This window comes from Xiphophorus couchianus, chromosome 4, assembly GCF_001444195.1.
Source record: "Xiphophorus couchianus chromosome 4, X_couchianus-1.0, whole genome shotgun sequence".
Lineage (NCBI taxonomy): Eukaryota > Metazoa > Chordata > Actinopteri > Cyprinodontiformes > Poeciliidae > Xiphophorus > Xiphophorus couchianus.
In genome coordinates, this window is record NC_040231.1 from 3,222,875 (window position 1) to 3,799,590 (window position 576,716).

The 576,716-nt window shown below is 37.3% G+C and overlaps 26 protein-coding genes and 3 long non-coding RNA genes across 72 annotated transcripts; 17 read left to right on the forward strand and 12 right to left on the reverse strand.

The window, feature by feature from the left end:
- Positions 1 to 5,532: 5,532 nt before the first annotated feature.
- On the forward strand, positions 5,533 to 34,275 carry LOC114142655 (non-muscle caldesmon-like). 4 transcript variants are annotated; one of them, XM_028014010.1, is made up of 16 exons: positions 5,533 to 5,731; positions 13,616 to 13,753; positions 14,420 to 14,527; positions 16,781 to 17,012; positions 17,684 to 17,820; positions 19,427 to 19,682; positions 20,985 to 21,107; positions 21,250 to 21,273; positions 21,892 to 21,933; positions 22,145 to 22,176; positions 22,371 to 22,455; positions 23,014 to 23,181; positions 23,305 to 23,403; positions 24,534 to 24,617; positions 25,878 to 25,977; positions 34,085 to 34,275. In XM_028014010.1, the coding sequence occupies exons 1-16, from the start codon at positions 5,568 to 5,570 to the stop codon at positions 34,108 to 34,110; spliced, it is 1,818 nt and encodes a 605-aa protein (XP_027869811.1). In that variant the 5' UTR covers positions 5,533 to 5,567; the 3' UTR covers positions 34,111 to 34,275. The 4 variants fall into 4 exon arrangements, with proteins under 4 accessions (XP_027869811.1, XP_027869814.1, XP_027869812.1 ...); XM_028014011.1 differs by having other exon boundaries at positions 5,534 to 5,731; positions 23,041 to 23,181; XM_028014013.1 differs by lacking the exon at positions 14,420 to 14,527.
- Positions 26,273 to 38,823, reverse strand: LOC114142653 (mucin-17-like). Of its 2 annotated transcripts, XM_028014009.1 has the most exons (4): positions 38,276 to 38,823; positions 37,892 to 37,938; positions 31,220 to 33,401; positions 28,273 to 28,565 (listed from the first exon to the last, which is right to left on the reverse strand). In XM_028014009.1, exons 3-4 carry the CDS (start codon positions 33,390 to 33,392, stop codon positions 28,393 to 28,395), a joined length of 2,346 nt encoding a protein of 781 aa, XP_027869810.1. In that variant the 5' UTR covers positions 33,393 to 33,401; positions 37,892 to 37,938; positions 38,276 to 38,823; the 3' UTR covers positions 28,273 to 28,392. The 2 variants fall into 2 exon arrangements, with proteins under 2 accessions (XP_027869809.1, XP_027869810.1); XM_028014008.1 differs by having other exon boundaries at positions 26,273 to 33,401; positions 38,276 to 38,819.
- A 3,136-nt stretch (positions 38,824 to 41,959) lies between these two features.
- On the forward strand, positions 41,960 to 58,443 carry LOC114142656 (troponin T, fast skeletal muscle isoforms-like). Of its 14 annotated transcripts, XM_028014015.1 has the most exons (16): positions 41,963 to 42,142; positions 46,461 to 46,500; positions 46,624 to 46,631; positions 46,927 to 46,935; positions 48,153 to 48,296; positions 51,387 to 51,404; positions 51,607 to 51,627; positions 53,402 to 53,420; positions 53,506 to 53,551; positions 54,422 to 54,538; positions 54,625 to 54,702; positions 55,413 to 55,526; positions 55,638 to 55,747; positions 56,791 to 56,881; positions 57,183 to 57,223; positions 58,252 to 58,443. In XM_028014015.1, the coding sequence occupies exons 2-16, from the start codon at positions 46,481 to 46,483 to the stop codon at positions 58,286 to 58,288; spliced, it is 873 nt and encodes a 290-aa protein (XP_027869816.1). In that variant the 5' UTR covers positions 41,963 to 42,142; positions 46,461 to 46,480; the 3' UTR covers positions 58,289 to 58,443. The 14 variants fall into 14 exon arrangements, with proteins under 14 accessions (XP_027869819.1, XP_027869820.1, XP_027869821.1 ...); XM_028014018.1 differs by lacking the exon at positions 51,387 to 51,404 and having other exon boundaries at positions 41,960 to 42,142; XM_028014019.1 differs by lacking the exon at positions 51,607 to 51,627 and having other exon boundaries at positions 41,962 to 42,142.
- A 1,020-nt stretch (positions 58,444 to 59,463) lies between these two features.
- On the reverse strand, positions 59,464 to 65,611 carry LOC114142462 (myoblast determination protein 1 homolog). Of its 4 annotated transcripts, XR_003595017.1 has the most exons (4): positions 64,469 to 65,611; positions 62,115 to 62,187; positions 59,757 to 60,059; positions 59,464 to 59,653 (listed from the first exon to the last, which is right to left on the reverse strand). XR_003595017.1 is itself a non-coding variant. In XM_028013758.1 (3 exons), the coding sequence occupies exons 1-3, from the start codon at positions 65,006 to 65,008 to the stop codon at positions 59,845 to 59,847; spliced, it is 828 nt and encodes a 275-aa protein (XP_027869559.1). In that variant the 5' UTR covers positions 65,009 to 65,611; the 3' UTR covers positions 59,464 to 59,844. The 4 variants fall into 4 exon arrangements, 3 of the variants coding, with proteins under 3 accessions (XP_027869559.1, XP_027869561.1, XP_027869560.1); XM_028013758.1 differs by having other exon boundaries at positions 59,464 to 60,059; XM_028013760.1 differs by having other exon boundaries at positions 59,464 to 60,043; positions 62,111 to 62,187; positions 64,469 to 65,609.
- Positions 65,612 to 74,296: 8,685 nt separating this feature from the next.
- On the reverse strand, positions 74,297 to 145,604 carry otog (otogelin). Its single transcript, XM_028014083.1, has 54 exons — positions 143,225 to 145,604; positions 141,635 to 141,736; positions 140,301 to 140,458; positions 139,367 to 139,488; positions 139,084 to 139,292; positions 133,251 to 134,843; positions 128,667 to 128,797; positions 128,441 to 128,547; positions 127,118 to 127,227; positions 125,748 to 125,873; positions 123,772 to 123,880; positions 122,601 to 122,647; positions 121,537 to 121,682; positions 119,722 to 119,854; positions 118,282 to 118,459; positions 116,590 to 116,714; positions 115,110 to 115,322; positions 114,853 to 115,018; positions 112,049 to 112,123; positions 110,502 to 110,545; positions 110,252 to 110,417; positions 103,974 to 104,081; positions 103,325 to 103,463; positions 102,595 to 102,729; positions 102,371 to 102,517; positions 102,172 to 102,291; positions 101,313 to 101,429; positions 100,530 to 100,686; positions 99,924 to 99,950; positions 99,382 to 99,558; positions 96,990 to 97,268; positions 96,149 to 96,266; positions 95,958 to 96,037; positions 92,491 to 94,871; positions 90,893 to 91,070; positions 90,642 to 90,793; positions 89,582 to 89,671; positions 89,316 to 89,502; positions 88,305 to 88,525; positions 88,077 to 88,215; positions 87,261 to 87,449; positions 86,143 to 86,352; positions 85,947 to 86,051; positions 84,812 to 84,916; positions 84,631 to 84,732; positions 82,947 to 83,045; positions 82,810 to 82,850; positions 82,651 to 82,726; positions 81,610 to 81,788; positions 81,188 to 81,292; positions 80,415 to 80,534; positions 79,400 to 79,445; positions 76,391 to 76,470; positions 74,297 to 75,946 (listed from the first exon to the last, which is right to left on the reverse strand). Exons 1-54 carry the CDS (start codon positions 145,554 to 145,556, stop codon positions 75,746 to 75,748), a joined length of 13,002 nt encoding a protein of 4,333 aa, XP_027869884.1. The 5' UTR covers positions 145,557 to 145,604; the 3' UTR covers positions 74,297 to 75,745.
- On the reverse strand, positions 111,839 to 115,010 carry LOC114143750 (von Willebrand factor-like). Its single transcript, XM_028016054.1, has 2 exons — positions 114,853 to 115,010; positions 111,839 to 112,123 (listed from the first exon to the last, which is right to left on the reverse strand). The coding sequence occupies exons 1-2, from the start codon at positions 114,996 to 114,998 to the stop codon at positions 112,045 to 112,047; spliced, it is 225 nt and encodes a 74-aa protein (XP_027871855.1). The 5' UTR covers positions 114,999 to 115,010; the 3' UTR covers positions 111,839 to 112,044.
- Positions 145,605 to 153,785: 8,181 nt separating the features above from the next.
- aph1b (aph-1B gamma-secretase subunit) lies at positions 153,786 to 160,789 on the reverse strand. Its single transcript, XM_028015739.1, has 6 exons — positions 160,501 to 160,789; positions 159,637 to 159,807; positions 159,415 to 159,488; positions 158,527 to 158,649; positions 156,764 to 156,891; positions 153,786 to 155,618 (listed from the first exon to the last, which is right to left on the reverse strand). Exons 1-6 carry the CDS (start codon positions 160,611 to 160,613, stop codon positions 155,451 to 155,453), a joined length of 777 nt encoding a protein of 258 aa, XP_027871540.1. The 5' UTR covers positions 160,614 to 160,789; the 3' UTR covers positions 153,786 to 155,450.
- Positions 160,790 to 174,510: 13,721 nt separating this feature from the next.
- LOC114143299 (troponin I, fast skeletal muscle-like) lies at positions 174,511 to 178,183 on the forward strand. 2 transcript variants are annotated; one of them, XM_028015187.1, is made up of 6 exons: positions 174,511 to 174,669; positions 174,763 to 174,799; positions 176,477 to 176,605; positions 177,476 to 177,544; positions 177,771 to 177,947; positions 178,030 to 178,183. In XM_028015187.1, exons 1-6 carry the CDS (start codon positions 174,662 to 174,664, stop codon positions 178,114 to 178,116), a joined length of 507 nt encoding a protein of 168 aa, XP_027870988.1. In that variant the 5' UTR covers positions 174,511 to 174,661; the 3' UTR covers positions 178,117 to 178,183. The 2 variants fall into 2 exon arrangements, with proteins under 2 accessions (XP_027870988.1, XP_027870987.1); XM_028015186.1 differs by having other exon boundaries at positions 174,516 to 174,669; positions 177,476 to 177,565.
- A 16,472-nt stretch (positions 178,184 to 194,655) lies between these two features.
- socs4 (suppressor of cytokine signaling 4) lies at positions 194,656 to 198,775 on the forward strand. Its single transcript, XM_028015847.1, has one exon. The coding sequence runs from the start codon at positions 195,316 to 195,318 to the stop codon at positions 196,516 to 196,518; it is 1,203 nt and encodes a 400-aa protein (XP_027871648.1). The 5' UTR covers positions 194,656 to 195,315; the 3' UTR covers positions 196,519 to 198,775.
- Positions 198,776 to 201,026: 2,251 nt separating this feature from the next.
- Positions 201,027 to 222,178, forward strand: wdhd1 (WD repeat and HMG-box DNA binding protein 1). 2 transcript variants are annotated; one of them, XM_028015845.1, is made up of 26 exons: positions 201,027 to 201,102; positions 201,389 to 201,479; positions 202,292 to 202,403; positions 202,503 to 202,654; positions 203,803 to 203,914; positions 204,685 to 204,735; positions 205,617 to 205,712; positions 205,790 to 205,882; positions 207,004 to 207,110; positions 207,187 to 207,328; positions 208,164 to 208,359; positions 209,407 to 209,585; positions 209,658 to 209,842; positions 212,241 to 212,482; positions 213,635 to 213,772; positions 213,846 to 214,002; positions 215,051 to 215,165; positions 215,308 to 215,439; positions 216,579 to 216,796; positions 217,911 to 218,023; positions 218,104 to 218,160; positions 218,455 to 218,486; positions 218,569 to 218,733; positions 219,081 to 219,217; positions 219,300 to 219,435; positions 221,850 to 222,178. In XM_028015845.1, exons 2-26 carry the CDS (start codon positions 201,403 to 201,405, stop codon positions 222,015 to 222,017), a joined length of 3,312 nt encoding a protein of 1,103 aa, XP_027871646.1. In that variant the 5' UTR covers positions 201,027 to 201,102; positions 201,389 to 201,402; the 3' UTR covers positions 222,018 to 222,178. The 2 variants fall into 2 exon arrangements, with proteins under 2 accessions (XP_027871646.1, XP_027871647.1); XM_028015846.1 differs by having other exon boundaries at positions 209,413 to 209,585.
- A 641-nt stretch (positions 222,179 to 222,819) lies between these two features.
- gch1 (GTP cyclohydrolase 1) lies at positions 222,820 to 240,183 on the forward strand. Its single transcript, XM_028015280.1, has 6 exons — positions 222,820 to 223,320; positions 228,951 to 229,060; positions 233,020 to 233,075; positions 235,986 to 236,017; positions 236,308 to 236,392; positions 237,442 to 240,183. The coding sequence occupies exons 1-6, from the start codon at positions 222,963 to 222,965 to the stop codon at positions 237,566 to 237,568; spliced, it is 768 nt and encodes a 255-aa protein (XP_027871081.1). The 5' UTR covers positions 222,820 to 222,962; the 3' UTR covers positions 237,569 to 240,183.
- Positions 240,184 to 247,047: 6,864 nt separating this feature from the next.
- samd4a (sterile alpha motif domain containing 4A) lies at positions 247,048 to 301,567 on the reverse strand. Its single transcript, XM_028015487.1, has 13 exons — positions 301,409 to 301,567; positions 298,995 to 299,486; positions 272,767 to 273,369; positions 261,272 to 261,559; positions 259,997 to 260,106; positions 259,017 to 259,103; positions 256,850 to 257,096; positions 256,048 to 256,133; positions 255,481 to 255,599; positions 255,138 to 255,339; positions 252,499 to 252,625; positions 249,260 to 249,343; positions 247,048 to 247,174 (listed from the first exon to the last, which is right to left on the reverse strand). The coding sequence occupies exons 2-13, from the start codon at positions 299,188 to 299,190 to the stop codon at positions 247,146 to 247,148; spliced, it is 2,178 nt and encodes a 725-aa protein (XP_027871288.1). The 5' UTR covers positions 299,191 to 299,486; positions 301,409 to 301,567; the 3' UTR covers positions 247,048 to 247,145.
- LOC114143442 (uncharacterized) lies at positions 252,789 to 255,252 on the forward strand. The gene is made up of 4 exons (XR_003595251.1): positions 252,789 to 253,010; positions 254,238 to 254,490; positions 254,600 to 254,985; positions 255,123 to 255,252. It is a non-coding gene; the product is annotated as an uncharacterized LOC114143442 (long non-coding RNA).
- Positions 263,395 to 266,199, forward strand: LOC114143441 (tripartite motif-containing protein 16-like). Its single transcript, XM_028015488.1, has 2 exons — positions 263,395 to 265,145; positions 265,902 to 266,199. Exon 1 carries the CDS (start codon positions 263,430 to 263,432, stop codon positions 265,143 to 265,145), a length of 1,716 nt encoding a protein of 571 aa, XP_027871289.1. The 5' UTR covers positions 263,395 to 263,429; the 3' UTR covers positions 265,902 to 266,199.
- Positions 301,568 to 304,471: 2,904 nt separating the features above from the next.
- ero1a (endoplasmic reticulum oxidoreductase 1 alpha) lies at positions 304,472 to 311,900 on the forward strand. Its single transcript, XM_028013722.1, has 15 exons — positions 304,472 to 304,873; positions 306,035 to 306,154; positions 306,236 to 306,319; positions 307,401 to 307,442; positions 307,536 to 307,615; positions 307,875 to 307,948; positions 308,193 to 308,313; positions 308,453 to 308,508; positions 309,367 to 309,393; positions 309,484 to 309,576; positions 309,650 to 309,896; positions 310,307 to 310,376; positions 310,683 to 310,769; positions 310,889 to 311,025; positions 311,541 to 311,900. Exons 1-15 carry the CDS (start codon positions 304,799 to 304,801, stop codon positions 311,599 to 311,601), a joined length of 1,374 nt encoding a protein of 457 aa, XP_027869523.1. The 5' UTR covers positions 304,472 to 304,798; the 3' UTR covers positions 311,602 to 311,900.
- A 1,371-nt stretch (positions 311,901 to 313,271) lies between these two features.
- On the forward strand, positions 313,272 to 343,268 carry pacsin3 (protein kinase C and casein kinase substrate in neurons 3). 2 transcript variants are annotated; one of them, XM_028014761.1, is made up of 11 exons: positions 313,272 to 313,689; positions 319,345 to 319,410; positions 327,067 to 327,167; positions 327,871 to 328,027; positions 329,024 to 329,259; positions 329,742 to 329,897; positions 332,962 to 333,137; positions 334,205 to 334,325; positions 337,439 to 337,581; positions 340,828 to 341,006; positions 341,441 to 343,268. In XM_028014761.1, exons 3-11 carry the CDS (start codon positions 327,114 to 327,116, stop codon positions 341,554 to 341,556), a joined length of 1,338 nt encoding a protein of 445 aa, XP_027870562.1. In that variant the 5' UTR covers positions 313,272 to 313,689; positions 319,345 to 319,410; positions 327,067 to 327,113; the 3' UTR covers positions 341,557 to 343,268. The 2 variants fall into 2 exon arrangements, with proteins under 2 accessions (XP_027870562.1, XP_027870561.1); XM_028014760.1 differs by lacking the exon at positions 319,345 to 319,410 and having other exon boundaries at positions 313,273 to 313,689.
- A 1,543-nt stretch (positions 343,269 to 344,811) lies between these two features.
- Positions 344,812 to 370,468, reverse strand: LOC114143348 (Golgi apparatus protein 1-like). Of its 2 annotated transcripts, XM_028015277.1 has the most exons (27): positions 370,117 to 370,434; positions 364,008 to 364,037; positions 363,522 to 363,608; positions 363,230 to 363,445; positions 362,740 to 362,943; positions 362,587 to 362,658; positions 361,326 to 361,512; positions 360,255 to 360,472; positions 360,063 to 360,184; positions 358,917 to 359,018; positions 358,081 to 358,234; positions 357,966 to 357,983; positions 355,516 to 355,653; positions 354,951 to 355,037; positions 354,808 to 354,870; positions 354,614 to 354,727; positions 353,657 to 353,745; positions 352,736 to 352,853; positions 350,957 to 351,049; positions 350,745 to 350,882; positions 348,776 to 348,899; positions 348,561 to 348,703; positions 348,361 to 348,462; positions 347,222 to 347,329; positions 347,039 to 347,159; positions 346,859 to 346,965; positions 344,812 to 346,442 (listed from the first exon to the last, which is right to left on the reverse strand). In XM_028015277.1, exons 1-27 carry the CDS (start codon positions 370,432 to 370,434, stop codon positions 346,275 to 346,277), a joined length of 3,441 nt encoding a protein of 1,146 aa, XP_027871078.1. In that variant the 3' UTR covers positions 344,812 to 346,274. The 2 variants fall into 2 exon arrangements, with proteins under 2 accessions (XP_027871078.1, XP_027871079.1); XM_028015278.1 differs by lacking the exon at positions 357,966 to 357,983 and having other exon boundaries at positions 346,275 to 346,442; positions 370,117 to 370,468.
- LOC114143349 (uncharacterized) lies at positions 349,302 to 360,408 on the forward strand. 5 transcript variants are annotated; one of them, XR_003595229.1, is made up of 6 exons: positions 349,302 to 349,787; positions 349,878 to 349,986; positions 350,522 to 350,552; positions 350,764 to 350,903; positions 360,093 to 360,142; positions 360,268 to 360,408. It is a non-coding gene; the product is annotated as an uncharacterized LOC114143349 (long non-coding RNA). The 5 variants fall into 5 exon arrangements; XR_003595227.1 differs by having other exon boundaries at positions 349,878 to 349,954; XR_003595231.1 differs by having other exon boundaries at positions 349,302 to 349,749.
- A 5,896-nt stretch (positions 370,469 to 376,364) lies between the features above and the next one.
- On the forward strand, positions 376,365 to 448,291 carry LOC114143376 (C-myc promoter-binding protein-like). Of its 10 annotated transcripts, XM_028015325.1 has the most exons (35): positions 376,365 to 376,593; positions 393,336 to 393,669; positions 399,276 to 399,522; positions 402,658 to 402,727; positions 404,663 to 404,832; positions 407,601 to 407,893; positions 408,978 to 409,044; positions 409,195 to 409,253; positions 409,757 to 409,901; positions 410,776 to 410,951; positions 411,403 to 411,503; positions 413,107 to 413,322; positions 416,300 to 416,445; positions 416,624 to 416,662; positions 421,998 to 422,131; positions 422,806 to 422,938; positions 423,394 to 423,600; positions 423,672 to 423,800; positions 426,195 to 426,336; positions 429,928 to 430,035; positions 430,290 to 430,382; positions 433,870 to 433,977; positions 434,097 to 434,246; positions 435,844 to 436,919; positions 437,257 to 437,470; positions 437,555 to 437,658; positions 438,178 to 438,353; positions 438,802 to 438,963; positions 439,792 to 439,972; positions 441,279 to 441,533; positions 441,614 to 441,731; positions 442,450 to 442,476; positions 445,047 to 445,209; positions 445,286 to 445,350; positions 445,654 to 448,291. In XM_028015325.1, exons 2-35 carry the CDS (start codon positions 393,359 to 393,361, stop codon positions 445,788 to 445,790), a joined length of 5,922 nt encoding a protein of 1,973 aa, XP_027871126.1. In that variant the 5' UTR covers positions 376,365 to 376,593; positions 393,336 to 393,358; the 3' UTR covers positions 445,791 to 448,291. The 10 variants fall into 10 exon arrangements, with proteins under 10 accessions (XP_027871126.1, XP_027871127.1, XP_027871130.1 ...); XM_028015326.1 differs by lacking the exon at positions 442,450 to 442,476; XM_028015329.1 differs by lacking the exon at positions 430,290 to 430,382.
- A 2,906-nt stretch (positions 448,292 to 451,197) lies between these two features.
- Positions 451,198 to 466,254, reverse strand: LOC114143377 (sodium/potassium/calcium exchanger 1-like). Of its 3 annotated transcripts, XM_028015337.1 has the most exons (11): positions 465,286 to 466,254; positions 461,384 to 461,557; positions 460,991 to 461,099; positions 458,466 to 458,519; positions 458,081 to 458,131; positions 456,405 to 456,482; positions 453,584 to 453,711; positions 452,512 to 452,775; positions 452,281 to 452,370; positions 451,899 to 452,065; positions 451,198 to 451,601 (listed from the first exon to the last, which is right to left on the reverse strand). In XM_028015337.1, the coding sequence occupies exons 1-11, from the start codon at positions 466,219 to 466,221 to the stop codon at positions 451,355 to 451,357; spliced, it is 2,298 nt and encodes a 765-aa protein (XP_027871138.1). In that variant the 5' UTR covers positions 466,222 to 466,254; the 3' UTR covers positions 451,198 to 451,354. The 3 variants fall into 3 exon arrangements, with proteins under 3 accessions (XP_027871138.1, XP_027871139.1, XP_027871141.1); XM_028015338.1 differs by lacking the exons at positions 458,081 to 458,131; positions 458,466 to 458,519; XM_028015340.1 differs by lacking the exons at positions 456,405 to 456,482; positions 458,081 to 458,131; positions 458,466 to 458,519.
- Positions 466,255 to 472,836: 6,582 nt separating this feature from the next.
- Positions 472,837 to 487,247, reverse strand: LOC114143381 (very-long-chain (3R)-3-hydroxyacyl-CoA dehydratase-like). Of its 4 annotated transcripts, none has more exons than XM_028015346.1 (11): positions 487,221 to 487,247; positions 481,018 to 481,063; positions 480,863 to 480,936; positions 479,539 to 479,703; positions 478,240 to 478,288; positions 478,016 to 478,126; positions 477,088 to 477,215; positions 474,644 to 474,756; positions 474,465 to 474,571; positions 474,256 to 474,387; positions 472,837 to 473,289 (listed from the first exon to the last, which is right to left on the reverse strand). In XM_028015346.1, the coding sequence occupies exons 1-11, from the start codon at positions 487,230 to 487,232 to the stop codon at positions 473,213 to 473,215; spliced, it is 1,014 nt and encodes a 337-aa protein (XP_027871147.1). In that variant the 5' UTR covers positions 487,233 to 487,247; the 3' UTR covers positions 472,837 to 473,212. The 4 variants fall into 4 exon arrangements, with proteins under 4 accessions (XP_027871147.1, XP_027871146.1, XP_027871145.1 ...); XM_028015345.1 differs by lacking the exon at positions 487,221 to 487,247 and adding an exon at positions 482,507 to 482,790 and having other exon boundaries at positions 478,240 to 478,285; XM_028015344.1 differs by lacking the exon at positions 487,221 to 487,247 and adding an exon at positions 482,507 to 482,790.
- slc67a1 (solute carrier family 67 member 1) lies at positions 483,705 to 494,832 on the forward strand. Its single transcript, XM_028015343.1, has 10 exons — positions 483,705 to 484,165; positions 484,992 to 485,089; positions 485,169 to 485,314; positions 485,404 to 485,536; positions 486,476 to 486,588; positions 489,928 to 490,038; positions 490,270 to 490,370; positions 491,165 to 491,266; positions 491,368 to 491,488; positions 492,737 to 494,832. Exons 1-10 carry the CDS (start codon positions 484,004 to 484,006, stop codon positions 492,922 to 492,924), a joined length of 1,275 nt encoding a protein of 424 aa, XP_027871144.1. The 5' UTR covers positions 483,705 to 484,003; the 3' UTR covers positions 492,925 to 494,832.
- Positions 493,896 to 510,248, reverse strand: LOC114143382 (uncharacterized). The gene is made up of 4 exons (XR_003595236.1): positions 510,196 to 510,248; positions 510,005 to 510,098; positions 496,481 to 496,583; positions 493,896 to 495,757 (listed from the first exon to the last, which is right to left on the reverse strand). It is a non-coding gene; the product is annotated as an uncharacterized LOC114143382 (long non-coding RNA).
- LOC114143378 (tripartite motif-containing protein 16-like) lies at positions 501,416 to 503,922 on the forward strand. The gene has a single exon (XM_028015341.1). The coding sequence runs from the start codon at positions 501,457 to 501,459 to the stop codon at positions 503,170 to 503,172; it is 1,716 nt and encodes a 571-aa protein (XP_027871142.1). The 5' UTR covers positions 501,416 to 501,456; the 3' UTR covers positions 503,173 to 503,922.
- Positions 504,595 to 506,773, forward strand: LOC114143379 (tripartite motif-containing protein 16-like). Its single transcript, XM_028015342.1, has one exon. The coding sequence runs from the start codon at positions 504,656 to 504,658 to the stop codon at positions 506,324 to 506,326; it is 1,671 nt and encodes a 556-aa protein (XP_027871143.1). The 5' UTR covers positions 504,595 to 504,655; the 3' UTR covers positions 506,327 to 506,773.
- An 8,372-nt stretch (positions 510,249 to 518,620) lies between the features above and the next one.
- On the reverse strand, positions 518,621 to 520,425 carry LOC114142580 (tripartite motif-containing protein 16-like). The gene has a single exon (XM_028013922.1). The coding sequence runs from the start codon at positions 520,299 to 520,301 to the stop codon at positions 518,733 to 518,735; it is 1,569 nt and encodes a 522-aa protein (XP_027869723.1). The 5' UTR covers positions 520,302 to 520,425; the 3' UTR covers positions 518,621 to 518,732.
- Positions 520,426 to 523,774: 3,349 nt separating this feature from the next.
- Positions 523,775 to 533,176, forward strand: LOC114142589 (photoreceptor-specific nuclear receptor-like). Its single transcript, XM_028013930.1, has 8 exons — positions 523,775 to 524,655; positions 526,374 to 526,524; positions 527,586 to 527,689; positions 527,764 to 528,063; positions 529,599 to 529,777; positions 530,808 to 531,048; positions 531,135 to 531,240; positions 532,631 to 533,176. The coding sequence occupies exons 1-8, from the start codon at positions 524,565 to 524,567 to the stop codon at positions 532,761 to 532,763; spliced, it is 1,305 nt and encodes a 434-aa protein (XP_027869731.1). The 5' UTR covers positions 523,775 to 524,564; the 3' UTR covers positions 532,764 to 533,176.
- Positions 533,177 to 537,534: 4,358 nt separating this feature from the next.
- Positions 537,535 to 546,980, forward strand: LOC114143651 (receptor for retinol uptake stra6-like). Of its 2 annotated transcripts, none has more exons than XM_028015890.1 (17): positions 537,535 to 537,921; positions 538,001 to 538,067; positions 540,335 to 540,420; positions 540,502 to 540,641; positions 540,731 to 540,897; positions 541,731 to 541,838; positions 542,065 to 542,132; positions 542,944 to 543,026; positions 543,115 to 543,176; positions 543,256 to 543,418; positions 543,512 to 543,587; positions 543,679 to 543,812; positions 544,486 to 544,603; positions 544,687 to 544,788; positions 545,179 to 545,342; positions 545,412 to 545,549; positions 546,494 to 546,980. In XM_028015890.1, the coding sequence occupies exons 1-17, from the start codon at positions 537,824 to 537,826 to the stop codon at positions 546,739 to 546,741; spliced, it is 2,022 nt and encodes a 673-aa protein (XP_027871691.1). In that variant the 5' UTR covers positions 537,535 to 537,823; the 3' UTR covers positions 546,742 to 546,980. The 2 variants fall into 2 exon arrangements, with proteins under 2 accessions (XP_027871691.1, XP_027871692.1); XM_028015891.1 differs by having other exon boundaries at positions 542,947 to 543,026.
- A 2,548-nt stretch (positions 546,981 to 549,528) lies between these two features.
- Positions 549,529 to 556,633, reverse strand: LOC114143650 (immunoglobulin superfamily containing leucine-rich repeat protein 2-like). The gene is made up of 2 exons (XM_028015889.1): positions 556,415 to 556,633; positions 549,529 to 554,366 (listed from the first exon to the last, which is right to left on the reverse strand). The coding sequence occupies exon 2, from the start codon at positions 554,356 to 554,358 to the stop codon at positions 552,283 to 552,285; it is 2,076 nt and encodes a 691-aa protein (XP_027871690.1). The 5' UTR covers positions 554,359 to 554,366; positions 556,415 to 556,633; the 3' UTR covers positions 549,529 to 552,282.
- Between the last annotated feature and the right edge of the window lie 20,083 nt (positions 556,634 to 576,716).

Here is a 576,716-nt window from a genome sequence, read left to right on the forward strand (position 1 = left end):
CACTCCTAGCAACTTGTAGACTTGTTGTAACAGCTTAGACATAAAGTTTGTGCCACAGTCTGTCAAAACCTCTTTTGGTATCCCTACTCTGGAAAACAGTTGTATCAGGCAGTTGGCAACGTTTCTGGCTTTCACACACCTCAGGGGAAAAACTTCAGGATAACGAGTTGCATAATCACATATAACCAGGATGTACTTATTACCCGCTGAACTTCTCTCTAAGGGACCAACTACATCCATCCCTATCCTCTCAAAAGGAGTACCAATAATTGGTAGGGGCTGAAGATGGGCCTGAGAAATCTTCTTCCCTGAAGTAAGTTGACATGTTACACAGGACTTACAGAAGTGTGATATTTGAGTATACATTCCTGGCCACACAAATCTTCTGGCAATTCTACACAGTGTTTTCTGGAATCCCATATGTCCCGCCCATGGAACTGTGTGTCCCAGATTCATTACTCTCTCTCTGAATTGCTGTGGTAATGCTAGGGACTCTACTTCCCCTTTACACTGATACAAAAGTCCCCCTTTTACTACATATGTAGCATCCTCCAGAAAGCCTGCAGAGCCCTGTGCTTTTCCTTCCACCTGTGTGACCTTCTCAAACCAACCTTTTAAAGTTGGATCCTGCCGCTGGAGCTCACCCACACTAACCGGAAGATCAACATCTAATAGGTGAAATGGTTTAACAATGTTAGCTGTTTGTTTGACAGAACCTCTCATCTTTTCCCTCCTTCTCGCAGCCCTGGTTTTATAAGGTTTAACTGGTCCCATTTCCCACATTTCTTCAAAAAATGGTAACTCTCTCAAAGTGTTCTGAGCACTCTGAGCCCTTGTGGTGACCATATTGTGCCCTGCTGGCGGCCTTCTACTTGGGTACTCCATGGTTTGCTTTAAAAGAGCCCCAGTCACGTCCTGTGGGGGAAAATTTTCTGGTTGTGTGGGTACTAGTTTGGGAGGATGTAGTTCTGCCTGCTGAATGAGATCTGCAATAATGGGGACATCATTACCCAGAATAACCACATACGGCAGCATTGCTGCAAGAGCTACTGACATAAAAAATGTGTGCCCTCCCACAGTCAAATAAATGTCAGCCAATGGATATTCATATTTATCCCCATGTATGCAGCTTATGTAACATTTCTCCCCAGTCCACCTTTCTCTAGGTATTAAAGAAGACAAAACCACAGTCTGAAACCCCCCTGTATCCAGCAAAGCTGTTTCCCTCTGACCATTAATGAGAACGGGTGCAGTACAAGCAGCATTATGAAGAACAGATTTTGTAGGTCTAGGAACTGTGCAAAACAGAGATGGCTTCGATTGATTCGTACGGGGACAGAAATACTGGGTATGGCCCAGTCCATTACATACGTAGCATCTTATGTCTCGTTTGGCAGAACGAAAAGGGGCATTCTTAACAGAATCAGGTTTATATTCAGGTCTGTATTTATTCGAAACAAAGTGCCTACCACCAGAAATGTCTCTACTCTCCGACTGACCACCACCCCATTCATCCCCAACGGACTTACTTGCATGGGCAAAGTTCGAGTCCCGGCCGAAGGCACTACGTTTTGTCCCTCGTCTAGCCGCCGTGAAGACCTCCGCCAATTGTGCCGCTTTCTCTGCTGTCCTTGGGTCATGCTCCCGAAGCCACACCTCCAGTTCCGGGTTCACCATCCTCAGGAATTGTTCCAGGATCATTGTCTCAGAAATTTCTTTCACCGTTGCTTTGTCTGGTTTAACCCATTTAAAAAACAGTTCTTTAAGGCGCACATATAGTTCTTGTGGAGTCTCACCAGAGAGAATGTTCAAAGACCGGAAACGGCGACGATAGGTTTCCGCTCCAATCTCATACTTCTGCAATATGGCTGCCTTGACATTATCATAGTCTTCCGAGTCAGCAAAATCCATCAAGACATAAGCACTTCGTGCCTTACCAGTCAATAGGGGAATTAGCCGAATCGCCCATTCCTCTCTCGGCCATCGGCAGACATGAGCCATTCGTTCAAAAGTAGTCAAGAAATGTTCGATGTCGTCATCCGGTAGAAGAGGATGCAGCTTAGGTTCTCTGTGCATGCCGAAATCCCTCTCCGGCCCGACACGCCAAGAATGTTGACTCGTTCCATCTCCTAGATCGTCCATCTCATCCTGAGGCTGCAGTGATCCAGGCTGTAGCCGGTCCCCGTCAGCCTCCTGCCTCAGGTCAGTCACCTGCTGCTGAATTTGGTGAAACTGGTGCTGCACCGACTTCCATCTGTGCTCTTGACGGGAAGCTTCTTTCGCCAGCTGTTGGTCCCGCACTGATTGAGACTGAATAAGTGCTTTCACCAAATCTGCCAACTCTTCAATCTTCTCAGGGTTACTGGGTGCCACGCCCACCTGATCAGCAGATGCCGTCGCTCCCTCATCCGGCTCCAGCTGTTGATCTTGTTTCCGCCTTTCCCTGTCCTTTGTCATCCTCAACTCCACCTTGTGACTCCGGCCCCAAAACTTCTGACACCACTTGTTAGGATGGCCCTTAGCGGGAGGCTGAAATAGGAGTCTGGAGGCAGGGGTAGTGCAACCAACCAGGTGTTTTAATCTCCAACATTTAACAAAGATGACATTCCTGCTTACATGGTCATGAGGTGTCGCAGCACCCGCACCTATTACTTCCTATCATGTGGCCAACATGCAGGCTTTGTAATCCTGGGCGGTACCAATTAACACACTTCTCAAAAGACAGGATAGAACAAACCACATATACACCAAACAACTTAACAAAACAACCAATCTTCAACACATAAATAACAAACATTCTTCATGGTTACATACTCATTTGCTATCTAAAACTACCCTCATATAAATATTAATTTATTCATCACTTCTAAAATACCTCAGGCTTTGTTCCCCCTCTTCCATCTGCACTTGGTCTCTTCCGGAATCTTTACCAGGTGTTCAGGCAGAGGTAAGCCATAATCTACAAACATTTGTAATACCTTTCATAATTACCATACCTACTTCATTTATATTATTCCCCCCCAGGACACCCTCAATACCCACTGAGATGCCCTGCATAAAACACCCAATAAAATACTTCAATCTATTTGTACCCGTCTCATTATCATTTGCACATAATTAAAGTGTTATCCTGACCAGTAATGAAGACCTTCATTACAGTATATAAAGATGTCTTGATTTCTTCAAGAAGAAACTCTGAAGCAAAATACAGGGCTTGCAAAGTTCTGCAGAAATATGTAACATGAAAAGCTCAAATATTTACTTCCTTATTTATTTAATTCAAGTTTTGCGCCATAATCAGTAACTGAACAGCTGGGTCTCTGTGCAGGGTCTTCCTGATTGTTTTTACTTCAATATATTTATAGGAGCACAGAAAGGACTTCATAATAACCATAACAGTCGACGATTTCATGCGCTTAGCCTCCATAAGTCCTTGGATGATATGAATATGTGTAAAACTGGCCTGCAGGCTTGCTTTAGGAGCACATTTACATCACTCAGGGGTATTGCAAAATAAAAAGTGTAAAGTTTATCCTCCTGCCTAACTAAGATCATAAACTTTGCATGTTGAAAAACAAACTCAAAGTTTATTTGGGTAACATACTTCAGCAGCAAGACAGTTTCAAGTGCTTTACATGTAAAAAAGATAACAAAATTAACAAACAAAATTGGAGCTTTACTTTTCTAAATGCACCATGTTTACCCTTAAATGTAAACTTAAAGAAATATGGGCTGCATTTTACATTTCAGCTGCATATGAAGACATGCAGCTTTAGATAAATACTGCTTCCTCTGACACTGTAATCTAATCGGCATATTTTAGAAAATTCTGTGGCATGAACAAAGCAACTCAGAGATGCAAAATATACAGTGAACATGGGAGTGTTATGAAATGCTGTGCTAAATTACACTGTACAAAAAATAAAACCCTTCATTTGGTTGTACCAAGTGATGCAACGGATTCAGTGACTTCTTTAACCTTTTCAAACAGAAAGTGGCCCCTCCCTCACACCTGTCCTGGAAAACTGCAACATAATTAAAGCATTAGCATGCCAATCATACCAACATACACACACTATGCAAAATGAGAATCCATAAATGATACATGTATTTCGTACACATGAAAATAAATGATGTCTTACAAGAAAGTGTGTTATTACTTCGCAGTAAAATCCATGTAAAAGATTCGATTTTCCAGCTTTCGATACAGTTGAAACCAGAAGTTTACATGCTGGAGCTTTAAAGGTGACATTATGCTTCCTTGAACAGATTAGGATAAACTAATATCCTAATGATGTAAAACATTTTTTGTAGAAAATCCTTCTTAGATAATGAGATTTTAGTCTCAGTTCTGCCTGTTTTCAACTCTTTCAGGATGAGTGGAGTTAGGACGTCTTGTCATCAAATGAGCTGCTGCTGGCCACGCCGCCCCCCAACTCAACGTTTACCCTCACATATTGAAATGGCTGCAAACAGATCGGCAATTATACAATTGTACATCTTTGAAAAGCAGAAGTGGAGCCTCCTGCACAACCAAAAAAGAATGCAGCAAGTGGTTTCTGGATGATAAGTCAACAACAAAACACTTGTCTTTTCCAGTGGCCATTGTACAGGACATATAGTGGGAAAACTGTTGGAGCAACAGCATCGGGACCAGGGACCTAAAAAGGCTCAACATCCTAATAAAGAAGGCTGGTTCTGTTCTGGGTGACTGAGGAACCTCTGGAGATGATTATGTAAATTATTCTTAATAAAATCAAGAAATTTATGGACAACCCTGACCATCCTGTACATGAGGCTTGAGAAAACAGAGTATCTTCAGTCAGAGGCTTCTTCAGATTAGCTGTAATACAGACAGGAAATATTTCCTGCCAGCAGCCATCACGATCTACAATAACTGAATAATAAGAATTAATGAGTTACAATTTTTGAATTGAATTGAATTGAAAACCAGCTGGCCAAACATGCTAGAACTCAGCTAGGTAACGGGGATGGGCTTGGATGGGGTTGCTAGGTAACTGCAGATTGCTCGTCGAATGTGACTTAACAGTTGGAAGGTTTTTGAAACGGCTCATTTTCCAGACACCAAAAACATTAACTTACTGTCAGAAAACAGCAGGGTGGTTTTTTTAAGCGCTTGGACTGTTTTAGAAGCAGTTGAAAATTTAATGCAAGAATAAAAATGTTCAAAATGCTTCCTCTGTAACATTTGCTGTTAAAAACGTTACCCCTGTTTTGAACATAAACATGTAGGCAACAGGAAGTGGATACATTTCAGTGCTATTCGTTGTTAAATAGAAAAAAAAAGACTTTTTGTTTCAATACGTATGAAGAAAACAACTCTAGCAACAGACATCTCCCCTAATTACACTTCCCTCTGGAATTACAATGTACACATGCACAATATTGCCACAGATCCACTGTTATGATATCATCTTACTGCCCCTCTGGGAGAGTCACATGACCTCTGTTCAGAGGAGGGGTCGGGCGGGGGGGTCAAACTGTTTCAATGAAAACCACATGGAGGGAGGAGAGAGCTGCGACTAACTGGAGAGGGAGAACCCAACATGAGCAGCACGGCAGAAAAGGGGGGAACGGAGAGCAGCAGCAGGGACGGGTTGAGGCTCAGGAACCAGGACCAGAACCGGGACCACGGACCAGAACCAGCCAACATGTCAGAGTCCATCAAGAGGAGAAACTCCAGCAAGCAGCTCCTGCAGAACCTCATCAGGTGAGACGCAACACAACTCTGGGTCATCACCAGCAGGATGAAGCAATAATAAAATACACATTAGGGATCTATTTCATTACTATTCACTCAGGAAAAGATCAGCAAGCTGTAAAATCAGTAAGAATTTAACCAGCTAAAACTGGAAATGTGCAACTTTTACCAAAGTAAAACAAAATGAGCCAAAAATGTAGAAAGTTTTTACTTCCAGATCCCAGAGGAGAAGCTGATGAAATGTTTAAATATTGGGCACTCATGTAAATTTAAATTAACTCCATCTATAATAAGTAACCAATGTTTTGTTTGTACATAATTATTCAATAAATTATAATATTACTGAAAACTTTATCACTAAGTGGAAACATGTTGTATAGATGAATGTTTGAAAGTCTTTATTTCTAATTATGATCATTTTTCACTTACACCTCATGAAAACATGACATTTAAAATCAAAATATTATATCAAACCAATAAAAATATTTAATACAGAAATGTGGGCTTAATGAAAAGTACATTTAATATCTGATTTTTAAATGTTATTTTTAAAAGCCTCATCAGAAAACATATTCTAATTTATTGAATATGAATGAATAGCCTCACTCTCAGATAAAATGACTTTTTGTGTTTCACAAAACACAAAAGAAAAACACAATATAAAGATGCACAAAATAACAGGATAACTAATTTTTTTTTTAAATGAACATATAAGTAAAGGATATTTTACTTCAATTTTTTTCTGAGATTTGGTTTTTACTTTAAAAATTAGTGGAAAACATTTTAACATGTATCCGATTTACCTTTTATTAGAAATACGTTAAATGAAAAACAACAATACTGCTAACTAACACCTGTTGTTTAAACAGTTTCACCATCAGTATGAATAAGAGACATCAAGATTTCTACTCTGTTCTGCTGAACTTGGTCCTGATTCACTAAAATATACCATTTATTTTCATAAAATAAATTAAATATAGAAGCTGAACGCAAAGAAATACATGCTGAGGGTTTTTTTGGCTCCTAGGAAAGGTTTGGATCAACATCTGAATTCATGTACACATGTAAACTAGATTTTTGTTGCTTAAATCTCAAATCTACAATATTAGATTCACTAGCTCATTGTAAAACAAGGATTTTCGATAATTGTACTTTAAAAGAGGGATTCTTCTTTGTTTATTCTCCAGTAAATTGTGAATTTGCAGTCGGTACTTTATTGAAATGGATCCAGATTTTATTGCACACTGAGGCAGTTCCCCCCCCCCCCATGTTGCTTTAGGGTGCAGTACCAACGATGTACACCAGGGTGCTTATCTAATCGCCCCTGGGTGTAGTAGCTGGTACACGCTGTTCAGTTTTAAAGCTCATAAAGGACCTTATAAACATCAGAGTTGGTATTTTAGTGAGTATCAGCTGCGTATTTAAAGCAAAAAGTATTATTTGAAAACTGACAATAATCGTTAAATTAAAAAAGTCTGTAAATGGCAGACAGCTCCGAGTCGAGTTCGGTTCCAGTGGCTGGAGACAGGAGGACGTGATCTGGATTTTTAATCGATTGTTGCGAAATCTGTATAGAGCGTTTAAATACTATTAAGTCATAATATCATGAAAAATGTATCATATTCACTGATTAGACTCAGAGTTTATTTCTGTTCAGTTTGATTATGATGAACATATAAAACTCAGTTTCTCAGAAAATTTGGCTAACAAAAAAAAAGAAATGTTAATTCATCAAGAAAACTATATCCATGCACTTTATGGACTCAGTGCATGTTTTTGGCTCGTTTTTTCATCTTGGTTTCATCGTGTAAAGGATCTTGAATTTCTTTGCTGCTGAACTGTGCTATGCAAATGAACTTCCGTTGCCTTTTGCATGAATCAGAATGACAGAGGTCAGCCTGTAGTTCTGCTGAGGTCAGCAGGGCCGAGCTCAAATCGTGGCAGTGACAGATGTCACTACAGCACATACCAGCTGCCACTAGGTGGCCAGAGAGTGTCCGAGTTTCACCGAACCAATGGTGGCTGTATGTGTGTCTGTAGCCGTGGCATTATGTCACTAGAAGTGTCACTATAGCTGCCACTGCAGCGATTTGAGCTTGCTGTAAGGTTGCTGTCATAGCAGCCTTTAGGTTCATATCAGGCCGGTTTTCTGGTCAATCAAGCCCAGTAACACCATGATAATTGGTGTTGTTGGTACATTTGGCACTGGTCCAGGCAACAATCCAGTTCTTTTTCTCCGCAGCCCAGTTCAAAACAGCTCTGACGTTTTGAAAAACCCTGAATGTCTCTGTGTGCTGTCTCTTGAAGCTCCGACGCTAGCTGCTGTCCACGACTTTGAATCCTCCCAATACTCCTTTTTTTCTTCTTTGTCCTTCCACTAAACTTTCTGCTAATATTTTTTTTTATATTTAGTGGCTCCTGAATAACAGCTGAATAATGTATGATAAAAATATGTATTTTTGAATCATAAATTTGTTTTAAAAAATAATATTTTAGTAGTTAAAATATAAAAATATATTGTAATATAATATTAAACAATATTATAATAACCCAGCTCACTGGGTTTTTATAAGCTGTGAGAATATAGTCATTAAAACTGATACAAATATTAATTATTCCTTGAGATGCACCACGATTAAATTAACACACAAAAAATTCAATACCAATTGGTTTCTGGTTTTATATAATAAAATCATTGAGATTTGCCTTTGTTTTGTTAACACTGTGTGAAGAAGTGCCTTTTAAACGTTCTCTTAATTATAAAATGTATTGGCATTGAAATCATTTAACTGTTTCTTTTTCTACAAAACTCATTCAAGAAGACGTTAAATATTATAGAAACAGTTTTCAGACTTTATTTTGGCCTCATCAAACTCGGATTACATCAAACCAGACCAGCTGTTTTTTACGGGTCCAAACTATGTTTCCAGCGAAAAACCTCCATCATGTAATTTGGTTTTGTTTTGATTGTTCCTGCTCTTTCTGTGGCTCTTTCTCAACCCTTCCTCATTGTCAGTGATTTCCTCTTTATGGTGGAACATTTCTGAGTGACTTCACTGAAAATGACACCGATCTCTAACTTCAATGGCTTCCTTTATAACTGCAACCTCCTTAATAGCCATGACATCATCTGGCTGCGTTCACACACAAAGAGACGGCCGTCCCCCAGGCCTCCATTGCCTCATTGTTGAAGTGGTGGAAAATGTGATGTTTGTCAGACGGATCTCCTCTGTAATTTGCGTGCTGCACATAAAAACTCCACATCATCATGTTAAAAGTCCAGAGCGGGGTAATAACTAGTTACATTTACTTTAGTAGCTTTTTGGAAAACACAATGTACTTTTTACTTTCACTTGAGTATGTTTTAGCTAAAGTTTCACCACACACAGACATGCAGTTTTTGTTTATAAGATTTTTATTGAAAGAAACTGATTTTGCTCATTTTTGTTTCTTTTTGTGATTTTCCAATTGATTTTTTATTTTTTTTATTTTGGTCCATCTGATGATGTAATTTTTAAATATTAAATTATTGATAATTTGATCATTTACTCAGTACTTGAATAGACTCTTTAGCAAATACTTTTTTACTCTTACTTGGGTAATTTCTTGGATGGATACTTTTTACTTTTACTTGAGTAAAATCCCAGTGAAGTAATTCTACTCTTCCTAAAGTGCAGTTTCTGGGTACTCTTCCCAGTTCTGTAAAGGTTGCAGCGTTCCTCGGCGACGCGTCGCAGGCCAGGCTGCGCTGCGCTGTGGCATGGTCTGCAGCCCTGCATTTTTTCAGTGACTAAATTAGCTGACCCAGACGATACGGCGAGCACATCCTGCCGGTTTTATAGTGCAGATGGTTAAAGATGCATTCGCCTCTGCAATTAGCAGGTAATTCACAAGGTGCAAACTGGTGTGTTGGTGTCACATTTGGCATGCAGCTTGGTTTGAAACAGAGGGTGGTCAACAATTAAACTCTGCCACAGGAAATGTGATAAATGAGCTGAAAACGTTGCTTAAAGGAAACAGTCGCTTTATTTCTTCTTCACTTTGAAACAAACTTCTGTTGCTTTTATGTTGCACCAGATTCTGATTCTTCTCCACACTTTCATTTTGTTTTATCATCCTAATTTAATTCAATTATATAAACCTTTACTTAAAACATGATCTGAGATGAATTTCTTCTTGTACTAGCGCCCCCTAGTGTGCAAACTGCACCGAGATTCATGAATGACTTTCAACTTTACCTCCCAAAGGAAAAGGTGCAACTTTAACTGGTACAGTTTAAAATAAAGCTCCCATAATAGATGGCTAATAAGTAGTTCATATGTTAATTAATCTATAAACACTTTATAAATCATTATAACTGTTTATTATGTATTAATTGAGGATAAGAAGAGAAAATCTACTGGTTTCCTGCCCAATAGTGAACCAAATCTGTTCAAATCTGTTATTTTATCTAGAGTTATGTTAAACATTCCAGACTACATTGTAAGCACAATAAGCATTTGTAAATGTGATTTGTTAGCATTTAGTCTCCTTCTCACCATTAATAACTGCATAATAAACAGTTATTAATGATTTATAAAGTATTTACGGATTATAAACGTAACTATTTATTAGCCATCCATAAGGTTAGCCATATTGTAAAGTACGCTTTAACTAAATAGGACACACCTTTGAAGAGGACAAGTTTAGATTACAAGGTGGCAGATCAGAGCTACTATTACCTGTAAGAGTAGCATATTTGAAAATAGAAACAAAAAATCCAAACTCCTGTTACTGAGAAGCTCTTAGGCCATGCTAATGATGGCTGACTTTGCCCTAAAATTAAGGATTTTTTTAAATTTTTCATTCAGTTGGAACAAACCATCATCAAATGTTTGAATAAGATCAGAAACTGAAAGGCATTTATCTTATTATAATTATTAAAAATGAATAAAACAGGGAGTTTGCTTTAACTTATTACAAATGTAGAAAAAAATAAGTGAAGGATATTAATGAGAGAAACGTTGTTTGAAAGAGTTGGTCCATGTTGAATATCTGCTATGTTTAATGTTTTTTTGTTTTTCAAAAATTGTGACACTTTTGTCTTTCCATAAGCCCACAACTCGCTCTAAACTTCTTATTTCTGCTGAATGAAAACGAGCAGCGTCTGTCTCGTGCCTCTTATTAAAAGCCGTTCTTGCATTGCTGTGGTGTGGAGTGCGTTAAATTGTTTATTTACTGTATCACTTAACAAAAAGACATAAAAATACATGTGTGGATAGATACTTCTCTGACTGATGGGGATTTTATTTGATTAAAGTAAACTTCAATTAATTACAGTCCTTTGTTAAAATTTAGCAAAAGTTTGTCAGCCAACCTTTAAAAAGGACACCAATATGCAGATTGTCTGGAATATCTACTAAATCTATCTGTAATAAAATATAGAGATATAAATAAAAGGTTTATTATCCCTAAAGGAATCAGGCAAAAAGCTGCAGATTGTTTATAATTTATAATCTACCATAAATTGTGGTGCCTGGGTTAAAATGTGAATCCAACCAATATGTGCTTTTATCTCTCTGTGATGCTTCAGTCAGCTGTGATGAGAGCCAGATGATCCAACCTGATCTCCAGTGGATCCATTCACATCCAACAGAACCAGAACTTTCCGATTGCGGTTCCACTGAAACCCGAGATGTTTGATGAAAATCCCACACAGACATAATCTCAGCAGATTTACTGTGTTCATGTTTAATTTCCTTACTCATCTACACGGATGTTGCCGCTTTTAATCTGTTTTAGTATTCTGCACTGAATCCAAACCTCACTTTTCCGAGATAAAATTCGATTGCGACTTTGTTTTATTCGTTCATTACCAATGGTATTGGTATGTTCTTGCTGAATACTGAGATGTTCTGCAATTCTTCCTCCAAGCAACAAAAAAAATAAACACTTTCATACCGATTGATTTGGCTCATTTCCTCCTGCACCGTTTCAAAGTTTATGCATTTGTTGGGAGGGAGGTGCCATATTTTCAAGATTTGGGCATATAAATGGAGCTTTTAAAACATTTAATCAAACTCAAATGTATCTGATTAGAATTTCTGGTGATAAACCAACACAAAACTGTGTCACAGTGAAGTAAATCAGTTTTTTATTTCCTTCAGAATATTTCTAATTACTAAATCCTACTTTGTGCAATTTACTCTATAATTAAAAATGCACACCACACTTTCCAATTTTTTGTCCATATATATATGTAATAAAATCCCATAACCTACCATACAGGAAGGTTTGCAGTTGTGACGTGTCAGAATGTGATTTTTATTTACTAAAATAATTTATTTCTTTTCCCAACAACCCTAATATTTTGACAGTTCCTGCTCATCCATCCTCCCTCTGCAGCATTACCTCAGCTGCCACTCCTCGTCCGTTTCCTGTGGGTTTTTTCTCGTGAGGTTCACATTAAGTCAAACTTTTCAGCAGCTGAATCAAGTTTATCCAGATGTTCTTGCACAATGAAAGCAGTTATTGTTGTTTTTAATTAGTCCCGCTGGAGGCTTCTTCAAAAAACAAAGTGTTTTCTTTCACGCCACATAAACGTTTCCACAGATTCATTTTTTATCCCATCAAATGAAAAAATATAAATTACGAGGATATTATTATGTATGTATCTCATTTTCAGTTTGATGTCTGAGAAGGTAATTTTTTTGTTACCTGGTTTAAAGCCATAAGTTCATCTATTGAAAAAATTGCGGCAGAAATTTTTCTACAGTGAATCTCTGAGTTTTGTTGAAACTTTTTTTTAGGAGTTTAAAAAAAAAAAATTGCTGAAAAGGGAAGAAAATTTTAATGTGAACATGCCAGATTTAGCCAAAAACCTGGCATGTTTGGAAACAAACAAGAGTTTCGGTTCTGCTACTTTTAAAGACGTTACTCTGGTAATATTTAGTGTACATCTTATCCCTGGAAAATGTTATTTCACCGTGTTATGTTCCAGTTAAGTGCGCTAAATGCTTTGGTTGGAGAACAACCAGTAAACCTGTTACCTGGCTGTTCTTTAGTCGTCGTCTTCACGGCAAACATCTGAGGAGTTACACCGAGTTCCCTCTCCTGCAGTTTGGCTAGAGAGAGCATCACCTCAACAGGAGTCATGGTGGAAAACAGCTAAAGGTTAATGAGCCGTGAAACACAGATACCAACTCAAACCATTAGCCAACCAGTTAACAGGCCACTGGTGCTCATTATTTCTCTACTGCATGCCAATGGTCATATCTTAAACCTGAGCTTCTCTCTGTCTGAATTTCATAACTTCTAATGATAAAATACAGCTAATAGATATATGATGCTGTTTGTAAAGTTACATTGTTGCATTATTTAGTCTGCCATAACAGAAAAGCCCACCTTGTTATTCATTCATTTCTAAATGTTGCAGTTTCAAGCTAAAAATTAATTAACAAGCTAAATATTTAGCTTGAAGATTAATACTTAGTTTGCTAACTAAATATTTACTTTGAAGCTAAATGTTTAGTGAGCAACCTAAAAATGTCATTTGAGGCAAAATATTTATCAAGCTAACTAAATATTTAGCTTCAAATTACTATTCAGTTACCAAGCTAATTATTATAGCTAAATATTTATATTTGACTATTAATCTGATTGAGCATTGTTAATGCTGCATGTAAACGTAGAAAGGTTAGGGTTTAATTCAACGTTACTTCAGAACATGAACTAATTTTGGCACAAGAATCTCATTTAAAAGTTAAATTAGCAACTTTACTGTAAATGTATCCTACTCAATCTGAAAGAATCTGACCTGAAACTTTGAAAGTTTTCATAAAAATAAAACAACACAGAATGCACCATAAAACCGGACGCATGCTGACGGCGTGTTGGTGTCCATGCTGGCTGCAGGGTGACGGTGCAGCGGAGCCAGGCGGATGCAGAGGAGGTGGAGCGGGAGCGGCGGAGGAGAGCCAGGGAGAAGCAGAAAGAAGAAGGGATCCTCTCCTTCCCAGAGTCCCGGCAGCAGGACGGCACGCAGAGCACAGAGTGAGTTCAGCACACAGGATTCAGCGCTTCGGTCCTCCAGCTCCCTCAGAGTGCCAAGGGAAACGGTGTGACAGAAAAAAAGCAGCATAAGATGAAAAAAATAAGATGAAAACCATATTTTAATTTTACAGAACATATTAAACACTTTGATACAGAAGCTGAGAGCAGACGTTTTCCACATATACTTTTTACCAGTGGCTTTCCCAAAATAAAGTGTTGATTTCTTGATGGTTTTCTTGAGATAACAAGTTAATATCCCGTTTTCCACATGTACTTTTTCCTGAGGATTTTCTTTAGATAACAAGGTTGTTTTCTTGATGGATTTCTCATCTTAAAAACGTATTCTTGAGAAAACAAACTTGGTTTTCTTAAGAAGATTGGTGTGTGTTAAACCTCACTCCATCCATTATAACTTATCACGAGAAAATTTTAAATTAGCACATTATCTCGAGAAAACATAAGCAGAAAAGGATTCATTTGATTCTGAAACATTTGCTGAAAATTGTTTATTCTGCTAGTTGTAACTGCAACCTTTACACTTATCAATGTTTTAAGTAATTTCACTTTGTGTTTTGAGAAAACTTTCAGTTTGTTTGCATGCGTATAATTTCTTATTTGTTTTCCGTGCTGCTCGTTTCATTCCTCTGCCTTGTTGTTCTTTTGCAGCTCTGCAGGTTTTGAGCCGTCTGCCGCTGGACATTTTGTACCAACCATGCATCAAATCGCTCCACCTAGAAGATCTTTTGCTCCCACTTTGACTGCTGATCCTGTAAAGTAATTTTCTTTGATCCATTTGTTATAATATATATTCCAATAAGTACAACCTACCAGCAGGAGGCAGCATTGAGTAATTTAGTCTTGTTTGTCAAGAGTTAGAGGAAGCAGAAAGAGGTCAAGATCAAAGGACTGGGTGGAATTGAACATTTTCAAAAAAATAATACACCTGAAATTTTTACATAGGTATTTTCTCAACCTACATAAAAAGAGAACCACAGACAATGTTTTAGTTTTCAAATCAAGTCTTTTGCAAAAGGAGAAAACATAGCAAACCACTTCTCCAAGGTGTTTACCGTGCGTTCTGACTCTCTGCATCAGAACTGGTCATTTATTACAAAACAAAGCAGGAGTGAAATGGAATGTGGGGGGTAATAAATCAAAGAAGGAGGGCTATTCTGAACAAGGAAGAAGGAACACAGAAACTAACATCCTACACACAGGCAGTCTAACAAGTAAGGAGTATTCTGTTAGATAAAAACAACATCTTCGAGGTTAAGGGAAAAAGCTAGTTCTGTCTTTCACATGGTTTAACAAATTAAAACACTAAACCTTTAAATGAAAAACAACTAGTAAAATTACTAATGTAAGAATGATAACAAAACATAATTATTTTAACAACATGGGTATGAATTGGTTTGTTTACAGGTGCAAATTATTGTACTTTCTACTTTAAAAAAACATCTGCTCCACTTTTAGATTAACAAAACATGCCTCTATAGATCCCATCTACTCGATTTGAACAAAACACCAAATATATATTACTGTCACTATCTCCAAGGATCCGTCTCATAACGTGAGCTGAGCTGAAACTGGAGCCCATTTTGCCTCTCTGTTTGATATTTCCATGGTTACCGTCTCTGTTGACATGGAGCTTGATGGCACATGTTCCGTCTACCATCTGCATCTCCTTTGTGTGACATTAGAAAGCCTCGGATGCTTGATTAGGAAACTAAGCAGCAGCAGGAGCAAGTAAACACTCACACACTGTAAATCACTTTCATTATTTGTCCAGCTTTAACATCTACGTCCCGCTGCTCTCTGGAAAGAGTTTTTCCATCGAAAATCACTAAACAAGACAACCAATCCAGACAGGATCAATATTCAGAGACTAAAACAAAACAGTGCATATCCGTGTTTCCTTCACTATTCTTTGACGTATCGCATTAGAAAAGATTGAAGGAAACGGCAAAATTTGAAAAAAATAAATACATTTCTCAAAATAGTTACGCTTTCTTGAGATGGGTTTTTTGCTTTTGTGAAAAAGAGCTAATTCGCAGCAATAAGACGTAACTTATTGCTGAATAAGTTAGTTCTAAGGACAGCATGTAGCTTCGCCATGCTAGTTAGCATGACAGATTAATTACAACTTTCCTGATAGCAACATATTACCAAAAACTTCTCTGTTGTTCTGAAATGTTTGGTTCATGCTGGTTGGAAACTTCTGCTTCCTGTTTATTACATCCATGCGTAGCATCAACATTTGACTAAATTGAACTTTGCCTAGCTTAGTTGATTCTCTCCAAATCATTAGATAGTAGAAAAAACTAGTAGGAAAAACGTTTGCTCACAATTTGCATTTACAATTGGATGTAAACTTGGCTAACGGTCATTTATGGTGCACTCACACCAGTTCTGTTTGGTCCGTTTTAATAAAACTCCAGTTCGTTTGAGGAGGTGTGAATGCTAGTCGACCAAAAAAGAAAACTCTGGTGCGGTTTGAATTTATATGTGAACACCAAGCCCAGCAGAGACTGCTCCAAAAGCAGGAAGTGGACTATAGGGCAGGGCATTCTGGGTAAATAAAACCAAACCAAATGTGCTAGCCTAGCGCTAGCAGGAGAAATGGTTCACGTTTTTTTTTTTACCAAAGACAAAGAAAAACCCTAAAAACATTCAAATCTGACAATACTCCACTTTGTTTACATTTTGTAAAATAGGAAGTTGCGCTCAGTGTCTTCCTCAGAGGATTTCATGTCGTTCTGTCCAGTGATTCTTGGTCCAGCGCCCCCACAGGCAGGGAGGGGAACAGGCTGCTTAAAGGATTTGGTTCGCTTGACACAGCGCAGTGTGAAAGAACCACAGCAGCTGAAAATGTAACAAATGTGTGAGAAAAAATGCAAAAACAAAGGAAATCAAAAGCATACATTACAAAACCACAGAAGCTTGCGGGTAGTGGTGCATGCAGCTTTCTGTACTTTCCTGGTCTGAAACAGAACCTCTATGTCCCAAACATTTCTGGTCTGTTTTCAGGTCCGAAGAGAAGCTGAAACCTTCCCGCTTTGTTCTGGAAGAAGACGAAGGTTTCAGCGACTGGAGTCACAGGTTGGAGAACCGTCATGAGACGGAGGAGCAGGAAAACTGCAGGGCGAAGGAGCACAAACCATCTGCAGCATCAGAGTCTAAACATGAGGATGAGGAGGAGGGAAGAGGAGAAGATGGAGGAAGGAGCTCTGAGGAAGATTCAACACGACTTTCAGAGAAGGTTTGTTCTCTGTAGAGTTTGTTTCATGGAGAAATCCACTTATGGAAACAAGCAAAAAGTATTTCTGAGAGTAAATGCAGCTGAGCTAAGATCAATTAATGCAGAACAGGGGCATCACTAGGTTTTAAGGACAAGGGGGCTTTGACCCGAGGAGGACGTGAGCAAACATTCCGGGCGAATACAAAAGAGAGAAGTTGCTTTTCCACTTTTAAAATAAAATTCAGGGTAATGAAAATCTCTTCTACTACAAAATATGAATGTGAACAGTTAATCTCTATAATTAAACGGTTTTCTAGCAAACATTGCTAAGATAATTAGCAAACTTTCATGCTTTTATCATCTTCAGTGTAATTTTAGCCATATTTTACACCAATCATCCAGACTATTATACTATGAAGCAAAGGGAATCTGACAGATTTATGATCACATTTGAGTTAAAAATGATCGTTTGGAAGATTATTTATTTAAACTCTTGTTGGGAAAAAAAGTTTTGTACAAAAGACATTTAGGCTTCAGTTTTCCTAAAATAGGACTACTGACGCCACTGATACAGAACTAATTAAAGTTCCTCTCTGCAAGACTTTCTGTTTCTGTCAGTTTAAACGTAATGTTTGTTTATCCGCTAACTACAGAAGAAGATGTTCCTTCATTTCTCCTCTGGCGTTTTGCAGACATCCAGCTCCCAAACTCCAGTCAGGACGTCGTACAGCTCCTCTGTCTTCCTGTCGCAGGACGCCAGGCAGCATCACGCCGCAGGACATCCTGCAGACCGGACGTCGTACCTGGCAGCAGGGACGATGAGGACGAGGTGAAGCCCACAGCGCCCCCTACAGCAGGGGTTCCCAAACCGTGACAATGCTGCAAAATATGTAAACAAACATCAACTGTTAGAATGTTTTTTATTCAGTTTTCAATAATTATTACATTTATTTAGCATAAATGCTGTATCATAGCTTCTGAATTTGGGAGAATATTATTATTAGACAATATATTATGACTTTATTACCAGATAAAACAAATTTTCATCACAATCCTCCCCCTGGAGGCCTTCGCTTTGTAAAATAATGTCATAAGGGACAAGGAGATTTTTTTTTCTTGATTATTTTTACAATAAATTAGGAAATACAACTTGGTATGATATTTAAAGATCCTTAATGAAAACATGTTTATATTTTCAAGTCTGTCATTGAGAAAACTGGTTGGAAATCGACCTATTAACAGCATGTTTATGTTTGTTTGCGTAACATCCTGTCCTGTCAGACACAACCAAAACTAACAGATGGCGTTCATGTTTGACCTGATTTGCTCCAGAGTTTTGCACAAATGTTTGTTTTGAGTTTAAGCAAAAGAAAAACATATAAAACTTTAGATAACTCACAAATAATATATTAACACAGAATTCCTACATGGAAAAACTTTACAAAAATCTTAAACTGTTGGAGAAATACTTTCACTATTTAAGATGCTGCATAAATCACTAAAAACAATATTGCAACACAAAAGGAAAAAAGTCCCCATGTCACCTAGGGGGCACTGTATAATCCCACTCCATGTCCAACTGTCACTTTTTATGTTTATAAATCTTCACTTTATTTCCATCATAATACTTAACAGCGACTCTATGATAGCTGCTAAAATGAGTTAAAACAATGTAGAAAGATGAAAACACATGTGGTGACTTCTAAAATTAACACGAATTAAACGTCTGCTGAAACAATTAATCAGATTCATTGTGATTAATTGATTATTGAAATTATCGTCAACTGATTCAATAATTGATTAATTGTTAACTGGAGAATACAGACTCAAAAAAGGTTGTTTGCAGAAAGAACAACAGAGTCAGAGCAGATATTTATCCCAAACTGGCCAAATATACACATTTACACACATTTTGCATTTAAAATAAAACAAAACCTACATCTGAAGGTATGTTCCACCCAAAACTCCTATGAATCCTGTGAAGCACCTTTTGATATCCAATTATTACTCAGTTAGTCCAAAACATAAAATCAACAGATCAACCGTTCACTGTTAAGTTGAGCTTTTCGCATGTTGATGTTAGAAATATCCTACAAATGATTAAGCGTCCACTAAAACCACTAAATGCTTTAGTGGACGTATTTCAGGCAATAAAATGTTGGGTTTTTTTCATATTTAAAAAGAAATTGAATTATTTGTTTATTTGCATATTTTAATGTGATTCTAATACTAAAACATCTGCAGAATATGCCAATCAGTTAATTAGAATAATAAATTTCTAAAATAATTGTTAGTTTCAGCCTTAAATTATAGAACAAAGTATCACAACTCCATTAAAGTGAGGTAGAATTGAGAAGCCAATAAATCCTTTCTAAAGCACTATTTCTAAAGCACAAGAAGCATATTTTAGTAAAATATTTCTGCTTCTATGCCAGAAACTTCGACCACAGTGGAGGAGCTCACCGGCTGGAAGTGGATGAGGAGCAGAAGACGCGTGAGGAGGAGGAGGAAGATGAACAAGAGGTGAAAACAATCCTGCAGATGCAGCGACAGACTTCAGCCGACGAAGAAATTCAGGAGGAGGAAGAAGAGCGAAGCTCACCTGGTGAAAACAGGGAAGAAATCCTCATCAGGAAGCAGCAGACACACAGGCCAGCGGAGGAGGAAGAATATCACAAAATGAAAGACGAGGTTTGCAAAAAATGCTGCAGAATTAACCCTGTTATTATTTTCAACAGGTTCATTTAAAACTTTCAGTTTTTCACGTTTTGAGTTACTAAAGGCGAGTACTGGATGCTCAGTATTCACTAAAACATCCCAAAATAAATAAATAAATAAAGCTAATTTAGATTCTGTTTTAATGTTTGCAACCATTTGATATTTTATCCTTCTGTAAAAAATCTGATTTGATTTTCTTTCTTTGTTTTTATTTTTGCTCTGGGCCTGTATGTGTAGACGTCTGCTGCACAGAACCAGGTGTAGTTCACACTCCGACCACTAGATGATGACAAAGCGCATAAACAACTATGTCAGCATTCACGCAGATTAATAATTCCTGCTAATCCTCTCACTAGACGATTTATTCTGATGAACATAACCAACAGCACTCCCTTTTCTCTAAACATGAGGATAGTTTTATCATTTATTGACAGTCGTGTGAAACGCAGAAATGGCTCATGAAAACTGCTGAAACATTTATTGTTCACTTATAGTTGAAGATTAAATTAAAGTTTTCTCATTATAAAATCTGCCTTTTAACCCTACAAAAATCACTTTAAAAAATGCCCCACATGTTGTGGATGGAAGAGGTTAAAATAATAAAACACTCTGTATTTCATTTTGCTCAGACACTGGTAAAAGAATGTGTAAAATTAGATGTTATACTTACAAGAACATTTTCTCATGTTACAAATTAAATGAGCTACTAGTGGAATTAGAACCTTTTCATCAATTTTAAGGAATTATTGACTTAAAACAAGCTCCTATATCTTACTGAAAAGTTACTTTTAAGTTAGTTTTGTCTTATCCCAAGTGTAGTTAGATATTTACACAAGAAACTAGACCAAACAAACTTGGATAGAGTTTGTCTTTTTGCAGTGTAGATAAGAAATTTGGGTTTGAATTTGACTCTGTGTTAGTTGGGTCACAAATTTCCATAGTTTCTCTCCTTTCTGTCTTTAGTTTCATAAAGGACTCAAACACATGTGGGTATTTTCTAATAAGCAACAGTCTGGCTTCAAGGTTGAAAGCAATAAAATGGGAAGAATGTTGCTTTGGCTCACACAGAGCTGAAATGAAATGTTACCTGACGAAAGCAGCGGTGATGTCAGATCCCAGACCAAATTCCAGTTTTTACCAGCAGCTCGTTTCCTGTTAGTCATTAGTCTTCTGCCCAACAACGCGATGCACAAAAGCCATGCAGAAAAGTGCAGATGCACATAATCACAGGTGAAATCCTCTCAGAATAAAAAACTCCTCAGCTTTCTGTTTCAGCGATCAGAGGAGAGTGAGAGAAGACGGGATGTGGTGAGCAGCGGGCCGGCAGAGTCTCACCATAACAACAGCGAAGGCGAGGAGTCGTTAAACTGCTATGGCCCCATGAGTCCAACATTCAAGGTAACCAGTAAAAACACAGGTATTCTGCTCAGCACATCTGTTCTGCTTATTTTTGGCTGCATCTCCTCAACAGAAACTGCTTTGATGAGACAAAGTGATGTTCAAAATGCTTAAACATCTTTTCTTCTTCTTTTGCTTGCAGAAACTCCTCATACAATTCTACCCAGTAAGTAAAAATAAAAAAATGTCTAGCAACCCGATTTTATTTCTCTGACCAAAAGTTTGTTTTGTTCTTTAAAAGTTTTGGCAACCAATATGCCTTAGGTTTTATTTTTTTATTTTTCCCATAAAGGAAGTGAACAAATGAGAAACATAATCACATCAGTTTGTTACTAGGTATATTAAGTTTCTTGTCGAGTTTTTTACTATTATTTTTATTTATTTATTTATTGTTTAAAATAAAAACAATTAAATTAGAAAATTACATGAGAGTTTATTCCAGAGGGAAAAACAGATACATGATATGAAAAATAAACTTCCAGTCAGAGTTTGTAAAACGATTTCAAAGCTTTTTGTTGTACATTATTTGCCCTTCAGGGATTCCGTACCTCTGTGACGTATCTTCATTATGTCCTCATTGTTCTGTAAAAAAAAAAAAATCTAAATGAACTGAAAATGGTGTGAATTGAACACAAGTTGGATCCGCAGCAGAAGATGAGAATCTGATCGCGTTTTTAAGAAATAGGGAAAGAAGAAAAGGTTACAAAACAATGTTTAAGCATGAAATGACATTTAAAAATCTGTCTCATTATGATGCATCTCAGCTCTTTGTGTCTCTCAACAGGACGAGGTGAACAGTCGAGTCTCACCGGATGGAAAATGTTCGGTGAGTTCACGCCTTGTTCACGTCGATCCGACATGACAGAAGAAATAAATCAACAAGCTGTTCAGATAGGCATCTTTAGGTTGTTAGAAATGTAGATTCATAGTTTATATGTACACATACAAATATACATTATAGGTATCAAAATGTGGTAAAATACAGTGTTTAAGGTTTTAAACCAGTCATTCTCATGTCTCATTTGTTTTTTCCTCAGATAACAGAGAGGACTGAGTCTCTCAGAAGAAGGTAAGTCCAACTTAGAAAATACTATTGATGCTATTATATATTTAAAATGTTGGCAGAATAACCTGGATTTATAATAGTGAATTCATTATATTTGTTTTCTTTAAAGAACATATGTTTCTAAGCTTTCCACTGTTCAGTAGTTCATCAATGCTCATTAATCTGCGCACGTTTATTTTTTATTCTTCATTTTGAAGCACCAGCAACATAAAGAAGACATCGCCACGGCTTTCTGTTTCTAAGATTGATAAGCGATTGGAGGAATACACACATGCTCTTGAGGTAAAACCATGTCTGCTTTTCTTTTTTTTTATTATTTAGAGATGCTGTTTAATTTAAACTTCTTGATTTCAAGCAATAAATAATTCACAAAGTCATATATTAACAGATATTTCTATTTTAAAAGAAAAGTATCTAGTTTTAAATTTTTTTAGTCTCAGTTGAACAAATTTATTCTCAGTTATAAAAACAGGATTTGGGTCACTTTCTTTCAAAACGTTTGCTATATATATTTTTAACTTGATTTAAAATAAAAAAATTAATAAACAAATTTGTATTATTCTTGATCTGCAGGTGGGGGCCACAAAAAATTAGCTCCAGGGCCACAAATGTCCCCAGTGGCACAATTTGGACCCCCTGGTCTAAAGTGCATGAATATCTCAACTTTTTGAGTATTTTTATGGAGCTAAATTGGGGCCAAAATATTTGTTCAAAATAAAAATAAATTGAAAATGAAAAAAATGTTTGTAACTGAAAAAAATTGAAACTGAAAAAATTTTCAAAGCTGATTTTCAATTTCATTTTTTTTTTCCTTTGAACAAACTTATGGCCATGATGTAGCTCCATAATATGCTTGCTTTTTTGAAGATTTCCTCAAAGGAAGGAAGGTCGAGCTGTCAGGCGCTGACCGACCTCACGAGCCCCGCTGAACCGGTCGCATCGAAGAAGAATCTGTTTGAAGCCGGAGACGCCTGGAACCAAAACATCGTCTCAGCCGCCGCATCCAAGGTCACGACCAAAATGGTCCATCGTTGAACACTGTCCTTTTCAAAGAAAAAAGTTCCTGGAGATTTCCGAGGCATCATATTGGTGTAGATCTTTTAGAAAAGTGGTTTTTCACATCTGTTTCAGGACGCAGACGGTTTAAAAGTTGGCGTGGCCGATCTGATCAACCAGTGGGTAAAAGGAGGCGAAGACGGAAGCAGGAGCGGCTCACCGTCAAAACCAGCAGTAAGATAGAGCTTCTTTTTTATTTCAAGCAGAATATCAGCTTCTTAGCTTTACCTTTTTTTTAGTTTGGCTCAATAAATTCAAAACAATGGTCAACAATTTAGGATTCAAATTTCAGAAAAGGAATTGCATCAGCTTTCTTGTGTTAGCTCTGACGGAAATTTGGGACTTAATGACAAAGTCACACTGGAAAAACAAAAAACCTTACCAAGTATTTTTGCTTAGTTTCTAATGCAAATATCTTAGTACACTTCAAATAAAACCAAACTAATTTAAAAGTAACTTTTCAATGAGATATAGGAGTTTGTTTTAAGTTAATAATTCCTTAATATTGAGGAAAAAGTTCTACTTAAACTGGTAGATTTTTTTTCACTTCTAACAGAAAAACATATTTTGTTAAAAGAAGAATCTGTTCGAAGCCGGACAGATTCCTTTTGGAATTACTGACTTAAAACAATTTCCTAAATCTTGCTTAAAAGTTACTTGCAAATTAAGATATTTACACTAGAAGCTAAACCAAAATACTTTGTAAGATTTTGTGTTTTTCAAGTTTGGAAGAAATATGGTCAAGAGAAAACCATTTCCTGAAAATAAAAAGTTCATCACAGTCTGAACATTAAAAGAAAGAAAAATTTAAATTCCCTTAAAGCGGACAGTCGCTGGTTAATCCCCGGATATAAACTCCACATGTCTGCAACTTTCTACAAGCTGCTCCTCGGCGTATTTATGGACAGCTGGATCTCCAGTTTTCCAAGTGTGTAGTTTCAGGTTGAGGAATTTATTACAACATGCCTTTTGCTAACAGTCAAACAACTGACAACACTCTTCTTCAGATGTTCAACATCTGTATTTACTTCTAAAGGCTTGAGGTATTGTTCATCATGCTCAAAGTGGCTCGACTGGAAGCGTGGAGCTTCTTCTGCCAGGAGCGTTTAAAGTAGAAGATGAAAACAGCTTCATCTTCGAATCCTCTTGTCACATTGATTTATCTGAAAGCTGCTCTCATTGCTGTCTTATTCGCTTCCTCATGTCTCCACATCTGGTGTCAATCAGGCGCAGCTTGTCAGAAGTTTGGCAGTTCATTCAGACAAAGATGGCAAACCTTTGTTTGTGATTCTGCCTGGTTTTAGAAAATAAGACCTGGCGGGGTTTTAAACAAGAAGAATTTATGGGAAAGCCTCGGTGACACATTCTATTCAACAAGAGACGGAAAGGTAGTCAGCAACACCGCTGAATTTCTCTTCATCACATTCATTTACGTGTTCATTTTTAAACCGGCAGCCAGAAACTTTCACCTAGGACAATCTGTCTAACATCTGGCACACATCTGTTATTTTATAATGTCTAGGGCTGGACTGTAAATCAATATCAATAGACACACGATCAATATCAATAGATAATTCAATATTTAATATATAGAATATTAACTGAACCCTGATCCAGAACCACACAGCATTCTGGGAGATGTAGGCAGAAGAAACACTTTAGCTTCTCAACCACTAGCCTAGATCAGCTAAGGCTGCGTTCACACTGCAGCCTGAAGAGGCCCAGTTCCGATTTTGTGTCAAATCGGATTTTTTTTGTTGTGGCCTTTCACACTGTATGTGATCTCCAGTGTGGACAGGCAAACGACCTGAAAGTGTCCCGCATGGGCAGTAGAGGGCGCAATAACATCAGCGTTCTCAGTGTTTTGCCAACCAACAGTGGAGCATAGCTTACACATTTAAAGTTGTTGTCCGACCGGAGCAGCATATTAACAACTTATTCCTCATTATCGTCCGTCATGGTTGTTGGTTTTCTTCCCGCTTTCCAGGATGCAGAATAGTGACATTTGTCGAGTATCAGTGACGTACAGGTCGGTTGAATGCGACCTGGACGTTAGGTCACATTTGAATCGGATGCGTTTCGGATACCCAAGTGGCCTAGGTCGCATTCGAAAAGAATCCGAGCTGTGCTGTTCAGACTGTCATGAATAAATCAGAATTGGGTCACTTCAGGCTGCAGTGTGAATGCAGCCTTACTCACTCAAGCTCTTTTGGTTGCCTAGCAACTCATTCATTCTTTGGTTACCAAGCAACAACCTGTTGAGTAACTTGCGCAGCAGGAGTTTATGATTTTGCCGCAGTGCCTCTTAGAAACTGTTTGAAAATAAAAAACAAGTCCGTGGAGTAAAAACTGTGGATGAAACAGGAAAGGCCACACCACCAGTTAGCATTTAAAACAAAAAAACTAATCAATAATTATCAATATCAACTGATGCAAAACGTTTATATTGCTTTTCAGCCGTATTGTTCAGCTTTACTAATGGCTAATGCATTTGTACCTTATTTTTATGCTAATTTTTAACTTTGCTTTCAAAAATATCCTAGCTAACAAAATATGTCTATAAAGTAGTAGTGCTATAAGAAAAGTTTTAGATAAATCAGGTGTCTATGAAATGCACCTTATTAATACTGTTTTCTCATTAATTTCAGGAAAATTCTACCAAGAGGTATAAATATGTGGTAACGGGTCACGGCAAGTATGCAAAGGTTTCTGGTAACGGCTGCGGTGAAGATGTAAGCTGCCAGGCAGGTGAGAAGTGTCCTTAAATGGTTGATAAAAAATTATGAATTGATTTAGTCTAATTTAGTGTTCACAATTTTATCTATATTTTTATCCTTTTGTGTTGCTTCTTGTTTTGTTTTTGTATGAAAGTAGCTTTCTATATTTTTCATACTGATAAAGATATATAAGTGTAAGTGTAGTTGTGACAAAATGGGTGTGTCAAAAACGAACAAAAATCTGTGTCATTATTTTGGCATTTTGCAAGCAGAAATGCATTTATATTAATATGTACAAATATAAATAAATGAAGCAGCTAAAAATGTTAAAATAAAGAATCATAAAACTTTTATTATAGGAGATATAATAAAAGAAGACAAACAGACAAATAGATTTGCTCTTTATATATTCTAAAAAAAATCAGACAGTTTACAAGATAGCATTAAACACTGGTGTAATAAACAGGGCTTTGCTCATTTTACGTTTTCTTTACCATCACCAAGAAAAAATTCATGATGAATCTTTTCTACACATTTTTTATTAAAGAAGGTTTTAGAGACAAAATGGGGTTTATATGGTTAAATTAAAAAAACTGTGCTTTCAAACATCTTCAACATTTATCCAAACTTCTTAAAAATCTTTTTCCATCTTCTTGGGCTTTCTTACAGTCACACTCTTCACTACCATCTTCTTCATCCTAACTCATCTTTTTTAACTTTACATCCTGGTTACTATCTCAACTGTAACCAGAATCCCAGGATTAGCGATTCTTAGCTCCCTTACTGAGCTAGCTTAAACCACAATATTGATAAATTCTGTTTATATGGGGATAATATACGTATAAAGTTACATTAAAAAAGGTGAAAAAAATGTTTTTTTTACATATGAACATGTTTCTAAACTAAATTTCTGCACCAAAAATACACCCTCATACAGCTTGTATGAGGCTAATGGTTAAACTGCTAGCAGATATAGCTTCATTCTAGTCCATCTGAAGCTCCTTTTGGCTCTAACGTTGTTGCTGTGATCGCTCCAGCAGCTTTTTAAAAATCTTTTTTCAATTTCTACTTTTATTTTAATGCCGGTCTATTAATGTTTAGAACGTTTCAAGTTCTATGACATCTAGCAAGGCTAATACCAACCAAGTACCTGTTCTGGCCCATTTCATTCCCTTTTCCTTTCAGAAACCTACTGTTATTGTGACAACTCATTTCAGCTTCATTCATCTTATTTTCCTCCTTTCACAAACCTTCTGTCCTGTTAATCCAGGAATGTAAAAGCCCTTTTTATCACAGCAAATAAAATCTGCCTGTCTACAACACACTTAAAACTTATTTACTTTAGAAAAATAGAAAAATGGAGCATGACAATTTGTCTACAATTCATGCATTCCAAATAATATTTATGACACCTTTAACAGAAAACAGAATCTACCTATAAAAACTACAGAATAAATGTTTTTTCTTTTGTTTTACTGTCACCCAAATTTCATCCTCATTGAATTTGTATTAAAAGTGCAAAAATGTTGTGTATGTAATCTAACCTTTTGCGGTAAATGCAACCTTTTTTTTTGACTTGTTGGCATTCTTCAGAATAAATTTTAAAAATCACCAGATTTGAAACAAGTATTTGAAAAGTGATGATTACATTTTAAAAGTATTATTTTCCCCTCGGTATAGATACACTTGCTACATACAACAGTTTTGATTTAGTAAAATCAGATATCCAACTATTTTAGCTCACATTTCCGAAATACTCTTTCCTCTGTAAGCCCTTCTGAATTTTTATTTTGTGGTAAATCACCCATAGGATAAATCACATCATCCATTAGCCTCATCAGTTACATCAGTGTTTTTAGTCGGACCGAATCCTTTCGCCGTTCTGTTGAAATCCTTACGTTCTTCCTCCTGAGATTTGCGTTTTATCAACCCTATTTCAAAAGCTGCTGCTATTTTATTCAGCGGCTTTTCTGCTGCTTCCTTCAGCTTCCTGGCATTAAACCGAGGGCTGTACAGTAAAATTGGCAGCCGGTTGACAAACGATGGCAGCACTGCCTGCTCGTCTTTGGAGGCCTTTTTCGTTTCTGAATCTTTGTTGTTGGAATTGATTTGGTGCATGATTTTTTCTTTGGTAGAGAACATTTGGAAGAGGAGTGCATCCCACATCTTTAGTGCCTTGGGTCCTACACTGTTCTGAATAACTTCCTGGTTCATATCCTGGTCAGCAGGCGGCATGTCCATCATGTTATCGGTTATTCCGTCACTGCCAATAGGAGTGACCAGAGGTTTGTCCACGGGATCAGGAAATTTGGGTTCCTCTGGCTCGACAACCATGTGCTTTTTTAGCCTTGTCCACCCACTGAGCTTCCCCTTAAGGCCTTTTAGCTTCTGGGTTGGTTTTTGCTCAGTGGATGAACTTGATGTTCCCTCTGCTACCGACTTTTTCTCAGTAGCTGAAGATGCAGTTGATGTCGTTGACTTCATGAAGGATTCGACTGCTGGCGTTTCCTCGGGTGTACTTATGGCCTTCAGAATGTCCTTGCCTTTGAGTCCAGTTTTTAGCTGAGATGACGGTGATGTTCCTCTGTTTGGAGATGGAGCTTTGACTGAGACTGAGGCCTGGGGCAGAGAGGCAGGAGTGGCAGAATCAATCACAGCATCTTTTACTATGGACGGTTTCATGACAGTGTCTGCTGCTGGCTGTTCAAGGGAAGCATTCTCTACTGGTTTTTCATTATTCAAGTGCGAACTAGACTGGATTGAATTGGCGAGAGGCTTTGAAGGCTCTGGCTTTACTAATGAGGGTTTCGTTTCTGCCACGGCAGAGGAAGGTCTTGACTCTACTAGCTGAATCGACGGTTTTGCTTTTAAAATTGATGCACTGTTCAAAGCTGAGTCACTGGCCATGCTATGTTTAGTAATTAGAGAGGAGAGAGTTTCTTCTCGGTTTGAAAATTTGTTTGTTTTCATGTTTTCCGGTGGGGAAATTAGTTTTATCTCATTGACCGAAGCGTCATTTGGTGGAGACGTTTTAGTTTCTGGTTTTAAGATACTTTCTTTGACTGACTTCTCATGCTGCTGAACCACACTGTTTGGTGTAATATTTTGAAAAGGCGTACTGGGTGAGTGTTTCAGTTGGTTTACAGTGGTTGGGGTAGGGTTTGTGTTTGCCGAAATGTCCAAAGTAACAGGACTTGGATAGGACTGGGGTAAAGTAGGAGCGTACGTTTGTATTGGTGTGTAACTCACCCTTGGCTCAAGTAATGGAGAAGCTCTTATTGCTGCCCATGTTTTATTTGTAATTGGAGGACTACATGGGACTTTGAAATCTTTGTCAGCTTCTTTGAGAGGTTGGATGATTTTAGTAGAGTGTTCAGCATATGGAAAGGATTGAGGATTCTCATTTGGGGCATTGGTTTGGGATATTGTTGGGAGTTGATTAGCATTACTAAACTGTTGAGATGTATTTACTGGCAAAGATATTTGATTAGGCTTTACAAGCTGAGTGTTTTCACTTAAACCAAATATGTTAGTCTCAATTTGACCTGATGCAATGGATGTCTGCGCTTTCATTGCAGGTGTTGAAGAATTTTTAGTTTTTGACGATGGACTTGCTAAGCATTTAGGATCCATAACTGGCTCAATAACAGCGTAATTTTCCTTTACTGTAGTTTTAATAATTTGGTGCATAGGTTCTTCTATTGATCTGTTCACATGCTGAAGATTTGGAGACGCTTTACCCTTAAGAGGCCCATTAACTGATCTCTCATTCATTGAAGACTTTGACGCAAAATGATTATCTAATCTGTCCGATTTTATCTGTGGACTTTTTGGTGGGATTTGCCTCATTGTGGGGCTGGAGGGAACCACAGTTTTACTAGGTTGCTGAACATTAAGCGCTGGTTTAACAATCACTGCTGACTCTGCTAATGTTGTTAAAGATGCTTCCATGTGAAGTATGTTTGGAATTGTGTTTTCAGTTGTGAGAATATTGTCAACATTGCTGCAGAAACCAACATTTGATTGGGCTGTCAAGTGCTGAGTAGCTCCATTTTGCGCAGATAAACTTGTGTTTGCAGGTAGTTTATTGGATAACTTACATTCACTTATTGGCATACTCATGTTCCCTATCTCCTTTGGTGCAAAGCTTTCTGCTTTGGTGTTTGCTAAAGAAAAATGGGGATTCACTTGAGAGTTTAGACTATTCTTTGTAGTTTGTGTATACATTTCTGTAGATGTAAATGAAGTTGCATGGAGAGTTTCTGCTTGCATGGCTTGACTTGGGAAATGCCACCCCAGGTTATTTTGTGTTTTTACAGGCACATTCGCAGGTATTGTTAGCTTTTCTAGCTCTTTCATTGGCACATGTGGATGGTTTGTGTTCGTTGTAGCTCCAAGTGTGGTGTGGGTTTTTGTTTCTGTGGTAGGTTTACTTGGTAAAATATTTGCATTCAAAAAATTAGATGGGAGCAAATTGAAGTTGTTTTTTAGAGCTTGGTGATTTGTACAAACTTGAGTTTCTGTACTGTGTGGATGCATAATTCTTGTGCTTGTTTTTGGTGAGGATACTATGCAGATATCGTACTGCCCAGAGCAAACAGATGCTGTCACAGGCTCATGAGGAAGCATCAGTCCTCTGGTAGGGATAAGAGGCTCTTTGGGTATTTTTTCATGAGTGTGCTCTGTATTTGCAGGTGTAGATGACAAGATGTTCCCCATATTTGTTTTATTTGGTAGAGTAATGCTTTTGCTTGCCTTAATTTGGCATTTCAACTCAGCATCGTTTCTGTCTTGAACACCGTCATTTGTTTTACTAGACAGCTGGATTTCTGAAACCAGTTCAGCAGACTCTTTACCTGAAATAGCTCTGCTATTTATAACTTGACTTTCTGGGAACTTACTCTGTACCTGGGCTATAGGGTTTGGAAAAACTTTTGTTTCACAGTCTGCTGGATTTGTTATAAACGTGGCAGCTGGTTGAACATTTATATTATTGAGTAATGATGGATTGACTTTAGTAGGACTTATTTCCATTTTTTCTAATTGTTCATTTATATTTGTAAGATTGGACAATGCAATGCAGATTTTATCAGGCAAAAAATTAGTTTGATCAAGAGTTGATGGTTTGAGGGGAACATCTACTCCTTTTGGTTTAGGTTGTGATTCTGCATTTAAATGTTTGACCAAAGGTGAGGAGTAAATGTTTAGGCCAATGCTTGTTTTTTGCCCTGCTTCTACTGAAAACTGCACCAGACCTTTTGTGTGTACCTCACCTGCTTTAGGTATTGGTATTGAAGCCTCTGAGTATGAGGCTTTAGTTGTGGATGCATCACTTGTGGATTGCAGTATTATTTTCTGTGCCAATCCAAAGGGAAAGTTGGGTTCTATTGTTTCCACTGCAGATGTTTTTACTGACTCTATCCCAACATCCTGAGTTCCAGTCCAACTTTCCTCTGTGATATCATTATATGTGAAAATCCCTTGCTCTGGAACTTCTGTGTGGGATGACTGTTCTTTGTGACCCATGGAAGTTAGGTCCTCAAGTCCATTGAAATGTTTTTCTTGCTTTGAGACACCTGAGTCCTCTAGAGTTTTGTCTGTATGGATGATGTCAGAGTTTTCATCAGTGGCAGGATGCGCAGCACTGCCATGGGAAAGACCTGTCCTTATTCCACCATAGGCAGCATACTCAACTGGAGTTAGTCCGTAATATGTAGAACGGGATTTGGGCTTCGAGCTTGCTAATGACATTTGTGTCTCCAAAAGTGAGGTCAAAGACTTGCGTGCCTCCACTACAGGAGGACGATAGGTGGAGAACACTGGGCTTGGACTTTGTGACCCTTGCACTGAAATCAAAGGTGAAGGGCTGAGATTCTTTGGTACAGAAAGAAATGATGGCACCTTTGGCAGAGATGAAGCTTTGCTTTCTTCTACCTGGTCTGTGTTGGGGTTGACAAACTGTGTTACTGTAGGTCTAACCACAGGAAATTCATGCATATTCATATTCTCTCTGTGGTGTGGTGACTCACAAGTGACCAAACTTAGATTCATTGTACTCTTCCGTGTACTGGGAATTTCTATCTCTCTATACATGTTTTGTTGTTTGATGAAAGTTTGGTTATTGTCATCAATTTGCTTTTGTGCTTCAGTCACAGCTGAAGGTTTACCCAAAGACCAAGTTGGAATTGATGAATTGTCTCTAAGTGCCTCTTTCTTAATAACTGGTGCTTGTAAATCCTGGAAGGAGTTGAAAGTAGGGTTGACAGTGGATGTAAGTGGGTTGGGTTTTGATGTTTCAAAAATAGGAGTTGATATTTGAGCTGGTGTGTAAGCCAAAGGTGAAGGTCTCACACTCTGGATCAAAGGTGAAGACAGTTCTTGATCAGTATTTAATGACGGCACAGAGGCTTTCTGACTGAATCCTCCAGAAAAAGAGGCTCCTTGGTGGGCTAGGTTCATCACTGTGAAATCCTGGACAGAGTGAGGTTTGGATATCTCATAAAATGTGGCCTTAGATGTGTAGATTTTAGCTGGCATGGCTTCAATCTTTGGCTCTTTCACTGCATCGACAAGAGATATTTTAGAGGCAGTTATCTCAGAAGACATCTGCCGAAGAGCACTGTTGCCAATGCAGGCTATGTTAGCTCTAGTTAATGTCTGTCTCTGAAAGTCATCCTTTATATTAGTGTTTGTCTCCCTCTGGCTGGGAATGAATGGCTGTGTATGAGTGTTTGAAACTGATAGGGGCACTGGAGCAGGAGAAAGACCTGCAACGTGAGAAGGCATTAGGTCAATGCCGGAGCTGGCAGCACCAGTGGACAGGGTCAGGCTGTGGGTTGATATTTTTGGGCTGCACTGCGAAATGGCAACTGGAGAGACTGTTGTGACTGACCCATGGGAATTTGATGTCATGTTGAAAGCTGGGGGAAGACGTGGTGCAGAAACCTGCTGCCGTGCTGCTGAAGATGTCAAAGGTGGAACTATGAAGGGAGAAGCATCATCAAATAGGAAAGAGGAGCACTCGTACAGCGGAGCCACTTGCGGTTCAGAGGTCCTGTACCCAGCTGGGTGGGATGGAGGGTGGAAGCTATTGGTTTGTCCATTAAAACTGCCCTGAGGATGAGGGAATGCAGGTACAGAGTGATCGTAGAACGAGCCAAAGGGATAACCGGAGACAGAGGAGTCAGCAACGTAGAGTGACTCTGGTGTCCTTGGTGGGCTGCACTGGTCACTGTGCTCTAGGTCTGTGCTGGCTTCATTGACAGGCGATAAGCAGGAGCGGAAGGGGATGGGCGTCTGAGAGAGGCTGCCTTTTTTCTTGGCTCTCTTCTTCTTAAGTTTCTGAAGCCTTGCATTGTCCTTGCCTGGTTTTGGCAGTAGAGGGGGAGGATACTGCTGCGAAAGGTCTGTCTCCAGTCCATTAGTGTAACACACTTCCATCAGCATTGCACGTTCCTACCAGAGAAATGGAACATAACAACAGAGACTCACTGAGTAACAAAAATAGTTATACCACTAAATAATCCACTTTCATACTCACTAGGGAAAAAAAGATTTTTGACTTTTTTCTGAGAATTTAGACTTTAATATCCTTTGATTTTCTGAAAGTCAGAATTCTGAAACAAAAGTCAGAATTCTCATTTTGATCTCAGAATTCTGGCCATTTTCTCAGAATTTTGACTTTGATCTCAGAATTTGTTAGAATTTTGACTTTTTTTCCCTCTGAATTCTGATATTTTTTCCTCTGAGATCAATAGTCAGAATTCTGAAATTGAAGTCAGAATTAAGACTTTTTTCTGAGAATTCTGACATTTTTTCTGAGAATTCGAAAGTTAATATCCAAATTATGAGTTTTTCAAAAAAGTCAGAATTCTCATTTTTTCTCAGAATTTGGAGTTTAATTTTCTGATATCAAAAGTCAGAATTTGTGGGGGGAAAGTCATAATTCTAACTTTAATCTCATATTTCTGACTTTTTTTCCTCAGAGATCAAAAGTCAGAATTCTGAGATTAAAGTCAGAATTTTTTTTTTCCTGTGGCCCTAATCCTCTTCTATACATCTGTTTGCTTGATGTAAACTAAAATTGTTTAGTAGATTAGTATAAATGATATTAATGTCTTTTTTCCCTTCTTTCATAGCTGAACATCTCTTTGAAGATTTGTGAAACTCCTCTTTGGAATATTGGACGACAAGCCACTTCTCTTTTTGTTGGGCTATAATCTGGAAAAATACCAAAATCTTTCTTTTGCTTTGGGACTAATATCTTTCTGTACTTATTGTATCTTGAATACAATCAAACAAATCTGAATAAAGTACTTTTTAGCCTTTATTAGTTTCTTTATCCCTCCTCTGTCAAACATTTATTATTTATCACAAGGTATAATCGTTCTCTTTTACAGTGCTCCCAGTATAGTATTCAGCTGCTTACTGGTTTTACTCGTATAACCCCTGTCATGACTTGGAGACAAGTGAGAACTGAGATCTTATAACACCAGATTCATTTCCAGGCTCAAAAGATCTTAATTGTGTCCTGAAAATGATGCACAGTTACAAGATGCATGTGAATTAGAAATAGAATGACATTTAAAGATGTTTCTTAAAGTAGGTCAGCTTTGAAATGATGACAGGCTATTTACTCAGTCTTCTTATGAAGATGGTCATGGTTTAAAAATTACCTCTGCAATAAATAGAAGTAAACCTCAAGTAAGACGGTTGAAAACTACAGGAGGGTGACTGAGTTTCTTCAGCAAGGATGGTGTATCCAAGTAACGGAGGCTTTAAATCAATTCACTGGTCAGTTTGAGTACATAAACAAAGAAGTCTGACCAATGAACAAACTGAATATTCTCACATGGTTTGTAGCGACAGGTTTTGGATCTCTTGGAGTTTCTGTAAAAAGAAACCAAGCTACCTTCAACGGTTATAAGTTAACAAACTCAACTTTGGACCAAAGTTAATGTACTATAGGTGCAAAAATAAATTTTAAGTTCCGTAAAAATCTGAAATATTTATGAAAGTATGAACTGTAAATTTTAGAAAGTAGCATGAATTCTTGGTAAGTACCAGAAAGTAAACACTAATGTGGAAATTATGTGCACATTTAAACCCTTAATAGTAACAAATGTGTTAGTATTAGGGGTTTAAATGTTATTACATAAAAGGCTTAAACCCTTTATGTAATAACATTACTCTCTGTAATGTTACTCCCATAGTTTATCCTCTTTTGGCAAAACGGGACAAAAAAATTTTTATTTCTATTCTAGTCTATTACAGGGCTGCATCATTCTTGAAATTGCCCAGATATTGGAGCATGATCACAGAATTATCAAATGTTTTGTTGCAAATAGACAAGAAACGTGTTGAGAAAAATAAAGACCCAAATTAACTGCCAAGGATTTGAGAAGAATCAAGCGTTAAGGTACCATGAACTCATTATCTTCAAGTTCTTTCATATTCCACAACTACAAGATGTAGGAACAAGATGTTCATGATCAGAGACATGGCCAAGGTAAGGGAGGCTGAAACCTGACACAAAAATTGAAGCATCTCACTGGGCCAGGAAATATGTGAACACAGATTTTTCAAAGGTTTTATAGGCTGATGAAATGAGAGTGCCTCTTAATGGAGAGGATGGATGGTTCCATGGGTGCATCAGTACCTGGCACAGAGCTCTACTCTGAGTCAGATGCCAACAAGGTGGGAGTGGGGTACTAGTATATTACAAAATACATCAAAGATCTGTTGTTGTGTCAACCTTCCAGACCTCTCAGGTCCGCATCCCCAGAACCAGAACCAAACATGGAGAAGCAACTTTCAGCTTCATGCACTACAAATCTGGAACAAATTTCCAGAAAACTGGAAAACAGCCGAAACATTGAGTCCCTTTCAATCAAGGCTAAAAATGCACCTGTTTTAGAGTTGCTTTTGAAAAAGTGAGAAATTTATGTTAAGGTCTGTTATGGTTCATGTAGCTTTGTAATGCGATCATATTTATTGATCATGATACGCTAATTGCTAATATGTTGAGCTAATTTGTATTAGCCTACTACGAGCTATATTCGTTATTGCTTCAGTTAGTACTGATTCATAGTAGAATGAAATATTTTATTTCTTATTTTCTATACAAGTTCTTCTAATCGGGGCGTGCTGTGGTGGTGTGGGGGTAGCACGACCCTCGCTTGGAGGCCTTGAGTCCTCGACGCGGCTGTCGCGGGTTCGATTTCCGGACCCGGCGACATTTACCGCATGTTTTCCCCCTTTCCTGTCAGCCTGCTTTCATATAAGGGACAAAAGATCCACTAATCAATTAATTTTCATAAATAGGACTGAATTATCTCTACTGTGTGACAAATATTAAAGCAACATAATTGGCTCTCAAAACTGGCCTGGTGTTATTAAATATGAGCTGGTTGGACTTTTCGGATGAAAAAAATCCCAAAATCTACTCCGAGACCTACTACAAGATTTTAGAAAACATTTTCTTCAAGTAGTGGGACAGAAAGAAGTCTGCATATTCCAAAAATATAATTTCCATGCAGGGCAATGCCCAACAATAGAATAGTTGCCCAATAATTGTGCAGATAAATATCTGAAAACCTTTTACTTTCTTAAGTATTTACGTTTGAGCTTTGTTTACATTTTGGATTAATCAACACTAACATAGATTGTGATTAAGAAAAATGATCTTCCACTATAAGAGTTGCCTAATACTCTAAAAAAAACAAAAAATCTTACCAACTATTTTCTAGTGAAAATATCTTAGTACGCTTGAAATAAGACTAACTTGCAAGTACCTTTTCAGCAAGATATTGGAGCTTGTTTAAATAATTCTTGAATATTGATTGGAGAAAAAAAACTTCTGGTTCCACTAGCAGATAATTTCACTTATAACACGAGAAAATTGCATTGTTATAAATGAAATAATCTGCCAGTGGAACTGGAACTTCAATATTATGAAATTATTGACTTAAACCAAGCTCCTATATCTTGCCGAAAAGCTACTTGTTAGTTTTGTCTTATTTCAAATGTACTAAGATGTTTGCAATAGAAACTAGACTAAAAATAATTAATAAGATTTTGGGTTTTTGCAGTGATTGTGCACACAGTGTATACATTCTGGGTGAGCTGCAGAAATATTCTTACAAAATTAAAAAAATAACCTCTAATTTCTAGATTAGAGTGATCACAGTTTAATCAGTGGCACAAGCTTTTGTTTGATTCACCATCACTAATTACAGAACTAACAGTTTTTCCAAATTCAAACTGATATTTTCAATCAAAAGGGGGGAAATCTGTGAAAGCGATCAGAATAAGTTGTGTAGTGAAGGTGTTAGAGAGTTTGTGAGTGGCTCTGGGAGAGATCCACGTTCTAATTTTAGTGCGATGGAAATAAGAGCAGCACCTGCTGCCTGCTGTCCTGTACTTAGTGGAACCGCTTCAGTTCTCCTGTAATCAATCTGAGGCTCAAATCCTCTCAGAGAGGCTCTGACTGCCCGCTGAGCCCCGTGTAGCCGTGTGAGAATGTCTGTTAAATTTCTACTTCAACCATAATCTCTCTGCTTTCTCCTAAGAAGCAATCAAGTTTAACAGGATCCCTAACAGGATGTTTTTTACAAGCTGAGGCTTGGTAACTCTTGAAAACTTTGCTTAACTTGAATTATTTGAAATCTGAAATGCTTTTTGAGTAAATGTTTATCACAAATCCCTGCTGTCAAAGTGACTCCTGTCATCGCAGAGACAAAAAGCGCAGCTGCAACATGAGACGCCCCCTATTTAAGGCTCTGGGACGGGACATCAGGGACGTTTTCACTCCGGCAGCAAAAGAGGAAAGTGTAAGATTAGCTTTGTGTTAAAAGTGGGCCATGACCTCAATCCATCTACTTTAAAAGCAGTTAGTTAGATGAAATTAATGGTTTTATATTCGCATTGTTAATCTAAAGCCTTACCTGACTTGGACGCTTGTGCTTCTTGTGTTTTTTGTTTCTTTTATTGGCTGTGAGGGAAACAACAGTGTGACGTTAGAGCTCATTTCTCACTAAAATGACAAGAAAAGTTTTAAAAATGCAGCTGTATTAGCTAATATGTGATTCATGCTCATAATCATCCATCTTAGCACAAGAGTATGCAAGGCATGCAGGATGTTAGGCGCTTGCAAGCCCATCCTCCTGAGGATACATCTTAATGTCTGATATGCATCAAGCATTTGAAATTACGACTCGTGCACAAGCTGTTCTCAAGCTCTATACGCCACGTTTGCAGGCCATCGCCTGGTCGGTATGTCAGGACCTTTCACCAGAACCAGCAGCAGACTCTTATTTTGAGTGGTTTACCTTCAGCTGACGGGGGGGGGAAAAAACTGTTCTCTGCTTGTTAATCCGGGCTCAGAGAGCAGCAGGGCCGCCTCATCCTGAAGTCAACTGGAGCCTCGGGGAGCGAGCAGCGGTGCCTGCAGACGCTCCAAAAATAAAGCTGTTGCCTTCAGTGTGTGTTGCAGGGGCAGATGGGGGTTTCCGGGCCACCTGAGACGGCGCAGGTGCAGCCCCTACAGGCGGGCGACGGCCACCTCCACCTGGAGGAAGGTGGCAGAGGAGAAGCTCTAATCAACAAACTGCCTCTGTTACTACTCCCATAACTTAAATTAGGAAACTTACAGAGGATTTTACAAACAGACTTTACCTGAATTACTACTTCACACTGTAAAATAGTCAGTTTATGGATCTGAATCTCTTAAAGATAAGAACTTTAATGTTTGATATTTCCCCCCCCCCCGCCCCCCCCCCCTGACTTTTGCTCACAATTCTTCACTTGAAAAGGATAAAACTCAAAATTGTACCAAGTATTTTCGGACAAGTTTTTTGTGCAAATATACACTTGAAATTTGACAAAATTAACTTGAGGTGAATTTTCATCAAGAAAAGTCAAAAATGAAAAAAATGCTAGTTTCACTGGCAGATTATTTGACTTATTACAACACATTTGTTTCATGTTATAACTGAAATAATTTCCCAGAGGAACTAGAACGTTTTCATCAATATTAAGCAGTTATTAAAATAAGCTTCTATATATTGATAAAAATACTTGTAAGTTAGTTTTGTCTTATTACTAGTGTACTAAGATATTTGCATTAGAAACTAGACCAACGGTATTTGGTAAGATTCTTTTTTTTTTTTTTGCAGTTTACCTGTGAAATTATTCAACTGTTGGTTGTCATGACAAAATCGAAGCCCTTTTTCATTCAATTTATGAATCTGATTATCTTAAAAAATAATAACTTTAACATTTGATTTCTTTTTTGTCCTGAATACTGCTGACTGTTTTTAGTTGTAAAAGTATTTACCTGTAAAATGATTTTGTTGATTAACAAGATGAAACCAAAGCATTTAATTATTTTGTATAAACAAATTGCATGTGATCATCTAAATTACAAGCAGCAATGAAATGATTAAATTATTCTCCACTGCTTTCAGAATCTAAAATATTACTTATTAGTGATCACAAGAGAAATCTTAAATCTAAATATTTGTTTTTTGCTTCTTTTCCTTCGAACCTGCTGATAAATCAAATCTGTCATGATTCATACAGCCACCAGGGGGCACTGTGATTTCATCCGTCCATCCAGCTTGGGATTCAAACTCCGAACCTTCTTCCTGAAAGACATCAGTAGACATCTTAGCTGTGCAATGATAACCATCAATGCTTTAATATCCACCTCTTATTATAAAAAGATCCAGATATTTAAAAAAGGAACAATATTTACCGTGCATATGTATTATATTTGATAGAAAACTTTTTTCTGACATCTATGTGCTATCAGCTTTACTTGTTTTATATTTAAAGGATTTTCAGGTTCAGACATCACTAAAGTAAAATTTATTTCTGTGGCAGAAGTTGAAATCTTTATGGAAAATAATTAAATTAATGAAAAAACAGTTTAAAATTGCTGACAGAGATAAAGGTGTAACAATATATCCAGTTTAAATGAGAGATCTTACCATGAAGTAGATGTTAGTACTCCATTTGTTTCCTGTCAATCTCCCCAAACACCAGGATCTCTATGACATTTTGCATTGGCCTTGTAAATTATAGCAACAGTGAAAGGAAGCAGCTGAAAGTCTCACTGTGTTAAATTACACTGTGCTGACTCCATCAGGTTGTTTTGTTTTATAGCTGCTTTTGATGAAAAGTGTAAAACAGAGCTTTACCGGCACCTAGTGGACATTATTCAAAACGTTTGATTTTATCAGTTGGTCAAAACTGAATGTATGATGTCATTATCTGCGTTTCCATTATGATTGTGAGCAAAACTTTGCATGTCGAGAAAACACAAATTTGCAATTGCGGTCTTTCCATTAAGTAAGAAATGAAGTTATTATGACATGTTAAAAGTTTGTCGTTTATTAACAAACAAGCCGTGCCATCATCCTCCAACCACTTCCTGTCAAAGAATGAAGGTATGTTTTTGATGAAGGAATAATGTTATAACATGATGTAAAGCTGAAAAAAAGTTTATTTAACACGATACTGCCCCTTTAAGAAACAGCTGCTTAACAAACGTATCCTCATCTGACAGGCAGAGGCGTTTGCTTCAGCGGTCACCGTCACTGCAGGGCGTTTGAAGCATCAACTACTGTATCTACCTCAGTGGTTCCCAAAGTGTGGGGCGCAGGAAGCGGTACGGATGAATTAAAAATTAAAAAAAACTGTTACACAAAAGTGTTTCACTGTAAAGATGGTTTCTAGTTTGTTTTGTTGCAACCTGAAGTGTGAAATAAACTTCAGTGGAGTTGGAAAACAAAATATGTGTTCAGGTTTATGTCTGGTTGAACGGTGTGTGTGCCCAGTTGGGTTTTTTTTCTTTTTGGGGGGGATTTTATTGTAATCCCCCCAAGAGGAGGGCCCAGAAAATCTTTGGGAACCACTGATCTACCTGATGACACACACACACACACACACACACACACATACACACACACACACCTCAGGGATCAAGGTAAAAACAAGCTAGACAGCAGTGTGTGTGAAGTTTAAACCACGGATTCCCCTCACCTCTCTATAAAACAAAATTAAATTATGAGGAACTTTTTAGGAAGAAAAAGTTCCAGTTTTCAAAATCGAAAGTCTAGACCTTTTTCAATCAATCAATCAATCAAATTTTATTTGTTTAGCACATTTCAGCAGCAAGGCATTTCAAAGTGCTTTACATCATTTTACATCATTTTCATCAATATTAAGGAATTATTGAATTAAAACAAGCTCCGATATCTTACTCAAAGTACCTTATAAGTTAGTTTTGTCTTATTTCAAGTGTACTAAGATATTTGCATGAGAAACTGATAAAAATAATTTAGATTTTGTGTTTTTGCAGTGTTACACACTGAAGTGACTTTTAAAGCCTTTTATCCATGATTTCTAATGTGAGGAAAAACTGATTTTCCAACTGAAAATCATTTGTGAACCTTTTCTTTGGAGGAAACGATCCAATCAAATCCTGTTCTGTGCATTCATGTAAGTTAATTTAATCTTTTTTCACTATCTGTACTAATATATTTGCACTGGAAACTCGACCGAAACATCTCTTTAAGATGTTGTGTTTTGTGATTTCTGGTGATGATGAGGCCTGGACCTGAAATTTTTGTGTTCACTCAGGTTTTCTTTGTCTGCTATTAAATCTTATCTGATGATCTGAGACAGTTGTGACAAAAACCAGAAGAAATAGTTTGTTTTGTTCAGTTTTTTTTGTTCCTTTGTTCTTTTCTTACTCCAGCGTTCTGCCTCTTTTCCCGGCGTGACTGATGGAGCTCCTCGTTGATGAAATGGTCAACAGCCACACAGACTTTCCTTCCATTGTCTGCATGCCAAGCCGATGTGTAAGCCCCGCTCTCAGCCTTCTATCGCTGTAAATTTAGCAACAGAAGCTTCTCAGCTGCTCCTTTCCAAAACCTGAGCCCTCCTCTTCCATCCACAGTATTCCACCCATCTCCTTCTCCAGGGTCATGGATGCACTTCCCCCAGCCTCTCCACCTTCATCCACACACACACACACACACACACACACACTCCGCTCTCATCCCGCAGCCAATAAGGGCCTGATGATCTCAAGTATCACTATAGCAGCAGGACTTATTCTCTGAGCGGAGCCTGCGGATTCTTACAGACCTTCATCTTCATCGCTGAGGCAGCTGCTCTTCCTCTTTTGGGTAAGAAGTTGCTCTTCATACACCTGCAGAACAGTTTTCCTATTATTTGTCTTTCATTTTATGTGAAAAAACAGTCTTTTTCCACAAAAAATAATGAAGCTATTAAAAGATTTTAGCAGAGATTGTTCACTAAACGCAGACAAAAAAAATATTTTTTCAGGGAAAGTAGATCCATTGGTCAGTAAATTGATTGGTATTTTTATGCAGACATTGAAAATCTTTTGAAGTGGAGCACCGGATTGCTGGTGGATGTATATTAAGACTTGTGAATTGTCCGCTATGACAATGCTGCTCACAATGTTCTGGTCAAGGCAGTTGACATGAGCGCTTTATTTATCTGAGCTCTTTTTCTCTTTGATACTAAAACTCTAAAATATATCCCATTAATAAACAACACATCATCTAAAATTAAATCCTCCATTTATTTTAAACCAATAAACAACCCTACATGATTAAATTATATAATAAATACTGTATTGTGTCACAATTTACATTTAAAATTTAATAAACTCTTCAAAATGCACAAAAAATGTTGATGGAAACTTGGCTATTGGCTCTTTTACACTGCAAAAAACACAAAATCTTAAGTATTTTTCTCTATTTCTAGTGTAAATATCTTAATGAAACACCTGAGATAAGACAAAACTAATTTACAAGTAATTTTTCAACAAGATATTGAAGCTTGTTTTTAGTCAAAAGTGCTCGTTTCACTGCTACAAAATGTCTTGTTCTAAGTGAAATAATCTGCCAGTGCAACTAGTAGTTTTTTTTTTTCGTCAATGTTAAGGATTTTTTAAACTTAAAATAAACTCACTTTTAAGTTAGTTTTGTCTTATTTCAAGTGTACGTAGATATTTGCATCAGAAACTAGACTAAAAATACTTGGTACTATTTTGTTTTTGCCCTTCTTGGCCCTCATTTCAGAGTTTGAGCTGATTCCCACCTAGTTGTTTAGCTGAAAACACGGTTCACGCCTTGAAGACATGAAGTTTTGAGATGTGCAAGACATTCCCCGTCTCCATCAGCTACATCTCTCTGGTCTAAGAAGCTCAGTCAGTTTCAACACCAAGTTTCAGTTTCAGAAAGTCTTACGTTTTCAGAAGACAAAAAAAAAAACACGGAGCGCTCACTAAATATACAGCATGCTGAAATGTCGGTATGTGCAGCACGACCGCTGTGCACACAGAGGCGAGAACGCTGTCAGCTGCAGGTGGATCAAAGCTCTCGTTGGTTGGAGGTGGGCTCTGATTGGCTGGTTGGGAGCAGAAGATCCTCCCGCTGGACCAAGCAGAGGGATTAAACTGCTATTTGAACACTGTTCCTCAGCTGATGGGCAGAAATGTGATCCAGAACTAATCCACAGAGTCCTCTGCAGCTGTGCCCACCGTTGAGTGCGAAGGAGTCATCCAAAGGCAATTTATATATAACAGATATGATATAGAATATATAGCGAGGTGATTTCACTAAAGAGAGCCGATTACTGATCTGCAGAGAGAAAAATGGAAAAACATTGGAAAAACACAAAATCTTACCAAACAATGTTATCATAGTTTCTATTGCAAATATCTTTACATTTGAAATAAGACAAAATTAACTTACAAGTAACTTTTCAGCAAGACACTGGAGCTCATTTCTGTGTATGTTTGGTGAAAATATATGAGATCCACTGGCAGATTATTTCACTTGTAACACTGGGAAAATGTCTTGCTTTAAGTGAAATAATCCTCCAGTGGAACCAGAACTTTTTCACCAATATTAAGGAATTATTGAGTTAAAAAAGCTCATATATCTTGCTGAAAAGTTACCTGTAAGTTACGTCTTATTTCAAGAGTACTAACATATTTGCACTGGAAACTAGACTAAAAATACTTGGTAAGATTTTCAGTTTTTCCAGTGCATGGGCATTAATGACCTGTTTTGTTTTTTGATTACATTGTAATGAGTTTCGCTTCTTTCTTGAACTGTTTAGAAATAGACCATATAAATGTTATAATTTTTCTTTCAGTATACCAGAAAAGTTGTGTTTTTTCATTGAACTTGTGAAAAATAGAAGCGTCTTTAAAATTTGCTTTTGTTTTATGCTTAAAGGCATTTTGTGCATCATTTTACATCAATACATCTCAAGGAAGTAAATAAAACAAAACATGGCCATATCTATAACTTATTTATCAATATTAAAGAATCATTGACTTAAAATCTTAAAGAAAAGTTACTAGTAAATTTAAAAAAAATCCTCAATATTGATAAAGAAGTTCTAGTTCCACTGACAGATTATTTAACTTATAACGACATATTTTCCCATGTTATAAATTAAATAACCTGCCAGTGGAACTAGTCCTTTTTCTTCAAAATTAAGGAATTATTAAGTTAAAACAAGCTCCTATATTTTGTTAAAAAATTACTTGTTAGTTAGTTTTGTCGTCTTGCAAGTGTACTAAGATATTTGCACTGAAAACAAGACAGAAATACTTGGTAATATCTAGTATTTTTGCAGTTTAGTTACTAAGGTGACTATTTTAAAGATTCTCATTGATTTTTGATGTGAGGAAAAACTGATTTTCCAACTGAAAATTTAAATATTTTTTAGAGAAATTTCAGAAAATGATCCAATCATAGCCTGTTTTGTTCATGCGCAGTTCTTCTTTTTTGTGTGCATTGAACACAGAAACAATCCGTTCATTTTTAATCGTTTCTTTATGTCTATCTGGCTTTACTGTGACCCAACTTCATGTAAATAGAAAAATGTCTTCATTGTGTCTAATTAACCTCAATATTTTAGGTTAATTAGACAATCCTAAATACTTAAGTATAAGAAAACTGGACTGCTCTTGTGTCAAGAAACAGGAAAAGAAGTCTGGTTACCCTCTGCTAAACCGCTCAGGGTTATAAATGAGAATCTAAACCAGTTCATTTATCGTTCTTCCCATCGTGGAAGGTTCTGTAGGTTCTGTAGAAGTTTTTCAGGGAAGCACATCAGCTTATATATGTTACATGAGAGTTAGTTTTGTCTTATTGCAAATTTTCTAGGATAGTTGCACTAGAAACTAGATCAAAATTATTTGGTCAAATTTAGCGTTTTTGCAGTGTTTAGGGGTAATGAGCCAAAACACGTTTCTAAATCAAACACATCAATAGTTCGTAATGCATTATTCTTCCTTGGCAAACTCAATCTTCACACCTAAATCCTTTGGAAAACCTGTTTGGTGAGCTGGAAAAAACATTTTTCTAATGTTTTGAGATTGTGCTACTGCAGTAACATGTACAATTTTAGAAATGAGAAAACTTTCAGTTTCTCACACAGCAATAGTGCTGATGATCTGCCAGGCGGTTTGACTCAGAAACAGAATTAAGCATGTGAATACAAACTTGCAGAGGCGGTGATAATACTCGGTACACAGCTGAGTAAACGATCCTGAACAAGCCGTGAAAATATTTCAGGACACAGCCCGCTGCTGCAGCTTTCTGCTCTTATCAGCCGCTCCAAACACAGACCACAAGCATTTGTCCTGTGACCGTAGTAATTCAGGATATTCTTTTCCACGAGAGCAAAGAGTTACTGACAGGAAACACACTGACCTCAAAGTGAGCTCACACAAAGGTTTATGTACTTATGTCATACTTAAAAGTCTTCATTGGTAGCAAAGTGGAACCGAAGTAAAATCCCTTTAATTAACCTCATTCTGATTTAATGCAGCATAAAATGTTTTATTAAGTAAAGAGGTGGCAAGTTGGTCAAGTCAAAACTATAAAGTCGTATTATAAAGGAGTAAGCTTCCACCAAAAGACTCCAAAATTTTGAGATTAATTCCAGAAATTTTCTTTAAAAAACAAAGAACTTTCTGAATTTCAAAAGTCAAAAATTTGCTGGAAAAAAATCTGTAATTTTGAGATAAATCTCAGAATTTTTTTCTCAGATTTTTGAAAAGAAAATTTGAAAAAGTTGAAAATTTTAGATTTTTGAAAAGAGTTTTTTCAAGAAATTTGAACTTTTCAAACTCAGAAATTTCTGAGTATTTTCTCAAAATGTTATGAGTATTTTCTAGATTATTTCTGAAATCTACTCCTGCTTTTTTTCTGTCTACAATGGCTCTAATATGCCGTCGGACAAAACAGTAAACAAAAAAAGCTTTTTTTCTTTCTTAATAAAACCTTATTATTAGAATTTAAGCGTTATTGGATATTCATTAAGTCTATTGTTGTGTTACTCTGCCATGTCATATTATGACAGCTGTGCATCATAAAGCTCCCATCAGAAGTATAAGTGATTATATTTATTCTGGTAGAGACGTGTGAATTTATTTTTTGTATTTCCTTCCAGGTTTGAAGTTTGTTGTCACCATGTCTGACACTGAAGAAGTGTAAGTGAATTTCATCACTCATATGTTATTCAGCTTTAGTAGAAAATATAGAAAATTAAGTTGAGATTTGCTGGAACTAATTTTTTTCTTTTTCTCTCTTTCTTTCCTTCCGTCTTATTACAGGTATGAGGGTAAGTGAGATATAAACTTGGCTGGTTTTACTTTTTATTTTTCTATATACCACACTGTAGATCATTTATGGCCGTTTTTGAATGTTCAATTTTTGCTTCCTTTAATTCTTTACACAGTTTCTGTTCTCAAGGGCCTGACACAATTTGTCCTCTTATTTTCTTATATTGTCACATAAAATGTCAACATCAGTAATTGAGAGCTAGAATAAACTTGAATATCATGGTTTGTTCACTTATGTTTGTTTTTCTATTCCCACATTTTTTTATTTTCATCTTAATTTTTGCAAAACTGAAGAGGAGGAAGGTAAAGATGACCGAACCAACTTCACATTTATTACTCTTTTTTTTTTTTTACATTCACACTAATAAGTAAATTGCCTTTCACCCTTAACTTGAAGTTTTTGATACTGACACCTGTTATGTTAGCCTATACCTGCATCTGTCATCTTCTAATTTCAAGATTTGTCAGTTAAATTTACAGCATCTTTAGTGCTTTTGCTTTACAGTTCATTACATTTTTTGGCTGTCATCAAAAACTTCCAAGTTAAAGGTGAATTTTGTCTGCTGAGTGATGTTTTGACACATGGTTAAGAAAAACATTAGACCTGTTTATTTTCTTAACATGTGAAATCTTCACCATCTCTTATTGTCAGTACTGCTGTCATTGATCTGATTCACACAACGGCCATATTTTTACTGGTGAATGTGGAAAACTACATGGGAGGAATTTAGAAATTAAAAACGACTGAGACATTATGCTGAGAATAATAATAATGGAAAGTATCCTTAAAAAACTTTACTTGAAGTTTCAATATTTTTCATTCAGTGGGTAGAAAAACCAGAAATTTTACTCAAGTAACAGTAGAGATACTGTTGCACTCCTAAAAGTACATTTATCAAAAAAGTTACTCACGTAAATGTAACTGAGTAAATGTAACTAGTTACTACCCAACTCTGAATAAAAGAAAGAGTTTGCTTTTTCTTATCAGTTATATTGTTAATTTGCGCTTCTTCACATTTATGTGTAGTTTTTAGACTTTTTTTGGTTAATTGCCACTTTGTAACTAATTTTCTTGAAATTTTAATAATTCAGCCTGAAAATAAAAAGGGTAGAATCGCTAACTGTTAACATTACAGATATATTTATTCCCTGCGATTTTAAAAAGGCATTTTTTTTCTTCTAGAAAAAAGTAAATGTAATTGAGTAAATGTAGCTAGTTACCACCCAACTCTGTTACTGAGTAAAGAGTAATTTTGGACCTGACTCCCTGTTCCTCCAGTAGTCGTACGCATCAACAGTTCAAAATGGCTTCTGGGTGAAAGGTCACTGGAGTTTCTGCCTCCGTCATCTGTTTTTCTCTCCATTCTCCAGCAGCGTCCTCCGCTCACCCATCCATCCATCCATCGTTTCTGTAAATTTCGGTTTCACATTTGGTTTCTAATGGCTCTGTCATGTCTATGGTCTTCTATTAACGGCCTTCTCCGGCACGCCAACTCTGCGGTTTGGTGCATGCTGCGTAGCCCAGGAGGAGGTAGTAGAAGTAGAAGTAGCCCCTGAGGCGGAGGCCCAGGTAGAGGCAGAGCCAGAAGTAGAGCCTGAACCAGAACCAGAACCAGAACCAGAGCCTCAGGAGGTGGTGCAGCAAGTGGCTCGGGAGGAGGAAGGTACGTTTATAAAACTGCTGCAGGACAGCCGGCACTCTGCCTAACAGGGAAGTCCTGAGGGTGCAACAATTAGTCAAACCTGATGGCAAAAAGCTTAAAAATGATCGATATTTTAAAGGTAATTTGCAAAAACTGTAGAAACTGTCTCTATGCTTTAATTATTTGATACTGAAGCTTTGATTTTATTTTTATTGTTTTATGTGGGAATGATTTTCAACAGAAGCCAAGAGCATCCACACCCTTTATAATGTAATATTTTCAGTTATTTTATAATAACAGGACTATTATCTCAGGATAATGAAAGTTATTATTTCATGGTAAATAGATTATTGCCTGGAGAACAAAAAGGCGTATTTAATAAAACTTCTTTGGGTCTATGGGCGACCAAAACATCTTCATTACATTTTTAGCAGAAAATCATTCGTAGATATTTAGATTTTAGTCTGCTCAGTTTTAGGAGGAGCTGCTTTAGAGCCTCCTGTCACTTTAAATCAAATAAGCTGCTGATGGCCACGCCCAGCTGACCAATGCTGCTTGGTTGCTAGGTGACGGGGTGAGCAATCCTGGGGTTGCTAGGTAATGGGCAGTGCCTGCCTCTGATTTGTAAAGTTACCTTCCACAGGTTTTTAAAACGGGTAATTTTCCACACTAAAAAACATGAACTTATTGCCAAAAATTTTTAAATAGTTTTTGAAGCAGTTGAGACATAAACGGAAGTACGAAAATGTACAAAATGTGAATTTTGCGTAGGAGGTTCCCTTTAAAAGCTCATAAAGTGGGATGTTTTTAACTATTTTATTTACAATTCAATAATAGACCAAATTTGACATTTTTACTCCTCAAAACAGATAAAATTAAAATCTTAAAATGGAAAATGTAATGTGTGTATTCATCCAGGTTTTTGCTTTTTTTTTTTAATAAGGACTAAAATTATTTAGGTTTTCACTTTTACAAAAAAACAGGCTTGGGCACATGCATTTAATAAACTTTGCAAAATAAGGCAAAAGTGAGCCATATCCTGTTCTTGTTGCTGAAAAGACAAAAAAAGAGAGAAATATCAATATGAGAAATTTAGAATATGGTATTCTGTTGTTTTAATTTTAAATCTGACTAACCATCAATAAACTTTATTTATTTAAACTCTAAAATGATTTACTTATACTTTATCTACAGAAATACAACTACTTTTCTTATTTTATTAAAATATTATGTGTTGAGTTTACTGTTTTAGCAGGTATAAATAACAAAAAATAGTTTGTGTCATTATAATTAAAAAGAAAAATACTAAATGGTGACTTTAATGTTGTTATCAGGAAAAGCTTTTGTTATCCTGAAATATGATTATATCCTGTTATTTCTATAAAATGGCAGCTCTTGGCTATTATTATTTTCAAATATTTAAAGAGATCATTTTAAGAGAAGGATGCACTGTATTAATGAGGCCTGCAAAACTGCTTTTTTTAATTTAACTGGCTTTTTTTTAAAATGATAAGCTAAATATTTTAATAGTTTTGCAGTTCATTAATCTCTTCATTTTTAACGTGTGTTTAGCTTCCTCTTTATGATTGCTTTCTTTTAACGCAATGAGTCTTCAAAGAAAATGTGAAGTAAAACTCAAATGCTAAAGTTTCATATTTTGGTACATTTTGGGTAAAACTGCCAATGTTTTCCAGAACATATTCAGAAAATGTAATTCTTTGGCTTAAAGTCTCACGTTATTTCACATTATTAGGTCTATTACTTCACTATTTTAGAGTCTATTGCAAACATTTTCACCCACAGCTGTCACATCATCTCCATCCACAAACAGTTAAAAACCATTTTGTCCTGTTTCTGCGCTATTGTTCTCTGTCATTTGTGTTTTAAATATGAGCTGTGCATATATGTTAGAAAGGGAGGCGGAATCAGGCGGTTGCCTTTACATGAGTCAGTCGCCCCGGATCATCCTTGGCCTTCTATCCATTTGAATGAATCATTTTGTTGTTATTGACCATCATCATTAGTTGCATTTTTTAAAACTCACATGTCGTTTTTTTCAAGGCCAAACCAGAAGGGATGATGGGTATTTTTGTGGTCATGTAAAGCCAATTCTTCACCTCCCTTTAGTCCATGTTTAGCTTTTATTTTGTTGTTTTCCTGTCTGCAACTGAAGAATGAAATTTGCCATTTGCAACAAAGCGTTTACATTGGGGTGTTTGGCTGATTTCAGCTCATCAAATTCAAGCTAATTTCTTATTCAGATGTGTTTGGAGTTGTGTGTATCTCATGGAGTCACAGCAGAAGTCCCAGGCTTTGCCTGTTCAATTAACACTTCATTGCCTTAGCAGCTACAATCTAAAACTAATAAAAATAGAATTTAAAAAAAGGGTCTAAATTCTGAGAAAATTCTTAATTCTTAGACTAAAGTCGGAATTCCAGAGAATTCTTAAAGAAAAAAAAATTTTTTTTTTTTAAAAGCCAAAATTCTGAGAAAAAAATGATCATTCTAAGAAAAAGTTAGAATTTTGAGAAAAAGTAAGATTCTGAGTTGGAATTCTAAAAAAAATAGTCAGAATTCTGAGATTAAAATCAGAATGCTGAGAAAAAAGTTAGAATTCTAAAAAAAAAAAGTTAAAATAAAAAGATGGTTAAAATTCTGAGGGGAAAAAAGTCACAATTCTCAATGAAATTCAGAATTTTGGGATTAAAATCAGAATTATTTTTGCCCCTAATCCTTTTCCACAGTCTGGCTGCTTTTTGGCATTGTAATTTTAATGAGTCACTTATGTATTTCTGTATTTATTCTCAATTATGACAGGTTTGGTCCTCCGTAGAACATCAACCCATTGTTGTATAAAGTCTTAATTAACAGAAAGAGTTTATTATTGTGCAGACAAAAACCCTGGTTTCGTTAGGCATGGAGCTGCCTGCAGTGTCATAGCAGGATTAATGCTTGACCCGTTATGGGACTTCTGCAGCGTCTCCCTAGCAACGCCCCAATCCAGTAAATGTGCTTTTTGAGCGCCAGGCTTTGTGAACATGTACCGGCTGCTCAGTCGGATCACTAATGGTCTCTGTTCTGCTCTTGCTTTGGACGCTTGCTGCATGCAGAGGCCTATGAAGAGGAAGGTATGTGGACCTGCATTCTTCTCTGTTCTTCTGATTCGACCTTTTATGTCTCCCTGCTGAACAAGGGACTCTTCTAAGCCTTAATCATAAATAATGACTCGGTCCTGGGTTCAGGAGGTAGAGGAACAGGCCGGAGGATTCATAAACGGCGAGTCGGCTCATCTCTGCTTCTTCTCTTTTTTGCATGAATGCGTCCTGCCAGGGGAAGATGGAGATCAAGATGGTAGTTTGTATTTCATGCTGAGTCATCGTTGCTTGGCTTGCGATTTCCTCCCCTCTGTTGTCCGTTTCTCTAAATGTTGTCGTAGTCTGAGGGTCACTTAAACGAAACAAAGTCTAATCACACGCCTCCCGATCCTGAAAACCATTAACAGTAGCTACAAAATCCAGTCCCTCCTGTTGTGTAAAGTGTGAATTGATGTCCTGTATGCTTGGAAACTTTAACTATTAAATAGTTAAATGTGATGATTTATATGACAGCAAACTGATCCTGATTAGCATTTTAGCAATAAAATGGGTTTGATTTACATACTAATTCACAGTAAATTAACACGGATAAATAGAGAAGTTGAACTTTACTGTGACTATACGTTGGTATACAGTGCTGTGAAAAAATTTCTGCCTTCTTACATATTTCTGCTATTTTTTATTTTTATCACTGTTACGTTTCAGATTATTTAACTAATTTTGACACATAACCAGAGCAAAATGCAGCTTTTAAATTATGATTTAATTTATTAAGGGGGAAAAAACTATGTAAACCATTTCATCCAGATTTATTTATATCAAGGAATAATTTGTTGCTTTTTTTAAACTTTTGGCTGATTTTGTGTTGTTTAACATTAAATTAATGGGATTTCTTTCAATATTTGGATAGAATTTTCTAAATGTAAGATTAAAAGCATCTATTAAAGTGAGCTGTATTGAATAAATAGTCAAATAAATGAACATGTTATTTGACTTTTTAAAATTTTATCTCCCTTTATATTTTTTAGTTCTCTTACTGCGAAGCGACTCGATGTATAGGTGATTTATTTATTGTACATTTCCAGCGCTAACCAGGTCTGGTTTGTTCCTGAAAGTTTTCTTAACTTTTAAAATAAATACTGTTAATCATGGTTATTTTCTGATTTAATCAATCAGTCAAGTTGATGAGTTTATCACATTTCAGCAGCGAGGCGGATGAAGGTGCTTTTAAAAATGGGGAATGGGGCGTGCTGTGGTGGCGCAGGGGGTTAGCGCTTGGAGGCCTTAGTCCTCGACGCGGACGTCGCGGGTTCGACTCCCGGTCCCGACGACCTTTACCGCATGTCTTCCCTCACCCTCCTTCCTGTCTGCCTACTATACAAAAAATACGAGCCACTAGCGCCGCAAAAACTCTTCGGAGAAAAAAATGGAAAAAAAAAAAAAAAGGGGAATATTGTTTATTGAATTAGAAATCTGCAAGAAGGCGAATATTTTTCCTCGGCACAGTTTGGTTATTGGAAAAAATGCACAGTAACACTGCATCAGATATATAAATATATGTCTATAAGGTTGCAGTTGATTAGCTTAGTGTTGCTTTAGCTAATCAGCTTTAGCATTAGCTTAGCCGTGCTATGTTTAGCTTAGCTTAGCAACTATAAAAGTTAGCTAAAAATAAAACGTGAAAATTCCAAGATATAAAAACAAACTCATACAAACGCAGTTGTGTGCAGTATATATATTTATATTTATCTAATGTTTTGAAAGGAAACTTGTTGGCTTTGTTGTTTTATAGACCTGGCAGCTAAAAAACGTATAAACTTGTTTCTCCTTGACCTCAGCCAGCATTGCTGTGTGTTTATGTAACTTCAGAGGCTTAACGAACATTAATTAGGTCTCGGTTGTAGGAAAGAATTGCTAAAATTAAAACTCACTCTCACATTTCAACCCAGGTGAAGCATCCCTGAATCCTATGCTTATTTGATTCTAACTTATCAATATTTTTTTTTCATTCCTGTTTTTATTCCGATCAGAGGAAAAGCCAAAGTTCAAGTGAGTGTATATATATATATTCTTATTAGTCAGTGCTTTTTAAAATGTATTTTATTTATTAAATTTTTATTATTTCCTTGAACAGACCCAGTGCTCCAAAGATCCCTGATGGAGAAAAAGTGGACTTTGATGTAAGTCATCACATTTAAGTAGATCAATGATGATTTATTAATTATATATTTATATACTTAACTGTATAATTATAAATAAATATTTATTTTAATATTTATAGGAATTTTAAATATAAGACTAAAAAAGTCTATTGAAGTGAGCTGCATTGAATAAATAATAAAATGTAATATAAAATAAATAAAAATAAAAAATACATTTTTTAATTTTATTTACCTTTATATTTCTGTTTGTTGGGTCTGTTTTTATTATAATAGTTGTTCTTGATATTTCCTCATTCTTTTTTCTGTTTTTAAGAAATTTAGGCTTCGTCAGGTGTTGTCTGTTATCAAATTTATCACTAATAATACAAATATAAACAATTAAATCTGAGACAAGACCTTGTTGCAGGCCTGTTAGGGTCCTTGGGGACAAAAACTCAGAAATTTTGATATTATTCTCAGAACGTTTGTAGGAAGAAAAACTAGAAAATTTCTGTGTTTGAAAAAATTTAAATTTGCTAGAAAAACATCTGAAATTTTGAGGTTAAACTTGCATATTTCTTAGTTTCAAATGTTGACAAGTTTGGACTTTTCAAATTTAGAAATTTCCTAGTTTTTGTCAAAAATTTCTGAATTTCGTCTTACAAATTTTCAACTTTTTAAATTCAAAAACTTTTTTGTTTGTTCTAGAAAAGTTCTGAGATTTTGGGCAGAAATCTACTCCTCCTTTTTTTTACAATGGCCATCAGACCCTGTAGCACAGGAATCAGTTTCTCTAAAGTCTTCATGTAACTCAGTTATACAAAGATTACTTTCAGATATACTGTTAGGTGACTTTTTGGGTTTTTGTTGACTTATTATTAAAGTCGATCTGTTGTGTTTTTGTCACAGGACATTCAGAAGAAACGTCAGAACAAAGATCTGGTTGAGCTTCAGTCTCTGATCGACGCTCACTTTGAGTGCAGGAAGAAGGAGGAGGAGGAACTCATCGCTCTAAAAGAAAGAATTGTGAGTTTCCCGCGATGTGCAGACATGCACATCGCATTCATCTCCTGACTCGGAGGCAGGAAGTGAGTCTGCTGCGCTTGTTGCAGGAAAAACGCCGTGCGGAGCGAGCCGAGCAGCAGAGGATTCGCGCTGAGAAAGATAAAGAGCGACAGGCGCGGCGTGAGGTAAAACAAACCTGAAATATTTCATCAAAGGAAAGAGGCAACGATGGGTAGGAACTCGTTACATTTACTTGAGTAAAATAGTAAAAGAGTAATTTTATTACTCTTTTAATAAAGTAGATACTACTCTACTCAAGTAGTATCTCTACTACTTGAGTAGAGATACTCAAGTAAGTATCTCTACTACTTGAGTAAAATTTCTGGATTTTCTACCCACTGAATGAAAAACAAACCAAAAATTTACCAGAGTCGGACACGCACCTGCAGTCTCTGTTAAAGTTTCATAAGTTTTTTTATTTAAAGAAACTGATTTAGCAAAATGTATTCTGCCTGATTTCGTTATTTTAGTTACTTTTTGTCATTTTGGCCCATAAAATACCAAAATTTCTACTTAACTTAAAATTTTTGTCCCTCTGATGATGCAATTTTTTTATAAATTACAATATTATATATATTACAATAATTGATCATTTGATCAGTTACTCATACTTGAGTAAACTTTTATACCAAATACTTTTTTACTCTTGAGTAATTTCTTGGACGTTTACTTTTTACTTTTACTTGATAAAAATATGTCGAAATAGTTTTACTTGAATACTCTGTCCAGCTCTGGAAAGAGGAAGTATGAAGCATCGGTGTTTCACTGACCTCTGCTGGTCTGGAGGTGCTGTTGCATGTTGCTTAATGTTTTTCTGGTTTTAATGTTTCCACAGGCTGAGAGGATGAGGAAGGAGGAGGCGGATGCACAGAGGAAGGCAGACGATGACGCCAAGAAAAAGATCGCTCTCACCAACATGGGGTCAGGCTTCAGCAGCCACCTGCAGAGGGTATTCAACCTGCTTCATTTTTTCTTTATTTCCTTTCATTTAACATTTTACATTCAATCTCAGTAAATGCAGCTGTGAAATTTAACTTTAAATGTTTGTATTTCTCACCAGATCGATGCAAAGAGAGGCAAGAAGCAGACCGAAAGAGAAAAGAAGAAGAAGGTTTTGGCAGAGAGGATCAAACCGCTGAACATCGACAGCCTCACAGACGACCAGCTGAGGTAAAAACATTTGATTCTCTGGGCTTTACTGCAAAAGCACCAAAGCTAATTTTACTCTAGTTTCTAGTACAAATATCTTAGCACATTTGAAATAAGACAAAACTAACTTACAAGTAACTTTTTTGCACAAATTATGAGTTTGTTTTAAGTCAATAATTCCTTAACATTCATGAAAAAGTTCTGGTTCCACTGGCAGATTATTTCACTTAGACAGTAGGATTAATATCTTGTTATAAGTGAAAGTTTTTATTTCTATTTTGGTTTTCAAGCTCAGTGAAACTTCACAGGCAAACTGTTAAACATTTACAAAATAAAAACATTATAGAAAATTGATAAAATATATAGAAATATGTGACATATATAAGTTAAACATTAATAAAACAGTACAACTAGATTAGAATCAAATATGCCAGCATGCTGGTGATGGTGGATTATAATTCAGAGTAAAATTGGTTGTTTCAGAAGAACTTTGATTAAAAATTTGACTGCATTAAGGGGATAACGCTGTGTAAATAAAGTAATAAAACTGATAGTAAAGTCATAATATAACCAGAATAAAGTCATTATTCTCGTAATATTCTGACTGTATTCTCACATTACTACAAATTTATTCTTGTATTATTTCAGCTTTATTCTCATCATATTATGACTTTTTTTAAAAATATGTTACACCTTTTTCTCATATCATTACTACTTTATTCTCATGTTTTTAATTTTCCTTGTATAGCCCTTATAGCCTGTTGTATGTAACATATAAAGAGTTGCAGAATTTGACTCAACCCAAATTTAAGATCAACCCAAATTCTCGCAAATTGATCCCAAACTAAAATGACTAAAGTTGATCAGAAAAACTCAACACCTTAAACTGCTTTGTTGCTGAAAATGTGTGATATAAATAAAATTACCTTAGTAAGTTAGAAAAATACCACAAATTGCTTTTGCCAAAAGGTCACAATTTACAAAAAACAAAAAAAAAGATAATTAAAATGATGAGAACTGAATGGTTCCCAGACAGTGAAAATGGTTCCTGCTGTGTTTGTCAGGGGAAAAGCCAACGAGCTTTGGGACTGGCTGACCAGCCTGGAGGCAATAAAATACGACCACTGTGAGATGCTCAAGAGACAAAGATATGAGGTGAGCGACCGAAAAACACCCAACGCTCATGGTGCAAAAAATGTACAAACCAGAATTAAGTTTAAAAATAGAAAAAGGATTCTCTTCTTTTATATAAATATATTTGTTTTAGCTATGCAGGTTGAAATACTAACGCTTAATACAGTATTTCTCTTTGGATTTAATCTATAAACGGCAATAATTTAGTGACTAATGAAAAAAATGCAGTTTGTTTATTTCCTCCTGATGTGATCATGAGAATTTAATCAAAGCAAAATAAGAAGTTTCTCTTTTTTTAACTGAGAATTGTTGTTTTTTTAAGGTCGTCTCTCTCAGAAACCGCATCGACGAGCTGCAGAAACAGTAAGTGACAAAGACAAACAATGAAAAACACAAAGCAGCTTAAAATTCACACAAAACGGCGCACGCTGGATTCCTGCAGTCTGGAAAACTGGAATGTAATTTTCCTCGTTTGAGTAAGGATGCAAAATAACTAAAATACTAAAACATCATCCATCCATCCACATGTTACAATTTAATTTTTTCAAAAAGTACGAGTTCCACTGGCTGAAGACATTTTTACAGTTATAAGGGATAAAATCAGTCAGTACTTTTTAAATTTAAATTCAAGAAATATTTACATATTTGAATATGAATATTTACAGCAAAATATAGTATGCATATCTTGCTGAAAATTACTTTAAAGTTTGGAAGAAAAAGATTTTGAGGTTCACTTCTGAAAATTTCTGAGTTTGAAAAGTCAGAAATTTTTAGACTAACTTCAGAAAATTTATTTTAAAAAATGCAAACTTTCTGAATTTCAGAAGTTAAAAGTTTTCTGCCTCTGAAACTCAGAAAATTTCCAAAAGTCATTTGTGACTTTTGAAACTCAGAAATTTCATATTTTTCTGTAAAATTTCTGTGATCGCAAAATTTCAACTTTTGAAGCTCAGAAATTTCTATTTTTTCTAGAACATTTCTGAGATTAATTTTTAAAATATTTAGTTTTTTTTACTACCTACATTGGCCCTAATATGCTGTTGTACAAATGCATGTATTGATTTTTTTTTTCTTGTGTGAATAAATAAAGTTAAATGTTGTAGTTTTGCAGTGCGGATAAATTTATACAACAATTCTCATTCTTTGGTTTAGGTTCAGTTTTCTGATCACTTTGTGTTGAGTTTCTTTGCATCAGCGCCCCCTGTTGTTCGCTTTTAATATAGCTGTGACTCAGAACGTTTTGTCATCTGCCAGCAGAGGGCGCTATTCATCTGAAACTCATCAGTCTGCCTCAGTTTGGGAGTTTCCTCTCCCTCCAGGGTTTTTATCTAAACATATATAAAATATTTCTGTTTTATTTCTGAACTCGTGTTGCTCTTTGCGCCCTGCAGCAGCAAGAAGGGAGCCGCCTCACGCCGCAGGAAGTGAGCAGCGTCGGGAAAAAGGTCGGCCAAGGTCGCGACATCAGCGCATGCTCTGTGGCAACGGCGACGACTGGATGTCTTAGTTCCTGTTTCCGCTTAAGTGCAATGGCTTCAGAATAAATGTAGCTCCAATAAAAAAAGTGTTTTAAAAGAAAATGATATTTTTGTTTAAGAAAAACTCTTTGCTTTGGTTTGTGGGAATTAAAAAGTTACTTAAATAAAAGTCTGATAAAAATTATAATATTAAAATCAGTCAGGTTTGGTTTATTATTATTTAAATGTATGATATTTATGGCTTCAGAATTTGTCAATTAGGCAATTTTGGCTATGCATACTGGAAATTCAGTTCTTAAAGACCATTTTTTGTCCTTTAATATTTAATTAAAATAACAGGAATTTTCACTTTTATCCTTTTAGTGGCTATGTGTTTAAATGTTTATCTTTATTCAAAACTGCTTTAATTTATTTTTAGGTAATTGTAACTGAAGACATTATTACGTTTAAGCATTATCCTCACCAGAATATGCAGATATTTCATTTTATTTGTTAAAAACAGCTTAAACACCATTCAGCTGGCTTTTACACTGCAAAAACACAAAATCTTACCAAATATTTTTGTTCTAGTTTTTAGTGTAAATATTTTTGTACAGATGCAATAAGACAAAACACACTTACAAGTAAAGTTTAAACAAACAAAAAAATGCTTGCTTAAAGTCAATAATTTCTTAATATTGATAAAAATGTGCTTGTCCCACTGGCAGACTTTCATTTTTATATAAAAAACTTCTTTGTTACAAGTGAAATAATCTGCCAGTGAATTTAGTATTTTTTAAAATCAACAATAAGGAATTATTAACCTAAAACAAGCTCCTATGTCTTAAAGAAAAGTTACTTTTAAGTTAATTTTGTTTTATTTCAAGTGTACTAAAATATTTCCACTAGAAGCTACTAGACCAAAAATGCTTGGTAAGATTTTGTGTTTTTGCAGTGTAGGAGTGAAAACCAGTAAACAGATCATAAATTAGATTGAAATGAATCAACATTATGCTCTAAAAAGAGCTGGAAAGTGTAAGTATAGTTTTGTTTATGTTTTTCTCTAATAGCTCAGCCATATTTCACTAATGTATGTTGGAAAAATAAATAATTCTGGATGTGAGAAGTTGTGGTTGTGGAAAAAAGTCACAATATAAATATATGTTTATTAAGATTTCATCAGCTCTTAAATATCATACAGACATTCACTCCAACACTTTAAATGTGTTTTTGTTTTTGTTTTTTGACATAGCGTGACTAGTCAGATGTGCTAATGGTCCTCAGTTCTTATCAGCAGGAATCACGTGAAAAAGGTCGTCTCCAGGAATCCTGGATGCTTAAAAACAGACAGCAGAATTCATTTTTTCAGCTAAAATGTGAAAAAACGTCAGGGAAAACTGTTTCATCCATAAGAAAATGCAGCTGTTTCAGTGGCTTACTTCAGAAATCAGGAATAATTTAGAGTTCGCCTCCTTAAAAATGGAGGTAATGGATCAGTCCGTGCGGCAGGGGGCGCTGTTGGCTCCATCAGGATGAGATTGGCTCGTAGATGCTGCCGAGATCCGCAGGTGAAGAAGAGACGCCGGAGCCGTCGTGAGGGGATTCGGTCCCCTGAGGGACCACGCTGTCCCCGGCAGGGGCCCCGGCCCGGTCGGTGCTGATCCGCTCCACGATGCTGGACAGGCAGTCCAAGCTGGAAATGAGCGGCGACTTGCTGCTGCTGCTGCTGCTGCTGCTGCAACCTTCACACAGGAAATTTGTAAAAAGTCAGAGAAGGTAATACATGCATTAATGCAAAGGCGTAAATGTATCAGAGAAAGAGAAAAAAGTACATTTTAGTATACATTTTAACTCAGAAATTTTGAGATTTTAAGAACATTTCTAGAAAAAAACAAGAAAATGTCTGAGATCCAAAAGTGTAAGAAAAAAAAACATTTTGAGATTAATGAAATTTTTCTAGAAAAAAAACCCCCCCTAGGACATTTATGTGTTTGAAATGTGAAACTTGCTAGAAAAAAGTCAGAAATTTTTCAAGAAAAACAATGACATTTCTTAGCTTCAAAAGATGAAAATTTGATAGAAAAAAAATCTCAGAAATTTTTGAGAAAAGATTTGGACATTTCTGTACTACAAAAGTTGAAAATGTTTGACTTTTGAAAAATTTTCTTCCCAAACAGAAATGTCCTTTTTTTTTAGGCAAAGTTTTAATATTTCAAACTCAGAAATCTGGATTATTTTTTTCAAGAACATATTTGAGATTAATCTCAAAATTTCTAATTTGTTTGAGCAAATGTTTGACTTTTCAAACTCAGAAATCTTTTGTCTAGAAAATTTCAGAGATTTATCTCAAAATTTCTCCTTTTTTTTGACACCCAGAAAATTTGAAATGTTTTTCTAGAAACTTTTTTAAATTTCCAGCCTTAGAAATGTTGATGTTTTTTTGTAGGAAATTAATCTAGGATCTAAGAAATCTCTTTTTTATCTACAATGGCTCTATATGACAGGATAAACGTCCTGAGCATCTTATCCTCAGGACTCTTAAGAGAATAGTCCCTAATTAAATACGTTTTTATTTATTTAATAAGCTTTTTTAATTAAATAATTACAATTTAAATAAACTTCACAGATTCACTTTTTAACTCTTCAGTTTTAATATAATTAAATTAATTTAATATAAATTGTACCGATTTCAAACAAATGTCATTTAAAGGCTGCATGAGATCAAATATATAACCCCAGTGAATCCTGTTATAAAACAATATAGTTAAGCTCATAATAGAAATGGTCGAAGGTAATCTGTCTACAAAAGGCCAGAAAATCACAGTAAACAGTGGAGAGGAATCATTCCTATAGGAATGAATTGGAAGCAATAATTAAGTGTTTTTTCACTCCTGATAGTTCAGTAGACTCTGTTTTATTTGGGACCAAAATTACAACATTTGTTACATTTTCAGCTGATGCAGTTCTCTGTCACACCGCACTGCGTCTAATGAACCAAACTTTTGAAAAAACTGTTCCCCTCCTCGCCTGTGGAGGCGCTGCATCAAGGACCACTGAACGAAACGACACGAAAACCTCTGAATTCATGTCTATGCCTCTGAAAAAGACACTGAGCGCAACTTCCTTCTTTGCACAATTTAAACCAAAATGGAGCGCCGTCAGCTTTTAGCTGTTGTGGGATTTCTCTTTTGTCTTTGGCTAAAAACCACGAGTCATTTTTCCTGCTAGCACTAGGCTAACGCGTTTGTTTTGGTTGCATTTACCCATAATGCCCTGCTCTACAATCCGCTTCCTGTTTCTTGCCCCAACCTTGGAAAAGCAGTCCCTCTTTCTCCAGGAAACAACGTCCTTCTGTTTACTGGACCAGACACTCGACTTGACCTCTACACCCTTAGCTTCAGGTCAAAGGTCATGATTTTAAAGCAACAATAAAACCGCATCACCTCTAAAAAGCAGCAAAATGAGACAGAAAGAAAATCCTCAGCACATCTTACGCCCAGTGAACTTCAACAAAGTGAGTCCTGTGTCAATAAATTACTGTTTTTAATGTTTTGTTATAAAACTAAATGAACATACATTTTTTTCTGTAAAATTGGATTTTGTTTGCATTCTAAAATATGTAAAATGACATTAGATTACTGAAATAACAGATTCATTAAGAAATCTCAGAGGATCGGTTTGTTCTGATTACATTGAAAAAAAAACCCCATCCAGAAATAACATGAATAAATGAAGAAATTCATAAATAAAAAAAAACTTCTATATGATAAAGGACTTAAGAAACTACAAGTACTCACCGTCTGCTGTTTGTTTTCCACAGGAAGTGTTTCCGTTTTCACTGCTGGCCGAACAGGGAGAGATGAAATCCATCTGGAAACATATAAATATTTCATAAGGTATTTAAATTTTATTTTACCGACTGATAAATTACCACAAACTAAAATAAAAAAACAAAAATTAACTACATTTTTAATCTTTAAAAAACTATTTGATGACTCACTTCACATTTGATTTTAGACACTTTTTAAAGTTTCCATTGATGAAAAAAAGTAATTAAAAAAATTTCCTCCAGTTATTTTAGCATTTAATAGAAGTTTAAAGGTTTAATGTTTAGCCTGATTTACTGAGACGAAGAAAAGGTATGTGTTTTATACATTTTATGTAAATACATGATTTTTAATTTTTTTTTAAAAAAAAAGAAAACAAATATGCTTTGGTAAAATAAAAACAATTTTTTTAATCTTGAATTTTTAATCTTTAAAATGCAATTTGCTCACATTCACTTCACATTTCCAACACCTGAAAAAGGTGAAATAATTCCCTGAAGACACTTTTTAAAATTTCCATCAATACAAAACTATTTTTAATGAAACCTTACACTTTATTTTTTTAAAAGGAAACAAATCTTAAATCTTAGCTAAACTGATGAACATGAGTTAGGAATTATATTTAAAACAACTTGGTGTGCAGAAAAAGTCAGTACACTGCAAAAACACAAAATCTTACCAGGTATTTTTGTCTAGTTTCGGATGTAAATATTGAAATAAGACAAAACTAACTTAGTACCTTTTCAGCAAGATTGAAGCTTGTTGTAAGTCAATAATTCCTTAATATTGATTTTTTTTTTATAATTTGAGTTTTTTATTTATAACAATATTTTGTGAATATTAATTATTAACTGAAAACAAATCAGTTTTGTCTTTTTTGTAAGTGTACCATCACAGTGTTTTTCAAAGTGGAGACCGCTAGAGGGCGCTAGAGATCTTCAGAAAGTTGGAAGACAGATGATAAAAAAAAGGAAAACTAAAAAGAATTAAAAATACATTTTTAAATTATAAATGTAAATTTTTTACAAAAATATGATCTGGTTTTCAGACATTATTATAAAATATAAGACTAACTAATAATTAGATAGAAATATCCTTTATTCCAGGGAAACCGTGCTAGCAGCAAATTGGATTGGCTGAAAATAAAAAATTTTAAGCTGCTTTGCTTCTTAAGCCAGAAATGAAAAAAATTCTGTCAAGAAAATGAGCAAAGGAAACTCAGCTGTGGAGGACTGTACCAACAAAACTAAAAACTAAGGAGACTAAATAAAATTAGAAGAGATTAAGTTAAAATCTGACATATTTTCTTATCAAAAGAGGGAAAAGGTTTATGTGGTTCACTGCAAAAACACACAAAATCTTACCAAGCATTTTTTTTCTACTTTATAATCCAAATATCTTAATACACTTGGAAGATAAAACTAACTACCATATAGGAGCTTGTTTTAAGTAAATAATTCATTAATATTGATGAAAAAGTGCCAGTTCTTTTGGCTTATTGTTTCACTTTTAACATGGAAAAATGTCTTTTTATAAATGAAATAATCTGCCAGTTGAACTAGTGTTTTTTCATCAATATCAAGGAAACATTTACTTAAAACAAGCTCCTATATTTTGCTGAAATGTTACTTGAAATAAGACAAAACTATCTTGCAAATGTACTAAGATATTGGCACTAGAAACTAGACCAGAAGTACTTGGTAATATTTTGTGTTTTTGCAGTGTAATATATTCAACATCATTGGCAACTAAAATCAGAAGATATGAAGCAGCATTTATGCTAAATGAATGAAAAAAGTAAAACTCTGTTTTTCTTTGCATATTTTGGAGCATTATCTGTTGGTTTGCCAAGGGGGTTAATGGTGGGAAAAGCTTGTGAATCCCTGGAAAATACTAGTTCTCCTGGCTGACTATTTCACTTATAATATGGGGAAAATGTCTTGCTGTAAGTGATATAATCAGCCAGTGGAACCAGAACGTTTTAATAGATATTTAGAAATTATTCACATAAAACAGGATCCTAAATCTTGCTGAAAAGTTACTTGTAAGTTAGTTTTAAAATCAGAAGATATGAAGCAGCATTTATGCTAAATGAATCTAAATAAAAGTGAGAAAAAATATCAAAATTCAATGTTTCTTTATATATTACATCTGCATTAGAAACTGGACCATAAAAAACACTTTTGTGTTTTTGCAGTGCGTGTTGTTCCATTGTAAAGACACCATTCATCAAAACTAATCACAGGAGCCCAAAATAAATCTCCGGTTCCATTCCTCACATTTCATGAGGCAGCACACAGACCGTTCAGCTGTCGCGGCCTCACCATGCTGTCGGAGCAGCTGGACTGGGGGCTGGAGGAGTCCGACTCGCCGCCGTAGCGCTCCAGCTGCGGGTAGAAGCCGCCTCCACCGTCGCTCTGGCCGGCTCGCAGCAGCGCCTGCAGGGACTCGATGTAGCTGATGGCGTTCCGCAGGATCTCCACCTTGGGCAGCCGCTGGTTGGGGTTGGAGGCTGTGCAGCGCTTCAGCGTCTCAAACGCGTCGTTCACCTTACTGAGGCGCCGTCTCTCCCGCATCGTCGCCGCTTTCCTCCTGTCGGCGTGCGTCGTCTTCCTCTTGCAGGCCTTGCAGGCCCACAGCAGGCAGTGGCCCCCCTGGTGGAGGCCCCCGGGGGCCCGCACGTGCTGGTCCTCCTCCTCCGCTGTTGGCACGTGGTGATGGAGATGATCCTCCGACTTCAGCAGGCCGCCGTGCGTCAGCCGTGCGTCCAGGTCATCGAAAAAGTTCAGGTCGCTGGTGTTGAAGCAGGGGTCATAGAGGTCATCAGCTGACGAGAGAGGGAAGGGAAAGTCTGGCAAATCCATTGACGACCGCAGAACAAAACAAAAAAACACAAACTCTTCTGAGATTAAAATCTCAAATATCAGACGCAGAGAGAAAATGTCACCAATTAGTCGTATTTGACCTGACAGGGAGTTTAAAGGGCCAGTCTGTGTAACTTCACTCCTTTGGTGTGGCCTGCCTTTATAAAGCAGACGGTGTGGAGGCGGACCAGCGACACCAGTGACCAATGGGTGTGTGTAGGTGTGTACTGTGTGGCTGTGTGTGATCAGTGCAGAGAAACAGGAAGCAGTGAAAGCGACAGGCAGGTTCAAATTCACAAATCACTGACGAAACGTTACACTGAGTGAAAAGACTCTGCAGCTCTGACGGAATAAAGACCGGCAGAACTCAATCCCACAGCATTTTCTTACCAGCTGGTTGCAGAACATTAAAGTGAACCATTAATGGTCCTTATAACAGGTTAGGATGGATAAAACATGTTCATTTTGGGTTTTTTGCTCAAAATCCTCTCAGAATGTTTTAGAGCCTCTGTCACTTTAAATCCAAATAAGCTTGTTCTGTAAGCGTGCTTGCAGAGGCTTGTTTTGTCCAAAGAAAACGGAAAAACAAGCAATGGGAAAAAGTTTGCATTAAAATGTCAAATGTACATAAAATGTAATTCTTTTTCCATTCAAATCGTTACTTTAAGTGTAAAGCTGCACCAGCCATCTCTGAGTTTCTGCACGTTGCTCCGTTTTCCTGTTTGCTGTCAGCAGCTCTAACGTTCCTCTGGAACGAGCCCAGTAACAGGATCCAGATCCTCCCATCGTCAGAGCCTGAAATGAATCTGAAGGAGCATTTCTGGGAAGGTGTGAGGAACATGCACGTTTGTGTGCATCACGATTCTCCAGTTTAACAATCCTTCATTAAGAAAAACAGACGGCTGGTCAGAAACAAAATGAGAGGGAAACCATGATAAACTGTTGATTTTAGTTACAAAGTGGCAATTAACAAAATAAAATCTAAAAGATATTTCATTGATATCTAAAGAAAGAAAAAAATTATTTCACCTGATTTTATTTATTGTTGCTGATATGAATTATCATTTTATACATAAAATACCAAAATTTTCACATAATTTTATATTTTGCTCCATTTGACTATTTAATTTTTAGATATTAAATTATTGCTAATTTGATTAATTACTCAGTACTTGAGTAGACATTTTCCCACATGCTTTTTTACTCTTACCTGAGTAATTTCTTGGACGGCTACTTTTTAGTTTTACTTGAGTAGAAATATGTTGAAGTATTTCTGCTTTTACTTGAGTACAGTGTTTGGGTAGCCATCTCTCTGAATAGAACAGATTACTGCAGGATCTGACATCTCTCTACTGTTGTGATTCATAGCTCCATTTTTATTTTCTGGAAGATGAAACCATGACAGTAAACAAAGAGCAGCAACTATAACCTGACTTCAGATCAGTGTAAGCATCATTTTCTTGCACTGCTTGCTTAATGCATCCTCTGCACTTATAATACCAAGAATGTGAGTCATTCAGTGACACAACATGCACAGCAGCCATCAGGGTGAGGCCGTTAACAAGAAGGACCCACTTGAGCAACTCGTGTATTTACGACTGACTGCATGCGGTTTTGCAACTGTAGCACAACATATATAAAACGTCCTATGAATCGTTTTCAGGGGAATCTTTCTCAGGCTACCTCCACACTGCAGCCTGAAGTGACACAAATTAGATTTTTTCCCCCCTTTGCTTTAATGCGACCCACGCCACCTGGATAAACGATACGTAGTTGATCTTTTCAAATTAGACCTGTGTCTGTACGGCCAGGTCGCATTCATCCGACCTGAACGTCATTGATGCTCAACAAACGTCACTATTCTGCGTCCTGATGAGCGACGCATTTGGAAATGTGAATGAATACTCAAAAGGAAAAAAAAATCTGATTTCACAAAAAATAAATCAGAATTAAGCATTAAGGCCGACAGTGTAAACGTTGCTTTATTCAATTAAATGTAACCAATGACAGAATTAGCTTACTGCGTTCCTGCTAATGCTAAATATGCTAACAGGTTTAAGCTAATGGTGAAATAGGCAGAGTGGCGTTTTTCAGGTTCAGTCAAAGTTGGTCACACAGTTTTAGATAATAATGAGTGTAGTTATAACAGTAACAGGAAGTGTTATTTTTAGGTTAGCTCTGGGAAACAGTTATGTTAACCTATTAACCTCCTAAACTGGAAAACCACCAAATGTTTCTGTCTAGTTTCTAGTGCAAATATCTTAATATACTTGAAATAACACAAAAATAACCTACAAGTAACTTCTCAGCAAAATATTGGAGCTTGTTTTAAGTTATTTAATTCCTTAACATTGATTTTAAAAAAATGTATTAGTTCTACTGGCAGATTATTTCACTTATAAGCAGAACTCTTTCATCAATATTAAATAATTATTCACTTAAAACAAGCTCTTGTGTCGTGCTGAAAAGTTACATGTAAGCTAGTTTTGTCTGATTTCAAGTGTTCAAAATATTTGTACTGGAAACGACTAAAAATACTTTTTTTTTCAGTGTTCCTTCATTGTTCAATTGTCCAATAATCACATCTGTTGTCAGCAGTATGAATCAGACTCACCATCTGTGGGTTTCAGTTCTGCTGACGCCGTAGATATAAAAATATTTCAGATGTAAGGCATGTTTATCTGCACAGCACGATTAGAAGAAAAATAAAACAAACGAGCAACAAAAACACCTACCGCAGTAAGGGAAAACACCATCAACTGTAGTTTATGATTCTCCAGTTGTTATTAATCAAAGGAAACTCTAAACAGTTTTTTTTGTTTTGTTTTTAGAGTTGATCTAAGGGAACTCAGTGTTTCAGCATCTTTGCAGTTTTCTAAAAGTTTGTTCCAGAATAGAGGAGCATAAAAACTGCATCTCCAATTTAAATTAACTTTAGGGTTACAGTTTCATGAAACTGGAAAAACACAAAATATTACCAAGTATATTTGGTCTACTTTTTAGTGCAAATATCTCAGTACACCTGAAATAAAACAAGTAACTTTTCACCATGATACAGCAGCTTGTTTTATGTCGATTATCCATTAATATTGATGAAAAAGTATTATTTCCATTGGGAGATTATTTCACTAATAATATGGGAAAAATGTCTTGTTATAAGTGAAATATTACACCAGTGGAACTAGTACTTATTTAATTTAATATCAACAAATGGCTTACTTAAAACAAGCTCCTATGTCTTGCTAAAAAGTTACTTGTAAGTTATTTGTGTCTTATTTCAAGTGTACTGAGATATTTGCACTAGCAAAAATACTAAAAATACTTAAGATTTAGTGTTTTTGCAGTCCATAATTTGCCTCCAAACATAAAACAAAAAATAGAAATGTGAATATTTTTTTCCCAACATAAAAACATTTCTATTAACTTCTGTTAATTTTAGTAACTGCGTTTACACCTAACCCTAACCTTTACCAGTATATATCCAAACTTAACCTGAACATAATTTACGAGAAACAATATTCCTGCATCAGGAAGCGACTTTAATTTGCTCTAAATGAACTTGCATACATACAATCTGCAATCTGTGCGGGAGTGAATCTTCCCAGATGTCACACCCACATGTTTGGGTTTTGTAGAATTAGGGAGGAAGAGATAATCAGTGACAAACACTAAAAAAAATTACACCAGAGTTGACTCATTGAAGTTTTTATAACCCAGAAATGGGATTTCAGGTTTTCTTCCGGAGTCTTGTTTGGTTGTTCAAAGTGACAACAAACATAAAACAAAAGAATTTAAGAGAAAAACATCCTTATATAAAGCTAAATCTGGTATTTCATTTAACTTAAAGGAACCACAGAAACATTTTCTTATCGAAGTGAAACATTAATGTAGAATTTAACTTTGTTACTTTTGTAGAGATGTTTTTATTTTACGCTTTTATTTGTTTTAAAACACTAATTTAGCAAATTAATTTCAAGGCTGACCTTCATCTTGAGCTTTAGAAACAAACTGAGATCCATCACTATGGCAACAGATCCATAATGTGAAAAGGACGAACCAAAGTTACATCTTGTTAACAAAAATGTGTTAACATTTTATGTTCATCAAAATGGGGTTGCATAGAGTAACTATTAACAGTCAATATCCTACTGCAGACCAGATAAGAAATATCGCAGCAACAGATACGAATATTTAACTAACAGATTTTTATTTAAATTTCCCTGATCTTTATTATTATTATTATTATAATTATTATTATTATTATTATTATTGGCTACTAAAGAGTTGACTTGGAACTAATCAAAAATACATTTTTCTGATTGGTTAAGAGCAGCAGAATTATTGGAATTGATTAAATTTTGTGTTTAACTGTTATTTAATTACTATCTAAAAAATTAACTCACCTTATCGCAGATCAGTTTTAAGCATCGTTAAGAAGTTACAATGATGTGCTTAGAAACACATTATTAGCTAACATAAGCAACTGGCTAATGCATTTTATACTGCAAAACCAAAAAAATCTTACCAAGTACTTTTGGTCTAGTTTCTAGTGCAAATATCTTATTACACTTTACATGAGACAAAACTAATTTACAAGTAACTTTTCAGCAAGAATAATTCCTTAATATTGATGAAAACGTACTAAGTACTGGCAGATTAGTTCACTTGTAATATATCTTCCCCATATTATAAGTGCATTAAATATAATTGGGAGTTTTTGTCATGTGCATCACGATGTTAAAAAGGTTTTTTAGTCTTTTAGGAGTATTTTCTTGCCCTGCATTCATGTTTGCAGTTGCAGCAAAGTTTGAGAGAGCTTTGCAGATCTGCTGAAATGATACCGCAGCTCGCCCTCTTCTAGAAGGGTTCGCGTGTCTAACATTTCATGAGCTGCTAAATTTAACGGAAAACCTCCCCATGAAGCAGCAAGACGTTTCGGGTGTGTGAGCTATTCTCTTCCATGCTGCAACTTTATCTGTCTGAAGCAATTTAAAGTGAAGAAAAAGCTCATCAGTACGAGACAAGAAGAAACTCAAAAAATGTTTCAAAGTTTAATTTTCTCGCATTTTTCCAAATGTTCGAAGGAATTATCCAAGATTAAATTCAGAGTTTGTACCAAATTTCACAATGCAATAATGCAATGGCACCACTAATAAATATGCCTAAAAAATCTAAATAAATGTGTGTTTTAGTGCAGTACACTGCAAAAACACAAAGTCTTAACAAGTATTTTTGTCTAGTTTCCAGTACAAATAGTTTAGAATCCTTAATGTAAAACAAACTAACTTTTGAGTAACTTTTCAGCAACACATAGGAGCTTAATTTATGTCAATAATTCCTTATTATTAATGGAAAAGTACCAGTACCATCGACAGACTACTTCACTTATAACGAGACATTTTCCCATATTATAAATGAAATCATCTGCCAGTAGATAGTGATAGTAAATAGTATTTTTCATCAATATTGAGGAATTATTGACTTAAACAAGTTCCCATATCTTGCTGAAAAGTTGCTTGTAAGTTAGTTTTGTTTTATTTCAAGAGTACTAAGATATTGTCACCAGAAACTACACTAAAAATACTTGGTAAGATTTTCTGTTTTTGCAGTTTTGTTTTTTTTACCACCACACAAATATTTCAGATAACCAAATAAACACAAAGATAAACCGAGTATTGTCAATTATTTTATTTATTAACATAAACAAGTTGTCCAAACCAGACTGGTTTTATTAAATTAGTCACATTCAGTCCTGAGTACTGTTTCTTTAATCAAGAAATAGCAGGAGATGACTTCATCAATTGATGACCTCTGACCTCTACCTGGTATTCAGGTGCTGTTTCATAAAGTAGAAGGAAAAAGTAACCTAAAGGAACAAGCCATGGTAAATAAATGGGAAGTGAACATGCAAGAATCAAGACCACAAAACACAACTGATCAAATCTAAATTCAAGAGGCAGTATTATGTGTTTTTCATGCACATGGTTAAGTTTTATAGTCCAATCAGTAACTTCAGTTGTTATAAAAATTATATCTATATCTATATACAGTACAGACCAAAAGTTTGGACACACCTTTTAATTCATTGAGTTTCCTTTATTTTCATGACATTGTAGATTCACACTGAAGGCATCAAAACTATGAATAACATGTGGAAATATGCACTAAACAAAAAAGTGTAAAACAACAGAAAATAGCCCTTATATTCTAGTTTCTTCAAAGTAGCAACATTTTGCTGTGATTACTGCTTTGCACACACTCTGCATTTTCTTGATGAGCTTCAAGAGGTCGTCACCTGAAATGGTTTTCACTTCATAGGTCAACCTGCCCTGTCAGGTTAATAAGTGGGATTTCTTGCCTTATAAATAGTCATGAAAATAAAGAAAACCCATTTTAATTAGAAGGTGTGTCCAAACATTTGGTCTGTACTGTATATAACTCAAATATGACTTAAAAAACCTCAGTTCCACCAGGTGTTTGCTAATTGCTGCCGGCTAGTCTGAAGGAGCTGAGTGGCAGAGGAGCTGCGTCTCGAAGGCGGAGCTAGGTGCACCCAGCCGTTTTGTACAGCTGAATGGTTGCCATGGAGATTAAAGTGTTTCTCAAACATAAATGAAAGAATCAAAGCAGGATTTTGATGAGGGAAAAACATTAAAACGTAACTAAAAATAAAGCTAAAAAAAAGTTGATTTTGCATGATCTTTAAACTTTATAGAAATGTTTGAGAAAAGAGCTTGTCTGAAAACAGTTTTTAAAGTCCAGTATAGCTAAATCAGACCCACTCGCTCCCACCAGCCGAGTGTGTGTGTGTGTGTGTGTGTGTGTGTGTGTGTCTGTTCCTGCAGCTGCTCCAGGCTCATCAAACTGACAGCTGGTTTCCACTGAAGTCACTGAGAGCCTGAACCCACCGGGCATTTCTCACTGGCTCGGTTTACCGCCAGTTTTCAGAATACGACTGGTATTAATGGAAATCTCTGTGCTGATGACACAAATCCCAAAATATTTACAGGATCTCAGTTTTCAGAATTATCCAAACAGAAACCAGTGTGAGGTTATTTTCTAAACATTTCTGTTTTTCCCTCACTCATTTGAACATAATGACTTTCTAAACCGTCTCATGTTGGTTGGATCTAAAAAATATGAGAAACTAGAATATTAATTAAAAGATATTTTGAACAATAGTGTCATGCTTCTAAAGTGCTTATTTTAATGCACTCAATAATTGGTTGGGGCTCCTTTTGCAAGATACCACACTTTTTCCATCCATTAAATTGTCAGTTATCATTATCTATTAAATAATCATCAACATTACAAGAAATAAAGCCATGAAATATTTTACTATACATTTTAATCTATGTATGAGTTTCAGTTTAAGAAATAAGTGACAAAGGATATTGAAACTTTTCAAAATGTAACATTTTTAGATGTACTTGAATTTTCTACTTTTCTTGATCATATGACCCGTGTGATGCAAAAAAATAAGTTTCCATTGCAGTTTTTGGGAAATAAACCAATTTTGATACAGCCGCAAAAAAAAAAATCTCAAATTAAAAAAATATTTTTTTAGTTGTTGTGTTTCTATTAAGTGAATTTATTTTCTAAATGTCAACTTGTGCAAATAAATGCAACAAAAGTGTTTCCATACTCATCAAAACTTGTTTATCTCGCAAAACTGAAATGAAAACCTTTTTCTGTATCACAGGAGTCACATGATCAACAACCGGATGTTGCCACTGGAACAAACCACAAAGAAGAAAACAACAGGAAGTAATTGGAGGATCTCTATGTTTTTAATGATTTATCACATGGACAAACTTATTTCACGTCTGATTTTAATTGCGTTTCTTATTTAACATAACCACCACAATTGAGAAATTGTTTTTATTTTTATCGACATAGCAGAAAATTAAAGTTTTGCGCACATTTGTAATGGAAACGCAGCTATTAGTAAACTACAAGTCCCTCAAAATCAGGAGAATTAAGGTGCAATGGTCCAGTCAAAGTCCAGATGCTCCAAAATTCCTCCACAATGATTTGAGCGACTGATCAGTTTAGTAATCATGCAGAAACAATCTAAGTAATGACTGACTGGGGCTGATGCAGAGGGACTAAAACAGATTCATGTCCAGGCCGAATCGCTAAGCATTAAAAAGAGAGCATGACTTCATCCAGAAATCCCAGCATCACCAGTATGAACTGGCGACCCAGTCGCAATGGAACCAGTCTGATTCTGATCTTAATGCCTGTAAGTGCCCCCTCGGGCTTCACATTTGTTTTGTTGCTGCAGATGTTGCCGTGGCGTCACTCAGCATGGAGCTACATGACTGCTGACGTCAAAGTGCTGGTTCGGGCCGCGGTCCAAACGGCTCGGTTATCAGCCGTTAAAGCGGCAGCTGTGTTACTGCGAACCTCATGACATCCATCCTGATCAGATGATCACCGTGTGTGCACTTCTCCGGGCCCGGTCGGTTCGGGCTAGCGGCAGCGAGCCGGTCCGAGATCAGGACGGAGGCAGCGCCATTTTTAAACTGCTGCTGTATGGCAGGCCGTTTTAACATAAAATGGGCTTCACCAAACTTAACTTTCCAGATTATCTGAAATTTGTGAAGGAATTTTAGGGCCACGCCAAGAAATAAAAAGAAAAATAAATAAGAATGAAGTAATATTACGAGAATAAAGTCATAAAATTAGAGTTGAAATAATATGAGAATAAAGTAATACAATTTGAAATAAAGGATAATATTACAAGAATAGTCATAAAATTGCAAGAGTAAAGGCGTATGAGAATAAAGTGGAAATAATATGAGTATACAGTAATATAATTTGAAATAAAGGATACTATGAGAATACAGTCAAAATTAAGAAATAAAGTCATAAAATTGCAAGAATAAAGGAATATTACAACTTTATTCTTGTAATACTTTATTTTCAAAATGTTATGACTATTCTCACAATATTATGACTTTCTTGTACAAATTTGTTCTTTAATTTTGTTTGTTTGTTTGTTAGCGTGGCTATGATGCTCCATCGTAGTTTATAACTAGACATATTAGGAAATCATATCTCTAATTACATTCTGACTGATATTAATGACGTCAGATCTACCATTGAGTTGCACGGAACCTTTAATTCAAGATATCTGTAATTAATACTGACTATCTGAAACGTATTTCAGATTTAAACAAATAAATTATGATTAGTCATGAAGTCCATTTAAGATATTTCACATTTTGTTCCGACTGGAAGCCGTTCTCTATAAATTCTGCTGAACAATCACAACACAGCTGCTGAGTGTCCAAAAGATTTATTGAAAAGTCAAATGTACATCTGTCTGATACAAATCCTCTTTAACTTAAACTAACCAGGAGTCTGTTGGTCACAAACATTTTTAAAAAACATCTTGCTGTTTCTTCTCCTTTTGGGTCGAATGCTTCTTACAGAACAGAACTTCTGTGTTCTAGCAAACTCCAATAAATAAATAAAGAGCTCCGCAAACAGCTGGATTTCAGTCAGTTAATGTTGATTACAGAAAATAAAATCCACATCAAAGAATATACATTTTATGCCAGCCTTTCTAAAAGAGAGAGAGAGAGAAATCTAATTTATGCACTGCAAAAGATTTCAAGAGCACTTGAATGTAGTTATTTACAGAAGACAACACGCAACGTTTTGGGTCAAATTTAAAAATGAAAGATGGTCAAAACTGAGCTGGGAGGAGTTCTCTGAATAAAAACGCTTTTTTCCTCATCGTTCTTATGAAATTATAAGTGAAGCAGAGATGGCAGGATGCTCTTTAAAACGATGTTTCTAATTGGCACGTCCTCTATGTGAAGGCAGGGAGGTGGGAACAGAGCAAAGCAGCAGGAACCAACAGGACATTAATCAGATATTTAAATATCTGTGTGTTCTAGTTACACCAATAAAATTGGTTATTTGAAAGCCTACAGAAAGTGTAGATTTAATAAGTTTTAACTGTAGTCACAATGAATGTAATTCCATGAAATGATCCAGTTTTAGGAGTTATTTCTCTATTTTCAGTTAAATCTTAGTTTATTTTTATTTGCTTATTTTCAAGTTGATTTATAATTAGAATTTTTGTAATAAGTCTTTGGCTAGTAATTCACTTAGCTAGTTAATTAATTTCAGTTTGGGACAGTTTTGTGTGTTTCACGGTATAAATATGCAGGTTTTAGTGGCTCATTATGCACCTGGCTGGTCAGGTGGTTTTTTACCAGTCAGTCAATCAGTCAGAGAACAGATGCAGGAATCAGATTTTTTGCCTGAATTGTTTGCCTGAATATGGAATAAAGCAACCAAGAACAGAATTTTTGACTTTTTAGATCTTTTTGGACGGTGTAAGCCAGAAACTCTCGGTGCATCAGGTGACTATTTGAGTTGGATTCACCTTTTCTTTTGATCACCTTTAAGTCTTAAGTTTTTTGATGTTTGAATTTGAGTTTTGGACAAATAGTCACTACATCAGTGCTATTATTGCGTGGGTCCTGGTTGCATCTGCTTCTCTGCTCCACAGCTCCACCTCCCTGCCAGCAGAGGTACTACACATACTTACTGAGATCAGCACAGAACTGTCAGAGAAGCCGCCTTCCGCATCCTCCCAGCACCTTGCAGTGGTGTTATTCACAGTCCCAACGCCAAGCTGTCCTCTCCATGAGCACCTTTAGGCCTCACACGCCTGGTCCAGGTGAGGCCTGGGCTGCGGAAGGTGAGTGTTTGTGCCTAGGACCACTGGCAGGAGCAGTCGGTGGGCTCCTGGATGCTGTAGCTGACCCAGGTTGCGTTGCTGCTGCAGTAGAGCTGCACAGAGCGCCGCTGCAGCCCCGTCTCCCTGCAGCACTTACAGAAGCGAGCGTAGGTGTTGATGTTGTAGTTGTAGATGCTGGCGGAGGGACACTTCCCGTCGCAGGACACGATGTTCACCTGCAGGAAGCAGGCGGAGACGTCGCCATGGATACAGACAATTATTTTAATCTGAGCAGATATTTACAGTTAACTAACAAACAAATGAAAACTGAAAACATTTTTGTTAATTGGAATAAATAAAAACTTTAATTAATGGGGAAAAACTATAACAGATGATTAGTTGGATGGACAAATAGGTGGATGGGTGGATGGATGGATGGATGGATGGATGGATTTTCTTGAGGGAAAACTGTAAGATCAACATATTGAAGTGGCAGAAATCATATTTTTTAGGGTCAAAAGGTCGGAGTCGGGTTGTTCAGACTGCAACGAAACAGTTATTTTTGGTCGTATTTCCTGTGTGAACGTAGCGTTAGCCTGTTAGTCAGTCAGTCAGTTAGCCGGTTAGTCAGTTAGCCGGTTAGCCGGTTAGCCTGTTGGACTAAAGCAGCAGATCCTCACCGGCCGGTTGCTGCGGCAGTCATTCTTCCTGATCGTCATCCTCACTGTCACTTTCTGACATGACTTCCCGTCTTCTTTACCTGTTCAAAGTCAAACCGAACAATAAATCTGTTGCAATAAAGATTAAAATTAAATCAGAAGTTAAATTCTCACATTAAATAACTCAGGAGAGGAGGATTATGGGTAAGAAAAAGGGAAATGGAATGCTTGATAGTGCAACATCGGTTTCAAAGTCAGATTGGAGGAAAAAAGAAGAAAAATTTTCAGAAGTAGAACTGATCTGTCATGCAGTTACACCACAAAAAATATTTAAATGATTTGGATGCAATATAATCATATTTGACAATAATTAAGTCCATATTTAAATTAAAAAAACACCAACCCACACATGATGTGCAACTAGAGATGCTTTGTGTGGCATTCTAGCTTGAAGGGATTTCAGTGACGTTTTCCTTCCAGACAATTTTCCATCATTTTTAATGCTTTTTGTTTGCGTTTGACATAAATTAAACTTTACTGAACCTTGAATTACCATGATTCATGTAAAGTTACGCCCAAAATTATCAACTTTGATCCAAATGAGTTGGGGACATTTATCTACATGCAGGAAGTGGGATCGTTTTCAAAATAAAATGTCACACACAGCTGCTTTAGTTTCTCAAAAAGGTTTTTTTCTTCCATTAAACTTTAGCTTGATGATCCGAAACATAACTTAGAAAAAAAAACAAAAAAACAGAAGAAATTTCCCACCTTCGTTCCCAAATCGTCACATACTTACTGGTCTTTTTCTCTGGATTTCTCTCAATATTTTTTAATAAATCAGTTAAAACTCCAGATCATGCAGATATTTAAATACATTGAATAAAAAGACAAACTTTTTTTTTCTCGCTGCCTGAAGTTAAATCAGAATTAAAGTTTTTCACCAAAATTATTTCTATTTACTAAAAGCCAGAAAACATTTTCAAGTTGTCAGTTTAAAAGACAGTTTTTCCTGATACTCACCAAATATATGTAAACTTTTACAAACAAAATAATCATTTAAAAAAAAGTTAAAAATAATCTTGGTGATCCTGACTGAAGAAGAAAGTTTTGTCCTGATTTGAGTTCAGACAGTGAGATAAATGTGTTTGTGTGTTTTTATTCAGCTTTGAATGTAAATGTTTTCAAAATTGGTTTTCAAGTCCCAGCTGGACTTTATTCACTAATTAAGTGATGTTGAAAGCCGTATTTCTTTGTTGAATACAAATTAATCGCACACTTTTCAGATGTTTATATGCAAAAGTATTTGAGACCAAGCTGAAGTGGTAAAACATGATGCAAAGAGAGTGGATGGATATTAGATTTCTGTTTTTAAAAGGGGAATTGTTACATAAAATCAACTTTTTATCTCAGCTCCTTCAGACTAGCCAGCAACAATTAGCAAACACCTGATGGAGCTGCTGAGCTCATTAGAGGAGCCACTTCCCAGTGAAACGCGGGTAAAAACATTAAAGGGCTAATAGAGGAGCCATGTTGGGCTGATGGAGCTTCAGAAAGAGCAGGAGCTTCTTAAAGAGACAGAGGCCCAATTTCAATGCTTTAAATTAGGAAGTTAAAACTTTTTAAAGTCATATTGGATATATGTAGCAGATTTTATAACAACTGATAGTGGTACAAAATGCCACTATATGTGTCGTTTTTAATTTAAGCCATAAATTGAAACCCTGTTGCTTTGTGAAGCAGCAGATCACAAAAAATGAATATTAAACTAAACCAAGTAATTTTAATAGAAAACAAAACAGAAACAAATAAAACATTTGTGATATAAAGTGGAGATAACTTATTTCTATTACAGTTATTGTAATTGTAATGTGGATCTGCATGATCATTGACAGCGTTACTGACTATTAGCTTAATGTTTATCTGAGGGAAATGTATTTCTATTTGTTTTTTCCTTTAGGTCAGTAGTCTAAGATGGCTTGTCCCAGAGTTGGAACTAAACATGTTTAAAATGAAGGACTGCACAAATAATAAGATGTAAACTGTGAACTGGGATAGGAATGGATCTGTGTATATGTTTGTATAAGAGTTACTGGAAAATAAGAGGTGATAAAACCATAAATACCAACAATAGTTACTAATAAAAATAGTCTGTAAGATGCAGAGCTGCATCTTATGTTTTGAAAGGAACTGATTACAAACTTGTATGTGACAAGTTGGGTATGAAAAATGTTTAGGTTTGCCTGAAAAGAATCCAAACACCCAAACTCTGCCTCTACGGAAACATGCAGACGTCTACAGGCCACTACCAACAGTACATTGTTGGCAATCAACAATGCACTGCCCAGACAGTGCTAATGGGGAGGGAGCTCATCTTTTAGGTGCTTGATGCTACACGTTTGTGTCCTCTCAAGTGTGAGTTCATTTCAAGTAAACTATCACTTTAAGAAATTTAATCCACAGTTGAATGGTTTTCTGAAGAGTAAATGTTGGATAAATTCGCCTAACGAAATGAAGTGACAGATGAGAGGACGGTTCTGTAGGTTGCAGTTGCACTTTTTGGGTTCTCTTGTATCTTTTCTTATCTTTTAAAGGGAGTACATTGTTGAATATCAACAATGGCACTAAGAAGCCTTGTTGTTGTGGTACCTTGTTCACAGTTTGTGTTAGCTGTGGGAGTCATTTGGCTATCTGGGAAAGGGAACAGATGAAATCCAGTACCTGGTGGGATCGGTACATGATGGTAAGGTGAAGCACACAAACCACAAACCCACTTCAACGTCATCAGACGCTTCTCAGTGACGGGTTTTACCAAAACTCACTGAGAAGCGTGGAAATCTGAACTAGCAGCAGACAGACATCTGAAAACAGCAGCTGGGATCCAGGTGTGAGCCAATCCAGGTGAGGTTTTTGGGTTTAACTGAAGTGCAAACGTGTTGTAGACGAGCTGAACGGCAGGTTCAGTGTCAGCTGCAGCCTACAGCGCTACGCTAACTACAAACTGCTGCTACGCTCAGATCAGATACTCACACGTCTTGCAGCATCCGTCCATGTAACTAACGACGGTTCCTCCGATCTGAGAGGAGACGAGAGTCAGCAAGCAGGTGAACATATTACCATCCGTTTACCACAGTGAAGCTATTCTACAGCAGCGGCTCTAAAGTTACCTGACCTCTGCAGATCAAGAGTTTTAAAGTTTCAGTGCGTCAGTAAAAACATCTTCAATACTTCCAGATTAAAACAGATCTCGTTATTTTTAGTCTGTATGAAAAGACTGAAACGATTTTCTGTTAGGCCTCATATTCATCCCACGTAAGAAAAACTGAATGACATGAATGATTTGGAATCATCAATCATGGTAAAAAAAAAAAAATTACACAGCTCCCGAGTTTTCACAAGTTACATATTTACACATTATGACATTAATATGATACACGTTTTATTTGTGTCTGATTTTACATGTGTATCATTTAAAACATGAGTATCACATAAATGCGCATGACATGTTATATATGTGATAAACATGGGTTGCACATGTTTTTTCACATGTAGTATTTAGTTATTTGCTTATGTATTTACTAACTTAGCTAATTAGTAAGTTTTATTAACTAAAACTTACTAATTTACTTAGTTAACTATCTCACTTGTTTCTTAGTTCATTATTTACTGATTTACTAGTTAGTTACTTCTTAGTTTAATTGTTTTTTTACTTATTTAGTCATTTACTTACCTTGTTACTTAGTTGCTCCTGAGTTTGCTGCTTAGCTATTTGCTTAGTTATTCACTTACCTATTTACTAAGTTACTTAATTACTTTACCGTGTTTCTATTTAGGTACCTACATTCTTATCCATTTAGTTAAGTACTTATATAATTAGCTGCTTCTGTAAGCTGCTCACATACTCACATAGATATTTACTTTTTAGTTATTTTCTTACTTCATCATTGACTTATTTAGTTCAGCTAATAAACCTGCACCTGTAAGCTACCAGCTAGCTGCTAGCAGGTCCAGCTTTATTAGCTGTGTGTTTCTGCATCATGCTGACCTTCATGCACTCTGTCTCATTGAAGGGGGGGCAGCTGTAAGAGTAGGAGATGAGGGTCGGTCCGAATGAAGTGTCGGAGCAGTCGAACTTCTTGCAGTTTGACACCCAGGACCTCCCAGGCTGAAAACATCATCATCATCATCATCATCATCATCCTCAAGTTAACCTCAAACGTTTAACAACGTTACACAATTAGTTTTAATTTACAGGAAGCTAACTGCAGCTAACGCTGGATGCACAGCAAACTGCTGACTAACATCATTGAATCACATAATCTCTAAAATTATTATTGATATATGCAGAGGTGGGTAGTAACTAGTTACATTTACTCAGTTACATTTACTTGAGTTACTATATTAAAAAAATACTTTTAGGAGTATTTTTACAATGCTGTACTTTTTACTTTTACTTGACTAAAACATGTTGAACTAGTGCTACTCTTATTTAAGTACAATTTCTGCCCACCTCCTTACTTACACATCCTACACTGATGCTAAACTGCTTTTCTAGTTTCCCTTTTTTAAAAAGAATTAAAAATATCTTAAAAAATGGATTATTGTTTAAAAGTTTAATCAAAGTTAAAAGAAATATAGGATTGTAATATTTCACTCCATGTGTAATTTATGAGTTTCTGTGCAAAATGAGGTACAAAAAACATTAAATTTTTCACAATATTCAAATTGAAATGTACCGACACGCACACAATAAAAACTATTCAGAAACTTATAATATGTAATCAATGGCTAGTATAATAAAAAATGAAGTTTTCCTACCTTATAGAGGCCTACCGTCCCGTTCTCGTGTTGATAGATGCAGGAGATGTTTTTACATTCGCCGCAGCAGGTTGACTGGTCTTTAGGAGGAACATAGATCTGATTCTAAAACACAAGAATTCAGGATAATTAAACCCAAGAAACACAACTTTCTCTGCCTCCCTCAGTTATACAGCCGATGAGTTCTTGGTGTGCCTCAGGAATGAGTCTTTGGTCCTTTCCGTTTCTCAGATACGGTTTGGTTTTTGCTTTAAGTTAGCCAGTAGACATTTCATATAGTGACTCCATTTCACTGAGTAAACATGTAATCTAAAAAAGCTGCCAGAGCCTTTAAAACATTAATAATAAATGTCTAACTTTGTGTTTTGACACCTGATGCATCCAGACAAAGTAATAAATTTCCGTTATTGATGACGTCTCACCGGGTGGCAGTGGGCGGAGCAGTTGACCGTGGAAATCCGCAGCAGGTAAAATCCACTCGCCGGGTCCAGAACCTGGCTGCAGTGGCGACTGTAACACAAACCGTCGTCTCCGTGCTCAACGAGCGTCTGGCCCGGCCGCAGCAGTCCGCGCTCGCCGAACACACACACGGCTTCACGCACTGAACACACACACACACACACGGGTCACGTTTTATGTGTAGATGTGCAAAAGCTGATCAAATGCTATAACACTGGAAAAAATAGCTGATAAAACTATTGTTAAAAAAACCCAGAATAAGTAACTGGTTGCATTAAATTAAACTGAAGTATTAAATTGGAATCGAGTGAATTAGAATAGATTTTCATTCTATTTACCAAAATGTTGTTTTATTTTATTCAACTATGATTCTAACTGCAGTAAACTGGATAACAGAATTTAATTTTATTCTATTAAAAAAAATTATAATTTAATTTAACTGCAATAAAATGAATTCAAATGTGCTGTCATTAAAAGTGCATTTTATGTGAGGATAAATAAACTCTAATAAAATGAATTCAGTTTTTTTAAAACTGAATTAAAGCTGAGCTCCACCAGGTCAGCTGGTTTTACTGCTGCATGCCCTGTACAATGGCTGCTGGAGAAGACAAGTGTTTTGTGGTGACTCACCATCTAGAAACCACTTTCTGCATTCTTGTTGGTTATGCAGGAGGCTCCACTTCTGCTTTTCAAAGATGTACAGTTGTATAACTGAGCGTCTGTTTGCAGCCATTTTCAGGCGCGAATGGAAACGTTGAATTTTTCGATTTGTAGTTGTGTTTAGTGATTTGTTGATGTGTTTTGCACTTCACTGCCACCGCACAGAACTGGGCAGACTAAAATCTGATTATCTAAGAATTATTTTGTGCAAAAAATGTAATTAAAAGTTTGGTTTCGCCCATAGATCTATCCTAACCTGTTACTGGAATCAGACAGGGTGATTCTACACACGGTGTTTGGTGTGTAGAATCACAGCCTCAGTGTTTAATCTGAGCAGAACTCACCACACTTGTATCTCTTGCAGGAGCACTGGTTCTGTGGGTCGGACAGGAAGGCCCGGTCAAGCTGTGCAGCTTCTCCCTGAACAGAGCACCCAGAGAGATCCGACCTCTCATTCTGATTACTGTAAAAACAGAATATTATTTCTCACAGCCAGAACTTACCAGGCTACATTTAGGAGAGACGATCTTTTCGCAGCTGCAGACTGTAAACAGAAACAAGAGGAATAAAAATTATTTAGGTTTTTATTTTAACGCTGAAGCTGATCTTAAACCAAACAGCAGCGTGTTGGGAATCATACCGCATGTTTGGTTGGGACAGCAGAGATTTGGACTGGAAACGGACACGACTGACATCCCAACAGGACAGCTCAGCTGAGGACACCTGTAGGGCTCACACACTGCGCGCACACACACACACACACACACACACACACACACACACACACACACACACACACACACACAGAGTACTACTCAGAAAGTTTCACAAATTTATCCAAAAATACAAAAGGAAGCTGCTGTTTTTATGTGTCCTAGAATGTATTTCTACACAGTCTCAATAAACTGTGTGGTTTCCTTCAGGGCTGAAACAAATAATCAGATTAATCATGACTAATCGATTATTGAGATAACCATCAACTAATTTAGCAATTGATTCATTACTAACTGGGGTACACAGATTCTAAAACATGCCATTTGCTGAAATAACAACATAAACAGACCAGTAATTAAGTCAAAACTGTACAAAAAATATGTAAATTTTGCCATTAAGATTAAAAAAACTTTGTAAATGTTCAGAACTCCTCAAGCAACACTTTTATTTTCACCTCCTTCAAATTCTGTAAAAAGCAAACAAAAAAATCTAATATTAAGCACCTTTTTCTCTCCAATTATTAATTTGATTATCCAATAAATAATCAGCAAATCATCTCAGCACCATATTGATGTTGAGTCGGGCAGAAAGGTCAAACTTTTTTTAGCTGCTGATGCATTTATTAAAGGAATGTTGTTGCAATTTAGGCAATAAAATCTTTATTTTCTTATTTAAAAAGCAATTGAATCATTTTTCGCTTGCATCTTTTTATGTATATATAATATTGTATAAAATAGGCTTACGTGGTTAAATGGAAAGTCTGCAGAATGTGGCAAATGTTTTATATGATTAATCGATTAATCTTCAGAAAAATTTATTACTAAAATAACTGTTACCTGCAGTCCTGGTTCCCACTTTCTTTCCAGGCTTAGTTACTGTATTTGGGTTTGTTTGGATTTATTTTTGTCCACTTTGTTAGAGAAACTGACTGAATTTCATTAATGTCAAAAAAACAAAATTTTGCAGTTAAATAAGAAACAGAATTAAAGTCACACATGAGTAAGTTTATTCACGTGATAAATCAGTAAAAAACATCATCCTCCTTCTACTTCCTGTTGTCTTCTTTGTCGTTTCCACCAGTAGCAACATCCATTTATCACTTCTGATGGGAATTTTTTTTTCCATTGCAGTTTTTTTTTTAAATAAACTAATAAAAAAATAACACTTCATCCTAGCACAAAAACATTTTATTAAAAATTAGATTAAAAAAAATATTTAATCAGCAAATTTATTTTAGTTTTATGATTCAGCTTAAAAAACTGCTTAAAAGGAGCTTATTGGGAAACATGTTGTACAGTATGGGTGCATCAGAGACCAAAAATGCTATTGCTGATATTAAAAATGTATAAATAATTGTACATTTAAGGATGAGAATGCGTAGTTTATTCAATGTGGGAATAATTTCAATGTGAGTTTATCTGGTGTGATTTAAATGTTTGTAAGTATGAGAAAGACATCTTGTATCTTCTACCTGCTCCGTTTCAAACTAATTATGTAAAATTGCATAATAATTTGTTTTATAAATTTTTTTTTTCCTGTTCTTACTTTCTTGTCTGTTTGAAATAATTTAGGTAATTTTAAGGTCAGGGAGCGAATGTGTGTTTCCTCACCGCACTGGTAGGACGGGCAGCATCGATCCGTGCTGTTGCTGTCGACGCTCAGCACGTCGCCGTCCCGGCAGGAAGGAGGCCTCTCCGCACAGGAAGAGCACACTGCAGGAGGAAAACCCACCCAGAATCAACAAAATGAGGATTCAGTGCAGGAATAATCAGAAACGGAGGCTGGACTGACTGCAGATGTGGGCCAGACAGCAGCTGCCTTCGGCTCTGGTGGCGACCAGCGTCTGGTCGTCTCTGCAGGCGGGAAGCTCAGACTCACAACGCTCAGGATCGCACTCTGGAAAACAAAAACACAAAGAAGGTCAGAAACAGTCGCAGTGAGTCAGCGCTTCTGTACATTTACATCTGCAGTAAAGCCATAAGGAAAGTGCATCTCTTTAAATTCCAGTGTTTCCACAGAAATAATTTGTTTTTCACCAGAAATAACAGAATTCAGACTGCACTGCAAAAATGCAAAATATTACCAGTAATTTTTGGTTTAGTTTTTAGTGCAAATATCTGAAATCAGACAAAACTAACTTACAAGTAACTTTATCTTTTTCCTTTCTTTTAAAAACTTGACACAGAAATAAAATTACAACAAATTTCCTTCCTGTAGTTGATATTTGTATTTTAATTTATAGAGATTTGCAGGCGCTTGTTTATGCAAAATCAAACATTTCCTAGAAAAAGCCAGGAATGTTATAGAAAAAATAAATACATTTTTGAGTTTCAAAAGTAAAAAAATTGAACTTTTGAAACTAAAAATGTCCATGCTTTTTCTAGAGAAATTGTAAGATTATAATCTAAATATTTACGTTCTTCTTGCTAATTTTCAACTTTTGCAGCTCAGAAAGCCCCTTATTTTTTTCAAGATAATTTCTGAGATTAATCTAAAAAAAATATTGGCACAAATTTACTTTTTTTTACTTATTTATTTACAATGGCCACCATTATAGTACAATTTGTGTTTTGAATCATCTTCATTTACCACCGGCGCTTATTTTAGAGATAATTTTATCATTCCTATAGAGGCTACAACTAACCTGACGGATAAACAAACACAAAGACAGAGAGGCTGGAAAGGAGAATAATATTTTAATGTTTTTTTTTGACTCCTGCGGTCTAAAATTACTGATTTTGCGGTATCTTTTCAAAAAGCTGCTTCTTTTTTTTTACTTTAGTTTTTAGTAACATGGTGTAACAAAAAATGTGAAATTGTTGCACATAACCTTCCCTTTGTTTAAAATTAGTCTCAAAATATCTGAGTTTTTGGCAGAAAAATTAACAGGTCATTTCTATCTACATCGGTAAAAAAGGAAACTCACCACAGACGTAGTCCGGACAGCAGGACTCTGGTCTGTAGTACGACACCAGCTTTTCCCCATATTTACACTCAGGAGGGAAGCGATCGCACAGACTCTGGTTACAAACTGCAGTACATGTCAAATCACAGCATGATGTCAGTGTTTCTTGGTTCTTTCAGTGATCAAAGCGACCTGAACGAGCGTTTCGTTGGCTCACCGCAGACTTTGTGAGGACAGCAGCTCGTGTCGTCAGACATGCTGATGATCATCTCCCCGGTTCGGTGGCAAACCGGCGCCGGTGCGCTGGAGCAGTCGTACTCCACGGGAACGATGGTGTCGTTGTCGCAGCGGTACATGCAGCAGCCGTCCTGCGAGGCCTTCCACACCTCGCCGGGCGACCGAGGAACGCCGCCGCTGTCGGTGCAGGCTGCAGACAAACAGAAGAAATAAAAGCCTGCATCACATAGAACCCCAACAGGAAACAACTTCAGACAAAATAAAGAGACTTTAACTGATTTAAATCCATTTAAAGGAATCATTTGTCACAAATAACATGCAATACTAAAGCCTGACCCATTTTAATTTAGCTTTAATTTAACTTAGCACTACAAAAACACTAAATCTTTCAAATACTTCGCCACAGAAGAAGTAAAAACACTCACTTGTGTTCATAATTGGTTTGGGCACCAGCTACACTGCAAAAACACAACATCTTATCAAGTATTTTTGTCAGGCTTCTAGTCCAAATATCTTATTACACTTGAATTAAGACAAAACTAACTTACAAGTAACTTTTCAGTGACATACAGGAGCTTATTTTAAGTCAAAAAAATCCTTAATATTGATGAAAATGTCGCAGTTCCACTGGCAGATTATTTAACTTATATCAGGGTGAAAATGTCTTGTCTGTGAAATAATCTGCCAGTGGAACTAGTGTGTTTATTCTTTTACTGTTTTATAGTTTTTAATATTTTAAAGTATTGAGAAACAGGCTGTTTTGAATAAAGTTATATTCTTTTTTTTTTATTGTTGTGAGGATGTAAAGTGTAAAGCTGACTCAGGTCACTGTACCCAGATCTTCCTAATGGCATAATTAAAGTTGATTGATTAGTACTTTTTCATCATTATTACGGAATTTCTTTACTTAAAACAAACTCTTACAATTTGCTGAAAAGTTACTGCTTCTTTTTTAATTGTATTAAGATATTTGCACTAGAAACTAGACACCACTTGGTAAGATTGGGTGTTTTGCAGTGCAGGAGTCTTTATTTTTGTACATTTGCTGATGTTTCTAATCCTGAGTGTCAGATGGAAGAGGTAAAGTTGTGTCCTTACAGCACTTCTCAGGGCTGATGCAGAGAGCCGAGTACGGCCGGTGGAGCAGCATTCCCTCGGGGCAGACGCAGCCCTCCGTCAGGCCAGAGCAGTGGTCCGGATCAGAGTCAAAGTCGTGGTTCGGACAGGACTGAGACGTGCAGGCCGGCAGACAGGCCTGGTAGCTCAGAGAGCCGGGACACACGAAGGCTGCAGGGAAAGAAAATATCAGCAAATGAAGTCAGGATGCACCACCCATCAATTTATCTTGGGAATAAAGCACTGAAAGACAAATATTGTTCCATAATCTACCTTCTTTTTTCAGATTTATCCCAGCTTGTGGGATAAATCACAAGGTGTGTGAATTATGTGAATTCACACATAATTCACATAATTCACTTATTAAGATGTTTTGTTATTTCTTTTGCTTTACAATGGCTGCTGGAAAAGAAGTTTGTTATGTTGTGGACTTAACATCCAGAGACCACCTGCTGCATTCTTGTTGGTTGTGCTTCACTAATGCTTTTTAAACATGTAAGGCTGAGTAACTGCTCAGCTGTTTGCAGCTGTAGTGTAAACATTGAGTTGGGGGGCGTGGCCAGCAGCAGCTTATTTGGATTTAAAGTGACAGTGACCTGAAACAGCTCATTCTGACTCTCATTATCTAAGAATTATTTTGTGCAAAAAATGTAATGAACATATTTTTCATAACGCATAGATCTATCCTAACCTGTTAAAGGAAGCATAATAGGTCACCTTTAATCTTCATACCTTTAAATGGTATGTAAAATACACAGTTTCAGGACTTAGGAACAAGCATGAAAGCAGGAATCTTACGGCAGTAATCCGGCCTCCTCCACTTGATGCAGATACTGAATTTATGGCAAGTTGCCACATAAGCAGCCAGAGCCACACAGTGGTTGTTCACATACTCTGAATCTCTCACCCAAACCTCACAAAACGTGCTGGGCGGCACCTGGAGACGAAGAAGCAACGATCAAACTACCTGCAACACGAGAACTCAGACAGAACGGGAGCCTGTTGAGGAGTTCGGAGTAAACGTACAAATGCGTGACACGATGTGAAGGCATTGTCCTCCAGCATGGCCAGGCAGCGTGAGCAGTCACTGGTGGAGCAGTTGTGTTCGCGCCGACGGCTGTAGCTGACGTAGCTGGTGGTGTTGGGAACCTGCCAGCTGTCGATGAACAGAACCGGGTCCTGGCTTACGGCCAAAACCGAGCCGTTGGGCAGAGTGAGATCGTTGGTCAGATCTCCATCGCAGAAACCTGAAGGGGTTAAATATTAAAATACTAAAATATTAAAACTCAAAATGTTTCTGAATGTGACAAATGCAAATAAACTTCAAACTTCAGTTCTGGTTCAGAGTTGGGTAGTAACTGGTTACATTTACATAAGTAACTTTTTTTTAAAAATTTGAGTACTTTTATTGCGCTGTACGTTTTACTTGAGTCATTTTATTATGAAGTATCTCTACTCTTACTTGAGTAAAATTTCTGGATTCTCTATTCACTGAATGAAAAATAAACATGTTTTAACCAAAAGTTCACCAGACACACACACACACCTGCAGTTTCTGTTAAAGTTTAACAAGTTTTATTCAAAGAAACTGATTTGGAAAAAAACGAAATGTGATTAAAATTTGTTTCCTTACTTATAGGAATTATTGTCATTTTGTCCTTAAAATACAAAAAATTCCACTAAAATGTATACGTTGGTCCATCTGATGATGTAATTTTTAAATATTAAATGACTGATAATTTGATCAGTAACTCAGTACTTTTTACTCTTCATTGAGTACAATTTTTCAGTACTCTTCCACCTCTTTCATATTTAATGAAAAATATCAAACATTACAGTTTTACAGACTGAAAATATCACTGTAGCTCCAATATGGTTGGATCCAAAAGAACAAATCCAGACATATCCAAAGTTCTGCCATCTTTGATAAACCTTCAACGACCTTGGGGAGCCACTGATCCATGGTACTTCACACAACTATTCAAGAAAATATGGCTCCTTGCTTGGAGGGAAAGTAGAAACTTCTTCTCTTCTTACCACAGAGGCCCATGGTGGGGAGTTTGCTGCCTGCGTCGTCGGCGTCGATCACCATCATGCCGGTGCTGTGGTACCACTGCACCTTGAGCCCGGCCGGGCTGCGGATCAGGTACATGTTGCCTGTGTCGTAGATCTCAAAGCCGTACTTTTTAAAACGAGGCTTGGCGTAGCGCGAGTTCACGAAGAGCTGGTTAAAGATTCAAGAGTGCAAAATGTCAAATATTTACAATGCAGGACGTTGCAGTTTAAGGTAAGACGCGCCTTACTCTCCTCTGCAGTCTGTCGACGACAACCTGAATCGATTTGTGTGTGATGTTGAGTGAAACCAGACACAAGTTGGTGAAATTCCAGATGAGCTTTAGAAAGAATAAGGAAAATATTAATCAGTGAGGTTTGGCTGCATCCACACAGCAGAAAAATATGACAGAAATCTGAGTTTTTATGCCACTGTGACGCTTCTGTACGTGGTGCTAATGAGCGGTCATGTCGCATTTTATCCATTAAAAGTATTAAATAAGGATGTAAACATTGACCAAAAATTATAATTATGAACTTGTGAAAGAAATCTGTCACTGATCCCAACACTCCAGACTCTGACTCCTCATCCAAACAGATTTCTCTACAGAAATTAAAGTCAAAGCTCCACAGAAAGCTGCTGTTAATTGTTCTTTTTTTCAGCTTCCTTCATGTTGATACAGTCAGCTCTCATTGCTCAATAGACTTTAAAAACTTCAAAACACTGTAAAAACACCAAATTTTACCAAGTATTTTTTGGTTTAGTTTCTACTGCAAATATCTCAGTACACTTGAAATAAAACAAAACTAACTTACAAGTAACTTTTCTGCAAGAAATAGGAGCTTGTTTCAACTAAAAAATTCTTCAATATAGATAAAAAGTTCTAGTTTCACTGACAGATTATTTTAGGTGTAAAATGGGAAAAATGTTTTGTTAAAAGTGAAATAATCTGCCAATAGAACTAGAACTTTTTCATCAATATTAAAGAATTATTTACATAAAGCAAGCTCCTATATGGTTAAGAAAAGTTACTTAGTAAGTTAGTTTGTCTTATTTCAGGAGTGCTAAGATATTTGCACTATAAACTAGAAAAATTTCTTGTTACGGTTTTGTTTTGGCAGTGTAAAAAAGCAGCGTCCATTATTACTACTACTGTGCAACATCAACGTTCTTTGCTTGGGGATCATAAATTGTTGACATCTGATTGTTGAGTCTAATTAGTAGTATGAACAATCAACCGGATTCCAGCCACAAAATCAGAATTGAGCATCAACACCTGCTGTCTGGGTTTATGAGACGATGGCGCTCACCGCTCGCTCAGAGTTCACCGGACATTCCTGAATCAGGACACTGAGGGTCTCGTTGGGAAGCTGGGCAACGATGTATGAGGCAGCTTTGAAAACGGCAAAGCTGTCCCCATCAAAAGTGATCACATTGAGATCGGGGAACATCGAGCAGCGACCTACGACATAAAGCAACAAAATATCAGGGGAACTCCTGCCGAAGCACACTTCTGAACAAGAAATGGTCAAAAACTCTGGATATTTCTGTGTTTCCTTACATGGGCAATCCCATTTCGGGCAGCACTTGTCTCCATTGACCAGAATAGCAAAGCCAAGCAGGCCGCAGTTTGGAGGCTCAGCTGTGAAGGGGCAGCTCTGGGATTTATTGAACAGGATGAGCTGGTTGTTGACACAGATGTACTTTGTGCATTCGTCGACTATCTCTGCATACGGAGGCTGAAAATTGTTTTTAAATTGGAGAGATGCTTGTAAACATGATATTCTTGTGAACAGAGTTATTCTTCCACATTTGTCGCAACGTTTTGCCTGAAATGTGAACAGGAGACTCATAAGTCTGAGGTTGTTTCCACAAATACTAGTCTGATAGACTCGGTTCAATCAGGGACCAAAGTTGCAACATTTGTTACATTTTCAGCTGCTGTGGTTTGCTGTCACACTGCACTGCATCAAACGAACCAAACTAATCGAAAACCTGTTCCCCTCCTCTACTGCAGGGGCGCTCTATTAATGCCCTGCGCTAAATGTCAGATGCGCAGGATCCCGCCCACATCTCCCTGCTAGAAGGCAAAACCTGCTGGCCGATGATGACTAGCATTGGTTTTAGCTGTTAAGTTATGAATCCACTAAATCTTAAATGTACGCGTGATATATAAAAGAAAAAGGTATGCAGTGCTTTGCTACCAATTGTTAACATTACCACAACAAGACAACAAGGTCAGGAAAAAGTTGAATTAAGAAAAAAAAAAGGGGGAAGTAGTACAGTTATGCTAGCTTGACTTTAACAACCTTGACACGTAGATGTGACGTGGGATTCTGTGTTTTCAGTTCAGTTAAAAAACAAAAAAAGAGCGACCATCACACCAACTCTGACAGATCATCAGTAGAGCAGGTGTTTAAATTAGCTAATGAACTACAGCAGTGTTAGATTAGCTAATAGCAGCGGTAGCTAATCAACCACAGCAATCAGTTACTAATATTTGCAAAATAAACATCAAGCCTAAAAACATAACACTGCCACAGACTGAATGTTCTGTTCTTAGTGTGGGAAATGTTTGAGTGTTTTTTGGTGCTTAATCCTAAAACATAAAGTGACGCTGTTGTCAGTTGCTATGGTAACAATTCTATGTATAGCATAGCCCAGTGGTCCCCAACCTTTTTAGTCGCGTGGACCGGTCAGCCCTTCGCAATTTTGCTGCGGGAGGGAGGAGGGGAGGGTAAGTATCAAGTCCGATGCTGTTGGGGGGGGACGCGCGCCGTACTCCGATGTTGTTTTGTTACTCATTCTGCTGCAAGTTGGCTCAATTTTGACGCGCAAGACGTAACCGGTAAAATCCGGTTTAGGATTTTCAGAATAAAAGATCCGGAAGTAGTTCATTATTTCTTGCGCGGCCCGGTACCAATTGGTCCGCGGACCGGTGGTTGGGGACCACTGGCGTAGCCGACACGAAGAGATTGAAAAAAGAAGAATGCCAGTGGTTTTGAGCTATTCTTCAATGGCTTTTCTGCATTATTTTTCCCTTTGTTGTGGCAAACTGCACTAAGTTAGTAATACCTACATCTTCAGGTTTCTTTTAGTTAACAGGATTATTCTGTCGATTAAACAGGGTTGGTGTGAACGCTCCCTTAGTGAACTTACAGTGCACGTCCTTATAGGAGTTTCTGACATTGATGTTAATCGCTCAAATGAAGAACTCGTTGATTCGGCCGCTGTGTGAGGAGAAGTCGAAACTGTTGTCGATCCTGGACTTGTAGGAATTTTTTGGAAGGCGGTGGTGGATTCTTGAAGCGTTGTAGTTGGAACTGGAATACCAGGCTCCTGGGTTGAGACAAAGACATCAGGTCGGGATGGAGACGTCGTTGTTTCAGCTTCTTTGGTTGAGGTTGACTCTCTGGTGAAGGCGGCTGTAGATAATGGTGAAGAGACCGCTACTGGAGCTGTTGTTGTAGTCAAAAGGGAAATTGCTGCCGATGTGGCAACATGATCAACCCTGCTTGCTGTTGTTGCAATGGTTGGAGATGTAGTAGCTGGTGAGCCAACCACAGTTGATCTGGTAGTGGTAGCTGAAGGTCTTGTTGCAACAGTGACCCTTGCGGTGATCGGCCTAACTGCGGACGATGTGGCTCTGGAAGTAACTCTAGATGTTACAGGAAGTCTGGGTGTTGCTGAAAGGGTGGATGTCCTCACAGCGGTAGGTGTAGCTCTTGAAGAGGACACCAGTCGGGTCGTGACCTTCTCCAGGACAGTAGATACCTCTGGAGCTGTTGTAGAGCTTGTTGTGTGGAGCAAATGCAAGGACGGAGAAGACATGCTTGTAGTTGTAGTTGACACTCTGGTCGTAACTGGTTGGGAAGTCTCTGTAATTAACTTAAGAGTGGTGTGAAGACTGGAGGGTCTAGGCCCTCTAGTGGTGGTGGTGAAGGAGGCGACAGGTGGAGTAATCAGCTTCCTGGTGGTTGTGGCTCCACTATCTGGAGCCAATGTTTCTGTGGTGGTGGTAGTTGCTGCAGAGGTAGATGTTGTCCTAGATGTTACTGGAAGAAGAGGAACTTCAGCAGATTTAGCAGACATAGTGGGAGATGCAGAGGGCAGCCCAGGTGTTGTCTCCATTGGCGGCCGGTAGGTGGTAGTGGAAGTGGAGGTGACCTCCCAGTGAGGGGGATACCGAGGCTCAGAGGTTCGCTCAGTATACAGAGGATGGGTGGTGCTCTGTGTGGTTGGGGATTGTTGCAAAGTAGTAATTCCTGTTGAAGGTTTTGTGGTGAAATGAACATCTGTGGACATTGTGGATGTTTCTGGGACAACAAGGGGTCTTGAAGTTAGTTTGCTGGAAGTGGTTTTCCCCGTTACTGGAGCAGCAGCGGACCAGGAAGTCCTATCCGAATAGGCAGCTGACGTGTACCAAGAAGGAGCGGTGCTGCCTGTCATCTTAGCAGGTCTGGGTGAAGCTGTTGTTGTGAAGACTGTAGAGATTTTAGATGCAGGAGATTTTGGGACTGTGACTTTCTTTACGGTTGATGTTTGCCACCTTGTAGTAGCTGAAGTGAAGGCAGACAGTGGAGTTGTAGAGGGTTTAACATGGTAGACGGTTGTTGTAGATGACACAGAAACAGTCGAAGAAGTTGTACGATCAGTTGGAATGATGTGCAAAGTCCTTTCTGTGGTTCCAGTTTGTGTCTTACTGGGAGTGAAAGAGCTAACTGGTTGGAACAGTTCTGTCGTTGCTGTTGACGAATATCCAGTTTGTGCTTCTTTAGTAGTCGAGGTGGGAACAGGAGAAGCTGTTGTAGAGCTTGTGGTTGGTAGTTCTGGCAGGATAAATGGTGCTGTTGTCATTCCCTCTACCGGTGCAGCTTTTGTAGAGGAGGTAGTCGCTGTACTGGAGACAGTGGTTCTGCCTCTTACTGCAGATGTTTCTGCAGATGTTTCTGAGACTCGGGGAGAAACTGAACTCAAAGTTGTTTGACTAACTGCTGAACTCGTGCTTTCGGATGCGTCTTTATGTGGATGACCAACCGTAGACGTTGTGATTGTGGTTGGCCTCCCAGCAGACGTAGTGGTGGTGAGCGGGGAATACTGGGAGTCGATAGGTTTAGTGGAGGAGGAGTCAAAATGACCTGTGGTTGTTCTGGACGTGGTGGGGCTGAATGAGCTCAGCCTGGTCATCCATCTTGTTGCAGCTGATGAAGTTGTAGCAGGAGTTTCAGTTACTCTGACTGTGGACGTTGCCTCCACTTCCTCTGGCCTGACAGCAGAGGGCACTGTTGGCCCAGACAGAGTTCTGGACGGCTCAGGAGTTGCAGATGTAACTACGGCTTCCGGGCGGGCCGGCTCATCAGGGGCAGGTGGTGCTTTGGATGAGGTGGTGTATTTGCTCCCAGAAGTAGCGCTAGAAGCAGCGCTGGTGGGAATTTTCACTGCGTGGTGTGTGTGTGGAGGTGTGGACGATGTGGTGACTTCATAATGTTCAGCTGCTGTGGACGGAGACGGAGGCGCCAATGAATCTGGGAGCCGAATACCTGAAATCACATGAAAACAAGTGTCAGAAAGGCAATAATTAGAAGAACAAAATGTTCATCTAAATTTATGATTTTGCTGAAAACTGAGCTTCGTGAAAATGTTTACACCTGAAAATCTTTCATTTTAGTTTTAGTGTTTTTAGCTTTTTGTAACCATAATCTGAAGGATTAGATTAGGAAATACAATTCTGCTGCAGAAGACGCTGGGCTAAACCAGCATGTTTTAGAAAGTGAAGCACTTTGCTTTAAGTTGGCACATAAAGTAGAAAGAAATCGTGAAAATACTTAATTTATTTAAAGTGTTGTGAGCTTCAAAGCTTATTGTTGTTGTTTTTATTTATTTATTTCAAAGGGAAAAAATCACCTCACATAAAAGTTTTCATCTGCAGTCCCTGTGCGTACAATCAATATAAACACAACACAGGCAAAAATAGAGAATAATAATAGTAACAGTTAATAAAACCATCATAAAAAATAAAAAGCTCATGTTATTTAGTTGAATTTGTCTTATTTAGCATTTATCACAATTTTTCTTTGTAATTTAACATTTACATTACTTTTGAATCAAAACAAAGTTGTTTCCCAGCTGCAAAAAAGTTAAATTACTCAAGCTGATGATGTACTTTTGACATTTTAAATTATTGTAAAAATAATTAAATCAGCAGGTTATAGTTATCAGTAACCAGCCTGATCAAACACTGGTCACCAATTTATCTGCTTTATTTAAAAAACAGCATAATTTTATAGCTTATCCTTCCTATGCAGCAGATTTGACATAAGTCTGTGGACAAGATAATAAATATATTTTTTCTGAAATGTTTTATTTTTGCTTATTCCGTTTTTTAATGTTATTTATTTTCAAAGTGATTGACTTGATCTTGGTGTTTGCCAGTGGGCTGAAATTAATACCAATAATGCACAACAAGCAACGCAAAATTAAAAAATATAATTAAACATGAGTAAATTACCAACACTGAGTAAAAACATGCTGAAGTGGTGCTGCTCTTACTTTGGTACAGTTTTTCCTGCTCTACCGCTTCTGTTCTCCAGACTGAATGTCAATAAAAAAGACTTTATGATACTTACAGTCTTCAACATGAACGCATCGACTGGTGATTTCATCCAGGACCATATTTGAGGGGCAGACAGGAAGGCAGCCCTCTACTCTGCACAGGAAACACATTCACAAAATAAAAGCCTCAACATGTCGGCTCCAATTAAAGCAAACTCTGATCGTTTCACATCATGTTAGAACAGGTAAAGGTCAAAGGTCTCACTGTGGGATGGTGACGCAGGACTCGGCGGACGGGTCGCTGCAGGTCCTGAAGCAGGGGCTGGTGCAGGAGTCGTACCTCCACTGGCAGCGAGGACCCGGAGGGCTGTCTGGTTTGGGGCCTGAACAAAAAACACACATAAATAAATAAATTACCACCAAAGATTACTTTCTTTCATTAAGATGGCCACCAGGTGGCGCTGTGAAGGCCTTAGAAAGTTGGAGGGAAAATTTAAAAAAATGCAAAATTAAAAGTACATTTAAACCCATCAATTTTTTATCTTAAATTTTCCATCATTATTTTTGTTTTCTGTTATTCAATCATATTTTAAAATAAAATAAAAGTTAAAATACTTTATTTAAATGTTATTTCTGATGCTAATTTTCTGATTGGCTACCAGTCAAACTTAGTAAACTGATTTGCTCCTCAGGCAGTGATGTCAGTAACGAGTTAACAAAAAATAACAAAATCGGGGAAAAGAAAAATTTTCCAAATCAGTTTTTTTAAATACAAAACTTCTGAAACTTTAACAAAAGCAGCAGGTGTGTGTCTGGTGAATTTTTGGTTAAAACATGTTTGTTCTTCATTCAGTGGGCAGAACATCCAAGTACATCAAATAAGAGTAAAAATACTTCATAATAAAATTACTCAAATAAAAGTAAAAACTACAGCATAGTACAAATACTCCTAAAGGTAAACTTTTTCAAAAAAAGTACTCAGGTAAATTGAGTAAATGTAGCTAGTTACTAGTGAACTCTGGTTATTTCTGTGGTGTGTTTGTGGCAGTTTTATGTTTGAATTGTGTGAAAACTCTGCTGTGTTGTGATTTTTTTGTGACTCTGACCCGTCAGTCTGAACAGCGACGCCTTGCGGAAACCGTAGCTGTGTCTGAACTTGAGCAGGTGGAGGCGCGGCGGCGTGGCGTGCAGGAAGAAGCCGGGCTTGGCGTGCGACTCCAGCGAGTTGTAGCCCGAGATCCAGGTGTTCCTGTGGAGGACGAAGGTGGCTCCGTCCCAGAATGCATCGCTTCCCTCCCACTTGGCCAGCCTCACCTGGCCGCTGGCGGTGGCGTGCAGGAAGTAGTTCGGTCTGTCGGCGGCTTCAAAGGAAACCCGCGATGAATCTGTGGAGAGGAAAAACTAACTATTGGTTTTGGACACCGCCTACACTGCAAAAACAGAAAATCTGACTTTAAAGCACTTTAAAAAAAACAAAAAAAAACACCTACCTGTTTTTTGGCAATAAGCTAATGTTTGTTAATGTCTGGAAAAGGAGTTGTTTCAAAAACCTCCCACTGCCCTGTTACCTAGCAACCCAAATGAAATTCAAATGTGTAATTCGGTCAGTGGTTTTAACCACTGTATGCACTGTACACACTCCAAAAACACAAAATCTTAGAGTATATTTGCCTAATTTCTCGTGCAAATATCTTAGCACACTTGAAATTAGTCAAAAACTAACAAGTAACTTTTCAGCAAGATATAGCAGCTTGTTTTAAGTAAATAATTCTTTAATATTGATAGGAAGAAAGTATCAGTATTTTCCATTGGCAGAATGTTTTCACATATATATATAACCATGGGAAAAAAGTATTTTTATAATTTAAAAACGCTGCCAATGAAACTTTAAAAAAAAATCAATTTTAAGGAATTACCGTACTTAAAACAACTTCTTATTTCTTGCTGAAAAGGTACTTGTGAGTTAGTTTTTTTTTTCTTATTTCAAGTGAACTAAGATACTTACATTAGAAACTAGACCACAAACAGTTGGTAAGATTTTGTGTTTTTTGCAGTGCAGCTCCTTTAAAATGTGTAATATCAGCTATATTTTAAGAGATTGTTATGGTTTTTAAGTAATAGAGCAACTCCTTCTCATTGAAAGATCTGCTCCTCCAATTCAAATGACATAAACAAAAACAAAAGTAATCCTGAAGAATGAAATTGAAAAACTCTTTAAAGATGGAGTGAAAGTTATTATTTTAAGGTAGTCAGCATTGAACAAACTAAAATATATAAGCGTTAAACTGGTCGAAATGGGTGTTTGAAGGAACCAGCAGGAGTTGGAGCAGCTTGTTGCAGGTTTGGCTGGCTGTCAAGCCTGCAGCTTGAGTTGCTATATGAGTGTTTGCCAATCTGATCTCTGAACCCTTTTACAATGAGTCCATCGCCTCCATCGGTGTTTTCACAGGAGAGCTCAGATCAACGGCGAAGGAAACGGCAGGAGTGAAGCCTTGCTGGCTGTCAAACGGCTGCACACCGAATCTGATTCACTGAGAAGTTAAACCGTTTAAGAACAGATTCAGGGTTTGTGAATAGAAAAATAGGCTTTTCAATGGAGTTTATTCTACGCAACATCTTGATATGTATTCTTTCAGAATATTATCCTATTCTAAAAGAATAGGCCAATAACATATCACTGGAATGTTTGACATCATTTCCAGTGATGTCAAACACATGGAAATCAAAAAAATAAGTTTTAAATTTACTATAAATATAATTTATAAGCACAATTAAAGAGAAATAGACCTGAGTTGCTTTGGCAGAAACAAAAATCATCTCCTGCACTATTAAATATAAACACATTTCTCATCAAAGGCTGTTAGATAATTCTGATAATCCAGTTTAAACTCGGTTTAACTGGGGACCAAAATTGCAACATTTGTCTCATTTTCAGCTGCTGCGGCTCACTTTCACACTCCTGTGTCAAACAAACCAAACAGTTTGAAAAACCTGTTCTCCTCCTCACCTGTGGGGGCGCTGCACCAGAACTACTAAAGGAAATGGCATAAAATCCTCTAAGCTCAACTTTTTTCTTAACAAACTGTAAACAAAAATGGCGTTAGTGGTTGGAGGATTTTTCTTTAGTCCTTGGCTAAAAACAAAACTCTAGCCTAGTGTCTCCCACTGACGCTAGGCTAGCATGTTTGTTTTTGTTATATTGACCCAGAACTCCTGCTTTTTCTCCAGACTACTACTGTCATTTCTTCAGAATGAAAGGAAGCATAATGTTTGTTTAATTTAAACTAACATTTGGCTGAAATGAAGCTTAATGTTAGCTTCATTTCAGCTTCTTTGAGCTGCAAAATCTACATATTTCCCACCAATCACAGTATTTCTTCCTTCCCTCCAGGTTCTTGCTGCTCAGTGTTAATTCTTCTGGTTAAGAGAAGAAAAGGAGCAGATTCTTGATGGTAAATCATCTTTTTCTGCATATGATAATAATAAATATGAGCTCACCGTGTGGTCGAGCTCTGCTGAGGCCCGGCGTCATCATAAACTCTGAGAGGATCCCAGGAGCGGCGCCGACGCTGGTGTTGACCCGCTGCAGGAACACGAAGCCGCTGGACCGGCTGGCTGCCAACAGAGACGTCTGATCCCAGAAGGTCAAGAGCCTGAACGGACCTTTACCCAGAACTGCAGGGAGGAGGCACAAATCTTACAAGAAACCCAACATGTTGGAAATCCCACAGAGATTTTTGTCAATTTTATGCATTATTGTGTTTCTGTAGTCTCTAACAGTTTGCAGCTTCACTTATTTTTGTTCAGAAACAATGAAAATGTCTTCCATAGCTCAAAGTCATCTTCCTTCAGATAAATAAATCAAAACATCGTCAACAAAACTCATTCCTCAATTCAGACAACATAAAAGCTCAAAGTACAAGAGAAATTAGCTCAGGTTTATGTTTTATTATGGGAATTATAGTTTTGTAGAAAAACAAAACATTACTGACGAAGTACTAAATGTTCAGTCAGCATACAAAGGAAAGTTATTTTTTTACCTTTGTTGTAGAATTCACAGTCATATGCTGCAGAAAAGAAAAAGGAACAGGAATTTAAAAAAACGTCTAATAATCTTGGAATATGTCATATTGTTGTTATTTGTACAATGATTATTAGGGCCAATGTAATACAAAAAAGGAGTAAATTTGTGAGAAAATTCCAAGATTAATCTAAGAAATTTCAGATTTTTCAAACTCAGAAATGTCCAATTTCTTCCCTTGAAAATTTTTAGATAAATCCCAGAATTTCTGTTTTTGTCTCAAAAATTTCCTCCTATTGTCCCCCATCTATAATTGCCCTAACACACCATCATAAGTAGATATATTTATTGAATAATTTAGCAGCAAATAAGGCTTTTGAATTGAAAATGTTACTTATTTTGTCCATATATGGTTTTCAATTAAAATGCAATTACCCTGAAATGAACTCGATTAAAAATTTCAATTGAGGCTCGTCTCGAATTATTAAGTTATGCATCAGGTTCAAATGTCAAATTTAAGGAACAAAACCGCAGAAAATATTTGAAAGAATTTCGGGGGGGGAAAAAACTAACATCAGACATATGTTGGGTAAAAAAAGACCAATCAGTGGGAGGGTTTTCTTACGGCAGAGAGAGGGCGAGCGCCAGTCGACAGAAACGCCCTCATGGCAGCAGCGCCCTGCGTACGCCGCCACGCTGGTGCAGAAACACTCGCAGTCGCCTCCGCGGCTGCAGGCGCATGTGTCAGCGAGGCAGTTCGTGTAGAACCAGGTGACATCCACCTGAGAACATTTGGAATATTTTTAAAACTTTTATGTTACATAGATTCATTACACACAGAGTGAATCATTTCAGGAGTTTCATTGGATTATGGCTTATAATAAAACAGATTTAGTTACCCCAGAACAATAAAATCTTATTTAAGCATCAATGATCAAGAATAGGCCATTGTAGACAGAAAAAAGTAAATTGTCACCAAAAAAACAAATACATTTTGAGACTCTCTGAAATTTTCTATGAAAAACTGGAAATTTCTTAGTTTGAAAAATTAAAAATTGTTAGAGTTTGAAAAGTTGAAAATTTACTGGAAAAAAACTCAGAAGAAAGTTAAAAGTTGAAAAATTTTGCCTTTTGAAACTCAGAAACATCCAAATTTCTTCTTGAAAATGTTTCACTTTTAGTGCCCAGAAATATTAAATTTTTTTCTAGAAAATTTCTGAGATTAATCGTGAAATTAAATAAGAATTTTCTGGTTAAAAAAACAACAAAAAATCTCTTTTTTTCTGCCTACCATGACCATAAAACTCTGTCCTACAAAGGAGATGTTGATCTTAATTGGGTTTGAACCCAGTTACATACAGGAAGATAAATGAGTAAAATAGAGATCTGTTGTAGTGCCACTCCTCACCACCGGGTGGCAGGTCTGGAAGACTTCACTGAGCAGGACGGCGCACCGACGCTTTGCAAACGGCTCTCTGAGAGGACTGAGGCTGCAAGGATGTCTGATGTCTGGACTGTTCACACACTGAACACACAAGCACACACAGAAAGGGGAAATTCAAACCTTATTATAGGAAAATTAAGACAAAGTATCACAATGTTACAAGAACAAAGTCACATGAAAAGAAACTTGTATTATCAGAATAAAGTCATAATATTACAACTTTACTCTTGTAATACTATGACTTCATTCTCATATTATTACAACTATTTATTTATTGTTTATAATTTTATTTATTAGTGATATTATTACAACTTTATTTATTGTATTATTTTGACTTTAATATGAGAATAAAGTCATAATAGTATAACTTCATTCATAAAATATTATGACTTTTTACCTATAATAAGATGACTTTATCTATTTATTATTTGTGACTTTATTTATTTATTATTTATTACTTTATTCTTATTCTCATTACAAATGATTTATTTATTATATTATTACAATTTTATTATGAGAATAAAGTCATAAAAATATGGAAATAAAGTCCCAAAAATATGAGAATAAATTTATAAGAGAATAAAGCCTTAATATTTGGACACTTATATGACTTGTTGTGTAATAATTCATTTGCATAATTCAATTTATGTATTTATTTGTTTATTTTTTCAGTATGGCCCTAACACTCTATCACAGAAAATACTCATGCAGTTTTATCTTAAATGAAATGTCGTGGTTAATTGTTAAAACATGCAGCTAGAAGAGATGAAATGACTCAGTTTTATTTTTTTCTAGTGAAATATAAATTATTTGCTCCGCTCACCTCCATGGCCGTCCAGCTGTTTCCAAACTCCTGCGGCGTCGGCGAGTCGATGTTGTCAGGCGTCCGCATTTCATTGACCGTCTTTAGGTCAAAGTTCCCACAAAGGCCGCTGAGTTTCCCCTGAACACGTCCCGTTATCTGACTTTGCTCTTACCGCTCATCGCCATGAATGCTGAGCAGAGTAAAAACAGAGTCCTACCTGCCAGCGGGGTCCAACCTGGACGTGAACCGTCGTCTTGCGGTCCCACAGCACCGTCACGTCTTCTTCTGGGAAGTGAATTATTGTGAAATATCCAGCTGGCCAGATGAACATCTGCTGCTTCCTGTCGATCACACTAGACGGATTCTGCATGGGATTTGGGATCTAGTTGCTTTCTTGATTTATACAGGAAACGTTTAAAACGCAGTCAAGATGGCGCTTACTGGTTTTCCAGAGTCGTCATCAAAAGATATGAAGGATCCGCGGATGTTGATCAGAAGGGATTTCCTGCAGATGACTCCACTGTCAAAGCAGTCGACGTTCTCCACCAAAACGCTCAGCATCACATCAGCGCTGCTCTGTGGATGACAGGACACAAACTGTGTTCACCCATCCAGCAGACTGGGAACCAAAACAGCAGCATCTGTTTCATTTTCAGCTGCTGTGGAGCAAAAATAAGTTACAAATCTCTACATTTAAAGAGGAAGTATTATGCTAAATTCACATTTTGCACATACTTGTACTTCGAATTGAGTTTTTACTGCTGCTACAAACAATGTCTGCTTACAAAAACCATACAAACAATTTCAGGCAATAAATTCATGTTTTTTGGTGTTAGCTGTTTCAAAAACCTCCAGAATGTAACGTCACAAATCGCCAGGTACTGCCCCGTCACCTAGCAACCCCCATAAAGGCCAACCAGTTACCCAGCAACCCCAGCATAGCTCCAGCACACTTGGTCAGCTGGTTTTTACCATTTTATGTGCTGTACAATGGATGCTGGAAAACACAAGTGCTTTGTTGTTGACTTACCATCCAGAAACCACTTGCTGCATTCTGGTTGTGCAAAAAATGTAATGAACATGTTTTGTTTTGCCTATAGACCTATCCTAACCTGTTTATGGAGGCAGAATAGGTTACCTTTAAACGAATGGAGAAATGATTGTTAAGTACCTTAACAAGATAAACCTTGCAGGCCCCGACGTAGTCAAACAGTAGTCCGTCGAACGTCCTGTAGTGGCGATCACCGTAAGTCGTGCACATGGAGGGACATGGACGAAACACACACTGGAACATCCCGTGTTGGCAAACACTGCAAGGAAAGAAAAGCTTCAGTGGTTTAACATCAACTTGTTCCCACTTACTGCAGGAACCGCTTTTCACCTCCAACCGTCTCCATTTGTAAAGAGCCTTTGGTTTACCGAAGGCAGAAAAGTGCTGGTAAATTGGCCAATTGTGCCATTAAGCTGTCATCTACATCATCTTCCCTGGCTGTAACTTGAAGGAAAAGGACGGGAGAATAACCGAGATCACTGGGAGGTTTCTTTCACCAGCCAGGGCCGGTTTGAAGCAGATGGAATCAGAGACATGTACAAGGGCCTGCTCTGTTTCCAAGGCCTATTCTCTGCCTCGTGATAACAGAGAATTACACATATCACATGGCAACTTTTGCTGCTCTGACAGCCTCACAGCTCTGTGGTGTCAGGCTAAACCTTGCAGCAGAACATTGTTGGAGATTTGTCTTCATTCTGAGGTAATTCTTAAATTTGCGATAAGAAACTGTGAGATAATCTTGTCATATACTTCATATGTGTGAACGTACCACTGGTAGCAGGGGGAGGAAACTCGGTCGCCAGGGAAATATTCTTTCCCTTTCCACAAACAGGGGCAGGCATCAGGCTCAAAGCACTCATCCCCATGTTTCAGTAACCTAGAGAGGGGAAATATGAGATCAGGAATTCCTGTTTTAAAACAAATCAAACCGAAATTATGCTCAAGGTGCAACTGAGAGATTGTGTGTCAGGTGATGTAGGCAGGGTTCCTACCGTGTTTTTGTGTTAAAAAATGTTAAAAGTTACTAAATCTGGTCTGTCTGCTCAATCGTCTGTAGCACTGGATCATTGGAACATCAAGTTAAGCAAGTATTTTTGGACCAGAAATACCTCATCCAGCTCACCCAAGAAACTAAGTGCTCCCCCAAAGGAGAGACAAGTTAAAGTCTCTCCATTGACGAGTGGATCTGGACCAGTCTCTTCTACCCCAAATGGAAGATCTCTAAAAACCTCCTACAATGACTCTGGAACATGGCAGAGAGATGATACCATTCTGCACTCATCTGGGATATGTAAGGCATTGACCATGTTCCTAAGGATGAACCTTAGTAATTATAATCCCATTCTTTCCACCATCAGAGCTCATGGCATCGGGTGAGGAATGTCTTTGCCTCTCAGACATCCCCTATTAAATCTCTCCTTCCTTAATTACTCCGAATGACAGCAGCTCATTCCCAGCACTTCACCTGCTGGTTCTAACCTTCCTCCTGGTAATTTCATTTGGCTTTAAACACCTTCAGTCCTTCCAGGTAAAGTGACACAAACAGAACCACATCATCTGCAAACAGAAGCACTAGAGTCTGATTCTCCTAACAAGAAATTCTGTACAAAACAGCTAACAAAGGGCAACACTGAGTCCGATACTAACTGGAATCAAGTCTGTGCCTTTATGCTCGTTGGAATGAATGACCCTTCATTAGAAGGTCCTAAATTACCACCAAGAATTAGATCAGTAAATAAGTCTACTGGAGTTTGTTCCTGGTTCATCTTGGACTCTGGCAGAGATCTCCCTGGTCACCAATCCTGTTTGTGGTGTTAATGGCCTGGATCTCAAGGGGTAGTTATGTGGAGAAGGGTGGCTGGTTTTGGAAAGTCTGAGTCTTTGCTTTTTTGTATTTCTATTGGCATCTTCAAGACATGTTTTCCAGAATGTGGTAAGATGGTTCAGAGCTGGGATAAAAGTCAGCTTCTCTAAGGAACACCAAATACTGAACTTCACTCCGTAAAGGTCCATGTGTTCTTGAAGCAGACAACGGTCAGGACACTAGCCAGGGATCTCCTTGGTATCCTCCATAAATGAGCTGGCATCTGTTGCCATAAGGCTTTCTTTCATAAATGGGATATCTCTGCAACACAATCTCGAATAAAAGGAGAGCAATAAAAGGTATTTAACCAAATTGTTGGAAGGTAATGGCTAAAAAATTGAATCCAAAAACTTAATGCTGAAGAAACGTTTGGTATGCCATCGACTTCCTGTCATCTGAAGTCTGTGAGTTTGCCTTTAGCTTGGACTCATTTGTGAGTTCACTAACACATGTCGGCTGCCACTGCAGGAACATTCCAGCAAATGAAAGAGAGCTTCAAGGGTGGGCAGCTGTGAATGAAAAGGAATAACACTCGTTCGCTACATGAGAAATCCAGACAATTAGGATTCTCAGAGATGGAGAGAGAAAACCAGTCTTTGTCTGGATGCCTGCATTTGCTCTCCTCCACTCTGCAGCACCAGGCTGATAAGTATCTTGTAATATGCAGTACTGAGCTACACTGGCGAGGCAGCAGACAATGACGTGACACACTGAATGGTGCCGCCATAAACCCGAGGTTCATCTGAGTAGAGTTACACGACAACCGCTAACAGCTTCCTTTATCTGCGCGCCAAGCGGCCGTATTGATTACTCTGATCAAAGATTCTGCAATCACTTATCCTCCCAACCTACCAACATGTCACCCATAAATCTGCACAGCTACAGCCGGTCGGGGTGAATTTAATTTCATGGGACAATAATAAAGGTTCAACTACAGGGTTAAGAAGTTACCTCATCTAATTTGTTATCACAAAATCAAAGCAAAGATTTGTACATTTAATTAGAAATAAAATATTTGCGTCTCTAGTCGGTACCACACACTATTCTCAATTGATCTCAAGTCTCCAGCTGCCTCTAAAGGGTTTTGTTCCAGGATTGTAAATATTTCCTGAAGACCACAGCATGACTCAGTCACCACCGTGTATCACCAGCATAAACTACTACATGCAGTTTTGAACATGTTGAAGTTTTCAAAACTACTTCAACATATTTTTACTCAAGTAAAAATAAAAAGTAGCTGTCGAAGAAATTACTCAAGTAAGAGTAAAAACGTATTTGGTAAAAAATCTGTTCAAGTACTGAGTAACTGATCAAATTATCAATCATTTAATATTTAAAAATTACATCATCAGAAATTTAAAGTTCAGTGGTAATTTTGTAATTTTAAGGACCAAAATGACGATAATTCATATAAGAAGAAAAAAATAAAGAACATTTTTCCAAATCAGTTTCTGTAAATAAAAAACTGATGAAACTTTAACAGAAACTGCAATTGTGTGTCTGGTGAATATTTGGTTAAAACATGTTTGTTCTTCGTTCAGTGGGTAGAAAATCCAGAAATTATACTCAAGCAACAGTTGAGATACTTCATAATAAAATTACTCAAGTAAAAGTAAAAAGCACAGCAAAGTAAAAATACTCCTAAACGTGCATTTTTTCCAAAAAGTTACTCAAGTAAATGTAATTGAGTAAATGTAACTAGTTACTACCCAACTGTGGTTCAGGCTGATGTGCAGCATGACAGAAATATGTGAACAACATCAATAATAATAGCGTAGTTGGCGTTGGAAATGTTTACCATTCTTCTGAATTTTTACTACATTTGTTCCATAATATTTGATTCTAGACGTTGATTTTATCAAACTATGTCCACTGGAAACACCATTTTAATTTCAGGACAGTAATATTATCTTTAAATATTTCTTATAATTTCTTTGACATACTTAACAAGCAAAAACAATGTTTAATCAAAGACGTTTTAATTCAATAATCACTGTCCATTATTGTTTTATTATTTTCTGTCTGTTGGTTGTTCCTTGGCATTAAAACATCTTGCGTCTCCTTTAGGAAGGTTTGCATCTCTTAGGTGTTTCCTGGATTTTTACCAGTTCTTAGCATCCATTACTAACAGATAATGTTCATCTGGTAGTAATTCTATTTGTTTGCAATCACACGCCTGCTCTTCGATAATTTTCCTCACTTTTAAGCAGACGCAGCACAATCTGCTGTCCTGGTCTAGCAACAAGAAATCTAGAAGTGTCTGGATTAATGAGAGAAACATTGTTCCTAAAATTATCAGGTTTAAGGACTAAATCAAAAATCCTGACTTTAAAAAGTGAAGCCAGTGAACTTTTGAACACTATCAGGTAGTTTGGAGAACTGTTGACCAAAACTGGTTGAAAAGTCTAGAAAAAGTCGGGGGGATTTAAGACCTTTGCCCAGCATGATGTGTACATATAAACTGCAAACTGATACCAAATTCCAGGAAACGGCAGGCTTCTGTTTTGGACCTAAAAGTTCAGGTTTATATGAGTTCAGCTGACACAGAATGAGGGAATGAATGGTCGACATTTTGATCATAAACAAAGTGTTCCTTTGTGAACGAAAAAAACACAATGAAGTCCTCAGTCAACACGGCAGCTAATTATTTCCCATTAGAGGTTTCAAAGTCCTGCTGCAGATAAATACCACACAGACGAGTTGAGGTTGCTTTTCAATTTTTATCTTTGTTTTTTTTACTTCTTAAACTAAAGCCTTGCTTTGTGTTGGTCTATTTTCAGTCCCTTAGCTAAGCAGAGAGCGCCGAACTCAGCACAAGTCAGCGTTTTCAGCAGATCCACTTTGTCTGAGAGGAACCCAACGCAAACCTCTGTTCAGACTGACATATAAACCAACAACTGTTGATTTACTGTAACTAACCCAGCTTTTAAACACAATGCATGGACGGGTGACATTTTATCAAACGTTCAGGGTCATTGTCCTCTTGGAAAAAACAGCTTTGTCCAATTATCAAGAAGAAGAAGAAGAAGAAGAAGAATTACTTTATTCATCCCAGCAGGGAAATTATTTCGCAGTTACAGCAAGAATTTTTTATACACAGATTAACACACACGACGGGAGCTGCGTCTGCAGGCAGCCAGCTGAGCCGGCGCCATTTTTGAAGGAGGACATACGGCAAAGGTCGTCAGGACCGGGAGTCAAACCCGCGACATCCGCGGGTCTAAGGCCTCCAAATGTGGGGCGTGCTAACCCCATCTGCGCCACCACAGCACTCAGATCAACACCACAGCTGTAGATCTGAGGTGAAGTTGGAGCAGATAAACTTAGGTCCAGCTTGTTTGGTCAGCTGGTTTTACTGCTGTATGCTCTGTACAATGGCTGCTGGAAAAGACAAGTGTTTTGTTGTTGACTTAACAGCCAGAAACCACTTGCTGCATTCTGGTTGTGCAGGAGGCTTTACTTCTGCTTTTGTGTATGGTTGTATAATTGTGCATCTGTTTGCAGCTATTTTAACATGTGAATGTAAAGGTTGAGTTTTGGAGGCGTGGCCAGCAGCAGCTTATTACATTTAAAGTGATAGAGGCCCAAACACAGCTGATTCTGCAGAACTCACCAAACTAAAATCTCATTATCTAAGAATCATTTTGTACAAAAACGTAATAAACATGTTCTCCTTCGCACTCAGACCCATCCTAACCTGTTCAAGGAACCGTAATAGGTCACCTTTAATGTCAAAGCAGGAACCAAAACTCAGGCTGGTGATTCAGGTTGATGGAACCTCACAACCTTTAGCCTCTTCTTTAGAGCTGAATCATCACTGACCATCAATGAAACGTCTTTGTGGCCAAATTTACCACTAAATAGTTTCCCTCTCAGGTTTCAAGGAGTTATTAACTGAACTTATCAAGGCCTGAACATCAGGTCCAGAGTCTGATGTCACCGTAAAGGTCACCTTGTTTAATGTGTCGAACAGAAACGCCAGTCAGCTTTACACGTCTTAGATGACTTATGAGGCATCTCTGCACATCTCTGACCTTTTCACAGCATCTTGTTGTGTTTCAAATGAACCTGAAAGCCTAAACCACTTATCCAAATTCAAACTTAACAGATGCCTTTTAAAAAAACAGGAAGGATTAAAGGGATTGTTCAACTGAAACGGACCAAAGGTCGTCTGTCTGCATCATCAACTAACTTTAGAGACTTTTCTGTCTCCAACGGATGAATTAGAGAATCCTAACCAACACCAGAAAAATTAAATACAAGTTAATAACATACGTGGCACAAACAGTTAGATCTAGGAAGCATTTACTTTTCTTAAATAGAGCCAGGTTTATTTAAATCAGTCAATCAAGTTTATTTGTACAGCAAATTTCAGGAAGAAGAGAGAGGAATAAGGGCTTTACATCATAAAAATACAAAAATAAAAAGTCATATAAACACTGTTTTGATGAGATCATAAAAATCATTGAATCACATCAAATGTTGGTCAACGTTTCTTTTATTATTAATCAAAAGCAGCGGCTTTTAGCCTCGATTTAAATGAATCAGTGTTTCGGCACTTTTGCAGTTTTCTGTTAGTTTGTTCCAGATTTGTGGTGTATAAAGGCTGGATGCTGCTTCTCCATGTTTGGTTCTGGTTCTGGATGCAGAGCAGAACCAGAACTGTTTATATTAGTACACTTGAAACATAGGAGCTTGTTTTAGGTTAATAATTTCTTAAAATTGATTTAAAAAGTATTAGTTCCACTGCAAATAATTTCACTTATAACAAGACATTTTTAACATGTTATAAATGAAATATTTTGCCAATGGAACTAGAACTTTTTCATCAATATTGAGGAATTATTTACTGAAAACAAACTCATATATTGTGTTGTAAAGTAACTTGTAAGTTAGTTTTGTGTTATTTCAAGTGAACTGATATATTTTTAATAGAAACTAAACAGTAAATACTTAGTAAAATTGAGAGTTTTTGCAGTGTAAAAGTAAAAAAAGTAATAAAAAGTTGTAATCCAGACCAGAATTAATCTGGATTTATGTTCCTTTTGTTATTATTCTTACAGGAATCAGCAGAATGTTTGCCTCTCCATGTTTGGTTCTGGTTATGCAGAGCAGACTGGTCCAGTTTGGAGTTTGGTTATTTTCATGAGCTTCCATTCATAATAAATCAAGCTGCTACTCACCCGGGCGGACAGGCGCAGCCAGAGATGCAGGGCTCATGCGCAGAGCAGGTGATGTTGAGCAGGTAGGACTCACAGGTGCGCTCACAAGCCACGCCCCTTCCTGCTGATTGGCTGTTCTCCCCATCTGAGCAGTTCAGGTGGAGCTGACCCAGCGGGCAAAGCCTGTCTGCAGAAAGTCAGGAAGAAATTACAGAAAAAATTCTGCCAAAACATCCAAAGCACTAAAAACTGAATCAGGGAATCATCTTACCAGTTTCTCCAGTCTGGGGAACCAGTTTACCATTAAGACACATTCTGTAGGGGAACATCAGGGTATGTTACACATTCAATCATTCAAATATTAAAACCTTTTAAAGAAGAATGAATGTGGGCAGCAACATGGCTGTATGCAGTATATGCAACGCATAGGGGCGCTGCATAGAGGGGGCGCAAACGATGTGGGGAATTTTTTCTAATCAGCATTTTATGTACTTAACAGCTGTTTGTGTATGAAATGATCAATAACAGAGGAACAGCACTGATTAGGCGCCCCTGTCCTCTCCCCTCCCATACAGGTAGCTTGGGCAGCGTCCCTTTGAGAAGCGCTGAGGCGTGTTTTTTCTTTTAAATTTGAATTGTAGTGATGCATCAACAACAAGGAGCTAAAGATGGAGCAGCAGAAAAAAAATCTGGAGCACAAAACAGAAAACAGAAGGGGGGAAGGATAAAGTTGTTGGAGAAACAAAGAAAAGCTTTTCAAAGTGGTTGAAAGACAGAAGGTGAGAAATGTCAGCGTATCAACAAGAGAGTTGTAAATATTCAAGTTAGCTTACGCTAGCCTAAAATGACAGGCGGTTGTTGTCTCCGCCCCGTACTGAACCAAAACGGGATGCAATTTATTCCGTATTGCTACAAATGTCTGACAGACACACCTACCATACACATCTCAACAATAAGTGTAATAATAATGAATAAAACAAAACACGGGAAATATTAGGGTCAGTTAAATTGTCGTTGCCGGACCTAAATGTGTGAAAACATGCTAATAAAAAGCCTCAGACCTGCAGCTCACAGGCGGTTCTAGACAGGATAACAGAAGAGGCTCTTTGGCTCAAATATATTAAATGATGAAATATTGCCCTGTTTTTTGTTTCATTCTTTTTCAATTGCCCTGTAGGCAGCAATTTATTCACATATATGAACATTTATCCTTATTGATACTTTAATTTAAAATGAGTTGTACAAGTTTATGTCATTGGGGCGGCCATGACATGTTCGCATTCACCTCAGAAAATATGTAGTTGCGCCCCTGGCTGTATGCCAGCATAATGAAATGATAGCATTATGATAGCATAATGCTATCATAATGATAGCATTATGCTATCATACATCCATATTGTTGCCTTCGGGCAACAATATAAAATACTGAAATGCTAAAAGGTCGACAGCTTCTGCAATGTTTCTTTCTATCTTTCTATGCTCTTCAGCAACATTCAGAAAAATCTCCCATAAAAACACTAAAGCACCAAAATTTAAATTAACTGATTTTATTTACTATATAAATAAGTTTACACAGTTAATACATAAACTAACTGGCAGATTAAACAAACAAAGGACGGATGGACTGACGGATGTTTGATGGAGCTACAGCCTGGAAATCATTGTTTTGTTTTTATTCTATGTTTAATTCTCTCAATCTTAATCTTTTCCAGATTGTCTTAATCCAGAATTATTCTCATTTTGTGGTTTGACTGAAAACAATAAAAACCTTTAAACCTGAAGCATCTTGTGAGAAAGAAACTTTGGAGAAGATCTTACTGAACACCTGCTGATGTCAAGATCACGTCTCCGGGTTCGTAGTCGGCTCCGAGGAAACTGCAGGGACACTCGGACCTGGGGAGAAACAGGAGGACGTTACGACAACAAAAACATTAAAAACATGGAATAAAAGGTCATTATTTCACCTCAGTGTGTTCAGTAATATCACTCAAATTCACTAATGTTCTCCCAATGCACCTTACAACACTGACAGGTCCAGTTTATATATATTTAAAACGCTCCAGTTGTTCAGACAGAATCAGATTCAGTTACACATATTCTTGTTTAACATCAAATCAACAACAGAGTCAAAATGCTTCACATGATAAAAATATGACACAATTTGGTGTTTTTTGCTTCTCCACTGCAAGAAACACCAAATCCTACTGAGTATCTTTTTATAGTTTTTAGTGCAAATATCTTAGTACACTTAAAATAAAAGAAAACTAACTTACAAGAAACTTTTTAGCAAAATGTAAGGGTTTGTTTAAAATCAATAATTACTTAGTATTGATTCAAATGTATTTGTTCCACTAGCAGATTATTTCACTTGTAACAAGACAATTTTTCTATGTTGCAAGTGAAACATAGAAAAATTGTACCAGAGGAACCAGCATTTTTTTTACTAATACTAAGGAATTATTTACTTAAAACAAACTCTTATATTTTGCTGAAAAGTTACTTTTAAATTAATTTTGTCTTATTTCAGGTGTAATAAATTATTACAAAATATTACTATACACTAAAAATACTTGGTAAAATTTAGCATTTTTTGAAGTGGCAAAATAAAGAAAGTAATAAAATTAACTTGCAGAAATTTGTAACTTTAAGCAAATTCTGGGAAATAGAACAAAACAAATATAATAATACAAGAACAAACAACGGCGTATTGGGGCCCAATTTGTTTTAAATAATTACAGGAACAAACATATTTATTCTTCATTCTTTATTCTTGTAATTTTATGACTTTATTCTTGAAATATTATGAATTTATTCTTATATAGTGTTGACTTTATTCTCGTACGTTATTCTCGCAATATTATGACTTTATTCTCTTAATCTTCTTTTTTGTTTTTTATTTGTTCCTAGTATGGCCCTAATACTGTAATAAAACAAGAATTGTGTAGAAACAATCTGCTACAGAGCTACAAATACAATGAATCTACCTAAATGTGTGAATAGTTATGTTACAGTGAGCTTTACGTTTCCCTAAACAAACCATTAACTGTAAGTGAAGAGGGCTCAGATTTAGAAAATGTTTGATCAATGAGAAAACCTCCTTAAAAAAGAAACTCATAAAAATAAATACGTACAGAAACCACACATTACGTTAAACTGCATCCAGCTTAAAGTCAAATCAGCCTCTGTACTACAAACTCTTTCTCACTGGTTATCAGATATCTGTGTCGTCCCGGCCCAAGCGGGAATGAAAAGGGGGTTTCAGGGTGGATTCCTAGGTGTAACTCTATCACATGCTAAGTAAGGCACCGCGCTGCAGTGGGATGTAAAAACTCGGGACATTTAAGAGGAATTAGGCTGCGAGTCTTCCAGGGCGGAGCACGCCGAAAGGCAGAGCGCAATTATGGGGGTCCTCGAGCTCGACAAGGCTTTCCACTTAAGGGCTGACCCCAGATCCAGAGCAGATACAAATATCACTCTGAGAGGGTTTGTTTGGTGGAGAGCTTCCAGCTTAGCAGCCGTCTGCATGGAAAACACTGGAGCTGCTCCAGCAGCCAACACGAAGGTGGAGGTTCAAACTCCTCAGCCGACACCCAAACAATTTTACAGCAAAACAGATCAGAGAGGCATATAAACCAAGTTACACAACAACAAAAAACTAACTCACACCAAATAAAGTAACTGTAATGACTGTAGGAACTGAAGGAAAAACTAAAACTGAAGAAGAAATACACTGCAAAAATCTTACCAAGTATTTTTTATGTCTAGTTTCTAATGCAGATGGAATATGTAAAGAAATACTGAATTTTACATTATTCTCACTTTTATTTAGATATAAAAGTGAGAAATAAATAAATTTTATTTAGAAATGTCATAGTATACTTGAAATAAAACAAAACTAACTTACAAGTAACATTTCAGCAAAAAACAGGAGTTTGTTTTGAGTCAATAATTCTGTAACATTGAAGAAAAAGTACTAGTTCCACTAGCAAATTATTTTCCTTATAACATCGGGAAAATGTTAAGGAATTGTCAATATTAAGAAATTAATTAACTTGAAACAAACTCCTAAATCTTATTTTAAAATAACTTGTAAGTTAGTTTTGCTTATTCTAAGTGTAATAGGATATTTGCACTAGAAACTAGACCAAAATTACTTGGTTGGATTTTGTGTTTTTACAGTGTAAAAACAGCCCAAGGGCTTAAAAAACACCCAGCTGTTTTTTGGCAACAAGTTAATGCTTTTTGGAGCCATTTCAAAAACCTAGCAATTGCTGAGTCATTCCTCAGGCACTCCGCCGTTACCTAGCAACCCGAGCTAAGCCCTGCCCGTTACCTAGCAACCCAAGCCGAACTCCAGCAGAAGGTTTGGTCAGCTGGCTTTACCACCATATGCACTGTACAAAGGCTACTGTGTGAAAACACTGTAAAAGTGTTTTCACTGCAAAAATATAAAATATTACCAAGTATTTTAGGTTGAGTTTCTGGCACACATATATTACATAAAACTAATTTACAAATAACTTTTCAGCAAGATATAGGAGCTTGTTTTAAGTGAATAATTATTGAATTCTGAGAAAACAGCTCAGAATGTGGTCAGGTAAGACCACAGGTGATGGTCTTACCTGTGCACACAGGTGTGTGTTCGGTGGTTGTAGAAGGAGCCCTGGGGGCAGACGCAGCCCTCCTCGCAGTGGCCCCCACAGTGCTGCGGGACGGACAGGGAGGAGCAGCGCCGCTGGCAGGCCGACACACAGGTGCCATACTGCATGGTGGCAGGACAGGTGACAGCTGGGAGAGGACGAAGTTTCATAATAAAGTTATAATTTTATTATGAAAGTAAGAAAAGCAGAAATTAAAGATCTTTTCCCTGAATCCTCACCACAGTCCGATACGTGCGCTCGGAAGTCGACGATGATGGAGAACCTGCGGCAGTGCCGAGCGTAGTGGGCCAGGGCGGAGCAGAGGCAGGGCGTGCCACACCTGCAGGTGTCTGCGCGGCACTGCAGGTGGAACGGCGTTGGGCTGAGGTACTCGTGACAGGCGGCGAACAGATCCTGGTTCAGGATGTCACACGTCTCCGAGGCGTAGGTCACTGAGCGCCGGGGGAAACACAGGAACGAGGTTTTCATCATGGTTCTCACATCACTTCATTTCCCGTTATGCAACTTTCCCAGTAACGAGTTTTAAGGTTCAGATCTGGAGGCGTTGCTGAATTATTACTGAGTATATAAAGTTTTCAAAGATTTAAGTTTTGAAAAATATGGATTTTTTTCCACCAATCCTCTCCTTGGTTTTCCATAGCGCAGAGTGATGTCAGCACGCCCAGGGCGGCCATATTGTTTGACAGCTATTTATCTGGACCTTGAATTCAGGCTATCTCTATGATGGAAAATTAGGGCCAAACTAAGATTTCTACATTTTTATTATGGGAATAAAATCAAAATAATATGAGAACAAAGTGGTAATTTTATGAAAAACAACAAAAGGTAAAATGAGGAATGTTGAGCACTTCGTTAAGTGATACAGTTGTATAAGTTTTGCAGATAATACTAAATACTTAATAGAAATACTTAATCTTTTGTTTTCAGTAGAAAGATTTTGAAACAATCATGTAAACAGCTGCGTGTACTTTGAAGAAAGAACCAATAGATGCTAATGAAAAGGAAAACTGATTGATTGATTCAGGCAAAAATAGAGAGCAAACTTTTCATAGGACAACAGGAAGGATTTATATAGTCCAGTGAAATTGCTTTTGAGTTTAAACCGCAGTCTGTGATAAAATATCCTGGACAGGGATCTTTAGGTTCAATGCAAAAACACACAGTTTTAGCATCGCTAGCTGCGCTAATCACAGCTAGCATAACTAAACTTCACTCAGCGTTTAATTTCCATGACAACAGATTCAAATCACCAATGTTTATCCTTTTACACATCACATAATCATTAACTTTTCTAAAAAATAAATCTCTCTGATTAGTGCTGGTTTAAGATATGAGCCATCCAGGCAGTTACCCAGGGCGGCATTTCAGGGGCGCACAATCTCAAAATAGATATAAACACAAACTAACTGCATTTTATTTCATCCCAGAGTCTCAGATAAGTTCCTGCATTTTAGTTTGTTGGAAGTCCCAGAACAACTTGTGTGAAATTATATTGCATATAAAATTCCATCACAAAGACGTTTTAATAAAATCAGCTAAACCACTGATGGGAAATGTAAGGTAAATGAAGCGTCACATTTCACAAATTTCATGTAGTTTATATTTAACCCCTGAAAATGGGTCAAAGTGGAAACAGAATCAGATATTTAGCATGAATAACCTTTTCAGTAGACAGAAACGCGAGTTAGAGAAACGAACCGGCCTGTTGGTGGGTGTCACAGGGGTCGAGCGGAGGCGTGCTCAGGCTGAGGGAACAGGCCGACGACACCTTCCAGGCATTTCCAAACAGGAGAGGGGTGCTCTCGATCATTCCTGATGGAGATCTGCAGGAAAACCAGGTCGCAGCCTCATCATGGAGCATCATCAGACATTAAAACAATAATCTGGGTTCTTCACAGCAGACTTACACAAGTTGGAGAAGTCATTCTTCCTTAATATTGATTTTAAAAAAACATACCAGTTTCACTGGGAGATTTTTTCACTTCTGACTTTTTTTCCATGTTACAAGTATAAAAATCTATCAGTGGAACGAGGAATTATTGATTTTATAAAACCTCCTGTCTCTTTTTGTAAAGTTACTTATAAGTTATTTAAATTTTGTAAGTAAGATATTTGCACTAGAAACTAGACAAAAAATACTTGGTAAGATTTTGTGTTTTTGCAGTTCCTATTTAGCGCAGTAGCATTTTTGCTAACTTTTAAAATGTTTAGCACTTATCTTCCCCTATACTTAGTGCCAGGGCTGGATGATATAAAAACTGTACCACAACATAGGTATTTCTAATCAGTCGATTCTGATAATTATTGATTAGTTTTTTGTTTTAGATATCTGAAATACTGTGAAACTGTTTCCTGTTTTATCCACAGTTTTCATTCCATCCCATTGTTTACATTTTTAAGCAGTTATGAGTCAGTGGTGAAACATTAAACTGCTGCTGCGCCAGTTCCTTAGCAAGTTGTTGCTAGGTAACCACAGAGTGAGTTAGTTGATGCCACCAAACTAGCTTAACTAAAGGATTCAAGGATTCAAGGATTTTATTGTCATTCCACCTTTGATTGTTTGTGGTACAAAATTTGGAGTCAGGTCCCAGAATAATACATTTGTGTAATAAATAAAGTAATATTACAGTAATATTAAAATATTAGTAAAGTATTAAAGCCTTTCATGCCTACATGTCCCAGAATGCCAAGCGGTTCTAGATCGGAGTTCCAATTCTATATATTAAATATTCTATCATATGTATTATCTATAGATATTGATCACGAGTCTATCTCAATATATATTGTTACTGATCAAACCTACTTTGCAGTTTTATAAACTTTCATTTGAATAAAATTTGACGTCTGTGTTAAAGTTCTGACCCATTTCTGATGTCAGCCGTACGACAGTGATACCAGCTACCCATCCAGTCCCGTTTTCCCATAATTCATTGCATTTTTCTGTTTAAAATGAGATTAGCAGAGGCAGGTGGCGTCTTTCTGTGAACATTATGCACAAACAGCTATCTAATGTAAAGGGATGGCTGTAGCCTCAGTTTCCCTATAGCTGCCACTTCAGCCACCGGCGGTGATGTATATCCACTTTCAGCTGTCAGACAACATCCGGCACATTACGGTCGGCACAGTGGAGCCCCTTTTCCACTAACAGTAAATTCCTTGTTGGAGCTGCGTGTCCAGTGGGGCGCTCATCTGGTCAGCCTAAAAGAGCTGATCAGAGAGCGCGTCTTTTGATGCCGACTCGTGTGCATTACAGAGGGGAAGAGCACTTCACCTCCCTCCTGTCACCTGAAACAGGAGTGCGCGCTCCATCGCTCTTAATCGTCGAAAGGGGAGGAGGGAAGGGTCGGCGGAGGGCGCGGAGGGGTCAAAGGGCAGCCGTCGCACACTTACAGGAAGTCGTCTTGAGTGTTGCCGTTGAAGGTGCCGCACAGCCCCACCGTGTCGTCTTTCCACGCCTCGTCGGCCTGCAGGTAGAGACGAAACTCCGTCCAGCTGTACTGCAGATGCAGGCCAAACGCCGTCCTCACCTGGAGGAACATGGACGACAGCTCCTGGATGTGGAAGACATCTGTGGAAGAAGGAGAACGAGGAGATCAAGGCTGTTTCCACAGCTGACAGTCCGGTAGACTCGGTTCAGTTACAGAACAAAACTGAAACATTTATTACATTTTCAGCTGCGGTTCTCTTTCACATCGTCAAACGATTCAATGTAATTTAAAAACCTGTTCCCCTCCTCACCTGTGGTGGCGCTGGACACAAAAACTTCTGAAGGAGACACGGAACGCAACTTCCTTCATGATGAAACGTAAACCAAAAAATTTTGGATTTCTCTTTTGTTTTTGGCTAAAAACCACGAACCATTTCTCCCACTAGCTCTAGACTAGCACGTTTGTTTTTGTTGTATTTACCCAGAATGCCCTGCGATGTAGTCCACTTCCTGCTTTTGGAGCGGTTGATAATCATGCCACTGTTGCTGACTTATGGGAAACTAAAATCAGAAGCTACACTGCAAAAACAAAATCCTACCAAATATTTTTGGTGTAGTCTCAAGTGCAAAAATCTTAGCACACTTGAAATAAGACAAAACTAACTTACAAGTACATTTTCAGAAAAATAGAGCAACTTTTTGTAAGTAAATAAGACATTTTTCTCTTGCTATAAGTAATATAATCTGCCTGTGGAACTACAGTAGTACTCTTTCATCAATATTAAGGAATTATTGACTTAAAATATCTTGCTGAAAAGCTACATTTAAGTTAGTTCTGTTTACTAAAATAGTTGCACCAGAAATTAGACCAAACATAAGATTTTGTGTTTTTGCAGTGTAACTCTCTGGGCTTCCCTACATGAAAAATCTTTCCAACCAGAGTAAAATAATAATCTGAGTTTCCTTTAACTGTATAGGACTCAATTCATTTTGTAATTTCAATACGTCATTTATTCTTGTACGTATTTGCTTAAATTAAGGACATTTATTTTTATTAATCTAATGGAGTTATGATTTTTGGTTACACAGGCAGATGATGTTATCAACCAGCTCCTGCGACAGAACGTAAAGTATAAATGTTGATGTTTTCATTTATGTATCAAGTATCACAGTTTCACATAAAACACACAAAAGAGCATTGATTTGACCACCAAGACGCCGGCGTGTAATGAGAGCAACACTCAGAGGACATTTTCTGCACACAATGCAGGAACTGAACAGCTCTGCATTGGGAAAATATTTCCTCAATAGCACAGCTGTCATTCAATCTGCCTCCAGCATGAGTGCTGAAAGAGTCCTGGACGAGACAATGGCGGCCTGCGATGAAAGACGAGGGACAGTACCGTCAGAATAGGGCAGAGAGACGCGGTACTGGCCGGCCATGAAGACCTCGCCGACGTGACTCAGTGTGATCTCGGTCCTCGGATCCTCGTCAATGATCAGGTTAACTGATTGGATGCAGGACCCGTCTAGATTCTGCAATCGAGACAAGATGGGCGTTTTCCCAAACAGAAGAAGATTCAGGAGACACAAAGAGAGCAAAAATACAAAAGTAGTCAGGATGAAAAACTCTGTCCCACAAAATGAGATAATGTGTATATGGATCTTTAAGAGAAAACTGACACATTTAGCAACAATAAATACACTTTTCTTCTGGAATAAAACAGAAATCCAGGTTGCGGCTGTTGGAATCGGGTCCATGCGAACTGCGGCGTCTGCAATAATTTTAGGTCTCGTTTCTAGTCCAACTATCTCAGTGCACTTGAAATAAGACAAAACTATCTTACAAGGCACTTTTCAGCAAAATATAAGAGCTTCTTTTAAGTCAATATTTCCTTAATATTGATAAGAAACTATTAGGTCAACTGGCAAATTATTTCACTTACTCACAACATTTGTACATGTTATTAGAGAAATAATCTGCCAGTGGAACCAGAACTTTTTCATCAATATTCAAGATTTATTCACTGTTTCAATAAGCTCTTATTTTTTGCTTTAAAGTTACTGTAAGTTAGTTTTGTCTTATTTCAAATGTACTAAGACATTTGCACTAGAAACTGGACCAAAGTTACTTTGTAAGATTTTGGTTTTTCTGCAGTGTAATTCACCCTCTACAGTTCTAAGTACAGTGTCAAAAGTACACTGTAAAAACACACATTTTACCAAGTATTTTTGGTCTATTTTCTAGAGTAAGTATCTTAGTACACTTGAAAACAGACAAAGCTAATGTATAAATAACCTTAGTCACCTACCAACCCAGCATTTTTGGTCAACCGGTTTTACTGCTGTCTGCGCTGTACAATGGCTGCTGGAAAAGACCAGAGTTTTGGTGTTGACCTACTACTCAGAAACCACTTGCTGCATTCTTGTTGGTTGCGCAGGAGGCTCTACTAGTGCTTCTCAAAGATGTACGGTTGCATAATTGTGAATGTGTTTACAGCCATTTTCATTTAAATTTGGATTTAAAGTGACAAGCACTCCTAAAACTACTCATTTTCAACATGGACAGAACTGAGCAGACTAAAATCTCATTATTTAAGAATGATTATGTGAAAAATTTGAAATAAAAATGTTCTGTAGAGCAAATAAACCTCTCCTAACATGTTTAAGGAAGCATAACAGGTCACCTTTAATGTAAAATCTGCTGATATGAATGATAAAAGCTGCTTCACTTTCGCTTCTGATGTTTTCAGATGAATCGTTTCTTTCATAAGTGGCTCCACAGCCGAGAGGTTTAAGCGCCCACCTCTACCCTCCCCACTTTTACCTTCCCTTCCCATCATTCACCTGCTGCTTCTCCTGCATAACCTTCTCTCTGTCCAGAGCCGCTGCCCCTCCCGCTCCCACTGCTCTGTCAGTCAGGCTAGATAAGCTAATCCTGTTGGCTGTTAGAGGTCTCTGCTCTGATGAGTGGGACATCTTATATCTCACCTCTCCCTCTCTCGCTCTGCTGGGAAGCCCAGCTGAGAGGAGAAGAAGCCCTCAGTCTTTTGTCACTTTTCTTGTTCATTATCTACTCCTGCAGTCGCAGTCAAAACCCTCGACTCAGCAGGGATTATTGAGCACTTAAATTCTGATATGATCTACATGATGGACAAATTGCAACCTGAGCCAACAGGAGCCGCAGCAAAAGAAATATCAGGTTGGGAGTGACTCACGGCTCCGCAGGGGGCGTTCTGGATGGTGACGGCAAATTTCCCTGAGTTGCGACTTTTGGCGAGGACGTAGTGACATGTCGCAGGGAAGGTGAAGATCCTCCCGTCAAATGACTGGAAGTACATATCGCCTGTAACCGAGCATTCCCCTGAAAAAAGCAACGCATTTTTAAACTTTCCTTCTGCACACAAAAATGCAAAAACACAACGTCTTGCTAATTATTTTTGTCTAGTTTCTAGTGCAAATTGACAGTAAGACTCCCCTGATAGATGACTAATAAAAAGTTTATAGAATTCATTTATGAGCACTTTATAAATCATTAATAACTGTTTATTATCCATTAAGTAAGGTTGAGAAAGAGGCTGTATGCTAAAATGCTTATTGAGCTTACAAGGCAGAAATGTTTAGTGCAACAACTCTAAATAAAATATACAGGTGAACAGATTTGATTCACTATTTGGCAAGAACCTGTCAGATTTTGTGACCTTCTCACCCTTCACAGTGAAATGTAGAGATTAATTAATAACATATTTATTAGCATTTATAAGAATAACCTTATTGTAAAGTAGAATTAAAAAGATCTTAGTACACTTGAAATAAGACCAAACTAACTTACAAGTAATTTTTCAACAATGTGAGTTTATTTTAAGAAAATAATTCCCTTACAATGATAAAAAGGGAATAGTTATAAGTTACATAATCTGGCAGTGGAACCAGTACTTTTTTATCAATACTAAGGAATTATTTTCTTAAAACGCGCTCCTATATCTTGCTGAAAAGTTACTTTTAAGTTTGTTTTGTCTTATTTCAAGTGTAATAAGATATTTGCATTAGAAACTAGATCAAAAACACTTGGTAAAATTTTGTTTTTTGTGTATTTTTGAATATGAATTGAATTTAATCAATTAATCGTCAGAATAATCGAAAGAATATTCGACACTAAAACGATTGTTAGCTGCGGCCTTACTGTACAGCATTTACAAACTATAAAAATCAGTTCTTCTTGTATGACGTTTATTATTTTTTTTAAATCACTATTGCATGCAGTTGGAGGAAAAGCACAAACCTGGGCAAGTGTGGTCGGTGCAGTTCCACACTCCACCCACACATGTGCTGCAACAGAGAGCAGAGAAATCCACAGGTGGCTACATGAAAGGCTGAGCTAACGGCAGGATTACTGACAGAAACTGGACACACAGGCGGTCAGATCCAGCAGATAAAGAATGATTTATCTGCTGGGACCGAATGCATCTGATAGGAAAAGAGCAGATTCTGTTTGCAGGAATAAAAAAATTAAACCCATGGACAAGAATGTCCAACTTAAACATTGAGTTAATTTGTTAAATATAATCAAATTAAGTTTGCAAAACTGAATTCATTTACTTTTTTAACTTAACAAATTTAATCTATCCACTTGGATAAACTTAATTTGATAACTTATAACAAGTAAGCAATTTTTTTTTTTACTTGGATCACCTGTTTTCTGACTTTAGCTGCTCAACCTCAAAGCCAGCTAAGGTAGGTTGAACTCACTCACTCTTTGGTAACCTAGCAACAACTTGGAGAGTAACTTCTGGTTACCTAGCAACAACCTGCTGAGTAGTAGCAGTAGCAGTTTAAGGTCTGGAATTAAAACTGTGGATAAAACAGGAATGTTTTGGATATTTAAAACAAAACACTAATCAATAACATTCAATACTCTGCAAAAACACAAAATCTTACCTTGTGTTTTTTTTGTCATGCTTTAAGTGCAAATATCTTTGTACACTTGAAATAAGACAAACTAACTTACAAGTAACTTTTCATCTAGATATAAGAGTTTATTTTGAGTCATTAATTCCTTAATATTTATACAAAAAAGTATTAGTTTTCACTTATAACAAGACATTTTTCCCATGTTATAAGTGAAATAACCAGTGGAACTAGAACTTTTTCATCAGTTTTAAGTAATTATTGACTTAAAACAAGCATCTTCATCTTGCTGAAAAGCTACTTCTAAGTTACTTTTGTCTTATTTCAAGTGTACTAAGATATTTGCACCAGAAACTAGACCAAAAATACTTGGTAAGATTTGATGTTTTTGGACTGATATGACACCCTTATATCGTGATACGTTTTTCAGCCATATCGTCCAGCCCTACATTGAAACTAATGTTGTTATTTGGATTTACTCTTTGAAACAGTAAAAACCAAAATATTTAAACCAAATCAGCAGGGAGAAGTTATTTGATGCTCACCAGTTGTTGCATTCTTCCTGCAGAGTTTGTCCAGAGGGATAAAACATGCCGTGGTATTCACAGGGACAGTCAGCCGGGGCCACACAACTCCCTTCCTCATAAATCAGACCTGGGGACACATACACAGAAAACTCAGGAATTAAAAAATATAATAAGTTACTGTAAAAACATAAATCGGAAAAACCTGTATAGAGCTTTGGAACGAGACGTCACTGCTCTAGACTTAGGGATATGAGCGCCATATTCAGGGGCCATAAACATAACCAACAGCAACGAGTGACTCACAGGTGTTTTGAATTTAAGTTACTTAAAATTAATTAGCAATGGTTCGAACTTGCTGCATTATTGGATGTAATGTCCGATCACACGACCGAAACGGTAAAAAGATGGAAAACGGACTTTCGTTTTACTGTTTTCTGTCTGTAAACAACTATAGGAGGCTAAGCTATCGGAGCTAAGCTATCAGAGCTAAACTATCGGAGCTAAACTATCGGAGCTAAGCTATCGGAGCTAAGCTATCGGAGCTAAGCTATCAGAGCTAAACTATCGGAGCTAAGCTATCAGAGCTAAGCTATCGGAGCTAACGAAAAGGAGACAAATGTCCCGGTTATCAGCGGTGAGACGTCCTGATATGACGTCCTCCAACATCCCAAGTTATCTACAAGTTTGCTCCAGACATGTCCATTCTGCTGAGTGTCTAAATTCGCTTTGTTGGTGTTGTACCATAATGTTTTGCTATGATTTTAATGATTTTAAAATCATATTCAGTTAACTGTTATGTTCAGTTCATTTAAGTGGGTCAACCTTGTTTAGGTCGGGCTTATATTTTTTTATGTAGCATAGTCCGAGTTTTGTCAGTGGACAACGAGGTTATTCCATTATTGTGAAGTAAACTATTTTACTAGTGTTATCAAATTTACAATATTAATACCGATATGTGTTCTGATATGTCCTCTCTTAATGTGGTAAAACATTCATGAAACGTTTGATTCAAGCTCTTCAAGTTGCAGGTAAACAGGTGATGAAATGAATCACATTTTAAGTAAAAATTTGATATTTAAAATATTTCAGGTAATAAACATACAGGTAATAAAAGATTATGTTTTTAAATAAACATTTTATGTGATTAAAGTAAACAATTATGTAATCAGATATTTTTCCAGTAAACATTTAATGTAACAATCAAACCAGATGAAAGAGCATTACATCTTTAATGTGTAATTAAACATTTCAGAATAAATAATAAAGGTGACGAGTAAAAGTTATGAAACAGATCGCACTTTAAGTAAATATTTGTTGTATTTAACATATTTCAGGTAAGAAGTGAACATGTAATGAAATTGATCCTGTCCTAGAATTTTATGTTATTAAACATTACAGGTAACAAATGTGATGATTATCTGAGGTAATACATTTTATGAACATTTAAAAAATATATTTTTAAAATATAAAATTAGTTAAAAATAATAATAAAAAAGGGGTCAAAATGTAATAAAGATGAGTGTGCTTCAACTATACAGACCAGTAGAACAATTTCACACTGATTTTGAGTTAATGGGGCAACAATTTGGAAGCTATTGGAGAAAACATCCATCCGTCTGTAAACCCTTGACCCTTAGGGGTCGGCAGGGGTGCTGCTGCCTATCTCTAGCCACTTTTTTGTATCAGTTGGTCACAAGGTATTTATTCACAGGAGTGTTTGGTTCGGAAATTGACGGTCTCCAAGTGAACCTCGGAGCGCTTGAGGAGGGAGCGGTTGAGAACAGCTGGCCAGAATTAGCGTTCATAAATCGGATCAACCTTGAGCTGAACGTGGAGCACGGAAATCCAATATCCAACTTGAAAACAACTTCACTGCGGTTGGTAACACAATGAAAACGCTGGAATAAAGTTTGTTTTGGTCTGTGACCTTTAAAGATGGCGCAGAGCGACTGTTGGTTCCAAAGCTCTATAGAATAATACATCCAACAGTTTACCTTCAGGACAGTAGCATCCATCTAAGCAGGCCAGCTTGCTGTCTATGCATGTCCGCTCCAGGTTGCATGTCTCTGGGCAGCAGCTGATGCATTCCCTGTACTGCAGCCCCAGAGGACACTGCTTCACTGGTCACAGAAAAAGAGTTTCAAAACATTTTGACTTGAAACAGTCACAAATGGACTGATTCTGAGTGTTTTTCTCAAGAAATACCTGCAGGGCATTAAGAACTAGGGATGCCCCGATCCGATCACGTGATCGGAAATCGTGGTCACATCTAGGCGTACAGCCGGATCAGGAATCAGTTTGATATGTATAATTATTTTAAACCCAAATAGGAATAACAACAGCTACCTTTGAGTGGTGGTAAGGAGTCAGACTGTCTGGAAAGATCACTGTGAGCAGTTTAGTGATACAAATCAGATTTCCGTATATACGACTGGTGTCCTAAAGAAGCATATTACATATATTTTCAAGAGTAATATTTGTTGTGCTATGATTGTTGTCATGCAGTCACAGCCACAACCAAAGTTACCTACAAAAAAAGAAATAGTAAATTGCTCTTATTGTTGTTGTCAATTCAATAATAATGAACTGACATTTATCGTCAGTTCATTAATCGTGATAAACCTTTATGTCCATATTACCAGGGCCAGCCCAAGCCCTTTTGGGGCCCTTGGCAGATTTTAATTTTGGGGCCCTCATACCAACATGTCAACACCAGATGTCTATCATTCCTAAACTTTTTTTTCTGTAACGTACCTACTCTTATTAGTATCTTTTCTAAGTATCTTACACCATAGCAGTGCTGTTATGGCTATTGAATTTAACCGGGCAAGAGCAACAAAATAAAAAAAAAATTAGAATTTTGAAATTCAGAGTAATATTTAAGTGTGTCATATTATTTTGACTATTTGAAAGTAACACCAGCTGATAACACATAATTTACAATTAACAAGAAAACAAGTTTTATATCTTATATTTCCCCAACAGTTTATTTCTTTCCCCAGAAGTTTATTTCTTCATTAACAGAAAGAAATAAACAATTATTTGCGCAACAAGAACAAAACAATATGTAAATAGTTTTTCCACGTGTAACAGCATCTAGTTTGTATTATTCAATGTTATTTTAAATATATATATATATATATATATATATATATATTTGTCATGCTAGTTTATTCTGCTCTTGGGGGCCCTCTGGTGGTGTGGGGGGCTCTAGGCAGCCGCTTAACACATCCTGCTTATTGCCTGCCCTAAATGGTTGGTAATTTTGACAAAAAAATCAAATCTTGCCAGCAACAAAGCTGCACATCAGAGCATAATTAGTAGAGTTTTGTTGTTTCTTGACTAAATGCGAGTGAAAGCGTACCACACTGAGGAATGCGCTGCCTCCAGTTGTGCAATGGGTGGTCAGCATGAGCGCAGGCTCGAGCGTATTCGCTGAACACCTGGCATACCACATCGCCACTGGGACCCGACCTTCAACGGAATGAAAAGACAGAAAAGGACTGTTCGAGCGGAGCCAGAAGAGGTGTGGTTACACAACCCTGGTTCACTGGGCTGATCCGACCCAAAATAGCAACCCAAAGTCTGAACTGCCGTAAACAAAAAGACAAATCACTGAGTCTGTGGAGCAGATTACTGGGGCTGAATCAATTTCAAAAACACATAAATGGGTGTAAATATAACACAAAAAGGCATTCCCTGGATCCTTATAGAAAACAACAAAAAGTTCAAAAATTTCATTGTAAAATTGAAAAAATGCACCTTTACGTTTAATCCACATATTTTTTAAAGGAGTGAAACCATTCCAGATGCTCCATATTGACCAATTTTATCTATTCCAACACCAAACTGCAAAAATATAAAACCCTACCATGTATTTTTGGCCTACATTTTAGTGCAAATATATTTGTACACTTGAAATAAGAAAAACACTAACTTATAAGTAAGTAACCTTTCAGCAAGATATCGGAGCTTGATTTAAGTTAATAATTCTTGAATATAGATTTAAAAATTACTGGTTCCACTGACGATTATTTTACTTATAACTTGTGAAAATTGGCATAAGTGAAATAATCTGCTAGTGAAACTAGAACGTTTTATCAATATTGAGGAATTATTTACCTATTACTTAAAATAATTTCTGATATCTTGCTGAAAATTTACTTTTAAGTTAGTTTTGATGTTTGCACTGGAAACTAGACCAAAAACACTTGGTAATATTTCTTGTTTTGCAATGAGAGCACAGGTTGTTGATTCAGATGGAGATATTTTTACTATTAAAAAAATAATATTATCTTACAATAGAAAATGTTGACTCCATCACAAAGAATACAAACTTTTTGTATTCTTTTGTGAGAAACACATCATTCTAGCAGCCTTTGGTACTTTTATCAAACTTAGCTAAATACTTTTTAATTAAAATGACCTAAATCTTGTTTTCATTTCTCAGAATTGACAGAAAAGTGCTCTATTGTTTAATTTTAATTAGTATTTAAAAACTGTCAAACTGGTAAAAAAAAAAAAAATCACTGTATTTTGTTTTTCCTTATTTTTCTTGATGATTTTGGCCCTTGTGACAAAAATTTTGGACACCTGTGGTATAGTCAAAGTTTGGTGTTTCCAGGAGGATAAAATAAAAATAATTGAAATCTCTTTCAACAGTAGAAATTGCAATCAGTTGACTTACATGCAGAGGTCGTTGGAGCAGCTGGCCATGTAGGACAGCGGACTCACAAAGTCATGGCAGCTCTGGAAAGGCGGGTCCAGCAGCGCCGCACACACTTCCTCCACTTTCTGCAGCCAAAACAAACCAAACAGAAAAGCTTCTCCTGACAAAACTGTAAAATATGTCAGACTTTACTTTGTTTCAGGGTTGGATGTGGGAATTATTCTTCCTTCTTTTCCTGTCTCACCAGAAGGATTTGAGTATCAACACCAGCGCAGGGCGACAGGAATGCAGAGGGAACATGGGGACATCGGTCCTGGTGGGGCTCCATCTCCATCCAGCTGTTCCCAAACATCTCTACATCTGGAGTCAGCACACCTGGGAGGCAGGAAAACACTCAGCCTGGCTGTAAGTCAGCTCACATTTTGCATGTTTTTATACATCCATTTGGGTCTCATCTGCTTCTAAAAGCAGCCCAAGCACTTAAACACACACACACACACACACCCACACACACACATATACAGTATATATATATATATATATATATATATATATATATATATATATATATATATATATATATATATATATATACTGTATATATATATATATATATATATATATATATATATAGGCCTGTCACAATAGCAAATTTTGCTGAACGATTAATTGTCTCAAAAATTATTGCGATAAACAATAATATTGTTTGAAGACCTTTTTACACTGATTTAATGGAAATGACATAATAATGCATGTGATTTCCTGCCAAAGATAGATACACTTTATTTTCAAAAGAACATTTAACACTGGAACTGGTAAACAAAATAAACAAAACAACCAAAAACAAAAATAAAATGGATACTCAGTCTCCATTAACAAAAAACACACTTGAAAAAAAACCTAAACAACATAAAGTAAAAGTGGAAATAAATACTGCATTCAACCAAAAGAGTGCAGATTATGGAGTCTGTATACTATGTTGCCTTCAGTAATAATTAGATTTAAATAGAGAAGACGGGCACATCGACTACCTGATGCAATAGTTCACACTACACGGTTTTTTGCTCCTATTTTTCCCCTTACAACAATCTTAGATCGTTGGTCTTTCTAAGATTGTGTGGTGTGTTATGGTAGATGGTCGTTGCCGCTCCGATCCAAATCAGGGGTTTTTCCCCCACTGGGATCGTTAACGCAGCCTGTTGAATGTGACAGGCAGCCAATCAGAAAGCGCAGATTCCCCTCCATGCTTTCTGAGGGGAAATTATGGAGGGGAATCCCAAACAACTGAAGTCCAGCGGACATTGGAGATGATATGTGGAAACAACATTAATGTTTATTCAACATGCAAAGAATATAGAAATGACAAGAGGAGGAGTTGGAGCGAAATTGCTACTGCAGTTGATAAACCCGGTAACTTTTCAGCTGTTCTTCTTTAACTAAATAGGTTATAATGATTTTCATTCAGTCAGGACTTTACGCTGACACTAGCCACATGCATTGCAGGTAGATTGTAGTAAAGCATTGATTAATGCCTGGTTTTAAAATTAGTTCACTGAACTTGTAGTCATTATTTTGTGCCCATTGTTGGACACCACACGGCAGGACCGAACCGATCGAACTGTTCTGTCGGCTAATGTTTGGTCTGTCAGGTTTTGAAAATAGGCCGACAATCGGCCGACAGCTCTAAGATCGTGTAGTCTGCGCTGGGCTTTACACTAAGGAAATGAGGAAGGGAGGGTCAGTGGAGAGCACTGGAGTTGAGCCTTTTTTCATTCAGTGTCATTAACAGAAAGAGATAAAGGCCGGTAGAGACGATAATGCCGATAATTATAATGAGATCGATAGTTTTAATTTATCATTGATTGATTTACCGTTTATCGCGACAGGCCTAGATATACATATAATCCATGATGTGAGAGTGATATACTGTTATCAGGCTCCAGGGTTTATTTGTGTGCTAAACACAGTGGTGGAACGTTAAACTGTGATTTAATGCATTCACTTAATTAAAGTAGTTTGAATTCTAAGATAATTATGCCAGTTTACAACAACTGTAAGATACATGCCCATGAAATATGTCACTGCGTGTGATTAAATATGCATATAAAGTGCAGTGAATTGAAGGTACATGTTACCTGAGGGAATTGTGACAAAATATGATGTTATGGGATTATTTCTGATTTAAGGAAAGCTAATGTTGATGTCTATGATGGAATATGTCTAATGTGTACAGTAAGTTACTGAACTATAAATTGGACTGTATTGACAGTTAAATGAGCTGGTTTGTTGAATAAATAAACTGAGAGAAATTAGAGTAACAGAGTGCGTCTCCCTTGTGCTCATTTACATGCTGTTTTTCAGCTTCATCTGCTGCTGACGGGTCCAGAATCCTGGTACCCGTTACCCTAGTCTGAACTAAATATTTAGTTCAGAGACAAATATTTGCCTTGTTAGCCAAATACTTAGCTGAGAGCTAAGTATTCAGCTTGCTCAAGGCTTATCATTTAGTTCAATATAATATATATAGCTTGGTCACTAAATCTTAAGCTTAAATAAATATTTAGCTTAATGCTAAATGTAGTTTGTAAACTAAATATTTATTGTTTAGCCTGACAGGGCTCCATGGGTTAAAGCCTGGCCACCAGGCGCTTGCCAACGTGCCCCTCCTCCAGGCCTGGCTCCAGAGTGGGGCCCCGTTGACCCATGTCCGGGAGAGGGAACACTGTTTCCATTGGTGGTCCTCATCATAAGGGGTATTTGGGCTGCACTTGGTCTGGTTCCTCACCTAGAACCTCTCTGCATTGGGTGACCCTACCAGAGGCATGAAGCCCCTGACAGCATAGCTCCGAGGATCACTGGGACACTCAAACCCCTCCACCACGATAAGGTGGCAGCCCATGGAAGGGATGTGTATATGTGTGCATGTTGGGGTGGGTGTGTGTGTGTGTGTGCATTTATGTATGTGTGTATGTACAGTATATGTATGTAACATTTATTATTTAAGAATGAGAGTGAGAGAGCAAGAAAGAGTTGTATTTTTTTCATTTTTTTTTTCAACATGAGGAAATGAGCACAATGTGGTGGCAGACATAATTTTAGTTTTTTATTCTCTAGTGGCCTTTATTAAACAGTAATTGAACAGGAGATTTGGAGGAGAGAGAAGGGACTGACATGCAGCAGATTACCCAAGACTTGGAATTGAACCTGGGATAACTGTGTTGAGGTCTACAGCCTCTGTAGATGTTGAGCATCCTGTCGTTCTTCTCTTTTATACCAGTAGAATACACATTAGCTCAACAACACATAGGTTTCTATTTATAGCAATGTATTCATTTAAGAATCGATTTTCCTCACTAACAGTAATAATTTCTGATTATCTTCTCTGTTTCATGGATTGTGCTTCGTTTTTACTTTTTCTACTCAGTTTTTCATGTTAAATTGCACTTTTTTTGTTAAGTTTGTTATATTATATTGAATACATTTTTCTAAATAAAGACTAACAGAAAGATCACACAGTTCCTTTCATTTTTGATAAAGCCTGTTTTTTCTTATAACAAACAAACCAGATAGAACAAGTTTGGGCTTCTTCAGGGTCCAGAGTATTAAATTATGATTACAATTATCATCTAATATTATGTACAGATGTAATTCTAACCTTAATTTAACACCCGGGGACCCTGAAGAAGTCCAAACTTGTTAAATCAGCTTTTTATGTTTGGTATAAAAAAACAAACAGGATTTATCAAAGAAACAAAAAGATGAATGGACTGAACTTATGTAGTGCCTTGCTAATCATTTTGACCACTCAAAGCACTTCACACTACAGTCACATTCACCCATTTACACCGATATGTAGATCGGTAAGCAACAAAAGTGCCTTGCCCAAGGGGACCTCGACACGTGGCAGGAAGAAGCTGAACTCGAACTTACAACCTTCTGATCACAAGACGACCACTCTACCCACTGAGCCACAGTCACCCTGAAATCTTTTTTAAAAAAGCCACTGCATGATCCTTCTGTTAACCTTTTTTAAATTCCGGATTTAAACACATTTCACTACAAAAAAGTGCAAGTGCAACATAAAATGTGAGTAGAGAAGGTAAAATAAAGGACAAACCATAAAACTACAAAAACAGAGAGAAAATAAACAGAAATCATTTCTATTACAAGAAGAATTTTAATTCTTAAATTAATCGGTTGCTATAAATATTGAGCTATGTGTTGTTGTGGCACTGTGCCATCTGCCACTAAAAAAGTGAAGGGAAAAGGGCTAAAGTAGAGGAAGCAGCCATCGTTGGGTAAGGAATAGTCTTAGATTTAGTGCTGATACCTCAAGACTTTTAGGTGATTTTTAAAGCAATTCTTGCAGTTTCTTGAACACTTTTGGGGGGCAATTTACATTGACCAATTGACCTAACCTACATGTTTTAGGAGATGTGGGGGGAAACCAGAGCACCTGGAGAAAACCCACGCAAGCACGGGGAGAACATGCAAACTCCACACAGCAAAGATCTGACACATCCTCCCTGTGAAGCTGCAGTGCTAACCACTGCATCACCGTGCTGCCCGCTTTTTTTCTATTTCAAATTCATCTTAGCGTTTGATTGTTTTTTGAATTGGGTTAGGAAGGGATCTTTGTTCTAGTTGGTTAATGGGGGGAAAAACTTGCCTTTTTAATTTTTGTCATGATGAAGCGTCGCATGGCATGATAGTTAAAGTGAAACGTTCTTGATTTTCGTTCACTCTTTTCCTTCTTTTTTCTGTTTCTTCAAACACAGAATGTTTCGTAGTTTTTTCCAAATTGAAAGCTTTGGCTTCTTCCTTTTACCATCCTGCATGGATTTAGGATCTGGGTTGTCCACATTCTCCTGGATGGTTTCTTCAGCGAACTCCATCTTTCCTGTGGATTCCAAATCCGTGGAACAACCTGATGAGGTTTCTTCTGAGAAATCCTCCTCAGAAGAAACCTCTCGATGTAAAACATCAACCTGGTCAGGTTGGCTCTCTGAATCTTTCTCCTTCTCTTGAAAATCTGTAAACTCTTGTGATGTTTTTTGTTGTAGGTCTTTCCTCTCGTCTCTCAGAGAGTTGGCAAGCTGGAGATCCTCATCTTCTCTTTCCAATTTAATATTTCTCTCACTACTTACTTGCTGATATTTTTCTGCTTGTTGTGTTAGAGCAGCAACATCCGTTTCATATTTACAATTCAGCTCCTGGTACAAACCTTTAATCTTCTCTAACTCAGTCTGCGCATCCCTTTCCTTTTCTTGCAGTAATTTCATATCATTTGCTGTGTTTTCCTGGAGGTCGGCATTCATGGCTTTTATGTTGTGGAGAAGAGCCAAGTCTTCCAAGTGAGCTTTTTTCTCCTCAGTTATTTGCACCTGAAGATTTTCCACCTGCTGTTGAAGTGAAGAATGGCTTGCTTCATACTGGCCTATATTAGATTTTAAAAGTTTTGCGAGCCCGTTGAATTTCTGCTGCAGAGTCTGGAACTCTTCTGTCATCGTTTCATAGAGATGATCTTGCTCAGCTTTCAGTTTGTTGATTTCCTCAAGGTCTTTCTTCGCTCTCTCTGAACTGTCTTCTCTTTCACGATCGATCTCTTTCTTGTATGTTTCTACTTGGGCTTTAAGTCCAGAAACATCTCTATCATACTTCCCGCCGAGTTCTTCATATGAACGTTTGACCTGGTCCAATTCGTCCTGCAAACTTTTTTCGCTGCTTTGCAGAAATTTGATTTCTTTTGACATTATTTGAAACATATCTTCCTTTTCAGCTCGTAGATTTTCAAGGAGCTGTTGTACCTCACTATCCTTCTCTTCACAAAATGTTTGTATCTCAGCCTCCTGCCTCACCAGAGCAATGTCAGCTTCATACTTAGAGCAAAGCTCCTCGTAAGAAGTCTGGAGTTTGTCCAGTTCTTCTTGGAGGGCTTTACCTTTTTCTTTTTCAACCTGGATTTCTGAGGAAAATGCTTCCTGGCTGAGGAGATGGGCCGTCTTTAAATCTACAAAGTCTTGTTGCAGCATCTTCTTATTCTTATGTCTCACATCGTTGTGCACCTTGGAAGCAAGGATCGCAGCGCTGACAGCTGCTGGATCACTAAGCTTCTCTACTCTCTCGAGTTCCCTCTTTGACTCTTTGGACTTGTTGATGAACACTTCTTTGATAGCTTTCTGCCTTCTTAACTGGAGTTTCGTTTCTTCCAGCTCTTCTTCCATGTGGGCCAGTCGTTGGTTATCTTCAAACCTTTGGGCTCTCTCCATTTCCAAAAAAGCACGCAGCCTTTGGATTTCCTCGTGCAAAACATTCGGGTGCACAGGAGGGAACCTGCCTTGGGAGTTGTGCTGGAATCCCCTTCTCATCTGGGGTCCCATCTTTCCATTGTGGTATCTTGGGTTTTGATGAAACATTTTCCCTTCAATAGTTCTTTAAAATCAGTCGGTTTCTAAATGACCTGAACGGTAGATTTGAAAGAGCTTTGAGTATGTCTGAACTGGTCAGCGATATATCAAGCAATGAAAGATATGCAGAATTGTGTTCTATACATATATGTCTAGTTGATGACATCACACAGACTGCCTCACTAGTGACATCACAGAATCTTCTGCTGGTGTTGTTACATCATCTCACCAGTAAATTTCATGCTTTTTATTCTTGTTTATATTCAAAATAGTCTGATTCACTTGTTTTTTTCCCCCCATATGTGATCATTTCTTTTGAACATTTTTCAATATCTATTCATTAGAAAGTTAATTTTGCTTCTTTAGTCAAAACATTTATTTTCTTGTTCTTGTGTCAGCAAACATTGAAAAAAGAGAGTTGGAAAGAAAATTTGTAATAAGTAGATGAGGTCGGGAAAGTTTGTTTCTTTTATCAAACATTTATTGCTTTTGTAGTTTGTTTGTTTTTTTTGCTTTATATACATATATTGATGTGGGAAGAGGTAACATTTTGCTAAGTTAATGCCATGAGTAGAAATAAATATATAAATATAAAATCCTTTAATAAAATGAAAATGACAAGAACTAATTAAAATAATAATAATAAAACAATTGAACTAGTCGGGGCTGAGCACAAATGAAGTTGCAAGATTTACCCATGAGAAAACCAGGGATCTCAAACCCATCCCACCATGCTTGACCACCACAAACTCAGTGTGTGCCACAGTAAATGTTAAGCCTAGGTCATTTTCAGACCTATGCAAATGCATGATTTTTGTTTGTATGCCCTCATATTTAGGTCCTCTCTTCCTTGATCTACCATCTTGGTAGATCCAAGATGGTCGGTCTTGGATCCAAGAACTGGTCGGTCAATTGAAACCAAGATCAACTGACCGACCAGCAGGTGGCGGTAGTGTACCAACTTGTTGTGTGGGAAGAAAACAACAAGGTGAAGAAGAAGAATATCTGCAACGTGCTGCTGTTGTGTTTAGATGCTATAGCCGGAGTCTCACTTTCTCTGTTTTTACTGTAGTCGACATTTTTTCGCATTTGGGTCAGTACATAGTTCACACAAGAACTATCTTGTTGCAGACACATTTAACCCCAGAATATTCTAACATATTTGACTGACTGCTACAAAGGTTATTGGCATTTGTTTCTGGATTTCCTGGTTCCTGGAAAAGTTTCAGATCCCTTCACAGATGTTGAAGTCTGGAGAATCGTTTTAAACACTTTGGGACCTTCATGTGCTTCCTTAGCCACTCCTTTGTTGCTTTGTTTGGGGCAATACTAACAGGACTCATCCTTAGTTTCTTGGGCACATAACCAGTTCTCTAATGATTTTATAAAATATATTTTATTGTTGCATGCAGTTTTGGTTCATTTTTTGTTAGCAAATGTTAAAAACCTGTTAAGGCATGTTGCACCGTAGCCCTCTGAATGAACATAATCAAGTTATATTTCGCAGGAGTTTGAACTGAACTTGTTATTAATTTGCTGAAAGGAGACAAGTTTTTATTTTTTGAAGTTTATAGTTTTGGTTTTTCAGTGAAATTTAAAGATTTACAGGTTGTTTTTTTTCACATGGTTTCAGAAAGTCACAGCTGATGAAACCCAACAAATGGTTGAGTGTGAATAAAGTAGAACTAGTTTGGAGCTAAATACTCCAAACTAGTGTGATGCCCACTGGTGTGTGCCCACAATAGGAAAAAAGGAGCATGCATTTCTTTAAATGTTTATGGGGTTATGATAAGTAGCTATTTTATTTGTTGTTAACAGGGATTAATGACGATGGGTGTAGTAGCGGTGTTTCACCAGTAGGTGGCGCGTGGAGGCTCTGAGCTGCCTGTTGCTCTGCCGTTTCTCATAAGTTGAGAGAAATGGGAGTAACGCAGACTGCGTCTTACATAGAATAGAATAGAATAGAAGTACTTTATTCATCCCAGCAGGGAAATTACTTCGCAGTTACAGCATAGAGACAAGACACAATAACAACTACCACTGAGTAGTAGTTGTAGATAAAACTAAACAACATAAAGCCAAAGTGGAAATAAATACTGCATTCAACCAAAAGAGTGCAGATAATGAAGTCTGTATATTATGTTGCCCTTCAGTAATAATTAGATTTAAATAGAGAAGATGGGCACATCGACTACCTGATGCAATAGTTCACACTACATGATTTTTTGCTCCTATTTTTCCCCTTAGACAATCTTAGATCGTTGGTCTTTCTAAGATTGTGTGGTGTGTTACGGTAGATGGTCGTTGCCGCTCCGATCTAAATCAGGGTTTTTTTCCCGACCGGTATCTTAACACAGGTAGCCAATCAGAAAGGCGGATTCTCCTCCAAGCTTTCCGATGGGAAATTACGGAGGGGAATCCCAAACAGCTGACACAGCGCAACCCGAAGTCCAGCGGACATTGGAGATGATATGTGGAAACAACATTAATGTTTATTCAACATGCAAAGAATATAGAAATGACAAGAGGAGGAGTTGGAGCGAAATTGCTACCGCAGTTGATAAACCTGGTAACTTTTCAGCTGTTCTTCGTTAACGTGACATAAACAGGTTCTAATGATTTTCATTCAGTCAGGACTTTACGCTGACACTAGCCACATGCATTGCAGGTAGATTGTAGTAAAGCATTGATTAATGCCTGGTTTTAAAATTAGTTAACTGGACTTGTAGTTATTATTTTGTGCCCATTGTTGGACACCACACGGCAGGACCGAACCCGATCGAACCGTTATATCTAGGATTTCTGTCGGCTAATGTTTGGTCTCAGGTTTTGAAAATGGGCTGACAATCGGCTGACAGCTCTAAGATCGTGTCCTGTGCGCTGGGCTTTACACTGAGGAAATGAGGAAGGGAGAGTCAGTGGAGAGCACCGGAGTTGAGCCTTTTTTCATTCAGTGTCATCAACAGAAAGAGAAAAAGGCCGGTAGAGACGATAATGCCGATAATTAAAATGAAGTCGATAGTTTTAATTTATCGTACGATTGATTGACTTACCGTTTATTGCGACAGGCCTATTATATATATATATATATATATATATATATATATATATATATATATATATATATATATATATTCTCATTGAATTCAATTGAATTCAATGAGAAGGTGTGTCCAAACATTTGATCTGTACTGTATATATCCAGCCACTTTTTAGCAACAAGTTAAAAGTGACCTATTATGCTTCCTTAAACGGGTTAGGATAGGTCTGTAATTATTTAATTTTTTTGCACAAAGTCATTCTTAGATTATGAAATTTTAGTCTAATTTAGGGCTTCTGTCACTTTAAATCAAAATAAGCTGCTGTTGGCCACGACCCCAACTCAACCTTTGCACTCGCATGTTAAAATGGATGCACAATTACACAACCGTACATCTTTGAAAAGCAGAAGTAGATCCTCCTGCACAACCAACAATAATGTAGCAGGTGGTTTCTGGATTGTAAATCAACAACCAAACACTTGTTTTTTTCAGCAGCTATTGTACAGTGGATACAGCAGTAAAACCAGCTGACCAAACGCTGGAGTTCCACCTGGGTTGCTAGGTAACAGAGCAGTGAATGCTGATTTGTGAGATAACATCCCAGAGGTTTTTTATACAGCTTGTTTTCCAGACACCAAAAAACATTAACTTATTGCTAAAAAACGACGTGGTGGAGGCTTTTTAATCGCTTTAACTGTTTTTAGAAACAGTTTGAAGAACAAAAACATGCAAATAGGGAATTTTGCACAATAGGTCCCCTTTAATGAGGTTTAGTGTCTGAAAAATTAGCCATTTCAAAACCTTTCAACGAGGCACATTCAATAGGCACTGCACTGTTACTTAGCAACCTGAGCTGAGCTCCTGCTCATTTGGTCAGCTGGTTTTACCGCTGTGCAATGGCTGCTGGAAAAAACAAAGTGTTTTGTTGTTCACTTACCATCCAGAAACCACTTGCCACATTCTTGTTGGTTGCAGAGGAGGCTCCACTTCTGCTTTTCAAAGATGTACAGTTATAGAATTGAGCATTTGTTTGCAACCATTTTCACATGCAAGTGTAAACGTTGAGTTGTGGAGCGTGGACAGCAGCAGCTTATTTATATTTCAGGTGACAAGACTCCCTAAATTAGAATAAAATTTCATTATCTAAGAATGATTGGAGCTATCCTAACCTCTTCAAGAAAACATAATTGGTCACCTTTAAGTTATTATTTACCGTAGCTCGTCTTAAGGTCGTCCTGAATGTCTGCGTTGAAGTTTCCGCACAGGCCGCAGGTTCGGCCTACGAACTCTGGGCTGAGTTTAATGTAGACCGATCCGCTCCGCCCCTCCCAGACCAGCGTGAAGCCCTGCTGCTGCGTCACCAGCACATACTGGGAAATCTGCTCCAGCTGCAGCTCATGGATGTGATGAGGAAGCTGCAGACTAAACAGAGAGATTTTCATATATAAAGACGTAAAGTGAAGCACACGGACAGCAAGCATTGCTAGGTCCCTAACCTTTGACCTTTGAAGGTAACGCTGGTGGCGTGGAGTCGTATCTCGCCATCCCACGGCAGGAAGAGGCTAACGGACCGTTGACAGGCGTAGGGAGCCGAGCCGCAGTTTGGGTCATTGTGGACCTGCAAATATCCAGATCCAGGAACGTAAACGTCTCATCAAATAAATGCTGACAGGTTGGCTTTAGAAACTACTGCAATGCTGCTGCCAGCATTATTTAAAAAACTAAACACCATCCTAGTGCTCCATTAAACAGTAGCGGTAAGCAGTGTTGTGCACAAAGCCATTGAAATGTTCAGTTTAAAACCAAACTTAATTTTCTGCTTTTTACATGACCATCTTCAACTGAGCACAAGATCCCCTGACAACACTTAATAGCTAATTAAATATTTAGTTACCAAGCTAAACATTTAGTTACCAAGCTAAATATTTAGCTTCAAACTAAAGATTTAGCTCAAAACTAAATATTTAGTAAGCAAAATATAACTTGTAGAGACTAAAACAAATTTGAAGGACTTTGAAAAATCCACCTTTTTAAGATGAAACTTGATTTTTAAGGAGTTTGTAATTTTATGTATTGGTTTGTTTACCTGGAAGAAAATAGAATCTAAAGTTTTGCCATCATGTTCTTGGTTGTGATAAAATTGTGATTGAAAAGAAAATCAATCCGTAATCAAAATGTGTGTTTTGGTTTTCCCAGGCAGAGATAAAGTATCTCCTTCCTTTTCATGGAAACAAAGCCCTCATCTGTTCCAGGTACTTTCAAGGCATTCTGGGAAATTGCCGTATTTAAAGGTAATTGACTAATTATCCTTTGAATTAACTTAAGAACAAACTTTCCTTAGGCTGGGATTGATACTAAGAGGGTAATGAACCAAATAGAGAAACTTCTGAGCTTCTCAAAGTCGTGAGAATTTGTTTAGTGTGAACCAACCTGGACAACAACGCTGGCCTGGGTGGTTCCCTCACAGTCCCGCAGCAGCGTGTACGTGCATCGGCCAGGGAAGTGGAAGTAGAGACCGTCAAAGGTCTCAAAGTTGTACTGACCCCACGTCCTGCAGGTCATCTCCCTCTCAAACCCGAGATTTGGAACTGGGAAGCAACGAGAAAATAATGAAAATATCTTTTGAAATTATTACAATCATTTAAAAAACATGATCACGATGCACAAGTTTAAGCATATTCTAGACTGAAAAACGGTAACAGATTAACCAAAGCATTTTAATGGCTGCTGAACACAAATAGATCAATAATTCATCATTCCTGTATGTTTGCTGACAAACCTTCAAGAATTATTTACTTAAAGGAAGCTCCAATATTGTGCTAAAAAGTTACTTGTAAGTTAGTTTTGTCTGATTTCTGGTGTATTAAAATATTTGCACTGGATACTAGACTAAAAATACTTGGCAAGATTCAGTTTTTGCTGTGTTGTCAGGACATTCTGGATGATTAAGGTTAGCATTAGCATCAATTCTAGAAAAAGTTTATGTTTTTGATTATTGGAACATCCCATATTGTGCAATTTGAATATAAAAAATTTAATGCCATAGAAATAAGTAGATTTAATATCCATTTAGAAGGGTTCTTTAAGGATAAGCAAACTGAACTAAGTTCTCATAAAAAAAATGTGTGGCTTATGCATCAATGCTAAGTTTGTAAATAACTTTGTGCAACTAATTCTTGTTTGCATTAATTATTGCATTTTTTATTGTAAACATATCTACTTTCTACTTGATGTTAAAAACAGAGCAAAAGTAAATCTTTTCTTTCAACATTAATATTAACACATATTTTTATAGACTGCGACAGACTGGCGACCTGTCCAGGGTGAACCGCCTCTCGCCTGGAACGTTAGCTGGAGAGACACCAGCATCTCCTGACCACACTAAGGACAAGGGTGTTAGAGAATGAATGAATGAATGAATGGATGGATGGATGGATGGATGGATGGATGGATGGATGGATGGATGGATGGATGGATGGATGGATTTTTAAAGACAAAGACCCAAGAGCAAAGCAGTGAGAAAAATCACTTTTGCAGATTACATTTTGATGACATCATAAAACTGATCTCTCTATGAAAGCTTTAATTTCAACTCAGCCTGGCTCTTATGCTATGAAAAGTGAAAATATGCTAAATTTATGAGTATAAGCTGAGGGATTTATGTAAGTATTTGCTATGAAACAGAGCAAAGAGAAAGCAAACTGACTCTAATTTTCTGTTTTAAGATGAATTTATGTGAATTTGGAGACGTTTTGCGAGGTTACCTGTCTGACATCTGTGTCCAGTGGCCTGAAACAAGCTGCAGTCACATGACTCCGACAAATAGCACTGTCCTCCATTAAGGCAGGGATACTCACACGGCTCCCCTGAGAGAAACCAGTAAAACCAGTAATTGCCAGGCAGCCAGTTGGATCAGAAACATTTAAAGAGGATTATTTGTCCTTTCGTTTTATTTCAGTATTCTAGATTCAGCTAAATGTGTGCTGTGGCGGTAACAGATTACCTACAGTATTTTAATAATTTGCTTAAATTGACCACCAACGTTGGTCCCCTCAACTTGCATTAACACCATCTGCAAGGTGGGCTTTAAGTTTATCTGGCCAGTCAAGCGCATCATACACAAAAGCACATGTATGGTAAAAGGGACAGTGGAGATTGCTCAAGGTTGATAAATTGTTCACTGACATCAGGGAGTCTTTAAATAATAATGAAAAAGTCTTCACACAGACAACACATTAAAATGGAGTTTCGTCACAAACCATAAAACTGGCCACAGTTTGATTATATTAATGACAATAAACATCTGTATTCAAAAATTGTGAAAATGTTTCAAAGAAGAATAAGAGAAAAGTAAAACAAAATAAAGAGAACTGGAGGAACTGCATTTTTCTTGCATTCTACCTGATCACCAGCAGGGGGCAGTGTCATTTGTCATAAAAAGGGATGATGTCCATTTCTGCCTTTTGCCATTTTGAGGCAAAATGGAGCCATGGTGGTCCTTTCAAATTGTCTACACATCAACTCAAACCAATCAGAGAGACATTTCACACGCTCTTTGACTACCAAAAATTTTAAGTAACTTCATATTTATACTCGGCTGTAAAAAAAACATACATAAATAGTAAATAGTAGGAGGTCGCTGGGAGTTGTTTTGGTTTGAAAACCTAAATATGGAAAACCTCATGATGTAACTTTATGAGTCAATCTGTATTTTCCACAAAAGTTGGAAACAACTACTTACTACTTTCTATATTTTTTAAACTGTCTTTAAGTCCTGACAGTATGAGACAGATAATCTATTAAAAAAAACCAAGCTCCTCTGCCTTCTCCCAGTTCTCCCAGTCCTAACTAGAAACAACCAATCATAGAAAGGAGGAGGGTCTTAGCGCTGTTAATCCCTCTTCGTGTGGCGCTGCTCATCTGCCTTCTACTCCACCTTCTCTGGTAGCAGAGCCTGTCATGAATGCTAATGCTAGTTAACATGGCCACCCATGACGGCACATAAGCAGTTTTTCTATAACTATGACTTGTTTCTCCACCATTAGCGAATTTAGCAACGCGTACACCAGAATGATTGACAGCGGTAAGACCCTCCTCCTGGTTCTGATTGTTTTTGGGTCCCTGCCTGCTGCATTTCTTTAGGAGGCAGGGAGAAGGTGGAGGATATTGATTTTTTCACAAATTATTTGTCTCATATTATAGAGTTATGTTAGATGGTTTATTAAAATATTTAATAAACATATTTGGCATCAAAGACACCTGATAAACGATAAAATGTCTGAAGAAAACCAGTGAAACTGGTTCAGTTCAGGCACTTTGGAAAACATTCATTCATTTTTTCTTTTAAACCTTACCTCGTATTCTGCGTTTCGAAGACTTTAGGGTCTCCTTTGCCTGCCTGGTGAGCTGCGAGATATTAACCGGCCGATCATCTGGTGAAAAGGCGCCGCTGATTGGGTTTCCTGCCGTTGTTGAACCAGATGCCAGTTGGTTTAGCAGTAAAGACACATTCAGTGACTGGTCTGAGTTCACCAACTTCACCAGAGTTTTATTATTCGACATCCGGTTGTGAGATGTGTATGCTAAAGCCACTGAAGTTGTCACTGATTGATCAGCTGGAGCTGAAGTAGCTGGAGATTGGTTAGAAAATGTTGTTGTGAGATCGGACTGGCTCATTGGTTGTGATGAAGTAGCTGAGGGGCTCGGTGATGTTCGGCTGGATGACAGTTGGGCTGATTTTGTTGTGCTGCCATCTGGATATGAGATCCTGGGAGGTGATTTACTGACTGGTGATTGGCTAATGGGGTCTGTACCTTCCAGTGATTGTCCAGATTTTGTTGTGATTATTGGTGAATGGTTTGATCCTGTCTTTTTAGATGATGATTTTCTGGACGGTGCTTTAGCAAGTATTTGTTTTTCGGATGACTTTCTGGCTGATGTTGTACTCTCTGCTTGTTGGATGGGGTGTTTTGTCTTTCTTGCAGGTTGAACTGGTACAGTAGGACTGTGTTGTAATTGGGACTGTTCCGGATCTGTTGGTTTGGTTGGTTCTACACTTCCAGATGATTTGGACATTACCGATGTGGTTGAAGACTGAGTGGTTTGTGTTAGTCTATCTAGGGACTGGTTTTCTGATGAGGCAATGCTTGGCGTTTGTTCAGTAGGCCTTATTCCCTTATTGACCGAAGCAGTGTTGGTTGACAACTGGTTTGCTGGTTCTCTGGAAGTTGCTGATTTGTTGTTCTGGGTTGTTGTGATGGGAGATTGACTGACTGATGTTTTGGTGGCTGGCCTTTGGGTGGATGGTCCACCTTTGTTGTGTGGTGTCATTTTAGTGGGCAGTCGGTTTGTTTGACTAATTGATGCAACAGTGGTTGTTGTTGGTTTGGAAGTCACTTTGGTGGTTGACAGTGGGCTAGTTGATTGACTGGTAGATGTTGTGGTCGATGGGTTTTGGATGAATGGCACAACGCTGACATCTGATTCGCTGGTTTTCACAGTCTTAGCTGTGATGCTTGTTGATTTATTAGTTTCTGTTGCTGTGCTTAATGATTGACTGGTCAGCCCAATACTTACTGTTGACTGGCTGGTTGTTTGAGATTGGATACGTGAAACTAGACCAGCTTGGGTTTCGTCTGACTGAGTTGTCTCTGTTATTTGGCTAGTTGATGTTGCTGTCAACTGTTGTTTGGACTTTGTTACTGGGCTGACTTCTGAATGGCTAGATGCTTCTGTAGTTGATTGACTGGTAGATTTTGTGGTTGTTGGTTTTTGGGTTGAATGCACAACGTTGACCTGTGTTTGGCTGATTTTCACAGTCTTGGTTGAGGTGTCACCTGACAAAGTTGTACCTCTTGTTGACTTACTGATTTCTGTTTCTATGCCTGATGATTGACTGGTCAGTCCAGTACTTATTGTTGACTGGCTGGTTGTTTGAGATTGGAAACGTGAAGCTAGACCAGTTTGGGTTTTGCCTGACTGAGTTGTCTCTGTCGGTTGGTTGGTTGATATTGCTGGTGACTGTTGTTTGAAAGGCGGTTCTGGGCTGACTCGAGTTGTTGATGATAGACCAGCTGAAACTGTGCTGCTTGATGAGTGATTGATATTCTCTGTGGTGTGTCCTGATTGACTGGCTTGTTCAATGTCTTGGGACTGGCTGGTCGTTGGTTTGGTTTGGGATTGGACTAGGTCAGGTGTTTGGCTCGTTGATACTGTTGTCAACCTTTGCTGAGTGTTTGGCACTGGGCTAAAATGTGACTGGTTAAACTGCGTAATAACAGCAGTAGGCGGTCCAGATGTGGTCTGGAATTGGTTTGATGATCCGTTCTTAGTCAAAGATTGTTTGGTTGGTGTAGTAATTTTTATTGATTGACTAGTTGTTGGTGGTTGATTGGTTGACAAATTGGTTTGGGATTGGTTTAGTTCTGCAGTCTTAGTTGGTAACCAATTAGGTGAGGTAGTGCTGACTGGTAATTGACCGCTGGTTGGAGGTTTAGTCTCAGTTACTGACTGAAGGGATGGATGGGGGTTATTTTCTGTATCACTCTCCACATCTTGGCTGCCTGTTGAGGATGATTGACTCATCAACGGTACAGATGACTGGTCAACACTTCGGCTCCACAAGTCGTTTTTTGTCCTCTCTATCCTGGCAGACGTCAGGTTGGATGCAACAGTCCCACTAACCATTGATCGCCTGGAGGCTGAAGTGTTTGTTTCTAAAGCAGAAGTGGCTGAGTGGAGGATCTAGAAGGAGAGAAACTGAGTCAAGTGTTTTAAGCAACTTTCAATTAAACTATTTTTTTCCTTTTATCCCTTAAAAAGTTGAACTGTGTGGATAGTACTGGCTAAAACACACATTAAAATAAAGGCCTACAGAATAATTCACACTGTCGCAATAAGAATAATAAATTGAAACAAGCTCAGTAATCTCCATTTGTATGATTTATTGTTTCTCTTTTTTCTCTTTCTACCAGAAACTGGATGATAAATGTCTTCAGTCTGGTGTTTTGGTCTCAACCAGACCTTTTTTTTAAGGACAGTTTTGTTTACAGAGACTTCATAATTCATTTTATTTGTTGTTTCTGTTACTTTATTTATTTTGTACATTTAAAATGTCTTCCAGTTCCAGTGTTAAATGTTCATTTAATTTAAAGTTTATTGATCTTTGAGAATGCCATTATCATTATATTGCTTGAAAATGGTTTCAAAACAACAATATTATCGTTTATTACAATAATTTGTGGGACAATTTATTGTCCATCAAAATTTGTTATCATGACAGGCCTATAGACTATTTACAATACAGTATTTCAGTGCAGAAAAATATATGTCCAGTGTTATTTAGCTGTAACGTTTGTACAGTTTTGGCTTAATTACTGTTCTGAATGTGTTCTTTCAGCAAATGTCCTGTTTCAGCGTCTGTACACTGCAGTTAACAATTAATCAATTACTAGATTAGTGGACAATCATTTCAATAATGAATTAATCTGATTTATTGTTTCCGCCTTGTGATTAAAATAGCTCCTCTACATTTTTACAGGCGTGCATTTGGGGAAATGTCCCTGTTTGAATTATGTTGCAGAATAAAAGAGACACAAAAGCAGGTCTGTGAAATAAAGGCTTAAAAGAAGGAGAAGCCTTTGTTGATTATTCTCTTTTTCATCCAGGTCATCTGAGCCTCGCTCTCTATTTTGATGCATAATCAGGTGTGTGATCATCTGAAATTTCTAATCATGAGATGTTTTCGGGTTGCGGGGAATCGTTCAGAATTGCCAGGGATACAGAAGCAATACTTGGGTATGAAATTTGTCAAAGTTGGAATTGAAATCATCATCAGATTTGGTTTGGAAAGATTTTCAGCTTTCGTTGACAGCCTTGTTCCAACAGTTTGAGCTTCCCTCGATACCTGAGCCCTAAAACTAGGCTTTCATCTCGATGGGCACGAACAAAGCAGATGGCAGGGGGCCGCGGTGGGAGCGTGACCACGAATTATTAATCACTGATCAGCATCAGAGATCTGGAAACAGAACACACACAGTTCGGCTCAGAGATCCTGACGAGCTTTTGACCTATGACCCGTTGCTGCTAATTGCATTGTTCATGAAGGAGCTCCCATGGCTTGGACCGGATTCTCACGCCTCCTGGTACCAAAGGAAGGTCAAACAAAAGGGAGACCAGATAGCTGCTCTGGTGGAGGAAGAGCGAGACAACAGAGCAGCTACTGAATATTCCTGCTGGGACACGCTGACATGTCTACCGCTGAGGAGCAAATGTCACCGCACTGCAAAAAACATCCAATCTAACAGTATTTTTGGTCTAATTATACTGCAAATATCTTAGTACACTTGAAATAAGATAAAACTAACTTACAAGTTACTTTTCTTCAGGAAATATGAGCTTGTTCTAAGTAAATAATGTCTTAATATTGATGAAAACATACTAGACATGGCCATGTTTCCTTTTATTTACTTCCTTGATAGGTATTGATATAAAATGATTTTAGACATAAAAGGAGAGCACATTTTAAAGCTGCTTCTACCTTTCACAAGTTTAATGTAAGAAGTTTTTTTTCTAGTATACTGAAAAAAACTAAATTCAATAAAATTACTATGTTTTATATCTAAACTTTCAAGGAACTTTTCAGCAAGAAATAGGAGCTCTTTTAGGCAAACAATTCTTTAATATTGCTAAGAAAGGGGCGTGCCGTGGTGGCGCAGGGGGTTAGCACGCCCCACGTTTGGAGACCTTAGTCCTCGACGCGGACGTCGCGGGTTCGACTCCCGGTCCCGACGACCTTTGCCGCATGTCTTCCCCCCTCTCCTCACCCTCCTTCCTGTCTGCCTACTGTCTAAAAAATACGAGCCACTAGCGCCGCAAAAACTCTTCGGAGAACAAAATGGAAAAAAAAAAAAAAATTGCTAAGAAAAAGGTACTAGATAATTTCACGTACATCAGGGCATTTTCCAAGCTTTTCAGTAACAGTAACTTGTTTTTCTGCCATTAGCACATTAAGCAGGATACACAAGCTTGATTGGCAGCGCTAAGACTCTCCTCCTGCCTCTGATTGCTTGTTTATGACCTGGAGCAGCACATTTCTCAGACTGCTTAGAGAGAACACATAGCAGATTGGTCTTGTTTTATCTGTCTCATACTGTCACCACATGGTGGCAGTTTTAACAAATATGGAAAAAAACTATTTTTGTAACCTTTAACCTCTAAATATTGTGTAACCTTAGCCGAGTATTTATGATTCGCATTCTTATGTGTATTTTAGGGCTGAAAAATATATCACGATATAAGCTTTTCATATCAGTCGGCATTGATAATTATTGATTAGCGTTTTTGTTTTAAATATCTGAAATACTGTCAAACTGGTGACGTTACCTTTCCTGTTTTATCCACAGTTTTCACACCACACTGTGTTTTTTAAGCAGTTATGAAGAATGGTGGCAGAACATTAGACTGCTGCTGTGCAAGCTAACTCAGCTGGTGGTTGCTAGTAAACCAAAGAATGATTGTGTTGCTAAGCAACCAGAGTGAGAGAGTGAGGTGATTCCACCAACCTAGCTTGGATGGGAGTTCAGTGAATCTATCCTTTCAGATCTATTATCTATTGATACTGATCACGTGATTATTGCAATATATATTGTTGATTTATTGATTGATTGTCTGGGATCTCATGAATTTACAACAGCACATCTGTCAGCGAACGTTGCACTACAAAAACACAAAATGTTAGCAAGGATTTTTGTCTGGCTTCTAGAACAAATATCTGAGAACCCTTGAAATGAGACAAAACGTAATTTTTCAGCAAGAAATATGAGCTTGTTTTGAGTTAATGATTTATTAATATTGATGGAAAATATTAGTTCCACTGGCCGATTATTTCACTTCAAACATGGGGAAAATGTTTTGTTAAAAGTGAAAATATCCGCCAGTGGAACTTGTATTTTTTCCTCAATACTGTATTAAGGAATTATTGTCCTCTATTTTGCTTAAAAGTTGTTGATGCAAAAATACTAGTTTCACTTATAACAAGACATTTTTCCCATGTTGCAAGTGGAGCTAGCACTTTTTCATCAATATTAAGAAATTATTGACTTAAAAAAGTCTCTATATTTTTGCAGAAAAGTTACTAGTACGTTTGCTTTGTTTTATTTCAAGATATTTGCAGCAGGACCATAAGTAGTTGGTAATATTTTGTGTTTTTGCAGCGAAGGGAGCGTTTCGCCTCTGAAGATGCGAGCCGGGCTGATTTCTCTGTGATCTGTGACCGTGTGTTCGCCGCTCCAGGCGGCTCCATCAGCATCAGTGATCAATGCGGCGGCCTACCTGCCCTCCCTGGGAAGCGGTGTCCCATTTCTGATGCTTTATCCTGCTGCTCCCGCTGCAGGGACAGAGAGAACAACGAGACGTTTGTTCCTGCTGACGAAGCACTCACTCACCGATCCCCCCCAACTAGACAGTGGAAACCCACCACCGACCCAGGAACCATCCCCGCCGTGCAACAAACAGCAAAACAAAACAACTAATACCGCAGATACACCCAAAATATGCATAATTAACAAACTGAAAATACAAAAATTTTAAGCATACTTGAAATAGGACAAAACTAACTTACAAGTGGGATTGACACTTATAAATTATAATACTCTTTCATCAATATTAAGGAATTATTTACTTAAAATAAGCTCCTCTATCTTGCTGAAAAGTTACTTGTAAGTTAGTTTTGTCTTATTTAAAGTGTTCTAAGAGATTAGCACTAGAAACTAGACCAAAAATACTTGGTAAGAGTTTGTGTTTTTGCAGTGCAATATCTGAAAATGTTGATATTTTTAAACAATTGGTTAAAACTGGTTAAATTGCAGGTTTTGTTGATACACAAAGTGTTTTTGGTCTAGTTTTTATTGAAAATATCTTAGTACACATTTGAAATAAGACAAACTATCTAACAAGTAACTTTTCAGGAACTTGTTTTGAGTAAATAGTTCCTTAATATAGAAGAAAAATTATTATTATCACTTAGACATTTCCCTATCATACAAGTGATATAATCTGGCAGTGGAGTTAGAACGTTTTCTTCAATATTAAGGAATTATTTACTTAAAGAAGCTTTTATATCTTGCTGAAAAGTTACTTATAAGTTAATTTTGTCTTATTTCAAATGTGTACTTGGATATTTGGACCAAATATACTTCACTTTAATCATTAAAATCACTTAAATGTGTGTGTTTTTATACTCAACAACAAACTAAGCACAAACTATTTTAATTGAAAAAAAAATTAGGTAATATGATTTTCTTTACAGGTTGGATTTATTTCAAGTCTCCTAAGATCTTTGTGCTAGAAACTAGACAACAATACTTTTTAAGATTTTGTATTTTTGCAGTGCATGACACACAAAAAAGGAAGAGTACACTTTCAAATTCACATTTCTGCTTCCATTTTTTAAATTACCAACATTTACTGACACGCATCAACAAACGCTGGCTCTGGTTTTCCATCCATACCAAATATCACGCTGCATATTACACTGCAAAAACACAAAATATTAAGTATTTTATGTCTAGTTTCTAATGCCAAGTTCTCAGTATGCTTGAAATAAGACAAAACTAGCTAACATGGAACTTTTTAGCAAGAAATAGGAGCTTGTTTTTAGTCAAACTTAATTAAGTTTAAGTTAATGTTTTCATAGTTAGATATTCGTCCTCAAGACAATTTTTTTTTTTTTAGCAATAATGTTACATTTTTTTCCCTAATGGCCGTCAGTAAATTTAAGGTTTGATGTCACAAAGAAAATGAAAACATGGTCCAAGAACAGAGCCTTGTGGTATTCCTGGCTTGTATGACAATACAAACTATTAATGGTAAAATATTCCATTAGCATTTCAAGATTTTCTGTATTTTTCTGACCATCAAATCGTTTCAATAAAAGTACATTAATGCTCATTTAATTTGATCAAAAATGTCAGCCTTATCTTTATTTCATAACTGCATTAACAACCATTGATAACAAATGTTCAATTAAAGATCTTTTTTGGGATAAATCAGATATTGAAAGGCAGAAGTTGGTAGTAACTAGCTACACTTACTCAGTTACATTTACTTGAGTAATATTTTGGGAAAATTTGTACTTTTTCTTTTGTAGTACTACTCTTATTTCAGTAAAATATCTGGGCGTAACTTCAACAAATGCAGAAAAAACATGTTTCAACCAGAAATGCATCAGACCCAAACATAAACATACATTTTACATCAAAGTGAGACTTCCTGTTTTTAATCAATCTTTGTTTTTCTAACGTTTTGCTCCCAAATATTGGTACAGGAAAAGACGCCCTTCAAACATGTTACCTACTATATTAGTTTTATATGTTTTATTCTTTAAAAGGTGCTTTTTCTCCATAAATTTGTTATTCTGTAATGTATTAAATATTTGTATGACATAAAATACCACAATTTATCCATAACTTTGTACTTTTATATCTGATTACATCATTTGAAAATATTAAATGAGATGTTATGATGAGCTCCAGTTGCCTTTTTGCAAAATACTTTTTTTACTCTTGCTTTTTTATTTTACTTTTACTATTTTTTTAAAAAATATTGAAGTAGTGCTACTGTATTTGAGCATCGTTTTTTTTCTCTGTTGAAAAGCAATGCTTATACATATATAAATATATTAATTAACTCACTTATTTAAAGGCTCCCAGTTTGAATCGTTTGATCTTTCAACACCTCTGGAAAGATTTGCTGAAATAAAACAAAAATAAATAGTAATAACAATCATAAATGATGCAGAAATTAAATAATCAAAAAAGTAAAACAAGACCAGGTAAAGTAAGTTATGAGAATGAAAACGCGAAGCTGCGTCTTGACTTTAGCTCCGGTCGCTGCACGTGAGACTCACCTTGATAAATGAGGATGACGTAAACAGTTATTAAAGAGTGAAGCGGCCTCTTCCAGCTGCGCGTGAATAAATCGGGATCCATTCGTGATCCGGTCAGGGTACCAGTCGGGATCACCTGGTGAAAACCCTCCGACTGGACTCCACGCGGCGCTCCATCGGCTCAGCCTCCGGCGGCCCGCCGCGCGCCTTAAGAACCGCCGCACCTGCTCATTAGCATAAAATATGCACCGGTGGGCGGAGTCTAATCTGCCCTGCACTCATTATCGGACAGAGAAAAACTCCTTTAACTTGAAAGCAGGTAGGGCCACACAAATTTTAAAAATGAAATTTTAAAATAAAGTTTTGGTGTGTTTTATTGTTATTATTTTAGCAATTACAATTTTATCAAAATGAACAAAATGGTCAGATTTTTGTAGAAAATGGATGTGTACATGCAAACCATAAAAAAAGGCTCCAAGTTTCTAAATTGTTTGGGTTGATTAAATGAGAAGTAAGATTTACTTTTCAGAAAAAGAAGGTCAACATTTGTGGTTTTAGTCACCAAAATTATAGATGAATGCAAAAATCTCATGAATAAATGGGAATCTATTTTTTTATACCTAGTATTTTTAAGAAGATGTTATAAATTTGTAAAAATAAATAAAAAATGTTGAAAAAGTTTAAACAAATGGAGGATTTTGATCCCTTTGAGCCGCCCAAAATCCTTCAGAAGGCAGCAAATGGGCCCCAGGCCGCACTTTGGACACCTCTGATGTAGAAAATGCAAATATTTACTCTCAGAAATCATCTGTTTTATTTAAAATGTGTTTGTTTCCATAATTTCTTAGAAACAAAATGACCATGCGGCGCTTTGAGCAGCAGACAGCGCCTTCTAGTGGATATTATGTTGTTAGATGAAAACATCACATAAATGGCAACACTAAGTAAAAACTACTGATTTAATTAAACAAATATAAATAAAAGTATTAAATGGAAAATAATTAAATCACTGGTTAAAAAATGTTGGTTATGTTACAAATGTTGAGTAAATCCAAATCAATTTTATAGCAAAAACTGCTAAATATTTACTAAGTATCTAAAAAAATAAATTGATATCACTATCTAGATAAAATAGTTTGGTTTACTAATTGCATGAATAGATTTTCAGTTTCAAAAATCAAAACATTTTGCTTTTCGAGCTCAGAAGTTTCCAAGTTTTTTCTAGAAAAATTCTTAATCACAAAATGTCTGTTTTTGTTTTACAAATCTTTGACTCTTCAAGCTCAAACATTTCTTAGTTTTTCCCCCCATATCTAATATGTCGTCCTAACACGTTGTACTTTTATGATCAGCAACAGAAACTTCAGAGTGGTAATATCATCAGCGTGACCCCGGTGTCAAACATCTGCATTTGCATGTGAAAGCGTGTTTTTCGGCAGAGAAAACGGTTTCTGTGTCCGTCAGTCAGCCGGTCTGGGTAAAAAAGCTGGACTGACGCCTCACAGACCTCAGATGCTTTGTGTGGAAAACCAGGAAGAATCTGATTTCATAAAACGGAAAGTCAACCTGCAGAGAGCAGACAGGCTGCAGAGGAACGAGAAAATCAAAAACACTCACAGTGCAGCTCTACGATTTATGCAAAACTACATCAGAAAAGGAAATTTGGACTTAATTTTCTTCCATATGCTTCAACTAATATCTTAGCATTTCTAGAGACTAAAGGAAAAAGCTGCATTTGAAAAGTATGAATAAATTTGCAGACTGTTGTACTCACACATTATAGTACACTGCAAAACACAAAATATTAAAGTATTTTTGTCTAGTTTCTACTGCAAATATCTTAGTGCAGTAGATATTTGCATTAAAACAAAACTTACAAGTAACTTTTCAGTGAAAAATACGAGCTTGTTTCACCAAATCCTTATCATTTATGTAAAAGTTCTAGTACATTATTTCAGTTTATGCAAACCAAAAACTTTTTATTTAAATCAACAATAATAATAAAAAATCATGAAGCTTTGAAACAACATTTTTTAACATAACTAAATTTATTATTGCCGGTCTGTACCCATCAGGTTCTCCACCTGCACAATTTTCTGATTCGCTCGCAGACTAAAACCAGCTAAACATGCATGACCTGCATGTTCATCCAGCTTCCATCTTATTTACGTTACGCTTTCGATTTTTACAAACTGCACATAAAAAATAAATCAACATAAAAATCAGGTGCAATGGAAAAACAAAACATTCAGTGAGAAATTTGATACAAACTCAAAATAAAAACAAAATAAGAGTAGATGAATGTCTACTACTCTGATGAATAGACATTCATCTACTCTTTTGTTTTTATTTTGAGAAAAACAAAATGAGAGTTTTTCTCACTGAGCGAAACACTCAATGATCGCTCAGTGTTCGCTCAAAGATCATTGAGCGAACACTTTGTTGCGTTTGAGTTTATAGAAAAGTTCAAACAATCAGCTGAAAGGAAATCTCCAGATTCAACTTCAAGCTAAAGCAAAACAACAAACAAAAATGGAGGAAGTGGACCAGCAACCCCAAGTTAGTAAAACTGGATTAGTTAAAACACATAAATACCAACCATGTGTTCATCTCAGCTCCAACAAAATCATTATTTTCAGAAATGTTTCCTTATATACATGAGTTTTCCACATATGGATAGCTCCACATTTAGTCGGTTTTCACACATCTGTCACATTTGGGCAGAACCTAAATGATTTTACAAAGTTTTTCTACAGAATCAGCAGGAAAAAAAAGCAGAAACTGACCTGATATGCACTGCAAAAACACAAAACTGAACCAAGTATTTTTGGTCTAGTTTATAGTGAAAATATCTCGGTGCACTTGAATTAACTTTTCAGCAAGATATGAGAGCTTGTTTTAAGTCAATAATTAATTTCTTAATATATTAACATTATTTCACTGATAAGAAGTTATTTTTCCCATGTAAGTTAAAAAATCTGCCAGTGGAACAAGAACTTTTTAATTAATACCAATCAATTATGGACTTAAAATAAGCTCCTATATCTGTATTTTGTTTTAATTAAAGTATACTGAAATGTTTGCACTAATAACCAGACAAAAATACTTGGAAATATTTTGTGTTTTTGCAGTTAAGTCAGCTGTAATACTAAGATAGTTTACACTGTGCATACACTTCAAAAACACAAACGTTTACCAATTATTTTTGGTCTAATTTCTTGCGCAAATATCCAAGTACACAAGTAAAATAATACAAAAACTAAAAAGTTACTTTCCAGCAAGATATAAGATCTGATTTAAGTAGATAATACTTTAATATTGAAGAAAAAGTTCTAGCTCCACTGTCAGATTATTTCACTTAGAGAAAAAATGTTTTGTTATAAATGAGATAATCTTCCAGTCAATATTAAGGATTTGACTTAAAACAAATCCTACAAGTATCTTGCTGAAAAGTTACTTTTAAGTTAATTCAAATGTACAAAGATATTTGCACTAGAAATTAGAAAAAATACTTTGTAAAATGTTGTGTTTTTGCAGTGTAACTCACCTGTTTCTCCTGAAAAATTGATGTTTTTACAGACTAAACATAGTAAGTATGCGGCCGTATGCGGCCATGTGAAACAGCGAATTAAAAAGGTTCATAGTGTGTGTGCAGAGCTTTGGATTGAGTCCTGTAAACCGATGAGCTCGCGGCGTTATCTGGGCCGGTGGTTGGCCAGCAGGAAGTCCTTGTCTTTGCAGGTGAGGCAGAGTTTGAGGTTCCTCAGGGAGCCACCCGCGGTGTAAAACGCCCAAACGCCCATGAAGAACATGACGATGTAGGTGGGAACCAGGCTGGAGACGTACTGCGGGTTCTGGAAGGTCTGCAGGGGAACAATTTACAAATTAATCATCATTTCTCATTAAAACTTTTTAAAATTCTCATTTTAATTCAACTCTGAAAAATTAAGATGTTAACAATGGATGTTAAAAAAATGATCTGCATACAAATAAAAGGGGAAAAAATATTGGTAAGTGATAAAAAATGTCTCCATTTAGCTCTACGGAGGCCTGGTAAAAAGCAATTAATTTGATTCAAGTATATGGAACTAAATTGTTGCCATTAAGTTTGTTTATTTATTTTTTAACTCACAATTTTGAAAAAAAAAAAAGGATTCTAAACTAAAAGAAAAGTTCTGAACTACGACAACATATTAGGGCCACTGTACATAGAAAATAAATGCAGAAATTTCTGCCGAAAAAAAAACCAAACTCCAAAATTATCTAGAAAAAGCAAGGGCATTTCTGAGTTTGGATTATTTTAGATTAATCTCAGAAACTTTCTAGAAAACACATCAATTTTCTACTTTTCAAACTCATAAAATTTCCAAAAGTTTAAAATTTTCAACTTTTGAAACTAAGAATTTCCTGTTTTTTAAGAAAATCAGTCTCAATATTTGAGGTTTTTTTTTTTAAGTATTCCTTTTTTCTTTTCTATCTATAATGGCCCTAATATGGTATCACAAAAAAGCTATAGATTATTGCCCACATTTAGCTCCATGGCTGTTAACCATGATTTCACACCTCTACACAGACCTCCCACTTCTGTAATTTTTCCGTTTAAAATCCTTTTTCCCCCCCCCATTTTTTTTCCTGTTGAATTGATTTTCTGCTTAAAACATTTTTATTGACAAATTTTATGGCCCCAACTTAGCTCCATACATGCAGAAAGGAAACATTCAGAAGCACCAGGATAGTAGTAGCTCTGGAAAACTGGACCAACATGTAAAATGGGCCATTTTGCATGACTCTATTTAACTTCTAGTTCGATGTCTTAATACTATGACAATAACTAATAAAATCACAAACAAGAATCATAATACAAAATTAGAAATTTAGTGGTCATGTTGGAAATGTGTCTTTGTGGAAAAATCTAACACATTTCAACAATAAGATAACTATCCAAAACCATAACTACATAAATCTGACTGTAAATATTGTAAATAATTGTTTATTTGGGTTTACTCACCAAGCAGGAAACCAGGAGGTGAGTGGCGACGACCGCAGCTACGGCTAACCAGCGCTGCTTCTCACAGCCGTCGAAAAAGATGATGCCCCAGAACATGTGAAGCAGGATGATGGCCATGGTCATGAAGGCTGAGGAATTTAAAAACAAATGTGAGGGATATTTTAAAAATCCTTTGTTTTGTTGGGGAGTCTAGCATTAAAAAACATACAGAAAATGCTAATAAAGCATTTTTAGTCTATCTTCTAGTGCAAATATCTTAGTACACTTGAAATATGACAAAACTTGTAACTGTTCTTTAAGATATAGGAGATTGATTAAAGTAAAAAAATAAACTCTGCTGGGGTTGCTAGGTAACTGGCTGGGCTCTGCTGGGGTTGCTAGGTAACGGCGCAGTGCCCGTGGACTGTGCCTTAACATTTGAAAGGACTCATTTCCCAGACACAATCAAACATGGAAGAAATGTTAGAAGTGAAATAACCTGACAGTGGAACTAGCATTTTTCATCAATATTAAGGAGTTATTTACTGCTGAATAGTTTGTTTTGTCTAATTTCATGTATACTAAGTTATTTGCACTAGAAACTAGACACAAAAATACTCTGTCAGACTTTGTGCTATTGCAATCAACTATAATATTAATGTTTTGAGACAATTTTCAACTAATGTAATGGTAATGGGATAATAATAATAATAATGTATGACATTCTCAAAGATGAATAAACTTAAAATTCTAACAAATATTTAAAACCGGAACTGGAAGGCATTTTAAATATCCAAAATATATAAAACAAAAGCAACAAATAATAAAATAATTATTAAGACTGTACAAAAACATTGTCCTTCAAAAAAAAAAAAGGCTAGTTGAGACCAAAGCACAAAGCTGAAGACTTTTGTTATTCAGTTTTTGGTAGAAAGAAAGAAAAGAGAAAAACAACAGTTGATTAATTGACTTATTACTTATTGCAACAAACCTAATCAAACAAAATATTACCAAGTAATTTTAGTTTAGTTTCTGATGCAAATATATTAGTAGATTTTAAATAACACAAATGCACAAGTAACTTTTCAGTAAAGTATAGGAGCTTGTTTTAAGTCAATAATTCCTTAATACTAAATAAAGGAAGAACTAGTTCCACTGGCATTTTATTTTACTTAAAAAATATCTCTTAAGTGAAACAATCTTAAAACAAGATTATTATATTAAATAAAAAATAAATATTTTTTATTTCACTTAAAAATTATTTTATATTAAGTGAAATAATCTGCCACTGGAACTTTTTCATCAATATTGAGGAATTATTTATTAAAATCAAGCTCCTATATCTTGCTGAAAAGTTACTAATAAGTTAGTTTTATTTTATATCAAATGTGCTAAGATCTTTGCACTAGAAACTAAATTAAGATTGCTTGGTAAGAATTTGTGTTTTTACAGTGTCAGAGTATTCACCAGAACCTTTGAAACCTAAATTATCTACAAATGGAGGTTATTAAAAATAAATTGCTTTAGTTAAACTTCTGGTTTAGTTTTCAATGGCATTTTTAATATAATGTTTATATAAAATAACAACAAATTCTGTAATAAAACAGAAAAAGTTCAAGTCAGAAAAATAAGTCTGAATGTCTCAATTTGATCTGAGGTTTTCTATGAGATAAACATTTGTAGGCATTAATTTCAGAGATTAAAATGTGTATTTGAATGTATTACAGTGGGTAACACAAACAAAGAAGTAGCTAACTAAATAAGGAGCATTCAGGAAATGGTACCTGATGACAGGAAGTAGTGTTGAGAGTCACCGTGGATGCCCACAGTGCCTGGACCCACAGAGTCGGCCAGGATGTTGACCACAGAGAACGCTCCGCTCATAAAGCCGAAGCCGAGGCCAGACACTGATACAAAACAACAACAAAGCATAAAAATATCCCTCTAGAAACCTAATATAACCAAAATTTCTCTCTGTAAAACTGTTTTATTTATTTACATAGAAGAATCCTAGCCGGAACCTTTCTATTGTGTTTCAGGTACGCCCATCAATCTGACGCACAAGCGACAGTAATAATAATAATAATAGATTTTATTTATAATCCTTTTTATACCATTAGATCTCAAAGTGCCAAAGCAAAACAAGCAGTTGTAATGGATAAAAATAATTAAATAAATAAATATCTAAGAAAATGAACCAAATATTTTGCTAATTTCTGCTTCAAAAAACAATCTGATAGGAGGCGGAAAAAAACTATTATTACATTCAAGTTGTGCTAAAAGAAGTTAGCCAATCAACAAAGCTAACTAAACCTAAAATGCTCTCAATGCTAGAGATGTAGCAGCTAGCAGACGCTGACACTAATGTCATTAATTTTAATTTCTAAAGAAGCTCAATGAATGATCAACGCTGGAAAGCTAAATATCTAGAATAGCACTTTGCACCAAGTTGATGGTGAAATAACCTAAATAAAAGATTAAAAACAATAAATATCTTTGATGTCTATATATTTAATAGTTTTTTAATCGAAAGTGTTGCTTAAGTTGTCAATTATGGTTTTTGATTAAAACTAAATTAATTACAGACAATCGATTAGTAATTCTAATTAAGTTTCACCTCTAATTATTATTTAAATGACCCTGAGTCCAAACTAAGCGCAGCTGGTCCGTACCGTAGGCAAGCTGTCGTATAGATATGGGCATCGTTTCCTCTTGACTCAAAGCAAGAAGGCCTTCATTTGCTTTCCTGCAGGAAAAAAAATAAAAAAGTTGACATTTTCTCTCACTTTTGTCAAGAATATTTTCAAAACCAAGCCGGAAAAAAAGTGAAAATGTTCTATTTTGTTTAACAGAGAATGGAGTCGGTGTGGTGGGAAGACGCTGAAGAAGCTTACTTGAGCAGTTTGTAGTAGGCGAAGCGGAAAGTTTCCTGCAGCAGGACGGACAGCACCACACCGAAGATGAGCAGACCCTTCTGCTGCGACACGCTCTCCTTGTTACTTATCTGAACCGAGATGAACCACACCAGGGAGGCCAGCAGCAGCGACACCAGCCAGAAGAATGCCCTGAGAGGAAAAACAAACACAAGAAGACGAGAAAAATCTCAGCTGTAACCTCCAAGATGCAAGCATTAATGAACACATATAAAATTACTCAAATAAAAGTAAAACATGCAGTGTAATATACCGTAATGTGTTCTGGATGTTTCGCAATGCCAGTTTTCTAGTAAAGCTTTTTGCAATTAGATCAATAAGTCAAATTTTGGTATTATATAATGAGATCACTTCCCAATAATTGCTGCATTTCCCTCGTGACTAGAAACATGTAAAAACATGCACGACACTAACCAGCAAGGATTGATATTTAGGTACAAGCAGTTAGGTCGCTTGTACTTTAATAAAGGATATCTTGTCTAAGGCTTATTTCCAATATCGGACAAACTGTTAGCTTGCCTCGTTTCTTTTAAATACATACATTTTTTATTATTAAATTAGTCTCTCTCTCTGGTTGTAAATATAGAGTTTTGAGTATAAGCATGATAAACGCATGTTTTCTAATAGTGGGTGAATACATCCATGCACTTGGGTTTAAACGGGAAGTAAACAAAGGCTATCATTAGCAGCCCAAGACAGTTAGCTAGCCGGTTAGCAGCAATAGTTAGGGCGTTTTTATTTGATTTCGTTCAGTAAGCTGACAGAAAAATACTCCATAAACTATTTTAGCACCAACAAAAACCTCAAATGAAACTGCTTTCTCACCCTGCTATAAGGAAAATGACCCTCAGCGGCTCCCGGGCGATGGTGAACAGGAACAGGGAGACGGCTGGGCCGAAGGCGATGAATGTGCAGCCGAAAAACACCGCCGCCGTCATGTTGGCTCGGTAGCTGGAAGGTCCAGTGGCTCCAAAACCCGGTTCGGTTCTGTTCACAGCGAAACCGCAGGGGTTCGTCTTTATTTTTGACTAGGTAACCGCCTAGTCTGAGCGATGATTCTCCTTCCTAATTTCACTTCGGTATCACAGGATTCTCGTGACGTCACACTCTATCACGTGACTCGCTGTGGGGAAAATTCATTTGTGGCGAAAATTAATTTCTTTTGTACCTTTATTTAGAGACAGTAATATCACAAGTTTAAAATGCATGTATAAACAAGAAAAACATAAAAATCTATATCAGAATGTATATCAGAGAAAACTAATTCTCCATAACAATGTAGGTCAGGTTTTGTTTTAGCCAATATTTCGTCCGGGAACCGAAAACTTTAAGATCAGTTTCTAATTTTATTCCTTAAGGTGGGGTCTCTGTGTGCAGGTGAGGTTTTCTGAATCAGGTTACTGTGGGAGTCGGACTGACTCAGAGATCGGGAAAGTGGGAGGGACTCACGGCAGCGTGGGAATTCTTGCTTTTTTTAGAGAACCGGCTCTTTTTGCTTGGATCACTAAAAAGAATCGGTTCTTTCGACTCCACAGCGGCTCTTCATTTTTTCTTTTGTTCCTTAATTTATTATCCAACACAAAAATGTTGCAAAATCAATTAGATCAGCTCATAGTCGGAAATGACTGTATTCAACAGCTCTTCTTCTGGATCAGCGTAAAGTGAAATGCGCATTTTGAGTTTATACCATATGAGTTTGTTGTTTGGCCTTTGATGGTTACATTTACAGATTTACCTGCGGAAAATTGATGGAACAGGAGCTTTTAATTCAGAAATATTCCCGTTTTGTCTGAAACTTGTATTTATATTGAACCAGCAATCAGAAAACATGCTTCTGTTACATGACAGCTTACTGCTCTAATGTAATGGGTTTTAAATGTTTTCCATGTGTTGCTTTTCTTTGAAAAAGCATCACATGGCACACCAGCAATAAATCTCAGGCTCTAATGAAGGGATTATTTAAGTCCACAAGGGGGCGTCCTGAATTGTCTTACACTAAAGACTGAGCATGAAAGAGAATTAAACCCAACCATAGTTATTGTTTGAGTATAATGTATAAAATATGCGACATTAGTTTCACACATAAAATGTACATTTTAACACTATTTGTGGTTTATGATGGTATAAAAATATAACAAATAAGCTCTTTGCTTCTGTATTGTTCACTGGACTGAGAGACTGCTATTATTTTTTCCCCTCCATGTATGGGAAGCTCTGTGCTGCCATGACGCCGTAACATAATTCAGGATAACAGCTGACAGAAAGTTTTTAGGGGTTGCAGCCACACTGAACTGTTGTCTTGCATGTTAATACACAATTTGATCACTATGTTGTTTTATTCGACCACTGCACATTATCAGTTCAGCTTTACTGCTATTTTAAGTTTAATTGTTTTTCAAAGCACATTAGAGAAAATTGAAAAGTAGGGGAAAATTCACTTTTTATTTTGTAATTTTACAACTTTCTTTAAATAAATGGCTCATGGTTGAGTAAGGGACTTGAAAGAAAATAAATATGGTTAAAACTAGATGATTTCTCGACAGAAAAGTGAATCTGACTGGTTTCGCTGAAGGCTGAGCGTCTCTGTTTCTGTAGAGATCACAGTTGAAGTTGGTAATGATCTGCACAGCTCTGGATTCTGACCAGTAAATAAAGTTTATCTAGTTCATAAACATCAAAACGACAAGAAGTTCATGATTTACACTTAAATTAAATCCAAGCTGAACCCTTTATTAAGATTTGTTGACTTATATTTACATAAATTAATCAAAGATAAAGAAAGATTTATTTTACAAAGCTTCATTGTACATTTTTAAATAATTTATGAATAAACGTATATTTTTTAAAGACAAATCAAAAACAGATCTATGGAGAGTGAAGAGTTTTAATAAATTAATGGCACACTAAAATAATTATTATTTAAGTTATTTATTGTCATTTGACACTCTTCACCCTCCATAAGAGTCAGGACATACTGGAGCAGCAGTTTGGTATTAAGCTTTGAAAATATAAAAAGCAAGTCCATCCCTCATATAGTTTTAGGGTTAAAAACTATGGATAAATAAATGTTCTCAAAATTTTTCTAAAACTATATTAGTTTGTTCTTAACTATTAACATAGGTTTTATTAGAGGTTTAGATTCGTAGTGTTTCTTTGCATTTGGGCAGGTTCTATAGGTTTAGTTTTACCCCATGTTTGGACTGGAAAATGTCAAATCTGGCAACGGTGGCGAATGGCGCCATTTTTGTTATTGATCAGCGTGACGCGCATGCGCCATACTGGATAGAAATATGACGCAGCTTCTACGTGAATGTTTTTTTTTTTTTTTTTAAACGAAGCGGCTGTCACCTGGCCGGACACGAAACTGTCGGGCTGTTATTCATGAACTTTGGGATTAAAAATGATATTTTCTGATCTCCCAACACGCGGAATCCGAGTGGACGCCCAGCCTTATGACTGAAACGTTTGTGAATCCGTTTGAAATCGTGTCAGTGTTCATCGAGGCCTAGCTTGGCGCCTTGTAGAAGAAGGCCGTAGTAATGGGAAGTAGGCCGCGGGAGCGCCATGTTTGAAATCGCTGCGTTGGTTATTTGGTAAGTTATTTTTTGGAAACCTTATTCTAAGTAGTTTGTCTTTTTCCACCCTGGGAGATACACCCTAGATTTATTCATGATAATATGATTTCTGCTGTTTGGAGCTTGCGGATACCTGGCTTATCGATAAATTTGTGACGGACTTGGCCGAACTAGCAAACATTCAGACTGTTAGTGTGGACATTGACAAGTTGGATGTGAGTCTGCCTGAGACTCAAAGCCCAGCTGAGGACTTTCATGGCGTGTGATGTGACTCATGTCTTTGTTTTGTCTGAATGTTGCTATGTGACCTAATGTGTCCTTTCCTCTTTTTACTTCATTTTGTTAGAAAACTTACTTTTAACCCAAAGAAGGAATTGGAGCAAACTTGGAATCCAGATTGTCGAGTTTATTAATCAGTCTTTAGCTTATGTTTTTAGAAACTGTCGAGTACTCACTATTTAGACCAATATTATACTTCTTAGATATATTTTTAGATTACTATGCACAGAGACTCCTATTATTGCAACCCAGAAAAGTAGTTAGAATTAACTTGGAATCCAGAAAAAAATCTTCCAGAACAGGAACATTTAGTTTTTATTACTTGGAAACTGTGGAGTACTCATTACTTTTGCAGCTTTAGAGCATACTTAGAAAGTCCAGAGAATAATTGCTTATACTTATCTAGCTACCCTGAAGTCCAGAGGATACTTACTTACCTTCACTTATTTACAGAGATTAGAAAAAACTTAGAATCCAGAAAAACTACCTTAGCAACTACTTTTTAGACTCCTATTCTTCCAACCCAGAAAAGGAATTAGACCAGAGGATACTTACTTATACTTATGTAGCAATCCTGAATAGGAGTAGCTAGTTTATATACTTTGGATAGATCAACATTAGATTCTTTTTCTTCTTCTACTTTTTCCTTTGGTTTGTTATTTTGTTTTTATTTCCTTTTAATTCCTGTAAAGCACTTTGCATTGCCTTGTTGCTGAAAATGTGCTATACAAATAAAATTACCTTACCTTCCACCGATAACTTTAGTGAAGCCATTTTTTTGTGTCTAAATAGAGCAGCACACAAGGAGAGACCTGACCATGGCCTCTCAGCGGCGGCTTGTATGGTTGCTGGCGTCCCTGAAACATCTGAGGAGATATAATGACATCTGGAGCCAGCAGTTGATCGATTATGGATATACTACAATCAAGCTGAGGATTCCCTTCAATCAAGCTGAGGATCGCTTCCGTCAAGCTGAGGATTCCCTACAAGGTGCCTGGCGGATCCGCCCAACCCATCAAAGGTTGGTTAAGTCAAAGAACTGTTCCAATGGCGGGTCCAGAAGACATCTCAGGGTAGGAGCTGTTGCGGGTTTTGCTATGCTACGCTGCTGATGCTAGTGCTGTTGAAGGCCAACGCTAAGCCTCTTGGTGTGCTGATTTTGTTTGATTCTCTGCTGAGAGTCAATGAGCTGAGAAGGATTCTGCTGTTGTAAATCCTTCTGTATTTGGGTTTTTTAGTGCTGTTTGAAGCACTTGCTATGGTCTTGTGACCTGTGAAGGTTTAGGTATAACTAGAATCTGAAAACTAGAATCTGAAGTTCCTGGCTTAAAGTCAGTTGTGATCTGAAAGAAAGATGGCTGCCAAGGACTTGGCAAATGCAGTTTAGAGGCTGTAGGAAGTGATTCAGCTTAGGCTGTGTAAATATCACTATAATAAACCTTGATAACCTACCTACTTATTAGTGCTAATATAATGTGGCTATGTTGACATTATTATAGCTGCATTAGGATAATTATAATTCTAGTGAACATTATCAACTGTGTTTTTGGGTGAAGATGAGGTCTTTATATACATTTTTTTGTACCTACTTAATATTCAGTTAGAAATTTAGGGTCCATACTTTAGTAATTCAATATCTCAAACAAATTTAATTTACGTTCAATTTAATCGTGAAAACCGATACATTTTTGCGCTGAAACATCGCGTGGCCTCGTACAATTTCGTCATGCGGCTTCATTTCTTCTGGACAACAACGGAAAGATCTGCTGGAGCTGCAGGTTGGAGGTCACAGAGGTAATGTTCACACTGTAATCCACCATCTTTTTACAGGTTTTCAGCTGAACTCCATGTTTTCCTTCTGGAGAGGATCGACTGGGACCTGGCGGACCTTTTTGCTGCAAATAACTTATTTTTTTCCTCATAGATGAAGCCACCGAAGGAGCTTCTACTACAACTAACCCACTTTTCTCCTATAGAAACACTCCTGGAGCAGCTCTTTTTCTGTCTCTCTCTTTATTCTGTCCTTTCAAATCCCCTGGGGGTAGTGACAGATGGCCTTTCATAGAGCCAACTCCTGGTTCTGCTGGTAGGGTTCTTCCTGTTAAAGGGAAGATTATCCTCTTCACTGTCACTACATGCATCCTATGTATGAGGCATTGATTTAGCTTACTTAACTGTTAACCAATTTAAATAATTGGTGCAGTGTTAACCTTTTTGGAAAGTCTTCCTGTTAAAGGGAAGCTTTTCCTCTCCACAGTCACAACTTGGATCCTCAGTAGGAGGTCTTGCTTAAGCTTACTTTACTTTTAATGAATTTAAATAATTGGTGCAGTGTTAATTTTTTGGAGGTCTTCCTGTTAAAGGAAGGTTTTTCCTCTCCACTGTCACCAGATGGGATTCTCAGTATGAGTCATTACTTTATCTTAACTTTTAACCAATTTAAATAATTGGTGCAGCGTTAACCTTATTTTGGAAAGTCTTCTTGTTAAAGGGAAGTTTTTCCATTCTTGTTACCACGTAGATCCTCAGTAGGAGGCATCACTTTAGCTTCTCTATAATGAATTTACGTAATGGTGCAGTGATCATTTTTTTGGAAGTCTTCCTGTTAAAGGGAAGTTTTTCCTTTCGACTGTCACCACATGTATCCTCAACATGAGGCATTGCTTAAGCTTTTATAACTTTTAACCAATGTTTGGCAACCGGTTTTTGTTTTTATTTATTTATTTTTTTGGAAAGTCTTCCTGTTAAAGGGAAGCTTTTCCTTTCTACTGTCACTACATGCATGTTCATTATGAGGCATTGCCTAAGCTTACTTGTATAACTTAACAAATTTAAATTGGTGCAGTGTCAACTTCCTTTGGAAAGTCTTCCTGTTAAAGGGAAGTCTTTCCTCTCCACTGTCACCAAATTGATATTTAGTACAAGTCATTGCTTTATCTTAATTTTTAACCAATTTAAATAAATGGTCTAGTGAAATCACCTTATTTTGTAAAGTCTTCCTGTTAAAGGGAAGCCTTCATTTTTAGAAATCCTTCTGGTAAAGGGAAGTTTTTCCTTTCTTGTCACCACATGGATCCTCAGTAGCAGGCCTTGCTTAAGCTTATTTATAATAAATTTACGTAATTGGTGCAGTGTTAATTTTTTTGGAAAGTCTTCCCGTTAAAGGGAAGTCTTTCTTTTCGGAAACCTTCCTGTTAAAGGGAAGTCTTTCCTCTCCACTGTCACCAGATGGGTATTAAGTGCAAGTAATTTCTTTAGCTTCAATTTTAATGAATTTAAATAAGTGGTCTAGTGTTAGCTTCATTTTAGCAAGTCTTCCCGTTAAAGGGAAGTTTTATTTTTGGAAGTCTTCCTGTTAAAGGGAAGTTTTTCCTTTCCACTGTCACCACATGTATCCTCAACATGAGGCATTGCTTAAGCTTTCATAGATTTTAACCAATGTTTGATAACCGTTTTTTGTTTTTATTTATTTATTTTTTTGGAAAGTCTTCCTGTTAAAGGGAAGCTTTTCCTTTCTACTGTCACTACATGCATGTTCATTATGAGGCATTGCCTAAGCTTACTTGTATAACTTAACAAATTTAAGTTGGCGCAGTGTCAACTTCGTTTGGAAAGTCTTCCTGTTAAAGGAAATTGTTTTCTCCCCACTGTCACCACGTGCATTGTCAGTGTTTATGGTGGTGGATGATAGTTTTGAGCTCATGGTTGAGAATTTAAGGCCTTGTCAAGTGGTATATGGACTGGGAAGACATGGAAGCTGATCAACAGTTTTTGTTGAGATGGAGTGACAACTCTGAAGACACCAGAAGGCCTCGGATTGTGAAAGTAGGAGTGTGAATCCAGTGCCAGGAAATGTGGTTTGTTACTTCTGCTAGCCTCTCCTCAAGGTTATGAAATCATCGGATGAGTTCAAGGACTTTGGTAACAGACAAGTACAATGAAGGGGTCGATCTATTCCTTGCACAATGCTCCTAGCATGAAAAACACCGTAGGCTATTTGAAAGGCAGGAGTTCTGATCTTGGTTACAAAAAGGTAAAGTTATGAAAGCCCCTCCCGACGGGATAGGGGTTAGTTGCCCTTCGGTCAGGTTTGCGTGAAAACAAACCCTCCCAACATGTAAGGGGTTAACTCAGTGTTTATGATGGTGGATGATAGTTTTGAGCTCATGGTTGAGAACATAAGGCCTTGTCAACACCACATGGTATATGGACTGGGAAGATATAGAAGCCGATCAACAGTTTTTGTTGAGATGGAACTACGACTCTGAAGACACCAGATGGCCTAAGACTGTGAAAGGTAGGAGTGTGAATCCAGCGCCAGGAAACATAGGAGTTCTGATCTGAAGTTCTGAACCCAAGCCCTTAAAGGGTGTGTGTGAAAACGAACTCAACTGATGAGTACCAAAGGGTCAGGATTACCCTTCGGTTGGGTTTGGGTGAAAACGAACCCTCCCGACAGGTAATGGGTTAATTGCTCTTCGGTCAGGTTTGTGTAAGAACGAACCCTCCCGACGGGTAAGGTGTTGGTTGCCCTTCGGTCTGGTTTGTGTGAAAACGAACCTACCCGACGGGTAAGGTGTTGGTTGCCCTTCGGTCGGGTTTGTGTGAATACGAACCTTCCCGACGGGTAAGGTGTTGGTTGCCCTTCGGTCGGGTTTGTGTGAAAACGAACCTTCCCGACGGGTAAGGTGTTGGTTGCCATTCGGTCGGGTTTGTGTGAAAACGAACCTTCCCGACGGGTAAGGTGTTGGTTGCCTTTCGGTCGGGTTTGTGTGAGAATGAACCCTCCCAACGTGTAAGGTGTTGGTTGCCCTTCGGTCGGGTTTGTGTGAAAACGAACCTACCCGACGGGTAAGGTGTTGGTTGCCCTTCGGTCGGGTTTGTGTGAAAACGAACCTTCCCGACGGGTAAGGTGTTGGTTGCCCTTCGGTCTGGTTTGGGTGAAAACGAACCCTCCCGACAGGTAATGGGTTAATTGCTCTTCGGTCGGGTTTGAGTAAGAACGAACCCTCCCGACGGGTAAGGTGTTGGTTGCCCTTCGGTCTGGTTTGTGTGAAAACGAACCTACCCGACGGGTAAGGTGTTGGTTGCCCTTCGGTCGGGTTTGTGTGAAAACGAACCTTCCCGACGGGTAAGGTGTTGGTTGCCCTTTGGTCGGGTTTGTGTAAGAACGAACCCTCCCGACGTGTAAGGTGTTGGTTGCCCTTCGGTCGGGTTTGTGTGAAAACGAACCTTTCCGACGGGTAAGGTGTTGGTTGCCCTTCGGTCGGGTTTGTGTGAAAACGAACCTTCCCGACGGATAAGGTGTTGGTTGCCCTTCGGTCTGGTTTGTGTGAAAACAAACCTTTCCGACGGGTAAGGTATTGGTTGCCCTTCCGTCGGGTTTGTGTGAGAAGGAACCCTCCCGACGGGTAAGGTGTTGGTTGCCCTTCGGTCGGGTTTGTGTGAGAAGGAACCCTCCCGACGGGTAAGGTGTTGGTTGCCCTTCGGTCGGGTTTGTGTGAGAACGAACCCTCCCGACGGGTAAGGTGTTGGTTGCCCTTCGGTCGGGTTTGTGTGAGAAGGAACCCTCCCGACGGGTAAGGTGTTGGTTGCCCTTCGGTCGGGTTTGTGTGAAAACGAACCTTCCCGACGGGTAAGGTGTTGGTTGCCCTTTGGTCGGGTTTGTGTGAGAACGAACCCTCCCGACGTGTAAGGTGTTGGTTGCCCTTCGGTCGGGTTTGTGTGAAAACGAACCTTTCCGACGGGTAAGGTGTTGGTTGCCCTTCGGTCGGGTTTGTGTGAGAAGGAACCCTCCCGACGGGTAAGGTGTTGGTTGCCCTTCGGTCGGGTTTGTGTGAAAACGAACCTTCCCGACGGATAAGGTGTTGGTTGCCCTTCGGTCGGGTTTGTGTGAGAACGAACCCTCCCGACGGGTAAGGTGTTGGTTGCCCTTCGGTCTGGTTTGTGTGAAAACAAACCTTTCCGACGAGTAAGGTATTGGTTGCCCTTCGGTTGGGTTTGTGTGAGAAGGAACCCTCCCGATGGGTAAGGTGTTGGTTGCCCTTCGGTCGGGTTTGTGTGAGAAGGAACCCTCCCGACGGGTAAGGTGTTGGTTGCCCTTCGGTCGGGTTTGTGTGAAAACGAACCCTCCCGACGGTAAAGGTGTGAAAACTAACCAACCAAACGTACGTTTTTCAGTCAAATTTGTGTATGGAGTCCATTATAAAAATTACTAAGAAGGTAATAAAAATGACATAGCAGTGACAATAAAAACCGACAAGGGCGATGGAAAAGTCTTCAAGTTTTTCTTTCTACTAAGAACTGGATAAGTCTTCAGTCTGGTACGTTAGCCTCATCTAGTCATTGTATTTTCTTCTTTTCTTTTTTTTAATGGACAATTTTGTTTAGAGACTTTATTATTTTTGTTTAGTTTATTTATTTTACATATTTATAATGTCTTCCAATGTCAGTGTTAAATGTTAGAATTGAATGTTTATTGATATTTGAAAATGTGTTCTTGCATCATTTTGGTGTTACCATGGTTATGACATTGATTATGAAAAGGCTTGGATTGTTTTGTGATCTGTTTGTATTTATTCTGCTGTTTGTCATTTTCTGTTTCTACTGCATTATTTATGTCAACTGTTTTTCTTTTCTCGGCTATTTTTCTTTCCATAGAAGCTGCACCTGGTCTGGTGTTCTGATTGGCTGTGGTTGCTTCCTGGAGGAGGGCATTGGCTGACATGAGTTCACGAACATGGACAGATCTCCTGATCAGTCGAGCTGTTGTTGTGTCTCTGCTCCGTCTTCTCTCTCCTTCAGTCGGTCGTGGCAGATGGCTGCTGGTACTGAGCCCGGTTCTGGTTCTGCTAGAGGTTTCTTCCTGGTAGAGGGGAGTTCTTCTTCTCCATTGTCGCTACATGCATGCTGTGTATGAGGCACTGCTGTTAAGTCAACAACTCAACACAAGCGATTTGCTGTCGCCCCCTGCCGGTCAGATGGAGTGAATGCTGTAAGTAATGACTCCATACAATCTGCTGGGTTTCGTTTGGTACAAAGTTTTTAAACTACTTTATTAATCAACTTAACTTACTGTATTAGCAATTGGAGTACATGTGATTGAACTAAAATTAAAGTGCAATGAGACGACATTTGTTGTGAATTGGCAATATATTAAAATTTTACTTTCAAAGTAACAAATGAGCCCCACAAATAAATAATAAACAATATAATAAAATCAAACAAAAACCTCAACCAATACAAAAAAGTTAAAAGCCCCAAAAGTAGATACCAAAACAGTCAAAACCCCAAAAGTACATATCAAAATGTTCAAAACCCCAAAAATAGATACCAAAATGTTCAAAGCTTATAACGATAACGTTAATTCACAGCAATGTTGTCGAGGCATTTTATGAAAAGTCGTTTCAACTCAGTCAGATTACTATTGATTCAAGTTGTAAATTCTTTAGGTTCAGTTTACTATAAACTAGTTTAAAAAGTTTGTACCAAATGAAACCCAGCAGATTGTATGGAGTCATTGCTTATGCCATTCAGTCCTCCTGACCAGCAGGGGGCGACAGTAAATCGCTTGTGTTGAGTTGTTGACTTTACAGCAGTCCCTCATACAGAGCATTCATGTAGCGACAGTGGAGAAGAAGAACTCCCCTCTACCAGGAAGAAACCTCCAGCAGAACCAGAACCGGGCTCAGTACCAGCAGCTATCTGCCATGACCGACTGGAGGAGAGAGAAGACAGAGCAGAGACACAACAACAGCTCAACTGATCAGGAGATCTGTCCATGTTCGTGAACTCATGTCAGCCAATGCCCTCCTCCAGGAAACAACCACAGCCAATCAGAACGCCAGACCAGGTGCAGCTTCTATGGCAAGAAAAATAACTGAGAAAACAAAAGCTTTAGTTTCTAACTAAATTTTTTAGTTAGAAAAGATTTAGTTTCTAACTAAGCTTCTTGTTTAGTTAAAAACACCAGCGTGCCACCTTCTGGCCTCTCTCCAGATCAGTTCAGGTCAGAGAATGGAACTGTTTCTGGCTTTGTTTTTTCCCCTCCGTGGGCTGCCACCTTATCGTGGTGGAGGGGTTTGAGTGTCCCAGTGATCCTAGGAGTCGTCAGAGGCTTTATGCCTCTATTTGGGTCGGGTCTGCCGGATCAAACGGGTCTTAGGTGAGGGATGGGACCAAGAGCAGCCCTTAGAAATGTAAACACAGAGTGTACCTGTTTAGAGATGGCGATATAGACAGGAAGAAGACTACTTACAACCAGAGCTACAGACAGAAGTCAAGGTCTCCCTCCCAGTGTTTTATCAGCCTGATGGGCCATCAGGCTTTATTTCCCCCCACCAGGCATTGTCCACCCCCCCACCAGGCTATGGGTTGTTATTTTAAATGGGGATTTTTCTACATCAGTGACAGTAAAGACAAATTACAGTAAAGGTTTATAGTTGAGGCATTGAACTGACTGAGGAGTTGTGAAGCCATCAGTTGCCCGTTTTCTTCACACTCTGTTATTTCTGAGTTTTGATGCCTGATCCTGCACCTCCGACTTTCCGTTTGTTTCTCTATTTCTACCAAAAACTGGATGAATAAAGTCTTTAGTCTGGTGCTTTGTAAACAAAATTGTTCTTAAAAAAGGGTTTAGTTGAGACCAGAAGCTTCATAATTCCTTTTATTTTGTAGTTTCTGTTTATTTTTATATTTTAAGTGTTTCCCAGTTCCAGTGTTAAATGTTCATTAGAATTTAAAGTTCGAGAAAGAAGAGAATTTCTTCCCTTTGGTCTTCCACTCAGCAGCTTCTTTCTTCTCAGTTGCATTTTTATTTTCCATCACAACAACATAATAAATGTTGATGAAAGTAATTCATCTCTGGGTTCCTGTTTCTCATTTTTATTTGTGCCTGAGCAGTGGGAGAGTTTTATCAGGTGTCCTACTGCAGCTTGGTGGAATCAGACTCCGGTACCGTAAGTAAAGAGCCAAACGGGTCGCCGGTGTGTCACTACGACTCGCTTATCTGAGGGGCCATTGTGGGGGGAGATTTGAGATCAAACAGCCTAAAAACGGCCTCACCTGTTAGTTTGAGTCGCTACGTCACACTGAGCCGATGGAGGCTGGAAGAGAGGAGACGCAGTGAGCTTCTACTGCTGGCAGATCTGAGAAGAAAATGAGGATTTAACTCTACAGTCCTGATGAGAAGCTGCTTTCAGACCCAGAAGAACTCCATCCATCCATCCATTGGGAATTATGTGACCATTTTGATTTCTTTACAGGGATGTTCTCACAATCTGTTAATAAAACCAGAAAATCCTTGGAGTTTGTCTTTGAATGTGGAGATTCGACATGAAGACTCCTTTGATATTAAACATCTTGGACAATGTTATCTTCAATGTTTGAAGTTGTCCCCAATTTTTTATTTTGTATCTCCAGTGCTTAGCATTGTCCCTGATGTGTAAAGTTATAGGTGATGTTTACTGTATCTGGAATTATTTACTTTATGTTTAATGCAAAAAACAAATTTCTGGAGATGAAGTTTGACATCTGATAAACATTGGCAATAATGTTAAACATAAAGGATAACATTAAGCATTATCCTTGATTAAATAAAAAATCAGACGTTAAATATTCTGGATATTAAATGCTAAACATCGGAGATAAAGTTAAACATCCTGGATTGCATTAAACAGCCACAATGACACTGAATGTTAAACATCAGACATAACGATAACCATTGGTGGCTAAAACTTAACATTGGGAACATTGTTAAACTTTGAAGGTAAACACTGGGGCAACTTTATTTTCACACAATTTATTAATTTGATTTCAAGTCTGCAAATCTTGGAACCTTAAAGTTTTTTTTTTATTTAACAAATCTTAAGTTCAGTAAGAAAGTTCTACCTTTTTCCTTTACAAATCTGAAATTAGTAATTCAATTATAGTAAAGTATGTATTGTAGAAGTCCATAGTAACGTAGGGAAAATTGGTCCTTTATCCCACAGTGTAATGGTTAAGCTTAGGCGTTGTGCTTAGCATAGCATTGGAACAATTTATATACACGATACAACCACAAGAAGATCACTTCCTTCATCTGAATAACCTACCCGTTTAAAATGAAAAGCTATAGATATAAGGGTGAAGATTTAAAAATGAAAGTGACAAAATTTAACATAAAAAAACTGTGATTGACAAAATAAGCTCCACATTTAAAACTTAAAAAAAATATTTAAACTTTTATTTCACAAGGGACATTTACATATTTCTTTATTAATTGGTTATCAATAATATCCATTTATTTTAGAATGAAACAGCTAAAAAATAAAGCATCCTAATTTAATTAGTATCAAACAAAAATTATGTAAATTAAATGTCAACAGTAATGATTAGAACCAGAATACTGAACCAGATAAAGCACTTGGTGCTGCAATATTTTATATGATAATGTAACATAAAATATGGCATATTTCATTATAATAATAGGAAGGAATTGTGTTAAAAATTGTAATATCTGATAACAGAATTTTCCGCCACAGAACTCGTAGCCATCGAACATGAGACGTTACAGGGCAGCACAGTGAAAATGTGTAGCTGTTCCAATCTTCCTTCACCTCCCAGGTTGCAGTTTGAGCAGCTGCTTAATGTGAGAACCAGAAACAGGAAAAAGATCCTCCAAGTTTAGACATGACAGCTGCTTGGAGGCTTTTCTGGTCCACCAGCAGCCAGCCGCTCCAAAAGAAACACCATCAAATAGTCAGGATCACTAATGGTCAGGAAAAAAATGACAGGAAATTCCCACCAATTGGAAGGAAAACATCATAAAAATCATGGATAATTGAGGACTCACTCTGCATATTTAGTCATGAAGCAGTTTTTTCTTCAACTTTGCCCAGATTACTTAACTAAACTGAGCTAAATCAGTCGATGCTCCACTATTGTGCAGAGAAGAAATTCCTCAAATGTTTGTTTCAGGCTCAGCTGCTGCAGTCAAACTTTGGGCCTTGATTTCAGACAACTGGCTCTGTCTCATCTCAAACACACACACACACACACTGAACCCAACGTCTATAAAAACACCAGAAACCCGTGGAGGTTTAATTCATCTCTTTTCACCCACAAACAGCAGGAAGGAATCAGCTGCAGGGAAGATGGCTGAGTAAGTCTCATTTTAAGGATGACTGTCTTTGATTTAAAATAAAGCCCCGAAAATCTGTTCCAAGGCTTCACATTATCCGTTTTGTTTTGAAAGGAAGAAGATGTCGCTGAGCCGCAGAAATCATCTCAAGGTATTTCTAATGTTGGTGTTAATCTGCCTGATCCTCAGAGGTTTGAAATTATTTTACTTCTAGGATGCAAATAGTGAATCAAACTAACATTTAAAGGTCAGAAATATTAATTTATACAAACTGATGCCTTTTGGACACCTCTGATTAGTGTGTATGCTTGCAGTCAGTTGCTGCTATTTATTTTGTGTAATGCACCTTTAGCCTGACTGCCACCTTTGCATTTATGTACCACTCATACTTCATCATGGGAATAAAGAATCCTTTCAGAATTCTGGTTTTTACTTTATTTAAATTCATAATTAAATATTTCTACTACAGTGTATTATGGCCATTGTAGGGAGAGAAAAAGGAGTAAGTTTCAGAAAACATTTGACCTTAGAAATGCAGAAATTTGCAAGTTTTTCGCAGAAAATATCCAAGATTAATCTAAATAAATTCTGATTTCTGACTCACAAATTTTCTTCCTTTGAAACTCCTAAGTTTCTCCTAAAAAACATTCTGAGACTGATCTCAAAATATCTGAGTCTTTTTCCACAAACGTCCGACTTTTAAAACTCAGACATTTTAGGTTTTAGGTTTTTCCTATAAAATTTCTGAAATTAATCTGAAACATTCGGAGTTTGTTCTCACAATTTTTTACTTTTGAAACATAGAAATTTCTGAGTGTTTCCTAGAAAATATCTGAGATTGATCTGAAAATAATTTTAAAAAATTCTTGCAAATGTTCTACTTTCGAAATGTAGAAATTTCCACGTTTTTCCTAGAAAATGTCTGAGATTCTAATCTAAAAATGTCTGAATTTTTCCTCACTATTTTTTTTTACTATTTGTAACTTGGAAATTTTCTTTTTTTATTATTATTTATTAGTATCAATATCTCTGAGATTCTTGGTGGACGTTTACTACTTTTTTTCTATTTACAATGGCTCAAATATCGTATGTTTCAAACCATCAAACAACTTTTCACATTAGAGAAGAGAGTAAATTCAAGAAGCAGTTTCCACAAGAGAATTTTTTAAGGCAATTAAAATATCTATTAGCCATCCTGATCAAATTATAAAAACCAATTACCTCCACAAAATGTTATAAAAAAACAGAAAACAAGAAACAGAGTAATCTTCCCATTAAAAGTTAGACTACTAAAATTACTCCAAAAGTGCATCAACTCCGAAAAACTAACAATTGAAGCAGTTTTTGTCTACATCTGAAAATTTTGCAAAAATACAATTCTTTTACTTGCCATCCATCTGCGGAACAATTTTCTTAACAAAAATTTAACTTGAAGTTGTAGGTATTATCTATTCACTGCAGCGCGCCACAGTAAAGGGAAAAATAAAGCAGAGAAATAGTTGAGAAACAATACAAAACCTCATATTCTTCTTTTTTCTCGCTCTCTGTGTCGACTACGCTACATGCAGCCCCGTTGCCATGGCAACAGGTTTTTTCAATTATTAAGGTTAGGTTAAACCCTTATTAACCATTATTTTAATTGTTAGATGAAATCATCATTAAAATTTCTCAGGATGTCTGAGACAAATTTTGTTTAATGATCTGAAATATTCCAGGTCGACATTAAAGCAAATAGAGAAGAAACCTAAATGGGAATTTTTGACCTCTCTGTAAATAAGTGAACGGGTGTCTGGACAATTTTAGCTGCATGTTTCCATTCTCCTGTCAGAGTCTGCTGCTCCAGATTGGCAAAGAAATGCTGGAGGAGGAGGCCCGGCAGGCCGAAGAGGAGAAAATGGCGTACATAAGGGAGAACTGCCCCACCCTCTCCTTCCCACAATGCACCCTGGAGCTTCAGGTAAACAAATTGGATATGTTATTTCGCTTACAGCTGCAGTCATTAATATAGTTGCGCAAATCTTGTAATCCAGATCGGATGTATACATTTCTTGAAACGGATGACAGATTTTTGTGTAATTTTTCAAAGTGGTCCAGTTTTTCTGATGCTCTTTAAGCATTTCTCTGTGACTGATTGCATTTTCAGTCATTTTCAACCATTTTCAGAATATATTTTTTTAGCCCATTAACTCTGAATAGTTCTGAATAAATGCTGAAAAACAATTAAAACATTTAAAAAGTTTAAGTAATTTGTTGCCTTTTTACTCAAGGTGAATTGAAATAAAAAAAATAAAAAATAAAAAATGTATATATATATATATATATATATAAATATATATATATATATATATATTGAAAAAAATATTTCAAAATAAAATTGTGAAATACCTGTACCTTCTTCTTTTGTCTGTATCTGTAAATAATTTCCAACTTTCTACACCTCACACACATTAGCTAAATACATTAAGCAAGTTAAAGTAGCTAAATAAGCATTAGCAGCTTATTAGCCAAATAAGCTAATGCAACTGGTATTAATCTAAATTCCCAACATGCTGTGAATGTCAAAATAAAGATAATTGTTAAATCTTGCTAAAAAGTTGGATTTAGGCATTAAAAGTGCCTAATCTGTGACAATTAAATAAATAATCAGCACATTTTTCATGAATTTAACACCAAATGGTTGAAGACAACCCTAATCCTGTTTGTGCTTATTAACCAATATTTGTATTGGCTGTTACTAGATATCTAAACAAGCTGTGGCATAAATTATTCAGAGGATTGATCTTCTTACTTTTGGACCATAAAGCTCACTGTTGCTCTGTTTCACCAGGAGCTGTGTCGGCAACTTCACAAGCAGATCGATTTGGTGGATGAGGAACGATATGACATGGAGACGAAAGTAAAGAAATGCAACAAAGAGGTTTTTCTATTTAATAAATCAATTTTTCTATATTAATGTTTCTTCATTTTTTTTGAAAAAATATATTTTTAATCATTTAGATAGTTAGATTTAACATCATAATGCAATAAAATGGTCAAACCGGATCATTTAGATGCCTACATTTTGGTTTAAAAGGTCCATCTGGACTGATTGTCAACACCTGACTGAGTATTATCTGTGTCAGATCGATGACCTGAAGATGAAGGTCCAGGATCTGAACGGCAGGTTTAAGAAGCCCACTCTGAGGAGGGTCAGGATGTCGGCTGACGCCATGTTGGCTGCCCTGCTGGGCTCCAAACATAAAGTGTCCCTAGACCTGAGAGCCAACCTGAAGCAGGTGAAAAAGGAGCTGAAAGAGGAGGTGAGTGCAGCAGATGCTGGCAACTTCAACAGAAAGACTGTTTATGACAGAACTATGAAAGCTGTGTTTATGTTGCTGTCAGGAGAAGCAGACAGGCGACTGGAGGAAGAATATCGAAGATAAAGCTGGGATGGATGGTAGAAAGAAGATGTTTGAGGCAGAGGCTTAAATAATATTGACCTCTATGTTTTTTAAAAAAGTAACACTTTACAATAAAGACTTAATTGTACAACTAATTTGATTGATCTTTTAGTTGTTGTTTTTTTAAATTCAATAATAAATTGTTATTCATTTTAGTCATCAAACAACATAGCTATGGATTCTTATTATTCAGAATCCTTTATGGCAATCAGTCAATCAACTTTATGTATAACATTAGGTAGATTTGGTGAAGTATGTCAGCTTTCATTAGGTCAACACACCATACAGTACATGATTCAAAATGGTTCAGTACTCAACACATTATATTAAAATCCATAAAAAGACTCAAATACAGTATCCTCATTAGGACAAAAAAAAAAAAAGCAATAATGAAAATCTATATCAAAACTATGCTAAATCAAATTTTGGAAGCTTTTTGTAACAGGAACAAAATTGGTTTTATGTTGGTTTAAGGAATCAAATGGCAAGTAACAAGTGTCAATACCAAAACAAATGTGTGTGCATTGTTTCCTGTAAAGGTAAAGTATAAAAAATAATTTTATCAAATCAAAGCTAAATATTCTAATAGTAGAGTTGAAAAACTACAACACAATAACATAAAATTTCAAGAGGGAATCTTAAACTGAAGTATCAATGTCATTACGTCAGTATCGATCTGAGACTTGGTATCAATATTTTGTATCAATCAGCTATACTCAATATAGGCAATATCTATTTGTCCAACTGACTAATTATTGACTAATCAGTGTACCACAAAAATAAAAAACCCCTGAGAGGCTTAAATATTTGTGAATATTGAATAGATATTATCACCACTCAACAGAAAATATTTTGTGCTACATGTTTGAGTTGCCCACATTGCCCAAAAACGGAAAATACATAAAATAGCTTTATAGAATAAAAGTGTCACAAATTTTTAAAATATTTTTTAATAAAAGTATTTATTTATTTTATTGTGAATTTAACGGCTCTCCATAAACAGCCGTTGTGTGAGCCCATGCAGATTACCGTCCTGTCGGAGCGGTTGGGTATTTCTTCATGGCTCTCTTTGGTAAGTTAATTAAACACTTATGTAAAAACAGATTAATCAATGGTTATATTATTTAGCTTTGTAAAGTGGATTTGAAAAAGTTTCTTGTTGCAAACAAACAGTGTTATCAAATTACTTTAGTTTTTTGATAGTTAAAAATACAAAAGTAGAGTTCACATCATTATGAGTAATGATGTGAACTCGTAATTACTAAAATTACAATACCCCCACTATTTATCCGTCAGAAAAATGAACCCATTTGAATAAATAAATCCTTTCTTGATTGACACCATGAGAACGCTCATTAAGAATTAACACCGGTGCTGTAATGGTCCGGTTTGCAAGGGCAGTACCACTCATAGGCAAATGAACGGGGGGAGCGTGTCCTCCCCAATATTGGAGACATGCGCATTTGTCCCACCCATGAACTTCACCGCAGTTGCGAAAAGTGTTTGATTTTGAAATCTTCGACTCGCGCTTTTATTTTGAAGGCGCAACGCAGTGTCTTAAGTGTTTAGGAGGCAGGAGAGAGCTGCAGGAGTTAGAACCTCCTTATGAATGAGGCAACAAAACAGTCTGTTGGCAATGTTGCCATCAATATTGCTTGTTTATAACGTCGTGTCAGTTTACTTTCATGGAACAGAATCTTTTTGGTTAAATCGTAAAAATTCAGGTATATTCACACCTCCGATATTTTACGGCTAACCTTAGTCTAAAAAGTTAGCTATTCTACACACAATGTTTTACTTAATCACAGTGAAACTGAAAAATTAAAAAAAATAGCCTTTTTTATTATTGTTTAAAGTGTAATGTCAGTTTGAGCTATGGCTACAAAACACCTGATTATACTTGACCACTTATCAACATGTATATTATATTATTATTACATATTAAGGAAAATGGCATTGTGTTTGCCCCAACTTATCAATTTGAAAACCGTGGAAGCTGACAGTGATTATCCCTGCTCTAATTATTTTTCTCTAAAATAAAAATTTTGCCTTTATCCTGCGAATTAGAAACATGTCTCTTTGTTTGAATTTAAAAAATGTATATCCTATAAAGAGTTCAGCATGTGTTTTGTAGTTTCTGAGCTGTACTTGAATGCACCGTCTGTTGCTCAAACAAGGTTTAATAAATCTGAAACATTTCAATCACAAAAATCACTGATTTCTAGGCCTGTCGCGATAAACGGTAAATCAATCAATCGTACGATAAATTAAAACTATTGAGGTCATTTTAATTATCGGTATTATCGTCTCTACCGACCTTTTTCTCTTTCTGTTAATGAGACTGAACAACAAGTTGGTACACTACCGCCACCTGCTGGTCGGTCAGTTGATCTTGGTTTGTCTTCATCTACCATTCAAGATGGTAGATCATGGAAGAGAGGACCTAAATATGAGGGCATACAAACAAAAATCATGCATTTGCATAGGTCTGAAAATGACCTAGGCTTAACATTTACTGTGGCACACACTGAGTTTGTGGTGGTCAAGCATGGTGGGATGGGTTTGAGATCCCTGGTTTTCTCATGGGTAAATCTTGCAACTTCATTTGTGCTCAGCCCCGACTAGTTCAATTGTTTTATTATTATTATTTTAATTAGTTCTTGTCATTTTCATTTTATTAAAGGATTTTATATTTATATATTTATTTCTACTCATGGCATTAACTTAGCAAAATGTTACCTCTTCCCACATCAATATATGTATATAAAGCAAAAAAAACAAACAAACTACAAAAGCAATAAATGTTTGATAAAAGAAACATACTTTCCCGACCTCATCTACTTATTACAAATTTTCTTTCCAACTCTCTTTTTCCAATGTTTGCTGACACAAGAACAAGAAAATAAATGTTTTGACTAAAGAAGCAAAATTAACTTTCTAATGAATAGATATTGAAAAATGTTCAAAAGAAATGATCACATATGGGGGGAAAAAAACAAGTGAATCAGACTATTTTGAATATAAACAAGAATAAAAAGCATGAAATTTACTGGTGAGATGATGTAACAACACCAGCAGAAGATTCTGTGATGTCACTAGTGAGGCAGTCTGTGTGATGTCATCAACTAGATATACATGTATAGAACACAATTCTGCATATCTTTCATTGCTTGATATATCGCTGACCAGTTCAGACATACTCAAAGCTCTTTCAAATCTACCGTTCAGGTCATTTAGAAACCGACTGATTTTAAAGAACTATTGAAGGGAAAATGTTTCATCAAAACCCAAGATACCACAATGGAAAGATGGGACCCCAGATGAGAAGGGGATTCCAGCACAACTCCCAAGGCAGGTTCCCTCCTGTGCACCCGAATGTTTTGCACGAGGAAATCCAAAGGCTGCGTGCTTTTTTGGAAATGGAGAGAGCCCAAAGGTTTGAAGACAATCAACGACTGGCCCACATGGAAGAAGAGCTGGAAGAAACGAAACTCCAGTTAAGAAGGCAGAAAGCTATCAAAGAAGTGTTCATCAACAAGTCCAAAGAGTCAAAGAGGGAACTCGAGAGAGTAGAGAAGCTTAGTGATCCAGCAGCTGTCAGCGCTGCGATCCTTGCTTCCAAGGTGCACAACGATGTGAGACATAAGAATAAGAAGATGCTGCAACAAGACTTTGTAGATTTAAAGACGGCCCATCTCCTCAGCCAGGAAGCATTTTCCTCAGAAATCCAGGTTGAAAAAGAAAAAGGTAAAGCCCTCCAAGAAGAACTGGACAAACTCCAGACTTCTTACGAGGAGCTTTGCTGTAAGTATGAAGCCGACATTGCTCTGGTGAGGCAGGAGGCTGAGACACAAACGTTTTCTGAAGAGAAGGATAGTGAGGTACAACAGCTCCTTGAAAATCTACGAGCTGAAAAGGAAGATATGATTCAAACAATGTCAAAAGAGATCAAATTTCTGCAAAGCAGTGAAAAAAGTTTGCAGGACGAATTGGACCAGGTCAAACGTTCATATGAAGAACTCGGCGGGAAGTATGATAGAGATGTTTCTGGACTTAAAGCCCAAGTAGAAACATACAAGAAAGAGATCGATCGTGAAAGAGAAGACAGTTCAGAGAGAGCGAAGAAAGACCTTGAGGAAATCAACAAACTGAAAGCTGAGCAAGATCATCTCTATGAAACGATGACAGAAGAGTTCCAGACTCTGCAGCAGAAATTCAACGGGCTCGCAAAACTTTTAAAATCTAATATAGGCCAGTATGAAGCAAGCCATTCTTCACTTCAACAGCAGGTGGAAAATCTTCAGGTGCAAATAACTGAGGAGAAAAAAGCTCACTTGGAAGACTTGGCTCTTCTCCACAACATAAAAGCCATGAATGCCGACCTCCAGGAAAACACAGCAAATGATATGAAATTACTGCAAGAAAAGGAAAGGGATGCGCAGACTGAGTTAGAGAAGATTAAAGGTTTGTACCAGGAGCTGAATTGTAAATATGAAACGGATGTTGCTGCTCTAACACAACAAGCAGAAAAATATCAGCAAGTAAGTAGTGAGAGAAATATTAAATTGGAAAGAGAAGATGAGGATCTCCAGCTTGCCAACTCTCTGAGAGACGAGAGGAAAGACCTACAACAAAAAACATCACAAGAGTTTACAGATTTTCAAGAGAAGGAGAAAGATTCAGAGAGCCAACCTGACCAGGTTGATGTTTTACATCGAGAGGTTTCTTCTGAGGAGGATTTCTCAGAAGAAACCTCATCAGGTTGTTTCACGGATTTGGAATCCACAGGAAAGATGGAGTTCGCTGAAGAAACCATCCAGGAGAATGTGGACAACCCAGATCCTCAATCCATGCAGGATGGTAAAAGGAAGAAGCCAAAGCTTTCAGTTTGGAAAAAACTACGAAACATTCTGTGTTTGAAGAAACAGAAAAAAGAAGGAAAAGAGTGAACGAAAATCAAGAACGTTTCACTTTAACTATCATGCCATGCGACGCTTCATCATGACAAAAATTAAAAAGGCAAGTTTTTCCCCCCATTAACCAACTAGAACAAAGATCCCTTCCTAACCCAATTCAAAAAACAATCAAACGCTAAGATGAATTTGAAATAGAAAAAAAGCGGGCAGCACGGTGATGCAGTGGTTAGCACTGCAGCTTCACAGGGAGGATGTGTCAGATCTTTGCTGTGTGGAGTTTGCATGTTCTCCCCGTGCTTGCGTGGGTTTTCTCCAGGTGCTCTGGTTTCCCCCCACATCTCCTAAAACATGTAGGTTAGGTCAATTGGTCAATGTAAATTGCCCCCCAAAAGTGTTCAAGAAACTGCAAGAATTGCTTTAAAAATCACCTAAAAGTCTTGAGGTATCAGCACTAAATCTAAGACTATTCCTTACCCAACGATGGCTGCTTCCTCTACTTTAGCCCTTTTCCCTTCACTTTTTTAGTGGCAGATGGCACAGTGCCACAACAACACATAGCTCAATATTTATAGCAACCGATTAATTTAAGAATTAAAATTCTTCTTGTAATAGAAATGATTTCTGTTTATTTTCTCTCTGTTTTTGTAGTTTTATGGTTTGTCCTTTATTTTACCTTCTCTACTCACATTTTATGTTGCACTTGCACTTTTTTGTAGTGAAATGTGTTTAAATCCGGAATTTAAAAAAGGTTAACAGAAGGATCATGCAGTGGCTTTTTTAAAAAAGATTTCAGGGTGACTGTGGCTCAGTGGGTAGAGTGGTCGTCTTGTGATCAGAAGGTTGTAAGTTCGAGTTCAGCTTCCTCCTGCCACGTGTCGAGGTCCCCTTGGGCAAGGCACTTTTGTTGCTTACCGATCTGCATATCGGTGTAAATGGGTGAATGTGACTGTAGTGTGAAGTGCTTTGAGTGGTCAAAATGATTAGCAAGGCACTACATAAGTTCAGTCCATTCATCTTTTTGTTTCTTTGATAAATCCTGTTTGTTTTTTTTATACCAAACATAAAAAGCTGATTTAACAAGTTTGGACTTCTTCAGGGTCCCCGGGTGTTAAATTAAGGTTAGAATTACATCTGTACATAATATTAGATGATAATTGTAATCATAATTTAATACTCTGGACCCCGAAGAAGCCCAAACTTGTTCTATCTGGTTTGTTTGTTATAAGAAAAAACAGGCTTTATCAAAAATGAAAGGAACTGTGTGATCTTTCTGTTAGTGTTTATTTAGAAAAATGTATTCAATATAATATAACAAACTTAATAAAAAAAGTGCAATTTAAAATGAAAAGCTGAGTAGAAAAAGTAAAAACGAAGCACAATCCATGAAACAGAGAAGATAATCAGAAATTATTACTGTTAGTGAGGAAAATCGATTCTTAAATGAATACATTGCTATAAATAGAAACCTATGTGTTGTTGAGCTAATGTGTATTCTACTGGTATAAAAGAGAAGAACGACAGGATGCTCAACATCTACAGAGGCTGTAGACCTCAACACAGTTATCCCAGGTTCAATTCCAAGTCTTGGGTAATCTGCTGCATGTCAGTCCCTTCTCTCTCCTCCAAATCTCCTGTTCAATTACTGTTTAATAAAGGCCACTAGAGAATAAAAAACTAAAATTATGTCTGCCACCACATTGTGCTCATTTCCTCATGTTGAAAAAAAAAATGAAAAAAATACAACTCTTTCTTGCTCTCTCACTCTCATTCTTAAATAATAAATGTTACATACATATACTGTACATACACACATACATAAATGCACACACACACACACACCCACCCCAACATGCACACATATACACATCCCTTCCATGGGCTGCCACCTTATCGTGGTGGAGGGGTTTGAGTGTCCCAGTGATCCTCGGAGCTATGCTGTCAGGGGCTTCATGCCTCTGGTAGGGTCACCCAATGCAGACAGGTCCTAGGTGAGGAACCAGACCAAGTGCAGCCCAAATACCCCTTATGATGAGGACCACCAATGGAAACAGTGTTCCCTCTCCCGGACATGGGTCAACGGGGCCCCACTCTGGAGCCAGGCCTGGAGGAGGGGCACGTTGGCAAGCGCCTGGTGGCCAGGCTTTAACCCATGGAGCCCTGTCAGGCTAAACAATAAATATTTAGTTTACAAACTACATTTAGCATTAAGCTAAATATTTATTTAAGCTTAAGATTTAGTGACCAAGCTATATATATTATACTGAGCTAAATGATAAGCCTTGAGCAAGCTGAATACATATATGAATATATATGTATTATATATGTATATGTATAATATGAATGAATATATGTAATATTTGTATATATAATTGTAATGAGACTATTTCTTCCATATTTAGATTGGTAAAAGAGTAAAATGCTTCTGCTAGGCGCACAGCCTTTTCTACTAAAAATGTACGTTATTTTTACGCACCAAAAATCAGGGTGTCCTGAGGAGGAAAACATTTTCAACCAATAATAAATGCTCACAAAATACCTTTAACAATAATTGTAGGTTAACTGTCAACCAGTGGCTAACTGCTGCAGAGTTAACAGTTGGTTTCACCTTAGAAAAATGTGAAAATTTTAATTTGTAAATTAATTTACATCTACATGGGGATTGAAAATATGCGCCAATAAAACCCTGAATAATAAATTTTTATTGTATGTTCAAAATCAGCACGCAAACTTGGTCATTTACGCTGGTTTAACAAAAATAACAACATACACTTCCATTTTATGTCTAATTCTTAAATTTTGCATTAGGAATCAATCTTTTATGTGAGTGATCATCAACTTTGATTAAAAAAAGTAAAATAAAAAGTCCTAAATCAGGAACAGAGTATGGTAAACCCCAGTCCCACAGAGTGCAGAATAAGTTTGGAGCCACAGTAAAAAAGCAACATAATGGATAAAATGACTAACTTTAAAATTTAAATTAAAGGTTCATTATTATTTATTACTTTATGTTTCCTCATCTGGATATTTTACATTATAGAAAATCTAATGTAAAATATTTACATTTTCAAAATAGAAATGAAAAAGTTCACTGTAAGTAATGAACACAGGTAGATAGTATCTGTTTTATAGGTCACAGCTGTGCTGAGATTAAATGAAAACATTTTGTCCAAGTCCATTTTTCTGGAATCCACTGGGAAGTGGTTTTGCATAATTTTTCCTCGCTCAGCTGTTTGTTTAAACCCCAGGTGTAGATCCAGACCTTGTGCTTCATGGCTCATCCCACCCCTGTAAGACAAGCTGCATGCACACTCTGAGTTACAGGAAGCACTGCTCACTCATATTGATTGCAAACAGCAGGGTTCGCAACAGTTAACGTGACTTGGAAGAGACATATAAGCTTTTCCAAACGATCCCCTCACTGCAGCTCCCTCCTCTGTGTGTATTAGAGGTCGGGAGGAAATGAGCCGACTTCTTTAGCCGATCACTTTCTAAAAATGTCCATGGAGGGGAAACTCTATAACATTCATGTTAAAATACTTTCAGTTTCATTTATTGTATATTCAAAACAAGTTATGAATTTAGGAAGACAGAGAAGAAGCAGAGTTGGGTAGTCTCATTGGGTCTTTCAATCAGAGAGACTACTCACAAAATTTCCAAAAATAAAACTTTTTCAATATTTGAAATGTCCGATTTCCAAGTTTTCCTAGAGAACTTATGAGATTAATCTAAAAATGAACTTTTTTTTCTAGCAACTTTTTGACTTTTGAAACTCTGATTTCCAAGTTATATATACCGGTATATAAAGATTTCTGAGATTAATCTAAAAATTTATGTTTTTTTCTCACAATTTCTTCACGTTTGAAACTCAGATTTCTACATTTTTTGTAAAATATTTCTGAGATCTCAACATTTGAGGGTTTTTTAGCAAATTTTTGAGATTTTTGGCAGAAATTCAATCCCTTTTTCATCTACCTATCTTACCCAGATTAATGTAAAATACTTATGTTTTTTTTTGTTTGCTGTTTTTGTGGCATTTTCTTTGTTTTTAGTCCATAGGCTTTTCCCATTTAAGAGCGTCTCAAGGGAAATGCATGCATATTCACTGTACTTGCTTAGATATATTGGGTACACTGAAACCCGGTGTGCGCTGAGCCGCAGGGCTTAGGTTACGCTCTCGCTAATAAGGAGCAGCACAGAAACCTCGGCCAATGTGCCTTAGTTGCGGGAAGCCGGGCGGCTGCAGGCATAAATAAATTTCCCCAGAGGAAAGTCGATACGGCAGCTCGCATGTCGGCAGCAGATGAATATCCAGGCCAGTCCGCATCCTAATGGCTTCAAAGCATTGATACACAAGCATATTTAAGCAGAAATAGAAATATGACAACACTGCTGCAGAAACACTCACTTCGAAGAAACTCGCAGCAAAAACACAAAATCTATTTTTGGTCGAGTATCTAGAGAAAATATCTTGGTACATTTCAAATAAGTCAAAACTAACTTACAAATAACTTCTTCAAAATATAGGAGTTTGTTTTAAATCAATAATTTTTTATATTGATTGAAAAAAGTGCTAATTCCATTAGTAGATTATTTCACTTATAACAAGAAATTTTTCCCATGTTATAAATTAAATAATCTTCCAGTGAAACTAGAACTTTTTCCTCAATATTAAAGAATTATTGACTTAAAACAAGCTCTTATATCTTGCTGGGAAGCAATATATAATTATATTTGCAAAATAAACTAGACAAGAAAAAACTTGGTAATATTTAGTGATTTAACAGGCTACACAGGCTAACGAAGAGACTTTTATTTCTTACTGTCTGAAGTTAAATCAGACAGTACATTTTCAAAATGTTCTTGTTTTAGATAAGTTATAATTACAAAACGCATTTCTATTTGATAAATACCAGAAAACTTAATGAGCACAATTTATTAGATTTTGGTTTTGTTACTTTATTTGTAAATTACACCGGAAAGCAAAAAGTATTTTAGTCTAGTTTCTAGTTCAAATAGCTTAGTACACTTGAAATACGTCAACGCTAACTGACAGGTAACTTTTCAGTGAGATATTGTACCTTGTTTTAGGTAAATAATTCCTTAATATTAATGATTATTTTACTTATAGCAAATGGGAAAATATCTTTTTATAAGTGAAACAATCTGCCAGAGGAACTGTTAATTTTTTTAATTGATATTAATTGTTTACTTAAAACAAGTTGGTACTAACATATTTACACTAGAAACTATGGAAAATGGTGGTTTTGCAGAGTAATATGTGTAAAAACATATGAAGCTATCCGTGATCATCCAACTGCAGCTGTAAAGTAGTAATAGCGGACAGACATAAGGCAGCACAAAATATCAGGTTTTATCCAGTTGTGGTTTGCAGAACTCGCCTGCAAGGCTTTTTACCCATTTCCTGTGTTTACATAGGAAACCCGTTTAGAAGATTATCGGCCTGTGCATTTACGTCCTGAAAAAGGAAACGGTTGCAGCTCTGGTCAGAAGTTTTAAGTCCACTCATCATGGGCATAAATGCTGTATTTATTTTGGTGTTTTAGAACGATGAGTTTCAACACTTTTCCTCAGTGAAGTAACCCAGACACTAAAATCATGAAGAATGGGCTCCAGTGTGAACATGGTGAGCTACACTGCAAAAATACATAAATTTTACCAATATATTTGGTCTAGTAGTTTCCAGAATAGTGCATACAGCAGTAAAACCAGCTGACCAAACTCAGCTTTGGTTGCTAGGTAATGGGCAGAACTCTGCTGTGGTTGCTAGGTAACGGCATAGTGCATGGCAAGAACAGAAGTCTTTTTTTTTTTTTTTTCTCCCCTCCAGGGGGTCTTTTTGTGGGCTCTAGTGTCCCTTAAATGACAGTAGGCTGACAGGAAACGGGGAAGAAGAGGAGGGAAGACATGCGGCAAATGTCGTCGGGTCCGGGAGTCGAACCCGCGATGGCCGCGTCGAGGACTGAAGGCCTCCAAATACGGGTCTCGCTAACTGCTACACCACCATGGCACGCCCCAAGAACAGAAGAACCTTTGCTTTAAATTCTAGAACAAATATCTTAGTACACTTGAAATAAGAAAAACAAACTTACAAGTAAGTTTTCGGCAAGATATAGGAGCTTGTTCTAAGTAAACAATTTATTAATATTGATGGAAAAAGTACAAATTCCCCTAGCAGACTATTTCACTTACAAAAAGACATTTTCCCATGTTATGAGTTCAATAATTTGCCAGTAAAACCAGAACCTTTTCATTGATATTAAAAAATTATTAACTTATAACATGCTTCTCTGTATTTCCAAAAAGTTACTTTAACTTTTTCAACGTCTTTTTCAAGTGTATGAAGATATTTGCACCAGAAACTAGACGAAAATACTTGGTAAGATTTTGTGTTTTTGCAGTGAAGGTGATGGCAGCATCATGCTGATGGGATACTTCTTCAGCAGGAATGGGGAAAATACACGGATAGAAGACAATCCTGGAAAAAATTCAAAAACTAAACTCATATGGGTGCTTGAAATTCTTGAATTTTAATTTTAAGGTTTGGAAAGTGCTTTTTTTGTTTGTTTGTTTTTAAGCATATGCACTGACTGATGGCACTTTTTAAATTTCGTTGTTCTTGTGACAATGACAGTAAAGATTTATCTACCTATCTATCTATCTTTGTTTTCTGTATGAAGTTATTGAAAGTGCTTAATATTCAAACTGCACAGTTTTGTAATAAAGTTTGGTTAGAAGCTTACATTTGGAAAATGTACATTTATAGTTGGAACCAGATATTTTTACACACCTAATGAAAAAAATAAAAATTTCTCAATATCTGAAGTTAAATTAGGCTAAACTCTTCTCGTTTTAGGTCAGGCAGAATCACCGAAATTATTTCTATTTGCTAAATGCCAGAAAATTAGATTTATTTTTTTTAGAGATTTTTTTATTATTATTTCTTTGTAGATTGTGTTGAAATTTAGCAAAAAGTCATGATGGCATATTAATTAGGGCCATTGTAGGAAAAAATTAGTACATTTCTAGCAACAGAAGCATTTTTATATCAAGCTCAGAAATGTTCTAGAATATAAAAATTTCTAAGTTCCCAAAGTTGAACATCTTTGACATTTTAGGGGGGTTAGTTGACAGAAATGTAGGCAGTAGTAAGGTCATTTACCTTAACAAGATTTGTTTGAATGTAATGAATATTTAATTCTAATTTCTCAACTGACTTATTAATGTGTGTTACTGAAATACTTTAAACGAAGTCATTGAAATTGGGGAATTTTTCTTGTTAAATTTGTGCTTTTTATTCAAACCAGTCAGGTGTGTTGGATATACGTGAGAGAGACATTTCAAAAGATAAGATTTTGTTTTATTTTACTTTGTCCTTGCTGTCGAATACTATCACAACTATTGTAATAAATTATATAAGTGAATTAAATTCTTTTTTTTGTTTGTTTTTTTACTATTATTATTTGTTTTATTTTTATCTCCAAAATGTGATGCTGGAAGAGTTTGAAAAGTTGCCTTTAAAAATGTTTTGGAAAGTACTTGAATTTTACTGTGGGAAAAGTGCATATTTAACAAATAACAGCAAAGAGAGGGAATTCAAAAATGTAAGCAAAATTAGGGAACAATGAGAGATTCTGTTCACTCATATGAACCAGTTTGGGTTTGTTTGGACGAGGTTAGCTGATCATCTTTTGCAGTTTAATTGTGTTGGGGGGCGACAGCAGCTGCAAACCCACCATGTCAGTGATGTTAAAGGAGCGATGCAGTTACTGCTGTTCAGTCGAGAGTTCTGATAGAGATCAATGGAAACAACGGAGATCAGTGGAGCCACATAGACTCACTGCTGATTTAATTTACTGTCTCTATCATTCACATGATGCTCTGCTCTGACAGTATGCATACAAACACACACACACACACACAAACACACACACACACACACGTTGTGATACTTCAAGGTCGAATGCGTTTTAGAGTGCAGACAGAAACACAAAATTATGTGAAAATAAAAACTCCCAAAATTAATTATGTTTTTATTGCAGCAGCATAGTTTATTCTGAAAAGAAAATTACATTTCCAAATTTGGGTAAATTTATTCACAAGAAAAAGAAAATCCAGGAAGTTCAAAGTGCTTTACGTTAAAACAAAGTCATAAAATAAGTCTTAAACAACTTTTCAACATAAACTGCTTGTGGAATCAATTAACTCACTCAAATTAACTCATTTATTTGTCTGAAATAAAGTTTAAAAAAAGAAGACTAACTCACTGGCTTTACGGTTACCTAGCAACTCACTCATTCCTTGGTTACCTAGCAACAACCTGTTGAGTAACTTGCCAAGCAGCCACTTCATCCAGCCCGACTATTTTATAGGTTTTGCTAGAGTATTGTTTATTAACTTTATTATTAAGATGATAATACTGAAAATTGTTACAATAAATTTGTTTTTGTAATTTGTAGACATTTAAAAATGTAAATTTTTTTTAGACAATTTTGGACCCTGAGGCAAAACGATTGAACACCTCTGCATAAACCCTATCGAGTGTCAAAATGATGATGTCAAGAAAAAGGTTTTTTCTGTGCTACCATCACAAAAATAAACTTGACTGTCAAGTTGTTTGTCAAAATCGCCTGAGCTTGTGGCTCTCTCTAAATACTTCTGTTTGTCCTGTAAGCAAGTAATTAACTAAATTATTTGGGCAGCGACACGAAGATAGATTTGTTTTTATATTTGTATATAAAGGTGCATGCAGAGTAGCGTCTCTGTTCATTCATAGCTGAATGAATTATTCATTGGTGCTCCTGCTGACTGTTCAGGGATCAATGCTTCTGTGTTTTGAACTGATATTGTTCTCTGCAGCAGGTTAATGGGGCCATCACGACTTAATCCAATGTTGGAGGCACTTCCTGAACAAAACGCTGCACCACACCCTCTTGACACACTTTATGCATGGCAGAACAAACAAGAGGAGAGAAAATCACTGCCACTTTCTTGGCTCTCACAAAGGTCAAGGGTTACCAGCTGATTCAGTGACCTGACAGTCTGGTAGATTCAGTTTGAATGGGGGACCAAAATTGCAACATTTGTTACATTTCAGCTTCTGCGGTTCTCAAACGAACCAAACTCTTTGAAAAAACTGTTACCCTCCTCACCTGTGGGGGCGCTGCACAAATAATCACTGAAGGAAATAACATGAACATTTCTCTGTACAAAGTCTGCTTTGTTTGGGGAGGTGAACATATAATCAAACACTGATGTGGAACAAAAAAGCAAACTCTGGTCTGCCTCCAAACTTCGGTCTCAGTTCGGGTGAAGTGAAATCTGGTTCGGTTTGACTGCACACATGATCGCCAAGCGGACACCGGGACCGCTCCAAAAACAGGAAGTGGACTACAGTGCAGAGCATTCTGGGTAAACAACCAAAACAAACGTAGTAGTCTAGCGCTAGTACGAGAAATGGTTCATCGTCTTTTATCAAAGATAAAACAGAGATCCTACAGGTGCTAAAATCTGATGCTTCTCCAGTTTTGTTTACATTTCATGAAGAAAGTTGTTATCAGTGTTTTCTTCTGAGATTTTTGTGTCGTTTCCTTCAATGTTTCTTGATGCAGCGCCCCCACAGGCAAGGAGGGGAACAGGTCTGTCTGTGCAATTTTTTGCTCAACTTGGCTATCTTTAGAAACTATTTCACCACAAAAATGTGATTTAGTTTGGTAAAACAATGTAAAATGTCTTCTGATTTTTCTTTTGTATGTGTACATATTTTTCAAATGAAGTCCACTTTTGCTCTAATGGACTTTTCCAACATTTTCTGATCAGTTTTATGAATGACACTTTGCTGTTTAATCCTCATCCTTTTGTCTTTCCCTTATTAACCAATGGTGGAGTTAACATGATCCTTTCAAGCACAACTTTTTGGAGTTCACTTTCTGCAACACGCATCCCAAGAGTTTGCAGTCGAATAAATTGATTTGCTTCTTTTCCAGAGCGAGTGGCATCCATCATTCTGTCGGTCAGAGTATTAATGTGAACGGCATTAAATATTCAGCTAAGAGGAAGCTGAGTGTCACTATATTGTGTTTGATGATAGGAGTTTATTGATGACTCCAGCAGAAGGAGTTCATTGAAGCAGATCCAAGAACACCCCAAAAACCACTGGGAGTAATAATATTTGTCTGATATGAATCATGAATTATACATCGTCCAAAATCCTCTGAGCTCAAAGGAGTGCCTGCATGACCTCATGTTGACTGATGACTTCGTTCAGCTGCACTTTCTGGAAGTTTAAATTGGGAGAGACTGGAAGGTCGTTGGGTCAATAATCGAAGCTTTGTCGTTTCCTGTGCTGAGCTCAATCATTAATTTGAGTGAAGAAGCCGTGGTTAATCTTCAGGATCAATCTGTTTTTGCTCCACAGTCATGCTTAAACAGATTTAAAGCTCCTCAAGAAATGCACTTCGATGTTCCAAGCTCTAATGAAGTTGAAACGACTCAAACAAGCAGAAATAATTCACTTTGAAGTACTTTCTTTCTGCTCTGCTTCTCTTTTATCTTAATTCTTGTTTTTTGTGTGTAAAAGTGGAAGTGGGGCTGAGTGGTGGATGCTGTGCTCCCATTAACCTGACACCAGTTCTCCCACCCCGCCCCGCTCTGCCCATTCGACCCATTCATTCAGACTGCTGGAGAGGAAACTGCTGCTCCCTCCGGGGACTCGGCATTATTATATAGGAAGCAGAGCAGGCGGCCGTCTGCTAGAGGACAGAAAGGCTCAGGCTAACATGGACGTTTACGTCTGCTGCTGATTCATTTTAGGAGGTAAGAAAACCTTTTCTTTTTTTTTAAAACCTCCTTTTGCTTATAATAATCATTTACAAACAGGTTTAAGCAACTTTTATCTTTCTACAGCTTAGGAATTTTATTAAGACTGTAAATAACCAAAATGTAAAGTTGAGGTGAGTAAAGTACCCCAAAATTATACTCAAGTAAAAGTAAAACTACTAAAACATATTTTTACTCAAAATTAGGCATCCAAGAGATTACAAAGTTTATGGTTTTATTCAGGTATGGAAACAGCAAAGTGACCCTGATACTATATCATATCTGATTGTTGGTAGGACGTTCTTTTCTAAAATGCTGATATAAAGGTACACGAAGTTAGACTAGAATATTTTCCTAAAACTCTTGGCAATTAATAAGATACTTTTTTGAGAAATAATTTGTGTTACTTTTGGTTCAGTTGTGGTTTTGGCTTCAGAACTTCATTTTTTCTCCAGTCTAATTGTTGAATCATAAACTTTAACTGAGGTACTGAGTCCATTAGCATGCTAGCTTCTGTTCTGATTCTTTTGTGGTTTTCTATATGCATCTTCAATGTGTTTTAGGAGTCATTTGGTGCGTCATTTACCTCCTGGGAAGGTAAAAGTGAGACCTGTTTTAATAAAGGAATCAAAATTACAACATAAGCAATTAAGAAATTTGACTCAACTAAATAAGCTAATATAATATGAGCTTAAAACAAGAGCAAGCTTTATAATAAGATTTTTTATCTATACAGTGGTACACTTCTGCTAATCTGCTAGTAGTGTGGCCAAGTGTTGAAACTTCGTTACAAATGTGTTGAAATTTGGGTGATCAACTGCTAGGAACTTTAAAAAGTTGAATTTTTTTTTAATTTTTGAAACGTTGAGATTAATTTGACATAAATGGTAAGTTTTAATGACGGCTGGCCTGTGAGATACATTGAATTCTAAAAGGTTGACCTATGCTTTCTTGAACAAGTTAAGATAGGGCTATACTGCAAACAGATGTGTTATTCAAGATTACACAACTGTACATCATTGAAAAGCAGAAGTGGAGCCTCCTGCACAACCAACAAGAATGCAGCCAGTGTTTTCTGGATGACAAGTCTACAAAACACTTGTCTTTTCCAGCAGCCATTTAACAGTGGTAAAAACAGCTGATCAAACTTTCTAGAGCTCCACTTGGGTTGCTAGGTAACAGGGCTGGGCTTCCCTGGGGTTGCTATGTAACAGCAGTGCCTGATTGTTGAGGTTTTTGAAACAGCGCAAAAAACATAAATTTACTGCCCCCCAAAAAAGCTACGTCTGCTTTTGCAAGCACTGGTGCTGTTTTTGGAAGTAGTTGAGACACAAATTTAAATACAAAAATGTACAAAATGTTTTAAGATCAACTTAGACAAGCAAAGTCAAACTTGGTGACATTTGTTTTATGAAAGCTGATAAGTGTGGCATGATATTTTCTGATGTTTTACAGGAAGAGGACAGACAGTGGCCATGTCAGAGAAGACGCCTCGGGGAGCGGACACTCGACCCAAATCTGGCCTCCGCAGCTGGAGCGCCGACAGCTACATCTGGCGGGGTAAGAAGCGTTCCCGGAGCTCCCGCAATGGATCCAGTCCCGGCGGGTCAGAGGCGGACGGTTCCGAAGAACTTGGCATGCGGTCCACTTCCTGTTCCCGGCGGCGCAGAGAGCGGAAGTGCAGCTGCAGCGCTCTGGGTGAGTCACTGATGGCTGGAGACATGGACGGTGTGTGCAGGAAGGCGCTCCACCGGCGGTCTCTGAGGCAGAAGTTTCAGGACGCTGTGGGTCAGTGTCTCCCTCTACGCCATCACCACCACCACCATTACCACCACCCACCCGGCTCGTCTCGCCCCTTCTCCGTACTGTTCTGGTCCAAAAGGAAGATCCACGTTTCAGAACTCATGCAGGACAAATGTCCGTTCTCTCCCAAGTCTGAACTGGCCAAATGTTGGCACCTTATTAAAAACCAGGTGGGTCATCCAGGTTCCCTGAAGGACATGGAGACGCCGCTGAAGCCCCGCGTGTCGTCTTCCACTTCGCCGCCGCAGACGCCGCTTTCCTGGGAGGACATCTGCTGCTCGCCTGCGCCGCTGGAGGACTGGGACCCGTCCAGCCTTCACGGTAGACCGGATGGCGCCTGTGCAAACACTGACTACATCCTGGTCCCCGATCTGCTCCAGATCAACAACAACCCATGCTACTGGGGCGTGCTGAACCGCTTTGAGGCTGAGGAGCTCCTGGAGGGCCAGCCGGAAGGGACGTTCCTCCTACGGGACTCTGCCCAGGACGAGTTCCTGTTCTCCGTCAGCTTCCGCCGCTACAGCCGCTCCCTGCACGCGCGCATCGAGCAGAACGGCAAGCGATTCAGCTTCGACGTGCGCGACCCGTGCATGTACCGGGATGCCAGCGTGACGGGCCTGCTGAGGCACTACAGTGACCCGGCCACCTGCCTCTTCTTTGAGCCGCTGCTCTCCAGGCCGCTGCCCAGGACCTTCCCTTTCCCTCTGCAGCACCTGTGCAGGGCGGTAATCTGCAGCTGCACCACCTACCAGGGCGTGGAGGGGCTGCCACTGCCGCCTCAGCTCAGGGAATACCTCAGACAGTACCACATCAAGTGTGACGGGGCCTGCGCCGTGTCGATGCCCACAGCAGCCAACACGCAGGATCTGCACTGACGAGGAGGAAGCTATAAGTTAGGGATGCTAACAACTAATCTACTTATGATTAATTGTTGATTTATTAGATTCAAACTAGTTCTAGTCAATTAAGTAATCCGCTTAGATCTTCTTTTAATGTTGTAGTTTGGCCGCCATCCAGCAGAAGGCGCCACTGGTCATCCTTAAGGAGCCGTTTATACAGAAACAAGATGGCAGGCAAATCAGAACAGTCCGGAGTCCAGTGTGGGATGGAAAATGCACTTTATGCTGTCCTGTTTTGAAATACAAACACTTGGCAACCTCTTTAAGTTTTCAGCAACTTAAGAGGTTCATGTTTGGTTATATTTTATAAATATGTCTAAGTTTAATAATGTGAGAGAACCACAATATTCTGTTTATTTATGTATATTTAATACAGGTGACAAAAAATAATGTTACAATTAAAAGATGTTTTTGTTTTCTTTACTTCAGCATATGAACATGTTGCCTTTTATATAATGCAAACATGGTCAACTATTGTCATACAAGAGAAAACTCAGGCGTTTAAGAAAATGGCCGCTTATCAATACGTCATTAGTCAATGAACTTCAAATGAACTAATTATTTGATAACTTGCATCTCCAATTTAAGTCCATTCTTTGGGACAATTTTATCACAGTTTCAAACAAAAATTGGCTCTATAATAATTTAACAAAAAGGCTACTGTACAGCTGACCTAATAAATTATTATTGATTTTGTAAATATAAGCACCAAAATAGCCACTTTAATAAACTGAAGCACATTGCAAAAGTATTCATAACTTAACTGATTTATAGACTTCATAATAATGTCTTCTATGTGATAGACTAACACAAAATAGTGCTTAATCAAAGTGTAAAACATAAGCTACATGGTTTTCGACTTTTCTTTCAACTTCTGGTGTTTATTTGTATTCAACATGGTGGCCACCATCAATTTATATTAAATATATACATCAATGGTGGCCATGCTTCAGCTAATAGCAGAGCAAATTTTTCATCTCGCTAAGTTTGCTAACTTTGAAAACATTTAGCGCACTTACTTTCTTCCAAATTAATTTTTCTGGATCAATTTCAAAATGCCAATTTACTTGTTTGTTTTGTAAACTTTCAGCTGAATAATTTTAAGCAACTGTTTTAAAGTTTTTGGTTATCGACTTTTAGGATTTCTTCATGTAGTTATATTCATACTCTTATTTTGAAGTGGGAGGAGACTGTTTACCCTCTCCTCTCACGTACTTTCCCTTTTTTCCCCTCTGGATAACTATTTAAAATGAGTACACAACAAAACGCGGACAGTAGAGAACAAGATATACGTATAAACACAATATCTAAGGGCATTATATAACATGTAAAATATAATCCCAAAATTAAATTGGTGCCCGACGGTTGCAGCATTAGCTTCTCCTTCTTACTATCACTTTGAAATATAGGGAAACTAAGGACTACTAAAAGAAAAAATACTTTGTGTACCAAATATTTTGCATTCAAGAAAACACTTGGAAGATTTGAGACTAATTAGAAGCAAAAAGGTTCAGATTTTCATCTCTAAAAATCTTGAAAACTATGCATCTTTTTTTCCACTTTACTACTTCGTGTTTGTAATGTTAAAAAGGTCAGGGGTAATGAATATTTTTTAGTATAGCAATGTACCTGTAGCATTTCCCCCAAAATCACACCGTATGCCTTATTCAAACTGCACCTTTCATCACTGCTTTCCACTCAAACTTCCCTCATCGCTCCAGGTATTGTTAAATTGTTGGACATTTTTGGTCATTCGGACCGTTATATCTCCAGATAAGGGACAAGTTGCTGTTATTTCACATGGATAGTTTGTTTTCTAGACTTTTATTATCTTGATGCCCAATATTCATGAACCCAGTCTGCCTAAAACTAGCTTTGCATCTCAAACAGATTTCCTCCCATCGCCCCCAGAAAATGGCGTCATTCCTCCACTTTCACTTGAGCAGATTGTCATAAAAAATAGTGCAAAAACATTCCTATCGCATTTTAAAAATAATAAAATGTGTTTATTTGTAGGTCATCTGATTCTTTTGGGAAGAATTTAGGAATAAAATCAAATGTAATTCTGCCTTTCGGCCACAAGATGGCGACAGAACTTAAACCTCATGCACTGAAACATCATGTTTAGCAGCTTTAGTTTACACACAGTTGTATGTTTACTGCGTTAACGGTTTTATTTTTGGGCACATTCACGTCACTGATAAACAAACCAATAAAAATCCTTTCCACTGTCTCTGTGCTGTTATCGTTTCTCAGGATTTCTCTCATCTGTGGAGCGTTTTTGGTTCAGCAGCTTGAATCCTGCTTTGTTTTTGTTTCTGCTGTCATCTTCAGACAAGCTAATGATATGGAAAATGATACTTAGAAGCACCTAGCTGCAAAAATACAACAAAGAAACAATTTATCCACCCTCCTTTGCAAAGGACGGCTCTAAATGGCGGAGCAAATTGAAAGATAAGGGCATGAAAGATTTGCTTTTTGATGGGATTCAGGGGTTTTTTTGTGAATGTGAGTCACAAAAAAAAGTCATAATAGAAAAATGAGCTCAAGGGATTTTATTTGTCCCCTTTCATTGAAGAGAGTGCTCTATTTCTACCATTTTTGAGTAAAGATTGGATAGCTTGATGATTATCTAAACGTTTTCAGAACCTCAATCCATTAAATCAAAACACTAAAACTGTTATTTATCCTCTATTCATTTGTCGGACTTTACGCTGTTTATATTGTCATTTTACAGAAAAATCAAAACAATTTAAAATTTCTTAATTTACTCACATCTCAATAAAAACGTTTCTACGTGGAATAAGGATAAATGAAACGATTATCCTGCTAATACCTCTTATGTTTTTCATAGGCGTATTTTATGCCTGTTCTGTCCTCGTCATGAGTTTTCGATTTTCCACCAGCTAGACGGATAACGACGCTCCAATAACCAAACTTCTCTTTCTTTTTGCTTGTTTATTGAAGAATGGCCTCTGACCACTGCCTTAAATTAGCTAATTAGCAATAAAAAAATTAAAAAATCTTTTTCATAAATGACTTAAATGTACAAAACCACACCACATTAACAGAAAACAAAGAGACAATTGTTATTTTCACCATTAACCAATACTTGCGAACAAATCTTGTCTGAAACACTCAACGTATCAATAATCAGCTTTATTTAGGAATCTTCCGTGTCACGTTCCACCATCTTGGATCTCTATTTTCTTTTTTTAGCGTCACCAAACAATGTCACAAAATATCGACCAGGGGGATCCCAGTGTGGTTTTCAAAAACTTGCTGGTGGTCCAGTTTAATTTATAAAAGGCAGCATAAAGCCTGAAAGAGAAATTTATGCCACTAGATGTCACTCTTTCATCTTTTTAAGATTATGTAGACAAATTAGGTAAGTAGAAATCGCTTATTTACAAAAACTAATAAATATTTAAGGGAAAACAATAAAGCTCGTAAAACTCTACTGTCTTAAGTTGTACGTTGTTGTAATGAGATAAATATATGATCATGAAATGAAGAAGTTGTTCTTTTTTGGGATTCCTTTAAGTGCCAGCATGGTCTCGGACACTGAGGAGCCTTTTGTATTGATTTTCCAGAACCGCTGCATAAAATATTTATGACACCTTGTATGATCCGGAGTCAATTTTTCACATTTCAAAGCTAATATTTATTACCAGATGCATGATGGATTTGAAATCCATGTGGAAAGAATGACAATTTACTCTTTATATTTTGATTTATCAATCAAACTTTGTGTTGGAGTCAGACAGTAAGCAGGGTTTAAGAAGGATTTAATTTATTTAAAAAAATTAAACCATCAAGGTTTTCATGTACAAATATAGTTAGCAGAATGTAATGTTTAAATAGAAATGTTAACACAAAATCATGTGCTTTATTTTTATTTTTGCATTTTTATGAGCCATCTTTACATCTGGAAATACTGAAAAGATTGAAATTCAGTTCTGATTAATTAACACTATGCTAGCTAAATAAATAAAGATAGTCTGTACTTTATGCCTAAATTACAAATACGTATATAATAACTGAGTTCATTTTCAATAAATTAACTGCATTTCTTATTGCCATATCAAGATTTATTTATCTATCATAAATATGTGTTTAATAAGTGTTCATTTTTCTCCATGAATGCATTAATAAAAACAGAAATCTAGAAAAGCAAACAACAAAATCAATATGATAAAAAAGACAAAACGTTTCATATATTTATGACAAAAAATTTCATTTTTACCAACTCTGAGGTTAAATTCAATGTTTCATTGAGTTTAAATCAACTTTAAAAATGTTTGAGTTAATAACATAATAAAATTTTTTAGTTAGTCTGAAAAGAAAGTAATAAAATTAGCAAAATTCTGATTATTAAAAAAAACATCTGATTAACCTATTTTAAAAACTAATTAGAAAATCAAAATCCAGAATATCCATGAAAACCACCTCCCCTTTGGTGGGAGGGGCTTATGCTGTTACGTCATTACGTAGCCGGCGGGAGTTGTGACGCACGGCTTCCTTGTTTTTAATTCAGCGCGGGAGTTCCATTGGAGGAAGGTGAGGGTGCTTTTGCTAACTTCTGTTTTTAACCGTGTTTAAACTGTCAGGATAACAGCTTTAAGTAGTTTGAGTTCAATGTCTGCCGTTTGTGGACCTCACCGTTCAGTTTAAAGAAGTTTTAAATATATAAAATATATTTTTAAACTCAGCGTTAGCTTCGCTGCTGTTAGCTGAACTCAGAAATAGCATTGCCAGCTAGCATAAGAGTTTTGTACAGAGTTGTTACAGTTGTGTAACGTATTTAAGTTTGTATTTTAGTAATTTCTTTTATTTGCGTGTTCAGTCTGGTTGGTTAAAATGCCCTGCGAAAGGAAGCCGATGCGCTACGGCCACTCGGAGGGACACACCGAGGTCTGCTTCGATGACACCGGGAGGTAAGTTTATCCATTTTTTGTAAATATGAGGAAATGAAAACCACAAATAATATGACTTGGACCAGTTTAGATGCTGGACTCGTTTTCTGCTGGACATGTGCTCCGTCAAATTCCCCCACAGTCCACAGATCTGCAAACAAGATCAAACGTAAAGTTGAAAATGGATGTAGTAGGTTATAGTATCCCAGCATTTGGAATCCAAAAGAACTGATGACAAAAAAAAAAATAAATACATTTTTAAGTTTATTTCAATGTGGGAAGAATAACAAATCTTGCAATCATGGAGCTAAATGACAAAATTAGTTTTCTGTAAGAGAAAACTTGATTTTTGGCACCAAACAGAAAGGCTGTCGCATGGTAACATTTCAGAAAATACTAAATTGTGGCATGTGTCGATGTCTGCAAAGATTTTCATGCCCTTTCCACGTGAAAAAATAAATTTCAATGTATTTCTCTGTAAAGCAGTTCAGGTTCAAGTAAACTATGTCTGCATGGCTGTTATATAAATATATATTTATATATATATATATATATATATATATATATATATATATAAGCTAAAGTTTTGGATTTTATTTAGGGCAGGTTTTTCATTTTGCTAAACTGTAAAAAAACACATTGAAATGTGTGCTTAAAAAAAGACAAATTATGCATTTAATCTAGAGTCTTAATATAATTTAAGGACAGAATTATATTAATAGAATTGGAAAGAGAAAAAAGTTAGAACATAAAAATGGTCCACAAACTATCAGATTCAAAAATGTCATAAAGAAAAATATTTGATCATTTTTGAGTTAAAAACATTTTTCCAGGTATATTGTAACCTGTGGAAACGACGGCGATGTTCGGATTTGGGAAAGCCTGGATGATGACGATCCAAAGTTCATCACCGTTGGGGAAAAGGCTTACTCCCTCGCACTCAAGGTTCGCCTCTTCTGTCAGCTTGCAGCCTTCAGGTTGTGCTAAAACTGATAAATCAAAGCGTGTGATTGTGGAAAACGTTTGTCCTTTGTTTCCCCGTAGAAAGGCAAGTTGGTGACGGCGAGCTCTAGCAACACGGTGCAGATCCACACGTTTCCCGACGGCGATCCGGATGGCATCCTGACGCGGTTCACCACCAACGCCACTCACGTCACCTTCAACCGCAGCGGCACCAGAGTCGCCGCCGGGTCCAGGTGACCGACACCAGAAGTGACCAAGGGATCATTTTATTATGAATGTTTTGTTCCCAAACAACTGGCTACTTCTCCAGTTAGTGTTAGAAATCAACTGATATGGGTTCTGGTTTAAGAAGTTCCATTGGCTTAAATTGCATGCAGATTACCCAGAAAAATGGATAAAGACATGATTTTGATGGCTGTCATGAGTCAAAGCACTTAATTTAGCGAAGTTTTATTATTCTTACAGGAACAACCACAAGTAATATGTTTATATTAATATCTGTTCTTGAGGAATTAAGTCAGTGTTTCACATTTTTCTATTCAGCAACTTAAGAAGTTTCTCTTATATTTAATGATGTGACAAAATCATATTTATTCAGTCGCTATTTAGTACAGCTGACACAAATAATGGTAAAATTAAAATTAAATAGCTCCTATATGTTATGGAAATATCGGCCATATTGACAAGAGAAAACTAAGGTTTTAACAAAATGTTAGCTAATCAATTACTCTTTTGGATCGTTTCAAATTCAAAAATACTTTATTGAATCCTGTTGTAACGCTTATACATTCAAATTCTTCAGATTGTTATTATAAATGGTGACGGCTAAGACCAGTCATCTTTAGATTAACTCATTGACAGCTAATCAAATTTAAAAATGAAAATGAGTTTTCTCTTCTTGTATAGAGAATTAAATCTTATGGGCATGAGAAACCTTCACAAAATGTTTTCTTTAGCTTCAGAATTATATTCATGCTCCAGAGATTTTTCCACGTCGGTTTTACTTTGTGAATCCATCCATGTCTGTTCTGCTGAGATTTGATTCCACGTTGCTGCTGCTGCTGCTGCTGCTGCAGCTGAAACCCACCTGGCAGACAGAGAGCGCCTCTTCGGGTTGATTGGTTGTGATTGGAGCAGGATGTGCGTTTCCTGCATGAATTGATTCGTTTTGAGCAGCTTGATCACAACAAGAGAAGCTCAGAACATGAAGCTGCATCGATGTTGCTGTTTTCTGGCAAATGAGGCCTGTTGTGTTATTGATCCCTTAAATTCTGGCTTCGCCGCCGCCAGCGGAGGAAGTCCGGATTATTTTTCCTGTTTTCTCTCACTATGACGTCATGAAGTTGTTATTATTCTCCTGTTTTTGTTTTTTTCTACTCAGTGACTTCATGGTGAAGGTGGTGGAGGTGTCAGACAGCAGCCAGCAGAAAACACTGCGGGGTCACGAAGCGCCCGTCCTCAGTGTGACCTTTGACCCTAAAGATGAATACTTGGTGAGAAAAAAACAAAACTATTTTCTTTATTAGATTTTTACGCAGACATTAGCTGCATATGTTCTTTTCTTATTTTAATGATAAATATTTCATTTATTTGCTAGATTTTATTTTAGTACATTTATTAATATAGAAATAGTACAAATGCATTATAATTTAAAAAATTTTAAAAATATATTACCAGGAATAAGATTAAATAATTAAACTTCTTTGCAAAGTTTTATTTTAGTACATATATTAATGAAAATAGTAAAAATTATTTGTAATTATTTTTATGGTATCATTACTAGGAATAATGATAATAATCCAACTGCAATAAATATGTTACAATGGTTTTATTACAGATTAATTATCATAATGATACAATTTTATTTAATATTTTATTATGTTAGAGTACTCCTGAAATAAGACAAAATTAACTTAAAAATAACTTTTAAAATGTCTTTTTGTAAGAGAAACAATCTGCCAGTGGAACCAGCCATTTTAAAATCAATTTTAATGAATTATTTACTAACAACAAGCTCCTATATCCTGCTGAAAAAAATTATTTTTGTCTTATTTCAAGGGCAATAAGATATTTACACTAGAAAACAGAGAAAAATACTTGGTAAAATTTTGTGTTTTTGCAGTGTAAATGTTGTGGACATCAAATTAGGAAGTAATTTCACTTAATTAAATAAAATTAATCTATTTCGACATAAATTTAGAGCCATATTCTGAACTGAACTTGTTTTTTTGTTAATCTGTTTGCACCGTCTCGTCTCTGTCAGGCGTCTTCCAGCTGCGACGGCTCGGTCGTCGTGTGGAGCATCGAGCAGCAGGTACGTCTGATTCCCGTCAGCCACGGGCGAACAAACTTTTACTTTCATGGGTCAAAAAACACCGGGGGTTTGAAGTTCAATAAAGAAATAACTAAAAGAAACAAAGTAGTGACTTTTTTATGCTATTCAACAATAAATTAGGTTGGATACTTTAAGTAAAAGAGTAAAATAGTAAAAAACAAACAAACATTGAAGTATAAATTACTGTAGATCCTCATGAAAAGAAAGGCAAATGTTTCCACTGAAAATAATGAAACATTCTTTGTATAATTTGAGCAATAAAAATGATACTTAGGTCATTTTGTTGAAACGTATACAGCTAAGTTTAATAAAATCATTAAAAAGAGTCTGGGTGTTGAATACTTGGTGCCAACGTTTTCAATTCTAAGATTTTAATTGGTCTGTAATAATTTTATCTCGTCATGGCAATAAATTTTGCTTTAATTTATCCCAGAAGTTATTGTGATAAACGCTAATATTGTTGTTTTGAGATCATTTTCCAGTAATCTAATGGTAATGCCATTATAATCCATTTGCAAATATCAATAAACTTTAAATTCTAATGAACATTTAACACTGGAACACATTTTAAATATCCAGAATAAAGAAACAAAACAACAAATAAAATTTGCTATGAAGTCTCTGTAAACAAAATTGTCCTTCAAAAATGGTTTAGCTGAGCCCAAAAGACCAGACCAAAGACTTTTTATCATCCAGAGGAGAAAAACAATAAATCCTGCTTTAATTGATCATGTGATTGATTGATTTATTGTGACAGGTCTAATTTTAGTTGTGGACCCCGTTCCATAAGCAGTTTCTTCAGTTTTCATCCTTTGTTTTTTGTTTTTTTTTGACAGCGTAATTTTCCTGTTTCCTCTCAGACTCAGGTGATCAGCTGGCCGTTGCTGCAGAAAACGAACGACGTCAGCAACGCCACGTCTCTGTGCCGTTTGGCGTTCCAGCCTGCAGCCGGGAAGGTCGGTCAGCCGGATTCACCGCGCCGAGCGGGCGGATTAAAAGAGACAAATCATCTGAAAAACGTTTTCAATGTCAGTTTTTAGCTGTTCCAGTAGAAACCAGAGTTCACCTGTACGAGCGGGGATCCTGGGATCACGTCGGCTCGCTGTCCGACGAGCTGCTCACTCAGGTGAGCATCTACTGCGCTGTAAAAAATTACTGAATGTCAGTTTGGTGTTTTTGGAAAGTGCTTGATGTTCAAACTGCAGAGTTTTATAAATAAAATCTAATGTTTGATTAAAAGCCTAAATTTGGGAAAAGTTACTTACAGTTAAAACTAGATATTTTAATACACTGCAAAATCACAAAACCTTACTTAGTGTAAATATCTTAGTGCACTTGAAATAAAACCAAATTAACTTACAAATAACTTTTTAACAAGATGTAGCAGCTTTTGTAGATGATTTTAAATAACGTTTTTAATAATTCCTTAATATTGATGAAAATATACTTGTTCCATAAGCAGGTTATTTTACTTATAACTTGGAAAAAAATATTTTTATAATTGAAATAATTTCAGTGCCACTAGTATTGTTTTATTAATCAATATTAGACAATTATTGACTTAAATCAATGTCTTGTATCTTTCTGAAAAGTTGCTTGTTAGCTAATTTTGTCTCATTTAAAGTGAACTAATTCATTTGCACTAGAAACTATAAAAAATACTTGGTAAGACTGTGTGTTTTTGCATTGTACAGCTTAAAAACTTTTTGTTTTAAGTCAGTAATTCCTGAATATTGATGAAAAAAGTTCTTGTTCCACTGGCGGATTATTTCATGTAAAACAACAAAATTTTTCCCACGTTACAAGTTAATAATCTGTCAAAAAATACGTGGTAAGATTTTGTGTTTTTGTAGTGTACACCAAATAAGAAGACAAACTATTTTTCTTCTCACTGTCTGAGGTTAAATCAAACTAAATATTCTTGTTTTAGGTCAGTTCACTAAAATTATTTCTATTTGCTTAATGCCAGAGAACAGATCCTAAAAAGTGTTTTAGTGTAGTTTCTTGTGCAAATATCTCATATTTAAAAATTGGATTTTACATTAAGTTATTGAAATTGAGAGATTTTTGTTTGTTAAATTAGTGTTTTATTTACAAACTAATCAGATGGAGACATTTCAAAACAAAATGCTGTAGAACATAGAATATTATCACAAGATGTTATAACAGCTACTAACTGGTTCAGCTGTAAAGAAGCGTTCTGGTGGTTTATTCTTCATAAATAAAGCTGTTTTTTTTTCTCTGCAGCCTGTGAACGTGGCGGTCTGGTCCCCTTGCGGCCGCTTCCTTGCAGCCGGCGCCATCGGAGGTTTGCTGACGATCTGGGACGTGAACAGCCGACTGGTAGTGGAACGGTGCGGCCCAGAGTCGGATCTCTTAGGAACCGTGTTTATCGTCGTCGTTCTTAGAGGTGAAATGTGTTTCCTGCAGGCAGAAGCATGAGAAAGGATTCACGGTGTGCAGCTTGGCCTGGCATCCATCCGGCAGCCAGATCGCCTACACGGACACAGAGGGCTGCCTGGGCCTGCTGGACGGACTCGGCACCTCCGGTACCAGTACCAGCTCCACCAAGGTACCGTCACCTTTCACCTCCGCTCTAACACTCACTTCTGTCTTCCTCACCATGCAGGAAGCTCTTCCTGAACTGGTTTACTAATTTTTAATAAGATTTCTGTTGGTACTTGCAGTTTTATCCATTTAAATAATATTTCTAGATGCATTTGTGCAGTTTTACTAATTTTATACAACATTTCTGTTGGTTTTGCACAATTCATACTGATGTTCAAATAAAATCTGTGATTGTATTTGCATGGCTCCAGTCATTTTAAATCACATTTCTGTTAGTATTTGTGCAGTTTTACTCATTTTAAATAATATTTCTTAGTATTTTTCCACTTTTCCTAATTTCGAATAACATCTCTGATGGTTTTAATGATTTTTAAGTACAATTTGTGATTGTATTTGCATGGCTCCAGTTATTTAAAATCACATTTCTGTTAGTGTTTGTGCAGTTTTACTAATTTTAAATAACGTTTCTGCTGATATTTGCACCAGCAGAAATTTTTTGTTTGCACAGTTTCATTTTCACAAAAAGTATTTTTTAATGCACATTTGTACATTTTTAAAAGTTGTCCCAACCATCCTACTCTGCAGATTCTTTTGGATTTAGGGCAGATTATTCTTGATAACTACATAGTATTTTATATCCTTTTTTCAGTTCTTTTTAATTTAGTTTTGATATATTTTCGTCTATCTAAATCCCTGAATTTATTTATTTATTTATTCCATTTTTAGCCAAATCTATCAGGCGCCTTCTTTGCTCAGTTTGTTCCACCAATTAATTGAAGACGATGAGATTAATTTCCGTCCAACAGAATGACTACATATAATTTCTGTTTTGTCTTCAGGCTCCAGCTGCGAAACCTAAAGACTACGACGACCTGTTTGACGAGGATGATGACAGGCTGATGGATGAAGGACTAAGTGACGCCAACTCACCAGTAAAGAAGGCGGCGGAGGATGAGGACGATGACGACTTCCTGATCCCGTCCACGGGTCGAGTGAGGAACAGAGGCGCCATCCTGAACGATGAGAACTCGCTGGGTGAGGAAGAGTTGGATCATTTCAGGTGTTTTCTGTACCTGCCGTTTAGCTACAAGAACAGGAAACACGACTCTGAGACGCAACTGTAAGACAGGAACAAATGTTTTAAACAACTTCCAGTTACGTTCCTGGACTTTGAGGTTAAATTTCAAAATGTACACGTTTTATTCCAGTATTTGCATCTAATCTACGTGGAACTCGCATGTTACATTCGGAAACTGACATGTTACAATTTTTATCTTGCAATACACATTTCAGCAATGGCAAACTACTCTCTAGTAATATCCGTGTTTCCATAGAAAACTCATAGGCTCCAAATGTTCAGCTAGTGTTTAATTTACATCCCTTGAATTTCATGTTTGTCTAAAAACTGCAGGTTAACATTTGTTAATTAAAGCTAACATTATAGAATTTACTTTCATGCTATTTTCCAGAATTTGTGCACTACTTTCTAGAACTTTACCCAGCTTTGTTGACATTTTACGCCACTTTTCAGAACTTGATTGCAACTTTTTAAAAAGTAGCATTAAGTTTAAAAAGAACTTAATACTACATTTTAGATTTTGTGTGCTACTTTTTAAGAATGTGCAGGCTACTTTGAAGTACTTGCATGCTACATTCTGGGTTGTGCATTTTTCAACGTTTCTTAACATTCCCAGAACCTAACTGGTGCAGATTGCTCAAATTCCTAAGGGGGGAAAATAACCTGCAGGTTCCACAAACTGATCTGCGTTCTGCTTTTTAGAACTTGCACATCAACAGACAAAGTCAAACAAGTTGTTTGAATTTGAAAATTTCATTTTTGGAACAGTCTGGAAAGTACCAGATTACAAGTCACTTTATGATCCTGTCTGGTTCTGTGTTCAGCGCAGTGAACACGAAGATCTGGGGAAGGATTGGCTGCTTACAGTATCTTTAATCACAATGCTTTTAAATGCAACACATTAAATTCTAAATGAATTTCAAAACGCTGTTTCAGCATAGACATGTTTCTGTGAGATTACTGTTAAATTTGAAGGTTTTTTTGTTCTTATGCTCTAATTTCAGACACAGGATCCCTAAAACTCGGTCAAGATAAGTTTGGGGATGATGAGGATGACGACGCCGGCAGCTCTGTGGCCCCGGCGGCGGCGCAGCGCCCCGTCTACGACGGCCCGGTGCCGACTCCTCCCCAGAAGGCCTTTCAGCCCGGAGCCACGCCAGCTCACCTCACTCACCGCTTCATGGTAGGACGCCCGGACTCAAACCTCCATTTTCCCGCTGTGGGTTTCCTTCCTCATGCAACCTACACTGTCCAGATGTGGAACTCTGTGGGGATAGTGCGAGGCTACAACGATGAGCAGGACAACGCCATCGACGTGGAGTTTCATGACACCGCCGTCCACCACGCCATGCACCTCACCAACTCCCTGGGTCACACCATGGCCGACCTTTCCCAGGAGGCCGTGCTGCTGGCCTGTCCAAGCACCGACGACCTCGCCAGGTAAGGCTGGATTGGACGATGCGGCTGAAAAACGTATTGTTATAAAAGCGTTTCATATGAGTTGATATCGATAATTAGAGCTTTTTTGTTTTAAATATCTGAAAAACTGACTTCCAGTTTTCACTCCACGCCGTTTTTTATTATTATTTTTGAGCAGTTAAGAGGCACAGTGGTGAAACCTGAAACTGCTGCTGCGCAAGTTTCTCAACAGATTGTTGCTAGGTAACCAGCAGTTACTCAGCAGGGTGTTGCTTGGTAACCAAAGTGAGAGATGGTTGAAGCCTGTCAGTCTGACAGGTGTGTACTACCAGGATATTTTCACATTTTTGTTTTAATCTTAAAATTAGATTAAATGATTTACAGAGTATGAATTATGTCAAATTAAATTATATTTCAATATTAGGGAGAAATTTGCTAAGTCCTCTTCTGCATCTTGACAGAAACCAAACTGTCATGAGATTTAAATTCAGGCAGAATACATATTTTACGTATTAAAACGTCGGCAATTTTCTCAGCTTTAATTTAAAACCATGTTTTATAAAAGTTAAGAAATGAAGACACTACGACCATTATTTTGAAGGATTCCTGCTCATCCACAGGATGGAACTGCCTGATTTTTTTTGGGACGTTACTCATTGCATAGTAAACATCGTAATAATTTCCACTTGCATGATTTATCACTTTTGTCTCTTTCTACCAAGATTTGTCTTCAATCTGCTGCTTTTGTCTCAACTAATTGTTTTTTTGAAGGACAGATTTGTTTATAGTATCTTCATAATTCATTTTATTTATTGTTTCTGTTTTGTTTATTTACTTTGCATATTTAAAATGTCTCTCAGTGTTAAATTTTTGTTAGAAATGAAAGTTTATTGACATTTGACAGTGTTCTGCTTAGGCCTGTGGCGATAAACGGTAAATCAATCAATTGTACGATAAATTAAAACTATGTCATTTTAATTATCGGCATTATCGTCTCTACCGGCCTTTTTCTCTTTCTGTTGATGACACTGAATGAAAAAAGGCTCAACTCCGGTGCTCTCCACTGACCCTCCCTTCCTCATTTCCTTAGTGTAAAGCCCAGCGCAGACTACACGATCTTAGAGCTGTCGGCCGATTGTCAGCCCATTTTCAAACCCTGAGACCAAACATTAGCCGACAGAAATCCTAGGTATAACGGTTCGATCGGGTTCGATCCTGCCGTGTGGTGTCCAACAATGGGCACAAAATAATGGCTACAAGTCCAGTGAACTAATTTTAAAACCAGGCATTAATCAATGCTTTACTACAATCTACCTGGAATGCATGTGGCTAGTGTCAGCGTAAAGTCCTGACTGAATGAAAATCATTAGGACCTGTTTAAGTCACGTTAACGAAGAACAGCTGAAAAGTTACAGGGTTTATCAACTGCAGTAGCAATTTCGCTCCAACTCCTCCTCTTGTCATTTCTATATTCTTTGCATGTTGAATAAACATTAATGTTGTTTCCACATATCATCTCCAATGTCCGCTGGACTTCAGTTGTTTGGGATTCCCCTCCATAATTTCCCCTCAGAAAGCATGGAGGGAAATCCGTGCTTTCTGATTGGCTGCCTGTCACATTCAACAGGCTGCGTTAACGATCCCAGTGGGGGAAAAACCCCCTGATTTAGATCGGAGCAGCGATCTACCATAACACACCACACAATCTTAGAAAGACCAACGTTTTAAGATTGTTGTAAGGGGAAAAATAGGAGCAAAAAATTGTGTAGTGTGAATTATTGCATCAGGTAGTCGATGTGCCCATCTTCTCTATTTAAATCTAATTATTACTGAAGGCAACATAGTATACAGACTTCATAATCTGCCCTCTTTTGGTTGAATGCAGTATTTATTTCCACTTTTACTTTATGTTCTTTAGGGTTTTTTTCAAGTGTGTTTTTTGTTAATGGAGACTGAGAATCCATTTTATTTTTGTTTTTGGTTGTTTTGTTTATTCTGTTCATCAGCTCCAATGTTTAGTGTTCTTTTGAAAATAAAGTGTATCTATCTTTGGCAGGAAATCGCATGCATTATTACGTCATTTCCATTAAATCAGTGTAAAAAGGTCTTCAAACAATATTATCGTTTATCGCAATAATTTTTGAGACAATTAATCGTTCAGCAAAATTTGCTATCGTGACAGGCCTAGTTCTGCCGTTATTATTCCATTACTGTCATATTACTGGACGTGTTCTCAAAACAACAATATTATTGTTTATTGCAATAATTACTCATCCAGCGAAATGTGTCATCATGACAGGCCTAGTAAAGGCGCGTTACTAGCTTTAGCGGCTAATGGGCGCTGTCCTCTCCAGTGATATGTATTGGTGGGTTCTTCCAGTTCCAGTGAGCGTCTCTAACTTCTCCTGTTTGCTCCCAGTAAGCTGCAGTGCCTCCACTTCTCCTGCTGGGACACCAGTAAGGAGTGGATGGTGGACCTGCCGCAGGGCGAGGACGTGAAGGCGCTGTGTCTGGGTCAGGGCTGGGCGGCCGTCGCCACCAGTGCGCTGCTGCTGCGGCTGTTCTCCGTCGGCGGCGTCCAGAGGGAGATCTTCAGCCTGCCGGGGCCGGTGGTGTGCATGGCCGGCCACGGGGAGCAGCTGCTGGTGGTTTACCACCGAGGTTCGACCCAAACACAAATACAGAGGTTTCCCTGAGTCCAAACAACAGGATGGACTTTTCTTGCAGATCAGAGTTATTTTTTCTCATTTCTGTGTTTATTTGCCTCCTACTGAAAAGTCCTGAGTTCAATTCTTTTACAGATTTTAAAATATCCTGATATTTCAAATTTTATGCAAGGCTGACACGATTAAATGTGATTAATCCATTATTGAATTAATCAACAACGTTAGTTATTGGTTAATCATTAACTATAACAATTTGCTGAGAGAATAATATATTGTCACCTTCCTAAAATAATGGCCAAAGTCATTTTTTTGCCAAAAGTTATTATTTAATTTTCTTAACTCACCTGGTTCAAATTCAGTAAAATTAATCTCCTATCAAGCACCAATCATTAATCAAAAATATACAGAATAATTTATAGTATGTTTTTAGCTGCAGTTTTGCTACAAATGATGAAGCTTTCACTAAAGGAATGCTGTTACCATTTTAGATTAATTGGATAATAAATTGTTGTTGCATTTTAGTCGATGAAATGTTTTATTTGCATATTTTAATTTTTTTCTAATGTATAAAAGAGGCTTAAAAAGTTAAATAAAAAATCTGAACAATGTGCCAATTTTTTTTATGATTAAATCAGTTAATCTTCAGAAGAATTGGTTAGAAAAATGATCATAGATGCAGCACCAAGTTCACTCTACAATGTTCCTAGAGACTTTGGAAGAAAAACAGGCCCACAGCATCACACGTCTTCAGCCGTACCTAACAGATTTGATGTTGAAAATCTCAGTTTGCGTCTCATCTGACTAAAGTTCACAACTCCTAATTAACATCCTAGAAGTATTTGGCAAACTCCACATGTTTGTGTTTGTGATGGTAGGATGGAAAAAGCCTTTCTTAGCTTCATTTCTGATCCACTTTGCATATAAATGGCATCTAGTGGTTGTCATGGAGACAGGTGAGCTCAGTATGTTACAGATCTGAAAATGGCTATTTTTATTTTATTTTATTTTACCTTTTTCCCTCGTTATCCACCTCCTCTGTGGGTTTTGATGGGTACAAACTTTTACCTCTATCAAAGATGAACAGGCTCTCAAAATGGCCGCCCTTGAATTGTATTGATGCTCATGTTTTTCTGCTTCGTGCCCTCAGCGACGGGTTTCGACGGAGAACAAGCTCTCGGCATTCAGCTGCTGCAGTTTGGTCGCAGAAAGAGGCAGCTGATGAACGGCGAACCGCTCCCCCTGTCCCCCAAGTCGTACCTCTCCTGGGCTGGGTTCACCGCCGAAGGTCAGAACCCGGACGAAGTTTCTCACGTCTGGACAAAAAGTTTGGTTTCAGAGCCGCCTTCTCGTGTTTTCAGGCACGGCGTGCTACGTGGATTCAAACGGGCTGGTGCGGATGCTGAACCGCGCGCTGGGCAACACGTGGACGCCAGTTTGTAACACCAGAGAAACCTGCAAGAGCAAATCGGATCACTACTGGGTGGTTGGGGCGCACGAGAACCCCCAGCAGCTCAGGTGAGCCTCAAAAACTCACAGGCTGAGTGTGTAAAGTGGAAGAAGCTTTTATATATTACTGCTGAGAAAAAAGATGACTGTATATGGAGAATAAAGTGTTTTTATGTTGAAAATAATAGCAGTGCAGCTCAAAATATTAGAAAATTCCAAAAAGTTATTTTTCATTCCTTCCAAAAAGTTAAACTCTTTTAGATTCATTACATATGGAGTGAAATATTAAAAACCTTTTTTCTTGTAAATTTTATTATTCTGGTTTACAGACAATAAAAACCCAAAATGTGGCTTCTCAAAATATCAGAATATTATACAAGATAAATAAATAAAAAAATGTTTTAAAGAGCAAATAAAAAGTATGTTCAAGTCTAAATCAGGGCTTCAACTAGCAATTATTTTAGTTATTGATTATTCTATTTATTAATCAAAAAATCAGATTAAAAACTTTGTCACATTAAAAATAAAAAGTCTCCAATAATCAAATATCTGTGGAAGTTTAGGGTCACATGAAAAAAAGATTCTGGCTTGTTTTTCCTCAGAATTTCATGTTTTTAAATCCTAATTCTTAATTTTTTGATTTCTGACCTTCACATCAGAATTAGTGTTTTTTTCCTCTGAATTACGACGTTTTTTCTCAGAACTTTTACTTTTTTATCTGAATTGTGACTTTAGTCTTATGAGAAAAAAAATCTAATTTATGAGGAAAATTCAGATTATTTTTTTTTCTATTCTCAGTAACACTAACCCTCTTCTACATCCTCCTGTTCCAATTTTTATTACCTTGAATTGGAGTATTAGGCTGCAAAAAATCAGACCAGTGGCAGCAAATGCCCCCCCCCCCCCCCCCGCCCCCCCGCCCCGCGCCACACTTTGAACACCATTGCTTTAACTTATTTGCAGTAATAAAACCGTTCCATTTCACCTGTGTTTAGTGAATCTACATAATTCATGAGCTTCATTATACTCTTTTTTTTTTTTTTCTTTTCTTCTTTACGGTTTAAATTTTGACCTCAAGTTGATTACTTTATTTGTATTATTATTTGATTGCATTCAGGTGTATCCCATGCAAAGGCTCCCGGTATCCTCCCACTCTGCCTCGGCCGGCTGTCGCCATCCTGCCGTTTAAGCTGCCGCTGTGTCAGACCAGCACAGAAAAGGGACAAATGGAGGTGAACGCAAACACAAAAACCCAACACATGTTGGGAAACGGCTTCACTCTTTTCATTTTGTTTCTGAGGCATGCTTGTTTGTTGTAGTAGAACGGTTTCAGGAAGTAATTCCTGAATTTTCCGTCCTCCATTTTGTTTCCAGGAGCAGTACTGGCGTTCCGTCCTCTTCCATAATCACTACAGCTTCCTGTCCTCCAGCGGCTACGAAGTCGACGAGGCTGCGCAGACGCAGTCGGACAAGGAGCAGCAGGAGCTTCTCATGAAGATGTTTGCTGTAAGTAAGAGGGAACATGAACCTTAACTATACTCTAAAATACACATTTTATACTTCTATTTGGGTTTTCACTGTTTCTAAAAACAAAAAAGAAACACTTTAAAAAAACCACCCAGCTGTTTTTCAGCAACAAGTTTTTAATATGTTTTTTATGTTTTTTTGTATCTGGAAAATAAGCCATTTTAAAAACCTTCCTAATGTAACGTCTAGCAGGCTCTGACCTTTCACCTAGTAGCCCCAGCCAAGCCCAGCCCCGTTACCTAGCAACCGCAGGGGAACTCTGCCCGTTACCTAGCAACCCAAGCTGAGCTCCACCACCTTTGGTCAGTTTGGTCAGAAAATGGACAGAACAAGAGTAATGGAAATGAAAACCAGAATAATTTAAACAGCAACAAGCAATAAATCAGTTAATTGAATGTTAAATTGAAACAATCTCAATAATTTCTATTTGCAAGATTTATAATTTTTTTCTCTTTCTGATAAAACTGGAAGATAAGTCTTCAGTCTGGTGCTTTTGTCTCATCCAGATCTTTTCTGGAGGACAACTTTGTTTACAGAGACTTCATAATTCACTGTTTTAGTTGTCTCAGTTGTTTCATTTATTTTGGAGGTTTAAAATGTCTTCTAGCTCCAATTTAAATGTTCAGCAGAATTTAAGGTTTATTGATCTTTGGGAATCTGTTCTGGCATTATTACCATAGTTGAAAATGGTTTCAAAACAATATTATTGTTTATCGCAACAACTGCTGGGACAATTTATCCATCCAGCAAAATTTATCGTGAGAGTCCCATATGCTAATATATACTGCTGTATGCGCTGTACAATGGCTGCTGGAAAAGAAAAGTGTTTTGTTGCCTTCATTCAGAAACCTCTTGCTGCATTTTTCTTGGTTGTACGGGAGGCTCCACTTCTGCTTTTCAAAGATTGTGTAATTGTTTGGCATCTGTTTTAAGCCATTTTTATAAAAATGTAAATGTTAAGTTGGATTTTAAAGTGACAAGAGGCCCTAAAACACAGAACTGAGCAGACTAAAATCTGCTGAAGGATTTTGTGAAAAAGATTAATAAACATGTTTTGTATCGACCCAAATGGTTCAAGGAAGCATGACGGGTCACCGTTGACTCGTTGTTTGTTCCAGTTGTCCTGTAAACTGGAGCGGGAGTTTCGCTGCGTGGAGCTGGCGGAGCTGATGACCCAGAACGTGGTGACTCTGGCGATCCGGTACGCGTCCCGATCCAGGCGGATGAACCTGGCGCAGCGGCTCAGCGAGATCGCGCTGGAGAAGTCGACCCAGCTTCAGGAAGACGAGGAACCCGAAGATGAGCCGGAGTTCACCAGCGACAGACGCACCTCGGGGTAAATCAGAACACATCGCTCCCTACGGCGGAAACGATTAATCGATTATTAAAATAATTGTCAACTAAAATTGTTAGCTAGAGTGTACAGGCTCAAAAAAGGCCTTTTGCTGAACGAACAATTTATTCAGAGCAGTAATTAAACTAAAACTTTATAGAAAATAAATATATTTTGCATTTTATATGAAAAGAAAATGTCATGTAAATTTGTTCTACCCGGAACTCAAGTGGCAGTTTTAGCTTCATCCGTTTCAATTTACTGTAAAAAATTATCCTACTAAAGCACCATTTGCTATAAAATGATTAATCAATCAAAAATAATCAGTAGATCAGCCCAATGCTGCATTTAGTCAAGCAGAAAGGTCTGACTTTTCACACAATAGAAATATTTCTTAGTTGCAGATGCATCTTTTCCTACAAATGAGTTTTTCTCTAATTCCATTTTGGTAATTGATTATTCTGACAATCGATTAAATGGCTAATAAATTCAGTCTACGTATTTTTTTCATTTAACCACTTAATCCTTTCTATACAATATTTAAATTACATTAAAAGATTAAAGTAAACAAATCAATTAGATTTATTTTAAAAAATTAGGACCGAAACAATTAATCAGATTAACTGCACTTATTTAGTAACTTATTAATCGTTAACTGGAGTATACTGACAAAAAAATTATATTCAGAACAGTAATTGAGCCAAAACTGTATAAATAATATATATACATTTTGTGTTTAAGATTAAAGAACCTTTGTCTGTAAAAATGTTTTACCCAAAACTATTTAAGTGGCAGTTTTATCTACACCTGTTTCAAATTCATTAAAGGAATGCTGTTATTGCATTTTAGGCAACAGAATGTTTATTTTCATAGTTAAAAATTTATTGAGTTATTTCCTAATTTGCATCTTTATTGTATTTTTAATATAATGTAAAAGGTTAAATGAAAAATTTGCAGAATGTGGCCATTTTTCCGATTAATCGCCAGAACAATCGATTAATCAAATAATCGTTAGTTGCAGCTCTGGATTAGATGGTCTGTAATCTGGAATTGAACAAATGTTTCCAGTCTGTTTATTTTCTATATCCGTAAACGTCCTTTAATTTTATTTGGCCAGTTATCAGCAGAGCGAACCTTACAACACGAGGCAGAATGAGGAGGAGGATGATGAAGAAGAGCGAGTGGAGGAAGAGGACGGAAGGGAAATGGAGACCGAGGAAACTAAAAGACGTGAGTTTTCACCTCCTTTCCTCTGCTAGTTCTTCCCAAACCGTGGATGAGTCCAGCTGACGGTTCCCTTTGATTCTCAGGTTTGAATCCTTTCGCTAAAGAGTCGGGTTTACCTGTGAGGCCGTCGCTGACGCCAGGTGAGTCCAGGATGCAGGCGACCGCCGGCGTGTTGTTGCTGTTTGCTAATTTCAGTATCGTCTGTCTGTGGATAAATTACTTCAGACATGTTGAAATAAAACTCTTTGGTTAAAATGAAAAAATTATCAGTTTGTTAAGTGGCTTATCAAAGTTATACATCTGCATTCCATCAGGAAACCAAAAAAATATATCTTTACCCATTTATATGTCCATCCATCCATTTATTCATCTGTCTCTTCATTTATCCGTCTGTCTGATCAAAATTCCTGAATCTTTGCTTCTTTCTGATCCAGTTGGTCGAGTTGGAAGATCAAACCCCTTCAAGGTGAGAACCGCAGCGCGTTTCTTCGCCAGGTTATGTTTTGTAGTGTAAACGTAAAACTGCGGGTTAAATCCGATGCGTTCAGGTCGCTGATTCTGGCAAGCCGGCGTCTTCGTCCGGACAACCTCGAGCGTCAAACATCCTGGACAACATGAGGTCCAGCAGGAAGCTGGCGCCGCTCAGCGGGTCGGCGGGAAAACCCAGCAAAGGCCCCGTCCTCAAGCCGCTGGCTCCCAGAACCAAAGCCAAGGTAACTACGGCTGAAACGATTAATCGGATTAATCAGGATTAATCGATTATTGATCGATTTATTAAGCTGTTTCTAATATTGTTAAAGAAAAACTTGAATAAGCATTTTTATTCAATTATTTGTCAGATTAATCCATAAATAAAAGATTCGTTACTTGCTGTCCTAAAGGTGACATCATCATCTTTAAAATAAATAATATCTACGACTTGTTAACATAGCTAAATTTAAATAATATGGATCATATTTTGGTGTTTTTTAGGACTTTAAACAGAAGTTATGACATTTTTTATCTGTTTGAGAAAAACAGAAGGTCTTTAATTTTTATTTCTTGTGCTTTTCTCCGACAGGCTCAGTCAACTTTGCTGCAGATCTCCAGCAACAAGATGCCCAATAAGAAAACTCCGGAGGCCGCGGAGCCGGCCGCAGATCTGCAGAAACAGCCTGACGTTGTAGCGCCACCTGCAGAAAACACAGAAAATAAGAGGTGGCGTATATTAAAAGAAGAGCAGATTAGTGAAACTTCTGTGTTTAGATAAAAGAAAAATTAAGAAACTCTTTGTCTTCAGGCCAAAAACGGGCTTCCAGCTGTGGCTGGATGAGAACCGGAAAATCATAATCGCCGATAATCCGGACCTGGATGAGACGGACGTCATCAAAGAGGCGATGGGACGATTCAGGACGATGTCAGCAGACGAGAGACTGGTACAAAAATATTAATTAAATGTATCCATAACCTAAACACCTGCGCCGCTGTCCTGCAAGGGCGAGATGAGAGACAAAAGGTGACTGAAATCACCAGAGAGCGTATTGCCTCTGTATGAAAGTGGAACTAAATATTCCTAGTAGGGAAAGCACAGTGGGGTTGGTGTTGTGATATGGGGTTACATCATTTCTGAATGTTTTTATATGGCATCAGTGATTTCTGTTATCTGGAGAACAAAAAGCAGTTCACTGTTTTAGTGACTCCAACTATATTTTAGCTAAGGTTAGCTAAAATATTGCCAGTAGCATGTGGGCTTTTGCTAACATTTTGACTAACATTGACTCTCTTCATTCAGTATGCTAACCATGGCTATTTTATCAATATTAACTAAAATGCTAATTTTAGCCACAAAGCAAATGCTGTTGGCTAACACTAGCATGTTGAGGTACTAGCATGATGACCCCAGCAGGATGTGAGCTCGCACCATTCAGTATGCTAACTGTAGCTACTTCATTAAAATTAGTTAAAATGCTAATTCTAGCTATAATGCTAACATTGCATGAAGGTTATCAAAAGCATGTTGACTCATTATTGGCCCCAAAACGTTTTTACTAAGGTCCACCTGCATCTGCTTTTGAATTAAAATTACTGGAAATTTGTCTTACTTTTTACTATTAACTCCTTAAGTGCCACCCTCAAAATGCTTCCATGTAAGTCGAAGTATTTTAAGTCAAAAATATTTTGACTTGTAAGTCACTGTCATCATGACAGCTAATGGGTTAAAAAGAAAGTGAAAATCATGATTATTAAAAGATGGAAACATTTGTATACTATTAAGCAGAGAAAGAAATGGAGAAATATGCACCATTCTTCTGAGGGCCACAAAAAATTGGTGCCTGGACCACATTTGGCCCTCGCGCCTCACTTTGAACATCCCTGGTTTAGACTTTCTACAAGGAAATTTCATCCCCTAGAGGTAAAACATGTAAATACAGAATTTTAGACATGAATTAATTATTTTTGTAAAAAGCAAATTTTTAATATTTTAAAACCCAGGATCATATGTAAATCTTTTAAATGAGCACAGCTAAAGAATATTTCCAAATTAAATTCATTCAAATGTTGCTTTTTTGGACGGTATCACCGACGGTCAGTAAGGAGGAAAAACGAGGGCAGCTGTGTCACAAATGAGTCGCTTCACCTTTTCATCTTCCTGCTCCTGACCCTGCATACATCATGTCCGTCAGCGGGAAACCGGATCATTCGGAACAGAAAGCGAAGAGGAGGTGGAGAGGAAGATGAGGAGGATGAAGAGGGTCGTTGCCTGGGAACCCGACGATCCTGTGATGATGCTTTCAGCTGGTTGATGTTCAGGAGAGGAGACGACATTTCTTTTTATCCGCTGTTTTGTATTTTAGGGGTTTCTTGGATTCGATACTTTAAATTTACTGTATTTATTGATACAAAAAAATTAACAAACACTTGCATTGGAGCCCCTTGACCAGCAGGGGGCGCAGAGCGCTATTATCCTACAAACCTTTATAAATATATCTGGTTTAAAGAAACTGAGAGAAAAACAAGAAAGATCCTCAGAAAGTTTGGAAGCTAAATAAACTACATTTGCTTTAAAACATTTTTATATTTACTGTATTTTACGGCCATAAGTGTCAAATCATAATTTTTTATTTCTGGTTGTGTATTTTGAAGGTTTCCATGTTTTTGTCTGGAAAACTGTAGAATTTGGTTTCAATTCCAGATCTGGATGACTGTCGAAAAATATTTTAATTCTAGACTTTATTCCTGATCTATTCATTCAAAAGATTTTCAATCAATCTATTTATCCATCCGTCCGTCCATGAGCTTCTTTTACTTTTATTGAACTTTTTATTTTACCAGGGAAATGTTTAAAATTCCAAATTTCTAATTAAAATTGGAATTCATCGTAAAATTAAGTTTTAGCTTAAAGTTTTATTGAATATCAACCAAGAAGTGAAAAAATGACATTTGATACAGACATCTGTGACCCCAAGGTCAGATTAGCAACAATCCGCTGCTTTTCATGTCGGACTGGTTTGTTACTGTTAACGACAGTTGCTGGAGGTGTTTGTGTGTGTGTGTCTCCACTCAGCGGCCTGATGATTCATCCCAGATCTATTACGTCTAGGAAACGCTTCCTTTTGTCTCTGAGAGGAGAGAGAAAAAATAAAATCACGAGGGGGAAGAGAGACGCCGCCTGTCAATAGTGATTAAACATGACAGGATGCAATTTCCAGCCGCACGCCTGAGTGTCCGTGTGCGCTGTTAGTCATCGCCGCGCAGGTGTTCGCCGCCTGTGTTGGACGATGAGTAGAAATCTCTGGGTTTTTGTCCCAAACTGCAATTAACGTGAACGTCTTGGTGTCTTCTGTTCCAGTCGTGGACAGAAAGAGCGAAAGGACAAAGCGGAGACGCTGCAGACGTGAAGAAAAGAAAGAGGGCAGAAAACGAAGCGGTGGAGAGCGACGAAAGTAACGCCAGGAAGAAGTCGTCGTCCCTGGATCCGTCCTCCAAGCTCTCTGCGTTCGCATTCAGCAAACACTGAATGTTTTACCCATGAAAAATGTGGAAAAAGATGTTTTGAGACGAGTTATTTGTTTCTGTGTTGGATCAAACGAAACAGACTGATAGCAATCTGGTTCTTTTTTATATTCAATTTGTAAAAACCTTTCTGTATTTTAGCAATTTAATAAATATTAAAATTCAGACTTGGTGTGAATTAATGGTGTTTTTTGATGCAAATTAACAGTGCCTTTTGAAAAATACCCAACATTTTACATTTTGCACCTTTTTGTACTTTAATTTGTGTCTAACCTGCTTCTAAAAACAACCCTAAAGAAAAAAACACACAAGCCAGTTTTTGGCAATAAGTTAGGGGGTTTTTGGTGTCTGGAATATGAGCCGTTTCAAAATCATTTGGAAATCAGCAAGCCCTGTTACCTGGCAACCCCAGCCTGTTACCGAGCAACTGTTTGTCAGGTTCTGAACGTGCATCAGAATTTTTGGGGAGAACAAATTCAAATTTGCTAGAAAAAAATCTTAAATTTTCTAGAATTTATTTTTAATTTTAGTTTGAAATACCAAAATATTTGCTTGAAACAATAAAATTTTGAGATTAAATTCCAACATTTACCTGAAAAAAAACAACAAAAAATTAGGTTTTAAAAGTTATAAAAATTGTTAGAAAAAAGATTTTTTCACTTTGAAACTAAAGTTTGTTCTTTTGTTTTTCTAAGAACCTTAGTGGTTATGAATGCGTTAGCTCCACCCCCTCCCAATCTCCTCAGCCAATAGGATCGCTCCCTGGATTATCCGGCCGTTATAAAGCCGGTGCTGAAGCTGAGCGGTTCACTTTCTCAGCTGAAACGCGCATCTGTTAAACTCCAGATCTGGTCCGGACCGGTTCGGCAGGTTCTGAACTCGCATCTGGCTAAAAAAAAATAAAGAAAATAAAGAAACTGGTTCAACGGGCGGATCTTAAGGAAGCGGGATGGAGCACTCAAAGAAGACGATGTACGGCTCGGGAGACAGGAGGGACGCCTCCGCGGACGGCGGCGCCGTCCTCAACGGACACTTTGACGGGATGGTGAAACGGCCGGCGGTCGCCTCGCCGGCGGCGGAGCCCGGCGCCCACCGGGCGACCAGCTCGGTGATGGAGAGCTGGAAGGAGGAGCGGACCCGGAGTCTGGAGGATAACGAGATGAGCCTGCCGTCGCTGGCCGCTGCCTACACCACCATCCTGCGGGGGCTCGGAGAGGATCCGCAGCGGCAGGGGCTCCTGAAGACTCCCTGGAGGGCCGCCACCGCCATGCAGTTCTTCACCAAGGGATACCAGGAGAAAATTATCGGTGAGTTTGTTTTAAACCCCAGAGCTGCTCGGAGGAGCCCGGGTTTGTCCTGACAGGCAACAGGTGTGAAGCGGCTCTGAAAAACTCTCTTCAACTAACTAAATAATCACTTAGTTTATGAAATACTTCATAATTTGGCCATTTTTATTTTCCACGATTACTTATTGACCCATTTAGTGTTTGTGAGCAGAGATAGATGGAAGAGCGTTGAGCCAAAAAGTGATCGAGCGCGGTATGGCATGCCGTTGTAACATAAAATCGACTGCACTTCAGGTGTAAATTGATTTATGGCTGCGGCAAACCGTTTGGACATATAATTGACTTCACATATCTTAAATTGATTTATGACTTGACAACTTAGTTATACAAGACATCTCTAATTATACTTTGACTACTCTAAATGACGTCAGATTTACCATTGATTTATATGGATGTATGGCAGGCCGATTTAACATATAATCGGTTTCACTGCACTTGCAATCCATAAGATATCTGAAATAGCGTTATGACTAGACTTATTAGTAAGTTAAGATACCTCTAATTATATTTTGACTTGACAAAATACCTTTTTGAGAGATCTTCATTTATTCTGACTACGATAAATGATGTCATAATTACCACTGACTTGTACGAGACTTCAATTCAAAATATCTGAAATATATGTTTCAAAAATATACCATTAAATTATGACTAGTCATAAAGTAAATTTAAGATGTCACTTTTTGTTCTGTCTAGTCATAATTGTAATTAAATTTATCTTAAATGTATTTTCAGACAGAAGATTCAGAGATTAGACAAGAGCAAATTAAATTCTAGTTACCTTAAAATAAAATTAAGATTGCTTTCAGTGTGAATCTGCCAGGGATGTGGCTTTAATTCAGTTAATAAGAATTTAATAAAATATAATGGACGTTGACCTATGAGAGACTTTCCCCTGAATCAATTAAACGGTTGTTTGATTTAGGGGAAAAGCCTCTGAGCCATATTACACTAAACAAACTGGTCTGCTGAAACCCATCAGCGCAGCCCTGAGTTTCTGTTGTTCGGGCTGATTTAAATGTACCCACTATGCATTATGCATTTCTGTTTTGTGATTGCTGCATTACAATAAATTCCTGTTAAGTCTTGTGAAATAACAACAAAACTTGAGCAAAAGTCTAAGTTCTTAATCAGATTAGATGAACATTCAACCTAAATCCACCCTCTGCTCCATAATTACATGCTTAGTTTTGTTTTTTGTGTTGTAATTCTTTTCCAGCTCTATTAAAACCACTGAACTCAAAGGTTAAAGGAAAACAATATCAGATTTTTACCACTCAAATATCTCAGGCGACTGAGTTACAAATGTTGGCATGAGTGAGACGCAGTAAGATCCAGACTCCTGGGCTGTTTTCACACCTGATAATCTGGTAGATTCCCTTCGATCCCTGAACAAAATTGCAACATTTGTTACATTTTCAGCTGCTGCGCTTCGCAAACAAACCAAACATTTTGAAAAACCTGTTCCCCTCCTCGCCTGTGGGGGCGCTGCACCAAGAACCACTGAAGAAGACATTAACCTCAACTTTCTTCTTCACGAAATGTAAACAAAAATGGAGCCGTGTCAGATTTTAGCGGTTGTAGCATTTTTATTTTGTCTTTGGAAAAAGATCATGAGACATTTCTCCCATTAGCGCTAGACTAGTGCGTTTGTTTAGCTTAATTTACCCAGAATTCCCTGCGCTGTAGTCCGTTTTCATCAATATTAGTAAATTCTTGACTTAGAACAAGCTCCTATGTCTTGATTAAAATCTACTTGTAAGTTAGTTTCACATGATTTCAAGTGTACTAAGATATTTGCAGTAGGAACTGGACCAAAAATCGTGGTAATATTTTGTGTTTTTGCAGTGTAGCAGGCCGGGGTTGTTGGGTCCAACTGGGAGGATTTCTCGGCGCTCTACGGAGTGGCTAGAGTTGGGGATCTGCCCCCTCACAGCCCCATCTGGACGTAGTTTTGCCGTCATGGGTGGGGGGTTGCTGTGTGTTTAGAAGCTATAAAGAAAGGAATGCGTTGGGTGGAAACATGCGCTGCAAGAAAAGCAGGTGATTCTTATTTTTCCTGTCTCGTTTCACCTGAAAGCACCTTGCCTGAAGCGGCTCTTGGACGGGTCAGAAGGTGATGCAGATAATGATGGTTGCATTTGTCCGCTGTCATCAAGATGGAGGTGGTGCGCCTCCTTCCTGCTGATAGGCTGCAGCTGGAGCCTCCCCTCCCCTTGTTGGGAGGTAATGAACAACTGAAAACACGCAGAGATGTTTCTGAAGATTACGTAAAAGTGTCACGTTGTTTAGCTGGAGTATTCAGATGTTTGTTCATATGCATGTGCAGGTCAAAGGTTAAGTCCTTCTGTTGTCGGCTGCAGGAATTAAAGAGGAAAATTCAGCTAAAATATAAAAATACACTTATAAATAAAGAATATTCTAAATGTAAAATATTAATAAATTGCTCTGGATTTTACCAGATTAATGGGGTTTAATACGTTTCCTGACAAAGTTTTCTGATTTTTATTGGTGAGAAATTTTGAAGAACGTTTCTTTTACTTCAGAATTTATATTTATGATCCTTCACTGCTAAAACATAAAATCTTACCAAGTATTTTTGTCTAATTTCAGGTGAAAATATTTTAGTTTTACCTTATTTCAAGCAAACTAACTTACAAGTACCTTTTCAGCAAGACATTTGAGCTTGTTTTAACTCAATAATTCCTTTAATATTTATTTTAAAAAGTGGAAAATTATTTCACTTATAAAATTGGACAAATTTATTATTAGTGAAATAATCTGCTGGTGGAACTAGTTCTTTTTCAGCAACATTAAGGATTTATTCACTTAAAACAAGCTCTTACATGTTACCTAAAGTTATTTGTAAGTTAGTTTTCTTATGCACTTAAACATTTGAACTAGAAACCTCATCAAAAATAGTTACCAATATTTTGGTTTTTTACAGTGTTTTGTTTATCATGTAAAATCCTAATAAAATGCATTTTGTTTGGTTTAATTTTAAAATCCAAGATGTTTTTGATTTGTAGAATATTCATCAAAAATAAAAATAATGAAGCAATAAATAAAAGGGGTTTCCCTCATTTCCACTAACACACTAAAAAGAATAAATAAACATCTTTAACTCTTATTTATATGGTTGTTTTTCATATTTATTTAAAATGAGTGATTAATGAAAAGTAAGATGCTTGTTCACAATAAGAACTTTAACATATGTTATGTTTGGACTCGCTGCCCTTCTCTGAAACAAATTTAGACCCAAGCAGACACTTCCTTGATTGGGTTACACCATTGATAAAAATCTGAGTCAGAAAAGGAAGCACATAAAACCCGACGCATTTCGCTGTTGGACGGGAATGAATGGGTAATTGTTGCGGCTCCGTTCAGATGGTGTCTGTCTGCTTGTGTGCAGAGATGATGGCTGATTGTGAGTAACGCTCCCATTACCCGATAAACACCTTTTCTTTCCGTCACAAACCTGACTGACGCCACTTCAGATTCATTTATCTAGCCATCATTGACCCGACGTCGTTTCCCCAGAGGACGCGAATCTGACTGAGACGCAACTTTCACCAACGAGTTAAAGACAAATAGTGCAGCAGATAATTTAATATTAATCTTTCATGTTAATACAAGATCATAACTTGGTACATATGTTCCCAGAGCCTTACTTTTGGGGGAAAAAACCCTTATCTACTGAAAAATTAAAGATGGTGGGCATTTTTCAAGATGGCTACCATGGTTGTCACAAAAAAATTATTTTTGCATTAAAATTATCAATGTAAATGTGTTTGGTGTCAAATCATAATCTACATATTTTGATCAATAGAAATTTAATTTTCTTGAGCTTGTGTTTCATTTGTCTGGTAGACATTTTCCAAGATGGCCGCCATGCTTGTAATAGATTATATATGTCTGCAGGTGAATAGGCACAACTAGCCAAAACGTTAGCTTCACTAACCACTAATTTCCTAAACAACTATCTTAGTTATGCTAATGCTAAACTGCTAAGCACATAAAAAATAAGCAGAAGTTAGCGTTGAACTGCTAAACACATAAAAAAATTAGCATGAGGCTAACACTAAAGAGCTAAGCTTTTTAGCGGACACCAACACAAAACATACAAAAAATAGCAGAAGCTAACGCTACACTGCTGAACACATAAAAATTAGCACTAAACATTAAAAAGTAGCAGATGCTAATACTAAACAATTTTTTGTGCTAAACACAAAAGAATTCATGGAAGCTAGCGCTAACCATTAAGGCAGCTGTCCCTCAGTATCTGTGTCATATTTTCATTTCCTTCCCGTTGACTGGAGTAAAACTCTGGAACGATAAAGTCCTCAGTTCCAGTGTTTCCATCTGGTTTTGCTGCAAATTATTATTTTTAAAGTTTTATGAATAGGATGACCAGAGTCCAAATGTATGGTGAGACATAAAGTTCATCCAAGTCAGGGAAATGGGAAAGATTTTATGCCAATATTTAGTTTTTAAAAACTGTAACACGGCATCCATCTTGAAAAATTGCAGTCTTCCTGAAATTGAAGTGCAAAATAAAAAAAAATCCAACCTGAGGAGTTAGCGTGCAAGTTTTTATGCTTGTTTTCACAGTTGAAATATTTTGACAGTCACAGTAAATTAGAGATGTAGCAAACCGGAACACCAACCCAGAGATTTAAGCCTAACCTGCCTGTAACTCACCACATCTACGTGACAAAAACTAAGTTGAGACTCTAGAATCATTTTCTACTTTGATCAGTTCTGACCAGCAGAAACATGACAAAAAGATAAAAACAAGAGCAGGATTATCTGATATTCTAAAGTCATAAATGTATTTAAACCCAATGAAATTCTTATTTCTTTTATTTGTATATTTTATTTTTTCAGTTATTCAGCAGAGATTTTAAATGAAAAGGCAAAAGCAAAGGATGTGGATTAGCAGTTTTTACTAACAGGTGAGAACATTTAATTGTGAAATATTGTCTCTGCTGCCCACATATTGAGCTCTTGGCATACAGCAACAGTCTTCTGTCAGAGGCCTCTTCAGAGTTTTGGTAAAACTGACTGCTACTGGAGCTCCTTCCTGTCAGAACGGGGTGGGATTTAGCTAAATCGTGTAAATCCTCAGAGGAACAGGATAAAATAAGGTTTAGGAATTAAAATATATTACTGGGAAGTATGCTCAAATTATAATTAAACATTTAAATATAGACCTGTTTACCTACTGTGCTGTTTACACTCAGAGAAAAGCGTTGGAAACTAAAGCAACAAGTCGGTCTTCTGTTTGTCTGACTTCACCTTTTTCACTTCGCTCTGCCTCAAGCAGATATCCAGCCAGGAAATTAAAAAGTGCAGCGACGGTAGTGAGCGCCGCCAGTGTCGTCATGTACAGATAAAACTGTTATTGAACAAAAAAAACGCAATAAACCGGCGCCTGGAAGGTGAAAACGGAGCCTTAATTGGACACTGATGTCTGTCAGAGAGAATAAACAACCTGCTAACAGAACCTGGGCTGATTTTCACAAATATCAAAAACAAAACCAAAGCTGATTAAATGTTTTCCTGAAGTTTCGCTCCCTGTTTGTCCACAGATGTGCTGAACGACGCGATCTTTGACGAAGACCACGACGAGATGGTGATCGTCAAAGACATCGACATGTTCTCCATGTGCGAGCACCACCTGGTGCCCATCTTTGGCCGGGTGAGCGGACAGCGGACACTCCAAACAGAAACATCAGGTTCTGCCAGGTTAGAAGAGCCTTTCTCCAGCGGTAATTGGGTCAGAGACGGCGTACGCCAGAGTTCAAAGGGCAATTTATAAAGACAAAATAACCTGGCAGTCATGTTTTCTGATCTGTAGGAGGAAGCTGGAGTACCCAGAGAGAACCCACTCATGTACAGGGAGAGCCTCAAACTCCATTTAGTGGAGATTGAAACCCGTGATCTGATTTTTGAAAACCAACAGTGCTACAAACCGTCCCATTGAGCCAAAACTCTTCAAAATGGGAAAGGCAAGAAAATATGGCATAAGGCAGGATGTCTGTTAGTGTTTAGTCAGGAAATGGACTTTCCTTCATAAATTTCTTTGAAACCCCAGCACATTTCGAATAAAATCTGCTCTGTCACACAGGCTAATGTTCCAAACCGTCAGAAAGAGCCATACTTGTTTTGGTGACGTTGATTTAAAGTGGTTTGGGTTGGGTAGGACACTACATGCGTGAACCGCAAGGAATAGTTAAAACATTAAAGGGGAGCTAAATTAAAATTCCCATTTCATACGTCTTAGTATTCCAGATTTGGGTCTGAGCTGAAAGAAAAGCAGCTTAAAAAACACCCAGCCGTTTTCTAACAATTAGTTAATGTTGTTTGATGTCTGGAAAATGTTTTTAAAACCTCCCGATAAGTCACATTCCACAGGGACTGCCGTTGCTTAGCAACCCCAGCAAAGCCCAACCCTGTTACCTAGCAACCCAAACTGAGCTCCAGCATGTTTGGTCAGCTGGTTTTACTGCTTTATGTGCTGTACAATGGCTGCTGGAAAAGACAAGTGTCTAGTTGATGATTTCCTATCCAGAAACCAGTTGATGCATTCTTATTGGTTGTGCAGGAGGCTCCACTTCTACTTTTCAAAGTTGTATGGTTGTATAATTGCTCATCTGTTTGCAGCCATTTTCTCGTGCGAGTGTAAACGTTGGGTTGGGGGGCGTGGCCAGAAGCAGCTAATTTGGATTTAAAGTGACTTGACGCCCTAAAACGGCTCATTTTCAAAGGAGCAGAATAAAATCTCATTATGAATGATTTTGTGCAAAAATGGAAGAATAATAGTTCCCCTTTAAAACATGGAGGTCTGAGTGTCACTCTGGCTCCATGAATGGAAGCTGAGTTAGCGAGCTTTACTTTAGGTGTAGAACAGAAAATCTTTGTCTCAAACAGAAACATCTGAGCAGATGCTAATCTTAACCCAACTCTGTTTGTCTGGAGGCCGTCGGTCTGAGCAGCACAGAACATGAGAAACAATCAGATTAGCTGAGATCTGTTTATCTTCAGCCTTCACATCATTACCGTCCACTAAAGCCTGGCGAAGCGCCTCATCCTCCGCTTCTTTCTGCTTTCCATCCCTCCATCTTCACCTGCTGCTCACAACAATGGCCGACTGCAGCTGATCCTTTTCTTTCCACTGCTGTCAATGGGATCTGGTGACAGCTGGGAAGCACATAAACACACGTTTGTTCAAGTCTATAAAGCTCCTCATCCGTCACCCCATCATCATCATCATCACCATCAGCCGCCGCCGCCGGGTGTTTTTAGCCGTTTCAGGCGTTTATTGCAGGTCGTCTTTTGTTTGCAGTCAGCAAAGACACTTTATCACCTGTTCTGGGAAAACTGACGTAAAATTACACAAAAAATAGATTAAAGATATGGAATTAGGCATTTAAGACAGCTAATTAGGATTATTGTAAATGGAAGGAAAAAAAAGTAAATTTCCTCAAAATATCTTAGAATTGTTTTAGGAAAAACAAAAACATTCCTGAGTTTGAGAAGTTGAAAATTTGCTAAAGATTTTTTTGATGTACACATTTTTCTGGAAAATTTGAGTTTGAACAGTCAAAGGATTTTACTTTTGAAACTCAGATTTCCAAATTATTTTCTAGAAATTTTTAAGAAGTTGAAAATCTGCTTGAAAAGACTCAGAAATTTTCACAAATTTTTCTAAGATTTATTTTAAAAATTCTGACTTTGAAAAGTTGCAAATTTACAAGAAAAACTCAAAAAATGTAGAAGTTGTTTTTCTAAAAAAATAAAAATCTTTTGAAACTCAAAAAATATTTTTAGAAAAAAAACAAGAAATCTTTTGAGATTCTCAAAATTAAAAAAAAATTCTAGCACAATTCCAAGATTATAAACTCAAATTCAAATTCCAGAGTTTTTTGGCTGAATTTTCCTCTTTTTTTGTTTTGTTTACTACCTGCAATGGTTACTGTTGTTTTTGTTTTCCCTGTTGGCATTTTGCGAACTTTGGAAACATTACTGCTTCCCCTGAATTAATTTTTCCAGATAAATTCAAAAGCGTTAATTTACCCAGCTGTTTTTGGAGTATTAGGTTGAATAAGGTTTGACATTTCTGCTGAAGTTTTGAATATCAACTGATAATTCTTCATAAAGTTAGACATTTATATTCATGCTTTTATTTTGAAGACTGTCCATTTCCTGTCCTCACATTCTCTTTTAAATAAACCGTATTGAGAAAATGGCAAGTATAGAAAAAACAAATATCTGAATGAGATGTTCAGAAAAACTGTGGTTTTCTGTTCATCCTAAGTTTATTTCAACCTGATCCGACCTGAACGTGGCTGAAAAAGAGCCTCGTCATGTTTGTGAACATAAATAAACTGAGTGAAGTAGCACTTCGTTTGATGTTTATATCAGGCCTCTGCAGCTGAGCGGAGGGAGGAGAAGAAAGAAGTGGAAAAGAGAGATCGTTGCATGGTTTTCGCCGCTGCCCTTTCTCCTCTCAGTCAACAAATTGCTTCTGACATTTAAGTGAAGCTCGCTGGCATGTTTGTGTGTTTGGGAACCGGAGCCTGCGGCCGTGCACTCAGCGGCTCTCGTGCTGCCGACTCCGATTCTTTTGACTTTTCCACCTGATCTGGTCTCATCTGCAGCGATCATCGCCAATAACAGAACAAATTAACAATAATTCCTATGAAATAATGACCAAATTGTTTGTATTATTTTTTTACACATTTTACCTCTCAGTTCAGACGTGAACACAATGCTTAAGTTAATTTCCATGCTGAGAAATATTAAATTCCTTCTGAAGGATTTTTAAAATGCTCTGTGGTGGTTTCAGTCTGCCTGTAATTCAGAAATACAAATTATAAACCTGAAATTATGGACAAACTGGAGTAGACATCATTTTTGCTCCAGTTCTGACCAGCATTTTTTAATACTTTATATTTGCAGCCTCCTCCTTTAAAAAACATACTAGTAGTGAATGGCAGCAGCTAAAAGTCTCACTTTTCTACACATTTTCAGTCTCTTTCACTCCTGAATAGTTGAACAAAATTTGTCATTTAAAAATCTCAAATATTGGCAGCATTTACACTAACTTCTGCTCCAGTTCTGACCAGCATCTGTTGAAAGGAAACTTTATACTTTATATTCAGTTTAAACTGTAATTAAGTACAATTATCAACAAGCAACATTTTCAATTCAAAACCCTTTTTGTCATCCATTGCTGCTGTTTGCAGATGTCACTTGTGCGTCAGGTTTACGAGTGTACCAGAAACGTGCAAATATAAAAGTTCCACCCTTTATAAAAAATTAATTGCATTAACATTTTTACAATGTTAAAATCAAAATTATTGCAGTAATGTCTCAGCCCTACTTTATATTAACAAGCTGTTAGCGGTGAATGCAAGTAGCTAAAAGTCTCATTTTTTTATACTGTGTCTGAAAAAGCCTGGTGAGGCTGGAAACTGAACCAAAGTTTTCTGAATATTACATTTAAAGTTTATTTCACTCCTGGACTTTATTAAACAGTGATGAGGCAGAACGTGTCGCACGATAAGATTACTGCCTTATCCTGTTGTTCCACCGATGAGAGAGAAACTGGTGTCTTCAGGATTATGTGATGATTTACTGTTTCCTGCTGTGCAGGTTCACATCGGTTACCTCCCTAACAAACGGGTTCTGGGTCTGAGCAAGCTGGCCAGGTGAGTAAACCCGACATGATGGAGAATCTGAGCGTCTGCCTCAGTGCATTTAAGCTGATTATTAAAACATCAGATCCCACTGACCCCAATACCTTCAGGCTTATTGTGCTAACACCCCGTAACACACACACACACACACACACACATTTAGGGTTGCAACGCATGATTATTTTAGTAATTAACTATTGTATCAATTATTTTTGACGATTAATCAGTTAAAAATTGGCATATTTAAGCCTCTAATTTTTACACATATTTGAAATGCATTAAAAATTTATTTTTTGATTCGTAAATGGACAGAAAAAGTTGCTTAATAAATTTAGTGAAGCTAAAAATGGCACCTGAGTTCTGGATTCAACAACACAAAGAAGTTTTTTATCTTAAATGCAAAATATATATATTCTGTGTAGTTTTTGCTTAATTGCCACTATGACTGTGTTTCCCTTTTTAGTCTGAATACTCCAGTTAATGATTAATCAATTATTGAACTAATCATCAACAAATTTAGTAATTGATTAATCACAATTATTTGATTAATCATGTCAGGACTACACACATTGTAGAGAGAATTTATTGATCATGACTAACTTTGTAAATTGTTCACGTTTAAAAAAGAAAATTCTATAATTTTTTTCAGTCGAATGTGGGATAATATTCTTTCCATCCAACTGTTTTTGTTTTCTTTTTTCCCTCTTACTGTTTGGTTTTTTCAGATTTCATATTTTCACTAAAGAAATTTGACCCATGACATAAAAGTGACGTTTACTACATTTTCATTTGTTTCAACTTTTGGAAAAGTTAAAACAAATGACGTAAGAAGTTCCAAAGAAACTTATTTTAAAAACCGTTCCGGATGCCTAAAAGCTGTGGATAATTAAAAGAAACAGAATAGAAATTGAAAATAAGGGGAAAAAATTTTTATGTCAATTTTCTAATAATTACTGAGTCTGTAAGTAATAAATTTAATTAAATTGAGGTAAGGGGTCGGATTAAAAGGTTCACTTCAAACTGAGAAAAGTAGTTAATATTTTGTTCTTGGTTGTCTGTGGTCATATTTTGTCGGCGTACTGGCTGCTTGGTTTTGCATTTAGAATCTGGTTAAAATAAATAAAATAAAACTTGAACAGTCTAAAGGGTTCCAGCAGACTACTTTACAAATAAAAGATTTCGAAGCTAACAACGTGTCTGTGCTGTCCGCCATTTTGTCCAGGAAAACATAGTTGCTGTTCATTCATTTTGCCCAGTACTCCCCCCCCCCCAATAAAAAAACAAAAACAAAAAACTGATGATTAAAGAAATAAAAGAAGATCCTCCTTCCTGTTGAGCTCTGTTGGGTTCGGTCTTGTGGCATTTACGTGGAGGTCTGTGAGGTCCAGGTTGTCCAAAGTTCGCCGCTCACGGAGAAGAGCAGCAGGTTGAAAGTGAAGTTCGGGTCGATTTTCCCCAGGATGCTTAGCGACGCCAAATGGATTCATGACGTCACTGAAGAAGAACGATCCGACGCCGATATGGACCTTCACCATGAGGACAGTCACTTCTAGTTCCGCACCGTCCGGTTACAAGCTTAAAAACATCCGACTTTATGCACATAATTATCCATTGATTAATGGTTAATTGATAAGCATCCATTTTCTGAAAATGGCCGACGGTCTTTCCATAACATAAAGGGCTAACATTTTTACAATAAAAGCGTTTATTTTTAACATTATTGGTGTCCGGCGGTCCTCATGTAACGTCACACTTGTGAACTTTCTAACTGACCAGGTTGTTTCTATCAGGACAATAAACGAGCAACAACCTTAAAACTGGCTCTGGCCTCGTTCTTATCCAACTTATAAACAATATAAGTACACTACAACTACTACTCACTACAACTACTACTCACTACAACTACTACTCACTACAACTACTACTCACTACAACTACTACTACTCACTACAACTACTACTCAATCAGTTTTTGAGTATTCTAACCAAATCAATCAATTTCGTTTATTTGTGTAGCACATTTCAGCACCAAGGCGTACAAAGTTATTAAGAAAACAGCAGGCAGTCAACAAACATTACATTTTAAGTGCCATCACCAAAACCACACATCAAATATTTGGGTCAGTGTTTCATTTCTTGTGGTTCAAAATCAGTTTTTAACCAAGAATACTGTGTAATACTAAGATAAATATCAGTAATCTTTTCTGTAGTACTTGCTGTGAAACTAGCAAAATTAGCTTAATGATTGCTCTGGTAGCTTTTATTAAAAAATGGTTTCCTCACATTATTAAACTTATACGTATTTAAGTTGCTCAAAACTTAATTAGCTTGTCCAGTGTTAATATTTCAGAACAGAACCGCATAAAGTGCAGTTTGAATCCCACACCGGACTCTGTTTAGACCGTTTCTCTTTCCTGTCCAGCGGCGCCCCCTGCTGGGTGGCGGCAAAACTACAACAGTATAAAATTGTCTAAGCAGATGCTATTAGTTAATTGATTGGAACTCATTTTAATCTAATAAACCATTAATCAACAATTGATTGTAATTGAATTAATTGTTTGCATCACTACATAAAACTGAATTTTACGATTTAAATTTTTATTAATTTTGTCCAGGATTTTAACTTTAAAAACTGGACAAAAAATAAATAAATAAAAAAATTTAAGCAGATTTTCAGAGAGAGATTATTCAATATTCAAACAGAATGTTAAAAGTCTTTTTTCATCCTCTCCTAAAACCGTGAAATATAAACAAAATATTTTTTTTAAACTTTAAAATATTCTTTGACGTTTTTGTGGCTGTACTAAATGTTTAGGTGTATAAATATGATGTAAATAAAAATCAACCTTTCATCATCACCGATTTCTCGGTTATAGTTGAATTAATCAAATGATTTTTGACCTTCTTTCTTTTTTCTTCTTAGGATTGTTGAAATCTACAGCCGTCGACTACAAGGTGCTTTTATTTAAATGTTTAACTAACTGTTATTTTGTAAACATCTCTAAATTTATTTTGAGCTGTTTTAAGACTTTCAAACTAATAAAATGAATAGTTATTTCATTACTTATTAATTACTTACAAGCATTATTTATAATAATACTAGTCTATTGTGTTGTGGTCTGTGTTAACTGATTAATCAGTTGTTTTTTTTTTAAAAGGCACATTTGTAGATTTTTCATTTACCAAACTTGAGATTCTGTTATCCTTGATCTGTTTGTTTCTCCGTTTGTCTCTTGCTTCCCCAGTTCAGGAGAGGTTGACCAAACAGATTGCCGTTGCCATCACCGAGGCCCTGCAACCCACCGGGGTCGGAGTCGTTGTCGAGGCAACGTATGTATCTCTCTTCCGACGCAGAAACTTTATTTATTTTGTCACGTTTAAACTATAATCTTCAACTTTATGTGATGGGCCAAACTGCAGCCTGCAGTTTGTATATACAGACACCAGAGGGAGCTCCTCTCCTTGCTTACTTGGATAATGAAGTCACATTAAAACCTGAGGATCTTTACAGTCAGAAGTCACAGCTAACTAGAACAAATTATTCTATAAACTTATGGAGAATTCTGCAGGTTGTTTTTGTTTCAGTAATCTCTGCTTGAAGTTGTAATTTTGCTTTAAAGAAAAACATCCGTCTCTTTCCAGCTGAAAGGTTGTAAAAACACAAAAACTTACCGTATTTTTGGTCTAGTTTTTTAGTGAAAATATCTTATTTTAAATGTAGTAACTTACAAATAACTTTTCATCAAGACATAGCTTATTGTTTCAAGTCAATAATTCCTACATATTGGAGAAAAGAAAGTTAGTTCCACAGACAAATTATTTCATTTATAACAATATAATTATTCCCATGTTATTAATTTATTATATTATGTTTGGCCGCCTCTCTAATTTCTCTTGTTTAAAATGTGAAGATTCAGATTCAGGTAGGTAATTATTTTAGTAATCGATTGTTATACCACTTTTCTGATTTCACGATTAATTGATTACTAAATTAGTTGAGATTATTCCAATAATGTCGTAATTAATAACAATTAATCATGATTAACCCTAGACTTAAGCAATAAGTCTAAGTAAGTCGATTAATCGATCATTAAATTAGTTGCCAATTATTTCAGTAATTGATTAATCACAATTAATATAATTAATCATTTCAGCCCTCGACTCAAATAATTAGCCTGTTTACTGCAGTTAGCGATTAAACGATTACTAAATTAGTTGATGATTATTTCAGTAATTGATTATGATTAACCGATTAATCGTTTCTGCGCCAGACTCACCGGCTGCGGCAGCCATCTTGGCCTGCATTGGCCTTTCTCCAGATTTAAATGTTGTTCTGTGTATTTCTTAACGTAACGGCGTCGTTCCACTCGTCTCTTCAGCCACATGTGTATGGTGATGCGAGGCGTCCAGAAGATGAACAGTAAAACCGTCACCAGCACCATGTTGGGAGTCTTTAGGGAAGACCCCAAAACCCGTGACGAGTTCCTGACCCTCATCCGAAGCTGAAGACGAAGAAGCTCTTCTTCCTCCGGTTACCTCCACCTGCTCGGCCCGCCTGCCGTGCCGCTGTGTGTGTGTGTGTGTGTTTCCGTCTCGCCGAAGTCAGTGAAAGGCGTTTACTCCTTGTTATTGTTCACTCTGTCGACCCGATGAGCTGGAGCGTTGCCTCAAGGCCGCCGACTGACCCGATTATTCTGACAGATTTTACCCTGCAGGTTTTTTAGGATGTTCACTGGCCACCAGACACCTGAGCTTTTCCTAAAAACTGGTCCTCAGAACAATTTTCTTGTAGCATAACTTATTTTTTGCATAATTTCAACATAATCTATTGCTACAATGTAGCTTATTTGTAGCTTTAAAACCTGGACATAGTTTGTAGCATGCTACATGCTAATTATGCTAACTAATTAACCACACTACATGCTAATTTAGTTCAATATTGACTGTACTGCTTGCTAATTATGTTAATTTTAATGAGCTTAATACTGTCCTACATGACAATTGAGGTACATGCTAGCTATGCTAATGTGAGCAATGCTACAAGAAAAGTATGCTGAAATTTTTACCATGGGGCCAATTTTTTTAAATTATTATTTCAATTGCTAAATATATTTTATTTGAAAAATTATAAGTTGTTGTCTCCTTGGACTAGACCCTTCTCCCTGGTGGTCATGGGGCCGCTTCTGTCAAAGCCCCCTCTGCCAGGGCTACAATGTAGCTTACCACCATCAGTGTATGAATGCATGTGTGTGTGTGTGTGTGGGTGTGTGAGAGAGTGACTGAATGTAGTGTTGAGCGCTTTCTAGTCCTCTGGACTAGATAAACATTGCACAAGTACAGGCCACTTACCATTTGTCTGAAATTTTGCACATGTATTTTCATCAACAAGAGTCGGATATCACATTTGTTTTTCTTTTTGGCCAAATTTAATTAATGGCTGCACCAATCTGGTTTTCAATGAACATAATAGGATGTCTTGGTCCTATTTACTTTCAAATTAAATGAAAAAAAAAGATTAACGAAAGATAAATACTTTGTGTTGTACCTTCAATTTTCCATTTTGCGATTTTATTTGTATTTTTATTTAAATGCTTCCCATCATTAAGATTTGACCCCACCACAAACATGTTCATCTGCATCGACTGCCTGAGTTAGCAAACCAAACTTAAACCATTCTTGAATTGTGGTCGAGGGCCACACAAAATCATCCCCAGGGTAGACAATGGCCCGCGAGCCACACATTGGACATCCCTGAATTAGGTAGATAAAAATAAAAATGTTGTCTTCTGTAAAAGATTAAATTATGATGACTTCCTAAAGGTGATCAGTGTAAATAATTCAGTTAAAATCTATTTTGCAATAATTTGTAATCTACCTTTGAAACGGTTCAACTTCAGCTGGTTACCTGCTAACTGTGCTACAAGCTAATTTCAATATCAGCGTCACAGCGTTTTCTCATTAATCTTTAAAATTCTACAATTAATGTTGAGACAAGCTGCCTAACCTCTGAAATGTCTGAGGTTTTATAATCCCCGGGGAGTTTTATTAAGGTTAAAAATCGCAGCAATTGTCTTCGGGTGTTAGCATTAGCACGTTCCGGCTGCTCCCATTGTTTTATGGTCTATTTTGACCGATTTGACGTACAGCGTTGCTAGGCTGTAAGTCTTTTTTGTACCACACAACCAGTTTCATATAGATAAAAAATATATATACTTGAGATTTTGACCGATAAAAAGAGCAAATTCACAAAAAGGAAGCCACGGCTTCTGTCTGTTATGTATTTAACGGTTTTGAAACGATTCTACTTCAGCTTGTTATAAGCTAACTGTGCTACATGCTAATTTCTAAATATAGCATCAGGACGCACTTGGGCCACAGTGATATCTAAATAAATATATGAAGTTATCCAAGATGGGATTTTAAAATTTTTTTAAAAATGTTATTCTGAGAAAAGCATTGTAATTTCCTGCCTATTTATATTTTTTTATTTTTACACATTAAATAGGCTACCATGGTTTACTAATACTCTGTGGTTCCCTTTTATTTCTTTACACTTTTTAAAACTCTTATCTAAACAAAAGCTGAATTGTTAGAACAAAAACAAATTTTAAAGTCAAGCTTGTAAAAGAAAAATATCTGAATCCTTGATGAAACCAATATTTCCCCTTGAAACATATATATTTTTTATTCCTTTGTGAGAAACTGCCTTTATCTGCCAACCAGCCTCTGGATTTAAACCAAAACAGATATTTTACGTCCATGAAAGGTTTATTAAATGCATTTGTATGTATGTGTGTTTTCTTCTCAGTTTCCATCCTGGTATTTGAACACTGTGAAGACAAGTTTGTTGTTTTGTAAGTTTGTTGTTTTGTGTCTGTACACACCAGTGCATCATGATGTCCGCTCTCTGGTTTTAATGGTGTAACTGGAAGATGAATGCTAAGAAGAAAAAAAAAACGCTTTAAGTGTTTCTGTGGCCTTGTTTATTTGTTGTGCTCATTTTAAAGACTTTTTAATCAAAGATAATAAAAGTATGTGACGGCAGAGAGTGTGTGTTTTAATATAAAAAATGTTATTCCTGATTTACATGTTAAGTTTGTGAAATAAATGACCGTTTACAACCGTTTGTTGTAAATGTAAGATTTTTGCTGTTGACACACAGGTGTTGTAAACGCACTGCTGCCCTCTTGCGGTCAAAAACAAAACCACAGCTGGACTGTTTTCTCCGATTTAAAGTTTTTAATGTGTTTTTATGTTTTTAATGAAGAGATATATTCTAATTTCCAAAGGATTTCATGAGCAAATGCATCAAGACGTTCTGAATGTTTCGTTACAAAATCAGACAAAAAACCACAACCAGAGGCGTTTTGTTTGTTTTTATATAAATTGGGGGCATGCCAAATCACAGCATTCTGGTACATCGCAGCAAAAGCACAAAACACATCAAAATAATTCAATTTTCACACCAGAAATATGTGTGAAGACAACAAGGATTCAACAGGTACCAACCAGTTTAAGCAGCCGGGCTCACGTTCACGCTCATTTATTCAAACTTCTGTACGCATCTGGATTATTTTATTACAAAGATAATCAAAGAAATCTAAATCTGGAGGTTCAGTTTATGAAACTTAACCAGTTCTGTGAATATTCCGGTGCTAAAACTGCTGAAAGTAAGATTTATTATTGATGCAAGGAGTTTGCAAATTGATTAAACATTGGTTGGTTTAAAAATGATAAACTGCATCAAGTATGAATGAACTAATGTATTTTTTAGTTAAATCATATTAAGTTAAACATTTAGCAGATGCTAAAATACTGCAAACTCAAAAATGAAAACTATTTGGATTGAATCCAACATCAACATAATCATAAAAATAAACTGGATGTTTTTAAAAATGAAACTGGTTGTTTCTGAACGTGAACTCCACTCAGCTGTCATTCTCCCAAAGCCGAAACATAAAAATCGATACAAAACCATTTATTGCGTTTTGCTTTTTCATGATGTTGATGTGTCAAGTATAGAAAAAAGGCACTGCCATTTGTTATTCTAAATACAACTTCCCCAGTCATGTGCATGCATTTTAAAATATAAATACATTTTTTTAAATTGTCTTTTCATGTTCTAGATTTTTTTAAATTTTTCGCAACTTTTTATTATTAAACATACATTTAATTTTTTTTTTTTCAAATATAGAAGTAAGCCTGCAGTCAATACAGGACATCGGCTCTTTGATAAAATAAATCTAAATGAAATAAAGGGAGAACAGTCAAGCGGTAACGCTTTGTTACATATTTCCAAAAAAAAAACAACAAACAACCAAAAAAGAACAAAAAAGTCCTGGCATCTGAAAAAAACAAACAAACTGATTTGCAGACTCTATGAAAAAATAAAAAAAGCATACATAACTCAACGTAAAATACGATAAATGCTTTTGGAATAACAAAGCGTTAAATGCTAATACTGCGCGGAGCTGATTTGGTTTGATTTAACACAAATTACATCACTTTGTTGACACATCAAGTCTCTTTAAAAGGAGAACTTATGTTTTTCTCAAACATAAAATCCACCCGAAATATCTTTATTTCTCTTAAGCAGATTTCCAACTGAATGAAACACAATGCCACCAGGCAAAACGTGTTAATCCGCCGCAAAAATAGTCCTCCCAAAATGGCCGCTTGGTGGAAAACACCACCAGCCAGATTTCAGCTCGTATTAAACGTTTTCCTTCTACAAACACATTTCTGACTCCAGAACCAAACGAAGAGTTTGGATCTGGATAAACTTAAACAGAAATACAACTCAACAAAAGCAAACAAGAACAAAAAAATGATGATATATCTGAGATGTATGTATGGTCACCAGCCATAACACGTTAACACAGACGGTACTTAAATAATAAAACACAAGTTTTACCTCTGCAGGAAATACGGAAAACAAAAGGAAATAAATTATTATTTTCTACTCAAGTACTGAGCGATGCATGGCAGTGAAGCTGAGAGATTATATAGAGAAACAACGTTTAGAGTTTAATCTACTTCCTCTGGATCTGAAGGGAGTTTCTGAACACGCTGATGCAAATTTTCAGTCATTCAGGATGTAATCTTGAGAGTTTTAAATGAATATTTTCATGTAAAACATGAAAAACCAACATGGAAGAGCCTCAGATTTGATCTTTCTAACCCCTACACTGCAGCCTGGACTCGTCTCCTCAGGCAGTTTCACAGAAACCCGAACTTTGGGACTAAAGCTGAAACGATTAACCAGATTAATCATGATTAATCTTGATTTAGTGATCAACTAATTTGTTAATTGGAGTACAGAGATTGAAAAAAATGCAGTTTGCCACAAGAGCAACATTCTACGAGCATCAATTAAGCCAAAACTGTAAAAGAAAATTCTAAGCATTTTGCATTAAATAAGTGAAAAAATGTATTTATTTGTAAATCTTTTCTATATGATGGTATTGCATATTGCAAACAGAAAATAGAGTAAATTTCTGCCAAAAAATTCAGAAATCTTGCGATTGATCTCAGAAACTTTCTAGAAAAAAAAGAAAATGTTTTTTAAAAAATCTAAAATTGGGCGTGCCGTGGTGGCGTAGCGGTTAGCGCGACCCGTATTTGGAGGCCTTCAGTCCTCGACGCGGCCGTCGTGGGTTCAACTCCCGGACCCGACGATATTTGCCACATGTCTTCCTTTCCTGTCAGCCTACTGTCATATAAGGGACACTAGAGCCCACAAAAGACCCCTGGAGGGGTAAAAAAAATCTAAAATTTAAAATTTTTCAAACTCAAATTTCCAAATTTTTTCTTTAAAAATTCTGAGCTTTCTTCCCCCCATCTCTAATATCTGTCATAGTTTTACCCAAATCTCCTCTAGTCACATTTTTAGCTTCAACTGAATCAAATTCTGTAAAAAGGAAAAAAGAATCAACTAATAAGCACCATTTGATATCTAATTATTGATTGGTTAATAATAATCAACAGATCAGCCCATCACTGTATTGATTTTTTTATCTGATTAATCGTCAGAACAGAAGAAACCGTTTGGATGAAAGTCGAAACGTCTAAGAAACGTTCAGTGGTTTTCATTTAAAACTCTCAGGAGTTTCTGAATATTTTCAGCCTCTTAAAACAAATTAAAGGCTAAATAAAAGCTTTTGCTGTTTGTATAGATAGTTTGCAAATGTAGAACAATTTGCCGATTGTTCTACAAACAATTTAAAAATATTTTTATCTTTTAGTTTGCAGCAAACCAAAGTCCAAAAAATACTTTTTTCTAATTATTTTGAGGTCATGTTAGCATGTAGCTTTCATTAACGCAGCAAACGTCTCCGTGTCCCGGCTTCGTTCAGAACAGGAACATCCGTCCCTGGTAATTCAGACGTCACTGACAAATTCAAATAAATCATTAACGTCTAACATTTTCTAGAAAAAACAAAAACATTGTAGAAAAAAAAAATCAAGAACATTTCTTGGTTTCAAAAGTTAAACATTTTCTAAAAAAAAAAAAAAAAAAGAATAAGTTTTGTAGATTCAATTTTCAAGTAAAAATCTCCAAAAATTTGGAAATGTAACAATTTTGTAAAGTTGGAAATTTTCTAGTAAAAGCCTCAGAAAATTTGAGATTAATTTAAGAGATATTCCAGGAAATCAATAAATATTCCGTTTAAAATGTTGAAAATTTGCTGGAAAAAACAATTTTGATAATTTCTGAAATTCTAGGAAATCTCAGAAGTTTTGAGATTAAATTTTCTAGAAAAGAAAGCAGAGATCATGAACATGGAAATTTCTGAGTTTTAAAGTTAAAAATATTCGACTTTTTTCAAATTTCAATGTCTGGTGCATCAGGTGATGTAATTTTTAAACATTAAATGAAGGATATTTTTACCAGTTACTCAGTACTTGAGTACTTTTTAGCATTTTGTTTTTACTCTTACTTGATTCATTTCTTGGACGGATACTTTTTACTTTTACTTGAGTAAAAATGTTGCGTTACGCTCAAGAGAACATTTTGGCTGCTCTGAATGAAACTCTTGTTCTCCACTGCATGTCAGGCCTGCAGCGTCTTTAGCTAATGCTAAAATAGTCCCGGATGAGCCGCCTCGCATTCTTTCACACCTGAATATAGCGGCGTCCAGTGAAATCGGATCAGCGGGCCGAATGCTGGCCACGTCTGAACGAAGCCGTTTTATCCAAGCAGGACGAGACTTTGTTAAAGCTCGGAGGAAACCAGAGGTAAAATGGCCACCGTGACATAAAAGAAACATGTTTAACTCCAGGCTCAGAGTTTAGATGAAGAGAAAATAATAAGAGCTCAGATGGTTCAACTCAGAACGTTTGAACGTGAGTCACATTATCAAGTGCGGGATGCAAAGAAAATACTATGAAATTACAACAATAAACCCTAAAATGCAAAAACACAAAACATCACCAAGCATTGAGTCGTTTCTAGTGAAAATACCTCAGTATTCTAGAAATAAGACAAAACTAACTTACATGAACTTTTCAGCAAGAAACAGGAGCTTGTTTTAAGTAAATAATTCCTTAATATTGAATAAAAAGTACTTACATGTCAGTGAAATAATTAAACAAAGAAATAAATTATTCTAGAACTGCTAGAAATAAATTATAACTAGTGAGTGGCTATAACTGATGCTAATAGCAAAACACCTGTAGTTATAACTACTAGCTATAATTTTACCTTTTGAGCAAAAACTAATTACTACATATAATTTATAATTAGAACTAGAAAAATGTTTTGTTATAACTAGAACTTAATGAATTGTCTACCTAAAACAAGCTCTGTTTCCTGCTGAAAAGTTATTTGTTAGTTTTTCTCTTATTTCTATGACACCTGCACTAGAAACCAGACTCAAAATACTTGGTAAAATGCAGTTTTTGCAGTGTAATTATTAAATAAACTGATCTGGATTCACCAGGTTTTTTTTTGCACATTTCCTTAATGTAAGTTTATTCCAGATGGAAGCAAATAGGGATAAATATTAAGACGCAAAATAATGAAGAAAACATATTCTATGACGGCCTCTGCTGATGAAGCAAAGACACACAGATGCAATGACTGCGTCTGGCCAGCAGGTGGAGGTAAGCACTAATCAGACAATCTCTGGGAGAACTACCCTTCATGGATTGACCAGTTTGTTTTTCACACTTTTTCAACGAATACTTTTTTGCGACATGCGGCTTAACGAGATCGCCCGACATACCAACACGCTCCATCGTCTCCCGTTCACAAGATTTCCTGCATTTTCCTGCAAACCTTCAGATTTAGACAAACTAATCCACTTCCTGCTGCCCTCGCTCACATGACATCATCCTCCTCCGTCGCCTTCAGAGGTCTGGCCTCTTCAAACATCCGCTTCCCCCTCTTCAGCATCACTTCAGCTTAATTCCTTCCTCTACAACATATGTGTGTCAAACTCAAGGCGCGTGGGCCAAATCCGGCACGCTGTAGCTATTTATTTGGCCCTCTAGACGAGAAGTTTGCAACTTTTACAACCAAAAGAAAATTATGGAAATTCTTGAGCTCTAAAAATCGACAATTAGCAAAAAAAAAAAAAAAACAACAACTAAGAAATCCTGAGATTAATTTCACAAACTTTCTAGAAAAACGTGGAAAATTTCTGAGCTTTAAAAGCTAAAAATGTAAAAAAATAAAAAAATTCTAGAAAATTTCAGAGATTTTTGACAGAAATTAATTCTTTTTTTATATCTACATTACCGCTAATAGACTGCTGTAAAAACCTGCATCTGTTATTTGATCTAATGTTAAATCGTATTAGTTTTAGTCAGGGCTATTAGGAGCTGCAGGTTGGACATTCTAGAGGGCCAAATGAATAAACTTTAACAATTGTGCGTTTAAACATAACTTTATCAGTTTAATCAAATTAGTTTTATTTGTATAGAGTCGGATTCCATCATTGTTAAAAGATGTTAAATATTTAAATTTATGTTGTAGAAATCGAATGGGGAGAAAACTGCAATCTTTTAACAATTCATCAAAAAATCCCAAAGGATTTTTGTCCAGTTTGTAGAGCAAATACTGTAGGAAAAACTAACAAATGTAGCAAAACATAGAGGCTTTTTTAAGTCAATAATTCCTTAATATTGATGAAAAAGTTCTAGTTTCACAGGCAGATTTTTTCACTCATAACAAAATATTTCTCCCATGTCAGAAGTTAAATAATCTGCCAGTGGAACTGGAACTTTTTCATAAATATTTTGGATTTATTTACTTAAAACAAACTAAATGTTGCCAACTTGTTACTTGTAAGTTAGTTTCATTTCATGTTTATATATATTTGCAGTAGAAACTGGACAGAAATACTTGGTAACGTTTAGTGTTTTTGCAGTGTAGGTAGTTTTATTAATGAATTTGTGAGTTTGACGCCGCCGCTCTTCAACATTCTCCGTCTTCCTCTGCCTCACTTCCTCCCGACGTTCTCTCCGTTAAAACCTCGCAGCTAGCCGTCGCTTCGTAAAGATAAAGGAAACGTTTGCTGTAAACTGGTTCGATGGTTGCCTGCGGGTCGTAAAGCTTCGCGCGCTCCCTGACAACGAGCGCGCTCTCCGACAGCAGCATCGTCGTGTAAACAATACGGACGCACAACGCAGAAACAAGATGTCGGCTGAAAACTCGCAGAGTCGCGGCGCTAACGTCTACGAAGCGCCGGACGTTCGATCGGCCCGAGAATCCCGACCCGAACGCGCCGGCTCCGCTCGTCTCGTCTGAGGTAACATTACTGATGCGGAAGACGCCATGTTTCACCCGGTCGGCCCGATCCACAGGCCGATGTCGCCCTTCCGCTCGCCTCCACTGGGGGGCGCCAGTCAGGCGCCGTCCATTGCTGGCTTTGATGCTGTTCCTCCTCGGACGGAGGAGGAAGTCTGTTTCTGTCCGACCCGATGGATGATGGGCTGCGTTGGCCGTGCGGCGGCCAACTTGCGAGTGTTTCCGAGGTCCGGCCCGATCCGGTCCAACGGTGGAGCGCTGCGGGGAGGGGGCGGGAGGACCGGCGACCTCCGGCTGGCTTTGAGGAGAACCTGCGGCGCCCCGATGACCTCATATCGTTGATGTGCGATCTGCACCATCTAACCGGGAGAGAAGATCGGGATTTAATCGTCAAAACCAGTCAACTTTAATTGATAGCTGATTAATTGATAAGCGGCCATTTCCTTATAAAGCTGAGTTTTCTCTTATATCATAACATAAAGGTAAAATGTTTCATAAATATGTTGACTAAAAAAACATTTAAGTTATTCTGTGTATTAAATACTGACTGAATAAACAGAAAATTCTGGTTTTATCACGTTAATAAACTCAGATATATTTATAAAATAACAAGACAGAAACTTATGATGGTGTATTAAGGCCATAATAAGAAAAATAAGAAAAATAAGAGAATAAACTAATAATATTAGAATAAATTTCGTAACATTTTGTCAGTTATGTCGCTCTGCTCTGATGCTTCTTGTCTCATTGAGATGTAATTATGTTATAATAAGATCACATTTTACAGTAATGACGGTTTGAACGAGGCAACATCATAAGTTACAGAAAAACAAAAGTTTTTCCCAGTTCCTAGTCAGACGCATCGCTGTGTTAAAATCTGAAGATCGATGTGCTGAACAGCGAAGAGCCAAACGGTCCTGCTGAGGAAACGACACATCTGTGAAAACAGACGGCCAGCTGCTGCCTCTAATGAAGGAAAACTAACCAGGATGCACTGAAAAAACACAAAATACTAAATAGTAGTTGGTCTAATTTAGCACAAATATGCTTGAAATGAGATAAAACAAACTTACAAGTAACTTATCAGCAACATGTACGGAGAAACAATCACCTGATGATCCTGATTTATAAATCTCTACTCGGCTTGGCTCCAGCATACATAGATCTATTACATAGATCTGTTATTGCATAGAGCTGTTATTACATAGATCTGTTATTGCATAGATCTGTTATTGCATAGATCTGTTATTGCATAGAGCTGTTATTGCATAGATCTGTTATTACATAGATCTGTTATTGCATAGATCTGTTATTGCATAGATCTGTTATTACATAGATCTGTTATTGCATAGATCTGTTATTACATAGATCTGTTATTGCATAGATCTGTTATTGCATAGATCTGTTATTGCATAGATCTGTTATTACATAGATCTGTTATTGCATAGATCTGTTATTACATAGATCTGTTATTGCATAGATCTGTTATTACATAGATCTGTTATTGCATAGATCTGTTATTACATAGATCTGTTATTGCATAGATCTGTTATTACATAGATCTGTTATTACATAGATCTGTTATTTCCCATTCTTTACGCTCTGATAACATTTTTCTTTTGCATGTTCCACGTGTTTGAACTGAAAAGGGGAAGCCAGCATTCGGTGTGAAGCTCCTTCAGCTTGAATCAGCTCCAGTCTGAACTCAAGATGTCAGATGTTGATTTGACTGGATTTATTTTGTGTGGTTCTTAAAAACAGGCAACGAGATTCTATTAAACGGTGTCACTGCTTTTAAATTGTTTCTATTGTTTTACACTTGTGTCTATGTATTAATTAGTTTTATCTGCTGTGTATTGCAGACTTCTGTCCAGGTCCCTCTTGAAAATGAGATCTGGATCTCATCGGGGTTTACCTGGTTAAATAGAGGAAATTAAAAATATACAGGAGATTGATTTAAGTCAATAATCCCCAATATTCAAGAAAAAATTACAGTTTCACTGGCAGATTATTTCACTGAAAACATTTTTCCAATTTTATAAGTGAAACAATCTGCCAGTGGAAGTGGAACTTTTTTTGGTAAGATTTTGTGTTTTTGCAGTGCAGTATACATAAAATGTAAAAAAGAAAACAAAGAAATGTTCTCGCCAAGTTCTCCAGCATTTAGCAAACAAAAATAATTTTGACAAAACTAACTAACCTAAAACTGATTTAAGTTCAGATACTAACATTTAACTACCCTTAAAAACATTATAAGTAAAACCAGACTTATAAAGTGTATAAAATCATACTGTGTGTTTGTGCAGTGTGTGTGTGAGCGCACACACACACTGCGCGCGCTCACACACACTGCGCGTACACTTGAGTGCGCTCAGTGTGTGTGCTGTATATGTGTTTGTGTTTGTGTTTGTTTTGAAATGTTGCAGTGAAAGTAAAAGCCGTACCTCCCAGAGCGTGTTCTGTCATGCTCAAACACAACGACTCCAGGCGATTGTTTATGTCCGGCTCCGTCACTGGAAACTGATGATCTGTGGAAAAAGCAAAATGATTTTCACAAAATAAAAAACAACATGAAACAATAAATAATGTAGAATTTAGTCCACTCTCCTGATATGTCTGATTTCTTCAAGTAAAACTGAGAATTTTGATACAAAATACCAGAAAAGCTCGTAATGTTTTCAAAAATTAATCAAATGCCAGGTAAAAAAAAAAAAAGCTGTATCTACATTTTATAATTATAGTTATATATTATTTATTACCTTAATGATCAATTACTCATCATTAGCATGATTATGTTTAGAATTGTCATGATATAAATTGTTATTGACCAGGTCAGTCTGACACAGACAGCCGCTGCGGAAAACACACTGTACACTGCAAAAACACAACCTGAAAAACTACCACTGCTGGACCAGCAGCATGAGTCAATAATTCCTGAATATTGATGAAAATGTTTTAGTTCAAATAATTAGTACATTTTCAAAATCAATATTAAGAAATTATTGACTTAAATAAACTCCGATATGTTTCTGAAAAGTTACTTGTAAATTAGTTTTTTCTTATTTCAAGTGTATTGAGATATTTGCATTAAAAACAACAAAAACACTTGGTAAGATTTTGTGTTTTTGCAGTGTATGGGCATTAAAAAATCAGTTTTCTTGTTTTTTTAGGCTCATTTTAATATTGTGAGCTAATTTTTTAGACTATTTAGAAAAAAATCTCACAATGGTTATTAATTTGGGTTTTCTCAGCTAATATTTAATTGAACTTGTAAAAAGTAGAAGCAACTTAAAAATCTGCTTTTATTTTATGTTGAAATGCATTTTTTGACATTTCACATACAAAATAAGTAAATAAATAAAAGGAAAAATGGCTGTCTAATATTTTTTAAAATTAATATTATGGATTTAAAAAAAATTAAAGCAAGCTCATTTATCTTTCTGAAGAGTTACTTGTAAGTTAGTTTCACCTTATTTAGACATTTACACTTGAACGAGACAAAAAATACTTGGTAAATTTGTTTTCGCAGTGTCAAAGTCAAATTCCCGGCTCTGCTTTCATATTTTTTACTTTCTGATCTTAGCTGTTCTGAATCCATCTGTCAGCGAACAGATCAGAGATGTAAACAGAGGAGGGAGGATGTGTCGCTTTCACATCAACTCTGGCTCCAACCCAGCTGCAGCCAGACTGTTGTGTGTGCATGACTCTGCAGAGTCGTCAAAGGAGGAGAGGAGGGATGGCAGAAACGGAGCAACGGGAGAAAAAGGAGAGAGAGTCAGGAAGGGAATCCAGGGAGCCCCGTCCTCGCTGCACAAAGGCCCTCATTGTGAATCTGACCACTCTTTCCTCCCCTCTCTTCCTCTCTCCCTCCCTCCGCCGCCTTGCTTCCCTGCTCTCCGCTGGCTTTTCTTTTTTTAAATCCGTTTTGTCCTCCTCGTTCTAAAAAGAGGGAGGCCGAGTCGCTGCTATAACCGTCCTCTGTTCCTGTGGGACGGAGGTTACTGCAGGTCACTCCGTCTGACACAGACAGCCGCTGCAACCCACGGGAAACACACTGTACACTGCAAAAACACAACCTGAAAAACTACTACTCTGCTGGATGTCTAGTGTAGGTAGATAAACACATTACACATGTGTTTAATTTCCTGTAACTAAACGGGAAACTTTGCATGTTGGATGGACTCGCATGTGGTTTCTCCTCGTAGAAACATAAAATCTTACCAAGTATTTTTGGTCTGTTTTTTAGTGCAAATATCTTAGTTCACTTCAAATATGAAAAAACTAACTTGCCAGTAACTTTATAGCAAGATATAAGAGTTTGTTTGAAGTCAATAATTCCTGGTTGATAATTTAACTTTTAATTTAGAAAAATGTAATGTTAAAAATAAAACAATAACTTTTTCATCATTAATTCAGATCAAGCTCCTATATCTTGCTGAAAGGTGACTTGAAAGTTAATTTTGACTTATTTCAAGTGTAATAAGATATTTGCACTAGGAACTAGACTAAATTAGCTCAGATAAAGGAAAAAATGAAATAAGACGTGAATTTGAGTGAGTATTCTTGTTTTTATGTGTCATAAACTGCAAAAACAAAATCTTACCAATTATTTCTGGTCTAGTTTTAAGTGCAAATGTCTTATCCTCCTGAGACCCAGAGAAAAAAAAGTTTTTGAATTTTTTTTTTTACACTACATGACTCTTTGGAGTGAAAAAACATCTCTACAATTGAAAAAATTTCAAAACATGTTTATATTTATTTTTTAGAGTACGTCCTTTGGAGAGGACATCGGGACTCTCTTGTGGCAAATATGAACACATTTTGAGGCCCAGGATGTCCTCTCTAAGGACCAACAGGATTTAACACAGTGGCATGTATGGTTTCAGAGTTATGAACAAAAAACCTATGTGCTCCACAGAGGACAAAAATGTATTGCTGGGTCTCAGGAGGTTTTAATACACAAAACTAACTTACAAATAACTTCCCATAAGATATAGTAGCTTGTTTCAAGTAAGTAATTACTTTATATTGATAAAAAAAGTACTATTACACTTATAAAAAATATATTTTCCCACAGTAAAAGTAAAATAATCTGCCAGTGGAATTAGTACGTTTTAAAAATCAATATTAAGGAAATATTTACTCAAAAAAAAACTCCTCTATCTTGGTTAAAGGTTACTTATAAGTTAGTTTAGTCTTTTTTTCAAGTGCACTAAAATATTTGCACTAAAACTGGACCAAAAATACTTGGTAAGATTTAGTTTTTCTGCAGTGTAACAACACATAATCTTTTATTTGTTATATGTCAGATTCTGTTTTTGAATAATCCTATCAAAATGGACATAAATTAGAAATAAATGAGAATATCCAGTCGACCAAAATGGAAAAGGCAAATTTTATGCATAATCTAAGCTGGTTTTTAATATTATTTGATTAAAGTAAATACTAAAAACCAGTCGTTTATCAGTTGTTTGTTTTTAAACCACTGACTGGCTTCGTCTTTATTTATTGTTTTTATGTTTGTAGTGAATCCCTGAAGTTATGAGCCAAGTTAATTTTGAATGATACAGGAACTAAAGTAGTCACGTCCTCTGAATCGATTAATCACAGAGTCGGCCATTTTGGCTGTCTGGCTGGGTTACATAAATCCATAAATGAAATCAACAGAGCGGTAGCTCCTCACCGGCCTGCTGGAACGTAACCATGGTTTGCGGCGTGGTGTGGACCGGCAGCGACCGCGTCCTCTGCACGGAGCTGTGGGTCCGACTCGGCATGCTGTTACTTCCTCCAGGGTTGGCAAACCAGGGGCCCTGAGGAGAAATAGTTAACATATTACTGTGATTTAAAACTAGATCAATAAATCAATAACCATACATATTGTGATAAATCCATAAATCAAATAAAAAACAGAGTGGCGCCTCCTCTCACATTACCTATCAACAGGTATATGTCTGAGAATATTTTATAAATCTCTCACAGCTAGGTCGTTGGAATCAACTAACTCTCTCACTCTTTGGTTACCTAGCAACAGCCTGCTGGGCAAGAAGCAGTTTCAAGTTCCCCCCAACTTTGGTTGCCTGGCAACAGCCTGCTGGGTAACTGCAGCAGTAACCTGCCTCAAAACTGCTTAAAAGTAAAAATCAACGGCGTGGAGAGGAAACTCGATGAAACAGGACAGATCACTCCACCAGTCTGGTAACAATTCAGATATTTTACAAATTTTTTATTGATTAGTTGTGATACGTTTTTTAGCCATATTAAAAACACATTAATGGGGTTACGTTCAGACTAACACCAGAATAATCCAGAGGGTTGTTTCCCCCAAAGACCGGTAAAATAAAACTTATCAAAACTATGGAATCAATAGAAATAGAAATATTAAAAACTATTTTAAAAAGTTAGACCAGATATTTCCAGGCCAAAGCAGATTGTTCATAACTTCTGGTTCCAAAAACAGATTGCTAATCCCAAATTAGTTGCCTTATTTTGTGTTTTTTCACTGCAAAAACAAAACCTTACCAAGTATTTTTGGTCTAGTTTTCCGTACAAATGTCTTAGTACACATGAAATAACACAAAACTGACCTACAAGAAACATTTTAACAAGATGTAGAAGCTTCTTTTAAGTCAATAATTCCTTAATATTGATGAAAAAGTACTACTTCTAAGTGAATTAATCTGCCAGAAGAACAAGACATTTTTTCATATTATAAATTAAATTGTTTTTTTCCAGGGGCAGATTATTTATTTTAAATAACCAATAGTTTTTAATTAATAATAAGGATTTTTTTTCCTATTTCTTGCTGAAAAGTTACTTGTAAGTTAATACACTTGAATTAAGGCTAAACTAAGATATTTGCACTAGAAAGTCCAGATTATCTCATCTTGTAACATGAGAAAAATATTCTTCTTATAAGTGAAATAATCAGTCAGTGGTACTAGCACTTTTTAATCAACATTAAGGAATTATTTACTTAAAACAAGCTCCTATATCTGCTGAAAAGTTATTTGTAAGTTAGTTTTGTTTTAATTCTAGTGTACTAAGATATTTGCACTAAAAAGTGGACCAAAAATACCAGGTAAGATGTTGTGTTTTTGCAGTGTACAGGAAAAATCCTGCTTCCTTCATTTGTTTTACTACTTATTCAGCAAATTGCTGCTTCGCTGCAACATCTGCAGATGAAAGACTTTACTGGTGGAAGCAGGAAACATTGTTTTCTCCTGATTCTCCTCCCTACATCAGGTAGAGCTAATAACGGGTCTGAGAGTAACCTGCATATTATCCAATCCCTCACCGCCCTGCAGCGCCGGCGGCCAGCGAAAAACAGGAAATGCCTGTGCGCTGTTCTCACTGTATCTGAGCCGCGCTCTCTCTCTCTCCCCTATATATACGCTGCACCTCGATCGCCCCTCCTCCTCACAGCTACAGTGACTCACAGCTTTTCCTGCCAGCCGACTTTTCTCCCTTTTTCTCTCCTGGCACTTCCACTCCAAAGACAAGAAGGAGGAACTGAGGTATTTCCTGCCATTGTGGGGGATGATGAGTAGAAGGAGGGAGGGGAAAAGGGAAAAGAAAACCGCTCTGAAATGGGTCGGATCGGACCAAAATGAGGCAGAACGGGCCTGAAACCTCCCGCACGGCTCCGCCCGTTTTCAGTGTTGACGCAGAGTCTGTGGTATGTGGAGCGACCTGCCTATGAGCTCCATTCACACACACACACACACACACACACTACTCATCCTGCTTTTCCTCGTCATGGAATAATGACAGAAAAACTATTTCAGGGAGAAGACGTGCTGAGCCCCGGCGGTTGTAACCATCCTGGAATGTCTCGCTGCTCAGTCCGGGAATGTTCCACTTTAACGTCAAAGATACGACTTCAGAACTAAGCAGTTTAACTCTAAAGCTTCTGAAAGTGTCTTTCCCTCATCACATATACAGAGTTCCCATAACTCTGTAGTGATCCGCGCAGATCAACCGCCATCTTGGTAGGCAAGCGCAGCGCAAAACCTAGATGAACCATGGCTTCCAGACCAACAAAAAGAAAATTTGGATTTGGTTGCAGCGTGACGTCACGCCCCCATCTCCCTGCTGGAGGGTAAAAAGCTACTGGCTAACGAAGACTACCATTCCCTGACCCCCATCTGAATCAGGGTCACATGTCTGCTTGGTAAGATTTTGTGTTTATGCAGCGTGGAAGTTGAAACTGGTGCAAAAATAGAGCCAGCATTAGTCAATGCTATCACTAAAGCTAAGCTAACATGAACACAGCCAAAAAAAGCTGAATAACTCCTCCATCCTCCACAGTCCAGTTTGACTTACATGCCTGCCCTGTTTGGGACCGTTTGGGGTGCTGCTGGAGCTGCGGGGTGTGGGTCCCAGCAGCCCCCCGCTGCCCAGTAAACCCAGTCTGGCTCCCGGTAAGCTCCTGGAAGGCATATGGAACTGGTGGAGGCTGCGCCTGGCGGACACGCTGCTCCCGACGCAGCTGGTGGTGGGGAGAGAGTTCGACTGACCGAAACGGCTGCAGGACACGAGAAACGTACAAGAAACGTACGAGAAACGTCAGAATGAAATCAAAAAAGTTAATAAAGCTACTTAAAAAAACAACAACACATGTACTGTCACAAATAGTGGAAAAAATGGCCAGTTTGTGAAAACGTACCTCCTCTGAGGTCGGTAACCCGCAATGTCGAGGAGGGTTTTCCTCGGGATCGACCGGAAAAGCCTCTGGATCTGCTGTTTCCATGACAACAACCTCTTCTTTTGCGTCTCTGTGAAGGACTGCCATGCACACAGAGAGAGAACAGCAGCTAAGAATCAGGAAATAATCAAACTCTCCGACAAGTAATTTTGGCTATTTTTTAGTGCAAATATGTTTGCAAACTTGAAATAAGACAAAACTTTTCAGACAGAAGTAGGAGCTTCTGGCTGAAAAGCTCCAATTAAATCAATAATTACTTAATTTTGATGAAAAAGCACTAGTTCTAACTGTCAGACAATTTCACTTATAATGTGGGAAAAATGTGTTACGAGTTAAATAATCTGTAAGTAAGACTTTTGTCTGATTTCAATAAAAAGTAGATCGAAAACATCAAATTGAAAACTTTTATCATCCAGTTTTTGGTAGAAAGAGAAAAACAATAAATCGTGCAAATGGAAATTATTGATTTATCGTGCGATTAATCGATTTATTGCGACAGGCCTGTGTATAAGATTCGGAGGGAAATACCTCATGGATGAGACATTTATCGATGAGCTGCAGGTAGGAGCTGATGTTGTCCTCATCCGACCGCGACACCAGGAGCTGGGTGCAAACTGAGGGCAGCGTGAAAACAGAACATGAGACGGGGGTGTCCGAAGTGTGGCTGATTTTTTCTTTCTTAAACTTGGCTAAATATAACAAGCATTTTGAAAGAAAGTGACCCAAATACGTCTGTTATTACAGACAGGAAACTTATTAAGCCAAGCAAAAAAATCTACTACGGCGTATTAAGGCCATTGTAGAAAATAAGTAGCAAATTTCTGCAAAAACACTCAGACATTTTGAAAGTAATCAACAAAAAAAAAAAGACAATTTTTGAACTCCAAAAGGCGTAGAAAAAAAATAAAAATTTGAGCTTAATGTCAGAAATTTTCTACAAAATAATTTTGAGTTTGAAAAGCCAAACATTTGCTAGGGAAAACCCCCCTGAAATTTTTAGATTAATATCAGAAATTTTCTACAAAAAACCTTGGAAATTTCTAGAAAATTTCTGATATTAATAAAATTTCAGAGTTTTTGGCTGAAATGTGCTCCTTTCTTCCCCACCTACATTGGTCCTAATACGCTGTTGGATCCACAATAAACACTGGGATATTTTATTGGCTTGATTTAGACAATAAAATATCCTGAGGTTGGTTTTTTTTGGCCTCCTGCAGCTACTTTTGAGTCTACAGTTTTAGCCCAGGTGTCTAAAAGTTTGGACACCTCTGACATACAGTAACTCTTCCATCTCCATGTGAAACCACCTGAACAGGTGAATTTCGCTCACCTTTCCCCATGACACGGGTGAACTGGCCTGGCAGATCCCCCTCTGCGATGACACTGCTGCCGATCTCGGCCTCTCCTCCGCCGCCTCCAGGCAGGCCGGAGTCGGAGGCGGAGCTCTTGCTCTGCGGACTCAGCAGGGGGCGCTGCAGAGACGACTCCTCCCCTCCGCTGAAGGCTTTGATGGGAGTCGTGATCATCAGGTGGAGCTCCTGCAGCGGCGTGCGAAGATTCCCGCCCTCCAAGACGTCCTGGAAACAGGAAGTAAACATTCACCAACCAAACTGGGAGAAATAAACAATAACTAGAGGTGAGCAGAGTAGCCAAAAAGTCTACTCAAGGCACAGGGGCAAAGCCCGGCCCACGTATTGAGGCCTTAGTCCTCATGGCGGTGGTCGCAGGTTCGATTCCCGCATGTCAAATGTCGCCGGGCCGACGAACTACTTTCAAATAAAGGCCACTAGAGCCAACAACAAAAAAAATAGCACTACTTCAATGCGTTTTCACGAAAAGTAAAAGTAAAACGTATCCGTCCAACAAATTTCTCAAGTAAGAGTAAAAATATATTTGGTAAAAAAAACTACTCAAGTACTGAGGAACTGATCAAATTATCAATCATTTAATATTTAAAAATTACATCATCCTACAGACCAGAATATAAAGTTAAGTGGAAAATTTGGCATTTTAAGGACAAAATGACAATAATTCATATAAATAACAAAAAATAAAGAAAATGTTTCCAAGTTAGTTTGTTTAAAAAAAATAAATTAAACTAACAAAAACTGCAGGTGTGTGTCTGTGTCCGGTGAATTTTTAGTTAAAACATGTTTGTTTTCCATTCAGTGGGTAGAAAATCCAGAAATTTTACTCAAATAAGAGCAGAAATACTTCATAATAAAAATACTCAAGCAAAAGTATAAAGGAACGCGTAGTAAAAATATTCCTAAAAGTTTTTTTCCAAAAGGTTACTCAAGTAAATGTAACTGAGTAAATGTAACTAGTTACTAGCCCACTCTGATAAAGACATACGTTGTATAATCGTGCATCCATTTGCAGCCATTTTCATAAACGTTGAGTTGGGGGCGTGGCCAGCAGCAGCTCTTTTAAATTTAAAGTGACAGGAGGCTCTAAAACAGCTACAATCTCATTATGCAATAATGAATTTGTGCTAAAAATGTAGTAAACATGTTTTATATCTCCCATAGGCCAACCTTAACCTGTTCAAGTAAGCACAGTGGGTCAACTTTAACTTGTTAAATGAAGTAAAGACATTTGCCAATCGGCCATGTTGACACAGTGCTGCTGCGAAAGGTTACGCCTGAAATTAGCTTCAGTCCCTCCTTCTGCCTGACCTTTAATGTTGTTGTTCTACTTTGAAGGGTAATGAGTAAAGAGGAGAGAATGAGTTTCAAATCTGAGCCCAAAACCTTCCCTTCAGTGGAGAACAAAATCTTACCCAGTATTTACTGTCTAGTTTATAATGAAAAATTATTATTATTATAAACTAACTTACAAGCAACTTTTCAGCAAGAAAAAGGAGTTTGTTTTAACTCAATAATTCCTTAACGTTGATGAAACAGTTCTAGTTCCACTGGCAGATTATTTCACTCGTAACAAAAATGTCTCATTATTAGTGAAATAATCGGCCAGTCATTTTTTATCAATATTAAGGATTTATTGAGTTAAAACAAACTCCTTTCTTACTAAAAAGCTGCTTACAAGTTAGTTTTGTATAACTTACAAATGAAATCTTGCCAAAAGTAACTTTTTATCAAGATATAGGAGTTTGTTATAAGTAAATAAATCCTTAATGTCGATTTTAAAAAGTACTAATTCCATGGGCAGATTATATGACTTATAACAAGACATTGTTCCCATGTTATAAATGAAACTAGTACATTTTCCATCAATTTTAATTAATTATTGACTTAAAATCAGCTCCTATATCTTGTTGAAAAGTTACTTATAAGTTAGTTTTGTCTGATTTCCAGTGAACTAAGATATTTGCACTAGAAATCAGGCCAAAAATGCAGTTTTCTGGATCAGTTCTTCTCTTGTTTGGCTATTTACAGGCTTGGCGACTTAAACAAAAAGGTCCTAATTACCAAAATAAAAGTCAAAGCTAGATGACTTTTAATTTCTTGCATGAAAAAATCCCAACAGTTTCTGACCTTTTCCAGGCTGCGCAGAAGGTTCTGCCTTTCTTTGAGTTTCTGAATGCTGATTACAATCTTGTGTCGAGCTCCTTTAGTGACTTTCTGCAGAAAAAAAAACAGATTAAGATTACAAAACATATTTTAATTGGTAGCTGTGCTTCCTTTATGCTAACCACAGCAGCAGGATGATGAGGCAGATATTTAGAGACGTCTTGGTGTGGATGTTCATCACATTAGAGTCGAGCAGAAAGAACTGGCAGCACCTGGAGGAAGTAGACTGCTTCCTGGACCAGCTGTAGCCGAATTAAATTTAGCTGCATCCCGCTTTAATAATAGATTCCTCAATGCCTTCATCCACAAGGAAAGCAGCTGCTATATTTGTTCGGTGACAGAAGCAACTTTTCAAGTCAGTAGCCAGACAGCATTAACGCTTGGAAGATATTTTTATTATAGCGAGAGAACAGTGAGGAGAATTTGGATGCAACGGGATCTAAATGAGCGATTCCTGAATGGTATGGATAAAACTCTTGATTGGATGTCAAATGGCATTAAAACACAGCTGTTTCACAAATAACTACCTTTATCACTGCAAAAACACTAAATCTTACCAAGTATTTTTGTCTAGTTTCCAGTGCAAATATCTTAAACTTGAAATAAGACAAACCTGACTTACAAGTAACTTTTCAGCAAGATATTAAGTAATTCACTCCTTAATATTCATAAAAATTCCACTTGGAGATTTTTTTTACATTTGTAACATAAGACAATTGTCTTGTTATAAGTGAAATAAACTGCCAGTGAAACTAGTACTTAAGGAATTATTGACTTAAAACGAGCTCCTACATCTTGCTGAAAGGTTACCTGTAAGTAAGTTTTGTCTTATTTTAAGTGAACTAAGATATTTGCACTAGAAACTGGACAACTATACTTGGTAAGATTATGTGTTTTTGCCGTGTAAACGTTAAAATTAATTGTTTTTCTGTGCGTGTACGAACCTGTGCTTCTAGTTGTTCTTCCGTCAGTGACATCATCTCATCGTAGGTCATTGTGGAGAAGAGCACGGCATACTTATGGAGACGAAGACTCTTCAGCCATCCAGGAACATCTGTGGAGAAACTAAGTCTGTCAAATCTTTTTCATAGATCTGGAGACATTTCCTAGAACAGATGTCATCGTCAAAGCGTTGATCTCAAAGCAGATTCAAGAAACAGCACAAGTTATGTATAAGTATCTTATACATAAAAAAAGTCCCATGTAAGACTTTAGCAAAAGCTCAGCGTATTACAAGTGAGGAAACAAACATTACATACATGTTTTTCATATTTCTGTTTAGCCACCTGAATTTCAGGATGACTGCTATTTCTCAAGATGGCCGCCGCTTTTGAGCCTTTTCAACCAATTACTGCAAATTATTTTTTACCAATTTTCATGACTTCAATAAACTTTGTCACATCAACTATGATTATCCTATTAATACAAAATGAAAGTAATGATATGTAGCAAAATCAGATGCCAAAACTGAAACTGAGGACTTTGCTCTTCACGAATCTCAGCCATCAGCTGGAAGGAGATGAAGATGAGACAGATTGAGAAACTGTTGTTTTAACAGTTAGCGTTAGTTTCTGCTAATTTTAATGTATTTAGTTGTTTAGAGTTAGCTACTACTAATTTATTTATTTAGTGATCTAATATTAGCTTCTGCTATTTTTTATGCGTGTTGCAGTTTAGCATTAGCAGAGTTACATTTTTAAATTAATTTAACAGTTTAGGATTAGCTTCTGCTGTTTTTTAAGTGCTTAGCAGTTTAGCATTATTTTCCACAATCCCACGTGTTGAGTAGGTTAGCGTTAGCTTGCGCTAATTGTTTTTAATGTGTTTTGCAGTTTAGCGTCAATGTAAGTAAGATTCTACTTTAGTGAATTATGGGTTAGTGAATTTAACTTTTTGGTTAGCTGTGCTGATTTTAGTGAAAACATTATATAAGTATATTTTATATGTTTGCTCTATATATTATCCATTAAAACAATGACGGCCATTTTGAAAAATATAGCACAAGATCAAGAAAAAAAATATAATTTCTATGGTTCAAAATAGATAGGCAATGATCTGACACCAAATACATGAGCCTCTTTGGTGATTTTAGTGCAAAAATGGCTGCTATCTTAAATTTCTCAATGGCTAATTTTTCTTTTCCAAAAAGCTAGTCCCTGATAACATCTGAGCCAAATAATGTTGTTGTATCCTCATGTAAAACATTCTGCTTTACTCACCCCTCATCCCACTGCCGTCCTCATGGAAGGAATTGCGATGCAGACTTGAACTGCCTCCTAAGCCACCATCATCCAAATGTTCGCTGCCCCCACTGCCCGAAGAGGCGATGCTGCTCTGGGGGGAGAGAGGCGCATGGTCTGGGGCGGGGCCTCTGGACGTCCGAAGGTCCTCTTGGGACAGCCAGACGTGGCCCAGAGGCTGGTTGTTGGGGCCGCTGATGGGGGGCGTAAGGGACACGGAGCGCTTTAGGGGACTGTGCTGCTGACTTCCACCGCTGCTTGAAAGAACTGTAGAAGAAAAATATACTCTATGTTTACACTCGCACGTAAAAATGGCTGCAGACCAATGCACAATTATGCAACCGTACATCTTTGAAAAGCAGAAGTGGAGCTTCATGGACAACCAACAAGAATACAGCAAGATGTTTCTGGATGGAAAACCAACAACATTCAGCAACCATTGTACGGTAAAACCAGCAGACCAAACGTGATGTAGCTCCACTTTGGTTGCTAGGTAACAACCTTGGATCGACTGGGGTTGCTAGGCAACGGCTCAGTGCCAAAATTGGGAGGTTTGAGAAACGACTCGTTTTCCAGACACCAAGAAACATTGAGTTGTTGCCAAATAATGGCTGCATGTTTGTTTATTTTTAAATGCTTGGGCTGCTTTTAGAAGCAGTTGAGATCTAAACTCTAAACTTCCATACATCTAAATGGAAGCATAAAACTGTGCAAAAAGTGAATTTTGCACAATAGGTTCCCTTAAAGATACAATCAACATGGAGGTTTCAGATTGACAATTTTTAATCTCTGTAGATCCTCCAGATTCAAGGGTGCCATCTTGTTGACAAATAGCCAAGACGGATTTGGTTTCTTGTTAACAATTATTGGGTTGACTTATTTTTGGATCATCATCTTAGTGAAAGACCAACTGATGGCCCATTTTCTTTAGTTTTCTGGCAGATTTTTATTCATAATTTTCTGATTGTCTTCAGATTCCATGACGCTAAATCAAATACCCCACATCACTCTACTGCATTTCAAAGACCCAATCTTACAGGAAACAATCAGACTTTGTAAGGATCATGTGGTTCAAGATGCGATGAACTGAAAATGAAACTTACAGCATCACTCACTGTACAATTATGTCAGCTAATAATCACCTGAGCTCCAAAAATTAATTCTGAATCACAACTTGGTCCTTTAATAAATAAAAATAAAAACAAGACAATGACCTATCATGTCATGACGCAGCAGAAAACTGAATTCCTCTGTTCTGGCCAATAGTCAGAATGGGAACACATTTCCAGACTTAAAGGACTAATGTCCTACGCATTTATCATTTGAAGTTGATCCAGAAAGCTGCTAAAAGCAGGAAGCCAAAGCATAAGACCCAGTTCTAAAGTCCTTCCACCGGCTCAGCGAATAGACATTAAGATACTGCAGTTAGTTTATAAATCACTGAAGAATTTAGCACCACAATACATTAAAGATCTGCTGTTGTATCAACCTTTCAGACCTTTCAGGTCTTCTGCTTTTGGTTCTGTTCTGCACCCTGAGGACCAGAAATGGAGAAGCAGAATTCAGCTTCTATGCACCACAAATCTGGAACAAACTTCCAGAAAACTGCAAAACAAATGAAACACTGAGTGCCTTTAAATCTAGACTAAAAACCCACCAGTTTAGAGTTAATTTTGACCAATAATAACTGGAACATTGACCAACATGTCTGATATATGATGGTAATGGACAAAATGTGTCTCTGGTTTCAAAATTTGTCACTTTATGATGTTTTTACAACCATTTATATATATATTTATAATGTAAATCACTTTGAATTGCCATGTTTCTGCAATATGCCATACAAATACACTTGATCCATTGATTGCTGTTGTTACATCTCTAAAACAGGATAATCAGACTCCCTCCTTAAAACATTGAGTCAGTTAATCATCTTCCAGACTTTCCCTAAGGCTGATTTTTCTGTTCTTCCTGCTCTTAAACACGCCTTAATGCTGAGTTGATCCAGCGTCGGCTGAAGGTGAAAGCTGATTGGCTGCAGCCTCTCTGCACTGAGACAAGAGTCAAAGATCAAACTTTGAATCTGTTTCTGTTTCAGGAAGTGAAATTCACACAGTCACTGTGACTGAGAGCAGAAATGGAGCAGAATCAGCTCGACCGAGAAACATTCTCCTGTTTGATCTGTCTGGATCTACTGAAGGATCCGGTGACTACTTCCTGTGGACACAGCTACTGTATGAACTGTATTAAAACCCACTGGGATGAAGAGGATCAAAAGAGGATCCACAGCTGCCCTCAGTGCAGGGAGACATTCATACCGAGGCCTGTGCTAAAGAAGAACACCATGCTAGCAGCTTTAGTGGAGCAGCTGAAGAAGACTGGACTCCAAGCTGCTCCTGCTGACCACCGCTATGCTGGACATGAAGACGTGGCCTGTGATTTCTGCACTGGAAGAAAACTGAAAGCCATCAAGTCCTGCTTATTCTGTCTGGCCTCTTTCTGTGAGAAACACCTTCAGCCTCATTATGATTCAGCTGCTTTTAAGAAACACAAGCTGGTGGAGCCGTCCAAGAACCTCCAGGAGAACATCTGCTCTAAGCATGATAAGTTATTGGAGATCTTCTGCCGCACTGATCAGAAGTGTGTCTGTTATCTCTGCACTATGGATGAACATAAAGGTCATGACACAGTCTCAGCTGCAGCAGAAAGGACTGAAAGGCAGAGAGAGCTGGAGGAGAGACGAGGAAACATCCAGCAGAGAATCCAGGACAGAGAGAAAGATGTGAAGCTGCTTCAACAGGAGGTGGAGGCCATCAATCGCTCTGCTGATAAAACAGTGGAGGACAGTGAGAAGATCTTCACTGAGCTGATCCGTCTCCTCCTGGAAAGAAGCTCTGATGTGAAGCAGCAGATCAGATCCCAGCAGGAAACTGAAGTGAGTCGAGTCAAAGATGTTCAGAAGAAGCTGGAGCAGGAGATCACTGAGCTGAAGAGGAAAGACGCTGAGCTGGAGCAGCTCTCACACACAGAGGATCACAACCAGTTTCTCCTCAACTATCCCTCACTGCCAGCACTCAGTAAGTCTGCCAAATTCTCCAGCTTAGAGGACCTTCCTCCGTACTTTGAGGACATTACAGCAACACACTCATCCAGCATCAACATCCGTCCTCTGAGACACTTTGAGGACGTGACAGCAGCTGTGTCAGAGCTCAGAGATAAACTACACGACGTCCTGAGAGACTCAGGGACAAACATCTTACACAGACTTAATGATGTGGATGTTTTACTGTCAGAACCAAAGAGCAGAGCTGGATTCTTAAAATATTCACGTGAAATAACTTTGGATCCAAACACAGCAAACACACGACTGGGACTATCAGAGGTAAACAGGAAGGTGACACTGATGAATCAACATCAGTCCTATTCTAGTCACCCAGACAGATTCACTGGATGGTGGCAGGTTCTGAGTAGAGAGAGTCTGACTGGACGTTGTTACTGGGAGGTGGAGTGGAGCGGGTTTCAGGTTCGTATAGCAGTCGCACACAAGAATATCAGCAGAGCAGGAGGTAAAAATGAATGTGGATTTGGAAATAATGACAAATCTTGGGCTTTAGTATGTCAACAAAACCGTTTTAGTTTTGGACACAACAACATCAGGACCTCCATCTCAGGTCCAGTTTCCTCCAGAATCGGAGTGTACCTGGACCACAGAGCAGATATTCTGTCCTTCTACAGAGTCTCTAAAACCATGACTCTCCTCCACAGAGTCCAGACCAGATTCACTGAACCGCTACTGGCTGGAGTTTGGGTTTGTTGCACTGAAGACTCTGCAGAGTTCTGTAAACTAAAATAGATTTCCTCTCTTCTCTCTGATTGTTGGTCAGATTAATGGTTCTGGTGTCTTTGCTCTGTTGTTCTGTTCTTCTTTATTTTTCAGCTTTAAATGTAGATCTCTGTGTTCCAGGAGCCATGAAGGAAATCAATGCTGATGTTTTTATTTTTATATGACAGAAAGATATATCTCCACATGAAAATGTAAACATTCCTGGATGCTCATAGTTTTACTTTAATATTTGTATTAATGTACTTTGATGTTCTGGTTTCTCATGTTGTTTAAATCTGTTAATATTGAAATGAACTGAAGTTGCGTCTTTTTTCTTTATTTTGATCCAAATAAGAAACTGAATCTAACATCAATTTAGAACTGATGCTGTTTTCTTCTCAATTCTTTAGGGGGTAAATACTTTTGAACACAGTATTATTAATTTTTTATTTGTAAATTTTTTTTGAATTCTGTATAATTTTCTATCCACTTCACAGTTGTATACAACACTGTGTTGGTCTTTCACATTAAATTCCAATCAAATATATTTATGCTTGTGGTTGTAATGTGACAATCCAGAACGCTGCAGCTGGAGTTCTGACTAAAACCAGGAAGACAGAGAACATGACCTCTATTCTCAGAGCAGGTATTCTGTCCTTCTACAGCGTCTCTGAAACCATGACTCTCCTCCACAGAGTCCAGACCAGATTCACTGAACCGCGACTGGCTGGAGTTTCTGTTGGTCATATGATAAGAGACTCTGCAGAGTTCTGCAAACCCAATTAAATTTTCTCTCTGATTGTTGATCAGGGTTTGTAGTTCTGATGTCTCTGTTGTTCTGTTCTTTATTTTTCTTTTTTTAAATGTAGTTCTCTGTGTTCCAGGAGCCATAAAGTAAATCACAGCTGATGTTTTCTATCATTCTGATATGACACAGAAATGTTGTCACATAAAAATCTGAACTTTTCTTGGTTCTAATAGTTTTGTTTCAATATTTATATTGATGCATTTGGATGTTCTGGTTTCTCTTCCTTTGTTCTGCAGAACAAATGTTCTTGATTAAATCAATTGATACTGAAGGGAACTGAAGTTGCTTCTGTTTTATTTACTGTGATCCAAAGAAACAGAATATAACAGGGATCATAAATATTTTCACGCCACCCGTCCCCCGCAGTGGCATTCCCTCCCCGAATTGAAATACTATTGCAAATTTGATCATATTTAATAATTTACCTGCACACACCACTGGCTCCAGCACTGTATGACCTGATTATCAAAACCGCTTTTTATTGTTCTAAGTCTCAAAACAATTTCCAAGTTCAGTTTATTAAGACAATCAGTAACATTTAATTAAGACTAGGGGTTGAACCAATTAGTCGACTAGTCGACTAGTCGACTCTAGGACGTCTCGCGAGTTTTTACATTTCATGTCGACTAGTCGCAGTCATGTGATTGCCGGTGGTGACAGCCTGTGCTGATCTGACAGCACAGTATACGTCACAAGACACAAGAAAAATAAGTTAATACATTAGCTTAAATGATATGTAGATGGATGCATATTTGTGGTTTTAGTGTTTTTAAAAGGAGATGGAGTTGCAGCTGCAGTCCACTACAAAACACGAGCCGTCTAAAACTCGCCCCCTTCCCGCTAAGGACGTCACTTAGCCGGCTCGCGAGTGTCTTTGTCACGACGATCTAACTAATACATTATGATGTTATGTTGCTGATTAAATAAAGATCTGTGGTAATGACAGCTGCTGATTAAATAAAAGCCTGTAGTTGGTAATAACAGTGTATACTTGTCTGACATATATATAGCCGTGAGTTCGTGCTAAGAATGACACTTCGTGCTTAGAAGTGTCATCAGATCAGCTGTCAGAAGTGTATGACACTCTGACAGCTGATCTGACAGAACACTGGCTACAAAATGGCGTCTTCAAAACAGATCGAGGACAAGCCCGCATCTTGTCAAACAGGTAGATTTTCGTCAACAGTGTGGAAATATTTCACTTAAGCTTTGCGTCTTGCGTTGCTATGACGTCACAACGACTAGTCAACTCGACATCGACTCGACTTTTATCATGTTGACGTTGACTAGAAAATATCTTAAATCGTTCAATCTGCTGAGTCAGCAGAGCTTCCTGCCGCGCATCGGGCGGAGGAGAAGCAGGTGGTTTCGTTGAATTCAGCGGTAACCAAACGGGATCCGTTCATAACAAGTTTGGCTTGTGATGTTCCAAAAGCACCATGTAGTCAGTGTGATCATTTGACTCCTATAGTAACTATCCAGAGATCATCAGCATCAGCCGGTGTTTAGAAAAAAAAAGTCAGACCCGACTTTGTGCAACAAACTTTTCCCCGCTGCTCACGAAGAATCTCCATAATAGACTTAGGAAAAGCAGGAGAAGGGGAGAGTGTGTGTGTGTGTGTGTGTGTGTGTGGGGGGGGGGTTGTCAATATTTGCCGTTAAAATAGCTAATAAAGCCTCCAAGTAGTTGTGAAGGGTTTTTGCGCTTACGTCACTATGACGTCACCGCGACTAGTCGACATCGACTCGACTATTATCATGATGTAGTCGACCTTAAAAAATATGTAGTCGTTCAACCCCTAATTAAGACTACTCAGTCTGAAAGAGAAAAAGTGCAAATGATTCACTGGGATGTGTATTTTTAGACTTTTTAAGCTTGTAGGACTGTAAACATTATTAGTCAGCTTCTTTAGCCTATTATTTTTCACAAAATATGTAGTTTAACATTTTCTGTGCAAATTTTGCAACAACACTGTTTATATTTCAGCTTGTCAGAAGAGATTAAGAGTGACATTTTGCATTAACAGTAAAAAGGGAAGCTTTGTCTATTTCATGGCCTTTTTCTGCAAACCAGTTACTTGCTTACGATAGAGTACGCCCAGAGTACGTTTTTTGGTTTGTGTTTTAAATACGAAAAAAGCTGCACAAGAATAAAGCCAGAATTTTATGATAGCTCTTCACCACATTGCACTAAAATGAGGAATACTGAGGCTCTTGTAAAGTCATAGTTAGAATTGGTTTTACACATAAGAAAATACTTCATATTTTATCATATCAGAATCAAATAATCAGCTGTAGGACTTTGAAACAATTGTTTAAACAACTTTTTATTTCAAAGAAAGATTAGACTTGCTGAGCCCTTTTTTTATTAAAATGAGTTTTTACTCATAATTTGACAACTTTCTTCAATCAATAGTATAACTATTCTGCTCATATGACTTTGTTTTCATAATATTATGACCATGAAAAAAACCCACAATCTCTTAGCCTGGCCATAAAACTCTGTCATACTTGTTTTACTGAGCTCTGCTGCAGTTTTTCTTTTCATGGTCAAATTTCTCCGTCTCTCCTCTGTGACGGTACATCATAGAGGAGAGATTCACGCTTGTATCCTCACCCTGTTTACAACAGTGCTGTGTAGGTTAGCTCTACTGTCTCGAACAGGCAGCCTATTGACTAATTTGAACACTGCTGCTACCTAGTGACCGGACGCTTGTTCATCAGTTAAGCACGAATAAAGACAATTATTCGTGCACCTCACCACGCCTCCCTGGGGAGCGCACCCCACACGTAATTCTTTGTTCACAAATATAAATCATTCTCACCGCTTGCTCAATGCGCCCCTTTGAAAGCACAAAGTCAAGTTATATCATAGAGCTGCAGAAGCAAAGCTAATGTGGTGAATTTTAAACTTGACTCCTAATTGATGAAAAATTGTGCAAAGAAACAAAATTCCTCACAGGGGTTAATGTAAATATCCATACAGGTCAGCCTGTGTCCAGTTTGAGTGACTTTAAAATACTGTTAGTTTATAAATCACTGAACGGCTTAGCACCACAATACATTAAAGATCTGCTGGTGCATCAACCTTCCAGACCCCTCAGGTTTTCTGGTTCTGGTTCTGCTCTGCATCCAGAAGCAGAACCAAACATGGAGATGCAGCATTCAGCTTCTATGCACCACAAATCTGGAATAAACTTCCAGAAAACTGCAAAACAGCCAAAACACAGAGTTCCTTTAAATCTAGACTAAAAACTCAGCTGTTTAGAGTTGCTATTGATACATAATCAATTAAACATTAATCAACAATCTGATCAATTGATGATTTTGATGATGGTAATTGACAAAATGTAATTTGTCTCTGGTTTCACAACAGGTGACAATTTTATGAGGGTTTTTTTAAAAAAATGTTTTATAATATAAAGCAATTTGAAATGCTTTTGGGTTTAAATTAGCTAATTGTTCACCGTTATGTTAGATTAGCTAATAGCAGCGGCAGCTAATCTACCTCAGCAATCACTTATTAAAAATGCCAAAATAAACATCAAGCCTGAAAACATAAAACTGTAACAGACTGAAAGTTCAGCTCTTTGCGTGGGAGATGTTTGTGTGTTTTTTGGGTGTTGAATCCTGATACATTAGTGGAGCTGTTGTCAGTCAGTTGCTATGACAACGAATCTGCGTAGCAGAGCTGACAGAGAGTGAGAAAAAAATAAGAATATGTTTTGAATATTTGAGTTTTTCAACAGTTTTTCTGCTTTATTTTTCCCATTGCTGTGGTTCACTGCACTAAATTAATACCTACATCTCCAGGTTTCATTTTCTTAACGCAGCAACGCAGCTATGCATCATGTAAAAGAATCGGATGTAAACTATAACATCCAACGATTCTGTTCGAATAAACTTGACTTTACTGAAGGTGAAGTCAGGGCTTGGTCTGGCAGATAATATAAAGATGAAAACATACATCTTTTCTACAAGTGTCCAAACCTGCAGACAGACAATCATGCACAGTGACAGATTTACAGCCTGTAAAAACAAAACAAAAAAACAATAAAAGACACCCTAGCATCCTGGAGACAACTCGAGGGGGTAAACAGGATAAAAACGGAGCCAAAGAGCTTTTTGTGTCGCCTCTCTGACTGGGTCGGCTGCCACCAACTCTCCAGTCTCTCCTCCTGAGTCCTATATGTGGTCCTCTTACTGTTGGCGCTATGTATAGGGCTTCATGAAGACCGTCCAAAATAGATGCCCAGCTAACATTTCAAGTTCCAGTCCCTAAATATTAGCTATTTTCTCTAAATACAGTCCGCCACAAAGGATGCCTTACAAGGGAACGGACGGCTGGTATGCACTGCTGTGGCTTGGACTAAAGCTGGTTGGTTAGATCAGAGTTTCTCAAACTTTTTCAGGTAGACGACCACTTAACTTGAAATTCCCCCGCAATAACACAACATCTTAATAACATCTTTTAACTCGTTCATTATCGTTTTCTTTGTTCAGTCAACTTGGGGCAATTTGAGCTATTTAAAGATTTTGAAAGTGTGGAGTCTTAACTTTCTGATGATGTCAAACACATAATTTAAAAAGAAGTCGAGTTGTGTGAATTAATATCATTTTTAGGCTACTTGTAATAGGGATGCACAATATATCAGCACCAACATCAGTATTGGCCGATTTTTTAGCATATTGGTATCGGTCCGATGAATAAAACTGGGTCAATATGAAGAATCAATATTTATTTTTTCTGGTGGAGTTTTTCCCTAGTAGTATTGAAATGGTAGTGAAATATATATAATATCAGTAGGTACCAGTTATCGACCGTAACGGTTGGATATCAATTCAGATATCGGATATCAATTACAGTGCATTCCTAATTTGTGATTCAGAAGCATAATTGTAAAAAAATAGACTTGATTTGATTTAGCAGAAACAAAAATCTTCTTCTGCACTATTAAAAATTATCTACCCATTACTATCAATATTTTGTTTATCTGCCAATTCAATCATTTTTAACTAAGTAAAAATAACAATAGCTGTTAACATGCAGGCAGACCATTGTAAACAAGTAAAGTCGTAAAAACGAAGAGCAACTCTCACCAACTGAGACTCGTTAACGGCATAAAGTCCTTCAAAAGAATCGAATCGCTCATAAACGTCACATCAGAAATGACTTAACTTCCTTCGATCATGTAAGTAACATGTAGGTGTTACATGTAAGTGATCCTGGCGTTATTTTCTTTCCACCGAAATCTTCAGTTTTTCTCTTTAGTGACCTGATTTTAAGCCACTTATCCATTATTATTTTTAAACACAATTCTGTGGTAAACTAAATGTACGTTTCGCAATTTGAGCTCATGTCACAGCAAATAAACAGCTGTTTACGTGCAGTACCTTGTGGACAGCTAGGGGGCACCACAGTTTGAGAAAGACTGGTCTAGGCGATGTGATGGGACAATAATCCAACACAATGCTGATAGATCAATCAGGTACTGGGTATTTTCCAATAATAATTGGTAAAAGTACTTGAAAAATACTTTATCCTAGTTGTTTTCTGCTCGCCAGCCAAACCAACATGGCAAACTCCAGTTTATCAGTTGTGAAATCCTGAGGTTTTCGTCCGGGTCCGAGGCGGCAAGAGGCCCAGAATCCAAGAGTGAGTCGGGTTTTAAATGCGCATTTATTTATAAACCCCCTCAGCTGTTTCTTTCATCTTCCAGAAAAAGAAAGGGAAAAAATCCACAGAGCCCTTGCATTCATGTCTGGAAATATCCTGCGCTGACCATAGTTATGCTGAATTTCAACAGCCCTTCCCTGCCGGTTTGTCGTCTTCATGTGGACGCCGTGTAGCTGCTGTGTGGGTTTGTTGAGGGAGCCGCTGGTCTGAACTGTCCAGAGTGTGTTTACTGTGCCGACTATTTCAGTTTGGTGTTTTGATTAAACTCCAGGAAGTTTCAAACCTCTGGAAGTGACTAAAAATAGGCAGAGTTGGGTAGTAATTAGTTACATTTACTCAATTACATTTACTTGAGTAAGCTTTTTGGGAAAAAAAATTATTTATAGAAGTATTTGTACTACACTGTACTTTTTAATTTTACTTGCATAATTATATTATGAGGCATCACTTGAGTAACATTTCTGGATTCTCAAAAACAAACAAACCAAAAATTCACAGACACACCTGCAGTTTTTGTTAATTTCATAAGTTTTATATTTAAAAAACTGAGCTGTAAGAAAATTATTTTGCTTGATTTTGTTTTTTTATATATATATAAATTATTGTCATTTTGATCCTTAAAATACCAAAACTTAGTTTTATATTTTGGTCAGTCCGACCATGTAATTTTTAAATATTAAATGTTTGATAATTTGATCAGTTGCTCAGAACTTGAGTAACCTTTTGGATGACTACTTTTTACTTTTACTTGAAAAAAAATATGTTGAAGTAATTTATGACTACGGAGTATTAATCAAGAAGCAAATTCAATAAACTATACTTTACCTGTCTCAATGTGAGCACTAAAATATACAGTTATTAAAAAATATGAGAATATTTGCGGTCCCAAACTGCCAGTAGAACTAATACTTTTTCATTAATATCAAGGAGTTACTTACTTAAATCAAGCCCTATATTCTGCTGAAAAGTTACTTGTCTTATTTCAAAGCATACTGATGAATTTGCACTAGAAATGAGACAAAAATACTTGGTATAAAGTTCTGTTTTTGCAGTGTATTAATGATTGTTTTTAATGTATATTTGGTGTTTGAACTATTAAAACAGGCAGTTATAGCGGGATTTTAGCTACTAGCAGGCGGTTCTGCTGAAAGCATGACTTTACTTACTAGTGTTGCTTCCTCCACCGGTTCCAACAGTGTTGATGGTTGTCGGCACCGAGGTTGATGGGTAGAGTAGGAGATGTCCGTTCTCACAGCCCTGCTGCTGGTGCCAGCCTCCGCCGATCCCGGAGTCCCGGGAGTTCTGCCAGCCGTTGAGGCGGTCATCGGAGCCGTAGCGCTGGTGGTGGTGGTGGTGCAGGTTGTACAGGTTCCCCGACGATGAAGAGTTTGTGGAAGACGAGGATCCCGACGAGGCGAGGGTGGACGGAGGCGTGGACTGGTGGTGGTGATGGTGCGGACCGGCGGCGGGAGGCGGCCTCTCCAGGGAGTCGCCCCGTGCGGCAGCCCTCTCCTCCAGGTGGTTCAGCCAGAGAGCCAGGGCGGCGCGGTCCTCCAGGGAGGTGGCCGGGTGGATGAGGGCGTAGGACAGCAGCTGGCGGGACTCCTCCAGGTGGTGGCCGTGCTCGATCGTGTGCGTCAGGATGCGCGGCAGCAGGCGCATGTATTCGCTCTTCGCCTCTGTGTTGCCCGGTTTGAGCAGAGGGAGGTGGGTGAGGACCAGAGAGATGATCCGCTCCTTAGGCTCGCCTTGCCACTGACTGATCAGACCTGTGACAAACAAAGAAACAAAAACTATAAGCTTCATGAAGCAGTGCTAAAAATACACAAGAAAGTTAAGTTTCAGGAAGGATTCAGTTGCGTTGGTCATATCTGTATTGAGTCAAAAATTAACAGCAATTGTTTGGGTTATTTAGCCTGATATATTTCAAAGTTTCACCACGTTATTCATTAATTTATAAATGCGACAGTTTCAAATTAAACCTTTAGTTAGATTTAAAACAGAAGACCCCACCATGATGTCAGCTTGCTGTACACATATTTAATTTCAAAACTAAATATTTTCCAGAATATTTAGAGTTAAATATTTAGCTCGCTATCTAGCTATTTAGCTTATAAACTGAAACTAGCCTGCTAACTAAATATTTGGCTAACAGCTAAATATTTAGGTTTCTATCTAGATATTTAGTCTATAAACTGAATGTTTAGCCTAAATATTATGTTTAGAAATCTAAATATTTAGTTTGGAACTTAATATTTAGTTTACAAACTGAATATTTAGCTTGGTAACTAAATATTTTTGGAGCTAAATATTTAGATTTCTATCTAGATATTTAGTTTATAAACTGAATGGTTAGCCTAAATATTATGTTTAGAAAACTAAATATTTACAGTAGTTTGGAACTTAATATTTAGTTTACAAACTGAATATTTAGCTTGGTAACTAAATATTTTTGGAGCTAAATATTTAACTTGCCAACTAAATATGTAGCCTACAAACTAAATATTTAACATGGAAGCAAGTTTCAAATTAATAGCTATAATTTGGGTTATTTAGCCTGCGTATTTAGCTAAAATGTGATAAAATGATGTTGGTGAAGAATATTTTTAAGTTGAAGATTCCAGAAACTCTTGAAGCCTTGAGGAGCAACTAGCACGATTCGACTCGTTGCCTTCATCAGGATGACGACCCATTGGTGCTTCAATATGTTTAGAGAAACCCAGACGGGAAGAAAAAGCTCCCATTTGGAGATGTGATTCATCGATGTAATTAGTAAACACCTGCACAGCTTTAAAATAGAAGACCTCACTATGATGTCAGGCCTACAGTCACCGATCCATTTAGATGTTTCGGTAAACACCGAGGTCCTGAAGGCTGGGCTGAACATAACCTGGAGGTCATGGAGCTCTATTGTTGTCTGTGAGCCGCTAGGATCAATTCCTGCCGCCTTGGGCCACAGCTATAGTTACCAGCAGGTCAGGTGGGCAGCTTCAGTCAGCCGAACAAATAAAGACGGGACATAAGAGGAAGCAGGAACACTTCACATCCTGCGGAAAGTCACCAGCTGTAAGCCGGACCTCATGGCTCTGGTCTTCATATCCAACAGTCAGAGTTGGACCCAGTCTGGGTACAATGTCTGGGTACAATGAAGTAGTGATACTTCAACATATTTTTACTCAAGTAAAAAGCAGCCAAGAAATTATTCAAGTAAGAGTAAAAAAAAGTATTTAGTAAAAAGTCTACTCAAGTAACAGATCAAATTATCAATCAATTAATATTTAAAAATGTCATCATCAGATGAACCAAAATATAAAGTTAAGTGAAAATTTTGTTATTTCAAGGACCAAAATGACAATAATTCTTGTCATTATAAAAATAACAAAATCAGGCAAAAAGAATTTTTCCAAATCAGTTTCTTACAATAATTTTTTTAAAACTTTAACAAAAACAGCAGGTGTGTGTCTGGTGAAGTTTTGGTTAAAACATGTTTGTTTTTCATTCAGTGGATAGAGAATCCAGATATTTTACTCAAGAGTAGAAATACTTCATAATAAAATTACTTAAGTAAAAGTAAAACGTACTAGCTCCACTTGCAGATAAATTCACTTATAAAAAGACATTTTACCATGTTCAAATTTACTAAAGTAACGTTCTGTTACTGCATAGTAAATAATAAAATGTTTATTTTCTTATTTAAAAAAAGGAATTGTCTTTTTATTTTATTTTAAAATGTTTTAATATTTTAATGTATTTCTAATGTCGTATGAAAATGCTTACATGTATAGATTTAAAAAATCTGTAACATGAACCAATTTTTTATCCGATTAATTGAGTAATCGTCAAAAATCTGATTAATCGTTATAATAATCGATTAATCGATGTTAGTTTCAATGAGTAGTATCAAGAATACTTTTGTTTTTCAGGGCTGAAAAACACATTTGAATATTTATTCTAACTCAATATTTATTCTGTGTGGAAATTTTTTTCACATCTTGGTTTTGTGGTCTGAACTGTCAAAAAGACAACAGCAACGCTCACTGGAAAAAAGGAGGAAAACGTTACAGCTTGAGGTTAGATTCAAAAAAGAAAAAAGAAAAAGAAAGCTCTCCTGTCGTAGAGTAGAGCAGACCCAGAGGCCCACATCTAGGAATGATGTAATACTGCGGACCAGGAAGCAGGAAAAGATGAGGTAAAGATAAGTAACAAAATATGGAATGGAAATAAATGGAATGAATTAAGCAGCAAGACGTGTAAACGGATCCAGGGAGTCACTGCGCCGCGCTCCAAGGGTGATGCAATCCCTCATTCCTCTGAGTGAAGCAATCCTGGGGCTATCTCAGAGCAGCAGTTGCTCCATGAATGAAACTCACGGTTGGAAAATACCAATTTGTTGCAGAAAAAGTGTAAACTAGAAAAACTAACTTCAAATGTAGAGCTGCTCCGCCAGTTTTTAAAATGTCAACTTAAACGGTGAAATGTAGCTGCTAAAAGTTTCTAAATCATCAAATCTGAGCTTCACAGCAATGAAAACGGGATGTGATCCCACATAGTTTGTGTTTAAAACAGAAATCCTACCTAAACAGGTCTGGGTTACAAACCAGGGCTGAAACGATTAATTGGATTAACTGTGATTAATCGATTATTGAAATAATCAGCAACTAACTTAGTAGTCGATTAATCGCTAACTGAAGTATACAGACTCAAGAAAGGCAATTTTCTGTAATTTGCTAAACAAAAAAAAAAACAGTCAGAGAAGTAATTAAGCCAAAATGTACAAAAATGTATTTATTTTACATCTAAGATGATAAACGTGCTGAGCTTTTCACATGTTTATATTAAAAGTATTTTTAGCTGCAGATGCATCCTTTGCTACAAGTGACAAAACGTTTACTGCAGGAATGTTGTGTTGTACTTTAGGCAATATGATGTTTATTTTCTTATTTAAAAAAGGAATTAAATCATTGTTTATTTGCATCTTCTGATATATTTCTAACATTGTATAAAAGGTGGTTAAGTGAAATACTTCCAGAATGTGACAATTTTTTATTTGATTAATCAAATAGGTAGAATAATCAATTACTAAAATAATCATTAGCTGCAGCCCTAGTATGTAACACATAAAAAGCTTTTAAAATGTCAGGACAAATCAGTTTTAGAAATAAATAGTAAAGATTTCCATAAAAGACTGTGGTATTTATTTTAAAAATAAAATAAAATCACATTTGTATTAACCAGTGATCTGAAACCCTACAGCTGTTTCAAGTTTATATCTGAGAGCATCAAGGATAGGATTAAAATGACCTAACAGACCCCACACTGCAAAAACACAAAATCTCACCAAGCGTTTTTGTCTCGTTTCTAGTGAAAATATCTTGAAATGAGAGAAAACTAACATATTTTTCAGCAAGATGTAGGAGCTTGTTTTATGTCAATAATTCCTTAATATTGATGAAAACGTTCTAATCCCATTGGCATATTTATAACAAGACAGCTTCTCATGTCACAAAAAATGAAAATACATCAATAAGTAAGAAGAGGATGGTTAAAAAACATAAACCTGAAGCTCAAGATGATACTTCATGTCTTTTTGACTGGATTTATAAGGGTTAAAAAGGTCACCAAGTCAAAGTGGAGCGGTTCACCTCACACTGACGGTGAACTAGCTTTCATCACTCAGTTCAAACCTAACACAGGTTAAAGGTCAACAGCTAACAGAAACATGTGCTATGTTGTCACATATGGATCTGGTTTTAATCAGCTCGGTTACAACGGTGGACAAATCTGGAGCATCACTTCAACACATTCAACAACTGCTATTAAAGGTGAGCCATTATGCTTCCTTGAACAGTTTGGGATAGGTCTGAGGGCGAAACAGAACATGTTTATTACATATTTTGACAAAATCATTCTTAAATAATGAGATTTTAGTTTGCTCAGTTCAGAATGGGGTGTTTTAGGGTGACCTGCTGATAAGCTGCTGATGGCCACGACTCCCCAACTCAACATTTTCACTCACACGTGAAAATGGCTACAAATATATGTGCAATAATACAACTGTACATATTTGAAAAGCAGAACTGGAGCCTCCTGCACAATCAGCAAGAATGCAGCAAGTGGTTTCTGGATGGTACACAGGAAAATTAGCCGTTTGATTGCTGAGTCATATTTGATTAGAGGGCACTGTTATCTAGCAACCCGAGTTCAACCCAGCCCGGTCACCTAGCAACCCAAGCAGAACTCCAGCACATTTGGTCAACTGGTCTTACCGCTGGGTGCGCTATATTCAGCAAAAACACAAAGTCCTATCAAGTATTTTTGGTCTAGTTTTAGTCCAAATATCTTAATATACTTGAAATAGGACAAAACTAACTCACAAGTAACTTTTTAGCAAAATATTGTTTAAAAGTTTTGTTTTATAAAATAAAACAAGCGCGTTTTATCGATCAAAACATATTAGTTCTACTGGCAGATTATTTCACGTCTAACGCAACATTTTTCCCATGTTATAAGAGAAATAATCTCTCAGTGGAGCAAGTACTATTTCCTAAAAGCACTTTGAATCGCCATGTTGCTGAAAATATGCTGTATAAAAAAGTTACCTCACCTAATTACCTTAATTTCCTCAATATTTAGGAATTAGTGACTTAAAACAAACTCATACTCACTGACAAGTTACTTGTAAGTCAGTGCACTTGAAATAAAACCAAACTAAGATATCTGCACAAGAAACAAATAGACAAAAATACTTTGCAGTGTTAAAACCAACTGACCAAAGTTCTGCTTGGGTTGCTAGGTAACCGGCTGGGCATTGCTGGGGTTGCTAGGTTAATGTTCCAGAGGACATTTTCCAGACAAGAAAAAACATTAATTTATTCCCTAAAAAAACAACACCTGGGCATGAACGTGAATGTTTCATTCTGCTCTCTCTTCATCCAACTATGCAGAATGGACGGTTAAAGCAGTAGTATTGCTTATTTTAAACGTTACTCTAGAAGTAGTGCAACATAAGTGCAATCCCCTTAGCCCACTCTTGGTCTGTGTCGCACATAAATCTATCCCCCTGGGAACTTAACTTGCTTCAGTGAATTTTGCCTAACAGGTCCCGTTTAACACGAATAAAAATCACAGTTCAAATTCAGAACTTCAGGCTGGCGACAGGTAAACAGTAGAAGGTGAATCACACCAGATTCACTGAGAGGAACCGCTAAAAGAACCAGTGAAACCTCAGACAGGGAGTCATCTGTTGAGGGGCTGACGCAGCAGCTCCCCGCTGGCGCAGAGAGCACGCCACCCTGGCCGATCGCTGCCCTTTGACGCCATCAGTGGCACTGAAACAAGAGCGGCGCATTCAACACAGCTCCGCCGCCCTGTGACTAATCCCTCGTCGGTTTCCCTCGGGTCAAACCCGCCACCTTTTGCGCCACAAGCTGGCCGTCTGAAAGCGCAACACAAACAGAAAGCAGGCAGACAGACGGGAAAGTCGTCTGAGTCACTCCAGCCGAGGAGGTTCGAGTGTCCTGGTGTACGGGAGACCATGGATGGATGGATTTCAGCAACAAAAGTTTTGTTCTGGTCTAATTTGGTGAAAATGGAGCTTGATTTACTGCTCCAACTAGATTCTAGCTCTGACCTGTGGATCATCACAGATAACAACTACCGTAGATCATGAATACAAGTGGACGTTGTATTCAAGATACAGTTATACTTCTTTCTTAAGGTAGAACTGATGTTCTTAATATATTAGGATTTTTTGTCTAGTTTCTAGTGCAAATATCTTATTACACTTGAAATAAGAGAAAACTAACTTACAAATAACGTTTCAGCAAGATATAGGAGGCTGTTTTAAGTCAATAATTTCTTAATATTAAGAACATTTAGTTCCACTGGCAGTTTATATCACTTAACACAATTAATGTCTGCTTTATTTTATTTATTCTATTTATTAATGCATTTATTTTTACCTTCTTTAGACATTATCCATCCATCTATAAATACAGTTGTATTACTAATCATATCTTAGTTATGTTTCTGTCCTTATAAATTTTGTTTGATTTATTAATATTTTATTTATTTAGTCTTACAGCAAAGACTAAATAAGTACAACACTTTCCGAAGAGCCAGAGCAGATTGTTACTGCAGATTGTTACTGCCCCCCGGCCCCCCTTGAGAACTTTTTTGGAGCCGCCCCTGCTGCATCATCTTCCCAACTGACAAAACGAGTGATTGAAAACAGTTATGAGAGATTTCCTCATCTGGATGAGATTTATCGTAATCTGTATCTGCTTACTAAAAACAGTCGTCCATCTTTCAGCCAGAAACGGCAACAAAAGCGAGTGAAAATCTCATTAAATAGTGGAAATCAAATTAAATCTCCAAGTAACCCGAGTCTGTTGCAAGCACATTTAACCCTGACCCGGATCCGGTCCGCTTGTCCTTTCATTTCGGACTCTGATCACGAGAAACGAGGGACGGCGGTGGAAACAATGTGATTGTTTGAACTCGTTTGTTACACACTGATGCAAACAAAAACAAACCCGAATGGACAGCGAAACACACACACACACACACACACACACACACACACACACACAACAAGCCAAACTGGTGGAGACACATGATTCCGCTCATGCTAAATATAGACGAGTCGACAGCGTGCAAAGCCACAACAAGGCAGACTGTGCTACAGATAAGACAGCGGTCAGAGACTGGACAATGACGCAGCAGCTTCACCGATTCTGTGATCCACACTCAAATATCCTCGCCTGATTTGGCTTACGGGACATTCTTCCGTCACATTACAGCTTTTATGCACCTAAAAATCAACCTCATATCTCTATCAGCAAAGCTAACCTTTCTCATGTTGAGTCAACATCGTATTTGACACACAGGTCAGCAAATAGCGCAAAAACGGAGACTATAAAAAAAACTGTAAACAAGTCAGTTTAGTTTGGAGTGAGGATGCAAACAATGATCGATTAATGATTTATTTGAGTAAAATTTGTTCCAATTGATTAGCTAACGTCTGCTTGACCTACTTTTCGAGTTGTGGTTTGGCGGCCGTTCAGCAGAGGGCGTCGCTGGTCGCCGTTAAAGCGGCGAGCCGTTGTACGAGAAACAAAGATGGCGGCGGGGGGCACGCCTGAAGAGAACCGGTCCAAACGGAGTCCGGTGTGGGATGCAAAATGCTTTTTCTGCGGTTCAGTTCAGAAATATAAACACTCGACAAGCTCCTTAAGTTCCATCTTTTTCTTTCTAGTCAGAAAAGGTGTTTTATTTTATTAATAGGTCTTAAGTTTAAAAATGTGAGAAAACCACAACGTTCTGTTTATTCAGTCAGTATTCACTACAACTGACTCAAAATAATGTTAAACTGTAGTGATTAAGCATATGTCTTTATGGAAAAACGATAAGTTCATGCAAGAGAAAACACGTTTTTAAGAAAATGGCCGCTTACTAATTAACTTTAGATAACATGCATCCGTAATTCTGATCATAATGACTAAAAAAAATAGCATTAGTCTCCAGTCTCTTCTCACCTCAAATTAATTAAATAATTTTGGTCTCTTAGAGCCACATAACCACCTCAGTGCTAAAACTAGATTATAATACTGTATAAAACACAAAATCTTTCCAAGTATTGTTGTCTAGTTTATAGTCCAAATATCTTAGCACACTTGAAATAAGACAAAACTGACTTAAAAGTAACTTTTCAGCAAAATATAGGAGCCTATTTTTAGTAAATAATTCTTGAATATTGAGGAAAACATATATATTCTTTTAGCATTTAAAAAAGTTTGAGTGAAAACAATATGCCAGAGGAACTTTTTCATCTATGTTAAAAAATTATTGACTTACAACAAGCTCTTATATTTTGCTGAAAATTTACTTTTAAGTTAGTTTTGTCTTATTTCAAGTATACTAAAATATTAGAAACTTGTCAAAAATGTTGGTAAGATTTTGTGTTTTTACAGTGAATAAATTCCTTTGAGCTTTTTAGTTGTTATGAAACATAGTTGGGATGAAACATCCCACAATACCCAGTTCATACATGAAGATGATGGGTGCGAAACAAGAAATAGTCTTACGAATGTGCTGGGATTGCTTTGCAGACTCACATATTTAGATTCCTTTGCTGCTTTCCAGCCAATTTTTTACAGTATCAAGACATAACAGTAGCAACTTCTACATTGGTGAATATTTGTAATGCAAACTAGAAAAACTGCCAGAGCAGAACCAATACTGATTTAAATTCTTAAACCATTACGTGTAAAATCTTCAAGAGAAACCCAGTAATGTTAATCAACGCATCAATATGCTTAGTTTTTCCAAGTATTTTTCCATTTTGTCTTCCTCTTTTCTAATAAGTAATAATAACAAACATTCATGGATTCAGGATGTTTTCTGAAAAGAATGAGGGAACAAATTTGTAGTGGTGGGTGTTACTAGACGAGAACAAAGTTGGTGTTTTTTTGTTTGTTTTCTTTCTTTCAGTAAATCCGAGTAGTGACTGGGCGGCGTGAACGAAAAGTTCTTGTTCCTGCTTTCCGACTGGATTCTCCAGCTCAGCAGTGGGGAATGTGCTGGCATACCACAGGCTCTGCTGCTGAAGAATGGAGAGATTCCTCTTGATCCAGAGCGCTGCGTCTTAATCACAAGTACACTTACTGCCTGATTCATATGTACTTTCACTGACTTTATTTTAAATCATCACCAAACCAAGTAGGGAAAAAACACAGAAATGGAAAATGGAAAGAAATGGAAAACATCAAGTTAAGAGAAGATAAAAAAACAAAAAAAAAAAACAATTTTATCGATTAATCTGACGATTAATCAATTAATCGGATGAAAAATACTGGCAGATTTTTCATCTAACAACTTTTTTTAAACAAAGATGTTCTTATCTTACGTGTAATTTTGATGCATTTTTTTGTTTTGGCTTAATTACGGCTCTGACAGTCTTTTTCTGCAAATGACCTTTGTTGAGTCTTCATTTATAGACAAAGATGTTCTAATTTTGAAATTTATGTATTTTTGTGTAGTTTTGGCTTAATTACTGCTCTCACAATGTTGTTCGGTCTATAAATGTCCTTTTTGAGTCGTTATACCCCAGTCAATGATTAATCGATTACTAAAATAGTGGATGATTATTTCAACAATTGATTAATCACAATTAATCTGACTAATCATTTCAGTTATAGTTACAAATAATAAAAAATATGGACTTAAAGTTTCTCTTAAAATTGTGTAATGAGCTAAACTAAAAAAAATAATTTTTAAATATTATTAGAGAAGTAAAAATGGAAGCAATATAACCAAATTTTATTAAACTACTTTTTCAAAAATGTTTCCCAAAGACATAAAATCAACTGCAACATGGCGGCTTGCCATGTTAGAGCTCTCTTTTAGACATCACTGATGGTCAGGCTAACACCAGTGGAAGAACAGGAAAGTACTCCCTGCACAAAAGCAAACCTGAGCCTGGTATTTGCACTCTTGTGTGGTGAACTACTTGACCTCTGCAGTAACCCTGAAATTCCTGCCGATGTGGGTCTGCAGCATCTCGTCAGCAACAAGCTTTTTGTTTGGTGCAACACACAGCTGGACGCCACACTGAGCATTTCACAGACGGATTGATTGACGTTTAGTCAGAAAACTTCTAAAAATAGAGAACTCAAACTACAAGTAATGGTAGCAGTTTTGCCATTTATAATTAGGACTGAAATGATTAATTGGCTTAAATGTAATGAATCAATTATTGAAATAATTATCAACTAATTTTGCAACTGATTGTTAAGTGAAGCATTACGATGGTGTATTAAGGCCATTGCAAAGGGAAACAAGTAGTTAACTTGCCCCAAAAAAAGTTTCTAGAAAAAACAAAGACAAGTTCAAAAAGTCAAGCATGTGCTAAAAAAAAAATCTGAAATTTTGAGAATAATCGTAGAAATTTTCTAGAAGAAGCATGGACATTTCTTAGTTTCAAATGTTGAAAAGAAAAATGTATTTCTGAAACTCAGAAAATGTCCAAAAGTCAAACATTTAGGACAATTAAAACTCAAAATGTCTTACTTTTTAAAAAAAAATGATCTAAAAATGTCTTATTTTTTCCAGCAAATTTGCAACTGTTCAAACACACACACTCATTCTCAATATCAACAAACAATTTAGAGATTAATCTCTACAAAAAACAAGGAACGTTTAGGTTTTTTGGCAGTAGTTTGCTCCTTTTTTTCAATCTACAATGAGCCATCATACAACACAATGAAAGCAGTAATGGCAAAAATGCACAAAAATATATGCATTTTTCATTTAAGATAAAAAAAACCCTTTGTAAATATGTTGCAAAGTGTAGAAAATACTGAAAACTACTGTTTTTACAAAACAAAACTTATAATGAGATACAAAAAAAGCCAAGAGAGTAGCCTGAACGTGTCAGAAAGGCCAGAAGAAGACATTAGTTTTCATTAGTTCAACAGCGATCTATGAAAAGGAAGCTCATCTGTACATCTATGAGCAACAACAATAAACAAATGTCAAGCAGCCCTCGCTTTGTTTCCACCTGTTAAAATTAAATGAAGCTCAGCACTCATCTTTTTTTTTCTCCCCTCCAGGGGGTCTTTTTGTGGGCTCTAGTGTCTCTTATATGAAAGTTGGCTGACAGGAAACGAGAGGGGGGAAGACATGCAGCAAATATCGTCAGGTCCGGGAGTCGAACCCGCGACGGCCGCGTCGAGGACTCAAGGCCTCCAAACATGGGTCGTGTTATCCCCTATGCCACCACGGCACGCCCCAGCACTCATCTTAAGTTCTGTGCAACTCTTCAGCCAACAGGTCTCTTCTTTTGAGCCACTTATTTATTTATTCTGTTCAATGTTTGAAACAGCTGTCTGCAAAGTGGGAAGCACCTGCATGACAATGAGGTGTTTGTTGATGTTGAGAGTGTGTGTGTTTGTGTCTCCCTTCAGCACAGAGGAAAAGCATCATCCAGGCTCCTGTGGACACATCCCGCTTCGTCGGCTCCGTCGGAGCGGAGTTCACGCCTCACTTCCTCCTTTAAACAAACCGGACGACAGCTCCACTCTTCAATCAAATACAACACCTTCCTTTTAAAGGTATTTTGTTTTGTTTTACAGGTTAGGATATGGCCTCATTACTTTTTTTTTCTTCACAAAATCATTCTTAGGTAATGAGATTTATTTTACACCCCCTACCTCAGCATTTAAACTAAAGTGTGAAAATGGCTGCAAACAGATGCACAATTATACAACTGTACATCTTTGAAAAGCATTAGTAAAGCATCCTGCACAACCAACAAGAATGAAGCAAGAGGTTTCAGGATGGTAAGTCAACAACAAAACACCTGTCTTTTCCAGCAGCCATTATACAGCGCACACAGCTGCATGTATATGTTTTGTAAATGTATATTTATGTGTGCATATCCATATATTTACATATGCACATACAGTATGTATGTTGTGTATATAGTGAGATTTTCATAATTATATTTCTAGTTTTGCTTATGTCACGAAGCGGTTTGATGTGAGGTGGTGAGGCAGACGCAGCGGACCCAGGTATGATGAATAATGAGATTTAATGAAAATAACTTAGTCCAAACAACGAGCAGGAGTAACACACACTGACCACGAAGAGACTAACATTGACGAGGACCAGACGACGAACAAGGAACACAGGTGGAGTTAAATACATGGGAGGGTAATGACAGAACGAGACACACCTGGGAACAATCAAGGGGAGGACAGGACAACGAAGAGACTTAAGGACACAGAAAACTCTAAATAAACACAGAAAAACACAGATCCTGACAGCTTATATGATGTTTCTTTTCCTACACTGACAAGTATAGAAAAACGAAAAACAGCAGTTTTTTTTTATTTCTGTTGCTCTTTTATTCTGTCTACATTCTACTGTGACAGCTTAAATTTCTCAAAGGATTATAAGTTAGGATTATTGTTTTTATTTTACATAAATTTTATGTTTACTAATATTTAACACTTTGTATGAAAAGTGGCTTGTCAACTAATAAGCAATTTCCCCTTGAGGATCAATAAAGTATATTCTGTCTATTAAAACTAGCGGACCAAAAGCGCCGGAACTCAGCTTGTGTTGCTAGGTAACGGGGCCTGGCTGTGCTGGGGTTGCTAGGTAACGGCACAGTGCCTGTAGAATGTGACTTAACATTTGGGAGGTTTTTGAAACATTTTCCACACACGAAAAAGCATGTGGTTCTTTGGCCAAAAAAAAAAAACTGCTGGGTTTTTTTTTTTTAAAACACTTGGGCTGTTTTTAGAAGCAGGTGAGACCCAGATGGAATTCCAAAAACATGTACAAAATGTACATTTTTCATTCTAAGTCGCTTTCTTTTAGTTTGTATGACAGATATTTCCCTCTCCGGTCAGGACAAAGCAGTGCAGAGGTCTGCAGTCTACCTGCGGACATAAGGAGAAGCGCTCCAGAGTTTGGGGAGGCTCTGAATGCTGCAGCTATGCTGGGAATGTGAGCTTCTGTTCTGCCAGAACCGGATGGGAGAAGCCCGAACGTCTATTGAAGGAAGTAGAAGCATCTTCATATTTGGTATATTTTGTCATGTCCCAAAAGAGATCATTATATTTGAAAAAATATTTGTGAAGAATTCCTCATAGACTGAAACATGCTAATGAAGTGAAACAGGACTCTGACAGATTCCTCGTCCTGAACCCAAGTAAGCGCAATCTTAAAAAAGGATGTATTTTTATAGATGATGTTGTTCTCCTCGTATTTTCAGACACTAGATATTAAAAAAAAAGATATTAAGCTGTGAATACTTTCCAGATGCGCCATCGGGGGCTGCTGATAACGATTATTATATTAATCGTTAGTTACTTCTGATGATGACTCAGATAATAAAATTACCAGATTCTGCTGATTTCGCAACCTTTTTATACATTAGAAATACATAAAAATACAAATTAACAATTTCTTTTTAATTAAAAAAAATAAACATCCTATTGCCTAATATGCAATAAAAGCATTCCTTTATTGAACATTTACTCATTTGTAGCAACGAATGCATCAATACAGTGTAGGGCTGATCTGTTGGATGAACCAATCAATAAACTGATAGCAAAACTTTCTTGATAGGAGAATTTATTTAGAGAATTTGAACCGGGTGAAGCTGAAGCTGCTTTTTGAGGACTTCTGGGTCGAGCATATTTATAGATAAAGCACTTTTTTATTTGAGATGCAAAATGGACATACTGTATTTTTTGGTACATTTTGTCTTAGTTATTGCTTTTAGTGTGTTGTTCTCACAGAAAATTGCTTTTTGTTGAGTGTGCATATTTGAGTTAACAATTAATCAATCACTGTATTAGTTGATAATTATTTCGATAATCATGATTAATTTGATTAATTGTGATCAGTCTTAATCTCTCTTAGCTGCTTCAGATCTAGATGTGAACAATTACTAAATTGATCAATTGATTACTAATACTATAATGTCACAATATAGTGACAATTTCAAAATATATGTAAAAAATATATATTTTTAATAACAGTTACATACTCCAGCTTTAACAAAGTTGCTGTGAAAAAGCCAGGGGTGGAAACATCACTGAAAAGGAATTTAAAAAGCAGCAAATCTACAAAAAATTAAACATCCAGAAGTGTATCAAAACCGTTTTTCCAGCAGTAATGAATATAAAAATTAACGTTAGTGTTTTTAAGCGTAAACTTGCATATTTATTTTTACTCTACATCCACATCCTGCAGCGCTGGGTGGCTGCAGAACCGTTAAACGTTAAACCTGTTGCTGTATAACAACAGGTTCACTGAAGACTTGGTGGAAATGAAACCGGGCAGACCAGACCGACTCGCTGGGGAAACGTATGGTTCTGATTCTGGTCGGGTTGAGACAGGAGAGGCTGGTACCTGTTCTCCTCCAGCTCCTCTACACATGTACATGTAAACTGTAGCTTGTTGATACAACAACATTACACACCTGTGGAGTTAAATAAAGAAATGTGTTGCTTCAAATGTCATAATATCCCTGTCTTCTATTTTTAACTGTTTTACAATAGAAAATAATAGATTTCCATCATGTTTAATTCCTTTTTGTTGACGGCTACTCTTTACCAGGTGATTGACAGCGCTAAGACCCGCCTCCTGGATCTGATTGGCTGTTTCTAGATTGCACTGGGAGGGGGCAGAGGAGCTCAGTTTTTTCACAGATTATCTCCGGTCCATTTTCTGTCACATAAGGATCTTTGCTGGAAGAACTGACTGTAGGAATGTCCAAGGTGTGGCCCAGGGGCCATTTCAGGGGCCCCTGGGCCACACCTTTTCCTTTTTTTTGTTAGTGAATGTCTGTTTCAAAACTCAAGGACCCATGCCAGATGGGTTACATTAATATTTTGGGATTCTTATGAATATAAATAACACTATTTGAAAAGTATGAAGTTATAGAATATTTTTGGGGGAAACAAAATGGAGCTGCGACCCAGAAAACACAATAAACCTGAACTTACTCCTGCTGATGCATGGGGCAGACAGAGCACCAAGCCTGGCTCCAGTTGATAATTATTTCAATAATTGATTAATCGTTTCAGAGTCTGTACACTCCAGCTAATGATTATTATATTATTTAAATTATTTGACAATTAATCGTTCAATAAAAAGCTTCAATAAATAGGAAATCTTTAAACGTGGTGGTGCTATAACTACGTCCATTGATGACTTCTGGGTGGAACAGATTTACACATAAAGAAGTTTTTTTCCATCTTAAATGCAAAATGTATTTATTTCTGTACAGTTTTGGCTTAATTACAGCTCTCACTATGTTGTTCTTTCAGTAAATTACCTTTTTTTAGAGTCTGTAAACTAATTAATAGATTATTAAATTAGTTGGCGATTATTTGAATAATCGATTAATCACAATTAATTTGATTAATCATTTGAGGTATAATTGCAAGCTTCAAATAAACACATAATACTCTACCGTTATCCTGTTTTCTGTTTTAAAACCCCATTAGTGGACTGTCCTTTCAGTCGTAATCAATAAGAGTGTATTAGCATCAGTCTGGTTTTGAAGACAAGAAGCACAGGGTGAGAAACTAAACCTGGAGGATTTATGAGGCAGGAGTCGCCTGGTCCATCACCAGGTCCATCATGTCTCTTTTACCGTTGAGCTCAAATTGTTTCAAAGAAAACTCCTTCACACCTGCAGGTAGAGAATACCTTTGCTGTTGAAATCCGGAGTGAAAAAGATTAGCTTTATTATGTTTGCCGCGTTGATCGTTTGGCAAAAAGTCTGTCCCCATTCCTGGGGTTCAGAGGGAGTTCACAGAACACGGCGTCAACTTCCAGAAATAAACCGTTTGCTCATGCGTGGGTGAGATGAAATAGTTTGGCTCTAGAACCAGTGACAAGAGTTTTTTGGCTCAACCCGCCCATCTTCCCATCTCTGGGAGGTTTACAGACATTCAAAGGCTGCAGATAAACAGCTTTCATTGGGATGTGTGGAGAAAAATCAGGCCTCATTTTCTCTGAATTTAGTTTTTTCCTCCAAAATGTTGTGTTGAGTGATGAAAATGTTTTCAACAACAGAGATAGGATTGTTAATTCAGAGGGAAGAACATGAGCGATTGTTGCACAATTTCTGAGAATAAAGCACGAAGTACATTAGACGGATGAACGATACATTAGTGTTTCACCACAACCATTTTACTAAATGGGTTGTAGAGTAAAACGTACAGTACAGTAAATGCTCTCCTCTTCTGTGTTTGTCAATGTCAATTTCAATGTGTTGGCTGTGTCCTATCCAAGATAAATATGAATTAAAAGACCCAAAGATGCTGGTAAATAAAAAAAAACTGATTTTTAATTTAGAGATGCACATAAACTGGAAATTTATGGCGAATAACTGATATTGGACACACTTTACATGCACTGAACCCGGGTGATCACAGGGTTAGGAACCACAGCAACCCGCCAAAATCCACAAACGGTTCTTATACGTCTTAAAATGCTTATAATTGCTCATTTTAATAGTTCAAACAACCACAAAATATTACCAAATTTAGGTCAGATTAACAAATAAATGCTTTTTTAATTTTAATTTAGTCTTTAAGAAAAATGTAAGCACTTTACGTTATGGAAAGACGTTCGTTCCTCCTGATACAAGAGAAAACTCGGGTTTGTAAGGAAATCGCCGCTTATCAATTAATTGTTAATCGATCAACTTTAGATTAACTCATCAATTGATAACTTGCATCCCTAATTCTGACTATAAACGGCAAAAAAGGAAAAAAAAATCACACTTATAATTTTAATAAATTGTATATTATTGCATGAAAATTGGTCTCCAGTCTAGGTCCAGGTAATCCCACCATTAGCAGACCTCTAAATCCAGATTATGACACTGCAAAAACACAAAATCGTACCAAATCTTGGTACGATTACCAAGTCAAGCCAAGTTGTTTTTCTAAATTCAGTGTTTGGTGGAAAATTTTGCCAATTTACGTTGTGGAAAGATGGTTGTTCCTTTTCATACTCGGGTTTTTAAGAAAATGGCCGCTTATTAATTAGTCATTAGTCGATGAATCAACTTTAGATTTACTCATTAATGGATATCATGTGTAAGTTTTTTGTACTATTTTTTCAAAAAAATATCCAATGTTGGTTGCAACAGCTCATATAGGGAAACTGGTATCCAAATATGAAGGATGTGAGATAAATTTCAGCTCCAAATGGAAACCAGTCCTCCTCGCTGTTCATCTTTTTTCCTTCCCCACCCCACCCATCTCTTCCACACTACTGTGGACTCAGGAGACCTTCCCTCCACTGTGGGTGGAATCGGTTTCCTTTCCACTGAAAGCACCCCCACCTTCTTACTCTGGAAAAAAACTCCTGTTTTACTCAAGACTGGGCCCACATTCCTAGACAGTATCCCCAACACTGGAACAATTGAGCGCCTCAGGCAGGAATGTGGACTTCCAGGCCAGGTTTTCATCAGGCCCAGTTTAGGCAGGGAGCGCAGCAGAACTTCACTCACTGATATGAGTCATTATACAACACAAGCCTTCCCGAGACCTTAGTCATCGTGGAGAGAAATGAATTTTGTTCCACATTAGCAGATGTAGGAGAAAAGCTCGGAGCATTCGGAATAAATGTAGCTTTGATCTGGGATCAGTTCCTGGATCTTTAGCCAAAGGAATTTGACATATTTGGCATTTTTAATACCGAATGGAAAACCGATGAGACGCGTCTGGATTACAAAAAGGTGAAACTATATGCTTGTCACGGCTGAAGAAATCGGTAAAACTGAGCCCAATTTAAATAAATGAATAAATAATTGAGGGTGATGTGGCCGAAAAATAAACCTCAGATTTTTTTAAAATTTAATAAATAATTTTTTTTCTCACCGTTTTCTAAATGCCGTGAGCGTGCTGAAACCGCTCTGAACTACGGTCACACGGTATGGCTGAAAACCCTGTTTCATATCAGGTGATATCAATAATTATTGATTAGTCTTTCATTTAAAATATCTGAAATATTAGCAAACTGGTGGTGTGACCTTTCCTGTTTTAGCCACAGCTTTCACTCCACGCCATTGTTTTTTTTAAGCAGTTGTGAGGCAAAGTGACGAAACCTAAAACTGCTGCTGCACAAGTTATTCAAGTTGTTGCTAGGTAACCATAGAGCGAGCGAGCGAGCGAGCGAGCGAGCGAGCGAGTGAGCCAGCCAGCCAGCCAGCCAGCCAGCCAGCCAACCAACCAGCCAACCAACCAACCAACCAACCAACCTAGCTTAGCCGGCGGGAGAGGTTGAGCAACTAAAGTCTTTCCTCGCCTTACCAGAGGAAAAACTCCCAGAATGCTGTGCGGTTCCAGCTCAGTGAATACTCTAAATATTGAACATTGTATCAGATGTATTATCTATTGCAATAAATATTATTGATTTATTGTCCAGACCTATTCTGAACAACTGAAACCCAACGAGAATACTGGCGGAAAAAAGAAAAAAAAATCCTGATTTTCCAAAACCAAAAATTTCGATTAATCGATAATCAAATAATTAATCGATAATTAATTACAATTAATCGATAATCATATCGATTAAAATCGATTAATTGCTCAGTCCTAATTAATAATAAAAATCTCAAACCAGAATGTATCTTATGGAGTTCTGGCTCGGTCTGTTCAGCTGCGTGTACTTTTCAACTCTTCGCGGTCCAGTTTCCAGCACAAACAGCTGTGCAGGCCGAGTCAGCGCCGCAGCACTTTAAAATGATGTTAGTCATTCAGAACAGCAGGTCCACTGTCCTGCCCAGACCCCACCCTCACACTAATCCTGCATCCTGAGTGGGAATCTTCCAGAGAAAACGCTGAGGGCTATTTTAAGTCTCCTCCAATATCCTCCCTTTTAAGACTTACCCTTTACTCAAATACGCTGTAAAAAGATACATAACGCACAAAAAATATGACTGGGCTGCAATTTGGTAATCAGAATCTGCCAAAAACTTTGATACAATTTATATGGAGTGATCGGAACTTTAATTGTTTTAGTTTTGGGTTTCAAATTTAAGCTGCAATTAACAATTATTTTTAGTAATCAATCATTCTGATCATTAATTGATTAAATAATTACCACATTCTGCAGATTTTCCATTTAACCACGTAAGCCTATTTTATGCAATACTAGAAATACATAAAAAGGCAAATAAACAAATGTTAGATATTAAACAAATACCTAATATAAAATATCTAATAAGTTATTTGGAAGATTAATCAGATTTTTAAAAAATTGACATCCTGCTGATTTTTCATTTATACACTTAAGATTTTTTATACAATATTAGAAATAGTAATTAGCATTTTTAGAGTTTGTATACTACAGTTAACAATTAATCCATTACTAAAAATTACTTGACACAATTAAATAATCATGTCAGAGTCGTGATTTATTATGTTTTGCTTTTTTTCCCTCCCTTGTTACGTTTGGATTTCTGGGATTTCCTTGGACTTCAGATTTTCTTTTAACAAGAAATGTATAAATTAGGGCTGAAACGATTGATCATGTCATGTAATTTAGTAATCAATTAATCGTTAACTGAGTACACAAACCCTAAAAAAAGGCTAATTACTGAAATAATAACATGTTCAGAGCAGCAATTAAGCCCAAAGTGTACAAAAACACACAGGTTTTGCATTTTAAATGTGAATTTACACATTTCTTCTTAAAAGAAAGTCTAAAGTCCAAGGAAATCCCAGCAATCCAAAAATAACATAGGAGGAAAAAAATCAAAACGCAATAAATCACAACTGTGGAAGTCTGTGTGTGAGGCGGTGATCCCCGTTTTACTCAGGCTGCGTCTCAAGGAGCACACAAAGTCGCATCGCTTGCTGGCTGCCAAAACAAAGCCGCCTCTGAGACGCACAGAGAAGTAGGTCACAGAGAATCCTCTGTGACCTTTCATTTGTACAACACTTTCCGAAGAGTTTTCCACTCGCAGTCCGAAACGTCCCACTGGGGAAGTTAACCCTGAGGCGGCCGGAGCGTCTCTGCTCCGATCTGCAAACCAAACCGTGATGGGTTTTATGCTCATCAGCTGGTTTTTAACACATGATGCATATCTCAAACAACCTCTATCTGAAGAAAGCTGCAACACGTTTTCCTGATCTGCAGCATTCTAAAAGAAATGAGATCCCAGAAACAAAGCAAAGTGATATATCAGCCTTGCCCCAATCCTTAAACACTCAAACAAGCTACCACAACATACCAGAGGGATCACGTAACTACACAACCTTCTCCGTCCCCCTTCTGCTCGGCAGCATGTGTTTTCACGTCGACTCTGCAGCTCCACTGATTCAAATCTTACTGAGCTGAATCAGCGAAGGGAAAAGGCAACCGCAAGTTGACACAAGTGAAAGGGAAAACAGCGAGGCCCAAAATTCACTCCGGAGGTACAGAAAGTTGCAGTTGTTCCACAGGAATGCGCCTCTTTTCCAACCAGATGAGTCTCCCCGTCTTCCCTGAGCTCTGTGCAGCTTTACCACTTCCAGGGTTTTTAGTGCTGCTGCAGGACACCAGCAGCTGATAGATGCTCACAGCAAAATAAAGAGTTAAACAGACAGTTTTCACATCTTTATACTTCCATTTGGATTCTTTAAGCTGTCTTTAACTCCAACTAGCTAGCTAGCTATCTTAAAATTCATATTTTGTGTGTTTTTATACTTCTATTTCGTTCTCAACTGCTTCTAAAAATGGCCCACACACTTAAAAAACCCATCCAGCTGTTTTCTTGGCAGTGAGTTAATTATTTTTTTGGTGGCTGGAAAATGAGCTGCTCCAAAAACCTCCAGATTATGTCACATTCCACAGGCAATGCCGTTACCTAGCAACCCCAGCTAAGCCGAGCCCGTTACCTAGCAACCCCAGCAGAACTCCAACACGTTTGGTCAGCTGGTTTTACCGCTTTCATTTGTGTTTTGCTGTTAACGTATCATCAAGAAACCACTTGCTTCATACTTGTTGCTTGTGCAGGAGGCTCCACTTTTGCTTTTCAAAAATTTATAATAAATAGGATGAGCAACAAGCACAAGCTGCCAGTAGGTCGACAGAGAACTGTACTGTCTGCAATCAAAGTGAATGGGTGGGTTTTTTTTAAAGCTCCATCCTGATACAATTAGTTTAGTGCTGCTTCTACACTGCAAAAACACAAAACTTGACCAAATATTTTTGTCTAGTTTTAGTGCAAATATCTTAGTACTCTTGAAATAAGGCAAAACAAACTTAAAAATAACTTTTCAGTAAGATATAGGAGCTTTTTTATGTAAATAATTCCTTAATATTAATGAAAAAGTTTTAGTTCCACTAGCAGATTCTTTCACTACTACCGTGGGAAAAATGTCTTTTTATAAGTGAAATAACTACGGCACTACTTTTTCATCAATATTAAGGAGTTATTTACCCGAGACATTCTGAAAAGTTACTTATGAGTCAGTTTGATCTTATTTCAAGTGTATTAAGATATTTCTGCTAGAAACTAGACCAAAAATACCTGCCAAAATTTTGTGTTTTTGCAGAGTATTGAAGATTTTCTGTACTTTCCTGTATGAAGGTGGTGCAGCTCAACGAAAGCGCTGCTCAGCGGAGCCGCTGCTCGTCTTTTGTTTTGTAAACAGAAATGAGCAGAACTGTCTGAGGCTGAGTGGAGTATGTACATAGTTACAGTTTACACACGTTGCACAACTGTTAGCTCTCTCCCTGCAGCAGAGTCACGTTTTATCTAAGACTGTGAGAGTTTTTCTTTTGTTTACCGAGTCGCTCTGTGAACCTGCACCAACCCCGTCATTTTTCACCAAGCTGCGTGAGTAAATAAAATAAGTTCTAATAAGCAGGTATTATGGGGTGTGCCGTGGTGGCGCAGAGGTTTAGCACAACCCATGTATGGAGGCCTCAGTCCTCGACGCAGCCGTCGATTCCTGGCCTGGTGACCTTTGCCGTGTTTCCCCTTCTCTCATTACCAACTTTCCTGTCAATTAGCTATCAAATAAAGGCCACTAGAGCCAATAAAACCTTTAAAAAAGCTGGTATTAGAGCTATTACATAATAAAAATAATCATAATTGATGACTGTATGAGGAACTTCTTTACTTCCTCGTTGCTGAAATGTGCTATGCAAATAAACTAATAAAAAAAAACATGACAAAAATAATCATATATAAACTGTAAAAATGCAGAAGATGTTATATTTAGGTCTGTTACAATAAGCAATAAATCAATTAATCGCATCATAAATTGAATCATTTTTCTCTTTCTACCAAAAACTGGATGATTAAAGCTTCAGTCTGGTGTTTTGGTCTCAATTAGCCTTTTTTAAGGTTAATTTTGTTTTACAGAGACTTCATAATTAATTTTATTTGTTGTTTTGTTTATTTATTTTGTATATTTAAAATGTCTTCCAGTTCCAGTGTTAAATGGTCTTTAGAATTTAAAGTTTATTGATCTTTGAGAATGTGTTTATGTATTATTATGCCATTATTACCATTATGTTACTCAAAAATGGTCTCAACAATATTATCATTTATCGCAATAAATTCTGAGACAATTTACCGTCCAGGAAAATGTGTTACCATGACGGGGTTAATCGTAATAGCTGCTACAAAAGCCTAAAATATCTTTCTTTAAAGTCAAAGTGTGACTTTAACATGTTTTACATTTAAATGATCACAATAATATCGCTCCCTTCAGTGTCTAATGGTCACACCAGTCCTGTTTAGTTTAGTCTTCTTTGTTTGTCTAGAAAGTCCAGTTTGGTTGGTGAGGTGTGAACGCTAATCGAATGCTAATCGTTCGATTAGCGTTCACTAAAAACTGCCTAAAAACCTTGGTATAGTAGAAGTGAACTGTATATGAATGTATATGAGAATGCCAAGCGGACCAGAAACCACTCCAAAATTAGGAAGCAGACTGCAACATAGGGCATTCTGGGTAAATACAACCAAAGTAAACACGCTAAGCAGGAGAAATGGCTCGTGGACTTTTGTCAAAGACAAAAGAGAAATCCTTCAATCCACTAAAATCTGACACCACCCCATTTTTGCTTACATTTTGTGAAGACAGAAGTTGGGCTCTGCGTCTTCTTCAGAGGTTTTTCTGTAATTTACTTCAGAGATTCTTGTTGCGGCGCCCCCACAGGTGAGGAGGGGAACAGGTTGCTCAAAGGGTTTGGTTGGTTTGGGAAACCCAGCAACTGAAAATGCAACAAATGCTGCAATTTTGGTCCTCAATCAAACCGAGTCCACTGGACTGTCAGGCGTGAAAGCAGCTTTAGATAACTTATTTACACCGAGTCGGTCCAGTTGGGATTTTTAAAATTATTTATATAATATTGGGTAGCAGAAAATTAAACTTTAACACTATAAATTATGTTTTTTTTATTGACTAATTTCCAAAATAAAGAAACACCAGTTCTCGAACACATCTGCACACCTTTAGCGCTTCATTCAGGTTTTATTTCAGACTCTTCCTGACCTACAATGGGCACCAGATGAACCAGTGGCTGAGTAATATCCCCGCTGCGCTTTGGTCTCTGACAGTATAAACACAGTTTTATTTTTCCAGGGGTCTCCGGGGGAAACTCCATGCTGTCAGCTTTGATGTCCGGTTTTATCAAACAATAACAGAGCAGAGAGAGGAGTGTGACCCGACAGGAGCGGCTCACCCAGATCTGATAACCCGTCCATGCGCCGCTACAGGTGCCGCTCCATCACAGCGGCGCTTCACTCTATTTTTCATGAGCCCAGTCGGTTGCCAGGGTTTCTGTTACCATGGCCGTGCTGCAGTGTGATGCAACAGAAACCGAGGCAGAACCCCCTCCTTTCTGCTTCCCCTGTTGCTTTGGCCCAAAACCAAGTCAGGAAGAGCTACAAGACTGTAAAATGTAAAATCTGCAGCAGCTCTTCACCACTTCATGTCCGGTGAGTTGATCCAAACTATATCAGCGCATCTTCATGTGTTAAAACCCAAAAATAGGTCAAAAAGCAGCAGAAAATAGCAAAAATGGTCAAAGTCTGCAGATTTAACTCAGAAAGACATTAATAAAGACATACTGAGAAAGAAATGCAAACTTTTAGTTGTCAATTGACAATTAATTAATTAATCGAATAAAAAATTGGCATATTATGCTAATTTTTCATTTTTATGCAGTATTAGAACAACATTAAAAGATGCAAATTAACAAATACCTCAATTTTAAAATAAGAAAATAAACATTTTGTTCCCTAAAATGCAATAACAGCATTCGCTTAGCGAATATTTAATCATTTTTAGCAAAGGATGCATCTGCAGATTAAACAATATTTCTAACAACATAACAAAGCTCTGCTATGCAGCGTGAGGCTAATTAGTTTTTGGATTAACTGACTAATAATTTGAAATCAAAAGTGTTTAATAATTTGTTTAAAGAATTTGAACCAGCTAAAACTGACAATTTTAGGTAGAACATACAGTATTTACAGGCGTTTTTCTTACAATAATAAAAATGTATATTTTTGTACAATTTTGGCTTAATTACTGCTCTGAGTGTGTTGCTCTTTCACCAAACTGCCTTTTTTGAGTCTGTTTACTCCCGTTAATGATTAACCAATTAGTTGACAATTATTTCAATAATCGATTAATCTGATTAATCGATTAATCAAACACCTACAAACAGACTCTACAGGAAGAAATAATCTCTCTGAAATGTGCAATAATTTCCCCTGGGACTCATTTCTACATTTGAAATCATTAGCAGCACAAACCTCACCGCATTTTGTGTGACAGAGGAACATAAAGCTGTGTTTGTTTCTGGAGGAGTGGCAACGAAGAAACGGTTTGCTGACAGAAAACCAAAGAAGAAAAGTATGGCAGCATCATGCTGTGGGGATGAGTCTCTCAACCAGGAGCAGAGAAGCTGACTGCACTTGATTGGACGTTAAATCACTGCAAAAACACAAATTCTTACCAAGCATCTTTGTCTAGTTTCTAGTGCAAATATCTTAGTAAACTTACAATAAGACAAAACTAACTTACATTGAGATTGGAGCTTGTTTTAAGTAAAACATTCCTTAATATTGATGAAAAGTGTTAGTTCCACTGGCAGATTATTTCATTTATAAAATTGGAAAATGTTTTGTTACAAGTTAAATAATCTGCCAGTGGAACTAGAAATTTTTTTAATCAATATGAATAAATTATTAATAATTAAAGAAGTGTTTATATCTTGCTGAAAAGTTACATGTAAATTAGTTTAGTCTTATTCCAAGTGTTCTGAGATATTTGCACTAGAAATAAGACAAAAATGTTTGGTTAGATTTTGGGGTTTCTGCAGTTTAATTACTAACCTGTAGTGTAATAACTGATATTAATGCACAACCAGAACCAACATTTGTTGATGCTGTGACAAATGTGGGTGAAGAAAATATTGTAGTGAAAATAAATTAAAGTAGAAGCGTGAATTTGAGCGTACTCATCTTTTTTCGTATCATACACTGCAAAAACACAAAATATTACCAAGTATTTCTGGTCTAGTACAAATATTAGTAGACTTGAAATAAGTCAAAACTATCTTAACGTAACTTTTCAGCAAGATGCAGCAACTTTTTTAACAGTGTAATTCCTTAATATTGATTTTAAAAAATTTGTTTCATTGGCAGATTGTTTCCCTTATAATCCAGGTTATAAGAGAAATAATCTGCCAACAAGGAATTATTTACTTAAATAACCTCTTATCTCTTGCTGAAAAGTTACTTGTAAGTTAGTTTTGTTTTATTTCAAGCATACTACTTGCAGTAGAAACTAGAACTTGATAATATTTTGTTTTTTTTGTCTATTAATCTGAGAAGAAACCGTCCTACCTGGATTATTGGCCTCTCCCTCCAGGACCTGCAGCTCCGTGCATTCAGCCAGGGAGTGCTCCAGGCACACCTGCAGGAATCGGGCCTGGGTCCGGCTCACCCTCTTCAGCAGCGACACCAGAGCCACGGTCTGCTCACACTCGTTCCATCCCTTAAACCAGCTGGCCAGCACGCCCACCTGATCCCGAAACATCATGGTCTGCCGGGCGGGACGGACGAGGCGCCGCCGGATGCGGTGGGACGTCCCAGATGGCGGATAAATCCCTGCTGGAGGGGGTTCCACACCACCTTCGATTCCCGATAATCTCCTTCGCTGAGAGTGAGAGACAGGAGGAGAGGAGAGGCGGTTCCGGCTCTAAGCAGGCATGAGGTGATCGGATCTGCTTCTGGCGGCTGGGTGGATCTCAGATGGGATTGATCGGTGACGGGTCAGCTCTTTGTCGCAGCAGCATCAGTCTGTGGCATTTCCCTTCAGGGAATCCCCTGTCAGGCCTGTAGGCGGACGTCAGGCATTAGAAGAGAAGCATGTTCAACAGAGAAACTGCGACCTCGTACTTCCTGAGGCACGTCATTTACACAAGCACAAAACAACAGCTGTTCAAATTCCACATGTTTGTACTTCCATTGGGTCTCGGCTGCTTCTAAAAACTATTTTTTTGTTTTTTTGGTGTCAGGAAAACGAGCGGTTTCAAAAACCTCCCGATTGTTGAGTCACATTCCACGAGCGCTGCGTCGTTACCTAGCAACCCCAGCGGAACACCAGCCTTGTTACCTAGCAACTCCAGGGGAACTCCAGCATGTATCCACATTTTTGTACTTCCATTTGGGTCACAACTACTTCTAAACAGAAATTCAAATTCAATTAAAAAATACCCTATTGATCCCAAAATGAAATTAAATAAAACTACGTGTTTAAATATATAAATCTATACATATTTAATTTAATATGAAATAGATCCATTATTTTGGCAATAACTTAACTTTTTTTTGCTGTTTCGAAAACTTCCAGCTTGTTAAATCACATTCCACAGTGCAGAACGAATGCCAGCATGTATTCACATTTTTTGTGTTTTCATTTGGGTATCAACTGCTTCTAAAAACAACCCAAGGCAAAAAAAGAAAGAGAAAAACGCATTCTGGCAATAAGTTTATGCTTTTTGGTGTCTGGAAAACAATCAGCTTCAAAAACTTCCCAGATTAAGTCACATTCCAACAAGCAACCCAAGCAGCTCCAGCATGTATGCACTGTACAATGGCTGCTGGAAAAGACAAGTGTTTCGTTGATGACTTACCATCCTGAAACCACTTGCTGCATTCTTGTTGGTTGTGCAGGAGGCTCTACTGATACTTTTCAAGCATGTACAGTTGTATAATTGTGCATCTTTTTGCAACTATATTCGCATGCAAATGTAAAATTTGAGTGGGGGGGGGGGGGGGGGGGGGGGGGGGGGAGGGCGTGGCCAGCAACAACTTATTTGGATTTAAAGTGACAAGAGCCCTGAAAAAACTCATTCTGAAAAAGGACAGACAGAAGTCTCATTATCTAAGAATGATTTTATGCAAAATAAATGTTCTGTACATGTTTTAACCCATATTCTAACCTGTTCAAACATAATAAGTCAGTTCTAAATACAGAAAATGCCACTAGAAATAATTTTTACACTTTTTCTGGCGCCCCCTATACACAGCGCCCCTGTGAGTTGATAACGTGGGTTTTGCGCCACTACTCTCTGTGTGTCACTTTCTACTTCTTTCATTCAAACTTGTGTCCAGCCTGATCCGACAGCGTCCCTGTTGCTGCTGCAGTGGGACAATTTAAATGTATCTATGTAACTGAAAGAAGCCAGACTCTGAAAACTTAACCGAGCATTTATAGCTGTCGCCTATGCAGCATAGGGCTTGTGGCATTCACCGCCGGGACAAAAATAAAGGCAAAAAAAAGAAAAGAAAAATGTTTCTGGTATCCACCCATTCCTAAAAATACAGCTGTCGGTGATCCTGGCGTTGAATTTTCCAAAGGACGCCGGCCGGGTTACCGACGGCTGCTGCGGCGACTTCCTGACATTATTTCAATGATAGGTTCGCCTTCCACGGGAGAAGGGAGCTCGCTGTCTGCGTGGGAGATTCGGATCCAGAGAGGAAAGCTGAGGAGTAAAATGTGGGAGCAGATCTGCTGTCTAAAACTGTCACTCTGCTTCATCAGCAACCAGCCTGCTGCGGATAGGACTGCGTGTGCGTCCGAGAAAAACAACAATATCCTCCTTATAATGGGATTCATAACTTTATAGTTACACACACATAAATAGATGCAAATAATGCAACTACCTGAAAACTGGGGAATATAAGATGAGAAGGGGGCGCTTAGGAGGTTTAGTTTGAATTTTTAAATGATTAGATTATTATTATTTTCCTACCTTCTGGCGCGGTTTGCATCGTCGGATTCCCCCGCAGGAGGAAACTCAGGCTCGGCTTGTTTTAATTATGAGCGGGGCAGCGGCGCCCTTTCACTCCGGGTCTGCGGGGTTTGCCATCTTGCCTAACTTTTCCCTCGGAGTCCGTTCAACAGACGGGCTGCGCTGCTCTAAACCGCTTTCTGGAAAGACGAGCGGGACGCAGCCGACATGTTCCGCTGCGTGGGTGTCAAAATAAACTCTGGAGCTTTATTTTGAAGGACCACCATTAAACTCATTGGAAATTTTGTTAATTTATTTGACAGGAGCAACACAGATTCATTAGCATTTCTGCAGAATGAGCCAAAAGGCTCTTTTTTTTTCATCGGCTGATTTTAGATTATGCACAAATTTTGTCAATAAATACAATTTGTACAAACAGCAAATACAAAACAAAGGAAACCACAACACAATCATTATGAAATTATGTTAAATAAATTTAGTTTAACATAAAGCATTTTTAACTTAAGTTGAATTAAATGGTGCATTTTAAATCTAAAATTAAAATTATATTACATATAATTTAATTTATTATACCCAACTTGAATTTCAAATTAAAATCAAAGTAAGACTTAATTTAACAAAATTTAATCTAATTTACTTTGTTTTATTCTAAAACAATTTAGTATCAAAGTTATTATCGTTAATGAAAACTAGTGAAATAACGAAGATGTAATAAAAAATTTTTTTTGTTAATACTAAAGTTAAACTAACCATTTAAAAAACAAATAAAAAATATCAAAACGATTAAAAATGTTAAGTTAAAGCTAAATAAAATTAAAATTATCAAAAACCTTAACAACTAGAAATAAAGATACAATTTTAGATAACGTTTTTAGAAATTATTAATTAATCAAATTAATATTTGATGTTGGAGATTTACACAGCCGTACCAGAGGCGTAGTGGATTTGAGCGTGTGGCTTTTATTTTGAAGGCTGTTCCCAGCCAGCTTCCGGCCTGTTTGATGTAGGCCGGGAGGCTCGCGCTGCTAATCATTAACAGCGGAGCATTACGTCAGGGGCTTGGCAGCGCGAGGAAGCACCAAAACAGAGAGAGTTGGGATGGGGGGGGGAGCGACCCGGAGAGAGAACAATGTCCGAAACAGGAAGTCCGTCAGAAATCTACAACTTTTTTAAATCCTCAAACTTACACATGGAGAAGCGACGGAGTGTGACGTTTCCCCCAAACTCACCGAAAACGGTTCACTGTGACGTCATACGGCAATTATAGGTAGAAAAAGCAGAAGTAGGTTTCAGCCAGAAAACTCAGACATTTTCAGATTAAGCTCTGAAATTTTCAAGACAAAAATGAAAAATTTCTGAGTTTTAAAAGACCAAAGTTTTCTAGAGAAAAATCAGAAATTTTGAGATTAATTTCAGGATCCTAGAAAAAAAAGAAACAAGGAAAAGTCTGAATTTGAAAAATCAAAAAATCTGGTAAAAAAAAAAAGCAACCTTTGAGATTAATCTCATTCAACACAGTCAGAAAACTCAAAAATCTTTTAGGTAAAACTCAGGAATGTTGAGATCATTGTCATTGTCTAGAAAAAAACAAGGACATTTTTGAGTTCAAATGTCTAAATTGTTTCACTTCTCAGTCTGAAAAGTTCCAAAATGGACCCATTTAATGACATTAGGCATTTCTAAATACACTGAATGGTACATTTTAAAATGTTATATAAATATACTAAAGCTGTAAATACATTGCAGCGTAAACACAGTATGGGTTGCCTTCAGAACACTTTAAAAAGTATATATGCTACAAATAATATGATGCTAAGCAAACTTACAAATATATTTGTAAATTTATCTTACTATAAGTGTATACACTTATCAAAAATGTATAAGTGTATACACCAGGATAAAAAATGTAACTATTAAAATAGAAAGTAATAGTATGTGTCAGTTTCAGTAATTCACAAAAGTTTACATTAATGTTTAACTTATTGCTTAAAATGACCTCATAATCAAATTTTCATCAACTTAAAAAATTTCTAAATTCGTCCGAATAAGTATTAAATTGGTATACTTTCTAGTACACCACAAGGACACGGCCGTCGTATAATTGCTATATTCAAAGATACCTAATAAAATGAGCTTAACGGTGCCACTTTTTGCGAAGGATTATCAAGACTTTTGTCTTATATCGCCCCCGCGTGGCTGATTTGTGACATTACATTATGAAGAAGGAACACTTTGACGAAACTGCTAATCAGTTTTTATAAATTAGATTTTTTGTGAGAACCACCGACTGGAACCTGAAATAGTTTATATGTGTAATCAAAGAATAAGTAATCAATTATCTGCTTAGGCTGGTGAATTAGTAGCTAATTATTAGCATTAATCTGGGTACATTTAATTAGTGATTTAATGATTATTTATTATTTTAATTGTGTCACTTTCACCCTTCCTATTTTTAAGGGAAAAAAACACATTATTTTCTTTCCATTTTATAAATATGCATATGTATGTAGAGTACTAATCCTGCCATAATACAGAATAAAAACATAAATAAATAAATAAATAAATAAGCGTACAAGTAAATGCAAAAAATACAGTATTTCATCCACATGTATTTGCTTTATTATTTAATCATCTTTGTAATAATTATTTATTTATTTAATAATTTTTTCTGTTTTATTCTTCCTTTGTATTTTTTTTTCACTTCAATTTCTTCTCAATAATTCCTGCCACAAGATATATATAAAGACATATATATGTATATATATAATTTTATTTTATTTATTTATTTTTTTTACATTTTTTCCCAGGTTCTTGATCATTTATAAGACAATTTCTTTAGACATCTCCAAATCTGTACCTCTGACACTTGAGCTGCAATGCAATTATTTATTGGCTTACTTCTTAAAACGTGATAAAAAGTTTTAAAATAATGGTAGGATTATCAAAAGTTAACTTTTGATAAATCCAACGGTAAAATACATCTGTCCTCTATCGCCCCCGTGTGGCTGATTTGGGGGAATTGCACCATGGATAAATGAGAATTTGACGAAACTGCCGATCCGTTTTTAAATACACTATTAACGGATCTTCTGTGAGAACCATGGGCCGCGTTTGTTTCACCAAAACCTTATTTTTCCTCAACCGTCGTTGACAGTGGAGACAGATGTGAGTCAAACAAGCGCGGCAGCCGGACGTCACGTACGGCACGTAGCGGATTGGAAATGAGGAAACATCAGGAAATGACACTTCACATGCGATCACCGCCTCCTCGCAGCTGCAACTGCCGAAGCGGTTTTTCCCCTAGTTTCTAACAAAACACGGAACCTGAAAGCGGCTTCAGATTAGCTGTAGTAAATAATAAGGTGAGAGCAAAACCCCAGACAGATCTTGATGGAGTCGATGGTCTTCCTCCTTCTCTTCCTCCTCCAGGTGTCCAGATCTGCACACGGCAGGTGTTTCTGTCAGGTGAGCGATGTCCTGCCTCATTTTAACCCGGATGGTATTTATTATTAGAATTTTTGGCAGTTATGGGTAACTTGGTCACTCAGTTCGTCAACAGTGGATAAAAACCTTTAAATCCAGACGGTATTTGTGTTCATAACACCATAAACAGAAAATGTAGAATGTTATTCCTAATCCACGTAAACTTTAAAGTAAAAAATTACTTTCTTTTCACACTATGAGCACTGTATCCATCTTGTGCTGCCATGTTTAATAGTTGCTGATAATATTCAACACCTTGACGTGATTAAACGCAGGGGCGTTGCTAGCTATTTGGGTGCCCTAGCCGTAACACTAATGCTTTTTGGGGGCATCAAAAAGCCCCCAAATGCAACAAAATGCATTTTCTTTGCATTTCCTTTTATTTAGAGGTGGAAAATAGACACTCCTCTTGTCCGTAAGGGCTTGATTAACATTTAAAAGTTGTGTTTATTGTTTTTTTAATGCTTTTATTGTCATTGAGATTTACATATAATGTTTGTTATAAATAAATATGTGTTACTATAATAACTAAGGCTCTCAAGAAAACGAATAACAGACATTTAATTAAATGTAACAATGTGATACATAAGTAGGACTCATTCTATAAACTGCTGTTAGAATAAGACTTGATCTTTTCACATGCTGTACTGTTTTATTCCAACCCCTAAAAACAACAACAAAAACAAAACGTTTACAAAGACAACTGACCCATATAATCACAAGATGTTGTTTTCCTGGGGAAGATTAATTAATTGGATGTTATTAAAACTTAAGAAAATTCTTAAGTTAAATCCTTATTTTAGATTAATGAGCTGCTGTTTAGTGTAGATCATTTAGTGTAGAAAGATGAAGATGGGATTATTTCTGATGTCTTTGTTGCTTTTGTATTCATAATTTTTCAGGATCAAAGCAGTATATTGTTGCTTCAGTAATAACTGCATGGAAAATTATGATTTTTTTTCTGTCTACAACAGTAAAATAATTTCAGTGAGGAATCCTGTCCATACAGGCCATTTACATCTTGTGTTAAAGTGGCACTTATTCAACAATCAGGCTCCTAGTTTCTTTCTGAGAGACAGACATTCAGTTTTTTAGACTTAACTGAGAAATTTATGAGTCAAATAAGAAATAAAATTTCCCCAGGTCACAGGTGAACTGGACGACTGTACATGCGACGTCGAAACCATTGACAGTTTCAACAACGAGCAGATTTTCCCCAAACTTCAACCTCTCCTGGAGTCCCACTACTTCAGGTTCTACAAGGTAATGCAGACGGACTCGTAATTCACAGATTATCGGATTAAATAATCTGTTTCTAAGCGTGTCTGGTGACCTGTTTTCCAGGTGAATCTGAACAAACCGTGTCCTTTCTGGACGGCGGACAGCCACTGTGGTCTGAGAGACTGCGCTGTGAAGCCTTGCTCACCTGTAAGTCTCACCTGGATCAGCTAATGTAAACAGTTTTTCTTCAGTCTTTCCTACAGATTCAGCTGAAGGACAATTGTCTTTGTGACAAACTGCTTGGAAGATAATGTTTGAAGTTTTCAGCTTCTTGTTGACGTCACAGAATTTTTACTCTTAAAAGTGTGAAACTTAGTTTTACTGTTAGGGTAGTTAGTATTTGATTTTGTGAGGTTTTGACTGAATGAAGTGATTGAATTACGACCAAAGAACAAAGTTTTGAAATACTTTGAAACGTTGCTTTTGTTACTATCTGCAATAAATGCAAAGGGAACAAGGTCTTCTTCATAGCAATGAAACAAGTTTATGAAAATCTAGACTTGTATCTTTTAGAAAATTCAAAAACAAAGTCTGTCAACTCAAACATTGCTTCAGAATCAGTTTTCTTCATTTCCATGTGAGGAAACTTGGCTTAACTTGGGGAAGTACATTAGAAAAGAAAGGGTCCGAATGCTCAGCCGTGGGGTTTCCCAATTCATTCAAATTAGGATACAAGTTCAGGGCAGTTTTATAATGCCATCCATCATTCTTATTTTGTATATTTAAAGCCTGAGCTAGGGCACTTTGCATGCTGTGATAAAGTTTCAAAAAGTTTTAAAATTGAATAGAATCAGTAGTTTTCTTGACATTAAGAAATTTGGCTGTAAGAGATAATAAATACACAAAGAAGAGGACCGAGTGATCAGCCTTGGAGTATCCCAATTGATTCAAATTAGAGTTTCAGAGCAGTTTCCTGTCATTATAATACCTTCCATCATTCTATTTTTGTTTATTTGAAGCTCTGGAGAAAGTAGTTTAGTTCATTGCTTAAACTTTAAAAATGGATTTTCACACCAAAAGTCTCTACGAATCACGTTCATAGAGGCAAAAATAAAGTTTTCCTCTAAAAATGGACACAAACTTTACTGAAAGTGGAGTTTCTACTATCAGACTCATTAAAACTTTAACTTGCCTCAGTTATCCTCTCCTAGATACTAATCACTTTTTAAAATAACTGAAAGTGGAAAATATTTGACTTGAACTTTGGAAAATCTGTATTTGTTTCCAGAACGAAGTTCCAGAGGGAATCCGATCCGTTCCACACGACAAGGTGAGAGAGTTTAAAGTCAATACACTTCATACATCACAAAACTGATGGAAGTTACTTTTTAAAATAAATAATAAATGTTCTTTTTATTTTTAGTATTCTGCAGAGGCGAACCAGCAGCCGCTGACTGAATGTGAGAAGGAGAAACATCTGGGAGCTGTGGATGTTTCTCTGAGGTGAGTCAGAACCAACTCGACTCTTTCTGTTATGGATGAAGAAGTTTTATGTTATGTTTTATTTCATTATTATATTTACAGTCATTTTTATAACTTGTCAAGGAATTAGTTTATGTGGCACAGCACATCAAATGGTGACATTTATGTTTGAGCTACATTGTCCAGTTTTAAATAAAGTTTCTATTTATTACTATGATGATGATAATGATGATTATTTCTTTTTATTTATTATTATTATAACCTCTGCTTTTGTTTTCAGTGAGAAGACAAGAGAAGCTTTATTGGATTGGCGCAAACACGACGACGAGGCCGAGCGTTTCTGTGTTGTTGACGGTACAGAAATAAATAAATGCCCATATAATAATAATAATAATAATGGTAACAATAAAGGACTATATTTTATACAAATTGATTTATAATGCAGAAAATAAAAGACAAATGATTATCTACTGTAAGTAAGTGGGAATAAAGCAGGCTGTTTGCAGAGGTTTTGCTCTCTTCGTGTTGCTGAAATGGCCTGACTCACAGATGGATGACAGTTTGTGACCGTTTGTGACTAATTGTTGTCGTTTCCCAGACGAGGAGTCACCGGACTCCCAGTACGTCGACCTGCTGCTGAACCCGGAGCGTTACACGGGCTACAAAGGTCCGGAGGCCTGGCAGATCTGGAACAGCATCTACGAGGAGAACTGCTTCAAGTAAGCCGTAACGCAAAATTAAACGACTGAGAGAAAATATTGCAGACACCTGGTTCTTTGGATCACTTGGATCAAAGTTAAGAAGCTTCACCATGAAGCACCATTCAGTGTTTCTATGTTTTTTTTTTTTTCATTACAGGCCGTTTACCGTCAAGCGACCGCTCATGCCTTTTCAGAGCAGCTCAGGAAGTGAAGGTAAGCTGTTTTTTTATGCTTTTATTTGGGTCCTAACTGCTTCTAAAAACAGCCCAAGTGCTTAAGAAAACCACGCAGCTGTGTTTGACAGTAAGTTAATGATTTTTAGTGTCTGGAAAATGAGTCTTTTCAAAAACCTCCAGAATATGATGTCATAAACCAGCAGGAACTGCCCTGTTACCTAGCAACCCAAGCTGAGCTCCAGCATATTTGTTAGCTGGTTTTAGAATAGAATAGTCCTTTATTAATCCCACAGTGGGAAAATTCACGTGTTATAGCAGCACAGTAATAAAATACACCTCACTGAATACATATATAAAAAAAAATTATATATATATATATATATATATATGTATATATATTTATATATATATATAAACAAATGTATTTTAAGTACTTATGAATTCAATAAAATGAGCTCATTTACCGCTAAATGTGATGTACAATGGCTGCTGGAAGAGACGAGTGTTTTGTTGTTGACTTACCTTCCAGAAACCACTTGCTACATTCTTATTCGTTGTGCAGGAGGCTCCACTTCTGCTTTTCAAAGATGTCCAGTTGTATAACCGCATATCTGTTTGCAGCCATTTTCACGTGGGAGTGTAAATGTACAGTGGGGTGGGGGCGTGGCCAGTAGCACCTTATTGGGATTTAAAATGACAGAGACCCTAAATCAGCTGGTTCTGAAAGGAGCTAAAATAGGCAGAAATTGTCAGTATCTAAGAATAATTTAGTGCACAAAATGTAGTAAGCATGTTTTGTATGTCCAATAGGCCTATCCTAACATGTTCAAGGAAGCATAATAGGTCACTGATAAGCTTTGTTGTTGGAGTTCTCACAATCTGGTATCCTTCACAGCACGGACCTTCTACAGCTGGCTGGAAGGTAAGTTTTGTTTCCACCTGACCTGGAACAGCATGAGATGTTCTGGAGTGTTTTCCAGTTTCTTTATTGTTGGTTTGTTTCCTGTCTCAGGTCAGTGTGTGGAGAAGAGAGCTTTCTACCGCCTGATATCTGGTCTCCACGCCAGCATCAACGTTCATCTGAGCGCACGGTACCTCCTGGATGGTGAGACATGCTAACTTTGCTGGATTTCCATGTTCGTGATGTTTTTTTTAACCCTCCTCTTCTTTCTCTTCAGACTCTTGGTTTCAGAGGAAGTGGGGTCACAATGTGTCTGAGTTCAGGCAGCACTTCGACTCTGATCTGACGGCCGGCGAAGGCCCCAAGAGGCTCCGCAACCTCTACTTCCTGTACCTGATAGAGCTGAGAGCGTTGGCCAAAGTTCTGCCGTTCTTCAATCAGCCGTCCTTCCGGTTGTACACGGGTCGACCAGAGGAGGACACGAAACACAAAGAGCTGCTTCTAGAGATCCTAAATCTGGCCAGGTCAGTCTACAGTTAACTGGTTTAATAATAATTGTTGATTAAAGGTTTATTAGTCCAAAATTAGCTCCAACCGATTAACTAATAACGTCCATTTAGACCTTTTTTCAATGTTGTAGTTTGGCCGCTATCCAGCAGAGGGCGCCGTTGAATATTTGGGTCAGACCTTATAAGTTCTGACCCAAACATTCAACCATGGATGGATGCTTCTACACTGAAAAATCTCAATTTTTGATTGTTTGATTGAATTTTACTGGTTTAACATGAAATCTCAGGTGAAACTGAATCAGTGTGAGTCCTACAGCCTCACGTTTGTAGTTTCTCTGTTGATCAGAAGCAACATTGAGACATTATTGAGCATTATGACTTTTTTTTTTTTGCAGCGATTATTTTGTTCTCGTTTATTCTTCCAGGTCTTTTCCTCTGCACTTTGATGAGACTTCTCTGTTTGCTGGAGATGAAACCGAAGCAGCACAACTGAAGGTGAGAAACAATTAAACTTGTCAGTGCCGTTTTATACTCCTAAGAACATAAGAGGTTTTTTAAAATTCTTGTATGTGGAAAATGTGTTGGAAAATAATCCATAAAACATCACATTGGATCAGAAGTGTTTGTGCTGACCAGCAGAGGGAGCTCTTTGTACAACGTTATGGGAGACAAAAATACTGCAATTCCAACACAATCAGTTGTGCATATGTTTTAATACTTGTAATATTTTTTTTCTTTAAATGTTGCTGTAAATTAATCAATTTAATTGTTGACCTTGTGAATTTTCACTTTTTCCACCAGGAGGACATCAGGCTGGCGTTTCTCAACATCTCCAGGATCATGGACTGCGTCGGCTGCTTTAAATGTCGTGTTTGGGGAAAAGTACAGGTGTGCTTGCGCTTAAAGAGTGTACATTTCATTTTAAAATGCTCAATGAGAACTTCAGTGACCAAAGGATCTGTTATAGTTATTTTTTTTGTTTTGCTCTGTGTCTCTCTCTTGGCCAGACTCAGGGATTAGGTACGGCTCTGAAGATCCTGTTTTCAGAGCGACAGATTGAAGCGCTGCCCCAGTCCAGAGAGCAACGACCCAGTTTCCAGCTCAGCCGGCAGGAAGTCGTCTCTCTCCTCAACGCCTTCGGAAGGTGGGAATCTGTCCTCTTCATAATAAAATATTTTTTATCAACCTCGAACAAGTTAGAACAAGTTCATGATAGATAGGAAACATCAGATTTTACACAAACCCATTTTTAGATAATAAGTTATCCTTTCAGGGTGAGCTGTTTTTGGTTTCTGTCACTTTAAAAACAAATAAGCTGCTTCTGGCCACGCCCCCAACTCAACTCTCTTTGGGTTGCTAGGTAACAGGCTGGGGTTGCTGGGTAATGGCGCAGTGCCCGTCGATTCTGACGAAATATTCTGATGGTTTTTGAAACGGCTCATTTTCCAGACACCAAAAAACAGATGCATGGTTGTTTTTGTTTTTTTATGACTTTGTTTATAGAAACAGTTGAGACACAAATGAATCAACAAAAATGTGCATGAAGTGAATTTTGCATAATGGGTCCCCTTTAAATGCGCTTTTCCAGAAAGTTCTTGAAACGTAAAACTAAATTGGTTTCTTCACACTTTTTTATATATGTTTGTAAAACGTTCTCAGGATTTCCACGAGCATCAGAGAGCTGAAGACCTTCAGATCGCTGCTGGCAGAGGAGCGATGATGACGAGGAGGATTTTTTTTTAGGCCCTGATCTACAAACTACAATATGGCTGTCCATTTTAATCCAGCTGTAGTGACTGTTTCCAAAGTCTGTGATGAGGAAGACTCAGCTGTTATTAACTGGAGATATTTTCCTGTAAAAATGGCTTTTTTATGTTGAATTTAAATAAAATTTGAGATTTATGTGGGATTTAAATGATCTTTAAGTTAACTTGTGTGAAATAAAATTTGCAGATCTTTAGTGAGAATGAAGAATATTGTTAAAATGACTATGCAATAATAAAATCTCCTTATATTAAAGTCAATGTTGTCTGATTTAAAGGAAAGTCTAATAATGGTTTTGCTCTGTGGGTGGCGCTGATGTTCAAGAAACTAAACCAACGACATCTTTTTAAAGTAATCGTTAAAAAACGACTGACTAATACATTTTCCTTAATATTAACAACATTTTCACAGCTAAAGATGTCAAGTTTTAATTTTATTTAAGATTTTGAGTAAGTTTTATTGTCCTTTACTTTCTGGGGATCCATTTTGGATATTTATAAACAGAATATAAAAAAATTATCTTGTTTTGGTAAACCAAAAATGTTCACTAACAACTGATGAAATCTGAAAGTTGAAATCTTCAACTTTCAGATTTTTTTTCTTTTAGTTTTTGCTGTTGATCAACACCTAATCTTGAGATGATTTCTGACTATTTTTGAAGAAATTTGGGAAAAGTGATGATATAATTGCTTCAAAACACACTTTCAAACACATTATGTCATGTTTATAAATGCAGAACTAAATCTTAAAAATTATGGAAGAAATTTTGAGGGGTTTCAAAAATTTCTTCCAGAAAACCCAACATGTTAGCTCAACTTCTGTTAGCTTTGTTAGAGAACAAGAGATTCTGAAAATGTTTAGTCACCTGTTGCTATGGAAACTCCCGCCTTTTCTGCCTAATTTGTATTTGTATTTTTGTGTCAGGAGAAATGCCAGACTAAAAATCAAAAAAGAAGAAATGAACGTATGCAGGCTATAAATCCAGGTTCATTTTTGTAGTTTCAAACAATACACTGCAATAAATATTTTCTGTATTTTTCAGAGACTGTGTCACTATCGTATTGGATTGCATTTATAGTTGAGACTGAACACTTGTACGGAGTTAAATTGGGGCCATAAAGGTTTTTGAAAAGAAAAAAAAATTGAATCTGAAAAGTTGTTTTGAAGTTTTTTCCGAGTTTCAAATCTTTGCTTTCAAAAATGTTTTTCAGTCTCAATTATTTTCAGTTTCAACATTTTTTGTGGTTAATTTTTATTTCTGTCAAAACATTTTTGCAGATTTTTTTTCAGTTTCAGATGTTTTTTTTCAATTTCAAAATAATTTTTCTGTTTCATAACTATTCTTTTTTCTTTTGAACAAACGTTATTGTCCCAATTTAGCTCCATACACATGGAAATGAAAATGACAATGGTTTGATTGCTCTTGAATTAGTTATTTGGAAATTAATCGTTTCCATTGAGATTATATTTTTGTGAAGTGAAACTTTATTGTAACAAACATTTTTGTCCCTCTGTAATTCCAAACAAAGCTCAGAGAAGTGAAAATTCCTACGGTCCTGTAAGGCAGCATTAAGCCCTGCAGCAGACAGTGAAGGGTTAAGCTCTGTAATAGGATGAATGGATATTGTGGTGAGCAGCATCTGATTACAGAAACGCCAGCAAGCTCAGAGGGGAAAGACGCTCAATATCAGCAGGAGAAGCAACATTTAATTCCCCCTGTGACGAAAACAAACTTCTTTTACTCTTTTATCTCCGTAGAAACCACAAAATTGGACTTTTTTTCTTTTTTAAACCGGAGGGAAGAGGAAAACTCCGCAGTTTTGTCGTCGGATGAGGAGGTTTGAGGTCGGCATAAATGGCTGAAGGGGGCCGACTGTCGACGGAGTAAAACCTGCAGGATGTCGCAGTTTGTGGAGGTGTGAATTGAGAAGCCAGGCGGCGCTTTTAGGCGAATATCGACGTTTTGCGGCTAAATAAGAAACGTTTGAGGCTGCTGGAGGATTCAGTTTGGTTTGGTTTGTTCCGCCAGCGCGGAGTTAAACAGGTAAGCCTTCTCACCTGGATGTCTGCATATAGCTTTTTTTCCCCTCATTGCGTCTCTTGTGTTTTAGTTTGGAGTCTGAAAGTTAGAAAACCTCAAAACTAAACCTTTCAGGAAGTCAAATGTTAAAGCTGCCAGAATGACTCTGATAGAAAGCTGTTCAGACTCTTTCTGGATGCAGTTTATTACTTATAAAACATACCAAGATCCGCATTTCTGTTTGTTTTTGCTTTTTTAAAACATAAAAACATGAATCAATGTGTCTAAATGACCCGACAATGTGTCCACGTTCTGATGACATCACATAAGGTAGATTATCAAGCTCTTTGATAGTTTGTGCTTTTTTCATCATTATCACATATTTTTTTAAATAAAATATTTACTTTTAATGGTTTTAACTGTGTTCTGTTCATCTCCAGCAAACAGATTAACATATTTTAAATCAGTTTTCAACTGATTTAAAGTAAGAAAGGGGAAAGTAAGAAATACGTTAATTTCAGGTCCATTCTTGTCTCTTGTGATGTCATCAACTCAAATTACCACAAAGCAGAGTAAGAAGTTTTGGTTTTTTTCTTCAGGGTGGGACAGAAGCACCTGGATATTTTTTGTGAAAGAAAAAAAAAATCCCAACTCAACATGGACCAAATTTAAAATGGGTTTTGGTTGAACTTTGACTTTGAGGTCCAACAAAACCAAAGAAAAAAATTCTTTATTCTGATTTAATCAACTCTAAAAACTCTGATAACTGAGCACACGGCTGAAAGCCCTAATTTGAAATTATTTAATATTTAGCATGTATCATTGTATTTTCTCTTACTTTAAACATACAGCTTTAAGTTTCTACCTCTAAACTGAGTCCAGCATGTTTTTGCTGTGGCTGTTTAGTCATTTACACTTTTTAATGTAGTTTTTACATAGAAAAGAACAGAATCTGCACATTAGTTGGACACATACAACTTCTGGTAATTATTTGCTGTTCCAGATTTTTGCAAGGATTGATGCATTTCCAGAAGAAGAGCTCTGCTTGATTTATTTTTTTAATCTACAAATTTGATTAGACCTCCATCTTAACACTAATTTAGCTTTTAAATTGCCGATGTAAAGGTTATTTCACTTTGCACAATTTGGTTGTTTTGTGTCACACATGAACTCCACTAAATTAGCTTTGATTCAAAACTTTTGTTCACCTAAAACAGAAATTTTCCTTCAAATGTGGTGCAAACTTTGACAGGAACTTCCCTTTAAGTATTTTTATTTAAGTTCTAGTTGTTTCTTGTATACAAAAAAACACATTTAGCAACAAATATTCAGTTTAAAATATAAATTAGGGCATCAAATAATTATCTAAGTAATCGATTATTCTCACGTTTAATCAGATTAAAAAATGGCCCATTTTGCTGTTTCATTTATCCACGTAAGTCTTTTTTGTCCAGCAAAATTGCTTTTAAAAATGAAAATAACTCATTTCCTGAATGCAATAACATAACATTCCTTTCATGGATGCTTGAGCATTCAAACCAAAATATGCATCTGCAATAAATTTTTCAGAAGATTTTGTCTCGCATAGGAATGCAAACTCCTAAATCAAAATTAAATATCGTTTTTGCGTCCAAAGCAGAAATTTCATTCAGATGTGGTGAAAATTTTGACAGTAACGTCCCTTTAACCATTTTTATTTAAGCTCTAGTTCTTGCTTATAGACAAAAAACACATGTGGCAATAAATATTCAGGTTGGAGCTCGTTTTTTTTTGTTTTTTTTAAGTTTACGGATCAATGGTCGTCTCTTCAGGCGGCGGCAGAAGTCGCCCAGTCAGCATTTATGTGACAGAGGAGAATCAATATGGCCGATCGCTCTGTAGCTTCAGACGCAGCCGACAATACTGTGGGCAACTGGACCAGGTTCAACTGATGCAATGCAGATTTACAAAGATACTGATGGGCTTTATGTGAGTTATTAATCTGTAGGCAGATGGATTCAAATAAAATCTAAACATGGATAAATCTCTGTCTGCCAGCGCTCTCTGCTGTGTTACAGAACAAAAAGAGGAGCAACTCCAACCCTGGGAGCTCCAGATTTATTTTTGGGTGGTTGATGGGAGCAAAGAGGCTCAGCGAACCTCCTGAAAATAAAAACAATGAGCTAAAAAACCCTGGAAGGCTTTGTGCCGCCACAGATCTTTTTAAATCTCCCTGAGGGATTTATTCTGCTGACGGCTGGAGAAAGGCTTTCTGTGTTTGTTGTTGTTCTACATTGTGATCTGTGGCCTTTAACAGTTACTTCATTTGCCACAGTTATGAAGCTAACTGAGAAAACGGGTTAAAGATCAACTTAACATGGTTTTTGTATAGATTTAAAACAGGGGTGTCCACATTTTTTGCCACGTGGGCCAAAATTGTTGAGTAGCTGCTGAAAACCCCAAAACCCCAACCTAAAAACAAATCCTAAACTTGAATGGGATTTTTTACAACAGATGGAAAAAAGCAGTACATTTCTGCCAAAAACTCAGAAATTTTGTGATTAATGTCAGAAATTTTCTAGAAAATTTTAGTAATTTGAAATTCAGAAATTTTCAAGAATTTCTGGCAGTAATTTCAAAATCTCAACTTTTTCTTTTTCCCTTGCAAATGTTTAATGTTAGGAGCTCAGATATTTCCTCGTTTTTTGGCTGAAATCTAAATTTTTTAAGGCCCTGACTCGCCGCAGTAGATGCTGTAATAAATCCTTCAGTTTCTTTTGGACTGAAAATTATGTTGGTAATCATTCATCTGCATCAACGGGACAAATGTTTATCATTTTTGAATTGCAGTTGGGACCCCACAAAAGCAATCCATGGGCCACAACTGGCCCCTGAACCGCACTGTGGACACCCCTGATTTAGGCTTCATTTTAAATCCAAACATGAACTTATTCAGTACAAACATTTAACAGGTTTTATCAGCTTGTTTTCCTGCTCTTTTTATCAGATCTTCTGATGTTTTTGCTGCTTCAGAACATTAAAAATCACGTTGTCCTGGTGGCAGGAAGATATTTTGTTTCATTGTGAAATTTGCATTTTATTTGAAATATGCTGAAAACAAACCAGCGTGCAACAAATGGACTGTAATTTTGCATGCAGATAAAAACTGCACAGGGTTTTGTTTTTCATGTTTAAAGATGGTAGGACATTTAAATCAGGGCTGCAAGTAACGATTATTTTATTCTGATGATTAATTGGATAAAAAAGTTGCCACATTCTGCTGATTTTTCATGTTTACACTTAAGCTTATTTTATACACTATTAGAATTGCACTTAAAAATGCAAACAATGTAATTATTTTTTCTTAAATATGAAAATAAACTTTTTATTGCCAAATAAGGAACAACACTTTTATCTGCAGCTAAAAAAATACTCTGCTTGGCTTAACATCAATCCAGTGTGGGGCTAATTTTGGAATAACGGATAATTAGATGGCAAAAGGTGCTTAATAGGATAGAATAAATAGAATAGAAAGGTTATTTTTTCTTGAGGAGTTCTGGGGAGAACAAATAAAAAAAAATAGAAGCTTTTTTGTCTTAAATGCAAAATGTACATATTTCTTGTACAGTTTTGTTCTGTACAAAATTACTGTTAATTACTTAATTACTGTTCTGATTTTGTTCTTTCAGCAAATTGTCTTTATTTGAGTCTGTATACTCCAATTAACAATCGATTACTAAATTATTTGACGATTATTTCAGTAATCAATTAATCATTTTTAGTCATTTCAACTCTAATTTCAATATGATGCACTTTATACTCTCTCCTGTTATAGTACAAAGACACCAAATCTTAGTATTTTTGTTTTAGTTTCTATTGAAAATATCTTGGAAAACATTTAAGTAACTTACAAGTAACATTTCAGCAAAGTATAGCAGATTTGTTTTAAGTCAATAATTCCTTAGTATTGGCAATAAGTTCATGTTTTTTATTGTGTGGAAAAGGAGCTGTTTCAAAAACCTCCAGATTATTGAGTCACGTTCAACTGGCACTGCGCCGTTACCTAGCAACCCGAGCAGAGCCCAGCCCCGTTACCTAGCAACCCGAGCAGAGCCCACCCCCGTTACCTAGCAACCCGAGCAGAGCCCAGCCCCGTTACCTAGCAACCCGAGCAGAACCCAGCCCGTTACCTAGCAACTCGAGCAGAGCCTAGCCCCGTTACCTAGTAACCCGACCAGAGCCCAGCCCGTTACCTAGCAACTCGAGCAGAGCGCCAGCACATTCCAGCTGATTCTACCAAAAGCACAAAATCTTATCAAGCATTTTTAGTTAAGTTTCTAGTGAAAATATCTTAGTACAAACTTGCATGTAACTTGTTAGCAAAATATAAGAGCTTAAGTCAATAATTTCTTAATATTGATGAAAAAGTTCTAGTTCCACAGGCAGATAATTTCACTTACAACATGGAAAAAGGTCTTGCTATAAGTTAAATAATAGTACTGTTTCATCAATATTAAGGAATTATTGACTTAAAACAAGCTCTCTTTTCTTGCTGAAAAGTTTCTTGTATGTTTGTCTTATTTCAAGCGCTCTAAGACATTTCTACTAGGAACTAAAAAAAATACTTAAGACTTTTTTTTTGCTGTGTGAGGGTTCAAATCTCATGTCTGTGTGAAAATGGCTGTTCAGGAGCTGCTCTCATCTCTGGCAGCCGCAGCAGGTCGAGTTTATCCGGGCCGGAGGCGGTACCGGCCCACAGTGGCTCTAGTGATGCGGTTCTGGCCAGAGATGAGTTTCAGGAACGTGTGTGTGTGTGTGTGTGTGTGTGTGTGTGTGGGAAGAAAGCGGAGTAAATTTTTTTCATGGACTGTCCTGAGTCGGCTGCGTTTTCTTCTTCTCTTATTTTGATTCGGTCAGCGCCGGGCTGCAGGCAGAACCACTCAGTTTATGAAGCTGTTTGAGAAACAAACATGCCAACTAGACCAAGTGCTGATCAAATTATTATCATTTAATATTTAAAAATTACATCATCAGACTAATCAAAACATAAAGATAAGTGGAAACTTTGGTATTTTAAAGACTTAAATGACAATAATTCATATAAGTAATGAAAATAACAATCAGGCAAAAGAAACATTTTCCAAATCAGTTTCTTTTAATGAAAAACTTTTGAAACTTTAAGAAAAACTGCAGGTGTGTGTTTGTGTCTGGTGCATTTCTGGTTAAAACATGTTTGTTTTTAATTCAGTGGGTAGAAAATCCAGAAATTTACTCAAGTAAAAGTAAAAATACTCCTAAAAAGAAGAGTGAGCCAAGTAAATGTAACTAGTTGCAGCTCTGGTTTTTAATCTGTTTTTAGTGAACGCTTTAATAAAAAATGGCCGACTCGCTCTCTCTTTCCAACCTGAAGTTGTCTTCCTGCAGGTTTGCCATACCAGAGGCATGAGCTAGCTTCTCTGACCTCAGCTGCTAAGCTCTGCTGCTGTCTGGCTGCTTCATTAAGTTTCCTCTCCAGGCTTCATGTGTGGTATTTTGCTCGGCCTCCCAGAATGTGCCACCCTCCAGCCGGCACCGGGCCATAAAGCAGCGGCTAATTCTGGGCTAATCTAACCGCTTGCTGCTTTGCTAACAACCCTCTCTGTTTTCCCTCCGCTGCCTCTTTGGACTCTTCCTCCTTCTGTCCCGACCGCTTTGCCTCAGGCTGCTGGAGAAACGGGCCGTCTTCAGTTTGGACATCTGTCCATTTGTATTTTCGTCTCTGATAAGGTAAGTCCTGCTTGACTCTGGCATCCACTTGGCTACAGCATGCTAACGTTTGTGTTGTATGTCTCCTGTTTATTTCTACTTCTTTTATTTATATGTGATGTTTTAAATCTAACAAGGTGCATCTTATGGTGAACATAACATATTTCTTCTTGTTTCTTACAAAAATAAATGTTGTCACTTTATGACCACAAACTTTGATGTATTTGTTGGAGATGCAATGTGAAAGATCAACACGAAGACCTAGTCTACACAGAACCAGGCATCTGGGAAAACTAAAACAGTTTTATGCGTTTTGGCCTTTCATCCACACAAAAATTCAGTTTTATACCACTAAAACGATTATTTATGAAAGATGGAGATTTGAGAGAACTCTGTACTTGTTTGTGTGTGTACATGGGAAAATGGTGGCAAATGGTGCACATATTCTTATATTTTTTATCTTTATATTCGAATACAGTGTTTAAAAGTAGCTCAACCTACATATCTGTCCACACAAATAAATTTCCTGGCGCCATGTTTACTTCCTAACAGGAAGTTGTGGTTGTTTTGAAGCGATCTGATTGGCCTACATTGGTTTTAGCTTTTTGCTGCTCTGCCCCCTATGGGTTTGGCATAGTAAAAACAACGTCCAAGGGCAGATTGGTGTGTTGATGTGGATGAAAACTTTTATTTTTTCATGTGTACAATGAAAATCCTTTCATACAATTTTTTACAAACAATATGGCGGAGATATTTGTTTTTATTTAACAGCTATGAGTGTACGCTAAATATAGCGCAGTTATGGAGACTTTTGCAACCTTCAACAGGTTTTCTTCTACGTTTATCTAAGACTGGGCAATAAATCAATAAGATATATCGTGATGGACATGTCGTCAATATCAGTAGATCACACAGCTGATAGAATATTCACTGAACTTCGCAGCATTCCCAACTTTACTCGCGCTGGAATCAACTAACTCGCTCAGTCTTTGGTTACCTAGCAACAACCTACTGGGTATAACTGACACAGCAGTTTCAAGTTTCTCCACCTCATAACTGCTGAACAATAGAAACCAGTGGTGTGGAGTTAAAACTGTGGATAAAAGCCACCAGGTCGGCAATATTTCAGATATTTAAAACAAAAACGAGTCAGTAATTATCATTATTGTGATGAGTTCTTTAGCCGTATTGCCCAGTCCTATATTTATCCCGTATTTAAGTATCTCCATTTATTTATGTGATTAATTTTGACCAGATTCTGTCAATGCTGGAGAAAAGCATCTCCAATGTCTTGATTTATCATTGAAAGTTGTTTTTAACGTAACAAAATGCGAATAATTTGAAGGGACTGTAATTCTGGTTTCTCGTCCGTGTAGCTTTGAGAAATTTGAACTATTTACCTCTCGCACAGCTACAGTTTTCAGACAACGTACCTTTTGTTTTTTCTGACTAACCTCTGCGGCATCATAACTAGAACCTGTTCTGGGGGTAACAGATGTTTGTTTTCAGTTTTAAGATGGTTTACTTTTAAAGTGACACACCTGTCGATCTGCCAAGACAAACCGTGATGCTAGCATGCCGTTTGTTGTCAATCAGCAAACTCTAACTCAAGATTATAAAGTTTTCCTAAAGAAGTACTTTTTCATTTTCTCTACAAGAAAACAATAAATACTTTTTGATCAATTTTAAGGAATAATTGACTCCAAACAAGCTTCTACATCTTGCTGAAAACTTACTAACTACTAACTAACATATTTAGACATTTCTATTAGAAACTGGACCAAAAATAGTTGGTAAGATTTTGTGTTTTTACAGTGTAGACCCGTTGCAATAAATTTAAATTAGCTCAATAATTTCCATTTGCATGATTTATCATTTTTCTCTTTTTACCAAAAACTGGATGATAAATCTTCAGTTTGGTGTTTTAGTCTTATTTTGAGGACAGTTTTGTTTAGAGAGACTTCATAATTCATTATATTTCTAGTTTTTTATTTATTTTTGATATTTAAAATGTCTTCCAGTTAGCATTAAATATTGATTAGAATTTTAAGTTTATTGATCTTTCAGAATGTTGCATTATATTAGTTGAAAATGGTCTCAAAACAACAATACTTTCGCAATAACCTCTGATAATTTATCGCCTGCTCTGGCTTTTTCTGCTTGTTGCGATTAAACGTTTTTAATGTTCGGCTCCTTCTTCAGTCACTCTTGTCAGATTAGAGCAAAGCCTGAATTCAGGGTCCAGTTTGGAGTATTTCTGCCACCAGCAATCATCTCTCCTCAGACGTGGAGCCTCTAATTTCACGAGCTCCACAGCTGGTTCTGTTGGCGGCAGCAAACGGGTTCCATCTGCTCTTTGCATTTCTGGGTATTTTTAAGCCTCCGCGTCGCCGTATCGGTAGATACTGAAGCTTTTTCAGGAATGCAGCGCAGCTTTAGGGCAGGGGAGACGTTCGTTTACGTTAATCAGATTGTGAGTTTGACACCGGAGCTTATGAGGTCCGGTCCGTCGCGCCCTCCTCTTCCTCCTCCTCCTCACTGGCCTGACCCACTTTTCAATAAAGCAACAAGAATCTCCGTCTGCGCCAGCTTTCTCTCTCGCCTCAGCCGGTTGCACTCCAGATTGTGACCTGGAATCGGTTCTGATCCGCTTTGCTCTTCTGATCGGCGGTGGTTTAAAAATTACCGTAATAATTATTCCATAGATTTAACATGGAACTGCGTTTCACACTGCAAAAACACCAAATATCGAGTATTTTTGATCCAGTTTCTCGTCCACATGTCTTATTACTCTTTAAATAAGATAAAACTCATTTACAAATGACTTTTCATCAAGATACAGGAGCTTGTTAAATACTTTTTAAGTGTTTTTGCAGTGCAGAACACAAAAAGTACAAACTCAAATTCACGTTTCTGCTTTTATTGTTTTCATTACCAACATTTGTCAAAATGTCATCTCTGTTCCTGCATTAATCTTAACTGTAGGTCAGTAATTACACTGCAAAGCAGAATTTTACCAAGTATTTCTGTTTAGTTTCCAGTGAAAATATCTTAGTTCACCTGAAGTAAGACAAAATCCTCGCAAGTAACTGTTCAGCAAGATGTAGGAGCTTGTTTTTAGTAAAAGATAAAAGCGAGCGTGTTGTTGATGTTTTTTAAGATACATCTGTGACCAATCAAGGATTTTCTGAACTTTTCTTGACGTGTTTTTGTAGGAAACCAACTTAGGGCATTTATGAATGGAAAAACTTTTGCTTAAAAGAAAAAGTGTTTTCAGTTTAGAAAAATAACACATTTGAGTGTCCCTACTTCAGTTTTTGAAGGTTGTTTGTCTCAGATGTTGCAGCAACATGTGAGTTGCTACACGGTTATTTTAGTTTCTCAGCCAACATGGAGTTTAATTTCATGCAACTTGTTTTCTAATTAAAGAGTCTGCAACCTTTACCATCCAAAGAGCCATTTTTCCCTGTGCAGTAGCTAAATGAAACTCATTGAGAGCTATAATTTTTTAAGAACCACTATTTTATTTCTATTTCTGTGTCTTTAAAATAAAGATAATCTGAACTTTTGCAAAAAGACTATGGATACATTTTCATATTTTATTTAGTTTCTTTTTTTTTTTCTCCGAAGAGTTTTTGCGGCGCTAGTGGCTCGTATTTTTTTCTACAGTAGGCAGACAGGAAGGAGGGTGAGGAGAGGGGGGAAGACATGCGGCAAAGGTCGTTGGGACCGGGAGTCGAACCCTCGACGTCCGCGTCGAGGACTAAGGCCTCCAAACGTGGGGCGTGCTAACCCCCTGCGCCACCACAGCACGCCCCTTCTTCTTTTTTAAACCGATTCAGAGATGGCTTGGTTGACCAACCTCAGTGAACCTCAGTTATGTTTATCATTCATATTCCAGAGATTGCTCGTCTAGTTTCTTAGAAAACGTTTCGGATTCAGATTTTCTCTGGAAAATCTCTGAGATCAGGCAGATCAGCGCCTCGTTTGTGTTGCTCTCTGTTGGAGGAAGATTGGAGGAATCCTCCATGATGAAGGCCAACATCAAATACCTCTCCATGTGTTGGTATGTTTGAACATGTTTTACAAGATCAAAGACTAGACACAGTTTTTACCTGATTCTTTTGCATGAGTTACTGCATCAATGCAGCGTAGCATGGAGATCAGCCTGTGGTTCTGCTGAGGTGGAGAGAAAACCCAGGTGGCTTTGATCGCAGCCTTGATGTCTGTTTTCCTCCAAACTCTGAGATCTTGATTTCAAACTGAAAAGGAAACTTCACTTTCTTCTGAAAGGAGGATTTTGGACCTAACATGAACTAGCTAGCTTCGAATGCAGATTATGAGGCAAACAGCTACCCAGAGTTGGCTAGCTTTGAATACAGACTAGTTGAGCACAATGGCTAATCTTAGCTAGCTAGCTTTCAATGCAAATTAACTGATGCCAACAGCCTGGTGTTGGCTAATTTAGGAATATGACTGAAGTCAACAGCTAACCAAGCTAGCTTTGAGAACAAATTAGCGGAGGCCAACAACTAGTCTAAGCTAGTCCACTTTGAATGCAAATTATCTTAGGCCAACAACTACTCGGAGTTGGCTAGCTTTGAATACAAACTAGTTTAATACAAATTAGCTCAAGCAAACAGCTAATCTGATCTTGCTAGCTTTGGATACAAATGAGCTGAGGCCAACCGTTGAGATGAACTAGCTACGCTTTGATAACAAATTAGCTGAAGCCAACAAATAATCTGAGTTGGCTACCCAGATCAGATTAGCTGTCTGCCTCGGTCAATTTAAAGTCGCACAAAATAAAAACTGCTTGATAAAAAATGAGTGAACAGCAGTCAGTTTAGACGCCCACACCTTTTTAAAAGTCTACAATAGCTCTGATTTGTTCAGTCCTGTTTTTCTAGCTCCCTTTGATTCAGTTGCTATTAATACAAACATGTTGCATAATAATGATTTGTAATGTCTTCCAGTGGTTGTGAATGAGTTTTAACGTTTTGTGCTGCAGTGAGTAGCGATCCATGGTGAAGGCAGTAGCTCATCGTCAGGTTCCAGCACGTTGCAGGGAGAGGTCTCTGCAGCTGTTGGCATATTTTACACCCATCTGTGGAAAAACACCCACTGGGCCGTGGGTCTGTGAGATTTACCCACCGTCTTTGAGCCATGATATGTGCAGCCTGAGCTTTTAGGAATAATCTTAGACGTCACATGTCTCCGCAGATACAGACACACCTATGATTACCCATGAGTCACGGGTTCTCGCTTGTGGTGCCACATTCTTTCTGCCGCCGACTGCTTTTGTTGTAGCAGAACTCATGAGGAGCATCCGCGTTTATTTACAGCCGCCGGCGCATTGTTCCCTGCAGAGCATCGCCAAGGTTACGCTTCTGCACCGAGGCCTGCTCCCAGCACCGATGCAGTTATTTACAGTGAGAGGGAGCGTTGTGAAACAACCGGGAAGTCAAGTTGAGCCTTGCAGAACACAATCTCATGCAAAAACTATTCACCTCAGACAGTAGCTTTAAGAAGAAAGAGAAACAGAAAGACTGGACTTTGTCTTTGTTGTTTCTATAATTGAGTAAATTGCTGCAGATTAACTTCCTGCACCAACTGAAAATTGGAATTGATCAATTTGAAAGGATTGATGTCAGGCCTCTGTTCAGCTAGCTAACTGAGTAGTTGTTGGCCTCGGTTAATTTGTATTCTAAGATGGCTAGCTCATCTTAACCATTGGCCTTAGATAATTTGATCTCAAAGGGAAATTAAATGTCGTAACTCGTATCAATTCAGATTATTCAAAGACTTATTGTAGATAGTGAAGGCTGTTGGCAGGAAAGAGCTCTTGTAACTGTCTGAATTACACCGACTCTGAAGAAACCAGTTGGTTTTAGATCATTTGTATTCAAAGCCAGCTAACTCAGATTAGAGGTTTCTTAGCTAATTTGTTTTTAAAGCTAACTAGCTCAAATTAGCGGTTGGCCTTAGATAATTTGTATCCAAAACTTGTCAACAATTACCAAAACTAATAACAGATATTACATTATGCATCATCCATACACATCAAATATGTTTATCAATGTTCCATTATTATGGTTCAAAAGCAACAGGTCGGGTTTTAGCCTTAATTTAAAAACTCTGAGTTTTGGCTGTGTTGTGGTTTTCTGGAAGTTTGGTCCAGATTTGTGGTGCGTAGAGGCTGAATGCTGCTTCTGTGTTTTCCTACAAACACAGATATTTACTGAAGCTTAAAGCCTCAAGGAAAATGAACAGAAACAGAAATGTTACTTTTTCCAAAAGGATTGTGTTCTGAGCAGGGAGTAGATTAGGATTAGCGTCAGTCAAAGGCACCAGTTGTACCATCATACAAACAATAAGCTTTGAGAGTCACTGTGGTGACGCTCTTCTGTTTTTTGCAGAAGTAAACAAATACTTAAGATCCCTTTTAAAAATGCCTTTAGCTTCCTATTTTAATGGTTTAAACACCAAATATGCCTCAATATGCATTAAGCAGCACAATAGAAACGAAACTAGCAGACGCTAACATCCATCGTTTGTCTCACACTGCAAAAAGACAAAATCTTACCAAGTATTTTTGGTTTAGTTTCTACTGCAAATATCTTAGTTTTATCTTATTTCAAGTGAACTAACTTACAAATAACTTTACATCAAGATATAGGAGCTTGTTTTCAGTCAATATTGCCTTGATACTGATGAAAAAGTCCCAGTTAAATTGGCAGATTATTTAACTTATTACATGGGGAAAACGTGTTGTTATAATGAAACTAGAACTTTTTCATCAATATTAAGGAATTATTTACCTAAAACAAGCTCCGATAGCTTGCTAAAAAGTTACTTGTTAAGTTAGTTTTGTTTTATTTCATGTGTACTGAGATATTTGCACTGGAAACAAAACCAAAAATACTTGGTAAGACTTTGTGTTTTTGCAGTGTGGGTTGCAGCCAATCAGCACCAAGGAAAGTTAATGGCACTCCTTCATTGGCTGCTTTCAAATCCCAAAAACTTTGTTTCAGTGTCACAAATTACATTTTCTCTGTATTACTTTAAATATACTCTACAAAACAAATCCATGAAACTTTCTTTAAATAATTTCTCACTCCACAGAAAAATCCACAAATGCCAAACTGCTCCACTGCAGAGCAAAACGGGAAAATTACGCATTAATACCATTTTAACAAATAAAAATCTGAAAACTGTGGCATAGATTTGTTTTGAAGTTATCTTAAGTCCTCTAAGTGTTAGACATACACCATATAAAACATAATCAATATTTTTTTTCTCTCTTTTCAGTAATTTACCACTTTGTTTTTGCCTGTCATATTAGAAATGACTTTAAATTTGTGGTAAAAATGTGAAAAAGTTCAACATTGTTGCAAGGAACTTTCCAGGAATATTGCATCACAGCAGTTTGTTGACAGTTATGTTCACCTTAATGTTCCTTAAGGAGTTTTAAACTGCTTGTATTGATTGGAAAATGCCTTTTTTGTATAATCTGCTGGTTTGCTTTTCAATTTAAAGCTTTTTGACGGTTTCTTTATGTTGATCTTCTGCTTTTTAAGTTTTTGCTGTTTAAGCACTGAGGCTCAGCATTAGAGAGCTCTTACCAGGTAACATTGTGCTACTTTTGAATCTGTGAATCCCTTTCGTTCTGTGCAGTCTCGTGTGCCGCCGCCATCATTCCGTGCTGCAGGGCCGACCCCAACATGTCTTCCAACGGAGACGTCAGCGACCTCGGCAACTCCGACAGCTTCTGGGAGGTACAAATAAAACACATTTAATACCAGGACACATTCCCACTGCCTTGCTTTGCTTTGTTTGTCATGTCATGTTTTTATGCTTCCATTTGGGTTTCTACTGCTTCTACAAAAACAAGCTAAGAGCTTAGAAAACTCGTTAAATTGGCAGAAAATAAATTTTTTTGGTGTCTGGAAAATTATACGTTTCAAAAACTTGTTTAAAAAAAAAAGGTTAAATCACATTGCCCAAGCACTGTGCCGTTACCAAGCAACCAGAACCCAGCTTGGCCTGTTACCTAGCAACCCAAACACATTTGGTCAGCTGGTTTTACTGTTGTATGCGCTGTACAATGGCAGCTGGAAAAGACAAGTATTTTGTTGTTGATATCCAGAAACCCCTTGATGCATTCCTGTTATTTGTGCAGGAGGCTCCACTTCTGCTTTTCAAAGATGTACGGTTCTATAATTGGTCATCTGTTTACAGCCATTTTCAGGCGTGAGTCTAAATGTTGAGTTAGAGAGTGTAAAATCTCATGATATAAGAATGACGTTCTAAAAAAAAAAAAACATGTTTTGTATAAATCATGGACCTATTCAGGTCCATGACTTCACCTGTTCAGGGAAGCATTACGGGTCACCTTTAGCTTCTGGGCTGGTCACTGGGTTTTGCGTAAACTGTGGCTCCCTTATGTAATTTTATTTCTGTGTCTTTGTGCTTCTGCAGCCGGGTAACTATAAAAGGACAGTGAAGCGGATCGACGACGGCCACCGGCTGTGCAACGAGCTCGTTAGCTGCTTCCAGGAAAGAGCCAAGATCGAGAAGAGCTACGCTCTTCAGCTGAGCGACTGGTCCAAAAGGTGGAGGGGCATCGTTGAAAAAGGTCTGTCATCTCAGTAGCAATGACGGGTCATAGGATGATGCATCTAGATGTCAGAAAACTGGGAGTTCAGTTACAATTACTGACAGCGGTAATGTGCTAATAGCAGGGCTAAATTTTAGCTTAGCTCGTTTTGCTCACTTTGCTTCCCCTAAATTAATTTTTTCTGATAAAGTTGTCACATTGTTTATAATTTGTGATAAATTTCTTAAAGTAATTTAGTTATTATATTTTTAGAACAGTTTGTATTGTTGAGATTGTTACTGTTTTACTGTTTTCTCCACTGTTCGCTCAATGAGACTATGGATTTATTAATACATTTGAAAATAAGACTATTTGTGTGTGCAGTTTAGTGATACAGGTCACAATTTTTTATGTGACTAATGTCCTAAAGAAGCGAATGGGAATGTTTTTCAAGAGCTGTAATTGTTGTCATTCACTCAGCCATACAGTTACCCATTAAAGAAGCAATCAATAGTTTTTATTGTCACTATTATTATAAGTATACCACAAAATTTTGTGATAAAACTTTAAATCCATATCATCAACCCATAATGTGAATTTTAATAGACTAGAAGTTGATGCTTTAGCATTAGCTTATGCTAAATTCTGTGTTGGTTGAGCACTTTAACGCTAGTAGAGCTTATATTTAGTGCTTTAGGGTTAGAACAACTAATGTTATAGTTAACTATGTCCACCACTAGTTAATGGAAACTTTTACCTTTTCGGTTCAGAATTGCACAAAATGGGGCGTGGCGTAGCAGTTAGCGCGACCCGTATTTGGAGGCCTTGAGTCCTCGATGCGGCCGTCGCGGGTTCGACTCCCGGACCCGACGACATTTGCCGCATGTCTTCCCCCCTCTCCTTCCCTGTTTCCTGTCAGCCCACTGTCACATAAGGGACACTAGAGCCCACAAAAAGACCCCCTGGAGGGGTAAAAAAAAAAAAAGAATTGCACAAAAAGATAAACCGTTAGCTTAGCGGTTTTTCCGCCAACAGGCCCTCAGTACGGGACTCTGGAGAAAGCGTGGCACGCCTTCATGCAGGCGGCCGACCGCCTCAGTGAGCTGCACATGGAGCTGCGGGAGCGGCTAGCAGGCGAGGATAGCGAGAAGGTCCGCGACTGGCAGAAAGACGCTTTCCACAAGCAGATGATGGGAGGCTTCAGGGAGACGAAGGACGCAGACGACGGGTTCAGGAAAGCTCAGAAACCCTGGGTCCGCAAGCTGAAAGAGGTGCTTCTGTCTGTCCACCGTCCTTTCATCCATCCATGCCTCAAAAAAGGGGCATTTGCTGAAAAAACAACAATCTAAAACTTTTTTCTAATAAAAACTTCAGATTTTACATTTAAAAAGAAAAAAACTTTGTCTGTAAATATGTTTCACCCAGAACTACTCAAGTGGCAGTTTTAGATTCACCTGGTTCAAGTTCTGCAAACAAATTCTCTACGAAGCGCATTTTCCTATCAAATTATGAATTAGTTGACCTGAAAAATAATCACCAAATGAATCCCACACTGTATTGAAGCAGGAAGAGTTGAGTTTTTCATGTTAGGTGTATTTTTAGCTGGAGATTCATCCTTTGCTACAAATTATCAAGTGTTCACTAAATGTGAATGTTGGTTATGTTGTTGCATTTTAGATAATAAAATGCTTACTTTCTCATTTAAAAATATAAAAAGTGTTTTTTAATAAAAATCAAATCTGTTTGCATCAAGGTCGAGTCCAGTAAGAAAAGCTACCATCAGGCCAGGAAGGAGGAGTGGACGGCCATTTCCAGGGAAACGCATGCCAAGGCTGACCCGTCCAAATCCCAGGAGGAAGTCCGCAAATTCACGGTCCGGGCCGAGCGCTGCAACCAAGAGGCCGAGAAGGTACAAAACTGAAACACACACATCTGGAGTCCTTTTTACTCCGCTTTAGTCAAACTTCAGTCCAGAAAGTCTGGTCCGTTTGGGGAGGTGTGAACGCGTAACCGACCAAAAAATAAGTGAACTCTGGTCCGCCTGCAAACCTCGATGTCGGTTTGGTTGAATTAAACTCTTGTTTGGTTTGAATTTATATGTGAACCACATATAAATTAGTTTATTGTGCTGTAGTCCAGCATGTGCTGTAGTCACATGCTGGACTACAGCACAGAGCATTCTGGGTAAATACAACCAAAACAAACATGCTAGTGTAGCTCTAGCATGAGAAAAGACTAAAGAGAATTCCTACAACCGCTAACATCTGACGCGACTCCTTTTTTGTTCACATTTTGTGAAAAATGTTGCTGCATTTTTATTGACCACATAATTGGTCAATTTAACATTTTGAAAATAAATTTGCTTAATGGAAACACACCAGTTTAAAGGTAAAGGTAATTTTATTTATATAGGACATTTTCAGCAACAAGGAAAACTCATTGCTATATTTTTTTTGTTTGTTTGGGGTTTTTGCCCACATTGAAATTGGTTTATTTCACATTACTGCCATTTAAACACTCTTTTTTTGCACATAATCAACAGCCAGATGTCAGAACTGGCACAAACCGTGAATAAGAAGATGACAGGAAGTAGTTGGAGGATTATGGCACTGCATGTTTTTTAATGACGCATCACGTGAACAAGCTTATTCAAACCAGATTTTAATTGTAGTGTTAAATTTAATTTAACCACCACAATTGCAAATTTGTGTAATTGACAGCGTTTTGCGCTCATTTACAACGGAAACGCAGCTAGTGTCTTCATTTCATCAGAGGTTCTTGGTGCAGCACCCCCACAGGCGAGGAGGGGAACAGGTTTTTCAAATGGTTTGGTTGGTTTGACACAGAAAATGTAGCAAATGTTGCAATTTTGGTCCCCAGTTGAACCGAGATTACCGGACTACCAGGTGTAAAAACACCCTTAGCATCCCGGGAGGAGCTCCAGTCGTCCCAGTCAGGGTGTGCCAGTGAGTCCAGTAAAACATACCTGCCTGTGTCTCTGCCTTTAAAACAAGACTGGACTTGTATCGCTTTCATTTCGGCTCGGGACAAACCCAACAGCGGGGACGGAGAACTGAAGAGAGGAAAGAATCTGAGAAATCTGGTGAATTCAGACTCAGCTTGGTGACACTTTCTCATCCAGATGTCACTTAATTATTCTGAAGCTAAATCACAAATGACTGAATAAAATTTTAATTATAGCAGTAAGAACAGAAGAGTTTCAGTCTCCAGTTGCTGTGAGCCTCCACACCTACAGCCCGATGAAATGAAACTTTAAGAAGAACTCAGGTTGTTTACATAGCAACATTTGCGGTTTCTAGGAGCATAAGGGCAATTACAGATCCTTAACTGCACCTTTCCTCTGAGCAACTTGTTAAAGAGGCTTTTTAAAACCTGAGTGGCTTTTAAAATAAACTAATTAAACCACAATACTTCCCATAACAGCCACAAAGAAATAAGATGGTAATTGGAAACATCAGATCAGCCTGGGTAGAAGAAAACAAATGGACCACAAAATGAAGGGATTCACACTATTTGGTCCAGATCTTCAAATTACATTTATTATTATTAGACACAATTTGTGTTTCCAATGGAAATAAAGGTTTCATAAATCTATTAGTTTTGAAGAATCTGCAGAATGATCTGGTTGATTCAAAGTGTCTTAGATGTTGAACTAAAGCTGATCAAATGAACCCAAAGATCTTTGAAATGGAACCCATCATGCAAATGTTTTTATCTTCAATTTATGTGCTTAAAAAACAACCAGTTGTTTTTTGACAATAAGTTGATGTTTTTTGGTGTCTGGAAGATGAGCCATTTCAAAAATTTCCTGGCTGTTGAGTTACCTAGCAACCCCAGCTGAGCACAGCCCTGTTACCTAGCAACCCTTGCAGACCAGCTTTTGTTCAGAAACCACTTGCTGCATTCTTGCTGATTGTACAGAAGGCTTGACTTCTGCTTTTCAAAGATGTACGGTTGCATAATAGCGCATCTGTTTGCAGCCATTTTATTTTTTGAGTGTCAACGTTGAGTTTGGGGTCGTGGCCAGCAGCAGCGTGAGTTTAAAGTGACAAAAGGCCGTAAAAAGGCTCATTCTGAAAGACGCTCAAACCAGACTAAAAATTATTTTGTAATGCAATGAACGTGTTTTATATAGACCACAGACCTATCCTCACCTGTTCATGGAAGCATAATATGTCACCTTTAACAGTATGGACACATGAACAATATCAATGGGCTCTTTGCACCTGCCGCGCTGATGTCACAACCGCATGCGCAAATGCGGCTCTCTTTTTCAATAGATCGGAAAAGCTTGAGCTGCTTTTCCCCGAACGCAGAAGCTGAGGTGCAAAGAGCCCATACATCGACTAGAATATTCACTGAACTCTGATCCAGAAACGCACTGCCTTCTGGGAGATGTAGGCAGAGGAAAGAATTTAGCGGCTCAACCTCTCAACTAGCTAAGCTGAGACCTCTGAGCCTAATTCACTTATCCTTTGGTTACCTAGCAACTCTCTCATCCTTTGGTTACCTAGCAACAACCTGTTGAGTAACTGGCACAGCAGCAGTTAATATTTTTCCACCAAAGCCTCATAACTTGCTTAAAACTAAAAAAACAACAGTGTGGAGTAAAAACTGTGGACAAAAAAATCTCTGCCTGGTATTATTTCAGATATTTAAAACAAAAAACTAGTAAATAATTTTTGATATCGACTGATATAAAACGTTTATATTTTTTGGTTTTTGTCCAAACATTTGCGTTGAAATGGTGCATTCAAAAGAGAAAAGTAGCCATTTGCTGTCAATTTTTATTATTTTGAAATTTTTAATGATTTCTATTATTTTTATCTTGGGATGTGTGGGAATAAAAAACACCTTAGGCGGTGTTTGGTAGCTCAAAATGACAGTGTTGTGATTATTCAGACATTTTCAGCCTGAGGAAGTGAGTCTTTATATGTGTGTTTGTTTTGTAGGCAAAGGAGCGCTACGCCAAGGCCCTGGAGGATCTGAACCGCTGCAACCCTCGCTACATGGAGGACATGGAGCAGGTGTTCGACCTCACGCAGGAGGCAGAACGGAAGAGGCTGCGCTTCTTCAAAGACGTCCTGCTGGATATCCACACGCACCTCGACCTGTCCGCCAAAGACAGGTGGGAAGACGTTCACTTCCTCTGGGGGGAAACATGAAAACGTGATGGCCGCTGACTCAGAGCGAAGGCATGCAGCTCCTGGTGCATGTGGGAACATGTGTGTATGTACACAGAGGTTAATACCAAACCTGAACTGTCGTCCATTAACTGTTGACCTCTGGTGTTATTTAAACAGGCTCAAGTTGCCATGGTAAAGTCCGAGAAAACAGGGCAAAATAACTTTAAAGTAGCTTCACCAACTACATATTTTCAACAAAGAGTCTGGTTCTGCTTCTAATGTTCTAAATCTTGATGCAGTTTTCTGATGCTCTCTCCCAGCTTCAACTCTTTGGATTTAATCAGAAAATTTCTGAAGCAGCTGCATTTATTTAAAAAATTTAAACCGAAACTTAAAGGCCTCTCTGCTGCCCCCTACTGCCTGCCTACTGCCTGCCTACAGTTTCAGAAAAGGTAACAGGTGATTAAATTGTGGCTAACTTTAAATTATTTGGGTCACAACTAAAAAAAAAAAAAGGATTTTAGATTACGTTCCTTTAGTTTATATGAATCTGCAAAAAAAAAAGTCAAGTGCAAGTAATTAATATGGTTTCTTAGGCTACATTCATATGTTTTGAGATGATTTTTAAATGTTTTTTCTAATTTATTTGCAATTTTTGGTTAAAAATTTGTCTAAACTGATTGACTTCTAAAACTAGTGTTTACATGTTAAACAGTTTTAAAGTGAAACTTCCTCAGTTAGCATGTGCTAAGTAAATGCCCTGTCATATAACTTTCTCAGAGTAATTAACCAATAAACCTTTCTAGAATCAGAGGTATTAGAAACATATTTTACAAAATAAAACTAAAACTTGATCATCGGGGATTTGGATATTTTTAAAAAATTTATTACAATTAAATAGAACAACTTAAAAGTTGTGAAAATATTGAATAAAAACAACAAATCTGGAAAAAAAAAACCTTTATCTTTTATTGTTAAGACTTTAGAAAAGTGCAAAAAGACAAAAACTTGGTTCAGATTAATCACATGAAGGACTTTATTGTAATGGTTTTATGGTTTTAATCAACAGCTTTAAAAACCTGCACCAGGATCTGGGTCAGACCATCCGAGCTGCCAGCGATGCTGAAGACCTGCGGTGGTGGAGGAACACCCACGGACCGGGGATGAGCATGAACTGGCCCCAGTTTGAGGTGTGGAAACACACATAAACTCGTTCAGAACCGTGAAAAATAGGGATGCAAACAAGCGATCAACATGCAACTACTTTTTCGGTTAATGGTTAATTGTTGGATTAAAATTAGTTCCAATCGATTCACTAATAACATCCGCTTAGACCTTATGTTAATGTTGTAGTTTGGCCTCCATCCAGCAGAGGGCGCCGCTGGTTAACTTTATCAGCGGAGCCGTTGAGACAGAAACAAATATGGCGGCCATATCAGAATAGAGAAACGGTCTAAGCAGAGTCCGGTGTGGGACGGAAACTACACTTTATTCAGTTTTATTTTGAAACATAAACACTCGATAAACTGTTTAAGTTAAATTTTATTTTAATAGCGCTTTATTCAGACGAATTGCATGAAGGAGGAGCAGCGATTTTTCAACAAAAAACTACTGTTGTGCTACGAAGGTGAGTGTTGACAGAATAGCAGAGGAGAAAAAACGTAACATGATGGAAAAAAGTTTTAACATTCCTTCATATCTGTCTTTTAGTGGAGGATTAAGTCTTTAATTTTTCTATTCAGCAGCCTAGTGGTTACTGTTTTATCATATTTTGTAAATATATCCAAGTTTAATAATGTGAAAAACAACATGTTCTGTTTATCCAGTCAGTATTTAATACAGCGGACACAAAATTTATTTTTAATTTTTTATTTAGCATATTGTAAAAAAAAAAGTGTCGCCCTTTATTTTATGGAAAGGCTTTCAGCCCTCTTGATGCCAGAGAAAACTAAAATTTTTAAAATGTCTGCTTATCAATTAATCTTTAGCCTATCAATAAGATAAATAAACCTCAAATTAACTCATCCCTAGAGGGGAAACATTTAAACTAGCGGTTCAGCAGGTATTCAGTAGTCATTTATTCGATGAACCAGGTCGCCTCTGAAGCTCTAAATCAATACCTCTCCGTTTGTAAACTGAATGTAAATAAAGGAAAAAGTTCTGCGTCGACTCGATCCAGAGTCCAATGTGTGTTTGTGTGCAGCAGGCTGAATATTAAACAGGTTTGCTGTGAATGCCTGGTTTTATAGTGGAGAGCAGTGAGTGGGGTCAGGAATGTCACACGCACAGTTTCAAATTTATTCATCCTTCTGTGAAAATCTGCAGATTTCACCTAATTTCTGCAGACAAACATTACAGCACAAAACCAGAAACTCCTTACAGACAACTAACAAATCCTGTATGTATTTTTCCACAATAATCCTCCTTAAAGGATTTTCTCCTCTTCTCCTGTATTTGTTCCCAACTTGTAGGCAGTGAAACATTATTCTTCCTCCTTTGTATTTGAGGTGATTTGCAGTTTTGGTTGTTACAGTACATCAGGGATACGGTGACCTGGATTCCTGCCTTTCAGCCTCCACACCTCCTGTTGTGTGGAGGTGTTTTAGAACGGCAGCGTCTCATTTCAGAGAATCAAATGACGCTGAAATGCTCAGAAATGTTTGTTTTCCTGCATTCGAAACTCTCGATGGGAAGATTGTAGATTACTGAAAGTGCATCATAAAGCTGAATATACTCCATGTTTCTGGATCTGAGGACGGAAGGTATAAACAAACATGGCTGACACGGCCTACTAATTTTCCAAGAAAAGGCCGTTTGTTTCTTAAACACACTTTCGACTTGTTTGTAAAACATACTTAAAAAAAAAAAAAAAAAAAAATATATATATATATATATATATATATATAAACAAAATAACTAAAAATGTCTCAGAACTTAGATGTAAACAAAAGTTAACTTGATCTAATCTTGCAAATAAAACATGGTTAAAAAATTATTATTGTCATCATAGCAGACATTTGATAAGCAAAAACATCTCCACCACTCTCCAAGTATGTTCAGCAATTCCAAACCAACTTAAGTATATTCTAGTTGCCTAAGGAAAAATGCTGAACTGATGGAGCTTACGGTTTACAGAAAATTCAACATAAATGGCCACATTTGCAGCTTCAAAATTGTACCAGTAGCTCTGGAAAAATTGACAATTAACTAAAAATCTCTTACAACTTAGATGCAAGTGAAAGTTAACTTAATCTGATCTTACAAGTTCAAAATGTGGTGGTAAAATAAAAATCTCCCATTGTTGTACCGGACATTTAACAAACAAAAAACATGTCCAGAGGGAGAAGTTGGCACGGAGAGACACATCTCTGTCCTCAGAGGAATCTCCCAGTATTCCCACAGTGCTGCCGCCACACAGACAGAGGCCCATTGTTCACAACACACACGCACACACACTCCAGCAGCCTTACATTTAGATAACCAAGAACATTTTTCTTTATCCAACTTCACCTCTTTATCTGCCTACAAATCAGATGTTTAAGCCTAAATCTGTTCTGATTTCAGGAAACATTTTTCAGACTTGAAAATTTACATTTTTATTGTTTTTCTTATACTAACATTTGGATCTCAACTGCTTCTAAAAGAACAACTTAAACACATTAAAAAAGAAAAAAAAATTATCCAGCTGTTTTTTTTGGCAGCACATAGTTCTGATGACGTCACACCTCCGTGAATTTACGTGGCAGCCATCTTAGTAGGCAGTTGCTATGACGACAATAAACAAGCAAGCTTAGAACTAGCTCTCGTTCCTATCTAACTATTCTAACCTGCATAATGGGTCACCTTTACATGTTGTTCTTGTACCTGGAGGCACATTTAGTTCATTGCACACACCTCCTTTAGTTTCCCAGAGACAATAAAAACAGCAGTAACTTCATCCGGAGCTGCTCTCTTTCTGCACTCTGTTATTATAGTGGGCATGCACGTTTGCTGTCTGGGTGGATCTCTTCTGTTTAGCTTTGATTACTCTTTAAAATGAGAAGAGAGAAATTAGTCATTTTATGGGATCTTTTTTATTTGTAATCCTCCTTTCACTTTTCCTCAGGTTCAGCTTGGTTATAAATCTGCTTTCTTGTTTCTTGTGGAGTTTTTGACTTTTCTGCAACATAAATTAATTGAACATTTGGACTAAAGTGTGGAGTAAAGAAGATATTTTTGTTTCAAACCTAAAAATCAGGTAAAAAGATGAATAATTTGCCAGAGTTGACAGAAAAAGTGTTGTTTTTTGTGTGTTTATGTGCAGGAGTGGTCTCCAGATTCAAGCCGCTCCATCAGCAGGAAGGAGCGAGGAGGAAACTCGGAGGAGAACGTCGTCACCCTCACCAACATCGTGTCGTCGGGTGGAGGAGACGCACCTCCCAGTCCCATCACTATGGAAATGGGCAGGTAGGAAAATCAAGTAAAGTCTGGTTGAAACAACAGAAATCTGCAATAGTTTATAAAAACTTCAAATTTCTCCTTTGGTGGAAATGATCTGTGAAATACTGGCTCAGCATGATGCTACCATTACCATGGAATCATGTAAACATTAGATCTGAACTGTAAATCGCTCTGATTATCACTTAATATCCAAAATGAAGTGAAATTATCCTTCACAGCACAAGAACTCTGACTCCATTCAAACAGCTGAAGGTCAATATTTTTCCACTCAAATAAAATATTATTAAAAATATATATAAATCTCAGGGTTTCCCCCAGTGTATTATAAGCCTGGCGGCCCGTCAGGCTCCATCAGCCCCCGCCAGGCCAAGCGTTGCTTTTTATTTTTTTTATTAGAAAAATTAATAATGCAAAATAAAAAGAACATTTTTTTAATGTTAAAATCAGATTGCAAGCGTCTCTGTTGCTCTGAGCGTTTCAGTGGCGGAGCAAATTTATTCCTAACAGATAAGTTTATAGTTTGTACATTTAAAGCCGGGAGAGCGGACCAATCTGCACGGTGAAGCCAGCGCTGCCGCTGCTTGAGCTCAGCACAGATCCTCCTTTCACTCAAACTGGACCCAGGCTGACCCGTATGGATATTTACATCAACCCCCTGTGAGGAATTATGTTTCTTTAGAGAACTCTACATCAAGGTAAGAGTTTAGCTCTGGTTGCGCAGCTCTATGTGAAGGGGAGTAGTTTAACTGGCCTCCCTAAAAAGCAATAAGTTTAATGCTGCAGTTTACTAATTTGTATTTGTGAACAAACAGAGCTCAAACTCAAAGATTGAATTTACAGCATCAGATTGTTGCTATGGTAACAAAACAATCTACCTATGAATATTGTTCTTTGAACTTTTACAAAGTAAACTTGCCACCTCCTTAAAATCTTGCATATAAATGTTAAACAATTTAAAATCTTGTAATCTATGTAAGCTGAAACCTTTAAATCAAATGTAGCAGAATTGATCATCTCAATAAACAAATGCTACATTTATGTATCTGTGGTCTGTGTTAAAATATTAGCATTTATGGGGCCCCTGAAGCCTGGGGGTCTTAAGGTGCTGCTGACTTCATTTGGATTAAACAGAAGTGCAAATAATTAATATTCATCTTAATTGTATTTTTTGATTAGTTGTTTTTAAGGCTAGTTGTGGGTTTATATAGTGGTTTACTGGCGATGTTTTCCTGTAACTCAGTAATATTTTTACTTTTCCTGTCAACTTAACATCTTTTAATACAAAAACACGGTGGACCTGCTCGGCGCCCCGACATCCGGGCTTAAAACCCTGAATCTGATCCTAAAACTGCAAAACCCACAAACTCAGACTAAACTTTTACGTAGGGCTGCAACTAACGATTATTTCATTAATCGATTATTCTGACGATTAATCGATTAATCAGACAAAATAATGGCACTTTCTGCAGATTTTTTATTTAACCACTAAACATTTTTATGCAATATTAGAAATGCATGAAAAGATGCAAAAAAAACCCAAAATAAATTCCTCGTTTTTAAATAAGAAATTAAATATTTTATTGCCTAAAATAATAAAAAAAATACAACATTTGTTTAGAGAACCCTTAATCATTTATAGCAAAGAATGCATCTGAAGCTTGTAAATATGAAAAGTTCTGGCTAAACAGTGCAGGACTGATCTGCTGATTATTATTTGGATTAATAATCTACTAACAGTTTAATAATTAAATAGCAAAAGATGTTTGTTGTTTTTACAGATTTTGAACCAGGTCAAGATGAAACTGTCACTCGAGTTCTGGGTAGAACATATTTACAGACAGAATGTTTTTCATCTTAAATATATATATATATTTGTTTTACAGTAATTAAAACTTACAGAAAATTTCCTTTTTGAGTCTGTATAGTCTAGTTAACGATTGATTACTGAATAAGTTGGGCTGATTAATTGTTTCAGTCCTGATGAGACTGTAGATTTTGCAGGATAGTTTGTGAATTGAGTGAAGGTTTAGTTGCCCGTGTTTTCCCTCAGCTTAAAGCTCAACCATCAACATGTTGGGATGAGCTTGCAGGAAATCTCTGCAGTGGATTTCTCTCTCCGTTACAGACGGCGTATTTAGAGCTGCTGATCTCCACGAAGGTGTGAATCAGTCTGAGGTTGGATTTAATTCACTGTTTGCTAATAAACTGCTGGTTAAAACTGATCCAAACTGGGAGTTTTTATGGAGTTTCCCACTTCGTTTTAAGGAGCTCAGCTTTACATCCTCCCAGTTGGATTTAAGAGTCAGTTGTAGCTGTTGCTGTTGTGTAAAGTTTTAAAACGACGTGTTTCTGTGGGTTGTTTAGTCCAGACGTGAACAGAAGAGTACAATTACCCCTGAGCGTCCTGCGGGCGTGTGAGAGCGCTTGCTGCTGTTTAACCTCCCGGCTTCCCTGCGGAGGTTTGTAAACCAACAAAACAGCGTCTAATGAGAAGCTGGAAAGCCGAGTCTGTGTCCATGTTCTGCTCCTGCTGGGAGAGGCTCCCTCGCTTCTTTTAGGATAAAGATGTCCGATGTCAAATTTAAGCGCTCTGAATGTTAGGAGACTAGTGCTGTCAGTCGATTACAAAATTTAATGAAATTAATCACACTCTAATGCTGTTAGTAATCATTATTAATCACTTTGGCTAACTTGTAAAGTGCATACTAAATAAAAATCTGGTTGGGCACCAGATAAAACCTGCTTCGGTCCCCAAAAAGGATTGAGCCGGCCCTGCATGAATCAGAATAACCAGATTTATTTGTATCTTTTAGTGACATTCTGATATTAAATAAATTAGGTTAAATGGAAAAATCTGCAGAATGTGCCAGTTTTTTTTATCCGATTAATTGTTGGAACAATTGATTTTTATAACATTTAATCATAATTCTTAGCAGAACTCTTAAACTTTCTTGGGTCGTTTTTAGCTTATGTTCTACAGTTGCCTGTATAGGAAAGGGAGTCAAATTTAGAGTTAAGTTTATTACAAGCTGAACTCATGTAGAGAGTAAAATTTAAACTATTTCATAGTTTCAATGTGTTGATTTTAACCTAATTTCAGTTTCCACTATCTGAACCTTTAAAACTTCTGGTTTTCATTTTTTGGCAGGAAGTTTACCTGCAGCTTCAGAGCTGCAGGTAAACTCCGGATCTGGAGTTTTTCATGGATTCTCTGCTTGACATTTGTAGTTTTTGTCTCTTGGTCTCATCCAGGGTGAAGGATTACTCATCGGACTGGTCAGACGAGGAGAGTCCCAAGAAGGTGACGGTGAACGGCGTCAGGGAGGCGGAGGACAAGGAGGAGGAGGAGGGGGAGCAGGCGGAGGGCGTGGCGGTGAGAGCGCTGTACGATTACACGGGCCAGGAGGCGGACGAGCTCAGCTTTAAAGCAGGTATGAACCCAAACTAACAATCTTCATACCGCAGAGACTAATCTAAAGATGAATTTTTCAAAAAACGTCAATGAGTTTACGTTTTTTTTTTTGGCGTCTGAAAAACGAGCCATTTCAAAATGAGCCATTCCCCGTTACCTAGCAACCCAAGATGAGTTCCAGCACATTTGGTCAGCTGCTTTATGTGGTTTACAATGGCTGCTGGAAAAGGCCAATTGTTTTTTTGTTGACTTGCCACCCAGAAACCACTTGCTGCATTCTTATTGGTTGTGCAGGAGGCTCCACTTCTGCTTTTCAAAGATGTATGGTTATATAATGGTGCATCTGTTTGAAGCCATTTTCACATACGAGTGTAAACGTGGAGTTTGTTGAGCTTATTTGGATTTAAAGTGACAGGACGCCCTAAAACGTCTCATTGTTTCCTTTTCCTTTAGGCGACGAGCTGATGAAGCTTGGTGAGGAAGACGAGCAGGGCTGGTGTAAAGGAAGGCTGAGGAGCGGCCAGGTGGGCCTTTATCCCGCCAACTACGTCCAGGTCATCGCTTCCTGATGGTCCCGCCCCCTCTGGTCAACTGAGCCAATCAGAAAGCTGCACACCATCTGCCAGGAACAAGTGGAGGCTTTCCGTCCTGACCCGAGGAAAATGAGTCCTGTGGTTCAGAAAGTCTGTTTTTCTCATTGGGAAGAGAACAGAACTACAATATCTGTTAGCAGAGTCCTTCAACGCTAGCAGGAAAACCACGAGTTTCTGATCGGATCATTAAACCCGCAAAAGAGGATAATCAATCAATCAGCAAGAGACTCATCAAAAACGGGATTTTTCTTTTACGTTTAGTCGCATTGGATCATTTCTATCAATTTAGAAGAAAGGATAAATCAAGGGTACGGCTTGACGCTAATTAGCTTAGCTTAAAAAATTGCTAAGCTCTTCTGCTAACTGCAAAATTGCATGAGAAGCTTTAATTAGAAAATGTTCCCATTTCCACACATGCTCAACATGCATGTGTATTTTTCTTTCCTGTTAGCCAAAGTTTTCTTTAAGCCAGCACCTAGTGGCCATCGGCGGTACTGCATGTTCAAGATCTTTCTTTTAAAAGGAAAAATGAGGATTTTAAAAAATTTATGTGACAAGGTTATCAGTCAGTATTTTTGCTTACAAGAGGTTGTAGCCAGAACAATTTGGATTTAGAGAATTGAGATAAAACCTTATGTAAATAGACAAATAAAATGCACCATGCTACTATGATGAAGCATTTGCTGGAAATGTTGCATGCTGGTTAAATACCTGACCTGTGCTCAGGTCCAGCTGTTAGCCTGACTTTCTTTTTAGCTTCAAAAAGTCTTAAAAGATGAACATTTCTGATATCTACAAAATGTAAGATATTGATTACTGGTAACTAGCTCACATGACCCCATTAAAAAAAAAACCTGAGAATTTCCTTCTAAATGAAAAGCCAAACTACAGACTGTCAGTGCCTTAGATGAAGAGGCCAGAAATGTGCATCGCCGCCCTGCTGGTTGACTTGTGGAACTACATCCTGTAAATCCACAACACCGCTCCTTATTTTATATTTTTGAAAAAAATAAATAAACAGCGCAGTTTTTTGTTACACTGACCTACCAAACTGCAAATGTACAGCTCTGCCCTTGTGCTCGACTCTGGAACTACATCCTGTAAACGAACAGCGCCGCCCTTCGGTTTGGCCAAAGAATTGCATCTTTAAATTTCCGCTGTTTTGCTGTTGAACGGACAGAAGAAAAAAAAACATTTATTTGGACTCCTGGACATAAATTAGACTTTTTTTTTTAGTTTTTCTGGTTATTCTGAGTCTTGGATGCAAAATTTTCTTTGTTTTTTAAAAGAATAATTATAATAATAGAGGTTCGTTTATATTAACTTCTGGATAAATTGTTGCCACTTCTTTCTTAGATTTTTTTTATATTGTTCATTTCCTTTTAACTCTTCTTCCAGTTTTTTTTAAGTCTGTTTGGCTGTGAACACAACAGTTTGACCTCAGTCACATGAAATAAGTCTAGATTTTGCTATAATTGTTTTTTTTCTAGGGATTTGGTTTTCTTGTTTTAAGTTCTTGTTTGTTTCTGAGGAGAGTTTTCTCCGTCTTGCTGATCAGAGCATAGCTACAGCTAACCTGCATATGTGTTTAAATGCTAATAATAAGATATTTAAACGTTTAAACTGCACGCATCTGTAGCAAGTACAGCTTCAAGTGGGAGAAATAAACGGCTCGAAACTTTTCAGACTCTTCTGTTGTCAATAGTTTGTTTTTGACATTTTCACCACAAACCTTTAAGTATTTTATTCCAATTTATGTGACAGAGGAACACAGTGATGCATAGATGTGAATTTGAAGAAAAAGTTTTCAGCATTTTGAGTTTTTACAGCTAAATATTTGCAAAATGTGGGAGTTATTTATAGTGACTCAGATTTTGGCTCCTCAAGATTTGGGTGCCTTTTTTTTTAATGAAAATCAACAAAATACTTTTTTTTGTTGAAAATGGATTTAAAAATTTTAGATGGGGAAAAAAAACATTTATTTGATTAAAATGGGGTTAATATTAGTGGTTCTAGTTGCTCCAAAATTAAGATGAATGGAAAAATTTTAGAATTTGATATGACCTATAACTTTTGTAAAATGTATCTGTAAAAAAAAAAAAAAAAAAATTCCCTAAAAGGGGAAAAAGCGTCCATCTTCATTAACTAATTATGCTAGCAGGTTTGGGGTGGTCGCCCAAAATCCTTCATAGGACCGCAAATGGCCCACGGACCGCACTTTGGACACCCCTGTACTAACTATCATTTACTTTGATTGCTTTTATGTAAGTCGATGGGAGGTTTAAGTCAGTAAATCCTTAATTTTGATGAAAAAGTACAGATTATTTCACTTGTACGTAGATAATAGAGGAGAAACTGAGTTTTAATGTCTGAAGCTGATCTTTATGTATAATTCTGTAATTTCAGGAGCTTTTAATTAGTTATGAGTCACTGAGTAATTTTACTCACGGATATTTTTATTTAACCACTTAAGCTTATATTATAGAATATTAGAAATACTTAAAAAATACAAATAATTAAATTCTTTGTAAGTTAGAAAATTAACCTTTTATTCCCTAAAATGCAATAACAGCATTTCTTTAGTGAAAGTTTGATCATTTGTATCAAATTATTTATAGGATTAACTCTTTAATAATTGCATAGCAATACTTTTTTTTATTATTTTACAGAATTTGAACCAGGCGAAGCTGAAGATGTCACTGGAAGTTTTTTATTTTTAATCTTAAATCCAAAATGTAAATATTTTATTACAATTTTGCCTGATGTTTTTCTAGCAAATGTTTGACTCTTTCAAACTTCTCACTTGTTCTAGAATGTTTTTAATTCATCTCAAAATTTTAGCATTTTTCTAGAATTTCTTTTACTGTAAAATCTAAATTATTTTTCTTAATCTCAAACTTTTGACTCAGTCAAATTTTATTTTTCTATAAAATTTTTCAAATTAAACTCAAAATTTCTAGGGGGTTTTCTAGCAAATTTTTGACTTTTCAAATGCACGTCTAATTTTTTTTTTTTTTTTTAGAAAATTTCTCAATTTCAAAAGTTGAGGGTTTTTTCCAGCAATTTTTTGACAAACTAATTTTTTCTAAAAAAAAAAAAAAATCTTTGATTAATCTCCAAATTTCAGATTTTTTTGGCTGAACTCTATTTTTGTTTTCCATCTACAACGGAGTCAAACATTCTAGACACACTAATATAATTTCACTAATTGTACAAGATATTTCAGCCAAATATCTGAAAACTGCAGACATTTTTTTTATTAAATTGACAACTTGAATCTGTACAGCAAAATAAGACGTCACAATAATAAATCTGTTCTCCATAATACATATAAAAAAAAAACTGCTCACAATTTAATCTGTACAAGCTGAAAATGAAAAACAAACTCGTTAAGCATTAGCTTCCAGCTAGCTTCCCTCTGAGAATATAGACCAGCTTACATGCTACCCATTCACTTAATCCCTCAGAGAAATGAATGTAAAAAATCTGCAAATATTAGCTACAAGAATTTAGATTAAACATTTGATTTTTACATTTTCATTACAATCCTCAGTTCCAGGCTGTTTCTATATCATAAAATTATTAATTAAGCTAATTAGATTTTTTTATGGTGAAAATCAAAAAGTTTCAATTTAATTTTTGGTTTGCTTCAGTTATTCCGCTTTTGTTCTTCCAGATGGGCAGAAGAAATATTTCCACACTCTAAAGGAAAGTACAACATAAGAATATATGTACTAGGCCATTTTAGTTTGAATTTAATCTCCAAAACTTTCACAGAAAAAAAACCCCCACGGAAATTCAAAAGTTGAACATCCTAGACTTAGAAAATTTGAATTTCGGAAATTTAAAATTTGTAAGAAGAAAATCTCAAATTTTGAGTTGAATCTAAGAAATGTTCTAGAAGAAAAGTGGTAATTTCTGAGTTTCAGAAGTTGAAAATGAAAAAACTGAAATTTTGAGATCAATTTTCAAGAAAACAAGGAAATATCTGAGTTTTCCACCTTCTGGTATTCCTTAATTTAAAAGGTCAAAACTTTGCTAGCAAAGACTCAAAATTCTGACATTGATCTTAGAAATTTTCAAGAAGAAAAATATGAAAATTTTCTGAATTACAAATGTCAATTAAAAAAAAAAAAAACGTTCAACTTTTGAGACTTTCAACATTTTCCTGGAAATTTTCTGAGCTTAATTTATAAATTTTGGATTTTTTTTTTTTGCAGAAATGTACTCCTTTTTTCGTACGTAAAATGGCCCTAATACGCTGTCATCAGAACACTCTCAATAAATCAGACACCGAAGTAAAAAAGTGGAGTGAAGTTAATGTTCGTATTAAATTAAATGGAGCGATGTTCATGACGACCGGCTCGGAGTTTCTGATTCTGAACCGATGAGATTTGCTTCAAACAAACGCGAATTACACAGCAGCTGCGATAAAAGTACCAAAATAAATCGTCACTGGGCCAGAACCGTCCGGAAACAGCCCAGCAGCAGTCCGTCGTCACGGCAACAGCGTTCATGGAGGAGTTTAAATAAACGGAGCGGCTTCGTCTCCAAAAAGCCACACCAGGCGTTCAGAGAAGTCCAAACGGAGGCTCAAGCATTTGGTTTTCTACAGAGGAGAGCAGGTTGGGAAGTGGCGTTGGCACTGTTAGCGGTGGCTGAGGGAGACAGAGGAAGAGGAAGAGCAGTCGGTTCTACCGGTCCTTCAGCTCCCGGGTCACTCGCTTGGTGATGCGGCCGCACAGCAGCCCCACCAGGAACAGGACGCACACGCTCAGCGCCATCACCAGCAGGATGTAGTTCTTAGAAGGCGACGTCATCACCTGCACGGCCAGGTCCGAGAAGCCCTCAGCTGGCGCCACCTGCAGGCCACACCGGAAACGGAAACAACGTTTTAACAGGTAGCCGAAGGTTTCAGCAAGTCACATTATACCACAGCGTACTAGACAAGAAATGTAAAAAGAAATTTGGCCAAAACATTTTCAAGAAACAATTATTTTAAAATGTTAAAAATTTGCTTGGAAAAAAAAAACTGAATTTTTTTTAGAATAGACTTGGAAATCTTTGAGCTTGAAAAGTAAAAAATTTGCTAGAAAAAAAACCTCTTGATTAATTTCAGATATTTTCAAGAAAATCCTTTTTGAAATTTCTGAGTTTCAAAACTCAAACATTTGCAGGGAAATACTTTTCTAGAAAACTCTTGAAAATAATGTCAGATATTTTCAAGAAAAAAACAAAAAAATTGAAAAGTCACTTTTTTAAAAAGCGGCGGCGTTACCTTGGCGGCGTAGCTCCACATGTCGATGCGGTCTTGAAGTCTCTTCTTGCACTCGGGCTGCAGTCGGATCCTCTTATCCTGCAGCGCCTCCATCAGACACGACATCTCTGCAGCCGAGAAACAAGCGCTTCTATTAAAATGGAGGACATTGTGCGTAAAGACAGAATAAAAATCACCCACGTCGGCCCCTGCCCGGTGTGATGGCGGCGCAGTGGTGTTTGAGGTCCAGGGCGCAGGCCGTGTGGAGAACCGGGTCAACAAATATGTCCGCCTTGCTCTCCTTCAGCATGTTCAGCACCTCCTGTGAATGAAGCTGATTAGAAAATGTTCTGACAGATTGACTTTGCTGCGGTGGTGGTTCACCTTTTTGCAGGCTTCCTGTTTGATCTTCAGCAGGTTTCCTTTCAGACATTCCTCCACCTGCCCGGTTTGCTCCTGAGCAGCCGCCTCCTCTGCGCACAATCTGGAGATCTGCAGGAGAAAAACATGGAAAATCGGCTTCGTTTCACCTTTACTGGCATTTCAGAGAGTTCCTGGTAGCATAACAAGAAACCCAGGGCATCATAGGTCCTCCACCGTACTTAACAGCGCAAATTAGTAGGGCTGCAACAAACGATTGTTTTAGTAATGGATTATTCTGATGATGAATCAATTATTCTGATGATTAATTGATTAATCAGATATTGGCAATTTTTTTTAGTCTTTTTAGTACAATTTTAGAAATGTATTAAAATATGCAGATAGACTTTAAAATAATTTATTTTAATTAGAAAATAAACATTTTATTGCCTAAAATGCAACAACATCGGATTCCTTTACTGCTGGTTAGTAGGGCTGCAGCCAATGATTATTTTAGTAATCGATTATTCTGATGATTAATCAATTAATCCGATTTTAAAAATTGGCACATTTTGCTGATTTTTCATTTAACCACTTAATCCTTTTTTATACAATATTAGAAATACATTACAAATATGCTATAAACAAACAATTCAATTACATTTTATTGCCTAAAATGCAACAAATAGCGTTCCTTTACTGCAGGGGTGTCCAATTTTTTTTTTCTAAGTCAAAAATAAATAAATAAAATCAAGCAAATAAACTTTAATTTTGTCTATTTATTTTTTGTAGCAGAGGGATGTTTTTTATTGTAGATCCAAAACTTAAAAAGTATTTTACAGGCGTTTCTATTGTTTGGTGTATTAAAAGAAAAGCTTTTAGGTTCGGTTGCAGTGAAAAAAATACCAGTCCTACTGGCAGATTATTTTATTTATAGAAGAGGAAAAATGTCTTGTTACAAGTGAAATAATCTGCCAGTGGAACTAGAATCAATATTAAGGAATTACTGATGTAAAACAAGCTCCTATTTCTTGCTGAAAAGTTATTTATGTTAGTTTTGTCCTATTTCAAGTGTACTAATATAATTACCCTAGACCAAAAATACTTTTTAAGTATTTCTGTTTTTGCTGTGTAGTAATTAGAAATACTTTTAGTAGTCTAACCTCGTCAGAGCAGTGCATCTGCAGCTGTGGGTCCAATCTGTAGTCAAGCGCTGACTCCTGGAGAATCACCCTGATCTGGTCTTCACAATCTGGAGACAACCTCTGGACCAAAACCGAACCAGAATCACAGTATAACAGAATCAGACAAGCGAATTTGTTTCCTACTGAGTCATTTCTGAAGTGGTGAGTTGGGCTCGCACCTGGTCGGCGTATTTGAGTTTGAGGCAGGCGATGATCTGACCCTCCAGCTCGCTGTCCTCGCTGGCTTTGTTCAGGATGGACTGGCAGAACTTGGGGATGTCGGCTCGGCAGGCTTTCCTCAGCACCGGGTTCAGTCTGTAGTCTGCAGAAGGGCCAAAAGTGAGATGGAGAATACTCCAATCTGACTTATAGACGCGTATTTCTGTGATCTTACCAGTGTTCTGGGTGATCTGCCTCTTAGTGATCATCTGCTTACACTTGGGATCCATCAGCTCGCTGTTCTTGTTCTGCTTCAGGCACTGCAGGACGTTCCTGGCATCCGCTTCAGTGCAGAAACGCTGCAGGAGGGACGACATGCCATCAGAAATACTGACACACTAACATATCTAGAGTTTTTTCACTTTTTCTCACACTTCTTCCTGGAATTTCTGCGATCTAAATGCAAACAATTAATTACCTTTGTGATGGCCAAATCCATGGCCACACTCTGATGTCGGTAACTCTTTTTTTATGCACAGTTTATTTTTTCATACAAACACAGCACTTTAGTTTCAATAAAAACATTTATTAGTTGATTTGAATGCATTTGTTCTATTTGTTAGCGCGCACATTTAGTTAGCAAATGTATTTATATCAACTTAAAATTAATTTTGTTTGCTTAAGATTAATTCTGTTTGTTTTCCCACCGGTTCTTACCTGCCTTGGAGTTGCCAGACAAAGGATGGGGGCCAGGGCTCGTTTAGTTACCCCTATTGTGTCTTAATTGGTCTGATCAGCCAGTATATAAACCCCTGTGTGTCATTTCTTTGTTAGGTCAGTTATGTTTGTTTGTGCAGCCAGTTTGTTTACATTTTTTGCCTGAGTTCAGTTTTGTTTCTTTGACCTCTTTTATGAGCTTAGTTTATCTTTTGTTATTTATAATCTTTGGGTTAAAATAAAAAAAAACCTATTTTTGTAATATGTCCTGTGACTCCTCCTGTTTTTAACTCGGTCCATCACAACCTTACAATTAGTTGTCAATACGTGGGCTATTAGATCAAAATGAATTCCTATCGATTAACTAATAACGTCCGCTTAACCCTCTTTCAGTGTTGTAGTTTGGCCGCCATCCAGCAGAGGGCGCCGCTGGTCATCTTTATTAGCGGAGCCGTTGAGACAAGAATCAAAGATGGCGGCCATGCCAGGACGGTACAGAGAAACGGTCCAAAAGGAGTTCGGAGTGGGATGTAAATGCTCTTTATGCGATTCTGTTTTGAAATATAAACACTCGACAAGCTAATTAAGCTAAGTTTTCATCTCTATTATGCTTTATTCAGCCGAGCTGAGTGACGGAGTACCGGCAACTTCTCAACTAAAAATGACTGATGTGCCACGACAGAAAAACGGAGAAAAAGTAACATGATGGGGGAAAACATGGCGATAAAAGTTACGGTTGATTTTGACCGCTGCCTTGAGTTAATTCACTTCATGGATCTCAGTTTTAATATTCATTCTAAAGAACCCACAGACGGTATTTCTGTTCATGGGGGAATTAATTGTTTCATATATTTTGTTCTTTTCATCGTTTTTCTATATAGCAACCCTACCGATTCTAGTTTTGTTATATTTTATAAATATGTTTAAGTTTAATAACGTTTAATTTGTTCAGTCAGCATTTAACACAGCTGACACAAAATAATGTTAAAATTATTTTTTTTATTCAGGCTGTTATGAAACATTTTGCACATGGGGTCAATTCTATGGAAAGCCGGTTGGCCATTTTAATACAAGAGGAAAACTAATTTAAAATTATAACATCAGATGGATCAAAATGACAATAATCTATATAAGTAATAGTAAATAAATGAAACCAGGCAAGGAAATTTTTTATTTTTCTTTCAATAAAAATCTTATAAACCTTAACAGAAACTGCAGGTGTGTGGTGAATTTTTGGTTAAAACATGTTTGTTTTTTCATTCAGGGGGTAGAAAATCCAAAACCTTCCTACTCAAGTAAGAGCAGAAATACTTCATAATGAAATTACTGAAGTAAAAATGAAATGTACAGCGCAGTAAAAATACTCCTAAAAGTATTTAATTTCCAAAAAGGTTACTGAATTAAATGTAATAGAGTAAATGTAACTAGTTACTGCCTGACTATGTTGACATCATCGTAACGTCATTTCCTGTCCATATTCAGCTCACCTTGATCATCTGCTTGCAGACTCTCATGAGCTGGTAGTCGAGCTCCGGGTCGCTCATCTCCACCTCCTGCAGCTTGAAGATCCTCTGGTGGCAGCGCTGACTCAGCTGCTTCTTCTGCTCCTTCAGACACTCGATCATCTGGGAAGACATGGCTGAAAGGTCAGAGGTCAAGCATGTAAACAAAGAGACATGCAGTGTTCTGGAGATGTTACCTGAGCGTTTCCGAACGCCACGTTGGGACACAGGCGGCTGATGTCGGACTTGCAGGGTTCGTACAGCTCCGGTTCCAGCCGAATGTCTTCAGACTGAGTCAGAATGAACAAATTATTTACATTTTACATTATTACTTTTACAAGGCAAAAGTAAGAAGTAGCCAACCAAGAGTAAAAATGTATTTGGTAAAAATGCTGCTCAAATGACGTCAATTATTTAATATCTAAAACTGATCTATTATTTAAATGATCTATCTAAAAACATCAGGGGCACCAAGATCTAAAGTTATGTTGGAATTTTAGAGACCAAAATGAAAAATAATTCATGTAAATAACACAATTACAAAATAAAAATTGTTCCAAATCAGTTTCTTTCAGTAAAAATATCATGAAACCTTAACATGAACTGCAGGTGTGTGTCTGTCTGGTGAATTTTTATTTAAAACATGTTTGTTTTTCATTTACTTGGTAGATAATCCAGAAATTTTACTCAAGTAAGAGTAGTAATAAAAACATACTCCAGTAAAAAATACACCAAAGACGTACACAAGTAAATGTATCGGAGTAAATATAACACGCCTAAAACAAGCAACTTCCACTTGAACACGCCAGCTATGAGACATGGTGGTGGCAGCATCATGCTGAGATGTTGTTTCTGGTGCATTACATACTGAAAAAATGCATAATGAAAAAGGAACTGTGTTGAAATTCGTGTGTGTAAACTTAAGCTAAGTGGAAAAACATGGAATTTATCCCAGATCTGTTCTTTTACTGCATAAAACAAGCTAACATCCATGATAATGATATGTTTATAAACTTTTAGGGCTGAGTAATGAATCAGTTGTATTAATTCATTGATGTTTTTTGGTTTTTGAATATTAAAATTTTTGGAAAGTCTTTTTTTTTTTTTTAACCGATGTTCTAGTTGGGTTTCATTGTTCAGAGTGGCGGCCATCTTGCTTCACAAGCATGTTTTACCGCTTCTTTTTATCTGGACTTTGAATTTAGTCCAAAGTCTAAATTCAAACTTTGGACTAGACAATAAAAGTTTGGACAATAAAAAGTTTATTTTCTTATTTAAAAAAGGAATTGAATTATAGAGTTGCCATAGGTCAACTCTATGGCAGAATATTAGATCCAAGCTAAGATTTTTTTTTATTTATTAGACGACTAAAGTCATAATGTTACAAGAATAAAGTTGAAATATTAGAAGAATAAACTTCACAAGCATCTTGTGAAGTTATACTTTGGTTTCTACAGGTAAAGAAATACTTAATCTTTTAACACATCAGCGTCAAATTATTACCAATTGCAGGATTTTGAAACAATTGTGTAACAGCTGTCTATTTTGAAGAAAGAATCACAGACTGAGTTGGTTTATCCAGCGTTTTTTCTAATTAAAGTGACATTTTTTTGTTATTTTAAAATGTTTTTTTCTGGTAAAATTGTGTCTTTATGCTGCTAATATTGTGACTAAATTCTCATAATTAAACAAAAATTCTTGTAGTTTGGCCCTAATATTTTGTTGTGGATTATTGAAATTAGTCACTTTTGACAATATTTCCTGTCATTTTTTGGAAAGAAATCGGATCTGGTATAAAAAAAACCCAACAGATTTTATATTTTAACCTCATTGCCCAGCCCTGTAACCTTCTAATGAAACTGTAAATATCCACAGATTAAAGATGGCATTGTGCAGAATCTCTGCTAACACAGAGATTCTGGTTGGATAAAAATGAAGGTGACAGCAGGTCGGTTCGGTCCGGTTCGTGTGTTTACCATCTCCAACTCCTCCACCCGCAGCTGCTTGCGACATTTCAGAGACACTCGCTGCTCTCTGACCTCCTGCAGCGTGTCGTTCCTCACTGTGGTGCTGAGACAAATTACAACGTCCACCCTGCAAGGACACAGAGACTTAAAAGACGGTCTGAAAAGCAAATTCAAAGGCTTTTATCGGCTTCTGTGTTATGTTATGTTTCATTTTTATTAAAAAAAATAAATAGCAGAATCTGCATGCTATGTTATAGCATAGGATGCATAAAATATATCCATATAGGATGGATAAAATGACACTGCGTACTTCAAAACTAAGAACAGGGCAGGTATAAGTAGCCGCAGCTAATGGAGGGATGAAAAACTGATGCTGTAGAATAAGCCTGAATTCAATAATTGATTAATCGTTAACTGGAAAATACAGACTCCAAAAAAATGCTATTTGCTGAAAAAAAAAAATCAGATTTAGAGCAGTAATTAAGCCAAAATTGTACAGAAATAAATACATTTTGGATAACAGATTAAAAAAAAGCCTTTGTGGGTAAAAAATATGTTTTAACCAAAACTCTTCAAGTGGCAGTTTTAGCTAAACCCAGTTCAGATTGTTGCAGTTTAGGCAATAAAAAGTTTATTTTCTTATTTAAAAAAGGAATTGAATTATTTGTTTATTTGTGTATTTTAATGTATTTCTAATATTGCATAAAAAGGCTTAAGTGGTTGCATGAAAAATCTGTAGAATGTGACCATTTTTTATCCAATTAATTGATTAACCATGAGGGTAATCGATTAACAAAATCGTTTGCTGGAGCCCTGCAGTTTACAGTAAAACATAAAGTCGAGTTATTTCCAGGATAAATACAAACACAGTCTATATTTATGTGTCTATATGGTTACTATGAGTTGTGAAGTTGCATATTTTCCTCTCACTTCTTTTTAATATTGGGACACAAGCGCAGAACGTCCTCCTTGCAGGCCATCTTGAACTTGTAGGAGAAACGGAAATCCTTCATTTGAATCTAAAATTAGACAAATGAAAAGTAAATAAGTTAGAATGAATTAATGGACAATGTTCATAAGCTTTTCCAACAGTAAAATTAAACCATTAAGACAAGTTTTTAAACCTTTCCAGCCAAACACTCAGGAGATAAAACCAACTCATTATTTTATATAATTTATTACTGTTATTAATAATGTCTTGTGATAATTTTCTACTTTCTAGGAACTAAGATAAACAACATTTTACGTTTTGAAATGTTTTTCTCACACACATCCAACACACTCGACTGGTCCAAGAACAAAACACAAATTTAGCTAAAATTTCCCCAATTCCAATAACGTTGATTAACGTACAAAATATGAGAACTTTTATTTCAATTACACACATCAATAATAAATATTCATTATATTGAAACAGTCCAAACTAATATTGTAAAGGTAAATTACCATCTTGATCAAATTAAATGATCAAATTCAATAGTTAGTTACAGAGAGTAAAGTTACAAAAATCTCTCATCAATGTTCTTGTTACATTTTCTGACTTTTATCAAATGGAGATTATTTTGGTAATTTTGACATAGAACAAGTAAAATTTGGTCTGAATTAACTTTAGAAATAAATGTGTCTGTTTTTTATTAGTTGTATGGAAAATATCTGGTTTTAACTGTAAATAATTGTTTTTAAAATTTAGACTTTTATCAAACGTTAGATTTCACTTAATTACAAAACTACAAACGTTCTAATTTCCAATCCTTGAAAACACCTAATTGAAATTGAAGGATTTCAAGCACCTGTATGAACCCTGAGTGAAATTTCTGAGCAAGATGAATCAATAAATATTGGAAATACATATTAATAATAATAAATAGAAATGCGACTTAGACTGACCAGCTGGAAGTGTGTGACGCCGACTGCACACTTTTCGTTCATCTCTTTCTGGTGTTTATTCTGGACCAAACACTCCATCAGATCTCCTGTATCGATCTGGTTATCAGCTACGTCCTGAACGTAAATAAACATAACAGGTGAGTGTTTTAAAGGTAAAACCGATGAGCTGTGATTGGCTGTGTGGCCGTCCTCACATGGCAGTGCGCCTGGATGACAGGCTCACAGGCTCTGATCAGCAGGGCGTCGATCTGGATGTCCTGAAACACACACACAGATTTACGTCCGTCCAGCTGCTTCCACTGGTTTGTTTTATAAAATAGACGATGTGAACTCTGACCTCTGACTCCAGCTCCGTCAGGTTGCCGACAACCTCCCTGCAGCTGGACACCAGGTCCTCCAAATGCTCCTGCAGACACTCCAGCTCCTAAATACAAACAAAAACAGGTTCTAAAAAGATTCATTTTTACTTTCTGGTAGAATCTTTCTACCTGCAATTAATCAAAAATGCATCATTTAACCTTTTAAAGGGACAATATGCGTTTTCGAGGAACAGAATATCATTTTATAGCACAATCAAGTGACTTTGTTACCTTCAGTTGTTAAAATTAAGTCCAATTTGACATTCAGAGTCAAACTGGACTCTGAATGTTTTACTCAAAACATTCAGAATCCAAACCACTTATGTCTTCATACTTTAGACCTTGCACTAACATATAGCATTGAACATAAATAAATAACAGTTCTTCCCCTTAATCCTGCTGTGTCTCACCATTTTAATAACCTTTTAGTTTATTATAACTGAGTACTTCTTTATCAGACAACATGCTAGCAACTTTTAAAGGAGCGGTATTGTGTATGTGCCATTTTATAGCACCATCAGTCCCGGTTCAGGTGCATCTTACCTGTCCCGTGTCCGTCTTGTCGCTGCACCACTTGCCCAGGTCGGTCATGCAGCGCTTCTGCAGCTCTGGGTCCAGCTTCACGTCCAGCGCCCTCTGGTGGAGAATCCTCTGAACCTCCACTTTACAGTCCCGAGACAACTGCAAAAACACACACACACACACCGTAAGAAAAGACAAACATAAAAACCTGCAGCAGACGTTCCTCACAAGCCCAAAGCATCAGCCCTCCACCACCATGCTGATGAATGACAGTTATGATGGTAAATTTTAACTCTTTCTGTAAAAATGGCCGTTAAATATATTCCGTCAAACTTTTCCTGAACTGACGGGCAGCAACACTTGCTTCTCTGATGTCAGCGCAGATTTCCTTCTGCCTTCAAACACAACCTGCTCTTCTTTTAACTCTTACTTCTATAAACTGTTATCAGGTATTACATTTTTCTAAACATAGGCATAAATGTACAGAATTACAAATTCATTTGATAATTTTACACCAGTACAGCACACTTAAATACACCAATAACTTCACCAGTTTGGTCAAACATGTAAAAACAACTTTAATTTGTTCAGTCAGTGTAAAATAAATAATAAAGAAACTGAAAATGACAATAGGTTGACTATCTTGGTAAAATGTAACAATAAACTACAACAAACCTTCTGTCAAATGGTTCAGAAAGTGCAATTAGGAATTATAAATACAATATAAAATAAATAATAAATCATGATGTCGCTCAGAGCACAAAGCATAGAATTAGACTGAATCCAGGTCTAATTTTTTAAAATATTGAGACTGATAGAGATATTAATATCAGATTGGCACATCTCTAGATTTAATAATTTTAAAAAAATTAGGAATGATTTCACTGAGCCGGTTCAAAGCGTCTACCTGCTTTTAATCTCAGTCAGTGATTTGTTTTGATTTATTTGGCCCATTTTAAACAGAATCACCTATAAATCAAATTTCAGATTTACACAGAAAGGCAATTTGCTCAATTCTTTCTTCCTGGCAGCCATGTTGTACTGTTAGCATCCTCCCTCCCCTTTCCACCAGATTACCACCAACCTTCTGCAGATGTTATTGTTTTAACACAACATGCGTGTTGCAAACAGCTCAGGTCTTTGAGAATGCCATTTTCTAAGGCTCCAGTAAACATAAAATTATTTTCCACTAAATGCTTGCACACTGCTCCAGAGCAGAGTTAGCTTGTTAGCTCCATGTTTGCATGCAGTTTGAAATTAAAAGGCGGTACAATCTGCTTTGCAAATTTACTAATTCGTTTTTCTTAGTTTAGCTGCAAAACTGTTAGCATACAAACCCTCAGAAAATGTACAAACTTTTAATTGGGTTCATATTCAATCAAATGCAAACACACAATTAATTGTAAAGGAGTATTGCGTGATTTACACTACAAACCAGAAGTTTACACCGAATGCAAAGACAAATATGTTTTTCCTCAGTCTGAAGTTAAAGACCAAACTACTCTTGGTTTAAGCCACTTAGAATTATCCAAATTATTTCTATTTGCTAAACGCCAGAATAATGAGAGACAATGTGTCAGAGATTTAGTTATTAATGTCTTGAAAATCTATTTAAACAATGACGGAAAACCCAGATGATGATCAGGGTTTCCCCCGGTAACGGGTCACCTGGTGCCGGGTCACCAGGCTTTACTTAATCCATCTTTTCTGTTAGTGGTGTATAAAAACCCAATTTAAAATAGGCAAACTATGCTTAGCCTGGTGGGGGAGAGTAAAGCCTGGTGGTCCGCCAGGCTGATACTCTGGGGGAAACCTTGTTATGTTGTGGGACTGTTTTGCTGCAGGAGGAACTGGTTTATAAACTAGAAGGGATCATGAGCAAAGAACATTATGAGGAAATATTAAAACATCAGCCAGGAAGTAAAAGCTCTAGATGGTCAATAACCCTCAACATCCAGCTAAAGTTGTTAAAAAGTGGATTAAGGAGAATAAAGTTGGCGTTCTGGCCATCACAAAGTCCTGATCTCATTTCCATAGAGGAGTTTTAGCAGACTGCAAACCTGACCCAGTGAGACCAGTTCTGTCAGGAGGAATGGACCTGAACTCCAGCAAACTGTTGTGAGGAAGGGAAGCCTAAAGGTTTAACCCAGTCTATACAGTCTAAAAGAGAAGTATCTCTGATATGGACCACGTGGATGTCCAAAAAATCTTCTTGTTATATTTCCTGGCATTTAGCAAAGAGGAATAATTTTGTTAAATCTAACTAACCTACAAAAAGAGAAGAAAAAAATGTTTGCTCTCTTATTTTTTTATGTAAACTTCTGGTTTCAACTGTTTTTGGTTGATAATTTATTAAAAATTTAATAAACCTAAAAAAAAATCCAGATTGCCGTTTTTACTCATTAGACAAATTAAAAATCAGATTATTTTAACCCTTCACCTGATTTTAGTTGAGACTGGACAGCTCTTACCTGCATATTTGGTCTCACCTGTCAAATTTAAAGACACAAGTTCTAAAATTATCACCCAGAACTGCTGAGTCGCAGTAAAGCTGCGTCTGTTTGGACGTCAGAGTGTTGCTGTTACCCGGCGACCCTGCTCCTCTGTGCGGTAAGCGTGGCGGTACAGGCAGGAGAAAACGGCGCCTGGCGGCATCAGCTCGCTCGTCTCGTTCCAGCCGAGGGTGTGACACAGTCGGGCCGCGTCGCCCTGACACTTCCTGTACAGGATCGGGTCCAATCTGCAGAAAACACAAAATATAAGTAAACAGACCCGGTTCCACATATGGAAGTTCCACCGATCGGATTCTGTTGGGGTGAAAAGATCTAAATTGGGCCGCTCACTATAACACATTTTTCTGGATGATAAATTGTCTGAAGTTATTGTGATAAAAGGTAATATTGTTAGTTTGAAAACATTTTCATGTAACATAATAACCCAGGGCATAATAACCCAAAAAGACATTCTTAGAGATCAATAAACTTTAAATTCTAATAAGCATTTCAAACTCCAACTGGAAAGACATTTTAAATATCAAATATAAACAAACAAAATAACTGAAACTACAAATAAAAAAATAATTCTGTAAAGAAAATTGTCCCTCAAAAAAAGGGATTTTACCTGGTTTTACCTGCCTAGCAATAGAATATATAATATGTAACAACAACATTAGTATTCTTGTTAACAATCTTAGTATGAAATACTGGTATAGATTAACGGATCATCAGTTAGCTAACATTATCTGAGGTGTGATCAAATAGGAAGTTAAATTAGGTAAAATGTATTGGCCAAAAAATAAGGAAATTTCTGAAGAAATTTGAAAATGCTGAGCGAATTGGTATTAATAGTTGTCATCAGAACTTTCTGGAGGGTCTGGTTAAGATGTTGCATCCTCCCAACGATGCAGCTAACAAGCAACTCACTTCCAGTCTCTGGATATGAAATACTGCAGCTCCAGCAGGCGATGCTCACAGTCGCCCACCATCTTCTCTGTGTACAGATGCTCCATCAGGCAGGAGAGGATCCTACAAAAACACAAATCTGTCAAATACTGAGCCAGAAACAAAAACTTCAAACGTTCAATATCAGACTCAAGCTCGCATTTAATACAAAAAAAATAAATTAAAAAAGGAGGGAATTCATTTGAGTGTTTGGGAAATTGCTGCAACTGAAATTAGTTTTTATTATTTTTTGGTATTTTACTTGCAATTTTATTATTTTGTATTTTATTTTTTATCACACTTCATTTCTTTTTATCATTTATCTACCTGTGATTGTTGTGAAGCCCTTTGGTCAGCAGAGGTTGTAAAAAACATTGACTAACAAAAGTAACTATGTCACCTTCAGTTATAAAAAATTATAAATATACCATTTAATTTAGAAAACAATTAGATGATTCCTCAAACATGCATGAAATAATCAAATGTTTTTTAACATTGTAACATGATGTACAGCTTAAAAAAGTTTATTTTACACAATCCCTCCTTTTAAAATTTGACAGAAGTTTTTTTTATATTTTTTATTTTATAGGAACTTTCCTTTGTTCAATTTAAACGCAACTAAATATTATACGGTATACCAAAATATTATAAACACTGCAGTAGCAAGAATCTGTCATTCTTAACAATAAAAAAAATTATTTAATTTATTGTGTATTATTTTATGTAACTCAGCATAAATTTTCAAAAGGAAGGAAAAAAATCTTTAAAATGTTTAGAGTCAAGGGACACTGGTATTTTATATAGGACCACTTTATAATTCTCATTGATAACATTAAATTTACTGTCTGTGTCTGCAATGGTTCAGCTTTTAAATTATTTATTTATTTTAACGTTTCTTTCAGAACCATAATTTTGCTTAAAGTGTTCTCCATCATCTCACCTTTATCTTTATACCAAAGATAAAGAATTAAAAACAAAGGCGAGACAGCCTGGTTCTGATGCAGCTGTAGAAAACAACTTCCAACCTTCTACATGTAACCCAAATAGTTCTTTTGGTGAGAGTTCACAAGCATTCATATAACATGACTAGCAGATGTGACCTTATTGTAATATTTCCATCACACTCACATTGGGTCTCCGCTGCGGATGTGTTTGCAGGCGGTCTGGATGACGGATTCACAGGCCTCGTTCAGCGCTCTGTCGATCCGGTAATCGGCTCCAGGATCCGCAGACTGGATCAGAGTTTGCAGCTGTAGCAAAACTCAAAATTAGAAAAGCCAGAAATAATCATTTCTGTTTTCTTATTTGTTGTGTTCTTACTGCGCTCTGGCAGACGCTGTCGATGGCGCTGCTGCGGTCGCCTCGGCCGAGTCGCATCAAGCAGTGCAGCGTCCGGCCCTTACGGTGCAAACCGGAGCACTGGGCCTCGATCTCCGTCCGGCAGTGAAGGACGATCTCCGGGCTCAAGGAGAAATCCTCCATCAGCATCCGCCGGAAGTCCAGCATCTCCCCCTGACACTCGCCGCTCACCGGACGGCCTGCACAACACAAAAACGGATCGGAATATATTCTGATAAAAACAACAAAAACACACAGAGACAATGTTTTTTGGATTGAGGTTATTTGCAACCAACAAAGAGTTACAGTACCTAGAAAACTATTCAAGGCACTTGAATTTTTCCATTTTCACATGGTTTACACATAAAATATAATATTTCCTGCTTCACTTTTACAAATTACAGAAAATATTTTCAAAAAGTAGCTTTTATTTCAATCATCCCTTCTGTGAGTTGTACTATGGAGTTTCAGGGTCAGGCTATGAGAATTATTCTTTACTTTTGAGAAAATATAGTCATAACATTAGAAAATAATTTTAACAGAAGAAAACATCTTAAAATTTAGAGAAAGATTTTAAATGAGAAGAAATCATCAATATAGTAATCTAGAGCCGATTCAATAGATCCAGTTGTTCGGATGATTGTTTGAATGTCCTGCTAATGATATTTATTTCTGTTTCCATTTAGCAATTAGAAATAAATTTTGGTGATTCTATCTGACCTAAAACAAAATACATCAGGTCTGATTTAACTTCAGACAGTGAGAAATAAAATGTGTATCTGTCTTTTAATTACTTTAAATATCTGGTTTCAACTGTAAATGTAAAATTTGCATTAGATTGCACTTTATTACAAAACTGCAAAGTTTGAATATGAAACACTGTCAAAGCCCTGTTACAGAAATCAAGCACTTTCTAATTGAAATTCAAGAATTTTGAAAGTTTTCAAGCATCCGTACACACCCTGATCATGCTGTGGGATTCTCCATCCAGGAAACAGCTGGATGGAGTTAAACAGTGAAGGAGGAGAACCTGTCGGGTCGTCATGCTCTCACCTCGGTGCACGGCAGCCTCCAGGCACAGCAGCAGGTAGGACAGCCGCGCCTCGCGGGCGCGCGGCAGGCTGCTGTCCAGGCTGCAGCGCTGCTTCCTCAGGTCCAGCTTGCAGGCTTTCGCCAAAGAGTAGCTGACTCTGTAATCCTGGGAGATCAGCTTCTGTCGGGTCGTCAGGGCGTCTCTGCACTGGTGAGAGGAACATGAGCACAGGCTTTACCCAGTATGATTCATGACGTACGGGTCAGCAAAGTTATTGATTAGTAAGAGATTAACCCTAAGCCTGGTGGTGGAGGCGCTATGGCAGCCCACCGTGTCACCGTTTGTGTTAACGCATTATAAACACACAATCCTAATTTTCTGAACTCGTCCTACGACATAGTTCACTACTTAGTGAACAGGAAAAGGTTTACAAAATGGAGGAGCTTCACAGCCTAAAACCTATGGATTTAAACATTGTTTTGACAAATTTGTAAAAGATGTACAAACTCTTAACGTGAATAACAAGGATCTGGTGACTGGCAGGGTAAGTTCATGTAGTAACAAACACATGTAGTAACAAACACATGATAAAAGCTAAGACTTTTATCCGTCTTAGCTAACAGATAAAAGTTACATTAGCAAAGCTAATTTTGCTAGTTCGGCAGTATTTTGTTTTTGGCAGTAAATACTACAATAATTATCACTGATATTTATCTTAGTATTACACAGAGGTGGGTAGAGTACTCAAGTAGTTGTAATTTACTTATTGTTTCTAAGTTAGATAGGAACAAGGCAAGAAATAGTCCTAAGCTGGTGGCTTGTTTAGTGTTGTCATAGCAACTCCATAGCAACTGCCAGGACAGTTGCTATGACACCTACCAAGATGGCTGTCAGCTACAAAGTTCCCGGATGTGTGATGCCACATGAGAACTATGTGTTAGGGTAAAACTTAAGGAGCTTTTTGAGTGTTTATTTATAAAGGTCTAAGCCAGGGGTGGCCAAAGTCGGTCCTGGAGGGCCGACATCCTGCATGTTTTAGTTCTCGCCCTGCTGGTCACGACCTCTTCAGCATGTCAATGTTCTTAGGCCTTCTAATGAGCCATTATTTGTCCAGGTGTTAAACCAGGGAGAGAACTAAAATGCCGGCCCTCGAGGACCCACTTTGGGCACCACTGGTCTAAGCGGACATTATTAGTTCATCAATTGGAACTAATTTTAATCTAATAAGCCAATAATTGTGTGCATCCCCAGTCAGTAGCAATCCGCCGACTCTCTGAATACCTTTTCGGACATGGCTTCCTCAAACTTATGGTTGAACAGACACTTGTAGACCTTCCCTTCTCCTGCCTGGACCTGTGCAGAAATAGAAATTTGCTGTTTTAAAAGTGAAAACTTGATTAATTTCCGCTGGTTGTTCTTTGAGAGTCTCCGTACGTTCTGGCAGAACCTCTCCCGGTCGTCTCGGCAGGCGAAGTAAAGGTGCCTGTCGAGGTGAAAGTCATCAGACGACAGCTCCGCCACCCGGAGGATCGCTTTCTGACACTCCTCTTTGATCGGATGTACTCGTTCCTGCAGCTCCGCCTGCCTCACCAGCGCCCTCTCCAGGCAGGAGATCACCTCGCCCTGCGAGTGCGTATCCTGTGGAGAGATGCAGGGTTTCCCACTGTAAAATTAAAGAACTTTTCAAGCATTTTCAAGGTAAGTTTTCAAACTTTTCCAGCGTCACACTTTGGAGATAACAACAATACAATACACTATTATATGTTATAATTTATTACTATTAAAGGAACAGAAATAATCTAATGTACTAACTTTAGTTTAGAGAAAAACTGATTTTCAGATTGACATTGAAAAACGTAAATAAATGTCCTTTATTTTGGTTAATATTTACAGTGTAAAGCGCTGGACACACACTCACTGTCACCTTTTGTCCTACGTTGATGCTCCCGCAGCGCAGGCTGTTTATATCCTCTTTGCATTTATCCATGAAGCCACAGATGAGCCTGTAGTCACTGAAGATGATGCTGGTGATCTTGGTGATGTACTGGTTGCACTGGTACTCGCTGATGTTGCCTCTGTGATCCACCAGGCAGGACACCAGGTATCCCCGCCCTCGCTCCTCCTCGTTACACTCCTTTATCTGCAGGTGAGGGGAATGAGAAGAATCAACTAAACAAATCAGGGCAGGAAATACCGCGTAAAAACACGCAACAAACCTCAGCGATGGTGCTCCGGCAGACCTCCGTGGCCACAGACTCAAACTTTGGATCGGTCGTCAGGTTCAGTTTGTAATTCCACAGAAGCTGAGCAGAATAAGGGCACAAAAAGGTTAAAAACTCACAAGAAACTAAACGAAAAGCTACGATTAAGATGTGAAAGCATCTCAATATTAAGAAACTTTCCAGCGTGGGACACTTAAATCTATCTGCTAACCTTAGAACTAATTCATTACTGCACAATTCAGTAAATATTTTGTCAAATTAATATTTAAATACATAACTAGATGTAAATATAATGTAATAAATGCATCAAAACAACAAAAGACTGGATTAAATTGATGTAACTGAGTAAAACTGCAACAATGGTTCCTCAAATAGATCCAAAGTTGTGATTGGTTAAGCTGTACACCAGTAGACCAATCAGCTTTGCATTTAATTATTAAGTGTAAATTAACTGCTTGCATACTTAGGAAAAATACTCACATGATTGCAGTCGGGTGCGAGCTCAATTTCCTGGACAAAAAACAAAAAATTATTTTCAGACAGAAAATAATTTATTCACACATAAAGACAAAACCTTGCTAAAAATGTGACAATTAATTTAATTCATTTATTCCAAGCCTCCATTTTATAAAAGCCGCCATTTGGTTGATTTATTTTCTTAATGCAGATTGAGTTGTATAGGTGTAATAGACTGTCGATGTTATTTCTTTTGCAAGTTACACTTTATCAGTTAGTGGTTATTTGGTAACATTGTTATGGTTTCTCTGAAAAAGAAAACCAAAAAGAGGAAGTAGAAGATCCAAAATGGCCGAATGTGATGCCACCATGTTCCTGTGTTGAGCTGTAATGTTTTACTTTGAAGAAGGAAAACACTGCAAAGCAACCAGACTCACCGCACTGTTTCTCTAATCAACTTTCTTAATTATTCAGTAGCTAATTAAACCTTGGGTGGTTTTAGAAAAAGCCCCAAAAACAATTAAGGAGCTGCTACATTCAATGACCGCAGGAAATTCCAACTTTCCAGACCAGATAAAGTAAACAGAACAGAATTCTATCAAGGTCAGCTAACATTGATTTCTTTCTTAATAATCTCCCAAATATGAAGCCATTTATAAGTTAAAAATGTTTCATAGAGGGAAAGATATGCTTTGAGTAAAAAAATTAAAAATCAATAACCAGGTGCCAAAACTGTGAGAGACATGACTGAATCGGAGTAAAGCGTTGATCTGACAGAAACCTGACTGGAGCAACACAACCTCCTGTGACGCCGTCAGTCAGGAGTCCCAGTAGATGGTGGAGCAGCGACTCGAACTCTGCTGCTGATTCTGGTTTTCCTCTCCTCAGATTTGCAGGAGCCATTAGCCAGGAGGCCACAGCGGGTTTAAAGGCAAAGCAATTATCTCAGGATCGCTAATGGCTGCAGAGTGACAGTGAAGGAGGAACAATGACAACATGGGGATTAACAGAAACCTAAAAAATCCCCTTTTTTATTTTGTTCTTAAAAAGGAAAATTGCTACTATAAATATTAGCATGATAAGCAGCCATGTTGGTGAAGGGTGTAAATGTGTTTACACACCTTCTGTAAATGTGTTTCTTAGAAAAGTGGTCAATCATTGTCACTTCATTGTATTGTAGGAATGAAATGATTAATGGTAAATGGACTGAACTTATATAGCGCTTTTCCAGTCATTTTTGACCACTCAAAGCGCTTTACAGTAGAGTCACATTCACCCAGTCGCACTCACGCATTTATAACACCGATACGCAGATCAGTAGGCAATTTGGGGTTAATTGGCAGGAGGAAGCTGGAATCAAACCTACAACCTTCCGATCACAAGACGACCACTCTACCAAAGAGCCAGAGTCGCCCCGACTGTTAATCGGGGCGACTGTGATTAATTAATCATGATTAATCGTTTATTCTAATAATAATTAACTAATTTAGTAATCGATTAATTGTTAGTTGGAGTACACACACAATAAAAAAGGGAACTTGGTGAAAAAGAAACATATTTGGAGCAGGAATTAGGCCTGTGTGTGTGTGTGTCTATATATATATACTGTATATATATATATATATATATATACATATATATATATATATACTGTATATATATATATATACACGGTATATATTTTTACACGGCTCAATACCGTGTAAAAACAGCTCAATGCCGTTTTTACACGGTATTGAGCTGACTGGATAGCTCAAAGATAAGACATCAGTATATCACCCGAGAGGGCGGGGGTTCAAATCCAGTCCTTAGGCAAGACCCTTCAAGCTGCTGCCTACCTCATACCATGAGAGATACTAAAATGCATAACATGCCGGCTCAGACGTCGCCCGGCCAAACAAGGTCTGCGTCAGGTGTTGGGGAACCAGAGCACCTTGATGACAAATGGGCTACTGGAACAAGACGGAAATGGGCGAGAGATGAAAATGTGGATCTGTTGGAATGCTACTACTCAAGTAACCCTAATCAGAGAGGTTACTTGCAAAGACTGGTGAAGGAATGGTTACTTCGACATCCCCAGTCAACACTAAGCACTAAACAACTAGTAGCTCAGTGTTCCAACATCCGCAAACGGCAACTGCTATCACAACTTGAGATTGACGAGATACAACACAAATGCTACGGCAAAAAGGAGGAACCTGGATGTCAGAACTGTGGGGACGTAACTACAAGTCCCCACCCAGTCAGGGGATACACGGCCCCATTGAGCGAATCAGAGCTGAACTGCTGCCTTGAGATACGGTTAGAGGCTAAAATCAAGGTAACAAGGTCAGAGCTCCTCCAATGAAAAGACCAGTACCCAGAAAGTACAGGCAGATGCCCATACCTGAAGCACTCGAAACTGCCTTGAAACTTAGAGATGTATAACATCAACAGGTCCTCTGGTAGGAGGACCTGAATGTAGGAGAAGGGAATGTAAATATTGTAAATATGTTCTAGTGGGAGTTTTACCTTCAATCCAAAAAAAAAAAAAAAAATCACCAGATCAGCACTATGTTACAAGTATGTTCAAACTATCAAGGAATGCCATGTTATTGCATTTTAGGAAGTAAAATGATTATTTTCTTATTTAAAAAGGCATTAAATTGTTTATTAGCGTATTTTAATGTATTTATAATATTGTATTTTAAAATATCTGTGGTTAATTGAAAACAAAGAATGTGCCTTTTTTAATCCGATTAGTGATGAGAATAATCGATTACTAAAGTAATCATTAGTTGCAGCCTTATTGTAAAAGAAAGAGAAATTTTTTTACAGTGTAACAGGGGCTCTCTGTATGTCCAGTAAACGGAGAGAGAAAGAGAGACCTTGTGTTGCCACAAAATAACAACCCTTGAGTAAATGTGCAACGGAGAGAATTTTATAGTCCTCTTCCTCCCAATAAACAGACGTTTTTAAAACTTCACATTGCAAAAGAAACCAAGAGCTTCAAAATGTGCTTACCTTTCAAACACGCTCATAAAGTGCTTTGTAGTTTATATCTGTACTGTAGGGAAAAGCCACTTATAGTCTCTCACACACAAATGCAGTGCAGATCTTATATAAAATTAACTCCAAAATCTATAAATAAACCCACAAAAGCTCCATCGCAGATGCTACAGGACTCAGTTAGCATCTTAAATGTCAAATTTCATGACAATGCAGTTAGAAAAAGACTGGAAAACATTCAGGTTTTTATGAAGCGCAGCATATCAGCACCTCATACCCATCACCAAGCATGAGGAGGGATGATTTGGGCTTTCTTTTCTTTCTTTTGCAAAATTTTTGTTAAACCAGAACTCTTCTGTTTGCAAAAATATCCTAAAGTCAGCAGCAAATCTTTAATAAAGTCTGCAAAAAAACAATAACTACAGCAAATTAGGGCTGCAACTAAACATTATTGTAGTAATTGATTATTTGAATGCAAAATGTAAATATTTTTGTATAGCTTTAGCTTAATTACTGCTCTGTGGTTTGTTCTCAGCAAATTGCCTTTTTCTTGGAGTCTCTATGTTGTAGTTATTGATTAATTGATTATTCAAATAATAGAATTGGCACATTCTGCAGAATTTTCATTTATTTTTTTCATTTTATTTTTATACAATATTAGAAATACATCTGCTTAACTTATGTAGGGCCGGTCTGTTGATTAATTTTTTAGTTAACCAATAAATGAATGGAAAGCAAAATGTGCTTAATAAGTTGTTTTTGTTTTTTTTTTAACAGAATTTGAACCAGCTGAGCCAAAACTATACCACTTCACTAGTTCTGGGTAAAACATATTTACAAACAAAGGCTTGTTTTTTGTTTTGAAAGCAAAATTTATAAGTTTTTTTGTACAGTTTTGGCCTAATTACTTCTCTGATAGTGCTTTTGTTTGAGCAAATTGCCTTTTTTGGGGTCTGTATACTGCAATTAACAATTTATGGATTGTTAAACTAGTTTACGATATTTCAATAGTTGATTAGTCATGATTAATCACAATTAGTCCAATTAATAGTTTCAAAATATTTGTTGGTTCTGCTCTTTTTTTTAGCCAAATTGTGTAAAGTCCAGTTTCGGTTCTGGAGCTTCAGGTTGCAGACCGCTGATCTAGACAGTAAACTCAATAGAGAAATCCAATGGAAGCAACAGAGGGCATACAAGAAAACATGCATAATCATAAACATAGATACTGCAACAATAATGTTTCCACATGAAAGAATGGGAAAAGCTGAGCTGTTGAAGCTTTTCTCAGTTGGAACAAACGGTCACTGCAAATCCTTTGACCTCTAACGGACAAGGAAGCGGCAGCCATGTTTGATGAGCATCGGCTTACAGCGATAAGAGTGAAGATCAAAACAACAGAGGCCATCCAATGATACTCCAGTCAAAAGGCACGTGAGCAGAAATATGGAAGGACTTTTTCTTTATCATGTAAGAAAAAAGCTGGCAGGATGTTTGGTTTTGACTTCGACCTTTATGTCACCTGACAGCTGAATGACTGCTCAGTTACAATCTAACTAAGTCAATAATTATTTCAGAGGCAGAGACACTGCGAGCGACAGAGCTGAGCAGAGTCCAGGATCCTAAAACTTCATATATAACATGGAAAACGCCATGAAAAAAGAACAAAAAATGAAGAAACTCTTCCACTTTTTGTAGATTATTGACTATTAAATGACTCTTTGGAAGTTAATATGCTGCTCAAGATGTGTGTTTAAAACCACCAGTCTGTCTTTTATGGCTCTGGATCATTTCCTGCTCCACCTATACTCCTGTTTGGCACACACACATTGCCATTCTGTGCCAGCATAATCAAAAAATTGTCAGTGAATTTCTCCTGATAGATAAGCATTTTGGAGAAAATACTGAGATAAATAAGCATACAAATGCTAAAATCTAACAAATATCAATTTATTATGAATTACTCTGGCTGCAGGGTGCAGATGGTAGCGAAAAGATCCTGGGTATGTAGGATACAGCAAGGTTCATTACTGGACCCCTTCAGCTTTATATCTACATGCTACCATAACTACGCAGATGATGCACAGCTCTACATAACAATGTCACCAGGTGACTCTGAGGCCATTCAGCCACTGAACAGATGCTCAGAACAAATCAATTTGTGGATGTGCCATAACTTTCTCCAGCTGAACAGTAACAAAACTGAACCAATTATTTTTGGACCTAAAGAAAAACGATTAAGAGCCAGCGCACAGCTTCAGTTTTTACAGCTGGAAACCAGCAATCAGGCTCCATAAATATTGCAAAGGTAACTAAAAGATTATGGGAAAATAATCACCAATCAATTAATGTTTTGAAAAAGTAACCAGTGAGCTATTTCAAAAATAACCTCTATATTCCAGGAAAGTAACCAATAAAGTCGTACATAAATCACCCTACTAGTTCTACAAACGTTACTTTTAGTGTGAGGAAAATATGAACAAGTTTAAAGGAAAGGTGAAATGCAAGTTCAGGGTAAGTAATAGACTATTTGCACAAAAGTAACCTCTACCCATCTGTGGTTGTGACTCTTACCAAATATTACTAAGTTGAATGTTTTGCTTATGTTTAAAATATTTCAGATGATCTAAAAATTATATAAATTGCTTCTCTAAGATCATACTGTCATAGAAATTACACATAAGAATCAGCCTAGTAGATTTTAACTAAGGCTTTGGATGTACATTTTTTATTAGTTTTTGTACTTCATTATGTTTCCTTGTGGTTTATTAAACATGAAGTAAAACCATCTGGAATGTGATAAAACACGTATCTTTTTTTATTACTATTTAGTGACTTATTACTTGTTCATAACCCAGAGGTCTAATTGTATTTTCATATATTTAGAGAATAATTTGTTCCTTAGGAGTCTGAGGAGTGTTTTCTTGAGGAAAACAGATATTTTTGGTCTTGTGAATGTGTGTTTACGGTTTAGTCCGGGTCAGAACCCAGCAGCGGGTGGTGTGTGGACCCCTCTGCCTCGATGTCACGTTGACAGCCGGCGTCTCTTTTAACCACCAACCGGGGGCGACACACCCAGCAGATGCCCGTCATGTTTATCATCACCTCCCGGTGTGAATCCCTGCAGACTCGTCCACCAGCCGCTTACCTCTCTGCGGTCCTGAAGGCACTCCAGAACGGCCAGGTTGTTTGACCAGGTCTGCTTGGGGCACAGGCGGGTCAGGTCCTCCCGGCAGGCCGCCTCCTCCGCCAGCTTCCAGCCGCTCGCCCTTCGCGGCTGAGAGGCCCCGGCGGCAGCGGCGACAGGTGCATTCCTATCCGGATGGTCGACGGCTCTGACATCGGATTGTTTGGGCGTCTCGGCCGGGGAGTTCGCCACCTTCAGGCCCAGGACGGTTACCGAGCTCCAGAGACACAGTGTGGAGACGAGCAGAAGCAGCGGCGGAGAGCGACTCTGAGCCGCCATCTTCACATAACTGTCAAGTTAGAGCTGATACGGCAAGACACCTTCACTTCCGGTCAAGTGTCTCACAACAAGAGCTCACATGCAGTGAAGAATACACAATTTCCGGTCACTGTTACCTTATAAAAATAGAAGGTTTATTATCATTATATATATATATATATATATATATATATATATGTATATATATATATATATAATATGTCTGTTTGTGTGAACACATACACATATTATGTGTGTGTGTTATCGCCTTGTAAATAAACAAGGCGATAATTAAAATTTAAACTTAAGAAAATCAATACCCAGATGCTTCAAGATTGTGACGATAGTCCCTAATGACACAGTTATTTGTAACAATACTGTTACTACTTTACTAATATTGTTTTGTTTTCTTTTTCAACATTTCACAAAGTTGCATCAGACAGAGAAAGGCATCACCTGATCATGGAAAAACCTGTGTGTACATGGGCATGATTGACAGCGCTAAGAGGCTCCTCCTGTCTCTGAATGGTTGTTTCTAGTTGGCACTGGGAGAAGGCATAGACATTTTTCACAGATTATCATACTATGATGTCATGACATAGTGACCTTTTTAACAAATAGTAAAAAATAGAGACAAATGATTTATCCGCTTCTATCTGCTAAAAAATGGTTATATGAAGATACCTTTTGGTGCATCTGTGTTTATTTGGCATATTAGGCCTGAAAATATAAATATTTAGGTATTGCATTTCACAAAAACCTTATATGTGGAGTTTAATTTCATGTATTGGGCTGCAGAAGACAGCAGATGGCAGCAGTAATCTTTAGATTACAATGACTGCAGCAGCACAACAGATTTGTCTAAATATGCTCAGCTCTCCAATAAAACAGCCTTTGCAGAAAATTTCAGATTGTTTGTCTTGTGGAAACTGTGAAAATCCAGTCTCAGTTTTTTCTAACATCTAACCTTTGAGAACAAAACATATAGCACACATGTAATAGATTTATGACTGCACATATGTGTGAAAAGACTTTGCCAGCACTCCACCTCCACCCAGCTGCTTGAGCCAGCTTCATCACACACACAGCCCTCCAACACAAAATAAAACTCAGCTGCTGCATGAGAACCATCTCATAAATAGTCACAATAATTTTATTTAGCATTGATCAGGATGGGGCTTGAAGGCCATTTGGAAGGCGTTGTTAGTTTTTCGTTTATGGTTATTAATTTGAACAGCCCTGAGCAGTGAGTCACTCCCAAGATGCTGCGGTGTAGAACAAGATGGGAGGAAAAGTCTCCAACATCTTCAACAATCAGGCCACTTATTCCAAAAGTGTTATGGCAAAATAAGAGCAGATTTGTTCAGATTTAAAGCTTTCTAAAAGAAAAATATTTTTGGACTATGTCGTGACCAGAATTGGATAGCAACTAGTTACTTCATTACATTTCCTTGAGTAACCTTTCTGAAAAAATTTACTTTTAGAAATACTTTTATTACGACGTACTTTTTACTTCTACTTGAGTAATTTTACTATGAAGTATCTGTACTCTTACCTGAGTAAAATTTATTGATTTTCTTCCAGAAAAATCCAGACATGTTTGTCTTTCACTGAATGAAAAACAAACATGTTTTAACCAGAAATCCACCAGACACAGAAACATAGCTGCAGTTTTTGTTAAAGTTTCGTAAGTTTTTTATTGAAAAAAATCAATAAGAAATCAGGCAAATGTTCTTTTGGCTGATTTAGTTATTTTTTGTTACTTATATAAATTATTGTCATTTCAGTCCTTAAAATACCAATATTTCCACTTAACTTTATATTTTTGGTCTGTCTGATTATGTAATTTTTAAATGTTAAATGATAATTCTTATCAATTACTCAGTTCTCAAGTAAACATTTTACCAAATACTTTTTTTACTCTTATTTGAGTAATTTCTTGGACGGCCACTTTTTACTTGATAAAAATTATCTATTAAATAGAACTACTTACTTACTAATAAGTAAGTAGGAACTACTTCCTACTACTTACTAATAGGAAGTAGGAACTACTTCCTACTACTTACTAATAAGTAAGTAGTAGGAACTACTTACTTATTAGTAAGTAAGTAGTTCTACTCTTATTAAAATCTTTGGGTACTCCGCCCACCTCTTGTCGTCATCGTATGACTGTGAAAAAAAATGGAGGTCCTCTGGCTTCTCCCACTGCAAACCAAAACCAACCAATCGGAGCCAGGAGGCAGGTTTTAGTGTAGTCAATCAACCTTATCCACTCACTGCTAAATGTGCTATTGGTAGAGAAACAACTTATTGTTACAGGAAAGGCGGGGATGAGCATGGTTCATAAAGCATGACTGACAGACTCGCAGATATGCCTGCTGCAAATCCCTCCTAAACGAAGTATAAAGAGGAGCTGCATGAATACACGTTTAAGATTTTTGTGTAAAATAAATAAGAGCATGAATCTTTTTCATTTAATTTCACAATTATATGGTTATTTGTGCTGCTCTGTTAATAAAATATATTGAGGAATGTTAAATGGAACCGATTAAATTAGCATTTTTCTCATTTTTGTACTTCAACTTGGGTTTCTACTGCTTCTAAAAACAAACCAAATGCTTAAAAAAAAACTAAACACCCAGTCGGTTCTTGGCAGTAAGTTCATGTTTTGTGGTGTTTCAAAAACCTCCTGACTGTTAAGTTACAATCCAACCAGGACTACAACCCTTACCGAGAAGCCCTAGCCAATCCTAGCCCCGTTACCTAGCAACCCCAGCAAAGCCCACCCCGTTACCAAGCAACCGAAGCCAAATCCCAACACCTTTGGTCAGCTGGTTTTACAGCTGTATGCGCTGTATAATGGCTGTTGGAAAAGACAAGCGTTTTGTTGTTGACTTACCATCCAGAAACCACTTGCTGTTTTCTTGTAGGTTGCACAGGAGGCTTTTCTGTTTTTCAAAGATGTATGGTTGTATAATTTCACATTTATTTGCAGCCATTTTTGCGAGTGAGTGTAAACGTTGATTTGGGGGGCGTGGCCAGCAGCAACTTGTTTGGATTTAAAGTGACAAGATGCCCTACAACAGCTTAAAGATCAAACTAAAATCTCATTATCTCAGAAGGATTTTGTGCAAAATATGTGATGAACATGTTTTGTATCGCTCATATTCTAACCTGTTCAAGCAAACACAATAGGCCACCTTTAAAAGTGAAAAGCATCTAGGGTGTGACAACTTTTAGACTACATTGGGGAAACACTGGGGTTAGACTGTCCATTTGCTACTAATAAAAATCTTTTTATTAGATATTCCTACAAAACTTCATCCCTCTACACTTACTTATTGTTTGTCCTGCTTACTTCATGACCGCCAGATGGGACATTTTTACACGGTTGGTTAGTTGGTTACACGCAAGGTTCTGCTGTTAGAAGGGAGGCTCCAAAATGAAAAATGAAAAAACTTCTGTTTTCTGTCATGATGGTCTATGCCAAACATTGGGGTTCATTTACTTTGATGCAGAATGACAAGTGAGCATGAGAAAAAGCTGTCCTCACTGTCTGACGTTTTCCTCAGCACTGTCTGCCCTTGTAAGCCGCTCCTATTTTATTTATCTGCTCTGTCTGATGCACTTAGTCCAGAAGGAGCCTTGGAAATTGTGGCTGTGCTTTGAAACGGTCTGCATAAATGACACAATCCTGCAAACCTTTGACTGATTGGGTTGTTTATCCTCAAGAGACACGGAACAATCTGTCACTTTAAAAGAGGAAAATCAAGTTTAAGGGAAAGTATTACACAATCTGGGTTTACATCATTAATTAAACCCAGAATTAGGTCAGTTTCATTAACAAATAGGACTTGAGGTAATTTCATTGTCAGCATCAGGTAGATTATTTGAGCTCCCTCCTGCTGGGGAAAAAGTGTGTGTGTTTGTGTGTGTGCAGTCAGATGCTGGGGACATAAATTACTCAGCTTCATCACTTTACTTTGGTGACAAAAAATGTGAGTCACCACCTAATAAAATATTATATCTGTGAATTTCTCCTCATTTGCAACAGTACAGCAATTCTGAGTCTTGTTTGGACTAAAAGCGTTGTGAAAGCTTCCATTTGGGTTGCATGAATAATGATTAGAAATAGAAATGTAAAATAAAATAAATAAAACTTGGTGTTTTCTGAGTCTCTGGAAATGCCTTCTTCTTTGTCTTCAAGGAGCCAGACTTTATTGTATTTTTAAGTGGTAACAGACTTCATAACGTTTTCTTTTTTGCCTCAGCTCTTGATTCTAGCCATTTGAGAAAAAAACATTTTTTTCTAAAATTGTTTTTTAATCAGCATTTAGTTGTTTCAAACAACTAAATGCAGAGTTGTGAATTATTCTAATAAATTTCTAACAGTTTCTATGTAAAGTTAGTTTAAGTTTCCTTTAAAATATGTGAAAAATGTCCTTTTAGAAGCGATATATCCCAGGTAACAATATTAATCACAGAGATTATAGCTATTTTCTAAGTTAATGTGGATTTGCTTATCTAATGATTGTTTTGGCACAAAAGTGACTTCTTACTAAAAATATTATACTACTTTATTTCTCTGACGGATGATGTGTAATTTATAAAGGTAAATGTTTTACAGAACATTCAGCACACTAACAAGGATAAAATAAATATTTAAGAAGATATGTAAAAAAAGAATAATAAAAAAGCAAAATTAGTTGGTTATACGCAAGGTTCTGCTGTTAGAAGGGAGTTTTCCTTTCCACTGTTATCATGTGCATGCTCAGTATGAGGGATTGTGGTAAAGTCAGCGACTTGACAATCTACCATCTACTGTAGCTACACACATGTTAAGGAGGAGGGATTGCTGCAAAGTCACTGTCTAGATGCTTCCTAAAATCCATTGAAGTTTACTGTAATATTTTATTGCTGCTTAGAAACTGAAATGTATATAATTAATTTTGATCCCGGAAGAAGGATTCTATGAAAATAAAAACCTTTAATAATTCAGGAAGGGTTGTAATTATGCCTTCAATAACAAACATTTGGATATATAACTTGATACTGTGTCCAAATACATGCATTAAGGTTACAACTTTTCATTCAACTGGTGCAGATCATTGCTAAACTGGACATGATCCTCCACCAAAGCTGGACAGGTAACCGAGCTGAGATTATGCTGCAGCTGATGGATCACCAGATCAATAATTAAAAAAAATTATATCAAGTAGTTGCCTCAGAGATTTTTAATTTGTCTTTCTGATTCTGAAGGGAACAATAAATCTACTTGAGATTGACAAAATTCATTATGTTTATGATATAAATACTGAACACATCGTGTTCCTCCACAGGCTTTAAAAGTGGATGTTTACAGATTGAAAAAGAAAAACAACCTAAAGTACAATCAGAAGGAGATTGAATTTATGTTTTTGAGAGAGAATGTAATATTCTTGAATTGCATTTATGAGTTTGAAGCTGAATTACTGGAACAGCAGAACAGAGGATATATTTGGCAGAAAGCAAAGACATCAATCAGGAAAAAGAACCTTGAATTGGAAGTGTTGGGGTTTAAGTTGCTTTGCTGCATCAGGATCTGACCAGCTCACCTTCATTGATTACTGTGTATCAGTCGGTGGCTTAGAGAAATGGATCAATAACTGTTTGCATTTTTTCCCTTAATGAACAAAACAAGAAGTTCCCAGCAGAGTTTATTTGTAGACCAGAAGGATCCAGGTTTAAAAAGTAAAATGCTGAGAAGCTGGGGGTATAAGGCACCCCGAACACTCGCACATTATACTCGCCCCTGTGCCGGTGGGTAACTGGGATGTCCTCTGAAGTGATGTAAACATGAACGTGTGTGTGTGTGTGTGTGTGTGTGTGTGTGTGTGTGTGTGTGTGTGCGTGCGTGCGTGTGTGTGTGGGAGGGGGGGTGTGTGGGTGTGTGTGTGTGTGTGTGTCGGCGGACTCCCATCAAAACCAAGATGGCGGCCGAGCGCTCAGCCGGCTCGGCTCCGTGACTGACAGAGGAGGCAGCCGCTCTTACCGCGGGAGTAACGGAAAGACTCCGAGGGAAAGCAGAATAAAACCAACCGCGCGAGCAGCGCACCTTCACCCCGCAACAGCAATGCAGCTACTCCGGTAAACCACCGAGTGAAGTTCCGTGTGAGGACCGATTTGACGTTTCACAAGCGGGTAAGTAGGGAGTGATGAACCGTTACTGGGAGACTGTGGAGGGATTTACCGAACAGCTGCCGCCGCGGCTCAGGACTAACGCACGTTATGCTAGCGATGTCGGTTTGTTTAGACGTGTTCATTGTGCCACTGATTTTATCCTCATTATATAACCAAGCCCTCCTTTCTTACGTTTAGCCTGGAGCCGAACGTTAATCCACAGGTTGTTTGAATCGAATCAATTAGGAGAATCTAAATTTCAATAAATTTAGCAGACAAAACCACATCAAACCCGATGTCACCCGGTGTTAAACCCGCTAAGCGTGCAGATCAGAGCTAAAAATAACCCCAAATATTCCCTTACCCTTTCTACACTCCACAACCTGAACATCTCGTTATGTTTTTCATTAGCTTTCCCGTCAGAGAATATGTAATCTGGTGCAGAAGTTGCACTGATTGCATGTGTTGAGTGATTTGTTGCTAAGACTGTAAAGTATGTGAGTGGAAAACAATATTTTTAAAGCTCTCAACTGGTGTGGGCTAAAAGGAGCGATGCATTACAAGGGTGGAATTTATGCAAATTAAGCTTAGTAAATAGTAAGCATGTGAAAGTGGAAGATGTGTGTCATATTAGCGCTGCAGAACAGAAACTCATCAACTCCATCACTGAAGCAAATCTAGAGCAGCGGCGGTTCTGAGATGAATGGTGCCCTGGGTGGGCTGAGCTCTGCTGGCCCCCAAACACATTCACACTCTCTACAGATAAAGTTGCTCAAAATTTGATTAGAGGATCAAAATATAATCAAATCTGTATAAAATAATGCAGAATAAGAGAGAAATCCCCCTTTTTCCAGCCACAGTTTAAAACAGGAAGAATGTACTGTAACATAACTGACTAAAAAAGGAAGTAATACTATAATGCTATTGGCAAAATATGAACTAAATATACTAATTTTCTAACCCAAGGGGTTTTTCCAAAGTATTCAAACTCTGGGACTTTTTCACCGTTTCTCACTTTGCAGCTACTAACTTTATTGTATATTACTGTGTTTTTTGTCAAAACACTGTATGATTGTGACATAGAAGAAGAAAAACAAATATTTTTTTAATTATTTATATTCCAAAAGACCCACTGTCCTAGATGAGAGGACCTACAGAAAATATCCCATCTGTTTGATGTATCAGGTGTTACAGAAACAGCTTTTAGAGCTTTAGAGAGAGCAGAGGGTTTCCTTCCTTACTAATTTGCCTAATATTATTTTTCAATGTTTCACAGGCTGGAAAGCCCTTTCAGATCTCTTGTATCGTCAGAAAACAACCTGCAGCCGTTCAATTTAGACCTGATTTTTATCAACAGAGCAAAAAAACCTTAAATCTTACTCCAATTCAGCATTAAAATAAAAAGAAATTATTATTTTGCAAGCAGTTTAAGAAAGCCAGCGTTTGTGCTCTTAAAAACATAAAAATAAAGAAAAATGACTCATGGAACTGCAAATAAGCTATAAAATGTTTACAGATACTTTTTTTTCTTTGCATGTTGGTTTGTATACCCCAACTTTTGATGTCCGTTGGAATGGACATTCAGCTTTGAAAAAACTCCTGCAATTTAATGATGGAAAATAGTTTCAAAATAACTTCAAATATTATCACTGGAAATATTTAAAATTACAAGAGCAATTTTAATAGGCTACCATGAAGTTAAATTTATATTTTTAATGTAAAATAGACACGTACTCCTCCCCTTCTCTAGTTTCAGAGCAATGCTTGTCTGATGCCAAATTCCAATATTACTGGCACATGTTTTTTTTTTTTTAATGTTTGCATTTTTAAGACTTTATAGTTGGTGTTCAGGTATTAATCTTCCAATAAGACATAATTATCAAGTGATATTTTCAGGTTTCCTGTCAACTTTAAACATTTTTAAACTCAAAAACACAATGGGCCGCTGGATGAATGACTGCCCGAGCGCCCCGACCACGGGCTTAGACAGTTTTCTGGGGGAAACCTTCTTCATAATAAAAGTACTCAAAAAAAAGTTAAAATACAACGTAGTAAAAATACTCCTAAAAGAAATTTTCTTTTTCAAAAAAGATACTCAAGTAAATTTAATTGAGTAAATGTAACTAGTGACATTTACTAGTAGTTAAATGCAAGTGGTCAATATAAGACATACTGACCAATGTCTTACTGGTCATTGGTCAATAAGAAATTAGTCAGTAGCAAGAATCACTCAAATGGCAAAATCCCTGTTTTTTATTTGTTTAAACCCAGAAATATATCATGTCCATTCCAGTGGACGTCAGGTCTGAAGGGGTTAAAACCTCAAAAACGTAACCTTTACTTTATACATGCAAACCTTTTGTTTTTCAACTTTTAATCTCATTAGATTGGAAGATTGTGTTGCTTTTCTGTACATTGGTCAAGTCGTTGACCTTCTGTCGAACTGTTAATGTCCAGAGGGCAGAGGGTTGTCTTTTTATAATGCCAGAGAGAAAATAAAGGTCATACTGGAAATGAAGGAATGCTGTCTGACTGAAAAAGGCCAAATGGCGGGCAATGTCACTGCCTGACCTGGTTGTGCAGGATGTACAGCGGTGAGTGAAACATCAAAAAAAGCCGGCAAGACAGCTAGACTGTGTCTGCTCAGGTAATTGAAGCCTCAAGGTAACCCAGATTCTTTGATAAAACCTGCTGTCTGTCCGTCTCTGGTGGCTGGGATGGGTTTTAATTCCTTGGGCGCGCGGTGGCACGTTATTCCGCATCCTGAGTATTCACTGAACACAAACAAAGCGGAAAAACAAGCTGACTATACACAGTATCATTCTGCAGAACGGGGCAAAAGAACCTGTTTCTTTTTAAAATGATTCCAAGAAAAAACATGGAGGTTTGTTTAGGGATGCACCGATCCACCTTTTTGACCAATATTTGAAGTTTCGTATTGTCCGATACCAATTTGATACAGAAAAATAGAGCTGAGTTGACTTAAAACATTTAGTTTCTTTAAGTACAGACATAAATGTACTGAGTTACAAATTCATTTGGTAACTCTGCACCAGTACAGCACACTTAGCTTAGCTTCCCAAACCTGGTCAAACATGTAACATGTACAGTGCAACTTTAATTTGTTCAGTCAGTGCAATTAGGAGTAGAACAGCCAATGTAAATGAATAATAAAGAAACTGACAAAAACAATAGGTTGACTACCTTGGTAAAACTTAAAAAGAACCTTCTTTCATATGGTTCAGAAAGAGCATTATACTAAATATAATGTAAAATAAATAATAAAGCATGACATCACTCAGACTGCAAACCATAGAACAAGACTGAATAGATCCACTCTTATAGATTGGTCACATTGTCACAAATACCTGATCTGGATTTCTTTTCAATATTGGGACTGATACATCGGATTGGTGCATCTTTAGGTTTGTTTTGAACACTACGGCTGGGAGATTAATTGATTCCATCGTTTAATCAAATTTTTGGTTTTTGAAGATTTAATATTTGGAAAATGGGGATATTTCCACCAATGCTCTCCTTGGGTTTCCATAGTTCAGAGTGATGTCATCGCCTCCAGAGGCGCCGTCTGGTTTAACAAACGTGTTTTATATCTTCTGTTTATTTGGACTTTAATTCTGGTCAACTCTACAACGAAGTATTTCAGTGTTTTTGATAACTATACTTATAGTTAGACAAAAAGAATGTGTAGCCTGACCCTAATTCTCCGTCATAAAACTCCCAGAAGGAAGGATTGAAATAAAATCCACTTTTTGAAAATATTTTCAGTCATTTGTAATTTCTTTTTAGAAATTAAAGTGAAAATTTTTAAAAATAAAATTAGATCTGTTATGAAAAAATCTTAATTGCATGCATGGGTTTTATTTTTTGTAGGACAGAAGATGCGCTCTCGTATCAAACTTCCTCTTGTTTTCATTTGACGCATTCAGAATTGATGTGGAAAGCTCCTTCCTCTCTCAGCAGGTTGTCTCGTTATGAAACGACTGCGACACCATAAAGCGGTTCCCATGTGGAAGCAACAACAGCTTGTTCTAGCTGGTGTTAATTTTAGCTTAAAACAAAACACAAGGGTTATTAAAATTACTGAGAAATTTGGCTGAGGAAACTGGGTTGGATGCAGCTGGAGCTCAAAGAACTGCAGAGATTGAGCAACAGTTGAAGTGATTTGCATCCCAGTCTAGTGAGGATTGAAAATTTGTTTTCAACTTGCAGTTATTTTTATTTTGTTGTGTTTAGAAACCAGTTATTTATTTACCATGTCAACAGAAGTACTTTCTGGTCTGAAAATGATAGCTAAGTATAGTCATAATGTGCATAAATATCACATCTATTTGGGGATTTTTTTACTGCTATGACTGTACAACTTTAGTACTTAAAAAAACTATTCATTGCACTAGTCTGAAATAACATTTGATTTTTCTCTCATTCACTGTCATGTTAGAACATCTAGTAGGGCTGGAACGATTAATCAAATTAATCGATTATGGAAACTCAAAAGGCATAAAAAATTTATTATTTACTCAAATTTACATTTCAGACTAAAATCTCTTGGCTTTCATTGGACTACTGCATCGTAGTAGTCCAATGAAAATGATTGGACTACTACGATTAATCAGGACTGAAGCGATGAATCAGATTAGTTGTGATTAGTTGATTCTTTTTAAATAATTGTCAACTAATTTAGTAATCAATTAATGACTGCCATTTGCTGAAATAACAACACCCTCGGAACAATAAATAAGCCCCAACTGTACAAAAATTAAATACATTTTGCAGTCAAGATAAAAAAAACATCTAAATCTTTAAATATGTTCTAATTTCACAAGGTTAAAAAAAAATCTCCTACTAGCCATTTGCTATCTAATGATTAATTTGTTGATCAAAAAATAAGAGGTTAATCAGAATAATCAATAACTAAATTAATCATTACCTGTTACTGTAGGTGCACAGAATAATGCTGCCATCACCATGCTTAACAGTTGGTGCAGTATTTTCAAGTTTGGGAGCGTCGCTTTGACTCCTTCAAACTAGGGCTGCAACATTATGATTATTTTAGTAATTGATTATTCTGACAATCGATTAATTGAATAAAAAAACTAGCACTTGCTGCAGATTTTTCATTTAACCGCTTAACCACAGCCTTTTATATACAATACTAGAAATACATTAAATTATGTTAAACAAGCAATTCAATTCCTATAAATGGGATGGCAGCAGGTGCTTTAAATGAGAATTTAAACCAGGTGAAGCTAAAAACTATTCCACTTGTAGAGTTTTGGGTAGGATAAGCTTACAATCAAAATTTTTTTTAAATCTTAAATGCAAAATGTATATATTTTCTGTGCACTTTTGTCTTAATTACTGCTCAGAGTACGTTGTTGTTTTAAGCAAATAACTTATCTTTTTGAGTCTGTACTCTTCAGTAAACGAGTAATCGATTACTAACTTAGTTGAAGATTATTTTAATTACTGACTAATCATGATTAATCGTGATTAATCCAAAACATAACATTGGTTTATTTTAGATGAGGAAAAATGCTATTAAGAAAAGTTAAGCTAAGATTAATCAACAAGACAACAGACGGTTCAAGGTAATAGCTTGTAATGTACATATTGTAACGAAGGCTTGTTGAATTTGGCCTCGGATGCCCTGTTGGATGTTTTCCTCTGGGAAAATCATCGCTGTGACTTAATCAGACCCAAAGCTCTCAGCCCGTTCAAACAGTTCTGTTTATTTGTGTGAACGAAATCATTGTTTATACCGCAAGTTTGTTGCAACATGGCATCTCGTTTCCCCGAATACACGGAGAACGCCGCAGCTGCTCTGAGATCCTCGCAAATTTAAACTTCCCCGATCGATAACTCATTAGAAACACTAACAATGACTCTTTCTAAGTGTATCAACATGCTACAATCTAATTCTGTTTAAACAAATGGCTGTGGCCGCTATGTGAGGCTGGCAGGGAGACAACTCTGCAAACGACTGAATACAAACTGCAGTAATGATAATGGAGTCCTCTGTGGTGTAAGGCAAAGGACTTTTTCTGTATGGAGAGTGAAGAGTGCCAAATTCCAATAAATAAAGTAAAAAAAAAAAAGTAAAGTTAGCATAACAGACCTACTTCCCTCTCTCTTGCTATTTTTTCATTTTTATTAAAACTTTTTGCTGATTTGTGAAACGTGACACTGAGACTTTATCGAGCTGGAGTGTTGACAATTATTGGCAAAGTACTGCATCCGTTTTTATTTTATATATCATGCATACACTGCAAAAGCACAAAATATTGCCAAGTATTTTTGGTCTAGTCTCTAGAGCAAATGTCTCAGTACACTTGAAATAAGACAAAATTAACTTAGAAGCAACTTTTCCGTTAGATATAGCAGCTTGTTTAGAGTCAATAATTTCTTAATATTGATGAAAAAGTACTAGTTCTATTAGCAGATTATTTTTCTTATTACAACATATTGTTCCAATGTTACAAGTGAAATAATCTGCCAATGAAACCAGTACTTTTTATCATTAAGGAAGTATTCACTTAAAACCAGAGTTGGGCAGTAACTAGTTACATTTACTTGAGTATTTTTTAAAAAGTACTTTTAGGAATATTTTTGCTACGCTGTACTTTTTCCTTTTTCTTTAGTAATTTTATTATGAGGTATTTGAACTCTTGAGTAAAATTTCTGGATTTCTGGAAAGAAACCGATTTGGGAAAAACATTTTTTTGCCTGATTTTGTTAGTTTCTGTTACTTATATGAATTATTGTAATTTTTGTCCTTAAAATACCAAAATTTCCACTTAACTTTATATTTTGGTACATCTGATTTTAAATATTAAATGATTGACAATTTGGGTGCTGTGGTGGCGCAGAGGCAAAGCATGACCCACGTTGAGGCCTTAGTCCTTGTAGCGGTGGTCGTAGGTTCGATTCCCGGCCTGGCATCGTTTGCCGCATGTCTTCCCCCTCTCTGATTACCCTGTTTCCTGTCAAACTACTTTCAAATAAAGGCCACTAGAGCCAACAAAACCTTTAAAAAAAAAAAGATTGACAATTTGATCAGTTACTCAGTACTTGAGTAGACTTTTTACCAAATACTTTTTCTCTTGAGTATTTTCTTGGATGGATACTTTTTACTTTTACTTGAGTAAAAATATGTAAAAGTACTTCTACTCTTACTTGAGCAGAATGTTTGGGTATTCTAAACATCTTAAAACAAGCTCCTATATCTTGCTGAAAAGTTACTTATAAGCTAGCTTTGTGTTATTTTAAGTTTACTAAGATATTTGCACTAAAAAACAGACATATTTGGTTAGATTTTGTGTTCCTGCAGTGTACATTGAAGATTTAGCACGTCACGTTGACAACTTGGCAGCTAAAACCAATGGGAGTCATCAGTTTTTTTGGGATCTTGCTCGCGTGACGTCATGTTGCAAAGTGTCTATATTCAATTTATTTGTCTGCAGCTGGGAGTTTCTGCATTTCCTGATATTCTACCTTAAGTTTTTAAGGAGCAGAGTTGAAATGGAAATGATAACAGACATTTCTGCTGTCAACAGTAATGATTTGTCTTTTACTTTGGGTCATCTTGACCAAAAAAAGGCTGTGTTATAAAAGAGAAGCTGCCAAAGTACAAGTGAGAATCGGATGACATGTTTCTGGGGAATACTGTCCACAAACAGCAATTAGCTTAAAGAATAAAGAGTGTTGGAGAGAGGCAGGGTGTATTATTGTTTAGTGGGTGGCCTTTGCTTTTGAATTGTAAATCTAACTTTTGTTAAGTCCTAAAATCCTTTATTTTTCCCAAACAGCAAAGTCTATAATCTGTACACACAAACAGTGGGAATTAATCTAGTTCTGATTCTGGTGGAGGGCATTTTTCCCCTATTCTTTCTCATACTTCTTTACTATCTCTACATCAAGATGGAACATGCAGAGACTGTAATTAATGTCTTGTTTTAATTAACCTGCAGTAAAAATAGACTTTCTTGGCGTGTTTCAGATTCAGTTTTCCCCACTTGGAGGAAGGATTTATGAGTTTTATTGGATTCTTCAGTGATCAAGTCTGTATTCCTCTGCTGGTGTTTGTAAGCATGAAGCTTAATTCCCTGCTGTTAAATTCTAGTGATTCAGGGAAAAGAAAGATAAGGCAATGCTGGCAGCTAATTTCTGTATTTGCATAAATAACTGGCTCAATTGATGCTACAGTCCTGGTTTCTGGCAGCCGGGAGATTAAAAGATCAAGCTAGAGACCACGAGGCTGGACTGTGAGATCGAGTTTCATGGAGACTTTGTGTTTAATGTCCCCAGATCTCTGCATTTCCTCCAGGCTAATACTGGACAGACAACTGGGATGGGAAGACCTCCTGTTGCACTCAGCAGGAAGCTGCAATGTTGCAACTACTAATCCAAATTCACTCAAAATTCACAAATTTTGACTAGCAGTTTTCACCAATCGTCGCAGCTTTTTCACAAATCTGACCAATCACCTTAACGTTTTCGGTGTTTCTTTCCTTTCTGAGCAGCTAAACACTGCAACTCTGCTGAATTTTGACCAGTTCCCTCAACCCGCTTCTAATTTAACTTCTAATATCTCTTGAAAGCTGAATCTGCACTGTAAAATTTCAAAGATTAATCTCAAAATTTCTGAGTTTCTTTCTAGCAAATATTTGACCCTTTTAAACTTTTTAATTTTCTTGTTTTTTCTAGAACATTTCTGAGAATAATCTCAAAATTCTGCATTTTTCTACCAAATTTTTTACTTTATAAACTCAGAAATTCCTTGTTTTTTTCTAGAAGATTTCAGAGATTTTTTTGGTGGAAATTTACAGACATTACAGCTCTTAATTTAGAATAGAATTCAACTTTATTGTCATTGCACTGTCACAAGTACAAGCAACGAGATGTAGTTTGCATCTATCCAGAAGTGCTCTACGAGATATAAATATTTATTTACAGATGTAAAAGACTATGTATGTATGGACTATGTCTGAAGGAAAAGTCAGGAGGAATATTACAGAGTTGTGTAGTATGTTGGCTTCGTTTGGGCTTATTTTGTAGACCTGGTTGCTTATTTTGTTCCCCAGATCTGGCAACCCTTGTGCAGGATTGAATGAATGCAGCATGGACGTAATTATAGGTGGGATGAAGATAATCATGAGGAGCTGGATGAGTTTTTCTGCGTTGCTTTTTTTGGCCTGTCTCAAAAGACGTTTTCTATCCCTTTTAACTTTTTACCCTGAACTTAAATCTAATCCATTTCAGCATCTCTGGGTGTTGATTGAGCCCAAAATTACTTCTTCAAAAGGAAAAAGATCTGATTAAAAGTGATGTGTAAAGATTTGATGTTGCAGGAAGACAGAGGAACTGAAGGCCTGCCGCTCTCTGCTAACTAGAAGCAGATGTTGGACTTCCTACCGGCTCATGTTTATGTTCTTGAGCGCATTCCTTCACACCTCCACGTGTCTGCCCTGCTGCGGCTGTCTGGGTGCTGGATGTCTATTCAGCTGCGGCAGAGCGGGCCGGCTGGCCCGCAACAACCTCCATCCTTAGTCCCTTCGGTGGTTTTCATTGGCCTCTCTCTCTATGAAGCTGAGGCAGCTGGAAATCGTTTCCCCTGTCACTTTGGCTCAAACTAAAACTCTTGTGAACGTGGATCGAGGGCCTGAGGGTCTTGGACATCTTATCCCACTCCTCCCAGAACTCCAACTGGGAATATAAGTCAGAGAGTTTAGGCAGGGAAGCGTTGTCGTGGAGCCAAGGTTTAAAGTTTGAGTCTCCAATTAAAATCTTGTCAGACTGTTGCCAAATGTTCATATATCCTGAAGAAAAAAGAATAAACAGTCTGCACAGTTTTGTGGATTACAACATTTATTATTTGGCAATCCATGAATTGAAATTCATTCAGTGTGAAGGAATAGCTCATTGTTTCATCAGATACCTGCTTTTTATTAAGAAAAGAAGAAATCTGCTCGACTTCGATCTCTGGGCGTTCCCCTGGAGTTTCTGGTCAGTTGGCATTCAGAAAAGTGCAGTTAGCCAGAAAATTCAAATATTTGGCAGCAGATTTTAATTTGTGGACGTCAGACGCGATGTGAGTCACGGCTTTACATCATGCGGGCGCAGCTCCTTTAGAGGAACCCAATAATTATTTACATGTGTAGAATAAGGGAGATTATGCAGCACTCTACAGGAGAGTTTTAGGTTTAGTGCCCCAAATTTTTCCCATTAGTCACAACCTTCAATGCATTTTGTCAGGTTTTTAGACGATAAATCAACACAGACTGAGAAGTGAATGGAAAATGATGCATGGTTTTCAAACTGTGGTAATAAATGAAAATCTGAAAGTGTTGCATGCAGTTGCTCTTTTGTACTCTAATGCTGTTAAATAATTTCCTATGTAACCAAATGCATAAAAAAAAAGTGTCCTCAAGGAAACCAATGTTCTGGTCAGATGGCACAGATATCCAATTATTTCCATACAAAACACCATGTGTGGCAGGAAACTATCACTCTACATAACTCTGAACTCATGCAGGGTTTCCGTGCATCCTTCAAGTTGTCCTTAAATTAAATTGACATTAATCACAGGTCTTAAATATTTACACGACAAGATTATTTAATCGCATATTCTTGCATAGTTGCTTTTCTTGCGGGACTTTTTTGTTGAGCAAAAGTTTAAGTTCTTCTGTAATTGGAGAGTTGAGGCTACTGCTAACTAGCTGCTAATATATCCTTGGTAGCTAACTAGCTAGTCAGGGTATATTTTTTTATGCAGCAACAAAAGATGAACATTTTTCAACTTGTTGCGTTGCATGTCTGAGAATTTGTAACTTAAAAGATGATGTTTGTTCTTAAACTGACTGACTTTGAGCCGGTTTATAAAAACAAAATGGATAAATATTTGGTGACTATTATATGACATAACCTTCAGTTTATCTGAATACTTTTGAGAGACGCTAAATATCCTTTATTTGGATTTTGATGCAAATGGTGTCCTGTAGGAAGAAAAATCAGCAAGAAAACAGTTCATGAACAGTCTAGTATGATTTCAAGATGGCTTGATCATCTTTTTGTAGATTGTGCATGTTTCAAAGTCTGGGACATAATCATATTTATAGGGCTGCAGCTGACAATTATTTCATTAATTGATTGATTAATCGATAATTCTGACAATTAATTGGATTAAATAGTGGCACATTCTTCAGATTTTTATGTAACCACTTAACCCTTTTTTATACTGTTGCTGCATTTGTATCATGTATTTCTATTCATCTAGTAAATCTGATCCAGCTGAAGCTAAAACTGCTGGTTTAGGAGTTTAGACTAAAACATATTTACAGACAGTCGTTTTTATCTTAAATGCAAATGTTTTTAAGCTTTGGCTTAATTACTGCTCCGACTATGTTGTTCTTCCAGCAAATGGCCTTCTCTGTGAGCCTGTATACTCCAGTTAACGATAATCGATAACTACATTAGTTGACGATTACTTCAATAATTGATTTGTCACGATTGGTTCCTACATATTTATTATAAATCCCTCTCTGTCATGTGTCTCGACAGTGTCCTTCCTTGTTGATTTCTGCAGACTGAGCTGGTTCTTCAGCAGGCTGTCCCATATATGTGGCACATACAGTATAGCCGCACTTTGTCCTTATGTAACGAGCCGTAGTATTCCTGCTTTCTGCAGCTTTATATTTTTAGCAGGCGAGGATGCGTTCCATTCTCCAGGCCTGTCATATGACTCTGTGGGGCGAAAGGTGATATTGTGGGAGGTCTCTGCTGCTCTCATCGGTAAGACTGAAATGAATTAGGTCATAATCTATTTTATAGTAAGCTGAGTCTCATGTAAAGTCCCTCCAGTTCAACCGGGAACGGAATGATATTCCAGCAAGTTTATACTTCAGCTTTGAATATGATTCTCAACTGATTAACTGCAGGATGGCTTTTTTTGTTTTTAGTCATTACGACAGAGCCACATGTTTTTGGGTATGTCATAATTTCTGCTTGGCGCTATATTAGTGAAAAACAGAGAATGTGTGGCCAGGCTCTTTTCTCTGCACGCATTTGTTCCCGTTGCAGAGCTGATGGACTTTCCAAAGCTTCAGTTTGCTCACATTTTTAACAAGTAAATTACTCTCCTGGTGGGTATTTCATGTTCTATTCTGTTCCCTTCTTACTGAGGAAAGCGCGTCCTCTGACACCAATGTTTTCCGATCTTGGAACAGTTACAATCCTTTTCTATTGCTCAGACAGGAAGTGGAGCGCTGACTGTGGTCTTGGACTTGGTGTCCCTAACAGATGTGTTTTAGTTCAACCAATTGGACTCCCCACTTTTGCCAACATTTTGCAAAGTTGGTCAAACCCACCTGGACTTTTTGTGGCCAGAACGATAAGTCTTGGGGTGAATTCAGACCCTGTAATCAAACTCCAGTCCATTTGTCTTGAAAGTCCAATTTGTTTGTGGAAATGTAAATACACAATCAAACTCTGATGTAGACCAAAAAAGCGAACTCTTGTCCTCCTACGAACCTTGGTCTCAGTTGGATTAAAGTGAACTCTGGCATCGTTTGAATGCCAAACAGACCAGAGTCCGCTCCAAAAGCAGCTACAGCCCAGGGCATTCTGGGTAAATACAACCTAAACAAATGCAAGAGTCTAATGGTAGCGGGAGAAACGGTTCATAGTCTTACCAAAGACAAAAGAGAAATCCTACAACCGCTAAAATCTGACAGATTTTAGCAAAATGCTAACAAAACTCCATTTTTGTTAACATTTCCTGAAGAAGGAAGTTGCAGTCAATCTCTTTTTCAGAGGTTTTTGTGTCGTTTCCCTTAGCAGTTCTTGGTGCAGCACCCCCACAGGCGAGGAGGGGAATAAACCAAACCATTAGTTTGGTTTGTTTGTTGCAGTGCAGTGTGAAAGACAAACCCAGTAGCTGAAAATTTAATAAATGTTACAATTTCAGTCCCAAATCAAACCAAGTATACCAAACTATCAGGTGTGAATACACACTTAGTCTCATCTGACCAAAGCACACACTGGTGTACTAAAATTCCCAATAAAATTAAATGAGCTCAATGTGTTTATGTTTTCCCAAACAACCAGTTGGCATGTAGATTTTGTCTTGTAGTTGTTTTAGAGCCTTAGTGACACCAACATGCTCTAAAATGAGTTTCCACATTTTGAAATATGGCATTAGAAAAGATTGATGGAAATGGCAAATTCAAACTAACTTTCTACACATGTATCCTCGTAGCCAGTTGATGGTAACTCATAAATAGCTTTTTTTTATGACATTTTAAAAATTTGCTTGAAATTCACATGACAAGTGGATGGAAACAAAGCTCCTGTTAGCTGGAAGCTTTGTAGATGTTACTTCACTTTCCGTCGTCAAAGATAAACTTATCAGACTTTGTCACAAATCCAGTTGTTGTAATAAACGGTCTGATTGTAGATCAGGCCAAATGTAGGCTCATAATAAAATTTTCTGTAGACTGTCTGACTTATAATCACTTCTACTACACTTGAATAATATGTATTCCTATCTTTCCCATTTTGAAAAGTGGCTATGAGAAATGAGCTGGTATAGGATTTTTTTTAAAGGCCAATAATCAATCAGCCAATAATTTTGGCATCAGAAATCTGGTAATAACAATTATTTCTTAACACTGAATAAATGTAATCAATTTAAAAGTTGTATTTTTCCATTTCTTTCTGTCTAAGACTGAAAGATTTTAATGTGTTTCAACACTTTTGATGCTTTTTTGTCAGGGTTGCCAATAACTGCGGAGTGGAGAGGGGGTTGTACATTTAATAGGAGAATATGTCTGTAAATCTTTACACCCATACCTTCTGCTTTATCACAGCTGTATAAAAATCACTTGGCGCAGTAAATCAGCAGTGGCTGTTTTCTCGTCACGTTCCCAGAGTGTGGAAATGATGAGGCAAGATGTGTTCGTAATCTGAGCGCCAGAGCCAGAACACACTGAAACAGCGCTTTCTCACCATCTGTCAATAACACAGCAGCGGCAACCAGGCCAGCAAACACATTGTTCTCTGTTTAAATCTAGACTCCTGCAAGGACTGTTGTATTTTGGCAACAAACACACTTTATTCACAAAATGTGTGCAAAGAAACAATCATTATATTAGAGGAATGGCAATCAGATTAGACTGAATCAACCAGAAACAGAAGATACAAACTTATCTGGACCAGGAGTTCATTTTTTAACCATAGGGTGAAATGTTTTTGGGTGCTTACATGCCAAAATCATTTTACAACTGGTGAAACATAAACTGTTTAAAGGCTGAAACGATTAATAGAATTAATCGTGATTAAATAATTTAAAATAATTTATTAATCAATCGTTAGAGTATACAGGCTCAAAAAAGGAGAATTTGTTGAAAGCACAACAAATTCATGGCAGTAATTAATCCAAAACAATATATATGTATATACACATGCACACACATATATATGCACACATTTTGCGTTTAGGCCAAAACATCTTGTCTGTAAAGATGTTCTATTTAGGCAGTAAAAATGTTTCTTAAGTAAAAAATTAATTTGGGAGTTCGTTTATTTGCAACTTTTAATGTATTTCTAAAATTGTATAAAAATGGATTAAGTGGTTGCATAAAAAATTAGCAGAATGTGCCATTTTTATCGTCAGAATAATCGATTATTCTGACGATTAAATCAATCAAAGTAATAGCTAGTTGCAACTCTAGTCCTGCGTTTTTGCCTTTTTTGATTTTAAACTAACTGCAAAGTTTTGCTTTATTCAGAATGATGCAACAAATTAATCCTACAGCTGTCATGATCCAAATGTGTTTTGTGGTTACAGCATCCTTCATCCCAGGAGAATACAGGCAACGGATGAATGCTCGCTGCAGCCCACTGAGACTCCTTCATGTCCTGAAGGTTTCTGTTAGTGAACAGTGAGGCATGCTGGGAGATTACAACACCACACCCGCCCCAAAAATTACAAGTCTGCAGAGAGTGGAGGAGGATAATCATTTTGGGTTTACTTTAGAGCATGGTTTCCCTGGAAGACTGAGGGGGAAAAATGGGTGAAATACCTTCAGAGGACAGATTTTATGGGGGGGGAAAAAGTTTTTTGTAAAGCTTGCTTTATTATTTTTAGGATTGAAATGATTAATTGATTGCTGTCATAATCTTAAACTAATTTAGTAATCGATTAATCATTAACTGGAGTATGCAGACTCAAAAAGGCCATTTGATGATAGAACAAACTTACACCAGTAATTAAGTCAAAACTGTACAAAAATTTATTAAGATGATAAAAAAAACTTTGTCTGTAAATATGTTCATTTTAGGCAATAGAAATGCAGCATTAAAAATGAATCGAATTATTTGTTTATTTGCATCTTTTAATTTATCTCTAATATTGTATAATTTAAGAGATTAAATGAAAAATTTATAGAATGTGCCCGTTTTTTTATCTGATTAATCGATTAATCAATTTCTAAGATAATCGTTAGTGAAAGTCCTAATTGATGTAGATTAAAAACACAAAACTGAAGGATAACAGCTTGTTCAAGCTCTGCAGCAACACACACCGTCTCCTGCATCAGCTTCTCCTCACCCCATTAATTTTCCTCCTAAATGCAAATGAAGCTGTTTCGTGTCACGTTTCCACCTCATTTGTCCCACTTCCTCCTGAAATACCCTCTGGTATGGTGACACAGCTAGCAGTGGTCAGAAGCAAAGCAGCGATATCTGACCTGCTGCTCCTGGCTTAATGAGGCTCTGAAGGTTTCGTGTTGATTTCTGACCAAGGAACTTCATGAAATCACGAGGATCCCAGGCTGAGTTTAATCAGACGCGTTTTTCCAATATCCAGACAGGCTTTCTGTGTCGTCTGAAAGATATGAAATGTATAATTGTAGGTCTGGGAAAGACTGGAAACGGGAGGAACATGTTAACATTTCCTGTCCTTCTGTCCATACGTACAAATGTTCTTCCATTCTTCCCTCCATCAATGTTCTTTCTCTCCTCTCTCTCTTTCTCTGTCTCTCTTTGTCTGTTTTTGTCTCTCTCTCCATCTGTCTCTCCCTGACTCTTAGTCTTTCTGTCTCCCTCTTGCCATCTGTCTTTCTGACTTTCTCTCTGTGAATCTGTTTGTTTTTCTGTCTATCTCTGTCTTTGTCTTTTCTCTCTCTGTCTCTGTGTTTTGGTGTTTCTGTCTCTGTGTCTTTCTCTTTCTCTTGCTCTCTACCTCAGTTTTTTTTGTTTCTCTCTCTATCTTTGTTTCTTTCTCTGTCTCAATTTGTCTTTGTCTCCCTCTCTTTGTATCTCTCTTTTTCTATCTCATAAATTTTGATTTTTGTTGTGTTTATTCTGGCTGAATTCAGACTCAAACATTTGAGTTTGGGAAACTCTGGGATATTGACTTGAGAACTGCACACTAAGATCTAGAAAACTGTAAACAGAAGTTTGGTTTATCCTCAGAGACCTTTGTGTCCCTCAGTAAAGATGTTCGACTTTAAATCAGCTAACTTCCTAAACTCTATGTGCCTCTTACCTGAGAATGTCTCTTTCCCTCCTCACATTTTTACTTTCTTCCATTTGCCCTTCATCTGAACTCCTTTTAGTAAGATTAATATCTGTCATATTTTTTATACCACTGCTAAAACAAGCATAAAAGCCCCACTTCCTTCTGTGACAAAAATTAATCATTCGTTTGCGTCTCTCGCTCTCGGTCTTTTTGTCTCTTCCCTCAGAGGACAGCTGGTGGGGATGGAAAATGATGGAGGACAAAGGTCCCCGTGTTGCCGACTACTTCGTGGTTGCCGGTCTGACGGACCCGTCCAAGCCGTTGGACCAGGAGATCCACTTTGATGATGTGTGCCACAAGACGGCCAAGCCCAAAGCGCCCATCACGGACGTGGCGGTGGTGATCCGCTCCCTGGGCGAGGAGGTTCCTCCGGGGTTCGCGTGCATCGAGACCACGCCGAGCGGACACTTGGCCGATCTGAACAACGGCGGCCTCATGGCGCCGCAGATCTTCCTGTGCTACAGGCGAGGCCGCGACAAACCGCCGCTCACCGACCTGGGGTGAGTAACTTTTCACTGATTGATTTGATTAATCCCCTCAGCCCTGCCCTCCAGTATCATTATCCATTACTATCCATTGGTTGATGATTATATCAGTAATTGATTAAACACGATTTATTTGATTGTTTGCTTCAGCCCTACCTTATCAGGTGCTATAAGTTACTAAATTTGTTGACGTTCATTTGAATAATCGATTAATCGTGATGAATTGGTTAATCGTGTCAGTCCTACCCTCATGTGTCATTATCAATTACTAAATTAGTTGACAATTATTTTAATAATTGACTAATTGTGATTAATTTGATTAATCACTTCGGCACCACCTTGTTAAGTATCATTATTGATTACTAAATTAGTTGAGAATTATTTCAATAACCGATTAATCACAATTAATGTGATTAATCGTTTCAGCCCTCCCCTGCAGATATCCTCCTGTTTTTGAGAACCGGCGGTCTCCCTCCTGGAAATGATTCACTGCTCCTATCAGTGTAGCTGCTTCGCTCTTCCAGTTCACAGCTTCAGGACATTTAAAGTTGATCTAAAAGGCTGAAGTCTTCTTATTTCCAGGGAGTGCTTAGTTCTGCCAGCAGCCGTTTTCTGTCGCAGTAAAAAGTGAAAGGGAAGCACTGTTACAGGTCTCTCCCCCAGCAGCATCACCTGAATTATGTGAAGTCAATACTCCATCTTCACACACCTAAGGCAGGTGGTGACGACGCTAAACGGACTCATTCTTCTCCCCGACGCTGCGGAGTTCAGCGCTTTTCAGGCACTGATGCAGCCGCTCTGCTCAGACACAATCAGCACATTGGCTGCTGTGAGCCTGACAGGACTAATGGGTTTAAATGAGCTGTCATCATTTACACGCTTCTTCAGCTGTTGCTCCATACAGTGGCGAATAGCTGCACAGCTGGTGTTTCAGGTTCTTTTAAATTTAAGGTGTTTCTATTTTCCCAAGAGCCAGCTTCTGCAACCGGGGATCGGACCGCCAGGGTCCCCTCCCTTGGCCGCCACCCATCACACAGTGCACCCGACCCCTTTGGCCCCTCTCACGGGTGGTGGGCCCATGGGAGGGGGGGCCCATGTTTCCTCTTCGGGCTGAGCCCGGCCGGGCTCTATGGGTAAAAGCCCGGCCACCAGGCACTCGCCATCGTGCCCCCCCTCCAGGCCTGGCTCCAGAGTGGGGCCCCGGTGACCCGCGTCCGGGCGAGGGAACACCAAGTCCAAGGTTTTCCTTCGTCATTGGGGTCTTCGGGCTGCGCTTTGTCTGGTCCCTCACCTAGGACCTGTCTGCCTTGGGTGACCCTACCAGGGGCATGAAGCCCCAGACAGCATAGCTCCTAGGATCATTGGGACACTCAAACCCCTCCACCACGATAAGGTGGCAGCCCAAGGAGGAGTCCTGGAGAGGAGGGTCCGTCGGATAGTCGAACCTCAGATTCAGGAAGAGCAGTGTGGTTTTCGTCCTGGTCGTGGAACACTGGACCAGCTCTACACCCTCGGCAGGGTCCTGGAGGGTGCATGGGAGTTCGCCCAACCAGTCTACATGTGTTTTGTGGACTTGGAGAAGGCGTTCGACCTTGTCCCTCGGGGAGCCCTGTGGGGGGTTCTCCGGGAGTATGGGGTACCGGGCCCTTTGATACGGGCTGTCAGGTCCCTGTATGACCGGAGTCAGAGTCTGGTCCACATTGCCGGCAGTAAGTCGGGCTCGTTTCCGGTGAGAGTTGGACTCCACCAGGGCTGCCCTTTGTCACCGATTCTGTTCATCACTTTCATGGACAGAATTTCAAGGCGCAGCCAAGGCGTTGAGGGGATCCGATTTGGTGGCCTTAGGATCTCATCTCTGGGAAGGATGTGGTCCTTTTGGCTTCATCAGGTCGTGATCTGCAGCTCTCGCTGGAGCGGCCAGAGTTTGAAGCGGCCGGGATGAGGATCAGTGCCTCCAAATGGTCTTGAGCCGGAAAAGGGTAGAGTGCCTTCTCCGGGTCAGGGGGGGTGTCCTGCCCCAGGTGGAGGAGTTCAAGTATCTCGGGATCTTGTTCACGAATGGGGGAAGAAGGGAGCGGGAGATCGACAGGCGGATTGGCGCAGCGTCTGTCGTTAAGCGGGCGTTGTACCGGTCCGTCGTGGTGAAGAGAGAGCTGAGCCAAAAAGCGAAGCTCTCGATTTACCGGTCGATCTACGTTCCCACCCTCATCTATGGTCATGAGCTTTGGGTCATGACCGAAAGAACGAGATCGCGGATACAAGCGGCCGAAATGGGTTTTCTCCGTAGGGTGGCTGGGCTCTCCCTTAGAGATAGGGTGAGAAGCTCAGTCATCCGGGAGGGACTCAGAGTAGAGCCGCTGCTCCTTCACATCGAGAGGAGCCAGTTGAGGCTTGGGCATCTGGTCAGGATGCCTCCTGGACGCCTCCCTGGTGAGGTGTTCCGGGCACATCCCACCGGGAGGAGGCCCCGGGGAAGACCCAGGACACGCTGGAGGGACTATGTCTCTCGGCTGGCCTGGGAACGCCTCGGGATTCCCCCGGAAGAGCTGGAAGAAGTGGCCGGGGAGAGGGAAGTCTGGGCCTCCCTTCTCAAGCTGCTACCCCCGCGACCCGACCTCGGATAAGCGGAAGAGGATGGATGGATGGATGGATGGGTGGGTGGATGGATGGATGGATGGATGGATGGATGGATGGATGGATGGATGGTGTTTCTATTTTAATGAAGAGCTTTTCTGTTGTTTATGAACAGAAATATCAGATAGATGCTTCAACTTCTCAGTAAGTTGAAGTTAGAATATTAAGCGTAAATTTTTTCGTAGGGCTGAAACGATTAATCACGATGAATTTGTTGAAATTTAGTAATCAATTAATCGCTAACTTGAGTATACAAATAAGGCTTTTTGCTTAAAGACCAACACACTCAGAGCAGTAAATATCCCAGCTTTCCTGTTTCTTACGAACAGAAAGATCAGAAAAATACTTCAACGTTTCATTAAGTTAAAAGTTAAAATATCAAACTCGTACATTTTTTGTAGGGCTGAAATGATTCATTGTATTAATCATCATGAATCTGTTTAAATTTAGTAACTGATTAATCGCTAACTGGAATATACAGACACAAATAAGTCTATTTACTTAAAGAACAACACACTCAGAGCTGTACTTATTCCAAAACTGTACAAAAATATATATATTTTGCAATTAAAGTAAAAAAAAAATCTATAAATGTATTAGCTTTAGCTTCACTCATTGCAAATTCCCAGGGCGGCCATCTTGTTTCACAAGCGTGTTTTACATTTCTAAAACACACTTTAGATGAGGTCAACTCACAGAGAGGATGATTGAAATGAAAGCCAGTTTTTGAAAATATTTTCTGTCTTTTTTTCTTTTCTAAGATAAAAATGGAAATTTGTTTTTATTATAATCAGAAATTTAATTTGGTGTAAAAAGTTTTGTTTTTTTTTATTTTAATTTTAAGCCGTATTGCCGATCCCTGAATCCTAATTCTGTTTTTTAAGAGCCTGATTTTGTCTCTAAATGAAAGCTGATTCCATGATCTGTAAAAAATAAACTAATAAAAGTGCTGAAAATAAAGAGCAGTTCCTGTAAATGCTTTTCAAACCTTTGACCTTCTTACACAATCAGATGTTTTCAGGGGTTTGTTCAAGGCCTCGTTCAGCAAACACACAGTTTGAAACTCGACTGAAATGCTGCATTGTCAATAATGGATGGATGAGTTCTGCTCTGGTCTGATGCATTTTAAAAAGGCTCCTGCAGAAAAATAATTATGAATCTAACAGTTTTCCACTCAAATATCTGTTTTCTGCTTTGCTCTCAGATACTCCTTCCAAATCCCTGTAGAGTAATGGAGGATAAGCGAATAAGTTGGGAAAAATTACTGTAATTTTATGCTTTAACTTTAAGTTCTTGCCTTCTGCAAGGTTTGATTGAGGGAAATCTTAGACATCTTAGTGCCGCAAAGGTACAAAAATTATCTTTTTATACATTAAAACCCTCCTGTGAGCTCCTTGTGTAGTGTTTGAACAGTTTTACTTGGTGTGCTTGAGTTGTGATTTGATGACCAATCAGAAGAGTCAGTGAGGAGTAAGAGAGTTTATAAGAAAAAACAAAAATGTATTGTATTTCAGGACACTTTTGTACTATGTGCGCATGTTCAAATCAATGCCGGTCTGTATTCCAGTGTCAAAACCGCAAACAAAAGAAGAATGAACATTTTTCTTTTCTCAATAATTCTTTGCCGCAACCAGAACGTGCTGTTGGTTTGGGTTTGAACGCAGATCAAACTGCGATCCCTGTGATGTTTGAAATATGCATGCACCAGTGCAGCAGAGCTGTCCATTTCTCTGCATAAATTGCTGCTAATAAACTGAATGTTTTCCATATGGATGAGCTGCTATGAGTAAGAGAAGAAAAGTTTTTGTTTTTATCTATTATGCATTCACTGAGGCTTTGTTCTCTTGTGAAGTGGTCCTGATTGACCAGGCTTCAGGCTTTCAAACTATTTCTAAGCTTTTATTCTAACATTTATTGCTCTAACATTAAGTCTTTTCTTTATTCTTGACTGTGATGGCATGCGGTGTTGTGCGTTTTCTAGATTTGTAGAAAAAGTGACAAAAACTGTAGTAGACCTGTAAAAAATACAGCTGAAATAAAATCCTGTCATGTTTTTTACAGAAAACTTTTAAAATAACATTTAATTATATGTAAATTTTCTGTTATGTGTGGAGACAACAGTGTTTCACAGCTTGAATTTAAGTATTTTTGTTTGTCTAGTTAATTTTAGAATGAAAAACTTTCAGAAAGACTTGGCAACTTTTCCTTTAGATCGTTTGAAAAGTGTTGCTCATGTGAATCCAGGACGTTTTCACAGAGCTTCACTGTTTGTTATGTGGCAGCTTTACTCCAATGTATTAAAATCTCTTTCCTCAAATTTTACACACAAAAGCTCGACTGGGTGACATGACTTAAAAAAAAAATCTGATTTCTGATTCTAATTACTAATGAGAGGAAATATTTTTAAAAAGTTTTTTGTTCAATCCTCCATTCAGTGAGTTATGTAATGGAGTATTGGGACCAAGTTACAAAATGTTTTAATTACGAGAATATAGTCATGATATTTGCAGAATAAAGACTCAATTTTACCAGAACGTCTTAAAATTATAAGAAAAAAATAATTTTAATGAGGAAAAAAGCTTAGATAATTAATTTTGTGTTGGAATTCTCATACAAATACAACTACATTCTCCTCATATCATGGCTTTATGATCATAATATTAAGATTTTATTATATTAGTACGCCTGTGCTCTTGTAACATTAACTTTATTTTCATAAATAGAAAATTTTATCCTGACCCTTACAATCTGTCGTAGATATAGAAGCTGTAAAACAAGATGGCCGCCACTCTGAACTATGGAAACCAAAGGAGACAATTGGAGAAAAAAATCCAGATCTTTCACTAATTAAATCTTCAAAACTCAAATATTGAATTAATAAATTAAATAAATGAATCTCCCAGCCCTTCCTCTATCCCTTAACCAGTAAAATATTGTGTTTTTTGTGGTATCTGCACCTGCATGTGATGTTATTTCCCTCCCTGCAGAGTCCTGTATGAGTGGAAGGAGAGGTTGAAGCAGGGCTGCCACCTCATCCAGACCACGCCCGCTGGTCGTCCCGCCAACATCAGCGGCAACTCCTCCCAGCGAATTTACGTCACGTACCGGCAAGCGCCGGACAGCCAGCCGCACGCCTCCCTGGCCGTCACCGACATCTGCATCATCATCCCGAGCAAAGGCGAGACGCCGCCACACACCTTCTGCAAGGTGGAGAAGAACCTCAACAGCAGCATGGTGAGGACGCCGCACACTTAACACTACTGAAACGATTAATCTGATTAATCTGATTAATCTGATTAAAGGATTATTGAAATGATTGTCAACTAATTTAATAATAAATCATTAACTGGAGTATATAGACTCAACAAAAGGCCATTTGCTGAAAACTCAGAGCAGTTCTTAAGCCAAATCTGTGCATAAAATGTGCAAATGTGCATAAAATGTATGCATTTTGTATGTGTGACAGTGGTGGCCAGATGTTTTGCCTCTCAGGCCAAAACTGTCAAACTTAAACCACAAAATAAATTTTTAAAAATGCAAAAATGATTTTATTGTTTTCCCTGTTTGGTTTTTATGAAATCTATCAATATTTAAATATTCAAAACATAAAAATGGCTTTGGGACTGTTACATCATTAAAAAAAAATAAAAAATTACAATTTCCAAATTTTTGGTGTCAACCTTTGTTTTCTATTTTGTTGGCCAAATTTTCACCACTTGTGGCCAGGGGCCCACAAATGGCCCTCGGGCCTCCAGTTTTAAGATAAAAACTGTAAATATGTTTCAACCAAAACCAAACTGAAGCTTTGGTGGTTCGGATTTACTGAAGGGATTCTATGTTGTTGCATTGTAGGTAATAAAATGTTTATTCTCTTATTGAAAACCTGAATTGAATTATTTATTTGCATCTTTTTATGTATTTCTAACATTGTATAAAAAGGCTTAAGCGGTTTAATGAAAAATCAATAGAATATGCCATTTTTTATTTGATTACCAGTTAGAATGTTTTATTAATCACCAGAATTACCAGTTAATCGTCAGAATAATCGATTGCCAAAAATAATTGTTACTTTACAGTTTGTTCAGCAAGTATTTCCTAATAGAGATTAAACCTATCAAAGTTTAGCAGTGAATTCTCTGTGTTTATGGCACTGTGCAGTAAAATGCATCTTATTGTTTGTGGATGAAAGGCATCCCATGTATTCCAGACTTTCATCTCTGATGCAGCTTTTACAGAAAAACCTTGAAACTGGAGGAAAGTAAAGCAGCAGGAGCTTCATGAAATGCCTGAATTCATCGCTGCTACGCCAGTAGTGGTGGGATTTTTTCATTCACTGTCATGCTTTTCCTCTCTTAAATCTATCATATTAGTCATCAACTAATTTATCAATTGATTAATTAACTGAATTATACAAATTCTAAAAGATATAAGAGCTTGTTTTAAGTCCGTAATATTGATGAAAAACTATTAGTTCCACTGGCAGATTATTTCACTTATAACAAAATATTCTTCCAATCTTATGTGTGAAATAATCTCCCAGTGAAATTAGTACGTTTTTCATCAATATTAAAAACGAGCTTTTATATTTTGCAAAAAAGTAACTTGTAAGTTTGTCTTATTTCAAGTATACTAAGATATTTGCACTAAAATGCACCAAAATTACTTAAGATTTTGTGTTTTTGCAGTGAATGAGTCCATTTTTGTCCAGATTTCTTCACAAATAGACACTTCCAGTAGAAAACATCAGACTGAAGAAGCACACTCACTCTGCTGCACCATCACAGATAGTTTGTGCTGATCAAAAGCGTGGAAAGCTTTCTTCATTGTTATACAAAACTGAAACATGGATTCATCTTTCTTTTGTTTTTCTGTCCAGCAGAAATCATGCAGGGCTTTTTTCTTTCACACTCCAGTTTCCAGTTACGTTTCTGAGTGCAGGAAATGCAGGAGGAACATGTGGTCGTATCGATCTGGGTGGCAACATTCCTTGTGTTGTGTTGCTGCAGAGGTCACATGCATGTCTCAGCAGCCAAACATTTTCCCTTTTATCCCACATTTTCAGACACTTCTGGTTTTCATTCTTTAAGGGATTTCATGGTTCAGACTTTAGTCATTTATTTGCAAAGTCATTTGTTCAAACAGAAGACTGAATTATTTTATATTTTTAGAACAGTTTCAGCTCCGATTGGGTGAAAGCATCGTCTTTCCACAGGTTCATGATTTAATTTTGGTCTAGACTTTGACTGGACCAATCTAACACCTGAAGATTCTTTGATGTACAACATTTCATTGACTGCACCTGAGCGATTGAGCAATTTGACATTTCGAAGAAATTTGCTTAATGGAAACATATCAATTAAGATAAACCTTCGTTTTTGGTGTTAGCATCAGATTTTTTCTTTTTCTTTTTTTTGGCCGTGTTGAAATTGATTTATTTAGCAAAACTGCAATGGAAACACTTCTGTTGTATCACATGAGTCACATGACTAACATCCTAATGTTACTACTGACAGAAACCACAAAGAAGAAGACGACAGAAAGTAGTTGGAGGATGATGACGTATTTTTTAATGACTTATTGCGTGAACAGACTTATTCATATGTGATTTTAATTGTGCCTCCCATTTAATGGAAACACAACAATTGCAAAATTGCGGTCTCCAAAAAATTGGATATTTTATTTTCGACATTAGCAGAATATCAACAGTTTTTAGCACATTTGTAATGGAAGAGTAGCAATTGACCATATAATTGCGCTAAGTGGAGGCGGTTTTTCAGCCATATTGAAATTTGTTTATTTTGCAAAACTGTAATGGAATTTTTTTTTCTGCATTATACGAGTCTCATGAACAACAATTGAATGTTACTACTGGCAGAAACCACAAAGATGACGACATCAGGAAGTAGTTGGCTGCATGTTTTCAATGACTTATCGCGTGAACAAACAAATTCACATGTGATTTTAATTGTGTTTCTTTAATGGAAACAATGCAATCACAAAGTTGTTGGGTTTTATTTACATTATTTTTAGACACTTTTCTTGTAAAGTTGTGTCTTTATTTTGCTAATATTTTAACTTTGTTCTCAAAATTAGTCTCAGAAAGGGATGGTTGAAATAAAAGCAGTTTTTTATATTTTCTGTCACTTTTGATCTCTTTTTTGAAAATAAAAGATTTAGAACCAGAAATTGGAACTGATATAAAAATAAATTATAGATTTTATTTTCAAGCCATATTGCCGAGCCCAGCTTTCATAACTTTGTTTTTTTTATGAATAGATTACTGCTGAAGTTATTTCACCTTGTCCTGCTTCCCTTTTTGTGATCTTGTCTCTGATTGTGCTGAATCTCCTGCTCTGTTCCTGTCTGCAGTGGGGCTCCTCTGTTTACCTGTGCTACAAGAAATCTGTGGCCAAAACCAACGTGATCGCCTACAAAGCAGGTGAGCTTTCCTGATCCAGGTGTGTCTCGTAGTTCTCTCCATTGGCAGGTAAACCTTCATAACGTCTGACATCAGAGACGAGAGAAACCAGTTCTGAGTGGTATTTTAAAGGGCTGGTATTATTTAAAATGGACTTTTTTTGAGCTTTACATCATGTTTTTCCCTCCTCAAAACATACCTGGAGTTTGACCTTGATTCTTTCATGCATGTTGGAGAAATCCTTTAATCTGGTTAAACGGCTGGTGGGAACTAACTCCGCCTTTGAGGAGCTGTTTCACAAAGCAGCAGCCACTCAGCTCCTTCAGACTAGCCAGCAGCAATTAGCAAACACCTGGTGGAACTGCTGAGCTACTTATAGGAGCTACTTCTCAGTGCAACGCTGGTAAAAACATTAAAGGGTTAATAGAGGATCTGTGTTGTGATGACTTCCTGAAGGTGGAGATTCTTAAAGAGAATGTTATTCTATAAAATAAAATTTTTTAAAGTCATATTTGATGTATGTGGCATTTTTATAACAATTGTAATATGTTACCTTACAGTTGAATGTAACATATTTACTTGATTGTGCTATAAAATGGCACTGTGTGTCTGGAAAACACTGTCCCTTTAAATCGCTCCGATGGTTTGCCTCGACATGGCTTGGCTTTATTGAAGGTTCTTCATGGTTTATTTTGATATTTTATTCGATGTAATTCAGTTGTTTTTGTTTTTCCTGCATGCTTGTGTCTTCAGGGATGCAGATTGCTCTGCCTGCATTTCTCTGCATCCTTTTTTTTTATCCTTTTTTTTCTCCCAAGAGTTTTTGCGGCGCTAGTGGCTCGTAGTTTTTCAACAGTAGGCAGACAGGAAGGAGGGTGAGGAGAGGGGCGGGAAGACATGCAGCAAAGGTCGTCGGGACCGGGAGTCGAACCCGCGACGTCCGCGTCGAGGACTAAGGCCTCCAAACGTGGGGCGCGCTAACGCCCTGCGCCACCACAGCACGCCCCTTTCTCTGCATCCTTACTAACAGGTTGAGACTCGCTGAAGCGCGTTGGGTTGAAACCTGAGTGATGAGATAAACTCCTGCTCTGTCAGTATTTATGTTTGCTTTAAATCAAAACTGTGTTTTTTATGGTGACATTATTATTATTATTATTTCACATGAAACATCTGTGTGATTTGGACGCTAAGAAGACAAATTGATTATTTTTCTGGCAGATTGAGTTTTGCTTACCTTCAGTGGGCGACATGTTGGTGAATCTGCAGGAAACCGATTCTATCTCAGACGATTTGAGTGAGTCAGAGCAAAAAAACGCTGCAGATTTCTGCAGTTTGTTTCCACATGAAGCTGCAGTAACCGCAGCAACTGTAGCAACCAGACTGTTTGTCCGTCCGTCCATCCATTCATTCATGTTTTCATAAAGAATTTAAGGGAAACATTTATTTATTTTCCAGTAGAGAAAATAAATAAAAAATAAAAAGCATCTAAAAATCAGCTTTCTCCCTTTTTTCTGTGTAAAATAAATCCCAGCTAAATGCTCAAACTATCAGAGTGATGTGCCTGATGTCTTGTTGTTTTATTCTTTCTTTTTTTACATAACCAGAAAGTAAAACCTGTTTAAGACCCATGGAAGTTGGATTGTTCAGAACAAGTACATTATCCAAAGTTTGCGGCAGCTCGGTGTTTAAACAGCTCATTAAATGAAGTCAGGGTTTCATTATTTCTGTCCTGCTGACAGAGACTAATTACTCCGCAGCCTTGTTACAAAGCACTGATTGATTATTACAGAGCCCAGGGTTTCTGCACTGACTCAATGAGGTGCGTTATAACGACGGTTTTAGCACTATTGGAGAAGTAATTTCACCTCCACAAGAAGTTTTGATTTGCTGCTTCAGAGAGGAGTTTACCTCACTATCCCTTAAAGCTTGTTTTCTTGTTTTTCTTTGTCCTTTAAGGTTTATTCAGCAGATATCCGGAGGAGGACTACGAGTCTTTCCCTCTGCCGGAGTCGGTCCCTCTCTTCTGCCTTCCCATGGGGGCAACAATCGAGAGCTGGCCAGCAAACACCAAGTACTCCCTGCCTGTTTTCTCCACCTTCGTCCTCACCGGCGCGTCTGGAGAGAAGGTAAGCTGGTTAAACGTGATTTAACGCTCATTTTTATTCACAAACACCTACACTGCTGCATCAGATAAAAAAACACTGGTGACAGGAAGTCTGTAACTGTCACATATGCAGCTGTTGGATCTACAGACTAAACACACCTAACAAAAACATAATGTATTGCATCCCTAAAGGAAAACTGGGTCATGCATGTTGCAGTCAGTACAATTCTGCAAATACATGTCAAATTCAAAGAGAACACAAACATCTCGCTTGCAACACATTAAATATCTCATGTGTTTATATTTCCCACACTACTTTTTGACGTTGACATTATTTAATTCTAATTTATGCAAAAGAATCTCATTGTAAATCTATAAAACATCAAAACTGTGAGCCGGTTCCATTTAATTTTGTCCTTTTCTGGAGATTTAATATTTGACATTTAGTTATTTTTCTCTAAAAATGCAAGAGAGATTATTAAAAAGATGTTTCAGTTATTAGTCCAACATTTCTGTTGTGTGCTCAGTGATTAATTTTTTTAGATGTCAGAAATGATGCATAATCCTAATATTTTATGAGTATTTTTTCACACTTTGTACAATATTTTATTTATTTTTTAAATTAAATACAATTTATTGACTTTTATTAAAATCTTCCATCTATTGTTTTATTTTTTGTTGCTGTGCATCATTTTAGTGCAACTCATTTGCCAGAAAGTTCTCTATGAATAAAGTTGAAAATAGAATAAAGATCCTACTGAATAAAATCTTTTTAGGGATTTTCTTTTAATTTTGTACAATATGTTGTCTAATATTTTTAATTAATTAGAATTTATTTTTGGTGTATATTTTACTTTTCATTTTTAGCTTCTATCAATTGTTGTTTTGCAGCATTTTAGTGCAACTCATTATCTAAAGTTCTATATAAATAAGGTTGAAAATAAAATAAGGATGCCTCTGAATAAAATCTGTATTTAATATAGAAAAATTCCTCTTAAATTTTACATCTGAGTTTGCAGATTTGTCAACAAACTGAGATCATTTTTTCCCAGATACTCTAAAAACAGTGAATTATGGTTAATTTTGGATAATAAAACAAAACTTATGAAATATTTGCTACTCAAATCTGAACATTTGGAAATATTTGGAATTTTGATTTGTAAAGTTGAAGAAAAAGCAACAAATTTTTAAATTTAATAAAAATGTTATCAGGAAAATTACAGATAGATTGGCATTTATTTGTAGCACAAACATCTTTCCAGTTTTATCAGCAGGAATATTTTTTTTACTTTTTGACTGCGAGCCCTTCACAGTTTGGTTGATCATCTTAGCTTTCAGATCTCTCTCTGATGCGTCGCTGAGACTCTCATTCTTGACTCTGTAAACATCAACGCGACCTCACTGCTCTGGTTCTCGGTTTGTGAAGAGTTCCTGCTGCGACGAGGCCGGAGCCGACCCGTATCGCTGAACCGTGAGGTGAAACACAATCGGGATAAAAACAAACAACCTCCACAGTGCAGCGATGGTTTAGCAGCGTCGGAGTTCAAATAGTGTCGAAACCTGCTGCCGAGTCGAGGCTCTGTGTGTGCGTGTGTGTGTTTATGTTGGAAGAAAGGCTGGAGGTGTGTGTGACTCGACTTTTAACTCGGCTCAGCAGGATGGAAAGACTCGGTTTACCTGAAGAGAATCACCTGACAAACAGCGTAGATATGAAACTGAATCAACAAAAGTTACAAAAATAAATTATTAGGAAGAAGACACATTTTTTGTGGAGTTGGACAAACGTTACTACAAAGTTGGGTAGCAACTAGATACATTAACCCAATTAAATTTTCTTCAGTAACTTTTTTTTTTGTGAAAAGTTTACTTTTAAGAGTAATGCGAGTATTTCCCAAAGGGAAGTACAGCCCTGCACCATATTGATGTTCACATGTTGATGTCAGGATATGTGAAGGAATGCCATTGTGTTGCCACAAGGTTAATTTCGCTGATTTTACTCGCGTGTTTGAAGAGGAAAATAAAAACTTCCACAGTGCTCGGATGTAAAGATGCAAAGCAAAAATTTATTCCACAGTTTTTTTGCGTTATCCTTTATAAGAGCAATTGAATCCTAGATAAACACAAAACAAACTACGGTTGAAAAACCGTGTGGCTCTGTCCATCTTACTTGCAGCGCCTTCTCTTCTCTCTGCTATCTATCCTTCGTTCACGCTCCAGCGCTGCACACCTCATTTGCATAAATTGCAAAGTGGCCAATTAAGCTATAAACATACAAACTTAAAATAAAACACTTATTCACAATAAAACATTATGAAATTAGCTACATGCAATATAATAATGCTACCTAAACCTCAACAAGTGCACTTATTAAATTACTAATTAAACAAATATGTTTTAATAGTATATTTTATATATAAACTTGTCCTCCACAGCCACATTATTTCATTTGAGGCAATAACATGTTTATTTTATTATTTAAAACGGAATTGTATTGTTTATTTGCATCTTTTAATATATTTCTAATAATGCAAATGAAAAATCTGCAGAATGTGCCATTTTTAAAACCTGATTAATTGATTAATTTTCCGATTAATTGATTAATTGTCATCATAACAGATTAATCGTTACTAAAATAACTGTTGGTTGCAGCTCTGGTGGACCTTCAGCGTATATGAGTGGATTCACTCGGATAATTACCGAGTTGTGCAGTGAGGAGGTCCTGATGGAGGTCGTCTCAGTGAGCAGCAGCGTGAAAAGATGGATGTGATTTATCACCTTCTCCTGTTTCAGGTTTACGGTGCTGCCATCCAGTTTTATGAGCCCTACCCACAGGAGTGCCTGACTGATACGCAGCTCTCCCAGTTGGGCCTCTTGAGCCCAGAACAATGCAACGCCTCTCCATCCAGCTCTGCAGCGGACGCCGCCATCAATCCTGGAAACGGCGCCGCCAACACCAGCTCAGTCTACACTAACAAGTGCATCTGCCTGCTGTCCCACTGGCCCTTCTTCGACGCTTTCCGCAAGTTCCTCACATTCCTCTATCGATACTCCATCTCCGGCCCGCACGCGCTGCCCATTGAGAAGTAAGCTGTCGCTTTAAAGTGGGCCCATCATGGAAAAATTAACATTTTGTACATTTTTGTGCTTCCGTTTTGGTCTCGACTGCTTCTAAAAACAACTCAGCTGCTTTTAAAATAAGAATTAATAAGTTAATGTTTTTTGATTTCTGGAAAATGAGCCGTTTCAAAAACCTCCTGTTTGTTGAGTCACACTGCGGTGTTACCTAGCAACCCCAGCCAAGCTGGTTACCTAGCAACCCAGCTTCAGCAGGTTTGGCTTGGAAAAGAGAAGGGCTTTTGACTCTCAACTGTTTCTGAAAACAGGTCAAACACTTAAAAAAGCAGCCATTTCCTGGCAATAAGTTAACAATTTTGGTGTCTGGAAAATGAGTCGTTTCAAAAACCTCTTGAATGTTAAGTCAAATTTGACGGTCACTGTGCCGTTACCTAGCAACCCAAGCAAAGTTCAAACATGTTTGGTCAGCTGGTTTTACTGCTGTATGCGCTGTACAATGGCTTTGTAACATAAACTGGCTGACAAAATTCTTTTTATTTGTCGTTTCTGATGTTTTACTTTTTTATTTTGGATAAATAAATAAAACAATGCCAGTGTTAAATGTTCATTAGAATTTAATGTTTGAGAATGTGTTCTTGCCTTATTACCATTATATTAGTTGAAAATGGACTCAAAGCAACAATATTATTGTTTATGGGACAATTTGTCGTCCAGGTAAATTGATCATGACTGGCCTACTCGATATATTGCTTATTGTTGTCAGATATTGTTTATATTTTACCCAGCAGCCCGACTTTTCCATGATTTTCTTGTAGTTTTCTGCTGGCTGAATCAAAGACTCGGATGGCGCTGCCTTCGTTCTTTCACTTTAATAAGTCTATTTTCTCCCCACACAACAAAAAAGTGCAATTTTTATGTTTTTTGCTGAAAGAAAGGATCTTTTTTTCCTGAAGTTCTGCTGCTGTGGTAATGTGAAACAGACTTTTTATGTCCCCCTCTGCTGCACATAAAAGACACTATTCTGCCACCCACTGCTGTTATTTCTGGCCTCACGTCCCCCGTTTTTCTTCTTCTTCTTCTTTTTTTTCCCAGACATATCTCTCACTTCATGCACAAAGTTCCCTTCCCTTCCTCCCAAAGGCCTCGCATCCTGGTGCAGGTAAGCTCTTTAATTGCAGCAGTGAAATTGGTGAGATTTCTCTGGTTGCCTGCTGGGTTGTGTTCGGCTCCTCCATTATGAATGAACGTTTCAGTGATTTATTGCAGGTGTTTTGTGTTTTTGGTTGGTTGACTCTCCAGTTTTTTGCAGCTTTCTCCTCATGACAGCCTGATGTTGAGCCAGCCAGTGAGTTCTCCCTTACCGCTCAGGTGAGAGCAGCTGCTCTTAAATGTTTATTCACCAATCTAAATCTTTTCCCTCTGACATAAGCTGCAACTTATTGACCTTACACCTGTTTAATGGCCATTTAGGCAAAAGTGCTCTATTGATTTTACTCATTTTATTTCTGATTTAAGGTCTGTATTGTAGATCGTTGCAGTTTCTGAAATAATTCAGAGCTGCACTGCAAAAACATAAAACATCACCAAGTATTTTTGGTCTGCTTTTCATTTTAAATATTTTAGTTCATTTAAAATAACTTAAAAGTCACTTTTCAGCAAGATTAATCAGCTTTTTAAATCGATAATCCTTTAATATAGAGAACAAATTACAGATTATTTCACTTAAAACAGGAAAAACAGGTGGAGAAAAATCTGCCAGTGGAACCAGTGGTTGTTTTTTTATTTTAATTTTTTTTATTATCAATGTTATTGACTTAATTTTCCTGTTGGAACCAGAAATAAAATAAGATTTTTACGTTTGTCTTCCGCAGCGGAGGAAGGTTTTCCACTCTGCTCCATAACCTCGGTCCGGAGAACGCCGTCACCCTGCTGGTGTTCGCCGTCACCGAACATAAAATCCTGGTCCATTCTTTACGGCCGGCGGTGCTGACCAGCGTCACAGAGGCGCTGGTGTCAGTAAGTTGACACCAGAAACCTGGACAATGATGCAAGCTTATTAAACTCTTTCTCTGTCTTTATGTAAGAATGATGTTGTGCAAAAATGAAACAAACATGTTTTGTATAAATCACAGTCCAGTGGTGCCCAAACTTTTGGCATAGGGCAAAAAGTTTTTTATAGCAAAACTACTTATTTTTTTTATATTATTTTTACTTTCTACATAAAAAAAATTACAAATAGACATTAAATACTTTAATGAAAGGAGCAAAGTAATCAGATTTCTGCAGACGACAGATGTGCCAGAAGTAGATTTAAAATAAAGACTTAAAAAAAAAAAAAGGCAAACCATACACAAAATTTTTCATCCTTTTCTGGACTTTTTTGTGTATTTTTAGAGACAAGAATATGGCCCGGTCCGGCTTTATTTTGACAAACTTATTAACAACACAGGTCCGCCTTTAGTTAAAGCCACTTTATGTTTTTTTCTTGTTTCCTTTTACTGTTAAAATAAATAAAATCTAAAGTAAAAACCTGGATGAAAACTTTGTGTTGTACTTTATGTTACCAACAGTGAAAGCTTTAAATCTGCATCAACAGGCTGACCTGGGATTGAGGGCCACAAACGGCCCCCGGGCCACGCTTTGGGCATCCCTGCACTAGACTTATCCAGCCAGTTCAAGGAAGTCATAGGTCACCTTTAGGGAGTTGGTTTTTGTTTTTCACAGATTTGTTTGCATTTGTAGAATTATAAAACATCATAAAAAAGTTGCTTTAAAATGTGAGTTTTTACATGTCTTAGTGAGGTTTGTGTCTCAAAGGGTCTGAATACTTTCTGTGTGTTGAATCGTCAAGCACCAGCGTGACGTTTGTTTTGGTTCTCCTCCACCTCAGATGATCTTCCCCTTCCACTGGCCGTGTCCCTACATCCCGCTCTGCCCCCTGGCGTTGGCCGACGTGTTGAGCGCCCCCTGTCCGTTCATCGTCGGCGTCGACTCCCGGTACTTTGACCTCTACGACCCTCCGCCTGACGTGAACTGTGTGGACCTGGACACAAACACCATCTTCCAGTAAGCAGAGAGAGAGAGAGAGATTTTAAAACAAACTTTTGCTATATTTTAGGGGTTTTTTGTCCGTGCTGTAAAATGTAAAATACTATCACAAGATATTAGTAATAACTAATGGATAATACCATATATTAGTGAGTAGAAACTTTTTTTAAGTTAATTTGTATTGTTTTTGTCTCTAAAGTGTAGAAGTGGTTTGAAAATTTACCTTGAAAGTGTTTGGAAAGTGTTTGAATTTTACTTTGAGAAAATGTGAATTTTTTTTGCAGTTTTTTCTTTTTTTTATGAGTTTTTAAATTTAGAGACTTCTTGTAAAATCACCAGAATGAACTTTTCTTAAAACGTTTCCTCAACATTTCGTCAGCAGTTATTCTTGTAACTTCTTGTCTACCAGAAAGCTTGGCAGGTGGTCTGAACTTTGGCCAAGCTTTTCATTGCTTCTCTGCTTTTGCAGCAACGACGATAAACGCGCTCTGACATGGAAGATCCTGCCAAAGAAAGCGTGTAAAAACCTGATGAATGTGCTGAGTAATCTCCACCAGCAGCTGGTTGACGGTGAGTACTCTCTGCGTTTTCCTTTACATGTTTTTAAAGTTTCATGAATAGAAAGTGTCAAGGCGCTTTAATCTCACATTACGCCTGTAGCTGCAATTTTAAAGCTTTCTAGGTAATTATGGGTAATAAAAAACTGATGTGCTTCTTTAATCATCCCCAGTTGTTTTATTATTCTAATATTTTTGCAGTTTTATTCTTCACTCATTCCTTGTCCTCTTCATTCAACAAGCTGAAAGTGAGAAATAATCCTTCCTGGGATAATATCCTAATCAGCGTCTCGTTCTGTTCTTGTCGACTTTCTGAGCGGCTCAGCCGCAGAAACAGCTGCTTATTCAGCTGCAGTAATTGAATAAATGAATTTTCTGATTCAGTGAAGTTGAAAATCTCCTCTGCCGCTGCCAGACGTCTGGAAATTGATATGCATTTTGAAGTTTTCCGGAGAGTTTAATGTCCTTTTGGGGGAAGCAGGTATAAACTTCAGCTTCATTGTTTTAAAAATGTATTGCTAATCCAGTTTGATGTAGTAATACTTTAATCTCTCTCTGGGTATTAAATCTATTATAAAGTTGCCATCTGAACAACTAAACCGCTTTTTATAAAGAAGAACTCATTGGCTTCGCAACAGGAAAAATCAATGTTGGAAAAACTGATTTTAAACTGCTGAGGAGTCAAAGATGATCACTTTAAAACCTGCAGGAGGGAACTTTTATTTTTTATTATATTTTTTACATATTTGTTACAACTGTCACCATGTTGTGACACTTTGAAATGAGAAATATGTGAAATAATCAAGCTCCTCTGCCCTCCCAATGCTAAATAAAAACAACCAATCAGAGCCAGGAGGCGGGTCTTAGTGTTGTCCATCACCCTCCGTGTGTGATCTGCTACGCAGCAGTTCGCATACCTTGTTGATGATGACAGACAAATGGGTTTTCTCTAAGAGTAAGTTGTTTCTCTGCCCTTAACACATTTAGTAGCGAGTACATTAAGTGATTGACAGCGATAAGACCCGCCTCCTGGATCTGATTGGTTGTAGCTCGGGTGGTTTGGTCTCAACCAGCCGTTTTTATGGATAATTCTGTTTACAGAGACTTCATAATTAATTTTATTTGTTGTTCTTGTGTTATTTATTTTGGATATTTAAAATGTCTTCCAGTATTCAATGTTCATTACAATTTAAAGTTTATTGATCTTTGAAAATGTGTTCTTGCATTATTATGCCATTACCACTATATTGCTTGAAAATTGTCTCAAAACAACAATATTACCATTTATTGCATTAATTTCTTATCACCCAGAAAAATTTATCATCAGTCTAATTGGAAAGCTGTTTGACATGCTCATGTTTCTGATTGGCTAACAGTCAAATAGCTGCTTTGCTCCTTAAGTTAGCATAGCATGGACAGCTAAAATCAGAAGCTACAACACAATATTTATGCTAAATGAATTAAATCATTATTGAAAGTAGAGGTGGAGTTAGTTTCTTTATATATTTTGTAGCATTGTTTGCTGGTTTTCAAACAGAGTCCAGCTAATGCTGTTTGGGCGCCATGGCGTGGAAACGTTTGGGAAGCCCTGTGCTAACATACGGCTCTGTCACCAGGTCAGTACCGCTCCGACGGGCTGCTGGAGCTCAGCATGAGCGACTCACAAGAGTTGAGTTGTGGGAAGAGCCTCCATACGCTGGAGCTGGAGATCCAGGAAGCCTTCCTGCGCTTCATGGCGGCCATTTTAAAGGGGTACCGCTCCTTCCTGCGGCCCATCACACAGGCGCCGTCGGAGAAGGCCACTGACGCCAGCTCGCTCTTCGACTTACAAGGTAACACGCCGAAATCGTCTGATCAAAACGACTTCAAAACCAGTGCTGCATGTGAAGCCGGACATCGCATTCCCAGAGGAAGCGGGCTGAATGCATTAACCCGGCTCCACTGTTTCCATGCAGCTGCTTCAAAGTCTTCACACAGAAACCCTAACAAGTCCAACACAGAGTAATGAGGCACGTTTCCTCTGATGGCGCTCCAAAACCTGAGGAAAAATACGAAACAGCATGCTGAAACACAGTTATTTATTCTCTTCCTAAACCTTAAGACTTTAAACAGTCGACCACTTTAGATGAAACTGCTTTTATCTTTTATTGGGAGGTGAGGAATAAAGCTGAATGATGGCCAGAGCTGAGTAATACCAAGTTACATTTACTTCAGTAACTTTAAAAAAAAGTTTACTTCACTGGACTTTTTACTTGAGTAATTTTATTATGAAGTATTTTTGCTCTTACTTGAGTAAAATTTCTGGATTTTCTACCCACTGAATGAATGACAAACATGTTTTAGCCAAAAATCCACCAGACACACACACACACACACAGCTGCAGTTTCTGTTAAAGTTTCATAAAATTTTAATCAGACGAAACTGATTTGGAACAATTTTCTTTTGCCTGATTTTGTTATTTTTGTTACTTGAATGAATTATTGTTTTAAAATACTAAGCTTTAAAAAATACTAAACTTTCCACTTGACTTTATATTTTGATGCATTTGATGTAATGTAATGTTTAAATATTAAATGATAGATAATTTGATCAGTTACTCAGTACTTGATTAGACTTTTTACCAAATACTTTTACTCTTGAGTAATTTCTTGGACGGCTGCTTTTTATTTACACTTGAGTAAAAATATGTTGAAGAAGTGCAGCTCTTACTTGAATACAATTTTTGCCCAACTCTGATAATTGCATGCACAGTGTTGCATAATATACAAGTAACATTTTGAAATGTAAAAAAAACTAGAAACTAGACAAACTAAATAAAAATATAGGTTAAATACAAGATAAACTATGAATAAAATAGGAGACAAATATATTTTGGAGAGATTAAATCCAATCAGAGCTAATTTTAGTCATGTGGAAATGCTGAATGAGTTGGAGAAATAACCAATAAGTCAGAATATTCTTGAATGGGAGGAAGTTGGATTGGTTTGTTAAATTGGGAAGAAAGAAGTTTGATGACATGTGAGACATGAATACAGTCTGACTTGGGTGAATCACTTTTTGTCCTACTATAAAAAAAACAAAAACATAAAAACAATGATGCCTGTAATGACATCATTTTGAGTTTCTCTCTCTGAGGCTGAAAATGTCAGTTCTGATTATTCTGCAGCTGCAGCGTTTCCACTCCAGTATCTCTGAAGGTGACATTTTGGTTGCTTCTGAACTTCTCATTTCTCACATGATCAAACTCATGGGGTTTTTTTTCTGGGGATTTGATCAGTTAGACATGACATTCAAGTCTGGTGCCCAAAATATGGAGACATACAAGGACCAGAAGTGTACAGAATAAATGTAAAAGGTCATCTTCACAGAGTTACAACAATAAGTATGAGATTAAATCCAAAATAGGAAACATATACATAATATAAGTACAATGTGACATTTTGTAGAATGTCACAATAATAATAGAAACACCCTGTAAGGTTTTTATTACTTTTATTTATGTTAAAAATAAAATATGTTCCTTGCAAAATTGTCAATATGCGCTCTAAATTAAGCCAAATGTCTGAGTATTTGTAAGATGGTATAACTTTGATATGGTCATTATCTGGTGCAGAATAATGTCTGAGATTTGTAAGTGATTTCTGAAAAACTGAAATTTGACTGGCAGTTTACAGCTGCTGAAAGAGAGTTTGATACTTTGAGGAACACCAGGATTTTAGGACTTTATTACTGACAAATTCTTACTAATAATTCAAAACAAGGCCTGCATCTGAGCCCTGGGGAACTCCTTTTAAAATAAAGTATGGTGTCATCTGCATAAAGACAAACTTTAATAGTAGACATTACTAATAATTCAAAACAGGGCCTAAATCTGGGATTCTCCTTTTTAAAACCTTCAAATTAATGGAGTGACATTCAGCTGTAAAAAATTATCTTTAAGCTCTCTAAAAGGCAACTTAATCACGCAGTTTAATACTTTAGTAATTAATCAAAAAACTGTTTTTTTTAGGCAAAAACAACATAAGCAATTTTGTTTTTCCCACAATTTTTTGTAAATATTTTTTCTCTTTGCATCAGCAAAAATATTTGAAAACCTATCATGTTTGTATGAACACGATGATGAGCTGACTTTATAGATGAAAATGTATTCTAAAATATTAATTTTACCTCCAACCAATTAATTTAAAATAATTTCATATAAATTTACAGACTTCTCACTAATTTATTTTTCCACATTAAGGATTGGCTAGTTTGCCATTTTTGTTTTGCTATGGAATAGTTTTGTTAAGCTGTTAGTAGATCCTTGTATTTCAGATGGTAAAGAGACTGAAATAACAGAGAAAATGCGTTTTTATATTAGAAAAATTAAACTGCACAGCGTATAACCTGAGAAAGTAATTGCTGGTCCTGCTTACATGTGGCCTCTGTCACAAATAAAATATTAATCATCTGCAGGAAACACTCTGCGTTCACCTCTGCGTTGTGCCAGCGGCCGCTCTTCCTGCTCTCCGTCTCGTAACAGACGAGGCTTATTACCCAGTTAAGCTGCTTTCAGCATCTATTATGGAGCCGTTTCACGACGTTCGCGTACATCCCAAATTGGCCATTACAGTAATAACACCATGCATTATCCAAACCAACACAAATGGAGGTTGTAGAATATTTTTACAGCCTTTTATAGAATAATGGAGTCTTTAGCCACAAAGTCGCACACCTTTGAAGGAAGTCGGTTAATTGCTGCTGTCGCAGCCGGTCATCTCTCGGTGAAATTAGCTCAGTTTTTAAAGTTTGATGTTTTAAATCTGCAGGATTCTTGAAGAGCCGCGACCGCTCTCACCAGAAGTTTTACTCGCTCATGACCAAGACCCAGATGTTCATCCGCTTCATCGAGGAATGCTCGTTCGTCAGCGACAAAGACACCAGCCTGGCGTTCTTTGACGACTGTGTTGACAAAGTGAGTTCCCACGTTTTCATACATTTTAATTTGGTTTCCTAAAAATAAACAATCTTTTCTCGTCCTTCTCTTTCTGGTTCTGCTTTGGGTTGGAGTGTTTCAGTGAACCTCCTGTAACTTTCTCTGCTTTCAAGTTAAGTTTTCTCCTCTGTCTCCTCTTGCTTCCTCTTGCGAGCAGCTTTACAACTCGGAGCGGAGCGCAGAGAAAGGAGGGAAGGTAAGGAAGCTGCCGTTTCACCTGTTCTGCTTGCTTCCTGGTGTGCATTACCTGCGAAAATAACCAAATAATTTTGAGTGAAAATGCATTGCATGGCTAACCTGAAGTTCTGATCTTTTCTGCGTTTTGCTTTAGGAAACCTTCAAAACCTTCAGGACTGATTTAATCCTGCATTCACACCAGCTTTGTTTAGTCACTTTAATAAAACTCTATTCTGTTTGCGTAGAAGATTTGGTCCAAATGTGTAATTTAACTCTGATGTGGACCAAAAAACTCCATCTAAAAACTTACGTCTTGTCTCTAGAGATCCAACTTATTGATTGAGTTGATCTAAAGTTGGTTGATTGATAAGCGGCCACTTTCTAAAAAACCTGAGTTTTTTCTTGTGTCAAGAGGGACGACTGTCTTTCTATCACATGAAGGGCTAAAATTTTCATAAAGCTAAATAAAAAAAAATGTAAAAATATTTTGTCAGCTGTGGTAAATATTGACTGAATAAACAGAAAATTGTGGTTTGCTCACACTATTAAACTAAAATGTAACAAAATAGGTTGCTGAATTTAAAAATACAATTTTTCAAAACAAAACCGCATAAAATGCATTTTTCATCCCACACTGGACTTTGTTTGGACGGTTCTCTTTCCCGTTCCGGGATATCTCCGCCATCTTTATCAGCTGGACTCCGCTTCAGGATCACCAGCGGTGCCCTCTGATGGCTGGAGGTCAAACTACAACACAGAAAGTCTAAACAGATGTTATTAGTTAATCGACTGGAACTATAACTACTTTGCTCGGTTGAAGTGAACTCTGGTGCAGTTTGATTGGATATGTGACTCCAGGCGAACCAGAGACCAAAAGCAATAAGCAAAATGTATCTCAAAGCAGTCTGGGTAAATATAACCAACACAAACGTGTGAAGGAAGAAATCCTACAACCCCTAAAATCTGTCGCTACTCCATTTTTGTTTACATTTTGTGAAGCAGGAAGTTGCACTCATGTCTTCTTCAGAGTCGTTTCCATTAGTGGTTCTTGGTGCAGCGCCCCCACAGGTGAGGAGGGGAACAGGTTTCCAAAGGGTTTGGTTGGTTTGAGAACCACAGCAGCTGAAAATGTAGCAAATGTTGCAATTTTGGTCCAAGTCTACTGGACGATCAGGTGTGAAGACACCCTTAGTTTCCTCATTTTCACCTCCCTTTTTCACATGGCTGCATTCAGGCAGCATCAGCCTGCTTGGTGTTCTGCATTTTTAATGTTCATTTAGATATTCACTGCATGCATTATTCCTGCTGCCTCTGCAGTTTCTCTTGTATGTGTGAAAGAACAGTTTTAGGTCATCTGTGTGTGCAGACTCCAGCCTTCTGGCTCCATTATAAACGGTGCAGCATGGACTAACAGAATGTGTCATGTTTGCAGGGTCTTGATATTTTCTTAACACCGCAGTGCACTCTGCACTAAACGTGGTGGAGCTGAAGAGTTGTGAGAATTCACAAAACATCCTTAGAGTCAGGGTTTTTTTCCGTTTTGTCTCTTTTGCTCTGTGTGCAGCATTTTGGAGAGTTTAATTCATGTTGGTAAGTTGAAGGTTAAGCTTAATGTGTTTGCAGTTTCAGCAGCCATTTTCCCTGAGTCACTTCTATGGGTCACTGGTTTTAGCAGCTTCAGACCTGCTGTAATTTAGGTTTAGTGGAAATGATCATGGAGCTTTTTCTGTGCTGCAGTGAGGTGAGTTGGGTGTCCTGATCTCCTCCTGCTCCTCCTGTACAGACGATTAAATCCTGAGTTTGTCTTTGTTAGCTCTGGCTGTGTCATTTCTCAGCACACAGAGATCGCTCAAGTGAAGGAAAATCAGCTTAAAGTTCATTGATCCCTGAAGGAGAGACGGTTTGTCACAGAAATATCACTATTTCTGACTATTGTTTTTTTTAGTAATTACTAATCCTTATAATAAACACAGAAAAGATTTTTTTTTAAAAACACAAATGCAGCTGAATGCCTTCTGCAAATGATTTGCAATCATTCAGGTAAAGTTTGTTATATCTATATGTCATATTCAACTAATGTATTTCTATTTTGATTAGACAAATGAAGCAATCAGGATTTTTTGTAGCAATAAATCAATTAATTACACAACGAATTAAAATAAACTCAATAATTTCCATTTGCATGATTTATTGTTTTTCTTTTTATCAAAAACTGGATGATAAAAGTTTCCAGTCGGGCGCTTTAGTCCCAAATAGCCACTTTTTAAGGATAATTGTGTTTATAGAGACTTCATAATTAATTTTATTTATTATTTCTGTTGTTTTGTTCATTTATTGTAATTAATAAATTGGGTTTTAAATTTTTCTTTTTGATTCATATTGAATTAAACAAATAACTCTGGGAAGTACAAAACAGCTGCTGCAGAAAAACTGTAAGCTAATCCTTAATCATCAGTAGTCAGCCAGTTTACCGCCTGGAGGATATTTTGCATCAATATTTGATTCAGATTATCTATTTTCTGAAGTTCTGGAAATAATTTACTGAAAGGGAAATTCTGGGATGACACAAATCTTTCCAAAATCTTACAATAACAAAAAGATTATATTTATTACTTTGCAGCTTCTAAAGTGACTCGGAAAACTTTATCTGAATCCTAAAAGAGAAGAAGGTTATTTTAGTGATATATTTTAATCCTGATTGCAAATTTTCAGCTTTGTTTAATGACTACCTATAAAAACAAGGCAGGGAGAAGAGCAAAAAGAATATTTCTTACTCACTTTGAGCTCGACTGATTTAGTTATTAGTCTTTTAATTACCTTCAGGCTAACTAGGCTAAATTATGAACTTTAATACCCACCTGGCCTCACCTCGGTTCTGTCGGTGGATAAATCAGCGCCTGCACAGCTAAAGCCTTTCTTTAAGCACTTTTCAGTATACTCTGCTTGCTACTGTGACTTGCTTCCTAGATCCACCATAAATCTCCAATCTGTCCCCAGTCACTGTAGCAGCAGTTATCTCATTAAATCTAAGCAGCTCAGGAAAATAAAACAGGATCATTGCTTTTTCCCCTGGTGTGTGGTTGTAACCTTGTATCTTTTGTGTCAAGAGTCGCTGTTGGAAACAGTAATTTATAGTATTTAATGCTCCTGCTGAGGCGATTGTAAATGTCTTGTACGAAACGCATCGTCTGACAGAATCCCAGATTTATAACAAGATGTAAAAGATGGATCTCTGAGGCACAAACATGTTCTCCTTCAGTGCCACTACTGATGATCTTTAGAGATTTGATGCTTTGGTGTCATATGTTGTCACTAATTATACCTTTTAAGATAAATTCACATGTATATTACTCTCTTAAAATATTTAAATCTCTTCAACTTTTCCACATTTTTGTCACATTGTAACCACAGATCTCAATGTATTTTATTGGGCTATACAAATAAAGAAACACAAGGCATTGTTTAATCCATTGTCTGGAAAAAATATATAGATTGAGCAAGAAGGTAGAAGGTGAGCCAAGAAATTACTATTCATCCACTCTGACAAGGAAAGCAGTAATCAGAAGCAGCCACAGAGCGATTGAAGGTCCTAAACAGCTTTTCTCAAAGTAAAGTGATCTAAATAAATAAAGATGTCATCTGCATAAAGGTGAACTTTTAACAGCTGACATATTCCTACAAATTATTTACCACAGTGTCTAAAGCTGAGGTATAGGAAACTCTTCTTAAAATAAAGCAGAGTGTCATCTGCATAAAGGCGAACTTCACCAGTACATGTATTCTTACCAAAATAACCTGGAATTTATTTAGAAATTTCAGACACTTTTTCTGAAAACCAAGATAATTTTAGCCAATAAATAAAACCTACACAAAAACTGCAGGATTGTAAGTCTTGGTAACACTGTCCTTTTCTTGCCGTCGACAGATTAGTTTTATTTGACTGGTCTGTTTTTTTCCTGACGTTTTTCTATAAGCTGTGATCAGACTTTTCCTTTGGTTATGAAACCTCTGAGATCTTACACATCGGCTTACTGCTTGCTGTTTACTGCTGACCTATAAAAACGGCAAAATGTCACCCCGACGTTTGACCGCAGCAGATGATTTGTTGTTCCATGGATGAAATGGAGACAGTCCAGCAGGAAGCTCGTTGTAAATGTAGCTTAGCCTGGTTGTCCTGCCTGTTTCCTATTATAGGAGCTTTATCTGTCTTCATTAGGGGCTGTTTCTCTCTGGCTGGCTCTTTCCCGGTGATATCATTAATTCTGTAATGGATGTGAATGTGTTTATTGTAGCTTTACTTTGCATTTGGATGTCATTTGTTTTGCGTGTCACAGTTTGCAGAGAAAGCTGCAGAGGTAGAAAACTAGGTCACCTACTGTCGCCCTCCCTCTTCTCTCACCTTCATCACAGCGTTAAATTACCCTGAAGGTTTTTTTTTTTTTTTAGGTACAAGAGTTTAATTGGTGTGTTCACCAAACACTGACCCATGCATGTGACATCCTGATTTAGACGGATGCTACTCACCTGCTCAGGGCCACATTCCTGTTTCCATCAGGTTTTTAGCTTATTTTGATGTAAATAAATAAAATAAAGGCATTAAGATTACATGAACAAACACAAAAACAAAACAAAATGTGTGAAAATGTCATAAATAGAACCCAGATCTGTGCAGTACAGAATGTGTTTTTGTTTATATGGTTCATAAATGAGAAAGAAAGTTAAAAATAAAGCATGAAATAAAAAGGAGAAGGAATTAAATACATAATACAGGGTCTGCGCGCATTTTTAAAAAGTCTTAAAATTCATGTATCTAAAATTAAAGCCTTAAAGCGTCTTAAATTTATAGAAAAAATATAAGTCTGCCTTAAATATGTTAATCAGAGATCTTAAATTTAATATTACATTCTATGTAGTTTTGTTTTTTTCTTGCGGGATTTTACTGTTTCTCAAAACTTTGCGTTGCAAGTAGACATCTTGACTCTAAGCGGTTACGGCTACCGCTAACAAGCAGCTAATATTCCCTTGCTAGCTAGGCAGCTAGCAAGTGTAAAGCTAGCTATTGCTATGAAATGATTATAGAAATAACGAAGACACTACTTTCACAACTGGAAAGAAAACAACCAGAAACAAATGGCAACAAGATGAAAACAAATGTTGGTCGTTAATATCAACCTGGTTTTATTTACCGATATGTTAAAAAATGACTAATATCAGCCGATACCGATGTTAGTACCAATATATCGTCCATCTCTAGAATAAAGTAAATAAACAAATCACCATCTCACCAGCTGAGATTGATGAAAGAGTCTGTAAATCGGGAATCTCTCTCCATGTTTGTGTGCTGCGGCCTGCAGGTGGACGGCGAGCGGCCGGACGAGACGCGGCTGATCGAGATCGATGAGTCGCAGCGCAGCGAGCACACGGTGTTCATCACTCCTCCAGAGCTGCCGCCGCTGCCCGACGGGGAGGAATACCCGCTCTGCTACAGGTACCGGCTGAGTCTCTGTGGACTTTCTTCTCCTTCTCACCCGTTTTCTGGACAGTTTTTAGTTGGTTTGCAACGTCTGTCAGGTGTGGAAATTAAATGGGGGAAAAGGCACTTTGGTACAGCGCTCATGAAATTCTGGAAAATACTTTAATTTTATTATTTCTATATAAAGTTTTTGAAAGTGCTTGATCTTCAAACTGCCATTTTGTAATAAAGTGCAATGTAACATTTGATTAAAAGCCTGAAGATACGAAGGCGTATTAGGGCCGTTGTACATAGAAAAACAGGAATAAATTTCTGCCAAAAAACTCAAAGTTTTAGATTAATCTCAGATATTTTCTACAAAAAATTTGGACATTTTTGAGAATGAAATGTTGAAAATTGGCTAGAGAAAATTTATAGAAATTTTGAGATTGATTTAAAAAAAATTCTAGAAAATATTTACATTTCTGAGTTTCAAAAGTAGAAAAATTTTGAGTTTTCTGAGTTTCAAAAGTGAACATTTGTTATAGAAAATGTTTGATTTTAAAGATCAGAGATTTAAAAAAAACATTAGAAAATTTCTGAGATTAATCTAATGAGATTTTTGGTGAAAATGAACTCTCCGTTTTTTTCTTTGACGGGTCGTTTCTGTAACGTTTTTGACGTAACGTGTTGTGGCGTTCATCCTGCAGGTATGATGGTTTCCCGGTGTTAACTCTGGAGCTGTTCGACCCGGTGGAGGGCCTGCGGACGCCCTCCTCCCGCCTCGCTGCCCGGCACAGCTGCCCCACAAGCCCCGCCCCCATGTTCAGACGTACCAAACAGGTGAGCGGCAGTAACCTACTTCCTGCTCTAAAAACGGTTTAGTCTGGAAGAAGAGGTGTTTGCTGTGATTATATTTTGTAAAATCTCTTTCAGATACATCTAAAAATTAGTATTTGTTTTTTTGTGTCATTTATTTCAGAAAGTTTCTAGAATAATAAGGTATTTGCACTAGAAACCAGACAAGAATACTGGGTAAGATTTTGTGTTTTTACAGTGCAGTGAATGAAAATCTAAAATAGATGTCCCACATAATCTGAATATTACGGAAAAACTACACCATATTCATAGAAAGTTGAGTGGAAGGAAAAAGTGTGATAGGAGAAGGTTCTCCAGCAATAGGGAGAACAGCAGCCAGTTGGGTCGCCCAGTCATCTGCTGGTTCTGAAGGCAACACGACCATCTACCAGATCAGCTTAGAGCTCTTCATGCTTTCTTCTCCTGGTTTTCACCCCCAGGAGATCAAATCAGCGCAGAAGATCGCCAAGAAGTATTCGTCCATCCCCCAGCTGTGGTCCAAGTGCCTGCTGCGTCACTGCTACGGCCTGTGGTTCATCTGCCTGCCGGCGTACGTCAAAGTGTGCCACTCCAAGGTGCGGGCGCTCCGCACCGCCTACGACGTCCTCAGGAAGATGCAGGCGAAGAAGCTGCAGCCGCCCGACGAGGTAGACGAGCCGTTTCCTGTTCGGCCAATCGGCTGCGTCGGAGCAAAGCAGTCACACAGGTTTTCCTGCAGGTGTGCTACCGGGTTCTGATGCAGCTGTGTGGGCAGTACGGTCAGCCGGTCCTGGCGGTCAGAGTCCTGTTTGAGATGAAGAAGGCCGGTGTTCACCCCAACGCCATCACCTACGGATACTACAACAAGGTATGTTCACCGAACAGAGCTGATCTGATCAAACAACTTTAAAATATCCATATTGTTCATTATTATGCAGCAGTTTATGCTAATATGCAAATGTAAAGATTCACATTTTGCATGTTTTTGCTTCCAATTGGGTTTCTACTAGTGATGCACTGATCTGATATTAATATCTGTATTGGTCCCGATATTTAAAAAAATTAGATCGGGTATCAGTGACAATACTCCCAAACAATAAAGGCAGATCTATTCAGTTTAATTCTATGCTTTGTGCTTTGATGATTTATTATTTATTTTATATTATATTTAGTTCCTAACTGCACTTTGTGAATCTTTTGAAATAAACTTTATTTCTTTGTTTGACCAAATTAGTCAACCTACAGTTTTTGTCTGTTTCTTTATTATTTATTTTAAATTTGTTGTTATTCTCCTAATTTCACTCACTGAACAAATTAAAATTGTTTTTCCATGTTTGATCAAACTTGTGAAGCTATTTGTGTATTTAAGTGACTTTTTTAAATTCTTTAAACTTGAGACTAAAAGTGAGGCGTTTTGGCTAAAACATATTTACGGACCAACGTGTTTTATATCTTATCCAGAATTTTTCTACAGTTTGGATTTAATTGCTGCTCTGAATATGTTTTTCTTTCTTCAAATGGAATTTTTGTTGTCTATATACTACAGTTGGAGATTATTTCAATAATCAATTAATCACAATTAGTCCAATTAATCGTTTCAGCCTTACTGAAAATTTGTAAATTTGAGTCTGGAAATGTGTGGGAAAACCTGAAGGTCTGAAAGTTTGACAGGAATAAATGTTGCTTCATAAAAAGCAGAAATTAAAGGAGTAATGGATTGAACTCATTGAGCTCAGGAATCAGAAGTGGGATGATTTCAGCCTTGATGTTGATCGTTTATTCATTATTAATCATGTTCAGATTATTGAATCACTCCACCCTTGTTACCCAGAATGCACCACAGTTTCCCTCCAAGGTTGATCGGCATCGTGTCATCACTCATTCATGTCCAGATGAATCGCGCCTCTGCGATCCGTCAGGAAGACGAGGCCACAGCAGCAAATGTTGGATCAGTCATATTTAGCATAAACTGCTGCATAATAATGAACAATATGGAAATTTTTTTATACAGCAAACATCCTAGTATCTTAATTTTATTTGCAGAAATGTCTCCTTGCATCTCTTCCTGCCCCCTTTGAAGTGTGGATGTGTTGATTAGTGATGTATTTGACCCAGAGGTGGGTAATCCTGGTCCTCGAGGGCCGGTGTCCTGCATCTCTTAGATGTCTCTCTGGTCCAACACACTGGAATCCAACAGCTAAATCACCTCCCAAGTGCAGTCAGGTTCTCCAGAATCCTGCTAATGACCTCATTATTTGACTCAGGTGTGTTGAAGTAGAGACACATCTAAAGGCTGCAGGAGACTTTTAGGCCCTCCAGGCCTGGAGCTGCCCAGCCCTGGTGACCCCTGATTATGAGGCTAGCGCTAGCAGAATAAGTAGCTGTGATGCGATAATCAATGAGATCTTAGCACCAGAACTTCATCACACTCTGCAGACAAACCCGGTTCGGTCCAAACGGCTGCAGCAACTCATCAAGAGACGAGAAATACAATTACAATGTGATGCAGATTTTTACATGAAAAGCATTTAGATTTAATTTAAAAATTAAATGTTGAATATTTGAATTAGTCCACATTTTTCATTTAAGAACAGCGAGTTTATTAAAATGTTTCTGTCCAGTTTCACTTACATTTTTATTTATCTTAACTGGAAATTGAAAGTTTTCTTCAGTTGGTAAATTTTTCCTTCATTACTGCAAATTACTGGAGTTTAGCAACAACTAACGATTACTTTAATAATTATTTATTCTATCAATTAATCAGATAAAAATCTTAGAACATTCTGCAGATTTATTATTTATATTTTCATAGAATTTTAGAAAGGCAGTAGAAGATGAAAATAAACAAATATTTTTTTTTAAATTGGAAAATAAACATTTTGTTTCCTAAAATTCAACCACAGCAGTCCTTTAGTGAACTCTTGATCATGTGTAGCAAAGGATGAATCTGCAGTTTAAAAAAAAAACTCAGCTCTTTCTGCTGCCCAAAAATAATTTGATTATGTCAATAATCAATTCATCACGATTAATCTGATTAATCATTTCAGCCATACTCAGGTCAATAATAAATTAGGCCCAATTTAAATCCTTCAGAATGTTGTGGTGACATTTAATGGTAAAATTAATTCTCAAAAATCTAAATTTAAATTTTTTTTTTCTCTGGAAACAACAATTTTTTTTTTTTTACATTGATAGACTCATAGAACATATCCATTGTTTTTTCCCTCCACCAAACTTTCCTGGTCCTCTGTTTTGTGTGCAGGCAGTGCTGGAGAGCACGTGGCCCTCCAGCACCAGAGGAGGATACTTCCTGTGGATGAAGCTGAGGAACGTCATTCTGGGCGTGGCTCAGTTCAAACGAGCTCTGCGCCGACACGGACCGCTCACCCAGAGCCCGCTGTCAGGTAATCACTAACCAACCAGTCAACGTTACCAACGGCAACCATTACCATATCCACAGGAAAACGCCGGCCAGACAGTAAAAACACAGTTTCATTTCAAATGATCAGCAGGTTAAATATTTGAGTTGTCTAAAATATTTTCTATTTGATCGTCATTAAAATCCAAACATATTCAACAGCTCAGATTGCACTGTAAAAATCTAGAATTTTTGCTTTTTAAATTAACGCTCTGCCTCTTTGATTATCTTTTAGCTTGATTTCACCGATAAAATTTCTTCCTAATTTTCCAAACTGAAATCGCTCTGATTGCTGTTGCAGTTTAGATGATGACTGCTCATTAATACTCCACATAGCCACACTTTATAAGCGTAAATTATCCTTCTGGTTGGGATTTCTCACCGGTGACGTAACTCTGAACAGCATTTCTCAGATTTTGAGGCATTTAATGTCTGGATAAAAGAAACGAAATCTGAGACAAAATTTTGATCAAGTAAGAGAAAATTTATTCATTTTTTTCCATATTTCTGGGAAATTTTAATCAAGATAATAAAAGAGCCTAGAAAGTTATATTGTTAGAGTGTGATGCGTAATTTAAGACGCAATTTATTTGTATTTAATTTAGTTTTTTGTTCCCCTTTCTTTAGCTTTTTTAATTAATTTAAATAAATTAATAAATTAACTAATTTTTATTTTAAAAACCTACCGTTAGACTTAACTAATAATTAATATGCATTCTTCTTTTGTTTAATTAATTTAAATATTGAATACAATAAATGCAACATAAATGTTTGTTAAATAATCCAATATATTTTTTCAAAAACATTTTATAAAAGATGTTGCGATTTTTGTCTTTTTACGTGTTAAAATAAACTATAAATGAACTGATATTCATTTTTTAAATAAAATAAACTTCAAGACTTTTTCATATTTTAAAAATATCTAATTCATATACTGAATTAATTAAATAAGAAATAAATGCATGTTAAAATAATCTAAAATATTTTTTGTAATTTTTAATTGTTAAATTTTTTTTATTTGTATCTTTTTTACTTAAGCATGTCAAAATAAACACAAATAAATTTAGATAATTTTTTTTAGATTTGAGAAATATACATTCTTTATAACAAAAGTTAAATAAATTAAACAACATATAATTAAAAGCCTGCTGTAATGTTAGATGAACTGAAGCGTCTCTGTTGTTCCTCTGCATGATAATCCCAGCCTGCTAATCCCTGCTTTTTTAAGATCCTCCCTGTTACCGGCCGGCGCTGTGGGTTCCTGACCCGAGTCCGGTTCTGATCCACTCAGAAAGAACCAGTTGCTCCAGTTAAACACCAAACTGAGATTCCCCTCGTTATTCTGAGCTGCTGGTTAAAAGTTTATTTATAAACATTTTCATGAAAGTGTTGGAGCTTCTGGCCTGCTCTTGGTTCTGGAGGATCGACTGGAAGAAACGACAGCTTCATCCAACCGCTACATCCAACCGCTACATCCAAACGCTTCAACCAACCACTACATCCAACCGCTTCATCCAACCGCTACATCCAACCGCTTCATCCAACCGCTACATCCAACCGCTTCAACCAACCGCTACATCCAACCGCTTCAACCAACCGCTACATCCAGCCGCTTCAACCAACCGCTTCATCCAACCGCTTCATCCAACCGCTTCAACCAACCACTACATCCAACCGCTTCATCCAACCGCTACATCCAACCGCTTCAACCAACCGCTACATCCAGCCGCTTCAACCAACCGCTTCATCCAACCGCTTCATCCAACCGCTTCATCCAACCGCTTCATCCAACCGCTACATCCAACCGCTTCATCCAACCGCTACATCCAACCGCTTCAACCAACCACTACATCCAACCGCTTCATCCAACCACTTCATCCAACCTCTTCATCCAACTGCTTCATCCAACCGCATCAACCAGCCACTACATCCAACCGCTTCAACCAACCGCTTCAACCAACCACTACATCCAACCGCTTCATCCAACCACTTCAACCAGCCACTACATCCAACCGCTTCATCCAACCGCTTCCACCAACCGCTTCCACCAACCGCTTCATCCAACCGCTTCAACCAACCGCTTCATCCAAACGCTTCATCCAACCACTACATCCAACCGCTTCAACCAACCGCTTCATCCAACCGCTTCAACCAACCACTACATCCAGCCGCTTCATCCAAACGCTTCAACCAACCACTTCATCCAACCGCTTCATCCAACCGCTTCAACCAACCACTACATCCAACCGCTTCATCCAACCACTTCAACCAGCCACTACATCCAACCGCTTCATCCAACCGCATCAACCAGCCACTACATCCAACCGCTTCATCCAACCGCATCAACCAGCCACTACATCCAACCGCTTCAACCAACCGCTTCAACCAGCCACTACATCCAACCGCTTCAACCAACCGCTTCAACCAACCACTACATCCAACCGCTTCATCCAACCGCTTCCACCAACCGCTTCCACCAACCGCTTCATCCAACCGCTTCAACCAACCGCTTCATCCAAACGCTTCATCCAACCACTACATCCAACCGCTTCAACCAACCGCTTCATCCAACCGCTTCAACCAACCACTACATCCAGCCGCTTCATCCAAACGCTTCAACCAACCACTTCATCCAACCGCTTCATCCAACCGCTTCAACCAACCACTACATCCAACCGCTTCATCCAACCACTTCAACCAGCCACTACATCCAACCGCTTCATCCAACCGCATCAACCAGCCACTACATCCAACCGCTTCATCCAACCGCATCAACCAGCCACTACATCCAACCGCTTCAACCAACCGCTTCAACCAGCCACTACATCCAACCGCTTCAACCAACCGCTTCAACCAACCACTACATCCAACCGCTTCATCCAACCGCTTCCACCAACCGCTTCCACCAACCGCTTCATCCAACCGCTTCAACCAACCGCTTCATCCAAACGCTTCATCCAACCACTACATCCAACCGCTTCAACCAACCGCTTCATCCAACCGCTTCAACCAACCACTACATCCAGCCGCTTCATCCAAACGCTTCAACCAACCACTTCATCCAACCGCTTCATCCAACCGCTTCAACCAGCCACTACATCCAACTGCTTCAACCAACCGCTTCAACCAACCGCTTCATCCAACCGCTTCATCCAACCACTACATCCAACCGCTTCATCCAACCGCTTCATCCAACCTTTATCTTAATGATCTGCTTTACATCTTCTATAAATACGATTTGAATCCAGTAGCAAAAATTATGGATAATAGAAAATAATTAAAGCTGCACAGTTTAAAATACATCCAACCGTCTGTTCATCCATCCATCCATCCAACCAACCAACTGTACGTCCGTCCATCCATCCATCGTCCACCCATCCATCCCTCCCTCCCTCCCTTAAATTCTTGGTGATGTTTTTATCCCCAGCTGGTTTAATCCGGTCCAAAGTTCTGGAGTCGACTCTGATTTCTCTGTTTTGGGTAAATGTGGTGAAGTCCAGGAAGGCGTTTTTTAAGAACCGGCGCGTGGATCGGTGGCGGCGCCATCTTTGTTCACCGGCTTGTTGTTTCTGGGCAGATGGCAGTGATCTGGACGCAGTGAGTCACGGCAGTCTGGACAGCTCTGCCGACCCGAACCCGGCCGAGCAGAGCCCAGTAGAACCCGCTGACGATAGATCTAGCACAGGTACACCTCAGACGCTCGCTGCCGCCGGCAGTCCTCATGTTTCACATCTTTTTTTTTCTTTTCCTCTTCTCCCATTGATGTTTTTGTTAATCCTCCCTTCTTTTGTACTCCGCTCCACTCGTTTTCCTCTTGGTTTCCCTCCATCCCTCCTTCTGGCGCTCGTTTTGTCTGTCCCTCCTCCTCGGCTGTGGTTTCTGCTCTGCTCTGTGCGTAACCCTTCACTCTGGCCCTGCCTGTGCTGCCGTTGCATGCAGTGGGCGGCGGGGGCGACAGCGCGGGGGCCAGGCCCGTGGCGGCCCGCTCTCCCTGGGTGGGCGCTGAGCTCAGAGAAGCCACTCTCCACCCAGGTAAACCTCTCAACCAGCCCGCCTCCTTTATCCTCCTCTGCATCTGTCGGGGGTTTTCTCACTTCTTTTCCAAGTCACTAACTGCGTTTCCATCACAGTTGTGAGCAAATCTTGATCAATAGTTCACACGATAAGTCATTTAAAAATATGCTGGACCACTGTCTTCATCTTCTTCAGCGTTTCTGCCAGTAGTAACATCCTATTGTTGACCACATGACCTGTGTGATGTGAAAAAAGTTTTTCCACTGCAGTTTTGTGAAATACACAAATTTTGATACTGCCAAAAAAATATCCTGGTACAAAAACATTATATTGAAAAACCAAATTGCCGTGTTTCCATTGAGCAAATTTATTTTTGTAATTTCGGTGTGCGCAATCCTACAGTTAATGGAAACCATAGAATTGCTGTTAGCTGTGTTTCTATTAATCATAAAATTGCACAAATTGAAATCAATGGAAACATGAAAATTTCAAAAAATAAAATTTTTCAACATGTTAAAATGACACACAACTTTTTATGATCTGTGTGATGTGATCCTCTTAACACTTCCTGTTGTCTTTTTTGACGTTTCCGCCAGTAGCAACATCTGGTTGTTGATCACCTGACTCGTGATGCGAAAAAAGTGTTTCCCTTGTAGTTTTGTGAAATAAACCAATTTTGATACGGCCAAAAAACCACCTCATCCTAGCACCAAAACTTTTTATCAAAAAATCAGTTTTTCATTTAAATTACGTTAAATTATGAAAATACATTTGTTTAATGGAAACATGGCAATTTTGAAAAATCTCACCAATAAAAAGTTTAGAAGTTAGGATGAGGTGGATTTTTTAAAGATTAGCATGTTTCACAAAACTGCAATGGAAAAAAAAGCATTTATAATCACAAGTCACATGACAAGTTGCTACTGGTGGAAATGTCAAAGAAGACGACAGGAAGTAGTAGGAGGATAATGGTGCTGCATGTTTTTTAACGATTTATCGCATGAACAAACATATTTACGTGTCGTTTTAGTTACATTTCTTATTTAATGGAAACACCACAATTGTGAAATTGTGTTTTTTCACATTAGTGGAATATAGACAAAGTTTTGCTCACATTTGCAATGGAAACGCAGCTTGTCGTGTGATCTGTCATTCCTTTTTCCGACTCATCCGTCTGCTCCTCTCCTGCTCTTCACTCTCAGCCCTGTCAGTGTTTTTGTCTTTGTTAATTATGGCGTGTAATTGCCCAGAGGAATATTCTGTTTGATTATCATTTTAATAATGGAGTCTCTGCGGGCCGCCTGGCTCAAAGAAGAAATGGCTAAACAAGATGGATGTGCAGCTCACCTATTACTTCAGAGCAGAAAATATGTTTTTTTAATTTGTAGCTAAGGCTGGGTGATAGATAGATATTATTGATTAATCTAATTTTTGTTTTTAGAATATTTAATTTTTGGAAAATTTATATTTTTTCACCAATGCTCTCCATGGCTTTCAGAGTCGCGGCCATCTTGTTTTACAGCTTTTACTTATTTGGACTTTGAATTCAAGTCAACTCTACGACAAAATGTAAGCTAAGATTTTTTTTATTAAGAGAACTAAATCATAATATTAGAATAAAGTAATTATTTTATGAGAACTCCAACACAAAATATACCAAAAAAATTTAAATGTGGCATGTCGAACATTTTGTGAAGTTATATTTTAGTTTTACAGTATTTATACTAACTTGCACGTAGACTATATAGTTTTAGAGTTAATACTTAATAGAAATACTGAATCTTTTAATAGATCAGCATCAAATTATTAAGGGTTTAAAATGACTGAGTCGAAGAAAGAACCACACAAACAGAGCTGATCACTTCTAATCTGGATTATTAAACTTTTTTTCCTCAAAACATTTTTTCTCATAATTTTCAGATGTTTTTTCTGGTAAAATTACGACCATATTCTTGTAAGTAAAGAAAATTTCTCATAGGCTGGCTCTAATACTTAATCACAGAAGGGAATATTGAAATAAGAAAAAATGTTTGTGTCATTTCTGTATTAGAAAATAAAGTGAGCAAAAAATTAATTAAAATCGGATATGGTATGAAAAAAGACATTTTATTTTCAATCCAAATCGCCCAGCCCTGCTTGTATCACATAGAAGCTGCGACTCCTCATGGTTAATTTAGATTTGACGATATGAAATCCTCAGACAGACGGTTGCCTTGGGAACCGGAGAGGGTTTTGCTGTCGAATTCATCAGCAGCCGAATAAAAAACATGATTTTCTCGCAGAAACTTCAGCGATCTGCAGTTCATGGGGTTTGATTTTCTTCTTCCACCTCAGGAATCTGCAACCTTTACAAACCAAAGACACGTTTTTCCCCGTTTAGAGCCGCAAATGTTACAAAAGCTTCTGTGACAAAACTAAACATTTTTAATGGACGTCTACTACAGGAAATTTGGTCATTTTAAAAGAATCACCATTTTATTTCTGTTTTTAGGTTTTACAAGTAAGGAAAACATAAAACATTTACAAGAGGACTGATGCATTTTCTTCTATTGTTGGGAAATGATGGAAATAAAAATCATGTTTCCAACATAATGAGGAAAAAAATAACTGATGCTGTGTAGGGCTGGAACGATTAATTGGATTAATTGTGATTAATTGGATTATTGAAGTAATTGTCAAATAATTTAGCAATTGATTAATAGTTAATTGGAGTATACAAACTCTAAAAAAAATTGCTGTTTGCCAAAAGAAAAACATATTCAGAGCAGCAATTATGCAAAAATTATACAAAAAACACAAATATTGTTTTTTGAAAGATGAAAAACTTTTTTCTGTAAATATGTTTTAGCTAGAATTCAGTATTAGCTTTGAACCTTGTGAAAGACTTTTTACTATCAATTATTAATCGGTTAATTCAAAATTTAATGACTTTCTCTACACTGTGTTGATCAGTCAAGCAGAAAGAGCTGAACTATTTCACATGGGTTTTTTTTAGCCCCTTAGCTACAAATAATCAAGCATTTACCATTGGAATATTATGTTTACATTTTAGGCAATTAAAAGTTTATTTTCTTATTTAAAAACAAATCAAATTATTTATTTGCACCTTTTAATGTATTTCTAATAGTAAGCTTAAGGGATTAAAGGAAAAATCTGCATAATGTGCAGGTTTTTTTCCAATTAATCGTCAGAATAGTCAAGAGAATGATGAATTACGATGAATTACAATTCAATGAAAAAACAAATAAAAGAGCTAAATTCTGCTTTTTTTAAGCCAAGTTATTAAGAGCCACTGTGAAAGTTGCAGATCCTTGCTGTGGCTGATTATTTGTCTTTCTTACGAGGAAATTGAGGAAGAAATTTTGTTTTTTGTTCTTAATATTTTTAGATTTGGTTTTTGGTACAGAGTAAAGCCATAGTTGGTCCAGATCTTTTCTATTTTTCTAAATTTCTATTTTTTCTGAGAAATTTGAGCTTGCAGTTGTTTTTCCCTTTGGTTTACCAGGAGATCAGTCGGATTTGGGTTACAACTCTCTGTCAAAGGAGGAAGTTCGTAGAGGCGACGCCGCTCCCCCCGACAAAGACGAGAAGAAGGAGAGCGACTGCAGCTCCTGTCAGTAGTTCATCTGATGCATCTCTCAAACTAAAACATGATTCTTCCTTTCCTCCAGAGGTTTTTTATGTTTTGTTTTTTTTAATCATCCGATCCGACTCTGGTTTTCCCGTGTTCAGTGTCGGAGACTGAAAGCGTGAAGGGCAGCAAGGACTGCCTGCCTCAGCTGGACCTGGAGATCGGCTCCTCCTTCAAGCCTCGAGGAATCGTTCGGAGCAGCTATCCGTACGGGGATTCTGCCCGGAAACCCCGGAGCTCCACCAGCGCAGGTAACTCCGTTGGGTTTATTTCAGTTTTTTATTGCAGAAAAGAAACTTGGAAAAGAAAGAAAGCACAAGCTCTTGAATTCAGGACATAAAACTGAGATCACCGATGTGTGCAGACATTTTGTTTCTGCACACCTCTAACGAATATTATTTCAATCAGGTACATCACTCTCTTTGATTTTTGTAGTTTCTTCCTTATTGTGGTGTTTTTTGCACCTAGTTACAAAATAGAGGCCAATTTTTTCTACTTTCAAAATTGATTTTGGGACATTTTCAATCAATTTTGAAGGAGTTTTCCTTTTAGTCCGGTAGACTCGATTCGATTTGGGAAGTTTCAACGTTTGTTAAATTTTCAGCTTCTCGTTCACACTGCACTGTCAAACCAACCAAACTAGTTGATAAAACCTGTTCTCCTCCTGGCCTGTGGGGGCACTGCACCAAGAACCACTGAATGAAACAACACAAAAACCTCAGAAGAAGACACTGAGTGCAACGTTCTTCTTTACAAAATGTAAACAAAAATGACATGGCGTCTGATTTTAGCAGTTGAAGAATTTCTTTTTTGACTCTGGTAAAAGACCACGAGCTATTTCTCCTGCTAGCACTAGGCACGTTTGCTTTGGTTGTATTTACCCAGAATTCTCTGCTCTGAATTCCACTTCCTGTTTTGGAGCGGCCTTCAGCCCGCTTGGTGTTTACAACAGTTCACCTCAACAGAACTGAAACCTAAATCTGTTGGCGGACCACAGGTTCATAGCCGCTGTTTTTGGTGTGAATGAGAGCATCAAGCATTCACACCAGTTTAGTTCACTTTATGAAACTCCAGTTCGTTTGTCTAGAATGTCCGGTTCATTTGTGGCGCCACCGGCCTCGGCCTCAGCATGAGTCAGGCGGAGACCGACCCTCATAAGATCCCCGAACTGCTGGGAGCCGACGCCAAGATCCTGTCTGGTACCAACTACATCCAGAAGTTGGATGTAGCGTCACATAGGAGGCTTTAATCAAAAAGAGGAGGTGGAGGAACAAAGCTACAGGGATGAAGACAAGACTCCCCAACCGGACCAGAGTTCAGTAGCCAAACCTCGGGCTTGGTTTGGTTTAAGTGATCTCTGTTGCGGTTTGAGTGCATATGTGAATACTAAGCAGTGTGGAGTCTGCTCCAAAACATAAAGTGGACTACAGAACAGAGAATTCTGGGTAAATAAAACCAAAACAAATGTGAGAGAGTAGCGCTAGAGAGGGAATTTGCTTGTGGTCTTTATCCAAAGACAAACGAGAAATCCTACAACCGCTAAAATCTGATGCCACTCCATTTTTGTTTAAATATCTTGAAGAAGGAAGTTGCCCTCAGTGTCTTCTTCAGAGATTTCCTGCAGTGGTTTGTTGGTGCATCGTCTCCACAGGCAAGGAGGGGGCGCTGCACCGAAAAGGGGCACCATGTAAAATCGTTTTACACAGTGAAGGTAAAAGGAAACGCAGCAGCTGAAAATGTAACAAACACTGCGACTTTGGTCCACCATGAATTGAATTAAATGTTATTTTTTAGTCACATCATAACTCTGTTAGCTTCAGCAGCTCTTTTCCTCCTGCTGTCTGCCAGGCCACATCGCTGGCCTCCTCTTTACCACGTCTCTGGATGAGATCGGCGAGGTTCACGCCAACAGCCTGCTGCGGCGACACCGCAGCGCCCTGGAGGAGGTGGTGGGCAGCTCCGGCAGCAGCGCCATTGTGGACTGGCAGACGGCGCGGGCCCGCCATGTGAGCGGCGACACGACGGGCAGCGGCGGCAGCGGCGCCACCGTCCTCGGCCTCGGCATGAGTCAGGCGGAGACCGACACTCAAAAGATCGCCGGGCTGCTAGGCGCCGACGCCAAGATCCTGTCCGTTACCAACTACAGCCAGAAGCGTCACTTAGGAGGCTTTAATCACAAAGAGGAGGAGGAGGAACAAAGCTATAGTGATGAAGATAAGAGTAACACGGAAGCTATTTTTGATTTTGAGGATCTGGACTTGGAGAAGCCAGCTCTGGGGGTCAGACATCTGAAAAAGCCCGTTGAGCGCAGCGCCAGCTATGGCGGCATGAGCTCGGCGGTGCCCAGAGGAGCTGTGACTCGAACCGGCATCGAAACGGGCTTCGACCCGCTCTCCCTGATGGCCGCCGAGTCGCAGATCGCTGCGTACCCGGATGGTGACGAGGCCGGAGCGCCGGGCGCCCGCCGTAATCTGGCCCGGGAGATCGAGCTGTACATGAGCCACCTGGACACGCCGCTGAGCAGCCGCACGTCCAGCTCCGAGCTGCAGGGCCCGGCCAGCCCGCTGCTGCTCCACCCCCACGCCGCCGCCGCTTTCCGGAGGTCCAGTTTGCCCCACGCTGCTCCACTCAGGACCAGCGCAATGCCACGCTCACGCACCTTCCACCAGGCGTCGCCGGCCCGGCCCGCGTCCCGCCAGCGGTTGGTGTCGTCGCCGTCGGGCCGCAGCTCCAGCACCAGCCCCAGCCTCAGCCCCTTCAGGGAACGCCTCGCCTCGCCGTCCTCCTCCGCCTTCGCCCTGGACGCCCTGCTCACCCCGACGCTCGACGTCTTCAAGACCAGCGTGGTTTCTGCTGGGAAGGGCGTGGCGGAGCGGGCCAGCCGCTGGTACTCGCGTTTCGCCACGTCCAACACGCCAACCAAGGTAGAGAGCCTCGATGCTCACCTTTAGTTTTTATGATTAAAGGTACAGAATCTCATAAAATCAGCTTAATCAGAATCAGACCTTCATCAAACCTTTAAAGAATTTCAGCTTTGTGTCTATTCATCCATTTATTTATTCACCCATCCTTTTTATGTTTGGTGATTATAGTTTAAAACCAGTAAAGCAGACTGGGACTGATGGTCTACATGCTGGTTTCTTCTGTGTACCTGAAGGCATCAGAAAGTCTGCGGCTATAAAACAGGGAGCGAGAGAGACGGACACATTTGATCCATCTCTACATCTCTCTCTGTGTCTCTCTCCGTCTCTCTCCGTCCAGGATGGCTTCAGCGACCGTCTGAGCGTTTCCTCCCTCAACGTCGGAGATCCAGACGGCTCCATCCAGGACGAAGGGGAGTACGGGGAGACGGAGCAGCTCGGCGTCTCCCCTCAGAAGAACGGTCCCTCCTGTCCCCACAGGAGTCCCGTCCACAGCCGGGTGGACAGTCCCACTGCTGGACGCAGCCTGGGCAGACCCACGTCTCTTCCTCCTGGTGAGAACTTCCTCTACCTCCGTCTGGATGCTGATCCGAAATGAAAACGGACCCGGACCCTGACAGGTTGTCCCGTGTCTCCAGGTTGTCCTCTGTCTCTGCCCGGGTTCTCTCTGCCGGACAAGTCCGACCTCGGATCGTCACGCTGCACCAGCAACACCAGCATCTTCAACAACTACGCTATGGAGGTAAAACACATAACGACCAGAGGAGGCAGAAACTACAGTGAGAGTAGAAATAAAACATATTTTTACTCAAGTAAAAGTATCCAAGAAATTATTCAGCTAAGAGTAAAAACATATTTGATAAAAAGTCTATTCAAGTACAGAGTAATTGATCAAAGTATCAATCATTTAATATTTAAAGATTACATCATCAGATTGATAAATAAGGTTAAGTGGAAAGTTTGGTATTTTAAGGAGCAAAATGACAATAATTCATACAAGTAACAGAATCTGACAAAAGAAAATGTTTTCCAGTTTCTTTTGATTAAAAAAAAAACTTCTGAAACTTTTAACAAAAACTGCATGTCTGCGTCTGGTGAATGTTTGGTTAAAACATGTTTGTTTTTCATTCAGTGGGTAGAAAATTCAGAAATATTACTCAAGTTAGATTAGAAATACTTCATAGTAAAATTACTGCAGTAAAGGTAGAAAGTACAGCGTAGTTAAAAATACTTCTAAACTATTTATTTTCTCTCTCTGCAGCTGCTGATCTCCAGCTGCTCTCGCTGTAAAACCTGCGACTGCCTGGTTTACGACGAGGAGATCATGGCTGGATGGACAGCCGACGACTCCAACCTCAACACCACCTGCCCCTTCTGCGGAAACCCCTTCCTGCCGTTCCTCAACGTGGAGATCCGGGACATGAGAGGACCTGGGAGGTGAACACTTACTAGCAGGGATCCTTCCCCTCTTTCTGTCAAAATTACATCGTTTTCCAGACTCCAAGTTTCCGTTTTGGAATGAATAGAAAAGTTTACTTTGAATTTATGACTATAAACAGAAGCAGGGAAGGCAGGAGTGGAGAACTGAAAGAGGTTGGGAAGAAGGAAGAAAGAAAGTAAAGAAATAAGATGAGGTGGAGTAAGGAAGTGGGATGGAAGTGAAGTAAAGAAGCATAAATAAAAAGAAGGAAGGTTGAAAAGAGAGGAAAGAAGTGGAAAATGTTGGACTGTATTTGTTTTAAAGGTTAATTGTTGACAATTTTTCCAAATCAAGTATTAAGTGAAGATTTTCAACATTTAATGATAAAATCTACCAGAATATTCACTGTTATGCAGTTTTATCCTGATCATTTAGATGTAAAGGATGAGTTCTGTCCTGTTTCAGGCTCTTCCTGAAGGGCAGCCCGTCCATGGATGACGCCATGACCTCGTCGTACTCCGCCTCCACGGGTCTGGACACGGGGACGTCCACGTTGTCCACGCCGTGTCCCACCACAGCCGTGTTCCCTCCCTCACCCACAGCAGCCGCAAAGGAAACTCCTGGGAGGTACATCCCTGATTCATCCACGTATTTATGCTTAAACTAAATATTTTCAAACTTCAAGTTAAATTTAAAAAAAGCAGTTACACCTGAAACCAAATCAGACTTTAAAACATCAACAGATTTTACGAAACATAACTAGAAAAGCACAAAGAAACAAGGTGCTTAAAAACAAAGAAAATCCCTCACATATCAAAGCATTTTTAGTTTAAACCTGTAATGCAAAATTCACATTTTGCATGTTTTTATTCTTCCATTTGGGTCTCAACTGCTTCTACAAACAACCCAATGCTTAAAAAAACATTTGGTAATGAGTTCATGTTTTCTGGCGTCTGGAAATTGATTTAGTCACAGTACATGGGGACTGTGTTGTTACCTAGCAATGCCAGCCAATCACAGCCCGTTACCTAGCAACGGTTAACCCTACAATGGCTGCTGGAAAAGACGACAGTTTTGTTGTTGATTTACCATCCAGAAACCACTTGCTGCATTCTTGTTGATTGTTCATAAGGCTCCACTAATGCTTTTCAAAGATGTAAGGTTATATAATTACGCATCTGTTGGCAGCCATTTTCCTTGTTCATGTGTAAACGTTGGGTTGGGGGGCAGCAGCAGATTATTTGGGTTTAAAGGGACAAAATATACAGAACTGAGCAAACTGAAATCTCATTATCTAAGAATGATTCTGAGTGAAAAATATGATGAATATGTTTTGAATAGGCCACAGACCTGACCTAACCTGTTCAAGGATCTATATTAGATCACTTTTAAACCAGTGGACTCATGCTGGCTGTTGCAGTGTTGATTTTTTCTGGATTTGATGCGTCTCCTCAGGACTTGGCCCAGCAGGGCTCAAGGCATCAACATCCCCACAGAGCGCCGCCAGGGGGCGCTGTCCTCCGGCGGACCCATGACCCGCAGCGTCAGCGCCTTCGGCCCCATGGAGGAAGAGTCTCAGCTCAGCCACCACCTGCCGACGTCCGGCAGCCTGCCGAGCCATCTGAACGAAGCCGCGGTGCGTCTCAACGCCGACAGGAAACAGAAATGATACGAGACAGAAAGGCAAGACTGAAACGGTTTAGACGTGAGCAGATCGGGGTCAGAGGATGGTGGGAGCAGGAAAAGAGTTTTATCAATGTACACTGCAAAAACAGAAAATATTATCATGCATTTTTGGTATAGTTTCTAACACTTAGAATAAGACAAAACCAACATACAAGTAACTTTCAAGTTAATAATTTCTTAATATTAATGAAGAAGTTCTAGTTCTTTCTCTAGTTACTTCAGTTCTAACATTTTTTCCTCAACATGAAAGTGAATGTTTCACTTTCATGTTGAAAGTGAAACATGAGGAATCTGGCAGTAGAACTACAACTTTATGATGTAAAGCACTTTGAACTGCCTTGTGGCTGAAATGTTTCCATACAAATAAACTTGATTGTTGATTAATTGCATAATAATGCGAGAACAGATTCTAAATAAACCTTAAATTCTAGGAGACATTTAACACTTTAACTGGAAGACATTTAAAATGTTCAAAGCAAATAAACAAAACAACAGAACAGAAACAACAAATAAAATGAATTATGGAGATTAACCTTCAAAAAGAGGCTGGTGGAGCCTAAAGCACCAAACCAAAGACTTTTGTCATCCAGGTTTTGGTAGAAAGAGAGAAATAAAAAACAATGTAAATGGGAATTATCAGAGCTGTACTTAAGAGTAGCACCACTTCAGCATGTTTTCACTCAAGTAAAAGTAAAAAAGCATTTGGTAAAAGGTCTACTCTAGTACTGAGTAACTGATCAAATTATCAGTCATTTAATATTTAGAAATTACATCATCATAGAGACTAAATTATAAAGTTAAGTGGAAATTTTGGTATTTTAAGGACAAAAATGACAAAAATTCATATAAATAACAAAAAATAAGAGAATCAGGCAAAATATTTTTTTTTCCAAATCAGTTTCTTTTGATAAAAAAAACTTCTCAAACTTTAACAAAACTGCAGATGTGTCTGTGTCTGGTGATGTTTTGGTAAAAACATGTTTGTTTTTCATTCAGTGGGTAGAAAATCCAGAAATTTTACTCAAGTAAGAGTAGAAATACTTTATAATAAAATTACTCAAGTAAAAGTAGAAAGTACAGCGTAGTAAAAATAATCCTACAAGCAATTTTTTCCAAAACGTTACTCAAGTAAAAGTAATCAGGTAAATGTAACTAGTTACTACCCGCCTCAGAATATTATTGGGTTTGTTTTAATTTATCATTCGATTAATTGATTAATTGCTTATTGCGATGAATCCCTGTAAATCCGTCACCAGGACCCGCTCAGCATGGACTGGCAGCTCCACAACCCGGAGCCCGTGACGGTGCCGTACCTGAGCCCGCTGGTTCTGTGGAAGGAGCTGGAGAGTCTGCTGGAGAACGAGGGCGACCCGGTGATCACCGAGGCCGACATGGTGGACCACCACCCCATCATCTACTGGAACCTGCTGTGGTATTTCCGCCGGCTGGACCTGCCCAGCAGCCTGCCGGGCCTCATCCTCACCTCTGAGCACTGCAACAGAGACTCCCAGGTCCAAAACGTTTCCTCGCCTCCGTTTGGCTCCCAAAGACCCAGACGAGAGAGTAAAGGAGTGTTTTTGTCCGTCGTCAGGTCCCTCGTCACTGGATGTCCGAGGACAGTAAACATGTTCTGATCCAGATCCTATGGGACAACCTGAAGCTGCATCAGGACCCGGTCCAGCCTCTGTACATCCTCTGGAACACATACAGTGAGTCACGACGCCAACAGGGACTTCTTTGGGTCAATAAGAAACCTGAACCTTCAGAGCCACATAAAGATTGTTACAAAGTCGGCCTTCTATCATCACCCATGAGTTTATCTTTAGTCGCATTGATTACTGCAACAGTGTCTTCACAGAGAATAGACTTCAAATCACTGAATGGCTTAGCACCACAATACATTAAAGATCTGTTGCTGTTGTCATAGCAACCTTTCAGACCGCTCAGGTCTTCTGGTTCCGGTTCTGCTCTGCATCCCCAGAACCAGAACCAAACAAGGAGAAGCAGCATTCAGCTTCTATGCACCACAAATCTGGAACAAACTTCCAGAAAACTGAAAAACAGCCGGAACACTGACTTCCTTTAAGTCTCGACTAAAAACCCACCTGGTTAGAATTGCTATTGATTCATAATAACTGGAAAATTAATCAACATAAGTGATTATTTTTATGATGGCATTTGACAAAATGTAATGTTTATTTCTTGTTTCATGATTTTGTAAAGCGCTGCCTGTTGCTGGAACGTGCTACACAAATAAACCTGACGTGACTCTAATCCTGAACAGAACCTGGATCCAGTTGGTAGAACGATTTCTGGGACATTTCTTCTGAAACTGTGGCAAATAAAGATTTAAACAGGAGTGGAGAAATAAACGGAGGAAGCGCTGCAGTGGCCGCCGGTTAATCCTGCTCTCTTCTCTCCTTCCAGGGCTTAATTGCACTCTGTTGTTAGAGAGTGAGTTCTCCTGCTCGTCCTCTGCTCTGCTCTGCTCTGTGTGCTTTGCTCCATGCGCTGCTGTGATTTCTGTGCAGACTCGGCCTCTTCCTGTCGTAGTTTCAGTGTTTTGATGGTGAACCGTATTCCCGCTTCCTGCTTCTGTTTGCATCTCCTGTGACTGTCCGCTTCATTCGTCTCGTCGTTTTTCTGCAGCAGCATAACGAAGGAAGTCACTGTTGGTCTTTAGTGGGTTTTTAATGGGACGTTGGCTGATGTTTCATTCATTTTTCTGATTTAAAATGCAGTAAATTGGATGTTAACGGTTACATTTTTTCTAATTTTGTCAAAGTGCAGACAAAACTTTTCATTGGGTTTTCATGTTGCAGTCCAGACGTTTGTAACCAGTAACCCTTTACACTTTCCACAATGGCTCTTAACTTTGGATAAAATAATACAGAACCAACCAACCCTTTTAAGATATTGCAGATATTACACAATATTTTGTATTATTTATAGCAATAGCAACAGAAGTTACATAATATATACTTGTTTTGAGAATTTCTTAGGAAACTTGATGTCGCTGCAGTCAAAGTTGCACAAATATTTAATCATATTTACATATTTATTCATACTGTAGTAGACCCAAAAGTAGACAAAATAGTATAAATAACTGTTCTGACATTAGTATGCATTTATAGTTGCGATAAATCCAAAACTAGTTTAAAATCACAATTAATGCATGGCTAATGGATATAACAAATGCAGGTTTTAGCTGTTTTTCTACTTCTTATGGAATAATTACAATAAATTTCCACAACAGAAGGACACTTAAAACTATAAGAAATAATTTTGTCATTATCTTGATTTTATTTTATTTTTTCTTCTTATAAATAGAAACGTTGTGGAATATTTTTTTCCTTCTATATTTTACAAACCTACAAATTTAAGTTATTTAAATTACGGTCATATGATAGAGAATTATCAGAAATTAGACGTTTTCTTTTTTCCAAAAGCTCCAATAACATTTGTGGTTCTAAAGTGTTATTTAGCTGAACTGAGAGTAAAAATGGTTTGCAAAGGTTGCAGACCTCTTTCACAAACAAACACACAGGAAACATGTATGAATCAATCAATTTGCACGCAATTAATCAATTTACAATTATTTTGTCAATTAGTGGTTTATCAGGATAAAATTAGTTCCAATCGTTTAATTACGGTAATAACTTCCGCTTGACCTACTTTCAGTGTTGTAGTTTGGCCGCCATCCAGCAGAGGGCGCCGCTGGTCATCTTCATTAGTGGAGCCGTTGATACAGAAATTAAAGATGGCGGTGAATTATCATAACGGAGAAGATAAGCGGTCCAAACAGAATCCGGTGTGGGATGACAAATGTTCCGTTTAGAAATATAACCTCTCGACTCCACAGTATCCTTAAGTTTCATCTTAATAGAGTTAAGACAGTTAATAGAGAGTTGCGTCAATTTCTCAACAAAAAATTACCGATTTCATATGAAGATGAGAATGCGCTGTAAGAGATGATGTAAAAAGAAAAATAACTGACATGATAAAAAGTAAAAAAAAATAAATAAAAAAAAGAAATGACACTGTGAATCTTTCAGTCAGGTTTCCCGAGGCAAAATCACACCGGAAGTAAAGATACATTGCTTCGAGTCAAACAACGTTATGACGTCTTCGTATGAAATTGACGTAACTGTGAAAAGGGTCTGTTAGCTAGCAGGGATAAAGCAGAAAAACTAACATTATATAAAAAACAAAAGACATGATGCCGATAAGCACCGTTGAGTCTGAGGGCTGTGTAAGTTTAATAATGTGAGAAAAACAAAAAATGTTATTTACTCAAAACAAATATATTGAAGGGCTTTGGGAAAAAGTCTACTCAAGTAACTGATCAAATTATTAATCATTTGATATTTTAAAATTGCATCATCAATCGGACCAAAATATAAAGTTATGTGGATTTTTTGGCTGCGACAGACTGGCGACCTGTCCAGGCTGAGTCAGGGTAGGGTCAGGGTCAGGGTAAGGTTAGGTTAGGGTCAGGGTCAGGGTAGGGTTATGGTCAGGGTAGGGTCAGGGTTAGGTGAATCCCGCCTCTCGCCCTGAACATTAGCTGGAGAGACACCAGCAACCCTCCTGACCCCTCTAAGGGACATGGCTGTACAGAAAATGGATGGATGGAAAGTTTGGAGAAATGATGGATGAAAATGACAATAATTAATATAAGTAAGAAAAAATAACAAAATCAGGCAAAGGAAAAATTTTCCGAATTGGTTTCTATCAATAAAAACTGATGAAGCTTTAACAGAGCTGCTGGTGTGTGTCTGTGTCTGGTGAATATTTGGTTAAAATATGTTTGTTTTTCATTCAGTGGGTAGAAAATCCAGAAATTTTACTCAAGTAAGAGTAGAAATACTTCAAAATAAAATTACTTTAGTAAAAGTAAAATGTACAGCGTAGTAAAAAAAAGTTATTTTTCAAAAATGTTCCTCAAATGTAATTGAGTAAATGTAACTAGTTACCACAGCAAGAAGCTCCTGATCTCTCTCTCTCTGTCTCTCTCTGTGTAGATGTGGGCTACCCTCTGTCCCGGCCGGTCCCGGATGAGGAGAAGCCTCTGACGGACGAGCTGCTGCAGGGCGTGGTGCGCAGCATCCAGAGGAACGACGTCGGCCGGCCGATGGCGCAGCTGCTGCAGCTGCTGGACCGGATGCTGGGGGTCAAACGCCAAAGGTCACTGTCAGGCAAACCGCTGGACTGCAGTGATGCTGTAACGTTATGAATGATGGGTTTTGTTTTGGTTTGTCAGGAGTTTGTACAGAGACATCCTCTTCCTGTCCCTGGTGGCGCTGGGAAAAGATAACATCGATATCGGTGAGTCAGAGTTTAACCTTCAGTTTGTTTCAGTTTCTGAGCTGAATATTAAATTTATCATGTTTTTGATGGAATCATTAACTGATCCAGATTCTCTGGGCAAAGAGCCAATAATCAATAGTTGGAATTCACCAATCGATTCATGATCAAAACAATGCAATAAAAGATCTGATTAAATTATTAAAATGGAATCCATCAAAAACCCAAACAGTATTCAATTATTGATATTTAATTTCATCTAATTTCATCTATCAATCTGTCCATTCATTCATTCATTACTAATTTAATTATTTTTCCTGTCAGACGCCTTCGATCGTGAGTACAAGCTGGCGTACGACCGCCTGCTGCCCCCGCTGGTCAGGCTGACCCATAACTGTGACCGTCCTCCGGGCGCCGGCGTCATGGAGTGCCGCCGGACGTTCGGAGAGCCTTACCTGTGAGTCGCTCACCTTCACCTCCTCCTGCTCCTCCTCCTCACCGCTTCACCTCCAGCTCAGGAACCCGCAGCAGGACTGGACCGTCGCCGTGGTAACGCTCGGCTTCGTCCAGCACCTCACCTTGTTTCTGTTGAAATCCAACCAAAATACACAGAAAAAAAACCCCTGTAAATAAGCGCCGGTTTTTAATCCAGCATTTATATTGTGTAATCATAAATCACATGGAGACTAACTGCAGCAATATTTTAACTTGAGTTCTATTTGTACAAAGTTAGCTTTATTTATTGCATCCTGTTGCAACTCACCGCTCTCGCCTGCAGACTGACGGAAACCTGCTTCGTGTTGCATCAAAACAGCAAAAAAGAAAAGTAACTAAAAGCCGTGCTTGTTCACCAAGCAGCTGTTTTAAAAACGATTTCATGCCTAACATCGACATAAATGTTTCATTCAGTGACTTCTCTGTTTTATTCAGAAGAGACCTAGCAAACCGGCTGCTTGACTCGATGAGAGAGGAGCAATAAATCTAGATTTTACTTTCATATACAACTTGAAATGTTCCCATAATAACCAGATGATGTTTCTGTTTGGTTTGTTTTAAAACCTTTTTTGTCAATCACCTTCTGAACGGAGCGTCATCATCAGGACTCCTCTGGTTTTTCTGGTTTTCAAAGTTCTCAAGTCCAGAGTTTAAATATAAAACCTGGAAGTACAACACAGACATTGTGACACACTGCAAAAACTAAATATTACCAAATATTTTTGTCTTGTTTTTATTGCAAAAATCTTATTATACTTGAAATGAGAGAAAACTACCTTAAAAGAAGCTTTTGAGTAAAACATAAGAATTTATTTTATATTGGAAAAATGTAATAAGTGAAATAATGGCAGAAAAACTTGAACTTTTTCATGATTATTAAGTAATAATTTCCTGAAAACAGGCTCCAATATCTTGTTAAAAAGTTACTTGTAAATTAGTTTTGTCTTATTTCAAGTGTACTAAAAAATTTGCACCAAATAATACTTGGTAAGATTTTGTGTTTTTGCAGATAGAGCAGAAATACGTAAAATATGAAAATACTCCAGATGTTACCCAGTTTTTGTAGACTGTAGGTTAAAGTACAGTTTATTTTTAAAAGCACTTAAAATTTAATTTTGGTCAAAACTACTTTCTAAAAGCTCAACAAACTCTTGATATTCAGCAGGAGTTAATTATTAAAATTTGCATCCAAATTGTAAATTCTCAAAGAATATGTTGCTCTACAGTTACAGTATATTTCCAATATTTTCAGTCATTTTCACAAAAAGTTTAACTTGACTGACACTAAAATTCACATCTGAAATTAAATATCCAGATTTTTTTTATTTAAGGCTGCTTTAATTCCTTAAGTGGAATTAAAATGTTCTTAAAATCCTTTCAATGTTTAATTTTCAAATATTTTTAAAAGATTGAATACTGCAAAAATAAAAAATCTGATTATTTTGTCCATCTTCTAGTGCAAATATCTTCACACACTTGAAATAAGACAAAAAGAAATTACAACAAACTTTTCAGAGAAATATAGGCAATAATTCCTTATTGATTAAAGAAGTATTAGTTGCATTGGCAGATTATTTCATTTAAAAAATGTCATGTTATAAGTGAAATAATCTACCAGTGGAACTTCCTTTATTTCATGTTAAGGAATTATTGACTTAAATCAATCTGAAAAGTTGCCTGTAAGTTAGTTTTTGTCTTATTCCAAGTGTTGTAAGATAGTTACACTAGAAACCAGATCAAAGACACTTTGTAATATTTGTTTTTACAGTGAATGAAGTCAAACTTCTTCAGGTTTTTCTCACCAGATTTTTCTAGATTGTATGAGATCTTTGCTCATATTTAGAGAAAAAAACTAATTTTCTCTAAATTTTCTGTCGCCGTTGCTAGAAAACATGAAATTTGCTCAAAATCTATCAATGGCTAAAAAAATAAAGATCACTGCTAAGGCCCGATGTTTAAATATTTCTGATACAGAACTTTCCTGATATTTTTACTTTAATGAAGTTGTAAACTAAATGAGATTCTGTTGGGAAGAACCAAACGAACTGGACAGAACTTGATGCTAACACCTTATCAGTGTTTTTATTTTATCTTATGTTTGTTAATGAACGGTACCGGTCCCACTTCTGGACCTGGAGTCTCATAAATGTTTGTTTGTGGATTTGGTTGAAGGAGGACTCCCGAGTTTAAGCTTGAGGGTTTCATGAACGTCGACCAAATGTTGCGGAAGAGACCAAAACTGGAAAAAATGAACAAGTTGCACTTTAAACCTACCAGAAAACAAATACCTGATGAACCGGGATTTCTGCTGCTTGAAAAAGAGAAGTTTTTCCAGAACCAAGTCAATAAATGTTTTATTTGTAAAACAAAGAATTAAAAAATCACATTTTCTAGCAGCAGGTTCTTTTACCAGTGTAGAAGGTTGTGTACAGCTACTGGAACTGTAAATAAAACCATTTAACACTCACTGTTGACTTGTCTTTATTTTTTAAAGTAGAAGAATTACAACTCAATATTAACATAATTGGTGAATCTTAGGAATTAAAATGTTTTTTTTTCTCAATTATTTTACTGATACAAGATTCTGTTTTAACAAGAAAATTATAACTTTAAGAATTAAACACTTATGCTAAAATTTCAAAATATAAAACTCTGGCTTTAAATTTATCAGTCACTCTTTAATGCGAAATGCAGTAAAAAAAATAAAAAATCAGGCAAATCAAACCTTCCTAAAATAATAGCCTTTTTTATTTATTTTTTTGTTTATTTTTTTAATCACGTTTGGTAAAAAATAACGTAGGCCATTATTTCAGGAAGGTGATGATATTTAACGCTCAGTGCAAAAAGTAAAAACTCAGCTCATTGCTACCTAATGTTTTATTGATATCTATTCAAGTGCAATTTTAATTTGTTCTAAAATTTAGTTTTATGTTAAATGTAATAAATTATGATTAATTTCCATCAATTTCTTTTAAAGTGTTGGATTTTACCTTCACATACTCACCAAAAAATAAAAATTGGTGAATGTCAAGTGTTTTGCAGAGCACGATTTAAAATAATCACATAAGAAACTGTAGAAATATTTGGCTTTGTCCTAAAGACACAAAAGTTTGTTGTTGAGTTCAGATTTAAAAATGTTTCCAAAACTCACATTTGACCCATCAATATACCAGTCACTCTTAAAAGAAATAATTTATTGCAGCATGGAATTACCATCTCACACTTTTTAAAATTGATCCATGTTTGCATTCATTTTGATAAAAAAAAAAGAACAAAAACGGCGTTTAACACGACAGTATCGGGACAAAGGGAAACGCTCGACTTTTTCCTCACAGCTACGACGATCTGACGCACAGGTAACAACACTTTTCTTCCTTCTACATCAAAACAGGAACAAACAGAAGTTAGAGGTCAGAAATAGTGCACAGAGAATCTAAATGTTTTGAAGTGTGGAACGATTCAACAAAAAAAGGTGCAAAAGTTCGGCTTTATGGTGGGTTTCCTATAAATATTAGATTTTTCTGCATTGATAAATCATAAAATTATTGTTTTTATCTCAAATGATTGTTGCAGAACCTGTACAATTTTTCAGCTCACTGTTAATAGAAGCTTAACCATTAACTGTATTGTTTTCTATTAGAGAAAATCCACATATATTCAAACTGCTGCACCATTTTTATTATTATTTTTTTTTTATTGTAGCGTCTTTTCATCCTGGTAAAAAAAAATAAAAAATACAGCTCCAATAAACCAGAGTTCATGAAATTCCTCTAAATTATCTTGTTTTATTAATCTGAGGAGGAGTCAGAATAAGCTATTCTGCATCTCTTTTACCAATTATTTAACAATTATGTGTAAATAATAAACATTTTCTCCCACTTCAAATGCCATAAAAGGACAGGAAGTGGAATACTGCTACCTTGGAAGAAAATGAGGATCTGTAATTAGTAAAACTACATTTACTGACTAGACTTTCCTTCTCTGGCGATGTAACTGCCTTTCTAACAGTAAATGAGCGCCATCTTGTGGTCGTTACTAGAACTGTTGGTGCCACATATTTTACAAGGTGCGTCAAAAGTACCGTTTTTATTTTATATTTCTCTACATGTGCCACCCAAATTCCAACAAACATTGGATCCTGCTGCAGGAAAGTAGCTATTTTTAGACTTTTGAGTTTTTATTGAACTAAATAACATTAAACTGGCGCCTGCAGTGTAGATAAAGTACAGTCTAGGAGTCCAGCAGTAATTTAAGGCGCTATGTATGGGGTCAAAAACTAACGGCAATAATTCGTTATTTAGCCTGTTGTCACGATAGAAAAAAGTCGGTTTTGAACTAACCATTTATTTAGCAAGCTAAATATTTAGCTACTACGCTAAGTATTTGTAGTGTGAAACCCAAACTACAAATATTTACGTTTATCTCTGCTAAATGTTTAACTAATATGCTACTTCATGTACCATGTACCGGAAGTGAGCTGTCAAAATAAAAGCTCCGTTTTCCTAACACCCGCATGTGAGCTCGCGCTTTGCTCATTTCTAGAAGAAGTCATTAAAAAGACTCGTCCTATGTTTAAGGGGGGAAAAGTGACATGAATTACATTAAAGCGAGTTAGTCACGCCAGCAAAAGTTTAAAGATTCGAAAATCCCAGCTTTATTTTGGTAGTCCACTTCCGGCTATCGACAAGCTAATTAGCACTTTGCCTGCTATAGCTAATATTTAGAAATATTTACTATAATACCTATTGTTGTAATATATGTTCTAGCTATTATGATAGCTATAGTGAATAACTAATGCTTAGGAATATGTAGCTTGTAAGCTACATATTTAGCTTGCTAGCGTAATATGTAGTTGAAAGCTAAGAATTTAACCTCAAACTAAATTTAGCTTGCCTATGGAGGTGTTAGGGCCACTGTAAATTAATAAAAAGGAATAAATGTCCGCCAAAAAACAAAGCAATTTTGAAAATAATCTAAAAAAATGTGTTTCAAAAGTCAAAATGTTTTGAATTTTGAAAAAAAATCTCAAACTTCTGTTCATCTAAAACATTTTTTTTCTTTGCCAGAAAAGTCTTCCTTTTTTCTATCTACAATGGCCTCAACATACTGTCACACTTGCTAATTAAATATTTAGTATGGAGCTAGATGTTTAGTTCCAACCTAAATGTTTAGTTTATTTCTGAATGTGTAAACATGGAGAAATGACAAAAATTAAATCCCTTTTTTTTTTCTTCTGATGGGTTAAATAACTCAAATTATTGCAGTTAATATTAGACTGTAACTTTACAAACAGAAGCCAATATCTATGAAATCTAGAAACTGCAAAGTTATAGATTATTGTTCTGCTGCTTTTCTGAAGGATCAGATCATAAATACTGTAAATATAACAATTATCATATTTATTCTTGCTGAGTGGGACTGAGACATAATGAGGGAATCTGGATAACTGATATATTTCTGCACAAACTTGTAGACCCTCCGACCCAACATAAATCCCTCAGAACCAGTCCGGTCCAGGCAGTCTCTGCCATCAGATTGAGACGGGACAGATGAGGATGCGGTCCTCCAGCAGGACACTGAGGATGAGGAACACAAAGTACAGGGCGAACATGGTGACGCCCAGCTTTTTGCTCATCTTCCAGCGGCAGGCGGCGATGGAGATGATGACAAAGAGGAGCATGAGGAAGAGCAGCACGATGGCGCAGAACAGGCCGTTGGAGCTGACCGCCACCGGCTTGCCGTAGATGACGGTGTAGATGAGCCAGGGGACGGGCAGGCTGGAACCACACAGGGCAGGAGCGCTTTAGTCGATTATTAACGATTTCATGCTTTTATTTACCAGAAATTAATGTTCATTCTAGTTATTGTTGAGAAATCACAGCCAGAATAGAAACATGCCATCTGGTTTAAATGTTAAACCTGTTAAATTTTCTGGTTTGAAAAGTTGAAAATTTGAGACTTTTGAAAGTCAGAAATGTCCACCTCACAGAACCAAACATTTTTCAGTGCCCAGGTCATTCACTGTGGTTTACTGGAAAGTTTTATTTTGAACTTCCAGTTAATGGATCTCTTACCCAACTGTGATGTCGAAGATGTTGCTTCCCACGGAGCTGGAGACGGCCATGTCTCCCAAACCTTTCCGAGCTACAATCACGCTGGTGATGAGGTCTGGGATGGACGTTCCTGCCGCCAGGATGGTCAGGCCCATGATCTCCTCAGAAATGCCGATAGTCTCGCCTACCTGAGAGCACACACAAAAAAAACAAGAACCGAACCTATAGAGAATAGCTCAAAATAACATCATGAAGGCTTAGAAAGGCCTAGTCAAAGTATTCACTAAAACCCAATTGAGATTGGGCTGCTTGTTCGCATATGAAGGACTCACCAACAATTATTAACACTTGATAATTTTTAAAGGTCAGCACTATTGTTTATATTCAGTAAAAACGGACCCACCTGATGCGCCCACCACACCATCAGGTAGGAGAAGATGCCGATCCAGAAGATGGAGCCGATAAACGAGATGATAAAGAATCTTCTGGACTCCTGGAAAACCATTTGTTATTATTTTCAAAACCTAAAGCCTCTGAACAAAATCTGTCACGGACTCAGATTAAAACCAACAGAAATCCAGCTTTAGGAAAGTTTCAACTGTTGTGATGATTGAAATGAAGAGTAATTGATCACCTGGTTGCGGACGTCCGGCAGCGTGAGCCACAGCGGGAACACGATGGGCAGCAGGAACAGGTATGTGGCCCGTTTCCGCGGCATGTCGGGCCACCCCAAGGATAACGGCGTGCTCTCCTCTTCCTTCTCTTGTTCTTCTGCTTCTTTGTTTTCCTTTTCTTCCTCTTCTTCCTCGCTCTCACTAGAGTCGCCGCTTTCGTCTTCGCCGCCATCTTCCTGGGCGCTGTCCTGCGATCCTCCAGTTTCTCCAGCTGATTCTGCTGCCTGCAGACAGAAGATTGCTTCTCAGAAACCAGACTAGGGATGCAAACAATAAGTCCTCTTATGATTTACTGTCAATTAATGGCTCATTAGGTTAAAATGAGTTTCAATCGATCGACCAATAATGGCCGCTGAGATCTTCTTTCAGTGTTGTAGTTTGGCAACCGTCCAGCAGAGGGCGCCGCTGGTAATTCTTGTTAGCGCAGCCTTCTGATACAGAAAGAAAGATGGCGGCGAAACAGTCCAAACAGACTCGGGCTTTGGGGAGAACAAAGCACTTCATGCTGTTCTGTTTTTAAAATATAAAATAAACTCGACAACCTCATTAAGTTTCACAGCAACAACACTCATTCAGCCTTCAGCTGTTAAACCAAAAATTACGGATGTGTTACGAAAACTTCCATCTGTTAATCTGACTGTTTTATATTTTGATTCATTCTCTAATTTTTTATTCTGGTTTGTTTCCAATTAACACAGTAATCTTTTAAAGCAGTCCTGATAACAATTATTCAGTTTATTCGAAGGTAATTCAGGGATTTTTTTCTGGACTGTTTTAGTTTTCATCCATCGCCTCAGCATTTTATAAGAAATGTTTCATTAATTTTGACCTACGAAGGATTAAGCCATAAAAAAGTATTCTCAGCTCTAGTGATTTAACATTTCAGACAACTTATCTGAGCACTCAGACTGGTGGCACAAAGACAGCGCCACAGAAATTTAAGTTTTTGAGCAAAACTCTATGAAAAGTGATGGTGTTAAATCGCCCTTTAGTGTTTTACCTAAAGGAACCAGAAGATTTTAAAAGTCTTGCCTTTGACTCCTCTGAGGTTTTCTGCGGAGTCTCCTCTGCTGGAGGCTGCGAGGTGGACGGCTGAGCTGCGGCGCCCCCTGGTGTTCCAGCAGAAGCAATTTGCTCTGACTTCTGTTTGTGACCCGCATCTTAAAAGCAGACAAAAAACAAACAAAGTCAGTCATCTACATGGCTCTATTTTGGCAGTTTAAACTAAAAGCTGGAGCAGTGTGAAACCTTTCCAGGAGCTGCACATGTACCAGAAATTACACTGCAGATTCTGCAGGAATGAAAGTGAACCGACTATACCTCCAAACATTTAAGCAATCTCAAAAGGGAAACAGTCCCTGACTTCCTGCTGTCAACAGATTACCCCAGACTCTGTCAGTGTTGAACCAAGTCTCTCTGCTAGAGGAAGCTAGCTGCATTTTTGTTGACCATATAATGACACAATTTGACATTTAAAAAATAAATTTGCTTAATTTTGAAAAAAAAAAGTCATTTGTTTTGTTGATAAAAAAGTTTTGATGCTAGAATCAGGTGGGGGTTTTTTTTGGCTGCATCAAAATAAGTTTCCATTACAAAATGAGAGCAAAACTTTATCAATACGTTGAAAAAGTTTAGCAATTGAGGTGTTTCCATTAGATAAGAAACGCAATTAAAAATCACACGTGAATAAGTGAAAAGTTGTTCCGTCATCCTGCATCTACTTCCTGTTATTCTCATCGTGGTTTCTGCCAGCGGCAACATCCTGTTGTTGATCATGTGACCTGTGTGATGTGAAAGAAGTGTTTCCTTTGGAGTTTTACAAAATTAATAAATTTTGATTCCGCCAGAAAACCCACCTCATCCTAGCGCAAAACATTTAATCAAAAATAAGGTTTTTCGAAATTGCAGCAGTTCTAAAGGCAAATTTATTTACAAAATGTCAACTTGCGCAATTAAAAGGAACAAAACAAACTTACAAGTAACTTTTCTGCAAGATTAGGGAGCTTATTTTCTAAGCTAAGTCAATAATTGAAAAAAATGTTAAAAAGTTACACTTGCAAATTATTTCACTTGTAAAATGGGAAAAATGTTTTGTTAAAAGTGAAATAATCAGCCAGTGGAACAAGTACTTTTTCATCAATATTAATTTTCCCTAGATCAAAAATCTTGAATAATAATCTGAACTTAACTACATTGTTAGAAAACTAGAATCAGTTTGACTTGGAATCTGTATGACTGGATTAACTTTTTTTTCCCAGAGGCAATATTTGTTGTGGATTGACGCTATGTAAATAAACTGCATTAAATTATAGTTAAGACAAAACAAAATAAACTTTAAACGTCTGCAAACTGATCAGCAACATGCAGCCAACCAAAACATGAAGCTGAAAAAAGAGGAACATTCTCCTCCACTGTTTGATAGCAGCTCTGTTTCACGTCAATAAAACTCCTAAAAAGTTGTCTTGAGAACCAGATGAGATAAAGTTGCTCTTCCCTCTGACGTAAAGCAGATCGTATGTGTGGCGTTGAGCTGCGTGGGCTGGACGGAGTGGGAGTGGGAGAGATGTGAGTGTTCGCAGATAAACACTCTCCTCTGAAGGAGCCTCCCATCTGCATGTTAACCCGGGGAGCTGATTGATTCGGCCTCGTTGAGGCCTCTCAAAGCGTCTTTGCCGCGCAGCTCCGAGTCTGAAGCAGCTCATTAGTGCGTAATGTGATGCAGGAACACAGAGATTAAGAGTCAGCGCTGATTGTAGAGGACGCCCTCCTTCAGCTGTGTCTCACAGAAATATTTTAAATTTTAATTTATAACAGAATCACCGTCATATCTGGAAGGATTTCACCGCATTCTTCAATCAACCGACTTTAATACTTTTCCCGCCGGTGTTTGGACTAAAAGGGGTTATTACCTGTTAGCTTATCAGTCTATGGGCCCTAAAAACGTACACTGCAAAAACACAAAATCGTACCAAGTATTTTTGGTCTGGTTTCTGGTACACTTGAAATAAGACTACAAATATCTTTTCAGCATAATATAGTATAGTAGCCTGTTTTGTCAATACTTTCGCCATATTGATGAAAAAGTAGTTCCACTGACAGATTATTTTAATAGCATGCAAACTATATTGATATAAGTGAAATAATCTGCAAATGTAACTAGTATTTTATTAAAAATCAATATTAAGGAATTATTTACTTAAACAAGCTCTTATATCTTGCTGAAAAGTTACATGTAAGTTTGTTTATCTTCTTTTACTTGAACTAAGATATTTACACTATAAACTGGACCAGAAATACTTGGTAAGATTTTGTGTTTTTGCAGTGTGTTCATTACACGTTTTGCACAAAATCATTTTTAGATAATGAGATTTCAGTCTGCTCAGTTCTGCCTATTTTGAGTTGTTTTAGGGCGTCTTGTCACTTTAAAAACAAATAAGCTGCTAATGGCCACGCCGCCCAACGCAACGTTTAAACTCACAGGAGCAAATGGCTACAAACAGATGCACAACTATACAACCATACATCTTTGAAAAGCAGAAGTGGAGCCTCCTGCACAGCCAACAGGAATGCAGTAAGAGGTTTCTGGATGGTAAGTCAACAACAAAACACTTGTCTTTTCCAGCTGCCATTGTACAGCACATATAGTGGTAAAACCAGCTGACCAAACATACTGGAGCTCAGCTTTGGTTGCTAGGTAACGGCACAGTGGCCAGTGGCAGTTTCTGATATGGGCGACATGAGCAAGCAGCCAGCTAGCACGTTATTCCCTGATGTTCAGCCCGTCAGATTTTCATTCTCTGTTTTTTTGTTTTTTCCCACAGAGCGGTCAGATTTTCAGCGGCGCCTCACTCACCTTCAGCGCGGCGGTGATGTGACTTGTTCTGCTGTTTCTCTGTCACCGAGACATCCAGAGGTTTTACTTTGTTCTTTGCTGCAATTAAGAGAACCGTCACTTATACAAACTTAACAAGAGAGGCGAGGATCCCCCATCTTTCTCCACTAGCTGCTCAGAGTGACCACTTCACCGAATCTTTGACCTCGACACACAGCAACCAGAGTAATGAGCCTCAATCAGACACGAGCGCTGAATTCATTACGGATAAAGTGAGTCATCCGCCCACATGTCTGCCAGCTGCATGCGAGAACCAGCAAATAATGGAGTTATGCAACGGCCGTGTGAAGTTGTTGCAGTTGAGGTTCATTTTTGTAAACTTCAGGAACACGACAGCCTCGAAGCAAAAGAAGAGCTGCATCCACAGGACAGAAAACACGAAGCCAAACACGGGAACATGCAAACCACAACTATTTACAGCAGCAGCACTTTTAATTTGATTTAATTATTCCAAAGAAGCAGTTCTCCAGATTTCCTGCAGGTCATTTAAAACCTTCTACACGGTGGGCCATAAGTTTCCATACAAAGGAGAATGTAAAATATAGAAAATATTTCAGATACCCAAGAAGATGCGTTTGACAAAAGAGCAAAGAATTGAAATTATACTAATGGAAAGCAGTCGCATGGTTGCACGAAGCTTTAACAGAAAACATGGTACGAGCATCAGACACGACACTGGGCAAAATTTATTTCAGAAAACTGGAAATGTTGCAGATCAACCATGAAGTGGTTCCAAGACGTGCAGCGATTACACAGAGTCCCAAATGTTTATTTTTTCTTTGTATGGAAACTTGTGGCCCAGCCTGTAGATCAGCTGTAGAGGATTTTTGTCCTGGAAGCTTGAGGTGGCATTTATGAAGTTACTGCTGTGAAAATTAACAGCAATAATTTGGGTTGTTTATCCTGTCACAAAATGAGAAAATGAGGAGGGATTCTTCAAAGTCATATTTTCATCATGTTATTCATTCATTTACAAATGCCACTGTTTCTAAATCACAAAAGTAGAAAGTTAAATATTTAACTTGCTAACTAATCATTTAGTTTAGAGCTAAATATGTATCTTACAGCTACATTTAGCCTCAAACTAAATATTTAGCTTCAAACTAAAGTTTAAATATTCTTACTATATATTTATTGAGGAGCTAATTGTTTAGTTCCAAACTAAACATTTTTAGCAAGCTAAATATTTAATTTCATACTAAATATTTAGTGTGGAACTAAACTAAATAGAAAACTAAATATTTAGTTTGGAGATAAATATTTAGCTCACAAGCTGCACGAAGCTATAAAGTAAAAATTAGATAGTAAGTTAAATATTTAGCTTCAAACTAAATATTTAACTTGGAGCATTTAGCTCTAAGCTTGCTTCAAACTAAAAATTTTAGGATCAACAGCAACAGTGTCATCAGGAGTTTACCTGTCCGTTAAGGTTAAGCATAATAGAAAATGGAAACGCAGCCAAAGGTGAAAGGAAAATGAGGAGAAACCTTCAAAAAGCCTGGAGAACCTCTGATGAAGGCATCAAGAAATAGGAGGAGGTTAAAACCTTTCCACAATGAAGAGCTTAGAAAGACCAGACTAAACATGATGGAACCAAGTTTGGAAACAAAGACGCCGCCAACATTTCTGCAGCTTACCTTTCTTCTGCACAAGCCCCTCCCCTTTGACATCACCATTAAAGGACGTTTCTGATTGGCAGAAATAGACAAAATCATCAACCACTTAAGCTGCTCCTCCAAATTTCAGTTTATACATTTCAGACATAAAATGGACACAAATGAAGCTGGGACCAAGAATCCAAAGATTAGAAACATGAGCAGAACTTCTGTGAATTCTCGACTACTATTAATACTACTAAAGTACTACAAACATAACCCTGACATGTGGTACATTTTTATCTTGTTTATTTTAGTTTGAATAAATTCTCTCTCTGTTCTCCCAGCAGTGAGCGTGAAAAGTTGCCAACCACAACAGAAACACGATGAGAAACGGCACAACCAGGTAGCGTCTCGCCGCTCTTACCTTCTGTGATTTTCTTTGGCCGACCGGTTCTGGCGGCGCCCCGGAGGGCTGCTTCTAAGAACCACAGGTACAACACGGCATAAACAACCCAAAAGGTTTTAGTTTAAAGGAGAACCATTATGCAAAATTTACATTTCGCATGTTTTTATACTTCCGTTTTAGTTTCTACTGCTTCTAAAAACAGACCAACACTTAAAAAACATCCAGCCGTTTTTTGGCAATAAGTTCAAGTTTTTTGGTGTCTGGAAAATGAGCCATTTCAAAAACCTCTGGAATGTATCATCATAAATCACCAGGCACTGCCTGTTACGTAACAACCCCAGTAAAGCCCAGTGCCGTTACCTAGCAACCCAAGAGGAGCTCCAGAATGTTTGGTCAGCTGGTTTTCAAATTCAAAAACAAAAGTTATTGATCCCAGAGGGAAATTAAATGTTGTTGTAATTCATTAAGACTCTTCAAAGAGTTATTGTAGATCGTGATGGATTCTCTTGTAGACGTCTGTATTACAGAGATTGTTAAGAGGCCTCTGACTGAAGACACTTTGTTTCACCAAAATAGTCTCATGAAGAGGAAGGTCAGGGTTGTCCATAATTCTCTTGATTTTGTTATTTTTATACTGTATGTTCTGTACAATGGCTGCTGGAAAAGTGTTCTGTTGTTGATTTACCACCCAGAAACCACTCGCTGCATTCTTGCTGGTTGTCCAGGAGGCTCTACTTCTGCTTTTCAAAATGTACAAATCTTTTATTGCCCATCTGTTTGCAGCCATTATGATTTTGTGCAGAAAAATGCAACAAACATGTTTTGTATACCGATACATCAATCCTAACCTGTTAAAGGAAGCACAATAAGTCACCTTTAAGAAAACAAAGAATCAAACTTTAAATGTATGCTTACTTTTAGTTCTAAAAGCAAAACAGATTTACAAATTTGATGGGTCAGTTTTTATTCATCCAGGAGAGTAAACTCCTCGGTCCAGCTGCAGAGAGCTCGACTCAGCTGGTTCCCCAGAGTTACAGCTACCGCCACGCCGGCTCCTATCCAGCTTTTATTAGCCTGTATTGTAAAGCTGATTAAGGATCAGCGGTGGCCGCAGCGCAGCGGGAGCAGGGAACAGCGGCACGCCGAGTCCAAGGACAGGCTCAAGGTCGCACCGGTTCATCTGGCCGTGGTCAGAGCTGAGTCACCGGCAGCGTGATGAGCTGCAGTTAGGAAGCAAGTTTAAGGGTTTGTTTTCTGTCTGTGATGATCCTAAATGGTGACTGCTGATCAGATTTATTGATTAAGTTTTCCCACAATGTAAGCTCGTAAATATATACATACACCTAAAGTTTTATTGTATTAAAGACAAACTTGGCAATCCAAGCAAAGGAGGAGTTTGATGAAAAGGAACAAAATCTGTCTTATCAAGTATTTTTGGTACAAATATCTTCATACACTGAAATAAAATAAAACTAACTTACAAGAAACTTTTTCAGCGAGATATAGGAGTTTGTTTTAAGTAAATAACTCCTAAATATTGATGAAAAAAGATCCATTGGCAGATTATTTCACTTATCACAATAAACTTTTCTAATTTTTTTCTCATCAATGAAGTAATCTGAGGAACACAGTTCCACTGCGGTTGCTAGGTAACGGGTCTGGGCTTTGCTGGGGTTGCTAGGTAACGGTCAGTGCCTGCTGATTTGTGACGGACATGCCGGCAGTTTTTGAAACGGTTAATTTTCCAGACACCAAAAAACATCAACTTATGGCCAAGAAACGGCTGGTGGTTGTTTTTAGAAGCATTAGAGAACCAAAGTACAAAAACATACAAAATGTAAATTTAGAACATTTTTCTAAACTTTTCATAGTAAATCTACTTTAAATACTGATTAATTTTAGGAAGTACTCATCGAATAGAGAAAATTATGCTGTTTTAACAGTTTTAAATATTGTTTTATCAACACATTCTGCCATAACGAGCCTTTTGAAAACCTTCATGACGTTGATGTGGCCCGAAATGAAAATGAGTTTTACACCTCTGGCATAGAGTAAAGTTTTATTACTAGATGTCAGAGTATAGTAATAACTCTAAACTCTGAGTATTAAACACAAACTTGCTAATCCAAGGGGAAAAAAATCAAAAAGTATTCTGGGGGAAAAAAGCTGAAGGAGGTTGTTGAAAACTAACAAAGTCTCTGTCTTTCACTGCAAAAAATAAATAAATATTACGAAGTATTTTTGGTTTATTTTTAGTGCAAATATCTTATACTTGAAATAAGACTAAACTAACTTGCAAGCAACTTTTCAGCAAGATATTGGAGCTTGTTTTAAGTCAATAATTCCTTTTCCTATCGGAAAAAGAACTAGTTGCTCTGGCAGATTATTTCACTTACAACACATTTTTTCCAAGTTACAAGTTCAAGTTTTCTAAGACATTTGCATCAATAATAGACAAAAACACTAAGATTTTGTGTTTCTGCAGTGAAGAAACTTTTGTTGGTACTTCGGTCTCAAACCGAGCAGAAACCAGCGTGATCTACCTTCTCCCAGCGGGTCCAGTGTGTGGATCATCAGCTGGAAGATGGTGCTCCTCAGGGACGTGTTGTGGAGCGACGCCGAGCTGCCGCCTCGCTGTAAAACTGGACGCACCTGCAGGTCAGCAGAGACGTGGTCAGCATAGAAACTTTCAGAAAACACTGAAGCAGTGAGGGCCTGCGAGACGAAATCAGCCTGATGTGCAGCAGATTCAGAATTAATCTCTGTTCCTTGAAGTCAGATTTCATAATTCCCTCATTTTACTTCTGAAAACAGATTGTAAAAGTATAATGTAAAGGACAGGTGTTTATCTGTGCCTTAACTTTAGTTTTTTTTTTATGCTTTATTTATGGCCAAACATGATAAAAAAATGAATTCAGGGTGTGGATTAGTTTTACCCGGAGCCGATCTTTGTCCTCTTGAGTTTCTGGCTGCTGGTTGTTGTGCTCAGGGCTTCCCGCTGCAGCCGGCGCAGCTTCAGGTTTTGGTTTGTTTTCCGTTTTTTGGGGATCAGCAGCAGGAGGAGGAAGAGGAGCAGCAGGAGGAGGAGGAGGAGGAGCGGCTTCACTGTCCTGGAAAAGAGGGTTTCAGTTACACACACAGCGCTGATCTGAAAGCTGTTTTAGATCAAACTGATTTCAATATCAGATAAAAAAACATCTGAATGAAGACAGAAAGCCGCTTTTAAATTATGATTTCATGCATTATGGGGAGAAAATTCTCTCTAACCTAGAAAAATACCTGAACCTTAAATCATCAAGACTTTAGACACATTTCTTACAAAAAGGACATCAGTTTGCAACCTATTGACAAAAGGAATATTCCTTAAACAATTAGTGTTGTGTGTGAAAATGTTTTGCATTAAAACACCAGGGCTAAACTGCTGAAGCCTCCTAATTAGATTCCTGCATCCCATGGTGTTTCTTCTGCATGAATTCATTAAGATTTAACTGGCTTGGTTTGTTAAATATTTAAAAGAAACAAATGAGCAGCCTGTAAATAATTTAGTGGTGTGAAAGTGTTCGCTTGTTCCTGATTTCTTATTCTTGCTGCTGTTTGTCACATTATTTAAATATTAGTCAAGTAAAGATAAGTAGACACAAAATTACGATGCCCCATTTGTGCCGATGTAGATGAAAAAGGGACGAGTACATTTCCGCCCAAAATTTTTTTGTTTTGTTTTAAATTTGCTTGAAAATGTTTTTGAAATTTCTTGATAAATCTAAGAAATTTTCTAGAAACAAAAATAACATTTCTGAATTTGAAAAGCCACAAATTTGTTAGAAGAAACAGAATTTTTGAGAATAGAAAAAACAAGGAAACTTCTGAGTTTTCAAAGGCATAAATTTACTTTTAAAAATGAAAATTTCTGAGCTTGAATCGCTGAAAATTTCCTAGAACAAAACTCGGATTTTTACATTAATTTCAGAAATCAAGAAGAAAAATTTAAATTTCTAAGTTTGAAAAGGTGAAAATTTGCTAGAAAAAAACAGAAAGTTTTAGGTTTTCTAGAATAAACAAGAACATTTTTAAAAAAATTTCTAGCAAATTTTCGACTTAAGATTTTTGGTGGAAATTTTCTCCTGTCTTTTTTGGCCCTAATTCGCAATTATACAAAATGCAGTTTTAAATTAAATTGTTTGTTATTGAGAGATAAAAATATATATATATTATTTCTGTAGATAAAGCTCAACATTAAACTAATAAAACGCTTTGTTTTGCTTTGTGTTTTTCTTCAGGCAGAACCTCCATGTTGGTTCTGATGTTGGTTCTGCAGCAGATATGGTTCTGGACTGTGTTGAATAGTTATTCATCAGTTTGGGCCCCTGTAGGTATTTCAGGAACTGCAACAAAACCAGAGTGACATTTTCAGCGGCAGGAACACCTGGAGTCCCTTCAGCTTCAAAGGGTTTCACACAAACGCGGTCAGTGGGTCTGAGCGAGCCGAGTCCGGAAGATGAAAGGATGCAAAACAAACCAGCAACAAAGGACAGAAGTTGGTCCAGAAACAATCGAGGCGCCTTGCAAAAGTATTCACTCCCGTTGTGCCGCATTTTGTCAGGTTACAAACCTGAAAGCGACATGTGGGGATTTAATTCGGCAGAGCAAGGGAGGGAGGGAGGAAAAGAAGGAAGGAAGGAAGGAAGGAAGGAAGGAAGGAAGGAAGGAAGGAAGGAAGGAAGGAAGGAAGGAAGGAAGGAAGGAAGGAAGGAAGGAAGGAAGGAAGGAGGCATTGATTGGACTGAGACTCACCATCTGTGTGGTAAGAATGCGAGCTGTGGAGAATTACTGGGGAACTGATAGTAGCTACTATTGTTATTAGAGACTGAAAAGATTTAAATGTTTGTCAATGATTCACTTCCAATAAAATATGATCTCCAGTAAAGATCAACTGGCAAAAGTCAGGCCTGTCCTTGACGACACGAGAAGCAAACGCTTAAATGTTGAAACTGATGGGATGATGGTCTGAGGTAGTACCTGCCCAGCAGACCTAAAGAAACAAGGGTTTAAAATCTTCGTGTGAACAGGAGCATCTGTGACTTCATCATTCACACTGAGAGTTCTGCGTTTGTCAAACTGATGACAAAGAGTTTGGCTTAGGAGGAAATGTTGTTCTGCAGCTGTGCAGAAACCCCTCGGACTATATTGTCTACTTTAACTCATTTTTTGCATCTGAAAGCACCAATGTGTTTCAGAAATCTGGGACCATAAGGAAGAACCAGCTGATGGGATGCAAACTGGAAGATCACAAAGATCTTCTGTCCGTGTGGACAACGATGCTGAGCTCGATGCAAGTCCCCATGTTTCTGTCAACGCTGTTGGCCAAGTGCAACGCTTCTCTGAGGAGCAGGAAGTGGTGCCATGCTAACGCTTGTGTCAGAGTACAGCACTCACATGGAAGGAGTAGATTTGGCAGACATGATGAGTGCTCTGTAGCACACCTCAGTGGTCACCGCTGGTACCTGACCATATTTAGGCAAATAGTTCACATTGCTGTCAACAATGCATGATTCTCCATCGCTGTGATGGGTCAGAAACACCAGCTTCTGAAAATCTTTGGGTTAAAGACGACTCATCTATCTTGAAAAGCAGAAAAGAGGAAACAACTCCACAGGATCAGAAAACCCACCAAGCATCCGAAACACGCCAGGCCCTTGGATGATACGGGATATGACGGGATTGGGTTGATGCAGGATGTGCCAGAATGGACAGACATTAGTCATGGACCAGAAGTGCAAAGAACCTTTATGCACTGCAGGTCCCGGCCTGGTCCGGCCTGGTCCGGCCCGGTCCTATTGGCGCTACGCTTGTTTTGCTTTGAACATGACGTCGAACATGTCGAACATGACGGCTTCCGGTTTATTTTAAACTTAAAGATCACAGTTAAACGCCAAAAGTGACTAAAATGTTTTGTATAATTTAATTAACACATAACGTTCAGAGAATCTTGCCGACTTATCATCATTCCAGTTGGTGAAATGTTACCCGATCTCTAAACTTCTTCACTGCAGAGAAAAAGTTAAATGGATTCATCTGGATGACGATGCAGATTATCTGTTCAGTTCAATTATTCTTGCGTGACTCTGACAATCTTAACATGTAGATGTAATGTGAAATTCTGTGTTTCGGTTCAGTTAAAAAAAATACAAAAGGCGACATAAACACCAACTCTGACAGAAAATCAGCAGATCACCTGTTTAAACTAACTATTCTTATATTAGCTAATAGCAGCGGCAGCTAATCGACCACAGCGATCATTTGGTAATAATCGCAAAATAAACATCAAGCCTAAAAACATAATACTGCCACAGACTGAATGTTCTTAGTGTGGGAAATGTTTTGAGCATCTTTTGGTACTGAATCCCGTTGGCGTTATCAGTTGCTATGGCAACGAGTCTGAGAAGCGCAGCCGATGCGGAGAGAAAACAAAAGTGGTTTTGAGTTTTTCTTTCCCGGTTTATATGGTTTATTTTTCCTTCGGTATGGAGCAGAGCACTGAATTAATCAAACCTACATCTCCAGGTTTCATTTAGTTCACGGAATGACATGTAAAAGAATCCTTTTTGCCCTCCAGCGTTGTGCGCATGCGCGAAATCTTTGGACGTAAACAATCACGTGCAATTAGCTTCCAAAAACCAACTCATCCTAACACAAAACTTTATATGTTTAATTGGCATGTTTCCATTAAGTAATTTCCTTTTTGTGATTTCAATTTTTACAATTCTATGGTAACACAGTTACAGAACCAGCCCGAATTTCTCTTCCGACCCAGATTTGATTGAAGTTGCCGCCCACTCACCTTCTCCGGCTCGGCCGTGCTCCACACCTTGACGATGCTCACGTGTTTGCTGAGCTGGCTTTTGAACGTCTGTTCAATCTGACTGTTGAACTTCATGAAGACTACGTAGCTCATGTAGCCCAGCACCAGCAGCGCGCTCTCCCACCACCAGATCACGTTGTCCAGGAAGAAGACGATGAGCATGATGAGGTCCAGGATGTAGAAGGTCACGTCCCGGAAGAGCGGCCACCAGGTGAGGTGCAACATCTCCCGGGAAAAAATGGCGCACATGCCAATCACGAACAGGATGTTGAAGACGGCAGACCCCACGATGGTGCCGATGCCCACGTTGCTGTGGGAGATGAAGACCCCGATGAGGGAAGTGAAGAGCTCCGGGGCCGAGCCGCCAGCCGCCATGAAGGTGGCCCCGGCCACGTCGTCGGAGATCTTCAGCTTGGCGGCGATGACCTCCAACGCGGGGACGAAGAACTCGTCGCAGACGATGGCCAGGGCAACGAACATGTAGGTCATCCCCATGATGTGGAGGACCACCCACCCTCGGCGCCTCTGCTCCACTGAGAAGATGTCTTCCGGGTAGTCCCCCTGACTTTGCGGGGGCTGGGTTGGGTGTTGAGGAGGAGGGGCCGTGGTGGTCAGAAGCGGGGGAGTTGGAGGCGCTCTGGCAAGTCGGGGATCCACGTAGACGCACTGCTCCAGATCCGTCCTGTTGACGACCATCACCAGAGGAGGCATGGTGCTCTCCAGCGACTCATTGGACGCCCTCACCTCCCGAAGTCTGACCTCCAGGGCGCCGTGGCCGCCCCCGGCCTCAGTCCTGCCGGGGGCTGGAGACTGCCTGGTCTTCAGACTCAGAGTATAGATGCAACACAGCAGCGCGCCCGACACGAAGAAGAGGACGCGGCTGCGCTTCAGCCTCCTCCGCTGGGGCGACTGCATGCTTCAGCGTCCGGAGTCCCTGCAGGAAGTTAGGTCAGGTGCATTGCTATCCCCCAGCGGCGGCTCCTGCGCCGTTATGTGGCGAGAAGAATCCACGGAGGGAGGAGAGGGCGTTCCATCTTTTCAACCTGGGGAAGGACTGAGAGCAGAGAAACCACCATCAGCATGTGCGGGTTCCCCTCTCTGTGTGTCGATCTGAGGCAGAGAGGTGAGTGTTTTTTTTTTTTTGGTGGGGTTGATGGAGGATGCAGACAGCCACCTGTTGCTATGGCTACATAATCACTCAGGTTGCGGATTCTCACGAAACATGAGCCCAGTGGGACGCGGTCCGCGTGTTAAAACAGTACATTTATAATGGAGGAGTTCAAATTGGTGTTTTTTGTTTCTGCGGCGCTGCAGCCAACAGCAGGAGACTTCATGTGCAGAAAGTGATGAAAGCCGAACAGCTGAGCAGAGAGTCGGGTTTAATATCGCGGATCATGACGCAGTTTTTCTCATCATTCTTCTTATCGGTATTTTTTTCCTTTAATAAAATGTTTAAAAATCAGCACGAAGCGGCTTTTTGTCTGTGTCTGCTTACCTGCAGCTACCGCCGGCTGCTGGGCCTCCTCTCCGCCGCGGACCGACCCCTCCAGCTGTGCGCCTCAGACGCAAGAGATGCTGACTCCGGCTTTTGGGCAGCTACAAGGGCGCAGCGGCTGTCGGGGCTTGGCCGGAGCTCAGCATAATGCCGCTAAGCGGATTAGATCAGGAGAAGCGCCTCTCACCTTCCCCTTCCCTCAGGAGGATGCGCTGCCAGCGGCGGCTGGATGCGCAATGGTGGTCCGGAGGAGACCTCGCGTCGGGCTGGGTGTGGTCACCAGGTGTTGCCTCATTGAATGATGTCTAATATCAAAACGATAAAACATATTTCTGTCCGGTCTGCCAGGAGAAACAAGTAACAGACTCCTGTTACGCTAAAATCTCTTTTTTGTGTGTGGAGTAAAAGTTTGAAGGATGTTTTCTTTTTTAAAGCTAAAGTGAGATAATTAGAACTGACATTTTCAACATGTAAAACTATGAATGTATTTTTTTTTAAACACGTACTTATTGCTGCAGATCGCATCTATCGTTATTCTTATGATTACCGCATCTATCGTTATTGTTACGATTAATCGGACAAAACAAATTACATTCGGCAGACTTTTAATTTAAACAACATTTTATGCTATATTAAAAATACATAAAAATGCATGTAAACAGTCTGATTTATTTTTTAAAATAAGAAAATGAACATTTTTATTGCCTAAAATGCAGTAACGTCCTTTAGTGGATGTTTGATCATTAAGCAAATTGTGCTTCTGCAGCTTAAATATGTGAAATGTTCAACCGGTTCTGTTGGACTTAACATCAGCAGTGTAGTGCTGATCTGATCATTTTCTTGGTCTAATTTATTAATAATTTAATGCAAAACCCGCTTAATATAACTTTTTTTCTTTTGATGCTAAAACTCCAACGTAGGTTCGGGCTAGAAAAAATTTACAGATAAAGGAAATTTTTGTCTTAAATGCAAAATGTTTATATTTTCTGCGCAATTTTATCTTAATTAGTCCTCTGAATATGCAGTTTTTAAGCAAATTGCTTTTCTTAGGTATGCATACTCCAGGTAATGATTAATTGATTACTAAATTAGTCGACAATTATTTCAACTATGGTTTTGTCACGATTAATTGTTTTAGCTCTGATTGCTATTATTTACAGATTGTGACCGGTTTTAAATGATTATATTTCATTTAGTTATAGAAAAGGTTTGACTGGGTTAAGTATGGTAGTTTTCAATAGGGACCATATTTAGATGCCGAAAATGTATAGAAATGTCCCTTATGGTGCATTTTAACATGTAGAGTATAAAGACTACACTGTTTGACTTAACATTTGTTGATTTAAAATCTTGTCGTAAATTATGGTGGTCCAGATGGAGAAAAGAAAAACAACAAACTATAAAATAAATTGCTTTGGTTTTATAGAATAAAACCTGTACAGATGACAAACTGTGTTTTGAAAAAAAAAACAAAAAAACATTTTGACTCCGGATAAAAACAACTTAAGTTGGATATGATAATTGTGCTGTCCTCACAACGCGTGACTGTGTAATACTGCTAAACTCAAAACTCTTTCATAACTGAAATATAACATTACTATATGTGACTATACTAAAACATATAGTAACACATGTTACTATATGTCAATACACTCATTTTAATGTTACATTAAATATTATGTACATCGCTCTACGTTTTATTAATAGAATTCAATAAAACATGTTTTAAGTGTCTTCCAAAACACAAATACTTACAAACGCGAGTCGTTTATTTTCTATCTGCCTAAATTCTTGTTGACATGGTTACCGGAGAAAAACAACGTCAAAGATAGTTTGCTCATACGAGTGTTCACTCCGTCACGTTTTTGCAAATACAATATAACAAAGATAGTTTTGTAGCCCAAATGTCACACTATGATCAAATTTCAAACCCCAAACTTCTACAATTAGCTATGAACGCATATGAACTTACTAACGCATGTATCACCTTTTAGTTCTTAATAGAAAGCAGTAAAATAAATGCAACAAAAGCTTTAAAAGTTGTATTTAAAATAATGCTTCTCTAATTGTACGATATTTGCTGATAGTGCATTTGTATTCATCCTCCTTTAAACTGATACCCTTAAATAAAATCCATCATTCAGAAGTAAATCTGTAATTTAATCTTGTTATAAATGCAGCTGTAATAAATTATTAAACACCACAATTTAGTAAAAATGTTTGGCAGCCATTTTGGTATTCAACATGGCAGTCTGATGACGAATCTATATTTGGGGTCAGTTTATTTCATGACCTCATCCAGGAATCAGTTTTTACATGAAAAGTTTAAAGCTTCCTGCAAAAAAGCAAATAATATTTAATTAAAATCTCCAATGAAAATCGTAAATATTATATTAAATGGCTTCTCTACAACCTCAGCAATATCTTTCAGCGTCTAATACAATAAAATAACAAAAAGAATCAATTTAATTAAATGTAACTACACATTTTAATATTCAAATGTCTTTATTTTACACTGCTGAAGTTATATCACAGAGAACATTAAATAAAAAAACAGCCTTGGATGAAAAGACAAAATAAATCATAAAACAGTCCAGAAAAGGCTCACAGCTCAAACATTTTCATGTTGTAAAATAAACTTTAAAAACACTCAAAGTAATCTGAGAGAAACAATACAAGTAAAACATAATTTTTCTTCTTCTGCTGCTTCATTTTCAGTAGTAGTTTTTATTTCAGTTCATCCGGTTGCTAAAGGTTCCCCAACCGAACGTCACACTGTTCTTGGCGCCATGATTGGCGCCTAAATCACAACTTTGTAACCATTTGAAAGACAAAACACAAAAGAAAACTTAGAATCCCAACAAGAGAAAATATTCTCCATTATTTTAAGAAGCCTGACACACCATTGGTCCAAAGCTTCCAGCATAAAGGTCCAAGAAAAACACAAAAGTACAGATCTTAGTAGTCACAGAAGAGCAATCAGTCTATAAGGATTATATTTATTAATAAAATAAAAAATATACAGGTGAACAAACTAATAAGTTAAAAATCAGTAAAATGTGTTGAGAAGCAGGTTTTCACCCCGACGGGATAAAACTCAAACGGTCTCTTCTTGTTCTGCTGTTTTTGCTTTTTAAAGTAAAAACTGTCTGAATTCAGAAACATTAAAATTGACGTATCACTTAAGGGTGTGGAAAGCAAAAATTCATAAACACTATTTTACAGAAGAGAAAAAATACAGACACTCAGAAAATGCTTTGAGTATTAAGACAGTACTAAGGAAAAAATACAATTAAGATAAAGTCAAAATGAGAATAAAGTCTTAATATTATGAGAATAAACACGTAATATTCTCATAATACTATGATTTTATTGTGTTATTTCAACTTTATTCATGTAATTTTATGACTTTATTTTTATTCTTCTTTATAAAGTTATTTAAAACGTCTAAATAGGTCCGACCTTATATAACGTTTTAAAGAGCCACTGCCTTCATGCTTTTGTTTTTAACAAGTTGTTGTGGAACCAAGCAGCCACTAGAGGGCAGCTCTGAGTTAGCTAGTATTTAACCGGGAACAGCAAACATGGCGACCGATGATGAGGAAGAATCTCCGAAAATGAAAAGAGGCACTGCGGCAGATGGAGGCGGTCTGAGCGGCTAGAGACATAATAATTAGCTTTATTACGTGTATGTGTGCGGCCATTAAACTGATCGGAGTTTCTGTCGTCGTCGTTGTTCCTTTCACTGATTCCAGGTGAGCTAAACTGCGATACCGGTGTTTTTGCGCCGTTTTGATGGACTAAGATGCGCAGAAAAGCAGCTGCGTATTTAAGCATAAAAAGTATATTAATATGGGTCATATGGCTCTTTCTTCAGAGCGGCATGGCAGACATTGTGCCTATTGATAAAACATAATAATAATAAAAACTTAGCCATTAGCAAACAGTTGCTAGTTGCGTATTTTATTGGTCATAAAATACGCAACTCAGCTCAGGAACTGAGAAAGTCCAAACTGCAAGTTTAGGAACACAGTTGCGTTTCTTTTAATGGTTTTAATTGCTGAAAATGTGAAGTATTCATATATGTCAACAGCTAAAGAACAGCTGCTAATAAAACTTTTACACTTACTAGTTTTTAAAGCAAAATGGGCATTTGCTTTAGATTTAATTAATATTCTAATGAAAATATAATACTGTGGACCAAAGTAATATGGCCCACAGTTGCTCCAATATTACCCAGTTGTTACGGTTTTGTTCCAAGTTTCAGACCCGAAAAAGGAAATTTTAAACCAGCTAACTGGAGTAACAACTAGCTAAAATTTCACTGAAACTAGAAAATGCAAAATTCACCTCTTCGTTGAGCTGTTTCCCAAAGATTTTAGTAGTTTGAGAATTAATATTGACTAATTAATAAAGATAATCAACATTATCCTTTAGATTAAGTCAGTTTTATGTTCATGCTCTGGTTCAGTTTTAGCTGAAAAGATCATGTAAATTTGGTGAATTGATATTAATATGATAAATATCACAGATTAGGATGAAGAAATTGATGCAGCTAAAAGTTGAGGTTCATAAACGTTACATAAAAAAATCTCAACATTGTTTTTATCCCAACTCTTTTTATTTTAAATATTACAAAACGTTCTGACTTGTCAAAAACACAGCGTCTTTGAACGCACCACAGAGATCGGCATGATTGTTACTGAACTGATGGTGCAGCAGAAGAACAGCTAATAAAATCATGCATTGGTCTTTTCCCATGCAGAAACCATCATTTATATCCAAAATAAAAGATACGTGCAGAATAAAATAATCAGTAAATCACATTTCCATCAAATACCAACATTTGTTAAAGTACAAACTGATATTTAAGTATTTTCTAATCAATAAGCACACAAACTTTGGATTAAAGCATTTGGGATGTTCTGGCTTTACTTTTTTCAACCAGACATATTAAATATGTTTATTTTTCCACAATTAATTAATAAAATTAATGTGTTAAAGTCCAAGCCCTTAATTAAACCAGACTGTATGAGTTTCTGCACAAAAGTTATAAAAAACTAAATAAAACCAGTAAATGAGCCGTTTTCTTACAAAAAAGTAGCTAAAACCAATTTTACTTATTAAAATTATCATTAACATCGTTATTGTGCATAAATTATCTGCTTTTTTTAAAAAATCTGATTCATTTTGTCTGTCTTCAATCATGTTTTATTTATATATACCATTTATTCAACAGTGGTGCAAATTGTGTTTTTTTTTTTTATTCAAATAATTATGTTTGAGAGTTTTAATGTCTCAGAAGTTAAAACATGTAACAAATGTTTTAAAGCTGTGCAAAACAAACGTTTGTAAGATCAGGGGTGTCCAAAGTGCAATTTCTTTTTTCAATTAGAGCAAAATTATTACTGAAATATTAAAATCTCAAAATGCAAGTATTGATGCTTTTATGTTCCTTAATTTTAAAAAAATTTTATCCAGCAACTTTTACCAAGAGCAGATCTCGGTTCGTTCAAATCTAGTTAATCTATTAAATTTGGCAAAGAGAGAAACTGATCCAAATCCCGCTGTTGATCCAAACAGACGAGAAAAAACTTGTTTCTCTGAATAAGGCAAGCTTTCAACATTCTTTTTGTTTTGGTTCTATGATGATTTTCACTGCAAAAATAACATTTTACCAAGTATTATTGGGCTATTTATTAGTGGAAATATTTTAGTTCACTTGAAATCAAACAAAACTAACTTATAAGTAATTTTTCAGCATATATAGAAGATTTTTAAACAACTAATTCCTTAATATTGATGAAAAAGTGCTTCTTCCACTTATTTCACTTAACAGTGAAATAATCTACCGGTAAACTAGAATCTTTTCCATCAATATTAAGGAATTATTGACTTAACACAGGTTTAGGTTTGTTTTAATTCAATGATATGAAGATATTTGGACTAGAAACTAGACCACAAACACTTGGTAAGATTTTGTTTTTGCAGTGTACAAAAACTTTCCCTGAAAAATGACAACCTAATGCGTTTTATTAAAATACTGCATGTCTGGTTTATTGTGGAACAATTTTTTTCTTAGTTTTTAATGGAACAAATTTCTCATTTTTCATATTTTTGTGTTATGAAATAAGAATGCATCGGATCGGATTCTAACAAAAAGTTTTTTTGTCAAAACCTAAAACAATCAGATTGTCATATTTAAAATAAAAACTTATATTATGTCCATCAGTGGGTTTTAAACTTAGCATTTGCTCCTTTAAATAAATAATAACCAATAAATTCACAACTTGTCAGTGAAAGCAGGACTTCACAAGATAAAGTGTGAAGTGGAAGATGGGAAGAGAAGGCATTGAGAGCGAAACCAAACCCGATCAGGTCAGGCGAGAACAAAGACAGGAAGTGGATCCGTTAGTGGACTTTCCTTTTCCTGGATCGGTAGCGTCTCTGTCTCTGCTTGTACAGATGTCTGAAGTTAATGAAGAGTCCTGGAGGCAAGGACAACGTCTGTTACAATCCAGGCGCTGGAAATCCTGGAAAATGCTTGAATTTTGTGTAGGTGTTTTCAAGGTTTGGAAAGTGCTTGATATTCAAACTGTTCAGTTTTGTAATAAAGTACATTCTAATTTTTTAATAAAACCCAAAATTTAATTTAGAAAAGTTAATTACAGTTGAAACCATAAGCTCAAAGATAGTAAAGAGACATTTTCAGACTAAAGACTTTTTTTTCTTGTTTTAAGTCAGTTTGAATCACCAAAATTATTTCTCTTTGCTAAATGCCAGAAAACTTGAGAATATTTTGTAGCTTTCAAAAGAATTTAAACAATTTTTTACCACTGAAATGATTAATCGGATGTGCCAAATTTTTGTATCTGATTAATCGTCAAAATAATTGATTAATCGATAACTAGAATGATGATTATTTGCAGAGTTGGGTATTAACTAGTTACATTTACTTGAGTAACTTCTTTGAAGAAATATGCTTTTAGGAGTTTTTACTACGCTGTACTTTTTACTTTTACTTGAGTAATTTTATTATGATGTATTTCTGCTCTTACTTGAGTAAAATTTCTAGATTTTCTATCACTGGATGAAAAATAAACACGTTTTAACCAAAGATTCACCAGACACACACCTGCAGTTTCTGTTAAAGATTTAAAAGTTTTTATTGTAAGAAACTGATTTGGAAAGATTTATTTTGCCTCATTTTATTTTGTGTTACTTATATGAATTATTGTCATTTTGGTCCTTAAAATACCAAAAGATCCATTTATCTTTACATTTTGGTGCATCTGATGATGTAATTTTTAAATATTAAAATGATTGATAATTGGATCAGTCACTCAGGACTTGTGTAGACTTTTTAACCAAATACTTTTTACTCTTGCTTGAGTAAAAATATGTTGAAGTCGTGCGATTCTTCAGTATTTCACAGGTAAACATGCATTTCTCACCCAGAAACATGAGGACCAGGTAGAGCTGCAGCGTGTAGGAGAAACTTAACGAGTGTCCGAGCGCGGAGGGCAGCGGGACGCTGAACAGACGCGTCTCGTCAAAGATGGGCAGGGACTGGATCACAGCCACCGCTGCAAACAACAACAAACTCTCTAAACCACCAAAACCCACCGCTGACGGTGGCTTCAACAGGTCGGAGGTCACAAACCTTCAGCTACGACCCCCAGCGGGTACAGAGGGATCCACAGGCTGTACCTGAGCCACGTCAGCGGCTTCCAGTCTGTGCCGATGCAGGCCAGCATGTAGAACGGATATCTGACACGGAAAGAGCTGCTGCTGAAACACACGACCCGCTGAGCAACCAGAACCCGGGCGATCCGAACTCACCTGAAGATCTCGATGGAGCTCCACAGGTAGAAGACATAGAACACCACGGCCTTGTTCTGCATCTCGTCCAGGCAGCCGAAGATGACGAACAAAATGACGTTCCTCCCCGCCACCTAGAGAAAACCCAAATATAAAAATACAAATGAATGTAGGAAAAGTGAAGATCAGAGAACACTTTAAGGAGCTTCAACTAAAGCAGAGAATCGTTTCAGCAGCAATCACAACCTTTAAACTTCTGGTAGGTGGATCTAGAGGTACACACGTATCTCTAGATACTAGAGTGTGCAGCTCTAGTTCCATAGAGCTGCACACTTTTCTCTTTCTACCAACAGTAAATGTGAAAATGCTTTAAAACATGAATGCTTTGCAAACATTTAGCTGATGATAGGAACCTGATCTGCCGGATGTTTTGTCCTTTATGTTGTTTATGTTTTGTCCAGGATTAATTAATATGATAAGAGAAACTTTAGATTAATAACAGATTTCAAAACTACAGATGCAACTAACAATTATTTTAGATATTGATTAATCGGTTATTCTGACGATTAATTGGATTTTAAAAATTGGCCCATTCTGCAGATTTTTTATGCAATATTAGAAAAATATTAAAGATGCAAATAAATGTAGAATTCAATTTGTTTTTAAGTAAGAAAATAAACATTTCCTTTGGTGAATGTTTGATCGTTTGTAGTAAAGGTTTCATTTCAGCTAAAAAGTATTTCAAACATCAACATGTGGAAAGCTCAGTTCTTTCTGCATAAATACATTAATTGAACTCTTGATTATTTCCTGGATTAGCTTAGTTAACAATTGGATAGTTAAAGATACCTTAAAACAGGGATGTCCAAACTTTTTGCAAAGAGGGCCAGATTTGATCAAGTGAAGATGCCCGGGGGCCAATAGTTTGTTCGGACATTTTTTAACTACAAAAGTTTCACACACCGTTATAAAACAATTTTCATTGTCACAATTATCTTTATTTTTCAAATGACAAAATAACCAAATATAAGCCACTCAGGCAAATGAGAATAACTCTAAAAACCCAAATTCTGCCTTTGATTCATATCTGGAGAGTCAGATAACATTGAACAAACTGTATGAAATACCTTAAATTTACATGAGTTTAAAAATATCTTTGCCTCAAGAACATTTTAAACAGGAGTTATAAGTAATGCAAAGTTGTCTGTTATTATTAAATCTTAAAACAAGTGAATTTTGCTCTTGTCATTTACAATATCTTTCAGAAAGTATAGTTTGTATCACATCTACAGGTTCATAACCAAATCTTACTCAAGAGTTTAATAAAAATAAGTGCCATAAATCCAAGTGCATAAATGTTCTTTTGGCTCTTCACTGCTGATAGTGACAGATGTTGCCGTTCAAAACACTCAGTTTCATGTCTTCAACTCTCAGTGCCACACTGTTACGTGCCAGGCAAACATTTTTCTCAAATTCTTGCTTCTTCTCAGGGCAAAATGTTCTCCACCATTTTCATAACACAGTTTTGATAAATGTACCTTCAGTAAAAGGTTTGCCATGTTTAGCTATTAACATGGCCACTTCGTAGCTTGCTTTGGTGGTATTTTCTTTTGACTCACAGGCCCGCGTGAAGAATCGCTGTTGTGATGCCAGTGCAGCTTGGAGCTGCTTCACTTTTTCAGCACGGTCACTTCCTGTTAGCTTGTTGTATGTGTTAGCATGTTTACTCTGGTAGTGTCTCTTTACGTTGAAATCCTTAAACAAGGCAACCGTCTCACAAATTAGACAAGCACAATTGCCTTGATTTTCAGAAAAGAAGTATTGTAATTCCCATCTCTCTTGAAAGCGGCGGCCCTCACTGTCAACTTTTCTTTGCAGTGGCCATGGCAGAAATGAGTGGAGAGGGGTTTGCTGCACGGAGGCAGAGACTGATAGTATTAAAGTGGTGCTGCCACCATTTGGTGAAAGGAGGAATTACAGTTTCAAGTTTTATGATTTATTTATTCTGTTTCACAGTGCAGGCGGGCCATAAATAATACATTATAAAACCGAAGCTGCGGGCCGTATGAAATCTGGCCGCGGGCCGTGATTGGCCCCCGGGCCGGACTTTGGACATGCCTGCCTTAAAAGATTTTTTAACAGAATCTGAACCAGGTATAACATATTTACCCACAATCTTTTTTACGTAAGAATTGCAAAATGGTTATATTTTTGTAGAGTTTTGGGTTAATTACTGCTCTGAATGTGCTGGTCTTTCAACACAATCCCTGTTTTTGAGTCTATATATTCCAGTTAATAATTAATCAATTAGTTAATTATTTGATTATTTCACTAATCGATTAATCGTTTCAGCCCTACTGGGGTCGGACCTGTTTGTTTAGTTAAATCCAGGTGGGGACTTTTTCTGGGGACAGGCAGTGCACTGCAGAAAAAGCAGAAAAAACTCAAGCCTCTAGTTTCAGTACCTGGATCATCGCAGGGAAGAATCCGGTTTTAACCAGACCCAGTAAGGGGTTGACGACCTCCAGCACGGCCATCATCTGGCAGAAATACATCATGTCCGCCGTGGTGTGGAAGGTGTCGTAGAACGAGTCTGCGGAGGCCGAGAGACACGAGAACAAACGTGACGTTGCACCACAAATAACGGTGATCATTTGCAAAACAAATCCCTGCAGCGTTGTTGTGTCCCTGCTTCTATTCAAATGAGTTCGTTTTGTGAAAAGCTCCTCCAACCCGGCCGGCAGGGCTCTGCGTCCGGCTGCGTCCGCCGGACTCCTGTTCTGTTTCATCGCGGTGTGAACCTGATTGTTTGGCTCTCCTTTCAGTTTTTGTGATCCGACACTCGACCAAAATCTAGCATCTAATTACGCGGCCCATAAATTTTAAAAGCGGATAAAGAGTGCAAACGCTCTGCAAGTGATTCCTGTTTCCTTTTTCTGTCTATAGATATTTTTATAGACAGTAAAAAATGTTTTTAAATAACAGTTTGACACAAGAGTATTAAGATCACTGGAGGAAAAAAATAAAAGAATTCCAAATTCTTTCTCAGAATTTTTTTCTGAGAATTTCATCTTTTTCCCAGGTGTTCAGTTTTTTTCTGACTTCAATTTCAGAATTTGACTTTTCTCAGGTTTTTTTTTCCTCCACCCCAGAATTCAGACTATGGTGATCCACTAATATTTATAGTGAATTAGAAAATTAAGTTAATAATAAAACACCAGACTCTCGATTTGGAATCACATCAAATGCTCAGATGCTGAGAGAAAAAAAATTGTTCTGTCTTTTAATCCAAAACATCTGATTTCAACCGAATACTAAGCACTTAAATTAGATTTTTGCCCAGTGAAAGACGATCCATGCATTTAGTGTGATTCTTTTCTTTAATTAACAAACCTTGACCGAGGATGAAGAGTCGAACGGTCATGTTGACGAAGATCCAGGAGAATCCCAGGAACTGCACCAGGTTGTACATGAACAAGTATCCCTTCTTCAGGCTGATGTAGGCTGAGGAAACAGACAGAGAAAAGTTTCCGTCACCCATAAATAAAAAATAAACGTCCATGTTGACAGAAAAGGTCAACAGTAGCAACACAATGGTAGAAATTAAAACGACTCACGATCTTTACGAACTCTCGACTCCACGCTGATCTTGTTGATTTTCTCCTCCTAAAACAGAAAGTTATTGAGCTCCATATTTACAATGTTTACACTTCTCATTGGTCAATTTATTTCACGTAAAAAAATCATGGCTTGCTGTAGATTTGAACTAGCTTTCAAGAATTACAGCCCTGTAAATAAAATCTCATCTTATGGCCGAACTCTCAAGGACTCGCTCTCGATATTTCCGCCTTTATCAGAGACTTTATTTGGGAGAACAGGCTGTGAGAGACATGAGCTAATCTGCAAACACATCATAGTTACAGACACGCTCCCTGATCTCAACGCGTTGCCAGCATGTCGTTGCTTTTGTCATGCTATATGTGCCATATCCTACCCAATGGTGTCTTTTCATCCTACTTACCAGTTATTATTTAGATTATTACCTGGTAGAGACTGTGGAGAGCTCACTTTTAACCCAGAAAAGGAATTATATTAGTCACTCTAGCTTATTTTTATAAACTGTTCGTACTCACTACTTAGACCAATATTATACTTCTTAGATTAATTTTTAGATTACTATGCAGAGACTGATATAATTGCAACCCAGAAAAAGAATTAAAACGAACTTAGAATCCAGAAAAAAGAAAAAAAATCTTCCAGAACAGGAACATTTAGTTTTTATTATTACTTAGAAACTATGGCGTACTCATTACTTTTACAAATTCAGAGCATACTTAGAAAGTCCAGAAAATACTTACTTATACTTATCTAGCAACCCTGAACAGGAGTATCTAGTTTACATTCTTTAGATCAACATTATTAGTCTACATTTTCTTCTTTTGCTCTCTCCTTTGGTTTGTTATTTTGTTTGTATTTCCGTTTGTTGCTGAAAATGTGCTATATTACCGTAATAAAATTACTGTACATTTCAATTTATTAATAGAATTCACTATTAAAGTTCTAAAAATTTATTTTTGGTCCATTTTAAACAAATGAATGAATGAAAAAGAGAATAACTCTTCATAAAGGCATCTGCCAAATGCATAAACATGGATGGATGGATGGATACTGGTTGGTTGGTTGGATGGATGGATGGATGGATGGATGGATGGATGGATGGATGGATAACTGGTTGGTTGGTTGGATGGATGGACGGATGGATGGATGGATGGATGGATAACTGGTTGGTTGGTTGGATGGATGGACGGATGGATGGATGGACGGATGGATGGATGGATGTTGTCAGCACTGAATTCTCTTTCATGATTTTCATTTTTTCCTCTTTTCTCCCTCAGAGTTGTTCGTCTGGTTCTTGCCTTGGCCTGGAGCTCCATCTCGGCATCCGACTCATCCAACCAGCGGTCGAAGTCCGGAGCCAGAAACAGCGGCTTCTTCTCCCGCAGCGTCAGCCGCTCCCACCAGCGCTCGTCCCGCTTCTGGACCTTAATGTCCACCTGGCGCTGCGTCAACTTTTGGTGGATCTACAGCAAACCGAAAGGACCAAAAGTTTCACCTCACTGGGAAACAAATGCAGGGCAGCTTAAATAGAATAAAACATCTATATAGAGAATAAAACATACAAAGTTATATATGTAAAGGGTTCATACACTTTAAACAGAAAAACTAAAGAACCTTTCTTGCATTTTCAAGGAAATTTACAAATAAAAACAATACAAATGAAGTAAAAAGAGTTTCAATTTACTATGGTGACTAAATTTTCTTGCTAAATTTTCTGGAATTGAGCAAATGGGAATAATTTTGATGATTCTAAAACAAGAGAAATTTGGTCTGATTTAATTCCAGACAAGGAGGGGAAAAAAAGAGTGCATGTGTCCTTTTATTATCTTTAAAAATAAGTTTATTTCTGCCAAAAAGCACAGAAATTTTGAGGTTAATCTAAAAATGTTTGGGAAATCTTGAAAATGAATTTCAAAAGTTGCAAATTTTTTCTAGAAAATCTTTTATATTAAAATACTTTTTGATTTTTCTTCTAGCCAATTGTTGACCTTAGCAGCTCGGAAATTTCCACGTTTTCTTTTTTTTTTTCTAATTTTGAGATTAATAAAAGCTTTTCTGGAAAAAACGTGGAAACGTCGGCATTTTAAAATTCTACATTTTTGACTTTTGAATCTCAGAAATGTACATGTTTTTTCTAAAAAATTTCTGTTTGAAAAGTTGAAAATTTTAGACAATTGGACATTTTCAGAAATTAATCTAAAATTTTCTGAGTTCTTTTGGTGGAAATTTACTTTCTCCCCCTCTATCTACTATGGCTCTAATATGCTACCATAGGTTTTTAACCATAAGTAACATTTTCCAAATTTAGACTTTTAATCAAACATTAGATTGAACTTTATAACAAAACTATGCAGTTTGAATATGAAGCATTTTTAAAAACTGTATAGAGAAATCAAGCATTTTATAAACCTTGAAAACATCTAATCGAAACTCAAGCATTTTCAAAGATTTCAAGCACATATTTGAACTAAAAGTCAACAAGTTTGTACATGTAGCCAGTAATTAAGATCTATAATCAAAGGATATAAGGAATTAAAAGTATAAATTGACACAATTTTGGTGTTAATTCTGATATAAATAAAAAGTCAAAACCAAAATAAATGAGCAACAAAGTATCAGCACCTCTGGTTTAACTGGTTCCAGGAACTCCAGGTTGAACTCATACTGGTTGTCTCCTTTAGCTCCATGACCCTGAGCTGTGGAGCAGAAACTAAATTTTAACCATTTATAGATTATTTATCTCCGAAGCAGAAGATTTATGAACGAAGGACACAAACCTCTGAACTGCAGTGTGTTGTGCCCCTGCAAACTGATATCAACGTCCTGGAAAACACAGAAAACCGAAGATTAAAACCAGGAAAATGGACCAAATATCAGGGCGGAGTTTAAATTTAAGCTTTTATTTTCTAAACTGTCTCAGTATTTCACAGAACAAAGTGACTTTCTACTAACCAAACCTACAACGAAGACAAAAATCACTTTTCAGACTTGACTAATTGGTGATAAAGAGTAGATTTTATTGGAAAAACAGAAATATTTACTTTATACTTGAATGATTATTTTTCTGTTGAACGTTATTTCTTATCTTTACAGGCTTACAGAAAGTGTGATGCGGTTGTATTTTACTGTGTTATTTAGGTAAATGACTGATGTGTGCAATCTGACAGCAGGTTTTCTGGAAGCCTGTTTAAGCTTTAATTAAGCCATTCTCTAAGAAGACTGAACAAGATCCGGAACCGCCATGAAAGGTCCTGCATTTTTTATAAACCTACCATCCAACAGATGGTACCGGATCAGAAGGTTTTAACCTGCAGCTGGGTATGAAGAGCACAAGATTCAAACAAAGAGCCAATCAAAAAATATTGACAAGGAACAAAAGTCTTTATTTTAAAACCACATCTTCTGGACCTTAGCTAAGCTAAACTGCAGATAAATATGCTTTAGTTAGAATAAGTTTGTACTCCCTTCTGTGTTTGTTGGATTCACAGATACCGTCTCTTTAAAAACACCAATGTCATCATTTAATTGATGAAAGTCAGGTTAGTACTACAGAACGCTACCTGCACTCCTCCAGAACCTATGTTTTATTTTTGGAACCTTCCTGGAACTTACCAGGTACTTTTCAGCTTATTACTGCCTAATAAGAAACTTCCAAGCTCTGGCTAAGTAAACCCAAAGCTCTGGGTAAGAAAACTTCGAGTTCTGGGTAATTAAGCTCCAAGTTCAGGGTAAGTAAATCCTGATTTAAAAAAAAAAAACACTTCTAGTTATACACCTGGAACTTTCATTCCATGATGAAAACTAGAGAATAATTGTGGGCAGGTAGGTAACAAGAGACGTCCAGTCGCCCTCATCTCAAATACCAGAACATTTTGGTCGAAATCAATGTGTTCAGAAACATCCCAAATTGGCGTGAATCACATTTAATTGCTTGTTTTAGTTTAGTCGCCACAACTGAATGTTAAGAGTTCAACTTTCTCTCACATTATGTTTTTAAAAACACATTTATTTATTTCTCTCTCGTTTGGTCTCAGGTTAGTCGGCACCCGTTTTGCTGCTCAGCGTGCTGACGTCATGCGCATGGACTCTTTAAATCTAGCTAAACGGACACTAGCTAACAAAAGAACTATAAGACAACAGAAAACAACATTGCACAGAAAACTGTGAATAATCCTAATTATTTTAATTATTAATGTGTATGTTTTAGCAGGTACTTTAACCGCCAGTTGACCCAGAGCTAGTGGCCGTTGGGTCGGACTGCCTCACCGAAGCATCGCTCAGTTCCACCCGGAGAAAAATCTCTCCGTGCCGCTGCGCCCAGAAAACCTGCGGAGTCAGGATCTGCATGTCCACGCTGCGATAACTGGTGATTTACACGCCACGAAGAAGCAGAAAATTCATTCAGACTGATCCATGGAAGTCCTCACCGAGGACTCGGAGCGATAGATGGGGGGAATCGACTTCCGAAAACAAATCCTAGACACATTTCAAAGTAAGATAACACTTGGGCAGCTTCAAAATAAAAGCGTCTTCTTCCTCTTTGGCTTTTAAACGGCTGCCCACATTCAACGTGTTGGACTCCTACCACCTGCTGGATAGTTGCGAGGTTATTGCAGCGTTCCACCCAGTTTTTTATTTATTTTAACTTGTTTTAATATTTTCAGTCATTTTTACAGAATCAGATATACAAGACGGAGATGTTACATTTGAATTAAAATATTTTTGATTATCAACCACTGCAGCAATCATTTTCAGTTTAGTTTATTTATTTTCCTCTTAACTCAGACTTTAGGAATCTCTGGTTTACAGTATATTGGAGGTGTGACATATTGTTCCACAAACAAACAAAAATTAATTGGCATTTTGTCTCTTCATATCCAGACATTTCATGTTCAATTTCAGGACTCAAATTAGTGCAATAAAAATATTTAAAGTATGAATATAGAGACACAAAAAAATGGCCATTACTTCCATAAAATGAACGGATGAATGGAAATATTTTTCCATATGTCATTTTATCTTTTCCAAATTTTCTAATTGATACATTTGTTTCTATATAGGGTTTAATGAATAACTACATTTTAATGGGAATTTTATCTTCTGCTAATAAATTTGTGTGATTTTCTGTAATTTTTGTGCTTTTGTGAATATACAGCATGTTTCTCAGCTTTCTTTTTGGGTTTTTTTCTTCTTAATTTTAATATTATATACATTTAAATGGTTGATTATTATCAAGTAAAAGTCTAAAATGTAATACAGCGCTGTTGTGTAATTAGATTATTAATTTCTGAGATTATCTGAGTACTTCTGTAAAATTCTGTATTTTTTCTCATCAGTAAGACAAATACTCTTACTTTCTTATTTACAATTATTTAAACTGAAGGGAAATTCAAGCAAGATTCTCCGCAGCTGCAAACACCTGGGGTTCTTGAACACATCACAAGTCTAAACTTAAACACTCTGGTGAAGTTTAAGGATAATCTCAGCTGTTCATGATCATGTTAAAGCGGAAACCTCACCCTTTTCGGTTGTGGATTGTCATTACTGTTTGCCCGGTGCTGTTCGGTACCGCCTCTCGGTTACAAAGTGCAACCCTCCCGGAAGATTAGAAAACCAGTTTTATGTGAAAGTTCGCCAGGTGAAAGGACATTTTTTACCGAGAAGCAGACGCTGCTAAAGCTTTGACTTTCTTCCGGTTTGAGACATTTGTAGGACGATCTGTTGGAGTTGTAGCTGAGGTGTTTAAACACAGTTTCCTTAAGGATGAAACGGGGAGGTGAAACCACCGCGGAACCGTCCGGAACTCCGGGTTTCTCCACGACCGACACCGCAGAGCAATCAAAGAAAATGAGGGTCATTTACGTCGTGTACATAATTGTTTCTTTGGACGTAACCTGGATGTTTTTACAGTTCTCTGTTACCCCAGTAAGTATTTTTCTACTGTACCCGAACGGGAAACTCACATTTCCGTGATTTCCTTGAAACGCGCACGACTCGGAGCTGGTTAATCTTACATAAAAAGCTTTAAATTTTTATTTAACTGGTTCAAGAGTCACAGAGACAGTGTAACTTTACAAGTTAATCTTATTTAATTTGATAGAAATGCTTACAAAAGTATTATATTATATATTTCCCATCACTGGAAAAAGTACAAAAAGTACATTTTACATGTCCCTTTGTACAGTATTAAGTAGTTTGCTTAAATCAAATCTTTAAAATAATTTAGAGTACTATGTAATAGTTTAAATTATATTATTTTCATCTCCAGATTAGACAGATTTCATTGTATTTGTGCAGATTACTTTGGACTTTGGCTGCTTTTTCACTCTTTCTGGTATTTTTACCCGATTGCACAAATAGTAACATATTTCTGTTAATTTTAACTGAAACTCGAAATTCAGTCTTTTACAAAATATCTTCCAGTTGAGTGTTAAGTGTGCTCTACGAAGAGTTTATTGGTCTCAAAGACCAATAAATAATGAATATGGTGCCAAAAAACAATATTATGTTTAATGCAATAATTACTGGGACAATTTATCCTCTAGCAAAATTTGTTGTTGTGACAGACCTTGTTGTCATTCATGTAGAAAGACAATTTTCTTCTCTTTGGTTTAGAATTGAGAAATTAAGTTAAAAAAGAAAACATTAAATATTAAAGTTTATGGTGACAAAAGGAAAAGGTGTTGTACTAACAGAATATCTTTTTTTATCTTCTATATTTTATGTTTTCACTCTCATTATGTCTCCACAGTATTTAGCAAAGAAACTTGGATTTGACACGTTGTGGTTTGGTTATTTGCAAACTACAGTCGGGTTGATTCAGCTAATTGGAGGCCCTATGTTTGGGAGGTAGGTATATAGTATTACATGACATAAATGGCTGCCTATTTTTTCATATTTTTTAATTTATTTGTTATTGTTTCGGCAGGTTCGGGGATCTCTTCGGGGCCCGTGCGGCTTTGTCTCTGGCTTGTGCAGCAACCACAGTTTCTTTTCTGCTTCTGGCCGTCGCTAACCATCCCGTCCTGCTGTTCGTCCACAAACTACCTACAGTATTTATGCATGTCTTGCCTGGTTAGCATCACAAATTAGCTACAAAAACACTGGTATAAAACAGACCGATTAATTGTTTTAGACTTGTAATTGTCACATTCTGTCTGCAGCGTGCCAGATGGTTGTTACAGACCTCTCAGAGCCGGAGAAACGGGCCGAAGCTTTGTCCAAGCTGGGTCTGTGTTTTGGTATCGGGATGATCGCTGGATCCACATTGGGGGGAAACATAAGCACGCGCTACGGGTGAGCATCACCAGCTGTGTTTCCGTTACAAGTGTGCGCAAATCCTTGTCTGTATTCCCCAAATGTAAAAAAAAGAAAGAAGACAATTTTGCAATTGCAGTGTTTCCATTAAATAAGACATGAAATTAAAATCACACGTGAATAAATTTGTTCACATGATGTCATCAAAAACATGCAGCGTCATCATCCCCTTCAATTTCCTTCCTGTTGTCTTCTTCTTTGTCTTTTCTAGCAGTAGTAACGGTTGTTGATCATGTGACTTGTGTGATGTGAAAAAAAATAGTTTCCAATGCAGTTTTATGAAATACATACATTTTGATATGGCTGAAAAACCACAGCACAAAACCTCTATCAAAAAGCATGAATTTTTTCTAAATTGCTGTTTCCTTTAAGCTAAATTATTTTGGTGATTTCGACTTGCTCAATTCTATGGTTAATAGAAACACAGCTACTCTATGTGTCATAAGCTGCGTTTTCATTACAAATGTACTCAAAACGTCCGCTGTTGAAACAACACAAATTTGCAATTGTGGTGTTTCATTTACTTAAGAAACAACTAAAATCTCATGAATACGTTTGTTCAAGTGATATAAAAAAAAGAGCTGTCTTCCAACTACTTCCTGTTGTCTCCTTTGTCTTTTCCAGCAGAAGTAACATTTGATTGTTGATCATGTGACTAGTGTGATGTGAAGACATTGTTTCCAATGCAGTTTTGTGAATTCCATCTATTTTGATGTGGCCAAAAAACCACTTCATCCTAGCGCAAAAACTTTTCATAGAAAAACAAGTTTTTTTGAAATTGGCATGTTTCCATGTAGCAAATTTTATTTTTGAAATGTCAACTTGTGTAATTATATGGCCAATGTGAACACAGCTAGAGTGTTATACATACTGTAGATGCTGGCATAATTTCTGGAAATGTTTCTGTGTTTTCTTCAGGGAGACGTTTGCAGCCTGTGTTGGTGCTGCAGGAAGTGCCTTCAGTTTGCTGCTGGTTTTAAACTTCATACCAAAGTCTACCAAATCTGAGGCCCCTAGTAGCGCCACTAAATGTAAGAAAGAATACTTTCTGTTCATATCTGAATCTGTAAAATGGTGTTGCATTCAAGTTCACTGCATGAAAACAATTGGCAAAAACAATATGTTCTTAACTAAGCCTATCACAATAAGCAATTAATCAATTAATCGCATGATGAATTAAAATGACTTTGATCATTTCCATTCTGAGGTTTAATAATTTTTGACAGACATGTTCCATTTTATTATTATTGATTTTTTCCCGTTTTATTTATTATTTTTGGCTGTTGTGTTTTCTTTATGTCTCATAGTTCCAGTGTTAAGTTTTCTTTGCGAGATTAAGGAATGCATAGTTATCATGTGACGTCACATTTGTAACTCACAGCCATCATGGCAGGCAGTTGCTATGACAACAACAAACAAACCACAAGCTTAGAACCAGCTCTCGCCTCGTTCCTGACTTATAACCAGTATTGTACATTACAACGATAACTCGTTCACAATCTTTGAGTACTTTACCCACCTCTATGTAAAACTAAGATAAATATCAGTGACCTTTACTGTAGTACTTACTGCCGAACTAGCTAAATTACCTTGGCTAATGTAGCTTCTATCTGCTAGCTAAGACGGGCTTGTAGCCTATATGTATGTTACTACATGTACTTACTCTGCCGGGCATCAGAACCTTGTTATTCACAGTTTGTACGTCCTTTACAAATCCGTTTAAACATTGATTGATTGAGCCGTTCAGACTGCGGTGAAAACCGTTTATACGTTTACATCCGCTTCATACGGTCACAAAATCCGGTGGTCACAGATTATGGCGTAACACCTGTAGATAGATTTTTTTTGATTGTTCGTTTGTTTTTAATGTAGTACTTTATTTCGAACACATAACATTACATGGAAGGTGTTTAACACAATGAGAAATATCAGAATACACTAATAAAAATAATATAAAATACCCACCGGAACTGGCGGATCTTGCCCACGTGACGTCACGTCACCGTAACCCTGATTACCGAGGCAACGAGAGAATTTAAAAGTTATGAAAGTCGGTGGCGCGTAGCAAAAGAAATATAAAATGGAGGTCTTACAAAATCTGAAAGTTAAAGTTCGAGACAAGCGTATAAGAAAGGAAGTCATCCTTTCGCCTTATCAGCACCATGTTTTGTCACACATCCTTCCCGAAGTGGATCGGGAACTCGTTCATCTGCGCAGCAAAAACATAACTCTGGAAAAGGAAAAGAAGGATCTGCTGAAAAAGGTTGAGCATCTGATTATTGACACAAACACGCAGAAAACCGACCAGGAAAAAGCCGCCAAGGTTCTCCAAAACCGAGAGCTCCTCCGGGGCCAGCTGGCGCAGTGCAAAATTCAGATGGAGGAGATGGCCAGGAAGATATACTTACAAGGAAACGACTTGAAAAAGGAGCACAGGAAAAATGAGGTCCTCAAGCAAGAGCTGGAGTCGTTGAAGAAAGAGCTGCAGTTTGTAAAACAACAAGCGGCCAACCAGAGAGCCGAGCAGCAAACCGTGAGGGACCAACTGGAGCACCTCATCAAAGACAGAGAAATCCTTTGCGGCAAGTTGCTCGACCTCCAAAATGACTGTTCAGATCTGCGTGGGAAGATCAACTCCCAGCAATCAAACCTGACCCGGAAAAAGAACGAAAACCTGGAGGAGAAGCGCCAGACCCAGTTGCTGAGGCTGGAGAACCAAAAGCTGGAGAGGGAGAGGAGCTTCCTTGTTAATGAAGTGGAGGAGACGAAACAGGAAGTCCGGAGGTTTGAGGAACAGTGGACGGAGAGGAGGAAGCTGGAGAAAACTTTGAGCCAACGCTCTTTTGAAAACATGGCAGCAGAAAGAACCTCAATAATCCAACAGAAATCAAAGTGGAAACTCAAACAAATGCCTCCAGAGTATATGCAGCTGGAGCTCATCAAACAGGCTAAAGAGCTGAGAAGGAGTCAAAGGTTGGGAGAAGAGCTGAAGAGAAACCTCCAACATCTGTCTCTGCAGTACCAGCAGAGCCAAGCGGCGCTCAAACTGCACAAAGAAAAGCTGCGGGCCGTCATATCGCAGCGGAACGCCTTCCAAACCGACATGGAGCACATGCAGTGCGAAATGACGGTCGTCCAGAAGGACAAGCTCACGGATAAATTCAAGAACTGGGCGATGAAACGGAACAAGGCGATGAAAATGTCATGTGAAGGCAGATTCGGCTCTGCACTGCCGCAAATGCCCTGCAGGTGGCGACCTCCATGGAACCCAAATTATTGATCACTGGGAAGAAAATGTAACAATAAACAAGTTGCTACCAGATAAACGCTTGTTTTTTATGTTTAAAAAATGAGTCAAATATCCAACACTGAAAATCAAAACGACTACAAAAATACTTTATTGATCGAAAAGGGAAATAAATAAAAAACAAAATACACAAACACACTACAACGGTGTGTGAGAGCAATTGATATGGAAAAGATGAGCACATTTCTGCCAAAAAAGGACATTTTGAGATTAATCTTAGACATTTCCTAGAAAACAAAACAAGAATATTTGAGTCTGCAAACTTGGAAATTTGCTAAAAAAAAAAAAGAAAAAATCTGACATTTTCAGATTACGGTAATCTCAGAATTTTGGGAGGTTTGAAAAATCAAAAAATTGTCAGAAAAACATTTTAAATTATCTCAAAATTTCTAGAAATTTTCTGAGTTTGAAAAGTTGAAAATGTGCTTTTGAACTGAGAGTTTCATCCCATGTTTTTTCTAGAAAAGGTTTGATTTTTCAAACTCAAAACGTTCCACGTCTTCCAGAAAATTTCTAAGATTAAAAACATCTGGGACTTTTCTAGCAAATTTTAAACTTTTGAAACGCATAAATGACCTTTTTGGAAGAAAATTTTAGATATTAAACTAAAAGTTTGAGTTTTTGTTGCACATTTTCCAGTTTTAAACTCAGAAATGTTATTGTTCTTTCTAGATCTGAGGGGAGTTTTTTAAAAAAAGAAGCTGAAAATTAGGTTTTAAAAAAAAATTTATTTGTAATTTCAGACCATAGATTGTAGCTTTATGCAGAATGAATAATTTCCATCCTCTGGTATATTTCTAATATATAAAAAAGGCTTAAGTGATTAAATGCAAAAAAAAAAAAATCTGCAGAATTTGCCATTTTTTAACCTGATTAATAGTCAGAATAATCAATTAAAATAATTGTTAGCTGCAGCCCTACTATAAGAGAGTTTTTATTGTAAATCTGTTTTATTCTAATTTCTTTTAAGATTTTGAACAGGGCATTTTTATGTGGTTATTTGGTAACAAGGAAACTATTTATTAAGCAAACACTGATGACGTTTTCTTGGACTTTCCTACAGCTGAGAACCAAAACAAGAAGGTGTTCAGTTTGAGAGAGATCACAAGACTGATGAAGTTTCCAGGCGTAACGAGGATTTTTCTGATCAAAATCATCGCAGGTTTGCCATCAGGTAAGAATTATCTGCAATACAATTAATGCATATTTACCACATATAATAAAATATATATATTTCCAACTAAATTTAGCATAAAAATAACAAAAGATTGAAGGAAATTCCTCATTTTCCTATACGTTTAATGCTAAAAGATGCTATATTTCAAATATCTAAATGGTTTTTAAACAATTATAGTAGCTTATTTCTCCTCAGGAAAATCCTTAAATTTCATTTTGTGTTCCTTAGGCATATTTCAGGTGATGTTCTCCATCATTGCAATGGATTTCTTCAAGCTTGAAGCTCAGCAGAATGGCTACCTGATGGCGTACTTCGGCATCGTTCAAATGGTGAGATTTAAGTACTCAGACTTGGGTAGTAACTAGTTACATTTACTTGAGTAACTTTTTGGGTTAAATGTACCTTTAGGAGTATTTTTACTGCACTGAACTTTCTACTTTTGAGTAATGTTATTATGAAGTGTCGCTATTCTTACTCAAGTAAAATTTCTGGATTCTCTGCCCACTAGCTGCATTTCCATTATAAATGTGCAAACCTTTGTCAGTTTTCCACTAATGTCGACCATAACCATAATTTTGCAATTGCAGTGTTTCCATTAAATAAGAAACACAATTAAAATCATGTGAATACGTTTGTTCACGCAACAAGCCATTAAAAAACATGCCGCTCCTTCAGCCCCCAACCACTTCCTGTCTTCTTCTTCTTTGTTTCCACCAGTAGTAGCATCCAGTTGTTGATCATGTGACTTCTGTGATGCGAAAAAAGTGTTTCCATTGCATTTTTGGAAATACTCCAACTTAAATACGGCCAAAAAAACCCCCCACTTTATAAAAATACAAAAACTTGCAGAAAAAAAACAGTTCAAAATTGGTGTGCTTCCATTAAGCAAATTTATTTTCATAAATTAGATTTGTGGAATTTAATTGTCAATGAAAACACAGCTAAGGTTGCAGTAATTAATGCGAATAAAGATCTTGCTTGGACATTAGTCCATTAATCCTGGAAATGTTCTTCAGGTGATAGAAGACCGACTTTAAAACCGTCTTTATGTGTCTACATGCAGTATAAATTCCCACTGACACAGATTTGGAGCTTAATAGTTGAAATCGGCGTGTTTCTCCAGGTTGTTCAGGGAGGAGTGATCGGTAGACTCACGTCCAGATTTCCTGAGAAATCTCTTCTTCTTCTGTCCATTGGAGTAACTGCAGGTGTGGGTCTGGCTCAGGTAAACATAAACTCACACAGGCTGGCAGGATGACGCCAGATGATGCTTCAGGATGCATGGAAATGTTTTTTTATGCATTTGTGTTTCTTCTTTCCTTCCAGGCCTACATGCAGACAGTTTTCCAGCTCTGCCTCACCGTCACTCCGTGGATCTTTTCTCTCAGCGTTTTTAACGTCATCACCGACAGCATGCTCACCAAAAGCGTCCCGTCCTCTGACACAGGTGACTTTATCCAGACTCTCCTGTTGTGGTATCCATGGAAACGCCAGACTCTTAGCTAGACGCTGATAAAAAAAAAAACATTTGAGTTGAGCAGGACAGATGTCAGTGACCTGGAACCTTCATCAAAAATACATTATATGGAGCTCTGGTAGTGCCACGAAAAACATTTAGAACATATTTTGGTGGTTTTATTATTTTTTTTAAATTTGTTTATTTTTAGGAAAATGTGCCTAAATTTGTTGTAATTTTTATTTCATTTACATTATATTTCTAAAAAAATACACTTGAATTCGAGGCAAATATAGCAATTTCTTGTTTTATTATAATTAGATTAAAAAAAATAATTTATTATAATTGGATAAAAAAAACCAAATCTAGGTATTTAAGAAAACGTAAATAGATGTTTTTGTATTTTTTATAATGGGGCTATATATATATATATATATTTAAAACATTAAAAAAATATGAAATTTCTTTCATTGTGTTAAAAAAATAAATCTCAGTATTTAAAAATATAAATAATGGTATTGTTTTATTATGATTGGACGAAAAAAATAAATATTTTTTAAAAAGTAAAAAAAATATTTTAAATTATAACTGGATACATAATTATATATATTATTTCTATTATAACTGCATAAAAATCTATTCAAAAATATGGCCAAATATAATTTCTTACTGTTATAATATTACTGGATAAAAATAAATGTTGGTGTTTTAAACATATATAAAAATACATAACAATTATTGTTTCATTATAATTTGATTTAAAAAATGTTTTAAAAAATATCAAATACAAGTAATTTTACTAATGTAAAAATAAGTTTATTACAATCAGTAAGTAAAAATAAAATAAATTAAATTCCTAGTTTTGGTACTAATCTGTGCCAAAGGCAAAACGAAGGTTACTATTTCATTAAAATCTCTGAAGATTTGCTTTAATTTACCTCAGGTGCATCAGTCTTTGCACAATTAATGTGCATCTATTGCTTCCAAAAGTTTGTATCCTTATGTTTCAAAAAAGCTTACATGCAATGCTAGATAATTCTGGTGAGGCAAAGCTGCTGTGATGTTTATACACTTCTAATGGATTCTACCAAGTTTTACCAAGAAGACTGAAGTAAAGTTTGTAATTGCTGAAAACAACTAAATTAGGTTTGGGTGTGTGATTTTAAACACCCTGTGGGTTTTAATGATGTTTCAGGGATTCTGAGTGACTTTCTGATTGTTGTGTTGTTTGTTTCCCAGGAACGATGCTGGGTCTGTGCTCCTCCGTTCAGTCGCTGGTCCGGACAATCGGACCGACCATCGGTGGTTTCCTGTACATGAACTACGGCCTCGCCTCCATAGGTCTAATTGAGTTTTTTGTGAATATTGTCGTGTTTGTTTACCTGCTATATAGACAACTCGGCAAAACTGAGAGGCAGAAAGAATGAACAGGCAATTTTATTTTTATATTCTATATTTTTATGGAACTAGAGAACAGAAATGTTATTCGTCGTTTGCAACATGCTGCTGTAATTTTACATTCCAGTTAGTCGAGATTTAAATTCATTACTGTGTTGTTCAGGTGGAAACCACTAGATGGCAGCCAAATGTCTGGATTATTCAAAGATGTTTCTGTTGTTCAGAGATTTTCATTTTCATTCTCAGCTTTTTTAAAATCATGATTTAAAAATTTTTTTAATTTTTTTTTCATGTTTGGTTTTAAACAAACCCAAAAAGTTGATCATAAAGACTGATAAGTTTGAAGTTCTGTGGATTCCAAAGAGGATTCCAATTTTTCACCTTTAGACTTGCAAAAAAGTCTTGTATTTTAAAAATAATTATATTTTAATGCAGTCTTGTATTGCACAATTATAACTTCAAACTACAAGAAGTGATGCTTATAGCATTTCTTGGCTGCTGTAAATGTAAGTTTAAAAAACACTTTTTAAGCACTGAGGCAGTGTGGTTATTTTTGGATTTATGCATTATAAAAATCAAGGATAGTTTTGATTATTTTAAACGTTTATGACTGCTGTAAACTGTCTAAGCACGGTAAATTTACTTCTGAGAAATATAATCGCTTCAACTTTCTATTGGCAAACGAGTAGGGCTGAAACAATGAATCGGATTAATCGGGATAAATCGATTATTGAAGTAATCGTCAACTAATTTAGTGATCAATTAATTGTTAACTGGAGTATACAAACTCAAAAAAGGCAATTTATTGAAAAAAAAAAACTTATTCAGAGCAGTAATAAACCCAATACTGTACTGAAAATACATACATTTTGAATTTAAAGGAAATCTGTTATTGGATTTTAGGCACCAAAAAAAATAAGTATTTTTTGCATCTTTTAATGCATTTCTATCTTTGGATGAAAAGGTATAAGTGGTTGAATGAAAAATATGTAGAATGTGCTTTTTTTTTTATCCCATTAATTAATCGTCAGAATAATTGATTACTAAAATAATCGCTAGTTGCAGTTGTTTGTTGACCTGTTAGGTATTTTTTCCTAAAACAAGTCTCTCTGACAATTGAACAGTTTGTATCTTTAGTTCAATCAAGTCCATATTCGGCCAGTTAATTATTGTGAATTGTAGATTTTCTTTGAATGGGAATAATGAAAACATGATGCAGAAAAGCAGAGCTAACAACTCCACCCCCATTAAAATTCCTAATTTGAAAAAACAATAAGCATTTAATCACTCTCTCTATTGTTTCTATTCATGTCTTTGCATTTTCAGCTGCATCCGGCTGCCAAGTCGCAGCTTGTTGAAGTGATGTCATAAAATCTGAAGCAGGTGTTTTCTTTGTCTGCCACAAAGCACTTTGTTTTTCAAATATTACATCCAACAACCCCAGATAAAACGATCATATTGAAACAGTAGGAGGTTAAACTCATTATCTTACAGGCTTTTCTCTAAGCAGATGCAACTGGTGATTTCTGTGCCAATTTGTTTGACCAAAGACAGCAGGCAGGGCAGCAGTTTCTGGCAGTCGGATAATATGCTAGAGTTGCAGATTTAGTTTATTATATTGTATAACATTCAGATAAACACAATACAATCCTAATTATAAAAAAAAGTAATATATTATTGGTTTAATCAGTTTTCTGATCAAAGGAAACACAGCTACTGTCTGACAGACTTCAATGAGCTGTGAGCTGATTTGAAGGGTGTCATTATCTGCGTTTCCATTACAAAGGTGCGTGAAACTTTGACAATATTCCACTAATGTCAAATAAACAACTACATAATTGCTTTGTTTCCAATAAATAAAAAAACAGATTAAAATCACAAGAGAATAAGACTTTTCACGTAATTACTCGTTAAACAACATGCCATGACTCCAACCACATCCTGTTGTCTTCTTTGTCATTTTCGCCAGTAGTAACATCCGGTTGTTGCTCATGTGACTCATGTGATGTGAGAAGTGTTTCCATTGCAGTTCTGCGAAATACACCAATTTCAACATGGCTCAAAAACTTAATTGAAAAATGTAAATTTATTCAATATTCCATTAAGCAGACTTATTTTTGTCATTTCAGTTTGTGTAATTTTGTGGTGTCTGACAGACTCGGATGTGCTGCGGGCGGATTTGAAGGGTGTCGCTGTCCCTGTAACTCCAGCAGTGGAGTGGGGGGGTGGCCCTGACTGCAGTGGGGTGCCCTGTTACACTTGGCCCTTTGAGTCAGCGGGAACAGGAACAATGGTGCTGTTAACACTCCTGACGGGGACCTTTGGGTCCTCTGAAAGTTTAATGTGACTCAGCGAGCGACCTGCGCTCGCTAAGGTCAGAGATGAGCGCTGTCCGTGTCGCTCTGTGGCTGCCTTGTGTCTGCTCACTGGAAACTAAACGCCAGTGAGGGGGTCCTCCAGTGCCGGGCCTGTTTTGTCCCCTGCAGCATGGATAATGAGGCATCTGTCTCCACCTGCCTCATAGCGAGATGAGGCTCACTGTCTCTCTTTAAAAGAGCACAGGTTATCTATCTGATTTGACCACGGCAGGCCAGGCATATGATCTGAAGCAGAGGAGCCTTGAGCCTAAATGTTTTATACCGTGGCTTTCTTATGGCTGTTTGCAGAGCTCCACACGGCGCAGGAACACTTCGCTCAGTGTCTCCTTAAGTGCATCCAGGAAATTAACAAACAGATCAATCAAATATGAGGAACTCAACTACAACACAGTGTTTCAGCCAATGAAAATGATACGACTGAAAAACCTTCTTTGTTTGCAAGTTTGTTATTCCAAGAAATGCTTAAGAAACCCTGGCTCATATTCTGTGGAAAAAATTAAAAACAGAAAATAAATTACCTTTTCCTATCCAATTAATTAATCAGTTAATCCAAGAAATGCTAAATCTATCAGCCCTATACCGTATTGTATGATGGTGTATTAGGGCCACGATAAGAAAATAAAGTCATAAAATTACAAGAATAAAGTCAAAACAATACAAGAATAAACCTGTAATAACATGAGCATAAATTTATATTTTCAGAATAAAATAATAAAACCAGAATAAAGTAATATTATGACTTAATTCTTTAATTTCTTTTATGTCAACTGTATTCTTGTGCAACTTTATCCTCATAACTATTTTTATTTTCTTACAGTGAAAGAAAGAAAGAACAGAGTTTTTCACATGATGATAAAAGTATTTTTTTAGCTGCAGATGTATTCTTTACTACAAATAAGACAATCACTAAAGGAATGCAATGTTGTAGCATTTTAGGCAATAAAATGTTTACTTTGCTATTTAAAAAGGAATTGAACTTGGTTTATTTGAATATTTTAATGTATTTATAAAAGTGTATAAAATTGCTTAAAAACGTGCATTTGCCAGTTTTTTATCCAACTGATTAACTGTCAGAATAATAAGAATAACTGATTACTAAAAGTCTTGCAGCCCTACTCTATTGCAATGGCACACATTTGTAATTAATTTTCCTGTTTACTGGTTGAATTTTGCCACTAAAAATAATCCAAACTTGGTGTGAAATCACCTCGACATCCCCAGCAGGTCGTTGTACTTCGTGGAGTCGGCCACAGGAGCGAAAGGCGATCTTCCAGGGTTTTTGTCTTGGTGTAATCGGACAGAGACATCATCTATCAAGAGAGGGGGAATTACTGCCGGTTAACAAAGGGAGATAAGATAATGAGTGGGCAGGTTGAGACCCAATGAAGCACAGCTCGAGTTCCCATCCTGATTACATGGCAGCAACCAACTCCAAGGTGAAGAAAAGGAAAGGAAAAAGCTCAGTAAACTCCAGGTTTTAGCTGCTAGCATCTTAAGTCAGTTTTTGATTTTGTAATGAGAACAATAAATCAAGATTGCCATCTCGGGTAAAATTGTCCAAAAAGCTTTAAAGGTAATCTATAGTGCAAAATTCACATTTTTCTACTTCAATTTGGGTCTCAACTTCATAAAATCCTTCTTAGACAGTGAGTCAGTTCTGCCTACTTTGATCTCCCTTCAGAAAGAGCCGTTTTAGAGCATCTTGTCACTTTAAATCCAAATAAGTTGCTGCTGGCCAGATGAAACTCTGCTGCGGTTGCTAGGAAACGGCACTTGCGACTTAAAAATTGGGAGGTTTTTGAAACTGCTCCTTTTCCAGACACCAAAAAACATTATTTTATTGCCAAAAAACATTTTAGTACTTTTTTTAAAGTTCCCTGCATTGCTTATAGAAACAGTAGAGACCCAAATGGAAGTACAAAAACATGGATTTTGCATAATATGTGTTTTTTTAAACATCTTGCTTTTACTACATAGACATTTGGACATTTCTTGGTTTTTTCCCCCCAAATAATTCAAGCTAATCCACTAAAACACTTTTTACTGCCATTCAGAAATCCTCCAAAAAAATCTCAGTCAGAAAAAGTCAGACTCAGAATTAAGGAATTATGAATGGATTAAACTTTTTATTCAAACCATATCCCGAAGGTGAGTCTCACGTGTGGAAACTCCTCACACATTGTGTTGACCTGCGTCATAGGAGACGTGCTGCCCTCTCCCATGTGTGACCGGCACGCTCAGCCCTCACTCTCACTCCCTGACATGTGCCAGAGCTCGCTAATCCTCCACTGACGCCGCGCTGCAGCATCACACCGGACAACAGGACAATAAATGACCACTGTGCTGACCTCAGAGGGCTGTCGGTCCTTACCGGATCAGACAGGCTCGTTCCCTCTGGAGGCCATGTTTGTTTACTACGACAGGGCTTCCCAAACTTTTCCATGCCTTCTCCCCCTAAAGAGCATTAACCCCCTTAGCAAACCTACAGACAATGCTACAAAATATGTAAACAAACATCTAGGCCTGTTACAATAACAAATACTGATGGACGATAAATTGTCCCAGAAGTTATTGCTTTAAACAATAATATTGTTATTTTGAGAATATTTTCAGATAACATATGGCATAGTAATACAAGAACACAAACTCAAAGATCAATAAACTTTAAATTCTACTGAAAATTTAACACTGGAACTGGAAGACATTTTAAATATCCCAAATAAACGAACAAACAGGAACAACAAATAAAATGAATTATGAAGTTTCTATAAACAAAGGAGTCCTTAAAAAAGCACAATACTGAAGAGAAAAAAGAGAAACAATCCATCCATCCATTAGGTAAGACCGACTATTTCTATAACCTCTCAATCTCACACAGTAATTCAGGCTCCTTCCACACCAGAGGTAACGCTCCACGTTCCAGGAACCAACTTCTGCAGCCAAGGATCGGATCGCCGATCGCCGGATCTCGGCCACCACCCTTCACCATCCCTGCCACAGGTGGTTGATCCACGTCTCCTCTTCGTCTGAGCCCAGCCACCAGGCGCTCGCCAACGTTCACCACCTCCAGGCCTGGCTCCAGAGTGGGGTCATGGTGCCCCGCGTCCGGGCAAGGGAACACTGCTTCCAGCTGTTTGGTTAATCATAAAGGGTCTTCTGGCTGCACTCTGGTTCCTCACCTATGACCTGTCTGCCTTTGATGACCCTACCAGGGGCATGAAGCTCCAGAGAGAGTAGCTTCTACGTTCACTGGGTCACTCAAACCCTTCCACCACGATAAGGTGGGAGCCCATCAAGAGAAACAATAAATCATGCAAATGGAAAAAATTAAATTTTTAATTTAACAATATTTTTTAAAAATTTATCTTTAGAGCCCGATTCATCGGGTAAAACCAGAACTCTTTGGGAACGTGAATTGGGTGTTGAACTGTCTGATTCATGGTGGGATAAAGTTATTCTCAGTATACGTCAAAGCACACCATGTGCCAGATTACAGCTTGTACAGTTTAAAGTGATAAACAGAGTCCACTTCTCAAAATCCCGTCTATCTACAATTTTTCCTTCGATTTTGGACCAGTGTGACAGATGCCAGACCTCTCCCTGCAACTTAAGTCATATGTTTTTCTTTTGCCCGAACTTACAAAAATTTTGGAACTATGTCTTTTCCATACTCTCAGGGGTTTTTGGAATCCAGATCCGAAGCGATCCACTAATTGCCATTTTTGGAGTTCCAGGGACCTCACTTAATCTGTCGCCCCTGCAGGGGGAGGTCTTGGCTTTCTGTTCTCTTCTTGCCAGACGCTGCATTTTACTCTGCTGGAAATCTATATCTCCATCTACTTCACAATGGCTTAATACTGTAGGATCATGCTTAAGGACAGAAAAGATTTTATTAACAGTGAAAGGTAGTTCAGCAAAATTTACTCACAAGTGGGCACCTTTTGTGACATACTTAAAATCTCTGCCTTTATAATGCATATCTTGATGTGACTGACCCATCATGTCATGGGACTAAAATTTACAGAACAATTGAGTAAAGTGCTGTTGCCTTTTAGGCTCTCAATGCCGTCTAACCCCCTCCTCCCCCCCCCCCTTTATTTTTTTATTTTATTTTTTTTATGTAATTTTACTTATTTGGTCTCGTTTTTGTTATGTCAGTACGGGGATTTGTGTTCGTTGTGTGTTAAAAAAAAAGAAGAAAAAATCGGAGAAGTCATGTAAGCTTTGCAAAATGTATGTAATATCAATGTATGTATGTTCTACTGATAAACAAATAAAAAAAAAAAAAAAAATTTAATTGATTTATTGCTTATTGTGACAGGCCTACAAACATCAACTTTTAGAATGTTTTTTATTTACTTGAACAATTATTAAACTGATTTAGCATAAATGCTGCTTCATATCTTCTTAGGCCATGAGATCTGTGGTGAGAAACTGATCAGATTATATATTTTGATGTTATTAATAAATACTTCAATTTTTCATCACAATCACCTCTTTGTATTGTAAAAGAAATATAATATTAATCACATCAAATTTTATTTTAGTCATTGTGTGACCTTTTCTTTTGCAGCAGGAGTCCTTTGACTTTTTTCTTGTCAGAAACTTTTACATTTGTTGCTTGTTTGAAAAGTACCAGTTTGATAAATTTCACAGGCAGCCAATCAGAAGATCCATCCATCCATCCATTTTCTGTTCACCCTTGTCCCTAATGGGGTCGGGAGGGTTGCTGGTGCCCATCTCCAGCTACGTTCCGGGCGAGAGGCGGGGTACACCCTGGACAGGTCGCCAGTCTGTCGCAGGGCAACACAGAGACATACAGGACAAACAACCATGCACACACACACTCACACCTAGGGAGAATTCAGAGAAACCAATCGACCTGACAGTCATGTTTTTGGACTGTGGGAGGAAGCCGGAGTACCCGGAGAGAACCCACGCATGCACAGGGAGAACATGCAAACTCCATGCAGAAAGACCCTGGCCGGGAATCGAACCCAGGACCTTCTTGCTGCAAGAAGGTTGTTGCAAGGCAACAGTGCTACCAACTGCGCCACTGTGCAGCCATCCAATCAGAAGATGAGCATCAGATATAGCAATTAAATCAATTACTTTAATTTATATTTAATTTTTTTTAAATAATACAAAAAGACTGAATAAAAGCAAACAAAAATTAAACATTAAAAAATCTACAGGATTTTTTTTTGCCTATTTTTTCTCATCTTCCTCCAACTTTCTGAGACCCTCACGGCGCCCCCTGCAGGCCCCACTTTGAAAAACATTGGACTTCACTATTGAGTTAATACAGTGTTAGCTAACTCTCTCATGGAGCATCAGTGAAGTTTCTTTATGATTTTAATGCTGCTGCAGGATGATGGCAGTTGGGGATTTTGCTATTTGACGATATTAAAAACGAGGAGGCGGCTATTGCTTTAATTACAGCTGAGCCGATTAGACAACAATGCGATGCATTAAAGGCAGGAAAAAGCATCTGTTTGAACTGAGCCGTAAGCTCCGCATTTTGTTTGCATTACTCATTCAGAACAGCATCTGTGTCATTCAGAAATAAATCTGACCATTATTGGTCAGATTACAGAGAACATCATAAATATTAGTCACTAAATTTAACTCAAGCTGGGTTGCAGGATTTGGGTCCAGTTTGAGTCTAATATCAAACTGGATCAAACAATGATGAAGAAAAACTTGGATACGTTTAGTGAAAATATGCAACCTAGGTTCACCGTTTGAGTGAAGTTGCCTCTCCACCTTCTTCAAATGTAACAAAATTGGTGTCAAAGGTTTTACTGATTTCTGCAGGAAAAATAATATTTTGTGCTGCTACCATTTTAAAGATAATAAAAGTTTCCAGAGGTCATCAGAGGTCAACCAGCCTAAAATCATCACTCACATTTGCAATTTTTTTCAAAAGCAGCATTTGTGTTGTAGGGCCACAATTGCTTTGTTGTGCAATCACCTACATACCAAAATTTAAATAAAAAGAAGTAATAAATCATTATCATTACTCATATTCTTACCTTCTTCTATCCAACTGCTAAAGGTGAAAGCCAATTGGTTGCAGCCTCTCTGCACTGACACGTGATTTACAGGAAAGAGATCAAACTTCAAACCTGTTTCTGTTGTCAGGAAGTGAAACTCACACAGTCACTGTGACTGACAGCAGAAATGGAGCAGAATCAGCTCGACCGAGAAACGTTCTCCTGTTTGATCTGTAAGGATCTACTGAAGGATCCGGTGACTACTTCCTGTGGACACAGCTACTGTATGAACTGTATTAAAACCCACTGGGATGAAGAGGATCAGAAGAGGATCCACAGCTGCCCTCAGTGCAGAGAGACATTCATACCGAGGCCTGTGCTAAAGAAGAACACCATGCTAGCAGCTTTAGTGGAGCAGCTGAAGAAGACTGGACTCCAAGCTGCTCCTGCTGACCACCGCTATGCTGGACATGAAGATGTGGCCTGTGATTCCTGCACTGGAAGAAAACTGAAAGCCATCAAGTCCTGTTTAGTCTGTCTGGCCTCTTTCTGTGAGAAACACCTTCAGCCTCATTATGATTCAGCTGCTTTTAAGAAACACAAGCTGGTGGAGCCGTCCAAGAACCTCCAGGAGAACATCTGCTCTAAGCATGATGAGGTGATGAAGATGTTTTGTCGCACTGATCAGAAGTGTATCTGTCTCATCTGTTTAATGGAAGAACATAAAGGTCATGACACAGTCTCAGCTGCAGTAGAAAGGACTGAGAGGCAGAGAGAGCTGGAGAAGCAACAAGGAAAAATACAACGCAGAATTAAGGACAGAGAGAAAGATGTGAAGCTGCTTCAACAGGAGGTGGAGGCCATCAATCGCTCTGCTGATAAAACAGTGGAGGACAGTGAGAAGATCTTCACTGAGCTGATCCGTCTCCTCCAGAAAAGAAGCTCTGATGTGAAGCAGCAGATCAGATCCCAGCAGGAAACTGAAGTGAGTCGAGTCAAAGAGCTTCAGAAGAAGCTGGAGCAGGAGATCACTGAGCTGAAGAGGAAAGACGCTGAGCTGGAGCAGCTCTCACACACAGAGGATCACAACCAGTTTCTCCTCAACTATCCCTCACTGCCAGCACTCAGTAAGTCTGCCAAATTCTCCAGCTTAGAGGACCTTCCTCCGTACTTTGAGGACATTACAGCAACACACTCATCCAGCATCAACATCCGTCCTCTGAGACACTTTGAGGACGTGACAGCAGCTGTGTCAGAGCTCAGAGATAAACTACACGACGTCCTGAGAGACTCAGGGACAAACATCTTACACAGACTTAATGATGTGGATGTTTTACTGTCAGAACCAAAGAGCAGAGCTGGATTCTTAAAATATTCACGTGAAATCACTCTGGATCCAAACACAGCAAACACACGACTGGTACTATCAGAGGGGAACAGGAAAGTGAAACTGGTGAGTCGACGTCAGTCCTATTCTAGACATGCAGACAGATTCACTGGATGTTGGCAGGTTCTGAGTAGAGAGAGTCTGACTGGACGTTGTTACTGGGAGATTAAGAGGAGCGCAACACAAGTTTATGTTGCAGTCACGTACAAGAATATCAGCAGAAAAGGAGGTAAAAATGAATGTGGATTTGGAAATGATGCAAAGTCTTGGGCTTTAGAGTGTTCCCAAAACAGTTTTAGTTTTGGTCACAACAACATCTGGACCCCCATCTCAGGTCCAGTTCCCTCCAGAATCGGAGTGTACCTGGACCACAGAGCAGGTATTCTGTCCTTCTACAGCATCACTGAAACCCTGACTCTCCTCCACAGAGTCCAGACCACATTCACTGAACCGCTACTGGCTGGAGTTTATGTTTATTCCATTGGAGGTTCTGCTGAGTTTTGTAAACCCAAGTAGATTTTCTCTCTAATGGTTGATCAGGGTTCATAGTCCTGATGTTTCTGTTTTTGTGGTTTAAATGTATTTCCCTGTGTTCCAGGAGCCATAAAAGAAATAATTGCTAATATTTTCTTTCATTATTTTATTACATAGCAACACTTCTCCATAAGAAAATCTTAACTTGTCTGTGCTCTAATAGCTGTGCTTTAAATATTTGCATTGGTGTATTTGGATGTTCACTGCAAAAACACAAAATCTTACCAAGTATTGTTGGTCTAGTTTCTAGTGCAAATATCTTAGCACAATAAAAAAAAAAACTAACTTAGATGTAGTCTTGAAGCAAGCTACTGTATATTAGCTTGTTTTTAGTCAATAATTCCTTAATATTGATGGTAAAAGCACTAGTTCCTCTTGTAGATTATTTCACTTGTGGGACATTTGTCTTATTACAAGTTAAATAAATGGTGCTTTTTCATCAATATTAAGGAATTATTGACTGGAAACTTGGTAAGATTTTGTGTGTTTGCAGTTTTCTGGTTTTTCTTCCAGTGTTCTGCAAAACAAATGTTCTTGTTTAAATCATTTGAGATTGAAGTGAACTGAACTTGATTCTGTTTTCTTTATTGTGATCCAGAGAAGAAAAGTTGAACCAACATCAACTCAGAACTGATGTGTTTCTCTTCTCAATTCTTTGGATTTAGATCACAAAACTAAATGTCTGCTGTTCTGCTTCTTTGACTTTCTTCAATAAAACAACTTGATTACAGAAAAATTTGGAAAATGTTCTCTTCATTGTTACAATAAATTGTTAGTTTCATCATCAAAACTGCAGAAATATTTCCTTCAGAAGGTCTTATATGATGCTGGAGAAAATCTGATACGTGTCTAATATATATGATAGTAGTAACAATCTGACCTGAGATAAAATGAAATACATTTAGTCCCTCATAACTACAAACTGTCCATGTTGTTGGGGTTAATAGTTTTAATATTTTCTCGTTTGTTTCACTGAAAGTATCAATAATTATCAATAAAGTTAAAAATATAATTAAATTCAGTTAGTGTGTGAAGCTTAGTGATACAAATCACACTTACTTATGTGATTGGTGTCCTAAAGAAGTGTGTTACAAATTTTTTCAAGGGCAGTATTTGTGTTTGTAGGGCTATGACTGCTGTGTTGTGCAATCACAGCCATACAAAGTTATATAAAAAGAAGTAATAAATCGTTCTTATCACTTGTATTCTTATCTTGTTCTAAACCCAATACACCTGGACTGTTGGATGTATTTTCATTCGGTTAATCATCTTCCAGACTTTCCCTAAGTCTGATGTTCCTGCTCTTAAACACACATTGAAGCTGGACGGATCCAATATCTGCTGAAGGTGAAAGCTGATTGGCTGCAGCCTCCCTGCACTGAGACAAGAGTCAAAGATCAAACTTTGAACCTGTTTCTGTTGTCAGGAAGTGAAACTCACACAGTCACTGTGTCTGAAACCAGAAATGGAGCAGAATCAGCTCGACCGAGAAACGTTCTCCTGTTTGATCTGTCTGGATCTACTGAAGGATCCGGTGACTACTTCCTGTGGACACAGCTACTGTATGAACTGTATTAAAACCCACTGGGATGAAGAGGATCAGAAGAGGATCCACAGCTGCCCTCAGTGCAGGGAGACATTCATACCGAGGCCTGTGCTGAAGAAGAACACCATGCTAGCAGCTTTAGTGGAGCAGCTGAAGAAGACTGGACTCCAAGCTGCTCCTGCTGACCACCGCTATGCTGGACATGAAGATGTGGCCTGTGATTTCTGCACTGGAAGAAAACTGAAAGCCATCAAGTCCTGCTTATTCTGTCTGGCCTCTTTCTGTGAGAAACACCTTCAGCCTCATTATGATTCAGCTGCTTTTAAGAAACACAAGCTGGTGGAGCCGTCCAAGAACCTCCAGGAGAACATCTGCTCTAAGCATGATAAGTTATTGGAGATTTTCTGCCGCACCGATCAGAAGTGTGTCTGTTATCTCTGCACCATGGATGAACATAAAGGTCATGACACAGTCTCGGCTGCAGCAGAAAGGACTGAGAGGCAGAGAGAGCTGGAGGAGAGACGAGGAAACATCCAGCAGAGAATCCAGGACAGAGAGAAATATGTGAAGCTGCTTCAACAGGAGGTGGAGGCCATCAATCGCTCTGCTGATAAAACAGTGGAGGACAGTGAGAAGATCTTCACTGAGCTGATCCGTCTCCTCCTGGAAAGAAGCTCTGATGTGAAGCAGCAGATCAGATCCCAGCAGGAAACTGAAGTGAGTCGAGTCAAAGATGTTCAGGAGAAGCTGGAGCAGGAGATCACTGAGCTGAAGAGGAAAGACGCTGAGCTGGAGCAGCTCTCACACACAGAGGATCACAACCAGTTTCTCCTCAACTACCCCTCACTGCCAGCACTCAGTGAGTCTACACACTCATCCAGGATCAACATCCGTCCTCTGAGACACTTTGAGGACGTGACAGCAGCTGTGTCAGAGCTCAGAGATAAACTACACAACGTCCTGAGAGACTCATGGACAAACATCTCACTGGTGGTCACTGAGGTGGATGTTCTACTGTCAGAACCAGAACCAAAGAGCAGAGCTGGATTCCTAAAATATTCATGTGAAATCACTTTGGATCCAAACACAGTACACACAGAGCTGGGACTATCAGAGGGGAACAGGAAGGTGACACTGATGAGTCAACGTCAGTCCTATTCTAGTCACCCAGACAGATTCACTGGATGTTATCAGGTTCTGAGTAGAGAGAGTCTGACTGGACGTTGTTACTGGGAGATTAAGAGGAGCAGGTTTCAGGTTCGTATAGCAGTCGCACACAAGACTATCAGCAGAGCAGGATGGAGGAATGAATGTGGATTTGGATTTAATAACAAATCTTGGGCTTTAGACTGTTCCAAAAACAGTTTTAAATTTGGTCACAACAACATCTGGACCTCCATCTCAGGTCCAGTTTCCTCCAGAGTCGGAGTGTACCTGGACCACAGAGCAGGTATTCTGTCCTTCTACAGCGTCACTGAAACCATGACTCTCCTCCACAGAGTCCAGACCACATTCACTGAACCGCTACTGGCTGGAGTTTCTGTTGGTCTTACCACTGGAGACTCTGTGGAGTTCTGTAAACTCAGATAGATTTCCATAGATTTCCTCTCTTCACTCTGATTGCTGATCAGGGTTCAGTGTTCTGATGTCTCGGCTCTGATGTTCTTTATTTTTCCGGTTTAAATGTAGTTTCCTGTGTTCCAGAATCTATAAACCTGCTGATGTTTTGTTTAATTCTGCTATGACTGAAAAATTTCTCCACATGAAAATCTATATTTGCTTAGGTTTTAATAGTTTTGCCTTAATATTTGTATGGATGTATTTGGATGTTCACTACAAAAACCTAGAATCTTACCAAATATTTTGTCTACTTTAAAGTGCTAATATCTTATTACACTTCAAAAAAAGACTAAACTAACTTACAAGTAACTTTTCTTTTCTTTGTGTTCCAGAAGCCATAAAGATAACCACTGCTGATGTTTTCTTTCATTATTATGTGATATAGAAATGTTTCTACAAATAAAAATCTGAACTTGTCTTGGCTCAGTGCTTTAATATATTTATTGATGTATTTTGATGTTTGCTCCAAAAATACAAAATCTTGCCAAGTATTTTTGGTCTAGTTTTTAGTGCAAATATCTTAGTGCACTTCAAATAAGACAAAACTAACTTAAAAGTAACGTTTCAGGAAGATTACGACACATCAATGTTTACTGGGACAACAGGAGAAACAAGCTGACCCAAATAAAAATGGATTACATCCCCACAAACTGTCTATATCGTTGGGATTTTTAGTATTATTTTTTTCTCCACTGTTTTTTTCATTGAATGTTTCAACAATTATCAATAAAACTGAAAAAAAAAAAAATATTATGTTAGTGTGTGCAGCTTAGTGATACAAATTACACTTCTTCATATGATTGGTGTCCTAAACAAGCCTGTTACAAATGTTTTCAAGAGAAGTATTTGTGTTTGTGGCACTATAATTTCCGTGCCTTCCTGTCAATGTAGGTGAAAGTCCAAGTAGATTAGCAGTTATGAGATGTTGTAAAACTGGTAAATCATTTATAACCCACCCATCCTTTGAACTTGATTTTTGGTGCGTTTAAGATGTTGTTTGTTCCCAATCTCTAATATCTATATATTTTTACTGTACCAGTCATAAAAAAGCCTTAAAGATAAAAGTTTTCTTTCTTCAGTGTCCTTTGTAAGAAACAGGCCTGTTTGCTACACGTCTGTGATATTTACTCAGGCGATTGATTCCCTCACTCTGATTATCACAGCTTTTGGGTGGCAGATGGTGGGTTTGCTGGTAATCCCAGCTGCCCACTGGACTGACCCTTTGAACTCCTGCCCGTCTAACACACCACACACCCTCACCAAAATCTTAACGAGCTAGCTAAGCTGCACGGCCAAAGAGCTGCTTTAAACTGGTGAGTAATGGCTGTGTCAGCAGTCAGAAGATGAGCCCCATGGTGGGAGGAGGGTAAACGGCGGGGGGTATTACAGCCCAGCTACAGCTAAACGACCGCCATTGTTAATGAAAAGATACAGTAAACATGATGGAAAATGTTACTGTACAGTCCTACCAACCGCAAACCAGCATACTTTGCTTACCAACAGGAATAGCTTCCCTTGCATAGGTTTATCTCAATAAATCAATCGCATGATTACCTAAAACAAATTCTCTTTTTACCAATAACTGGATGACAAAAGTCTTTAGTCTGGTGCTTTGGTCTCAATTATCATTAAAAATAAATAAATAAATAAATAATTTGTTTACAGAGACTTCATAATTTATTCTTCTTATTTGCTGCTGTTGTTGATTCGTTTATTTATTTTGGATATTTAAAATGTCTTCCAGTTCCAGTGTTAAAAGTTCATTAGAATTCAGAGTTTATTGATATTTGAGAATGTGTAATTGCTTTATTATGCCATTACCATTATATTTGTTGAAAACATCAATATTAGTGTTTGTCGCAACAACAATTTATCATCCAGCAATATTGTTTATCATGACAGACTACTGCAGGAGAGGGCGTGGGGGCACAAATACAAAGCTAAAGTCTTTTTAATGATTTAGAGGTAAATTTAATCAATGATGTTTTTAATCGTTTTATAATAGATTTAATTAACTAGTGGAAGATTTACACGCATGTACTTCATGGTATATTCATTTATTCCATTTTGTCATCCCTTACCTTCCATACATTTGGTGTTTTATGGTTAATGGAAACACTAAGAGGTGTCTTGAGATATTCTCCAGAAAACAAATTCAAACACTCATAGTTATTAGGATATTTCACAGCAGTTAACAGTCAGTAAAACCACTGGTGGGACTGTTTGTGTTGTCTTTGAACTGTTGCTTATTTAACTCAACCGAGAATATCTGCAAATCTCTGTCACGGTTATTCTGTTGGTTGGAGGCGGAACGTATTGGGGCCCACTGGATTACGGCTTTAAATAACAGGCCATTCAGAAAGTATAACACTATGTCTATTCATGCAGATGCTTAGATTATGTTTAAGTTTACAAAAATAAAACAATAGTCATTTCAGTTACCTCATTTGCTGTAATCTTCTTGCTTCCTCTGTGTTTCTACAGGGGGTTTAATCTCATCTAAAGTCATCTGACCTAATCCCCAGTAGCAGTAGCAGCAACAGCGGCGGCGGTCGAGCCAAATTAGTTTTTTGACTGATAGCCATCTGTCAGACACATCTATTAATTAGTTCATATTTACTTGAAAGGAAATCAAGACAGGTGAGGAGAAGATGAGAGGTTCTGAGTTTGCTTTTGGTCAATTATTGGAAAGTGAATACAAAACTTCACTTTTAATCCAGATATTTCTATTGCTGTAAGGCATCAGATATGGGGCCAGTCTAAATTATAGACTGCATGTTGGATGGAAAAATGCATTTATGAAATGAATTAACGTGTAAAATTAATCTACACAAAAGAACAATCAATTTCTCTCCAGAAAAACATAAATGATTACAATGGAAATTCAGTTTGATCTGAAAAAAGAGATTTGCATCTAGCTTTTCTTTAATAAAGGCTGGCTAGATTTGATATTAGTATATCAAATCACAACGACAGAAAGTTCCCACAAGGCAGAACCGGAAGTAAGTCAACCCAGAAAAGCATAATCTTGATAAACTACCAGTAAATAGCATTACATAACATTTTTTAAAAGCTTTTCCTGCTCTTCGGGAGAACCAGTTAAGAATGACGGTGTATTAGGGCCACATAGACACATACGCAAAAAAAATATTTCCACCAGAAAAAAACTCAGAAATGTAAGATTAATCTCAGAAATCGTCTAGAATAAAAATTTTGACATTTCTGAGTTTCAAAAGTTGAACATTTGCTGGAGAACCCAAAGCTTGAGATTAATCCCAAAACTTTTCTAGAAAAAAAATTTCCAAGCTTCAAAAGTTGAATTTTTTTTTACTTTTCAAACTCAAAAATTTCCAAGTATTTGTTTTATATTTTTTTCTGAGATTAAGCTCAAAATTTCTGAGTTTTTTGTGGAAATTTACTCCTAGTTTCTATCTATAATGGCTGTACTACACTGTAGTAATTCAACGTCTAGCAATAGGATATCTTGTGAAAAGAGTCAACATTTGTGTTTGCTGAGAGAAATAGTTACGTTTCATACTCCGTGTAAATGAATTTGTCAAATCTATAAAAGCATTTTTTTTACAACCATTTGTTCAAAACGCTATTGACTAACAGTTTATTTTTAGAAACATTTGAAAATGTCCTTACCGCTAACCGCTAGCAGCTTGTGTTTCCTCTGGATATTATCCAGCCAAGCTTGCCGTCGCACGAAACGTGATGTTACGTTTCAAAGTTAGCTCACCTTCACGGAATATAATGACAACTTATGTTTAGTGTTTAATCGATTTTGTTTATGCACCTATGAATCCAACAATATCCAACAATCGCGGTTCTCTTACCTGTGACCAAGGAAATGGAACGTTACTGCAGTACAACCAAGATGGCGACAGAGTCCCCGGATGTAGGGCTGTGACGTCATGCGGAAACGAAAAGGCATACTCGGAGGTAAATACGACAGCACATTAGGGCCATTGTAGATAGAAATAAAAGAAAGAGTAAAATTTTGCCAAAAAACTCAGACATTTTGATATTAATCTGAAACATTTTCTATATAAAAAAACTTGGAAACTTCTGAGTTTCAAACATTAAAAATGTCTAAAATTTTGAGTTTTTTACTTGCAAATTTTTGACTTTTGGAGCTCAAAATGTTCCATTTTTTTCTAGAAAATTTCTGAAATTAATTTCGAAATTTCTCAGATTTTTGGTGGAAACGTACTCATTTTTTGTATCTACAATGGTCCTAATACCCCATTGTACAGTTCTCTTACCTGCAATCAATGAAATTGACAGCTGCAAGATGAGTGCCCGGAATTGTGACATCATGGAGAAACCATTTATTTTTATCAACAATTAATGTTTAGAAACATATTTAGGATTCACTGTGTTTTTCACCAGGGATCTTCTTTATTAATTAATTTGTGTGAATGTATTATGGACTGGTAACTTATCTATGGCATACTCTTATTCTTACCCATAACTGCTGGAGGTATTTATTGTCCTGGTCTCATTTTTGTTATTTAAGATATTCTGTTTGCTTAGATTGCATTTCTTCAACTTAATAAAGCATTGCTAAAAAAATATGTTAATGTTTTTGTATCTTCCTTTTTTGGGTTAATGTGTTTTCAATATGTTTATCTAACGAATATTATACTACATTAAAGATTTAGTATGTGCATATGTGATATGTAACAAATATCCAGAACTTGTAATCCTACTCTTTGACAATAGCTGACATTGAAAAGGATTATCCAAATCTCTTTAAGTTGATTCTCAGCAGAGGTGTGTTGTGGGTTGTATTAACAAGTCTGGAAAATTAACTGTTTGAGATATTACAACTATATATTAGAGCCATTGCAGATAGAAAAAGCTGAGAAATACGTTTCTGCTCAAAACAATTTGGAGATTAATCTCAGAAATTTTCTTGAAAAATACCTGGAAATTTCTAAGATTGAAAAGTCAAAAACTTTCAAGTTTTGGACATTTCCAACCTTTTAATAAAACATTTCTGAGATTATTCTCAAAATTTCTGAGTTTTTTTCTAGAAAATGTTTGACTTTTTAAGCCCAGAATTTTCTTGTTTTTTCTAGAAAATCTTTGAGATCAATCTAAATTTCTGAACTTTTTGATGTAAATTTATTCATTTTTTTCCATCTATGCCGTCATGTGTGAGTAAAAAGAACAGTCTAGATTCAAATATTTACAGATGTTTTTCCTGGAAGGGTGAATAGAAAAATACTAATGTGCAAAATTAGGTTAGTTGTGTTCTTTTATTAAATATTTTTGACCAAAAAAAAATTATACGTCATTTCTATATCAAACAACCAACACAGTTGTAAATGTTTTTTTCTTAACTAATTTTTTTATTGTTAAAGTTGTGAAGGGCAATCATGTAATTTTTCTGCATTTTTTTTCTTCTTTTATTCTTCTTCTAAATTCAGGGCTTTTGTAAATTTTTGAAGTTTATTAATTTCTTTTTTTTTTTTTTTTTCTCCCCTCCAGGGGGTCTTTTGTGGGCTCTAGTGTCCCTTATATGACTGTAGGCTGACAGGAAATGGGGGAAGACATGTGGCAAATATCGTCGGGTCCGGGAGTCGAACCCGCGACGGCCGCGTCGAGGACTGAAGGCCTCCAAATATGGGTCGCGCTAACCGCTACGCCACCACGGCACGCCCAAAGTTTATTAATTTTTTGTCCAGGTTTTCAGCAAATCCAAAATTAGTAATCCAGATGATCCACCAGATTTAACATTCGAAAAATATATTTTCCCTAGTAATTTATCTTTACTGAAGCAGACATAAGTCCCTCACTTTAATAAAAGTGTATTGTTTGAATTCAAGCTGGACTAATTAAAGCCGAAACAACAATAAACACCCTGAACAAACTATTAGCAGCAGCAGCAGTTGGCTGCTAAGTGCTTGTGGATCTCCTAAACAAACTGTAAGGCCCTGAGCTGCATCAAGAGGCTCAGCTGAGCTCCAATCTGACATTTATCTCTTCGGGCCATTCTGCTGATGGCAGCACGACGTCGCTTTAGGAAGCAGCTGTTTACTGTCAGAGATCTAGGTCAGGACAGACAAAAAGACGTGGATGTACAGAGAGCCAGGCTATGCTAACATTGTGTTCACATGAATGAAACTCTTGCCAACTATTTTTGTCTGGTTCCTAGTGCAAATATCTTAGTACACTAGAAATAAGACAAAACAAATTTACAGTCAATAAGTTGAAAAAATACTAGTTCCAGTGGCAGATTATTTCACTTATAACAAAACATTTCTCCCATGTTATAAGGGAAATAATCTGAAACACAACCATCTGTCCTCATGCAAACCCAAATTACCAAAACCTCAAAACTTTGTAAAGTACATTTATTTTTCTCTTATGGCATCAAGAATGCACATTTTGTTTCTGGTGACCCTCTGGTTGCTCCAGAAACATCCTGTATATCTATTGCTACATTGGTGAGCCCATCTCCATATTATGTTTATGTTCCTTTAAAGATGAAATATTATGCTTCCTTGAATAAGTTGTTCAATAAATTTTTTAAAGAAAATCATTCTTAGATGAAGAGATTTCATTCTGTTTTAGGGCATCTTGTCCCTTTAAATCAAAATTAACTGCTGCTGGCCACGCCCCCCAGGTTTGGCTGGAGTTGCCAGGTAATATTGCAGTGCCTGTGGAACGTGACATTATATTCCGGAGGTTTTTGAAACAGCTAATTTTCCAGACACCAAAAACATGAGTTTATTGCCAAAAAATCCCTGGGTGTTTTTTTTTTTTTTTATCTCTTGGTATGTTTTCAGAAGCAGTTGAGACCTAAATGGAAGTACAAAAACATGCAAATGTAAATTTTGCATAATAGTACCCCATTAAAATTTATGCTATATACTTATGCCACAGAAACAAAAGGTTTATTCACAGATTATTCTACTGAGCATTATCATAGATGGTGATGATGATGATGAGGATAAAGAACTACCACCAGATCTTTCCACCTGACGCACAGGTAAGAGGCTCAGCAGCCACAGTCAGATCCCAAAGGCAGCTTTATCACACTGTTATATAACACTCACACTGATGTGAGGCTGATGTGAGGATGCAGCCACACTGCCATCGTCAGCACTGGCCAGATCAGATTTAACCTCCCCTTCAAGCCCTCCCCTCACTCCTCCTTGAGTTTCCTTCATGATCCATGGCGACAATCCCCTGTATATGTGTGTGTGTGTGTGTGTGTTATCCTCTTTCATATGAGGCCGGTGAGGTTACAGAGTGTGAGGAGGGTGATGTAATGTGTAAACAATAGATGTGATAACAGGAGGTATGAGAGTTATTTTATAGCTGTGTGGTCAAACAGAAACATCAAGCACTTAACAAACAAACAAAACAAAAAACAAACAAACACCCTGCCATTTTTTGGCAATAAGTTAGTGATTTTTGGTGTCTGGAAAATGAGCTGTTTTGAAAACTTCCAGAATGTGACATCACATTCCACTGGCGGTTTGCTGTCACCTAGCAACCCAAGCAAAGCCCAACCCGTTACCTAGCAACCCCTGCGAAGCTCCAGCACGTTTGGTCAGCTGTTTTTATCACTGTATGGAAAAGACAAGTGCTTTGTTGTTGACTTACCATTGCAGCTTTATTATTGGTTGTGTAGGAGGTTCCACTTTTGCTTCTCAAAGAGGCACGTTTGTATAATTGCATCTGTTTGAAGCCATTATCATTGTGCACGTGTAAACATTGAGTTGGGGGTGTGGCTATTTACTGTAACAAATTCAGCCATAATACATTAGATGCCTTTGCCACATAATGGGTAATGGGGAAAGGGTTTTATCAGAGGTGTAGTAATGAACAGAGATGCATATGGTCTCTCTGAACCTGTGCTGAACGTCTCATCAGTGATTCATTAACGTCGTTACATAACCCAGATCTTCTAATCATTCTTTGAATCCTAATATTAGGCTGCTCCCATGCTAATCTATTTGTCTTGGCATAATCTATGGCCTGCTCATGTAAGCAAGTCTTCACCTAAAACTTGATGGTATCACTGTGTACCACAGCTTATAATTATTATGTAAACAGTTAATATTGGCTCTGCGTGCAGGCTGCAGTCGGTCACACAGTCTTCTTCTGAACAGAGTCCAGATCTGACTCAAGTTGCAATGATGGCATTACTTTAACACAATACAGACAGTATAAAGTATGGTAAACCTGGTGCACAGTGGAACTTTTGATTTGAAGAAAATCTTCCCAGGAATCTATAAAAAAATTCCTGGTGACAAAGTTTTACTATGTCACACATTTCAGACATTCCCTTGCCAGAAGTCTGGAATAAGTGGCTCCACAATAGAAGAATAAGTGATTTACAACAAATTGGACCAAGAGGGCGTTCACAAAGAGTTTTAGTTTTTTTTTTCAAAACACAAAAGTAGAAATCAACTGCGTCAATAATTTCAAAGATAAATTAAAAACAAACAGTAACAATTTTGAACACACATATAAATTCAACCATCCCATCAATTTAATATTATTTCATTATCTATTATAATTTTTTAAAGATTGTTTTTAAACTTTACATAATCATTAACTAATGTAATTGCAGAAAGCAGCATGTTCCAGTATTTTTTAGAATGTTGGTTCTAGGCAGAAGTAGTATAAAAGTAACAATTAAGCACTTGACCAGAAGCACAATGGAACAGTATTCAAGTTAACAAAGAACTAAAGACTGTAGGACTAATTTTCTTATTTCCAGAGAAATAAAATTAGCAACACAACAAATTATAGCAATGTTTCTGATCATTTCATGATGAGACTACAATTCATTCTAGGACATGACCTCAGTTCTTAAATGAAGTCCTATAAAAATAAGTTTAAGAAATTATAATTAATATTTTTGACAACAATAATTTGACTCATTAATTTAACCATAATTTTTTTTTGTGTGTGTGTATCCAAATTATATTTTAACCCTTATTTTTTTATATAGATATTCATTGAATGCAAAAATCTTGTTATGTTTGTTTGTTATTTTGTGCTATGTTTAAACTCTAATATGCAATCAAATATAATAGTTTAATATTTTCAATAGAAATTATCAAGCAACATAATGGAACTTGAGATGCGAGAGCCTGACTGCTCCTTGTGGCGTACGTGACAAATTGCATGCTTCTGCTACATCTCCATAGTAACGGGAGTAACGGGCTCGCGAGCTCGTATTGTCTGGTTGGACGTCGAACTAAACTCAATCTGTAAGCTTGTTTTTTGGTCCAAATACATTTTATTCTATACATAGCCGTGTTGTTTCCGACGATCAGTAAATCTTATTTAACAATTCAACAACCTTTGGAAATTTTACAGCGTCCTTTATTGTACCGTTTAAAACACTTGTAGCTAACGCCTAATACACACGAGATTTTTAGTTCAGTTTTTAAATTATTATTATAATATATTAACATTCGCAAAAGGGTAGGCAAGACAGAAAGGTAGACAGAATAGAAGTCAACTTGTTTCACCTGCCCCCTTTTTGTGTCTTCTTACTTTACATATTTTTCTTTATATATATATATATATATATATATATATATATATATATATATATACAGTATATATACACTGTGTATATAACTTGTAATTTGTATGATGGTGGATATTTGATATCCAAATATAATGTAAAATATAATATAGTATTAAATGTGATGGTCAAATATAATTTTATGCAAAGTTATTTTTGTCCCAATTTTCCCTCTCTTAAGGATGCTCCTATTGTCTGTGTGGTATAGTCTGGTTCGCTCAGAAGGATGTCGGGACCACTCCGACCCAAAGAAGGGCAGATTCAACATGCTGGATTGTCTTGGCCTGATGTCGCGACTTGTGTGGGGATTCCAGAGGACGCAACCTGTAATAATCACAAAATGAGCCTCAAGCCTGAAAACATAATATGGTAACGGACTAAATTTCCTATTTGTGTGGGAAGTGTTTAGCATCTTTTGTGTGTGTTTCTTCTGTTGAGGTCTGATACACTAGTGGAGTTGTTTTGTTTTCTGTCAATCCTTTGTCCATTCAACAAAATAATGTTCCTTACAGTCAGTTTGCTTATCATCACTAAGATAAAGAGGAGAGCCCTCATCTTGGATGGAGGGAACAGATCCTTAGTGAATATATAAGTCACAATATCTCACAATATCATCTAAAACAGCAGAAGATTGAACATTTATGAAGTTGAAATTAATATTTAGACCAATCAAATATCCACATATGAAGTTTAGTAATGACACCGTACATTTAATATTGAGAATCTTTGTTTAAACACCTGATGTTAATAAACAATAAAGCAATAAAAGTTCTGGCTCATAAGATATTTAAAGGAGCCACCAGTGCTTTATATTTAAATTAAAGTTTCATTATTCATGAAGATGAAGTGAAAACATGCACTTATAAGTTGGTTAGTACTAACGCAGTACCTTTGATCACAATCAATCATTGATCAGAAGACCAACTGAACGCCACCAGGAGGTTGAGATGAGCTCGTCCAGGTGCAGGCTGGACCATTTTCTTGAACTTGATCTTAATGCTAAATTTAATCCACTTTAGCTCAGGTCAGATTGTTGTCCTGGTATTCATTAAATATCTAATTTTCTCCAGCATCACATAAGACCCTCTGAAAGAAATGGTTCTGCACTACAGATGAGAAAACTCACAATTTATCATAATAATGAAGAGAAAATTTTCTTTGTAATCAAATTGTTTTATTGAAAAAGCCAAAGAAACAGAACAATAGACATTCTGGTTTACTATCTAAATCTAAAGAATTGAGAGGAAAACATGCAGCACCAGTTCTAAGTTAATTTTAGTTTTGGTTTCTTCTTTGGATCACAATAAAGAAATCAGAAACAAGTTCAGTTCACTTCAGTATCACCTGATTTAAACAAAAGAGACATGTGGAAAAACAGCAGAAGAGAAACCAGACCTTCCTAATACATCAATATAAATATTAAGGCACAACTACACTCACATAAATGATTCATGGCAAAGTTACGTTTTATGCATTTAGATCTATTTGATTTTATTTAAAAACTCGCATTGTATACATATGCCTTTAAATTAATTATTATCTACGTAATATAATCAATTCTAGAATGTATTGAATACAATTAGTTAAGATATACTAACAAAGTCTAAATAATTAAAGTTGTAAAACAAACAAGTTTCTGGTACTTAAATTTTATGTGAATGGTTTTCATTGAAGTTATGAGGAGTGAAATGGGGAATCAGACACAATATCCTGCACCTGTAGGTAGCAGTAAAGTCCCTTTAAGTTGGCTGCCATCCGTCTTAAGGGAAAAGAAAAAGAGGACGTACTTTCCCCAGCACTCAGGTTCATGTGACGGACATGGGACTGTGGCTCTGTGGGTAGAGTAGTTGTCTTGTGATCGGAAGGTTGTAGGTTCAATTCCAGTTTCCTTCTGCCATATGTCCTCTGGACAAGACACTTAATCCCAAATTGCCTAATGATTGGTGTATACAGTACTAATGATTGGTGTAGAACAGGGGTGGGCGCCTCGAGGGCCGGTCTCCTGCAACTTTTAGATGTATCTCTACTTCAACACACCTGAGTCAAATAATGAGGTCATTAGCAGGACTCTGGAGAACTTGACTGCACTTAGGAGGTGAGTCAGCTGTTGGATCCAAGAGTGTTTCAAGGGAGACATCTAAGAGTAGCAGGACACCGGCCCTCGAGGACCAGGATTGCCCACCCCTGGTGTAGAATGTGTAAAGTGCTTTGAGTAGCCAAAAATTATTAAACAACTGATATGTAAGTTCAGTCCATTTACCATCACAATTGACTCAATAGGAAGGAATTGCATAAATTTTAAATATTATCAAAGAAATATATGCTACCTAATTTACATAGGTAACTTGATTATTATGCAATTCAAACAATATACTTTAAGTGTTTTAAATAAATACATTTGTTATTGTTATTTTAATAAAAGTATTTAATATAGGTTAAGTATTTAATTATAAAGATTATGCAATTATAATAAATAGGCTTTATTATGAATATGAATTGTGTAAAGTTTATTTCATGGGTTTGCATTTAAATTAATTTAAAAAGGCAAATGGAAATTTGTCATGTAAAAAAATTACATAAATCTTAAAAGTTAGTGTTAAATACTTCTGTGAGTGTATTAATAAACACAGTTAAATTTAGATTTTTGTGTGGAGAAACATTTCTATCATATCAGAATGACCAAAAATATCAGCAGTGATTTTCTTTCCTGGAACACAGAGAATTACATTTAAGCCAGAAAAATAAAGAACAGAACAGCAGAGGCATCAGAACAATGAACCCTGATCAACAATCAGAAAAAAGAGTGAAAATCTAAAAGAGTTTACAGAACTCTGCTGAGTCTTCAGTGTAACCAACCCAAACTCCAGCCAGTAGCGGTTCAGTGAATGTGGTCTGGACTCTGTGGAGGAGAGTCATGGTTTCAGAGACGCTGTAGAAGGACAGAATACCTGCTCTGTGGTCCAGGTACACTCCGATTCTGGAGGGAACTGGACCAGAGATGGAGGTCCAGATGTTGTTATGTCCAAAGTGAAAATTGTTTTGGGAACACTCTAAAGCCCAAGACTTTTCATTATTTCCAAATCCACATTCATTCTTATCTCCTGCTCTGCTGATGTTCTTGTATGCGACTGCTACATCAACTGTCCCACACCTCTCCACCTCCCAGTAACATCGTCCAGTCAGACTCTCTCTACTCAGAACCTGCCACCAATTAGTGAATCTGTCTGGGTAACTAGAATAAGACTGATCCTGAGTTATTCCTGTCACCTTCCTGTTCCCCTCTGATAGTAACAACCGTGTGTGTGCTGTCTTTGGATCCAGAGTGATTTCACATGAGTATTTTAAGAATCCAGCTCTGCTCTTTGGTTCTGGTCCTGGCAGTAAAACATCCACATCATTAAGTCTGTGTAAGATGTTTGTCCATGAGTCTCTCAGGATGTTGTGTAGTTTATCTCTGAGCTCTGACACAGCTGCTGTCACGTCCTCAAAGTGTCTCAGAGGACGGATGTTGATCCTGGATGAGTGTGTAGACTCACTGAGTGCTGGCAGTGAGGGGTAGTTGAGGAGAAACTGGTTGTGATCCTCTGTGTGTGAGAGCTGCTCCAGCTCAGCGTCTTTCCTCTTCAGCTCAGTGATCTCCTGCTCCAGCTTCTCCTGAACATCTTTGACTCGACTCACTTCAGTTTCCTGCTGGGATCTGATCTGCTGCTTCACATCAGAGCTTCTTTTCTGGAGGAGACGGATCAGCTCAGTGAAGATCTTCTCACTGTCCTCCACTGTTTTATCAGCAGAGCGATTGATGGCCTCCACCTCCTGTTGAAGCAGCTTCACATCTTTCTCTCTGTCCTGGATTCTCTGCTGGATGTTTCCTCGTCTCTCCTCCAGCTCTCTCTGCCTCTCAGTCCTGTCTGCTGCAGCTGAGACTGTGTCATGACCTTTATGGTTCTTGGACGGCTCCACCAGCTTGCGTTTCTTAAATGGAGCCACATCGTAATGAGGCTGAAGGTGTTTCTCACAGAAAGAGGCCAGACAGAATATACAGGACTTGATGGCTTTCAGTTTTCTTCCAGTGCAGAAATCACAGGCCACATCTTCATGTCCAGCATAGCGGTGGTCAGCAGGAGCAGCTTGGAGTCCAGTCTTCTTCAGCTGCTCCACTAAAGCTGCTAGCATGGTGTTCTTCTTTAGCACAGGCCTCCGTATGAATGTCTCCCTGCACTGAGGGCAGCTGTGGATCCTCTTCTGATCCTCTTCATCCCAGTGGGTTTTAATACAGTCCATACAGTAGCTGTGTCCACAGGATGTAGTCACCGGATCCTTCAGTAGATCCAGACAGATCAAACAGGAGAACGTTTCTCTGTCGAGCTGATTCTGCTCCATTTCTGCTCTAAGTCACAATGACTGTGCGAGTTTCATTTCCTGAAAACATAAACCGGTTTGAGCTTTTATCTGAAAATCACGTGTCAGTGCAAAGAGGCTGCAGCCAATCAGCTTTCACCTTCAGCAGACGTTGGCTCCAACCCGCTTTAATGTGTGTTTAAGAGCAGGATGTAAAGGAAAAGGAGTTGATTGTTGATTTTAGGAGGACTAGTGTCAAGTCAAACCATATTTTCATCATGGGAGAAGCAGTGGAGTTGGTTGAGGAATATAAACTGTGTTCCAAATTATTATACAAGTGATGTTTTCTCAGATTTTCTTAAAAGGTCAATGCAAATGATGGTCAGTATACAGTAATTGTCAAGTCATGAACTATTACAGTATAAATCACTGAACGGCTTAGCACCACAATACATTAAAGATCTGCTGTTGTTGTATCAACCTTCCAGACCTCTCAGGTCTTCCGGTTCTGGTTCTGCTCTGCATCCCCAGAACCAGAACCAAACAAGGAGAAGCAGCTTTCAGCATCTATGCACCACAAATTAGGAACAAACTTCCAGAAAACTGTAAAACAGCTGAAACACTGACTTCCTTTAAATCTCGACTAAAAGCCCACCTGTTTAGGATTGTATTTGAAATGTAATCAATTACAAATTTATTGATGGAACTTGACTTAATGTCATGTTTTGATTATTGATTCTATGTTGAATTGTGTTTCTGTTTGTAATGATGTAAAGCACTTTGAAATGCCTTACTGCTGAAATGTGCTATACAAATAAAATTTGATTGATTGATTGATTGATTGATTGATTGATTGATTGAAATCAAATTTTACTGAACAAAGCTCCCCATGACAACAGTATTTTTTTCAAAAATAAAAAACTCAAAATGCACTGTTCCAAATTATTATGCACAGCAGATTTTCTAAACATTTTAGGGATTATAAAGAACTGCAAACGGTCATTCTATGAATGTGCAGCATTAAGTGGTCACATGTACTAAAATCAAAACTTAACTTAACATCTTAACAGACCGAGTTACATGTTAACATTGGGCCCCTTCTTTGATATCACCTGCACAATTCTTGCATCCATTGAACTTGTGAGTTTGTGGAAAGTTTCTGCTTGAATTTCTTTGCAGGATGTCAGAAAACCTTCCCAGAGCTGCTGTTTTGATATGAACTGCATTTCACCCTCAGATCTTCTGCTTGAGGAAACTCCAGAGGTTCTCAATAGGGTTGAGGTCAGAGGTCAGAGGAGGATGGTGACCACACCATGAGCTTCTCCCCTTTTATGCCCACAGCAGCCAATGACACAGTGGTATTCCTTGCAGCATGAGATGGTGCATTGTCATACATAAAGATGATTTTGCTGCTGAAGGTATGGCTCTTCTTTTTGAACCATGAAAGACAGTGATCAGTCAGAAAGTCCATATACTTTGCTGAGGTCATTTTCACACCTTTGCTTTTTTTGTGATATGTTCTAAATATGTTGGGGGTTTTTTTTAAGTAAATGGCCTTCTTTTGATTTCGTATACTACAGTTAACAATTAATTGATTACTGAATTAGTTGATGATTATTTTAATAATTGATTGATCGCAAATTATCTGATTAATTATTTCAACTGTGATCCTAACTTATTTCCTTTCAGCTGAAAGATATGATTTGGTTTAAATGACAGGCATGATAGTGAACCATCTGAGGAATTTGTACTCATGTACCACTGAAATTGGCCCCCAAATATTTTATTTATATGGTAAAAAGAAGTAATAACACTTGAACTAAAGCAGAGAAAGTCGTATCTACTTCAGAAAACAAAGTCACCATTCACATTAGCAATCAATGTTTAATTGGGTGAATCCTTGTGCAAACCCCCCTTCAGACCGCTGACCTCAGACGACTAATTAACTGTTAAATCTCACAAAGGTCAACCGTGTCCCAACCAAGGATGAAGAGAGTAGCCACCATATGGCTAAACATGCTAGCTGTGTGTCTTCACTGCTCTTTTAATCTTTTGAGCTAATTGTACGCCCCTTCTACTCCTGGTGACGGCGGCCGAGGCCCCCGGCAGACAAAATGTGGTCAAACTCTAATCTACTTAACTGCTTTCCACTTTGTTTTTCCAATTATGGTGAGGATCTGTTTGTTGAGGGTCTGAAACACGCTGACATCAACATTAATTATGCTCCACAAGCATAAAAAGGTCTGCTTTGATTTAAATGAGCATGAAACTGATGAAGATGACAGATGTGTAAATCTGTGATGAATTAGATAGATGATAGAAAAATTATGTTAACTATTTATGTAACAAAAAAATACCAGGGCTGAAATGATTAATCAAATTAATTGTGACTAATCGATTGAAATAATTGTCAACTAATTTATTCATCAATTAATCATTAACTAATGAATATACAAACTCAAAAAAGGTAATTAACTGAAAAAAGACGACATATTTAGAGCTGAAATTAACACAAAACTATACCAAAATATTTTATTTCAGATAAAAACACCTTTGTAAATATGTTCTACGCAAAACTCCTCAAGTGACAGTTTTACCTCCTGGTTCGGATTGACTAGGAATGCTATTAACGCATTTTAGGTTATAAAATAGGTGTTTTAAATAATTTTTAAAAACTTTTTTTTATTTCTTTGCATCTGTTATTAGATTAAAAAAAGGATTAAGTGGTTAAATGACAAATCTGTAGAATGTCATTTTTAATTTTGATTAATCGACTAATCAGAATGATTGTTATATTAATTACTAACATAATTTTTGGCTGGTGTTTGCTGGATTTATTTCCTATTTTTCGAAGACAAAGATTCCCAGAGACGGTTCTCTGATGATATCTCCATTGTCCTCCATGTTTTTTTTAACCTTTTCATGCATGAATTATGATCCTTTGTGTCAGGATTTTTTTCAATTTTTTTTTATTTTCTTAAGGCATAAAAAAATGTAGGAAAAGAAATTTTGTAAAAAAACAACAAAACAAAACATTTTTTAATTTTATTTTTTTGAGGTGATCAATTGCAATTTTCTCCAAATACAAAGTTGTTATTTGAAAAATACATCAGTAGTATTGTTCTTTAGGGGTTTTCTGATGTCACAATATTATTTTTTACCTGCAAACGTCGTCTACAGTAGAAAGAGGGGCAGGGTTGGATGGCATGCTTTTTTGTCTGTCGGCCATATTGGATTTAACAAAAATCCACAAGAAGCACAAGAAAAGGGCTTTTAGATAGCTGTCCACTGTAGTGACCACTATGCATGAAAGGGTTAAGAATATGTGGCAGTATTCTGCAGTGGTCATGATTAATCACCTCAGCCCTGACCCTATCCGGCTTCCTTTCAGCTGAAATGGATGGTTTGGTTCTGTTTTTAGATGCTACCATGATGGTGAAACATCTGAGTAACTTGTACTCATGTACTGTTGATTATTTTAATAATCTATTCATCACGATTAATCATTTCAGTCCAACATTATTCAACGCCATTTCAAATATCTATATACTGTATATTTTAACATGTTAGCTTGGTGTTGTTGGGGGCCCCTGGTGGTGTCGGCGCTCTAAGCAGCTGGTGAACCTGCATCTGCTTTGGGCCGGCTCTGCCTGTTAATGAACTTCATTATTACCTCTGTGACCAGGTCGAAGGGGAAAAAGTGGAGGAAACGTGAGTTAATAGGCAGCTCCTCTGCAAACACTGGGGGTCTTCATGAACGGGAAGCAATCACACAGATCAAATATACAGCAGCTGGAATCTGGGACAAATTGAAGAGGCAGGTATGTTTAATAATCTCATGTGATCGTCCTGGTCGATAACAGACAGAGCAGCGAAGCGTTGACTGATGAGGACACGAGGAGAGCTGGTCTAAAGTTACAACTCCTGCAGCTTCAGGAATCCTCAGAAAGATCCATGTCTGAGCGGCACCATCGTTCTGCCAATGTGACTGATTGATCCAGTAGATGAACAGTAAAGATTAAGAGGATGACAAATAGGCATGCTGCTTACACAGCGCTTGGGGCTTAATCCTCCACCCCTCCACCCCTCGGGTCCCTTTTGAGGACCTGCTGCCGAGGCGGACACGCAGACGGCGGCGGCGTTCCCAGCAGGGAGGACACACGGACCTGTTGATGCTCAACAAGGAGCCACTCACAATCCTCTGACTCCACACTGCTTTAAACAAGGCCCAGAAATTTAGGAAGTCTTCATTTTTATATCTTAAAGTAAAAAAAGAGAGAAAAACTTCTTTATTGGTGATTAATTATGGAGGATCACCTGACGAAGATCCCCATGATGCCTTCAGCTTCTCCAGCTGAATCTTCAGGCAGCGGCGGGACGGAGGACAGCAGAGGAGGTACGAAGGCCAGAAGTCAGCAGCAAAAACTAAATATTACCAAGTATTTTTTATTTAGTTTGTACTGCAAATATTTTAGAACCCTTGAAATAAGGCAAAACTAACTTATAAATAACTTTTCAGCAAGATGTAGGAACTTGTTCTAAGTCAAAAATGCCTTAATATTGATGAAAAAGTTTTAGTTATAAGTGAAATAATCCAGCGGAACAAAATATTTTCCCCATATTATAAGTTATAATGTGGCAGATTATTTCATCTAGCATACTATTTTCATTATGTGCTAGATGAAAATAACTTGCACATTTTCATTTATAGTCAGGAATTATTCACTTAAAATAAGTTCATATAAGTTCAAAAGTCACCTGTAAGTTAATTTTATCTTATTATTAAGATACTTGCGCAAGAAATTAGACCAAAAATACTCTGTAAGATTTTGTGTTTTTGCAGCGTTGTGGCTATTTTAGTAAATAGCCGCAACTTTATCTCAGCATCAATACTTCTGACGTCTCTGAGTTAGAATTTTATATACAACAAGATATTAGGATAAGGAAATACTGAACATTTGAACTTTGTGCTTTCTTATTATGTTTCATTAAACCCATCAAATTAAGTCCCAGTTTTATCTCCACTCACTTCTGTGTTTTTTGTGTAAGATTTTGTTTTTTATTGCATCTAATAAAATGAAAAATTGCATGTTTATCCTACATTTAAGTGTTTATTCCACATCTTTAATACACCAAAAAAATTATTATAATGAATTTATTCATAGTAAATATATATATATATATATTAATCAAAACATGTCTAAATAAGCTTTGGAAGTTTTTAAGTTAATGTTAAAAGATTTAATTGTGGGGCGTGCTGTGGTGGCGCAGGGGGTTAGCACGCCCCACGTTTGGAGACCTTAGTCCTCGACGCGGACGTCGCGGGTTCGACTCCCGGTCCCGACGACCTTTACCGCATGTCTTCCCCCCTCTCCTTCCTGTCTGCCTACTGTACAAAAAATACGAGCCACTAGCGCTGCAAAAACTCTTCGGAGAAAAAAAAAAAAAAGATTTAATTGTTCTATTTTTCTTCTATTTCTATTTTTTCAGTTGTTTATCTGTCAGGAAAAATAAAAACTTTTTGCAGTTAAAATATTGAGCTTGGCCTTGCTGCAGCTTGAATAAAATACTGAAACTATAGACAGACAGGTAACAACTTTATTTATTATCTCTTTGGGATTTTCCCTTTGGAGGAAATATTGAAAATAAACACAAGTTTATATTGTTGTCATGCAAAAAAAATCCACATCTAAAACAAAACTAAATTAATCATTATCTTCCAGGTTTATTAATAATAATTCAAATACTCAAAGCAAAGGTGTTACAGTAAAGATGAGCTTCTTAGGCAAATTCAATTTTATTTGTATTAGCAGTTGTTGATCTGCCATTTTGTTTTTATAAAAATTCAACTCTTTCATTTGCATCAAACATTAACTTATGAAAATTATATATTTGAACAATTACTAAAGGTACAGAGAAGCCTGGAGAAAGATTATTGCAAAAAAAAAGGAGAAAATATTCTTCAATTTCTGATAGATGATAGATGACACACACAAAGTTTTTATCTAGCTGTTGGTACAGATAGTAGGCTCGTGTGTGAAACAATACCCAGCCTGCGGATGAATGGCACCATAACGAACCGGTGGCTTTGTGTGTTTTCTTTTTGACTCGCAGCCAAGAGTCCAGCTCCAGGAAAAGCTCTGAGTCCGGCGCTGCTGTGCAAAGTGTGCGGCGACACCAGCAGCGGCAAACATTACGGCATCTACGCCTGCAACGGCTGCAGCGGCTTCTTCAAGCGCAGCGTGAGGAGGAGGCTCATCTACAGGCAAGGACGGATCAGAAACGGTTTCTGTGAAATACAGCTGGTGAATGCTGGGAAAATAAGGCAAATTATCCAACAAGTCGTATCAGATTCACAATTTTACAGCAGAAAACTCATAAAGTCGCACTAAATGTGTAACAGGTTACAGAAAATTTATAAAATTCAGAAAACTTTCAACATGTTGTTAAAAAGTTTAATTAGAAAAACCTGAAAGTTGCTTTAATCTAATTAAAGTCAACCTTTGTGTATTTTCAGTCAATTTTAAAAATAAAAATACATTTAATTTTATTCCTGAAACTTCAATTAGTACAACTACAGTTGTTTTTATTTATTTTAAGTTGAAAAACAACTTAAACAAATGAGAAAAACATTCTCATTTTCAATGTACTTCACAGAAAATATTGTGAAATGGTTTAATTTTTACATTAATTTATAAATTGTGGATTTATCATCGTCTTAAATATAAATTCTTTAGACTTTCCATTGATTCCTCAGTGGCACCCCCACAGGGCGGGCAGAGGGGCCTTTACTATTTTTTTTTTATTATTAATCTTTTAATAACTTAAAATATGAACATCTGTAAATAACATACTGAACTTTTATTTGTCTGGCTTATAAACATTTGTTTTGAATTTGGAGCAGTTTAAAGTCTTTACAGTAAATATAAGAAGATGTTGGATTTGTCATTTGACCTTAATTGATGCTACTGTTTTTCTACATAAAAATAACTAAAGAAATATTAAATCTAAAGTCTTTCTGGTCTTATTGATTTTAACTGAGTAGAAATATCACTTTCTACAGAAAAAGATTAGGGCCACTGGAAAAACGACTTTAAACTCAGAATTCTGACTTTAGAATTTAGAATTCTTTTGAATTTTAAAGTCAGAATTCAGAATTCTAAAGAATTCTAATGTCAGAATTCTTAGATTAAAGTCTGATTCTTTTTTTTTTCAGTGGCCCTAGTCCTCTTCCCCCCCTTTAAAGCTGTTTATTAATAAGTGATGAACATAGTGGGGGGATGAAAAACCATTGCCTCCCTTTTAAAAGCCTGACTGGGTCAACAGGTGCCAGGCCGGTACTGGGATGTGTCCCGTTGACAAAGCCCATCGGAACCAGTGCCAGGCGTGTCGGCTAAAGAAGTGTCTGCAGGCGGGCATGAATAAGGATGGTACGTCCCCATAAGCTTTAATAAAGGTGAGACAACTTTAGTTTCTCCTAAAGTAACCGGATTCTGACCTGCAGCCGTGCAGAACGAGCGGCAGCCTCGCAGCACCGCTCAGGTCCGTCTGGACTCCATCGACGTCGACCCTGAGAAGGAGCACCTGGCCACCACACGGGAGCCCGCCTCCTCCTCTTTGTCCTCCTCTTCCTCCTCCTCCTCGGCCTCCAGCGGCTCTGTCATCACGTGGCCCCACATCACCTCCTCCATGTCCATCAGCTCCTCTGTGGCGCCGCCGCGCTGCATCAGCCCCCAGAACAACCACCGCTTCATGGCCAGCCTCATGACGGCCGAGACCTGCGCCAAGTTGGAGCCCGAGGACGGTGAGGAGGAAACTGTTCCCGGCAGAAATACTGACAAAGAGAAACACGTTACTGTAATATTACTGAAAAAATCCTTCTTTACTTTAATACTCAGTCAGTCTAATCTAACGTTAAGCAATCTTATCGATCCAATAATGATTGACAATTTTCTTAAAAACCTGAGTTTTCTCTCGTCAAGAAGGCTGACTGTTTCTCTGTAACATGAAAGTCTAAAATTTTTCATACTGCATCAAATACCAACTGAATTAGATCTGAAACAATTACTTGCCAGGAATCGATTATTCAAATAATCGTCAACTAATTTAGCAATCGATTAATCGTTAAATGGAGTATACAGATTTTTTAAAAAGACCATTTGCTTAAAATCAGATTCAGAGCAGTAATTAAGCCAAAACTGTACAAAATGTGCATTTAAGATAAAAACTCCCTTTTCTAAATGTTTCCAGCTCAAACTCATCCAGTTCAAACTCACTGAAGGAATGATAAATTACTTCATTTTAGGCAGCAAAATTCAGATTCAGATTCATTTTATTTGTATCCCAATTTGGGCAATTAATATTGCAAAATGTTTATTTTCTTATTTTAAAAAGGAATTACATTATTTACTTGCACCTTTTAATGCAGTAGTTGTGATTTACCGATTATTGAAATAATTGTCAACTAATTTAGTGATCGATTAACTTTATGCACTCTCATAAAAGGCATTTTACTGAAGAACAACACAGTCTTATCCATAATTCAGCCAAATCTATACTAAAATTAAAAAAAACTTCTTTGTAAATATATATTCTACAGTTACTAAATGAATGCTGGTATTGAATTTTAAGGAACTAAAATGTCTATTTTTATCTTTTAATGTATTCCTGATATTGTACAAAAAGGCTGAAGTGGTTAAATGAAAAATATGCAGAATGTGACAATTTTTCAACCGATTAATCCTCAGAATAATCGTGAGTTGCAGTCCTGAGTGGATAAATAGAAACTGTGGTTTTCGCACCTTATTAAAGTCAGAGTGAACTCAAAATCAACCGTGCTTATTCGGCGTCATGTTTTGTTTTCCCTAGAACATGTTAAAAAAATATTTTATCTGATCCACTTTTCTGTCATCGTATGACAGAAAAGTCATATGATGACCGTCATCATTGCACCGTCATGTTGCTCGGCTGAATGAAACGATATTAAGATGAAAATTTAAGGAGCTTGTCAAGTGTTTATACTTCAGAACATACCGGCGTAAAAAAAGCAGTTTTCATCCCACAATGGACACTTTGGACCGATTCCCTTTTAAGAAACGCGCCATGCGCCATCTTTGTTTCTCTTTCAAACGGCTCCGGATGACCAGCAGCGCCGTGTGCTGGATGGAGGCCAAACTACACCACTAAAATAAGGGCCAAGCCTACCTTATTAGTTAATCAATTGAAACTAATTTCAATCTAATAAACCATTAGTGAACAATTAATCAAAAGGCGATTGGTTTATTTGGATGAGCCAAATAAATCCGGTTTTCTGTCTAAAGCTCATCTTTTTGTTTTCAGTTGATGAAAACATTGACGTGACGAGCAACGAGCCGGAGAGGGCGTCCTCGGAGTACCACATGGCTCTGTACCCGTCCAGCTCCGAAAACGTCTACGAGACCTCGGCCAGGCTGCTCTTCATGTCGGTGAAATGGGCCAAGAACCTGCCGGTTTTCTCCAACCTTCCCTTCAGAGACCAGGTGAGATTCACGTAGAAGGTTTTAAAAGCCGGACTTTGCAGCATAAACTGTAAATAAATTAAAGTTTCTCAGGCAGACGGGGAAAAAAATCTACTTAAAATATTCAATTTATTGTAATTTTTATAGGGCAGAACATCACACAAAGACCAATATTGTCAAAAAATATATGTATATAAAATTTGTACTGTATTGCAATAAAACATCCAATGAAAATAAATGCATACATAAGCCTAATTTATGACTATATTCCAAATACTATTTAAATTATTATTTTTTATTAAATTATAGAAAAACATTCTTATTAGCATATGACTATATTTAAAATACTAATGAAACTAATATTATTTAATTTATATAAAAACATTTATTTTCAACATATTTATATTTTAATATCTATTATGTATTAATTTGATCAATACATGTTTTGCAAATAGGGAATAAAATATTTTTAAAGAATAATTTAGGGCTGCAACTATCGAATACTTTATTAATTGATTAATCTATCAATTTTACAATTAATTAATTAATTGGATATAAATTTTGCACATCCTCCAGGTTTGTCTTTTTACCACTTAAGCTTTTTTTAAATAATATATCATAAATACAATGAAATATGAAAATTAACAAACAATTCAATTTCTCTTTAGAATATGAAAATATATATTTTCTTGCCTAAAATGCAATGAAATGTATTTATTTTTGTACAGTTTTGACTGTGTTCTATCAACAAAATTGCCTTTTTTAGTCTATATTCTCCAGTAAACAATTATTCTATTACTAAATTAGTTGACTATTATCTCATTAATCAATTAATCACGATTAACCCGATTAATCGTTTCAGCCCTACAATAATCCAGTTGGTTTTTTCTGTTTTTAATGAAAATTTTGAACCTTTTGGAACTAATTAGTTTATATTAATTCAAATAGAACAACAATGGAAGCTTCAGTTTCCACACAATACTAACTAATCTGCTTAAAATAATTAATAAGTGATCATTTTAAAGATTTTCTTCCTGTTTTTATCACTCAGGTGATCCTGCTGGAGGAGGCGTGGAGCGAGCTGTTTCTGCTCTGCGCCATCCAGTGGTCTCTCCCTCTGGAGAGCTGCCCGCTGCTCTCCCTGCCTGACCTTTGCCCTGGCATGCAGGGCAAAGCCAGCTACACCACCCTGGACCTGCGCCTCCTGCAGGAGGCCTTCAGCCGCTTCAAGGCCCTCGCTGTCGACCCCACAGAGTTCGCCTGCCTCAAGGCCATCGTGCTGTTCAAGCCAGGTCAGCGTCAAACCAAATCAGCCTTTCAGACGAAGAGCTGGGTGAAACTTTAATGATTTAATAACGTGGTTTAACTTTGCAAACAGAGACTCGAGGTTTAAAGGATCCAGAACAGGTGGAGAACCTCCAGGACCAGTCCCAAGTCATGTTGGGACAACACATCCGCTCACATTACCCGACCCAACCAGCCAGGTAAAATCCTCACTGTTCTGATTTAAATGTATAGCTGCAATGATTATTTCAGTCATTGATTAATCTACCATTCTGACAATTAATTGATTAATAAAACCTGGTCACATTCTGCGACTTTACGTTTAACCATTTTTTGAAATAGATTCTAAAAACACAAATAATAATTCAATTCCTTTTTAAATAAGAAAATAAACATTTTATTACCTAAAGTTTAATGAATGCTTGATCATTTGTGGTAGAAGATGCATCTGCACCATAAAAATATTTCTAACATCAACATGAGAAAAGATCAGTGCTTTCTGCTTGACTCGACATCAATACAGTGTAGCACTGATCTGTTGATTATTTAATTAACTGATTAATAAGTGAAAGAAGAAAGTGTTTTATAGGAGTTTCTTATGTTAAAAAACTGGCATTTGAAAAGTTCTGTGTACAAGATATTTAGAGAACCTCTACATTTAAATGTTTTTTTATCTTAAATGTAAGAAATATATATATTTTTGCAGGGTTTTGGCTTAATTGCTGCTCTTCGTATGCTGTTCTTTTAGCAAACAGCCTGTATACTCCAGTTAAGGCCTAATCTATTCCAAAATTAGTTAACAATTATTTCTATAATCGATTAATCATAATTAACTGTTTCGGTCCTGTATGTAGCTCTAAAATATATCGCTTTTTAACAATAGCAACCAAAAATATAAGATCTATACATATAAAAGCACATTTTTTAAATCAGAAAAGCCCAAAACCCAATATGTTTTGATATTTTCAACAAAATACTAATAATAGTTTACACTAATTTAGGTTTTTACACGTTATGGCCACTAGATGGCGCCAAAACACAAAAGAACTTCGTTTTGTATTTGTCATTTTAATGTTCTGTAGCCTGAATTGTGGACTTTATGTCATACATTAAACAGTGCACATCACTGTATTCTATGTAATTAGTGTGGTAAACAGTTTTGTGGTACGTTTTTCTTTCTTTTACAGCTTTTCAAAAATACAAAAGAGGTGGATGTTAAATTTAGTGTCCTTTAACAGCAAATCTATCCTAAACCAACAACCAAACAATTTATTTACTACAAAACTAAAAATGTAAGAAATTAAAGAAAAAAAAGATAAAGAACTATATAATGTCAAATAATCACAAAGTCTAAATAAAGTAAAATATTAAATAAAGAAAAAAAAAATTTATAAAATAAATACATATAAATAAATAGTGAACATATGAATAATAAAAATAACATGAATAAAAGTGACTTCAGTATATAATTAACATGAAATAAAATAATGATTTTAGAGGTTTTGTGATGTGGTTGTTGGTATTTTATTATGATTTGGTTTGTGTTTCCCTCTGATGCTGATTTTTTTTTATGATTTGTTGACTGTTCAGGTTCGGAAAGCTGCTTCTCCTCCTTCCCTCGCTGCGTTTCGTGAACTCGGAGCGGATAGAGCTGCTGTTTTTCCACAGAACAATCGGAAACACTCCCATGGAGAAACTCCTGTGCGACATGTTCAAAAACTAATCGAACTCATGGAGTCATCTAATTTCTCCCTAACTGGACTCAACATTTGCTTTTTTTTCATTCTGTATAAATATTTAATAATTATGCATGCTGTTTATTTTTTTGTAAATGTCCTTTTATTGTTGGCTAATTGCTTCCATATTGGGTCGTTCTGGATGATAAAAATGCAGCTCATCCTCTGTCAGTTTGTATCATATTTAGATGCTGATTTGTTTCTGAAAAAACCTTGTTTTTCTGAAAATGTGACCCAGATCTTTTATCGTTTGTTCATAGATTAACTGTTTATATCTTTTGTCACTAATGGGAATCCCGTGTTTGTGTTTTTTGTGTGTTGATAAAGTGAAAAAACCCTCTAAGTTTGGTCCTTTACTTCGTCACTCCATCCACATTATGGCGAATTAAAAGTGAGTTATTCAAAGACGCTAAGCAACAGCGCCCTCTGCTGTCTGGATAAAATAAAACCTCGAGAAGAAAAGGATAAATTACAGCACAGTTTCCGCCATCTCAAATTAAATACTTTTAAGAACATTGTGACTATAATTTAAGACCTACATTGCCACAGAATTGTACAAACTTCGTCCCGCTAACTGGCGATAAATTTGCAGTTACACATGACGCAGTAAAGCTAGGTGCTAGCTACGTAGCTAGATTCTTTGCTAGTTAGTAGCTAGCTAACCACCTTTGTTCCTAAACTCGAGACGGATTTTTACTTCAACTGTCTCGACTCTTTTTTTAGTGTAACTTTTAACTTTATTGTTAGTATTATTATTGACAGATTTGTATGAACAACAAGGCAGTAATCCAAATATTTATTCAAATATAAATATGAAATTAAACACGAGCAGAAAGGACAATAAACTAAAAAGAAAGGAGAAAATAAATTTTAAAAACACTGAAAACGGGATGACTTCGGGCTACAAAACTGCTACATTATGTTGTTGAATAATGTTGAGAAGTCGCTTAGCATTAGGGTTCATCATTACTTTAATAGCTTTTACATAGCACGGAATCACAATAAGAAAAACACAAAACTTAAGATATTTTTAATGGATTTGTGTATGATTTTACAAGGATTAGTAACAGAGTTAACCAAAAGGTAGTTTATTTTTTTGCATAAAGACCAAAAATAATGTCTTTCTGACAGAATTGTCCCAGCTAAGAAATACTTGGTTATAACCATTTAAAAACATCTTGCAAAAACGCATCAGATTACTTAATGAAAGAATAATAGATCTATTTCAGCACCATCATTGCAGTAAAAATAACAGTTGGTTTCAAAATAAAATGCCAGTTCAAATAGTCATTGGAAGGATACATATTATTAACTGTTCTGCTGAAGGAAAAGTCCAGCAAGAAAAAAACCCATAGAATATACAACATTAAATAGTCCTGTCAAGAAAAAATTTAAGACCTATGATTAACCAACACATTCTCACTACTTAAAAAGATAATTTAAGACATTTGAAGGCCTCAATGTTAGATACATGAATTTAAGACTTCTTAAGGATGCGTGAACACCCTGAACCGTTGCTTTATCTCTTTCTAACGAGGGGAGATACAATCAGATTGACGTCCTTTCTGATTTACTGCAGTATATTCCTGGACCTCACCGGCATCTTGTTTAGGATAATAAGTTCTGTTCGCCTATTTTAAGAGTTCATTATGGATGACAGACATTTAGAGAAGAAGCAGAAGTCATTTTCCATGTCTTACTAACAATAATCAGACTGAAAGTTACTGCATCTCTAACTTATTGGACAATTACATCCAAAACATTCCCAACTTTTTCGTTAAACATTAACTTCTCTGATCTCTTTTCTTTTGCTTTGACATTGTGTTTTGGTTCTTTATTGTCTTCAGAGACCCGGTGATAATCCATTTTGTGTTTCTAACACCAGGTTTTAATGTGATGCATACATATTGAGGGCTTTGGAAGAGAAAAATGACCCACAGTACCACAGATACCCCACCATACACTGCATTTTTCACATGTTACAAGTGAAATAATCTGCTAATACTTTTTTTTTTCTTGTTTCATTATTGACTTGAAACAAGCTAACCCTATCTTGCTGAAAATTTACCTGTAAGTTAGTTTTGCCTTATTTGAAGTGTACTAAGATATTTACAGTAAAAGACAAAAAAATATTAGGCAATATTTTGTGTTTTTGCAGTGTATTCCAACATGGTCTCATGGTGACACATGTTGGAAGGTTAATTCATTTGTAAATTTGAAAGTAGCCTACATGTGACAAAAACGGTCTGAATTTCTTCCATTAATCTAAATTGTAACAACTTTAAAATCAACGGGGGCGTGCTGTGGTGCAGGGGGTTAGCACGCCCCACGTTTAGCCTTAGTCCTCAACGTCGTGGGTTCGACTCCCGGTCCCGGCGACCTTTAAAGCATGTCTTCCTCGCCCACTTTCCTGTCTGCCTAGTGTCGCAAAAACTCTTCGGAGAAAAAAAACTTTAAAATCAATAAAATAATTTTAAAAATACATGCATGGATAAATATCTACATATTTGTGGTTTTACATACGTTGCCTTTAAAATGAACGAGAATCTTTTTCACTGAGGTTTACAGTAGTTGAAACTTGAAAAGAGTAAAATTTAATTTCATATCATGTCTTGCAGAAACAGCCTGGTTACAAATGATTCCTGCTTCAAATAAGATTTGACTCCAGACGGCGACTGAAGTGACGGCTGACGTACTTCAGCTAAATGTCAGCTTGATAAGAACCGCCACTCACTTTTCCTTCTTCTTCTTTAAACAGAATGAAACATTCAGATATGAGAACAAACATGTTTTCATCTCCAAATTCAGAGCTAAGAGCTGGAATCTGAAACTCAAAAGCAGAAATGGAAAATTTGCAGTTTATCAGTCCAAGGATGTAATTAAAATCTAATTCAGGACAGGAAGTTGCTTCCAGTGGATAAACTGCAGCTTTTTTTTTTTTTTATTAGAAATCCCAGAGCAGGTGATTAAAAACTGATTGGTCACATGAATGAGCTCATGCACTGAGTCTGGGACATAAAACTCTTTTTTAAAGGTTTGTTTTAAAGTACCAAAATCTCCCAGATAACTTCTCTAACTTTACACTGCAAAAAGACAAAAACTAATTACCAGAGGTAATGTCTTGAAATAAGAAAAAAACTAACTTTTAAGTAACTTTTCAGAAAGATACTGAGCTTGGTTTTAGTCAATAATTCCTTAATATTGATGGAAAAACATATCAGCTTGCCTGGCAGATTATTTCATTTACAACATGGGAAAAATGTCATTTTATAGGTGAAATATTCTGCCAGTGGAACAAAAACGTTTTCTGCGATTTGAAGGAATTGTTTACCTCAAACAAGCTCCTATATCTTGCTGAAAAACTACTTGTAAGGTATTTATGTATTATTTAAAGTGTACTAAGATATTGACACTTGAAACTAGAGTAAAATTACTTGGTGTGATTGTGTGATTTTGATGTGTAACTCCTTTCAGAGTCTGTCTTTTTTCCAGAAAGTCTTAGTCTAACAGGAGAAAAGCCGTTCCTCACGTGTCAGTGCTCTAATTTTGACCTTTCCTCAGCTTGACTCAGACAAAGCCTCCCTTTGTTTAATAAGGGGTTTTCACCTTATTATAGGATTAGTTTCTTAAGCAACAGGCAATAAGCAAATATATTTTGCTGCCGAGTTGCAGAAAAATCTGCATGGCATAACAATACCATCCAGACAAGAAATCACTCAATCTGGTGTTTCAAGATGAAAACAAACTAAGGAATGAGTAATAATAATATTGCATTTCACAAATGTATAAAATAAATGGAATCAAATCAAGCACATTCTTTCATTTATTCATCGATATACATGCAATCAGTTTAAATGATCTATTTATCTCTGAAATTACTGGCAGATGTTAGGGCATTCCTATCAGGACACAGTTATCCCCCTTCTCGCCTCTGGGGGCACTGCACCAAGAATCACTGAAGGTAACGACAGGAAAACCGCTGAAGAAGAAACTGAGCAAAAACGTTCATCTTCAGGAAATGTAAACACGAACGGAGTGGCGTCAGATTTTAGCGGTTGTAGGATTTTTCTTTTGTCTTTGGTGAAAGACAACGAGTCATTTCTCCCGCTAGCGCTAGGCTAGCGCGTTTGTTGTGGTTGTGTTTACCCAGAATGCCCTGCGCTGTAGTTTCTGGAGCTGTCTTTAGTGTATTTGAGATACTGCCCTTAAACACAAGCAGAAATCATCCACAAGAGGTTTTAAAGCAACAATATCATCTTTTACAATATGTTTAAAATATAATATTCGCACATAAATAGAGCTGAAATTATTATTTGTGATCAATCTTGATGAATCAATTGTTAAAATAATGGTCAGTTACTTCAGTAATCAATTAATCGTTAACTGGAGTATACAGTTGGAAAAAAGGTAATTTGCTGAAAACAACAACATATTTAGAGCAGTAAATAAGCCATAACTGGGGGAAAAAATTACATTTTGCATTTAAGATAAAAAAAAAACATTTGTCTATAAATATGTTCTTTGTAATCCCAACCAACCCAAAACAATACGAGTTTAGAAAGATTTAATGGATGTAAATATATGGCTTCAACTGTAATAAACTGAATTATTTTAGTTTTCAGCTCATTGGATGAAAGTTTTATGATAAATTATAAAAATATTAGTTTATTTGAAAAGTGACAAATAGTTTTATTGTATTTTTGCAACTAGAAAAGTTTGTCCTAAAGCTAAAATTGGTTATTTTGTACTTTCAAATAATCAGTATTTAGCTAAAGTGACTGCTATTTGAAGTATTACAAAGAAAACAAATGAAAATCATTTTTCTTCTTCTCTCTGTTTCTGTTCATTTAAGTCTTTCTTGTTTTGCCCTCCCTTTCTTTCTGCTGTTAATCTGTTGCATCGAGCTCTTACTGGCACTGGGCTGTGTCAGGCTGTACAAGCCAAACTTTTCTCAGGCACGTTTCACCACCAGCAGTGTATTTTCTTCCTGAGGGGAAAATCTTCGTTTTCCATTCTTCGCCTGTTTGCTTCCAGTCAAACAGCCGAGATGAACCAGAGCAAGTCGGAGTTCGAGCCTTTTCAGTATTCCTACTACGACTACGCCGACTGGTACTCCAACCCGGAGCCGACCAAACCCCCGAAGGAGTGAGGACGAAAACTTTCAGGCACAGTTAATATTTTCAGACATTTGCTGTTTATAATGTGAACCACCTTTTTCTCTCAGAGTCATTTTACCCTGTGATCCGACTGCAGATGAGAAATATTTCCACATATGCATCCTGTCAATATCTGTAAGTACATGCAAGAAACAACATTTGTACAAAGTTAAGGGGAATTGGACAGAAACTGCTAATTAATGAAAAGCTGTAGGTTTTAGGATATTTGAGTTGATGTAGAGAGATGTAGCTTAACTCTTCTAGAAATTCAACTTATTATTATTTTAGTTATCGATTAATCTATTATTGTGATGATTAATTGATTAATCAGATTTTAAAAATTGCCTATTTTTTATTCATGCCTTTGCAAAGCAATATCAGAAATCCTCTTAAAAAAATTAAAGAAGAAAATAAACATTTTATTGCCTAAAATGTAACAACAGCTTTGTTTTTGTGACAGCTTAATCATTTATAGCAAAGGATGCATCTACAGCTAAAAATATTTTATAACATGTGAAAAACTCATCCTTTCAGCTTGAACCAACATCAAAACAGTGTAGCACTGATTTTATTGTTTTATTTTGGGTTAAGCAATGAATAATTGGATGGCAAAATCAGTTGATCACGATTAATCTGATTAATCGTTTCAGCGTTACATCATTTTGGACTTAAACCTTTAGAAGTTTTTTTTCATCTTAAATGCAACATGTATATATTTTTGTATATTTTGGCATAATTGCTAGTCTGATTATGATGTTTTTGCAGCAATTAGTTCTTTTTTATCTGTATACTCCTGTTAGCAATTAATCAATCATTAAATTAGTTGATCGTGATTAATCCGATTAATCGTTTCAGCACTTATTAAATCAGTTTGAACATAAAACTTTAGGAGTTTTTTTTCCATCTTAAATTCAAATTGTATATATATATATATATATATATATATATATATGTATATTTGTATAGTTTTTCTCTTAATTGTTATTATGAGTGTCTTGTTCTTACAGGAATTGGCTTTTGTTTTGAGTCTGCACGGTTCTGTAAGGAATTCATCGATTAAAAATTAGTTGATCACGATTAATCTGACTAATCGTTTCAGCCTTAATAACATTTTTGCTGTAAAACTTTGTGAGTCAAACCTTTTAGTTTATAATGGTTCTTGTTTTTTGACTGCATTTGTTTACAAGTGAATCATTTAAAAACTTGGTCAGATAACATTTTGTTTTACAGACCTGACCTTGTTTTTTCTTTGTAATTGATGTAAGCTTCTGCAGAAGGACTTTTTCTACTCTTCAGACATAATGAGACTCTGTGGCCTGAAAAGGTTTTTTTCTCCAAAGCAAACTTTCTCTTTCAGTCAAGAGTCATTATTTGTCATACAACCACAAATTAGTGCATAATCGTGAAGTTGAAGAACAGTGATATGAAATTATGTACAAATAAGAGTCTAAAAGCACAGCATACCTTTGTATTAAGCAACCTTTACCCTGTTACAACAAAAACAAATGTTTGCGCAACCAGTTACTTTCAGAAATTGCCTATTGGCTGCTCAGTAAAGGCCTCAGAGGTTAGAGAGAACAATAACGAGCAAACAGCATCATGGAGACCAATAAACACAGCAGACAGGAAGAAGGTTTTGGAGAAGTTTAAAGTAGGATTAGGTTATAAAAGCATTAAATATCTCACAGACCTTTGGAGGAAGGGGTTCTGGTTGAATGAGGTTAGAATTAAAATATTTCATTAAATACAAAATGCTATAGAGGAAACCCAACACCAAACACGGTTCCGGCCCTGAAACATGGAAGTTTCTCTTGCAGCAACTGGGAAACGGATGAAACTCAATAAAGGACAGAAGAAAACCCATTAGAGGTCAACAAATGTCTTCAAAGATGGGCAAAAAGATTGCTTACCCACAGAACAACGAGCCGGATGTTTTCCGTCCTGATAGTCCGGTAGACTCGGTTCGATTTGGGTCAATCTAATTTAAAACCCAGTTCCCCCCCTCGCCTGTGGGGGCGCTGCACCAAGAACCATGGAAGGAAAACCTCAGAAAAAGACACGGAACACAACTTCCTTCTTCACAAAATGTAAACAAAAACGTAGCAGCCTCAAATTTTAGTGGTCGCAGGATTTTTCTTTTGTCTTTCATAAAGAACCAAGAGTTATTTCTAATGCTAGCGCTAAGCTGATATGTTTGTTTTGGTTGTATTTACTCACTTCCTGCTTTTGGAGCGGTTTGCACCTCCCCAAACAAACCCGAACCTTTTAGGCAAACGAACTATCAAAGCCATATTTTTCAGATTTTTATTTGCAAATAAATCTCTTTATTCATGCGCATGATGTGGAATTAAATACAGTTTTTATATCGCAATAATGTGGCAGATTTTCCTCTTTGCCTTTAGTTTGTGATGATGCTAATCATGGCAGCTCTCACCCGGAAGAACAAACTGTGCCAGGGGTTCGCACGAGGGTCATCCAGCATTTTCAGGTGAATATGAGAACATATGGAATAAATTATCTGTTTTTAATGTTAATATTATGTAACAGTTTGTGCATGTTTTTGCTGTAGTCCAGCCAACTTCCTGGACCAGACCCAGCAGAAGGGCCTGGTCATGGCTGTGTTTGGTCTGGTCTTCAGTAAGCTGGCCATGCTGATGATCGCCCCGGATCCGCTGCCCTTCATCACAGACACTCCAGCAAACATCAAAGGTGTCATCGGATCAGACAGAAACAAAACTTTTACTCATTTAAATCACACAAAGCGCAACTCAATGACATTTTTCTCATTTCTTTTGCAGAGTACATGAAGATAATTGCCATCTTCTACTATCCGGTCCTGTACTATCCTCTGCTGGTCTGCGGCACGCTGCAGCGCAACGCGGGTTACGTGTTTGGGACGCTGCTGTCCTTCACTCACTTTGGGGTCCTGGTATGGCAGAAGTTTGACTGTCCAAAGACGCCAGAGGTGAAGCAACCCATAATACACAGCCTTCCTCTTTAGGAGGGTGCTATACACTGCAAAAACAAAATATTACTATTACTGTTGGTCTAGCTTTTAGTGAAAATATCTTAGTACACCTACTTTCAGCAGTATAAAAGAGCTTGTTTTAATAATAATTCCTCAATATTGATGAAGAAATCCTAGCTCTATTGGCAGATTATTTCACTTATGACAAGAACTACATAAAGTGCATTTTGCATCAAACGTCACTCTCTGTTCTGCAAAGGCATATTGGGGCCTTTGTGCATAGAGCAAAAAAGGAAGAGTAACTTTTTGCAAAAACACTTGGACATTTTTAGATTATTCTCAGAAAATTTCTTTAAAAAACCCATCAAAATTTCAAAGTTTTAAAAAAGAAACTTTTTCAACTTTTGAAACTCAGAGGTTTCTGTGTTTTAGTCTCACAAATTCTTAAAATAAATTTTTAAAATCCTGAGTTTTTTTCTAGCAAATTTTCAACTTTTCACAATTTTTTCAAAAAAAAAAATTCAGACGTTTTTGGCAGAACTTTACTCATCTTAATTTTTCTTCCCTAATATGTCGTCGTACTACAGAAGATGACCTGGGCCACTGAATAAAAAGAAATTCTGTCATTTTTTCTAAATTCTGACTTTTTTCTCAGCATTTTGACTTTAATTTCAGGATTCTGATTTTTATTTTATAAGATTAAAGTCTTAATTCTGAGAAAAAAATTCTGATTTGTTTTAAATTAGTGGCCTTAATATTTTTCCGTAGCCTTGAGAATAATTTGTGGTGAGTATTTGTTAGAAATATGTTTGTTTCTTTTAATTTTGCAGATCTATAAGTACTATGCCCTCCTTGCCAGTCTGCCCCAGCTGGCCTGTCTGGCGTATCTCTGTGTTCAGTTTCCTGTGCTGTTTGTGAAAGGACCAAAGACTGACGTGGTGAGGATTCAGGTTTATTAGTAATTAAGTTTTTCTTGTAAAGATGAGAAAAACAGAATGTTTCTTACTATAAATGTGTGAAACCACATCAAATTGAACACGTGTCTGTTAGATAATTGCTGCTGCAAAGTAAGAAGGAGGAATTGCCACTATATACAAAAAAAGAGTAAAAATATTGATCAGAAGGGTAAAACCTGATATCACAGCAAACTGTTCTTGCTTGTAGGATCTTGACAGCAGCTACTACACCGACTACGTTAAGTCACTCCTCAAGAAAAAGTCTTCAGCCGTTAGGTGAGTGGAGATAAAACGGAGACTTAGTTTGATGGGTTTAATAAAACATCTCAAGTAAACACACAAGTTCAAATGTTCAGTATTTTTGGCTGTGTGATGTTCCACTATTTCATAAAGATTTTGTGTTTTTGCTGCTTAAAATATATTTTAATAAATAGCTACAAATAAATAGTAGGATAAATACATTTTGCGTATTTTTTATCTAGTTTCTACTGTTCACATCTCAGTACACTTGAAATGAGAAAGAACTAACTTACATGTAACTTTTCAGCAGGATTAACAATAATTCCTTAATACTGATTAAGTGAAATAATCTGAGAGTGGAACAAAACATAATAACTTATAATATTGAAAAAAAAATTCTTTCACTGGGAGATTATTTCACTTATAACTGGTAATTTTTCATCAATATAAAGTAATTATTTACTTAAAACAAGCTCCTATATGTTGCTGAAAAATTACATGTAAATAATTTTTCTTATTTGAAGTGTACTAATATATGGAGGACCAAAACTGACATAATTAAAAGTAAAAGCAGAAATATATGCTTTTTGTTTTTTCTTTTCTTCTTACAAAAAAATGTTTCTCCTTTTCCTTACACACACATTTTCATTTGTATAAAGAATCTATAAAACAGATCAGAGGTATTGATCTCCAAAATAACAGAGATAAATGCATTTCTGCTTTTATTTTTAATTATGTCAGTGTTGGTCCTCCATATTGTAATATTTGCATTAGAAACTAGACCAAAAACACTTGGTAAGATGCTGTGTTTTTTGCAGTGAAAATACTAAATGTTAATAATGTGCAGCAGCTCTTCAGAAACAGACAAACCGTCACTGGTGGAGAGAATACTGGAGGTGCCAAAAAATTACATTTATTTACCTGAAAAAGGTGAGATTATTCACACTGATACAGATATTTTATTTAAAGCCATAAAACTTTGACCTGTATAAATAATAATTTTCTGTTTTGCCTCCAGTGTTCCAGTTCCCAGTGAAGCTGGCTGTGTTGTCTTTTGTTACCTGTGTGGCCATCTATCACGTACGGCTCTGTGATTTAATCTTTCTGTCTGTTTAGTTGGTGAACATATGAGGAAGTGTTTGTGTTTTTCTCTTTATAGACTGCGCTGCTCTTGGTTGTCCTGGTGGTTCCAACTCTACACATCGTCCGCGCAGGAATAGATGAAAACATCGCCTTCCTGTTGCTGGGATTTGGGATTATTCTGTCCGAAGACAGGATGGAGGTCGTCAGAATCGTGACTTTCTACACCTGGTTGCTGGAAGGTTGGTGGAGAAAATTATTATTATATTTTTGTATTTTCAAAAAACTTGTAAGTCTTTAAAAAAAGAGTTTTGTTTTGTTTTTCTTTTTAATAGTGTGCTACCTCTGTGCCATGACGCTGTCTTGTTTGGTCAGTCTCGTGATGCTAATGAGGTCCATGGTTCTTCACAGGTAGAAAAATATTTCTCTTTGGAAGCATTTTCAACTCATAACATGTCATAGTTTCATATCTGAATCTAATTCATCTTTAACTTAATTTCAGATCGAACCTGAAAGGGCTGTATAAAGGAGACGCGTATAAGAACTACAACACCCAGAAGACCATCAGTCCGTCCAGATGTGGAGTTTTCTGCTGGATGGGTTTAACCGGATATCAAGCTGCGATCGTTTGCCTCGGTGATTATTAAATATTGTCAAATAAATTAGGAAAACAGAAACGTATTTGAACTTATTGAAGCATAATTCTGGCACATAATCCGTTGAACCTTAAACAATACAACATGGCAATAATAAACGACGTCCTCAAGCTTAAATTGATGTAGAAAATATAAATATATGCATCGTTTGTTTAATCCATGGTGGCTTATTTACTTTGTTTATTTACCTTCTATGGTTTTATACAAATGTTTTTGTGCTCTTCTAGCATTACGAACGACTAGCGCTACTAGCATCGATGCTAGCAACGTTAGCTTCCTTAACTTGCATCTGTTAAAGTTATAGCTGTACTATGAATTAAATTATTTCACATTTATTAAATAAAATCATGTTTATATGTATGTATTCTGTTACTCAACATAAACAAAGTGCAGCTGCATTGCTAGCAACTAACTTTGCTTAGTTCAGCAGTTTTATACAATTTATTTAGGTTATTAATGGGTTCATATGCAAATTAATTTAGTTCTACTCCTTAACAACTGCGTCCAACTGCAGCTTATTTAAAATATTTCACCACTATGCATTTATGCAATCGTTCTATTCCTTCCTTGTAAATATTTATAAAATAAAAATGACATATTGCATTGTGTTTCTGAAAATTTAAATTGATCTTAAATTTCTGTCGTGTCTGCAGGAATGGCCATCCAGACCCTTGTGTTTTTCATCTGCTTCTTATTTCTGGTGTTTTTAATCATCATCCCTATTTTTTATGGCCGTAACATTATCGTTTTTGAAGTTGCAGGAAAATCATGGTGAGTGTGCGTCACTAAGATCTTTCCATTTTAAACTAAACTGGATCAGAAGATAAACTTTTTTCATTCTGGTGATTTTTCAGGCCGGTTTGGGTGACAGTCGTACTGGTTACAGTGGTTCAACATGTGACTGCTCAGTTTTTCTTTGTCAAAAAGGATTCTGGTACAAGGGATTTAAACAACAGGTTTGTTTGCTGGGTTCTGCTTAATGCATGTATAGTTATTATAAAGATTTAGAAACAATTCATAAACTTGACGAAATAATCAGCATATCATAGCAAACGTGTTGAATTTTTAAATAAACTTTATGAAATTAAGCCTTTAATTTTGTAATGATGTTAAAAAAAGACAAGATGAAATTAAGTAAATTATGTGGTACCAGTTTTCTTAGCAGGTTTCAAAACAATTTTGCAGTTTTAGCAAAAAATTCAGCAAAAGTTTTGCCACCTAATTTTGAATTTCCTCCATTCAAAAATAATTAGCACCAATTTCTCAGCAGGATTTTAGAGAATTAATAAAAAAACTATATACCACAATGAATTAAAATAATAAATAAATGATTTGGTAAATTTCAGAGAGAGCCTCTTCCTCCTGACCTACCTGCTGTTTGTGGTGAACGTCGTTGTGGGTCTGATTGTTGGTATTTGGAGAATTGTGATAACGGCCTTGTTCAACATTGTCCACTTCGGTCGGATTGACATCAGTCTCCTCCATCGCACCGCAGAGTCCTACGATCCAGGTAAACACATCCCTCTAATATTTGGATTTTTTAAAGCTTTAATCTGGAGGTTTTTTTGACGCCACCCAGCCTACAGATACTACACCCAGTTCCTGAAGGTGGAGGTGAGTCAGTCCCACCCGGTGCTGAAGGCGTTCTGCGGACTCCTGCTGGACGTGATGGTTGAGGTCGGCAGAGGAGGACAGAAAACACGAGATGCAGAAGAAGGTAGGAAGATTCTGACCTACAAACGACTAATCGAATTTTTGGAAAATCTGGATTTTTTCCCACCGATTCTCTCCTTGGATTTTCGTTGTTCAGTGACGTCACCAAGGCCAAGGCGGCCATCTTGTTCGACAAACATTATTTACAGTTTCTGTTTATTTAGGCTTTGGAGGGTCAAACTAAGATTTTTTATTTTTGTAATTAGAATATTTCAATAAATCAGTCGTAATAATATGAAAATACAATCATTTGACAGTAAAATCAAAACAAAGTGAGAATAAAAGTCATACCATCAGAAGAAGGAAGTAATAATTTTATAAAAACTCCTCCACAACAAAACATATATTATTTTGATTAATTGGGAAATAAATATTTAGTTACAAAATAAATATTTAATTTGGAGCTAAAGTTTTACTTCATAAAGTTATGAAGTAAAACTTTATGAAGTTATACTACATAAAACTTTGAATAAATTTATATTATGTAGTAAAACTTCGTAAGATGAAATGTAACTTTATTATATGACGTTAGAATTTGTAATGATCTCAATAATTAGAAGCTTTTTTCTTATTGAAACGACTTTATTGTAATTTAAAAACATTCTTCCATTAAAATTACATCTTTATTCTGCTAATCCAATCTCTTTAATGTGGTTGCTGCAGTTGTTGTAGTTTTTAGTTTGCATTTTTGTGATTGTAGCATTTTTTTGCAGTGTCTTTCTGTTGGATTTATGTTTTGGATTTAGTCGTTATTCAAGTGTTTGTAGCGAATTTGGCCTTTTTCCACCATAGTTGCCTATTAAATCTGCACAGTGAACTAAATGAGGAGGTATTTTGCACTAATGTGCAAGAGAAAAGGTCTATAAAGTTATGAAAACTCTTCAATTAAATATCCTAACTGTATATCAAAACGTTTTGACCTGATCAGCTCCTCCTTGTTGCTTTCAGGAGCCCAGGAGAACCGACCCAACAAGGCGGCCAGCAGTCGGAGGATTCGCGCTCGCTGGCAGCTGCTGTACACGCTGGTGAACAACCCGTCCCTGCTGGGCTCCAGGAAACACTTCCAGACCCTGCAGACGTCAGAGAGCGTCCCGAACGGCACGCCCAACCGCAGCTCCAAGAAGGAGGCGGAAAAGGCGGAAGCCGAGGCCGCCCCGTCCTCTGAGGGCACGTCGAGTCAAGATGAAACTGAATGAGAGCGCTATCATGTGCAACAGTTTGTAAAGTTACACAGTAAAATATGAACAGCAAGAGTTTGGTTTATTTAGCCTGTCGTAAGGAAAAAGATATGGCTGGGATCATTTTCAGGTACATTTTCACCAAGTTAGACATTTCACAGATATCAGAGTTCCAAATTAAACATTTAATTCACTAAATTAAATATTTAGTTATCAAGTAAATATTTAATTTAGAGCTAAATTTAATATTTAGTTCTTCAACTAAATATTTAGTTATGAACTCAATATTTGTTTTCCAACAAAACATACAATTTCCAAATTAAACATTTAATTTTCAAACTAAAATAAATATTTAATTTGAAGCTAAATATTTAACTTACACGCAAAATATTTAGTTCACAAATAAATATTTTTCTAACTTAGTATTTAGTTTCTAACTAAATAAAAATATTTATTTTCCATACTAAACATCTAATTTGGAACTAAATATTTAGTTAAAGTACTAAATATTTAATCTGATTGTTTAGCAAACTATAATAATAATATATAATATTCCAAATTAAATATGGAATACTAACAATTAAATATTTAGTTTGGAGCTCTGACTTTTAGAAATGCATGAATGACAAAGTGAAAATATGAAAATGAACATATTTTTTCCTCCGACAGGCTAAATAAGCCAAGTAAACTTCTCACTGTGAAACTTTACAAACGACACCGTATACAACAGAGTCTGCAGTTTCCTCCAACTAAAATAAATTGCAATGCACTGAATGGAGAGCTGGATGTTGTAGTGGTTATAAAATCAGCTTTGCTGCACAGGAATTGATGAGGAACAAGTTTTGGGCCGACTACCTTTATACAATTTCCCTGACTCACTCTGTCTGCTCCTCATTCTCAGATGTTATCAGTACAATCATCGTGTTATAGTCGCTGTATTTTCTGACTCGGTCATTATCATCTTAATTTACACAGAATATTATACAGCGGTAATATAATACGTTTTTTAGATTTAGTAAATGTTTTATACGAGTTGTGTATCTGTCAGTAAACTCATACAGAGTTAATAAGTGTGGATTTAATGTTCACATTTATGTCAACAAACTGGCTCGTTTGTCTAGAAAGTCCGATTTGTTCGTCACTGAAGTCAAATGTGAACCTTTGTTAGGTTGAAATGAACCAAAGGCAAACGGACCGGAGACGACTCTAAAAGCAGGAAGCAGATGATGGCGCAAGGCATTCTGGGTAAATGGAACCAAAACAAACATGCTAGTGCTAGCAGGAGAAATAGCTGGTGGTCTTTTACCAAGGACAAAAGAGAAATTCAATAATCCCTAAACTCTGACGCCTCTCCATTTTATTGACATTTGTGAAGAAGGAATTTGCATTCAAAAAAGAAAGTAAGTGTTTAAAGTTCATTTCACTGCAAAATACATCTTAGTAGTAAAAGATGAGGAGTTGCTGAGGTAAATAGGTTTCTTTGGTTTGACTCAGTGCTGTGTGAAAGCGAACTACACCATCTGAAAATGTAACAAATGTTGCAATTTTGGTCCACAATTGAATGGAGTTTAAAGTTAAGACACTTTTAACCTCAAAGTTACCTGGACCTGGTTTCTCTCTCCTCCTTCCACTCGTTTGGTTGCTGAGGAGCATCAATCAGGTTTGTACTCTGTGAGGTTGAAACGGGGAGAGAGAAATGGCTCCAACGCTGAGGCAGTTTCTTGTCTTCCCCCTGGAGACAGTTGAGGAGCTTTGCTCTAGAAACAGGGGAACGTAATCGTGGCAAGGCAGTGAATCCCCATCTGCCAGTCATTTAAAATGTCAGCACATTTAAATGTGACCTGTTATGCTTCCTTGAACAGGTTGTTGGTCTGTGGTCTATACAAAACATGTTCTTTACAATTTCTACACAGAATCATTCTTGGATAACGAGATTTTAGTCAGAATGAGCTGTTTTAGGGACTTTTGTCACTTTTTAAATCCAAATAAGCTGCTGTCTAACTCAACGTTTACAATTCTATAACCGTACATCTTTGAAAATCAACAGTAGAGCCTCCTACACAACCAACAAGATGCAGCAAGTTGTGTGTTTTGTTGTAAGTCAACAGCCTAGCTGACCAAACATGCTGGAGCTCAACTCGGGTTGCTAGGTAACCGGCTGGACGTGGCTGGGGTTGCTAGGTAACGGTGCAGCAGGAGGTTTTTGAAACGGCCCATTTTCCAGATGCCAAAAAAATGTCTGGTTGTTTTTTTTTCTTTCTTTTTCAAGCGCTTCAGTGGTTTTTAGAAACAGCTGAAACCAAAATGGAAGTACAAAAACGTGCAAAATGTGAATTTTGCAAACAGACAAATGAATAACAGCAAGCTGAAGCTGAAATTTATCTTCAGCTGGATCACGTTTTGTGCCTCTAACTGCTCTGAGAGGCTCGTTTTTAACTCCATATTGATGTTCACCACAATCGGGCTGACAGTGCTAATCAATATTAGCATCTGTGTCAGCAGAGAAGGGTCGATCATACGCTGACGGCTTACAGCAACTGGACTCTCATTAGTGCTCAGTTCCCTGATGATTTGCAGACTATCAAGATTTTTTTTAAAGTCTTACCATGTTTGTTTGGCTCTGATCTAAAATCATTCAAATTCTGTCTTTTATTTGTTAAACTAAACTAACATTTTTATCTTTCTCACTTACACATCTCACAAAATACCCCACAGATATATAAAGTTTTGTTTTTATATAGATTATTATCCAGCATTTGCAGAAAAAATAGCCACACATTTCAATAAAAGCAGATAAACAATGGCTAGTTATCCCACTTTTTACATTTTATTGTAGCACATTGAGGGTTAAAAGGGAATGTATGAAAACAGACAACTTCCTTTATCACTTGGGTTAAACAGACAAGAGGCACAGAAATAAAGTTGAATTTTGAGTCGAGAACACAGGCAGCATGCAGGGCCTCTAAAACGGCAGCCCGTTGGAGAAGGACCCAAAACACATAATTACATAATACTGAAGTGTTTGTATACATTTCTACCAACAGCAAGTTTACAGTATTTTTGGTAATTTCACAGAACATCCTGACATTAAAACAGGACAAACAGATTACCTTTAGAGCAACAGAATTTAGGTTTCTGAGATTTAGCTGTTTTCATCAGGAGACAAAAATCACAACAGAAAATTACAAGTTTTCACATATAACTGTTTTTTTAAGTGTTATAATTTACTGTAAGACCAAAACATTTTTCACTTTTTCCATCGTGATCCTAGAGAGCAGATTTAATCAGCTTATCAGGCATTTTTGTATATTTTAATCTAAGAGTTCTGTAAAAGAGAAACATAATTTACTAAATAAACAGTTTATGATGTTGAACCTTTGTTTATAGTTTGTCAACATCAGAGAGAGAGAGAGAACGCTCCACATTTCATTGCAGTAATTGCTTCACGTTTACCTCGCCTTGCAGAAGAGCCTTCTCCAAAATCATCTTCACACTTTACAGAAAAAACACAATTTAAAGAGTATTTTTGTGTAGTTTTTAGTGAAAATATCTTAGAACTTTTAAAGTAAGACAAAATTAACTTAAAAGTAACTCTTCAGAAATATATAGGATCTTGTTTTAAGTGAACAATTAACTAACAATGACAAAAAATTAGTAGTTCCACCTGTAACACAGGTAAAATCTTGTTATAAGAAAAATAATATTAAGGAATTTTTTATGTAGAAAAAGCTCTTATGTTGTGGTGATAAGTAAATTATAGGTTTATTTTGTCTTATTTCAATTTCACTAAGATATCTGCAGCAGAAACTAGACCAAAAATAATTGGTAAGCTTTTGTGTTTTTGCAGTTTTTTAAAATATATTTAGTTAAGATTTAATGACAGAACAACATAAAATGGAGCATAATTCTAAAACTAAATATTAACTAAGTGTAATTTATTTTTTAGTCTCTTTACTTTTTTAAAATGTTGTGTAACCCACATCAAAATACCATGTGTGTAGGACAAACAACACATCACAGAATACCCTGAACACACCATACAACACGGCGGTGGCAGCATCATGCTTTGAGAATGTTTTCCTTTGGCAGGAAGAGGCCAACCAGCATTATTGGAGAACAAATAGAGAACGACTAGAGGACAACAATCAAAGCAATAGTGAGATGGTTTAGATAAAGGCATTTGGATGTATCAGAGTGGCCTAGTCAAAGTAGAGAACCAATAGAGCAAAAATATGATGAAAAGTCCTATATGGCGCTGACTTATGAAGGCTGATTCTATGCATGCTATAGCTTTTTATTTGAGAGAAAAAGAAAAAAACTTCTTCCAATCCACATTTCCTTCCTGGTCTGTGTCAGTCTATCACCTAAGGACACATTAAACAACATTTTAATATTATTAATACTTTTTCAAATTTAATTATTGAATCTGTGAACTGTCTAAAAAAAAGCGTTTTCAGTCTTTTCTCTCTCAGAATAAATATTATAATGTCGTTTTGTGCAAAAAAAGCATTTAATGTACGAACAAATGTTGTTTTTAAAGACCTGACATTTAAAGAGATTGTTTATTTTATGATATACATAAAAACACAGAATGTATTATAACACAGAAAATGAGGCAGATCTTCAGTGTTTCTACAGACGACAGTGAAATTATTTCTAAAGTTGTTTGTTGAGTCTTTGTTGATATTCTGGCTGCATCGTTTCTCATCAGACATGAAAGCGGCTTCAGCTTTTCAAATCAATTCAATAAAATAAAAAAGACAGACATTGACTGCTTTGATGCTGTGGTGCAACATTTTGGTCTAGGAATGCAAATTTATAAATAATGACTTAATCTAAAGTTCAAGATGGACGACCGGCTAAATTTTTCATAATATGCTGAACTTAAAAAAAGAAGCACATCGCTATATTTAAACTATTTTTGTATCAGCTGTGTTAAATACTCACTGAATAAGTAGAAAATTGTGGTTTTCTTACAGTATTAAACTTAGACAAACCTCAAAATCAATCATTCTTATTGGCATCATGACTTTTTCTATCATGTTGCAATTTTTCTGCATTATTGCCTCACGTTTATGTCATCAGATCCTTCTCAGCTTCGTAGCAAATCGGACGATGCTGCTCCATCATCAGCAGAATCAACTCTATTGTTCAGTGTTTATATTTCTAAACAGAACCGCATACCGGACTCTGTTTGGACCATTTCTCTTTCCCGTTCTGGGATACCTGCGCGGCCATCTTTGTTTCGGTATTGGCGGTCAAACTAAAACACTGAAAAAGGGTTTAATCGGACATTATTAGTTAATAGATTAAAACAAATTTGATTCTAATAACCCATTTCTCAACCATTTGCATCCCAGGTTTTGGCCCATTCTCACTCAAACGTTTGGGTCTAGCTCGAGTGCTGCTACAGACATTGGCAGCTTTGGTTCTGCTTTAAACCAAATCTAGCTTCATCCATGTCAGATCAATGTGAAGGAGAGCAGAACTTCTTTGGGACTTAAAATAAACCAAACCAACGAGGAATAAGAGTGATTTGGGTCAGAACATGTTTGCAGATTAGTCATCAGGATATCTGTAGTTGCTGGTAATATTGACGGCTTCGGCCCCCAAAGGCAGCCTGTCGCTGTACTCAGAGCCCATCTCACAGTCGTCTACGTTTCCCTTGCAAGTGAAAGACTCGGTGACGATGCTTTCCTCTGTGTCTGCCTCCTTCTCCCCGTCGTCTATGCTCTCCGTCTCCACTTCGTACTCGTTTATCTTCCTCTGAGACTCCGTGATGGGAGCGTGCATGCTCAGGTTCCTCTCCAGGTGGTACTGGTCTTTGGCCTTCAGGATCAGACGGTAGGTCTTACTGCGGTACTTGTAGACCAGGTGGAAGCACGTTGCGCCAAGCAGAGGCACGGTGGACACGGTGAGCAGGCAGATGCTGACGGAGATGATGATGAGGAGGTTCGGTACCCTCCGTCTGGTGGCAAAGAGCACCTGGACTTCACAGTCCTCCCCTCTGTAGGTCAGACACAGAGAGTAGTTGGTGCCAGGCCGTAAGCCACTGAACAGGTAGGTGTTGACGCCTTCCTTGATCTGTGACCACTGAACGGCGGAGTGTTTGCTGTCGGCAGCAATGCAAAGATACAAACCGCTTGATTGGAAGTTTTCCAGGACATCCAGAAAGCCGGAGTTTTCCTCGCTGTCACTCTGGAAGCTCTTGGCTCGGCTGGGGCTCCTGTCTTGGGGTATAAGTAGGGGATTGAGTCGCACCGTTGCCTCTGTTTCTGACACTCCTAGTGCAATGACACCAAAGTCGAAGGTGTACTGCTTTACGTCGTCCAGGCTTGCGTTCAGGATGTGGCTGGAGATGTTCTTTGTGTTCGCAGTTAAGCCACATTTGCTTGAACGAATCAGGTATCTTGTTGTGTCTTCATAAAATTTAGGATTGATATGAGCAGTTGGAGGGATTGTTGGGTCTTTTCTTTTTAAATCCGGAAGATTTAGAGAACCAAAGACTGATTTTCTCTTGGTTTGTGGGTGAACTGTTGGGTTGGTGTGAGTAGAAGTGAACACTCTGGTCATCACTTTGATTGGTGTTGGTTTTGGACGTGCAATCACCTTAACAGACACTGAATCTTCATCTCTGCCAAACGCATTTGTTGCAGAACAGCTGTAGTTCCCATCATCCTCTTGTCGGAGGCTTGAAAAGAGAAGCGTGCCATTGTTAAACGCTTTAAAGGAGTCATAACCTTCATTAGATTCTGCAGAGTTGTCCTCAGTGACAGACAGAACCACCTCATGTTTTTGGCCTTTGCTGGAAATATTCCACACCACCAGAGGTCTCGGGTTTCCGTTGAACTCACAGGTCAAAATTAATTCAGAGTTCTCGTGGAAAACCATGTCGATAACATGCGGTTCAGTCAGTACTGTGACATTTGGGCTTGTACACTTGGACTCTGGCAGTTTTAAAATGACTTCACCTTTAAGTTCCTTGGGAAATGCGCAAGTGATCGAGCTCTGATCCGAAACTGAGACGATGGTTGAGGAGATCCAGTCTCTGAGCCAGTCCAAGGTGCAGGTGCACACAAAAGGATTGTTAAATATCTGCAAATGCGACAAAGACACCAGGTTGTCAAACGTCCCCTCAGCTATGGTCCCGAACCTGTTGTTGTTAAGTCTGAGTGACCTCAGGTTTTTGAGGTTGGTGAAAGCGTCTCTGGGCAGGTGGGCCAACTCGTTGTGGTTCATCTTCAGCATCTCCAGAGCCGTCAGGTTCACCAAATCCCCCCAGGGGAAGTCCACCATCTTATTGTGGCTAATGTCGAAGTTGCGAAGATGAACCAAAGGTACGAGGCTCCCTTCCTCGATGGAGGAGATGTCGTTGCGGGCCATCCACAGGGAGGTCACCTGGGTGACGTTATCGAAGCTGCCGAGTGGGATCGTGGCGATCAGGTTGGCGGAGAGACTGACGGTCGTCACGTTGGGAGGCAAACCCTCTGGGACTTTGGCTAAATCTCTGTAGGAGCATTCAGCATAGTGGCGCCCGTATTTATCTGAGCAGGTACAACACTCAGGGCAGCAGAGGACGGACGAGAGGAATGTGATGACCCACAGAGCAAAGGGGAGGATGTCTGCTGCTGCCATTTCTGCTCCTGTAAATCAGCAAAGAATAATTAAGACTGATTCATCATTCCCCAGTAAGAGAGATCTGACTGAAATAAAAGGTGAGGTAGTACAAGTTAAAGGAATAAGGCATAATAAACTACTCTGGATCAAAAATATTAAAAACAAAACATGTTAATTACATTTTTTGCACAAAAATCACTCTTGGATAATTAGAGTTTAGTTTGGTCAGTTTTAGGGCATCTTGTCACTTAAAATCCACATAAACAGCTGCTGGCCACGCTCCCCAACTCAACGTTTACACTCGCATGTGAAAATGGCTGCCAACAGATGTGCAGTTATACAACCTTACATCTTGGAAAAGTAGAAGTAGAGCTTCCTGTACAAACAACAAGAATGCAGCAAATGGTTTATGGATGGTTAGTCAACAGCAAAACACATTGTCTTTTCCAGCAGCCATTGCACAGCACATACAGCTATAAAACCAGCTGACCAAATGAGCTGGAACTCAACTTGGGTTGCTAGGTAACGTGCTGGGGTTGCTAGGTAACGGTGGAGTGCCCATCAAAACAACTTATTTTCCAGACACCAAAAAACTTTAATTTATAGCCAGAAAAAGGTTGGGTGGTTTTTTAAAGGACTTGGTTTGTTTTTAGAAGCAGTAGAAACCCAAATGGAAGTACAAAAAACATAAAAAATTTTAATTCCACATAATAATTCCTCTTTGACTTTAATAACTTTAGTAGGTTTGAATCAGTTTCTGAAGACCAGATGTTTTGCTCAGAAATGCACAAAGTAAATGTCATGAATAGCAGAATAAGTGGAGGTTTGTTGATGGTGAGGATAGACGCGGTTGGACTCAGGTTATAGTGAAAAATTATGGTTTTAATGATGATGGCAAAAATGAACAGAAATCCAGCAGTGAGGCAGGGAAACTTAGACACTGGAGCAGCATGAAACGGAAAAGGCAGCGAGGAACAATGACACGACAAAAGACTCGCGGCAAGAATCCGTCAGCAAGCAGGGGACACATTAAATACACAGGAGATAATCAGGGGAAATGAGACATCTGGAATAGATCAGGGGATAGACAACACGACGCAGGAACTACATTAACTAAAAAACACACAAATGCACATTCTCACAGCAAGGCCTTTGAAAGATGTTTATACTCTTAAAAATGTCCAGTTAATTTGCTAGTAGGTGTGGCAGAGTAATAGAAATAGCAATACGTAAGACATGCAGGGTGCAGATTCTGTTTAATCAGATTATTTAATCTGAAGCGAAAAACAAAATATTTTAGCTCTAGTTTTGCAAATATCTCAGTCCACTTGAAATAAGACAAAACCAACTAAGAAGTAACTTTTCAGCAAAATATATTAGTTTTTGTAAGTTGATAATTCTTTAATATTGTTGGAAAAGTTATAGTTCCAGTGGCAGATTGTTTCATTTATAACAAGACATTTTCCTGTTATAACTAGAACTTTTTCATCCATATTAAGGAATTATTTACTTAAAACTAGCTCCTATATTTTAATGAAAAGTTATTAGTAAGTTAGTTTTGTCTTATGTGAAGTGTACTGAGAGATTTGCACTAGGAACTAGACAAAAATAAGATTTTGTGTTTTTGCAGTGAATATTCACATGATGTTTTACTGCAACCATTCAGCTTCTAATAGAGAAAATTAACCTTGTTTGTTTTTGTAAATATCCAGATTTCTAGCCAGTACAACATGGAAATATTTTAGATTTTTACACACCATAAAACTGATTTTAGATGAGCATTTTGTCCAGATTTAAAGTGTTTTTCCTTTGAGAAGTCTTTTTTTTAAAAATTTTATTTCTGATTTTACTGAACCAGAATTAAATTTGCACATTAATGAGTCTCGGTTAAACGCAGCGAGGCGGCTGGTGTTTAAAATGCGCAGCAGATTCTGTCCTTGGTGCTGAAAGACAGAAGAAGGTCTGGTCTGATTCTGACCCAAATATCACAACAACCTACATAAATCAAACGCCACAAAGTTCATCTGAAGGCAAAATAAATCAAAGATCTGCGTCAGAGATGAGAGCAGCTTACCTGCGTTTGGCTTTTTTTAATTCTGCAGACTAATCCAGAGCGTATGAGTCAGTGTTTGCAGTCAGACTCCAGAAAGCTCAGTTCCTGCGTCAGTTTGTCTGCTGGCATGATGGAAAAAGCCCCAGTTTGCTGCAGAGGGAGAGCGCCGTCTGCAAACATCTGTGTCGTTCTGTAGCATCTTCCTCCCTCCTCCTCCTCCTCTGTCTGCTCTGGAACCGCGTCAACGAGTCCCCAAACAAATATTTTAAAGGGGAAACGACCTCTAATTTTCTCAGAAATGGAGAGGGAGGTGAGTCATAACCTAATCTATAATTTAAAGAATAAGTGGAATAATTTAGCCTCAGTGGTTTAGGATAAAGAAATGAAGTATTGTACGATACTTTCTAAAAGAACTGCAGAAATTGGTTCCACTTTGCAATAAGGCTCCTGTTATAATTCGACTCTAAATACTTTATAAATCATTGAAAATATTAATTAAGGGTGAAGAGAGAAAATCTACTGTGAGCCAAATTTATCCACCTGCATATTTTACCTGGAGTTGTTATACTGGACATTTCAGACGACCTTGTAAGCACAATAAGCTTTTGTAAATGTAATTTTTTAGAATATAGTTTTCCTCTCACTCTTAATTAATGCACAGTGAGCAGTTATTAATGACTTGTGAAGTCTTTAAAGATTAATTGATCTATAAATTATTTAACGACCATCTATAAGAGGAGCCTTATTGCAAAGTTTTACCCAAGATTCTCCTGATGTTATTGAAAAGAAGGTTTAACTGTAACTGACTGATGTCTTTATGAAGCGAAGCAACTGGTTTGAATTTTACATAAAGAACAGACATTTTATTGTTTCAGTAGGTAACAGAAATCATATGAGGTGCCCCAAGGCTCAATCCTGGGGCTCCTCTTATTTAAAATCTAGATATTATATATTAGCATTGAGCAAGAAATAAGATTAGCTACCATAACTACGCAGATGATACGCAGCTTGTTCAGAGCTGACATGTTCAGCTCTGAACATGTCTATGCACTGATCTAAGCCTGCCGCAGTAAGTCAATTAATTGCATGATAATTTAAAACAAACTCAAATCATTTTCATTTGCATGATTTATCTTTTGTTACTTTTATCTCTTTTTCTACCAAAAACTGGATTGTAAAAGTCTTCAGTCTGGTTCTTTGGTCCCAACAAGCTCTTTTTTTAAGGCCAATTTTGTTTACAGAGACTTCATAATTCATTTTATTTGTTTTGTTTACATATTTTGGATATTTAAAATGTATTCCAGTGTTAAATGTTTGTTAGAATTTAAAGTTTATTGATCTTTGAGAATGTGTTCTTGCATTATTATCATTAATCGCGATAACTTCTTCAAGGACAATTAATCATCCAGCAAGACTTGTTATCCTGACTGGCCTACTTAAAGCAAATCAACAACTTTCTCCAACTGAACAGAAACAAAGGATTAAATCAGGGTGTGGTGATGAACTCTGACCAGAATCTTCAGATTCACAGAAGCACAGTTACAAAGTTGGCCTTCTGTCACCTGAAGATCATTTCCAGGATTAAAGAATGGCGAGGTATCCATCTATCCAACATGTTAACTAGTTTCACCAAAACACCAAGTCAATCTGTTGAAGGTTTCCACACATTCTGTATAGTTCTTCATCCAGAAATGGACCAACTTTATTATTTGTTCACACATACAACCAGGACAAAAATCAGCCACACTCCTTTAATTTGTGATCTTTTATATGCTATGACATAAAAAAGAGCATTTATGCAAAACAGAAAAAGGTTTTGGACCAGAAAATACACTAAAAAACAGATTCTGGGTACTGGATTAGATCTATTTTTATGCCAAATAATTCTAATCAAGCCAAAATGTTACAAAATAACATTCTTCAAGAGGCATGTACTTGTAAATAAGCAGACCGCTCATTATTTTGAGTTAAATGTAAAAAGTAGATCTACATTTGTGCATTTAAATTTTACAAGAGAAAGACTGGCTGATCATAAACAGCTGATTAGTTCACACTTTGTGGTCCAGTAACAAAAACGGAGCAAAGATTTTATACAGTATTCATGTAAAAAATATATATAAATGGCTCAAGTTGCAAAATTTGATTTATATGATTTTAAATACTTAACAGTCTTTGAATTATAAATTGTTCATCACATTTCTCAAGTTTTTGAGCTCAGGAAATTTGTTATTACATTTGGAATAAGCAGAAATTACACATTTAATTATGTTTGTAGTTCCTGTGGAAAGATTAAAATAAATCTGAGAAGATAAATTAGCCTCTTCTGCTGCAGAAAAGGCAGAAATTAACAGTAAAAACTCTCAAAATTTTTACAGTTTTTTTTTTTTTTTTTACAGAAAACTGTAATCAGTCCAGCTGTAATGATGCGGATTGTCCAGCAGATGGCGATGCAGTTCTTCAGGGTTGAAGTTCTCCACATCTTTTCCACATTTTGCTCCTTCAGATGCAGCGAATAAGTTTGAAAGACTAACATTTGATCATAATTGATATGTTGTAAAATGTTTTCTCTTCACAGCAGGTTTAGAATAATATCATCAATCTTTACTGGAGTTTGTGTCAGAATGATGCGAGTTTCACTAAGAAATATTCAGATTTATCTTTATTAACTCACATTTTGGGATCATATTTAATTTACTCCTCACTAATTTCAGTGTGAAATTGACACACATGTTTTTTTTTCATTGAAGGAAACGACACAAAATCCTCCAAAGACATTTATGAGATTGAAAAGTCAAAAACTTATTAGAAAAACTCAACATTTTTATAGAAAAAAACTTTCAAATTTCTGAGTTTGAAAAATCGAAACGTTGCCATAAAAAACTCAGAATTTGTTTTATTTAATCTCAAATTTTCTAGAAAGAACTGTAAATTTATTGAGTTTTAAGTCAAAAATTTTATAGAAAAAAGATACAATTTTGAGATTAACCTCAGAATTTTTATAGAAAACACAAATTTTTGAGTTTCAAAAGTCGGAAAATTTGCTATGAAAAACTCAGAAATTTTTAAATTACTCTTAAAATTTCCTAAACTGGAAAGTCAAAAATTTACAAGAAAAAAAAACAACCTCAGAAATGTTGAGTTTAACTTCAGAATTAACCTAGAAAAAAATTTACATTTCTGAGTTTCAAAAGTAAAAGTTTTTCAACTTTTGGAGTTAATCAGTTTTCTTGTCTTTTCCAGAAAGTTGCTGAGATTTATCTCAAAAGTTTAGAATTTTTTGGTTTAGTTCACTTTTCTCATTAATTATCGCATGTAATCAGTAATCAGACCATAAACAGTTTCCTAATAACTTATAAACCTTTTTAAATCAGGCCAACGCCACCAGCAGTTCGCAGCTTCTCCTTTTGCCTCCAGGTGTCGCTGTTTGCAAACAAATGGTGATGACGATCTGACTGAACGGCTCAGATGTTTTGTTTTACTGAAGGATCACAACGTAAGCATAAGCAGTCTACTTTATGTCAGCAGACATAAAGTAGACTGACACCAAAGTCTGACTCTCACCTTTTATTTTTACTACAAGGTTCAACAAACAAAATGAATTTGAATGTGGATGTTGAGCAAAAACACAGAGGAAATCCTTCATTTTGTAAAAATGTCTACGTTATTTTGGGCAGGAACTTAATACTGGAGAAACTCAAAGCACATCCATTACTAGAAAATAAGACAAATAAGACATCAATTCATGTCATTCCTCGAGTCGACACAAAACACAGAGTTAGCACCTGGGAAATGTTTGTAAATTTGAACAAAACAGTTTTTGGTTATAAAAAGCAAACGCTGAGGAGTAATTTATTTACTAAATGGAGTCCCAGCTTAATGCTGAAGTCATCAACTAAACACTTCTGTTTTCCAGCAGCCATAGTACGGAGCATAAAGCAGTAAAACCAGCTGGCCAAATGTGCTGGGGTTGCTAGGTAACGGGTGGAACTTGGCTGGGGTTGCTAGGTAACGGCGCCGTGCCCATGGAATGTGACTTAACAATCGTGAGGTTTTTTAATGGCTCATGTTCCAGACACCAAAAAATATGAACTTATTGTTAAAAAACTGCTGGGTGTTTTTTTAAATGCTTGAACTGTTTTTAGAAGCAGTAGAAACCGAAATGGAAGAATGAAAACTTTGTATTCAGAGTTTATAAGCGACTTTATGGAAATAGTGACTATTATCTGTGGAGGTGAAACTGATCGCAGCTCCTCATGCTTCGACTCCTGTCCTGTCCTGTAGGTCATATCAGAGCTGCAGGGGCGTCGGAATCCATCCGAGGACAAATTTAATCAAACCATCTTCCATATTTCACACCTTCTGAAAATGAACAGGTAAAGAAGCCGAGCCTCCGTTCATATCCACCCTGTGTGCGGCTTGCAGCCCTCGGCCTTTCCATCAGGAAGAGCTGGAAGGGCTTCGGAGAGCCTCGTTTACCTCCATAATCCTTCACAGCTCTCCACATGTTCGCATGGCGTGAAGCACTCACGCACACGCTAAGGACGGAGTAAGTCTAAACACAAAAGACGAGTCCTTTTTACACAGCCGAATTAGCATAGCGGAGGCACCGCATTATGCAAATGCGTTCTGGTTCCTGTGTGGAAGTGCTCATAAATTGGATGATGTTTTATGATGATGTAAGAGTGAGTTAAAAAGCTGCGTTTGAACCCCTCCTCAGCCTCTTGCTTCCCACTAGCTGTCATGAATCTCCGCGTTTCGGAGTCTGTAAGACAATAAAAACCGTGCGGGATTAGCCTGCGGACTGCGGCAGAGGATGAAAAGTGTTAAACCTCTCACCACTGAGATAAAAGGATCGGAAATGTGTCGTCGGAGAGCTGGAAAAAAGAAAAAAAAATGGATATGCGGCTTGTTTTTGGATAAAGGAAGGTCAAACAGGCTGAAATAAACAGGAATTAATCGAGTTACAGAGGCGAAGGTTGAGTGCAATAAGGGTGTGTTGTAGAAACACACACACACACTCAGCGGCCTTGGCTTTGTTCTAGCCATTTGTCTGGTATTACACAGGCTCCATTTACTCCTGATTGCCTGTGACTGCTGACCTCTGACCCCAATCCACACCGGTACTGGAGGAGGAGCCATCAATACTGGCAGCAGGTTGTTCTTGCCCCTGAGCCGGTAGATAAATGATGCCCTTGGTGGAAACGCACAAAGAGACGGGATGAAAAGACTCGGCCTGATGCGGTTCTGCATGTTTCTGCTTCACAAACTGGTTTGTTTTACTGAATTACTGGTGGAGCTGCCGTGAAAATACACTGCAAAAACACAAAATCATACCAGGATATTAGCACTTTAAACTGCTACGGTCATGGAACATCTGAAATAAGATAAAATTGACTTACAAGTAACTTTTCAGCTTGTTTTAATTCCTTAATGTTGATGAAAAATTACAAGACATTTTCCAGATGTTATGAGTGAAATAATCTGCCAGTATAAATATTAATTTGTCATCAATATTAAGGAATTATTGGCTTCAAACAAGCTCCCATTTCTTTCTGAAAAGTTTTAGTTTTGTCTGATTTCAGGTGTACTACAAACTAAAATACTTGAAAAGATTTTATTTTATTTCCAGTGTGAGGCAGAAAAACACAAAATCTTTCAAAGTATTTTTGGTGCAAATATCTTAGTACACTTTAAACAAGAAAAACTAACTTAAAGTAACCTTTTAGTAAGATATGAAAGGCAATAATTCCTTAATATTGATAAAAAGGATCTAGTTCCACTGTCAGATATATTAACTTATAACAAGACATTGTTTCCATGTTAAAGTGAAATAATCTGCCAGTGCAACTAGTACTTTAAAAAAAATAAATATTAAGGAATTACAGACTTAAAATAGCATCTATATCTTGATTAAAAGTTACTTGTAAGTTAGTTTTGTCTTATTTCAAATGAATTAAGATATTGGCACTAGGAACTAAACAAAAATACTTGGTAAGATTTTGTGTTTTGTGAGACACAATGTTGACCATAAAGAAAATAACCCTAAAAACATATTATATACGACGTGTTTGGTTAAGAAGCTGACTTAATGTAGTGTAAGAAAAGAGCAGGAGCTTCAATGGAGCACAGAAACACTGAGATCTGCTTCAGGTGATGAATTGTGGCCTCGTGGCTCCAGACCTTGATTTTCGAATATCATCCAGTATCAGGCCTTGGGGGAAAAGCGGAGACGATCCTCTCTCATTTATATTTCCCCTCCTCCACCCGCTGCTGTGCTCCCGTTCCTCTTCCCGCTCCCTGCAGCCACGCTGTTCGGTCCAGAAGCAGCACATCGAGGCGCCAGGGGACGGCACTCGGCTCCGGCAAGCCGTTTTAACATTTAATCGATTCTACCGCACTCAGATTCCAGAGATCCAGGGGTTTTGACTAGACGTATTAGTAGATTAAGATATCTATAATTATATTTTGATTAGTAGAAATGACTTCAGATAGCTGTTCAAATGATCAGTCATTTAATTTTTATAAATTACATCATCAGACAGACCAAAATATAAAATTAAGTGGAAAGTTTGGTATTTGTAGGACCAAAATGGCAATAATTCATAAATGTAACTAAAATAACAAAATCTGGCAAAAGAAAAGTTTCTTTTAATATAAAACTTATGAAACTTTAACAAATTGTACTCAAGTAAGATTAGTGATACTTTATAATAAAATTACTCAAAGTACAGCGTAGTAAAATATTCCTAAAAGTACATTTTAAAAAAAAGTTACTCAAGTAAAAGTAATTGAGTAAATGTAGCTACCAGAGGTGGGCAGAGTATCCAAAAACTGTACTTAAGTAAAAGTAGCATTACATCAACATATTTTTACTCAAGTAATAGGAAAAAGTGTCCATCCAAGAAATTACTCAGGAGTAAAAAAGTATTTGGAAAAAAGTTTACTCAAGTACAGAGTAACAGATCAACTTATCAATAATTTAATATTTATAAATTAGATCATCAGATGGACCGAAATATAAAGTTCAGTGTAAAATTTGGTATTTTAAGGACGAAAATGACAATAATTCATATAAGTAACAAAAACTAACAAAATCAGGCAAAATAAAGTTTGTCTGTTTCTGGTGAATTTTTGGTTAAAACATTTTTGTTTTTCATTCAGTGGATCAAAAGTCAGGAAACTTTACTCAAGTAAGAGTAGAAATACTTCATAATAAAATTACTCAAGTAAAAGTAAAAAGTGCAGAGAAGTAAAAAATTCTCCTAAAAGTACTTTAAAAAAAAGTTACTCCACTAAATAACTAGCTACTGCCCAACTCTGCTAGAATGTAATTGCGTGTAGTCAGACATGAGGGATTTTATGTTAAAACGGCCTGCCGTATCTCCTGCTCCTCATCTTCGCAGCCCTGGTCTCCCATCACACACAGAGTAAATGTATTCATCTCATTGTTTGCGGCCAGAGAGGTCGCAGCCTTATCTCGCCCTCTGCTGTACCGCTGTCAGCTCTGCAGCCACAAACCATAACTTGTAGCTGCTGTGGAGCGCGGTGCGCTGGCAGGCCGGTGAGGATTACAGCCAGAGGAAGAGGACCGGGAGGACAGAGGGAGATGAAGGGGAAACGGCAACTACTGCACAAAAATGTCTAATGTCCTGCAAAAACGCAGAATATTCCCAAGTATTTTTGGTCTAGTTTGTAGTAAAAATATATTAGTACACTTGAAATAAGTCAAAACTAAGTTACAGGTAACTTTTTGGCAAGAGCTTGTTTTAAGTAAACAATTCCTATTGGCAGATTATTTCACTTATAACACTGGAAAAATGTTATAAGTGAAATAATCTGCCAGTTCAACTAGCACTTTTCCTTCAAACATTAAAGAATTACTCACATAAAACAAGCTGAAAAGTTACTTGTAAGTTAGTTTTGTCTTATTTCAAGAGTAATAAGATATTTGCAGTAGCAACTAGACCAAAGATATTTGGTAAAATATTGGAGTTTTATGTTATAGTAACATAATGACAAATAAAAATCGTTTTAATTCATAATTTAATGTCACACTTCCATGAAGTTTGACAGCCATCTTGGCAGGCAGTTGCTATGGAGTTGCTATGACAACAATAAACAACCCACAAGCTTAGAACCAGCTCTCTCCTCGTTCCTATTTAACATATAAACAAAATAAATACATTAAAACTGTTTGAGTACTCTACCCATCTCTGTGTAATACTAAGGTAAATATCGGTGATATTTACTGAAGTACTTACTGCTGAACTAGTAAAATTAACTTGGCTAATGTAGCTTTTATCTGCTAGCTAAGATGGATATGTAGCCTACATTTTTGTTACTACATGTAACAAGGGAAAAATGTCATCAGTGAAATAATCTACCAGAGGAACTAATACTTTGTCATCAATACTAAATGGGCAGTATTGTGTAAAATAAACTCTTTTGAGCTTTCCATCATGTTACAATGTTGTTCCCTCATCTAAAACAAACCTGGAGCGTTGCCTTGATTCTTTCATGCATGTCTGAGAAATCCTTTCATCTCCATGGCAACCATTCTGCTGTTAAAAAACGCCTGGGTGGACTTAGCCCCTCCTTCGAGGCGCAGCTCCTCCGCCACTCAGCTCCTTCCGACTAGCCAGCAGCAATTAGCAAACACCTGGTGGAGCTGCTGAGTTCGTTACCTCTCAGTGAAATGCTGGTAAAAAAAGGTTAAAGGGTTAATAGAGGAGCCATGTTGGGATGACTTCCTGTAGGCGGAGCTTCAGAAAGAACAGGAGTTTTTAAAGAGACACAGACCCAATTTCAAGAATTTAAATCATGAAGTAGTACTGTATTTATTTGAAGTCAGACTGAATGTACATAATATTTTTAAAACAGCTGAAGTTAACACAGTTACTGGACTAAGCTGTAAAATGGTACTATGTGCCTGGAAAACATGTAATACTGCTCCTATTGACTTAAAACAAGCTCCTATTTCTTGCTGAAAAGTTACTTGTAAGTTAGTTTTGTCTCATTTCTGTGTAATAAGATGTTTGCACTATAAACTAGACCAAAATTCTTCGTAAGATTATTTGTTTTTACAGTGTTCTTACTACTTAGTCTGTATCCTTTTATTTTTGGTGTATTTATACGTCTAAATAAATAAATCAACATTTGTTGTGTGGCTTTTTCCACCTGCCATTCAAAAACCAGTGAGTAGAAATTAACTGACCATTCAAACCAGTTAAAATGAGCTTTAGTTTCCTTCCTTCCTGCAGCCTCTTAACCGGCTGGTCAGATCTTTATTCCTCCACAGTTTCACACGGCGCTCTCACTGTTCGAGTGTCTGATGAGTGTTCGGACAACGCAGCCTTAATAGGTTTGCGAGTGCCGGTTTAATTTCCCATGTGGGGGGCGGCGGGGGCTCGTCCTCCTGACCCCGGCGTGTGTCGGACAGCCCCTCCAGAGCTCAGCGGAGAAAAACGGCCTTATTAGCCGAGTTCATTAAAATCATTAATAGTCATGAAACGAGAGGTACCGCAGTCCAAAAGGCTTAATGCTCCATCCATATTAATTAGACGCCCACAAGTCTGAAGCGAGGGAAAGCGGAGCTGCAAGCACACAATAAAACACACACATTTAAACAACTTGCCCGCCGCAGTTTCGCCTCCTCACGCTGCCTTTGTCCGACTGTCAGCGCGGACTCCCTCCTGTTACTGCTCCTGATTAAATGCTCTTTTAATTAAAACTGATCACTCCAAGAAACTGATGTGCATAACTAACTGGTGGGAGTGTGGACTACATGGTAAAACACTTCCTGCAGAGGAAAGTCAGTTTTCTGAAAAACAAAAATACTCCTGTTGGGAAAAAAAAAAACATTTCTATCAATCAATCAAATTTTATTTGTATAGCACATTTCAGCAGCAAGGCATTTCAAAGTGCTTCACATCATTACAAACACAGAAACACAATGCAACACAGAATCAACGATCAAAACACGACATTAAGTCAGGTTCCATCAATAAATTTGTAATTGATTACATTTCAAATACAATCCTAAACAGGTGGGATTTTAGTCGAGTTTGCATCCATGAAGGTTTACCTGTTACACTCCTACTGTGTTATATGGAACAACATACCTGTTGCTATTTTTATTCCCACTCACACTCACAATCACACAGTTTAAAACGATGTAGATGCATTTTAATGGGCTTCTGGCACCAGGCTCCGTACACCTGTCTACTCTACATTTGAGTAGAAATGTATTTTCTAGACTGTAAGGCCTAGTCCAAACATAGCAGGGACTTTTTGAAACATCTGATTTTATAAAATAAACTTGTCCACACATGATCAGTTTAAGAGAAGTGTTCACCCACTGAATTTCGCGGCTGAGCCATCCTGTCCTGTTGTTTTAAACATGCCAAACCAATAGGGGGCAGTGCAACGCTAAGCTAAAACCTGTCAGCCAATCACAATCCTTTAAAACATTCATGACCTGTTTGGAATCAAACATGGCGCCAGGAGATTTATTTGTGTGTAAAGACAGAGGGTTAAACTACAGTTAAATACCATGTTTGAATATAAATTTAATACGTACTTCTCACATTTCTGAACCGGAAGTGATCGTCGCCTTAATGGTAGGCAAGTGCAGCGCACAGCGTCCCAGGGTGTACAAAAGACTTAATTATTTGTTTTCATCCCTGTAGTTGAGTTTTTCTTTATTAAGGTGTTTTAGATGTAGTACTTTATTTCAGCCACTGGATGGCTTCGCGTTCATATTTTCTGAATAACCAAATAATATTATTTGGCTGATACCAAATAACCCAGAGAATGTACTAAGAAAATATATTCCTCGTTATTAACTCAGACTGTTTAGTTCCTGCTCTCACATTCTGTTAATTTGATGATTGTTTATATTTTATTCCATATGCTTTCAGTGCTAAACCTATTTTCCCTGATTCTGCAAGGAGTTTTTCTTTTTTTTTTTTTTCTGTTGTTCTGTAAATCACCAAAACCAAGTCAGAACTACAACATGTCACAAGAAAGAAAGCAAATAAAAATGAAAATCTCTTTAATTTGGCGGTTTTTAACCATTTTATGGGACAATAATTATTGAATCCCATATTTTCTTCACCCTGTCAGATGTCAAATATCTTTGCTATCAACAGGATAAACGAACAAAATAAACATGTATAAAAGATGAATTTTAACACGGTTTATGTCCAGCACAGTGGGGAAACCCTGAGTTTTAACCGTGCAGGACATTTCAGCTGAAAGGTGTGAGCATTTAATTTACAGATGCAATGCGTTAGCGCTGTTGTTCTTTTTATTTCCCCTCGTTAAGGTCAGACCGTTTCTTTTTATCATCGGCTGCAGATCTGTCATCTGTTCTGGCTCATTTACTCCGGCAGTGACACGCTCACAAAAAGCAGGTTCAGCTTTGATTCAGAATAATTATCTCACTGAAATGTTGCTTATCTTCTGAACTTGTTTTTTTTTTTTTTTTTTTTTTTTGCTCATTACTGGTTCTGGCTCTCAACCCTGATTTTCTTTATTTGCACAGAAGAAGACGTAATTAATTTAGGATTTGTTTCTTTTTGTTTTTATAGAATTGCAGTTTCATTATTTATGGATTAGATATTTAAGTGATACACAAAAATTAACAACACAAAACAACCTTTTTCTAGAGATAAGAATGAAAGTGTGTCTGAAGCCATGAAAAAAAACAAGCTTATTATCTGAGCGAATTAACCAGGGGGGTTCAAACTGTGGCTCAGGAGCCATTTCTGGGCTGTGGACTGATTTTGTGTGGCCCTTCCAAGAAGGAAATTACAAAATGACAAAAAAATTGAGAGACACTTGCATTACAGAACTTAAATCTGTATTTGAAAATATCTTTTTCAGATTTTAATTCAGTTTGCTAGTTTATGTTCAATCCAAAACAATAAGATTCCAATTTAACCCAATTATTATACAATTCAGACAGACTTAGTTGGTCTTTCAATGACAATAAAAGTATATCTAAAAATAGAAGAACTTGATTAAATTAGTTTGAAAATGGTTTATTTCTAAGGAAAAAACACATTTAAGTCCAGAAAGTCAAATTATATGTGATTAATCTATTTGAGATGCCTACTTCTAAAGGAAATCAACTCTGTTAGGAACCCTCATTACTCATCCTCTGATGCTCATTTAATTATTATTATTTTATTTTTATTCTCCTCCTGCTGGGTTGCTGTCAGATAAAGGCCAATAGTGAAACAAAATCCCAAAATAAAATGAGTTATTCAAATTTAATCACACAAATGTCCTGGAAATTTATTAACTCTGCAACTTTTCATTTTTTTCTCACAATACAGTCACATGTTGATGTAGTGGAACTTTTCAGACATAAAATAGCACATAAATGTGAAGTGGAAGATAAATGATTCCGTAAATGTATTTTTTTGTTGCTGTTTTGTTTGACTGATAAAATCTGAACGGTGCGGCATGTATTTGTGTGTCGTTTACTTTGCAGAGCAATGTTTGATCTAATTAGAGCTTTGGAGAACGCCTCTACAAGGTTTTCCTTTCGAGATTTTTACCAGTCCTGCCTCACAGTAAAACTTGGAAACAGAAATTTCTAAGATTGCTGCTTAATTTACTTAGTTTTATATTTTAATCAGTTGCTGGTACACTCTAAAGTCTCTTTTTCGCCATCCATCTTCCTTCAACTTTAGCATGGTGCTGCCACCAGGTGTTACCGTTTGGGTGGCACCTTCAGGTTGATTAGTTTCCTGACACACAACAGATTTTCAGAGTTGGATAGTAACTAGTTACATTTACTCAATTACATTTACTGGGGTATATAGCAAAACAAGAACCTTTTATGTTGCTTAGTAGAAAAAAGCAGACGAAAAGAATAAAATATGTGAAACATTTAATCCCCCATGAACAGAGAGATATTCAAACAGAAGTACAGTGATAATTTGAGGAGTTTGTCAAGTGTTTACAGTACAGCATAAAATAAATTTTTTATCCCTCTCCGGACTCTGTTCGGACCGTTTCTCTGTCGCCATTTGTCTGGTTCCACTTAAGGAAGACGAGCGTCGCCCTCTGCTGGATGGCGGCCAAATGACAACAACAAAAGAAGGTCTAAGTGGACGTTCTTAGTCAATCGATTGAAAATAATTTTAATCTAATAAATCAGTAATCAACAGTTAATCATAAGTCGATTAAGTGTTTACATCCTTACCTGCGAGTTGTTTCCGCTCGTCCTTGACTTCATCTTGTTCCAGCTCGTCTTCCTCTAATTCTCCTCACTTGCTGGGTCACATCGTAGCAGCGTCGCTGGCCTCGTGTGAGGAAAATTTACAGCCCCCATCTGCTCTGCAGCAAACGCATGATGCTTGAGCTCCTTCATCCTCTTCACTGTGCTGCGTTGTATTGTAAATGTGCTATTAGCATTCATGAAGGTATTTACATGCATTTCAGAGCCAAGATGCCTGGTAGTTAAACTGCACACAGCTTAAAGAAAAGTTATGGCACCTTCCCAAGTTATAATGGCTTTCCTTCAATGGGTGAAGACCAGTTCTTGGCTATAATCTTAATTTTTTCTCCGGAAAAACTAAAATGTCGTATTTTGTTTAAGTGGTTTTATGTATCAGGGGATAATCTGTTTTATAACAATCTATGACATATAGATTATTTAAAATTAAAATATATGTCATTTATTTAAAACAGAGCCAAAAAGATAAAGTTGTGTGTTGTGTGCGTTGCCAAGTTTCTCTGGTCTATTTTTTCTGCAAATATCTTAGCACACCTGAAATAAGACAAGTAACTTTTCAGCAAGACATATGAGTTTGATTTAAGTAAATAAGTCTTTACTATTGATTAAAAAGTACTAGTTCCACTGGCAGATTATTTCACTTGTAATATCAGAAAAATGTCTTGTAACAAATGAAATACTACCTGCTGAACTAGCACTTTTTGACCAATAATAATGAATTATTTAAAACAGTATTTAGGCTTCAATTAAGCCATTCACAAAGAGCTATTAGCTGCAAATTAGCATAAAGTAGATAACTTGTTACATACAAACTTGAAGACAAATAGATTTAAAAGACTTACACATTTGTTAAAATACCAGGGTTTTAAGATGTAGAAAATGAGACAAAGCTAAACTTAAAACATTTGAACACGTTTCCTCTAACCAACCAGTAGCTGTTGGTTGGATATTTGGGTCTGAACCAGGAATCAAATATTTTAATAACCTCTTATGTCAAGATGAGTGTTTACATTTTTATGGAAGAAATATGGTCTCACAAAAATAAGACTCAATTTAGACATTAAATTTATAACTATTGGTTTTTATTCTGTGGAATTATGTATAAATATATATATATATATATATATATATATATATATATATATATATGTACTTTCAATTTGCCTTTAGTCTGCTCAGTTCTGCCTGTTTTGAGTTCCTTTCAGAACGAGCTTTTAGGACGACTGTAACTTTAAATCCATGTAAGCTGCTGTTGGCCACGCCGCCAACTATACCTTTACGCTTGTACATGGAAATGGCTGCAAACAGATTCACAATTATTCAATGATAGATCATTGAAAAACAGTAGTAGAGCCTCCTGCAAAACCAACCAGAATGCAGCACATGGTTTCTGAGTGGTAAGTCAACAAAACACTGCACCAACTGTCCTGGGACTCGGCTTGGGTTGCTAGGTAATGGGCTGGGCTTGACTGGGGTTGCTAGGTAACGGTCAGTGCCTGCTCATTTGTGACTTACATTCAGGAGGTTTTTGAAATGGTTCTTTTTCTACACACCAAAACCATAAACCTCTTGCCAAAAACATGTTGAGTGTTATTTTTAAGAGTTTGGGGAGTTTTTAGAAGCAGTAGATACTCAAATGGAAGTATAAATACATACAAAATATGAATTTTGCATAATAGATCCCCTTTGAAGGTCAACAGATAAGTCAGAAAGTAAAGATGACCAGCATTGTTCATATTGGTCAAGGATTTTACTGGCATTGCGTAAGTTCCCCACATAGATTTACATGTAATTAGGATAATCAGAATGAAATTGCATTAGGCTGTAATCTCTGAAACGCTGCTATTAAACTTTCAGGTCCTTTTTGTTTTTCAGTTATTTCTTCAGTTTCAAGGGGACAGGGTCAAATGTTTGACAATTAGCATCAAAAACCCAACAATTGACAATATTAGCCCCCATCTGACACTGCTGAACTCCCCGATCAGCACAACACAGAGGGGCGGATTTGCATAATAATAGTCAGAAGACGTTACAGGGGAGATAACTGACTGTGGCCCGCTGGCATTTATCTGGATGCTCCTCTGTATGCTGGAGACGTGTCTCCTCTCCTCAAGGCCTTTAGTGGCTGATATTGTGCTCGGCTCTTGATGACTGAGAGAGCAGAGCTAATACAGCCGCGCCGGCTTTTACAGCCACATCTATTACTGCCACTAACTGTCCCATTTGTCCTCATGACCAAACAACAACTGAGGGCTCTGGGAAAGGAGGTTGCTTGGTTTTGTGTACAATGCATAAGTTTTTCATTTGGTCATTACAGGCTCCCTCGCTGACACAGTCATTATTTTTAGTCACCATTAAGGGCTTATTGCTCCTTTTTTAATTAAGCAAGTTTCTTAATTAGATGTGCAGCATTGAGGCCTACAAACGGCCCGCTGAGGTAATGAAATAAAGGCCTGTGTTTATGGACGGAGAGTGGGAAAATGGAGTGTGTGTGTGTGTTTGTGTGGGTGTATTCATCGGGACGTCAGGCTTCTGCTGCCGGGAGTGATGGCGTTAGTTCATTTATTGCGTTGCGCTGTGATGAATGTGTTTGTAAGGCGAAAAGCCTCGCCACAAGGCGAATACTTTCTTCATATTAGTCACCATTGACATCTTATTTTGCAGTGGCTTGATCTAGTTAGTGCTGTTGCAGTCAGAAGTTGGTTGACAAACGTTAGCATCTGAGCGAGACGTGCTCTGATCAGCAACAGATGGCATCACAAAAGGAAGACCAGAACCTCCCCCCCTCCCGTGTAAGAGTTAAAATGCACTGTGTTAAATAACAAGTTTATTTATTTATTTTACTTTCTTAAAATCTGTGAATTTTATCTTTTGATCTTTTATTTTGAAGGCACAGTTTTGTGCGTACGTGACTTCCTCTCCCTCACATAACTTCCGTTGGAAACGCTGCTGGTGCTTTTTCGGTATTTTCTTTGTAAATATATGTATTGTTTTGTAAACTAGGGTAGATATTGTTCACGATGTATTCGTAAATGTTACAGTGACACTTGATAGTCATTTTGGGCGTAAATATAACGCTTAACGACGTTTATATTTACATTTACCCGTTAGTGTTCAGTGGGCGCCATTTCCAGCCCCCCTGTGGCGGGTTCCTGTAATTGCGCTTTCGATCAAGTTTATTTGTATAACATTTCAGCAACAAGGCAGTTCAAAGTGCTTTACATCGTTAAAACACAAAAACAAAAAGTCACAATTACATCATACAGTCATCAGTTTCAAAACAAACATCACATTTTGTCCCTTGCCATAATCACAAACATCAATACAATGATTTATTAGTTTATTGATTTATTTGTTTGCAGTTATGTTTTGCTTATTAACAGTTGTTTTCTTGCACCTGTAGGAGCCAGAAGCGCACATAAAACCAGAGGACGGCAGATGTGTGTTTTATTGTCTTCAGTGGGTGAGTTTATGCTCAATTGGGCAACTTTTGAACGCATTTGGCAGAAAAAAATGTTTTGGGCTGGTTAAAATTTGGGCTACTTTTCAGAACATTTGGTGGGTTTTTATAAAGTATTAAGAGGAAATGAGTTTTGAAATAATTGTCATTGTGTGGCAGAAAAGCACAAAACCTTTTGTAAAATGTTGTGTTATGCCACATATTAAATTAGTAAATTTATTTTGATTTTGAGTTAATTTATTTATTATAAAAATAAATTAACTGCTGGTTAATTTAAATCATTGCTGGTAATGTGATACCAGCAATGATTAGTAATTGGTTAATCAAATGTCACAATGTACCAAGGTTTTCATTTATCAGCCTTTTTAACACAATACTAGAATTATGTTAAAAGATGCAAATAAAAAAGTTACTCAGTTTCTTTTTTAAATAAGAAAACAAACATTTTATTGCCCAAAAATGCAATTACTTAGACTTAGACTGACTTTATTGTCATTTTGCATGCACAGGGTGTATACATATCATTACATATCATTTCTTTAGTAAAGCTGAACCTGGTGAAGCTAAAACTATTCCACTTGAGGAGTTTTGGGTAAAACATATTTACAAACAAATGGGTTTTTTATCTTAAATGCAACATTTATATTTTTCTGCACAGTTTTGGCTTAATTCCTTTGTGAAAATCTTTTGTTTTTTTTCAGCAAATGGCCTTTCTTGACTGTATACTCCAGTTAACAATTAATTGATTATAAAAATTAGTTTATAATTATTTGATTAATCACCATTAATCCAATTAATATCATTGTATTTGGACTGGAAACTGTCAATAAGATCTGGCAACCTTGATTGTTTTTTGCAGGAGAGAAAATAAATGTTGAGTTTGTATACTTCAGTTGACAATCAGTTATTAAATTAGTTGATGGTTATTTCAGTAATCGATTAATCACAATTAATCGTTTCAGCCCTAATATATATAATTATATATTTTTGTTTTCTGTTGTGTTTGGGCTGGAAACTGTCAATCAGATCTGGCAACCCTGATTGTCTTCTGCAGGAAAGCAAATAAAAGCTGAGGAAACAGAAGCCCAATGTGTCGGTTTTCTGTTGAACCTTGAGTCTCTGTGGTTCTGAAACATCTGCAAGATGTGTTTTTTTGTGCACTTGCATCTGTTAGCAGGGTAATTCAGGCGGTGTGCATCGATACATCACACGGCTCTCCAAATTGAGCTCTGAAACACAAAAGGGAAGGGCAAACAAGATGGACACAGAAATCAATCTCTCGCCTGATAACACAGAGTGAACGCATATGCTGCCACTCTGAGGAGTGACAAGGCGTCGGCATATGGCTGTATCTGGCTATCTGCCTGTGATGTCCTCCGAAAACAATCATCTCTGACGTGCCGAACACACGGCAACCGCAGATAAGGCTGTTTAATGCTGACCGAGCTTGAGGAATATGAACATGAATTGCCTCTTGGAATATAAAAGAAGAAAAGACAATCAGCGCAGAGAAAATATGTCACAAAAACAACTATATTCACTGCATTTCCATTTATGTCAGAGGCATTTTAAGCTGCGCAGCAACACCCAGAGCGAGGTTGTCTCTGCTGCAGAGGGAACACAGTGTCTGTGTTACTGTTCCCAAAGGCCAGACTTGATCTCAGCCCAGCCTCTGAGCTGCTATTGATCTGAAGCACATTAGTTCTGCACTGGGGGACTAAACAAGGCCTGCAGAGCTCTGCCACAATCACGCAGCAGGCTAAAGATAGGCTTTTGACTGGAGACCTGTGCAGAAACGCACAAAAACATACTGCAGGGTGTTTGGAGAGTTTAAACCCAACGTCCTGCAGACGTTCCCACTGATTCTGTCTGATTGATAACAGATTTGTTTTGGGAATTCAGCTCCTATTTGCCCAGTTTTTTGAACTTACTTTAAAAAAATCATCTAAACTGGCATTAGCTCAACCTTACATTTGGCAGATGAAGATTTTCTTGAAAGGTTTTAGGTTAAATCTTAAAATTGTTTATGTAAGCAGATCATGTATATTCCAGGCACACAATTCCACTTTATAGCACAATAAAGTAACTATGCTTCCTTGAGTTGTTATAAAACTGCTGTATATATGACTAAAGAAATCTGACGTTGCAATTTAACGCTTTGCGATTGGGCCTCTGTCTCCTTAAAAACTCTGGCTTTTTCTGAAGCTCTGTCTTCAGAAAGTCATCACAGCACTGCTCCTGTAGTAACCCTTTAACAATGTTTTTACCAGCGTTTCACTGAGAAGTAGCTCCTATGAGTTCAGCAGCTCCACCAGGTGTTTGCTAATTGCTGCAGGCTAGTCTGAAGGAGCCGAGTGAGGCTGAAGCTTGGAAACTGCAGCAATGATCAAATTAAGTAACTAACGAAAAGTTATGCATGCAAGAACAAAATAACAGCAAATAAGAAGTTGAATAAATAAATTCAACAATGCAACAAAAAGTTGATGAAGTCAAAGCAAAAATGGGAGAAAATGTTTTTATTTATTTCCACTCCTTTCTCGGAGAACATAGGTTTTTACTTTAGCTGCGCTCTGTAAAGTCATGTTCCCCTGTTGCTGCCTGGTATATCGTAATGCCGATCGTCTCCAGGTTTTTTTTTCTTTTTTTGAGAGTATGGCCGCCTTCCAGAACCAGATCTGCTGCATGTCCCTGGAGAAAAACCTGACAGAAAAATGCTATAAGACAAGCTTCAAAGGACACACAGAGATTGCCTCCACCAAACAAACCCCACCCCCTCGCACTCGTTCCCGTTTGGCTTCCTTCATGCATCACATGGGCGAGACGGAGGCATGCAAGTAAGGCAGGATGGAGCGGGTACATTTGCAAGCCGTTCCCTGGAGGGGCTGTAAAATTGCCTCCATTTGGATGAAGCGCCAGCGGCCAGGGGGCTCTTCTCCCCAGACAGCCGCATCAGCGCGGCTGCAACCCTCTGATTCTCCTCACCAGCTCCAGCCTCGGGCTCCCGGCCTCGCTGCGTGTGCCATCTGTGCCCGGCAGAAACCCAGGATGAAGTTCTCGCTCCCCCGGTTAATCTCCCCCGCGTTTGATCGGAGTTGCTGCGCCACGAGAGACGGCAACCAACGCAAAGATCCAACAAAGGGAGAAGCAGAGAGTAAACATGAGCTGGATTTACGCTGAGCTGCAAGTCGGCTGAATATCTGGACACATATCAGTGCTTTTCATCCTGAAATAGAAATAAACTGACATAAGATTATTGTTTATCATATAACCCACTGACTGTTGATTCTTTTAGTCCTGCAAAACATTTGTTCTGCTACAAGTTTAATAAGAAATAAAAGAAGAACATTTTGGAAAACAAGCTCTTTTTGTGCAGAGTATTAAGCAGAAGTGTCCAAACTTTTTGTTATGTGGGAAAAATCATCACATCAAAAGTTGTCCTGAGCCAAGAAATTAAGAAAACAAAAATCAAACACGTCAAGTAGTCTGGTTTATTTATTTATTATAGGAAGGGAATGTTATTCATTCCAGATCTATTGCATGCAGTTCTCAAACTTTGGGGGGCTCGATTGAACAAGTTTATCTAAGTATAAGTGTAGGATTTGGGTCACTTTCTT

Bases quoted from the DNA above. Each gene is read 5' to 3' on its own strand.
- LOC114142655 (XM_028014010.1), top strand. From the start codon at position 5,568: ATGAGCAGCACGGCAGAAAAGGGGGGAACGGAGAGCAGCAGCAGGGAC. The intron at 21,934-22,144 runs GTGAGTTCACGC...TTTTTTCCTCAG, and splicing joins CACCGGATGGAAAATGTTCG to ATAACAGAGAGGACTGAGTC. The intron at 23,182-23,304 runs GTCACGACCAAA...CATCTGTTTCAG, and splicing joins TCTCAGCCGCCGCATCCAAG to GACGCAGACGGTTTAAAAGT.
- LOC114142653 (XM_028014008.1), bottom strand. From the start codon at position 33,392: ATGCTGATGGAAGTGTGTTACACTAATGGACTGGAGACAGACCTTTCG.
- LOC114142656 (XM_028014015.1), top strand. From the start codon at position 46,481: ATGTCTGACACTGAAGAAGT. The intron at 54,539-54,624 runs GTGAGTTTCCCG...CGCTTGTTGCAG, and splicing joins TCGCTCTAAAAGAAAGAATT to GAAAAACGCCGTGCGGAGCG. The intron at 55,527-55,637 runs GTATTCAACCTG...ATTTCTCACCAG, and splicing joins TCAGCAGCCACCTGCAGAGG to ATCGATGCAAAGAGAGGCAA.
- LOC114142462 (XM_028013758.1), bottom strand. From the start codon at position 65,008: ATGGATTTGCCAGACTTTCCCTTCCCTCTCTCGTCAGCTGATGACCTC. The intron at 62,188-64,468 runs GTGAGGCCGCGA...ATATGTTTCCAG, and splicing joins CCAGCTGCTCCGACAGCATG to ATGGATTTCATCTCTCCCTG. The intron at 60,060-62,114 runs GTGAGTACTTGT...TCCTGTGTGAAG, and splicing joins TGGAAAACAAACAGCAGACG to GTTGCAGCAGCAGCAGCAGC.
- LOC114143750 (XM_028016054.1), bottom strand. From the start codon at position 114,998: ATGCAGTATGGCACCTGTGTGTCGGCCTGCCAGCGGCGCTGCTCCTCC. The intron at 112,124-114,852 runs GTAAGACCATCA...GTTTCTCCCCAG, and splicing joins ACACACACCTGTGTGCACAG to GTCCGAGTGTCCCTGCAGTT.
- otog (XM_028014083.1), bottom strand. From the start codon at position 145,556: ATGGTTAGTGGGACTGTTGCATCCAACCTGACGTCTGCCAGGATAGAG. The intron at 115,323-116,589 runs GTTCGTTTCTCT...CCCGGCGCTCAG, and splicing joins TGACACCCACCAACAGGCCG to TGACCTACGCCTCGGAGACG. The intron at 90,794-90,892 runs GTAAGGAAACAC...TTTATGTCGTAG, and splicing joins CCCGAAATGGGATTGCCCAT to GTCGCTGCTCGATGTTCCCC.
- aph1b (XM_028015739.1), bottom strand. From the start codon at position 160,613: ATGACGGCGGCGGTGTTTTTCGGCTGCACATTCATCGCCTTCGGCCCA. The intron at 159,489-159,636 runs GTAAGCTTCTTC...TTTTTCCTGCAG, and splicing joins GCCTACTACAAACTGCTCAA to GAAAGCAAATGAAGGCCTTC. The intron at 156,892-158,526 runs GTACCATTTCCT...TAAATTCCTCAG, and splicing joins ACACTACTTCCTGTCATCAG to CCTTCATGACCATGGCCATC.
- LOC114143299 (XM_028015186.1), top strand. The intron at 174,800-176,476 runs GTATTTCTAATG...TTCTCCTGTCAG, and splicing joins GCCGCAGAAATCATCTCAAG to AGTCTGCTGCTCCAGATTGG. The intron at 177,948-178,029 runs GTGAGTGCAGCA...TGTTGCTGTCAG, and splicing joins AAAAGGAGCTGAAAGAGGAG to GAGAAGCAGACAGGCGACTG.
- socs4 (XM_028015847.1), top strand. From the start codon at position 195,316: ATGTCAGAGAAGACGCCTCGGGGAGCGGACACTCGACCCAAATCTGGC.
- wdhd1 (XM_028015845.1), top strand. From the start codon at position 201,403: ATGCCCTGCGAAAGGAAGCCGATGCGCTACGGCCACTCGGAGGGACAC. The intron at 207,329-208,163 runs GTACCGTCACCT...TTTTGTCTTCAG, and splicing joins CCAGTACCAGCTCCACCAAG to GCTCCAGCTGCGAAACCTAA. The intron at 209,586-209,657 runs GTAGGACGCCCG...TACACTGTCCAG, and splicing joins ACCTCACTCACCGCTTCATG to ATGTGGAACTCTGTGGGGAT.
- gch1 (XM_028015280.1), top strand. From the start codon at position 222,963: ATGGAGCACTCAAAGAAGACGATGTACGGCTCGGGAGACAGGAGGGAC. The intron at 229,061-233,019 runs GTGAGCGGACAG...CCTGCTGTGCAG, and splicing joins TGGTGCCCATCTTTGGCCGG to GTTCACATCGGTTACCTCCC. The intron at 236,018-236,307 runs GTGCTTTTATTT...TTGCTTCCCCAG, and splicing joins CTACAGCCGTCGACTACAAG to TTCAGGAGAGGTTGACCAAA.
- LOC114143441 (XM_028015488.1), top strand. From the start codon at position 263,430: ATGGAGCAGAATCAGCTCGACCGAGAAACATTCTCCTGTTTGATCTGT.
- samd4a (XM_028015487.1), bottom strand. From the start codon at position 299,190: ATGATGTTTCGGGATCAGGTGGGCGTGCTGGCCAGCTGGTTTAAGGGA. The intron at 260,107-261,271 runs GTGAGTAAAGCA...GTTTCTCCACAG, and splicing joins GGACGGCAGTGGGATGAGGG to ATGTTCCTGGATGGCTGAAG. The intron at 257,097-259,016 runs GTCAGAAACTGT...TCCTGTTTCCAG, and splicing joins TTCTGCGCAGCCTGGAAAAG to GACGTCTTGGAGGGCGGGAA.
- ero1a (XM_028013722.1), top strand. From the start codon at position 304,799: ATGGAGTCGATGGTCTTCCTCCTTCTCTTCCTCCTCCAGGTGTCCAGA. The intron at 306,155-306,235 runs GTAATGCAGACG...CCTGTTTTCCAG, and splicing joins ACTACTTCAGGTTCTACAAG to GTGAATCTGAACAAACCGTG. The intron at 310,377-310,682 runs GTGAGAAACAAT...TTTTTCCACCAG, and splicing joins CCGAAGCAGCACAACTGAAG to GAGGACATCAGGCTGGCGTT.
- pacsin3 (XM_028014761.1), top strand. From the start codon at position 327,114: ATGTCTTCCAACGGAGACGTCAGCGACCTCGGCAACTCCGACAGCTTC. The intron at 329,260-329,741 runs GTGCTTCTGTCT...GTTTGCATCAAG, and splicing joins GGGTCCGCAAGCTGAAAGAG to GTCGAGTCCAGTAAGAAAAG. The intron at 329,898-332,961 runs GTACAAAACTGA...TTTGTTTTGTAG, and splicing joins GCAACCAAGAGGCCGAGAAG to GCAAAGGAGCGCTACGCCAA.
- LOC114143348 (XM_028015277.1), bottom strand. From the start codon at position 370,434: ATGGCGGCTCAGAGTCGCTCTCCGCCGCTGCTTCTGCTCGTCTCCACA. The intron at 363,446-363,521 runs GTTTGTTGCGTG...CCTCACCTGCAG, and splicing joins GCCGGAGCACCATCGCTGAG to ATAAAGGAGTGTAACGAGGA. The intron at 348,704-348,775 runs GTAAGATCACAG...GCCCTTCTGCAG, and splicing joins GCAGATCACCCAGAACACTG to ACTACAGACTGAACCCGGTG.
- LOC114143376 (XM_028015325.1), top strand. From the start codon at position 393,359: ATGATGGAGGACAAAGGTCCCCGTGTTGCCGACTACTTCGTGGTTGCC. The intron at 409,045-409,194 runs GTAAGCTCTTTA...AGTTTTTTGCAG, and splicing joins GGCCTCGCATCCTGGTGCAG to CTTTCTCCTCATGACAGCCT. The intron at 422,132-422,805 runs GTACCGGCTGAG...TTCATCCTGCAG, and splicing joins GAATACCCGCTCTGCTACAG to GTATGATGGTTTCCCGGTGT.
- LOC114143377 (XM_028015337.1), bottom strand. From the start codon at position 466,221: ATGCAGTCGCCCCAGCGGAGGAGGCTGAAGCGCAGCCGCGTCCTCTTC. The intron at 458,132-458,465 runs GTAAGAGCGGCG...TCTGCCAATCAG, and splicing joins GCCAAAGAAAATCACAGAAG to AAACGTCCTTTAATGGTGAT. The intron at 451,602-451,898 runs GTAAGAGATCCA...GTGTGGTTCCAG, and splicing joins ATCTTCGACATCACAGTTGG to CCTGCCCGTCCCCTGGCTCA.
- LOC114143381 (XM_028015344.1), bottom strand. From the start codon at position 482,587: ATGCAGATCCTGACTCCGCAGGTTTTCTGGGCGCAGCGGCACGGAGAG. The intron at 481,064-482,506 runs GTGAGGCAGTCC...TGTGTTTTCCAG, and splicing joins TGGAACTGAGCGATGCTTCG to GACGTTGATATCAGTTTGCA. The intron at 479,704-480,862 runs GTGCTGATACTT...GGTTTGCTGTAG, and splicing joins TGGAACCAGTTAAACCAGAG to ATCCACCAAAAGTTGACGCA.
- slc67a1 (XM_028015343.1), top strand. From the start codon at position 484,004: ATGAAACGGGGAGGTGAAACCACCGCGGAACCGTCCGGAACTCCGGGT. The intron at 485,090-485,168 runs GTAGGTATATAG...TTGTTTCGGCAG, and splicing joins GGAGGCCCTATGTTTGGGAG to GTTCGGGGATCTCTTCGGGG. The intron at 485,315-485,403 runs GTTAGCATCACA...TTCTGTCTGCAG, and splicing joins ATTTATGCATGTCTTGCCTG to CGTGCCAGATGGTTGTTACA.
- LOC114143378 (XM_028015341.1), top strand. From the start codon at position 501,457: ATGGAGCAGAATCAGCTCGACCGAGAAACGTTCTCCTGTTTGATCTGT.
- LOC114143379 (XM_028015342.1), top strand. From the start codon at position 504,656: ATGGAGCAGAATCAGCTCGACCGAGAAACGTTCTCCTGTTTGATCTGT.
- LOC114142580 (XM_028013922.1), bottom strand. From the start codon at position 520,301: ATGGAGCAGAATCAGCTCGACAGAGAAACGTTCTCCTGTTTGATCTGT.
- LOC114142589 (XM_028013930.1), top strand. From the start codon at position 524,565: ATGGAGGATCACCTGACGAAGATCCCCATGATGCCTTCAGCTTCTCCA. The intron at 524,656-526,373 runs GTACGAAGGCCA...TTTGACTCGCAG, and splicing joins GACGGAGGACAGCAGAGGAG to CCAAGAGTCCAGCTCCAGGA. The intron at 528,064-529,598 runs GTGAGGAGGAAA...TTTTGTTTTCAG, and splicing joins CAAGTTGGAGCCCGAGGACG to TTGATGAAAACATTGACGTG.
- LOC114143651 (XM_028015890.1), top strand. From the start codon at position 537,824: ATGAACCAGAGCAAGTCGGAGTTCGAGCCTTTTCAGTATTCCTACTAC. The intron at 537,922-538,000 runs GTGAGGACGAAA...TTTTTCTCTCAG, and splicing joins CCGACCAAACCCCCGAAGGA to AGTCATTTTACCCTGTGATC. The intron at 540,421-540,501 runs GTGAATATGAGA...TTTTTGCTGTAG, and splicing joins GGGTCATCCAGCATTTTCAG to TCCAGCCAACTTCCTGGACC.
- LOC114143650 (XM_028015889.1), bottom strand. From the start codon at position 554,358: ATGGCAGCAGCAGACATCCTCCCCTTTGCTCTGTGGGTCATCACATTC.